At 35.6% G+C, this 576,716-nt stretch overlaps 17 protein-coding genes and 6 long non-coding RNA genes across 36 annotated transcripts; 9 read left to right on the top strand and 14 right to left on the bottom strand.

The window, feature by feature from the left end:
• Positions 1–52,046: 52,046 nt before the first annotated feature.
• Positions 52,047–90,119, bottom strand: LOC123545628 (fibropellin-3-like). Its single transcript, XM_045331947.2, has 6 exons — positions 90,056–90,119; positions 67,227–67,277; positions 65,198–65,225; positions 58,664–58,759; positions 56,128–56,241; positions 52,047–52,148 (listed from the first exon to the last, which is right to left on the bottom strand). The coding sequence occupies exons 1-6, from the start codon at positions 90,077–90,079 to the stop codon at positions 52,132–52,134; spliced, it is 330 nt and encodes a 109-aa protein (XP_045187882.1). The 5' UTR covers positions 90,080–90,119; the 3' UTR covers positions 52,047–52,131.
• Positions 90,120–103,979: 13,860 nt separating this feature from the next.
• Positions 103,980–130,909, bottom strand: LOC123539766 (serum response factor-like). The gene is made up of 9 exons (XM_045324523.2): positions 130,496–130,909; positions 128,360–128,623; positions 122,960–123,119; positions 122,531–122,668; positions 120,396–120,494; positions 114,506–114,598; positions 112,314–112,460; positions 110,888–110,982; positions 103,980–110,315 (listed from the first exon to the last, which is right to left on the bottom strand). Exons 1-9 carry the CDS (start codon positions 130,811–130,813, stop codon positions 110,232–110,234), a joined length of 1,398 nt encoding a protein of 465 aa, XP_045180458.2. The 5' UTR covers positions 130,814–130,909; the 3' UTR covers positions 103,980–110,231.
• Positions 130,910–141,706: 10,797 nt separating this feature from the next.
• LOC123539775 (RPA-related protein RADX-like) lies at positions 141,707–172,683 on the top strand. The gene is made up of 8 exons (XM_053546554.1): positions 141,707–141,792; positions 144,250–144,420; positions 147,779–147,911; positions 158,624–158,758; positions 161,311–161,489; positions 169,787–169,866; positions 171,724–171,954; positions 172,491–172,683. Exons 2-8 carry the CDS (start codon positions 144,370–144,372, stop codon positions 172,666–172,668), a joined length of 987 nt encoding a protein of 328 aa, XP_053402529.1. The 5' UTR covers positions 141,707–141,792; positions 144,250–144,369; the 3' UTR covers positions 172,669–172,683.
• Positions 172,684–173,568: 885 nt separating this feature from the next.
• LOC128557899 (uncharacterized) lies at positions 173,569–223,405 on the top strand. Its single transcript, XM_053546525.1, has 7 exons — positions 173,569–173,634; positions 175,688–175,822; positions 176,686–176,874; positions 187,649–187,773; positions 188,790–188,814; positions 218,741–218,948; positions 221,068–223,405. The coding sequence occupies exons 2-7, from the start codon at positions 175,691–175,693 to the stop codon at positions 221,376–221,378; spliced, it is 990 nt and encodes a 329-aa protein (XP_053402500.1). The 5' UTR covers positions 173,569–173,634; positions 175,688–175,690; the 3' UTR covers positions 221,379–223,405.
• Positions 198,586–204,048, bottom strand: LOC128557894 (uncharacterized). Of its 3 annotated transcripts, none has more exons than XR_008371480.1 (3): positions 203,510–204,048; positions 200,235–202,071; positions 198,590–199,534 (listed from the first exon to the last, which is right to left on the bottom strand). XR_008371480.1 is itself a non-coding variant. In XM_053546517.1 (2 exons), the coding sequence occupies exons 1-2, from the start codon at positions 203,842–203,844 to the stop codon at positions 200,727–200,729; spliced, it is 1,680 nt and encodes a 559-aa protein (XP_053402492.1). In that variant the 5' UTR covers positions 203,845–204,048; the 3' UTR covers positions 198,586–200,726. The 3 variants fall into 3 exon arrangements, 1 of the variants encoding a protein (XP_053402492.1); XR_008371475.1 differs by having other exon boundaries at positions 198,591–199,562; XM_053546517.1 differs by having other exon boundaries at positions 198,586–202,071.
• LOC128557902 (uncharacterized) lies at positions 205,962–211,864 on the bottom strand. 2 transcript variants are annotated; one of them, XR_008371491.1, is made up of 5 exons: positions 211,719–211,864; positions 210,965–211,034; positions 210,370–210,566; positions 208,690–208,757; positions 205,962–207,574 (listed from the first exon to the last, which is right to left on the bottom strand). It is a non-coding gene; the product is annotated as an uncharacterized LOC128557902 (long non-coding RNA). The 2 variants fall into 2 exon arrangements; XR_008371489.1 differs by lacking the exon at positions 211,719–211,864 and having other exon boundaries at positions 210,965–211,270.
• A 955-nt stretch (positions 223,406–224,360) lies between the features above and the next one.
• On the top strand, positions 224,361–262,829 carry LOC128557385 (RPA-related protein RADX-like). Its single transcript, XM_053544737.1, has 12 exons — positions 224,361–224,528; positions 225,093–225,263; positions 228,299–228,431; positions 236,518–236,652; positions 238,716–238,894; positions 248,980–249,062; positions 250,944–251,174; positions 251,704–251,783; positions 252,738–252,844; positions 255,605–255,739; positions 256,618–256,806; positions 262,692–262,829. The coding sequence occupies exons 1-12, from the start codon at positions 224,361–224,363 to the stop codon at positions 262,827–262,829; spliced, it is 1,749 nt and encodes a 582-aa protein (XP_053400712.1).
• A 110-nt stretch (positions 262,830–262,939) lies between these two features.
• Positions 262,940–335,900, top strand: LOC128557901 (uncharacterized). The gene is made up of 4 exons (XM_053546533.1): positions 262,940–263,020; positions 263,941–263,965; positions 328,367–328,574; positions 335,107–335,900. The coding sequence occupies exons 1-4, from the start codon at positions 262,977–262,979 to the stop codon at positions 335,415–335,417; spliced, it is 588 nt and encodes a 195-aa protein (XP_053402508.1). The 5' UTR covers positions 262,940–262,976; the 3' UTR covers positions 335,418–335,900.
• LOC123536098 (uncharacterized) lies at positions 290,070–292,946 on the top strand. Its single transcript, XR_006683271.2, has 3 exons — positions 290,070–290,688; positions 290,899–291,052; positions 291,386–292,946. It is a non-coding gene; the product is annotated as an uncharacterized LOC123536098 (long non-coding RNA).
• Positions 318,003–321,780, bottom strand: LOC128557900 (E3 ubiquitin-protein ligase TRIM33-like). The gene is made up of 2 exons (XM_053546528.1): positions 321,229–321,780; positions 318,003–319,795 (listed from the first exon to the last, which is right to left on the bottom strand). The coding sequence occupies exons 1-2, from the start codon at positions 321,561–321,563 to the stop codon at positions 319,384–319,386; spliced, it is 747 nt and encodes a 248-aa protein (XP_053402503.1). The 5' UTR covers positions 321,564–321,780; the 3' UTR covers positions 318,003–319,383.
• A 13,473-nt stretch (positions 335,901–349,373) lies between the features above and the next one.
• Positions 349,374–354,760, bottom strand: LOC128557903 (uncharacterized). Of its 2 annotated transcripts, none has more exons than XR_008371493.1 (5): positions 354,614–354,760; positions 353,751–353,930; positions 353,397–353,505; positions 352,864–352,930; positions 349,374–351,751 (listed from the first exon to the last, which is right to left on the bottom strand). It is a non-coding gene; the product is annotated as an uncharacterized LOC128557903 (long non-coding RNA). The 2 variants fall into 2 exon arrangements; XR_008371492.1 differs by having other exon boundaries at positions 353,872–353,930; positions 354,614–354,756.
• A 2,937-nt stretch (positions 354,761–357,697) lies between these two features.
• LOC128557344 (RPA-related protein RADX-like) lies at positions 357,698–372,493 on the top strand. The gene is made up of 9 exons (XM_053544662.1): positions 357,698–357,725; positions 359,414–359,592; positions 362,274–362,353; positions 363,038–363,268; positions 363,796–363,875; positions 364,594–364,625; positions 366,181–366,315; positions 367,393–367,581; positions 372,368–372,493. Exons 1-8 carry the CDS (start codon positions 357,698–357,700, stop codon positions 367,417–367,419), a joined length of 792 nt encoding a protein of 263 aa, XP_053400637.1. The 3' UTR covers positions 367,420–367,581; positions 372,368–372,493.
• LOC128557308 (uncharacterized) lies at positions 367,479–394,624 on the top strand. The gene is made up of 5 exons (XM_053544589.1): positions 367,479–367,514; positions 372,368–372,492; positions 373,513–373,537; positions 386,055–386,262; positions 390,510–394,624. The coding sequence occupies exons 1-5, from the start codon at positions 367,479–367,481 to the stop codon at positions 390,818–390,820; spliced, it is 705 nt and encodes a 234-aa protein (XP_053400564.1). The 3' UTR covers positions 390,821–394,624.
• LOC123539789 (uncharacterized) lies at positions 377,994–381,482 on the bottom strand. Its single transcript, XM_045324565.2, has 2 exons — positions 381,040–381,482; positions 377,994–380,052 (listed from the first exon to the last, which is right to left on the bottom strand). Exons 1-2 carry the CDS (start codon positions 381,372–381,374, stop codon positions 378,708–378,710), a joined length of 1,680 nt encoding a protein of 559 aa, XP_045180500.2. The 5' UTR covers positions 381,375–381,482; the 3' UTR covers positions 377,994–378,707.
• A 4,793-nt stretch (positions 394,625–399,417) lies between the features above and the next one.
• LOC123539806 (transport and Golgi organization protein 1 homolog) lies at positions 399,418–459,656 on the bottom strand. Of its 7 annotated transcripts, XM_053546483.1 has the most exons (30): positions 459,467–459,656; positions 453,226–453,359; positions 452,468–452,557; positions 450,498–450,647; positions 449,942–450,118; positions 449,186–449,327; positions 443,795–444,109; positions 439,642–441,489; positions 430,700–432,561; positions 430,053–430,181; positions 429,445–429,481; positions 428,780–428,868; positions 427,501–427,578; positions 426,719–426,901; positions 425,872–426,008; positions 425,304–425,394; positions 424,088–424,154; positions 423,083–423,135; positions 422,286–422,376; positions 421,577–421,715; positions 420,459–420,560; positions 418,943–419,003; positions 418,195–418,230; positions 417,623–417,690; positions 416,189–416,274; positions 414,755–414,839; positions 409,051–409,349; positions 406,707–406,754; positions 404,702–404,773; positions 399,418–402,102 (listed from the first exon to the last, which is right to left on the bottom strand). In XM_053546483.1, the coding sequence occupies exons 1-29, from the start codon at positions 459,594–459,596 to the stop codon at positions 404,733–404,735; spliced, it is 6,768 nt and encodes a 2,255-aa protein (XP_053402458.1). In that variant the 5' UTR covers positions 459,597–459,656; the 3' UTR covers positions 399,418–402,102; positions 404,702–404,732. The 7 variants fall into 7 exon arrangements, with proteins under 7 accessions (XP_053402458.1, XP_053402478.1, XP_053402452.1 ...); XM_053546503.1 differs by lacking the exons at positions 404,702–404,773; positions 439,642–441,489 and adding an exon at positions 441,583–441,624; XM_053546477.1 differs by lacking the exon at positions 404,702–404,773.
• A 40-nt stretch (positions 459,657–459,696) lies between these two features.
• LOC123539855 (3-hydroxyanthranilate 3,4-dioxygenase-like) lies at positions 459,697–481,623 on the top strand. 2 transcript variants are annotated; one of them, XM_053546471.1, is made up of 10 exons: positions 459,697–459,760; positions 463,360–463,472; positions 467,931–468,012; positions 470,931–471,014; positions 472,868–472,974; positions 476,069–476,170; positions 476,425–476,468; positions 478,690–478,847; positions 480,885–480,953; positions 481,476–481,623. In XM_053546471.1, exons 2-10 carry the CDS (start codon positions 463,384–463,386, stop codon positions 481,581–481,583), a joined length of 843 nt encoding a protein of 280 aa, XP_053402446.1. In that variant the 5' UTR covers positions 459,697–459,760; positions 463,360–463,383; the 3' UTR covers positions 481,584–481,623. The 2 variants fall into 2 exon arrangements, with proteins under 2 accessions (XP_053402446.1, XP_053402443.1); XM_053546468.1 differs by lacking the exon at positions 459,697–459,760 and having other exon boundaries at positions 463,283–463,472.
• A 21,592-nt stretch (positions 481,624–503,215) lies between these two features.
• Positions 503,216–519,850, bottom strand: LOC123522984 (transmembrane protein 229B-like). Of its 2 annotated transcripts, none has more exons than XM_045300546.2 (2): positions 519,607–519,850; positions 503,216–504,116 (listed from the first exon to the last, which is right to left on the bottom strand). In XM_045300546.2, the coding sequence occupies exon 2, from the start codon at positions 504,113–504,115 to the stop codon at positions 503,636–503,638; it is 480 nt and encodes a 159-aa protein (XP_045156481.1). In that variant the 5' UTR covers position 504,116; positions 519,607–519,850; the 3' UTR covers positions 503,216–503,635. The 2 variants fall into 2 exon arrangements, with proteins under 2 accessions (XP_045156481.1, XP_053402427.1); XM_053546452.1 differs by having other exon boundaries at positions 503,216–504,131; positions 519,607–519,849.
• Positions 511,502–513,156, bottom strand: LOC128557886 (uncharacterized). The gene is made up of 2 exons (XM_053546437.1): positions 511,839–513,156; positions 511,502–511,587 (listed from the first exon to the last, which is right to left on the bottom strand). The coding sequence occupies exon 1, from the start codon at positions 513,108–513,110 to the stop codon at positions 512,046–512,048; it is 1,065 nt and encodes a 354-aa protein (XP_053402412.1). The 5' UTR covers positions 513,111–513,156; the 3' UTR covers positions 511,502–511,587; positions 511,839–512,045.
• Positions 519,851–520,762: 912 nt separating the features above from the next.
• On the bottom strand, positions 520,763–522,365 carry LOC123539864 (uncharacterized). 2 transcript variants are annotated; one of them, XR_006684111.2, is made up of 3 exons: positions 522,327–522,365; positions 521,496–521,559; positions 520,763–521,163 (listed from the first exon to the last, which is right to left on the bottom strand). It is a non-coding gene; the product is annotated as an uncharacterized LOC123539864 (long non-coding RNA). The 2 variants fall into 2 exon arrangements; XR_008369867.1 differs by lacking the exon at positions 522,327–522,365 and having other exon boundaries at positions 521,496–522,014.
• Positions 522,366–540,217: 17,852 nt separating this feature from the next.
• Positions 540,218–544,511, bottom strand: LOC123539876 (chorion class A protein L11-like). Its single transcript, XM_045324661.2, has 3 exons — positions 544,339–544,511; positions 542,403–542,541; positions 540,218–541,359 (listed from the first exon to the last, which is right to left on the bottom strand). Exons 1-3 carry the CDS (start codon positions 544,394–544,396, stop codon positions 541,068–541,070), a joined length of 489 nt encoding a protein of 162 aa, XP_045180596.2. The 5' UTR covers positions 544,397–544,511; the 3' UTR covers positions 540,218–541,067.
• A 12,841-nt stretch (positions 544,512–557,352) lies between these two features.
• On the bottom strand, positions 557,353–562,606 carry LOC123539898 (leucine-rich repeat and calponin homology domain-containing protein 2-like). The gene is made up of 3 exons (XM_045324685.2): positions 562,460–562,606; positions 559,915–560,032; positions 557,353–558,756 (listed from the first exon to the last, which is right to left on the bottom strand). Exons 1-3 carry the CDS (start codon positions 562,515–562,517, stop codon positions 558,474–558,476), a joined length of 459 nt encoding a protein of 152 aa, XP_045180620.2. The 5' UTR covers positions 562,518–562,606; the 3' UTR covers positions 557,353–558,473.
• Positions 562,607–567,541: 4,935 nt separating this feature from the next.
• Positions 567,542–572,505, bottom strand: LOC128557884 (uncharacterized). Its single transcript, XR_008371463.1, has 3 exons — positions 572,359–572,505; positions 569,370–569,436; positions 567,542–568,118 (listed from the first exon to the last, which is right to left on the bottom strand). It is a non-coding gene; the product is annotated as an uncharacterized LOC128557884 (long non-coding RNA).
• Positions 572,506–574,110: 1,605 nt separating this feature from the next.
• LOC128557885 (uncharacterized) lies at positions 574,111–576,476 on the top strand. The gene is made up of 2 exons (XR_008371464.1): positions 574,111–574,853; positions 575,068–576,476. It is a non-coding gene; the product is annotated as an uncharacterized LOC128557885 (long non-coding RNA).
• The last annotated feature ends 240 nt before the right edge of the window (positions 576,477–576,716 follow it).

Here is a 576,716-nt window from a genome sequence, read left to right as displayed (position 1 = left end):
AGGATGTTTGATTGAGATTTTAAAATGCGTTACAAAGAAAAGGTATACATTTATATAAATATACAATGTTTGAAAGAGGCAACATCTTAACCATACATACAATTTGTTTTGATTTTGCTACCGAGTAGTTTTATGTGTACATTTGTATTTACTTACCCAATAAACACTTTTGCTGTAAAAAGTAAGACTGAGAGTAAAAGTTTGAATGCAAGGATTACGTTATGCAAGAACACACAGACAAATCTACAGAAGCTGTTGATACGTACAGACATGTTGTTTATAGAAGGTTACCAGATTAAACACAATATTGTCTGTTTTTAATCAGATCTACGACTACAATATATCAAAGAATTCTTGTGCAAAATAGCACACGTCTTCTGTACCGAAAAACAATCTATTTGGTTCTCTCGGGAGGTTCTTCTTTTTTTCTGTTTCAATTTCACTTGTTATTGACATGGGAGCTAACAGGATATTTCAGTCTCCAAATATTTATGTTATGCGAACCTCATTGCCAAGTTATTTTAATAGGAAAGGTGTTGTAGTTAATGAATATATCAGTCATTATGTATCTCTCTTGAACTTTTCTTTCACTCTTTTGAAATGATGCAGAATTACGACTTCGTTTTGATAATTATCTTAACTCGATGGAAGTAAATGATAAAGTGAGTCTGATATTTGTTCAGTTTTTAAATCTTTAAGTGCCGTGTGGCGGTCATTATATTTCACCTCGTTCTCGGTGCATTTTTTTATTTTTTGTTCTTTACGGGACATGGGGTTTAATGTAATTCTTGATATAGTCTCTCTTAAGCCGGTGATTGGGATGTGAGGGGTTACCTCTTATATTCAAGCTCATTAAAGCCTATTCTGCTGTTGACTGGTTTTGTTGCGTTCTATGGTTAAAAATGATTTTCTAATTATCGTACAACTGATAATCAAAGGTAGCGACATTAGTGCAAAATTTCCAGGAATAACTAGGATACCTGACACATGTTGTAAAACCATCAGAGCACTATGTCGTTATTTCATATTTTATGGAGAAAAAAAATCTGGAATGAATTACATACTTCGCAAAACATAGGGTTTTTTTTATTTTAAAATGAATGAACTCGTCTGCGTAACACAGTCTTCAATTATTTGGAAATGAAAGATATCGATATCGTCTGCGTAACATTTTCGATTATTTGGAAATAAATGATATCGTCTGCGTAAAATTTGCAATGCATCCATTTTATCAGGTTTTCTTTTTATTAAAGAGATTGGTGCGACTTTCTTATGCATTTCCGTCGGTCCAGATTCCACTTCTATACGTTATACGGCTGTTTATGTATCTACAAACATCGCTGTCATTGCCCGAGGTTTTAATTTATTATGTTTTAATCTAAACTAGGTTAAGTGTGATTTTGAAAATTTATAAAAATGGTGAATATGATCATTAAATAACGAGCTATAATTTCTGCAAGGCGGATTTAACATATTACACTGTATACGAGTAAAGAAGTCTGTCTAGATTAACATTTGTTTACATACAGAACAAATATTGAGGTGCACAAGCCAGTATCTTTGAACAGGTGTCCATCGACTACCTGCTTAAGTCAATATAGAAGATGACACGAAAAAAAAATGAAGTTACAGATCCTTAAACATCTACATCTATTATATATATAATATATATACTTCTACAGAATAACTTAAGTAGATTAATGGCACATTTAATGAAAATGTGTTTTAACAGTTTTTTCCGTTATTATAGGTATAAAATGGTAAAATCTTAGTATTTTAAAATTAGACAAAACATTACCGTTCTTTCAAAATGATGTATTATTTACAGCGATTTACTTTTTACGTGATAAAAGAAAAAATCAAACACCCTGTCACGCAACGAACAATTCAAATACATTTAGTATTTAAATGATAACTACACCATTTTAAAGCTAAAATATTTCCCGAATGTTTCACCCTAAGAAAAATATAAAACTGCGACATCAGACGTGAAGTGCATTGTTCCATTCGCGAAGTAAAAACAGAAATGAAAATTATAAAATCCATATTGTCGATTATAGTGTGTATTATTATTGTTGTTTGTTTCAGTTTTTTAAAACAAAGTTGAAGATAAAGCTACGTTTATTCCGAGTTAAACAACGGTTGACGCGCGGACCGGTAAAAGAGCATTATGACGTCAAAAATGACGTCCAATTGCCGCATGACGTCGGGTTTATTACTACTTGGATCAAAATAGTCCGGCATGTTTTTATATCAATATTTCAATGGGCATGTAAAAATTAAATAGTCAAGGCATTCGAATGGTTTATCGTCTAATTTAGTACGGTTCATTGTTCAGATAGTTAGATTTTGACCACTCGGGTTAACAATTCCTGCGCATCTGAATTTTAAACATGATAAATCAGGCGACAAACCAATCAAAGGCTTTGTTTCTTTGATACACAATAACTTTGATACACATCTTAAAAGAAGTTTGTATGATATAAGAATACACTTTTAAGAAATTATATAAACATATTTTTACCAAATAAATGCCATAGGCACACTTTAATTTGTATATTTTATCACTTGTAGGTATTTTATTTTAATGTAAAGATTTCATAGTGTTTTGTCTGGAACAATATTTATGTAAACCGTTGTTTGATATGAATCGGTGGGCCGGTGGTCTAGTGGTAACACGACTGACCGTCAATCCAGAGGTCCGGGGTTCGAATCCCGGTCCAGACTATTGAAATTTCTTAAATGCTCTTGAGGGTCTCGCACCTATACTTGTTCTTCCCATGAAAGACGGCTTCGCGTGTATCGGTGCTATACACCGGGCACGTTAAAGAACCAGACTATCTATTCACAAAGAGCTAGGCTAAGTTAGCCGGAGAGGCTTGTATCTAAAAAGGATTTCTCTCTATCTGTTCTGGGGATTTATCTCACTCTGTCCCTCTGGTCAGATCGCTCCATGAGGACTTAGTCTAGTAGGGGATGAATTTCGTGCCCTGTGTGGCTGCGTTTGCTATATGTAAAGCGCCTTTGAACGTGTTTATCATGAAAATGGCGCTATATATATTGGGTATAATAATAATAATAATGAACTCGGAAATAAAAACTGGTTTATTTATTATGTTTATATCAGTTTTTCCAAAATTCGCTTGATATTCATCAGTCTGTTTCACTTGAATTAGAAAATTATTATGCATACCTCTCAAGGATTGTCTCATATAATATTTAGGCGAATTCCTCAAACTATTTTCTTTCTGTATTTGTCAACCCCTTGGTGTTGTGTTGAAAGAAACCTAGGATAAATGTTTGAAATGCATGTTGTACTTATGCAAAAGGTCTAATGATCAACTGTGATAAACAGTTTTGCTTTAAAACGTATAAAATGTGTCAATATATAAAGGCGGATCAATATTCAAATTACTTTGTCCTGTACGCTTTTTGGCTCCGCTGTTGAAAATGAGTACAGGAAACATAACACTTTCTTAAACATTTCCAGATGTATCTCCCTTTTGTATTGTTTTCTTTAGGACAATAACTTTTATCCTTTAAAGGAATATAATTTACTTTGATAATGTATGACACAGAGCAGAAATGAAATGTACAAGAACTATAACTCTGTTTTGGAACATTTAGAGGCTATTTTCTTTCTTGTTTTTTAGTTTCAATAGATTTGACTCTATCGGAGGCAAATTAATATGGCCCGATATGTTAAAAAATGATAAAAAGTAAGAAGTGAACAGCACAACAGTCATAAATAAGATTGTACTTTTCAACGCTTATGACAGTAACATTGACTGAACGAGAGGTCAGTAGGAGCACAAAAACATAACTTTCTCTCTCTCTTGTTACATTATCACCTTTGAGTACTTGAATTTAAAAGTTTGTGCAGCCATTATCTTTTCAGGGACATTTAAGTAACTAGATATAATAATAAAATGTACAACAGGAAGTACATGATGCACGAAAAGCAATTCTGCTTGAATAATTTTAACATTTTCCATTTCCCGCGTACCATCCTTTCAATTGTTTAAATAAGGTGCTTTAAGGTGCAGCAGATTAGGAGTACTCTCGATAATTGGAGAAATGTCAGACAGACTCAAAACATCACCACTCCTTTGTGATAACACGAATTATGTTCAGAATAGCTTTGATGCATATCAAACTTACTATTTTTTTATTTTCTTACCGAAGATGGTTTCTATTTAATTTTCAGGCTTTTACGCTGCTTCGCTTTCCCTACAAAAATCACAAGAGGAGAAAATGTCAAGACAAATGCGATACCATTTTAGTTTGTGATCATCAGTGATCAAGCCTCAAGCACAGTGAAAGATCGAATATCTTGCATCTCTTTAGGCTCAAAACTGCAGCAGAATTAAGATTCGAACCTCTGGCACAATTCATGATCTGTCTTCTAGCACAGTTTATGATCAAACCTCTAGCATAGTTTGTAATAAAGTCTCTATCACACTTTAGGATCGAACATATAGCACAGTTTGCTGTTGAACCACCAGCATAGTTTGAGATTAACACTCTAGCATAGCTTGCGCTCATTCCTGTAGCAAAGTTTGTAATCAGACGTGGAACACAGTTTAGATTCGAACTTCTAGCATAATTTATGATCAAACCTCTAGCACAGTTTAATTAATATCTAGCTTAAGCAAAATCTGTGGTCAGATCTATATCGAATCTCTGGTACAGTGTGATCAAACCTCTGGTAGTTTATCAGTATAAACTTAACAAAAAAAGACAAAAATGAGTTATCGAAAGACGATTTAGATGTTTGGCAATCTACTGATTAAATAATAATAAATAGTTAAAACAGAGCAAAAGAAACATGTTATCATGCTCTCTTGATTTGAAATTAACAAAAGTGTGAAAGATATACGTCTCATGGTACAGAACAATCCTGTTTTAAATGTGATATTTAATGGAATCCTATGGTAACAGCTTGAGTTAAGAAATTGAATTCTTGCATGCTAGACAGGATTTTCCCGATTTTTGCCGGTGCTAGAAAATTCTTCTTGCGTCCCGAAAGGAGATGCAAGTACATTTTGTAATTTGGCCTGATAGCAAGACAACACTTTCCAAGATCACAATTCTTATAGGATAAATTGTAATAATTCTTATAGGATGAATTATGCAAACTAATTCTTCACTCGCTTACGTTCTAATAGTATTCTGTATATTTTGGTTCTAACGACTCGACAGTATTTGCATAACCTATAAATATACATTTTCGGACAGTTTAACATTACCACTACTGGTACTGATGATAAACCCGAACAGAAAATGAGGTTTTTTACCTGTAACTTTTTTATTTCTGCAAATTGAAATCAATGGTCGGTATCAAAATAAAGCTTAACCTTATTTATAAATTTATATTTAGTAAGCAAACTCACACGAAGTGAGGGCCTGAAAGGGGTATATAAAATAGGGACTTTATGAACGTTGACTGATGATAAATTCGAACCCTTTGTCATTTACAAAATTTTCTTGGTATTATTATATTGAAACTTTCCCCAAAAAGCTGCAACAGTCTTTCCTGATCAAGTAATGAAAAGTTAACAAATGTCAGGCCTTTATGTTTCGACAGTGAGCATGCGCAAAAAAAAAACACCCTCTTCCCCAGTAATTTTGGATAAATATTTTTTATACAAATTTATGTAAGTCATTTATTTATACAGAATATTTACCAATTTTGTTTTTGTTTACACCAGTTGGTGTTGTAAGTGGAAACTATTAGATGGTGTGTTCAATTTTATAAATAACCGATTGCAATCGAGTATTTCCAAGGTGTTCGACTTTTTCATCTGTCCGGGTTTATCATCAGTACCAGTAGAGTATATTGCAAATGGATTGTTGACATTTTTCGAAACCATGTTCGTCATATGAGATGTGTTTGTGCACTTATGTTGTTGTCAACAAGACATTTTTGGAAATAATAGATTACTTTGTAGAAGCCCATGAAAGCGAGTGGTGTTAACTATTATACCCCGAGTTTTTCCATGCATTAACAAAAACTCATGCTACAATATATACTTAATACTTACTTTCGATAACAACAGATCTCTGAAGGAATAAGTGTTGGAATGAGAGAAACAAACGTTCATACAGATTATATAAAATTACAAAGCTCTTTCTGTTTTATTAGCCTGGCGCAATATTTAGATATAATTCGTATGTAAGGTTGAAACCCGATATTTATTATTACTTAATGACTCGTAAAATCAGCTTATTTCCTTGGCCAATAACTGGTCACAAGCGGGTCCATGAAAAGTGCTTTCCGCCATTTATGTGGTAAAACCAATATGTTCCTCTTTGAGATACTGGGCTAATATTCTATGACAGATTTATATTAGTCAACATAACAATCAGTTAATTTATCTAAATATACATTTAAGTGCTTGGAGTCCATTAGGCCTAGTGTAAGTTACCGAACTAATCTGGGGGACTCTACAAACAGCCACTATTTTACATATTTTGACACTATTTCATCAGACAACAAGTGAACAGCTTAGTTGATTAATTATATATTTTGTCTGTTAGCGTTCATTTCCTTTAAACCTTATACGTTTCCACATTGCAGCGGATCGCACATATATTTTAGAGTACTTTAAGAGAGCGTGATTGGCTTGTTAACACAAATTCAAATTTTACTCTCTTGTTTATCAGGTCTTAAAGTTACAATAACGGCAGCTTTATCAGACATTTAGCAAAACAGGCAAATTAATCTCAGAGTACGATAAAACAGATACAAATCTTACCAACTTACATTGTTTACTCAAAAAAAAAACATGATTCAGCACATTTTTTATTTCTTTTAACTGCCAAATCTCTGACTTCTGTTGCAAATAAACCGTCATTTCTAAAGGTACAAGATAAGGTTTCTAGTAATGTAATTGACTCCATTTTAAGTATGTCAATTAACAACACAGAATATTTTAGATACTATGTATTGTCTTTAACCCAATCATTTGTACGTTTCTGTGCAAAGACTGAACCTGCAACCGAGTGTGATAATCTTTATTCTCCGAGTGATTTGTAGATTAACGATAGAAAATCATTTCGTTTATCGTTTTGCACGGTATACCCGTTCAAACTCAGCAGTGTTGGTTTTAATTGAAAACAATCAATTAAAATGCGCCTCACAAATTTGAATCAACATTATGTCCAACACATATCTGGAAATACAATTGGAGAATTATAATTTGATAATTTGACGCTTTCTGTTTACTTTAAAATGTTAATAAAAACACCCTGTCATCAATATTTGATTTTGCTTTCTACAAGTACAGCTTTGTTTTTTTACAGTTTGCTGTTAGACGGTTTCATTTTCTTCTTAAACCTTAAAGACGTTTGCCACATTCGCAAAATGGATCGAATAATATTTTAAGAGTCACTTTTAAGAGAGCGTGATTTGTTGTTAACAAAAGTAAACATTTTGACTCTCCCTTGTGTATATTCAGGTCTTTAAGTTCACAATAACTGGCTAGTCTTTTTAAGGTCGTTAGTACATTTAATGAAAATAACACGTGGCAAATTTAATTCTCAGAAATTACCATATAAAACAGATTTTCAAATCTATACTACAACATTACAATGTTCTCAAAAAAAAAACATTGGGTTACATTAGAGCACACCAGAGATAATGTATAACGTCATATTAAACACACCATTTCAAGACTAGACTGATAGATCGCCGATTTTTCCTTTGGTATCCTGCCTGAGTTTGCTTCGGACAGCTAGTGGTTATCGTGAAACAAAATCCATTAGCGCCGTTTTAAAACGGGTTTGTTTACAACCATCACAATGCGTTTGCTGAATAGATATTATTAATTTTGTTTCATTCATAATATGATAATGTTGAAAATAAAATAGAACCAAGCGCTGGATAGTTACTTTGACATGTCACTTGTATTGTAAAAGGCAGTTCGGTCTTACATTTGTCTAATCGTCGTTTTAATATAATAGCTAATGTAATATTAATCTGGTAATATATAGGTGTATTTTGATCTGCATTTTAACCTCGGGTTCATTTCAACATTTTTTACCATCCCCTCTTCTCAAGTCTAAATTGTTTAGTAGTATACCGTGTATATGAGAGTTGACAAAGATTTTAAAAAGTGGACCGATTGTTAAATTCAATATTCTTAAAAACGGTTCAAGCACAAATATATGTAAATACTTTAACAAACGTTTACCTTCTGACAGTACCATATTTACGAAATGTAGTACATGTTGTGCCGCTATTGTTTCATTTGTACATATTAATTAGAAATTTCGAAAATGTTGTTGAAGAAGTCGAATTCACTCTAGAGCTTCATAAAGACAAGAAGTGTTTGCCAAATTATCAGTTCTGGTGACTTTGTAAAAGAAAAATGAAATTCTGCTTCGGTAAGGCATTACTGTATTGAAGCACTGCACAAGGTGGCTATCTAATATTGGTGTTATATTGGTGTTAACACTTTTGGAAAGTTTAACGTCGACATACAATATTCATGTAGACTGGAATTGTTCTTTTGGAAGTGTTATTCTAAGTAGTGCATACCGAATATGAACTGGCAGCCTTTAAATGTAGGTAAAACGTAAGTAAAAATATCCTAGGATGCAACGATGAAAATCCGGTTTTTACTTCATTAGTTCATCTGGTTTGGACATGTCACTATATTTATTTAGCAGATTTTTATATTTAAACTCATTTGTATTGTTTTGAGTGTACACTCTAAAGCCCTTTTAAATGCGTTGTATACATGAAAAAAGTGCTAGAATTCTATTTCATCTTCTGTCACCAAATATTTTATGTCTTTTCTTACTTGAAAATAGACTCAAATTCATACTTGAAACTATGAATAATTACTTCATCGTATGTATTGACGTAACCATAAAGCTAACATGTTTGTTTGTTTAATCAATACTGATTGCTAGGTTTTGAATTGTACGCACTTAATAAATACATAACTAAGCCTAGTATTTATGTATTTTAACTAAAAGCATAACATTTAAAGGCTCATATTGTCTTTGTTTAAAATGTGGCTGCCACATTTTCTGGTATGTAAATAAAATACATTAATTTCTTGTTAAATACAATTTCCGATAGTTACTTTCTTTAATATCTGTCAAAGGTTTGAATATTGCTGAATATATTGGAATGTTTTATTGAATATATTGTTTTATTACCTCCCTTTATGGCTCTAACTATAACAGTTCATGTGCAGTATTGAAAGTAGTGTACTTTTCTTACCATGCAAGTATTATGGACCTTAATTAAAACATAGGATAAGACATTGGATATCTTTCTTCGTGGGAAGTTTTACGACTCATCAAAATATGTACATTTAACATAAAACTTACCATCCTGTAGAAAAACATGTTATATATTTACCAGTCTGCAAAAGCTCGCTAATTTCCTCTCTTGCAACCAGTCGTCTACAATATTTTTTTTCTGGAAATGTTTGATGTAACGTCTGATTCAATAAGGATTTTGTATTATATTTGAAATAGAATTCGTTTTCTCTAGAAACCAAAGCTATTTCATGATATAACTCTATTCAAATATCAATTAGATAACGTCTACACGAAAGGGATAGAAATGTTCATTGGTTATGCTTGAAAACTTAAGACAATAATCGAATAGAAAAGGAATACAGAAATGCATAAGTAATGTAAAACATTTAGACGACACAGACTAAACAAAACATATAAAGGAACACATTCCGAGCAATGCTTTGAAACGACCAGTGGCAAAAACGCCATTGGATAGTCTAACCCGGTTAATGGTGGTACCAAATCTCACCCTGAATCTCCATCATGTTTTGTTAAGTTGAGTTTAACGTCGTTTTGACACAATTAAAGGTCATGGCGACTTTCCAGCTTTGGTGGTGGAGGAAGACCCCAGGTGCCCCTGCGTGCATTATTTTATCACGAGCGGGTACATGGGTAGAACCACCGACCTTGCATAAGCCAATTGGATGGTACCTCACATGAAGAATCCAACACCCCAGGTGAGGCTCGAACCCACATCGGTGAGGAGCAAGTGATTTGAAGCCAGCGGCCTTAACCACTCGCCCGCGGAGGTCAGCTGAATCTCCATTATTTTCTAAAGTTAATGTTTCTGTAGATATACATGTAAAAGCCAATGCTATTCATGTACTTCGAGTATTTCAATAAAATTCTGAACGTTTATCTACTTGCTATATTTGAGGAATAACCTACAATTTCTTTATCACAATTTCTACAACCGGAGAACTATCACAATTGCTTGCTGAGATAAATTCCAGCTTAATAAAAGCAATACCTAATAAACTTAAAACGCAACCATTCATTTTGAAAAACAGCCTTTTCATACTTTTTTTCATATTCCATCATACTGATTATTCAGTGGGGTATTTTGTGACACACAAGACGAGTAAATCATGTAGGTTAAATGACATGATAGGTGCATTGACATATATTGTAATATAGTGTTTCATTTCGACGGTGTAAATTTCATTATCAATAGTGGTTCTTGTTTTTACAGTATGTTTCATTAGAGACACATCATTTGTCATATCGTGTCAATGGCTGTACATATAATACTTCAATTATTGTAAAATTTCTTTGTAGTGTTCAGATATAACATTTTCTCTTATGTATGGTTATATTGTATAAAGAAAGGCATATAAATGTTAGAACTACATAGATATTATGTTGCAAACTTTCTAATAAATAATCTGAAACAGAAATAATCATTAAAGTACTGATTTAAATAAATTCAGAAGAACGTTACTTTAACTTTCTTGGTTAGAACTACTGTATAATTTCAACATTTATATGATTCTGTTAATTCTTAGGAAATGATCAGAAAAGTAGATTCTATTTGATAAGCTGTCTTGCCTTTTCAAATTATGAAGAATTATAGGTTTAGTATTTTTTCGCGAATAACTTAACCTTTACCCTGCTAAATTTCTAAAATGGACTGTGGTTCATCATTCATTTTGGGCAGTACTACTTTTTATTCAAAGGGGTGTTGACTGAAAATATACTGACTGAATAGCGTACAGTGCAGACCATGATCACAGATTTGCAGGCTGATCTTGGTTTGCACTGGTCGCAAAGGCAAAATCACTTGCCACCAGCAGACTGAAGGTTAGAAGGAATACTGCACATTTGTTACATTTGCCCAAACACATTTTGGATTTTATAGAAATTTTTGTTGATAGTATACAGGGGTCTCCATAAAACCTTTTCCTTTGGCTGCTGTCAACAATACTCCGCTAACCCGCCCGCTCAGCTCAGTAGGTAGAGCGTCGGTCTACGGATCGCGAGTTCGATCCTCGGGCGGGGCGTATGTTCTCCGTGACTATTTGATAAACGACATTGTGTCTGAAATCATTAGTCCTCCACCTCTGATTCATGTGGGGAAGTTGGCAGTTACTTGCGGAGAACAGGTTTGTACTGGTACAGAATCCAGGAACACTGGTTAGGTAAACTGCCCGCCGTTACATGACTGAAATACTGTTGAAAAACGGCGTTAAACCCAAAACAAACAAAACAATACTCCACTAGATGACATATCTCAAATACTGTCATATTGCAAAATGTATTCGGTTTGAGTGATTAGTTTGAAAAGTATGGATATTAAATGCAAGACATACAGTCTACTGTTCCACTGCATTATATGGTCTGTCGATGTGGTGTTCTGTGGCCTTTTGTAATTGTAAAAATTTGGCAATATCTATTTGATACATAATTTTTTTCAAACTATATGCATATAAGACATGATAACATTTGAAAACAAGTTTTGATAGAAAGATTATATCACTTTTTCTCCTAACAGTCATTATGTATTACATACTGAATGGCCTGAATTTCTAAATATAGATATGACTCTGTTGACCCATTTTGATTTATTGTTTATTCCACTTGAGTTTTGCCCTGGACAGCAGGTAAATATTGGTGCACCTGAAAAATAATAGAAATAAAACCCATTAACGCCGTTTTAAAACGGTCCCACTGTTTCGCTACAGTATGTTACCTGATACATATTGTTGACAAATGAAGATAAAATAAAAACATTGTTTCAAAAACCGCTGCTGGATAATTATTTAGTGACATGTCTGTAGGTTTGGAAATAGCTGTTCAATATTGCATTCATCTTAGCAGTTTAAATGTTTTAATTTACATGTCATTGAATATAAGTCATAGGTGAACATGGACGGAAAATGAAATGGTGTTTATTCATCTGAATTGTTTGAAGTAATGCTTATTTTATACCGTTATTAATTACGAAGTTGCTTTTAATTATTCCCTCAAACACTTTAAATTTCTCAAAATTTCTTTTTAGTATTATACAAGGTAAAGAGAAATTGACAAAGCTTTGAAATATGGAATGGTTGCTGAACTCAATATTCGTTTCAAGCTTTTAAATACTTTAACAAACATTTACCCTTAGACATTATTTGATTATCTGCACGAAATGTTGTACATACTTTAAAATGCATGAACTACTCATAAAAACCAATTAAAATGATATCTTACTGTTGAAGTAAATACACAAGAGGCCTTATGTCATTCACATAAAAAGGACCTTTACCTTTTGACCGTGAATTTGGATCTGGCAATTATCAGTTATCTGGCAATCTGGCATTAATTAATCATTTCTTTGATGTCTTCTAAACTTTTTATCATATTCTCGAGGTGAAACTTAAACAAGTTTTGAGTTTTTTGTTTCTGAATCAGCTAAGTTAAAAGGGGAACTCTTGTGTAAATCCGTTTCTTCAATGACCATCGAATCAGGAAATACGTCTTTGCTGAACATCCTCATTTAAATGTACCAATGTCTGTGATAAATATAATTTATTAAACACTGTAAAATATAAAAAAAAATATCTTATTTATGTTACTTGAATTCTTCTGTGGATAATGAATTATTTTAATTATTGATTATACATTAATTTTCTCTTTATAAAATCAAACCGTTCGTGGGTATTTGAAATGTATAATGCAAAAAAGTCTATATCCTTGTTTATAAAAGTCTTATTTTACTAATGGCTTACTTGAATATATACAAACCTATCTTTTTAAATGAGGAGTATTCCAGCTCAGTTAAACCATACATAAACAAAATATCAATGTTTACATTCTACTACATCTGCTATGGTGAAAAGTCACTGGCCTATACCACAGGGTTACGCAGTAACTTCTGAAGATCACATCCAACCATGATTATAAGGAAAAAACTAATTCTCCTACACAAAAGTCATATTTATAAACTGTTCTGATATTGACTTTTAACAACCTTAGCTTGATTTATTTTAAATATGTAGCTGTAACTGCATTTTACGTTTATATAAATATCTAATAAACGATAATAATGTGTTTTATTGAAATAGGAACATAATACATCTTTAAACTTTTAAATTCTCTTTAGCATCTTCTCTCTGTTTGTTGAAAACAAAATTTTGCTTCTCCTAGGTATAACTGTAGTGCAGTACGAATATATATATTTGTGGCCGTGTGTTCAAAATGTCCAAATAGCCCGAAGAAACAAATAAACTGACCTTTTTCAAATGGGAAATAACAGATTTAGATACTAGTTATGTTTCCGACATAGTGTTTTGATATTTTGTCACGTCTCTAGCATATTGTTGTATACACATGACGGACGTTTGTCACCGAAATAGGATAGAATGGAATTGTTCTGGGAAAATGACTGACATCATAAAGTTACGTTAAGCAGTGTATATAGAATTTGAGCTGACAGTTTTAAAAAGGTAATAAAGTAAATGAGACAATATATCATTTTTCTCAATGCGCCTGTCATAACATTGAATTTTTAGAATGACGATACAGGTGTTTTATGTTCTATGCTATTTACGTTGATGCTTTGTCACAAAATACCCTCGATTAAGCTGTATAACAGAATGACATACAACAAAATACCCCAGGAAATATAATATATATAATGTAATATATATATAGTTCAATTTTAAGTATAATGAGCTTTGCTTTTACCGAGGTATTCCAGTCAAATACAATCTAAGCCGACAGCTTTGAAATTGAAAATTCTGATATATTAGAACACTGCGATATACAAACAAAAGATTATTTCGCAGCTGCAGTAAATTGGAAATTCTTGTTAAAGCTGTCGTCAGAAAATTTCAAGAACCCCACATATGTTCATGGCTACGGCTTTATTATTCTTCACAGTTGTACTTACTTGTTTTCAGATGTTTGAAGTCTCTATACATTGTTCGTAATCTTTTTCTTTTCTTTTTGCGTTTTGTATTGTACCTGTAATTGAATGCACCTTATCGGTACATCAAAGCTCCCCAAAGATGTACGTTTTATCAAATATCAGTAAGATAATGTCCCGAGGAATACGTATGCTATGTTTCTTGTTTGACTAGGTAACATATAGACCTATTGTGCCGGGTCTTTGCTTTCAAATTTTAAGTACATATCTAATGCACATATCACTATGATCATACAATATTTACGATTCAATAAGTGTCTTGAAAAAGCTATCGTCAAAAAATTTATTTAGAAATCTTCAGATTGACTAACACGCTGATGTACGGCTCTTGAGGTTTTCTTCCTGTATATGTTTACACGATTCGTTATCTATGTCGTGTCGTGGGTTTAAACACCACCTTTTCCACTGACTGTTCCAATGGAGTGCCCGACCGTGTACCTTTATGTGTTTGTCTTTTTCTTTTCTTTTTTTCTTACTCCGTCCCTATAATTTGCGTGAGCACGATGATTATACATCATTTCACATACTGCCGAAAGATTTTGGTATTGGGAGACTGGCACTTATAAGATCTTAAATCATAACGACGGAACCCGTTGTACTAAAAATTGAACCATAATATTCAATAGGTCTTTAGTTATTTCTTATATTTATATATTACTCTGGCTAATCAGGTGTATTTTTGTGACATACGTAAATCACCTAAGTAATTAACCGCCGGTATCGCCATTCAAAACGTTCTGTGATATGACAGATGCAAGGATTTATGTTTTGATATATTGCACACGACGACGGTGTAAATTTCAGCTGCGAAATTTATTCTACTTTTTACAACAGGTTCCATTAAGAGTAGGTCAATAATTCAATAACTGTATACTAGAATATTTCATTTCATAGAAAACAATGATAAATATTTTAATGGAGTTAACAGTGTTGCACGATTTATGGTTATATCGTGTTTAATTACAGCAAAGATAGAAAACAATGTAGGCGGTAGGTTTTCTACTGATGAAATAAAGTACTACAAAAACATACATCAAAACATTATACGAATCAGGAACTTCATACAATGTTTGCTTATGCCGATGCTGGGGAATTAAGGGCGGGGAAGGGGAGGCTTTGCACTTTATATTACCACTTATGAATACAATAAAACCGAGTCTACTATTACTTCTCTCGGTTTCGTTTGATATTTTCGATGCATATGATTAAATGAATGCACTATTTTTTATAATTGGTAAACTACCTACACCCACGTTAACATGCATCAACCTAATTCATTATTCTTTAAAACATTCTCATGACACAGTTCTTGACCTTTACAAGCTATTTTCAGCTAAATTGATAACAGAATTCAAAATTTCAAACTTTTTGCATTGTATGTTTTCCCCATGTACGGTTTGAAGCATTATGCAAGCTTTTTCAGCCGTTACCTAAATGTTATCATAAAACTTTGTGACTGCTTCGATAGAGGTATTATTTTTTTTTTTTTTTTTTTTTTTTTTTTTTTTTTTTTTTTTTGTAAATTATTTCACATGTCTAACAATCTTTTAAACCAAAATCCAAAAAGAGCATTCCTTGATTGAGTCGAAAATCTTTATCTCATACTGCTTGATCCTTATTGTCAATCCTTGACCTCAGCACTATCTTTTATTCATGTAATTTTAATTCATTTGTTCGTGGGTTTTAGCAAATATTTGTAGCTAGTATAATAATACATAATTTTCTATGAACCTATTCCTTTTGCTTTGTCACCAATGATCCTTTAGATAAACGGTCCCTTTAAAGATATATGCAATATAACTGATTAGTCTTTAAAGTTAAACACTCACAGCATACTTCCGATATTGTGCGATATTTTTTATAATACACAAATAATTTCATGCTTAAATGAAGATATTGTTTTACGTTTGCCGGCGACCTAAGTATTTGCATTATTTTTTTTAAGTTCGTCAGATTATTCTGTAATGTGCATATTGGCTTTGTGCTGTAGACATTAAAAGACATATACTACAAAGATATCATTTAGTGTCATGTGCTAACAAACCCTGGCCGGACGCAACCACAACTTATCCCTGGCTAAAAATATATAAGATAATTAAAGGAGACGCCTTAAAAATACAATAACAACAACAAACCGAATGGTATAAATACAAGTAATTATGAAGCGTTCTTTATGTTAATTTCGGCTAAAATCTATTTTGTTTCACGGCATGACGTTTCAACATATCATTTATATTATTAACTATTAACACACACCAAACATAGCGTGCGAGTATTACTTTATTTTTAAAAGCTACTGTAACAGTACCCTTATCCTTACTTTCAACTTGCTTGAATTTCTGTATTTTATATTTGTAATAAAATGGGAAGTTTTTACTCGCATAGTTATTTCAAGCATCAAACTGAATTCAGTAATAGCCGTCCTAGAAAAAAAAACCATACAAAAAGTTTACGAGAGGGCAAAATAAGTACATATTACTCCTTTCTTTTACAATCCTGATATCTCCAGCACTTCTTTGAATCTGTAGATATTTGACATACTTCTATTTTTATTACGCTTTTGTTATTGTATATGTTCGCCTGTAATATGGGTTGTTATTACAATCTCATAATCTTTTATCATTTGATTTCAATAATGTTTTAGGAAATGGAGTGTTCCTCTGATTCTTTCACTAGTATGTTTATGTTGTTGCCTGGATATTTAGTGACAATCCTTGACAAAGTGTTCAACGATTTTATTTTTCAGCTATTTACTTGAATAAGTTTTGTTAGAACCGTAATAGAAAGTATATAGCACTTTAGTTTTCCTTACAGCGCATCAATACTTGAAAGAAACAATAAAGCCTTGTTGCTATAAAGGAATTCAACACCGTGCTTTACCTTATATACGACTTAAGGCTCGAAAACGAATGACAATTTTAATTTTTAATTTCTTCCAGCTTTGTAATAATGCACACCCACGCTTTACAAGTTTGACCAGAACAAAGGTCTCTCGACATATATACAACTTTGTATTTAGTTATGCGTAAGTACCATTTCCTTATCTAATTTGTCCTATTTATCAGTTTACAGAAAATTTATGCCTGGCGATTTTTAATACGTCATGTTTAGACTTTATATAATATAATCGCTAATTCTAAGGACACAAAATAATCAATTTCAAGCTAACTTTCTCATTCAAGAGCTTTGTTAAATTTGAAATATCTATGCAAGCAAACTTTGCAATAGGATTATACTTATTACGTCAATTGGGTCTTATATGTATTAGATAAATACATAACATCCGACATCATTCTTTATTGCTTACGTCAAGGTATCGACTCCGATTCTTTTCAATTATATTATATAAATACAACTTCAATATGTTAGATAAAAATATAATGAAGCGGAATTGCGTAAACACTATTTTCTTATCACTTGGATAGTCCTACGCCTATCCTGGGATATTATTGGAAACACAAATAAACGTCTAGGCAGTGTATCCAGCTTTGCTGAGATAAGAAGCTTTCGAACAATCACGTTTTGCTGTTTTTATTTTGTCTTTGGGAAAGTGCAACACTCTGACACAATACCTACTTCATTGATTATCGCAATTTATAGCTTTGCATGGACAAAACTGAATTAGGTATTTTGGGCTTTGAATTTGCGTCCAATATCAATCCCGATTTGATATTATGTAATACGACAGGATAAATTCGGCCCTCTAGATTTGAAGTTTCAATACTTTCTGGATGAATTCGGCAATCCTTTGGAGATATGGGTCTGGTTCAGTTTATTTTCGACCTTTTATTACTTATTGATTTTTTCTGTATGCTTAAACTGGTAATGTTTAAAAATGGAGAGGGGTGGGGGTCGTGTAATGTAAATAAAAGGTAAAAGTCAATTTCGAAAACAGGAAAGACGTATTTTATAAAGTGTAAACAGTTTTTATGATTAAACATAAAACATAGATTGCAAAGTTTGTGAATATCCCTTTACGTCATCACTCTGTTAAAAGATTAATAAATTGATCAGTATATTCGATGATAAAATATCAGTTTGATCAGATATGAAGTGTATGGCACTAAGTCGACTTAAATTCATCAAATAACCAGTGTTATCGCATTGCGAAAATGATTTGACATGTATTGGTACATATTATTTCGTAGAGACATTTTAGATTCCATCGCTCTTCAGTATTAATCAGGAATGGGATCGAAGTGAACTGGCAGATGCACTGGTATGTATTAACTATGATGGCTGATTTATACCTTCCATCTGTTGCAGCAACAGAACGACAAACGTCCTAATGGCGCCCGCAAAACGACGTTCGGCGGGGCCCCATAACGACGTTTAACACAGCGACAGGTCAAAATAACAAAATCAGCCACCATAATTAACAGATACTATCGTTGTAAACAGATACCATCGTATCCAATATCCAGTTATACACTGCAAGCCATTGAAAACATGTAGACTATAATGTTTACACTTCTTCAAAATAAATCTATATTGTTGTAAAGTTATCATTATCTGTACAAAACAAAAACATAGGCATTAGCTCTACTTTACCTTCGTGTTTTTTCAACACTTCCTATTGTGAAAACTGAAACGTAATTTTTCATCTCCCACCACTTCCTTCGAATTTACAACATCTTCAAAATAATGATGATAATAACGCCCAAGAAAAATGCCTTTTTCCTGCCTGAGTCAAGGATAAAGGATTTGTAGAGAACCATTGTTCGGAGCTATGATTCATTTATTCTCAAGAAATAATTCATGTTAGATTTTTTGTTTTCGTTTCATTCATCAGCACCAGCCAATATCGAAGAACACATTCATAAATTTCCTGCTTTTATAGCATTTGTTGTTGTTGTGTTCATGTGCAAGTTTTTCAACGTTTTCTCCTTTTTTCTATTATTGTTGCACAGAGGAGTACTCTGGGGATTTAAACAAAAATATATTTGATTTAAGAAAACTAAGTTTCTCATAAAAACAAAAACAACAATTTTTCGCCGCCTTCAGCTCGATCCCACAATTCAACGTCTTAAAAATAATGCAAGATCAAGAATGATGTCATAATTGTATGCCATATGCCCCCTGAAATGTGGCCGAAAATTGTATTTTGAAATCTGAAGTTGAGCTTACTCCATCAAAATAAACATATATCGAACACCTGGCCCCTTCATGATTGAGAGGTATAAAAGTTTCATGTGAATTGGACTAAAGTACACAAGGTAAAATGTAGATGTAATGCTGTAAAATCAGAAAAGGGGTAAACCTAAAGAAAAATAATCTGACATGAAATTCACAACAATCATTGCATGTCCACTTCATGTTGATGATTTGAGTACAAAGTTTTATTAGGATGTAAACTGTAGCTGGAGCCGAAAATGAAGTTTCAATATTATAAATCCGAAAGAAACGGTCATTGAACTAGAAAAAAATAATCAGACATGAAAGTCCTGTAAATATGCACACGTCTACATCATGTTAATGTTGTATACTAAGATTCGCTTGAATTGAATGGAAACGGTTGGAGGAGTTGCGTACATGAGATAATCAAAACCTTGAAATGTCTGATGGTTGCGGGTTGTTGGTAAATTTATTTTCTGTTTAAATGCCAGAACATACACGAATGAGAAACAAATACAAATTCAATGTGCCTCATATCTAAGAGGAACTCTGCCTGACCTAGCTTGTGATGTAACCATTGGCTGGAATGCCTTATCATTGATAGATCTTATAATATATAAATGATCAGTGCTAGTGGGTAAAGGTTGAATAAGAACTGCTTGTTCATTGATAATTCATCAGCATTGTTTATGAATGGGACTATTTTGTGTAGCACATGAACATCCTTTGGATGTGATTTGGAATCAAATAAAGATGCTATGATTGTCAGAAATACACTCTAACTTTGGTAGCTGGATAAACCCGCAACCAAAAATGTAGATTTAAATATTACAGAATTCAAAAAGGGACATAACTAAGAAAAAATTATCAAACATGAATGTTCCCATTGATGATGTATACAATGATTCAGCTGAGTTGGATGAAAACTGTTGGAGGATAATGCCATTTACATGTTTGCCGTTTTGTTGCCGCAATTTATTTCTACTGTATTGTTGCCGCTCAATATGCATTTTTTTTGTGTAATTATTATAGCATAGTATAAAGGAATTGAAGGAAACTAATCAACGAATTTCAATAATTTGTTTGTCAATGTATCTTGAAATACACCATAGTAATATTAAAAACATTTCTGGAAAAAAACACGTGTTAAAATAATATATTTTACATCACTCTTGGCTATGTATGCATTACTTATTTTCATATCTTTTTTAGAGAAACATTTTATCATGCACTTAGAAATGTCCTGTAGTAAGTATAAAAATAGGATAATAAATTATTTCTAGAAAGTGGAATTTCTAAAGATTCATAGGTTAAATTTGCGCTGAAGACCGTGTCATTTCGACTGCCATTAGCGCCGGTAAATTTCTCATGTGGATTTTAAATCTGATAATACTAATTAAGAGTTTCAAACATATTATACAGTCACTCAGAATTTATTTTCTCAGTGCGATTTGTTTATTAACCATTAGCCTGCTGCCGGCAAGTGATTCTGCCTTTGCGACTAGTGCAGACCAAGATCAGCCTGCACTGTTCGTTCTTCAGTCAGTAAATATTCAGCGAATGTCCCTTCGAATAATAAATGATACTGCCAAAACTGAATGACAGACCAGTCCATTTTAGAAATTTAGCAGGGTAAAGGTTAAGAACAAGATTTAATTGTATCAGTTTCTGAATATACAAAAACAGGCTAAAATATGAGAAAAGTAACATCTGCCATTAAAAATGTTCACATCTGAGTCTAATTACGCTCACAAATGTACGCAGTTTATTTATTTGCCAGTACAATCGATATTATAAAACATCGAATGTATATTTTGTCTAAGAAAATAGGACACCATGAACTGTTACAGTCGAATATACATTTTTATAAGAAACTACGGATTTATAAACTATCAAAACGTACATTTTGTCTGAGAAATTAGGACACCATTAATGTCAAATGTACATTTTGTCTGAGAAACTTCGACACCATAAACTGTCAAATGTACGTTTTGCCTGAGAAACTATGACATTGTAAACTGTCAAATGTACGTTTTGCCTGAGAAACGACGACACCATAAACTGTCGAATGTACGTTTTGCCTGAGAAACTATGACACCGTAAACTGTCAAATGTACGTTTTGCCTGAGAAACTATGACACCGTAAACTGTCAAATGTACGTTTTGCCTGAGAAACGACGACACCATAAACTGTCAAATGTACGTTTTGCCTGAGAAACTATGACACCGTAAACTGTCAAATGTACGTTTTGCCTGAGAAACTATGACACCGTAAACTGTCAAATGTACGTTTTGCCTGAGAAACGACGACACCATAAACTGTCAAATGTACGTTTTGCCTGAGAAACGACGACACCATAAACTGTCAAATGTACGTTTTGCCTGAGAAACGACGACACCATAAACTGTCGAATGTACGTTTTGTTTGAGAAACTACAACAACTGTCGAATTGTCGAATGTATATTTTATAAGAAACTACGAAACCATAAACTATCAAAATTTATATTTTGTCTGAGAAATTACCACATCATAAATGTCATCAAAGAAACTAGGACACCGTGAACTGTCAATATGCAAAATTTCCCTCCAATAACTTTCATGACAATTTAGCAAGGGTTTTTAAAATATCTAGTCATCGACCCCCCCCCCCCCCCCCCACACCCCCCCCCACCCCCCGCTACCTCGCTAAGTCATGGGTTGGTCCCTGCGACTATGGCGTACTTTTATTATTATTATATCATGAAGAAATCGTAAGCATGGGGAAATATCATTTTCTAGGGTTGTTTTGTTTTTTATACACACCATTAGTATGTTGAGCATACCAAACACGCCATTTCGCCGAACATTAAAAAAAAAGATAAACGGGCATAACAATCAAACAAAGACAATCACCAAAAAACTTTCAAAGTAACGCCCCAAAGCATATAAAACTTGAATGTCGTGAGATGACGTCTTTCTGCCGTCGTCTGCCAATTACACTATGTAATGCCGACGTGTGTTACTGTAGAGAAAAATTGTTCGATTTCTGACATAAATGTCGTCTGTGACGTGTGGCGTTCGCCGTTACTATGAGTTCCATATATTTCGTTATCTTGATCAGTTGATGATATTGTAAAAAAGACTAATGTACTTGGAGAAAAGTTATTGTTGTTTTCTTTCCAATATAGATGATTTTATGGCTTCATTATTATTACTTTTTGAGCAACTCTCCATTTATATTTTGGAAACGTTTTTGGAGGGATCTTTAAAAATGAAGTGCTTTTAGCGTCCGAAAAAGTCGTTTTGTTATTTATTTTAGTGTCAATGCTATTTATGTTCGTTTGGACTTATAGAATTTACACATTGCTTTCGTTATACGGTTCTTCTTAAGCCGGTTATACGGGCGAGAGGGATATCGCACATGCCATTTCTTACCCTGACCACCTTCAGTCAAAATGAATTTGTCATTGCTTGTGTTCTCTACACCAAAAGGGTCTTTTTAACGATTTATTTGTACAAACTGTCTTGCCATCTTTTTCTGCTTCGACGTGTGGTTTAATGCGATGATAAGACCTAGCAGTAAGGTAAATTGTGCCATCATTTAGGACAGATGGTTTTGACTTTGTAGTAAGGTCATGGTAGATTCGGCTTATTTCTACGGCATGGATATGAGTTTGATATTATGTTCAGGCTGAATTCGGTCATCGTTGAGTTTGATATTATGTTCAGGCTGAATTCCGTCATCGTTGAGTTTATGTGATATAATTTTGCAAGTATTGTCATCTTCTGAATTTTACCAGTAAGACTGAACTAGAATTCATGATATCAACTGGTTTAAACGATTTGAAAAAAAAAGTCTATGTAATCCGAATAATATCCAATTATTCTAATTCTCCAACCAAATCTGTTTAACAACAGTCCCTTAAAGTACCTGACTATCATTTCCATACAACATTGTTTTGGCATATTGATTCCAATTTGTTGTTTTTCCCACAGGAGTTCTGTTTTTGACAGGTGCAAATAAGGGTGCAACTTAAAGCATTTCCCTAAAAGAATTGTTAAAATGAAACCCATTAGTGTCGGTCTCCACATTTCCGTTACTTTAGAATCACAACAATGTGCTTGCTGATATTCATTATTTACGTATGAAGGTAAACAAAAAACTGAATTAAAACCCGTCGCAGGATAATTGCTCTAAATTACGTATTATTATTTTTGAAATTGTATTTTGATCTTACATTTGTCCCAATGCACTTTTATAATGCTTTGAAGATTATACACTTTTTCATATGTAAATAACAAGTAAACATAAGTATAAATATAGAATAAGTTTGAATTGAGTGTTTACATTATTTTGCGTTCATTTTCGTGTAAACATCATTGGTGTAATGGTATCGAGGATGGCCTTTTCAATTTGACGTCATCCACAGTGGCAGACGATTTAAATGAGTCAAGTCATGAGAGGTAATGAAATGTCCCCATAGCTCCCGCTTAAGAGGAACCCTATAATGAAATAACATTGCATAAAAAGCAACAGCGCTTATTCCAAACAATTTTTTGGCGGCCACACAACACTTCAGCGTTGTAGCTCTAAAACACATGCAAAAGAGATGTGTATTGTTATTGCAAACTATTGATTTTTAGAGTGAAAATTATCTTGACTGTACTACGCGTAGATATTTCTGTAATACTTGTTAAATATATTGTCATTTCCAATATTTCCTTGGGATAGGCTCATAATCAGACTAGTTATTTAGAAGAAAAACGCTTTATGCAATTCCGTTAAAGCAAGTACTAGTGAATATATTTTCTTCATAATTTATAATTTATTTTTAATTTTACCTGAATTAGATTTACAACTTGACATACATTAAGACAAATGCCTTATGTATGTCATACAGAAATATCATTTTATTTTATAATTTAATCCATTTGACGAAAAGACCCCCATTTTTCAAATGTTACTGAACACAGAGGTACTGAATATTATTAAATATTGAATATTTTAATAATACATTTGGACAAAAGACAAATGATAAAATATACAATATCACCATACCTTTGTCTAAGTAATAGAGAAAAGTAACCTTTTTCAGCATATACTTGAAAAAGTAAATACCCATAAAATACACTTTTCACAAATAATTCATAATAAAAGTAGGATATTACACGAGAAAGTCACTTGTACTATGTTACGATGACATATAATTCTGTTAATCGTGATATATTACATTTGTACATAGAAATACAGACCAGATTGATAAACATATATTTGATACTGCTACCATTAAAGTTTGCTGAGAAGTCTTCTATGTGCTAGATATTTTAATAAGATAAATTGTGTTTAGATACCTTAAGAAACCATTTTGTTCTTTCCCTTTATCATGCTTTTAACAATCACAAGTATTTCATAAGAAATGTTAGGACAATACCCCATTATTATTCGGAGCACTGTGAAGCCTTCCAAAGGGATGAAACAGTTCACTGTTATGCTCTGGTACCAAGCTCTATTGAGATTATCTATTAATGTGAATAGGAACCATGATCTGCTCCGGCACCTACTAACCCTTTAAGAGTATCCGTATTGGATAGGAACCTAGGAGCTACTTTTCATTGTCAAACAATATTTACCGCGTGCCAGGTTTTATATTGAACAGTCTGCATTGATATGCTATTTTCATAGTAAACGTTGCCACCATAATGTTCGGATGTAGGCCCTAATGCAGTATTCTCGCAAATGGCTGTTTGCAACAAGTGGCTTCATCTTAAAATGGCCTTAATACTACAACAGTGACGCTATAGATACAACAGTGGTCCAACTCGTGGCGTAATTATCACTTTCATTTCATTTCAGTCTGATGTTACCCAACTGGTGATGTAATTATCATGTCCATTTCATTTCAGTTTGATATAACGTCAAACTCAGTCACGTCTGAAAACAGGCGTAACCATTAATGATTCACATTCTAACATAAATTTGATATCTTAATTTGCAGAACGTAATAGATTTATCTCATGAACCAAAAAGTTTTTAACGTTCTTTAGCACATTTTGCGCGGGGGGTGGGGGGGGGGGGGGGTGGATAGCCGTTAAATATATGCATGAAAATACGGCATTAACAAATGGTAAAGTCGTGCGTGAATTATCTACTGCAGTTTATCCCGGGCGTTCATGAAAGAACAAGCACATGAAAATAGATATCTTTAGATTTAGAAACTTGTATTGAAAAGATGCTTGTTAAAATGCAAACTATTTTACGCTTATATAGATCTACTTAAAATTAGCCTGAGACGCTGTGCTCCCAATTATATGGTGGCTGATTTCTGCCATTTCGTGTTAGCGTGTTGGCAGGGCGAAAACACGACAGCACGAAAACACGACAAATTTTAAACGAAAACAAGACGTTTAGAGGACGCCATCACGACATATTTATTTGTCGAGTTTTCGTGTTGGCGGGTATAAATATGGCGTGTTGGTGCCCTTTTTTGTCGTGCTGTCGTGTTCTCGTGTTTTTGCCCCGCCGACACGAATACACGACAAATACATTATTTGTTGAGTTTTCGTGTTTTCGCCCCGTCAACACGAAAACACGACAAATACATTATTTGTCGTTTTTTGTTCGTGTTTTCGCTCCGCCGTCACGAAAACACGACAAATATCTTTTTGTCGAGTTCTCGTGTTTTCGTTTTTGCGTATTCCGTTAGACATGCGCACAACAATTACTGAACTAAACACAACATAACTGTACGCAAACATATGCCAAAACTAGAGAATATAAGTTTAAGAATAAAAATTAACTTATATTTTATGTATATTTCGGCCGAATACCATTTCGTTACATAAAATATCGAAAGACGAACGTCGAATATCAAACTAATTACTTCTGCCTTTTTACTCTTCGCCTACATTTGATGTATTTTCTGATAATGTATCAAAGCAGTTTCTTACTAGAATAAAAAGAACATTTTTGATAATGACCAAAAATCTGATAAGTCTGTGTTTTCGACAGTTTTTGTTTTTGTTTCAATTTTGATAATTCTGCTCATATGCTGCATAGCTAATATATACACATATTAGGATATCACCATTATTATAAAACTATAGTATAAATACTTGATATACCTGATATTAATCCCATGACGACAATTCAGAATAACAATCAATTTATTGTATTTGTAGTATTCTATGATAAGATTGTGCTCTGTCATACGTTTAATGTTTTATAAGAACAATATCATAATAATAATATCAAAGCCCTTAAGTACGAGGGAAGTTAATCTTCATTGAGGCCCACGCTTATACGTAACTATAGCAGGGGTTACCATTTTATACATATATATCAAATATTTTCAGGCGGACACGCTCTGACCCACCTAACAGGAAGCGTTACCCCACTTCCGTACTAAACCCCTACTCGGCTCGCCGATGCCGCCTTCATTCTAAACTGGTGCCGCTCCCCCGATCCAAATATTTCTGGAACCGGGTCTGTTTTACATTCACTTCAAATTCTTAAAACGATAACTGACATCTGGCATGATATTAATGTTTATAATTCCAAATCTCCTAATGCAGTTTTAGTGAATATAAATAAATTCTGAACTGACGGTTCGTTCGGATAGAAAGAAAATTGCTTCCAAAACTCTTTTCCACTGGCTTGAAATAACTCTACGTTTTATAAGAGATGTCTAAAAAGTATTTGCCGTGTTTTCGTGTAAGCGGGGCGAAAACACGCCAACAAGAAAACTCGACAAAAACCTAATTTGTTGAGTTTTCGTGTTGTCGTGTCGGTGGAGGGAAACACGACAAAAATAAAGGGGGCCAACATAACATATTTATACCCACCAACACGAATACTCGACAGATAAATTTCTCGTGTTGGGTCCCTCTAAACGTCGAATTAGGTTTTTGTCGAGTTTTCGTGTTGTCGTGTTTTCGCCCCGCCAACACGCCAACACGAAATGGCAGAAATCAGCCATCATACAATTAGTTGGTACATGATGCTGAATGAGAATCTCCATTAGACGTTATAAATCTGTGACGTCACCAATGGCGCAAATCGAAAATATCGTTAAGTGGGCGACTTTCCTCAGGTACTGCGAAGTGCTAATGACATGAAATATCGTGTATTACCCGAAAGCAAGCACAAAATCAATGTTTTACTCAGAAATATTTTTGCTTTCCGCATTGAATTGTCATTGTTTAGCAATCATGTCTCAAAGACTTAAGTAGAAAGTCTATATTGTCACCGATTACGCCGATTTTCAAAAGTCGTTGCTTGTGACTCTGTGGACGGGCCATCAGGGGAGGTAACTAGTGTCACAGATATGGACTGATACGACACTTATATATCCGAAACCGCATCATTTTCGGAAAAAAAAAGATTACAGTACCTTACAGCAACATTTCAAGTCATGCATTACAATAATTTCCATAGCCTTTCGTTTCAGCAGCCTTTCATTTCAAAGTTGTTCCTTTCCTACCGCTTCAGTTCTGGAAATTAAAACATCTTACGTTATTTACCCGGTGATTCTTTTTAATATTGTTAATATTCCATTAAGTAGTGGCCTGTCAGGAAAACAAATAACATCGTTAACTGCAGCAAAACTAACAGACATTCGATTTCAAGGATATTTTGCGCATTCATGTGTTTTCCCGAGTATCACCAAGTGAAATATGAATAATTCACACCGTCATTATGACGTTATTATCAAGGAAATAACTGCATTATTCGCAAGATATAGCAGTATTATATTCACTTTTGTCTGGTACATCCATCTGTAATAAAATATTTTCAAAAGCGTAAAATGCTGTTGTCAGAAAAGTATGGATGCGGCAAATATAAACAGTCTAGCAGTCTGACACAGTTTGATAACTTATATTTTATCGACTTAGTTTCAAGAAAAGTGCATCGCTCATTGAAGATCTGTCGCATTGTTTGTACCGACGGATTTAAACTAATTCAAGTAAATGATAGTGATGACGTGAATGAAGTTGGTGCAATTATCATCTCATTCTCATCAACCCGAGTATCATCATAGTATTGAAAAAGCATGGTAGGCATCATTTGCGCATGCAGTTTCTCAGTAACTTCCGTTTGTATTGTTTTGACGACTAAAGGCGCAATGCAAATAGACGCGGTGAAAGAAACGACAACAATGGAGGTGTCTGTCATTTTTTCGCGGGCAAGAAACGAAACAAAAACGCCAAATCAAAAATATTTCGCAGAGATGTTCCTTACATACACGTGAAGTATTATTTTCACCAAGTAGTGCGATGTTGTACGGTAGTCAGATTCTACACGTAAACGACGCATGTGATTGTCAGATTTGGGTTGTTGTTTTTTTGCATCTATACTGTTCAGGATAAACTAAACGTTCTAGTTCTTGATTTCTGCCTGTAATAATGTTTAGAGGTCACTAAACAGTCTTGCCAGACGACAACCGTATGACAACAGATAAAATAGTCCGCATATTTCTTGGCATATTACAGATCGTTAATTCTAAAACATGTTCTTTCTACCAGAAAATAATCTCTTTTATACGCGTCATTTAGGGTCATTGTCCTTTATGAGATCATACAAAAGCAAAGGCGAACCATCTGGCTGTCTGAGGGTTGTTTCATGAAAAAAATCTACTTGTGAATCTGTACAGTATTAGCATTTAGTCTTATTCTGTTTTACATGCATCATTTATAGCTTAGTAAAGCCCATTTATCATTTAATCTTGTGTTTAATTTTTCTTTACGAGCTACGCGATTATGGTAGATACGAATAGTACGCAAAGGGAAGGTTTACGGCGTTAATCGGGACGACGGCAGCGTCAAGCTTGCACTGACGGGAAATTTCCGTATCGCTCAAAATGAAATAGGATTCCAATGTGTATGCATGTGCCATGAAAATGGCTACATTGAAGCACAATTCATGGATTTGTCTATCATATTCTGTCGTTTATTTCGCATAAACTCTGAAATATGTTTTAGTTATTTATATTTACATTATAATTTATTATTTTCCTTGCTGCCAGTTAACAAGCTTTTTTATAGACTGCACATATGCAAATCTTCTTACATTTAACATTAAAATCTACTCCAAAGTCATTCCAGACAGAACAACTACGACGCCATCTAAAGAACGTTCTCCCTGAGGACTTGAGGGAGTGGTCACAACAGCATATCTTACTTTGAGACTTTCCTTCTGCAATCCATGCCAAATGAAAGTCACCATTTTCCACGTTTGAATGGGAGATTATAAATATTTTAGAAAATATCAAAGTGACTTGGCTTATTGTTTTTCACATGTTATTTGTCCAGAAAAAAAGTGGTTTGCTTATCCACAAGTCTATAAGCGATTGGTATTTTGATTTGATTTCATTAGCACTTCTCATCTTGTGAATTATATTTAACAGCAAATGGCCTGTGATTACCTTCAATATAGTTTAAGCACTTTGAATCGTTGGTAAATTGTCTCCTTAAAATAAATTATTGAAATGCACACTCCTGTTGTACTTTATTCGATCACCTTTTTTGCAAACAGAAATTATTGGAAGCACGTATCCCGTGAATAATTTAATAATTGCAGATTGTCTTGTAAAAGACATTTGATGTCGTAGACAAATTGTCTCCAAAATAGAATGCAGTGTCTTGAAAAGTGCCGTGTATCTCGTTTGAAGGGTAATTATGTGTATTTTAGTTCAGTCCATAATATTTTGTGATAAAAATATAGTTACTTCCAGGATTTCTAATTTAAATAACTAATATGTTTATGCATATGAAGTAAGTTATAAATGCATTCCGATCTTTAGAATAACAAGAGCTGTCCGTTAGACAGCCAATGCTCGACTATTCGAAATATTGTCCCAGAAGCAGGAAAATATTACCCAAAATGTTAAAATATCTAAAGAGTTTTAAGTTCAAAAGGGGACATAATTTGACCAAAATGCATGTCAGAGTTATTGGACTATCGACTAGTTTTATAACCCAGAAGGCACATGTGAAGTTTCAACTTAATATCTGCATTTGTTCTGCAGATAGAAACTTGCATGCAAAACTTTTACCAGAATTTTATAAGTCCAAAAGGAGGCATAATTTGCCCAAAATACATGTCAGATTTATGGAACTTGGTCCAGTGAGGTTGGTAATTGATCTCGAAAAAGAAAAAATAAGTTTCAAAGCCATATGCCTTTAAATGATAGCTGTATGTACTTGCATGCAAAACTTTAACCAAGGTGTGACGCCGACGCCGGCACCAGAGTAAGTAGAATAGCTAAACTATTCTTTGAATAGACGAGCTAAAATATGATTTTGTAAGTATCATTTACTCTGCCATACCGTACATGACTAAAGCATAGTCTCCAACTGACAAAATTGTATATCTATATGCCCTTAGTTCTTCACAACTTGATCTAAATTATATCTATATCATTTATAAATTCATCCTTTTTTTAATATAAATCTGTTAGTTGTCTTAAAACTACAAAAGTCACAAGAGGAAATATTTAAATTATAAGATTTAAAAAAAGAAATGCGCACATATATATATAATATATATAACAAATGTATATATAAACATTACTTACAACTGTCATATCTTATAATGATTGAACTTGTTAACTGTTCTTTTCTTCTTTAAAGACAGTGAATTTTAGAACGTTTTGCAATCAAAGGAAAACATTCATTCCTTTGTTGTAATATTAAAATTTAATTCTGAGACATCCTTCAAAAATATTACAAGTGTAAATTAAAGTAGCGCTTTATTACGTTTATGCCATATTAAGGAATGGTGTTTTTGGCGGCGAGCGGTGTAAACAATCGTAGCTGTGATATGTCTTATTGCCATCGGACTTTTGCTAATAATATCTTGTACATCTTATACCAAAATTATATATTTTCCTTATTCTAGCCTCAATATCACACATAACACTGAAACACAAATTCAGTTATGCATGAAAATAAACTGCCACTTAACGATATTTAGTTTCACAGGATAAATGCTACATTTCTTATGTAGCACAACTGTCTAATCCAGTGCGTTCCATCTAGGTAGGATATAAACGTATCTAGAGTAAAAATGTTTTATTCAAAGTCCATTACACAATCCAGTAACATTCGTGCAGTGATGAGGTATTTAGCCTTGTATGTTTTCTAATACATTTTCTCAAAATAAATAATAATTCTAAAATTTCTCTTTATGTCGGTGTACGAGTGTCCTGCATAAAGTTCTGTCATTGGGTTCGGATTTCTTAAGTGCTACGTTTTATATAAAATTATTTTTATTACAAACCTTCAAAGTACATGTTTTTCACCTTTACCGAAACACATTTTTGTAATAACCTTTTTACCCAATCGCAAAAAGCAGATAAATAGTCTTCTTCTAGTATCTGTATGAGACACTGAAAAATGGCGCTGTCTAGAGAACTTCTTGACTTATATTTATTTCCAGAAAGCATTTTCTGAAGCCATGGAAATGATAAAAATGTCACAGGGACTCAGGTCAGGTGAATAAGGCTGATGGTTTACAACTTTCACCTTTTTAGAAACAAAAAAAAAACTTAACAACACCGCACATGTAAGAGAAGGAGTTGCCGTGTATAAGATGGACTCCTGACCATTCTTTGCTCGGATGTTTCTTATTGTAAAACATTTTCACTTTCGTCAGTACTGGGTTCTTGTAGAATCGTCCAGTGACTGTATGACCAAATGTACAAGGCGCTTAAACGACTGGCTCCCTAGAATTGAAGAAAAATTGCCTACAGCTTCTGAGGTACCCGTCTAGCGCAAACCTTTCTCAGGTCCAAACCCTTTTTCAGAATTGCTTGCACACTGCCTTCTGATATGCCTGTACATCTGGCTATATCTTTTACCGACGATCGCGCATCCTGTTCGATCACAGCTTTTACAGCAGCGGTGGTTGCCTTGGTAACAGAAGTTTTAGGCCTACGAGTACAGGAATCATCTTCAATAGATAATTTCTCTGCTTTAACCCACCTAAAATCTGTCGCGTATTGAAATGGCCGGAGGTCCATATATACCACACAATTTATCAAGTCTATATCAAGTCTATTGCGGCATTTAATATAGCTACGAATTTTACTCTTTTCGTCCATTTTACAAATGTGACAAGTAAATTGGTCAATGTATATGACTTCATGTATTTCAATTTGAAGACCCACCACGACCTAGTGACCTACTTTTTTCTCCTACATGAACTTTGTGAAAATGATTCTAATAATACTGATATAATACACCTATATTACATGATGACAGGTGGACAGTGGCCCTCCATGAATTAATCTGTTTTCACACTTTAATCTTCAAACATATTCAGTCAATCACTTTTCAGTATACTGTATAGCATTAAAATATAGTTAAATAACTATCTTACTCTGTAGAAACAAAGATTGATCTGAACTCAGCTTAATATATCAAATGCTGCTCTTAATGCTTCATTCATCAAATACAATATTTAGTTTAGTTTATACTAATTTGTTTTAGCTCGATTGTGATTAAAGCTTCAAGCTTATTCTAACCACACTTGAGTCCGCTTCCTGGAAAAACCAGTACTGGTGTCATATGAGAAGTCGTGGTCCAGACCCCAGTGGGGCTCGAACCCAAGACCCCTGGATTAAGCGGCCGACACCTTATCCACTAGACCACCGCTCCCCTTGAAAAATACAATGTTTAGACATTAAACACATTATCTTGGCCTTATATATGACACAATAAATTTGGTAGTAGGTACTTGTTCTTTTTTCATGCAAATCATGTATAATTACCATCATGGAAATACAAAAGAATACAGTTATTTTGTGGCGCGTCTTTTAAAGACGCACCACAAAATAACTGTATTCTTTAAATTTGTATTTCCATGATGGAAATCATACATGCTTTGCATGAAGAAAATGAGAAATAACAAATATCTAGTCACAAATTGACAGTGACATACATGTTGTATATAAGGCCAAGACAGTTTGTTTAATGCTTAAATATATTATTAAAATGATGTAGTAGTACGCACAGTACTTGATGTATTAAGGTAGTTCAGACCACACTTAGTTTCTACAGTGTGATATAATTCTTATTACTTGTTTATAAAAATACTGAGAAGAGAATGACTGAATAAGTTTGCAAATGAAGTTGTGAAAACACATTAATTCAAGGAATGCCTAATTTTCCGTCTGTCATCTTGTAGAATAGCTGTATTACCAGAATGATCTGCACGAAGTTCATGTGGGAGGAAAAAGTAGGTCACTAGGTCATGGTGGGTCTTTAAAATAACTCGGTCATTTGAAAAGAAATTTGCACGAAATAAACGGATATCGTTAGCTATTGCACACACCATTCAATGAAGCGTTTAATTAAAACTACGGAATCCCATTAGTGACAGAATTATTTGCAGGACCCTCGTATTGATTTCTTTGAGAAGATATAAGTAATTGATTCAATAACCGCTGTCATTGTAATTTCGGAATATTTTGTATTTCACCACCATTTGTATCTGTGTGACTTGTTTTTCATATTACATTTGTCCGGGAAAAAATAGTTTTTTAACCAAAAGTCTACAAGTAATAGGTGTTTTTATTTGATTTCATTAGCACTTCTCATCCTGTGAATGATAATTAAAATTTCATGTGGCGTAGCAGGTGTCTCCCAGGGCAGCTGTGTCCTGAGGAGCTGTGTCTCAAGGCAGCTGTGTCACGAGAAAGCTGTATCCTATCCGAGGGACATGTACCTTGTTTTTTTCCTGAGATAAAGTTACAGAAGGAATCAAAACCTTTTGCGGAAACATTTCTACATGAGATGGTATATTATAGTATATAGCTACGCCATTGCAATGGTTTTAATGCCATGTACGTGCTAACACATATTTGCTAATGCATGTTATAATTCATGCAGTTACGTCTGTCGCGAGAGCAATAAGCAAATCATCCTAGCAAGCATAGGTAATTTTATCTGACGTCTGATTTTCTCAGAAAGTACAAAAGCTAGCGAGAAAATGTTACTGACCTCGTGTTGCTGCAAAAATATCGTAAAATTGCCGATGCATTTGACGTTCTTAAGTCTCTAAGCGATATAAATGTCACTTACGTTATGGAAGTAATTGATTATATTGAAATTATTGGCGGATTTATTACGGACATAATTTAGACGAGTAGAAATTGTCAAAAGTTTTGTGAAAGATGGATTTTTAAGACGTAGTGCTTGTGGATTGTGTTGAGATTAACATATCGCCGACAAGGAAACGATTATATTTCTTTGATATGTTCTTTAAAAGTATTTCAGTCAAACACAAACTGACGACTAAGGAAAGTACTTTGTTTCTTTGAATACGCCTTAGATCACTCTTCTACAATATTTCAGCTATGTTACAGCGGTCAAACATATACGGACGACGATGGAAAATAGTTTTTTGATTTAGTTTAACGTTACTCTTCGATACTTCGATAGTATTTTAATTATGATAAAGCGGTCAACAAAAATACAAACGGCAAGAGAAAATATTTTCAACAGTATTTCATTTACTTTTCAGCGGTCGAACAAAAATTTTGTTTATTTGATATATGTTTAACTCAATTTTACAACAACAGTATTTTGTATGCAAATATTCAACCAACAAGACTTTCGTATAGTCCAGTGCCGTTCTCCTACATATTGATTGTTGTTGTTAGTCAGTCAGTCAGCCAGAAGTCAGTTAGTAAGTTAGTTAGTTTACAAGCGTTTATGGTTTTCCATATCAGCAATTTTATTCAGATAACTTAGAAAGTCCCAAAACTATCAACGGGGAAAATTCAACATTTATCGTACTTTCTACTGTCAAACCGCCAGAGTTCATTTGTCTCTCTAGGGGATCAAACCCTGACCTCTAGACTGACAGTCCTCGTTCTACCTACATAATGAGGAGATAAGAAACATGGTACCAGCTTCATGTAAAAGACTGGTAAAGGTAACAAAACGTTTCTAATTGATTAAAGTTAAATTGACTAAGGATAGCAACTGAAAATTATATATATTATGAGTTTAATAAAATTGCCGATTAAGGGTTTAAATAAATGTTCAAAATTCCTTAAGCATACTATATATTTAGGAAATGTAAACGTCCAGCAATAGTTAACTTGTTCATTTGTACATTTCATTTAGCTGCACACTAGTACTAATGGGAGCCATTATGAGTTTTGAATGCTTTGAAGAGAAAACATCGCCTTGTTGTGACTATATGCTCCATAGATAAATTGGAAGGTACTTTTATAAAGCGAAGAATGCATTACTGCAAGAATGCATTTATATAATACGCTATCGACCTTCAGCACTTTGGGAACGTCTCTTGTTTCTAATTAAGAGTGATTTGCGTAATAGAATTGTCTAAAAACAAAACAAAAGAAATATAGCTGATGTGGCGAAATTAACGTAATTACAAGAAAATATAGAAAAAATAGTCCGTCTCGAAGTGCGCAATGGCATTATATTTCAGATAATCATTTATTGATGCAAATTAATATAACGTCTTTGCAGATTAGTGCCTAAGTTTCCGTCATTATACGCCTACCAGTATAAAACTGATATTACATCGCATGAGTTTCTGCTTAGCCTGGAAAAAAACTGGTATAAATGAAAATTGCATGCACTCCTTTACTGCTGATAAAAGAGTTCTTATCACGCATGGATAGGGACATAATTTTGAAAAATGGGTCCGTATTATTACATAAGCATTGCCATTTTATTGTTTTATTTCATGTAACAGGTCATTAGATGATTGTTAGCATTTTCTAAATTGTTTATCAAAATCAGTTATTTCAGTGGAAATGATTTTAAAAAATCAAAGTCATTTTTTCCCGCGAAATTAAATCTGAGCGTATGCTTCTTTTACTAAACGAAACGCGAAGGCTCCATCGTAAAACATCTTCAGCTAAGGAAAGAAATAAATTAGGACAACATTGCAAGATTTCGTAAGGCTTGTGTTGAAGTTTCACATCTATATATTAGCGCATTATAGTCAAAGGGGAAGTCTTCATGAAAGTTTTCTTTTGTTTTTTAATGTAAGTTTCTCGTGCTTTCTTACGTTTTCTCGTGTTTTCAGACTGTGATTCACTTAGCTAAAGTTGTAAACAACAAGAATTTGCTGACCAGGTTAGCAAAGTAATTAACATTTCTGAACAACAAATCGAAAACAGTAACAAAATAGTTAAGGTTAACCTAATCAATTTCTGTTGCGAACTTCGCAATTTCCAAGCGGCTTAATGGTAAATTAATTTATTTATGCCAAAACTTAATAGATAAAAGATTCTGCCGTTTTGAAATTTGTTGGAGTAGTAAATATTAACAATGTCTTAAACATGTAAACAAAATGATTAGTATTTCTAAGAAGTATTTGAATTTTCTACCCTCAACCAGATCAGATAAAATAAACACAATGATGATCTAACTGAAAAGCTGACCTGCACTCTATCCTTCTGTGACAAATCTTTGGAACCACAGAACTTTTGCAAGTCATCTCCTGTCGTTGTCGTTCTCGTTTCCGCCTCTCTTGTGTGTAGAAATGGTGCTAAACCATGGATGAAATGGCAGAAAAGCGGTTAATAAATTATGGTCTATAAAAACAAACATTTCATTATGTACTTGATACCGTTGTAATAAGAGATGGCATATTACGGTTTTATGTGCTTTTTTCGAAAATGTGATATCGTATAAATTAAATTCTGTGTAACTAAAGAGCGAAGTTATTATGAGACGGAAATTAATTTGGAAACTGTATCATTCATATTATGATAAAAATCATTTAGTTTCATATGCAACGCCTACTAGAATGCGCTTGTTTTACAGCCACTACGTAATTGACATACTTTTGTCTGCATAAATTGACAAATTTTCCATTCCTGAACCACATCACGTGCTGTAATTTTTTAATGAAGACGTCAATTCATATGCTACTGTGATATAAAAAATAGTGCTTGTAAGAAAAACATCATTCATTTTATTCGGGGTTTTCGCAGAGAATTCTGGTCCTTTTATCAAAGGCAAGGTCAGGAGGGATCTAAAACTTGTTTAAATCATTACATTTTCTTTCTCGAGGAAAACTTTGTTGCCTTTACTGAGATTTTATTAAAAATTGTCAGGAGTATTTATCACAACTTTTTGGTGTGCAGAACCGAGCCTGTGGTATTCTAGGTCAAGGTAAAGGTCACATCGGATCAAAATGGGCCTTGACATTGCACCTTTTTGCCTTGACTATAGCTTTATTTCAATAATCCTAAATCTAAACATAGTACAAATAAAGCATCATATTGTGGTATGCGATCCATAGAACTTCATCTATTTATTTTTATAGCCAACGTCATTTAGGGTCGAAAGAATAAAAGGTATTGCATGTATGATACCTTCAAGTTTAGTGCCTATTTTGTAAGTCATTTTCCTATTTGTCTGAATTTTGGATAAGTAGTTATCACAACTCTAGCTGAGAAAAGCCAGGGCTCGATCTGTAAGGCTAAGGTCATCAAGATTCAAATGATTTTTTGATTATTAACTTTTTTTCTACGGACCATATATTTCACACAGCATTTTTTAACTGCAGTATATATGATCATGGTTATACAGTAAGTATGTGACAACAAATGATCTGTTTTCATACATTCCTTTTTCTAAAATTATCCTGTTGTTACTGCTGAATAAAACCAACACTGGAAATTATATTTCGTTATATTTCGTCATGTGCACGGCCTGGTGCCGTATTCATAAAGCATCTTAAGTATAAGTTTTGACTTAAGTTGAAGATTTTACTTAATTTTATGGTGATTTCAGCTTAAGTCTAAGTAAAAAACTTAAGTCCTATTCATAAAACAGCTTAAACTTAAGATACGTAAGAAATGACTTAAGTCAGAAAACAAAATGGCGTCGAGAGTACGATTTAAGTGTTGTTTTTAAAAGCACTTTAAACATAATTATGCATGTTGTATCTGTCTGAAATTAATGGGGTTTATTTTCGTCCACAATAAAAGCCAAGAATTACTTATTAAGTTGTTTTATGAATAACAAATATACTTAAGTAAAATAAATTTCTTACTTAAGTAATACTTAAGTAAATAATCAATTCCTTATACTTATACTTAAAATGCTTTATGAATACAGCCCCTGGTCAACAAAGCGCTTGTTCATGTTGCAGACAGATAAAACAGTAAAGACATGATTCCTTTACTACGAGTTTCATTTATCCTTCAGGAGAATTTTTTAGAAATATGGATGATGATAGCTTATAGCATGTTTATTTCTTAGAATGGTTTATTTTATCTGTTAATAAGAGTTAAATGGAACGTGCAGAACCACCACCTTAATATCAAGAAGAAACCGTCTTTTGTCTATACAACGATTTGTCTAAAAATATTACAATGCAATTACCTAATACATCTGTTAGGGATGCCTTTTTTTATAAACATTTAAGCTAGTAAACAACTGTGGTTTTGAGCGATGACTTTTGCAAACTGCTAGCCAAGTCCTGTAATCCTGTAGCTAAAACTTCCAAAAACTAGGACAAAAGGTTGGATGTTTAGGGAAAGAAACGTATGTACACGTAAACTGATAGAGCTAATTTATAATAAACGTTTGTAAACCGGAAGTAATGTTGTAACGTAATTTATCCGTATAACGTAGAATAAAGCCTGAAATCATTTTATGAATTAGTGGCTACCCATGAGCAAATCTTATAAGATGTCGACATTACTTTCTCATTAAAGATAACAAAATGATATTAAAACGTATGACACGTTTAAAACAAGTCCAGATATTTAATCAAAATCAGATTGAAATATACGGCACTCTTTATTCACGGGTAAAGCATATGGACGTATACATTTCATTTCACCATATTAAAGGTCATATGAGCCGTGCCATGAGAAAACCAACATAGTGGGTATGCGACCAGCATGGATCCAGACCAGCCTGCGCATCCGCGCAGTCTGGTCAGGCTCCATGCTGTTCGCTTTTAAAGCCTATTGGAATTGGAGAAACTGTTAGCGAACAGCATGGAGCCTGACCAGACTGCGCGGATGCGCAGGCTGGTCAGGCTCCATGCTGGTCGCATACCCACTATGTTGATTTTCTCATGGCACGGCTCATATGTTTCTTTATGACTGTGAGAAGTTTCAGTAAAATCTACATTGTAGATAATGATCTGTTTGCGACCAATATTGTGATTTTCTCATAGACTTTCATTATGAAAACTTGTGTCAGGTTCAATTTTTTTCATAACAGTCTGGCAAAAAAAATCAAGCACACAACCTATGTTTTTATTTGCCAATTTTTTCTTAGTATATTTTGAGGTTTTGAAAAATCAGGGTATAATCAAACTCTACATTTTAGCAAACAAAAATGATCCAAACGTGCAGCACAACCGGTGTTAAGTAAGTTTAATTACTGTTTTTCAGTAAAACGTAGACTTCCTTCTGCACGACGACACTTTTAAACGGCAAACTAGCAATATGATTGTATTTAAATTACTTGCTTCTGTTAATACGGCATTTTAAAAACTCATTGGCACGTTTTGTTTTATTCATGTTTTGGTACCTATTAAATATACGTATCAGTGGAGTCACGATCCAAGATTAAGCGAAATCTAAACAGGACGTGATGTCAATATTTTTATTATTATTTAAGCACGTTTAAAAGGTTTATGATTGATTTCAAAAATGCGCAATCAAGCGTTAATTTCTTGAAAGGTTGTAAAAAAGCTATATATCAACTGCTTCCGAAGCGACGTAGATTTAAGTTTAGGTGAAAAGTCAGGTAACTGTGTTATAGATCCATGATGGGTTATAACGGTCTCTGATTTCGGTTTGCAAAAAAAAACTAGACAACTAAAGCTCCGAAAGCGTTACAGATTAGGGACAATATATTGGCAGTAAGTATAAACTGTTTTATTATTAAATCTACATTTATACTCCTTTCCATTGGTCTAGATATAGTCACATGATCAATGATAAAAAAAAAGTCGTTTTGATTCAAAGGTGGAGCCAAAAATACGTATTGACCTTCAGCTGTGACGTCATCACGGTTTGACGTCAAAACAATGCGACGTCGTACACAATTTACTACGAAAGCAGATATTTGTATTTAGTTTTTATATAAGAAGGCTGGATTTAATAATAAAACAATTGTTGCCTTTTAGGTTCGGTCAATATGTAGATTTATCGACCAGATAAATCCACATATCGACCCCACCAAAAGGCAATAATTGTATAATACTAGTACATGTATGTCATTGTATCAATATTTGGGAGACACCTTCGTTGGTTCTTTACAGAAGCACGACCATGCCTGATATAATTCCTTGGATAAATTAAAGTAATAAAATTAAATCAGTTTGCATAATTGTTACGTGTAATTCGTTACTTTATGTGTCATTAAAGTGAAACATACGACAAAGTTAGTCCACTTTGTTTTAAGAAAATAACATATGTGTATATATAACCGGTGGAACATCACGTAAATAAATGTTGTTGTGTGGATATTCAATTTGACTGTTTGAATACCGGTTTGACGTGATATTAACCTTTAACAAGCACCGCAAATCAATACAAGTAATACTAAACATAGAAAGAACATACCGTTACGGTACTAATTCAAATCCAGGGTTAAACCCAATACTAACGTAACTCCCACCTTCTTTTTTCTCCATATTAGTTAGAGGTGGAGGACGAATAGTCTGTTATCAAATCGTCACGGAGTCTGGCGATCGAACTTATGACACCTCGATCCGTAGATCTGCTCTCTCCCTATTTATCTAAACGGGCGGTCTTAAAAAGAATGGACAAACAGACTAAACAAATGCTTGAGAATGAGTAGATATGCTTAATCTGACGGACAGTACATTACAAAAAGAATGAACACAAACGTAAAATAATGTACGAAAGTCGACAGAAGAGATTCAAACAGCTGTACCTGATTTAACGGAAGCAAATGCACAAGAAATGAACATTGAAATAAAGCTCAAATATTATCCCGTATGACGCAATATAACCTTCTGCATTTTAGTTAAGTTTGCTCTGACCATTTTCGTTATAAATCTTGCTACTTAATAGATTCATACAAAAATATTATTTCTGTAAAAACATAAAACATTAAATGATTTCAGTAAAAAAAAACATGTAAAAACATTTTTGTACCTTATGATGTTGCGGAATTCGTGTTTTCATGTAACAGAAACTGAATATATTTAGATATATTTCTTTCCTTTTCTTTTGAAACCTTAAATTCCGCCATAAAAAGACGGCCAAATATTTCGAAAAAAAAACAACATGTAAAGCAAATTTTCTCCTTGATAAAAATGAGACAAATATAAAGATACATGTATTACTATTTTGTTTGCGTGTTCTCGTCTGTATAACAGTAGTTTTATGTCACTTTACATGCCTGGAGGTTTTCTCTTTAAAGACATGATAGAAAGTAATAAATTTAATAATACGATATGTGACAAAGACATTTGTAATATCAACTTTTTAAAAAACGAACAGTTTAACAAACTTAATCGAACAGGTATGTTAGTAAGACACGCATGCAAATTTGACATTTTAACAGGACTTGATCCTTTCTTTTGTCAGATAGCTGTATCAGATAGATGTAAACTGCAAGGTTTTCCATACAAAAATAGTGAAAAAGAAAGAAACCTTTTAATTAATCAATCTATTGGTATATGTGTAAGGTAACTGTTCCGGCGGTTACGAGGCTCTGCTGGGTTACGGCAAAACAGTTTTCCGAGAGAGAGATCTTCCCATCAGCACCTTCTACCAGTGATAGATTCTTTTTCTTGCATACCATATTCTTTAAGATATATAAATAAAATAAAACGAATGTTTTTTTAAACACTATTTTGCTATAGTAGCGTATGAATTTACACATTCATTCATAATTGCAGCACGTGAGTGATTTTACGCCCCGGGGTGTAAAACAAGTTTATATAGCACCGATAAAAGCACGGGAAACCCCTTTCTGGTATGCAAGAAAAATAGTGTGAAAGTTTAACAAAAAAAAACAAATCTAAAGTACCATCAATGATTTATATATCTGTCTGTGCTGATTTTACAGTTCAATCATGAAAGAAAATTTACCTGAGCTAAAACGGTGAGTATTTTGCCAATCTGACTAAAGTACTTGATCTTCTAAACGAAGATCTGAGAACGGCCTATTCACATTCGTCTTCTGTATATTTTGGATTTCCATTATTGCTATTTTTATGTTATCCAATCAGACGACTTGTTCGATTGTCAAAGGATAAGAAAAATATGCGGTTATTCCAGGACTCGAACCCGGGACCCCTCGCTTACATAGCAAGTGGCCTACCGACTGAGCTAACCGGCTATCTGAAACATTACGACATAAGAATTGTAAATATCAAAAGTCAATGCTACATGTAGATTTGCAAGATGTTGTAAGCTAGGCTCTGATTGGCTAGAGAAAGAGCCGTCAGAACGAGGCAATGAATAGGTCGTTTTCAGATCCTATGCGTAGCGTAATAGGATATGTACTTTAGTCAGATTGAGTATTTTGCATACTTTTCACGAACAAAAACGTGAGAAAAATTAAGGTCACACAAAGGTCTAATTATCCTACTATACACACTCATGGAAAACATGCTATTTTAAAAGTGTTGTTTTTTAGGCTGGCGAACTCGTTCGCCAGACTATTATTACCACAAATCGAAAGTCAAAAAGATCAACCGAGTGCTGAGACTGACAACATAAATCATTTCATGCGCATTTCAAATAGTTCCGTCATGTATATCAGTTTTACCACGGATTTGTTTAAAGACTGTTAAACTCATCTGTTTCAATAAAAACTTTTTTTCAACCATTTTGTTATCGTGTTTTTCTTATTCAGAAAAATATTTTGAAAGTAAAAACAGACGTTTATAAAGGCGTCGCTAATTACATATTCAAACTTAGTACGCGTTTCTTTATTAGGCTGGAGTGACGTCACTCTGCTTGTTCATTCACTTTTGTATAGACGCAATCATTATGTATGGAGGTCACAATAGCCTAAATAGTTTTCCCTATATATTCTATATAAAACTGACCTTTTTCAAAGAGCTACCAAACATAGCTAGACCCATTTCAGAGTACAAATCCTTACCTCATTTTAAAGAGTTATGATAAAACTGATATAAAATGAAGAGAAAAGTAGGGGTCATGTATCTTCTAAGAGAGATTTCTCTGGTCACATTTACTTACTGTAAACTGACATCAAAATCACACTGCTGTGACCTGGAAGTACTACTCATACTAAAATTGAGCTTGACTTCACCAAATACAACCTGCTGTCCCATTTTTCCTACCAAAATGTCAACAATACATCCACAATGAAATTTAAACAAAAACTAGCCTCAATTTAGACCTCTGTTGCCATGCCAAGTGAAAAATTAGTGTACAAATGGCAGCCATTACGCGACTAGACCAGATGGCTCCCACGCTGATTCCTTTAGTTTAGTTAGGCCTGGAAACGAATTTATTTTTAGATTGTGGGATAGTCTATTTTAATTCGGGGTAGTGTGTTAAGTTCTTACACAAACTAACGCACTTAAAATCTTGCAGTTTGAGTTTTGATAGCATTTTTATATCTATTTATGAACCTAAATTATATTACATTTTTGGGGCGATTAGCCCCAGAGTGAACAATACGGTTCAGATTCTCTTAACACCATATGCCTAAAAGCAACAGTAAACAATCGCCCCCTAACAATCGCAGAACAGTAACAACATATATGGCATATAAATTTGTATAGCTGTCCAAAATGCATAGAATACTATAATTTCTACGTGATTCTGTAAATGATTATGTCATGCACCTCTCTGTTATCCTTTTAGATAACATCTGAAAATATTACATAATGAAGGTAAAATATTCGCCCCCTATAAATGAAATGTCCGTATGAATGGAACTTTTTCGTCTTTGGTAATGTAAAACCCAATGACATAATACACACACTGTGTAATATGCAGAGATAAAGCTGATAAATCATGCGAAATGTAAGACGTATTTAACAAAAATATACAACACATCGAATTAAAATTTATCGAAACACTTAGATAATGTTTATGAACGGAATTCCAGCGACCACTTTGTTATAGATTATGACCTCGGTCTGTAAATAGCTCATTAAACAAACGCTGGTTCCGAGCACAGTTTCATTCATAACAAATGTCGATATGAATTATACCGCGCATTATTAATTTAATGTTTAATAAAAATATCACTTTTACTTGGTATGATATTGCATATAATACAATAGATAATGAGCACAAAATATGTATAATGTAAAAGGGAAGCATAAGTTTTAAAAAACAATTCTTCCAGATCAGTTGCTATAGGTTCTACGTGACGTAATCGCTGCGTGGAATTGCCAAGAAACAAATGACCACATTCTACGATTTGTATACCGAAAGAGCGTACATTACAAAAATAATGTTTACATTTACAATAAAAGCTATAATATTATTTGATTTAACGGCAGTTTGTTTATTTGTTGTTGTTGTTTTTGGGGGGATGGGGTGGCTTTTTTTATACTAAACAAATTCGTTTTAGAAACATTCTGACAAATTCTGAAAGTAATATTGTAAAAAGTGCTTTGTCTCCAATTTGCTTAAGGGTGTGGGGGCGAAGATGTAAACGATTTTTGTTTAAACACACGTTTTCAACTGTATTTCAGGTTATATTAAGATAGTGGACCCGTAATGGTAATGTTTAACAATTGCATTAACTTGATACAGTCTTGTAGTTAACATTGTTTCGCACTGTGTTGCATTTTTAAACAATTTTTACCGTGTCTTCATTTTTCTTTTTTTTTTTTAATTTTGTATAATTTATGTTATTTCCTCAAAACAAATTTCAAAGTAATAACCACTGCGCAAAACGATCGCAGAGAATTCATTATACTAAATACTTTGCTACAAGAAACCTCAAAGTACTGCGTAACAATTATAAAACACAAAATAAAACTGTCGATATTAATTTTTCTGGGGAGCCTCAAGTAATAGGATTTAATCGGATAGAAATTAAGCTCCAACACTGAACAATTATGGCCTTGCTCTCTGCATTCAAAAAGAACCATAGGGCAGAAGTAAAGCCTACCTACATTTCTTCCAAAATTTGTAAACTAAAGAATAAATGCAAAATCAAGAACTTTTACAACATGTAACTAATTATTTTCAAAGATGTCTAAACCTTCACCCTTCTGTATCAGAGGTTAAATTCACTTTAATCAGCAAGAAATGGCTAATTATTAATAAATGGAAAAAAATCTGCTTTTGTACAAAAAATCAATGATAATAAGTCTTGATAGAAACAAATTATCTTTCTAGATAAAAAAAATATGATGAAAAAATAGCTTGGTCCCAGTAGGGGCTTGAACCTACGACCTCCTGAAAAATTAGTTAAAGTAGTCTTATGGGTCCGCCAGTTTTCCTGGCCATCGTATTAGGGAAGGAACTGGACTAGACCATAATCATTAACAATCCGGTTTGTAGCGGGGTTCGAGCTCAAAATTTCCCTCATACCGACAAGAAAATCGCCCCATCAATACTTCAGTGCTTTGATATGAGCTTTTACTTATTTATATGCAAGTCCATGCTATATTAAAGTCAATGAATCAACTTGGCTTTTTAGTTTTAACTTTGAAACCATGGTGGTGGCCAATGATAATGTTACAAACGTGGCATAAACCGGTTTAAATTAACCTGTGGTGTGTTTGCCACTGGCATTTACAAGATGTCCGACTTTGTTCTTTTCATTGTTAATTTTGCCCTCATTTGTCTATAATTTTTACTTCATTTATATTTTAAAGATATGTTTATGTGTACAAATCAATACATACACTGTTACGGGGTTGTGGTTTGACTGAATTGCGTTCTCGGTACCTGACTTTTTTTGTTAGATATTAATCTTTCGTTTTTCAGATTCCCAAGTGAGAATTATATGCCGTTTGTCTCACTAATTATGTTATCCCCAATGGAGCAAACACAATGTATTTTTTCACCATCTATAGTCTGTATTATCCTTACACTACCTTCTCAAGTTAATCAAGATGATTCATCACAACAGTATCCTATGCTCGCCTTAGTTTGATATGGAAAACTCATAATATCTAAGATTTTTCAAACATCTTTCCCGCACAGTTTTCATCCAGTGTTTTGTGGTAGCCAGCCTTTCTGTACTTTCAGTACTTTGATTAAGCTTGGTTTTTTTCATTGCTAAAATAAGCATGCTTTTGCATGCCTGTTACTTTTCCCTGATTTGTACATCAGTGGAATTCATGTTGTATCTTTCGATATTTAGATAAATGTACCCATTCCGAAATTGCAAATAAAATAACTGACTCTTAATTGTATTTTTTTTTCTCCTATCGTCAATAGTTTTAAATACTCCAAAACGTTTTAACTTCTTGTCGGATTTAATTCATGTTTATTCATATTGTTCTCAAACCCCTTAATAAAAGCTCTGTTGTGTTATGTCCTGGTTTGATATATTCTGTTCCCATTTTCTTATTACTATGAATGTTATCATTTCATATCTCTGCTGTAGGCCTATATGTAGTTTTGTAGATTAACAACGCGTATGTTACAATATCTAGCTTTAAGAAATTTAAAAAAGTTTTTAGTTTGATGATTAATTTAGACATAAGCTTTTACCTTATTATAGTTGTAAATATGTTATTCTAATGTTCATAAAGGTAAGGACACCTACATATGTGCTAGTATCTTGTCATATTTGGGAAAACATGATTTATTTGCCACTAAAGTGAAAGAAACTGTACATTTTAGTGATTTTCACTGTATGCTTAATGTAAGTGAAGGTGATACTTTTAAAACAAAATTGGAAGCAAGAAGATATTCAGTTAGAACAAATATTTTACATCAAATTAAAGAGAAGAAATTGATGTATAATGGCATATCTGCTGAAACATTCATAAATTTAAAGAAATATTTTAAATTGACCATTGAACATAGTTTCCCTATAAAATCAATCAAAGTCAATCGGGAAACCTAATTGAGGCTGTTACCAGACAGTGTCAAAAATGCATTTTTACAATATCGGGTACTTGGCTGAATAGTGTGAACTCTATTTAAGGTGCCGGCACACCTCGGGAAGAACAGTCAGGGGAAGATAAATATAGAGTTTTGAAAACGTGTACTTCTTTCTCTTTCAAAACATCTGTAACGTACGGAAACCCTGGAGGGACATTTATTGTTTAAAACGTATAATTTATTATTTTTATTTATAATCTTTAACGAATGTAGCTGACATTTAAGTTGTGTAGGTGAATAAATTTGTTGGCTCTATGTGACAGTTTTTTGTCATGGAAGTAAACAAAGAACTTCGAGTTTTATTGATTGATCTAAAAATGCACAGACTATTTTTTAAAGATAGCTCTTGTTTTTATTAAAATCGTTAAACACATAAATTTTCAGTTTTCATATATTAAAAATATAGCGAACTATTTCTCTACAACATACTTCCTTCTGTGACTTTACACCATAAATGAAAGAAGTGTGTGAAATAGTTGGGGATACTGCAGAGGGCTACTGTTGTCTTTGTATATAAGCACGACAACATTTTTGAGATTTGCAACATCTGTCCGTGATTCAAAATGCGACAGCCATCTTTTTAAAAGTTGTCTCTTGTTTGATAATGTAAAGTTCAAAGACTCCACTCCGACTTTTTCACAAGACAAAAAGAAGACATAACACCCGAGCAAGTCTGTGTTTGTTTTATTGTACCGAAAATTGCATCCCGAGATATTCAAACCTAGGTTGTTTTCGACAAATACATCAAAGGAGATTTTACATTGAGAGTATACACGAGGTATAACAATGAAGAAATGGCAGTTCATGGAGTTTGCAGGTCTGTTGGAAAGAAAGAAAACTAGCGAATGAAATTGGGGGAGTCGCGAAAATGTGAAGAATTGCACATATCTGTGCATATAGCAATACGGACTCCGCGCAGAAGTTTTCACTTCTTACACAATCAATATATATATAATACTACTGAAATCTGCGCAACAAAATTCAAGAAATAGAAAAAATATTTATTCGGCTGATATTCGGCAGGATGCAGTGTCTAAGAGGAATGAACAATGTGTAGAAGTTTAATTATAATATAGCAACATTTGTTTCCCTTGATTCCGATAGAGCAGAATGTGTAATATATAGATGATTTAACTCTTATCATGCTGGACACGATTGATGCTGCCTTTGCGACCAGTGTAGATCATGATCAGCCTGCACATCCTTGTAGTCTGATCATGATCTGCACAGTCAGTATCTTTTAGGTAAGCACCCCTTTTAACAGTAAATGGTACTATCCAAATTGAAGGATGGGCAAACTCTATAGAAATTTAGCAGGGTAAGGGTTAAGCCTCTGTGGTATGCTACACTTCCTCAATATGACAATTTTCTTTATATTCAGTTTAGTAGTTACAAAGTGATTGGCTAGACAAATCTATAAAAACAAAAAAAATATAGATAATTTGAAATATATTCTAGTCTAGTTATCGGTCATGCAATATGCTCTTTATATCTTCATATTCACAGTCAAGATATCTATTTTCAGTACTTCTATAAGTATACAATTGATTATAAAAAACGAGATTACTTGAAAATTTATCAAAATAGATGAGCCGTGCCATGAGAAAACCAACATAGTGGGTTTGCGACCAGCATGGATCCAGACCAGCCTCGCGCAGTCTGGTCAGTATCCATGCTGTTCGCTAACAGTTTCTCCAATTCCAATACGTTTTAAAAGCGAACAGCATGGATCCTGACCAGACTGCGCGGATGCGCAGGCTGGTCTGGATCCATACTGGTCGCAAACCCACTATGTTGGTTTTCTCATGGTGCGGCTCAGATACTTGAGCTCTGCATTTCCTCTGACTGAAATATATACAGGTGAACCTCAGGTCGGAGCCGATATCGACGCCATTGGCATAATTTTAACCAACTTGGTAGAAGACCACTACATAAGGCTACATGCCAGATATCTAAGCTCAAAGGTTGAGATGTTAGACAGAAAGAGTTCTAAAGTCTTTCCAATGTAAGTCTATGTTATTCAAGTGTACCCTAGGGCGGGACCAATTTTGACCACAGTGGCGTAAATTGAAGAGATATGGTAGAGCACCACCACATAATTTTAAATATTTTCCTAAAACATGTGAACACCAGAACATGTTCAATTTTGACCCAATGGACATAATTTAAACAAACTTGTAAGATCAATACAATGCTACAGAAAATTGACAAAAACTAACTATTTTGTTTTATAGACTTCTCGTCAAAATTATTCATATCTGTTTTCAACTTCATAGCTGAAGCTTTTAAATTCTTACAGTACCGATAGTCAAGTATCTATCGAGATTATGAAAATCAAGAAATTGTATATACACCATTTTACAGTCCCCAATAACATGCACGACCTTATTTTTTCAGAAACGTCGATATCACCATTCTTTTCCTACATAAAGTCTATGTAAAACAAGTGAATTCTATGGCAAGGCATATCTTGCTCAAGGGGCAAAATTTTAACAATGCTACGTACCAAATATCTAAACTCAAAGCATTAGAGTTTTAGACGAAAAGATTTATAAGAAAAAAAAATGCTATTTAAGTCTTGATACCGAAGCTTATATCATCCCAATGCGCATGAACATACTTGGTAAAGCACTATTACACCATGCCACATGCCAATATCTAATCTCCAGGGTGCAAGGTGATTTAAAAGTTTTTCACAAATAAGCAAATTGCCCACACGAGGGACAATTTTGGCCCCACAGGCATGCTTTTAACAAACTTGGTAAAGGAGGAATGACAAATATCTAAGATCAAGGCTTGAGATTTTAGACAATTTGATTTAATATTTTCTCTAAATAATTCTATATAAAACTAGTAAAACCCTAGGGTGGAGCCAATTGTGATCCCAAAGGCATGATTCGAACAGACTTAATAGAAGTCCACCCACTACACAATGCTACTTTCGAAAAATCTGTATTCATGGACGAATAGTCTCTCCTTCCTGTAATGACTATTCAAAACAAGTGAGTCCCAGTTAGGGGTCAGTTTTGACCAAGGCGCATGATTTGAAATACAGCTGAGTAGATGACCACTATACGAGGGCTTGTTAATATATATCCAGCCTAGACCACTTTCGGTCTGATTTCAGCTTCTTAATACATACTTTCTTGAGACAATGGTATGAAGGAATAAATATTTTGTGTAATAATAATATTTTACGGAGATATAATATTCACCTACCCCACCAACACAATTTTTCAAAAATTTAAAGGGGAAAAGTTTCACTTAAATGTTACATTCCGTCAAGGAAATAATATGTGTCAACATCCTACCTATTTAAAAGAATGTGTTTGTGCATTGTACGTCTTCTAAAGCATAACTGGTATTCTAAAATCATGAATGTCCCGATGTAAAGGGAGATTATTCGAGCTCATGCATCTTTTGAAGTTGTATAAAATATACATGTATGCGAGTGCCATAAGAGGTAAAAGAAATAAATATTATTTTTACGGCTCTTTAACACAATCCTTTGGCAATACACAGCAGGTATCTTCACAACTTTACATCATTTTGTTGGAAAGATAATTGCAGCCAAAGATAGACTGCGTAATCCCGAAAATGGCGAACATTTGATTTTCCTATTCTCCACATTGATTCAAACGCAATTCTTAATGAAACATCATGAAATTCAGTACATTTATGTAAAAGGGATATATTCCTATGTCTCATTTTGTATTTTTAACTTCTCTGTAATATTTTTTATCCTCAAGCAGATTTTTTCGGCGAAAATGAGATTTTGGAGGGTGGGTGTATACAAATGACCGTATTTCAAAGAGAACGGATGAATATTTACAAATTCTGTCGTAAAATGTTCCTGATAAACACTGCCCTTCGCATTGAAGTCATAATTACCAAATTATTTTCTTGTTAAGTAACAGAGGCCGATTACTTATTGACCCGCCCTCGTACAATGCTAAATGCCAAATATCTAAGCTTGTCGCAATACGGTTTTAGGTAAATAATTTCTTTGTCTTTGTTAAATGAATTAACCTCAGGTTGGGGCCAATTTTGACTATATGAGTATAATTTTAACAAACTTGGTAAAGGATTTCTACATAACGCTACATTTCAAGTAACAAAGCTCAAGGCATAACTGGTTTAAGACAGGAAGTTTTTCATACAAAACCCTTTCTGAAAAAGTAAACCTATGTCTGTGGCCAGTTTTGACCCCAGGAGTATATTTTGAATAAAGTCTGTGGTGGATACATAAAAACTGCTATATGCCAAATATCAAAGCTCTGTGTCGTGTGGCTTTAGACAAGAGGAGTTCCATTTTTATGAATTAAATTCTGGTGGCAATATTGTTTTGTCAAGCGGAACCACTGTGAAAATCTTTATATAACCCAATACAATGTATATACCAGTAGGTTTACCTTCTCTGAAACCAAAGACGGCCATTACAGTAAATTCATATGTGTTGCCCGAACTTCAAACTAAGTTTTATCTTTGAACGCCATTTTTGCTTATTAATAATATCTCCGGATCCAAATCAGATATATAGATAGAAGCATTTTAATACTCAAGTTTGTTTTAAAAGTCTAAAACGTGAAAACGCAGGTCATGGTCCACCCTTATTTACAAGGGATATTGTAACAATAATCTTAAGCTTTGCTTCTTTTATTTTTTGTAATTCATAAGATTAAACATTGTCATTCCTCAGGTATTTCTGTTCTACGGGGTTTATTGATACAATGCTCCTCCAGAAAAAAAATGTTCCGTTACCCAGACGCGGTATCTGCAAAAAGAAAAGCATTATTATTAAATAAGCATTAAGAGCACGACAGTAGGAGTAGTCATAGAATTAATTTTTTCACAATTTCGCCCGATACGCTCAATAGGGAGAGCACAGAGCTAAGGATCGGAGCAGTCGTGAGTTCGATCCCCGGATAGGTAGGTTAAACGTAGTGTTTCTTTATAATATGCACGTGTTTTCATTGAAATGCAGGAGTGTTCCAAATGTCAGATCATCCAACAATTGTGCGATTTACAAGCGCCAGCCTACACATATTATCATAAATAAAAAGGGGTAGAAGTAAGGGAGCCATGGGGCCAGAGGTCATATCCTACATATTAATATGTCATTTGCATAAGGTACGTCACAATAAAAAAGATAACAAGTTTAATTAATCTGTACATATCAATTAATTTGTAAATGGTAATGTCTTCGAGTCCAGTAAATATAAAAAGAATAGACTAATCAGAAATGTGTTAAGGATGTACGAGCCTTTTCTTTTCAGGATATCCGCCATTTTGAAAAATGTTTCTTCAAATATTGCTTTCTAACAAAAGTTTTGCCAAATACGCTAAATAATTAAAGTATGATTAATAATGTACCATTTAACCAAATAGATTCTACTTTTTGCACCCTTACTTTTGGCTGGCATTTGCCAAAAATTGACGTATGATTTACAATGGTGTAGGGGTAGGTAATTTCAAATATCTATGAAAGTAGATCAGGTTTGGTTTTGATATTTTCCTGACTGATACATATAACGATAAGCTATAAATGAAATAAAAGTTTTTAAGATAGCACTTTATTTTATCTAGAAAATATAGATTAAATCAAAAAAGAACAAAGATATCAAAATTCACCAGTTTTTAACCGTTTTTTCTTAATAAATCTCTTAGATGCACGGTGACCCAAACCTTTTTTCTTTCCGTTTTGAAGCATTTTTGTGTGTCATTAAAGCTGCAAAATATTTTGAAAATCTAACCGTCAGAATTTTGTTTGTAAATCTAAATACATTTTGCCATTGAAAATAAAGTGGGTGGGATAATTATGTCAACGTGTAAAAATGAAAGAGATTTGTTAGTGACATTTAAGCTTATATAATACTGACATCGCCTTGTATTCATATTAACCTATAAGACATGAAATCCCTATAACATTAAATGGGATAGTATATGTTTTATAAAGTACCACCATTTTTTCAATTTTACAAAATTATAGAAATGTTTAGACAGTGGGTGATGAAAATGCCCTATAGAAATAAAACGAGGGCGATGACCTGTGTTTTTTCTTCTCTTATTTGTCTTAGAAACTAATGTTCTTCAAGATCATAGAGTATGAAAAAATTCTTAATGTTAGAAAAAATCGCTCCTACATCCTTAAGTGGAGTTGCGAAAGACGTGCCAGTGTGATATGAAACGAGTTTCCAAGTACAACATAGTCAAAACATCACAAAAATAAATATTACACAGGTATATTTCAGTGTCTTAGCACGTATATTTCAGTGTTTTAGCACGTATATTTCAGTGTTTAGCACGTACATTTCAGTGTCTTAGCACGTATATTTCAGTGTTTTAGCACGTACATTTCGGTGTTATAGCAAGTATATTTTAGTGTTTTAGCACTATATTTCATTGAAAAAGTCATTGCCACTCCTCTTGATGTGTTTTGAAGAAAATTTAAGTTTAACATTTACTCCTAATCATCACAAAATTGTTGAAAACTAAACATAGACACCAATTTATCATCGATCTGGCATAGCATTCAATATGAATCATTACTCGCAAATATCGTTTATTTTAAATTTGCGTAAAATGTAAAAAATGCAGATATTCGCCGAAATGTGTTTTAAACAATACATGTACTCACAAAATTTTACTTTCAAAGCTTGAATTTCTCCTAGTGACAAACCTTATCTACGACAGATTTCATACATTCTTGTCAACGACAAATTGGTGAAATAGGAACGGAAGGTTGGGCCATAAATACAATATTCTATAAAATTTTCATAGCTATCGTTTTTTTTGTAAGTTATGATTCATGTTTCATTCACGTTTAAGCAATAGGACGGACAAATATAATTGAGACTAGAAATGTTTCCATAGGACATGGAATCCCTAGTATGACCTTTACCTTTGTGTTCGGACAATTCGAGTTATTTTGAATATCAATCCATGCGTTTATCTTTTAAGTGTGTCCTGAGTCTTGGTCTTCTACGGACACATTTCCGGTTACTTTGCCATTTTGTACCAAAACATTTAAGTATATCATGCATATCATTAACAGTCGAGGTCCGGAGAAATGATGTGAAATACCTTTGAGCTAGAAAATTACTGTCTAGTAATGACAAATGTTAGGGTAGAATGCAATTTAGCGGTCCCCGGAAGTTTACAAAACGCATGCGCAGCAAGTTGGGGGTGTGGGGTATTCATCTCAAGATAAAGTAAACCCCTTTTAACTTAATATTTAAGACATTATTAAACTACTATTATTATAGGGACCGCTTAAGTGCAAGTGCTCCCAAATGTTGTATAATGCCACATGCTTATTATACTTAAAATTTATATGTTATTTGTATACAACAATATACAACAAAATAAGATTAAACCAAAATATTTAAAAATAAAATAATCAAGAAAAGTCAAATAAAGGGGCCATAACACAGAAATAAATTAAATTGACCGAATCATGCCAACGATATGCAATACAACACATGTTATCGAGCATTGCGATCACAAGTTTTACTGAACTCCGATCGCCAGTTTAAGACAAGATTTTGTGGCAAGCCGATAAGACAGGCGGATAAAGGAAAACATACTTGAAAGCATCTGAACATTATGTGTGGTGGAAATTTCAAACATAAACAAAGGAAGATATCAAGTATGTAAATCCACTTTCAAAGAATGAAGCCTTCCTAATGCAAAACTCTGCAACAATGCATAGATATGTAAATGATTTATATTTATTCACTCTTTCATAGACAAATCGAACCTAATAGAAAAAAAGAAAATCAAAAAATGAAGATAGTGAGCCCCGCATTGGAATAGTCGGTGCGGAAAACATAACTGGGGAGTATAAACAGAATAACAGTGCCGCCAAACAACAGTTTTAACCCCGGTTATGTTTTAAAAAAATAAAATAAATCAGTGAATCCTTCACACGCAAAATGGTAACAAATACACAAAGGGTGTGTGTGTGTTATAATATATAAAGGGCGAACTTTGAGAACAATTTAAGGAAGAAAATGTAGCGTTCAACTGTAAAAGTGATGAACACCAAACATTTGAGCCGTGCCATGAGAAAACCAACATAGTGGGTTTGCGACCAGCATGGATCCAGACCAGCCTGCGCATCCGCGCAGTCTGGTCAGGATCCATGCTGTTCGCTATTAGTTTCTCTAATTCCATTAGACTTTGAAAGCGAACAGCATGGATCCTGACCAGACTGCGCGGATGCGCAGGCTGGTCTGTATCCATGCTGGTCGCAATGGCACGGCTCATTTATGTTTTGTTAGTGCTACTATTCAGGTTTACAACTTGAACATTTAGACTTCTTTGTTCCAGTACAACCGCTTTCATACTTTTAAATACTGTTTTAATTTCTATATCTTTTGAACATGGTGCCTTCTTTTTAACTTAAATTTTGTCTTTTGACAGTTTGAGTGATTTGAAGGTTTCATAACTTTAAATTAGGTATCCTTTCTAAATTCTAGATTGTTGCGTTCTGTCCTATGTTCTCTTTTAGGGCTAGTTCATTACTTTAACTGGGAACCATACGCCGCTTTTCATGTACTTTAGCTCTACTGAAGGCACCGTATCTCTCAAATCTATTTTGGTTCTGCTCAAACGGAGACTATACGCATGCGTTTCCACTACCGTTCATGTAACTAAATGTTCAACTAATTCAATTTTTTCATTTTGGGAGACCTGTAAAGTAATTGGAAAATATATATCCCATAAAATATTACAGGATTCGGTTTGCTTACCTTCACAGTCAACTCCTGTAAATCCAGATAAACAGGAACATTCGTATCCATATCCAGAAGGAATGCATTCGCCGTTGTTCTTACATGGGCTACTTTTGCAGGCCGTCTCTTCAACTGTAGTGCAAGTAATTGTAAACCCTTATCATGCAGGACACGACTGATTCTGCCTCTGCGACCAGCGTAGATCATTATCAGTCTGCAGTCTGATCATGATCTGCACTGTTCGCCATTCAGGCAGTATCTTTTTGGTAAGCACCACTTTTGACAATTAATAGTACTGTCCAAATTGAATGATGGACCTGTTCATTATAGAAATTTAGCAGGGTAAGGATTAATATACGTATATATAACATTTAACTGTAAAGGTATGCTGTGTCTTCTCATAAGATTAAATTTTAATAGAATGGCCTTTACTTGTTTAATGGTTACTGGAAAACCCTCCGACTGCTGCATATCTGTCAAAACGTCTATTAATCAGAAACTAGTATATGTTTACTGACCATTTCTATCGAGCCTTGGTGGTTGTTAAGATCATATTCAAATGAAAATGATAAAGTTGAATAAATAAGTTGAATAAATTAGATGAATTTAATTAGATAAATACTAAGTTCACAACAACATTCTTTAAGTGACGTGTGGCGGCTGTAAAATATTTCCTTTTACTTGGATTTAGTGTTATTATATTTTCTGTTCCTTTGGGATCATGGAGTGCATATAATTTTGTGCCCCCACCCTATTATTTTTTTGAGGGGGACGGCAGTAAGAGTTGCCCTTGTCAGTCCGTTTGTCTGTCCGTCAGTCTGTTTGAATTTGTGTCGTTCATTTCATAAGTATTAGATCCAGAGTCACCAACCCTTACAGGATTGTTATGCAGCACAGGAAGCTGTGCACCAGGGGTTATAGTTTGGATCTCACAAAGCCAGACCTAATGTTGTGACGCATATATCCCAAAAGTATTAAGCCCGGTATTGTGTAACATTACAAGAATATTATTACAGGAATATTCATCCATGCATTCAAATGTTTTACACGAAGTAAAACCTTCAATTCAGTTGTGATCTTGACCTTCCAACTAGGAGTCTGGACATTGAACACGACACGGCGTTAGTTATGTTCATGTTTTGCCCAGATAATTACGTATTCATCAATGTATACAAGTTTGCCCAGATAATTACGTATTCATCAATGGATACAAAAGTTAACGATCGAAAAAGAAAAGAACTGTAAAATATCTTTGATCTCTAAGCGTCACCTTGAAGTTTGATCCAGAGATCCAAGTCTTGCACAGAATAATTCTTTGATAATTATATATATGTTGTAAAGTAATTTAAATATCATAAAAAGTTTTACATGTTTCTTTCTATCATTTTATTCTGACACTAAGGGCGAATCACCAAGGGCGCGCCCCCCCTCCTCCCTCCCCCTAAAATCGCCAGAGCATAGGTAATTTGTATTTTGTTCTGGGTGAAAAAAAAACTGCAAAATATGCATTTTACGCTCGCTACGCCCGCATACGTAATTTATCTCTTGTTCTGAGTGAAAAAATAAAATATGCATTTTTCTTGCTCACTACGTTCGCATGAGTAATTTATCTTTTGTTCCGGGTGAAAAATATATACTATTCATTTTTTCTCGCTCGCTTCGCTCGCATAGATAGATAATTTGTCTTTTGTTCTATTGAAAAAAATATGAAATTTTCTCGCTTGCTACACTCGAAAATAAAAATACAACAAAGCTTGCATGCTCTTTACCATTTCTATGTTAATAGCCCTTGGTAAGCCCTCTCCAAAAAAATCCTCAGAAATTGGGATAAGAAATTCCATCCCAAGATACATCAATAAGTCTAACAAGACAATTTGAAATATAATTAGCATGTTATTTGAGTTGATTTTGTTACAAAACCTGTCCTTTTTCAATATATTATAAAGTGCCTCAGAACGCCCAGAATGCACCAAATGGATCCATTATTTTCAAAATTTTACGGGGGGCATGCTCCCGGCCCCCCCCCCCCCCCCATCAACACCACCACCCCCCTACTTGCGCCCCTAACACCAAATCCTGTATCACACCGTCTTTGCTTGTTTCCAAGACCCAGTTGTTCGAAACTTTAACAGACGATTAAGCTAACAGGCGATTAACTTTCAAGATTATATTTCAACATTTTAGAAGACTTAGAAAAATAAAGTTATGAGTTAAGGATTATAAGCGCTTAAATATCTTTACAGTAAAATCAAAAGACCATACTAGTTTTTCCCACAAAGACAAATATTTTTAATCAAAATTTAACCGGTGGTCAGTTTAACAGCCTGTTAAAGTTTCGAACAACTGGGCCCTGGCAGATCGCATTTGTTTATTCATGTTAAATATACAAAAAAAATTAAAGCTTCTGAATTCTAGAAGACGTTTTACTTTAAATGCATTAAATACTTGAAGTTTCATTGGATAATGCATATGTAAATGAATCATTATCAATATTTGTAACATGAAGTACCAAGAAAAGTTAAACTTAAACATTTCAACATTTCAGTTTTCTTACCTTTAAGCTCACAGTTAGCTCCGATATGCTCAGGTGTACAATTGCATTTGATTATTCTGTCTGAGTACAAGCATGTTCCTCCATTCAAACATATGTCTGAAATCCATTTAAACCAAAATCACTTTTCATATCGAAATTATCTTGTATATGTCAGTTAGGCCATACCAAATTGATTAATAGTTCTTCGGAAAATTTTCAAAAAAAATTGGAGCGGGCGAGCGAAATTTTTATTTTATTTTTTTTTTCTCAATTTTGATTTTTTCAGAGGCGGGTAGATTTTACATGGAGCGAGCGGGCTTTTTTTATTTTTTTTCCCAGCTTGGACCCTTGAGGCGGTTATGATTATACATGAAGTTAACATTTCTTTAGAAATAACACAGAAATCAAACATTTACAGTGTGGGTAACACAGTATATAGCTTTTCTATTATGTTTTAAAGACTACATGAATGATTTTGCAAATAAATTCTTGCCAAACCTCACTGAATCACTTTGTTTTTTTTTAGTTATAATTTCTAAGGGATGAGTGTCTTATTTTTAATTTTGATTTTTCTACATTAATCTGAAGGCCTGCCTATTTAACGGCACAGCATGAGGAATATTTAAGACAAAACAGGCACATGTGGGGAATAACATTTCTTCTGAAGCACAGTTAGATGGCTTTGGCACATGAACAACTTTGTGCCCCTAGTGGAACTCCAACCCATAGAGGTGAAGGGAAGTAACAAACCACTTGACCAGTGAGACCAAACAGAGTTGGTCATACAGATGCCTCGACATTGCTCGAATCCCTTTGGAATAATTTCTTAACAGATCAGGCTAGCTTATGTTTTTGTGGTGGAGATTCATTTCAGGTAAAAATGATAACAAGACTGACAAAGAATGATCCCAATATGGCCACCCTTAAAGTGTTATATAGCCACCCTTAAAGTGTTGTTTGTTTTGCTTTGACTGAACTAGAAATTTAGAGTTGGGGAGGTCTGTTTTTTTCCAGTTTTTTTTCGTTCTATCAATTCACAGCCAAGTAATAGACAAACAGGCAAAATTGGGGTTACAAAAGGGCAGATTTTATATCTACACTACTTATTTGAAAAGCTAAACAATTTTTAAATTGACTAAATGCGTTTCGATAGAATATCTGACTGCTGTACTAAAGAAGTTACGTTCAAAAAGATTTGGCCTAGACAATGTGATAGGTCGGTCAGGATCTGTGAACAAACATTTTTTAAGATAGTAGTCGGCCTCAGCTTTGGGCTCTAGATATAACATACTGAACTAAACAACTGATAACAAATGGTTTGAAAACTATATCTGAACAATATTTCCAAATATTTTTAACTGCATCCCCGTGCACGTCTTACAAGTCGTGCTTCGTTCCTTTCACTGTATTGAACAAAAGTAGAACGTGCCTACTTCATTACCTACCGACACATCGAAGGCCATGTGTGGCACTAGCACAGACACTCCAGATTTAAAACAAATGATGAACAACACCATAATTCCTGACTTTTTGAGTTTTGGTCATCAGTAACATGTATTACGGATGCATGAAATCCGATCAGTATCATTTTGACGCATTAAAACAGCGATAAAACCTGCTTTGCCGTTATTATTCCGGACCGCGTAATCGGGAAAAAAAATTTTTTTTTCGAAGATTTTTATGTACGTGCGGGCGGGTGATTTTTTTTTTTCTCGGGAATGAAATTATTGATGCGGTAGTTCCGACGAACGACATATCAATTTGGTATGGCCTTATGGAACATTTTACTACGCCATAAATAAAATCAACACAGTAAGGTAATATCAAAATATGTTACGTTATTACATGGCTTCTTATATAACTCGCCGGTCTATAGTTGGTGCCATCCTGTACGAAAGTTTACAGCTGTAAAATACCTGTATTTTTGTTCAAAATAACAGGCATGCTTATTCCAAATTTACACCTGTAGATTTTATATAACAACATTGATTTTACAGCTGTAAACTTCAATTTACAGCTGTCAAACGACTGTAAAACAGTTCGAAATATGCAAATGAGCTACACCTGTAAAAAAGTTACAGCTGTAAAAATGAAAAAAGTTACAGCTGTAAAAATGCACAAAAGTTACAGCTGTAAAAATATTATAGGTGTTGAAAAAGAGGGCATTAATTATTTTAAGGGACGAAAGTAGAGGTGCAAAAAAGTTTTAGGATGAATTGCAATTCTCTAGATAAAGTAGCAATTACTATGAAAATGGCAAAATAAATGATCTAGTACGTAGTACAGTTGTATTTTACAGCTGTAAAACAGGTCCTTTTTTCGTACAGGATATGTCAGGTCTATATTCATCACATGTTTAGCGGAATATGAAGTCAAAACATGTAACTGCGAAAATTGATTTCTGATGTCATATAGTAATATGTAGTATGGACTTCGGGCAATTGCTTTGACCGAAAGGCCATTCAATAAGTTTATATTAGTCAGCAATAGTATGCCATTTCATCAATAATGAATACTAATCAGTTTGTTCTATATTCAAACTATTATGTCGTAAAATTTAGCAAAAAAAATTCGAAATCTCAAAATTTCGGACAATTAGCCGAAGAGTATGATACTACCATGAACTGATATGATACTTCCATTCTATGCGTTATCAGTTATTCACTGATTATTTTGCATTTCATTTCGTTCAAATACTTGTTTCGTGCTCCTTGATAATAATTAACAAGATGTGTCTCTTGCCTAGATATATTAAACTAAAACTGACAACAATTTAAAGCTTGCTGTTTTGTCAGTCATTCTGAAAAGTAAGTTGTAAATTACAACTTACTTTCCAGAAGACTGACAAAACAGCAAGCTTTAAATTGTTGTCAGTTTTAGTTTACTTACATTCACAGTTACCTCCTGTATGTGTAGGAGGACAAGAACATGTATATGTACCGTCCCCGCTGGAATGCAATTACCTCTATTCTTACACGTGTTATTTTGGCATACTGTCTCCTCCACTATAATACACGTAATAATAACATAAAATACGTATTTTGTATTACATTCCGGACAAACAAGAACATATATTATGTTCCGTTTCCCGGTGCCATGCAGTCAAAATGTCATGAAATCAAGATATCACGTGGAACAATCGTCAAATAGTTCCACGAAATCTCCAGATTTCTTTTACATTTCATTTCTGTGGAGCGTTGATTGAGTGGTTAAGTCACTGACTTCAAAACACTTGCCCCTTATCAATGTGAGTACAAGCGGAGTAGAATTTTCCATGTGAGGAAGCCATCAGAACGTAAGGCCGATGATTCTACCCCGGTGCCCGCCTATGAGGAAATTTTGAGCGGAGGGGCAGCTTGGCTCTTCCTCCACCAAGAAAAGCTGGGTAGACTCCATAAATGTGTCTATGTGACGATAATCCCAACAAAAAGTACTGCGAAGCGTATATCTTTATGTTGGTTATATATCTTTATAGAGGTATACTTTGCAAAGAAATTCCGATTACAACATTGTATTTATTATAGATATTTTTTCGCATTCAAGTGCAGTGTGAAAAATAAAAGCGATATTTTCAGTGTTTGAAGCAGTTAAAATATCAGTTGTATTTCATCGATATAGCAGTTTCAGTATTTCACTGAAGAACATAAAAATAAGTGCTCTATATGCTTAAATCGCGCAATATATTCGCCCACGATATCGGACCTTTTTTCATACAAAGCAAATAACTGCTAGGTAAGTAATTATATGTACACACTCTAAGAGATGAAATGTTTTCGGACGAGCCTTGGAAATGAATTTCTGAGCAAAGCCGTTCACGAAAGCCGGAACCTTGGTATTGCAAAGAATTGATATAATGTCTGTTCAATATTTGACTTACATTTGATAATATTTTACCTTAATGAATGATCTAATTGTGTATATACCAAAATAGACAAACTACATTTGCAATGCCATTTTGTCTCAAATGTTACAGACTTCATGACAACCATTGTCTCGGATTTCTGTCTACAGCAAGACACACTTCTGTCTAAGAAATATGGGTAATTTGGACATTTCCGTTATTGAAAATTCGCCTTCGATACATGATGAGGCAGTTATTCAATGTATCAGTAAGTTACCAACAGGTCGTTCACGTTTAGTTAACGTATGTAGTAGTCATACCCGAACATTTCTCTCACTCATATTTTACCATATAATTCTGTACACAACGTTTTAGAGTTGCAATTGCCAGTGGTATATTTTCCATCGCTTGGATGTTTGCCAGAATAATACTTGGGATTATGGCGCCTTTTTACTTCGCGCTAACGTTTTACCTCTGGACAGTCAAAATTGACATATTCAGTTTCTTGTTTCAAACCCGTATATACTTTATTTGCTACCTTATCTGCAGCTTTAAAGCCCTCGAGTCTGATGACCTTTGAATGAAATAGCAATAGCCCTACAACCTCCCTCCCATGTCATATCCTCTGTCAACAACATTTCAATCTATCCACTATGGGACATAACATATCTTTTTCCATAATTCCCCTTCTACTCCAGTGTGGTTAGTTCTGGTTACTCGTTAAAATCTACAAGTGGAGGGTAGTGGAATGGCGTCTTCTTAAGTTTTCTTGTGGATTTTGAAATTCAATTTGTTGTATCCTAAGTTATGACAAATTTTGTCCAAAAGATAACGGTCACTAGAATGGATTTCATATTTCAGAACTTGTTTTGAGCAGATCAAATGCATGTAGCAATCCTGTTGTTATGGGACGTTATCTTAAATTCAGCCAGATTGTTAACGTTTGTTATTACCTGGAGTGTAACGTTGTTTTTTTTTTCAGTCCCAAATTGCAAGAAAGATGACAAAGCCTTTGATTTTATACAGTATATAATAAAAATAAAACTGAAACTGAAAAGCTGAAAACTATTATGCCAGTAGATGCCAGTACCCATGGAAATGGCACATTAAACTGTTCTTACAATAGGATAGGTAAACATGTAATAAATAGATAAATACATAGTAGAGCGGTGCCTTTGAGAGAAGGCAAGGCGATAATAGCCCGAGAACCTATACATAACGTCATGTGTTTTAGTGAAGCAAACGTAAATTTCGGTCTGCAGGGCTGACTCTATTTTATAAAAAAGGTCATCCGGTTCAATCTGTTTCAAAATGTCAACAACATTAAGTGAAAAAAGGTGTACAAGAAATGCCGGTCTCAGGTATCCATACGAATTTTCACTAAAGTTACCCATATTTCTAAGATATGTCTCTCATACTGTAGAAAGAAATCCGTGGCAACTAAGAGAAAAAAATGGCATTGAGTTTATTTTGTTATTTACAAAATCTGTTTCATTTTTCGGTAATATATAATACAAAATAACTTACATATTCAACAGACATGTCAATTATGTGAAATGCTAACGATTACACTGTGACAGTTTTTTCAGAGACTTGTCCGAAACCTTGTATGGCTTACTTCCCTAAGGGTGTGTAATTTCTTACTTTACATTTTTTATTCTGTTCATTTAAATAATATTTTTATATTATCAAATATTGTGTTGGTACCAATTAACGTTACAAAGTTTATTTCATTCCATCCTCATTTTGTAAATATTTACAAAAACATTAGACAAAATATATTCATATAACTAATACATTTTATACAACAATCACGCACTCAAAGGATGGCAACAATAATATCTACTTTTTGAAAATAAGTCTACTGTACGTATGAGATTTACAGAATATAACACTCTGTCTTAATCATTTTTGATGCTGCGGGTTTTAGGGTCTTTACGTAACTTCCGTTTTGCTTGATATCGCGTAACAGCTAGATCATTTTTTTTTAAAAGAAACACTAAATCATAGAAAGAAAAAGTTGTTTTTCGTAAAAATTCAGCATCATTTATGAGATGTATATTACATTACAAAACGATTGTAAATACTGATATATGTATTGAATTCCGATAAAAAGGATTGCATTAAGGGGCAGTTCAGTGCCTCTAAAAACTCAAACCATCCCAAAGAAACTGTTACATATCTTCATTTTGATGCATTTGCAATAATGAACGAGTGATAACATTTCACATAACTCGGCTTATCGTAGTTTAAGCTATCCAGGTATATAAGTTGTCAGTTGGTTAGGAATTGCCAGAAGGGTCGGTGAACACTAGAGGTAAGAGACAGATATTGGACAGGTACAGTGTTGGTGAAGATGCCATTTGTTTACCAAGTACTAGTATCGCTGTGGTTTCAGAATATATGCTGCTCAAGCTTAACCCTTACCCAGCTAAATTTCTATAATGAACTTGTTCATCTTTCAATTTAGACTGTACCATTAACTGTTAAAAGGGGTGCATAATACCAAAACGATATTAAATTTGACTGAATTGCGAACAGTGCTGGTTATCGTCAGTCTGCACGAATGTGAGAGCTGGTCAAGATCTGCACTGGTCGCAAATGCAGATTTAATCGTGTCCAGCATAAGGGTTAAAGGTAAATAGAAATAACTGTAAAATCATTGTAAATATCGTTAAGGATCTGACAAATGTTTAGCAAATGTATTCACTTACCTTCTTCGCACGTCTGACTGAATGGACACTGGAAAAATTTGGAACAGTAATTTAAAAGAAAAAACAACATTATTCATAAAACCTTTGCAAATGATTTTTGTTCCAGTGTATGTTTATTCAGTAGTAAAGTTTTCGGTTTTGTAAAATATGAAGAATTGCACCAGATTACTTTAACTAAGGTAGTCTGCACGTTTGATAAACCGGAAGTGGTAGCGTAACGTCATTTATACGAAAAACATAGAATAAAGCCTTGATTTGGTCTTGGGAAATGAGTTTTTATGAGTTAAGGACGACCTTTAAGTTAATTTATCAAAATGCACTGTTATTTTATTTCTATAGTCAAAATCTAATATTCAAACATATGACACATTAAATCATTCAAAATGATGTCCCAAAAGTAGCGTAAATTATTCGGTTCACTTTAATCATGGTCAAATATCTCAAAGGGGAGCGGTGGTCTAGTGGTTAAGGTGTCGGCCGCTCAGCCCGCGGATTCGAGCTCCACTGGGGTCACTACCATGACTTCTCATATGATACCAGTACTTGTTTTTCCAGGAAGCGGACTGAAGGGTGGTTCAAATAAGCTTAAAGCTTTCATCACAATCGAGCTAAAATAAATTAGTATAAACTAAATATCTCAAAAATAAGCACACAGATTTATACATTTTATTTCACCTCATTAAAGGTCGATATAATTTTCCCATAGACTCCCATTATGAAAAATTGCGTGAGGTCCAAATTTTTCAAATCAGTCTAATATCGGATTACTTACATATGACGGCAGCAAATAAACGTATTTAAACTGCAGTCTTTGTCCCTTTTTTCCAGCAGTTTGTTCTAGTGACGAACGGTGCGGGTGATTATGGACATTGTACTACTGAAATACTGGTATGTCTGGGGTCGTTTTCTAGTGTGACAGTCCGCATTGGTATTAACACATTGTCGTAAATTTTGCAATGGATGTATTTAACCGCTAGCCTCGGTCCATTTGTTCTAGATATCGAACTATGTAAATACTTGAAAGTGAGGGTTACTGTGTCTTGTGATTGCACTAATGAAATGTTATAGGTCCGGGGTCAGTTTGCTTAATAAGTTCACATTAAATCTTGGTTATCTGGTTTGAGCGTCCGCATTGGTACTTTAAAGCTTGCATTTCAGTGTAAAATGCTACATACCAAAAACTAAGAAAGAAATATGCCCAGGACACAAGTACATTTGAATATAATCAAGGTGTCTGCATTGTACTTTAAGGACACGTCACAGGGGCAGAGATATTTGTTATACACAATCAGTATTAAAATTTTGTCTCGTTAGAAAGTGAAAATACGGGATGTATTTTGTTTCATTGCATCCCTGTGAATGGCCATAATTAGTGACAGATGATAGAAGCAATGGGAGTTCTTATGAGATTTTGATAGCCTAAACGACAGTAAGTTAACAGTATGTTCTTTTATTGTTTTAACTTAAGAGTTGTTAGCTGCAGTATAGAAAATCATTTTTAAGAAAATCAAACTGGAAGGTTGAAGTAAGATAAAAAAATTTAATTAGGTCATGACTCATCATACACCTATCAAACTTTGTCATTAGTTTCCACGATCTGTCAAAATTATTTTTATATCTCCATTCTGCATATGCATTGTTTTTGTAAATATCTTTGTAGGACATTCCATATCAATATTTGTGCTTGAAATTGTTTTATTGAGCTTAATGAAGTCACATAAGAATTTCTATTGACTGAGTTTATCGTAATACGGGTACCAAATTTCCATCTTAATATGCAAATTGTTCATTTCTGATGGATAATGAAAAACACTCAGTTGAATCATAGCGTCATAGCGTAATAATATTTAGAAAGAAATGAATATTTGTTTTTTTTGTTTTGTTTGTTTTTTTTGTTTGTTTTTTTTTGACATTTTTGTTGTTTATTTTATTATTTTTTTGTTATTCACGTGATACCGTGTACCTTAAGGGTTATTATATATCCATTTTCTCGGTGATAACATACATTGAGATAAATAATTAAATTTACCTCCGAAAATTCTTGTACTAACGTATGAAAAACAGCCAAACAATGCTCTACCTGAAACATAAAAAATTAAATAACAGTGAATGAGTGGCCAAAGAGGACCAGTGATAACACTGTCTGACTATGAAACCATAGATCGTGAGTTCGAGCCCCCGCTCCTTCATTTAAAGTTGGAATAAGGGTCCCCGTGTATGTGTCCCTTTTAGAATTGTAACGTCTTCAATTTATTGCATTATCTTTCCCTACCCTCAATTCGGGTGCAGGAGGAAAGGGTTTAAATTTCAGCTCCGGCCAGCGGCTATAGTCGCCCTTGTAAGAGCGACTTGCACACTGTTATATTGTTAGGTCCCAATGGCCGTGAACATTGACCCATTCTCGGACTTTGGTATGGAATTTGCTTAGAGTTACGTTACCTTAAGTTTTTGGCTTCTGAAACTTGTTTAAGGGCATGCCGGATGACAAGTCTATAGTCCGTACTCTATATTTTAGCAAAAACTTATACTGAAAGGCTCTTAAACACAAACGAACGATAAAAAGAATGAATTTCTTTACTCTGTTAGCTTACACTAGAATTAATTACTCTTTTTCTTCCTTGAATAGAAAGGTCAAAGAAATTAAGAGCTAATTTATGAACTTTACAATTTATTTTGGTAGGAGAAATAAACTAGGACTTTGGAGTTTAATGTTGGATGTTTAATGTTTAATGTTTTACTTGCCTTATTATGTAATTTTGTCTCGGACAGAGTCAAACGTAAATTGTGGAATTTCCTGACAATATATGGAGTGGAGGAAACTGTAGAAATTCTGTGTTATTTCAATAATATTCAGTTAATATAGACGTATTAGAACTTTGTAGTTATGAATGTGTGTTTATAAGTTAAAGATTATAATAGGTTTATAAAACTGGACATGTTCTTTTGTGCTCAGTTTTTATGTGATGACTTCTTTTATAAAAAAAAGTATGGTGTGGTAAAAGTAACATTCATTATTGCAGCATTTAATACGAAGTATACGAATTTCATCACAAAGAAGGTAGACTTATGTCATTATTTCAACAATGGCCAGCATTTGTATTAATTTGAAAAATAATACATCAGTAATAAAGTCTGAAATTGTTAACTTGCATGGTCATTTGTTTAAGTAAGGAGTACGCATAGCGGTCCGCCTATGTGACGTCTTTATATAGTTTACAATATTTTTTCGAAAAAAATATTTTCCAATCTGTTAAATAGTGCTGAACAACTTTTCACATTAAAAATCAGTGTACCATTCGAATAACAAGAATATTCATTTTCGACAAGATCAGATCTCAATCTCGGTCAAAGTAAAAAATAATTTAACTGCAGGTAAAAGACATGCTTGTCAGTGATTTCTCAGGAAATCATACGCTAGTTATTTTCATGCGTCGCTTAATGTTTAAATGAAATGGCGCTCCGTGGCCAAGTTGTTAAGGTCGCTGACTTCCAATCACTTTCTCCTCATCGATGTGGGCTCAAACCTCGCTTGGGATGTTGTGTTCTTGATGTGAGGAAGCCATCAAGCTGGCCTACGGAAGGTCGCTGGTTCTACACAGGTGCCCTTCCATGATGAAATAATGTTCGGGGCACCTGGGGTCGTCTCCTACCATCAAAAACTGTTCTGCAATTGTGTCGGTGTGACATTAAATCCACCAAACAATAGATATACATCATGTGGACGGGACGGACCTGACTAGACAAGCACTGAATGGCTTGTGGATAGGTTGTATATTTACAAATTTTGGCAGTAACCGACGCCCATAAATGACATTGCAAACATAACCGGTCGCGTTGCTTAAATACTAAGCAATTCATGAAATAAGTTTTATGTTTTTCTCCTCTTAGCGTTGCCTTTTACGTTTAGGGATATATTTTATAAATCGCATTTGTGTGTTGACAATTTATTATTCAACTACTGGGTCATAATGCCTCAACTTCGTGCATAAATACCTGAAATTATGTTTTTAATTGTGTCAGTTCGCCTTGACTGCTAAGGTCATGTCGATTCGGCTTACCATACGAATATGTTTAAGTAGCAATTTATCTCACCATATCGGAATGGCTGGTTGTAGCAGATTTGGGAGAAGTTCTGTGCTTGCGAACTACTCAGTAACACCAGAGTAAACCAAAGGCATTTTCTCTTTATTTCCAGCTCACCTAAGTACAACGTGCTCATGGTGAGCTATTTTGATAACGCTGTGTCTGTCGTGTGTCCGATCGTCCGTTTTTCTGTGCGTCCGTCCGTCGTCAACAATTGTGTTTAAACGACATATCCTCCAAAACCACTGAAAAGATTATTATGAAACTTAGTCTGGATATTCCTTGGGTAGTCCCCTTCTAAAATTTTTCAAACGGTTTCGTTTGATTGCACATAGGGACCGCCAGAGCTTAAAATATAATAATCTTCATACGACATCTCATCCAAAACCGATAGTCTGATTTTGAATAAATTAACACAAATAGTCCTTATGTCACCCTCTACCAAGATTGTTCAAACTATACCGATTTGTCAGAAAAAAACATGGCCGCCAGGGTCGTGGTCACTTTTCTTATATCACCGAGTCCAATCGTTACCTTGAAAAACCGGATCAGTGACGTATGATCTCGGATCAAATGGAGAGGTTTTTGGTAAGAAAGTTGTCTTTTTCCGTTATTCAGAAATTACTGTCAGAGACGGCATACAGCAAATCTAAGCACTTTTCTCAATTACTTCGGAAAACCATGCCAAAACAGCAGGTAAACAATGCCATGACTCAGACAAAAGCGTTATTTCTAGTACGTTCTCAGGTAAACACAATATTATCACTGCGGTGTTGTCCCTGATACATTCGTGAAACACGTTGGTGCTTCAAAAGATGAATTAAATGTTTTGAAAGGCCAGTATAAGGCGATTCATGACTGAACTGATCAGTAACGCAGGAGCCAAGGGATCAGCGACTGCAAAGTGCTGTAACGCAGGAACTTCGGATTATACTTCTGTGTTCGTTTTCATCAATTTCTAAGGGAAACATACCATTATGCATTTTAATTATCTCTCAGAAACAGCGATAAGTAATCTCTACTGATACCTTTCTAGTCTAAACAGCAATTTGTTTTTATATAGTTAATCATTCTTCTGAAACTCCGAGAAATACTATTTCTTGAAGGGCAGTAATTCGGTCGCACGGCAGTCAAATGGTTTAGACAGAAATGAAGCATGTGCTAAATCTTGTTGTCGATATTTTCTACACAAAGTAAACAAAATAATTATAAGTACGATGGCGAGAAGAGATTTTTCCCGAGATCAGGGTAAAATGCTAATACTTGGAACTACTTTTCATTCTACAGTGTAATTTTATTTCTCACCTTAGCACATCTATTTTAATGCGTTTCTATCAAAATGTCAAAAACATTCGCACTGAACACGCACGTATCCCTTTAAGAAATCCTGATGTAAGAACTGGCCCCCCGTTACGTGACTATTTTTAGATGGTTCTCGCCCTTGTGATTTTACCTCCTTTAGACGAGTCTGCAAATTTTCCTTTTTCAGACTAATGTTCCGAATGTAAATCGGATGAAGTAGGCGCTCTATGTATAGAGCTTGGTTATGCGTCTTGAAATCTGGATTTAATTTGAGTACACACAAAAACGATTCAGGTGATAGCAATGCTATCTGATTTAGATATTAAAACGTTCGTTAATAATCAAAAACTTAAAAATACATTAAAAAAGATCATCAGATGTTGGAATATTTGAAAAGTCGCTAAAAGAAGCCTTTCCGGACGAAACCTAGAAATTAGAAGATATCAGCCCTGACTGTCTGAATAGCTACCTCAGCAGTTTTTGGGGGCAGTGCCCCCAGATTTAACAAACCGTCTTTCAATTTTCTTGTCGAGCTTATGACCAACCTGACAACACAAGGAAAACAAGTTCCAAAGTATTTACCAAATATAACTTTAATATTGCATTTTGCAATTATATTTTTGATCCATATATGATTAAATAGATCTACACATTTTATATTAACAACAGTATCTGAAGAAAACTAAACTGCATTGTAAATATAAATAATACTAGATCTACTTAAGCGTAAGAATAATAAAGACGCTTGATTTGATCAGGCATACAGACACTAAATAGAAAAATGGCGCGAAAAAAAATGCATAATGGCGGACACAAATAGTCCTCAGTTTTTTTTTGCTCTGTAGAGCTGTTTTCCTTATTTTCTTTGCAATTTTTTTGCTAAAGTCACATGACAGATCTATGCTTGACATGTAGGTAGCATTTTCATAATGAAATAACAACATGACAAAAATTTTCATGGAAACTTAGATCATACACCACCAGTATAATTTGGGGTCTCATTTTCTAGCTGATTTTGCAGTTTGTGTGTTTGACTGAAATTATTTTTCTTGCATCAAACATGACTCCCTCTTTTCTTTTGATTTTTAGTTAGCACTGACAATATTCTTCAAGAAAATGTAAGTTACAGAAATTTAAAATGGGTCCTGATGTGTGCTGCGGTCATTGGAAATAGGTCAATTTTATATAGAATAAAGAACAACAACTATTTAGTGTGTTATAACCTATAAGATGACATTGGTAAAAAATGAAATCTGGCCAGATGATGGTGGGAATGGGCTAGTTTGATTAGAATTTGATAGAAAATGACAAATTAATTGCAATTTTGTTGAAAATGAGGATAAAACCCAAAAATGTCACATTTTCACTGTTTTGAGTGTATTTTTTTCAAAAACTGCATATTTATAGGCTACTGATTTTCTGGCCAACAGAGGTAAAAGTGAACATATATAACAGTTTGAATGTGTAATTTGCATGCAGATCAGAGTAGAAAATGTCAAAACAGGACAAAACAAGGCTGAATTTAGGGTAACTGCTTCAAAATTATGTCGCGACAGCTATTTTTGACAAAATCTGACGCTTTGTCTTATGGTACTGAAAATGCCGTAAAAAATTGGAAACTGTTGATATCAAGCTAAAACCTTGTATTTCTTCATGCATTTGGGTTTCTTGTACATTTCAAATGAAACTGGCACACTGTCAGAGAAAAAAAGTTTTTCTTATAGGCATACAGACACTAAATAGAAAAATGGCGCGAAAAGAATGGTCGCATAATGGCGGACACAAATAGTCCTCAGTTTTTTTGCTCTGTAGAGCTGTTTTCTTTATTTTCTTTGCAATATTTTTGCTAAAATCACATGACAGATCTATGCTTGACATGTAGGTAGCATTTTCATAATGAAATAATAACATGACAAAAATTTTCATGGAAACTTAGATCATACACCACCAGTATAATTTGGGGTCTCATTTTCTAGCTGATTTTGCAGTTTGTGTGTTTGATTGAAATTATTTTTCTTGCATCAAACATGACTCCCTCTTTTCTTTTGATTTTTAGTTAGCACTGACAATATTCTTCAAGAAAATGTAAGTTACAGAAATTTAAAATGGGTCCTGATGTGTGCTGCGGTCATTGGAAATAGGTCAATTTTATATAGAATAAAGAACAACAACTATTTAGTGTGTTATAACCATCACGTGATCGATTCTGAGACCGACACATGTTTTGATCATGAAACCTATTCTGAAACCCAATAACTAGTTTCAATACGCTCAAAAAATGTATTCTTGATTTTGCGTGAAAGAACTAAGTAAGTAAGTAAGTAAGTAACGCCACTGATAAGCCGACAGATTATTGATTTTTTCATTGCCGTGTCTCGACACCGTTGTGGATTTGTATTATGGAGAAACTTTGTCAGTTTGCGGCGATCAGTACCGTTTATCAGTAGGCGAATCTATAAATATGCGGCAACATCCTATAGATCCCGATAATATCTTTTCTGTGCAGGTGTTATTTCTTAAATATTAATTCAGAAAATACAGTGCTGAAATGAAATACTTTTCGCATGTCTAAGAAAATATTTTCAAGAGATATGTTATTTATAAAAATTAATACTATATAAAAAGTAATAAAAAAAATAAAATAGAAAACAGTGTTTTACTTGAAATAGAATAGGTAGAAAAAATTCATTACTTATTCGTCAGCTTGAATTTATGACTTATTTGGTAGGGGGTGGGGGGGATTAATTTAACAGTTTGATCTTTTATAATTATCATATCATCTAATCTAATAATCGGCAGTAGATATTTTCTCTCATTGTTTGAATTCGTAAAATCAACTATGAACAGATTACTTCTGTTTTACACCAACTATTAAGAACATTTTAAAGCTTAAAGGCATATTTATGTACTTGGTCGGACCGTCCTTATTCGTGATTGTATATTATATAATTATATATTTTGATCTCGAAATCAGCTGTACGTCGTTTATCAAAATGTATTGTCCACACATGTTGCATAAAAATGAATTGAATTTCAAATAGTTACTAAAATTTAATACACAATTGCACGGTGCATATCCATATCGGCGGACTCTGCGAAATATGCTTTATCGTCGGTTTCTTGCGTCGGCACCCGGCGATTCTTTGCTGTAAACAGGTTGGCAGTTATAAAAAGTCAGATATACACACAAAATTAATTAAGCTGTAATGTTTCCGGATAGTCATTAGCATAGAGCCTCTCTGTGCGTAATGCAGAGAGCCTGCCTGTGCATCAGAAAAAAAAATCTGGTATGCAGAGAGACCGCCGGTGCCCCGACAGAACCGAAAGTAAGGGGTTTTGAAAAATTCCATTTACATTTCGGCCTATTTGTCTTTATTATTTGGAAGAATATTAATAAATGAATACAAAAAGTGCGCTTGATATGTATGATATCAAAGCAAAAACTGGTTAAAGCCTGTGGAAAAAGTAGGGCTAGTGTTCCATGTCAGTACACCATCAACAAATTTCATCGAGTTTGCGAGCAAAATCGCTGATAATTAAAAAGTAAACACTACAAAACATAGAAAAGACATTCTAATGTTCCGTGCTCTACTAATTCTTGAGCAGCATACCTATGATCATGGATGGCAGCTCGATTTTTCGCCTCCCATACCAACCTGGGCACTGTTTATAGCAAAGAATAGCCGGTGCCGACGCAAAGAAACCGCCGATATAGCAGATTTCGCAAAGAGTATGCATTGTGAATTGGAGAGAGCATCCTGAATATACATGTCATCTAGGGAAGGGTTGTATCCATGGAAATGTTGTCAAAAGTTATGGCATCAGAATCTTGCGGGCATGCAGTAATTTCAATAGCAACCTCCACGCCACCGCAAATCAGGGGAGATATATTTTTTAATTATTTCCAGAAATCCGACCTCACTATAGGGCCAATAGAAACGCGCTTATTCTGGAAAAGTACGACATTTCCCAAACTGAACATGTGCCCGATTCTCTAGTCTAAAGATCAGAACATTACGTATATGGCGTGTTTAACATATAATGTTCGGGAAATTCTTGAAAAAAGACCGAAGAAAAAATTCATTCCCAGATTTTTCTATCAAAAACGCCATATACGCTGATCAAACTGGTATTTATCTGCAGGAAAATTTTTGTTTAACGTAAAGAGTGCGCTAAATACTGTTATAATTGTGCGTACATATACGTATTTTATTATTTTTCAGGAATAAGGTCAGTAATTCGGTCGAAAATGTGCTTCCGTGGTGTAGAAAGAAGTCCATAATAAATAGATCCTAATTTTCCCATTTTTTGCGCAAATTCGTGTAGAACGAGTGCTTTAATCACCATTTTTCACTACTAGAATACATTCTGCATGAAATGAGATGGTTTTCATGTTCATACACCCCACATGGCAAGTTTTGCAGATCGAAACCGGAAGTAGGTGTTTATTGCGCGGACGAGAGCAAATATGCGCCATTTTTAGGGTAGCAGACCACAACTGACTGGCATTTCACTAGGAACTACATAACCCCCTATTTTCTTTTCATTTTTTCGTTAATTTGTGATAGAACTTCCATGAAAAATAGGTGTAGGAAAAAGTGATGTTCTCTAAAGATACGTAAAGACGACCTGAAGTTGTTGTTTTTTGTATGAAACAAAGAAGGATTTGAATTACTGACCTTTAACCTATAATTCAGACCGAGTAATTTTCGCTACGGGAGGTAATCCGCCATTCCGCGATGATAACTTGCCGCAGGTGCCCTTTATATTTTGGCCCTTATTTTCTTGGTAATTATCCCTGCAGATGTACACTTATGTTACCAGTTTAATGTATTTCATCTATCTGAGGGTGCAAATGGTTTCTGATTGTGATATTCGAAGGCAGAACCACCAGAAATCTTGTTCTTTTTCCACGGGCGTTTCGTATTCTAATTTACTCGAACCTAACTGTATTCGCCAGTTCGGTAGGTTCATTGATATGACGAATCACGGTTTTCATAGTGTTTAATGTATTTCTTATATTATGATATTGATACTTTGAAATACAGGTGTATATTAAATAACTTACAATTGAAACAGACAATGTTATTTAGATCAACAAACATAACAAACAATATGAATAATAATATCATCTTGAATATGTCATGTAATGTTTTTAAGAAAACAGTTACTGAATTTTAGCAATAGTTGGAATGGAAAAAGGTAGATCTACAAAAATAGTTTTTACAGGTGTTTGTGTGTTAACTTATGACGACTTCTTATTAAAATGATGCTTGTTTGTAACAAAAAACATTCCTGACTTTTTTAATTGATAAGTATTGTACACATTAGAAAAGCTAGCCTAGGGGTTTTTTTTTTCAATGTCAGTTCAAGGAAATCCTGTTCCTTTAAACTTTCACATAGTGGAATAATTTGACTTTTTTTCCAAACTTTCGTAAAGTGTTACAAAATTTGCCTGTTTTTGTTAGACTGTCAGGAACACATGATGTCAGGACATAGAGTGCAAACAGACGTATTAAAGAAATTGAAATATATTGTATAGCTTTATCTTTTTCATTTTATCAAACCTGGCAATGAAAGGTTTTTGTTTGTCGATGAACAACTGCTATTGAACAAGACTAGATTTTTTTATCTTTATCTTTTGTACAAAATATAGAAGTGTATTGAACACAAAGTTAATAAATTTTATTGTTGTGCACTGTAAAAGTTGTGACCACTCCATTTCTTGCCACACACAAGTGCATTACATAATGCCTGCGTGCACTTCCCTGACATGAATGGGTTACATCAAGTCTTGAAACTGCAAAGCACTGCCCCCATCAGTCCTCTCAGTACTTTGATTATTTAACGGTTAAGAAACAAAATGGAGAAGATTATGAATGGCAGCGGACGGGCGGTCAGCATCCAAAACATGTCTGCTCTCTAATTCAGTTTTCATCGGATCTTCACCAAACTTGCTGACAATGTTTGTGGTCATAACATCTCGGCCAATTTCAATAACCCAGCCAAATGTACCAGGCACTCTTTGATTATAGTCCCTGAATTACTCGAAAAACGGGGAATTTAGCCTTCTCCGCTCTCTTAAGTCGAACAGTTTTCATCCGATCTTCACCATACTTGCTGACAATGTTTGTGTGCATAATATCTCAGCCAAGTATTATTACCACCCAAATCGCCAAATGGCTGTTGTAGAGAGGTCGCACCATAAATTATACTTTTTTAATAATGATACGCAGAAAAAAATAACATTCAATGAATTACGTATATTACGTATGAAGTGAAATTAATATAGAATAAAAAGGTTATTTAAGGCCTAACATTGTTCTGTATAATATAATATAGAGATGGTACCTACAAAAATCAAATTCATCTTTAAATATATTTTTCAGAGTGAAATGATATCTAAGTGCACCAATTTTGGTAAATATATTTATGGTTTTCCTCTTCTCCATGTAAAAATAGAATTATTTCATATTTAAACAAGAGCACCGCCTTGCGGGTGCTGACGCTCATCTGATTTTTTTTGTATAATAGAAATATTGTCCTACCCATGATTTTCTAAGTCTAAAAAGGGCCATCATTCTTGCAAAAAGCAGGATAGAGTTATGTTTCTTGATGTACAGTATCCACTTATGATTGTGAAAAACTGTTGCAAGTTTTAAAGCAATAGCTTTGATAGTTTATGAGAAAAGTTGCCTTAAACATAATACTCAACCAAGAAAATGATTTTCTAAGTCCAAAAGGGGCAATAATTATTGCAAAAAGCAGGATGGAGTTATGTTGCTTGCTGTACAGGGTCAGCTTATGATGGTGAACAAGTGTTGCAAGTTTCAAAGCAAAAGCTTTGATAGTTTAAGAGAAAAAGTTGACCTAAACATAAAACTTAACCAAGAAATCTGATATTTTCTAAGTCCAAAAGGGGCCATAAATCTTGCAAAAAGCAGGATGGAGTTATGTTTCTTGCTGTACAGGGTCAGCTTATGATGGTGAACAAGTGTTGCAAGTTTTAAAGCAATAGCTTTGATAGTTTAGGATAAAAGCTGACCTAAACATAAAACTTAACCAAGAAAACTGATTTTCTAAGTCCAAAAGGGGCAATAATTCTTGCAAAAAGCAAGATGGAGTTATGTTTCTTGATGTACAGGGTCTGCTTATGATGGTGAACAAGTATTCCAAGTTTCAAAGCAATAGCTTTGATAGTTTAGGAGAAAAGTTGACCTAAACATAAAACTTAACCAAGAAATCTGATATTTTCTAAGTACAAAAGGGGCCATAAATCTTGCAAAAAGCAAGATGGAGTTATGTTTCTTGCTATACAGGGTCAGCTTATGATGGTGAACAAGTATTCCAAGTTTCAAAGCAATAGCTTTGATAGTTTAGGAGAAAAGCTGACCTAAACATAAAACTTAACCAGGCAACGCCGACGCCGACGCCGACGCCGACAACCGCTCAAGTGATGACAATAACTCATCATTTTTTTTTCAAAAAATCAGATGAGCTAAAATCGACTTTTTCAAAATATCTGAAGCAAAATGGAAAACTCTTGTATTGACCGTTTTTCAATGATTTAGGATTTCCCCAATTATATGTCTATATCAAAAGTTTCCACAGCTAAATAAATTCAGTAGAGTATAGTGTAAGTTTAGTCTACTTTCAACACTTTGAAAGAGCCTATACTGAACTTCCTTTTGTCATTTAATAAAGTCAAAATCCAAGACTAGCCAAGAGTCTAAAATGCTTGAAAAAATTCTGAGTGAAAGAGAATGACATGCTCTTTATCATAAGCTTGCCAAAACCATACCAAAAGTTTACCTGAAAAAAGTTATTAAAGATTTTATAATGTAAACAAACCCCTACACCATTTTACCATCAATATTTCCCACTCATAAATGCACTCAATTCAAGTGATAATTGCTGATATGATTGTAAATAAGAGGCCCTAACAAAAGCTTTTTTTCTCTTTTTCAAGTTGTGTGAACAGTTTAGCTTATAAATTAATGTTGATATCTGAAGTTACTCGCTCACTTTGTTAAAAAACAATAAATAAAGCACCTTATAGCTTGTTTAAAGTATATGACCTGTATTGAAAATCATCAAATAAAATAAACTCTATGTGCTTTTTCAGCATTTATTCGTTTTTCAATTAAAGCAATGATCGTGATAGTTCCATCCAGAGAATGTTGAATTGCTTAAAATACATTACATAGAGTCATCACCTTCAAATGTTGTAATTACAACCACTACCTTAAAACATTGTAATTATATTCGACTACAATTAATTTTTGTGTTAAAATATTTGAAGCAAAGTACTCCTTAACAGTAAGAGAAACTCTTCCAAATGACTAAAACATAAGGAACATTTTCAAAATGATTCATTTAAGTGATAAATACAATGTATACGCAATCTAGCTACTTTGTTACACAAAAGTGATACTAGTTTAACTTGTTTTTTTTTTGTTATTTCTCATTGTTGGATATAGAAATTTTACATTTTAATATATAAATTTTGTGTAAACCAATGAATCACCATTAAGAACAATAAATAACTTTGACTAAAAGATCAGAACTCAATAACGTTTCTTAATTTCGTAAATGTTCTTTAAAGGAATTTATGTATTATTTTACATCATCTTCATGTATTACTAAACTTTCTATCAGGGCCTCACTACAACTTATAAAATAACTGTCAGTGTAAGCCATGAGAAAAGTGTGCATATTGTATATTGAATACAATGAGATTTAAACAAATGTAGGTCATATTTTGTCTGCCTGATCAGTTGTTGGAAAAAGGACCTATCTGATTTTTCTTTCACTTTTGTCCAATGTTTTATGTTAGCTTCAGTTTATTGGTCAATTCAGAGTTGTTCCCCTTAGATTTACTTGGGTAGGTACCATCTCTAATTTAATATATATTTGCACTCATACCAAGCTGGGAAAAACTAGAAAAGGCAGGAATACAATATTCAGTGAAACATTTTTAATTTAAACTATTATTATAGTAAGATAAAAAAGATATAGAATAAAAAGGTTATTTAACATTGTACTGTACAATACGAGATATATTTGGACTCGTGCCCAGCTGAGAAAACCATATTGAACTCGCCTAGCGGCTCGTCCAATATGGTTTTCTCAGCTGGGACTCGTCCAAATATATCTCCGTATTGTACAGAACAATGTTAAATAACCTATTAGTATTTCATTAGTTAGCATAAAATAAAAATTATCATACCACTGCTTTGCAAGTTATTCTCTCAAAAAAATCACGGCCCGTAAACACTAGCTCCACCTATTTTTGGATGTGAATTGTGGGGGTTAATGATACCTCCGTGACAGGGTTATATATTAATTACCGGAACTATAGGAGTTCTAAATGTAAACAAAGAAATAGGGTGAGTAATTACATTATCCTTTCATTATTATGGCATGGCTTCATGCTACATATGCTATCAAACATGCTCAACAGAATCAAACCTGAAGTGAGTGAGTGAGTGAGTGAGTGAGTTGGGTTTTACGGCGAATCAACACAAAAGGGACATATGAAAAGACACAAAGACCAAATTCTCCAGAGTAACAGACGTCATAAATCATACTGTGTCGGCGAGCTGATGTAAACCTTCATGGAACATGGAACCTAATGGTATCTCCACTTCGTGGAACGTTTTTTTTTTTATTACAACCAGTGTAATTGTATACCTTAAGAATCAGTACTGATTTCAATGCAAGTTCTTAAATAAATTGGTACCATCCAGTTTGTTCATCTATTCAATTTCAATATACTTCAATTTAGAAATATGGTGACATGACTCTTATCAGAGTGGAGCATTGAACACCTTTTTGATGTGTTGCCACTATTTATCACTATTTTGATAGATAAATACAATGAATAAAGGCATGTTCCCATGTAAAATTGATGAAAACGAACACAGAAGAAAACTCAGAAGCTGCCATGTTACTGTGTTTTGCAGCCGCTGATCCCGTGTCTCCTGCGTTACTGACCAGCACGGCCATGAATCGCCTTATATTAGTCTTCCAAGAATTATAATTCATCATTTATGATAAAGCATGTTACAGAATGTGTCAGTGATAGTGTCAGTGATATCGTGGAAGTGAAAATTTAGTGCTTTTTTGCCGAAGAACGTACTGAAAAAAGATGCTTTTTCTGAGTCGCGGCATTGTTTACCTGCTATTTTCGCATGCTTTTCTAAAGTAATTGAAAAAAGTGCTCAGATTTGCTGGAAAATGAATAGTAGCGAGTATTTCATAATACTCGGAGCACATCTTCCGCTATGCCGTCCTTGACAATGATTTTCAAATAACTGAAAAATATAATTTTCTTACCAAAAATCACCAACACCGCTCCATTTGATCCGAGATCATGCGTTACTGATCCAGTTTTTCAAGGTAACGATTGGACTCGGTGTATATGCATATTATAGAAACTTACTTCTATATAAAAATTAACCCGATTTGAAAATAATTAAACACGAATTGTCCTTGTGTGTCCTTGTGTGTGACCTTCTACAAATAGTGTTCAATTTCCCGATTCGTCAAAAACATGTCCGCCAGAGGGCGTGGTCACTTTTCATCAACAATTTCTTTAAACAACATTTTCTCAAAAAACATTGTAAGGATTTTGATGAAACTTTACACAAATTATCTCTGGGTAGCCCTCTTTTAAATTTGTTCAAATGGTTCCAGTTCATTGAACATGTGAGTCATTTAGGTTAAAAAAGTATTTAATAAAAGTTATATACATGCATAAGAAATTTTGAAAATCTTCTCTGACCCAATAATAGCTAGAGCATTGATATTGATTTGTGATATTACAGTTGTACTGTCAACTATAATTTATCAAATTATTGCCCTAGGTTCAAATATGTGTGTGACATGTATGGGATAAAGGCTAACATAGAAGAAACCTTATTCTGTACTTGAATCATTACGTTATACAAACACACTTGAAGCCTTGTAAAAAGGTGAGCTCTTTAGAGTCAAAGACCCTCTTGTTTAAATGTTTTTATTCATTGCACTTTTATTTATTAATGACATATACCCTGCTTAGGTACATAAACATGAAAAGTTTTTGCAAACCCTTTGTCCTATGCATCATACACTTTATTTATTGTAAAACATTACCATCAAGTCATGACTTTGTCTGTAATTTGTTATTATATAAGGCAGGTGTGAGATCCAAATGCGGTTGGTAAGGGTCATACGCCCTGAGAAATTTGGCAAGTTTACCTCAAATGTGTAATAAACGCATATATTAGTATAAATATTTGAACCAGTATCATCGTTTAAATTGGTGAACTATCAAAAAGAAAGCAATTTGACCCAACTTTTACCACTGTAATATACAATAAGACTATTGTCCGGTTAAAAGTCCCCTACCAAAAGGGGCATCTGTCATAATTGCTACCGTAGGAATCACATTTGTATATTGAAATTAAATTGAGAAAACGCCTTTTCTCCAAATATTCTACCATGTTTCGTGACAAAGGATTTATTTTCTATGACTGTCGGATGGACAGGCGATCGGACGGACAAATTAAAGGGCAAAATTAAATAAAATGTATATTCTTCATATTGCTTTCTATCTGTGTCAGATTTATGATCAAAACATGTGCATTTTAGTTATGACAGAATCGACCAGAAGGTCACACATAGAGACGAACGGACAAAACAAAGAAAATAGAATAATATGCATATTCTCCACATTGTCTTCTACTTCTTTACCGAATTTCATGGGGAAAAAAACTCATTTCTCGTAGAATCCACTTTTTGTAATATTTTAGACTATTTGTTGCCATGACAACAATATTTGTTGCAATAACAAGACAATAAAAAGACGTTAATATCTATCTGTGTACAGAGTTTTGTGAAAAAAATGTATCGTACTTTTGAAGTTATAATCGCCCCATCCCCAACCCCCACCCTCCTAGTTTGTGTGACGCACAGACAGACGCACGTTGGGGAAATGCAGAATGCAACAACAGAGTTGTCATACGAATTTTCCACAGCTAAATTTATCAATTCACTATTACCTTAAAGGGATGTAACCAAAACAAAGTATATAGTGGATATTTGTTTGTTTTGAGTGAATATGGAATATATCTCACTGAGAAGTGAGAAAATGTGAAAATCTTCTCACTTCGAGATGAGATATATTCAATATTCACGAAAAACAAACAAATTTTCTTTTTATTTGATGCTCAATTACCTTGAGATGTGCATTTTGCAACTATTTCAATCTCAGCGCGGGAAACAGACGCGCGTAAACAGACATAACAGACGTGCTGTGACGTTATAAAGACGCATGCAACATAAAGTTCCATTTTGTTTTATTTTTTGCTGCAGAACGTTATGAAATTCTCTTTAAGTAAAATAATTTGAATCGAGGAATATACTAATATGAAATTAGGCGCTACCTAAAAGGCAGAGCTCCTTTGAAAAATCACCAGTGACCTTAAAAATTAAAGGAGTGGTGTTGGAATTAGATCTATCTGGAATTATGGATTCGTTTAGGAAGTTTATGTTCTATTAGATCTAATATGAATTAAGGCACCACATAGCATGGGGATTTATCTTTTATATATCAACTTACAAAGAAATATTAAACACTCAAAAGAAAGTGAAACCTCGTTCTAAGTTTACATTTAGTGTCATCATACCTCTTACAGCGAATATCATACTTTGCAAAATTTACGGGCGGTGACGTAATTCACCGCGTTCTCGCACTGGCTTTAGGATATTTTTTGTTTGTGTGCACTCCGCGCAGAAACTTGACGGTCTTTACACTTCGTTACTGTTTTAAAAGTTTTTTCAGTTGCAAGTACAGTTTTCATTTCGAAAAAGAAATAAAAAGAATCATGTTGGCGCGGTTTACAAATTTCTGTGACTGATTCGGGGTGCTCGGATGTTCTTGCAGACAACCAGTCTGCGTTGTGTAGGCTGAACACCACTAAATCCAGCTGTTCTTTATTTCATATAAAATCCACTCACTTCATAACGGTGTTTCGACATTTTCTAGCATATCAGATTTTCAGACACTTATATTCCCATAAAGAACTAGATCGCTACTTTAGAAAAACAAAAAGAAAAGGGGGTGTTAACTTTTATATAAGAAAACTACAGTTCGTTAAATACAACCCGCTGAATTTACTACTTTTCGCTTCTTTCAATTTCTCTTTTCGTGACATTAAATTCTTACGCCGCCATTTTTATCTAGCATGCGATAGGAACATGCCGATTTCATTAGAATGCAAAGTGATACATACTGAAACGCGGTAGGGTAAAAGTAAGCACGTTGCTGCCGAGAAAATGCACTAGGAAAGGAAAAAAGATTAGTACTATTTATATTTGGACTACTTGTGACTAGACCTGCGGAGGCTTACATACTATTTGGTAGTGATCAGCCTATAAGAGAAAATGTTTGTTTGATTTTTCCATGAATTTGCATTCATTCTCAAGGTACACCTATTTCACAATGATTCTGCTTTGTTTTGGTGCAAAATATTGAGAAAATATAGAGAAATGACAATTCATTACAGGTCACCCCATCCCCAAAAATATGCAAAACTTAGCCCTGTGCAAGCAATATTTCAATTAATTTTACCTTATTCGTGGAATTTACATTTAACATCCATTTTATCGTTATGATGTTTGTCATTTTCATTCAGAAACATGCTAATTTCAATATTAATTAGACAACTGAAGTGCTAAAATGCGAGAAAAGACATTTACTACGTCCTAAAACGAACCAAAATAGTGCCACCTGGTCGAAAATTCGATCTAAATTCCAAAAACACAAGACATTTAAGCGTTTTCAGCCATTTGTTACCGTTTTACATCATAAAGAATAGATTAATGGCATTTCCATTCATTTTCGAGGGGTTTCAGAAAATAACATGTATTGCCCCTTATAGGCTGAACACCACTAAATCCAGCTGTTCTTTATTTCATATAAAATCCACTCACTTCATAACGGTGTTTCGACATTTTCTAGCATATCAGATTTTCAGACACTTATATTCCCATAAAGAACTAGATCGCTACTTTAGAAAAACAAAAAGAAAAGGGGGTGTTAACTTTTATATAAGAAAACTACAGTTCGTTAAATACAACCCGCTGAATTTACTACTTTTCGCTTCTTTCAATTTCTCTTTTCGTGACATTAAATTCTTACGCCGCCTTTTTTATCTAGCATGCGATAGGAACATGCCGATTTCATTAGAATGCAAAGTGATACATACTGAAACGCGGTAGGGTAAAAGTAAGCACGTTGCTGCCGAGAAAATGCACTAGGAAAGGAAAAAAGATTAGTACTATTTATATTTGGACTACTTGTGACTAGACCTGCGGAGGCTTACATACTATTTGGTAGTGATCAGCCTGTATATAAACCGGAACCGGAAAACATCGAAAAAATTGCCTCAGTATATGCAGACAACAAAGACGAATAACTATATACGGACGTTACCGTCTCGGGGATTTTCATCCCCGGCGCTTCGCGCCGTGGATAAATACCCTATTAAAATTAATATGAAAAAGGCAAAGCCTCTGAGCGAGCGTAGCTTAAACAGCAAAGAAACTATTCAATCACTGCTTAAAACAATTCCGAGAACCTATTCACTTGAAAAGAAACAAAAATTTAGTGTCACCGATTCCAAAAAGTACCACGGATTTTCAACTCGATAGTATACACAGTTAGATCTCTCTATTCATTTTCTTTTTCACACGTTTAACCGTAATGCGACGCTGTCGGCGCCGCTTCGCGGCGCCGGTAGCTCTACTATAAATATTTCGAACTTGGTAATTTCATACCTTTTTATTAATTGTTTTGTAGAATCTAATTGTCAAGTTGTGAACTTTTTATACGCACTTTTTTCAAATCCATCAGTTTGTTAGTGCCGACTTATATAAAAGCCCTTTTTCTCCTGGTTTAGTCGTTGTGGAGCTGTAAGTATCCATTCATGCAATGCAATTACTGGCATATGGCAGAACTTTTCTTCCATTGTATTGCTAAGTAAAATTAGGCAAACATACGACCAAATTCTGATCTGTGCCACTAGGACAGGAGACGACATTGGTTCCCCAAATTTTGACAGAGTGATGGTATTTATTGCCCGCTAATAATATTTAAGTAGGATCGCTCATCTAAAGGTGTTTGTTTATTATTTTAAGTTAAATAAATGTTTGTGTGAAATAACTTTAAGTATTCTTAAAATAAATAGATAAGAATGCACGTAAACTAGCAAAAAACATAGTTCATAATTATTTTATTAAAGATCCCTTAAAAAGAATATTTAATGTGCGCTAGAAGGAACCTTTTGGTAAACTAAATCTTGTTTAACTATTTAACTTCCAAAACAAGATTTCAACGTCCGTGTATTCCATACAGAGTTATTCCGCTTTTACGGCTAACTTTTGTCAAACTTCATGAGCCTCAACTTAAGTAGAATGAAATTGGCAAGAAAACACTAAATTTACTCTCGGAAACGATACTATCACTGGAGCTAATAAATAATCTGGCTTGATTCAATTAAGCCAGCAGTGTGGCAGCCATTTTGTTTTAATTAAAATTCATATTTGAAATATACTAGCAGGATATGGATTATATCCTGTCTCCACGTGACGTCTATTGACCAATAGAAATGCAAGAAACTTGTAGGAGGCAAGATAAACAAAGGTATTATGAGCCTTTAATGTAGTTCTGCATGTTCAGAACTTTGTTTCTACAATGTAGCAGTTGACTGAGCCTTGATTTTGTAAACATCAGGATATACTTAGAATATTCGGCAAACAAAAAGATAGGGACATGTTCTACCTGTAAATTACGGAAGAGCATAAGTGCCATGTGCCTTATATAATTGACTCGACATTTCGCGATATTAACTCTGTTGTGCCACAAAAAAAAGTCAACTGGTTTCCTATGGTGATAGAAGTTTCAGAGTTGCCGCCGCAAAACTATGGAATTCTCTTCCTGACAATCTCAGAAAAGATTCATCACTATATTCATTCAAAAGAGCTCTCAAAACACACCTTTTCAAAAATTTCTACTACACATAGATACCAACTGCGACTGTTTCTACCCATAATAAATATGCTATTGTCATTTTTTGTGATACAGAACTACGGTAAGTCATTCGTCGCTGACGAAGATCTCTTTACTATACATTTTTTTGTAAAATGTTTTACATTTCAACATTTATATTTCCAAGGTCTGTTTAATAAACGCATTTGTTGGTAAGGCTCTATGGGTAGGGTGGTGTGTGGTATTTCTTTGTACTGCAGTATATGATGGCACCTTTAATCCGGGGGAGGGGGGTTAAACCTCTATATGCAACTCGTCTGGGCGTACCAGTTGCTATAAGCACTGGTATAGAAGAGATCGTGTTTGTATACAAATCCGTTGTATTTTCTATTTTTAGAACTGATAAGACAAAGGTCGGGTGGGCAGACGCCGAGCGTCCATGTTTTTTGTTTTTTTTTTTTTTTTTTTTTTTTTTTTTTGTAAACAGTAATGATTTTCTAACGGCTTAAACTTTCTTAAAACACAAATGATATCAATAATTTTTTGATCAATGGAAAAGATATAAAACAAGCAATTTATTGATTACTTTAAATTATTATTTCGAAATAAAATGGACTAATTATGAACGCTTAACTTCCAGTGTCTTTTCTAAACTTAATGCGTGACGTCACGGCGATCTCTCAATATGGGTAAAATGACCTCAAGGGGAGGGTGCAGTCATGACTGTTTGTTACAATAGGGCTGTAATTATGATCATCGTCATTATTGATATTGTTATGGTAATTATTGTTATTATTGTGTACAACGCCATTGATTATATATCATTTATAAAAATCGGTGTTTAATCAAATTATTCAGTTTCAGTTTCAGTTTTATGATTGCATATGTCATGTTTTGTGATTTTCCTACATATCTGCGATACGTCACATGTTTAATTGTAAAGCGCGCCTGTACGTATATTTCATATGAAAAGAGCGCTCAACAAATCAGGTATAATAATAATAAATAATAATAATAACTCGAAATTTCGAGTTACTAAGTCAAAATTTCGGGTTGATAATACGAAATGTCGAGTTAAAAAACATGGAATTTCGACTTCGTATCTTGCTTTTTTTATACGTCTGTCCGTTTGTCAAAGGTCAAAAATGTAATGGACGACCTTTGACTCTTCGAAGTGGAATCATATATCTACACATTCACACATTGTACCTAAGATGTAGCGACTTGAACATATATTACCGTACATCAATGTATGACCTACCCCATAGCCTCTAGAGCTACCCGAGATTTCAAACTGTATCCAGGATATATACTTTCATTTCCATGTATAGTATGTTCAGGTGGTAGGGGCTTGAACTAGGTCGTAAACCTTCCAGATACAGTCAAAATCTTATTCGTATTACAATATGTTTACAATAACTTTTTCGCTGTCTTTTCAAGTGAGTGATTCTATATAGATCTAACTAGGTAAATCTAAGTAAAATAGACATGATGACAGTAAAGTTGGTAGGCAGTTGGTAGTTGGTAGTTGGTAGTTGAACATTCGAATAACCAACTACATACTAGTTGCCAGTTGGTTATTGAAAATGTATAATCAAGTCTGATTACCTTTTAAAACATAATGATAAAAAATTATTCTTATCCATGTTTTGTTCTTTAATATTAATCTTCATTTCTTAAAATGCATTCAGCAGTCTCAGAAGTACCTGGAGAGCCAGTTGCCAATTCGCGATATGTTTCAGAAAAGCTTCTTTTTTTCAGTCACAAATGGATAAAATCCTTCAATATGACATTTTATATGGTCTTTCATATCAATATCTGACACTTCAACGTAAATATCAGTCTTGGAAACACTCAGGACAGCCAGTTGCCAATTCGCGTGTGAATAACCAACTGCCTACTGGTAGGCAGTTGGTTATTCGACATTTTACATACAGTCAGTGTTTTGGTAGAACACGATAAAAAATTTATTCTAACCCTTGTTTTGTTCTTTAACGATAATATTTATTCCTTTAAATGCATTCAGCAGTCACAAAAGCACCAGGAGATCCAGTTGGCAATTCGCGATATATTTCAGAAAAGCCGATTTTGTTCTTTCGTATCAATATCCGACACTTTCAACATATAGGTCAGTCTTGGAAACAGTCAGGAGAGCCAGTTGCCAGTTCGCGTGCGAATAACCAACTGCCCACTGGTAGGCAGTTGGCTGTTCGGCATTTTACAGACAGTCATTGTTTAGGTCGAAAACAATAAAAAAAAATCAACATGTACATGTACATACTGCCATAGCTTTATCAGTTTTCAATATATGTTCTTGTTAGAAAATGAAAATAGGGAATATGTTTTGTTAAATTGCAACCCTGTGAGTGGCCCTAACTAGTGACGGATGGTTGAAACAAAATGGGAATTCATATGAGATTTGGATAGACTAAACGACAGTAAGTTAACAGTATGTTTTATTGTTTTAATTTATGAGTAGTTAGCTGCAGTATAGAAAATCTTTTTTAAGAAAATCAAACTGGAAAGTAGATGTAGACTGTCAAAATATTTTTTTATATCTCTATTCTGCATATGCATTGTTTTTGTAAATATCTTGATAGGACATTCCATATCAATATTTGTGCTTGAAACTGTTTTAGTGAGCTTTATGAAGTCACATAAGAATTTCTATTGATTGAGTTTATCGAAATACGGGTACCAAATAAGATATGCAATTTATTCCTTTCTGATGGGTATTGAAAAACACAAGGTTGAATCATAGCGTAATGATATTTAGAAAGAAATGAATATTCATTGTTTTTGCCAATCACGTGATATCATGTACTACACATCCAACTGATTTAAAACGTGTTAGTTTTCTCGGTGAATATGATAACATATATTGAGATAAATGATCAAACTTAATTACCTGCTCTCGAGTAACAATTCCTGACGTTTCACAAACAATCAAACAGTACAAAATCTGAAATATAAAAATGCATATTACATAACAAACAGTGAATGAGTGTACAAAGACGTCCTTTGATAACAATATCTGACTACAGAACCATGGATCGTGAGTTCGAGCCCCCGCTCCTCCAACTAAAGTTGGGATAAGAGCCCCCGTGTGTATGTGCCCTGACACACCTGACACGAGAACCAGATAGCTTTTGGAACTGGGACGTCTTCCATATCTTGCACTTTTTTCCACTGAAAAATTACTAATAGTCTTCTATAGGAATCGCTCATATGGGCTACCAGTGACAATTACATACAATACACTCACACAAGCAATGAATATCTCTCTCTCTCTCTCTCTCTCTCTCTCTCTCTCTGTCTCTCTCTCTCTCTGTACGAAATAACATCAATCTGGAAAAGCAAACAAAACATACATACAAAATGTATTTTAAGATGCAATATGTTACTTTGAAAGCAGTCTTCCAAAGGACTAATTTACTTACCGCAATTGTAAAAAGCATCTTCATACTCCTATTTTATCTTACAATATAAGCACAGATTCGCGATAAAATATCATCAACAGACGATACAGGCGCTATCAACGCTTTTATATACTAGTCCTACTGTGCAGTTTGTAATTTGAATTTTACTTGTTATTAGCAGCTGTGCTGTCTGTTCTCGGGAAATAATCAAAGGCAAATGTCATTTCGACTTAATGTGCTCTGCTAAGACCATGTCGGCCTGCCGTTTGTCGGGTCATTTTTGTGTGTAATGGACTGACTATGGGCGGCGTTTACCGTCAAAATCAGAAGCAAATAGAGATTACTGTCTTTATAAAGATAACGCTTCGCCGAATAAACTTTTCCGAGACAAGCTAGATAAAGTCAAGTTTGTGAAGACACTTACCTAATATTCAGCCCGGCAACATAGCTGTATATCATTTTTCGTGAAAATTGCTGTTCGATATAAAATATTCCTTCGATAGTCACTTCCTCGATTCAGTTATACAAAATTCCTTACATATGTACAGTCAAACCTGTCTATAAAGACCACACTTGGGAGAGCCAAAATGTGGTCTTTACTGGGAGGTGGTCTTTATTCAAAGGTTATTATACACTGTAAATGTTAAAATGGGAAACAAAACATGTGGTCTTTAGAGCCAGGTGGTTTCTGTTCAGAGGTGGTCTTTAACACAGGTTTGACTGTATTACAATAAAACATTGATTCTTACCTCATAGTTTCACGTCTGTGTAGTATAAATAATAGGTGTTAGCCGGGCAGTCACGTTAAAAATGTTCAAGATGTTTTTACTCGAATAAAATCCTTTGACTTTGAAATTTACTGATGGTTTAGGGTGTACATTTTGCTCTAATGTATGTTTATACAATTAGCTTTTTATGACATTCACTTGATTTCTTACATTTGATGAGAAAAGTTTTGCTTATTGGGGAAATTTTCATTGATCGCAACATTTCTGATGCTTATATTCATATGGGCTTATTAATTATTTCCTTCCCCTCTTCTCCAGCCCTTTGTTGCGTGAACGCCGCGATAATGCACAGATCAATATATGTTGGAGGTCTTCCGTCGGTGCCCAATCAGAAGTCGGAGGGAGCAGCCCTAACTGAACCATGAATATATCAGACATTCTTGTCACTGATTTCTCTGGAAACAAGAAGCTGCGTTCAATAAACGCTTGATGCCCCCGGTGGTATCCTTGTCGATAGATTTTGCACCTTATGGTTCAGGTAACTCTAAGGCTAAAATGAAGTCAAGGTCAAACTGAGGTCAGGTGATGTTTGAAGATGAGGAATGGTCACAGGTTACATCTGTGTTAGTATCAATTCATTCTAGTAAGGGGTATTGATTCTAGACGAAATGTTTCTAGTTGGTTAACCAAGAGGTGGCCCATACAAAGCAACCTAAGTCCAAAACGAGGTCAAGGTCAAGGTCAGGTGGTGTTTGAAGATGAGGAATGGTCACAGGTTACATCTGTATTAGTATCAATTCATTCTTGTAAGCGGTATTGATGCTAGACGAAACGGTCCCATTTGGTTAACCTCGTACGGACGGACGGACTGGACAATCACTATATGTCTCCCGCATTAGTAGATGCCGGGGGGGAGGGGGCATAAAAATACGTCGCTTAATGTTTAAATGGAAAGATTTGTACTGAATGGTATCTTACTACAGTTTATATTATATAGGAGGGGCTGTACCCAAGTTGTTATTCCAATTCCAATCACTTGCTCCTCACCGATCGAACCTCGCATGGGGCGTAGAATTATTGATGTGAGGAAGCCATCCAGCTGGCTTACGGAAGGTCGGTGGTTTTACCCAGGTGTCCGCCCTTAATGAAATAATACCCGGGGGCTCCTGGGGTCTTCTCCCACCACCAAAAGCTGTAAAGTCCCTATATGATCTATAACTGTGTCGATATGACGTTAAACCAAACAAAAATGAGTATAAATCATGTGAACGGGATGGATCTGACTAGACATGCACTGACTGGCTTGTGGATAGGATGTATATTTACAAATTTTGACGGTAACCGACACCCATAAATGACATTGCAAACACGACTGGTCGCTCCGCTTTTATATTAAGCAAAGTCATTAAATAAACCGTATGTATGCCGTCACTTTTTGTCGCCTTACATTAATGTATGTTATAAATCACATTTGTGTGTTTACAATTTATTTTATTTAGCTACTGAGTCAGAGTGCCATGATACTTTAAATTACTTTTCTAGTTGTGTCAGTTCAACTAGTCAAGTCAGCTTGCTATACGAATATGTTTAAAATAGCAATATATCACGGCACTAGGTTGGCGAATATCGGAATGGTGAGATATAGTAGCTTTGGGAGTAAATTGCTTTTCTAGTTGTGTCAGGTCGCCTAGACAGTTACTGTCAGGTTAGTTCGGCTTGCCATTCGAATATGTTTAAAATAGCAATATATCACGGCACTAGGTTGGCGAATATCGGAATGGTGGGATATGGTAGCTTTGGGAGTAAATTACTGTTCTAGTTGTGTCAGGTCGCTTAGACAGTTACTGTCAGGTCAGTTCGGCTTGACATCCGAATATGTTTAAAATAGCAATATATCACTGCACTAGGTTGGCGAATATCGGAATGGTGGGATATGGTAGCTTTGGGAGTAAATTACTGTTCTAGTTGTGTCAGGTCGCTCAGACAGTTACTGTCGGGTCAGTTTGGCTTGCCATCCGAATATGTTTAAAATAGCAATATATCACGGCACTAGGATTTCGAATATCAGAACGGTGGAATATAGTAGCTTTGGGAGAAGTCTGTCCAAGCGAAGTACTCAAAAGCAAGTGAAATATGTAATACAATTTCACAGAAAAAAATCTGACACAGAGACATAGAGCCTTGTTTAAATGTTATTGTTTTTTTTTTTTTTTTTTTTTTTTTTTTTTTTTTAATATTACCGATTAAAAAGGGCAAGGTAATGATAATTCAATTCAGCAATATAAGTTAATTTATAGCAATGCTAGAAAAGGGGAATAAGTGGTGGGGGAAAGTGTGTGTGGTAAGGGGGGAGTAGGGGAGGGGAGTGGGGAGTGCAGATGCCTTGGTTGTTAGAACATTAAACAACAGCAATAGAAATACTCATGTTTCCATGGTGATGGGTTTGTGAATATATTTTTTGAAAAGGTGGCAAAACATTGTCAACAACTTCTAGAAGATGAATTACAGCATGCCTCTTCAACTCGGTAGTCGGAAGTCAGAAGTCAAAAGTCGGAAGTCGTAAGTCAGAAGTCAGAAGTCGGAAGTCACCTACGGTCTTTCGTAAAAAAATGACCATAATCGATTCTGTCGGTGTAAATCATGTTCAAGTATGCATTGTCAATATCGTCTTGGAGCAGTTTGTATTATTTCTGCTCTCTTTGGATAGATTTTGTCTACCTAGGCTTGCTAGAGAGAACTATGTAGCTGTCAATTCGTGAATTTCATTAACTTTCGACGAATTGCAGAATGATTATCAAACAGCATTTTAAAAATGTATCTGAATTATATGGCTGAATGGTTTTGGATATTACTTATCGATCGATCTCCTCTTTACTACCATTTAACACGTTTGCCTTACAAAAACACATACAAAACCTGACATACACAACATCACGGACTCATTTTCTCTTAAGACTTATGGATTGATCAACAAAGAATTTCACCGATTGATGCTTCCTGAAATGGAATGATTTATACACGAATAAATTATTTATTTCAGGAAGGTAAAGGTAATATTTAACATCGCGTAAGATCAACGACATTAGCTCCAAAACTGTTGCAAGGACGTAAGAGCTGAGTTGAAAGGACCGCAGTCGTGGTCCCATTATTTTGACCAGTTGCAGTATTGGGTCCGTGGATACGTGGCTAAAATAATTTGTTAATTCATTTCGAAGTATCATGCACATTATTTCCCCTTTAAATGGGACGATGGCAATTCAAAGATGCCTACAGGGCGGACGCAGTGGTCCGGTGGTAATATGCCTGTCTACGAAACCAGTGGTACTTCACGCCCTGATCCTCCAACTGAAAATTACTAGTCTTCTGGAACTGGAGCGTCTACTATTTCTTGAACAACTTCTTGGTTTATTTTCGCAAATCGTAGCACATAAAAAAAAGAAAAATAGACTGTATATTTCAAATGTAATATATCAATTCTCAAGCATGAATATTTTCCAAGCGTCATTTCCTATACAATATATATTCCCTTTCCTACTCGCCGCCCCAAAGTTCAATTGCTTCCTACACCTCTGTACTCTGCGACCAACTAGACAGATACTGGCCTGGGTGTCTGTTTGTCTGTCCGTCTGCCAAAAACAGCTGGGGGCAGACTTATCAAACATCTTATCGTATTGTACGCCCAAAATTTTGTCTGAACGCTCTTGCTGATACCAATAACGAAACACGTTACTATAGTTTCATGTGTTCAAGATTTTATGTGTATGCCTATTGTCATGAAGCATGTTTCTGTATAATGTGTCCATATTAATTCCAAGAAAAAAGATGTCACAGTTTTGACCTATGATCGATTTTAGTCGTACATTTTTTTTGTACTATGTTTTAAAAGACGGTCCCCGGTGTCTAATACACATCGACTCATGATGGTGAATATTTCAGAATACCTTCATGCATGCCATGAATATACTACCACTTTAGATTTCCTACAGTTTGCCGGGTTGTAGTGATGAATATAGCCAGTCTATCCGTCTATCCATGACATTCCGTGCAAAGCATGGTTGTAAATTATCTAAATACATGTACACTGCTGACTAGCGTACAAATTAAATCAATTAGAGCTAATGCGGTCTCAATCAAATCGAGTCTGCAATATTTACTATTTTGTTTTGTTCTCGTTGCTTCCGAGGGATCTATATTTCAGATTTTGTTAGGGCCTAATATATTATGTTGTTATTAAGTTATTAAGTATATATCTATTTCAAGAATTTTACAAAAGTAGTAGATAATTTTAGGTTTTTATTTGATAATAACATCCTTACATCCTTTAAAGATGTTTCAGCAAATAACTTTTTATTTACACTACAGTATGTTCATTGATTTTAATGCCCCCGAAGGTGGCCATATTAAAATCGCATTGTCCCTCCGTCCGTCTGTAACTTTGCAAATTATTGTCCGGACTGTAATTTTGTCATCCATAACGGAATTTTGAAATAGTTTGTCATAAATATTAACTTTAATGAGACGACGTTTCATGTGTAACACTCAGGCCCCTATCTACAAGGTCAATGCCACACTTAGAAGTCAAACATAAATAGGATCTGTTTCGTGTCCGGATCGTAACTTTGCCATTCATCAAGAGGTTTTAAAGTACTTAGCATAAATGTTTATCAAAATGAGAACCCTAGCTCCAAGGTCAAGGTCAGACTTAGTGTTCAAATGTTAACAGGGTCATTTTTTTTGTGTCCGATCCATATTTCTTCCATCAATGGGGGATTTTGAAATATCTTGGCATAAATGGTAACCATAATCAGACAATGTGTCACGCGCAAGACCCAGATCCCTTGCTCCAAGGTCAAGGTCAATTTAAGAAATCATATCTTAATACTCTGTTATCCATGAGGGGATTTTGAAACAACCTGGCATAAATGTTTACCATAAGGAGGCAATGTGTTACGCGCAAGACCCAGACCCCTAGTTCCAAAATCAAGTTTACACTTAGAAGTCAAGTGAAAGGTTAAAAGGGTCTGTTTCATATCCGGTTCGTAACTCTGTCATTAATCAAGAAATTTCGAAATTAATTAGCATAAATATTCCCCGATAACGAGAAAACGTGTCATGTATAACAACCAGACCACTAGCTCCATGGTAGATATCACCTTTAGAGGTTAACGGTTTACATGGTGTGTTTCTTGTCCGTTCCATAACTATTCCATCGATGAAGACATTTTAAAAATTACATGCCATAAACGTTCCCTATATTGAAATGACGTGTCAGACGCAAGTCCACGATCTCTAGCTTCAAAGTCAAAGTCAAACTTAGATTCAAAAGTTAACATTTATGTTTCTTGTCCAGTCAATAACTCTACCATCATCAAACATTACTTGTCACATTTTTTCCCTATGATGAGTTAGTGTGTCATGCTCAAGACCCAGACCCTTGCTCCAAGGTCAAGGTTACCTTCAGAGAATTTTTTTATCCGGTCGAAAACTGAGTCATACCTAAACTATTCTGGCATATTTTGCGCATCGAACTGTAGCATTCTTGGACAAACCTCGGGGGCGTTTGTCACTAATAGTGCCAGCTCTTGTTTGAGCTTCAATTCTAACTTTGAGAGTTATATGTATTTGTAATTTTCCCTATAAAATGTCAAGGTCGGTAGTGGCTATTGACAGGTTACCTTAAAGACACACCACAAACTAGCTGTAACCGTTTGTATTTCCATGATGCTATCTGACTAAAGTACATGTCCTATTACGCTATTCTTAGGATTTGAAGACTTGCTATTGATAGCCTAAATCTATATTTAGACTGGGTTTTTGATATTTACATTTTTATGACGTAAAGTGTCAGATAGCCGGTTAGCTCTGTCGGTAAAGCGTTAGCTCTGTGGGTAGAGCCGTTAGCTCTGTGGGTAGAGCACTTGATCTGTAAGCGATGGGTCCCGGATTCGAGTCCCTGACTGCCTACACATTTTTCTTAATCTTTGACATTCGAACAAGTCGTCTGATTGGTTAAAAAAAATAGATTTGCGAAAATAAAAGTCGCAATTCTGGAAATCAAAAATATACAAAAGACGAATGTGAATGGGTCATTCTCGGATCTTCGTTTAGAAGATCAAGTACTTCAGTCAGATTGTTCCATGATTGTAATTATACATTTTTTGTATGGAGAAATGAGAAATAATAAGTATCTAATTACAGTTTCACAGTAACAGATTTAAGGCTAAGACAATGTATTACTAAATATATTATTCAATTAATGTAGTAGTATGCACGGTACTTCATGTATTAAGGTGAGTTCAGACCACACTTTGTTTCTATATACAGTGTAAGATTCTTTTTTGTTTTATAAAACTATTCTGAGAAGAGAATGACTGAGTAAGTTTGCAGATGAAGTTATGAAAACAGGGCTAAGTTTGTCCACCTGTCATCTTGTAGAATAGTTGTATGATACCAGTATTGCCAGAATTATTTGCACAAAGTTTATGTGGGAGGAAAAAGTAGACTACTAGGTATTGGTGGGTCTTTAACTCTTCTAATTTGTTGAATACCGATGGATAAAAATAAATGCTTTAGCCTATAATTAACGTTCAATGCGAATACGGTAATGTTACACACCGATAGCCACACGAAAATTACATGCAGATATAGACTTGCCACAGTTCGCTACTGCGAAAATCTAAAGTGGTAATATTGGACTGGGAATTCATGGCATGCATAAAGACGTTACGGCCCGGACACAAAAAATGAACCGACCCTATTTTTGACATTTGACCTCTAAGTGTGACCTTGACCTTGGAGCTAGGGAACTGTGTCTTGTGTGCGACATATTGTTGGAACTTACAATAAAGTCTGGTGGTGATGAACAAAGTACAAGCCACATTACTCTCCCCAACCACAGCACTCATCCCCCACATAAACCACCTTACCAAAAAAATGTTTCTTCACTTAGTTTCTTGTGCATTAGTAGTCTGTTACCACTGCTGCACAAAACCCTACACCTGCCCCAACCCCATCACACAGAAATGCTGCATTACATTTTACGTTCACCTTCTTTGATTGTATTGCATCACTCTGCGGAGCTCTTGTTTTTTAGCCTCAACTACGTTTGCACCTTATGTCTCCTAATCCTATTCAAATGAAACTTTGTATAGTCATCAAAGTTAAGTAGGACATTCACATATTGTTGTGAGTACTATATATGCCCAAATATGTTTGATGAATATTCATCAAGCAGTTCATGGGAAGTCATTTATAGGTACTTTTGATTTAAGCTCTAGGGCTAAATTCCCACATTCAATTAAATTTTGGGGAGGACCTTGTACGAGCGTTCCGCAAAAAAATTCTGTCAGTAATGGGCTTTCGTAGTTTTATCCCAAGTACTTTTTAAAACACTTCATTGCACTTGAATGATACGATATCCGTTTCGTTCGTGCAAATTGCTTTTCAAATGACCCGAGTTATTATGTCTACCACACCACTGTGATGGGAGACATATTGATTTACTCCTGTCTGCGTGCGTGGGTGCGTGTGTGTGTGTCATAAATCTTGTCCACACTCTAACTCGAACATTTCCCATCTGATCTCCACCAAACTTAAATAAAATGTGTTTGCCAATACGTCCTCGGCCAAGTTCGATAACTAGCCAAATCGGCCCAAGCACTTCGGAATTATGGCCCTAGAATTACCGAAAATACATATGCAGTGATACAGGTCTTGGTGAATGGTTGACTCAGATACATAATGGAGAAGAAATGCCAGTCTAGATGATTAGGCAGCTGTGGCTCAAAAGCAGCTCTAGTCTTAAATTGAAATACATGCATCAATATTATACACTGACCAATTTACTTGTCACATTGTAAAATGGACGAAATTACTGAAATTCGTAGCTGTATCAAATGCCCAATTAGGCTTGATATAGATTCAAAGCAGATATTTGATGAATTGTGTGGTATATATGGACCTCAGGCCTTTTCAATGCGCACAGTTTTTAGGTGGTTTAAAGCTTTTAAAGCTGGGAAATTATCTGTCAAAGATGATACCCATTCTGGTAGACCTACAACCTCTGTTACATCTATATCTACGTCTACTGTGTACTGCCCAACAATTAATTCTGAATATAACTGGGATGCGCTTTGTCTGGGACAGACTGTTAAAAGATGAGCAAACTCATTAGGTGCAAAGTTAAAAAGAACTACAATTACTAAGATTAAAACATAGATATAGATTAGAAGGTTACAGTTGCCAGCCTCTCGGTGAATAGAATCAAACTGGGGCTGGACTGTGTGTAGGAGAAGACCATTCCTTGAACGAAAAAAGGAGTTAGAATGGTATTGCGTATGAGATTGTGGGATCAAGTAGTTCAGGTTCCTTGTAGGTGTGAGGTGGTCATGGTCAACTGCAATAAAACTTACTTAATTTTAAACTAGATGTGTGTCCATAGGACACAGGAGCCCCCACTCCTGCCACCGTAACATGGTTTAATGACTCAGGTTAAACAATTTTTAAGATGTTTGCAACACAAACTTTTAAGAATCTTATGTATATTTTTCACTTAGTTGGTCATAACTCTGGCCTAGCTGAGTACATTTTAACATAAATGTTTCACAAACTTTTTTTTTGACTAAGTCTGTACAAGAAGTCTGGTCTTGTGTAGTGAAATAATGACTGTAGGTAAAATATTTTCGGAGCTACGTGCAACAAAACATTAAAATGACAATTTTTTCCTAGGTCAGGGGCCATAACTCCTACACTACTGAATCCGGACGCGAAACCCCAGGTGCGCAACTGCACATGCTGACCAACATTTCTTTAAACTTTGGTGACTCTAGGTCAAATACTGCTGGAGCTACGCGCGACACAACATTAAAATGACCAATTTTTAACTAAGTCAGGGGCCATAACTCCTACACGACTGAATGAATCCGGACGCGAAACCCCAGCTGCACAACTGCACATGCTGACCAACATTCCTGTAAACTTTGGTGACTCTAGGTCAAATACTGCTGGAGCTACGCGCGACACAACATTAAAATGACCAATTTTTAACTAAGTCAGGGGCCATAACTCCTACACGACTGAATGAATCCGGACGCGAAACCCCAGCTGCACAACTGCACATGCTGACCAACATTCCTGTAAACTTTGGTGGCTCTAGGTCAAATACTGTTTGAGCTACGCGCGACACAACATTAAAATGTCAAAATTTTTACGAAGTCAGGGGCTATAACTCCTACACGACTGAATAAATCCGGACGCGAAACCCAAGGTGCACAACCACACATGCTGACCAACATTCCTGTAAAGTTTTGTGACTCTACGTCAAATACTTTTGGAGCTAGGCGCGACACAACATTCTCGAAGACGATCGACGACAAGAAAATTATATGCCACACCATGCGGGAGGGGGGGCAAATATAATCTGATTTTTTATGCGCTTGTTCAAGATCCATTGACGGATCTTGAAGCATTTGAGTGACACTGCTTGTTTGACCATAGTTGTTACATACGTATTGAGCTGCAGATCGTTGTACTCGTTCAGTTTTGTACGCAAGGCATTTTTGCCAAGGGTGCAATATAGAGGAACAGTATTCAAGCTGTGGGCGGACATAGGTGTTGTAAGCTGTTCCTTTTACTTTTCCGTTGTTTGTTTTGACATTTCTTTTGATGAATCTAAGTGAGTTATTTGTTTGCTTTCGATGTGATGTTATCAATGTGTTTTGACCAGCTCAGATCTTTACTTAGTGTGACGTCCAGGCATTTAGTAGCTTCTGTAGTTTTAAGTGCTATATTATGAAGTGTATAGTTATAGATGATAGCGTTTTTCTTTCGAGTAATCCTCAATACCTCACACTTATCCGTTTACCAAGGCAAACATTGGTGCTGTAAAAGCTGTGGTCGAACAGGATGCGCGATTGTCGGTGAAAGATATAGCCAGCTGTACTGGCATATCAGAAGGCAGTGTGCAATTAATTCTGAAAAAGCCATTCTGGTAGGCCTAAAATCTCTGTTTCTAAGGCAACCATTGCTGCTGTCAAAGGTGCTGTAGATCGGGATGCAAGATTGTCTGAAAAAAAAAAGTTGTACTGGCATATCAGAAGGCAGTGTTCAATTAATGCTGAAAAGGCGTTTGGACCCGAGACAGGTTTGCGCTAGGTGGGTACCGCATTTGCTCACTGAGGAGCAAAAGAAACAGCTCCTTAAATGTGCTGTTAAAAACCTACAAAGGCTGTGATAGTCGTGTTATATCTAACTTGCTAACTTGTTAAGTCAATATGTATCTTCACTGATTGTCCAAGTCGATCTGATGGCATAAATGAAATTTCAGATCGGTATCTTCATTAGTTACGGAGATATACTCATTTTAATTTGAAATAAAGGGAGGTAATTTGACATAAACTTAGTCCATAGTTATCTACCCTGATTGTCTGAGTCCAACTAATGACAATAATGAAATTTCAAATGAGTCCTGTAAGTACTTACTGATATAAATCCATTTTGATTAAAATCAGGGGAGGTAATCAGATATAAAATAACTCCAGAACCTATGACTGGATCTGACAGATTCATCATGGAATCCAAGATTTATTGTTGTTGAAGATATTTTGCAAGTTTGTATCAAATCAAACCACAAATGAAGTCTCTATATGGCTGCAAAAGCCAAAATAACAAATTACAAGTTGTGTGCATGTTTGATCAAAGTTGACTGCAAAATGTTGTCTCTATCGTGTTCACAAGCCAAAAATAGCAAATTCTGGCCCTTTAAGGGGCCATAACTCTGAAACCCATGATGGGATCTGACCAGTTTTCGAAAGGAACCGAGATATTATGTCAATACAAGTTGTGTGCAAGTTTTATTAAAGTTGATTGCAAAATGTGGTCTCTATCATGTTCACAAGCCAAAACTGGCAAATTTTAGCCTTTTAAGGGGCCATAACTCTAACACCCATGATGGGATTTGGCCAGTTTTCGAAAGGAACCGACATATTATGCCAATACAAGTTGTGTGCAAGTTTGATTAAAGCTGATTGCAAAATGTTGTCTCTATCGTGTTCACAAGCCAAAAATAGCAAATTTTGGCCCTTTAAGGGGCCATACTCTGGAACCCATGATGGGATCTGGCCAGTTATCGAAAGGAACCGAGATATTATGCCCATACAAGTTGAGTGCAAGTTTGCTTAAAATCAAACACAAAATGTGGTCTCCATCGTGTTCACAAGAAAATTGTGGACGGACGGACTAAGGGCGGTCACAAAAGCACACCTTGTCACTACGTGAAACAAAAAAGTAGGTCACATTCCACATGACCCAGATTCAAACTTGAACTAAAGATCATCAAGGTAAACATTCTGACCAAGTTTCATGATGATACAGTCATAAATGTGGCCTCTAGAATGTTAACTAGCTTTTCCTTTGATTTGATCTGGTGACCTAGTTTTTGCCTCTGCCTGACCCAGATTTAAACTTGGCCTAAAGATCATCAAGGTTAACATTCTGACCAAGTTTCATTTAGATATAGTCATAAATGTGGCCTATAGAGTGTTTACAAGCTTTACCTTTGATTTGACATAGTGACCTAGTTTCTGACTCCACATGACCTACATTAAAACTTGACCTAAAGATCAAGATTAACATTCTGACAAAATTTCATAGAAATGTTATCATAAATGTGGCCTCTAGATTGTTAACAAGACTTACATTTGATTTGACCTGCTGACCTAGTTTTTGACCCCACCTGACACAGATTTGAACTTTACCTAAAGATCATCAAGGTTAACATTCTGACCAAGTTTCATTAAGATATGGTCATAAATGTGGCCTCTAGAGTGTTAACTTTGATTTGACCTGGTGACCTAGTTTTTGACCCCACCTGACCCAGACTCGAACTTGACCTAAAGATCATCAAGATTAACATTCTGACCAAGTTTCATTATGGTATGGTCATAAATGTGGCCTCTAGAATGTTAACTAGCTTTTCCTCTGATTTGACCTGGTGACCTAGTTTTGGACCCCACCTGACCCAGATTTGACCTTAACCTAAAGATCATTAAGGTTAACATTCTGACTGAGTTTCATTAAGATACATCATAAATGTGGCCTCTAGATTGTTAACAAGCCTTACCTTTGATTCGACCTGGTGACCAAGTTTCTGACTCCACTTGACCCAGATTCGCACTTGACCTAAAGATCATCAAGATTAACATTCTGACAAAGTTTCGTGAAGATACAGTCATAAATGTGGCCTCTATAGTGTTAACAAGCTTTTCCTTTGATTTGACCTGGTGTCCTAGTTTTTGACCCCACTTTACCCAGATTCGAACTTTACCTAAAGATCATCAAGATCAACATTCTGATAAAGGTTCATGAAAATACAGTCATAAATAAGGCCTCTAGAATGTTAAAAATCTTTTCCTTTGATTTGACCTGGTGACCTAGTTTTTGACCCCAGATGACCCAATTTCGAACTCATCCAAGATTTTATTGAGAGTAACATTCTGACCAAGTTTCATTAAGATTGGACCAAAATTGTGACCTCTAGAGTGTTAACAGTCAAATTGTTGACAACGGCGGACGGACGACGGACACAGGCGATCACAAAAGCTCACCTTTGAGCACTTCATTCTAAGGTGAGCTAAAAAGGGTGGACGGAGAACAAAGTAAAAATGTAGACACGACAATGGGTGTCCAATCATCCACCTATACTTGTAACTTGCCTTAACAAAGTTCAAATATGCTAATCAAGGCTTGTCTAGGGCAAATAGAGCATTTCAAGACAATATAAACTACAAGTTAAGATATTGCAGAGCAGAAGAACTACCATATGTATCTTTCACATATTCTTGCAGCATTAATTTCCATTTGGTACATTTTTACAAGTAACTTCATAACACAATACAATGTTTCAAACAGACCCATTAGGAAGCATCTAACAGCCTTGATAACATTTTGTTTTCTGATATGAAACCAAAATATTTTGCAATGATTCAGTTCTTTAGCAGTTTTGGTAGAACATCATACAAAGGTCATTCCTACAAAGTTTGATGTATATTGACTGAGATGTTTCAGAAAAGATGCTGTTAGAGCTGACTGTTTACAAACAGCAACAGACTGCAAATAAATCACCTTATCCTTTACACAAGGAGAGCTAAATACTGTGTTTAATTTGGAGGTATGCCCATTTAAAGTGAACAAGTGTCGAAAATAAATTCACCAAAAAGACATCTGGTTCTTTCATTTTATTTAGTTCTTAGAAAGTCATACATACAAAAATAGCAAAATCTTATAATCAATTTGGTAAATACTATTTGCAGTTCCTTTTAAAATATTTACATAATGCCACAAATATGTGTTTGATGTCATGCTGTCAAAGTAAGTTTTACATAAAATGTACAGAATGGCAAACTCTTTCAACAACAACTGCAACAAAATTCAAACATTTGTCACAGAAAATATTTTTTCCAAGGGGAAACAACCTCACAGTCAAACTGCTGCAAAGCTTCTAATTAACCTTTAGTCTGCTGGCAGCAAGTGATTTTGCCTTTGTGACCAAATGCTGACCAAGATCAGCCTGCACGGACATGGTCTGTGCATGCTGATCATGGTCTGCACTGTTCACTATTCAGTCAGTAAACTTTCAGTGAACACCCCTTCGAATAATAAATGGTACTGCAAAATGAATGATGGACCAGTCCATTTTAGAAATTCAGCATGCTAAAGGTTAATAAGCACCTTGGTACTTACACATTAAATAACCAAAGGTATAAATTACCATATGTTTAGATTTTTCCCAGTAAAAATTCTTGTAAAATGTAAGCTAAATGTACACAATAAGCATGGAAGAAAGAAAAAGTAATTTTGAAAATAATTTTGCCACAGATTTCAGTATCAATATATATCCCAGCTTATTTTTTGTTGTTTTATCATACAAAAATACAGTGCAACCTCAGCAGAAAATACAATCAACCCTGTGTATACAGAAAACACGTGGGAGGAGCCAAAGTACCATTTATTTACATGTGGCCTTTATCAACAGGTTAAAATACACTAAAAGTGTTTACACATGAAGAACAACTAGTAGTGATAGGTGGTCCAAGTTTACAGGTGGTGTTTAGCACAGGTTTCACTGTTTCTGGTTTGAATGAAGGTATCCAGAAAACATTGTAATGACATGACTTACACAAGACAAATTTAGTGGCAAAAAGCCTTAAAACTAAACAAATGAACTATAGCATAGTAGACAAAGAGGCACTTGAATGTAAAATTTGAACGAAAAAAATCTCATTTAAACAGAGTGTAAACAGCAAGAAGGTATAACATCAACATAATATTACAGATAAATTGCACACCTAGAAGGTAACGAGGAACAACTACTGTGTGAATAATTTGAAAACCTTACAAATAACACTGCAATTTTTTAAACTTTCAGTTTGAATCCCTGTTGTAAGATGTTTGACAACTTGAACAGAATTTTAACTAAGCAGTAGTTTTGTTTTCTTGGGATGGAGCCAACAACTTCCAACCTGAAATGTTGGGTACCAGCAACATGGAACAGCAAAAAGAGGCTTTATCGAGAGGGAACTTTGCTTGCAAATTGCCCTATTATGTCAGCTGGGGGAAACTGAGAAATACTGCACATCTTCAGTTACAGTCAACCCTGTATATAAAAGTCATGCTACAGTGTTTATAAGCAAGTCGCCCTTATTCACAGGACAAACTACACTGCCAATATCTAAATTAGAAAAGAAACTATGACTACAAGATTCTGGTGATATCTATTCGCAGGTTGACTTTCACACAGGTTTAACTGTAAAAGAAAACTGGAGGAAAAGACTAAAATACCTGTCAATAAAATTAACATAAAATGAAGAGATGAGATTCTTTGTATGGTGTAATGACTCCAAGGTTACAGCACTGAAATTGGAACCAGTCTCAAAATGCACTCTTGCCATTCGTCAATTTCAAGACTGAACACAGAATCAACCAATCAGGTGCTGAAATTTTTAGACTGGTCCCAAAAGTCCGGTTTTAAAACCTTGTATCCGGTCATACTTACTTGAGCTCAGTTAATTTGTCATGAAAGCTCTGCCTAAATATGGCACAATGAAATGTCAATAATAAAAAATAATAAATTTTGTAAACATATATCTGCAACAATCGACAAAGCACATTCAAAACTATTTCAAAATCTGAAGGCAAAATTGTCATTTAGTTGCTCCTTCATTTCATCGAGTACATCATTTTTTCCATTCAACCATTAATATGAAAACAATGACAAAAAAAAAAAGAGAAAAAATCCAAAATTTCCACAAATGCCTTAACAAAGATATAATTATATTCCTTCAGCAAACTGCACTGTACATGTAATATTGTAACAACAACAAATATCATAAAATAACATTGCAGTAATTTGTACATGAGAGAAAAGAAATTAAAACTGACACAATATTTACAATACTGGTCATATTGGCACTTGGAGTATCATGTACAGGTAAGTTACTAGCATCATCCTATACAGCACTTTTACACAAACATGAAAGCATTAACAGAAAACTATTTGAAAGAAACCTCAAGATGTAATATAAAAAATTATCAAACACATCTACATCTGTAAAGTCTCAAAAAATATATAATTGAGCCGCATCATGAGAAAACCAGCATAGTGTCTTTGCGACCAGCATGGATCCACACCAGCTGCACATCCGCACAGTCTTGTCAGGATCCATGCTGTTTGCTAAAACTTTCTTTAATTGCAATAGGCTTTGAAAGCGAACAGCATGGATCCTGACCAGACTGCGTGGATGCGCAGGCTGGACTGGATCCATGCTGGTCGCAAAGCCACTATGTTGGTTTTCTTATGGCGTGGCTCATATTATATATTCATATCGTTAGAACTGTTATTTTGTTAGTATAACAATACATAAAGTATGTAAGTACTGATCAATTCTTTCTGTTTTGCTATGTGACTTTAATACTCTTTTCTACACATTTTAAACACTACTAAAGTGCTTTTATATAATAAATGCTGGCTGGAACCCTATGAATTATGTCAGTGTAATTCATTTTGAAAATTTGACAAAATGGTCAGGACATCAAAAATTAACATTTTAAATCATTATAAAGGTTCCACTTACAAACTGGAGTTTGTCCGATTAAAAAGCCTGTAATACTTATCTTAATTCAAACATCTGAAAACATTTACAGTGAAACACTACTAGCTCGAGCATCAGGGCTCACATGAGCAGTTAATATTGTCCTAGCTGTTTTCGCTATATATTTTATATTTTGATCACTCTAAACCCTTAATAAATCATCCCCCTTGCAACTTTGAGCAGTTAATGTTTTACTGTGAATTATCTACCAACCCAATGCCTTCAATTAGTAGTAATGAGAAAATTCATTACCAAAAAATCATTACTAAGACAGTATTATTTGAGCCACGCCATGACAAAACCAACATAGTGCTACTGCGACCAGCATGGATCAAGACCAGCCTGCGCATAGCCCAGTCTGGTCAGGATCCATGCTGTTTGCTAACGGTTTCTCTAATTGCAATAGGCTTTGAAAGCGAAAGCACAGATCCTGACCAGACTGCCCTGATGCGCTGGTCTGGATCCATGCTGGTCAAAAACGCACTATGTTGGTTTTCTCATGGTGCGGCTCATTTGGAGATGCTAACACTCTTAAGTGAGACCTATGTAATTAAGCCTTTTATATATGTACACCAACAATAACAACATAATATAAATTATTTACACAGTTCCTTGCATCTCTCTTAATCTGGCATTTTTTTTTTTTTTATATAAATGCAAAAAAGCTTTTGTATGTGTAAGAAACAAATCCAGAAAATTTTAACAAATGAGTTGTTCATCCGATAAATTTTACATAGTTGACTAGCAAATATTTCTTTTTTCTCGTTACTATTCTATATACCTAGCTATATTTGCTGGTATGGTGGTCTCAATACTACCAAGGTTAGTCATCAAAAACTCACTAACCAACACGGAAAAAAAAAGTTAAATGCATTGTTAAATGCTAATATCCTTTTGTAAACTGGAAGACAGGATAATAAATTCAATATTCTAACACCATCCGATTCATTTTCCTATGAAACAAAGAAGGCTGAAAACTGTGAATTATTATTCAACAATTCACTGTTCTGACGTCACAATTATTACGTCATGGCGTCAAACGGCATAGCAGCGCGCTGGAAAAGAAACCGATTGAAACGGGCAAATATTTAATGAATGTCGTCAAGGATGTACTTAAAAATCATTGGTAACATGTTAGAATCGAAATAATATATCTCATTTAGTGATTTGCTCTTGAATAAATCATTATTTGTCGTTCAGATGCGTATTATTATATCACTCAGGCTGCGCCCTCGTGATATAATTCCTTCGTATCTGAACTCCAAACAATGATTTATTCAGCGACAAATCACTGGATGAGATATATTATTTCTTAAGTAAATGAATGATTCATTTTGTTTCTGTAACTACTAGTACTTTCTATTTTGATTTCTTTCTTACTTTAGTTTCTACACATCGTAGATTATCTCCCTTGGTCTGCTGTTACACACATAGTAATAACTGTTTCAAAAAAAATGAATTCAATAAAAATACAATTAAAGGCACTGGCCTCCAGACTGTTCGGCAACAAAAAAGAAAGATTTTTTTTCAGATAATCTGGAAATTAATGCTATATTTCTTGAGAATGCTTTGAAACTTAATTACTGACAGACTATACGTTATGGAAACACACAAGAATTAGTTGTTTTTTACTACTTTTTATGACGAAAATCAATAAGCATTTGTAATGATTTACTCGAGGTAAACTGCCTCAATCATAAATATCTATGTTTAACGTGCATTGAAGATTAAATCCTCTATAGCGCTATTGGTAACAACAGCGGGAAACTTTTTTTTATAGCCGTGGTAGTCCAGATTCGATTCCCTATGCAGTCATATTTTTTCCTTGATTTGACATTTTAAAAAATAGTTCAGAAACAAAACCTCATATTCTAATGTTCATAATATGACCAAACTTCAATTTGAAAGAAATATCATTTTTTAGCCAAAATCTGGAGGTAACTGCCTTTAATATGCTTAACTTTACTTTTCATTTCAACATATTAGACATATTTCTCTGAAAATTACCCATACTAATCTTAATACATGTAACCAACAAAATGTAAATTAGTTCATCAGAATTCTGCTAAAATGTTTATTACAACCGGGATATCTTTACTTCAAGGGGAGATCACTGTGAAGGAGATAAAAGTTTCTCTTGCCAAACATAAGATTTTGACAGCAAAACAAGGAGTATAAAGTAAACATTAATTTCACATGGCCTAAGACCTTCAATTAATTCATTGTGTTCATGTGTAAACTTGTAACACAAATTCGTTGCCATAACCCTTCGTAATTATATGACCTATAACAATAATTTTGTAACATGATTTGAACAGAGTTATCTTGTTACAAAGGAGCAACATATTATGTGGACGGATTAAAATATCTAACAAGAAATGAACAACACTTAAAATCAACAAAAAGTTGTATGACGTCATAATTGTTTCCATAGCTACAGCACTAGAAGCTGTTGCAAAAAAATGGTTTTCTCACACGGAAGATCATGATTAGGACCAAAAGAATTCAAGACAAACATGCTGACCTTATGGGCAGTTTTCAATAGTTGATAGCATAATCTCGGGACAATCTGCCATTAGCCACTTAAGCCATTTTCTAAAATTTCACCAAAGTGGCCCAAACATTGTGATGTGGCTCGTAAAATTAGGCTATGTAAAATTCTAATTCTATAACTTCTGCACTGAATCTGTCTTAATTAAAGTGGTTCTAAGATATTTTAAGCATGTGTGACCAATGGGCTTAATGCTACCTAATTCAGTATTACATTGATCAAAGTCAAAACTGGGAACCACTTAAAATTCTTAGTAAAATTTTAGACCAGAAAGAGTCTAATCTGATATGCAATCAATGATCAGGCAGTCCTTTGTCACTTACAGAATGTTGAAATATCATATACACAAGTTGTCACAATAAACAGGACCATCTGCTTCAACATTTGTAACTACTGACATTTATTCAGTTAAAGAAAAACTTAATCTGGATATGTATTATGGGATTTACCCTTATGTAAAACTGATCCTAAAAGCTTCAGAAAACGTAATATGACACTCCTGCAGATTTCACAGAATTACGTAATTAAACACAAGACGTTTTTGTAAAAAAAAAAAACACTCACACGTAGCTTATCTATCTCTCAATAAGCTACTTTTCACGAACATAATAAATGAACACTAAACACCACAAGACGAGAACAAGCTCTGTGATAGATGTACACAACAACGTAACATAGTCCATGAAGAGTTGAAACTCGAACACCTTCCCGATGTATGACTAGTTGAATTGAGCACCAGTAAAGCACTATAGAAGGCCAACTATATGTTGGTTTCAAGTCTTTCTCGACTTTTTGGCAGCACTCGGTTGAGACAGATCTGACAACTGTGTGGATTCTGTTGTCGTCAACTGTAAAACCTGAAGCATGAGGCAAAATACATTCAAGATATTTCAAGATTTATGTATGAACATCTTTACAATAATATCTGTGTTACGGTAACATTAGGCTTAACATATCAGTAACTAACTTGTTAAGGAGGCAAAATACATATGTGTCAATATAGATTGAAATGTCTTTTATCAAAGGAACACCATGTGCAATACTGTATCAGTGAAAATGTAAAATCAAGTGTTTAAAAATAGAAGTCAATTTGATTTTTCATTGAAAACGAAATAATACTCTCTTTAATTCAGTTCTTTTCAATGATTCTTTCCATTTTATTTCAATAAACCGCAGACACTCATTAAATAAAAGAATGCAGGCATTGTAACCATTGCAAACCTGTTTGTGATATATCATGTGCATTAATGAATGGCTCAATATTAAGGACGTAATGCAAATAGTTGTATACTTTACGAAGAACGGACATACTTTTATAGATCAGGGGAAACAACTTTAGGGACCTTAAATTTGTATGTGTTCTGTTATAATAAAACCTGGCTAATGGGACAGACATGGATATGGTAACGACAAGTTATAGAGAACTTACTTGTTGAGATCCGGCTAATGAAACTGGCATGGGTATGGTGATGATTTGTTGTTGACCTTGTTGAGACTGCTGCTGTACCTGGCCAGCCTGCTGACCTGGTTTAATAATTACAACAATTTACACTTTGAAAACAATTATATGAGCCATGCCATGAGAAAACCAACATAGTGGGTTTGCGACCAGCATGGATCCAGACCAGCCTGCGCATCCGCGCAGTCTGGTCAGGATCCATGCTGTTCGCTATTAGTTTCTCTAATTCCATTAAGCTTTGAAAGCAAACAGCATGGATCCTGACCAGACTGCGCGGATGCGCAGGCTGGTCTGGATCCATGCTGGTCCCAAACCCACTATGTTGGTTTTCTCATGGCACGGCTCATATTATGTCATTTTTCAGTCAGGTTAAAATCACCCCCACACAATTTTAGGTCACATGGCGACTTCTACAGTTTTTGACAGTGAATACCCCAGTTTCCCCTCCAGGCAATATTCAAGGTGAGCACTTGGGTAGAACCACCCACTTTCTGTAAGCTAGCTAGATGTCTTTCTCACAAAGTATGTGAGGTTTTCAACCAAGATTGATAGAGGGTAAGTGCTTCATAGTCAGCTGAGGTCCATTAGATGTCACAAGCTCTATGAGATGGAAATGTACTGAATGGCACAAATGCAAAGCTATACACATACATGTAATATTAACATTTTAAGAAGTTGAAACTGTTTGGCTTTAATAAAATCTGTACTACTCATAATTTGACAAGGTTTGTGGGATGTTGTTTTTTTTATTTTGGCTGATTTAGCGGTTACTGGGTCATATTCTAAAATGTAAAATGTATTTTCCCACCAACTTTGACAGAACAATTCCCAATGTAATTTTGATGAAAATGATTCTTTCTTTGTATAGAGTAAGGCAAGATTTGATAACACAGACCATCTAAAATGTATATTGTTGTAAAGAAATGGGTATCTTTCATACAGTTTTATACTGTTGGACAGTGTTATTAGTATGACATGGATAACTGGAAGTTTTTCCCAATTTTAACCAGAACAACCCTAAATTTTCCAAGACCAAAGGTATGGATCATCTTCCCAGAATTCTAGAAAACTCCTTGTTTGATCTTGATGAAATTTGTACAGAAAGTAGTTATGATACAGAGGTAAAACAATCTTAGGTAAGAGAATAAACTGAATTGTTCATTGACGGGATATAAATGTTTCCAAAGTTTGTGTTTCATTTGCACTTCAGTATATCAAAAAGGAAATAAATCTGGGTATAAGATTTCTTTTTTTTATTTCAAAGCAGAATTCATTATTATAAACATATATAAGATTTACTGCATATCACATCATGACATGAGTGCTGGAATTGAAACCTGCACTAAGTTGGCATGGAAACAGTGAACAATTAAAGACATTATACATTACAACATACCAGTATCTGACAATGCTGTGGCTGGCTGTTGGAAGTTAAAGATGGTCTTATCTTGTATAGGTCCTGTAGCCGGGGCATACACTATCCCCTGTGGAGTTTGATACATGAACACACTTGGTGTTAGAGCCGATGCAGCCTGGTGCGTTCCTGTATTGATAAAATAATACCAGAGTTATTTCATGAACTTAATATTTTTACATAATATTTCTGTCGCCATTTTATAACAAAACTTATTACATGTGTGTTTTCATTCTCCGTTTACCCACATCAATTTTTTTTCCATATTGTCATGCTGATTTCATATCACGTGTGTGACATCATTCAGGACGTTATTTCGCTACGTGTCAATGCATAAAAAATTCAATATCACAGAATGATACAATTTTACTTGGTTGAAAGAACAAATTTTCTCATTTATATTAGTAGATGCCTGTGCAGTTAAATGACTGCTAGCTTCATAAAGAAAAATGCCCAAGGGGCTTAACTGTGATTATTTTGCTAAAAGTATTTTAGAGTTATTTGTATAGACTCTGCCAGTAATGTTTGTTAAAACTCATTCGAACATAATTTGATTTATAGCTATTTTCCTTTTTCTGACAATTTATCCATGGAATAACTGTTTGAAAAACAAGAGCTGTCAGATGACAGCGCGCTCGACTATTCGAAGAATTGATTGAAGAATGGGGTCAAACAAAAGAAAAAAATACATTAGACAAACAATGTTCCCGTATTTGTGGATTTCGATAAGTCTTGCACTAAATGGCAATGTGTGAACCAATTTCAAAGTCCAAAAAGGGCCATTATTCAGCCAAAATAGTTGTCAGAGTTATGTACTCTTGCCTACAGATGGAAATCATAATGATAAACAAGTGTTCAAAGTTTAAAAGCCATATGTTAAATAGTTTTGACAAAACATGGACTTGTATGAAATCAGAACCAATTTCCAAGTCCAAAAAGGGCAATAATTCAGCCAAAATATATGACAGAGTTATGTACTCTTTCCTACAGATAGAGACTATTATACTGAACAAGTGATAAAAGTTTCAAAGCCATATGTCAAACACTTTACACAAAATATAAACTGGTACGAAAAACTTAACTAAGATTTCTAAGTCAAAAGGGGCCATAATTCAGCCAAAATCTTTGATGAAGTTATGTACTCTTGCCTATAACTGGACAAGGTGATGGTTAACAGGTGTTGAAAGTTTCAAAGCTTTATCTTCAAAGACTTTGTCAAAATATGAACTGGTATGAAAAACTTAACCCAGATTTCTATGTCAAAAAGGGCCAAAATTCAGCCAAAATCCTTGATGGAGTTATGTACTCTTGCCTTTAACTGGACATGGTGATGGTAAAAAAGTGTTGAAAGTTCCAAAGCTTTATCTAAAATGACTTTGTCAAAATATGAACTGGTACGAAAAACTTAACCAAGATTTCTAAGTCGAAAGGGGCCATAATTCAGCCAAAATCCTTGATGAAGTTATGTACTCTTGCCTATAACTGGATATGGTGATGGTAAACAAGTGTTGAAAGTTTCAAAGCTTTATCTCAAAAGACTTTGTCAAAATATGAACTGGTACGAAAAACTTAACCATGATTTCTAAGTCAAAAGGGGCCATAATTCAGCCAAAATCCCTGATGGAGTTATGTGCCCTTGCCTATAACTGGCCATGGTGATGGTAAACAAGTGTTGAAAGTTTCAAAGCTTTATCTCAAAAGACTTTGTCAAAATTTGGACTGGTACGAAAAACTTAACCAAGGTGTGACGCCGACACCGACGCCGTGGTGAGTAGAACAGCTCTACTTATTCTTTGAATAGTCGATCTAAAAATGCCTACATACATATCAAATTTGTTAAGTAAAATAAACCTAAACAGAAGTATTTTTCTTTATGACTTAAGGTTAGTATGTTCTAAGGGGGAACTTACACGATCAGTCTATCCCAGAGGTGTCGCAGAAAAAAAAAAATCACCAATTAAAAAGTTTAGGTAGAAAAGTCAAAACAAAATCATGAAATTACCGGTATAACTCTTGCGAAGTTTTCAGGTAAAATCCCACAATCAAGTTCAAAACTTTATCCAATGGTCTTAATGTATGTGTTCAAGTCTGTTTAAGATCTGCACACCAGCCATAATAAGATAAAGATAGTATTTTATGACTAAGTGATATTTTATGAAGAAATATAAATTTACCTGTATTAAGAACATTGACAGTGGTTGCCGCAGATGTACTGGTGCCATTTGACTGTATTCTCTGTCCATTCTCTGTCTGTAACACTTGTGTACCTAAATAATGAACAGAAAAAAACTTCCATATGTATTCAACATAGCACACTTTGTGTGTTTTTCACACCATCTTTCAGCAGTATTAATGCCGTTCATTGACCTTCTAATAAGTCTTCTTGGATTGGCTGTGCAACAGCATTAACAACTCCCACAGGACGGAGTGATTAAGGTCGCTGATTTCAAGTCACATGCCACCATGGGTTTGAGCTTCATCCATGCTCAGATTCGTTTAATCTAAAGCCTTCTATGCAAGTCTAGCAGAAGGATCAATATTAAAGAACTAATATGCAAGGGCTAAGGCATAAAAAAAAAATTGTTTCTTTCCGGTATCCCGACCTACCCTAAATTTTTGGCTCGACCCAAAACTGCCTTGGAGAATCTTTTTTTCAACTTTTTAATAAAAAGTTGCAAAACTTCTCTTTTTATGCTTTAAACATGGTCAGTGATGTTAGAAATCAACTTACTGATGCTCTAAAGGCATAACCCCCTTATTTGTGTTCATTTTTTGACATAAAAATAATTTTCGAAGTCTCACTTAATAAAAAAAATTTCCAAAAAAAAAAAATTTCCAACCTACTTACCCTAATTGTTTTTAGCATGTTACCGGAAAAAAAAGATTTTTTTAGGCCTTAGTAGATGACATATTCAACAAAAGAACAAGTCAATGTATGTGATTCATTGGAAGTTTATACTGGGTGATAAAATCATAAAATGTTAAGATGTATTCATATCCTTGTTTAAATTCCTTATAAGGCATTTCTTGACTGTGGTTAGTACTCTAGACAATAGTAAAGCATGTCAAAATGACTGTGACATTTCAGTAACGATGCTGTATTTAACTGTCATCTGCAACTGATACATTACAGGGGGTTTTACTGAATCAGGATTTTATACACCTTCACATATCTTCTAATTTCACTCAATCTGAATGTCAAAGCAATCGCGGTAACCAAATGCCACTCCCACACAGACCAAGTTTACCTTTGAATGTGTCTGTCATGAAAAGGGCATTATATATATGAGCCGCACCATGAGAAAACCAACATAGTGCATTTGTGACCAGCATGGATCCAGACCAGCCTGCGCATCCATGCAGTCTGGTCAGGATCCATGCTGTTTGCTTTCAAATCCTATTGCAATTAGAGAAACCCTTAGCAAACAGCATGCGCAGGCTGGTCTGGATGTTGGTTTTCTCTTGGTGCGGCTCAAATCTGGTATAATATAACATACAAGTTACTCTTCATTAAGTTCAAGGCAAAGACAACATTTTTCCTAGATATATATTCCCCTGGTTCACATACAAGACATGAGAAGGTATTAAATATTGCTGTCTGCCATGCAGATCAACAACAGAAATGTCATTTTTGTCAGAAATTGTGTAATAACAGCATTATTTTATTCTCTAGAGGTAAGCTAAAATACAGTAGAATATTGTCCCTTAAGGTAGATCTAGTTCTGCACATTCAAATTAAGGTTTAGCAGTATATCACAAAGCAACAGATTTTTTTAGCGAATGAACAGCATCTTGACACACAACTTATCTGTCCAATACATGTTTTACTGTTCTGTCCCACGGAGTTGGATACCTAAAATATTCTAAATGAGTTGTCCCCCTTTAATGCCATTTGTAAAGAAATAAATGTAAACAATTGTCAAAACAATGTTTTACCTAGTTATGTAAAGTTTAAACACTTGCACAATGTTGCAAATGCATCAAAACGAAGACAAGTAAATGGTGTTTTTAAAGGCGCTGGACTGTCCAGAAGTGTGGCCCCTTCATGTAGTCCCTTTCAGGAATTCAATACATATATGAATAAATTGACAATGGTTTTGTACAATAATATAAATGTTTTATATGCTGTTATATTTTCATGTTAAACAATGCTTTCTTTCTATGATTTGAACGTTCGAACTTTTTCCTCCGAAACATGGACCTACATGTATACCTTAATTTTTTTTTCTACAATGTAGAATTTGATTAAACTGAATTTTAAAATCTTCAGAATATACTTTGAAAAATCAGCAAATAAAAAAGATAGGGTCCTGTGCTTGATTTTTTGCTAGACTGGTTTGAAAAATTTGGACCTCGTGCATTTTTCGTAACGGGAGTCTATGGGAAAATCATCACTTTCATAACATTTTTGCGAATAGAATTTTTTCTACAATGCAGATTTTAATGAAACTTCTCACAGTTGTAAATAAAAATATGGCCTATAATGTGGTGAAATAAAATATCGAGGTCCGTGCACTTATTTTAGAGATATTTCACCATGATTAAAGTGAACCACACATTTCACACTAATTTTAAGATATAACTTTTGAATTATTTAACGTGTCAGATGTTTTAATATCGTATTTTAACATTAGAAAGATGGTAACAGTGCCACTGTTAAAAATTTACTCACAGGTTTACGTTCATTTATAAAATAATTTTCATTTCCGTTCTTTATTATATGTTTTCTGGATAAATGATGTTACGTCATCACTTCCAGTTAAAATATCAAACATGCAGAACTAACTTAATGTTGACAAAGACCAAATCCCAGACAGAAATGAGACACTCACATTGATAGATATGTATATTGAAGTATTTAAAGCATTTCTAATGAGTCTTATGCACGAGTTACATTTTTCACTGTTCTGCTGACTTGACTTTACTTTTGGCACTTGCAAAAATCTGCGAGAGAAAGACATTTCAACTCGCAACTCGCAGTAATAATGTCAACTTTAATAGCAATTATGTTAAACACGTTTTGATAGAAATCTTATACATGTATGTATACATAAATACCTAGTTATTTTTTCTTCACTGATATTTCGCAGTCACAAGAAATTGGGGCTGTGTATCAAAAATTGTAGATAAAACATCACCATGAGATCAATATCTGCAAACCAGTCCAGACACAGTGTAAAACGTCATCAATCCATACTACTGTTTAAAATCTTATCATTAATCCTGACTTATTATGACTCTAATTTTATCTTCAATTCTTCAACAAGCAGCTAGAAATCTGCAGTGCTCCAGCTAGCTATTTTTAGCAGGGCGCATCGCCCGTTCCGAAATTCGTTCCGCCCTGTTGCCCTGCCAGGCACCCTGCCCTTTTACAACCATTCATTTCCTTTTTAGCAAACCTTCCTTTTTTTGCCTCATTGGTTATAATAAACTGCTTTATTGCACCTTTTTATCGAGTGATACACGCCGGGGGCTTTGACATAATTGACAAACAATTACCTGCTGTAATCGGCCCGATTTAGTCTGCTACACCAGCATTAAAATCACTGAAGCTTAGTGTTAAAACAAAATCTAACCAGTCTGAAAATTATCTTCATTTTTGCGCCACCTGTCAAACTGTACTTTCGTTTTCGGTCACAGACGTATTAATGTCCGTTTATACACAATAAAACTTAAGTCTAGACAACAGACATTTAAATCTAATTGATAAAAATCAACCAAATTTAAATAGAAATTTTTTTTACCTTGATCATTTTAAAAGTTTTTGAAATCGAAAGTTGATTGTCGTCTGCTGTATAAATTTGCCGGTTTTTCGTGAACATTTCTTTGAAATTAGTTTAATAAGATGTAAAGACAGTGTAAACTTTAATGTCAGATACTGTAAAATGCTGTTAAACTGTCTTTACATCATAATAATTTTTCAAAAATATTGTTTAAAAATGAGTTTTAGGAAAGTGTAACCATACCGGATTAAAAATTTTGGATACCCGGAATACTTTCTATTAGAAGTGCTAAACTTGCATTCAGTCTGTTGTAAGTTAAAAACTTTGCCTTATTTCATTTATTTAAGTGAAAGTTTAAACTTTATTTCTTCTGTATGTTACACATATAAATTTATAAATATCAAGTACATGAAGAAAGTATGTTCTGAAATTTTAACGAGTAAAATGGGCCTAAACAAAAGTTATTAAAATGTTATAGCTACAGAAATGATTTCAAGCTTTTATTTCTTTAACACACACATATTGTTATTAAATAAATAATTACAAAGAACAGGCCCTGATTCAGGAACGGGCCAAGGGGCCCTGTGCCCCCAGTTGGCTGAGAAGTGACCTATACTCATCAAAGATGCACCATACTGTTTTGACAAAAGAATATTTTTTTCTCAAAATTTAGACCCAGAAACGCACCAGAGGCCACCATTTCAAAATTTTCCATGGGGAGAGCCCCCTGACCACCCATTCAAGAGGAGAGTAACATACCCCTGCAATACCTCAAAATTTAGACCTAAAAATGCACCAGAGGCCACCATTTCATGTCTGTATTTCAAAAATTTCTGGAACTGCCAAGTAAATTATGAGCAACAGCATTCTTAGTATACTAGAGATGACAAACCTAGCCTATCAAAGCACAAAGTATGCCTTATACCATGCCTAAAGTATATGTTAACAAGGCAGTCTGAAAGACAGCTAAATCCCCCGCCACTGCTATGGATAGTGAAAGGGTAAAACCTTTGATTTTAGCTGTGACCTTGACCTTGAACTGACATGGCTGACTCATGAATTCTGCACAACGTCTTGATGAGGTGATCATTTGACCAAAGTTTCATGAAAATCCTTCAAGGGGTTTAGGAGAAACAGAGCTGAAACCTTTGACCTTCAGTTGTGACCTTGACCTTCAGTTGACATGGCTGACTCATGAGTTCTTGATGAGGTGATCATTTGACCCAAGTTTGATGAAAATCCTTCAAGGGGTTAAGGAGATACAGAGTGGACACCAAATGGAAGGCTCAAACCTTCGACCCTTAGTTGTGACCTTGACCTTGAGCTGGCATGGTTGACTCATAATTTCTGCACATCGTTTTGATGAGGTAATCATTTGACCCAAGTTTTATAAAATTCCTTCAAGGGGTTTAGGAGATATAGAGCGGACACGAAATGGAAGGCTCAAACCTTTGACCTTCAGTTGTGACCTTAACCTTGAGCCAACATGGCTGACTTATAAGTTCTGCACATCGCCTTGATGAGGTGATCGTTTGACCCAAGTTTGATGAAAATCCTTCAAGGGGTTTAGGAGATATAGAGCGGACACAAAATGGAAGGTTCAACCTTTGACCCTAAGTTGTGACCTTGACCTTGAGGTGGCATGACTGACTCATGGGTTCTGCACATCGTCTTGATGAGGTGATCATTTGACCCAAGTTTTATAAAATTCCTTCAAGGGGTTTAAGAGATATAGAGCGGACACAAAATGGAAGGCTCAAACCTTTGACCTTGAGTTGTGACCTTGACCTTGAGCCAGCATGGCTGACTCATGGGTTCTGCACATCGTCTTGATGAGGTGATCATTTGACCCAAGTTTTATAAAATTCCTTCAAGGGGTTTAGGAGATATAGAGCGGACACAAAATGGCAGGCTCAAACCTTTGACCTTGAGTTGTGACCTTGACCTTGAACCGACAAGGCTGTCTCATGGGTTCTGCACATCGTCTTGATGAGGTGATCATTTGACCCAGGTTTCATGAAAATCCTTCAAGGGGTTTAGGAGATATGGACCGGACACGATTTTGTTACGGACGGGAGGACGGACGGAAGGACGGACAGACGGATGGATGCAGACCATTCCTATAATCCCTCCGCCACGGCGGGGGATTAAAAATGCATCAGATCTAATGCATGCACCAGTTACAATGAAGTGCCCTTTTCATTGCCAGCACCCTGCCCTTTCTTAATCCTAGCTGGAGCACTGAATCTTATAGTAATTAAAACTTCATACAATATCTGTTACCATGCTATGTCATGCTATAACTATAAATAATTCCAGCCGACCATGCGACATACCGTACCTTGTGTAGGTGTTGATATTCTGTAAATTTGTTGCTGTTGTGCTTGTTGAGATGTGGCCACCTGTGATCCTTGCTGTCCTGGTATAACAAAAGATTGTCCTGCAAATATAGGAAATCAAATATTAGACACACGTTAACTGCCCTCTATCCAGCCTATGGACTCTGGGTATTTAAATTCTTCAAACATATTTGATTTTTAAATGTTTTCTCTTACCACCGTTGAGTGCACGTCTTGGGAAGGCACAATCCATTGAGGGAACTTAAAGTCATAATTATATTGGCCTCTTTCTGTCAGTGTCCTGACTGGAGCCGGTGGGAGTGGCCCTGAAAAGGGTCCGTTTGTGATGAAAGAGGCTACCTTCTTGGTGACGGCCTCCGGATAGACGGAATGCAGAGAAGACCCCGAGCGTCCCAATCCCTATGCAAAACTTGGATGTGGGAGGGGAGGAGAGGGGCACATCTACTTTACAGCGAGGGACTAGCGACAACAGCACCAGCCAGTGACTTGCAGTTTCAACCGCCCTTGTTAGAGCAAACTTGCAATACCTCCGGCAGTTTGTCTAGCGACCATGTCTAGGATCTTTGTAGTTTATGGTCTCATTGGCCGTGACAGTGACCCACTTTTGGCTTCAAAATTACTTGGATTAATTAGCTAATACTCTATGGCAATTGTGTAGAGGTAAGTTCTCTTCACCATTTTGCTTCAAAAATTCTCTTTAACGGCATGCCTGGTGACATGCGGGGGTCCGTACTCTTACATAGCCCAATTGCTATATTGTGGCTGTTATGGCCAGATGGACCCTGATGAAACACAAACACTCGACTCAACTCTTGATATATTTGTATAGTGAGCGGTGGCCCTAAAACTGAAGGTCATGGAAATGAAGCTTACAAACACAGTAGACTACTGGGACAACGAAACAAAACTCTCATGAACAGTAAGCATTTTACAGTATATATTTGAATTTACATGAGGCTGAACTTGTCAGCAAAACAAATCATTTTCTATGAATCAAAATAAATAGATAAAATTCTAATGAAATTCACAAATGTTGTTCCTCAGAATAACCATTTTAGCCAAAATGCTGAAATTTTTGCTAAGAAAATTCACAGACACTTGGGGTCTGGAACCCCAAAACCCTCCAGCCCAAACTACTACGCACCTGTATATATTTTTATCATCATCATTGTATATCCAGGCACAGACTATAAACACACAAACAATGTTAAACTCATTTGAACTAATTTGAATATATATATAATCTCTCACTAGCTTAAAAATACACAAGATATAAATGTTTGCCAGAAATATCTCACACACCAACCTTGAAAAATCATCTCATGTTTACTATTTTTGCAACTTTCCCATAGAATTTTGATGTTTTTCAGTACAGTACCTATTTTTCTGCAAGATGATATTCACGATAGTACTGGATTTCAGTGCTGTCAACAGAATACGCGAGGAATTCTGCAATTGTCAAAAAAATTCGCTCCATTTACAAAATCTTTCGACTACGTCAGCTATGGCTGCCGGATTCGTATGGTAAATATTTTTCGCGCAGTGAATACTGGAACCAGCTGGTTCCCACATTCATTACGCGATGTTTATTTATCGTACAAAGCCGGAATCCACAGCTTATGTATTCGAAAGATTTTGTAAATGGAACAAAGTTTTTCACAATTGTAATATTTCACGAATATTTTGTTGACAGCAGTGAAGATCAAGTATTATCATGAACATCATCGTGAAGAAAAATATGTATTGTTTTAAAGAACACCAAAATTCTATGGCAAAGTTGCATAAATAGTAAACATAGGACGATTTTTCAAGGTGGGTGTGCCAGATATTTCTGGCGAACATTTATATCTTAATGTGTATTTTTAAGCTAGTGAGAGATAATATATATTTTCAAATTAGTTCAAATAAGTTTAATATTGCTTGTGTGATTATAGTCTGCGTCTGGATATACAATGATGATGATAAAAATATATACAGGTGCGTAGTGGTTTGGGCTGGAAGTGTTGTGGGTTCCATACCCCAAGTGTCTGTGACAAAATTGAGTGATTTCATCATAACATTCCCACATACATTTATGTATAAATAAACAAAGGAAATACTAGAATCTACACATTACCAGGTTGTAAGATAAATCCTGGAGGTAGTCCAGGAAGATGGACCGATATACTGCCTGGGGTGGACGACTTCGTTGTACTAGGCTGTGGACTGGTTGATGTCTGATAATGTGGTTGCTGAACGACTGTTGCCATAGGCACTGAAATCAATTAGCAAAAATCATTTCTTATTCTTTAAGTTTAAGACTTCAAAATTTCAAAATTTTTAGTAGGAAAACCTGAAACAGTAAACCTGTTATTGGTCCATTTCAAAATGTTCTCAGAATTAACCAGTCATCACAAAGGATTTAATTTTGAGGAGTTGGTTAGGCAGAGTATAAAACTTTTTATGCTGGTTGCTTGTGACTCTCGCTGCCTAAGATATGAAAAAAAGAAGTAAGAAGGACTTCTACCTACATCCCTGATTAAAAGCTGGCTTTACAATAACATACCTGTGGATGCGGGTTGATATGTTTGTGTTGATGGCTGAAGCTGGGTCTGTTGTACAACTGGCTGTGTTGCCTGGGAGTGGCTGTAGTTCTCTTGCACTGTCGGACTGCTGTTCATTGTGTACACAGGTTTCAGGCCTCCAGTACTGTCCATCACCATAGGCTATAAATAGAATTAATTTTCCTTATTATTCACAACTAATTTGCAAAAAATATAGTTTAGTTAAATTCTCGCTAGGCACCTTGTATCCTAATACTGATATTTTAGTTATTAACATTTTATGTAAGTAATATATAAATGTCTTATTAAGGTAAGATCTATGCATCCTCTATAAATAAGGCAAGTTATCACCAGCAGGGATCATTCTGGCTCTTAAAATGAGGCTATTTGAATTACTATTCCTTTATTTTGCACTGAAAGTGACTCAATAAAGTTTTAAGCAAGTGTGACCAAGACAACTGATATCTTTAAGTTGTTCATATTGTTCTAAAATTGTAATTTTATCTTTTATTACCTCAGCATGTTCTCTTCTGTTGGGAAGGAAAGGGGCATAATTTAACAAAATTTGAACAGTCTCAGGAGTTATCTCCAAAGAATAATTATCATTATTATAATTATATAATTACTTTCATGCCATTTTTCAATGTTCAGTAATGCAGTTATATGCTTTGACAGCCTGATTCCCCTAGTTTCTGTATCAGTAGAAAATTATTCTCTACAAATAGATGACAACTTCCCCATATGAATCAGTGGCAGAGAATGAAAAAAAAATCCTAGTAAATATATTCCCAGCCAGAGCATTCATGTACATCCTGATTAGCCAAAAGTAGTGCAATCTTTCCCATCAATTCTGTACACCCCTGGAATTCTACTTTAGGAAACCTTGAGTCATCTTGCTACAGCTCCCCAGATATTAAATGCCATAACCAATGTTTCTCCCACACAAATACAGACCATATGTAAAGGCTTATCAGTAACAAACAGACAGATTCAGTGGCAATTTAGCACAAAGTGCCCCCTGTTGAGCTTGATTACAAGTAGCATATACAGACTGCTACCAAAAATATGGCAAAACATCAGGATCTGTAATGGAAAATTCCACATTCTGAGAAGAAGCATGCCTCAATCTTAAAGATCTCAAGCCTTGTCTAAATGGAACTTAGATAGATTATTCATGAGTAGGCCTTCAGTTAACATTATTCCGACTGTTTCACCATATACCTGTGTAAACAAAGTAGTTTCTTCTCCAGTTAATTCATTCAATTAGTCAATTTTATTTATGTATAAACCTGACAATTCAATAAATTTTTAACCCTTAGCCTGCTAAATTTCTAAAATGGACTGGTCCATCATTCAATTTGGTCAATACCATTTATTATTTGAAGGGGTGTTTGCTGCAAATTCACTGACTGAATAGCGAACAGTGCAGACCATGATCAGACTGCACGGATGTGCAGGCTGATCTTGGTCTGCACTGGTCGCAAAGGCATAATCATCTGCCGCTAGCAGGCTAAGGGTTAAAGGCCTCCATAATTTTTTTTTCTATGACTTGGTCATTAATACAGTAACAGATTTGTAGTTTCTGCAATCAAATGAGTTAACACAAAAATGGCATAAAAATCATAATCTGACGATAATTTTTCATTGTATTATAACAAAATCTTCCTGTTAAATTGCATTCTAAAAATATAGTTTATTGAGACATTTATTAATAAATTACAAAAGGCTTTAATAATACTGCTTGATGGTGTGTATCTGTATGGCATTGCCTTCTTAAAATTAAATTTTTAATACAATATAGCTTCATGTTTCTAAAACAGTCTTTAAACCTTTTAAGAAATTCAATCTCTATCATAAACCGACAGTTACCAGAAGGGTATTAAAAATTTGATGGTTTTCAGAGCACAGGAAAATAAAGTGAAATATTCAGTAACATGAACCAGTCTGTAATATTCTATAAAACACTGCTTCTGTATGAGCAGATATGTAGATTGCTGATAAGCCCTGTGTAGGCTGGATAAATTATATATACTGCCAGAACTAATGGAAAATAACAGATGGAAATCCAGTTCCAGGTAAGGGCAGTGGGCCAAATTTAGATCACAGCTACCTCCCCCAGATAATTCTCCAGCAGTATTTTACCTGCCTACAAAAATTAATGCATTTACAGAGGTTCTGGAGGAGTTACAGATCAGCAGCATATTTTGTAGATATTTTCATTTTTTTTGTGCTGCAAAAAAACTGATAAATTATCATAAAACCATGACCTGTTATTATCAGGAACCTCCATATAAAGTTCAAACTGATTTAAAAATTATTCTGATTCTCAAATTTATGGCAACATTTCGAATTTTTCGTGTTCAATGTTAAATGCAAACAAAATGTATATGTTAAACGTTTGATCTAGAATTTATGCCCCACTTTTTACTTCGCAAAATTTGCAGAGAGTCTATATTAGCTAATCTAAAATGGCTAAATTTAATGCTATAATTAATATAAATACATATTAGAGATGTGAATATAAAAAGTGACATTCAAGTATACTGCTGTCACTAAACATTTCTGGGCTAACAATATTTAAATGTAACTTTAAAGTCTTGTTTCACTAACTCAATGAAAAACACATTAAGAAAATGTCATATATTAATTTCAAAAATAGGGAAGATTATACTACTACCGACTGGATAAAAAAGGACTAAAAAATCAGATCTTTTATGCACTTACTATACAAATGAAACATTAAATTTGTCCAATTACAAATTCAGCCCTTTTACAGAACAGGCAATTCTGAAAATAATTTTTCTGATCAGGAATTTGTGCAGGTCCATCTCCCGGGCATATATTTAGACAGGTAGAGATGGGAGCCAAAAGCATACATTCCTTAGACATGAGTTTCCTAAATGAGAAACTCTGCAAGCAAGACTGCTAATGTATTTTGTTCCTAATATTCTGCAAGAGATGTCAGGAACCGTACTCTTTCTATTAAGTGCACAAGAAACATTATGTGACTTAAACATTATGTGACTTTTAAACTGCAAGTTTAAAGCAGATAATTACTGGACATTTTAGTTATTTAAAGACGTACATAGATCTGACAGTAATTCGTATATGTATATAGGCAAAAAATTTCCTACAGACAGAATTTCTTAAAACTTTGTGTACTGACTGGGAATCAAGTTTAAAACAGAAATATGTATCAAAAATCATAGGTTCCGGAGCTTGATCTTGAATTATCTGCCCTTGGAAATCAGAAAATACTAAAAAAAAACCAATTTTCAAGGGCAGATAATTCAACATTAAGGCAAGGAAACTGCATTTTAATTTATATTTCTGTTTTAGTCATCATTTGCATTAAGTATACAAAGTTTACTGAAATTCGGTCCATGGGAAAGACCAGGACTTTGAGGTATCATTTTGTCAATGTTCATTATAAGTCAAGGAATTGCAACTGCCACAGTGTCTATATACTGACAATATTAGGGCAAATTTTTCTTATGGATAGAATTTCTTTCTTTAAACTGTGTCTACTGACAGAGAATCTAATCAAAAACAGAAATATAAAATAAAGCAAACCATAGGTACCCAGCCTTGGTCATGAATTGTCTGCCCTTGAAAGTGGGAAAATACTGAAAAATATATTTTCAAGGGCAGATAATTCAAGATCAAGCACCTGTACCTATGGTTTTTACATATATTTCCATTTTAAACTTGATTCTCAGTCAATACACAAAGTTTAAAGAAATTCTGTGTCTTTAAAAGGAAAAATGTTGAAGGATTTGCACATGAAAGGGGCATGCCTCACTGACGGACAACAAAAGAATCATATTTTCTTAAGACAACAAACTTTGAAAAAAAAAATATCATTTACTGTATTGAATCATAAGGACGATAATTGTTTAAAAAAATTTTTTTTTACACAAAAGTAGTCTGCTAAACTGCTACGTAGAATTCAATGAATTTGACATTTTTTCCCTTCAATTCTACAGTATTTCGTTTTGATTAACTGTTAGTGTTACAAAAAAAAAATTAATGTACTGTACGTCACCGGTGTCACTACCAGTATTTTTAAGTAAATTTTAAGCCCTGTCTATAAATTTCAATTTAATACAGTCTAATACTGATCATGCAAATTCACACTGATTTGTCATATTCACAAAATGTTGAATTTGTAAACTGTAATGGACTGGGGTATAGACTGTCATGACCTTGTCATTTTCTTCTGCAAAAACCTACAATTTATGTGGGCTGACACTCAAAAAAAATCTTCACACCAGCTGAGTGTTTTATGGTTTATCTGGAGGAATGCGTTTCAATATGCAATCAATTTCTAAAGCAAACAATAATCTTTTATTTCTTTTTCAATGATACACTGTTAAATTTAACAAAGCAAAATAATATCTAGCTATTTTCTCCTGTAAAAGATATTGGGAGTCAGTGTTTTAAATTTTCATACTGAAATGCAGTTTCAGCTTCAAACTGAATGAATACATTTCCCTAGACAATCAAAATTCAATTCTACTTTCAGCTTCCAATATGAAGACAAACCCACAGGGCATTCATGATTTTCTAGTCTTCCTGCAAAATTTACCATATAAACATACAGTAAGCAAAAACAACTTCCTAAAATCAAAACAGATGGAGAACACAACATCTGTTTCTGATTAAAACATCTTGAACATACATGTACAGATTAAACAGGAAATCTGACCTTCTTTGTCTGACTACCCTTTACCATAAACACATGTGGAGCCATTTAGATCAGCAGCATTACCTGCCCACCTGTTTTAGGCCATAATTCTGATAAGGAATTTTACACAATTAACTTACTAATAAACATCCGAAAAAAGACTATTTTATGGGGGCATATATATTAGAAACTTGAATATTATTATCACCAAAAAACATTATACTTAAATAAAATTTGTTTCATATCTTAACAGTTATTTTTGCAACAGATTCAAGTAAAATTCAATTAAGATTTACAAGAATGGCATTAATGTTTAAAGTACAATACAATTAAATTATCCATGTTTTTCTACATGGCAAATGCAGTGGGTATTAAAAAAGCTTTTACATGTGGCATATTTTACTTTGAGACCACAGCTGTGGTTTTTAAAATAAATACTGCCAAAAATTCACTGAATCCTAGTTTTTATAAAATAATGTCCAATTACAAAACTGTACTTCCTCGTCATTTAAAAAAAAATTAAAGCTGTAATGATGTACAACTGACTATCTGTAATGAGAATATCAAACCAATTAATTTATATGTAATTATTACATGGAAAAAATATAAAAAAATTAAATGCTTGCAAATCAAAGTAAATCTATTACAATTTAGAAGGGAAGTTGGGGCACATTTTGGTTGGCATACAGCTAGCAAAAATATTTCAAGGATATACCTTTCCATTTTCTTCTTCTACCGCGTATGTTAGTTCTGTCTCCTCAAAGCCCCCAGGGTTCATCCTCTGCTCTACTGCCTGTTGCTGCCCTGGTGCAATCGGTGGTGGGTCAGGGGAGTTGAGGCATGTCTGAATGAGTGCCTTGCCACTCTCGCTTGTAATCATGGGCTGAAGTTTACGTGTGGCAAAAGTGTATACATGACCTGTCTCACTGGCTACCAGAAGCATGACTTGTGTGCCCGTAAGTGTTGACAGTTCATAGGCCTGAAAAAAACAAAACAAATTTGACGGTTATTAAAAAAAATTCTAAATTTAGTGCTAATAAATTCAAAACAAAATTATAAGCACTGCATTCTATTAATACACAAACCGTACTGAGGTTTGCATTAATTGAACATCAAAGGAAAATTTCTGGTAACCTGTCCCCCACCACTGCCATTATTTTAGCCATGGTCAAACTGTCAACTCCTGGATTTGGAGGGTTTCCAAAGTGGCAACATAGCGGACTGCACAGCTTTAATCATTCCCTGTTCCAATAAATTAGCAATACCAGAAGCAGATCCAGCATTTTGGTTGAATGGGTTAGGGGGATGAACAGGTGGCAGTATCATTGATTAGCCCCACCGCTCCCCCTAAAACCCCCGATACAACCCTGAAAAAAAAATTCAGGCATTTCTTAATACCCACCCCCTACATGACCCATGATACAACCCTGAAAAAAATCTCAATCATTTATCAGTATGCCTCTTTCTCGTAATTCTGAGCCTTCTCATTGATCCGAGCCTTTGGAAAATTTGCACTTGCAGCTATTTACTGTTTCTAAATTTTATGTATGTTGTGGCAAATCATAAGACAATTAAACAAAAATAAAAAGAAAATAGTATTACTTGCATTAAAATAGAAATATACACAACAGAAAATTTCGGCACAAAATTTGCTAATCTAAAATCACTGGGGTAATATATAACCTTCTTACAGAAAACAGAAACCACATATTTTAAAACTTTTTTGTCAGCAAACACTATAATGTATCTGTTCTTAATTTTAAAAAAGAACTTTTTCAAAAAAAGCCTTATTTTTTCAGAGCTAGTACAAATGATCTCAAGTCTCGGTTCAACGAGAAAGAATCTGGCTGTTTCAGAAGGTTAGGGTCATCATGTGAAAGCCTGGATTATTCATTTACAACAATCTTTAGAATGTTTCTTCATGGGGATTTTTTAAGTTTAGATGTTGGAGTATCAAACTATAACAAAAACACTTCTGAAACTTAAAGCTGTTACTGACCAGCACTGAAATACCGGTTAAGGGGCTCGGAATAACGAGAAAAGGGCATACTTAGTTATTAGTTACTATTTACTAATAACTGCTGACTTGATGATTGAGAATTTTTTCAGGGTTGAATCCTGGGTTTTGTAGGGTGGGGGCAGAGGTATTATGGAAGACCCGAGAATGCCTGATCTTTTTTCAGGGTTGTATCAGGGGTCTTATAGGGGGACGGGTGGAGCTAATCAATGATAGTAATGATACTGCCACCTTTTGGGGAATGGAGAGCCTAATTTCTTATGGGTTTTGGCAAAAATATATATATATAAACACATAAAGTGGTGTTATCTATATTCAAGGCTTCATATATTTGACAAAATGTCATCTTTTATTTTGTATTATTTCGAATTAGATCTCTTATTTTGGACTGTCTCTAAATAAACAGAATCAAAACATTTTTGTGTGTATTAAATTAATACAGTAGAGTCCAAAGTTTAATTCTTCTAAGGCTTTACATCATACATTTAATACAACTGAATTTTAATTTTCTGATATCAAACTTTTCTGTTCGCTACTTTTAATTTTTTGGAGGGGTGTGCATGTCCCTCCAAGTCTGCAGTTTATTACATAGTCTGTTCAATTTTCACAAAAATAACAGCATGCTATTTAAGTATTCTTAAAATTAAAAAAAAAAACTCTTTCATTTTATGTTACATTGTATTCACATCAGAATTTTCTCTTTTAAGATGCAACCGGACTTTTTAAACGCGACTTATTATGAATGGGCGCAATTTATCGAATACACAATCAATACACAGTCCGTAGTAGTCATACCCAAATATGGGTCACGTACTACAAAACACACTGACCTACCTTTTTCATTATCCCGGTTTTTCGTTTACTGAATGTTGTGTATCTTCGAAGTTTGTTTTCAATAAATTCCATTTTAATTTTGACACGTCCTTTCGTCTTTTTTCCCGGCCGCAGGCCTTTTCCCGTGCCAAATTCATCGTCGTCAGAATCTTCTTCAAATGTCGACGGATCCACTTGCTCCAACGTGATTTTGTTTCCCGCACTATAAGCTTGGCCAGGAAATGCTGGCTGGTTGCCTAAATGTCCACCATTCAATAAATCCATGTTGTACATCTGTGGAGCTGTCAATACCTTTAAATCCGGAGACGAGGTGTCCATTTGAGGCACAAATTCTTATTCGGTAAATTTTCTCAAAGAATCCGTGTTTGTGTCTTCTTCCTAATCGGGCGAAGACGTATAACTACAACAGTGTGAGTCCGCGCAAAAAGTAGTTCTATTACCACTTACTTGTGTGTACACTAGCTCATCATAAACGCATCGAAAATTTACGTATTCCTCAAGAAAGATCTTATTCATTCATTTTCTTGGTATTTACTTCATTTCAATCAGAAATAATTTATTTTCATAAAAACAGTTTAAATTTATGCAAAAATCAATACGCGTCTAAAATGTAGGACATTCCAATTATGGTAAAGATATGCGCCAAATATGGGTTAAACGGCCATATTTGGCTATGACAACACAATAATACTGGTTTCGCTTTAGAAGTACATTTTGAGATATTTATTTCAATTTTCCATCTTCAGACTGATCAATATTAATTATACTTGGAGTGTTGCTAAAATTGATGAAGGTTTATATTTATGTTAAAAGCTGTAGAACTTTGCTTAAAAAGTTCATTCAGTGCTTACCATTATGCTGTTATAGCTATATGTCTGGCCAACTTATCTTATCTTTCAAGAGATATAGAATCTACATGGAATGTATCGAATTAATTGCATGCATGTCATGTGCGTATCTTGAATCTCAATCACATTTTTTAAGTGAGGCACAACTGCTCATCCCTTTACAAGTAATTGCACAACTGCTCCGAAGAATTAATTAATTCTTTGGTTAGAGTTAAAAACACCATCCACTGCTATCTAGATTATATAATTACTAGAATTTAAAGTCTTAAACAAACTTCGGTACATATATTTGTACTAAATTTGAATAGCTTATATTTTAATTAGTCCTAGATCTACGACTCTTGACAAAACTACAGATGTTTAAAGAAAGAACTATCAAATTCCTATTTACTAATTCTTTGGTTTAAAGTACGTTTTATATTGTAAAATTCGAAATATATAAATCAAGTTGAAATGGGACATAATTTTAGTACAAGATTGAGCACAATCTTTCCGCTTTTACCTCCCGTCTACGGTATAAACTTACGGGTGACAGCGAGAGTCTTTAACTTATGATGGAAAGTGACGTGCATATATATATTTTCATTTTATGTACAATAATGGATACTATAGCGTCTGAAAGGAAAAGGATTGTTAAACAGACACAATTGTACACTACGTTATAATTTGATACAAACTCTAAACGATTTAATTGGTACGACCCGCAACATACCCAACTTTTTTCTTCTTAGGCGTCTTATCAAGCTATCCGCAGCGGGGTGCGAGAACAGCCGCCGCAGAGACTTTCTGATATCAGACAGACCTCTGATTTACATTGAAATATAGAAGGATTAAATTTTGTTTTGACCATTCTTATCTCCTGCTTTGATATTTAAATTTATCACTGTTCCTACCATAAAATTTATTTTCTTATCTTTCCACTGGTGTATTTTTTATTAATGTAACGCTATTTCTTCTTGCTTCCAATTTCATTTGAAATCAACCATAGTATTTCCCTATGTAACCTATATAAAATGCAAGCAAACCACGTCTTTCGCCAACTTTAAAGGACATTTAATACTGTTTCTCCTCTGAAACAAATTTTATCACTGTTATGACGTGAAAGTATAACAAACAAAGAGCATGATGATATAAAAATATTTAAAGTAATTCAATAGCATCTTGCTTCCATTTGCATTTAAAAACGGCTAAAATTGCATTTTAGCCACTCGGCCCAAAATGTCCGAGTTATGTTCTGTTAGCTGATAAGAGTCTCTGCCTTGCTTGAAGTATTCCGTAGTAGAGGCAAAGATGTTAGAATTATCGTAGCTGGAATACAATTGTATAGCTTAAGTTTTTTGACTGATTGTTTAAAAATAAAAGATAAAATATTGCCTTTATCACTTTTGCGTTACATATCGTTTATCTTATGTAAAAAAAAAACTGGTGTCAAATATTACTGTGTATTGCGATCAATATCAAAGCCACGTGCCATTGTTGCGGTCAAAAATGTAAATTGCCGCAACCACGTGTCATTAAAATATTCGGGGTCATAGAATGTAACAGATTGTTACATGTGAAATGTCAATAATCAGTTTATAGTTTTGTAAATTTAATATCCGCGCTACACTGTGACTGACAGAATATATCGGTTGCATTTTTGTAAAAGTGAAACAAATGAGATATTAGTGTCTGCGAAATAAAAATAGTATAACTTTTGAGTTTCAGTTTAGAAAATATAAAATAAATCAGAATTCTTATCGGCTTTTACAGAGTTTTCGCGTCCATAGTTATTCATCAGAATCAGATTAATGCATAACAAAATAAATCACAGCTATATGAACATAAGACTGTATTATTTTTATTGTTATTACTAGTATATGTATTACAAGATTGCTATATGATATAATTGACTGACAGATAAATTTAGCACAACTGGAAGTATATGAAATATACTACTGACACACAGATTCGAGTACTTAATATTATTATCAGGTTTACGAAGCTTACAGACGAACAAATAATTGTCTAAACTATTCTAAGTCTAAACGATGGACTGATATGATATATCTTTTAACTTGATATCTCTTAATTTAAATTGGATTTTAGTATTACAGTAATATTGCTTTTAAAATAAAATAGCATATAGCAGGTTGGCTTTTTGCTTAGTATTTACATATATAAGCGTGTAATGTGTTTCTGATTAATAGCAAAGTGTTAAGTATAGTAGCTGTCAGCATGATCATACCATAAAACTTCTGTAAACACAGCAGGTATCCGCGCCTGTATAAGGGTCAGTTATAAAAAGAAAAACTTTATGATGAAAAGAAATGGAAGAAAATTAACTAGATTTTTAAATAAATCATCATTTTCTATACTAAAAATTCTATAACGTTGACTTTTTCGGAAATTTTTATGAATACTTTTGATCACAGAAATGTGAATTTACATAACTGCATGCAGTGTGCGCTATCCATACTGATATACAACCAGATGTTCTATTGCGCAACCTATTATACTAAATTAGCTAAGCAAATGCAAATGAGATAGCGGTCAGATAAACCTAAAAATTTAGTACTTAATTATTTCGCTGGTGTCTTAAATTGTCATTTCTTTCTGTACTGTTATTGTAAATACATTTGTTTTTAATTGCTGCAAGTAAAACTTTCCATAATGTCAGACTGCCTAGGTCCATTTCATAGCTTGTACTCAAAAATGAACTTTCATTTAATAACTAGGTATCTCCGCATCGAAAGAAAGACTAGAAGCAAAATGTTATTGTAACATAAATGTTACAAATCGAGTTTTAAAAGCTGTTGATGAATCAAAATTATCTCATATAGATATCTACAATTCACAACTTTAATGTTTTCAGTTAAAATTTCATTCGCATATCACTGCTGAAAATGATTTTTATGATTTTAATTGATATGACTATATTTACATCATAGCTATGTTTTAATGAGGTTGGTTATTGATTCTGTTCATATTTGAGGTGATCATGAAAATATTTTATCCAATAAAATTCTTGCATTAAATATACGGACTCCCATTCCCGTCCTTCCTATTCTTTTATGGATGATAATGACAACACTGTTTATTGGTGAGCATTCTCGCATACCAGAGCTCTATCATGGTTCTCCGGTTCGTCACGGGTACCATGTCGAACATCTGATGAATCAGAATGATTGGTGATAAGATACGTTATGTTACCTTACGGGTAGATAAGGGGAGAAACTCGCATATCTAATTTGTCTTATCAACGGTAAATACAGGGTATTGTCCCTTGATGAAAGAAGACTTTAGTTTGACATGACGAAAATAGAAAATATGTTACAACGCCTAACATACAGTGTTAGAAAGTCTCAACGATCCAATTGTTGTGTGAAGATGGTAGAAACTGTATTAGAAAACGACCACTGATTAAGGTTGCATCAATTAGCTATCCGAAAACAGCAATTTCCTCGTAACTGGTGAATTTTCAAAGTAGGAGTATAAAATAATCGACTAAAACATGATTCCCGCAGATGCAGTGGATACAATTGTTTAAATAGAACCTCATATCAATTGCAAAAGAAATATTTTCTTTTACTTATATAAATTATACACTTGCTTTGTTTATGATAAAAAAACTGTTCACATATCCGTTTTTGTGGTTGTATTGTACGTGCATGTCCCCTTTACATCGAAAACCTTCATAACTGGCTGGATAGTGTTTGAACAAGAAACAACGATTTAGGGTTCTTAACTTAATGAAAATATGTGTTCAACATCAACTGGACCAAAATGAATTTGTAAGATCAATTGCGTGTTGATGAGTTTAAATATTCAAAGAAAAACGGCCCTGGTCGGTTATCGCCGAGTCTTACTTTAACTGGTACTTTGCAGCATTTTCTGAAATAAAACTGTTCCTAATAGCAAAAATGTCGCCCAATACTAAAGGCACCTTCTGGATGGCACCACAGTATGTCAAGTCATGGCACTTCGGTTTATTTTCATTTTTGTATCGCGGCATTTTCGTTTGTATATACATGAATATATATATATTCAACTTTAGTGCAAAACAGACGTAGAGGTCAAAGGAGTCATGGCACTTGAGTTTATTTTCATTTTTTTGTACTGCAACAATTTCGTTTGTATATTCAACTTTAGTTCATAGTCCCTAAGTAAAAGTAGTCATAACACTTCAGTTTATTAATTTTTTTTTACTGCAGCATTTTCGCTTGTATACTCAACTTTAGTTCATAGTCCCTGAGTGAAAGTAGTCATGACACTTCAGTTTATTAAAAATTTTTACTGCAGCATTTTCGCTTGTATACTCAACTTTAGTTCATAGTCCCTGAGTGAATGGAGTCATGGTACTTCAGTCTATTTTCATTTTTGTATTATAGCAATTTGTTTGCATATTCAACTTAAGTTTATAGTCCTTGACTTAAGGGAGTCATGGCATTTCAGTTTATTTTCACTTTTGTATTGCAGTATGTTCAACTTTAGTCCAAAACAAACCGTAGAGGTCAAGGGAATCATTGAAGGTGACATTTGTATTGTATTTTTTGCGACTATATAAATAAAATCAATAGAAAATTATCTTTTTTCTATTTCTGTCTTGTATCAAAGTGATGTAATAGTCGTGACCCAGTCAAAATCCCGGGAAAGGTGCAGTTTAGGTAAATAAGATGTCCAAAACGGTCGGTAATGGAATCGGATACACCGTAATTGCGTTGCAATTGTATCCACCGGCACTGCGTTAAAATCATTTTTATTTCATATATTCCTGCGATGAAAATTCACAAATGACGAGGAAATGATTATTGTTTGATAGTGTCATACTTTAATACGCTCTAATACAAGTGTAATCAGGGGTCGTTTTGTACAAATGTTCTACAACTTTAATCAAAATTCTATAGATGTGCTTACATCAATGGCAAGGAATTGCACTGAAAAAGTGTTTGTGACTGGAAGAATACGTATGTGGATTCCTGTCTCACTTGCTGTTTCCAGCTAAACGCGAAAAAAGGCAAAATTTAACGCATCAGGAAACTTACCGATTACATTCACCCGGCCATTCTAGCCACCATTTCTGCTACGAATCCTCTATCGTCGCGGCGTAGGAACCAACGCATCTGCGAAAGCTATGACCAGTGTGATAAATGATTGCAGCAACCGCATCTCTTAGAATTGCACTTGTTAAAAGAACAATACCCTTTACATCTTTTTGGAAAATTTGTATATTTTGTTTTATATATCTTCAAAATAGTAGAGTTTAAAGGTGAAAGACAAATAAGCAGATTATAACGAAAAGTAGCCGTAGCATTTAAATTAGTACGAGGAATATAAAATGACTTAGCAGAATGAAGCTTTAAGGGAGAAAGGCTGATAGGAGATTGTGTTTTTTAAAAAGTACTATTGTCTTTAGTCAGATGTACAGACGATGCAGAGTGCAAACCCATTATTTTAACAGGGACCATACGCCGCATTTCACGGAATTGCACTCGGAGTATCATTGAATGTTTCACGTTAGCGCTGTATGAGTACATCTTTGGATGTATTTATAATAAATTGTTTACTGGTTCTTGTAACAGTTCTCAATTTGAGGATAGCGGATGTTGACGGTGGCATGCATTTCAACTACCGAAAACTTTTACTAAAAAAAAAAACAAAACAAAAAAACAAGGAAGAATATCCAACAGGGAAAGCCACGTTTTAAAAACGCAGCCTCCCCAAACGCGCACACGATCAACACACGCACACCACACACATACAAAGCAAACACACAACCACAAAACAAACAAATAAAGGAACACAGTGGGGCACCGCCTTGGAACGGTCAGTAGCAAAACCACTGGGGAGCTTAAACCGGTTTATGGTGCACCTAACCTCACTCTTACCCCCACGACCTTTGGTGTTTCCACTTTTTCCTTTCTATAATAGAACGAGCACTTTTCATACAATGTCTTGTGAACTTGGTTTAATTCATTATGCCAAATAAATTTACAAGACACCTTATTAAAGAATCATGAAAGTTTCTCTTTTTTCAGTTTCATATAAAACTTTGTTTTTTATTTCTGTACAAAAATTAAAGCCATGCTGTTCAAAAATTTAGGTCATGAATTTACTTTTGACAGTTGTTATAGTGAAAACTCGATAATTTGGTTTTATTGACAAACAATATCTGCCAATATCATAATAATGAATGAAGGCATTTTCTAATTCTATACAAAAGTTTCAAAACTGGTAAAATCATTTTATCATTAACGTGCAGTCACTTTTAGTAGAATATGAAATAACGGGATGAAATGAGATTATTGTGGTTCATCTACACACTTGACATTATCTAGAAGACCAAGATACATACATTTTAACAAACAACAACGTTTCGTTTGCTTTAATATTCCCTTTAATCCAAAAGTTATCGATTCAAATTTTCGCATTTACATCTAAATAATACAATGTAATATGGGCCGCGCCATGAGAAAACCAACATAGTGACTTTGCGACCAGCATGGATCCAGACCAGCCTGTCCATCCGCGCAGTCTGGTCAGGATCCATGCTGTTCGCTGACGGTTTCTTTAATTGCAATAGGCTTTGAAAGCGAACAGTATGGATCCTGACCAGACTGCGCGCATGGACAGGCTGGTCTGGATCCATGCTGTTCGCAAAGCCACTATGTTAGTTTTCTCATGGCGCGGCTCATATGTTCTTTGTTGAATTCTCGCCAAGTTATCTTTGAACAGAGACAACATAACTAAGTTTCAACTTCAAGGATGCAGTCGAAAACGCTTGACAAATCCATAAAATAGCAGTCACAAATTTACTTTCGTTGTATTTAACAGAATTGCTTACAGAGTATATTCCTAGTAGACAAGGTTTGAGATCGTCTGAAAATTCTGAATGTCGTTATGTTGTTCCATACAACAAGAGCAAAACATTCAAGGATAGAAGTTTCTGTACTTATTGGTCCAAAACTTTGAAATGAACTGCCGTTAGAACTACGCAAAAGTAAATCATTTGACACATTAAAAAAATCTTAAGACACTGTATTTCAGATTTCGCGGCATTCTTTTAAATTTTTTGATAACTGTTTTTATGCGAAAACAGCGGGTGATAGTTCTTAAATTTTTGTAAAAGGTTTATATTTCTAAGGTTTGTTTAATTAAACCCACTTGTTGGTAAGGTTCTATGGGTGGGGTAGTGAGTAGTATTTCTTTCTTAAATAGTATATGATGGCACCATTAACCGGGGGTTTGAACTCTATATGCAGCTCGTCTGGGCGTACCATGTGATGCTTTAAGCACTGGTATTCGCAACAGGGGTAAAATGACCTCAAGGGGAGGGGTGCGGTCATGACTGTTTGTTACAATAAGGCTTTTGTTATTATTATTATTATTGTCATTATTAATATTGTTATAATAATAATTATTATGTACAACGCCATTGAATATATCATTGTATAAAAATAGGCGTTTAATCAAACTATTCAGTTTCCGTTTCAGTTTCGTTGAGTGAGTGAGTTGGGTTTTACGGCGAATCGACACAAAAAGGTAATATATCGCCGATACTTTCGCTGTGAGTTCTTTACCAGTCCACTGTACTTTTACAGCCGTGACCTGGCAAAAAGTATTATAAGAATGTATCAAATATTATCATTTGATCTTACGAATAACGGACATAACCGGTGATATACCGACAGTCCTAAATTTGCCTTTATCAAGTGTGTTTGTCCGTCTGTCCTTCACACTTTTGTCCGGAGTATAACTTGAAAAGTATTAATGGCATTTGATTGAAACTTCAAATAATCATAGAGGCCATTGAGAGAAAGTGCATTGTCAAAGAACCATAACTCTACTTTACCTAGTTTTTGAATTATCTCCCTTTATTATACAAAAAATAAGGCTTGTCCGGAGCATTACTTGAGAAGTATTAAAGGCATTTCATTGAAACTTCACAAAATGATAGAGGCCATTGACGGAAAGTGCAGTGTCAAAGAACCATAACTCTACTTTACCTAGTTTTTGAATTATCTCCCTTTATTATAAAAGATAAGGCTTGTCCGGGGTATAACTGGAAAAGTATTAATGGCATTTGATTGAAACTTCACATAATCATAGAGGCCATTGAGACAAAGTGCAGTGTCAAAGAATCATAACTCTACTTACCTAGTTTTTGAATTATCTCCCTTCATTATACAAAATAGGGCTTGTCCGGAGCATTACTTGAGAAGTATAAATGGCATTTCATTATAACTTCACAAAATGATAGAGGCCATTGACGGGAAGTGCAGTGTCAAAGAACCATAACTATACCTTACCTAGTTTTTTTTTAATTATTTGCCTTTATTCAATTTCTTCTTTTTATTATCTCCATTTTTGTTGTTGTTTCTAATACGTTATTCCCCATGCTGGGACAAGCACATGCATCGGGGAGCATCATTCGGTTTTACATTTCTTATGAACTGGGGTCACCTGGACTATTCGGAAAAACTGAAGTATAACAACTCAACTTTACCATAGTTGTAACTGATAGTTTAGAACATTTTAAATGTTTTCAAGATATGCCACAATTCACACTTTCCTTATTGATAAAAATAATTTCCATGCAGACTTCAGGTTCTTACGTTTGGAGTTTTAAGGTTATTAATAATATTTTGGACAAGTAATGAATTTATTTGGATACAGTTTTTTTTTAGTGTTCACCAAACGTTTAATGTTTGTTACATTTTCACTGGAAATATTTTCGAAATTTGATTTTCATATCCTGGTTACCCAGCCAAAATAGAATCACTTTAGCATAAGTATAAATTTGATAAACATACTCAAGTTGCCTTAGGAATGATATGAGCAGAACTGCTGTATAATACTTGTAAAATAATATCAAGAACAATTACACCACCACGTATATATTAAGCCTATTTTTTTTTTTTTTTTAGAAAAGTAAGTTTTTCTCTGTTTTAAGCCGTTGAATGTGTTTGCAGCACGTGTTTTATATATAAGTTATTTGTTTCAATGTTTTATTCATGCATGGATCTGACTGACCTTAAGAACAGATTTGACCGTAAATTTAAAAATAATCTCTTGCCACGTCACTTTCATTTTTGCTTTGGAACATCAACGCTTTACTGAAAAGCAATATATCATATTGCGTACCGCATTATGCCAACAGTCAAAATTACATATTTTTAAAATTTGTAAAGATAACATCTAAAACAGATGGGTGACCACATTTAGATAGTAAAGCAAGTTGACTGTTCAGCTAGATTGGACTGGTAAAAAATGTCAGTGATATCATTCAAAGGGACACATTTGGCGGATATCGACAAAAGTTATTTGTCATACTCCGAGTAGTATTTATAAAGTATAGTCATTTTGATGCACCCACATTTATGCGTGGGCATATAGCGTTGCTGCTGTTCGCCCGTCCGTCCGTCCGACCGTATTCGTCCCGAAATCTTGTGTGTCCAAATCATCCAAGACTAACCGCCTGATTTGCTTCAAACTTTCACAGATGATCATAAAGGAAGGAACTTTTGCCGTGACTATTTTTGCCGCAGTTATGACCCTTTGATAGTTTTACTATACCGGTAGAAAATAGAGAAAAAGCTTGTGTGTCAAACTCCTCAAACACTGTTGAAAGGATATGTTTCAAACTTTCACAGAGGAACAATCTTGATGTGCAGATGACCACAAAGAAAGAACTTTTACTATGACTATTTTTACAGCAGATAATATGGTCCTTTGATTGTTTTGCTATATAGAATAGAGAAAATCGTGTCGGTGCCAACCCCTCAAACACTTTTGAAAGGATATGCTGGAAAGTTTCACATATGAAGGACCTTAATCATGTAAAGATGACCATAAATAATTGGATTTTTTTTTCTGTGGCTACTTTTTCTAGAATTATTGTGAAGAAATTGGATGTGTTCAACTCCTCTATACTTTTTGAAGGAATGGATTCGAAGTTGCTCAGATGCACAATTTTAACCTTATCTGAATCAATACAATTTGCTTCAAACTTTTAGTCGAACATCCTTCATGTAGGATGGCACAGTATGTGGGGGGGGGGGGGGGACATCCGTGTTCAATGGACACAATTCTAGTTTTGAATATTCTCCTCTTGTTTCTTTCTTGAATATGCAAGAACATCTTACTTTTAGCCGTCTCAACCTGACAGCTTTTGTTTTGTCATTTGTACAATTTTACACTTTTTACGGCACCGATTATGGCGGCCAAAACAAAGGGAAACACTACATTCTATAGTTTTGTCGGCCATAGTCCAGGCTTTGCACCACTAAAATTATGACTCTAATATACTGACTAGAGGTTAGGGTTAGGTCGACTATGGCCACAGTTGTTCGTTTGCCCTATGGAAAATAGCCTTACCCCAAAACAAAGTGCGAAAAGCTTACTCAATTCAGAAAATCAATTCGCAAGGCCAATATAACGAAAAGCGAGTTAGAAACACCAAACTTTTGGGTACAACAGATTTATATGTTGAAGGCTACCATTTTAGATGAAATCCAAGTGTGTTATGTCGGAAAAATTGTCCTATTTTATAATTTGCAGTTATTCGTGCTCAAATTACTTCGAACCAGAATGTAAAAGCCTAACTTATCTCACCATGTACAATCGTCTTTGATCTGAAAAGAAGAAATAGGCTTTATGCTTCAAAATTTCACTTCTTTAAATTGAAATTGATGGGAGTTTCAGTTCAGTGGTGGTGCTGGAATAAATTTTCTGGTAATCTTTTTGCCAAATGAAAAATCTTTTAGCCAAATTTGATTAATACCTTTAGACAAAAATTGTAGTCAACATTGCAGATGGAGTAGCCAAAGAATCTGAGACCTTACTGAAGACATTGTGGGAGATTTAGCTGCATAAAAAATATACTATAAATTATATATTATTGTATATAATGCATAATTATGTTTAAAAACTGGTCCATTGAAAGACCCCAAATCACCCTAAATGATTGAAATTTTTACTTTTAATAATCAAATTTTATTTAAAAATGATTAGTTATGGTATTATATGAAAATTTGTTTGAATAAAACTGGATTACAAGACATTGAACAAATACGACAAATAGCCCCATATGACCCCAAAGATGTTATGAGCATGGTCAACTCCAAATCACACTCAAAAATTATTAAATTATTATATGATGTTAGTTAATTTGGTAATTTATGTAAAACTAGAATACTACGAATTTTCACCACTTGCTTCAACTATTTCACCAATACTAGTAATTAGGCCTTTTGTACAATTTTTAATGGATTAAATGCAAAACGCATTTAAACATAGAAAATACCTTTGCTGCTGATGCAGTTTATGCCAACTTCATCTTTATATAGATACATTGTTTCAAAAATGTATTCATAGCAGGGTTCGCACTGTCAGTCGCCAGTGTCGCCAAATGCAACAAAATATAAATTCTGGCACTAAAAATCTTCAATTGGCTAATTTCATTGGCGCAAACAAAAATATCAGCGATCTTTCTCGCTGACGTAATAACGGATAATCCGATAATTAGCAATTCACGAAGACAATACACCAACATGTCGATATCGAATTACACCTGGGGCCGTAATTCAAAAGTTTGCCGAGTCATGAGAGTGTTCCTTCACACTAGAATGATTATTAGTCAGTCTGATTCACCAGATTTCACCCCACCTACTTCTACGAAAGCAAATGCTATGAATATTAGCCGCACACTTTATCTAAAGCTCCACCCATTCTCTTGATGCTAAAAACATTATTTACAATTAAATAAATTAAATAAATTATTTACAAGTTATTTATTAATATCCAGCTGAGTAATGGTCTTACAAGTTATTTATCAATATCCAGCCGAGTAATGGTCAATCACAAGACCCCAAAAAATGCTGGAAATAATGATAAGTTGAAGCGCTCGCAAAGAATTAAAAAATATATAGAAAATTATATGTGATCATAAAACTATTGATATTAGGTAAGTATGCATGATCGTAAAATATCCATGTTAACTAAACCTACATGTTTGACATATAATTTCATCCAAGAGCTACTTATACCTTTAGGTGGTATTTCCGCTGTACATTAATTTGGAACGAAATAGAAATTTAAATATATATTTAACGAAACTTTAAGCCTTTTCAAAAAGCTTTTAAAGTCATAAAATGAAATAAAACAACTCTGTTTTATGATTAATGAACTTATATAAATTCTGAAATAAAAAGGTAAAAATTGAAGAGCTAAATATTCATGTTTTAAAAACATCTAAGTAGTGAAAAATGCGCATTAAAGGAAGATTATTCAAAAATGGCAAACTATATAAAGGGGTAATTTTATAGATTGAGCAATTACTTTTCTTGAAAAATGATTAAAACATTTTTGGCTATAAGATGACTCCCAAGTTTTTGCAAGTGTGAAAGAGCTAGTTTGTTTTGGGTTTAACCCCGTTTTTCAACAGTATTTCAATCATGTAAGGGCGGGATGAAAGAGCCAGGGGAGGCCCAGGGAAGCCCTGAACTATATATATGTGTTTGTTACTGAATGCCTGTAGTTATTATCCTATCTAACTATGGTATGTCACCCCTCACAGACTATTGGCTCCAACTTTGGAGCCATTGGTGCAAACTTTATCTGATTGGTGAATTTGTTGGCGCAAAGTGAAATTGACCCAGAGAAAACCCTGCATAGTGCACAGCTTAGGTAGGGAATAAAATGATTAGCAGACAATACATAAAATCGTTTTGACAATTAATTTGCCGACTTGTAGAAACGCATGATAAACGCTTATTGGTGGTCTCTTAATTGATGTTGCCACAGGCCATTTTGAAACGCTTCCTAACAATATGTTAATCCTTTTATTGGATTATCCAATTAATGTTGTTTAGGCAATTGATATTTCATAATTTGGTTTTGGAAACGCAAGTCTGCAATTTTTTTCAGGTTGTTGCAGTACACAGATATTTAAATGACCCCAAGCATGGTTCACAAATTGGGGTCAGTGGAGGTCAGGGCCAGTTACTCGATGTTATACAGATCACCATAGCTGACAGGACACACAAAATGAAGGTCATCCTGTCTCCACAACTGAACAAACTGGTGCAAACTTGTAAGGTACATGTAATCTTTTTCCTTAGTTTGGTTGGTAGTCTATCAGAAATAAGAATTTGTGAGGCAGGGCAGTCTGCCATATACTCAGAGCTCCAGATAAGATTTTAGGTTAAAGGGTATTTTACCCCCTACTTTTTTTTCAAAGGGTATTTTACTCCTAGATTTTTTTTCAAAAGGGTATTTTAGAATTCTAAATGGTTTTTCAGAATTCGAAATCATTTAAAAGGGTAATAATAATTATAATAACTGTTCGTTTGTATAATTTTCTGATATTCATGTGCTCTGCTGAAGTGCCTTTGTCGGCCAATGCTGTTTTCCTGAATATTTTTTGAGCCTTCATTCAAATAGTTTTAACATTTTGTTTACTGCATAAATTACATCTTACACTACATCTTAATTCAAGTTACTGACCACTGCGATATATCAACAGACAGTGATACTTTGACTGTCAATGTTTTTTTTTTCAAAAACACCTACGTGTATGGTGCTTCGGCTTTTTCAACAGTTACCCATAATATATCATAGATCACGTGCTTAGCGATAGGCATTGTCCGAGTCATCTCTTGTCACACACTTATATACTTGAAGAAGAAAATGGCATTATTTTACAATATCGTTTGCGTTTGCTTTTATGAGACGCCATTTTTGTTTGTTGTACTCGATTACAAAATGGATGTGCTTGATTTACGATAAAATTGGATTACGCACTTAAATCGAGTAAAATACATATCCCGTTTTTTTCAATGCGTATCAGTACGCGTAGATTTGATTTTGAATGCGTTTTTCGTAAATTTCAAAATGTATTTACGCAAATACGCATCTTATCTGGAGCTCTGATATACTTGCTTAAATTTTATCAGAATGTCTGCTAATTTCAAAGCCACATTATAAAAATTATGGCTATTTCAGGGAAATGGTATCAAAGTGCTTGATAGAGAATTGCTGTGGGAGCCATGTTCGGGTTCAGTGGTGCATTACATTTATGCAGCAACTACTGGTGTGGAAAACTTGTGTTAAAATTTATGTATGCTGTGTGATGAAAGAAAATACAGGGTGGTCTACCCTTGTTAGCTCACCTGAGCAATGCTCAGGTGAGTTTTTGTGATCGCTCGATGTCCGGCGTCTGTCCGTCTTCTGTCAACATTTAGCTTGTGTATGCCATAGAGGCTTTGTTTTTCAACTGATCTTCATGAAATTTTGTCAGAATGATTACCTTGATGAAATCTAGGCCAAATTCGAAAATGGGTCATCTGGGTCAAAAACTAGGTCACTAGGTCAAAACAAAGAAAAAACTTGTGTATGCGATAGAGGCTGTATTTTTCAATTGATCTTCATGAATTTTGGTCAGAATGATAACCTTGATGAAATCTAGGCCAAGTTTGAAAATGGGTCATCTGAGGTCAAAAACTAGGTCACTAGGTCAAATCAAAGAAAAACCTTGTGTATGCGATAGAGGCTGTATTTTTAACTGATCTTCATGAAGTTTTGTCAGAATGATTACCTTGATGGAATCTAGGCCAAGTTCGAAAATGGGTCATCTTGGTTCAAAAACTAGGTCGCTAGGTCAAATCAAAGAAAAACCTTGTGTATGTGATAAAGGCTGTATTTTTTGATTGATCTTCATGAAATTTTGTCCGAATGATAACCTTGATGAAATCTAGGCCAAGTTCGAAAATGGGTCATCTGGGGTCAAAAAGTAGGTCACTAGGTCAAATTAAAGAAAAACCTTGTGTATGTGATAGTGGCTGTATTTTTCAACTGATCTTCATAAAGTTATGTCAGAATGATAACCTTGATGAAATCAAGGCCAGTTTCGAAAATGGGTCATCTGGGGTCAAAAACTAGATCACTAGGTCAAATCAAAGAAAAACCTTGTGTATGCGATAGAGGCTGTATTTTTCAATTGATCTTCATGAAATTTGGTGTGATTGATTGCCTTGATGAAATCTAGGCCAACTTCGAAAATGGGTCATCTTGGGTCAAAAAGTAGGTCACTAGGTCAAATCAAAGAAAAACCTTGTATATGCGATAGAGGCTGTATTTTTCAATTGATCTTCATAAAATTATGTCAGAATGATTGCCTTGATAAAATCTAGGTCGAGTTTGAATATTGGTCATCTGAGTTCAAAAACTAGGTCACTAGGTCAAATCAAAGAAAAACCTTGTGTATGCGATAGAGGCTGTATTTTTCAGTTGGTCGTCATGAAACTTGGTCAGAATGATTTTCTTGATAAAATCTAGGTCTAGTTTGAATATGGGTCATCTGGGGTCAAAAACTAGGTCACTAGGTCAAATCAAAGAAAAACCTTGTGTATGCGATAGAGACTGTATTTTTCAATTGATCTTCATGAAATTGCCATGATAAAATCTAGGTCAGGTTTGAATATGGGTCATCTGGGTTCAAGAACTAGGCCACTAGGTCATATCTAAGAAAATACTTGTTTAAACTAAGAGACCACATTTTTGGTCCAATCTTAATGAAAATAGGCCAGAATATTTGTTTCCATGAAATCACTAGGTCAAACATGTTTACACTGTTATGGTATGTTTCTCAGGTGAGCGACCTAGGGTCATCTTGGCCGTCTTGTTTATAATTAGCCTCCATGGCCTTGGCTGAGTGGTTAAGGTCACCAACTTCGAATCACTTGCCCCTCCCAACATCTCTTTGGGTGTAGAATTCTTTCATGTGAGGAAACTTATGGAAGGTCAGTGGTATCCCAAGGTGTCTGCTTATGCCTGATATAATGCCCAGAGGGGCACCTGGAATATTCCTCCATAAGATGCTGGAAAGTTGCCATATGACCTGTTGTTTGTGTTGGTGTGACATAAACAAACCTTTGCTTATTATATTTTATGCCATTGATATCATAGTCACCATTTATCTGATTGTAAGTCAGTGGTTGTACCAACAGTCTTGCTAAAGTGGTTTGAAATGACTCGAGAAGATAAACTTTATGTTTAACATTATGTTCATTTTTGAAAAATTTACTAATAATTTTTATGCCCCCAGCATCTACTGATGTGGGAGGCATATAGTGATTGTCCTGTCTGTCCGTCCGTCCATACGAGGTTAACCAAATGGGACTGTTTCGTCTAGCATCAATACCCCTCACAAGAATGAATTGATACTAATACAGATGTAAACTGTGTCCATTCCTCATCTTCAAACATCACCTGACTTCAGTTTGACCTTGACCTTGACCTTGACTTGTTTTGGACTTAGGTGCAAAATCTATCGACAAGGATGCCACTGGGGGCATCAAGTGTTTATTGAACACAGCTTCATGTTCTGGTTAAGGTAGTTCAATGTACTGACATGATTTAAATGTATTATTAATTTATTTTTTCTGTATTATGACAGCTACAAGCAGGCCATACAGTTAGCATAAAGAATTGTCAACTACATTTTGATGAAACAGATTTGGCTGGGGGTAATGTTGTTATAGTAGAAGAAATAGATGTGACGGGCTTCTTGGAGCTGGAAGATCCTGCTGGTAAGACCTTTTAATTAACCTTTATCATGCTGGACACGATTGACCAGTGCAGATCATGTCAGATCAGCCTGCACATCCTTGCAGTCTGATCATGATCTGCACTGTCTGCCATTCAGTCAGTATCTTTATGGTATGCACCCCTTTTAACAGTTAATGGTACTGTCCAAATTTAAAGATGGACAGGTTCATTATAGAAATTCAGCATGGTAAGGGTTAAACAGAGATGGAGGATGAATTGGGAGCTGGACAGATATTTTACAAAGCGGACTAAACCCCTTCCATGCATTTAACATAATAATCCTGATTAAGCTAAAATTTTGGAAAATATTTAAATATTTCAGCATCAACAACTAGTTTGGATTTAAGTCAAGTTTTCTATCCTTAACAATATTTTGAATACTAATATGCCTTGGCAATGCTTAAATTATCACAACAATATTATATTGACCGTCAATGACGTCATGTTGACGTGATATTTAGCGCCATGTATGCATTGAGAAGTAGCACTTTCAAATTTGATCAAATATTTCAATAATTAAAAACATATTTAAAACGAAATGTCACATAGCATAACTGTCATAATTAATGGAACTATTCGGCAAGACATATTACATTTCCGGTCCAGGCGTGTATAAACAAAGGAGCGCAACAACTTACCATTTGCGCATACATCCGCGCAGAAACAGTTCTTTCACATTTGATCTAAATTTTACAATAAAATACGTATTTGAATCAAAATAATTTAAAGCAAAACCGTGTTTTAACACTATTTATAAGCCCTTGTGATATTATTACACTCGGCATATAACCACCCATCGTGTATAAATAGTGTTAAAACATGGTTTTGCTATAAGTTATTTCTTAAATGAAAAATAAAGATTCATGGAAAAGGTTTTGTCCAGTTTTTCAAAAATCGGTGGGAGGGGTTTTGTCCTGGAACAGGTTAGTCACATACGTTGATGAATCACATTAGATGTATTGTTTCAGGGATCATCCTACAAGGCGATTTGAGCGATATCGTCACTGTAAAGTCGGCCACTTCGCCTAATTATCGCCTCCAGGCGAAATCCAAATCGCCGAGTTTTTCAGGGTGTTGTAAAAATTGATGCATATTCTAGATTAAATTACCGATAAATCGATAGTCAACCCCGCCTACTTGCCTGTCAAACTTCAGCCAATCGTAGCGTTATTATCCCACTGTGTTAATCAATAATATTGTAAGCCGCCGACATTTTGAAAATTTTCAGTCGGCGTGTAAAAGGCCAATAAACTTAACGAGTGCATGATCTTATGCATCAATTGCATATTATTTCTTGATTTTATTGAAAATTACTTCAAAAATTATTTCAAATACGACCAATTTCTGTAAATGAATTGCCAGGGCGCTGCATGTGGATAAAATTTAAAAGGAAAAACGATTCCGCAGACGTCTGAACTGCTGTACAAAATATTGTAAAAAGATCGCCAATATCTACGAGTTTGGTATTATTTTCGAAAAGATTAATAAATAAATCAGTTAAATGTATAAATCTGAACAAGTTGATGCAAGAATCGGGCATTATTAAAGCACGAGAATCGAAACATGAATGAAAATTTTCACGGCGTTTCGATCGTGCACCTGATAAACTTACGAGTTTCGGACGCTTAAATTTCGGATAAAAATTTAAAGGCTACTTTTTCCTAGCTGAGTTTATACTTTATTTAGAAATTCATGAAAATAATAAAGGAAAAATCAATTACATTAAATAATTATTGCAAGACCCATAGAAAGTGGATATATATATAGGCAGTAAACTGAATACTATGCCGAATCTTCTCCTTAAATTCCTCGATTTCTCCCTAAATTCTGTTGAGGGAGAAGTCACTTCTCCCTAAAATTTTGACCTAGGATGATCCCTGTGTTTTCTTCAAATCATTACACACCATTAGGAAGAAAAATTCTCTCACCCTGGGATCAGACTCGTGGCTTAGAATATTTTTTTGCACTAGGGTGGTTGTTGTGTCTGGATGTGGCCTTGGGTAACTATGTAGCTTAGGAAGGGCTTGGCTGATTCACAAGTTAAATTCTTTTAGTATACTTGTAACACTGACTTTATTCATGTATTATAATATAATATGAACAAGTAGTTCTTAATGAAATTACAAGAGAATGATGATATATTGATCACCTTGCACCAAGAGAAGATTCACAGGCAGTATTTATCAAATTCTGTATAAGTGTTGAGGACGATGCTGGCTTTCCATAATTTTACGAAATGTAAGATTGTTGTTTATTACTGTACTTAAATATAGCTCAGATGGCTAAATGATATGCAGTTTAGCAGTAAGAACTTGTAAATTAATAATGCAAAGATCTTGTAGTAAGACTGTTTAGGCTTTCCATAACTTCATTAAAGATGAGTGCAGTGTTCAAACAAGTTGTTTTGCCACATGGGTCAGTGTCACTGTGACTAAAAATAGTAACATAAAATTAATATGTATCTGCATAACAAATCATGTGGTATTATGACCCTTAAAATGAAGTTGTATGGAAAGACATGCCTCTTTTTCAAAAGCTATCTCTAGTTATTTATACATGTTAGTAGTTTTGTAAAATTGCAGACATGAATTTTGATATGAATATTATTCAGTTTCAAAAGAAATGTGAGAAATATGATACCAGTAACAAGACTGTTTATCTTTTTCTATTGGTGTTCTGTAAAATCATAGAAATTTGTGGGCATGAAATTTCATGGTTCTGCCAAAAATTATAATTCTTTGGGGATATAATTTTTTGGATTTTAGCTTCTGAATATGAAATCTTATTTGTTTGTTGAAATTAACCCTTATCATGCTGGACACAATTGATTCTGCCTTTGGAACTGGTGTAGACCATGATCAGCCTGCATGTCCGTGTAGTCTGATCATGATCTGCACTGTTCGCCATTCAGGCAGTATCTTTTAGGTAAGCACTCCTTTTAACGTTAATGGTACTGTACAAATTGAAAGTTGGACAAATTTATTATTGAAATTCAGAAGAATAGGGTTAAATTTTATGGATTGATACAATCACAAAATCCATGAAAATTAGTTCCCCATGAATATTAATGATTTCAAAGTATTCCATTTGTTTATTTATTTAATTAACTTGAACACTTGAATTTGATTTTTGGTTTCATGTGCAACGATCATTGTCAAGTCATTCCATCTCATAGAGACAGTTTGGGGACTTCTGCACTGATTCAGCCATTTCTCAAGGATATCTGAATTTTGCCAAAGGTCTTGTGTAGATTGTAAATTGTCTTTCACAAGTTTCAACTTGTTTGCAAAGCTTGCACAAACTAGGCAGTCCCCTTTTTCATCTAAGATCACTTTTTTCGCCCATTTTAAATCATCATGTTTAAATTTCTTCAGAACTTCTCCTTCAAAGTTGGAGCAAATTAGGTGTTGTTTCTCACCATCAGTTACAACAATGTTTCCATTTGCTTGATTTACAGACAGGTAAAATGGAGCCACTAAAACCTCCCTTCCATGCTCCTTCAGATAGATCTGCCTTATTATTTCCCCTTTTTTTGTTCGAATCTCAATAGCACCTTTCCCTGGGTTGTCGTGAAATGAGATTATCAAGTACCCCTTGTATGCTGATATTCCCCAGGCGGTTCGCTTGAAATGGATGCTTGCCCCTTCATGAAGCTTCCCAGAATCCTTGGTTATATATTTCAACCCATTTTGCTCTGTTATGGTGACAGCAATTTCATTTGCAGTTGTGAGAGCCATATCCCAAGGGCTACCTCCAGTATGTAGCTTATCACATAGGCTGAAGTCTTTGTCTAGTATAAGGATATTTGAATTTGCATTGTCACAAAGAATGAGGGACCTGTCGGGAAGAAATAAGGAACTGGTGATGTTACTTGTAGTTGTGTCATCTGTCTTGATTGACACCAAGTATTTCTTCTTGATTTTCATATTTGCAAACACTTTCAACTTTGAAGAGGAATTTGATTTTTCCACTATAGCTTTTACGGGTTTTATGTGACCTTTAACCTTATCATCTGTAAATGATGGTTTTAAATTGAGCTTTTCTACTGTCTTTCCAGGTATCTGACTTGTATTGGAGTTAGTTCCGTCAGAATCAAGTGTTTGTGTAGAATGCATATTTAAGCAGTCTGGTTCTCGCTGACTGGAACCTATCTCCTGGACTTGTTCTGTCATTTTTTCCATTGTCCTTTTCACTTCCTTTATTTCTGTCTGCTCTTTCTTTGTTTCTACCTTTTTTGGTTCATTTGAGATTTTGCAAATTCTGTCACACTCTTTTTGTACTTCTGTTATCGTCATGTGTAACTTTTGAGCTATCTTTTTCTCCTCGTTGAAATGTACGGTCTCTTTGATGATACAGTACTCTGCATGCAGCTTTTTTAGCTTTGCCTGTGCAGCAAAGTGTGCAACCTTGTCACTTGATTTTGTAACTTGATCAATATGGTCGTGCAGTGAAGATAGGTGATTTACTACATCAGTGTACGTCGCAATATTTTCCCTCAAGTCTTCAACAGATCTGTCGTCCCTAGTTTCTTCACAGTCTATCTCTTTCTCAATAGTATCAAAAAACATTTCCATTTGTTGTCTCATTGATTTAAGCTGAAATCTGCAGCTTTGAGTCACAGCCCTTATGGAATCAATTTTTTCAATATCAGATGATTTCAGCTTTTCATACTCCTTTTTCATCGTCCCAATATCCTGCACAGTCTGATCTAATGTACTTTGAAAATAAGTGGTACTGTTACAGATTTCAGAAATCCTCTTACTGTCACAAGTCAAATGTTTAGCTGTTTTACACAGGCCACAAAACACAGAATTGTGATCACAACAGTAAAATTGCACTTCATTCATGCGATGATCATCACAGAGTTTGAGGGCTAATTTTTCCCCTCCTTGTTGAAGATTTCTGGGAATTGCATCACCAATGAGAATACTGTGATCTCGGAATGCCCTGAATTTTCTGTGTGACTGCAAACAAAGTTGACACAAAAATTCATTACAGTCGTGACAAAATCCATATGCCTCTGATTCAGTGTTTTCAAATTTACAAGGATCACAGAAAACAGACTGAGAGTCTTCTGATGCAGAATATTCCTCTGTATTTACCCCAAAGTCCTTATCAGTATCATCCTTAGTTTGTCCTTCCGCCATGATTAACTGCCTGAATGTTGTAAAATGATAGCTAAAAGGTTTTCATGCTTGTGTGCAGGTTGTCCAATTTATTACAGTGCTGTTCAAAAGTTTGCACACAGTTCTAAATAAAATGATTTCTGATTATATTCTTATATGTTTTTATTATGTTTTAAATTGTGATAATTCAAAAAAAGGTAAATTTTTTAACTATCACTTTAAGTAAGGGTAGACATATTGATTTTTAGCTCATCTGATTTTTTGAAAAAAAATGATGAGTTATTGTCATCACTTGAGCGGTTGTCGGCGTCGGCGTCGGTGTCGGCGTCGGCGTCGGCGTCTGCGTCGGCGTTGCCTGGTTAAGTTTTATGTTTAGGTCAGCTTTTCTCCAAAACTATCAAAGCTATTGCTTTGAAACTTGGAATACTTGTTCACCATCATAAGCTGACCCTGTATAGCAAGAAACATAACTCCATCTTGCTTTTTGCAAGATTTATGGCCCCTTTTTTACTTAGAAAATATCAGATTTCTTGGTTAAGTTTTATGTTTAGGTCAACTTTTCTCCTAAACTATGAAAGCTATTGCTTTGAAACTTGGAATACTTGTTCACCATCATAAGCTGACCCTGTACATCAAGAAACATAACTCCATCTTGCTTTTTGCAAGAATTATTGCCCCTTTTGGACTTAGAAAATCAGTTTTCTTGGTTAAGTTTTATGTTTAGGTCAGCATTTATCCTAAACTATCAAAGCTATTGCTTTAAAACTTGCAACACTTGTTCACCATCATAGGCTGACCCTGTACAGCAAGAAACATAACTCCATCCTGCTTTTTGCAAGATTTATGGCCCCTTTTGGACTTAGAAAATATCAGATTTCTTGGTTAAGTTTTATGTTTAGGTAAACTTTTTCTCTTAAACTATCAAAGCTATTGCTTTGAAACTTGCAACACTTGTTCACCATCATAAGCTGACCCTGTACAGCAAGCAACATAACTCCATCCTGCTTTTTGCAATAATTATTGCCCCTTTTGGACTTAGAAAAATCATTTTCTTGGTTGAATATTATGTTTAAGTCACATTTTCTCATAAACTATCAAAGCTATTGCTTTAAAACTTGCAACAGTTTTTCACCATCATAAGTGGACACTGTACATCAAGAAACATAACTCTATCCTGCTTTTTGCAAGAATGATGGCCCTTTTTAGACTTAGAAAATCATGGGTAGGACAATATTTCTATTATACAAAAAAAATCAGATGAGCGTCAGCACCCGCAAGGCGGTGCTCTTGTTTCATGGTAACATGCTAACTGCTTTGTTGAATTTTCTTTTCAAACCAAAGCACATAATTTTTATTTCATCTCTACTTTACTTCAGTTGAATAACTGTTTAATGAACTATTTTCTTAGCTTAGCAATTTTAGAAAGGCTTAAATTTGTGCATATATTTAAAGCTTTTGTTTGATTTTTTTTCTTGTGTTTTGTATGTTTTGTGTTTACAATAAGATAAGTTTTTGTTTTTGTTTGTTGGGTTTAATATCGCACTGTCACAATCATAGGTGATATGACTTCTTCCCAGCTTTGATTGTAGGGGCAGATCCCAGGACCTGGTGTCCCTCTGTGTATTATTTCATCATGGGCAGGCACAATAATATGTAAGAGAAAAGATTTATTAAATATAAGATTGATTTAAAGTTGGCAAGATAGCAAACAAGATCTTAGCTTTGGACCCAACTAAAGAGTAACATATAGTATATAACAAAACTGATAACAAAACTGATGTTTAAAAGCTGCAATGGTATATTTAAACTAATTTGATCGATAAATTATGTGAGTAATTGAAAATTGCAATTTACACAAGAAAGAAAAATTGCAGAAAACTTTATAAAAAAAAAAAGACTTGGAAAGAAACTTAAAAATGCTTAAAGTGGTCTTTGTCACTGACTAGAATCGATTTTTCCTAACCACTATCCTTCATGCCAGAGACCAACCAGCTGAAATTTTTCTCTCCATCTTTAGTAGGGTTGTGGGTGAGGGAACCCAGAGTTATGTGTTTGCATTATTACAGCTGCAGATTGGCTCTGTCTTAGAGTAAGAACCAGACCTTCCACAATTCAAGTGGTTGAAGGCTTCCTTGCCCTTTTTCCAAGGCTCAAATAAACAGAAGTTAAGGGCATGTGCTACTATAAGCCACTCTGCCAGGACACCTACATGTACAGGAGATATTATATCGTATATTGTAGTAAGTGTAGAGGTATTCAAAATGTGCAGATCTATCTATTTAGTACAGGAGTTATTTTTTTTCTGTAATGAATTTGTTTATCTTTAAATCTACCATTTATAACTGTTAAAAGGGATGGAAACAAAAAAGATACAGACTGAATGGCAAACAGTGCAGATCATGATCAGACTGCATGGATGTACAGGCTTATCACGATCTGCACTGGTCTTAAAGGAAGAATCATTTGTGTCAGCATGGTAAGGGTTAATAAAAATTTTCAGTTTCCATACCTTTTTAGTACAGAGTATTCTTTTGTTATCTGAGTTAACATTTCGCTGCATGTATTTAGTGCAACTTAGATGTGCATATCTCCTTACAGATAAAAGCGTGACATTGTAGTAGCTGTTGATTTGTTGGGGTCCTACTGTTCCTTTGTCAATGGATTCGAAATCATTTTTTTTTTATTTAAATGTAAAGCTGTTACGTTTTGCAGTTTTAAACAAAGAACTAGCATGCATGTAAATAAAAGTGTTTTTTTATAGAAGTTTTAAGCACTGGTGATAGGGTAAAAAGAAGAATAAGAGATCAGACAACAAGTTTTAACAAATTATGTTTTCTTCTGATGTCATATTTCAAGGACACAGTGATTTAGGGAAGTGTAAGATAGCTTGTTTATTGTGGTTAAATTGATTGCCACCGTATTTGGGTTAACATTCAAGGTCACATTCAGGTTGAGATTTCTTGAATATTGTTTGCTCATTTTATCCTTGCATTTTGATAATGGTTGGTTTTATATTTTGTGAGTTAAGACTCTAGGTACAAGGCTATTATCTGGACATAGGTATGCTGTCGTCATGATTAGCTCAGTAGGGAGAGTGCAGGTCTATGGATCACAGGGTCATGTGTTCGGTCCCCGGGCAAGGCGTGTGTTCTCTGTGATGATTTGATAAAAGACATTGTGTCTGAAATCATTCATCTTCCACCTCTGATTCACATGGGGGATTTGGCAGTTACTAGCATAGAACAGGTTAATGCGGGTACAGGGTGCATAAACACAGGGTTGGATAACTGTTCGCAGTTACATCACTGAAATACTATTAAAAAATGGCGTTAAACCCAAACAAACAGTCAAATGCTGTCCTTTTGAAGATGACCAGTATGCAGAATAAGACACAATGTGTAAGTTGTGTTGTTGGGCTGTATAATCCAACAAATTTTCGAATATCGTTATAAGGTACTAACACTACAGTAACTTTTTATTCATAGTATTGTATATATATAGCATATAGCGTACTATTTCAAATGCATCATTGTCATGTATTAGATCATTAGGTTATGCTGCAGTTGACAATTTTCTTTGTAAGTCCCATTCCATTAGAGGATTCTGTACTGCATGGCAATGATACATGTTGTTTTTAGCTCACCTGTCACAAAGTGACAAGGTGAGCTTTTGTGATCGCGCCGTGTCCATCGTCCGTCCGTGCGTCCGTCCGTCCGTAAACTTTTGCTTGTGACCACTCTAGAGGTCACATTTTTCATGGGATCTTTATGAAAGTTGGTCAGAATGTTCATCTTGATGATTTCTAGGTCAAGTTCGAAACTGGGCCACGTGCCTTCAAAAAGTAGGTCAGTAGGTCTAAAAATAGAAAAACCTTGTGACCTCTCTAGAGGCCATATATTTCAAAAATCTTCAGGAAAATTGGTCAGAAAGTTCACCTTGATGATATCTAAATCAAGTTCGAAACTGGGTCACGTGCCGTCAAAAACTAGGTCAGTAGGTCTAAAAATAGAAAAACCTTGTGACCTCTCTAGAGGCCATATATTTCACAAGATCTTCATGAAAATTGGTCTGGTCAGAACGTTCACCTTGATGGTATCTAGGTCAAGTTTGAAACTGGGTCACGTGCTGTCAAAAACTAGGTCAGTAGGTCTAAAAATAGAAAAACCTTGTGACCTCTCTAGAGGCCATATATTTCACAAGATCTTCATGAAAATTGGTCAGAACATTCACCTTGATGATATCTAGGTCAAGTTTGAAAGTGGGTCACGTGTCATCAAAAACTAGGTCAGTAGGTCAAATAATAGAAAAACCTTCTGACCTCTCTAAAGGCCATATTTTTCATGGGATCTGTATGAAAGTTGGTCAGAATGTTCATCTTGATGATATCTAGGTCAAGTTTGGAACAGGGTCATGTGCGGTCAAAAACTAGGTCAGTAGGTCTAAAAACAGAAAAACTTTGTGACCTCTCTAGAGGCCATACTTGTGAATGGATCTCCATAAAAATTGGTCAGAATGTTCACCTTGATGATATCTAGGTCAAGTTTTAAACTGGGTCACGTGCCTTAAAAAACTAGGTCAGTAGGGCAAATAATAAAAAAAACCTTGTGACCTCTCTAGAGGCCATACTTTTCATGGGATCTGTATGAAAGTTGGTCTGAATGTTCATCTTGATGATACCTAGGTCATGTTTGAAACTGGGTCAACTGCGGTCAAAAACTAGGTCAGTAGGTCTAAAATTATTAAAATCTTTTGACCTCTCTAGAGGCCATATTTTTCTATGGATCTACATGAAAATTGAAGCCCGCCCGCTTAGCTCATTAGGTAGAGCGTTGGTGGTCTACGGATCACGGGGTCGTGAGTTCGATCCTCGGGCTGGGCGTATGTTTTCCGTGACTATTTGATAAACGACATTGTGTCTGAAATCATTAGTCCTCCACCTCTGATTCATGTGGGGAAGTTGGCAGTTACTTGCGGAGAACAGGTTAGTACTGGTACAGAATCCAGGAACACTGGTTAGGTTAACTGCCCGCCGTTACATGACTGAAATACTGTTGAAAAACGGCGTTAAACCCAAAACAAACAAACAAATCATGAAAATTGATCTGAATGTTCACCTTGATGATATCTAGGTCAGTTTCGAAATTGGGTCACGTGCGGTCAAAAAGTAGGCCAGTAGGTATAAAAATAGAAAAACCTTGTGACCTCTCTAGAGGCCATATTTTTCAAGAAATCTTCATGAAAATTAGTGAGAATGTTCACCTTGATGATATCTGGTAAAGTTCAAACAGGATCACGTACCTTCGAAAACTAGGTCAATAGGTCAAATAAGAAAAGCCTTGTGGACCTCTCTAGAGACCATATTTTTCAATGGATTTTCATGAAAATTGGTCAGAAGTTTTATCTTGATAATATCTAGGTCAAGTTCAAAACTGGGTCACATGAGCTCAAAAACTAGGTCACTATGTCAAATAATAGAAAAAAAACGACGTCATACTCAAAACTGGGTCATGTTGGAAGAGGTGAGCGATTCAGAACCATCATGGTCCTCTTGTTTTTTTTTTTACCAGAGTTGAGTGGTTTACAATGGTGTGAAGACTGTGGGCACCTGGAACAGATGGACCTCCCTATGACATCATCTAGAGGATACTATACCAGTGTCTGGTCTACCATGGAAATGTATGGAAACATCTGGAAAACCACAGGTTATATTTTTGTCAAAGGTGTTTTATACCACAAAAAATTGAAACTGAGTGTTGGTCAGTCTGTCGCAAAAAGCTATTCCAATAAAACTTCATGAATGATCACAATAAAGTGTAGGTATGCATTGCATGTCATTTTTTCCTGGGATGGGTTAAGCTTGTTGGAGGGGCCGGGGGTTTGTAGAAGGGGTGCGTGGGGTCATCCTCCATCCTCCTGAAGTTTGTTAAGAAAACTACCTAAACATTTTGGATATTTTTTCTGGGACATCATGGACAAAGGTGTCCAGGCTGGGGATAGGTGAGCTCTCATGCTTCAGTCTTGTATGAAGATTGTGTTGTGCTGTACTTCTAAAGTTACAAATGGATTTCAATGAAATTTTATACACCAGTCTATCAAGACTTAGTGTAGATGTGCTTTATATATTAGTGACAAATGTTGGGGAAGAAGAAGGGCATGGCACTAATGACTCACCCCATTTCAATTTTGTTGCACATGTACTTGCAAAGTTATAATACATACGACCACTATGAAATGCATGTCATATTTTAAGGGAATGGGCACCAGTAGCCCCTTTCCACACCCCTAAAAAGTAAAGCATGTCTTTTTTCGGATTTTCATACACATGATATCCGGAAAGGGTAGATGTGCATGACTTATTTGTAATGCATACTATAGCTGCAGTTATTTTTCCTAGAGTGGAAAATGGTTTAGGTGGTGCATACCGTAAAAACTTGAATATATCACGCTAGCATGTATATGACGCAGCCCCGATCTTGTATCAAAATCTTGGGAAAAATGATTACATTGGAATATATCACACACCGAAAAATCAGTCGAAAACGTTTACAAAGTTGAAATCGGCCATTAGCGGCATGCGTAAAAACGATTTCTCATGAAAATCACAATTGCTGCATAATCGTTTACAGACAACAGTGACAATAACTGACAGACAAATTCTTTCTAAAGTATTTGAGAACTTTCTCAAGCTGTCAGCACCTTAGCACTTTAACAGACGTGCGAACAAAGATGTGCTCATAATTATGGGCACATCAAACGAGAAAATCGCGGCTAATTAGCGTGTTTGTTTAACAATGTACGAGCTGCTTAATAATATTGATCAGTAATAATTTGCTGGAAATAAAGAAATAACAAACGATCCGTTTTAATTGCAATTTATTTGAGCATCCTTGAAAGATAATGATTTTAACGATCAAACACCAACAACCCGGAACCGCGAAATTTTGTATTTTGCCTAATTATTAAACTGACACATTATCCGGTGCTCTGGATATGTACGATACTTATTAATTAAATTTACAAATACAAAAAATTTAAACTCGCAAATAAAATCAACTTTACAGTATATCATCACAGATTCTGTTCCGTACGTGTTTTTAGACCCGCCCAATAAAACGCTCTTCAAGAGGAGGCTAAAAAAGCACAGCCCAAATGTAAACACATGACACTTGACAAAATTGTCCGATTTTCGCCGATATTTTCGGGTTTTCAAGCTGGAAAAAAATGTTTGAAGCTCTACCTTGGTATATATTACGCATCCCTTTAAGAAAATGAAAAAAATCGTAAAAAAATTGCGTCATGTATTCAAGTTTTTATGGGGTATTTTAGCAGCCGTATCGAAATATGTCTCCTTTCTTCTAATATAAAGGGGTGTTCGGATGGTATTAATCATCTTAAGTGTTAGCTCTAGTTTTGTGTTGTGGATTAGATAGTTCACACATTAGACTTCAATTAGTAATTAAATTTGTTATTGTTAAGAAAAAACATTGCAAAGATCAGTTCAGAATTTCACACAGAAATGACTATTAAGATAAAATAGAGCAAACTTCTATCTTTATTTTCTATAATTTTACCAGTGATAGGGGCTTTTAAGTTTAAATGGTCACTTTGTATTCTGGACTTTCTGTCATATATTTTCACAATATTACATATTACTGTCGTAAGGGGTTTCATGGTAAGTTAGGTAATGGTAAAAAGTTATTTTAAAAAGAATAGTCGATGAAGGTCTCCGCCTTGAAAGGATAGAACAATCTTCTGTCCAAAAGAGCCCATTGTAGATGTTATGTTTGCCTCCAGTATCCAGTTTAGGCCAATACTGTGAGAAACAGTACCAATCCAAGTAATCACCATGTAGTGAAAGCAGGTGGGATATCGGTTGCATCCAGGAATCAGACTAAGGTTGCTAGCACAAATGTTCCTTCCTGCTAAGACCTCAACCACTGCCCCTCTAGTTCATGTTGGCATGTCTGTCTTCCATTCACAGTTTCTTCTTGCTCTTTTCTTGGATAAACTGAGTAAAATGGTGCAAATAAATTTTGAATCAGTTTCATAGACATTTTTCAACTCCCTTAAATAGAGAAGTCTAAATTTCAGGATGTTCAAACTTTGCTATGCTTCTGTTTACAATAGTTAAGTAAAGAAACAAACGATTTCTTTGAAAATACAAGGTTTTAAACTCCAGAAATATTTTTTACATGAAGTTTGTTTATCGTGTTAAGTGTATAGACCTTTCAACGTTTTCCATGTAATTGAACAGTTCCAGCTGTGGCAGACCTTGGTGACATCAAACTTCAGGATATATACAGTATCAAAGACCTGGCAAAGAAATGGAGTACAGTAAAGATTGCTCATCCTGTATTGCTGGTGAAAGTCCTACTCAAGTCACGGATGATACATTATGCTAAACCTGGCAAATATGATAAATGGCCATTTCAGGTAAGTGTAATAATAATGTAAATTTTATGCAACTTTCTAATTATGGTCACCAGTAGACCACAGATTCTTAAGAAATATGTCCATCAATATGGTAAGAATGATTTCCTCTTGCATATAATTACAAGTATACTGTAATCTCCATCAACAGTAACCACCAATCTACAGTAATGACCAGTCGACATGTATCATCAGTCACACTAATCACTGTCCTGTTCGCTAGTAGATCTGCCGGTTGCACTGGGTATTTGCATAACTGTTAAAGAAACCGTTTGCAGCAACTTGATTTTTTTTTGCGATAACTGATCATTCTTGCACTTTCCTAAGCCACTGTATGTTGTTTATGTGCCTTTGAGGTTCGGAATGATATACGAATGCCTCATCCCCTGTGAGAAGTTTAACCTCTTTCATTTTCATTTTTATAGATTTTTAGAAGGTTTTTGCAACATTGCACTCTGGACTTTTGCTTTTTTGTCAAAAGATGGAGTATTTATCTTGCACGTTTGAAGTTCAAGTGTTTAGTCAGAATTTTATGAACACTTCCCAATGGCATGCCCACTGATGCAGCTATTTTGTTAAACTGTATATCTTTAGTCTTCTGTTACAATGGCTGCCACAGCATCAATGTTATGGGAAGATGCACTCTATACCAGGTAGATCTTGGACTCTAGATTCTAACTTACTAAATACCCTTACCAACCTATAAACAGTGACTTTTGTGAAGGGAAAAATCACATAAACAGTTTTAAATTCTTGCAGAATCTGCTTGGTGGGTGTAATGAGAGAACAATACATCTTTATGTAGAATCTAATTATGTCTCCCCCAGGAGACATATTGTTTTTGCCCTGTCCGTCCGTCCTTCCGTCCGTACGTCACACTTCATTTCCGAGCAATAACTGGAGAACCATTTGACCCAGAATGTTGAAACTTCATAGGATGATTGGTCATGAAGAGTAGATGACCCCTATTGATTTTGGGGTCACTCCATCAAAGGTCAAGGTCACAGGGGCCTGAACATTGAAAACCATTTCCGATCAATAACTAGAGAACCACTTCACCCAGAATGTTGAAACTTCATAGGATGATTGGTCATGAAGAGTAGATGACCCCTATTGATTTTGGGGTCACTCCATCAAAGGTCAAGGTCACAGGGGCCTGAACATGGAAAACCATTTCCGATCAATAACTAGAGAACCACTTGACCCAGAATGTTGAAACTTGATAGGATGATTGGTCATGAAAAGTAGATGACCCCTATCGATTTTGGGGTCACTCCATTAAAGGTCAAGGTCACAGGGGCCTGAACATTGAAAACCATTTACGGTCAGTAACTTGTGAACCACTTGACCCAGAATGATGACCCTTCATAGGATGATTGTTCATGCAGAGTAAATGACCCCTATTGATTTTGGGGTCACTCCGTTAAAGGTCAAGGTCACAGAGGCCTGAACATTGATAACCAGTTCCGATCAATAACTTGAGAACCACTTGACCCAGAATGTTGAAACTTCATAGGATGATTGAACATGCAGAGTAGATGACCCCTATTGATTTTGGGGTCAGTCTATTAAAGGTCAAGGTCACAGTGGCCTGTTTATGTAAAATAATTTTTTGGAAATAACTTGAGAACCACTTGACCTACTATCTTGAAACTTAATAGGATGATTGGACATGCAGAGTAGATGACCCCTATTTATTTTGAGGTCACTTGATCAAAGGTCAAGGTCACAGGGGCCTGAACAGTGACTTGAGAACCACTAGGCCAAGAGTGTTGAAATTTAGCGGGATGACTGGACATGCCAAGTAGATGATCCCTATTGCAGCCAACCATCAGTGTCTCTTTGACTTCGCTCCTGACCCCTATTGACTTCTTGCCTATAGGACTTTGCATTGGGGGAGACATGCGCTTTTTTACAAAAGCATTTTCTAGTTTCCTTTATACCTGGAGCCTCCATGCTTATTATAAAATAACACCGGTGTATATTAGTGTCATGTGTTAAAACGCTTGTAACTCAGTTATAACAAAACCAATTGTGTTGAAATTTTCAGTGTACATGGAAGGTCATGAAAAAATTGTTTCCTTATGCCTTTATTACCAGTTGTCAGTAATCACTGGTTTACACTAATCACTAGACTACAGCACTACAGTATTTTTATGCCCCCGAAGGGAGGCATATAGTTTTTGAACCGTCTGTCAGTCTGTCCGCAATTTTCGTGTCCGGTCCATATCTTTGTCATCGATTGTTGGATTTTCAAATAACATGGCATGAATGTGTACCACAGTAAGACAACGTGTGGCGCGCAAGACCCAGGTCTGTAGCTCAAAGGTCAAGGTCACACTTAGACGTTAAAGGATAGTGCATTGATGGGCGTGTCCGGTCCATATCTTTGTCATCCATGGATGGATTTTCAAATAACTTGGCATGAATGTGTACCACAGTAAGACGACTTGTCGCGCGCAAGACCAGGCCCGTAGCTCAAAGGTCAAGGTCACACTTAGATGTTAAAGGATAGTGCATTGATGGGGGTGTCCGGTCCATATCTTTGTCATCCATGGATGGATTTTCAAATAACTTGGCGTGAATGTGTACCACAGTAAGACGACGTGTCGCGCGCAAGACCCAGGTCCATAGCTTAAAGGTCAAGGTCACACTTAGACGTTAAAGGATAGTGCATTGATGGGCGTTTCCGGTCCATATCTTTGTCATCCATGGATGGATTTTCAAATAACTTGGCATGAATGTGTACCACAGTAAGACGACATGTCAGGCGCAAGACCCAGGTCCGTAGCTCAAAGGTCAAGGTCACACTTAGATGTTAAAGGTCATTTTTCATGATAGTGCATTGATGGGCGTGTCCAGTCCATATCTTTGTCATTCATGCATGGATTTTAAAATAACTACGCATGAATGTGTGGCACAGTAAGACGACATGTCGCGCTAGACCCAGCTCTGTAGGTCAAAGGTCCTAAACTCTAACATCAGCCATAACTATTTATTCAAAGTGCCACCGGGGGCATGTGTCATCCTATGGAGACAGCTCTTGTTCAATCTGCAGTGTTCATCAGTCTGCATTTATTTAATGAACAATCAACAGTAATTACCAAGCTACAGTAGTCTGCAGTTATCACTACTATAGTAAGCACCAATCTACAGTTGTTACCAATTTACAGTAAATTACCAATCTACAGATACTACCAATCTACTGTAAATCATCAATATATAGTTATTACCAATCTACTCTAGTACCCTATTTACTGTTATTACCAGTCTGCAGTAATTACTTAACTACATTTATCATGACTCTACAGTAAGCATAACACTACAGTAAATCACATATCTACTGTTATTACCAATCTTCTATGAATCAGTAATCTAAATTTATTACGGGCCTACTGTTATTATGCCTCCCTTTGAAGAAAGATTGCTATATTGTTTTGCAGATGTCTGTCGGTCGGTCTGTCATACACTCTGTCTGCATGTAGAACAATCCATTTCTGGATGATAACTCAAGAACGCTTGGGCCTAGGATCATGAAAGTTGATAGGGAGGTTGGTCATGACTAGCAGATGACCCCTATTGATTTTGAGATTAGTAGGTCAAAGGTCAAGGTCACAGTGACCCAGAACAGTTGCGGGATGATAACTCAAGAACCCTTGGGCCTAGGATCATGAAAGTTGAGTATGACCAGCAGATGAACCCTATTGATTTTGAGATTAGTAGACCTGTAAAAAGTCAAGGTCACATTGACCCGGAACAGTTAAACTGTTTCCGGATTATAACTCAAGAATGCTTCAGCCTAGGATCATGAAAGTTGAAAAGGAGGTTGGTCATGACCAGTAGATGAACCTTATTGATTTTGAGGTCAGTAGGTCAAAGGTCAGTTAAACAGTTTCTGTACGATAACTTGAGAATGCTTGGGCCTAGGATCATGAAAGTGCATTGGGAGGTTGGTCATGACCAGCAGATGACTCCTATTGATTTTGAGGTCAGTAGGTCAAAGGTCAAGGTCAGAGTGACCCGGAAGAGTTAAACAGTTTACTGATGATAACTCAAGAACACTTGAGCCTAGGATCATGAAAGCTGATAGAGAGGTTAGTCATAACCAGCAGATGACTAACCAGCAGATGACCCCTATTGACTTTGAGGTCAGTAGGCCAAAAGTCAAGGTCAGAGTGACCCGGAACAGTTAAATGGTTTCCGGACGATATCTTGAGAATGCCTGGGCATAGGACCACGAAACTTAATAGGGGGGTTAATCATCACCAGAATACAACCCCTATAGATTTTGAGGTCAGTAGGTCAAATGGTCACATTGACCCAGAACACTTTTGTGTATAGTGACCAAATCATTTCTGTTTCTTGTGCAATTACTGAACGCATCAAGGGGGACATTTTGCGTTCTGTGAGTTCTTGTTATCAATCTTCAGTAAAATACCAATATACAGTTATAAACAGTCTACAGTAATATCCTATTTACACTAACCCAGATGTACTATTTATCAAATTAAGTCTTGTTAATCCCCCGCCATGGCGGAGGGATTATAGGAATGGTCTGCGTCCGTCCTTCCGTCCGTCCTTCCGTCCGTCTGTCCGTCCTTCCGTCCGTAACAAAATCGTGTCCGGTCCATATCTCCTAAACCCCTTGAAGGATTTTCATGAAACTTGGGTCAAATGATCACCTCATCAAGACGATGTGCAGAACCCATGAGTCAGCCTTGTCGGTTCAAGGTCAAGGTCACAACTCAAGGTCAAAGGTTTGAGCCTGCCATTTTGTGTCCGCTTTATATCTCCTAAACCCCTTGAAGGAATTTTATAAAACTTGGGTCAAATGATCACCTGATCAAGACGATGTGCAGAACCCATGAGTCAGCCATGCCGGCTCAAGGTCAAGGTCACAACTCCAGGTCAAAGGTTTGAGCCTTCCATTTTGTGTCCGCTCTATATCTCTTAAACCCCTTGAAGGAATTTTATAAAACTTGGGTCAAATGATCACCTCATCAAGACGAAGTGCAGAACCCATGAGTCAGTCATGCCAGCTCAAGGTCAAGGTCACAACTTAGGGTCAAAGGTTTGAGCCTTCCATTTTGTGTCCGCTCTATATCCCAAAACCCTTGAAGGATTTTCATCAAACTTGGGTCAAACGATCACCTCATCAAGGCGATGTGCAGAACTTATGAGTCAGCCATGTTGGCTCAAGGTCAAGGTCACAACTGAAGGTCAAATGTTTGAGCCTTCCATTTCGTGTCCGCTCTGTATCTCCTAAACCCCTTGAAGGAATTTTATAAAAAATTGTGGGCAAATGATTACCTCATCAGAACGATGTGCAGAAATTATGAGTCAACCATGCCAGCTCAAGGTCAATGTCACAACTAAGGGTCGAAGGTTTGAGCCTTCCATTTGGTGTCCACTCTGTATCTCCTTAACCCCTTGAAGGATTTTCATCAAACTTGGGTCAAATGATCACCTCATCAAGAACTCATGAGTCAGCCATGTCAACTCAAGGTCAAGGTCACAACTGAAGGTCAAAGGTTTCAGCTCTGTATCTCCTAAACCCCTTGAAGGATTTTCATGAAACTTTGGTCAAATGATCACCTCATCAAGACGTTGTGCAGAATTCATGAGTCAGCCATGTCAGTTCAAGGTCAAGGTCACAGCTAAAATCAAAGGTTTACCCTTTCACTATCCATAGCAGTGGCGGGGGATTTAGCTGTCTTTCAGACTGCCTTGTTTCTTATATAAGCATCAGCTGTTTTCTGACTTGTTTTTTATGCCCCCACTTTGTGGGGGGCATATAGATTTGCCCTCGTCCGTCCGTCCGTCTTTCTGTCCGTCCTCCGTCCGTCCGTCCTTCCGAAAATGTTGTGTCGCACATAGCTCCAAAAGTATTTGACGTAGTCACAAAACTTTACAGGAGTGTTGGTCAGCATGTGTAGTTGTGCACCTGGGATTTCGCGTCTGGATTCATTCAGTCGTGTATGAGTTATGGGCCCTGAATTTGTAAAAATTGTTTATTTTAGTGTTGTGTCGCGCATAGCTCCAAAAGTATTTGACGTAGAGTCACAAAACTTTACAGGAATGTTGGTCAGCATGTGTAGTTGTGCACCTGGGGTTTCGCGTCCGGATTCATTCAGTCATGTAGGAGTTATGGCCCCTGACTTAGTAAAAAATTGGTCATTTTAATGTTGTGTCGCACATAGCTCCAAAAGTATTTGACCTAGAGTCACCAAAGTTTACAGGAATGTTGGTCAGCATGTGCAGTTGTGCACCTGGGGTTTCGCGTCCGGATTCATTCAGTATTGTAGGAGTTATGGCCCCTGACCTAGGAAAAAAATTGTGTCCTTTGTCATATAGTGGGGGCATCTGTGTCCCATGGACACATTTCTAGTTTTTAGCTCACCTGTCACAAATGACAAGGTGAGCTTTTGTGATCGCCCGGTGTCCGTCGTGCGTCAGTGCGTGCGTGCGTGCTTCCGTCCGTAAACTTTTGCTTGTGACCACTCTAGAGGTCACATTTTTCATGGGATCTTTATGAAAGTTGGTCAGAATGTTCATCTTGATGATATCTAGGTCAAGTTCGAAACCGGGTCACGTGCCATCAAAAACTAGGTCAGTAGGTCTAAAAATAGAAAAACCTTGTGACCTCACTAGAGGCCATATATTTCAAAAGATCTTCATGAAAATCGGTCAGAATGTTCACCTTGATGATATCTAGGTCAAGTTCGAAACTGGGTCACGTGCCTTCAAAAACTAGGTCAATAGGTCTAAAAATAGAAAAACCTTGTGACCTCTCTAGAGGCCATATTTTTCACAAGATCTTCATGAAAATTGGTCAGAACGTTCACCTTGATGATATCTAGGTCAAGTTTGAAACTGGGTTTCATGCCTTCAAAAACTAGGTCACTATGTCAAATAATAGAAAAACCTTGTGACCTCTCTAAAGGCCATATTTTTCATGGGATCTGTATGAAAGTTGGTCTGAATGTTCGTCTTGATGATATCTAGGTCAAGTTCAAAACTAGGTCAGTAGGTCTACAAATAGAAAAACCTTGTGACCTCTCTAGAGGCCATATATTTCATGAGATCTTCATGAAAATTGGTCAGAATGTTAACTTTGATGATATCTAGGTCAAGTTTGAAAGTGGGTCACGTGCCATCAAAAACTAGGTCAGTAGGTCAAATAATAGAAAAACCTTGTGACCTCTCTAGAGGCCATATTTTTTATGGGATCTATATGAAAGTTTGTCTGAATGTTCATCTTGATGATATCTAGATCAAGTTCGAAAGTGGGTCACGTGCCTTCAAAAACTAGGTCAGTAGGTCAAATAATAGAAAAACCTTGTGACCTCTCTAAAGGCCATATTTTTCATGGGATCTGTATGAAAATTGGTCTGAATGTTCATCTTGATGATATCTAGGTCAGGTTCGAAACAGGGTCAACTGCGGTCAAAAACTAGGTCAGTAGGTCTAAAAATAGAAAAACCTTGTGATCTCTCTAGAGGCCATACTTGTGAATGGATCTCCATAAAAATTGGTCAGAATGTTCATCTTGATGATATCTAGGTCAGATTTGAAACTGGGTCACGTGCCTTAAAAAACTAGGTCAGTAGGTCAAATAATAAAAAAACCTTGTGACCTCTCTAGAGGGCATACTTTTCATGGGATCTGTATGAAAGTTGGTCTGAATGTTCATCTTGATGATATCTAGGTCAACTTTGAAACTGGGTCAACTGCGGTCAAAAACTAGGTCAGTAGGTCTAAAATTATTAGAATCTTTTGACTTCTCTAGAGGTCATATTTTCAATGGATCTTCATGAAAATTGATCTGAATGTTCACCTTGATAATATCTGGGTCAGTTTCGAAACTGGGTCACGTGCAGTCAAAAACTAGGCCAGTAGGTATAAAAATAGAAAAACCTTGTGACCTCTCTAGAGGCCATATTTTTCATGAGATCTTCATGAAAATTAGTGAGAATGTTCCCCTTGATGATATCTAGGTAAAGTTCAAAACAGGGTCACGTACCTTTGAAAACTAGGTCAATAGGTCAAATAATAGGAAAATCTTGTGACCTCTCTAGAGACCATATTTTTCAATGGATCTTCATGAAAATTGGTCAGAATTTTTATCTTGATAATATCTAGGTTAAGTTCAAAACTGGGTCACATGAGCTCAAAAACTAGGTCACTATGTCAAATAATAGGAAAAACGACGTCATACTCAAAACTGGGAAGAGGTGAGCGATTCAGGACCATCATGGTCCTCTTGTTTATAACAATGATCAGGTAAATCTATATTTTAGGCACATTTATTGGTAGGGGACAAAACAGGGGCTTGTACTGCAGTTTTGTGGAATGCAATGTGTCCAAACTTCTACTTCAGGTAAGTGCTTCCTCTCAAGATTGGATACCTTTTGGAAAGGTTAAAATTTTAATGTAAATAGGTTATTGCTCTATAGGAGAGATCGTGTTTGTATACAAATCCGGTGTATTTTCTATTTTTAGAACTGATAAGACAGTGATCGGGTGGGCAGAAGCCGATCGTCCATGTTTTTTTTGTTAACAGTGATGTTTTTCTAACGGTCTAAACTTTTTTTAAAACACAAATTACATAAATAATTTTTTGATCAATGGAAAGGTTGTAAAACAAGCAATTTATTGATTATTTTTAAATGTTATTTCGAAATAAAATGGATTAATTATGAACGCTTAACTTACACTGTTTTTCTAAAGGTTGTGAAAATCACTACGCCGCTTTTAAAATTATATGTCATTTAAAACGGTTATTATTTGAAAAAAGATATTTGGATACAAAAATATGAAGATCGTTAGTATTTCAAATCTTTTTGAATTTTGAAAATCCATAAATGAGCAAAAAAGTTATTAAAAATTAAAAATTCTGATTCAATACGCAAACAGTGTTAAAAACATTTGTTTTGCCAACCACCAGATAAACAGATGTTAACGCGTGACGTCACGGCGATCTCTCCTATACAGGTTAATTTTATAAGTATCATTTAATTTAATAGGTTTTAAGGTTGTATCACGAGTTATACACCCAGCTGGAATTGAGTTCAAACAGAAGCCATTTTTTTGTAGTTTTGGAATCGTTTACATGGCACTCACTTATTTACCAATCATTGATACAAATTTCTGAGTAAAAATGTAATGAAGCATAGAAACGCATGTAAAATGACCATAAAATGGGTGATAATTATTATGTCGCCCACAGCACTGTGGTGGGAGACATTGATTTACTCCTGTCTGTGTGTCCCTGTGTCTGTCTGTCTGTCACAGATCTTGTCAGCGTTCTAAGTCAAACATATCTCATCTGATCTTTACCAAACTTGAACAAAATGTGTTTATAAATAAGTCCTCGGGCAAGTTTGATAAATAGCCAAATTGGCGCAGGCACTTCGGAATTATGGCCCTTGAATTACCGAAAATATTGATGCCAATGATATAGGTGGTTGACTCAGATACATAATGGAGAAGAAATGCCAATCTAGATGATTAGGCAGTTGTGGGAAACATGAGTCATTATTATGTATCCACCATAGGTAGGGGAGACATATTGTTTTTGCCTTTGCCATCTGTCCGTCTGTCCACATTAAGCTTGTCCGGTTTTCACAGGTCAAACTTCTGGCTGGATTTCAACAGAACTTCACTTGAGTAATTAATACCAAGCCTAGTTGTTCATATCACGGCACATTCCGCTTAGCTGCAGAAAATGGCTGCAACAGCTAAAAATAGAAAAATCTTGTCCGGGTTTCACAGGTCAAACTGCTGGCAGGATTTCGACGAAACTTCACAGGAGTGATCAGTCCCAATTGTAGTTGTGCATGTCACTGGCATGTTCCATTTCATTGCACAAAATGGCCACCACAGCTAAAAATAGAAAAATCTTGTCCGGCTTTCACAGGTCAAACTGTTGGACAGATTTTGACGAAACTTCGCAGGAGTGATCAATACCAAGCCTAGTTGTGCATATTCTGCTTTGCTGCACAAAATGGCCACCAGAGGTTAAGGTATACATAGTGGAGAGACATATGTTTTTGTGATAAAAACGCCTAGTTTAGGGTTTGTTAGTGCCTAGTACTCTAGCCTTACAAACCATAGGTCTAGGGTTCAGACATTGTCTGAGTTATACGTCATTATTCATTTTCATTAAATTTGATGAACTGTTTATGACAAAAGTAAAGATTTTTCATCATTATTACATATCAGCTTTATATTTTAGCATTAAAGAGGGGACGGTACTGTTGTTGAAGAAGTTCACTGTCAGAAAGAGTTTCCAGCCTCTACCAAGATTTAAACCTGTGCTGCAAAACACCCAGTTTTATGACATAGATATCAACTTAAACAGCCATCATCCAGGGTCGGAAGTTAGAGTATTTGATGCTACAGAATTACCAGATGAGATTGAGTTACCTCCCTTACGTTATCATTTTGTTACCAGGAAGCAAGCAGGGTAAAAAAGCTTGAATATTTTAAGTGAATATTTTTTGTGGATTTCATGGTAAATCCCATTGAACAGATGAAATTCTCATTTATTTTGGCATTAATATTTCGAATCCACAAACTCATAAGATATATAAGATATACATACATAAAATATAAAGATTTTGCAGCTTAAAGCTTTCGAGTCAGTTCTATCAGTAAATAGGAACAAGAGATGTGATCACTTAAACTGGAAAATATTTGAAAATATATTCTGTATACCATCTTTATGAGGGCTTGAGCTGAAAAGTTTATGGAATCTTGATACAGACTCAGTTGAACGAGCTGTTTACATATTTTGGCTGATGTTGCGTTTACTAATTACCTGACTTAAGCACTAAAATAAATTAAGCTTCTTGGTTTGAAAAAGGATTTTGAGTAGTGAAAATATTTTAAAAATGGAAACATTTGCTGAAGAAAGTTAAATTGAGCTTGATGTTAGTTATACACATATTTGAAATTTTTTATTTTTTTGATAGATAATTGTTAATAATGAATGTTTTTCAGTTGTTTACCAAACAATTTTGTATGTGATATTGCCGGAATAGTGACATATGTGGGCAGGTACGAGAGGGAGCCAATGAACAGTAAGGTTTTACATGATAATGTGGTTAATTTAGGAATAAAAAGATTCTTATTTGTACGTCTTTGGATAGAAAAAACCAGTAGGGCACCTTCATGGTAGAATTGTTAAAGGTTACTTGCTGCTCACCATTGTTGGCGGATGCGCAGGCTGGTCTGGATCCATGCTTGTCACAAATGCACTATGTTGGTTTTCTTATAGTGCAGCTCATTTGTATTGTTTATCACTATGAGAAAAGTGTTTAATGTAACTAAAATATTTAGTGGAAGGGTTTTGGTTATTGAAAATTGATTGTATCATCGGAAAATATAAAGTGTGCCTATTGAATTAAGACAGAAGTAAGTCACCCCCACTTATTTGAAAATCGTCAAACACTTCTTGCTGACAAGGAGTCACTAAATGTTTTAAATTTATTTATACATTTAATTGAATTGAGACATACAAACCTGTTATTCCTTCATGTCAAGACTCTTACCCTAGGGGTGTTTTAATGACTTGACACCTATCAGATACACTGATGGTTGAAGGACTGCTTTTTCCACAACAGCGATTTAATTTATAATTTTTGCAAAGGACTGATTCCTTATCAAATTTTGAATTATTTTTTATTTTAAAGAAATCAGATACCGATTTTACTGACTAATAATTGGATGTTGAACCAATTAACTGTTGACAGTCATATTTTTATCTTGAAAATGGGAAGTAAGTGGTAAGGAAATTTGTGAAATGTTAGTTGTTATCTGCAAACTGTATAACTAAGCATTCTGTTCATTTTTATTTTTGCTGTAATTTGTTCTCTTCGCACAAAAGATCACCTGTTTCTAAACCATTCATTCTCCACATTCTAACATCATGTTAGGAAGTTGTTCTTAGTACTTCTTTTAGGGCGGAATTTCAGAATTTAGATATGAAGAATATTACTGTATGGAATATATATCTGTTTGCATTTTATAACAGATAAGGTTTGGTATGGATAGTGGTGGATTCTGGTGTTAAGGAGGAGGATACAGTTGATAGATGAATCCAGTCTAAAAACCATTCTATCTTCAGTTGTACAAAATAGCAGAGGTAGGCATCTTACATTTTGATATTTTGAATTATTTCATCTGCTTTACCATTTGTAAACATGGAGACATTGTTGTGTCAACTTCGTCAATTTGGAAAAGATAGTAAATAGTAAATTTGACGTAAAAAATGTGATATCCAGGAATTCTAAACAGTATATTTTTATACTGAACTGCTTTGAAAAATGCAACATTTTACATTGTTAATCCCCTCCCACGAGTGGTGGGGGGTTATAGGATTGGTCCCCGTCCGTTCTTCCTTTCTTCCTTCTATCTGCCCGTAACATTTCGTGGTCCGCTCTTATATCCTGCGCCCATGAAGGATTTTCATAAACCTGGGTCAATAATCACCTCCCCAAAGACGATATGCTGAACTATGAGTCAGCAGGTAGCTCAAGGTCAAGGTCAGAACTCAAGGTTTGACCCTTCCCATTTTTTTGTCTGCTCTGTATTCCTAAACCCCTTGAAGGATAATCATGTATTTTGGGGTCAAATTGTTTACCATCAAGACAATATTGCAGAACTTATGAGTCAGCCATGTTGGCTCAAGGTCGGGGGGGGGCAAAACTCAAGGTCAAGGTTTGAGCCTTCAGTTTTGTGTCAGTCTGTGTCTATATCTATTATCATGAAGTTCTTTTTCCCCAGAATTTCTTGCTTCATAAGACAAAAACTCAAAAAAATGAACTAACAAAATGTATCGTTATTATTATGACCAAAATTTCTTAATAATAAGCAACTTCATCAGATACGATGTTCAGATCAGGGAATGCTTTTCTTTCAAATTGATTTTATTATAATTTTTCATTGCCTATTGAACTTTTTTAAAGATCAAAACCCAGCCCTTACATGTCCGTTAAGGGATTGAGTTTCAGGTGTACTTTTGTAAACCAAAGAGCTTGCCTTAAGACTGTTTTCATTGTTAGTTTCAAAAATGAGCCAGAAAGTTGGAATACTTCGAAAAATTTCACAAAATAACAAATTTTTTAGAGTTAAATAAAAAAAAAAATGTATTTAAATCAATCCTTTAGAATTTGACACTTCGGAATTTCTTTTTCGTGTTGTTAAAGCACCTCCTATGTGCTTTGAGAAGGAAAAAAAGTCAACATTAACCAGTTCTTTTATTTTATTGCTATGGCAGAATGTGTGGTTGGTATGGCAACAAATCTTCCAAAAACATGACCAAATATTTAGATAAATGGGAATATGCAGTAACATTTATAGTACAAAGTATTAGTTTGCTTGGTATGTGGATAGATAGTAATATAGAGAAAATGTAGATCCTTTCATTTTGTTGCTGTTGCTACAGTTAGTCAAAAAATGACAAAAAGTGAAATCTGCAATAATTTTTAAAGTAGAAGAGATTTTCAAGAAACTTGGTTGGTACGTGAATAGAAGGCAATGTGGAGAACATGCACATTGTTTCATTTTCTCCGTTTGTCTGTCTTTTGATCTATATGTCTGTCCTTCGTACAGTCCCATACTTCTGCTATAACTTAAAAAGAGCAAGAGTTTTTCCATGCAATCGTGGATATAGACAGAAGGCAATAAGAAGAATATGCCGATATCTGTAGTTTGTCCCTTTTACTGTGTATTTATTCTTTGCATCCGTTAGTCACAAAAAAGTAGATTCTGCAGCACGAGAGATCATTTCCTGAATCCTTGGCTATACATGGTTGGTTATTTGGAGAATATGCAGGTCCTTAAGTTTAGTTTCAATATAAAAATGTGGTTCATATAGCAGGAAATATGGCAAATGCCTTCAGTGGTAGGGGACATTTATCACTTTGCAATAGTCTTAGTAGTTCTTATAGTCAAGAATTCTTTCCATATGTTTTGTCTGTCCTGATAAACCTGGAGGCCAGTCCCTTTTTATTTCTAAGTATACTCTTGGAAACACTTCAGGGCTGGATAAAGTTATGATCACCAGTTATTCTGTCTGAAATTCTTCTCTGGTCTTGAGTGAAACATATGATTATTGGTAATTTGGTATGATACATATACATGCAGGCACTGGGAAGAGCCCATGAATAATAATGCTGGGAAAATGTCTTTTTCAGGGTATGACAGACTTGGATATTCAGCCTGGCACTAAGTTAGTCTGTACCCATGTTAGATTGGTACAAAATCTAGACCATCTGACTACATCTCATACAAGTAGACTGGTTTTCCTGACCACGACAGCTGAATCTCAGGTAAGCTTACTGGTGCTTTACACTGGTACAAAATCTAGAGCATCACCCAATATCTTACAAAAGTAGATCGGTTTCCCTTATATAACCCTTAGAATATCAGGTGAGACAGACTGGTGCTCAGCAGTGAGTTCTACAGCTTTAAGACCAGTCTGAAAAACAGTGCTGAGGTTTTTATGAGAGCTACTTTACAGCAGGTCATTATACCTATGTTTGTTCATAATATCTTTGAATTCTTGCTGGGTTCTACATGTAAACTAGGCATAATTGAGTTCAAATTAAAATCAGTTAAAAGTAACTTTTTATTAGCCAGCTAATGAAATCCATTGAGGACTTCAAACCCAGGACCAAGGTTATACAACTTCAGTTTGGAGACCAGTGTCGAATTTCAGCATCTGATTGACTCTCCAAGCTGAAATTTTGAATTGTCCAATAGCAGAGTTGCATTCCGAAATTGTTTTTCAGATTCAGTTATATAACCTTTGAGCCTATTGATTGAAAAAAATAACAGGTTCTCTTTGTCTCAGCTGAATGTTTTTGTCAGCTGGATGGGAGTTTACTGTAAAATCATTATTTTTTGTGAGAGACTTATTTTTTGTGTATTCTGGTTGTGTAAATGAAATTAAGTCCCAACAAACACAAAAAAAATCTTAATATTTCATCTTCTTAGTTTTACATTCATGAGTTTAGGCCCCAAGAAAAAGTTTTTTTCGGTCAAAAGTATGAAAAGTTATTCCCACGAATTAAATGTTTTCACAATATCTTTTTATATGAGTTTGATAGGAAAAAAATGAAAGTCTTTCCTTATTTTTTTTATCACTTTTCAATGCTTTAAAGGATTTGTTTAATTAATATATAATTTTCAGATAAATGTTTTGGACCATGCAGTGTACAAAGAGTTAAAGAGAGAATCTGTGATAGAGAGGTTATGGAAATGGTCCACATTACGGGAATGCAAGACTCAACTGACACAATCCAGTGTTGGAGGGTATCTCAACTTCCCGCCTCTACCTGAAACAATAGACTCAATAAAAACCTGCCTGAAGGATACACAGGTTGAGTTTTAAGTCACTTCAATGGAAAAGATAGGCAACTTTTCATCTTTAATGGTTGAGGAGGACCCCAGGTGTTTCTTTCAGAATTATGTTAGGCATATGCAAGCACCTAGGTACAACCAGCCAGTTGATTGGCTTTGGGTTGTGATCAGTGTGCAGGGTAATTTATTAGAGTAAGTTGGAAACCTTGGTTCAATCAAAAGATAATAAGTTGCTACTTCTTTTTAGCTCACCTGTCACATAGTGACAGGGTGAGCTTTTGTGATCACCCTTCGACAGTCATCTGTCGTCCATCCGTTCACAATTTCCTTGTGAACACGGTAGAGACCACATCTTTAATTTGATTTTATTCAAACTTGCACACAACTTATATGGGCATAATATCTCGGTTCCTTTTGAAAACTGGCCAGATCACATCATGGATTCCAGAGTTATGGCCCCTTAAAGGCTTGTGAACACGATAGAGACCACATTTTGCAATCAACTTTAATCAAACTTGCACACAACTTGTATTGGCATAATATCTCAGTTCCTTTCGAAAACTGACTAGATCCCATCATGGGTTGCAGAGATATGGCCCCTTAAAGAGCCAAAATTTGCTATTTTTGGCTTGTGAACACGATAGAGACCACATTTTGCAATCAACTTTAATCAAACTTGCACACAACTTGTATTGGCATAATATTGCGGTTCTTTTCGAAAACTGGCCAGATCCCATCATTGGTTGCAGAGTTATGCCCCTTAAAGGGCCAAAATCTGCTATTTTTGGCTTGTGAACACGATAGAGACAACATTTTGCAATCAGTTTTAATCAAACTTGCACACAATTTGTATTGGCATAATATCTCAGTTCCTTTCGAAAACTGGCCAGATCCCATCATGGGTTGCAGAGTTACGGCCCCTTAAAGGGCCAAAATTTGCTATTTTTGGCTTGTGAACACGATAGAGACAACATTTTGCAATCAACTTTAATCAAACTTGCACACAATTTGTATTGGCATAATATCTCAGTTCCTTTCGAAAACTGGCCAGATCCCATCATGGGTTGCAGAGTTATGGCCCCTTAAAGGTCCAAAATTTGCTATTTTGGCTTTTGCAGCCATATAGAGACTTCATTTATGGTTTGATTTGATACAAACTTGCAAAATATCTTCAACAACAATAAATCTTGGATTCCATGATGAATCTGTCAGATCCAATCATAGGTTCATAGGAGTTACGGCCTCTGATTGACCCTTAAAAGAGCCAAAGATTGGTAATTGAGTCGGCTAAACGATGAAATCGTTTTGACGAGTCCTTGCTATCCAGCGATTCTCTAAGTCTAAATGGACCAAATAACACAGTGAAGGGATGTAGTTCCATTAGATTTCTCAAACTTCAAACAGTTCACTGCATGAATGAAGTTAAGTTGTGTGAATTCCCTTTGCTATGACCAATATACGATGTAATCTGTCATATTTATGACTTGTAATTGTGCAATACTCGAATGTAACTCATTAAGCATAAATGTGCATTTTATGAATTGCGCAGGCTTACAAAGCTTGCGTAACATCCAGCGAAAGACAAAAAATAGTTCCACAGGGCTCCAGATAAGATGCGTATTAGCGTAAATTACGTATAGAAATAATGCAAATACGCATGTCTAATAATTTCTAAGCGTATAAAAACGTATATAAAATTACAGAAATGCACACAATGCTTTTTTAAAAACAAAATCTGAATCGTCTGGATGCGTTAGGTAACATAGCCGATCCCGATCAGCCTTAATTCTCCCACATTGAACGTATACACGCATCGTATGATTTCTATAAACTTTGCGTGGGTTTCTACACACACACATGAATTTTGCAGTCAGTAAACGGATTAATTATCGGAAGAAGAAGCTCTTACTGGTTTGTTTAGTTACTACAGATATTAAAAATGATTTTAATTCTTATTTTTCGAGAAATAAACAAATCGGCGAAACATTAAATTGTATTTTCTTGTAGTTTTTGAAATCGAAAGTAGATCGTCTATGTTTGGCTGCATTCACGAAACGAAACAACTTTTTTATGAAAAGATTTAAATAAGAGGTAATTTAACCGTAAACTTCAATGTCAGATACTGCCAATTGCTGCTAAATGTCTTCGTATCATCACAATTTGTAAAATATATTGTTGAAAATGGAGAAAAGTGTAATCGTATCCGGATATAATATTTTGGGTAAATATCGAGCTGTGTGATGAAATTTTAACATTCATGTAACATACATGATAGATATTATTGTAACAGAAATGATTCTAGAATTATTTTTTTTTGCACCTACATATAATCTATGTCAGACTGGTATTCTAGTCCTGAGGCATGATCTGAAAGTAAAAAGATGAAGTGACAGTCATACTTTGGATATTGTAATACTAGAAAGAATCTAGATCGTAACCTTTCTGGAATTTTGACTGGTTTGGATAATTTGCTTACGATTCAGGTTCGCAAAAAAATGAAACCGTCACCCATTCTGCTTTTCATGATGACACATGGCTTGATTTTTGCAGTCAGTAAGCGGATAAATTATCCCGAGAAAGAGCTCTTACTGATTTGTTTAATTACTACTGATTTTAAAAATGATTTTATTTCTTATTTTTCGAGAAATAAACAAATCGGCGAAACATTAAATTGTATTTTCTTGTAGTTTTTGAAATCGAAAGTAGATCGTCTATGTTAAAGTGCTTTGACGAAACGAAACAATTTTTTTTATGAAATGATTTGAATAATTTCACCGTAAACTTCAATGTCAGATACTGCCAATTGCTGCTAAACTGTCTTCATATCATCACAATTTGTAAAACATATTGTTGAAACTGGAGATTTTGGCGGTATAAAAGAAAGTGTAATCATATCCGGATATAATATTTTGGGTAAATATCGACTGTGTTATGAAATTTAAACATTAAGTAACAGACATGATAGATATTATTGTAACAGAAATGATTCTAGAATTTTTTTTATATACATACATAGAATCAATATCAGACTTATATTCTAGTGCTGAGGCATGACCTGAAAGTAAAAATATGAAGTGACAGTCATTCATACTTTGAATATTGTAATACTAAAAGAATCTAGAGGTAATATTTAGAAATTGAAACTAAAATTTTCAGTTAGAAATCGCACCAAAGGCTGTATCAAGGGTCTACATTTTCAAAATTTCCTTGTGGTGATACCCCAAACCCTAATTGCAGGAGGGGGTATCCTCCCACACCCTCCCCCCATATTGCCACTTTACAGTTTGATACATTTGCCCTTTTACCACCTGCCACAATGCCCATTTCAAAATCTGACTGCAGTTCAAAGCGGGAAGGAACACCCCTCCCCAAACCCACCTGCTACCGACCACGTAAAAATGGCTCAAACATTTTTTCAGCCCAGTCTGGGCCTGTCTGTCTACATGAATCAAAACGGATAATTGAAAGTACATAGACTTGGGGACTACTGACATGGTTTTGAAGGGGTTAACAGGTCTGAAATAGAATAAATGATGGTTTTAACTAAAAAAGAACTGCATTTATTAATATTGGTTATCTTTTCCGAAATTGGTAGCTAGTCCGAGTAACTTCTCTTAGTTTCGAATGCGCAATTTTCCTGTCAGTGTAAACATTCATGACACTATATATTGACACTCAGCAACATTTATATATCTTTAAACGCAAAAGTAAGTATACTTTAAATTCACATCCCTTATAATATGATTGAACAATACCTAGCGTGTGACACGGTTATTGCCAGGCCCCTTATCTGTAAAATATCTGAACAGTTCTTTCGTCCAACCGTTACAAATTGTATGTGGCAATCCGCGCTATAAAATTTCAATATATAAATTTTCATATTCAAATTTTATCATGTGCGAATATATACCAGCCGATAATTGCCTGTTTTGGTAATGCCGGAGGCAAATGTTTACTGGAAAAATATTTATAGTCATGGGCAGTATCTTAGTGTCACCTGTCAAATTGTAGTTTGTACTTTCAACATTTTTAGCTCGACTATTCGAAGAATAGTCTAGCTATTCTACTCACCCTGGCGTCGGCGTCGGCGTCGGCGTCGGCGTCACACCTTGGTTAAGTTTTTGCATGCAAGTACATACAGCTATCATTTAAAGGCATATAGCTTTGAAACTTATTTATTCTTTTTCTAGGTCAATTACCAACCTCACTGGGTCAAGTTCCATAACTCTAACATGTATTTTGAGCAAATTATGCCCCCTTTTGGACTTAGAAAATTCTGGTTAAAGTTTTACATGCAAGTTACTATCTCCAAAACTAATGCAGATATTGAATTGAAACTTCACATGTGTCTTCGGGGTTATAAAACTAGTTGATAGCACCAAGTCCCATAACTCTGACCTTCATTTTGGCCAAATTATGCCCCTTTTGTACTTAGAAAATTTTGGTTAAAGTTTTGCGTGCAAGTACATACAGCTATTACTAAAAGGCATATAGATTTGAAACTTATTTTTCTTTTTCTAGATCAATTACCTACCTCACTGGGTCAAGTCCCATAACTCTGACATGTATTTTGGCCAAATTATGCCCCCTTTTGGACTTAGAAAATTCTGGTTAAAGTTTTGCGTGCAAGTACATACAGCTATTACTAAAAGGCATATTGATTTGAAACTTATTTTTCTTTTTCTAGATCAATTACCTACCTCACTGGGCCAAGTCCCATAACTCTGACATGTATTTTGAGCAAATTATGCCCCCTTTTGGACTTAGAAAATCCTGGTTAAAGTTTTACATGCAAGTTACTATCTCCAAAACTAATGCAGATATTAAATTGAAACTTCACATGTGTCTTCGGGGTTATAAAACTAGTTGATAGAATCAAGTCCCATAACTCTGACTTGTATTTTGGGCAAATTATGCCCCCTTTTGGACTTAGAAAATCCTGGTTAAAGTTTTGCGTGCAAGTACATACAGCTATTACCAAAAGGCATATAGCTTTGAAACTTATTTATTCTTTTTCTAGGTCAGTTACCAACCTCACTGGGTCAAGTTCCATAACTCTTAACATGTATTTTGAGCAAATTATGCCCCCTTTTGGACTTAGAAAATTCTGGTTAAAGTTTTACATGCAAGTTACTATCTCCAAAACTAATGCAGATATGGAATTGAAACTTAACATGTTTCTTCGGGGTTATTAAACTAGTTGATAGCATCAAGTCCCATAACTCTGATATGCATTTTAGTCAAATTATGTCCCGTTTCGAACTTAAAACTCTTTTGATATTTAACATTTTGGGTAATAATTTCCTGCTTCTGTGACAATATTTCGAATAGTCGAGCTTGGCTGTCTTACGGACAGCTCTTGTTATTTTTGCGAACCACTCTTCAATTTTAGAGAAATATATTGGGTTTAAATACTTGTATAATGTTTATCAAAGTTTTACTAGGCATCGATTGAATGTCCATTTCATCTATTGTAACAAAATCTCTGTTCAGTTGGGGAAAAAAACTAAAACCAAACTGAAACTGGTAGACTATACTACCAGTACATCAATCATTAGCCGACTCTCAGGCCCTTCAGGCCTTTGAATTTTACCTTGTGAACATGATAGAAGTGAAATTTTATATTTGATATTTGATTTTAACTACACTTACACAAAACTTAAGTCACAATAAGACCTCGGTTCCTTGTGACAACCGGCTAGATTCCATCATGGGTTCTAGAGTTACTGCCCCTGAAATGGGCAAAATTTTCTTTTTTGGCTCTTTCAGTCATATAGAGGTTTCATTTATGCTTTGATTTGATACAAACTTGCACAGAATGATTATCTTGATGATCTCTAGGCCTGGATCAAAACTGGGTCATGTTGGGTCAAAAACTAGGTCATCAGGCCAAATCAAAGGAAAAGCTTTTTAACAACCTAGAGGCCACATTTATGACCCTGTCTTCATTAAACTTGGTCAGAATGTTTATCTTGATGATTTCTAGGCCAAATTTGAAACTGGGTCATATGGGGTCAAAAACTAGGTCACCCAGTCAAATCAAAGGAAAAGCATGTTAACACTCTTGTTCGTTTGATGTGCATGAAACTTGGTCAGAATGTTTGTCTGCATGAAATATCGAATGAATTTTTATCTGGGTCATGTGGGGTCAAAATCTGGGTCACCAGGTCAAATCAAAGAACAAGCTTGTTTACGCCCGAAGGGACGTATTATGTTATGACGCTGGTGTCTGTCTGTCCGTCTGTCCATTAGCAATTTCGTGTCCGCTCTGTAACTCTTGAACCCCTTGAAGGATTTCAAGGAAACTTGACACAAATGTTCACCACACCGAGACGACGTGCAGAGCGCATGTTTTGGATGTCTCACTTCAAGGTCAAGGTCACACTTGGAAGTCAAAGGTCATATCAGTTTGTTTCATGTCCACTCTGTAACTCTTGAACCCCTTGAAGGATTTCAAAGAAACTTGACACAAATGTTCACCACACCAAGACAATGTGCAGAGCGCATGTTCCGGACGACTTGCTTCAAGGTCAAGGTCACACTTAGGGGTCAAGAGTCATATCAGTTTGTTTCGTGTCCGCTCTGTAACTCTTGAACTGCTGGAAGGATTTCAAAGAAACTTGGCAGAAATTTTCACCACACTGAGACGATGTGCAGAGAGCATGTTTCGGATGACTTGCTTGAAGGTCAAGGTCACATTTAAGGGTCAAAGGTCATATATGACTGCTTTGTGTATATTGCTCTGCATTGCAGTGCTCTTGTGTTTATTTGGCAGATCTCTTTTTAGCTCACATGTCACAAAGTGACAAGGTGAGCTTTTGTGATCGCACGGTGTCCGTCGTCCGTCCGTGCATGCGTGCGTCCGTAAACTTTTGCTTGTGACCACTCTAGAGGTCACATTTTTCATGGGATCTTTATGAAAGTTGGAGGAATGTTCACCTTGATGATATCTAGGTCAAGTTCGAAACTGGGTCACGTGCCATCAAAAACTAGGTCAGTAGGTCTAAAAATAGAAAAACCTTGTGACCTCTCTAGAGGCCATATATTTCACAAGATCTTCATGAAAATTGGTCAGAATGTTAACCTTGATGATATCTAGGTCAAGTTCGAAACTAGGTCACATGCCATCAAAAACTAGGTCAGTAGGTCTAAAAATAGAAAAACCTTGTGACCTCTCTAGAGGCCATATATTTCAAAAGATCTTCATGAAAATTGGTCAGAACGTTCACCTTGATGATATCTAGGTCAAATTCGAAACTGGGTCACGTGTCTTCTAAAAGTAGGTCAGTAGGTCAAATAATAGAAAAACCTTGTGACCTCTCTAAAGGCCATATTTTTCATGGGATCTGTATGAAAGTTGGTCTGAATGTTCATCTTGATGATATCTAGATCAATTTCGAAACTGGGTCACGTGCAGTCAAAAACTAGGTCAGTAGGTCTAAAAATAGAAAAACCTTGTGACCTCTCTTGAGGCCATATATTTTATGAGATCTTCATGAAAATTGGTCAGAATGTTCACCTTGATGATATCTAGGTCAAGTTCGAAAGTGGGTCACTTGCCGTCAAAAACTAGGTCAGTAGGTCAATAAATAGAAAAACCTTGTGACCTCTCTAGAGGCCAAATTTTTCATGGGATCTGTATGAAAGTTGGTCTGATTGTTCATCTTGATGATATCTAGGTCAAGTTTAAAACTGGGTCACGTGCCTTCAAAAACTAGGTCAGTAGGTCAAATAATAGAAAAACCTTGTGACCTCTCTAAAGGCCATATTTTTAATGGGATCTGTATGAAAATTTGTCTGAATGTTCATCTTGATGATATCTAGGTCAAGTTCGAAACAGGGTCATGTGCGGTCAAAAACTAGGTCAGTAGGTCAAATAATAGAAAAACCTTGTGACCTCTCTAGAGGCCATATTTTTCATGGGATCTGTATGAAAGTTGGTCTGAATATTCATCTTGATGATATCTAGGTCAAGTTCGAAAGTGGGTCACATGCCGTCAAAAACTATGTCAGTAGGTCAAATAATAGAAAAACCTTGTGACCTCTCTAAAGGCCATATTTTTCATGGGATCTGTATGAAAATTGGTCTGAATGTTCATCTTGATGATATCTAGGTCAAGTTCGAAACAGGGTCATGTGCGGTTAAAAACTAGGTCTGTAGGTCTAAAAATAGAAAAACCATGTGACCTCTCTAGAGGCCATACTTGTGAATGGATCTCCATTAAAATTGGTCAGAATGTTCACCTTGATGATATCTAGGTCAAGTTTGAAACTGGGTCATGTGCCTTAAAAAACTAGGTCAGTAGGTCAAATAATAAAAAAAACCTTGTGACCTCTCTAGAGGCCATACTTTTCATGGGGTCTGTATGAAAATTGGTCTGAATATTCATCTTGATGATATCTAGGTCAAGTTCGAAACTGGGTCAACTGCGGTCAAAAACTAGGTCAGTAGGTCTAAAATTATTAAAATCTTTTGACCTCTCTAGAGGCCATATTTTTCAATGGATCTTCATGAAAATTGATCTGAATGTTCACCATGATGATATCTAGGTCAGTTTCGAAACTGGGTCACGTGCGGTCAAAAACTAAACCAGTAGGTATAAAAATAGAAAAACCTTGTGACCTCTCTAGAGGCCATATTTTTCATGAGATCTTCATGAAAATTAGCGAGAATGTTCACCTTGATGATATCTAGGTAAAGTTCAAAACAGGGTCACGTACCTTCGAAAACTAGGTCAATAGGTCAAATAGAAAAATCTTGTGACCTCTCTAGAGACCATATTTTTGAATGGATCTTCATGAAAATTGGTCAGAATTTTTATCTTGATAATATCTAGGTCGGATTCAAAACTGGGTCACATGAGCTCAAAAACTAGGTCACTATGTAAAATAATAGAAAAAACGACGTCATACTCAAAACTGGGTCATGTGGGAAGAGGTGAGCGATTCAGGACCATCATGGTCCTCTTGTTTGTTCACTTACAATAATTTAATAGTTTTGAATTACTTCCCTTTTATGTTACTATAAATAGCTTATTTTGAAACTTTTTTATTATTGGCCATAGGGAAAAACCTAGACCACTTTTCTGTGGTCCAACATGGATGGTACCTCTAATTTTTAGGTGTATTTTTACATACCTGTACCTGATAAGGATTTTTTTTGTGGACTTTGAATATTTTTTTTGTGGACTTAGATTTGTTTTTTGAAGTTTTCCTTTTGTTGTTTCAATCCTTTGGGCTACAACAGTCAAGTTCTTTAAATTTGGCTCCCATCCTATGATGTAATCCTTCGGGCATATATTGCCCCGCTTGGTGGAGCTCTTGTTTATTCTATCTTCATAAATTTTGGTCAGAGTGTTTGTTATCATGAACTCTTGGAAGATTTCAAATCTGGGTCTTGTGGGGTCAAAAACTAGGTCACTAGGTCAAATCATAGGAAAAGCTGTATACACTCTAGAGGCCACTTTTTTGCTCCAATCTTTCTGAAACTTTGTCAGAATGTTTTCATGAAATTTTGGACAGGTTCTAATTTGGTTCATGTGGGTTAAAAAACTAGTTCACTAGGTCAAATCGAAGAAAATGCTTGTTTACACTCAAGAGGCCATGTTTTGTGGTCCAATCTTAATGAAAATTGGTCAGAATATTTGTCTCAATGAAATCACTAGGTAGAACATGTTTACAGTGTCATGGTGTGTTACACAGGTGAGCGACTTAGGGCCATCTTGGCCCTCTTGTTTTATTTCAAATATGAAAGGCTATGGCCATGTCAGTTTTCTACTTTGTTTGAATGAGGGGAAGTGATTTGAAATCTTGCAACCCTAGTTAACCTCAAACATCTCAAATCAAAAATATTTGCAGTGGTATTTGATTAAAATTATATCAAAATTTAAAAAAATATATATTTTCAGTAACTTGAAAATTTAATATACTAGCAGTGATTTGACTGAAACCCAACTCTTTTGTTATGAGATTCAGAACGAGTTTCAATATTTCAATTTGGAGACTGGCTTTTATCCACTGTATGTCAGATGGATATTGTTCTGGCATTGCCCATCTGTCCGTCCATCCATCTACCATATGTTTTTATTTGTAAGTTGATTTTATATTATTTGGTGCATGTGAAGCTTTATATTATTGTCCCTGATTGGTTAAAAATGACAATTTTTGTAGTTATCTTTGTCTTACTATATTGCTCTTAGTAGATATAATATATAAATTACTGTACTTAGGAAGCTTTTCAGACAATTTTGTCTGAATCTACACTTAAACACTAGAGTTATTTCCATTAAATCAGTAAGAAACTGTAAGTTTAGTAAAACCAGTGCCGTATCTTTGTAATGCTTTAATTTGGCATATTTTGTTGATATTTTATATAACAGTTTACCAACTAAAACTAAAGAGCAAATGTCTTCTCATTTGCACTATTTACAAATGACAAATTTGTATATATTATGACAGTATGTATGGCATCTCTTCATAGGGATAACAATTCATTATTAATTTAAATGATTACTGTGGAGTCTGTTAATTTCTTAGGAAAAAGAAGCTTGTAGTCTCAGCAGAGCACACACTCTTTCACCAAAACACTAATTGGTGGATTATCAAAATCAAAATTAATTAAATTGAATTCATATTTGTTCAATGGGGTTGAATTTGGGCTAGAAGGAACTACTAAAACCATGAAAATTAGACCTGCATGAATAATAATGTTTTCACTGTATGGGCTAGTTATAATTTATCTGAAGTTTTTTCCAGTGTTTTTATCAGTGTATGGTTTAGTTATTATTTTACAGGTTGCGGCAAGTGGTGACTGGGAAAAAGTGTTTACAGGTTTCAGTTTCCGAGAGTACAGACAAATTCTTATACATGCCACTATGGTGTACATCAAACTAAATATAGAACATTGTACTAATCACAGGCAAGTATTCTAGTGTCATAGTTTCTGAGAGTACAGACAGATCCTTATACAGGCCACTATGGTGTATATCAGACTGAATATAGAACATTGTACTGATCACAGGTAACTAGTGTCATAGTTTCTGGTATGACAGACAGATCCTTATACAGGCCACTAAAGTGCTGTGGATCAAGCTGAATTGAGGACATTATACTGATCACAGGTAACTATACCAGTATCATAGCTTTTGAGAGTACAGACAGTTCCATATACAGGCCACTATGATGTGCATCAAATTGAATATAGAACAATTTACTGATCACAGGTAAGTATTCTAGTGTCATAGTTTCTGAGAGTACAGACAGATCCTGATACTGGCCACTATAGTGTATGTCAAACTGAATGTAGAACATTGTACACATGGCAGGTAAGTATTCTAGTGTCATAGTTTCTGAGAGTACAGACAGATCCTGATACAGGCCACTATGGTGTACTTCAGACTGAATATAGAACATTATGCAGATCACTAGTAACTATACCAGTATCATAGCTTTTGAGAGTAAAAATAGATCCTTATACAGGCCACTATGGTGTACATGAAATTAAATTGTACTGATCACAGGTAACAGGTGCTTTACAGGGACTATAAAATTCTGCATTTGAAGGCTCTTATCTTGGATTTTGAGATATGTGCTAATGCTTAGTTTTTCAAGGATGGGTCTTGGGAAGTAGAAGGTGTGAAAGTCACCAAAAAAGCGAGAGAACTTTTTTATGACTTGTAACTCCCTGTGTCACTTTCAAAACTGATGTAAATCTAAAGAGATGATTTTATTGGCGGGGGGAGGCATGTGACTTGCAGAATGTGCCAATCTCTGGTTTCCGACTTCACATTTGTTTATACAGTTCTAGGACTAGACCTGGATCTCTAGATGAACATTTTCACACATTCTGATGAATATATCTCTACTTTATGTTAGGAACATTCTTCTATACTTGAAGTTGCTCAACAACTGACACATGCCTGTATTTTGTTTTAGGGTGGGACAAGCCTCATCCAAAAAGGTAAGTCAATAAATATTTTTAGCTCTAAAAGTATATATTGCCTCAGGTCAACAGGGCTTTTTTCCTGTCCGGTCCATAACTCTCCCATCCATGAAGGAATTATGTCTCCCCAGGAGACATATTGTTTTTGCCCTGTCCGTCCGTCCGTCCGTACGTCACACTTCATTTCGAGCAATAATGGAGAACCATTTGACCTAGAACCTTCAAACTTCATAGGGTTGTAGGGCTGCTGGAGTAGACGACCCCTATTGTTTTTGGGGTCACTCCGTCAAAGGTCAAGGTCACAGGGGCCTGAACATTGAAAACCATTTCCGATCAATAACTAGAAAACCACTTGACCCAGAATGTTGAAACTTCATAGGATGATTGGTCATGAGAGTAGATGACCCCTATTGATTTTGGGGTCACTCGTCAAAGGTCAAGGTCACAGGGGCCTGAACATTGAAAACCATTTCCGATCAATAACTAGAGAACCACTTGACCCAGAATGTTGAAACTTCATAGGATGATTGGTCATGAAGAGTAGATGGACCCCTATTGATTTTGGGGTCACTCCGTCAAAGGTCAAGGTCACAGGGGCCTGAACATTGAAAACCATTTCCGATCAATAACTAGAGAACCACTTGACCCAGAATGTTGAAACTTCATAGGATGATTGTACATGCAAAGTAATGACCCTATCGATTTTGGGGTCACTCCATTAAAGGTCAAGGTCACAGGGGCTGAACATTGAAAACCATTTCCGGTCAGTAACTTGAGAACCACTTGACCAGAATGTTGAAACTTCATAGGATGATTGAACATGCAGAGTAGATGACCCCTATTGATTTTGGGGTCAGTCTATTAAAGGTCAAGGTCACAGTGGCTGTTCATGTAAAATCATTTTTGGAAATAACTTGAGAACACTTGACCTACAAACTTAATAGGATGATTGGACATGCAGAGTAGATGACCCCTATTTTTTTCGAGGTCACTTGATCAAAGGTCAAGGTCACAGGAGCCTGAACAGTGACTTGAGAACCACTAGGCCAAGAGTGTTGAAATTTAGCGGGATGACTGGACATGCCAAGTAGATGATCCCTATTGCAGCCAACCATCAGTGTCTCTTTGACTTTCGCTCCTGACCCCTATTTACTTCTTGCCTATAGGACTTTGCATTGGGGGAGACATGCGCTTTTTTACAAAAGCATTTTCTAGTTTTAATTTTACTTGGCACAAATGTACCTCATAATAAGACGATGTGTCTTGCACAACTTTCAGACCCCTAGCTCAAAGGTCAAGGTCACAGCAGTCAAATGTTAACATAGCATGAACAGGGTCTGTTTCGTGTCCGGTCCATAACTCTGACATTCATTAAGGGATTTTAATATCACTTGGCACAAGTGTTCCCCTTGATGAGACGACATGTCATGCACAAATCCCGGACCCCTAGCTCAAAGGTCAAGGTCACAATTGGGGGTCAAAGGTCAACAGAGTTTTTTTCCTGTCCCGTCCATAACTCTGCCATCCATGAAGGGATTTTAATATTACTTGGCACAAATGTTCCCCATGATGAGACAACATGTCATGCGCAAAGCCCAGACCCTTAGCTCAAAGTTCAAGGTCACAATTGGAGGTCAAAGGTCAATAAGGTTTTTTTCCTGTCCGATCCAGAACTCTGTCATCCATCAAGGGATTACAATATTACTTGGCATAAATGTTCCCCATGATGAGACGACGTGCCATGCGCAACACCCAGTACCCTAGCTTAAAGGTCAAGGTCACACTTTGAGATCAAAGGTCAAGAGGAATTTTTAGCTCGACTATACAAAGTATAAGGAGAGCTATCCTACTCGACCTGGCGTCGGCGTCTTTCCGCGTCCCCACCTTGGTTAAAGTTTTTTTACACTTTCGCTTTTTTCAACTTATCTCTGTAATTACTTGATGGATTTGATTCAAACTTGAAATAGTTATTCCTCATCATCACCCACATCATCTGGCATAAGGGCCATAACTCTGGCTACAATATTTCATGATTTATCTCCCATTTCCAATTAGTTTTTAAGGTTAAAGTTTTGATGCACATTCACTCTATCTCTTTTATTACTGAATGGATTTGATTCAAACTTAAAATAGTTGTTCAACATCATCACCCACATCATATGACACAAGATGCATAACTCTGGCACAAATTTTTCATGAATTATTCCCCCTTTTTACTTAGAATTTCAGGTTAAAGTTTTGATGCACTTTCGCTCTATCACTGTTATTATACCCCCACCAAACATGTTTGGGCGGGGACTATATAGGAGTCAGTTTTGTCGCGTCCCGTCCCGTCCCGTCGCAAAATCTATTATCTCAGTTATTACTAAATGGATTTGATTCAAACTTAAAATAGTTGTTCCACCTTATCACCCACATCATGTGACACAAGGTGCTTAACTCTGACATCAATTTTTTATGAATTATGTCCCCTTTTACTTTAAATTTAAGGTTGATTTTGATGTATTTTCACTATATCTCAGTTATTACAAAATGGATTTGATTAATCCCCCACCGTGGCAGAGGGATTATAGGAATGGTCTGCGTCCGTCCTTCCGTCCGTCCGTCCGTCCATCCTTCCGTCCGTCCTTCCGTCTTTCCGTCCTTCCATCCTTCCGTCCGTAACAAAATCGTGTCCGGTCCATATCTCCTAAACCCCTTGAAGGATTTTCATGAAACTTGGGTCAAATGATCACCTCATCAAGACGATGTGCAGAACCCATGAGTCAGCCTTGTCGGTTCAAGGTCAAGGTCACAACTCAAGGTCAAAGGTTTGAGCCTGCCATTTTGTGTCCGCTCTATATCTCCTAAACCCCTTGAAGGAATTTTATAAAACTTTTATAAAACTTGGGTCAAATGATCACCTCATCAAGATGATGTGCAAAACCCATGAGTCAGCCATGCCGGCTCAAGGTCAAGGTCACAACTCAAGGTCAAAGGTTTGAGCCTTCCATTTTGTGTCCGCTCTATATCTCTTAAACCCCTTGAAGGAATTTTATAAAACTTGGGTCAAATGATCACCTCATCAAGACTATGTGCAGAACCCATGAGTCAGCCTTGTCGATTCAAGGTCAAGGTCACAACTCAAGGTCAAAGGTTTGAGCCTGCCATTTTGTGTCCGCTCTATATCTCCTAAACCCCTTGAAGGAATTTTATAAAACTTCGGTCAAATGATCACCTCATCAAGATGATGTGCAGAACCCATGAGTCAGCCTTGTCGGTTCAAGGTCAAGGTCACAACTCAAGGTCAAAGGTTTGAGCCTGCCATTTTGTGTCCGCTCTATATCTCCTAAACCCCTTGAAGGAATTTTATAAAACTTTTATAAAACTTGGGTCAAATGATCACCTCATCAAGATGATGTGCAAAACCCATGAGTCAGCCATGCCGGCTCAAGGTCAAGGTCACAACTCAAGGTCAAAGGTTTGAGCCTTCCATTTTGTGTCCGCTCTATATCTCTTAAACCCCTTGAAGGAATTTTATAAAACTTGGGTCAAATGATCACCTCATCAAGACTATGTGCAGAACCATGAGTCAGCCTTGTCGGTTCAAGGTCAAGGTCACAACTCAAGGTCAAAGGTTTGAGCCTGCCATTTGTGTCCGCTCTATATCTCCTAAACCCCTTGAAGGAATTTTATAAAACTTCGGTCAATGATCACCTCATCAAGATGATGTGCAGAACCCATGAGTCAGCCATGCCGGCTCAAGGTCAAGGTCACAACTCAAGGTCAAAGGTTTGAGCCTTCCATTTTGTGTCCGCTCTATATCTCTTAAACCCCTTGAAGGAATTTTATAAAACTTGGGTCAAATGATCACCTCATCAAGATGATGTGCAGAACCCATGAGTCAGTCATGCCGGCTCAAGGTCAAGGTCACAACTTAGGGTTAAAGGTTTGAGCCTTCCATTTTGTGTCCGCTCTATATCTCCTAAACCCCTTGAAGGATTTTCATCAAACTTGGGTCAAATGATCACCTCATCAAGGCGATGTGCAGAACTTATGAGTCAGCCATGTCGGCTCAAGGTCAAGGTCACAACTGAAGGTCAAAAGTTTGAGCCTTCCATTTCGTGTCCGCTCTATATCTCCTAAACCCCTCGAAGGAATTTTATAAAACTTGGGTCAAATGATAACCTCATCAAAACGATGTGCAGAAATTATGAGTCAACCGTGCCAGCTCAAGGTGAAGGTCACAACTCAGGGTCGAAGGTTTGAGCCTTCCATTTGGTGTCCACTCTGTATCTCCTTAACCCCTTGAAGGATTTTCATCAAACTTGGGTCAAATGATCACCTCATCAAGAACTTATGAGTCAGCCATGTCAACTCAAGGTCAAGGTCACAACTGAAGGTCAAAGGTTTCAGCTCTGTATCTCCTAAACCCCTTGAAGGATTTTCATGAAACTTTGGTCAAATGATCACCTCATCAAGACGTTGTGCAGAATTCATGAGTCAGCCATGTCAGTTCAAGGTCAAGGTCACAGCTAAAATCAAAGGTTTACCCTTTCACTATCCATAGCAGTGGCGGGGGATTTAGCTGTCTTTCAGACTGCCTTGTTCAAACTTAAAATAGATGTTCCACCTCATCACCCACATCATGTGACACAAGGTGCATAACTCTGACACCAATTTTTCATGAATTATGCCCCTTTTTACTTAGAAGTTAAGGTTAATTTTGATGTATATGCACTATATCTCAGTTACTACTGAATGGATTTGATTCAAACTTAAAATAGATGTTCCACCTCATCACCCACATCATGTGACACAAGGTGCATAACTCTGACACCAATTTTTCTTGAATTATGTCCCCTTTTACTTAGAATTTAAGGTTAATTTTGATGTATTTTCACTATGTCTCATTCTGATTGGCTTAGAGCCAAATTGAAGTAACCATTTTTTTAACTTTTGTACTGAGTTTCTTCCCCTTAAATTCCAGGAATTAGTCTATTTTTAGAAATCCTATTTTTAGATTTTCAATATTTTAGGTATTTTTCTAACTTTTTAGCTCACCTGTCACATAGTGACAAGGTGAGCTTTTGTGATCACGCAGCGTCCGTCGTCCGAGCGTGCGTTCGTCCGTCCGTCCGTAAACTTTTGCTTGTGACCACTCTAGAGGTCACATTTTTTGTGGGATCTTTATGAAAGTTGGTCAGAATGTTCATCTTGATGATATCTAGGTCAAGTTCGAAACTGGGTCACGTGCCGTCAAAAACTAGGTCAGTAGGTCTAAAAATAGAAAAACCTTGTGACCTCTCTAGAGGCCATATATTTCACAAGATCTTCATGAAAATTGGTCAGAATGTTCACCTTGATAATATCTAGGTCAAGTTCGAAACTGGGTCACGTGCCCTCAAAAACTAGGTCAGTAGGTCTAAAAATAGAAAAACCTTGTGACCTCTCTAGAGGCCATATATTTCACAAGATCTTCATGAAAATTGGTCAGAACGTTCACCTTGATGAGATCTAGGTCAAGTTCGAAACTGGGTCACGTGCCATCAAAAACTAGGTCAGTAGGTCAAATAATAGAAAAACCTTGTGACCTCTCTAGAGGCCATATTTTTCATGGGATCTGTATGAAAATTGGTCTGAATGTTCATCTTGAAGATATCTAAGTCAAGTTCGAAACTGGGTCATGTGCGGTCAAAAACTAGGTCAGTAGGTCTAAAAATAGAAAAACTTTGTGACCTCTTTAGAGGCCATATATTTCATGAGATCTTCATGAAAATTGGTCAGAATGTTCACCTTGATGATATCTAGGTCAGGTTCGCAAGTGGGTCACGTGCCATCAAAATCTAGGTCAGTAGGTCAAATAATAGAAACACCTTGTGACCTCTCTAGAGGCCATATTTTTCATGGGATCTGTATGAAAGTTGGTCTGAATGTTCATCTTGATGATATCTAGGTCAAGTTCGCAAGTGGGTCACGTGCCGTCAGAATCTAGGTCAGTAGGTCAAATAATAGAAAAACCTTGTGACCTCTCTAAAGGCCATATTTTTCATGGGATCTGTATGAAAGTTGGTCTGAATGTTCATCTTGATGATATCTAGGTCAAGTTAGAAACAGGGTCATGTGCGGTCAAAAACTAGGTCAGTAGGTCTAAAAATAGAAAAACCTTGTGACTTCTCTAGAGGCCATACTTGTGAATGGATCTTCATAAAAATTGGTCAGAATGTTCATCTTGATGATATCTAGGTCAAGTTCGAAAGTGGGTCACGTGCCATCAAAAAATAGGTCAGTAGGTCAAATAATGAAAAAATATTGTGACCTCTCTAGAGGCCATATTTTTCATGGGATCTGTATGAAAGTTGGTCTGAATGTTTATCTTGATGATATATAGGTCAAGTTTGAACTGGGTCAACTGCGATCAAAAACTAGGTCAGTAGGTCTTGAAATAGAAAACCCTTGTGACCTCTCTACAGGCCATACCCTTGAATGGATCTTCATGAAAATTGGTCAGAATGTTAACCTTGATGATATCTAGGTCAAGTTTGAAACTGGGTCACGTGCGTTAAAAAGCTAGGTCAGTAGGTCAAATAATAAAAAAACCTTGTGACCTCTCTATAGGCCATACTTTTCATGGGATCTGTATGAAAGTTGGTCTGAATGTTCATCTTGATGATATCTAGGTCAAATTTTAAACTGGGTCAACTGCTGTCAAAAACTAGGTCAGTGGGTCTAAAATTATTAAAATCTTTTGACCTCTCTAGAGGCCATATTTTTCAATGGATCTTCATGAAAATTGATCTGAATGTTCATCTTGATGATATCTAGGTCAGTTTCGAAACTGGGTCACATGTGGTCAAAATATAGGCCAGTAGGTATAAAAATAGAAAAACCTTGTGACCTCTCTAGAGGCCATATTTTTCATGAGATCTTCTTGAAAATTAGTGAGAATGTTCACCTTGATGATATCTAGGTAAAGTTCAAAACAGGGTCACGTACCTTCGAAAACTAGGTCAATAGGTCAAATAATAGAAAAACCTTGTGACCTCTCTAGAGACCATATTTTTCAATGGATCTTCATGAAAATTGGTCAGAATTTTTATCTTGATAATATCTAGGTCAGGTTCAAAACTGGGTCACATGAGCTCAAAAACTAGGTCACTATGTCAAATAATAGAAAAAACAGCGTCATACTCAAAACTGGGTCATGTGGGAAGAGGTGAGCGATTCAGGACCATCATGGTCCTCTTGTTTTATTATAAGTCCTATGCAAAAAGTAAATACATTTTTCTGTGGTAACATGGGGTGGTAAGACACTTTTTTGTATTCACTTTTAGTGTATCTCTAATATTAGAGATTTTTTATATTTACTAGTATTATACTAGTATTACTTATATGTGGAAGCCCAGGATGAAGTACTCCAAAGACGAGTAAAATTCTTTTTAAGTATTAAGCTTTTTTTTGACATTTTTATAATATTCTAAGTATCTTTAACATTTCTTATGCTTGCCATTCTTCAGTGACAAGACCATATGGTGGGGGTATAAGTCACTCCTGCGACAGTTCTAGTTACTGAATGGATTTGATTCAAACTTAAAATAGTTGTTCAACATCATCACCCACATCATTTGACACAAGGTGCATAACTCTGGCACCAATTTTTCATGAATTATTCCCCCTTTTTACTTAGAATTTCAGGTTAAAGTTTTGATGCACTTTCATCTATCACTGTTATTACAGAATGGATTTGATTCAAACTTAAAATAGTTGTTCAACATCATCACCCACACCATTTAACACAAGGTGCATAACTCTGGCACCAATTTTTCATGAATTATGCCCCCTTTTACTTAGAATTAAAGGTTAATTTTGATGCATTTTCACTTATTTTTAGTCTATCTCTCAGTTATTATGAAATGCATTTGACTCAAACTTGAAGTAGTTGTTCCACATTATCACCCACATCATATGACACCAGATGCATAACTCTTGCACCAATATTTTATTAATTATGCCCCCTTTTTGCTTAGGCTATACTTATATAGTGTTTTGATACACTTTATCTGTACCTCTCTTATTACTTAGTATTTTTAACACAGACTCAGGCAATTGTGCAATATCTTCATTCAGCATTGGAGTTAATAAACACTCCAGTGACAGCTCCAGTTTCCTCAGATGTGCCCAGTTTCACTATCCAGCATCGAAATAGTCGAGCACGCTGTCTCCTGTGACAGCTCTTGTTTCCTGTCCGGTCTATAACTTTGTCATGCAAAACAGGATTTAGATATCAGTTGGCACAAATATTCCTCTGGATGAGACAACATGTCATGCGCAAAACCCAGGTCCAAGGTCTAATGTCAAGGTCACAGAGACCAAAAGTCAGACACAAGAATGACTTTGTCAGGAGCATTTCTTCTTCATGCATGGAGGGATTGTGATGTAACTTGGCACAAATGTTCACCAACATAAGACGAATTGTCATGCGCAAGAACCAGGTCCCTAGGTCTAAGGTCAAGGTCATATTTAGAGGTCAAAGGTCAAATTCAAGAATGACTTTGTATGGAGCATTTCTTCTTCATGCACAGAGGGATTTTGATGTAACTTGGACCAAATGTTCAACACCATGAGGCACCCTTGTTTTTAGAATTACGTCCCTTTGTTTTTACTATAAATAGATTTTATTGTAACTTTTTTATTACTGGCGGTAGAGAAAAATCGAGACCACTTTTCTGTGGTACAACATGCATGTTACATCCAATTTTTAGGTGTATTTTGACCTATCTCTACCTGGTAAAGAGTTTCTTGTGGACTTACTTTATATAGATTGTTTTGTTTTTTTAGGATTAATTTCCCTTTGTTGTTACTATAAATAACTTATATGATAACTTTTTTATAATCAGCCAAAACAATTCAATATGAAAACAACTGTGGGTTTTTATATATGCACATTTGAATCCAAGTGTGTTGTTATAACATATTGTATATATAGTACAATATTTTTTATACATCATTCACATATCAGTTCATTATGTTATACTGCAGTAGAAAAAGTTAGGTGCCTTCCAGTAGGGGACTTTGTATTGCATGGCAATACTTCATTCACATGTTTCTGATGGTAATGCATTTTTGGCCTTCACAATATAATATAGAAATAAACCTTTAGAAAAGTATTATTTTAATGAACTTATTGAAGTATGTCACCAAAATTGGTCAGAATCAAGGTCAGATGATCACGGTCTTCTTTAGGTAAGCGACTTTGACTCATTTGGGCATCTTATATTCAGAAATACTGGAAAAATGTTTCTGTTATACTTTTACATAAATTTGACACAAACGGAAACTGTTGTTGAGTATCATCATCCATATTGATGTATTAATCACTTTAACAATATCCAAAGTTTCTGCAGATGTCATCATGTGCCCTATTTAACTATAAAGCATTGAAATAGTCGAGCTTGCTGTCTCCTCTGACAGGTCTTGGTACTTTGGAATTTCATGTTAAAGTTTTTGATGCACTTTCACTCTATCTATGTTATTATTTCTTTATGGATTTGATTTAAAAATTAAAATAGTTTTTCTACATGATCATCATATAACACATGATCCATTAGTCTGGCAGAAATATTCACTTAAGTATGACCCTTTTACACTTATGCGTTAGGTATTTCAACAACAACACGTATTATGTATAGTTTTTTTTGTTTTATCTCATCAACGTTTCGGCTAACGCCTTCATCAGGATAATTCACATACAAATATAAACAACAGACTTAAAACTGATAACGTAACGTCAAATAGCCGGAAAATATTAATCAAAATATCAAAATGCAAATACATATGTATCTATAAGGTACTATCCCGGATATAAAAATACCAAAAACCTCCTATAGTAAGATTATATATGCTTTTACACTTAGAAATTCTGGTTTGTATTTGATACACTTTCACACTACCTGTGTTATTGTTAAATGGATTTTACTCAGATTTGAAATATTTTTTCCACATTATCACCGGCATCTTATATGACAAGGGCCGTGAAGTGTAAATGTGCGTGACATTTTTCTTTTGGGATGGATGAAAGTATGGAGACCCAGACTCTGCTTAATTGAATCCATGTTACCAATTCAGAAACTTCACACATGAAAAGTTTTGTTTCCTCTGACAAAACCATATTGAATGGGTATTAATCATGCCAGTGATAGCTCTAGTTTCCTCAGGTATGCCCTTTTCACTATGCGGCATTAAACTAGCTCTGACTCCTCTGGCAACTGTTGTGTTATGGGTTTCTTTTATAGACAGAAACAAATAAACAGAACTGAAATACATCATCCAAATGTATTTTTTACAGAATGAATCAGGGGAGTGGTAGTCTAGTGGTTAAGGTGTTGGCCGCTCAACCTGGAGTGGTGGGTTCGGCCCTCACTGGGATCACAACCACTCCTTCCCGTATGACATCAGTACTGGTTTTCCCAGGAAATGGACTTGAGAGTCTCAAATAAGCTTGAAGCTTTCATTATAATGGAGCTAAAATAAATTAGTATAAACTAAAACAGAATAGAAAAGAACAGAATTCTATTATATATATCTTTTCTACATACAGTGCATAGATTAATCATAATAATGTGAATATGTACAACAAAAGAATACAAAAACACACACATTCTATGATATTGAAGTTGAACAATTCATTGAATAAACTCCATTGGTAATTCAAAATTGTGTTTCTTATTTACAGCTTCTTACAAACTATTTTGAATTCTACCTATCTTTGACTTATTGTTGTATTCTACCTATCTTTGACTTATTGTTGTATTCTACCAGTCTTTGACTTATTGTTGTATTCTACCTATCTTTGACTTATTGTTGTATTCCACCTATCTTTGACTTATTGTTGTATTCCACCTATCTTTGACTTATTGTTGTATTCCACCTATCTTTGACTTATTGTTGTATTCCACCTATCTTTGACTTATTGTTGTATTCTACCTATCTTTGACTTATTGTTGTATTCTACCTATCTTTGACTTATTGTTGTATTCCACCTATCTTTGACTTATTGTTGTATTTTACCTATCTTTGACTTACTGTTGTATTCTACCAATCTTTGACTTACTGTTGTATTCTACCTATCTTTGACTTACTGTTGTATTCTACCAATCTTTGACTTACTGTTGTATTCTACCTATCTTTGACTTACTGTTGTATTCTACCAATCTTTGACTTACTGTTGTATTCTACCAATCTTTGACTTACTGTTGTATTCTACCTATCTTTGACTTACTGTTGTATTCTACCTATCTTTGACTTACTGTTGTATTCTACCTATCTTTGACTTATTGTTGTATTCTACCTGTCTTTGACTTATTGTTGTATTCCACCTATCTTTGACTTATTGTTGTATTCTACCAATCTTTGACTTATTGTTATATTCTACTTATCTTTGACTTATTGTTGTATTCTACCTATCTTTGACTTATTGTTGTACAGTTAATGCAAAGCCAGATTCCATTATTATATTTAAAACTCCACCTGAAGTTCTTGTAGTGTCTTAATTACATAATAATTTCTATTTTGTGTGTTTGTATTTTTGTACTTGTTAAAAAGACTGTTAACAGGAAGGTCTTTCATTAGTATGTGTCATGGGGGTCTCCTTGGTGGAGTTGTTAAGGCTTGCTGACTTTGAATCACTTGCCTCTCACCGCTGAGGGTTCGAGCCCTGCTCAGACCATCATGAGAGGAAGCTATCCAGCTAGCTTGTGAAAGTTCAGTGTTTCTACTTAGATGCCATCTTGTGCTGTGAAGTAATGTTTGCAGTGGCACCAGAGGTCTTCTTTCATCATTAAAGCTTTAAAGCCACCATATGACCTAAATTGTGTTGGTTTGACACCAAAATGAAAATAAGTGTCCATTTATTCAGTGTTTCTAGTTGTGATGTCAGCAGCAGTAAATGTATCTTACTCCAGCTCATATACATTTACCGTATTGCTGTTATAATGAGTTACAGCTAGTTTGTTCTGGTGAGGACTAAAGCAGACTGATACTGGATATTGTTTTGTTTTGATGATGCCTAACTTTGTTTTTGAATACTCACTTATCTGGACAATATTTGATGATTCAAACCCACAGACCAGTATGTTTCCTCTCTTATCTGTACATACTCCCCAAGGCCGAACTAGATCAGGATCAGTAAATGTTGATAGATAATTTCCCTGTATGTCTAGAGTTATCACACCTTTATCATTATCAGCCACATACACACGGTCTCTGTTTGTACTCACACTAATATGTTTACTGTTACTGAAAATAGGGTTGCCTGATATGTCAGTTGTAATTTTATTTAACATGGTTCCACTTATATCATGAATATAAACTGTCCTGTATTGATCAGATATGAAAAATTTCCCATCATTGAAGGCCAAACCAACACAGGGATGATCCATCTTCAGTTTCCTTGTTGTTGCCACCTTGTTTCCTAGTGATACAAACTGTATGGTTTTGTTGTTCAGACTTACTGCAGCTTCTAGTTGACTGGTTAGACATACTGCTATGGGTCCTTCCTCCAGGTCTACATGGTCTATGAGGGTATCTGTAGAACCACTCAGACGTTTCAACTTGTTATTATTAATATCAGCAAGCAGCAAGGAGCCATCCTCAGTAAAACAGGATCCATATATATAACATGTACGTATGTCTTCTTTAAGCTGAATATCAATATTCCTCTGCTGTTTCACTGTGTATGCTGTGGTTCTTGGCTTGTAAGTTGCTTCTGCTGTAGATAACTGTCCTAATGCCTTTAATTGTTTTAGGTAGTTTTTTATTTTCATATCAGCAGAAAAACTTATTTTCTCATCTGTTTGTTTTTGAATGGTGCTTGTAGAACTTCCAGTTTTAATGACATTTTTCTGAGCAATTTTGACACATACAAATTCTTGGGCTTTATTTCCATTAGACTTTTGGAGCTTTGCAGCAGATTGTTCCAGGACATCAATATGTTTCTCGGTTTCCGTGATCTCACTCTGTAGATCTCTTTCCATACAATTATACTGTGCATCAACTTCCTTGAGTGATTCAGTTTCAAGTCTCTTGAGCTCAGCCTCAAGTTCTTTTCTGTAGTTTGTGATAGAATCAGTTTCTCTCTGCTTTTGTTTCTTTAGCTCACTGAGAATTTGTTGTTTGGCTTTCTTTGTATCCTCTACAGTCTTCTTTGCTGCAAGGAGTTGTTTCTTGGTTTTATCAGAAGCTGATTGTTTGTATAGATTGTCAACTTCATCCGGAATGGAGTGTATATTCTGACATGCTCTGAAAAGAAAAAAAAAGATTGTATTATGATCATATGTACAGTCTGTCAGTCAATTTCTTTATTTTATATGATAGTTGTTTCTTAGGATGTTCTATATTTGCCTATATTTTAAATTATTTTCATATATATATGTCTCCCCCATAAAATGGGGGAGACATATTGGTTTTGCCTTTGTCGTCCGTCAGTCCGTCCGCATTAAGCATGTCCGGCTTTCACAAGTCAAACTGCTGGCTGAATTTCAAAAAAACTTCTCAGGAGTGATCAGTACCAATCTTAGTTATGCATGTTGCCGGCACGTTTCAATTCGCTGCACAAAATGGCCGCCAGAGCTAATAATAGAAAAATCTTGTCCGGCTTTCACAGGTCAAACTGCTGGCTGGATTTCGACGAAACTTCACAGGACAGGAGTGATCAGTACCAAGCCTAGTTGTGCATATAGCGGACACGTTCTGCTTCGCTGCACAAAATGGCCACCAGAGCTAAAAATAGAAAAATCTTGTCGGGCTTTCACAGGTCAAACTGCTAGCTGGATTTCGATGAAACTTCACAAGAGTGATCAGTACCAAGCCTAGTTGTGCATATCGCTGGCACATTCTGCTTCACTGCACAAAATGGCCACCAGAGGTAAAAAAAATTAGAAAAATCTTGTCCAGCTTCCACAGGTCAAACTGCTGGACAGATTTCGACAAAACTTCATAGGAGTGATCAGTACCAAGCCTAGTTGTGCATATCACCGACACGTTCCGCTTCGCTGCACAAAATGGCCGGCAGAGCTAAATGTATACATAGCGGGGAGACATATGTTTTTGTGACAAAAACACCTTCTAGTTTATATTTCAATTCATTGACTAGAAAATATTTACACATGATTTACACATGACCAAGGCTAAAAAACATTAAGAAGGTAAATTATCATCATGTTTAGCAAGGTTACATGTTCCCTAGTTCCTGCTTTCACTTTTGATCTAAAATTGACAGAATATGAGAATCACATGTAAGTTAATTACGACTTGTAGCTCATCATTACAATCATTATACCTAACAGTCTAACTGTTTAAATGGTATTCTATCATCTGCTGACTTATTCTTAACCAGTATATTTCAATTTAAGTTCTCCTTAGTGATAAAATATTGTATTTTGTTGATCTGCATAAAGTTTAATTTATCATTCATTTCAGATTTATAATTGAACTTTCCTCAACAATTTCTGACTTCATAGTTTGCAACCTTTAAAGTAGCCCAAATTTTAATGGTTTAACCTGATATTTTATGATCTTTAGAGAAAGGTAAATCTGAAAATATGTACCTGTGATTTATAGCTAAATCTAACAGTATTAATCTGTGATTTATAGCTTAATCTAAAAGTAGTATCTTTGACTTGTAGCTAAATCTGAAAGTATTTATATGTGCTTTGTAACTAAATCTAAAAGTATTTACCTGTGATTTATAGCTACACAAGTGGCGCAGACAACCTCATCATGGTTCTTACAGAACATGTCTAAAAGTTTGGCTTTATGAATCGAGCATCTCTCTGTTGGGAAACATGGTAACGATGACTGTAAACCATGTGTACTGAAATCAGCTTTATCCAGCAATTTGTGTCCTCTCATTAATGGAAAAGCTTTGTGCATGTCTGTACATGGTATACAGTAATAGTCTTGACATTCTACACAGTATTTTTCAGCTTGTCGTATTATATTTTTCCCAGCACATACACAACATTTGATGTCAATAATTTCATCCGATGCATTGTCGCCACCCTTAGCTGCCATTTTATCCAGTTATCAATTTTACTTTCTTTTCAGACAAGATTTAAGATGTTTTATATCAACTTAAATATATCTAAAGCATTGCAATACACATTTTCCTAATATTAATTTAACTTCCTTTTCTATGAAAAGTGTTTTAATATTTTGTACTGAATTTAAGAAAATCAATAATTCTGCAGAATAATGGTCTTTGTTAGAGTTGTACAGGTTTATCACTAGGTCTATCACTAAAAACTTTGGTCATATGAAAGATATCTTTGGCAGGTTAAAGTTTATAACCACATCCCATATAACATTTATATCAATCTGGACTGATTACAGTGACTGGCCTAGATTGGTATCAGTGACAGGAGTGTTTACTTAATAGAAGATCACTTGATATTAAATACTGAAAATGATAAAAAAAGAAATATGTTTATGTGTATGATACATACAAAGTCCTGGTACAACTGAATTCCTTGTATTTTATATCAAATGTCAGCTAAGCATGTCACTAATTCTTTTGAGTGTTTTCTAAATATTGTATTGCCATGGGTAAAAGAGTCTTATAATTGTAGATATAATATGTCTGAAATGCACAAAATAACTTCAAATTTTCCTTCTATAGTAAATGCTATTGAAAGAAAGCTACCTTTTCTAAATCAATATATAGACATGGTAACTAAAAAATTAAAACTGGAATTTTTAACATTTTGACTCCAAATATGCTAAGTGCATCAGATAATATATATACAATATTAAAATGCTGTGTGTTATTTTTTAAAAGAGATATTTACTCCAAAATATTTAGTCCCCATAGCATTTTTGGAAATAGGATAGACAACTCCTGAATGACTATCTCATCAAATTTGCTGATATAAAAATAAACTTAGGTATTTTCCCGGGATACCCTCATTAAAGTCTGTTTCTTCATTTCATTCAGACATGGAATGTAAACAAATACAGGAACAACTTAACAGTACAAGGACATCAAACAACCCTTTTTATTGAGTCGGCTAAACGCTGAAAGCGTTTTGACGAGTCCTTGCTGTTCAGCGATTCTCTATATGGACCAAATAACACAGTGAAGGGATGTAGTTCCATTAGATTTCTCAAACTTCAAACAGTTCACTGCATGAATGAAGTTAAGTTGTGTCAATTCCCTTTGCTATGACCAATATACGATGTAATCTGTCATATTTATGACTTGTAATTGTGCAATACTCGAATGTAACTCATTAAGCATAAATGTGCATTTTATGAATTGCGCAGGCTTACAAAGCTTGCGTAACATCCAGCGAAAGACAAAAGATAGTTCCACGGGGCTCCAGATAAGATGCGTATTAGCGTAAATTACGTATAGAAATAATGCAAATACGCATGTCTAATAATTTCTAAGCGTATAAAAACGTATATAAAATTACAGAAATGCACACAATGCTTTTTTAAAAACAAAATCTGAATCGTCTGGATGCGTTAGGTAACATAGCCGATCAGCCTTAATTCTCCCACATTGAACGTATACACGCATCGTATGATTTCTATAAACTTTGCGTGGGTTGAATTTTGCAGTCAGTAAACGGATAAATTATCGGAAGAAGAAGCTCTTACTGGTTTGTTTAGTTACTACAGATATTAAAAATGATTTTAATTCTTATTTTTCGAGAAATAAACAAATCGGCGAAACATTAAATTGTATTTTCTTGTAGTTTTTGAAATCGAAAGTAGATCGTCTATGTTTGGCTGCTTTCACGAAACGAAACAACTTTTTTATGAAAAGATTTAAATAAGAGGTAATTTAACCGTAAACTTCAATGTCAGATACTGCCAATTGCTGCTAAATGTCTTCGTATCATCACAATTTGTAAAATATATTGTTGAAACTGGAGAAAAGTGTAATCGTATCCGGATTTAATATTTTGGGTAAATATCGAGATGTGTTATGAAATTTTAAGAAAAAAACTAAAAACAAACTGAAACTGGTAGACAATAATGTCAGTACATCAATCATTAGCCGACTCAGGCCCTTCAGGCCTTTGATTTTCTTTCAGGACAGGTACACATGTTAGGTCATACTTGTAGTTAATAAACCAAAATGTAAAACAATTAATTAGCTCATCAAAGAAATGAATAACTTCGCAATATTTTATTACTTCCCTTTGTTATATTTATCATCTACATTCTACATATTTTTTATGGAATTACCTCCCTTTATCTCAAATAAGCTTTCTTATATTGCAATTTAATCAGTCAGTATTTTTACCTTAATTTTCAGACAAATAAATTTATATTTTTTTAATCCATGGTAAGATGAAAAGCATAAATTATATTAAAGAATACCATTAAAAGCATTTATCACACATAAATGCAAGGTATACACAACAAATAATTTTGAGCCTTGTTGCCAATGACAATGTTGAAAAATATTAAAGCTCAGATGGCATAACAGTGAGAAAAAATCTTTTTAAGTTAAGTTAAGTTAATAATTCCCATATTAACCTATGACTACAAAAATTTAAAGTATGTTGTTATTCCCATTTCAGTCCAGCATATCTAAAGAAGTAAATACTACAAAGACTGTATATCAAATTTTTGAAAATAAAATTCCACCAACATATTTTGTTCTTATTTCTTTTATCTTGTTTATGTAGTGTACTTATCTGGAATGATGAGATATTTTGAAATGTATATTTTTGCAAGGTATACACAACAAATAATTTTGAGCCTTGTTGCCAATGACAATGTTGAAAAATATTAAAGCTCAGATGGCATAACAGTGAGAACAAATCTTTTTAAGTTAAGTTAAGTTAATAATTCCCATATTAACTTATGACTACAAAAATTTAAAGTATGTTGTTATTCCCATTTCAGTCCAGCATATCTAAAGAAGTAAAGACTGTATATCAAATTTTTGAAAATAAAATTCCACCAACATATTTTGTTCTTATTTCTTTTATCTTGTTTATGTAGTGTACTTATCTGGAATGATGAGATATTTTGAAATGTATATTTCTTTATTCTCCTGGATGGAAAAAAATAAAATATATAAATAAAACAACATTTTATACCAACCAAATTGTAAAATACTCAAGTTTCTTTGATGTTAGTAATTATATGTTGAGACATGAAAACAACATGAAATATCAACATAAAATATAACTAAAAAATTGTGGAACATCATTTGTAGATTAGATTAGACTGTATTAATGTTTATATGAAAATATGTGACAACTCTGGTTAAATAGAATATTAGTTAACTTATGGTAAAATGTTGAACTGCTTTAACATTAATCTACAAGTGATGAATGAGTTCATCTTACCATAACTTTGACATTTAATGTACATGTATTATTAAGAAAACTATAACATACAAGAAATGACACAAAGACAGTATAAGTTGCTGAATGACTGGGTCAATCTCCACCAGAAATACTATGAAACTTAAAAAGTCCAATTAAATGTGTTCCTTTAAATTAGATTGATCACATTTTAACATTTCTATGAATGCAATTGTTAAATGCTTGCTTCTTACATGCATGCAATAATGGAAATAAAAATGATTTAACAATATATGTATACAGTCTTGTCATGAACACATTCTGTACAGATGATAATACATAGAAAAGTCAACATATTTATTATATGGGTCCATCTCAGTTTACAGCTGGTGCATGGCTGTCTCACACTTGAATATACATCATGCAGCACAGTTGGGGTAAATTCCATTTCACATGACAACACACTTGTAGCACTTCTGGAAATACAAATGTAAAACTTTATTACATAAAGAGAATAAAACATGATAGTTTTTAAAACAATTATAACATCAGTTTTGACATTTGCAGATATTCTAATCTTAGAAATATATTATCAAGCAGCAAGTCAGGTAACTCTACAAATTGACATTTTGTCTAATTTCAACTTGTCTAAGGAATTACCTGTTTTAAGCAGCAAGATTGTGTTGCTACTTGGCTTGCTGCTTTATTTAAATTTTACATATACTTAGATCCACTAAATGACAAGTTATTTAAAAGAAAAGATTGCATAATTCTATAACATTCAATCTACATATTCAATAAAATGGTGAAAACAATAAACAGATAAATCTGATGATGTTCACCTATGATCTCACCTAAAAGCTCCAACAACAACCTACAACCTCTGATTAGTATATGATGTAATAATGATAAACTACCTAAAGTGTTTTTATATAGCATGCAAAAACAATGAACTTGAGAACTGCCAAAACTTCACCTTATGAGTAATATATGTTCACTTTTCCCCTTGTTGTAAGTGTTGTTTCTCTTAAAGCATTTGAAATAATAGATATTATAAGTACAGTGCAACCTCTGTAGGGCGATACCCTGTGGGATATACAAATATTTTAGTTATTTTGAGGTTGTTGTTCTGGAGAAGTAAATTTGATAGTTATATTTCAGCTTAGGGAAATTCTCATGATGTTGTTATAGAGAGGTTTTGGCTTCAGAGTGAGCTACTCTGGAGAGGTTGTACTGTGAAAATTGCTTCTAACTTCATCTCATTCAACTGAGTTAAATGAAGGAAAACAACAAAAGATTTTCCAAATTTAGAATTTCCTTGTTTACAATTTGACATTAAATGTTAGGCAACTATGCAGACATATTTTTATGTGACACAATGCCGCCTTTAACTATCTTATTCCAATGAACAAATTGTCAGTCTTGACAAAATCATGTGAAAAAAAGATCACAGTAAAAAAATTAATCCTAATCATTTTATATATGTTGCAAAATCAGCTTTACAGAACTCATAAGTGACAAAAAAATTAAATTTAAATGTTGCCTTTGTGATGTGCGGCACTGGTCATGTCTTTTTATCACAATAATTTACCTTATTTATATCTGTTACTTTTATCACAACTTTAATGTCCCTTCTGCACTACCCATTGTCTTCAAGTTCTGAAATATTGTAAAACATTAATTCACACACATTCATAAAATCAGTGTCAAAGCATTTGAATATAATTGTTTTAATTATCTTGATACAAAGATACAAATGTACTTCATGTTTTTGCTGACTGCTACAATATACTGAAATTTGTATTTCAATATTTATTATCAAAGTACATGTTCATTCTATTTTTGAAATGTTGACATTACAAAGCTGTCACACATTTATTACCAAACCATATCTATTATCATTATTTTGAATGGAGATATGTACTTAGTAAATTGAGGGATACACATAGCTACAGGAAAGAAATGTTTATGCCAGGCTGACATAAAGTCCAGAAGGTTCACATCTTGTCAGGAATGTCAGTCTTATAGCTGTCTTTTACAGTTATTTCAGAAGCAAGAATTTAGCCATACAGCATATAATTGCTTTGAGACCTTTGTTTAACATACAAAAGCATAATACCTCCTGCATTTTTATACGCCCGTTTGAAAAACGGGACGTATTATGGGAACGCCCCTGGCGGGCGGGCGGGCGGGCGGGCGGCGTCCACAGACTTTGTCCGGAGCATATTTTCTACATGCATGAAGGGATTTTGATGAAACTTGGCACAGTTGTTCACCATCATGAGACGGAGTGTCATGCGCAAAAACCAGGTCCCTAGGTCTAAGGTCAAGGTCACACTTAGAGGTCAAAGGTCAAATTCAAGGATGACTTTGTCCGGAGCATATCTTCTTCATGCATGGAGGGATTTTGATGAAAGTTGGCACAATTGTTCATCATCATGAGTCGGAGTGTCATGCGCAAGAACCAGGTCCCTAGCTCTAAGGTCAAGGTCACACTTAGAGGTCAAAGGATACAAGAAAGAAAACTTTGTCCGGAGCATATCTTCTTCATGCATGGAGGGATTTTGATATAACTTGGCACAAATATTCATCACCACGAGGCGGAGTGTCATGCACAAGAACCAGGTCCCTGGGTCTAAGGTCAAGGTCACACTTAGAGGTCAAAGGATACAAGAATGAAAATCTTGTCCGGAGCATTTCTTCTTCATGCATAGAGGGATTTTGATATAACTTTGCACAAATGTTCACCACCACGAGGCGGAGTGTCAGGCGCAAGAACCAGGTCCCTAGGTCAAAGGTCAAGGTCACACTTAAAGGCAAACGGTCAGATACAAGAATGACTTTGTCCGAAGCATTTCTTCTTCATGCATGGAGGGATTTTGATGTAACTTGGCACAATTATACACCATCATGAGACGAAGTGTCATGCGCAATTCCCTTCTTTAGAATTACTTCCCTTTGTTGTTACGATAAATAGCTTATATTGTAACTTTTTCATTACTAGTCATAGGGAAAAATCGAGACCACTTTTCTGTAGTACAACATGCATACTACATCCAATTATGAGGTGTATTTTGACTAATCTCTACCTGGTAAAGATTTTTGTGTGGACTTACAATTTTTTTGGGGATTTTTTTTTTTTTTTTTTTTTTTTTTTAAGATTATCTTCCCTTAGTTGTTACTATAAATAACTTATATTGTAACCTTTATTTTAAGGTATCTCTACCTGGTAAGGAGTTTTTTTGTGGACTTAGAAAAACAAATGACTTACAATGATTACTAAACAACCACAAAATTAAAATTCCATTTGCAAATACAGGTGCTAGAGTAAAGAAATTTGCTGTGACGGGCGTATATTGTGACATTCTGGCACTCTTGTTCATAATGGTAACATCTTCTTGGACTGCCACAGGGTAAGACAGGTCAAACAACTGTACATGTACATACTCAAACTTTTCCCTACCAAAACTGAAAATGAAAATTATACAACATTTGTTTTTCCTTTATTTTTGTACAAAAGATGACATATGCATTTAATACAGACTTTTTACATTTATTAATCTAAATATATTAAAATTAATAAAATATCTCATAACTCATTGTATGATTAAAATTATAATCATTAATAAACTATATCAAACATGAACCTGAAGTGTTCTAATTTATAAAGCTGCAATTAATACTGAAAAAAAATGCAACTATTGTATACAGTGTATATTAAAAAAAAGTATCATGAACCTGATTATAAAACAGTCTCAGTTCAAATGTAATAACACATGACTGTCAGAAAATCAATGTATGTTGTACTTTAATGATATCATCATACATGAATGCCATCAATAAACTTCATATATAACAAACTATACCACTATGTCAGCCTCTTTCTTGTTATTTCTACAGCTTCCAAAGACAGACTGCAACTACATGTATCAGACACTGTAAGTAAAATATACAAATAATCATTACACAAGAGAATTTTTCATGTTAAATAAATGGAGTTAATTAAATGCAATCTGAGAATTGTTGCTAAACATAAAGGGAAGTAATTATCAATAAAATGAATGAAGAAAAATGCATATATAAGGGAGGTAATTTAGAAAAAAAACAAACTTCAAATGTCAGTATAATGATAGTTGACATTGACAATTACCTATATCAAGTATGCACAACATAAGAAACAGCAAGCACTTGAAAAATGCATAAAATTTCCTTGCAATATCAAGAATATTTGTATGTAAGGGTTCTCTACATGCTGTTTACTGAAAAAAACTTTAATCTAAATATAGCTTAGATCTATTTATATCTTCAAAAAAAGGAAGTCCCAAATTTCCACAGCTATTCACAGGCTGAAAATTTTAGGTACTAATATCAGCAAAGAGGTTGATATCTATACCTTTTAATAACTATCGTCAAAGGTAGGGAAAAACTTACTGGAAAGGCATAAACTTCTGATCTAGTCATTTCAATACATTTTCAGCTCATTTGCATATAAGAAGAAATTTACAGAATTCTCCCTGTTTCTCTTCATTTTAAAACAAATCTGTAAGATGGATATAAACCAAAACATTCTCCTATGTGTCAGCTATCAGATATATATTTCAACAAAAACTGTCAACTTACCTTGTTTTTAGAAGAAGACAAAATTCCAGCAACTTTCGCTTCCCCGCAAAACTGTACCGGTGCACACATAAAAAAATCTCAGCTGTGATTTTCAAAATAATACAGTCAGACCACAATTATTTCCCTTGAAAATAAAATGCTCTAGGTAAATGCCTACAATATAAATCTGGAGGCACACATCTTTAAAAGGATTTTATTGTTATTTCAACAGTTGGTCATTTGATGGAGGAAAAATTAAGGGGAAATGCCACAGTTGTGTGGGTTTTTTATATAGGCAAAGAAGGAAAATTTTAACTAGCGGAGAGAATTTTCTTAAACTTTGCATGATCATAGAGCATCATATTAGAAACAAATTTATGCAAAAAAACTGGGGGTTCCGATGCTACTTTTTGAGATATCTGCACCTGAATGTGAGATTTTTGCTCTTTTATGTCATTTTCAAGGGCAGATAACTCAAAATCTAGCATACAAATACCTTATTTCATTTCACATTATTTTTTGTTATTAGCCCACCATCATCAGATGGTGGGCTATTAAAATCACTCTGCGTCCATGGTCCGTCCGTCCGTCATTCCGTCCGTCCGTCCGTTAACAATTTCTCGTTATCGCATCTCCTCAGAAACTACTGGGGGGATTTTGACCAAACTTTGTCAGAATGATGTATTGGTACCCTAGTTGTGTCCCCCTGAAAATCAGACTGGTTCAACAATTTATGGGTGAGTTATGGCCCTTTGTTTATTTCTATAATTTATATAGATTTATATAGGGAAAAACTTTGAAAACCTTCTTGTCCAAAACCACAGAGCCTAGGGCTTTGATATTTGGTATGAAGCATCATCTAATGGTCCTCTACCAAGATGATTCAAATTATTTCTCTGGGGTCAAATATGGCCGCGCCCTGGGGGTCACATGGTTTATATAGACTTATATAGGGAAAAACTTTGAATAACCTCTTGTCCAAAACCACAGGGCCTAGGGCTTTGATATTTTGTATGTGACATCATCTAGTGGTCTTCAACTAAGATTGTTCAAATTATACCCCTAGGGTCAAATATGGCCCCGCCCTGGGGGTCATATGGTTTACATAGACTTATATAGGGAAAAACGTTGAAACTTCTTGTCCAAACCACAAAGCCTAGGGCTTTGATACTTGTAATGTAGCATCATCTAGTGTTCTCTACCAAGTTTGTTCAAATTATCCTCCTAGGGTTAAATATGGCCCCGACCCGGGGGGTCACATGGTTCATATAGACTTATATAGGGAAAAGCTTTTAAAATGTTCTTGTCAGTAACTACAACATTCAAACTTGGACCACATGTATATTTTTAGCTCACCTGTCACAAAGTGACAAGGTGAGCTTTTGTGATCGCGCGGTGTCCGTCGTCCATCGTCCGTCCGTCAGTCCGTGTGTGCGTCCGTCCGTCCGTCCGTAAACTTTTGCTTGTGACCACTCTAGAGGTCACATTTTTCATGGGATCTTTATGAAAATTGGTCAGAATGTTCATCTTGATGATATCTAGGTCAAGTTCGAAACTGGGTCACGTGCGGTCAAAAACTAGGTCAGTAGGTCTAAAAATAGAAAAACCTTGTGACCACTCTAGAGGTCACTTTTTTCATGGGATCTTCATGAAAGTAAATCAGAATGTTCATCTTGATGATATCTAGGTCAAGTTCGAAACTGGGTCACGTGCGGTCAAAAACTAGGTCAGTAGGTCTAAAAATAGAAAAACCTTGTGACCACTCTAGAGGTCACATTTTTCATGGGATCTTCATGAAAGTTAATCAGAATATTCATCTTGATGATATCTAGGTCAAGTTCGAAACTGGGTCACGTGCGGTCAAAAACTAGGTCAGTAGGTCTAAAAATAGAAAAACCTTGTGACCACTCTAGAGGTCACATTTTTCATGGGATCTTTATGAAAGTTGGTCAGAATGTTCATCTTGATGATATCTAGGTCAATTTCGAAACTCGGTCACGTGCCGTCAAAAACTAGGTCAGTAGGTCAAATAATAGAAAAACCTTGTGACCTCTCTAAAGGCCATATTTTTCATGGGATCTGTATGAAAGTTGGTCTGAATGTTCATCTTGATGATATCTAGGTCAAGTTCGAAACTCGGTCACGTGCCCTCAAAAACTAGGTCAGTAGGTCAAATAATAGAAAAACCTTGTGACCACTCTAGAGGTCACATTTTTCATGGGATCTTCATGAAAGTTAATCAGAATGTTCATCTTGATGATATCTAGGTCAAGTTCGAAACTGGGTCACGTGCGGTCAAAAACTAGGTCAGTAGGTCTAAAAATAGAAAAACCTTGTGACCACTCTAGAGGTCACATTTTTCATGGGATCTTTATGGAAGTTGGTCAGAATGTTCATCTTGATGATATCTAGGTCAAGTTCGAAACTGGGTCACGTGCCTTCAAAAACTAGGTCAGTAGGTCTAAAAATAGAAAAACCTTGTGACCTCTCTAGAGGCCATATATTTCACAAGATCTTCATGAAAATTGGTCAGAACGTTCACCTTGATGATATCTAGGTCAAGTTCGAAACTCGGTCACGTGCCATCAAAAACTAGGTCAGTAGGTCAAATAATAGAAAAACCTTGTGACCTCTCTAAAGGCCATATTTTTCATGGGATCTGTATGAAAGTTGGTCTGAATGTTCATCTTGATGATATCTAGGTCAAGTTCGAAACTGGGTCGCGTGCTGTCAAAAACTAGGTCAGTAGGTCTAAAAATAGAAAAACCTTGTGACCTCTCTAGAGGCCATATATTTCATGACATCTTCATGAAAATTGGTCAGAACGTTCACCTTGGTGATATCTAGGTCAAGTTCGAAAGTGGGTCACGTGCCATCAAAAACTAGGTCAGTAGGGTCAAATAATAGAAAAACCTTGTGAGCTCTCTAAAGGCCATATTTTTCATTGGATCTGTATGAAAATTGGTCTGAATGTTCATCTTGATGATATCTAGGTCAAGTTCGAAACAGGGTCATGTGCGGTCAAAAACTAGGTCAGTTGGTCTAAAAATAGAAAAACCTTGTGACCTCTCTAGAGGCCATACTTGTGAATAGATCTCCATAAAAATTGGTCAGAATCTTCACCTTGATGATATCTAGGTCAAGTTTGAAACTGGGTCACGTGCCATAAAAAACTCGAAACTGGGTCATGTGCGGTCAAAAACTAGGCCAGTAGGTATAAAAATAGAAAAACCTTGTGACCTCTCTAGAGGCCATATTTTTCATGAGATCTTCATGAAAATTAGTGAGAATGTTCACCTTGATGATATCTAGGTAAAGTTAAAAACAGGGTCACGTACCTTCGAAAACTAGGTCAATAGGTCAAATAATAGAAAAACCTAGAGACCATATTTTTGAATGGATCTTCATGAAAATTGGTCAGAATTTTTATCTTGATAATATCTAGGTCAAGTTCAAAACTGGGTCACATGAGCTCAAAAACTAGGTCACTATATCAAATAATAGAAAAAACGACGTCATACTCAAAACTGGGTCATGTGGGAAGAGGTGAGCGATTCAGGACCATCATGGTCCTCTTGTTGAGTGGCAAGATGAACCTTGACATGAGTTGACCTTGATTTTGACCTAGTGACCTTCTTTCACATTTCTGTAGCTACAGCCTTCAAATTTGGACCACATGCATAATTTTGTGCACTGGAAAAAACTTTGACCTTTATTTTGACCTAGTGACCTACTTTCACATTTTTGAAGGTACAGGCATCAAATTTGGACCATATGCATAGTTTCGTGTTTCAAAATGAAATTTGACATTGATTTTGACCTAGTGACCTACTTTCACATTTCTCAAGCTACAGCCTTCAAATTTGGACTACATGCATAATTTTGTATACCGAAAAAAACTTTGACCTTGACATTGACCTAGTGACCTACTTTCACATTTTTGAAGGTACAGGCTTCAAATTTGTACCACATGCATAGTTTTGTATTCTGAAGTAAAATTTGACCTGGATTTTGACCTAGTGACCTACTTTTACATTTCTCAAGCTACAGCCTTCAAATTTGGACCACTTGCATAGTTTTGTGTAACGAAATGAACTTTGACCTTAAGATTGACCTAGTGACCTACTTTCACATTTCTGTAGCTACAGGCTTCAAATTTAGGACCACATGCATAGTTTTATGTACCGAAACAAACTTTGACCTTGACATTGACCTAGTGACCTACTTTCACATTTTTGAAGGTACATGCTTCAAATTTGGACCACATGCATAGATTTGTGTTGTGTACGGAAACGAAATTTGACCTTGAGCTAGTCAGTAAGTCTTGAAATTTGGAACACTCAAAAATGGCACATTGGTGGGCGCCAAGATCACTCTGTGATCTCTTGTTACATTTCCAGTCATTATGCAAAGTTTTAAACCATTCTATCAAACTGAATTTTTGCTGTGTTTCTATTTGTTTGCGTAAGCGACTGTAGAATAAAATCCGTCTCATAGAATTCCTGCATATTTTTGTACAGTTGCAGGAAATAAAGTAACAAACACTAAACTGAAATCAAATAAAGTGTAACTAACTATTACCTTGAGTTATCTGCCCTTGAAAATGACCTAAAAGAGCAAAAAACTCGCATTCAGGGGCAGATAACTCATAAAGTAGCACCGGGACCCCCATTTTTTTTGCATAAATTTGTTTGTAATATGATGCTCTATGATCATGCAAAGTTTAAGACAATTATCTCCACTAGTTAAAATTTATCCTTCTTTGCCTATATAAAAAAACCACACAACTGTCCCATTTCCCAACACCTCCTGTCCCATTGAATGGTTTTGAATAAATTGTCTTTCATAGGCGTAGGATCACTTTGATTTTAGGCGTAGGATCACTTTGATTGTAGGAGAGGTTTGAGGTTATCATATTTTTTGCCGCACATCTGATTTTAATTTTCAAGGAAAAAGCAGTAAATTAATGTAAAAAGGGCATACAGATAATACTTATATTTCGAGGGTTCAACGCAATAAGGGCGTATCTACATATAATAATTATATTTAGATACGCCCTTGTTGCGTTGAACCCTTGATTTGTGATAAAATAGTACAGTGTATTCAAGTACAAATGGAGATGGAGAGAATGCTTTTCTTCTGGTGTCCAATAATTCCAGGAAACAGTTTGATAGGGTATTTGCCATGGGTTTTCACCCATTTTGGACACCAGAAAGTTTTAAATTTCAAATTTTGGCTTTTATCTGTAGGATGGCTTAGTTATAATTAATGCAACATTTACTTGTAAAATGTTCGTTTAAAATTTTCAAAAAAGTTTTTTCTGTTACCAGAATTTTACATTGGGACTTGGGGAAATGTACATTTTTGGTCATAAAATTAATGTTTTTCAAAGTACCTTCAGGATTCTTCAAAACGTTTTAAAACAATTGATATTGATGTAAAACTTATATCTTGAGTTCACAAGATTAAAACCAAAATTCACACACACAAAAAAACCTGTTACTGATTTTGTGGATCTGACAGTATTGTAATATACCTGGTTTATGTACTTGTACTGACATGATTATTTAGCAACTCAAATTTGGTATTATTACAGATGATGAAACAAAGTACTGCATTTGAAATACAGGAATAAAAGTGTTTACACTAATGTTGACATACTACATTTTCAAAAACCAGTGACAATGAACTACATGTTCTGAAGCTGTGTAATAAAACGTAATAGACAGCATTTTGGGCTAGCAAGTCAGATATGTTCGATGTTCTGGCCAATATCATTTATCTTGTGAAGCTTCCTATGAAAGTACTTTGTTTTAAACTTCATATGAGACTTACATCAGAGTTTCATAAAAGGTCTGCATTTAAATTCTGTGAATATTTTAAAGTTTTCTATGTTAATGTCTGAGGCACTTTTTGAAAGAAATTATGTATATTCTATATGTACTCCTATGGTCCTACCAGTACAAGTCTGAAGTCTCAACCTATTTACACTGTGAAGTCCACTTAATATTCAGAATCCATCCATCCTTTTGTTTGTCCATTGGAGATAACTGTCAGCTGATCAACTTTGTCATCTGCAGATGTAGGAAGGTTTTTGTCGAGCCTGCTTGCGGTGAGCTGGATATAGTCGTCACTTTTGGCGGGTCGGTGTATGATTGTGCGTCTGTCCGTGCGTCTGTCCGATTTTGTCCAGACCATAACTTTGTCATGCATGGACCAATCTTGTTGATATTTGACATGAATGTTGCCCTCAATGAGAAGGAATGTCTTGCGCAAACACCATGTTCCTATCTCAAAGGTCAAGGTCACAGTTGGAGGTCAAAGTTCAAATTGAAGTTTGTCCGGACCATAACTTTGACATGCATGGACCAATCTTGTTTATATTTAGCATGAATGTTAACCTCAATGAGAAGGAATGTCATGCTCAAACCCCATGTTCCTATCTCAAAGTTCAGGGTCACAGTTTGAGGTCAAACATCAAATTGAAGTTTGTCCGGAGCATTTCTTCTTCATTCATGGTGGGATTTTGATGTAACTTGGCATGAATGTTCACCATTATTAGACGGAGTGTCGTGCGCAAGAACCAGCACCCTAGGTCTAAGGTCAAGGTCACAGTTAGAGGCCAAAGGTGCTGGTGGGCTTGACATTCTGCCTGTGGGCTTGCAGAATGTATTTCTAGTTTAAAAAACTTGGCATAAATGTTCACCATAACATGACTACTTGCAATATTTCACACACAAAAAAACAGGTATCCATTATCAAGGTCAAGGTCACACTTACGGGCCAGTGGTATTTATCATTCTATTCCCTGTCTGGTCCTAATTTCTTGACATCCACCAATGAATTTTAATGCAGTTTTAATTTTTGAGGTACATTAATAGAAAATATTTTTACCAAAATGTTAAACAGGTCAAAACTGTTACAAAATGCTAAATATACTGTATGATACTTAATTGTACAACCTAATTCTATTTTAGGGACATACATGTTTGTTAAAAATATTTCTTCTTGTTTTCATTCTGCTACTTTTATCTCTTTTACAGGCAAAACCAAGTGATGTAGAAGTGATACTTGACCCCGATATTTACCACAGTGAACGTGGCATAGTGTCCATAGGGAGTAGCCATCTTGATTCAGATATTTCTTTCCCCATTAAATATTCAGCTGAGCTTTGGCCTGCATTGAAATCTGCACTTAAGTTTCCTAATACAGAGCTTCAAACAGGACACCATGTAGGTGATATAGATATTGGTAAGTACATCTTTTTGTGCTCAGGTGGGCTTTTGTTTCCCGGTCATTGTCAGGCATCGTGCGAGGTCTGTCAACATTTGTCTTGTGAATACTCTAGAGCCACAGTTGTGACCCAGTGTTTATGAAACTTGGTCAGAATGATTATTTTGATGACCTAGGTCAATTGGAATCTTGGTCATGTGGGGTCAAAAACTAGGTTACACGGTCAAATCAAAGGAAAAGCTTGTTAACACTCTAGAGGCCACATTTATGACCCTATCTTTATAAAGCTTGGTCAGAATGCTTACCTTGATGTCCAGTACAAGTTGAAATCTAAATTATGTGGGGTCAAAAATTAAGTCACTAGGCAAGATCAAAGGAAAGTCTTATGAACACCAGAGTCCACAGTTTGTTTGAAACTCGAGAATTGGTCAGAATGATTGTCTTGATGACTTATAGGTGAAGTTCTAATCTGGGTCATGTGGGATCAAAAACAAGGTCACACAGTCAAGTCAAACAGAAAGTCTGTTAACACTCTAGAGGTCACATTTATGACCAAATCTTTATGAAACTTAGTATGTTTATCTTGATGATTCCTAGGCTAAGTTCAGATCTAGGTCATATGGAGTCAAAAACAAGGTCAGTAGGCCAGATCATAGGAAAACCACATGTTAATTTTGAAACTCATGAGAAATGAGTCAGAGTGTTTGTCTTCATAAAATCTAGATCAAGTTTGAATATTGTTCATGTGGGGTCATAAACTAAGTCACACAATCAAATAAAAAAACAACCTGTGTTTGTGCAATAATTTTTGACTGGATATTTGTGAAATTTAATCAGAATGATTTTCTAGATGAAATCTAGTGGCTCAAGTTCTAATCTGGATCATCCGGGATAAAAATTAGGTCACCTGGTCAAATCGGATAAAAACCTTGTCTATACAATTATAGGGGCTGCATTTTTATGTGATGTGCATGAGTCTTGGTTATAATGTATGTCTTAATGAAGTCTCGTATGAGTTTTTATCTAGGTCATATGAGATAAAAAAAAAAACTAGGTCACCAGGTCAAATCAAAGAAAAAGCTTGTTTACACTCGAGCAGCCACATGGTTGATTCTATCTTCATAATACTTGGTCAGAATGTTTGTTATGAAGGCTTAGAATATTTCGAATCTGGGCCACGTTGGGTCAAAAACTAGGTTGCTAGGTCAAATCAAAAGAAAAGCTTGTTTATACTCTTAGAGGCCATTTTTTTGCTGCAATCTTCCGGAAAATTTGTCAAAATGTTTGTTTTCACGAAATCTTGTAAGAGTTCTAATCTTGGTCTTGTGTGGTCAAAAACTAGGCCAAATCAAATAAAATTCTTGTTTATTCTCAAGAGGCCACATTTTTGGTCCTATCTTAATGAAAATTGGTCGGAATATTTGCCTCAATGTAATCACAAGGTCAAATATGTTTACAGTTATGGTGTGTTACTTATGTGAGCGACATAGGGCCATATTGTCCCTCTTGTTTCCATTTGTTGATCATCAATGTCAATGATAACACTTAAGAAACTGCTGCGTTAAGTGAATTAATATTATTAAGTTGTCTTCATTCCTGGATATATGAAAATCAATTCAGATGTTTTTTACACTGTCTACACTGATGTAATTTAAGTGAAGATTCACAGTAAAAGTTATTGGTGTCAGCCAAAGTAAGATCTGTAGTACATACTATTATAGCACAAAAGTTCCATGTTAAATTTGGAGTATGGGAAAGTAGATCCTGGCACCAAAGGTTGTACATGTTGTCATTATATGTATCTCTGTCCATAAGATTGCTAGACATCCTTGTGAAATCCAGTTTAAAATGATGTCTCTGATCTAAATTAGAAATAAACACTTGTTTGAAAAAAAGCTTTGCGTATTTTACTTTGTTGAATTTATTGTAACCTTAACAGATTACTTTTAATTCATTTCGAATATGTTTTCAGTTAAGCAACTGTTTTCAATGACTGCTTGCAGTCTTTTAATGACTTCATGGGTTTTAAAATGATGGTTAGTTGTGATTGTTTTCGGGATTTTATTAGATTAGAATGAGCCAAAATTAGTGATCCAAAAATTAAAGATTTATGATATAACTATTGTTGTATTTACAGATCAACAGTGTATGAAGATGCCATACTTCACAGTAATCTGGGCAGGTCTCAACAGCAGGGTACTCTTGTGCTCTCACCTACTATTGGGACATGTTCTGAAAGACAACACCTGCATGTTAAATATACTGACTGGTACCGCACTTTCAGATACTTTGTTGGAACCAGGGAATCAGTATGGAGATTTACAACAAGTGATATCAACTGCAAAAGACTGTGTAGATAAACGTTTCCTGGTCGTGTTAGACTGTTACCAAGGTGATACAGAAAACACTGAAATCATGGTGAATAGGGCTGTTCCAACTGGTTCCTGAAAACTGAAAATAATGTCGTAAGGATTCACTAAGGAATTTCCAATGAAATGCATCTCTAAAATCGTAACTCAGTGTTATAAAACTGAACTTAGAGACTAGTCGCAAAATGTTCAGTGTAATTATTATTGCAATTTCATGATCATGCTCGGAAAAAACCTATCAGATAAGTCTGTTTTGAAACTATTCAAGGAATGTGTCATTGTCACTAGAGATATTCAAGAGTGCACACAGAAACAGTCAGTGAGATGCTTGTGGTTGGTCTTTAGCATGTGTTCTAAGTGTAAGCTGCAGTATTTAAAAGTTGTGTTCAAGGGTTCAGTTTTTATGTGTGAATGTTATTTTAGCACACATTTTTTTGTATTTTAAAATTTGTTCGAAACAGAAAAACAACGTTAGATTTAGCCATAAGTTCACATCTCTTTATTTGCGTACAATGAACTGTGTTTACAGTACATAATATATATAATAAAAGAAGAAATGGAACAGGTATTTCTTAAGTGTTCCTGATTTGATGAAGCAGTACAAATTATAAAAGATTTAAGTGATAAAGCATTACACAATAGATTTCTGAACTCGGACTTGCCCTGTTAATTTTTTTATACAAAGGTAGATGTCTAAATGATTAGCATTATTTGATGTCATTTATTTCATAGTCCTAAAGAACATGTCTTTTGTTTAGTATAGGAGATTTTGTTTAAAATATAAACATTGAGTAGTAATATTATTGAGGTTGTAACTGTTTAATTTAGGAATACGGACAAAAGGGTGAACATTGAGAAAGCTGTCAGTGTCAACATTGAGAAAGCTGTCAGTGTCGTGGTCACAGCACAGTTTTCCTTAAATATCTTGAGATCCTCTTAAGCAAAGGTCTTTAATCTTGACAGGCACATTGCTTATGATCTGAGTGAGTAGTATGATTTGAGGTCAGTGGTCAAAGTCAGAGAGGTTATTATGGCAAAAACATTTCCTGCTTATAAATCAACTCTTGACCTAAGCACCTATTTTTTTTTCAGGCACATTGACCAAAGAAGTGGGTTACACCTACTGATTTTGAGTGTAGTGTAAGAGGTCAAGGTTAGACTGACTACTATTACAAATCCATTTCTGGTATAAATATTTTCTTCAGTATATTTTAAGGAAGATTTTATCTGCAACTAACTAACTTTGTGGGCACAATGCCAGGGAGTAGTAGACAATATCCCTATTAATAATTGGGTTAAGGTCACATTGGTTGTTCTTATCAAAACTTTTCTGTCCAATATTCTGAGAGTGACTAGACCTACGACCCCAAAACATAGCAGGCAATTTGCTTGTTGTTGGTGAATGATGTAAAATTTAGGTCTGTGGGTCTTAAGGTCACAGTAAAACTTAGTTAAAAAAGAACATTCCCCATGGACCCCTCTTGATTTTGAAGTTTGTTAGTCAAAGGTCACTGTCATGTAAAGTGTTCAAATGGACTTATTGTTTGATGGTGTTTTTCAACCATGCATGTCTGTTTGCAACTTAGTGGTGCTCAGTAATGTAACTTCAGAATGCTTGATATGAGTGTGTTTTGCTCGAGATCAGCACAATAGTTCTCTTATTAGAAAAAAATAATATTGAGGCTGATAATTTTATTTGTGGAATATGAATATAAGGGTGAACGTGGAAGGTTTGTTGTTTAGAAATGTGAATATTTAGGGTTATCTGTAAGAAATATTAGGTTTTCCTTTAGGGTATGATCTTGTTGAAATGTTACCATTGAGGGTTCACTTAGAATTATGAAGAATGAGATTTTTCCAATTGAAATACCAATATTGGGGTTTTATGTAAAATGTGAACAGTCTTGTATCGCAAGTAAATATTAATTAACTGGTCCTAGTTTAAACAATGCGGTTGTAAACATGTTAAAGACATGAACAGTAGATTGTTCCTGTGTTAAGCAGTAATTAAGGTAGACTATATGTAATTGTTTTCTTTGTTACCTTCTCTGTTTAATTGACAATTGACTTGTTAAGTTTTAGACCGTTAATAAAATTGTGAGCATATCTCTGTTCTGTATACATACTCCTTGTAAAGCTTTTTTTGTTGTTCGTTTCACATTTCCAGGAATTTGATTTTTCTTCCCTCAAACAGACATCATTTTAGAGCTCGGATGTCTTTCCAGTAAGATACCTACAGTTATAAGTTATGTCGATCTTCATTGAATGAGGGATGCATTACTTCTTGTGTTTTCGTTGGGTCCAATTGAAATACCAATTGGTTTGTGATAAAAAAAAACTGGAGAATGCTTTGGATTATGGATGTCAAATTTCACAGAATGATTGACACAAGTCTTCAGCAAACCTCTTTTGTGTAGTGGGTAAGTAGGTCATAGGTTAGATACTGTAAACAATTTCTGATCAATGACAGGACAACGCTCTGACTGATGGCTGTCAGATTGCCTATGGACAGTAAATTAGATTCCATGCCAATTTTTGAACTAGGGTCACACTGACGTTAAAGCTCATAATTAGTTTCCATTTTATAACTAGCATCGGTAGATGATGTCTTTAAGTTTATACCAGTATGTCAAAGGTCATATTCAACTGGAGACCAGTTAATAATTCAAAAAAAATTGACATATCGAAGGTTCAACGCAATAAGGGCGTATTTATATATAATAACTATATGTAGATACGCCCATATTGCGCTGAACCCTCGATATGGCCATCAGAGAATATGATTGCCAATGTCACTTTTTAAGGTCAACACAGTCATGGTTCAAGGCTTTGCAAACCAAAAGCCCATATTATAGTTGTTTCATTAAGTTTGACAGGAAATTTAATACACACTTCATGAAACTACATGAAAAATTTGCAAAATTCTTGGTATTTTGGGCAAGGGGGCTTATGATCCAACAAATTTTGATACCAGCTCCTTCAAGACGTTGAGTAATTAAATACAACAAAGTTTTGACATCCCCATACACATGGACAAAAGGACAGAACTACCATTACTAACATGCCTCAACTTCAAGGGCCTCCATTGCTGAGGGGTTTGGTCAACTACGCCGCAATGCTGTGGGTTTCAAACACAGTTTGGGATGTAGAATTCTTTCTACATTTGGAAGCTAGCCAGCTGGCTTTCAAATGGCGGTTTGTCAATTTGCTCACTAGGGCCTTAAATAATGTACAAATCTTTTTCTACCACTGAAATTAGTCACTAGATAGGTAAAGGTTTCTTATTTAACAATGGTAGTTGGTGGAAGTCCTCACCTGAAATTGATGTAAAAGTGTTTTTGCTAGTTGGACACTTGAATGGCAGGTATCATATTTGTCTACAAATCCAGTCTAGACCAGTTGAAAACAGTACCAGTTTAAGTAATGACCAGGAACTGAACATGTGACGGTACCAGTTTAAGTTATGGTATTATATGAAAATTTGTTTGAATAAAACTGGATTACAAGACATTGAACGAATACGACAAATACCCCCATTATATATATGATAGTGCAAGGCTTAGGTAGGGAATAAATGTTAACAGACAATACATAAAATTGTTTTGATAATTAATTTGCCGACTTGTGGAAACGCATGATAAACACTTATTTGCAGTCTCTTAATTGATGTTGCCACAGGCCATTTTGAACAGCTTGCTGACAATATGTTAATCCTTTTATTGTATTATCCAATTAATGTTGTTGAGGCAATTGATATTTGGTTTTGGAAACGCAGGTCTGCAATTTTTTTCAGGTTGTTGCAGTACACAGATATTTAAATGACCCCAAGCATGGTTCACACATTGGGGTCAGTGGAGGTCAGGGCCAGTTACTTGATGTTATACAGATCACCATAGCTGACAGGACACACAAAATGAAGGTCATCCTGTCTCCACACCTGAACAAAATGGTGCAAACTTGTAAGGTACATGTAATCTTTTTCCTTAGTTTGGTTGGTTGTCTATCAGAAATAAGAATTTGTGGGGCAGGGCAGTCCGCCATATACTTGCTTAAGGTACTTCCGCCATCTTGAATTTAGGGTGACCTTCATTTGAGGTGTGAAAATATAGTGAACAAAAGCTTTCACATGCAGCTGTTCCAGAGTACAAAAACAGCTCAGTTTGCAAGACCTGAACTAAAAGTAGCTGTATAAAAAGTAAAACTAAAATTTGGAAATAAACAAAGAAGATATCTTACCTGTATATTTCCAAATTTTTGGTTAGATTTATAAATCCTTTCAAAATACTTTATCAAAAATTCATGAATGGCAAAAGTTAGTTCAAAGTTTCAGTTAGTGCATAGGAGAAATGTCTTACTGAATAGAACTAAACTAAGTACAAAATCTGTTTTCAAATCTGACCACTCATGTATTAAAACGAAAATAAATCTGTACATATTGCTATTTTCAGCAGACATAAAAGTAGTGCAATGTGTGGACAATGATTTTTCTACGTATGGTGTACCAAACTGCCTAAAATTGTAAGAGAAGTCTCAGACTTAATGTGAACAAGATTTGGCAACGATTCAAAATTCTTTTCAAGGATTGTGCAAATATAAGAAAGGTTTAATTTATTATAGTGGAATTTATGTACTTACGCGCTGCTTATCTCACGGAAAATTTGGTGGAAATGGATTTTTCGGCACTTCCTGCGGTAACTACCGAAATTACTTAACGTAACTTTCTCACACATACGTGATTGTATATTTATAAATTATAAAAACAATCGAAATATTTGCTTAATCACGATATATGCAAATATTTTTAGACAATCTTGAAACATTTGGCCACAGTATTTCCGCATACTGGTTCGGGACAAGTTCGATGTGTATAGTGATTCCTTGTTCTTATTAGATGTTTCATGCGTCGTAATCTAACCAATTTTGATCTATCGACTTTTTAATATACAATATGAGAATTTATGCAGCATGTAATAAATCGCAGAAAAAATGTACAGCCAAATATGTTAGGAGGTAATATAATTTGTATGTACAATTGTAGATAACTACGAAACATTTTACAAAATGCAATCAGTTGAACTTCTCACGCGAAAACCTGATGATTAAAATTAGCAATATCTCAAAAGTAACTTTTCTGTATCTTGGTTCTTCGTAAAACAATGCTATTTTTTCACATTTTCATAGATTTAAACTGATAATAAATGTGTATTGAAATTCCGGCATAGAAATGGACACTGACTTTACATTAGTGATTACTGCGGTGTTGACAGCGGAAGCAGCGGTCCAGTACTAAGACTGTCTAAGAAACCAAGGATAACGAGTTCTTTATCTGAAAATTACGAACATTGGGATCAGTGTTCAGTATACACCTGAAAATAATAGAGTTGCTATTTGCCGAGTGCACACTTGTTTTCTATCGTCGTTAATATAAAATAGATTAGTAAATATTCGTACATAGGCATAATCTCATAAACACTTCTTTAATGTATGTTCTCTGAAATTAACAAAGAACTGGCTCAACTGAGACACCATACTTTAAAGTAAATTCAGTTTATTCACCACGAGGTTGAAAATGCACGGGAGTCTCGTGATAGTACATGCCTTTAATTTCAAATGGTTGAAGTGTAAACAAATAGTTAAATTTGCTTCGTTTTATTTCTTCGGAAAAGATCGGACAGTTTTTTATATTGGAATAATTATAAAACATATGCATTTAAAGTTAAAAGTTGATTGTTTTCTATAGGACGTAAAACTGAAACAAGTAAGCACTTTTACCTTTTCAGCAGTGTTCCTCAGGTGAACTTTGACATTGTTTACGAAGAGAAATCAGTTTTGTGTCATCTTGAAATGCGTTGTTCGACTAAAACGTATAGTTCCCGGAAAAGTTCTAAAATGGTGTATTTTGGGGATTTTTGTTTTATTTATAAATTCAACACAGTGAGCAATATTTCCAGTTTTTGAAAATGATTGAAATTCAGCATTATTTTAGAAAAAGTTCCGATCTTTCATTAATATTTTGCCAGCGGATGCTTACAAATTTTAAGTTAAACGGCTTTCTTGTCCAAGAGAGGTGTGTAAAGCGAAAAACTATCATTACACATTGCGTTTATTCTTTATATATGAAGGATCGGTAACAGATTAAGGAGATCGGACAGTGAAAAACTATACTAAATGGATATCTCTAACCATGAATAAGGAGACATACATATTTCAGTAAGGAAATCTGAGGTAAAAGAACAATCATATATTTTATTCCTTGAAATAAACATGGCGGCGAAATATTTCAGAAAAACTGTGCACGTGTTTTGCGCATTAGAATGTTTAACGACATTTTCTTGAAAAAGTAACGCTCGTATGCACTAATTTGGCATTTCTTTGATTTGAAAATAACTATTTTATAGCAATTTAGGTTGCATACGATACCAAAATTTTGCACCAAAAATGTTCACCCATTTTCTTCCAAAGCACTGTGGAGATAGGGTTCAGCGTAGCTTTCATGCTCGCAAGTTTACCTACAGATATATCTTTTCAACTTTTATCATATATATTTCATGTCCTTGCATTTCGAAAGCTGTTTCGAGGATTCTGATTTATCACATAAATTTCTAATTTCAATTTGCGGAAATACTTTAAATTTTATCAGAATGTCTGCTAATTTCAAAGCCACATTATAAAAATTATGGCTATTTCAGGGAAATGGTATCAAAGTGCTTGATACTCTAGAATTGCTGTGGGAGCCATGTTCGGGTTCAGTGGTGCATTACATTTAAATGCAGCAACTACTGGTGTGAAAAAAACTTGTGTTAATTTATATATGCTGTGTGATGAAAGAAAATACAGGGTGGTCTACCCTTGTTATGTATACCTAGAAGATATATTTTATGTTTAACATTATGTTCATTTTTGAAAAATTTACTGATAATTTTTCTGGTTAAGGTAGTTCAATGTAACTTTGACATGATTTAAGTGTATTATTAATTCATTTTGTCTGTATTATAACAGCTACAAGCAGGCCATACAGTTAGCATAAAGAATTGTCAACTACATTTTGATGAAACCGATTTGGCTGGGGGTAATGTTGTTATAGTAGAAGAAATAGATGTGACGGGCTTCTTGGAGCTGGAAGATCCTGCTGGTAAGACCTTTTTAATTAACCTTTATCATGCAGGACATGATTGACCATTGCAGATCATGTCAGATCAGCCTGCACATCCTTGCAGTCTGATCATGATCTGCACTGTCCGCCATTCAGTCAGTATCTTTATGGTATGCACCCCTTTTAACAGTTAATGGTACTGTCCAAATTTAAAGATGGACAAGTTCATTATAGAAATTCAGCATGGTAAGGGTTAAACAGAGATGGAGGATGAATTGGGAGCTGGACAGAAGCCTTCCTGCTGATATTTGACAAAGTGGACTAAACCCCTTCCATGCATTTAACATAATAATCCTGATTTAGCTAAAATTTAGGAAAATATTTTTATATTTCAACAACTAGTTTGGATTTAAGTCAAGTTTTCTATCCTTAACAATATTTTGAATTCTTATATGCCTAGCTTAAATTATCACAACAATATTATGTTGATGTGACGTTGAGGTGATATTTAGCGCCGTGTATGCATTGAGAAATAGCACTTTCAAATTTGATAATATATTTCAATACTTAAAAACATGTTTAAAACAAAATGTCACATAGCATAACTGTCTTAATTAATGGAACTATTTCGCAAGACGTATAGCCATTTCCGGTCCATGCGTGTATAAACAAAGGAGCGCGACAACCTACCATTCGGTGCCATACATCCGCGCAGAAACAGTTCTATCACATTTGATCTAAATTTTACAATAAAATACATATTAGAATCAAAACATTTTAAAGCAAAACCATGTTTTAACACTATTTATACACCCTCATGAAATTATTACGCTCGGCCATCGTGTATAAATAGTGTTAAAACATGGTTTTGCTATAAATTAATTCTTAAATAAAAAATAATAAAGATTCATGGAAAGGGTTTTGTCATTTTGTTAAAAAATCAGTGGGAGGGGTTTTGTCCTGGAACAGGTTAGTCATATACGTTGATGCATCACATCAGATGTATTGTTTTCTTTAAATCATTATACACCATTTGGAAGAAAAATTCCCTCACCCTGGGATCAGACTCCAGGCCTAGGATATTGTTTTGCACTAGGGCGGTTGTTGTGTCTGGATGTGGCCTTGGGAAACTAACTATGTAGCTTTGGAAAGGCTTGGCTGATTCACAAGTTAAATTCTTTTAGTATACTTGTAACACTGACTTTATTCATGTATTATATTATGATATGCACAAGTAGTTCTTAATGAAATTACAAGAAAATGATGTTATTATTGATCACCTTGCACCAAGAGAAGATTCACAGGCAGTGTTTATCAAATTCTGTATAAGTGTTGAGGACGATGCTGGCTTTCCATAATTTTACGAAATGTAAGACTGTTGTTTATTACTGTACTTAAATATAGCTCAGATGGTTAAATGATATGCAGTTAAGCAGTAAGAACGTGTAAAGTAATAATGCAAAGATCTTGCAGACTGTTTAGGCTTTCCATAACTTCATTAAAGATGAGTGCAGTGTTCAAACAAGTTGTTTTGCCACATGGGTCAATGTCACAGTGACTAAAAAATAGGAAGACTTGTAACATAAAATCAATATGTTGTATCTGCATAACAAAAATTGTGGTATTATGACTATTAAAATGAAGTTGTATGGAAAGACATGCCTCTTTTTCAAAAGCTATCTCTCTAGTACTGTTAAACTGCAGACATGAATTTTGACATGAATGTTATTCAGTTTCAAAAGAAATATGAGAAATATGTTACCAGTAACAAGACTGTTTATCTTTTTCTATTGGTGTTCTGTAAAATCATAGAAATTTGGGGGCATGAAATTTCATGGTTCTGCCAAAAATTATAATTCTGTGGGGATATAATTTTTTGGATTTCAGCTTCTGAATATGAAATCTTATTTGTTTGTTGAAATTACCCCTTATCATGCTGGACACAATTGATTCTGCCTTTGGAACTGGTGTAGGTCATGATTAAGCTGCATGTCCATGTAGTCTGATCATGATCTGCACTGTTTGCCATTCAGGTTGTATCTTTTAGGTAGGCACTCCTTTTAACTGTTAATGGTACTGTACAAATTGAAAGTTGAACAAACTCATTATTGAAATTTAGCAGGATATGGTTAAATTTTATGGATTGACATAATCACAAAATCCACGAAAATTAGTTCCCCATGAATAGTAATGATTTCAAAGTATTCCATTTGTTTATTTATTTACTTAACTTGAACACTTGAATTTGATTTTTGGTTTCATGTGCAACAATCATTGTCAAGTCATTCCATCTCATAGAGACAGTTTGGGGACTTCTGCACTGATTCAACCATTTCTCAAGGATATCTGAATTTTGCCAAAGGTCTTTTGCAGATTGTAAGTCGTCTTTCACAAGTTTCAACTTGCTTGCAAAGCTTGCACAAACTAGGCAGTCCCCCTTTTCATCTAAGATCACTTTTTTTGCCCATTTTAAATCATCAAGTTCAAATTTCTTCAGAACTTCACCATCAAAGTTGAAGCACAATAGGCTTTGTTTATCACCATCAGTTACAACAATGTTTCCATTCGCTTGATTAACAGACAGGTAAAATGGAGCCACTAAAACCTCCCGTCCATATTCCTTCAGGTAGATCTGCCTTATTATTTCCCCTTGTTTTGTTCGAATCTCAATAGCACCCTTCCCTGGGTTGTCGTGAAATGAGATGATCAAGTACCCCTTGTATGCTGATATTCCCCTGGCAGTTCGCTTAAAATGGATACTTGCCCCTTCATGAAGCTTCCCAGAATTCTTTGTTACATATTTCAACTCATTTTGCTCAGTTATGGTGACAGCAATTTCATTTGCAGTTGTGAGAACCATATCCCAAGGGCTACCTCCAGTATGTAGCTTATCACATAGGTTGAAGTCTTTGTCTAGTAGAAGGATATTTGAATTTGCATTGTCACAAAGAATGAGGGACCTGTCGGGAAGAAATAATGAACTGGTAATGTTACTTTAGTTGTGTCATCTGTCTTGATTGAAACCAAGTATTTCTTCTTGATTTTCGTATTTGCAAACACTTTCAACTTTGAAGAGGACTTTGATTTGTCCATTATACCATCTGCAGGTTTTGTGCGACCTTTAACCTTATCATCTGTAAATGATGGTTTTAAATTGAGCTTTTCTACTGTCTTTCCAGGTATCTGATTTGTATTGGAGTTGGTTCTGTCAGAATCATGTGTTTGTGTAGAATGCATATTGAAGTAGTCTGGTTCTCGCTGACTGGAACCTATCTCCTGGACTTGTTCAGTCATTTTCACCACAGTCCTTTTCCCTTCCTTTATTTCCATCTTCTCTTTCTTTGTTTCTACTTTTTTTGGTTCATCTGAGATAACCATTTTGCAAATTCTGTCACACTCTTTTTGTACTTCTGTTATTGTCATAAATAACCTTTTAGATATCTTTTTCTCCTCTTTGAAATGTAGGGTCTCTTTGACGATACAATACTCTGCATGCAACTTTTTTAGCTTTGCCTGTGCAGCAAAGCGTGCAACCTTGTCACTTGATTTTGTAACTTGATCAATATGGTCATTCAGTGAAGATATGTGATTTAATACATCAGTGTACGTTGCAATATTTCCCCTCAAGTCTTCAACAGATCTGTCATCCCTAGTTTCTTCACAGTCTATTTCTTTCTCAATATTATTGAAAAACATTTCCATTTGTTGTCTCATTGATTTAAGCTGAAGTCTGCAGCTTTGAGTCACAGCCCTTATGGTATCAATTTTTTCAGTATCAGATGATTTCAGCTTTTCAGACTCCTTTTTCATCGTCCCAATATCCTGTACAGTCTGATCTAATGTACTTTGAAAATAAGTGTTACTGTTACAGAGTTCAGAAATCCTCTTACTGTCACAAGTTGAATGTTTAGCTGTTTTACACAGGCCACAAAACACAGACTTGTGATCACAACAGTAAAACTGTGCTTCATTCATGCGATGATCATCACAGAGTTTGAGAGCTAATTTTTCTCTGCCTTGTTGCAAATCTCTTGGAATGGCGTCACCAATGAGAATACTGTGATCTCGGAATGCCCTGAATTTTCTGTGTGACTGCACACAAAGTTGACACAAAAATTCATTACAGTCGTGACAAAATCCATATGCCTCTGATTCAATATTTTCAAATTTACAAGGATCACAGAAAAGTGATTGAGAGTCTTCTGATGCAGAATATTCATCTGTAAAAATATCATCCTTACTTCCTCCTTCAGCCATGATTAATTAACTGCTCTAAAATGATTGCTAAAAGGTTACCTGAATTGATTTTTCAAGTTTGTGTGCAGATTGTAAATATAATACAGTGCCCTACAAAAGTTTGCATACAGTTAACAAAATGATATCTGATCATATTCTTATAATTATGTCAGTGTGATAATTTAAAAAAAAGCAATTATTTAAACTTCAAATTTTCATCTGTCATTGAATCAGATGCTGTTTTTATGTGTGTAAGGGTAGACATTTTGATTTTTAGCTCACATGTCACTTTGTGACAAGGTGAGCTTTTGTGATCACGCAGCGTCCGTCGTCCGTCGTCCGTCCGTGCGTCCGTAAACTTTTGCTTGTGACCACTCTAGAGGTCACATTTTTCATGGGATCTTTATGAAAGTTGGTCTGAATGTTCAACTTGATGATATCTAGGTCAAGTTCGAAACTGGGTCACATGCGGTCCAAAACTAGGTCAGTAGGTCTAAAAATAGAAAAACGTTGTGACCTCTCTAGAGGCCATACTTTTCAATGGATCTTCATGAAAATTGGTCAGAATGTTTACCTTGATGATATCTAGGTCAGGTTCGAAACTGGGTCATGTGCCCTCAAAAACTAGGTCAGTAGGTCAAATGATAAAAAAACCTTGTGACCTCTCTAGAGGCCATATTTTTCATGGGATCTGTATGAAAGTTGGTCTGAATGTTCATCTTGATGATATCTAAGTCAACTTTGAAACTGGGTCAACTGCGGTAAAAAACTAGGTCAGTAGGTCTAAAAATAGAAAAACCTTGTGAGCTCCCTAGAGGCCATACTTTTCAATGGATCTTCATGAAAATTGGCCAGAATGTTCACCTTGATGATATCTAGGTCAAGTTTGAAGCTGGGTCACGTGCCTTCAAAAACTAGGTCAGTAGGTCAAATAATAAGAAAACCTTGTGACCTCTCTAGAGGTCACATTTTTCATGGGATCTTCATGAAAGTTCGTCTGAATGTTCATCTTGGTGATATCTAAGTCAGATTTGAAACTGGGTCACATGCTGTCAAAAACTAGGTCAGTAGGTCAAATGATAAAAAAACCTTGTGACCTCTCTATAGGCTATATTTTTCATGGGATCTGTATGAAAGTTGGTCTGAATGTTCGTCTTGATGATATCTAGGTCAGGTTTGAAACTAGGTCAACTGTGGTCAAAAACTAGGTCATTAGGTCTAAAAGTAGAAAAACCTTGTGACCTCTCTAGAGGCCATATTTTTCAATGGATCTTCATGAAAATTGGTCTGAATGTTAACCTTGATGATATCTAGGTCAAATTCGAAACTGGGTCACGTGCGGTCAAAAACTAGGTCAGTAGGTCTGAAAATAGAAAAACGTTGTGACCTCTCTAGAGGCCATATTTTTCACGAGATCTTCATGAAAATTGGTGAGAATGTTCACCTTGATGATAGCTAGGTCAAGTTTAAAACTGGGTCACCTGTCTTCAAAAGCTAGGTCAATAGGTCAAATGATAGAAAAACCTTGTGACCTCTCTAGAGGCCATATTTTTCAATGGATCTTCATGAAAATTGGTCAGAATTTTTATCTTGATGATATCTAGGTAATGTTCAAAACAGGGTCACATGAGCTCAAAAACTAGGTCAGTAGGTCAAATAATAGAAAAAAACGACGTCATACTCATTTCAAAACTGGGTCATCTGGGGACAGGTGAGCGATTCAGGACCATCATGGTCCTCTTGTTTCATGGTACCGGTAATACACTAACTGCTTTGTGGAATTTTCTTTTCAAACCAAAGCACATATATTTCATCCCTACATTAATTCAGTCGCGTACTTTAACTATTTAATGAACTATTTTCGAGAAAAGCTAAAATTTGTGCATATATTTAAAGCTTTTGTTTGACTTCTTCTTATGTTTGTATGTATGTTTCATGTTTACAATAATATATGTCTGGGTTATCTGTGTTTGGTTTAATTTTGCACTGACACAATCTTATGTCATATTGCCACTTCCCAGCTTTGATTGTGGGGGAAGACCCCAGGTGCCCCTCCGTGCACTATTTCATCATGGGCGGGCGCAATAAGATAAGAGAAGATTTATTAATAAGATTTATTTAAGTGGGCAAGATAGCAAACAAGTATGACATAAGCTCATGTTAGCTTTGGAACCAACTAAAGGTATATAGTATACATATAGTATACAGCAAAACAGATGTTTAAAAGCTGCAATGGTACATTTAAACTAATTTTTATTAAAAAAAATGAAGTGTCACTAAGGAAATAAAATTGCAATTAACACAAGAAAAATTACAGAAAGACTTTAAAGGAAACGTAAAAATACTTAAAGTGGTCCTTGTCAGTCACTGGCTATGAATCAAACTACTATCCTTTGTGAAAAAAAAACAACCAGCTGAAATTTTTTTCCATCTTAAGAAGGGTTGGGGGGTGAGAGAACCAGAGTTATGTGTTTGCATTATTACAGCTGCAGATTGGCCCAGTCTCAGAGTTAAAACCAGACCTTCCACAAAAGTGGTTAAAGGCTTCCTCGATCTAAACACTTGACTCTTTTTTCCTAGGCTCAGATAAACAACAGTCAAGGGCTAGCGTAACTATTATTACTATATAAGCCACTCTGCCAGGACACCCACATGTACAGGAGATATCATAAATGTATATTGTAATACCTGTAAAGGTATTCAAAATGTGCAGACCTATTCAGTACAGGTGTTATTAAAAATCTGCAGTTTCCATACCTTTTTAGTACAGAGTATTCTTTTGTTGCCTGAGATAACATTTCAATTCACTGCATGTATGTAGTGTTGATATGCATATCTTGTTGCAGATATGAATGTATGACATTGTACAATAGCTATTGATTTGTCAGGGTCCATAGGTACCTTAAATGTCAGTAGATTGAAAAATATTGTTTTTTTTATTTGAATGTTAAGCTGTTACGTTTTGCAGTTTTATACAAAGAACTATATTGCATGATTTTTAATAAAAAGTTTTAAATGCTGGTGATCAGGTTTTCACAAATTATCATGTTTTCTTCTTGTATCATAATATATTTCAAAGACCCAGTAATCTTGGTAACTGTAAGATGAGTGGTTAACAATTTATTTCCACCATATTTGGTTTAACATTCAAGGTCACAGTGAGGTTGAGATTTAATAAACCTTTTCTTAAAAAGTGTTTGCTCATTTGTTCCTTAGATTACATTTTGATTATAGTTAGTTATTTTGTTAGATATTTTGTGAGTAAAGACTCTAGGTACAAGGCTATTATTTGGACATAGGTATACTGTCATTTTGAACCAGCCCAAATAGCTTAGTAGGGAGAGTGCAGATTACGGATCATGAGGTCGTTAGTTCGATCCCCAGGCAAGTGATGATTTGATAAAAGACATTGTGTCTGAAATCATTCATCCTCACCTCTGATTCTTGTTGGGGAGTTGGCAGTTACTTGCGGATAACAGATTAAATACTGGAACAGAGTGCAGAAACACTGGTTAGGATAACTGCCCATTGTTACATAACTGTAATATTGTTGAAAAAAAGCATTAAACCCCAAAGCAAACAACCAAAAAAGCATTTATGCTGTCATTTTGAAGAGGACCTCAGTCCTGTATATATGAGGAATTAGACACAATGTTTAAGTCATGTTGTTGGGTTGTATACTTCCAACAAATTTTCGAATATCGTTATAAGATACTAACAGTATTGGTATCTTTTAATTTCATAGTATTGTATATATATAGCATACAGCATACTATTTTTAATGCATGAGTCAGATCATTAAGGTTATGCTGCAGTTGACATTGTAAGTCCTATTCCATTAGAGGACTATGTATTGCATGGCAATGATACATATTTTGCTTTTTACCAGAGTTGAGTGGTTTACAATGGTGCGAAGACTGTGGGCACCTGGAACAGATGGACCTTCCTATGACATCGTCAAGAGGATACTATACCAGTGTCTGGTCTACCATGGAACTGTATGGAAACATCTGGAAAACCACAGGTTATATTTATACCCCCACAAAACCAAGTTTGTGGGGAGGGGTGGGGGGGCGGGTATATAGGAGTGAGCTTGGCGGTCGGTCTGTCGATCGGTCCGTTGGTTTTCATGGTTTCCGGATGATAACTTGAGAACAGTTTAACGATTTAAATAATTTTTGGTACACAGGTGTAACTACAGAAAATACAGGTCAAGTTAGAATTTGGGGTTAGTAGGTCAAAGGTCAAGGTCACAGTGACCCTGAATAGTTAAACGGTTTCCGGATGATAACTTGAGAACGCTTGGGCCTAGGATCATAAATTTTGATACACAGATGTAACATTATGAAATGCAGGTCAACTTCAACTTTAAGGTCTGTAGGTCAAAGGTCAGGGTCAAAGTGACTCGGAACAGTTAAATGGTTTCCGGATGATAACCTAAGAACGCTTGGGCCTAGAATCATAAATTGTGGTACACAGGTGTAACATCATGAAATACAGGTCAAGTTTTACTTTGAGGTCAGTAGGTCAAAGGATAAGGTCACAGTGACTCGGAACAGTTAAACGGTTTCCGGATGATAACTTGAGAACGCTTGGGTCTAGGATTATAAATTTTTGTACACAGGTGTAACCTGATAAAATAGAGGCCAAGTTTGACTCTGAGGCTAGTGGGTCAAAGGTCAAGGTCACAATAACACAAAACATTTAAACAGTTTCCTGATGATAACTTGAGAACGTTTGGGACTAGGTTAATGAAAATTGATAGGGAGGCTGGTTATTACCAGCAGATGACCCCTAATGATTTTGAGGTCAGGAGGTGACAGGTCAAGGTCACAGTGACCCGGAACATTTTAACGGTTTTCGGACATTAACTCAGAACGCTTGGGACTAGAATCACAAAACTAAATCGGGAGGTTGGTTATGACCAGCAGATGACCTGTATAATTGATTTTGAAATCCAAAGGTCAAAGGTTAGAGTGACCTGGAACATTTAAACCTTTTCCGGACAATAACTTGAGAACACTTGGGCAGAGGATCATGAAACTTCATAGGGTGGTTGATCATGACCAGCAGATTGCCTCTATTGATTTTGAGGTCAGTAGGTCAAAGGTCAAGCATGTTCAGCTTCAACATTAGCTTAGTTCTGTGACTAGGCCATATTGTGGGGGTATAATTCGTCACTCCTGTGACAACTCTTAGTTTTGTTCTCTGTTTTATACCACCAAAATACGGCCCTAAGGGGATCGGTCATGTGGGTGATCAGTCTGTTGCAATAAGTTTGTGGAACAAACTACTTTCATGTTTTTAAAGGGATTCGAATGAAAATTCATTCAAATGATCACCTTGAAGTGTAGGTGTACATGTCAATTTGTCTGGCATGTGTAAAGCTGGGGGGCCCATGGTCTCATGAGGTCAGTTTAGAATTTCACACGGAAATGACCATAAAATAGAATTTTCCAAGTTTCTGTCGTTATTTCTATAATTTTACTGCTGATTGAGTTTTAATGGTCACTTTGTATTCTGGACTGTTGTCATATATTTTCACAATATTGCATATTATTACTGTCATAATGGGTTTTATGGTAGTTAAGGTAAAGGTTATATTTTTTTGGTAATATTAGTGGTCAAAGGTGTCTACCTACAAAAGATAGAATAACCTTTTGTTCAAAAGAATCCACTGCGGATGTTATATATTGCTGCCCTTCCTCACAAGTATCAAAGGCCAATACTGGTGGAAACTACCAATCCAAGTAATCACCAAACAATGAACACCAGTTGGGATATCAGTTACATGCAGGAATTGGACCTAGGTTGCTAGCCCTATGTTCCATCCATCTAAGGACTGCACCACTGACCCTCTACTTATGTTGGCATGTCTTATTCACAGTTTCTTCATGCTCTTTTCTTTGATATACTGAGTAAAATGGTGCAAATAAATTTTTTATGCTTCTGTTTACAGTAGTTAAGTAAAGAGACAAATGATTTCTTTGAAAATACAAGGTTTTAAACTCCAGAAATATTTTTTACATTAAGTTTGTTTTTCGTATTAAGTGTATAGACTTTAACTTTTTCCATGTAATTGAACAGTCCCAGCTGTGGCAGACCTTGCTAACACCAAACTTCAGGATATATACAGTATCAAAGACCTGGCAAAGAAATGGAGTACAGTAAAGATTGCTCATCCTGTATTGCTGGTGAAGGTCCTACTCAAGTCACGGATGATACATTATGCTAAACCTGGCAAAAATGATAAATGGCCATTTCAGGTAGGTGTAATAATACAAATTTGATTACATTTTACCTGGTATATAACAATACAATTTTAGTTATATTTTATGTAAATTTTAATAATGTTCACCAGTAGACTACAGATTCTTTAGAAATATGTCCATGTATATGGTAAGAATGATTTCTTCTTGCAAATAGTATTAGGTTATTTAACATTCTTCTGTACAATACGGAGTTATATTTGGACTCATACCCAGCTGAGAAAACCATATTGGACGAGCCGCTAGGTATGAGTCAAATATATCTCGTACAGTTCAATGTTAAATAACCTTTTTATTCTATATCTATTTTATTTAAGTTTAAATTAAAAATAATATTTCTGCCTTCCTCATTTCAAGACGCATAATCTAACTCTGTACATAGAGCGCCTACTTCACCCAATTTACATTCGGAACATTTTCTCGCATTTCGGGCTTTATCATATGTTTAACGTGGGTCTTTTTGAACCGTCCAAATACGGAAAAAATACAGTTTTTTTGTACGCATGTGCGTCCAATAAGGTGATATATTGTACAGTCACATGTTGCAATTGAATGTTCACGACTGGATAGATAAAACAGATATAGAATAATTACCAATCTACAGTTATCTCCTTCAAAAGTGATCAGTCTACAGTAATGACCAGTTAGTATGTATCATCAGTCAACAGTTATCACTTTCTGTTCGTTAATAGATCTGCTGGTTGCACTGGGTATTTGCACAACAGGGCCTTTGCAATTGAGGAAAATTGTGTAAAGAAACCGTTTGCGAATTCTTTTTGAGATAACTGGTCATTCTTGCCCTTTTCTAAGCCCCTGTATGTTGAATGGTATACCAATGTCTCACCCCCTGTGAGAAGTTCATTTAACCTCCTTTCATCTGTATTTTTATAGATTTTTAAAAGTTTTTTTGGCAACATAGCAATCTGGACTTCTGCTCTTTTGTCAGAAGATTGGGTAACCACCTTGCACATACTTTCAATAATCAACCAGATTTTCAACGAAAACCCGAGTTATTAGATTGGGGTAGATGTCGGGCGGGCGGCGGTGGTGGCGGCGGCGGCAGCGTCAAACTGGTGTTTCCAGTCAATAACTTTTGTTTCGGTAAAGATATTTGAATAGAACTTGGTATGTATGTAGCTTATATCAAGACAAAGGCTGGGATTGATTTTGGGGTTTCTGGGGTCAAGGTCAAGGACACTGATACTTAAAATAGAAAAAGGGTTTCCGGTCAATAACTTTTGTTTCGGTAAAGATATTTGAATAAAACTTGGTATGTATGTAGCTTATATCAAGACAAAGGCTGGGATTGATTTTGGGGTTTCTGGGGTCAAGGTCAAGGTCACTGTTACTTAAAATAGAAAAAGGGTTTCCGGTCAATAACTTAACTTAGGAATGAGCTATCATGATGAAACTTGGTGTATAGAAAACTTATATAAAGTTGTAGCTTGGGATTGATTTTGGGGTTTCTGGGGTCAAGGTCAAGGATATTGTTACTAAAAATAGGGTTAGGGTTAGGTTAGGGTTAGGGTTAGCATATCTTCTACATGCATGGAGGGATTTTGATGAAAGTTGACACAATTGTTCACCATCATGAGACGGAGTGTCATGCGCAAGAACCAGGTCCCTAGGTCTAAGGTCAAGGTCACACTTAGAGGTCAAAGGATACAAGAATGAAAACTTTGTCCGGAGCATATCTTCTTCATGCATAGAGGGATTTTGATGTAACTTGGCACAATTATACACCATCATGAGACGAAGTGTCTTGCGCAGTTCCCTTCTTTAGAATTACTTCCCTTTGTTGTTACTATAAATAGCTTATATTGTAACTTTTTCATTACTAGACGTAGGGAAAAATCGAGACCACTTTTCTGTAGTACAACATGCATGTTACATCCAATTTTGAGGTGTATTTTGACCAATCTCTACCTGGTAAGGATTTCTGTGTGGACTTACAATTTTTTTTTTTGTATTTTTTTTTTTTTTTTAAGATTAACTTCCCTTAGTTGTTACTATAAATAACTTATATTGTAACTTTTTTATAATTGACCGTAGGGAAAAACCAAGACCACTTTTCTGTGGTACAACATAGTTGTTACTTTCTAATTTTAGGTGTATTTTAAGGTATCTCTACCTGGTAAGGAGTTTTTTTGTGGACTTAGAAAAACAAAAGAATTACAATGATTACTAAACAACCACAAAATTAAAATTACATATGCAAATACAGGTGCTAGAGTAAAGAAATTTGCTGTGACGGGCGTATATTGTGACATTCTGGCACTCTTGTTTATTCTTATGAAAAGTGTTGAAAACCTGGTTTCGTGGCATTGCCGCGTTTCTTGTTTCAAATGTTTAGTCAGAAATTTTATGAACACTTCTGGATGGCATGTCCTCTGATGCTGCTATTTAATAAACTGTATACTTCCAGTCTTCTGCTACAGTGGGCCCGCCCGCTTAGCTCAGTAGGTAGAGCGTTGGTCTACGGATCGCGGGGTCGTGAGTTCGATCCTTGGGCGGGGCGTATGTTCTGTGTCTATTTGATAAAAGACATTGTGTCTGAAATCATTAGTCCTCCACCTCTGATTTATTTGGGGAAGTTGGCAGTTACTTGCGGAGAACAGGTTTATACTGGTACAGAATCCAGGAACACTGGTTAGGTTAACTGCCTGCCATTACATGACTGAAATACTGTTGAAAAACGGCGTTAATCCCAAAACAAAAACAAACAAAAAATCTGCTACAATGGCTGCTACAGCAGCAATGTCAAGAATTGGATATCTTCTGTCAGGTCCGCTTCCAGTATCCACATACAAGCAACTTCCGGTTTCCGCACAAGGAAGACCCACGCATCACATGCTTAACGTTCTTACGTCACCAACAGACCCCTGTGATCTTGAGAAATTCCTAGAGTCCTAGAATTCCTGTAAGTAAGATCCAGCAAAGAAACAATAAAATGCGTTGTGTCAGTTCGTATCTGTATTCTGAATCTCTTGATAGCATACATAACAATAACAACATATCATAACGTCGGAAGTGACGTTGACGTCATAAACGCGGTAAGACGTAACGTGCATGCTAGCGTAATTAACACTACAATACTTTGAACGTATCTAGCTCGCGGACATACTGGGGGCGCGGAATGTTAGATAATGCTCATGTAATGTGTAAATTGTAAGTCTTTGCTAGGAAAACAATTATTAAATGTTTAAGTTAACAAATGTAAAGTCTCCGATATTACATGCAAACTAAAAAATGCGAAAGTCCATAATTTCAGGTATTAGCATCATAATACCAGTTAAAGTCACTATGATTTATACACGTTATTTCACAAGAATGTATTAAAACTAACAGAATAATCCATCGTATTAAAATAGTCTAAATCAACTAAATTGAAACATTCTCACATCGTATCAGTGTCATTTTTCACGAATGATGTATATCACATCTACAGTTCTGTAACTTCCAAAGGGTAGAGTTTTACTATTGGTCTATTAGTAGTACCATTGTCTGTTCTAATTTTCGCTGACTGAACCAGTCCATCTCTACCGGGCACGAGTTCTTCTATGACTGCCAACTTCCATTGTGCACGTGGAACTTCATCATGAACTTGTACAACGTCGCCTACCGCTATGGATTGTTTGTTCCGCCCTGATGTACGATGTTGCTCTCGGATAGCAGTAAGATATTCATGTCTCCATCGTTTCCGGAAGTTGTTTGTCAGTTTTATCTGGATCTTGGCTTGTTTATTAATGTTACGGTGTCCACCAAGGATTGAACTTGGGACTGTTTCATCTTTAGGGTCGTGATATGGTAATGTTATAATGCGTCTGCCATATAGAAGATGTGCTGGTGTGAGTGGTTCTGGATTCATACCGGAAGAGACGTACGTTAGTGGCCGGTCATTCAAAACAGCTTCTATTTCGGTAACTACCGTTTGTAGCATGTCGAAGTTAACGTAAGAACGACCAAGAGTCTTCTTCAGTGCTGTCTTGGTGAGCCTGATTAATCTCTCCCATCAGCCGCCAAACCATGGAGCGCGCTTGGGTATGAACTTCCACGTGGTACCTTGACTGGTAAGGGCATCTTGTACTTTCCGCGACTCGAACAGACGTCTTATATGGTTAGAAGCAGCCATGAATGTTGAAGCGTTGTCGGAGATCATGACGTGTGGTAGAGATTTCCGGCTGGTGAATCTCCTAAAAGCTTGAAGAAAGGATTCTTCGGATAAATCTCGAACGACTTCTAAGTGAACCGCTCGTGTGGATGCACATGTAAATAAACAAATATATGCCTTTTCTTCAGTTTCATTCTTACTTCTGACGTACAGTGCGCCTGTGAAGTCGACACCTGTTACTGTGAACGGTACTGTATTTTCTACTCTACATCTGGGTAAGGGAGGTGGATCAGGGGATGCATATGACTTCCCAGTTACCTTTCTGCACGTGACACATTTTCGAATGATTGTCTTTACACATTGACAAATGGCTGGGATCCAGAATTTCTGGCGAATGTAAGTGATAGTAGAATCAACGCCCGCATGTAACACTCTCTGGTGGCAATCAAGAACAATCAAATGGGTCAAGGGATGCCTTGATGGTAAAAGGTAAGGAAATTTCGAACTCTCGGCCAGCGGCGCGTTGTGAATTCTACCTCCACAGCGGACTCCACCATCATTGTCGATGAATAATCTTAGTTGCTTGACAAGTTCTGAGCGTGATTTACTGGATCTCATGTTGATGATTTCTTCCTGGTAAGTAATGGTTTGACAGTTTAAAAGCCATGTTCTCTCTGCGTGTGTAAGTTCACTGTAGGACAAGGGTTCAAGTCGTCTGCTAGAATGTCTACAGTTATGTATAAATCTCATGACATATGCTGTTACACGTAATAGCTTCTGGTATGTGCTGAATCTGTTGATATCAATAACTTGATGAATGCCGGAGGTAAACGCTGGTTCTATATGTATAGTCGTGGGATTAGCACCGGAAGTGTCGTGCAAAGTTGCGAGTACTGAAGCTTCATTCGTACTCCATGTAGGCCAATTTGAAGGGTCGTTGACCCACGGTTGTCCATTCAGCCAACTTTCGTTCTCTGCATATTGCTTAGCTGTAATTCCACGGGTAAGTAGATCAGCGGGGTTTGAGTTGGTGGGGCAGTATTTCCATTTGCTGTTCTTTGTAAGTTCTTTCACTTCATTAACTCTGTTTTGGACAAATCGTGGTAAGGGTTTAGCTGTTTCCAACCAGTCAAAACGATTTGGCTATCCGACCAGAAGTAAACATCTGTGTGCTGAAGTGTCTTCTGTATGTGGTTCGCTAATCGAGCACCAACTGTAGCTGCCATTAGTTCTAGTCGTGGTAACTAAGTTTCTTAAGTGGTGCTACACGATTCTTCGACATGATAAGTGATGATTGTTGTCCATTGCAGAGGTATGCTGCAGCACCATATGAAGACTGGCTTGCGTCTACGAAAACATGTAGGGTGAGGGGTAAAGTGTCTGCTCCTTTCTGGGATTTCTCGTCTGCGGCAGGGATTTCAAAGTAACATCGTCTGTATTTAGTTGTGGATATGGTATTCAAGTCATTCACAAGGTTTTCCAATCTATGTTGTGTGTCAGCTGGTAACTGAGTATCCCAGTCGAATTTCTCTTGCCAAATGTGTTGTAACATAATTTTAGCACGTACTGTAACCGGACTAAGCAGACCTAGCGGATCATACAATCTTGACGTTTGTCGTAAAATTTCACGTTTTGTTGTAATGGCTCTGATTGGTATTTGTGTTGTTTGAAACATCAACATATCTGTTTCTGCATTCCATCGCATACCAAGTATCTTTGTGATATTGTCTGTGTCTAAAACATCGTTTGTTGCGGCTAAGTTTCGTAGACTTTGGCAGTTAGAATTCCATAAGAGTAGATTGAAGTTAGCAGACGACAGCAGAACGCGCGCATCTTGGAAGTAAGCAAGCGTCTGGTTCTCATCTTCAAAACTTGACAGGATGTTGTCTACATACAAGTCTTGTTTCAAAATGTTACTCACCCATACATCACAGTGGCTTTCTAGATGTTTCAAGAGTTTCGAATTTAGAATAAATGGGGAACATGTTGCGCCGAAAAGAACTGCCTTGAACCTGTATGTGATCAAAGTACTGTCGGGATCATTGAGATCGCTCAGCCATAAAAACCTCGTGACATCTCTGTCTTCTTCTGCTAATTGTATCTGGAGAAAGGCTTTTTCTATGTCGGAAGATACGGCGTATTTGTGTAACCGGAAACGCATCGAGATGTGGGTAATGTCATTGAGTTCAGGAGGGGTCGATTTTAGACAATCATTAAGACTGGGCTGACCATGTGACTGACGACAACTACAGTCATATACTATGCATATCGGTGTAGTAACAGAATCTTTCTTAACTCCGTGGTGAGGGATGTAGTGTATCTGGAGTTGTGGTACGATAGTTTCATCAACCTTCTCAATAAAACCTCTCGTCTCCTGATCTTCGATAATGTCTCCATATTTCTGTAAGATTTGTGGGTCTTGACGTAGACGCTTGATGACGTTTTCAGTACGTTTCCTCGTTATGTCATAATTAGTGGGTAAAGTCTCATGATCATCCTTCCAAGGTAGTTTTGCTGAATAACGTCCATTGCTATAGCTTATAGAATCCCGCAGGTAATCCTCTTGATAAGTAGATGTAGACTTATTTTCTTCATTTTCTGAAATTCCTAGAGACTCAAGCCTCCAAAATCTCTCAAGATCACAGGGGTCTGTTGGTGACGTAAGAACGTTAAGCATGTGATGCGTGGGTCTTCCTTGTGCGGAAACCGGAAGTTGCTTGTATGTGGATACTGGAAGCGGACCTGACAGAAGATATCCAATTCTTGACTGTACCGCAGTTGGACCGTTCCCTCGGAACACTCTATCTTGAACTATTTTCCAATATGAATCTGCACCAATCAGCAACGATATCTCAAATTCTTTGTCATTTGTAACTGGATGAGCAAGTTTCAAACCGCGTAAATATGGTAAAGATGAAATGTTCTGATTCACATTGCGTAACGGAACGGCTATTTTTGGCACAATCAACACTTCTATGTCTATTTTTTCTTTATCGTCTGTAATAAGAGAAATAGTTCCCTTAGTCATGTTTCGAACTCGCTGGCTGGTATCACCGAAAGACGCTTAATGTACTACCTCACTTCCGGTCTGGGGAAGATGTAACTTTTCTGCCAACACTTCAGTAATAAAGGAACGCTGAGCTCCCTCATCAAAGAGAATGTTTGTCTCTATAGAAACACTGGAAGTACATACCTGGGCAACAGCTGTCTTGAGTAGTATATCCGGTCTGGAATCAATTGTTGAGTGTAGAGTTGCTGTATCGGGTTGGGATACGACGTCGGACGTAGCTGGTACTGTGAAACTTGCAGCGTCGGGATTTAATGAAGATTGCTTGAAATGTTTATCACATATACTAGAATGATGTTTGCGCTGACAGTGACGACATCTATTTGTGGATCGGCACGACGATACTTGATGTTTCCGTAAACAGTTAAAACGCAGATGTTCCTTTTTCACTATAGCAATGCGTGACTCGTATGATGTGACCTTTGTGCACTCGTTTGGAGAATGGTCATCTTTACAGAAGGGGCACACTTTTTTGTCATTTTTCTTGTAATGATCGTTTCTATGCCTGTGGCTGGGTTGTTTCGGCTTTGGTCTGGTTCCAGCAAAGAATAACGCTGTAGGTTTGTGTGCTTCCGACACTTCCATTGTTTCACCTGCTTCCAGAAAAGAAATTTCTTTGGATAAAGATAATCTCAAGTCTTGTAAATTCCAACTCTGACTACCATATTCACGTGCCATGTTTCGTTTGATCTCACCAGGTAATTTTTCCAACACTATTGGTACAAGTAAACTACCGTATGATTCTTGCGATTGTCCGAGGGATTCTAAACCTCTAATAAAAGTTTCCATTTTATCATAAAAACATTGTAAACTCACCACACTGTTGTCAGGTTTTGCAAGTTCCAACAAAGACTGCATGTACCTATGAATAATCTTCTGAGACTTACCGAAACGCTCTCTGAGTAGACTCACTGCCTTGGAATAGTTAGTATTCGTCAAAGGAATTCCGTCTATACACCGTGAAGCTGTACCTTGAAGCAAAGATTTCAGATAGTTGAACTTCTGAACGTCCGATAACGAAGCATTTAGATGAACCGATGACTCAAAAGAGTCCCAGAAAGTTTGCCAGGTTGTTAGATCTCCATCAAAGGTAGGTAAAGTCAGTTTCGGAAGATTGTGTTGAAAACAAATACTCGAACCTGCATGACGTGGTAACGCTGGGTTTTCTTCATTATCCGCGGAACTATTGTTTGTAAAGTCTTGACTATGCTTGCGAGAAGTGTCACGTAATTTCTGAATTCTGAGATCTAAGTCGTATGAATACTCTTCACTTTCTACAATTTCAGTTTCAATTTCTGCGACATCACACTGGTTTACTATCTTCTCATTCAGTCCTTTGATTATCTCAGCTTTCTCTGTCAAATAGTCTATCAGCGACATAAATTCAAGTGGCGACATATCATCAGTTATACTGTCTAATTTCCTCTGTACAACTCTGCGCTGACCTTCTCGTGTTGAAATTAGTTTCTGAAGATTCATGGTTATTCAAAATAGCTGGTCACGGCACCAAAAATGTAAGTAAGATCCAGCAAAGAAACAATAAAATGCGCTGTGTCAGTTCGTATCTGTATTCTGAATCTCTTGATAGCATACATAACAATAACAACATATCATAACGTCGGAAGTGACGTTGACGTCATAAACGCGGTAAGACGTAACGTGCATACTAGCGTAATTAACACTACAATACTTTGAACGTATCTAGCTCGCGGACAGAAGATGCTGATGTTTTAAGGCACTCTATACAAGGTAGATCTTGTACTCTAGATTCTAACTTTCTAAATACACCTCCTAACCTATAAACAGTGACTTTGTAAAGGAAAAAATCACCATTAATAGTTTTGAATTCTTGCAGAACCTGCTTGTTGAGTGTAATCAGAGAACAATACATCTTTATGTAGAATGTAATTTCCTTCCCGCTTATGATGAAATAACACCAGTGTATATGAGTGTTGTATGTTAAAATGTTTGTAACTCAGCTATAACAACCCCCTAGAAAATATTGAAAAAAAAATCCTTTTCTTTATGCCTTTATTGCCAGTCTTCAGTAATCACAAGTTTACACTTATCACTAGACTACAGTACTTCAGTATTTTTCAGTCTGCATTGTCCACCAATCTACATTAATTAACAATGAACATTCTAATATGCTTGCCTCTGTTAGAACACGCTTACGCTAGAATGATGTCACGTTATCGTGCGGTGACGTCAAAGATTTTGATGCGGCCAAGAAAGAGCGCTACTGTATTTTATCTACTGTTTTAGATTAAAGGCATATTAGAATTGAAATAATTTATAGCAAAACAGTGTTTTAATACTATCTATACACTCGGGCGGTAAACGTTGTACAAATAATTATTTAGCCCGACATATAACCGCCTATCATGCAGAAATAGTGTTAAAGCATCTTTCTGCTATAAATTATGTCTTTATTAATTACCAGTCTACAGTAATCACCAATCTACAGTTATCATGACTAAAGTAAGCACCAGTCTACAGTTGTTACCAATTTACAGTAAATTACCAGTCTACAGATATTATCAGTCTACTGTAAATCACCAATCCATAGTTATTACCAGTCTGCACTAGTACCCTGTTTACAGTAATAACCAGTCTACAGTAATTACCTATCTACATTTATCACAACTCTGCAGTAAGCACCAGTCTACAGTTAATCATCAATCAACAGTTATTACAAATCTAGACTACTGTGAATCACTTATCTAAATTTATAACCACTCTACAGTTATCAATCTACAGTGAATTACCAATCTCACAGTAATATTCTATTTACAGTAACCAAGATGTGCAATTTGTCAAATTAAGTCTTTTTTCTTATATGGGCATCAGCTATTTTCAGACATTATTTGATCTAAAAAATGATCATTAAACATCTATTTGTAGGCACATTTGTTGATAGGAGACAAGACAGGGGCTTGTACGGCAGTTTTATGGAATGCTATGTGTCCAAACTTCTACTTAGGTAAGTGCTTCCACTTTAAAGTGGATGCCTTTTAGAAAAATAAAATGTTTTTGTTGTAAATAGGTTGTTGCTCAAAAGAGGTTAATTTTCTAAGTGTCTTTATGAGGTTTTAAGGCTATATCACATATAAACCAAACTGGAATTGAGTTCAAACTGAAACCGTTTATTTGTTGTTGTTGTTTCAGAATCGGTTGGGGCTTTCTCATACATACCAAATATTGATACAAATTTCTGAGTAAAACTTTGTGGAAGCGTAGATATGGGCAATATGATATGTTACTGTTTGGATGCTAATTTTACTAAAGCAGAAAAGTCACTGTTGGAGAATGACAAGGGTATATGTGGTTCATAAACAGAGACAAATTTGGAGAATGTTTGGGAATTTCAAGACGATTGTAGATTATTTTTCGACTTAATTTATCAGCAAAATATCACATTGACAAACTTTGGTGTATATGTTAATGGCATTTACCATATAGATAGATATATTTACTGTTACATTTTTTTTATTATTATAAATTACTTCTGTCCTTATTTTTAGCTAACTCATGGTGAGCTTTTGTGACCGCTCAATGTCCGTCGTGTGTCGTGCGTTGTGTGTCCATCAACATTTTCTAAAAAAAATCTTCTTGAAAACCACTGGGCAGAATTGCACCGAACTTCACAGGAATGATCCTTGGGTGACCCCCTTTCAAAATGGTCCAAAGAATTGAATTCCATGCAGATATCTGGTTGCCATGGCAACTGAAAGGAAAAACTTTAAAAATCTTCTTGTTCAAAACCGCAAGGCGTAGAGCCTTGGTATTTGGCATGTGACATCATCTTATGGTCCTCTATCAAGATTGTTCAAATTGTGCCCCTTGGGTGAAAAGAGGCCCCATCTCGGGGGTCATAAGTTTTACATTGACTTATATAGTAAAAAACTTTAAAAATCTTCTTTTCTAAAACCACAAGCCCTAGGCCTTTGATATTTTGTATGTAGCATTGCCTTGTGGTCCTCTAACAAAATTATTCAAATTATGCCCCTGGGGTGAAAAGAGGCCCAGACCCGGGGGTCTCAAGTTTTACAGCGACTTGTATAGAAAAAAAAAAAAACTTTAAAAATCTTCTTGCCTGAAACTGCAAGGCCTAGACTTTTGATATTAAGTATGTTGCTTTCCTTGTGGTCCTCTACCAAAATTGTTCAAATTATATCCCTGGGGTGAAAAGAGGTCCTGCGTTGGGGGTACCAAGTTTAACATAGACTTATATAGGGAAAAAAACGATCTTCTTGTCTAAAAGTTCAAGGCCTAGGCTTGACTGTGACCTTTACTTACTGACCTACTTTCTTGTTTTTTAAGATACAGCCTTGAAATTTGGATGACATGTACAGTTTTGCACACCGATCTTAAAACTGACTTTCAGTGACTTATAAATTTGACCTACTGAGCTACCTTCTTAATATTTTAGCATCAGTTTGCCATTTGAAACATGTAGCTCATATTACTCAGGTGAGCGATCCAGGGTCATCATGACCCTCTTGTTGAGATTTTGAAAATGGAAGGGTTGCATTCTAAGTGTGGTTTCTACACACAGTTTTACACTGTTGAGGCATAAAGTTTTGAATTATAATAATATAGTAGAAATATGACTGGTTATATACAAAATTTAAAGACAGTTTTCGCATAGACATATCTTTATCACATTTTAGATGAGACTTCATTTTCAGTGAGTCTTTTATGGTTTGTGTGCTAGTGCCTAGTACTGTAGCTGTAAAAACCATAGGTCTAGGGTTCAGACATTGTCTGAGTTATACGTCATTATTCACTTTCATCAAATTTGATTAACTGGTTATGCCAAAAGTAAAGATATTTCGTAATTATTACATACAAGTTTTATATTTTAGCATCAAAGAGGGTACGGTACTGTTGTTGAAGAAATTCACTGTCAGAAAGAGTTTCCAGCCTCTACCAAGATTTAAACCTGTGCTGCAAAACACCCAGTTTTATGACATAGATATCAACTTAAACAGCCATCATCCAGAGTCGGAAGTTAGAGTATTTGATGCTACAGAATTACCAGATGAGATTGAGTTACCTCCCTTACGTTATAATTTTGTCACCAGGAAGCAAGCAGGGTAAAAAAAGCTTGAATATTTTAAGTGAATATTTTTTGTGGATTTCACGGTAAATCCCATTGAACAGATAAAATTCTCATTTATTTTGGCATTAATATTTCGAATCCACAAACTCATAAGATATACATACATAAAATATAAAGATATCGCAGCTTAAAGCTTTTGAGTCAGTTCTATCAGTAAATAGGAACAAGAGGTGTGATCACTTAAATTTGAAAATATTTGAAAATATATTCTGTATACCATCTTTATGAGGGCTTGAGCTGAAAAGTTTATGGAATCTTGATACAGACTCAGTTGAACGAGCTGTTTACATATTTTGGCTGATGTTGCGTTTACTAATTACCTGACTTAAGCACTAAAATAAATTAAGCTTCTTGGTTTGAAAAAGGATTTTGAGTATTGAAAATATTTTAAAAATGGAAACATTTGTTGAAGAAAGTTAAATTGAGCTTGATGTTAGTTATGCATATATTTGAAATTTTTTATTTTTTTTGATAGATAATTGTTAATAATGAATGTTTTTCAGTTGTTTACCAAACAATTTTGTATGTGATATTGCCGGAATAGTGACATATGTGGGCAGGTACGAGAGGGAGCCAATGAACAGTAAGGTTTTACATATTAATGCGGTTAATTTAGGAATAAAAAGATTCTTATTTGTACGCCTATGGATAGAAAAAACCAGTAGGGCACCTTCATGGTAGAATTGTTAAAGGTTACTTGCTGCTCACCATTGTTGGCGGATGTGCAGGCTGGTCTGGATCCATGCTTGTCACAAATGCACTATGTTGGTTTTCTCATAGTGCAGCTCATTTGTATTGTTTGTCACTATGAGAAAAGTGTTTAATGTAACTAAAATATTTAGCGGAAGGGTTTTATTTATGGAAAATTGATTGGATCATCGGAAAATATAAAGTGTGCCTATTGAATTAAGACAGAAGTAAGTCACCCCCACTTATTTGAAAATCGTCAAACACTTCTTGCTGACAAGGAGTCACTAAATGTTTTAAATTTATTTATACATTTAATTGAATTGAGACATACAAACCTGTTATTCCTTCGTGTCAATACTCTTACTCTAGGGGTGTTTTAATGACTTGACACCTATCAGATACACTGATGGTTGAAGGACTGCTTTTTCCACAACAGCGATTTAATTTAAAATTTTTGCAAAGGACTGATTCCTTATCAAATTTTTTATTTTTTTTTATTTTAAAGAAATCAGATACCGATTTTACTGACTAATAGTTGGTTGTTGAACCAATTAACTGTTGACAGTCATATTTTTATCTTGAAAATGGGAAGTAAGTGTTAAGAAAATTATGTGAATGTAGTTGTTATCTGCAACTGTATAACTAAAGCATTCTGTTCAATTTTATTTTTGCTAGTAATTTGTTCTTCTTCGCACCAAAGACACTCTGTTTTCGAAATCATTCATTCTGCACATCAACATCATGTTAGGAAGTTGTCTAGTACTTATTTTAGTGCAGAATTTCAGGAATATAGATATGAAGAATAATACTGTATGAGAATATATATTCTGTTTGCATTTTGTAACAGATAAGTTTGGTATGGATAGTGGTGGATTCTGGGTAAGGAGGTGGATACAGTTGATAGATGAATCCAGTCTAAAACCATTCTATCTTCAGTTGTACAAAATAGCAGAGGTAGGCATCTTACATTTTGATATTTGAATTATTTCATTTGCTTACCATTTGTAAACATGGAGACATATTTGTGTCAACTTCGTCAAAATTTGGAAAGAGTAAATAGTAAATTAGAAGTAAAAAATGTGATATCCAGGAATTCTAAACAGTATATATTTATACTGAACTGCTTTGAAAATGCAACATTTACATTGTTAATCCCCTGCCACGAGTGGTGGGGGTTATAGGAATGGTCTCCGTCCATCCTTCCGTCCTTCCATCCTTCCTTCTATCTGTCCGTAACATTTCGTGTCCGCTCTTATATCCTGCACCCCATGAAGGATTTTCATAAAACCTGGGTCAAATGATCACCTCACCAAGACGATATGCAGAACCTATGAGTCAGCCAGGTCAGCTCAAGGTCAAGGTCAGAACTCAAGGTTTGAGCCTTCCATTTTTTGTCTGCTCTGTATCTCCTAAACCCCTTAAAGGATAATCATGCATCTTGGGTCAAATGATTACCTCATCAAGACAATATGCAGAACTTATGAGTCAGCCATGTTGGCTCAAGGTCAGGGTCAAAACTCAAGGTCAAAAGTTTGAGCCTTCAGTTTTGTGTCAGCTCTGTATCTATATCTATTAATCATGAAGTTCTTATTCCCAGAACTCTTTGCTTCAGAAGACACAAACTCAAAAAAATGAACTAACAAAATCTATCTTTATTATTATGACCCAAAATTCCTTAAAATAAGCAACTTCATCGGATACGATGTTCAGATCAGGGAATGTTTTTCATCAAATTGATTTTATTATAATTTCTTCATTGCCTATTGAACATTTTTAAGATCAGAACAGCCCATACATGTCCGATTAAGATTGAGTTTCAGGTGTACATTTGTAAACCAAAGAGCTTGCCTTAAGACTGTTTTCATTGTTAGTTTCAAAAATGAGCCAGAAAGTTGGAATACTTCGAAAAATTTCACAAAATAACAAATTTTTTAGAGTTAAATTAAAAAAAAATGTATTTAAATCAATCCTTTAGAATTTGGCACTTCGGAATTTCTTTTTTGTATTGTTAAAGCACCTACTATGTGCTTTGAGATGGAAAAAAAAGTCAACATTAACCATTTCTTTTATTTTATTGCTATGGCAAAATGTGCGATTGGTATGGCAACAAGTGAAATCTGCAATAATTTTTAAAGTAGAAGAGATTTTCATGAAACTTGGTTGGTACGTGGATAGAAGGCAATGTCGAGAACATGCACATTGTTTCATTTTCTTCGTTTGTCTGTCTTTTGATCCATATGTCTGTCCTTCGTACAGTCTCATATGGTGGATTCTGCCATAACTTTAAAAGAGCAAGAGTTTTTCCATGCAATCTTGGATATAGACAGAAGGCAGTAACAAGAATATGCTGATGGCTGTAGTTTGTCCCTTTTCCTGTCTATTTATTCTTTTCATCCGCTAGTCACAAAAAAGTAGATTCTGCAGCACAAGAGATCATTTCCTGAATCCTTGGCTATACATGGTTAGTTATTTGGAGAATATGCAGGTCCTTCAGTTTAGTTTCAATATAAAAATGTGGTTCATATAGCAGGAACTATGGCAAATGACTTTCCCAGTAGGGGACATTTATCACTGGGCAATAGTCATAGTAGTTCTTATAGTCAAGAATTCTTTCCATATGTTTTGTCTGTCCTGATAAACCTGGAGGCCAGTCCCATTTTTAGCTCACCTGAGCCAAAGGCTCATGGTGAGCTTTGTGACCGCTCAATGTCCGTCGTGTGTCGTCAGTCGTGCGCCGTGCGTCCGTCAACATTTTCTAAAAAAATCTTCTTCTTGAAAACCACTGGGCAGAATTACACCAAACTTCACAGGAATGATCCTTGGGTGACCCCCTTTCAAAAGTTTTCAAAGAATTGAATTCAATGCAGAACTCTGGTTGCCATGACAACCAATTTGAAAAACTTATTGTCCAAAGCCGCAAGGTGTAGAGCCTTGATATTTGGCATGTGACATCATCTAATGGTCCTCTATGAAGATTGTTCAAATTGTGCACCTGGGGTGAAAAGAGGCCCTGCCCCGGGGGGGTCTTAAGTTTTACATAGACTTATATAGGAAAAAACTTTAAAAATCTTCATGCTTGAAACTGCAAGGCCTAGGCTTTTGATATTTGGTATGTAGCATTGCCTATTGGATCTCTAACAAGATTGTTCAAAATATGTCCCTGGGGTGAAAAGAGGCCCCGCTCTGGGGGTCACTTGTTATATGAGTTATATAGTAATAAATACTTCAAAAATTATCAGATCATATTTCCTAGACTGTTTAATTATAATACCTGATGACCCCAAGCAATTAGGGGTCACTTGACTGTGACCTTGACCCACTGACCTACTTTCTTGTTTTTGAAGATACAGCCTTGAAATTTGGATAATATGTACAGTTTTGTACACGGATCTTAATGCTGACTTTCAGGGACCATGAATATGACCTACTGATCTACTTTCTAATATCTTAGCATCAGTTAGCCATTTTAAACATGTAGCTCATATTACTCAGGTGAGCGATTCAGGGTCATCATGACCTTCTTGTATTTCTAAGTATACTCTTGGAAACACTCCAGGGCTGGATAAAGTTATGATCACCAGTTATTCTGTCTGACGTTAAATCTGAAATTCTTTTCTGGTCTTGAGTGAAACATATGATTATTGGTATGATACATATACATGCAGGCACTGGGAAGAGCCCGTGAATAATAATTCTGGGTAAATGTCTTTTCAGGGTATAACAGATTTGGATATTCACCCTGGCACTAAGTTAGTCTGTACCCATGTTAGATTGGTCCAAAATCTAGACCATCTGACTACATCTCGTACAAATAGACTGGTTTTCCTGACCACTACTGCTGAATCTCAGGTAAGCTTACTGGTGCTTCACACTGGTACAAAATCTAGAGCATCACACAATATCTCACAAAAGTAGATCGGTTTCCCTTACTACTACTTCAGAATTTCAGTTGTGGCAGACTGGTGCTCAGCAGTGAGTTTTACAGCTTTAAAGACCAGTCTGAAAACAGTACTAAGGTTTTTGTGAGAACTGCTTTACAGCAGGTTGTTATACCTATGTTTGTTCATAATGTCTTTGAATTTTTGCTGGATTCCACATGTAAAGAATGCATAACTGAGTTCAAATTAAATTCAGTTAAAAATAACTATTTATTAGCCAGCTAATGAAATTCATTAAGGAATTTAAGCCCAAACCCAAGGTTATACAACTTCAGTTAAAGACCAATGTCGAATTTCAGCATCTGATTGGCTCTCCAAGCTGAAATTTCGAATTGACCAATAGCAGAGTTACATTCCAAATTTGTTTTTCAAGTTCAATTATATAACCTTTGAGCCTATTGATTGAAAAAAAAAACACCAACAAACAAACAAACAGCTTCTCCTTGTCTCAGCTGCTGAATGTTTTTGTCAGCTCGATGCTAGTTTGCTGTAAAATTAATAATTTTTGTGAGAGACTTATTTTTTGTGGATTCTGGTTCTGTACATGAAATTAGGTCCCAACAAACATAATAAATTACTAAATATTTCATCTTTGACATTCACAAGTTCAGGCCCCAAGCAAAAGTTATTTTGGTCAAAACTATGAAAATTTATTCCCACGAAATTAAATGCTTTCGCAATATCTTCTTTATATTATGAGTTTCGTAGGGAAAAAATGAAAGTCTTTGCTTATTTTTTTATCACATTGCAATGCTTTAATGGATTTGTTTAATTAAATATAATTTTCAGATAAGTGTTTTGGATCATGCAGTGTACAAAGAGTTAAAGAGAGAATCTGTGATAGAGAGGTTATGGAAATGGTCCACATTACGGGAATGCAAGACTCGACTGACACAATCCAGTGTTGGAGGGTATCTCAACTTCCCGCCTCTACCTGAAACAATAGACTCAATAAAAACCTGCCTGAAGGATACACAGGTTGAGTTTTAAGTCACTTCAATGGAAAAGATAGGCAACTTTTCATCTTTAATGGTTGAGGAGGACCCCAGGTGTTCCTTTCAGAATTATGTTAGGCACATTCAAGCACCTAGGTACAACCAGCCAATTGATTGGCTTTGAGTTGTGATCAGTGTGCAAAGTGATTTATTAGAGTAAGTTGGAAACCTTCAAATAAAAGATGATAAGTTGCTACTTCTTTTTAGCTCACCTGTCACATAGTGACAGGGTGAGCTTATGTGATCACCCTTCGTCGGTCATATGTCGTCCGACCGTCGCCTATCCGTTCACAATTTCCTTATGAACACGATAGAGACCACATTTTTAATTTGATTTTAATCAAACTTGCACACAACTTGTATGGGCATAATATCTCGGTTGCTTTTGAAAACTGGCCAAATCCCATCATGGGTTCCAGAGTTATGGCCCCTTAAGGGGCCAAAATTTGCCATTTTTGGCTTGTGAACACGATAGAGACCACATTTTGCAATCAACTTTAATAAAACTTGCACACAACTTGTATTGGCATAATATCTCAGTTCCTTTCGAAAACTGACTAGATCCCATCATGGGTTGCAGAGATATGACCCCTTAAAGAGCCAAAATTTGCTATTTTTGGCTTGTGAACACGATAGAGACCACATTTTGCAATCAACTTTAATCAAACTTGCACACAACTTGTATTGGCATAATATCGCAGTTCTTTTCGAAAACTGGCCAGATCCCATTATGGGTTGCAGAGTTATGCCTCTTAAAGGGCCAAAATTTGCTATTTTTGGTTTGTGAACACGATAGAGACAACATTTTGCAATCAGTTTTAATCAAACTTGCACACAACTTGTATTGGCATAATATCTCAGATCCTTTCGAAAACTGGCCAGATCCCATCATGGGTTGCAGAGTTATGGCCCCTTAAAGGGCCAAAATTTGCTATTTTTGGCTTGTGAACACAATAGAGACAACATTTTGCAATCAACTTTAATCAAACTTGCACACAATTTGTATTGGCATAATATCTCAGTTCCTTTCGAAAACTGGCCAGATCCCATCATGGGTTGCAGAGTTATGGCCCCTTAAAGGTCCAAAATTTGCTATTTTGGCTTTTGCAGCCATATAGAGACTTCATTTATGGTTTGATTTGATACAAACTTGCAAAATATCTTCAACAACAATAAATCTTGGATTCCATGATGAATCTGTCAGATCCAATCATAGGTTCATAGGAGTTACGGCCTCTGATTGACCCTTAAAAGAGCCAAAGATTGGTAATTTTTACCTTGTGAACACGATAGAAGTGACATTTTATATTTGATATTTGATTTTAACTACACTTACACAAAACTTAAGTCACAATAAGATCTCGGTTCCTTGTGAAAACCGGCTAGATTCCATCATGGGTTCTAGAGTTACTGCCTCTGAAATTGGCAAAATATTCTTTTTTGGCTCTTTCAGTCATATAGAGGTTTCATTTATGCTTTGATTTGATACAAACTTGCACAGAATGATTATCTTGATGATCTCTGTCCACTCTATAACTCTTGAACCCCTTGAAGGATTTCAAAGAAACTTGACACAAATGTTCACCACACCAAGACAACGTGCAGAGCGCATGTTCCGGACGACTTGCTTCAAGGTCAAGGTCACACTTAGGGGTCAAAAGTCATATCAGTTTGTTTCGTGTCTGCTCTGTAACTCTTGAACTGCTGGAAGGATTTCAAAGGAACTTGGCAGAAATTTTCACCACACTGAGACGATGTGCAGAGCGCATGTTCCGGATGACTTGCTTGAAGGTCAAGGTCACACTTAAGGGTCAAAGGTCATATATGACTTTGCTTTGTGTATATTGCTCTGCATTGCAGTGCTCTTGTTTTTATTTGGCAGATCTCTTTTGTGTTCACTTACAATAATTTTTTTTTGAATAACTTCCCTTTTATGTTACTATAAATAGCTTATTTTGAAACTTTTTTATTATTGGCCGTAGGGAAAAACCGAGACCACTTTTCTGTGGTCCAACATGGATGGTACCTCTAATTTTTTGGTGTATTTTTACATACCTGTACCTGATAAGGATTTTTTTGTGGACTTTGAATATTTTTTTTGTGGACTTTTTTGAAGTTTTCCTTTTGATGTTCCAATCCTTTGGGCTACAACAGTCAAGTTCTTTAAATTTTGCTCCCATCCTATGATGTAATCCTTCGGGCGTATATTGCCCCGCTTGGCGGAGCTCTTGTTTATTCTATCTTCATAAATTTTGGTCAGAGTGTTTGTTATCATGAACTCTTGGAAGATTTCAAATCCGGGTCATGTGGGGTCAAAAACTAGGTCACTAGGTCAAATCATAGGAAAAGCTGTATACACTCTAGAGGCCACTTTTTTGCTCCAATCTTCCTGACACTTTGTCAGAATGTTTGTTTTCATGAAATTTTGGACAAGTTCTTATTTGGGTCATGTGGGGTAAAAAACTAGGTCACTAGGTCAAATCGAAGAAATGCTTGTTTACACTCAAGAGGCCATGTTTTGTGGTCCAATCTTAATGAAAATTGGTCAGAATATTTGTCTCAATGAAATCACTAGGTAGAACATGTTTACAGTGTTATGGTGTGTTACACAGGTGAGCAACTTAGGGCCATCTTGGCCCTCTTGTTTTATTTCAAATATGAAAGGCTTTGGCCATGTCAGTTTTCTACTTTGTATGAATGAGGGGAAGTGATTTGAAATCTGGCAACCCTAGTTGACCTCAAACATCTCAAATTAAAAATATTTGCAGTGGTATTTGATTAAAATTGTAAAATTGTATCAAAATTTTAAAAAAAAAAATATATTTTCAGTAACTTGAAAATTTGATATACTAGTAATGATTTGACTGAAACCCAACTCTTTTGTTATGAGATTCAAAAAGAGTTTCAATATTTCAATTTGGAGACTGGCTTTTATCCACTGTATGTCAGATGGATATTGTTCTGGCATTGCCCATCTGTCCGTCCATCCATCTTCTGCCATATGTTTTTATTTGTAAGTTGATTTTATATTATTTGGTGCATGTGAAACTCAATATTATTGTCCCTGATTGGTTAAAAATGACAATTTTTATGCCCCCAGCATCTACTGATGCGGGAGGCATATAGTGATTGTCCTGTCTGTCCGTCCTTCTGTACGAGGTTAACCAAATGGGACCGTTTCTAGCATCAATACCCCTAACTAGAATGACTTGATACTAATGCAGATGTAACCTGTGACCATTCCTCATCTTCAGACATCACCTAACCTCATTTGACCTTGACCTTGAACTTGACCTCGTTTTGGACTTAGGTTGCTTTGTATTGACAAGGATGCCAACGGGGGCATCAAGCGTTTATTGAACACAGTTACTTGTTGTAGTTATCTTTGTCATAGTATATTGCTCTTAGTTGATATAATATATAAATTACTGTACTTAGGAAGCTTTTCAGACAATCTTGTCTGAATCTGCACTTAAAACACTAGAGTTATTATCCCCCGACGAAAGTCGGAGGGATATAGTTTTGGCGTCGTCCGTCCGTCCGTCCGTCTTTCCGTCCGTCCGTCCGTCCGTCCGTCCGGAGCCATATCTAGGAAATGGTTGGGAATATTTATTATAAACTTCATATACATGTTCACCACAATGAGTTCTTGCGGCCCGTCAAGTTTCAGTCAGATTGCCCAAGTAACACCAGAGTTATGGCCCTTAGAAGTTTCTAGTGTTAACTATATAGGGTACTATAAATATGGCAATTTCTGCATCATAACTTTTGATATATTTGACCTAGAACTATGAAACTTAAACAGAATTTAGATCACCATAATGTGGTTGTGTACACACAATTTCATTTGGATTTATTTGTAAATTAAGAGTTATTGCCCTTTAATTGTATAAAAATCCACATATTTGTACATAACAAACTTACCATTTGGTACAATTTCATAAAATTTCTTTCATTCTTTTCCATGAACATTTATTGTAAACATGTGAAGTTGTGTACCCACACCTGGTCACCCCCTTACCTTGATCACACACCTCCCCCCTTATCCCCCCCCCCCCCCCCCCCCACCAAAAAAAAAAAAATCATTCCTTATTTTAGATTTTTTTCAAACAAACTTCATATACATGTTCACCACTATGAGGTTATGGTGCCCATCAAGTTTCAGGCAGATTGCCCAAGTAACACCAGAGTTATGGCCCTTAGAAGTTTCTAGTGTTAACTATATAGGGTACTATAGATCTATAGATATGCCAATTTCTGCATCATAACTTTTGACATATTTGACCTAGAACTATGAAACTTTAACAGAATTTAGAGCACTATAATGTGGTTGTGCACAGACAATTTTGTAAGGATTTCTTTTTGTAACTTCAGAGTTATTGCCCTTTAATTGTCTAAAAATCCACATATTTGTACATTACAAACTTACCATTTGGCAGAATTTTATTAAATTTCTTTCATTCTTTTCTGTGAACATTTATTATAAACATGTGAAGTTGCGCACCCACACCTGGTCACCCACTTGCCTTGGTCACTCCCCTTCCCCCCCCCCCCCCCCCCCCCCAAATTTTTTTTTTTTTCATTTCTTATTTTAGATTTTTTTCAGACCTTCCAAGTTGTACCATTCCCCCACCTCACTTCCCCATCCAGTCATGCCCACCACTGATCATGCATCCTCTGCGCCCCCCCCACCCCCCCCACCCCCCACTCCAACTTCACCCTTTTACCTTTTTTTTTTTTTTAATTTTTAATTTTCAATCAATATTTATAATCAACATGTGAAATTTTGTTTCCTCTCCCATTCCCCTGCACCCCCACCCCCTAAAAAAATAAATATATACATATATCTATATATAGATATATATATTTCCATTCCTTTTTTTTTTTTTTTTTTTAAATGTTCAAACCTTCAACATGTTAAGTTGTGACTGCACAAACCTTGCCCTCAGCCGTTTCAAGATATCTTACCTGTGTTCTCTTAAGGACATCTGATCTTTTAAGTTCAAATGTACATGTAAAACAGCAACACCTGGTGCCAAACCACTCAAAGACAATATTTCATTCCCGTTAAACTTCAAGCTCACATTTCAATTAACTGCATTTAATTTTAAAAGCTAAGCTTATTACAGTAAGCATATCCCATTCAAAATAAATTCTTAAGTCAGGATCAAAGTATCATACATTTATTATGTACTCTTTAATTAAACATTTGTTTTCTGTTAAATTGATTTTGACTAATGAAATTATTTGCTTCTTATTAACATCCTTAACTTTTTGCCGGATATATCTTTTTGCCATTCCTCACCACAAACCCTTTCGGCGGGGGATACAAATTCATCGAATTTGCTTGTTTCCCTTAAATCAGTAAGAAACTGTAAGTTTAGTAAAGTCAGTGCCTTTGTAATATTTGTAATGCTTTAATTTGGCATATTTTGTTGATATTTTATATAACAGTTTACCAACTAAAACTAAAGAGCAAATGTCATCTCATTTGCACTATTTACAAATGACAAATTTGTATATATTATGGCAGTATGTATGGCATCTCTTCATAGGGATAACAATTCATTATTAATTTAAATGATTACTATGGTGTCTGTTAATTTCTTAGGAATAAGAAGCTTGTAGTCTCAGCAGAGCACACACTCTTTCACCAGCACACTAATTGGTGGATTATCAAAATCAAAATTAATTAAATTGAATTCATATTTGTTCAATGGGGTTGAATTTGGGCTTGAAGGAACTACTAAAACCATGAAAATTAGACCTGCATGAATAATAATGTTTTCACTGTACGGGCTAGTTATAATTTATCTGAAGTTTTTTTCAGTGTTTTTATCAGTGTATGGTTTAGTTATTATTTTACAGGTTGCAGCAAGTGGTGACTGGGAAAAAGTGTTTACAGGTTTCAGTTTCCGAGAGTACAGACAGATTCTTATACAGGCCACTATGGTGTATGTCAGACTGAATGTAGAACATTGTACTAATCACAGGCAAGTATTCTAGTGTCATAGTTTCTGAGAGTACAGACAGATCCTTATATAGGCCACTATGGTGTACATCAAACTAAATATAGAACATTGTACTAATCACAGGCAAGTATTCTAGTGTCATAGTTTCTGAGAGTACAGACAGATCCTTATACAGGCCACTATGGTGTACATCAAACTAAATATAGAACATTGTACTGATCACAGGTAACTATTCTAGTGTCATAGTTTCTGGTATGACAGACAGAGCCTTATACAGGCCACTAAAGTGCTGTGGATCAAGCTGAATTGAGGACATTATACTGATCACAGGTAACTATACCAGTATCATAGCTTTTGAGAGTACAGACAGTTCCATATACAGGCCACTATGATGTGCATCAAATTGAATATAGAACATTTTACTGATTACAGGTAAGTATTCTGGTGTCATAGTTTCTGAGAGTACAGACAGATCCTGATACTGGCCACTATAGTGTATGTCAGACTGAATGTAGAACATTGTACACATGGCAGGTAAGTATTCTAGTGTCATAGTTTCTGAGAGTACAGACAGATCCTGATACAGGCCACTATGGTGTACTTCAGACTGAATATAGAACATTATGCAGGTCACTAGTAACTATACCAGTATCATAGCTTTTGAGAGTACAGATAGATCCTTATACAGGCCACTATGGTGTACATGAAATTAAATTGTACTGATCACAGGTAACAGGTGCTTTACAGGGACTACAAAATTCTGCATTTGAAGGCTCTTATCTTGGATTTTGAGATATGTGCTAATGCATAGTTTTTCAAGGATGGGTCTTGGGAAGTAGAAGGTGTGAAAGTCACCAAAAAAGCCAGAGAACATTTTTATGACTTGTAACTCCCTTGGTCACTTTCAAAACTGATGTAAATCTAAGGAGATGATTTTATTGTCGTGGGAGGCATATGACTTGCAGAGTGTGCCAATCTCTGGTTTCTGACTTCACATTTGTTTATACAGTTCTAGGACTAGACCTGGATATCTCTAGATGAACATTTTCACACATTCTGATAAATATATCTCTACTTTACGTTAGAAACATTCTTATATACTTGAATTTGCTCAACAACTCATACATGCCTGTATTTTGTTTCAGGATGGGACAAGCCTCATCCAAAAAGGTAAGTCAATAAATATTTTTAGCTCTAAAAATATATTGAGAGCTGTCTTTCTTGCCTTGGTGTTTGTGTCCATGTCTTCATCGGCTATGTTCAGGATGAGCTGTTAGTATAGGTGAATGATCCGGCATCTATCGTCCATCATCAACATTTTTACTTAAACTTCTCCTCTGAAACTATAGGTCAGAATTTTATCAAACTTTATCAGTAGCATCCTGTCATTGAGCTTTCTCAAATTTGTTCAACTTGGTTCAGCTTGGTCCTTTTTAGGGGCCACCAAAGCTGCTTATAGAAAAACCTTGAAACAACTTTTCATGAACCACGTGATGGATCTTCATCAGACTAGATTTGTAGCATCTTTGATAAGGTCCTCTCCTAAGTTTGTTCAAATGGGGCCAAGTGTCCCCTTTTAGGGGTCCCTAGAGCTAGGAATAGAAATACCTTCAAACAACCTCTTCTTATGAACCGCTGGATGGATCTTCATCAAACTTGATCTGAAGCATTATCATAAGGTCCTCTTTCAAATTTGTTCAAATGAGCGCAGTTGGCCCTTTTTATGGGCAGCAAAAGCTAAAAATAGAAATATTTTTAAATGACTTCTTCTCATGAACAACTGGATGGATCTTCATCAAACTTGGTCTGAAGCATCATTATAAGGTCTTCTCCCAATTTAACTCAAATTGGGGCAGTTTGTCCCTTGTAGGGGCCAATAGCGCTATAAATAAAAATACAGTGCATTCGCGATGCTACGAATCGCAATTTAACGAAATACCGGTATACTACGAAAAGGTGTTGTGGTCCCGGCTGCTTTCCTTCTTATTTCTATGTTACAAAGTCCCGGTTTTACGAAAATGCAATTTTACGAAAAATGCGCTCCTACGAATGTATTATTTTGCCCTTAAAGCAGGTTTACAACTTGTTTAAGTTGCGATTTTACGAATACCTGTATCGTCTAAATTTTCACACCTTCCATAACAGCGTGAAAACGCTTTAAAGTGGAAAGTTTCACTATTATTTAGCTGGGCGTAAACAGTTATTAAAATGTGAAAACTTAGTAATTAAATTCGAAACACATACGCTGTACACTATGACACAAGTTTGTGGTTATTTTTTCTCCTATAACTATCAGATCGGATGGGATACCAGTCACACTTTTCTTCGATATTTATACCTCTGAAACAAATACTGCATAAAGAAAATAAAAAAAAAAGTTTAAGTCCTGATCGTCTGTATATTGTCATTTTATCATTCCGAACATTTCAGTAAAGGGTAGAAGGGTATCAGAATATGCAACTGCGAATTTTTGTTCTCGTGCAACAATGTACCCTAAATATGTTTTATTAAACATGTGAATAAAAAGTGAAGAAAAAAACGTCTTACATTCCAGATACCATCGGAGTTCAGATTCGAATAAGATTTGTAGTAAACGTAGATGTACATATAAAATTGGTATACAAGTACTCTAATACAAAAATCACGTGTTTAAATATCATGGGTTACGACATGTAGTCATTAAGGTGCTGTATAGGGAAATTTCCTATGCTACGCTCGAACGAAAATGCGATATTACGAAAAAAATGGCCGGCCTCTTGGCTTTTCGTAGGATCGCGATTGTACTGTAACTTAAATCAACTTCTTCTCATGAACCAACTGATTGATCTTCATCAGACTTGGTCTGTAGCATTAATATAAGGTCCTGTGATGACTCTGTTCAAATGGGGGCAATCAGCCCTTTCTAAGGGCCACTAGAGCTAAAAACAGAAATGCCTTGAAACAACTTCTTCTTATGAACTGATGGATGGATCTTCATCAAACTTGGTCTGTAGCATCATTATAAGGTCCTCTGCCAAATTTGTTCAAATGGAGGCACTTGGCCCCTTTCAGGGGCTGCTAGAGCCAAAAATAGAAATGCCCTTAAAGGACTCTTTTTATGAACCACATGATGGATGTTCATCAAACTTGATTTGTAATATCCTTTTAAGGGCTGCTAGAGCTAAAATAGAAATACCTTTAAACAACTTTTCATGAATTGCTTAATGGATCTTCATCAAACTTAGTATGTGGTGTAATTGTAAGGTCCTGTCACAAAGTTTTGGGGCACTTGGCCCCTTTAAGTGGCCACTAGATTTTTGAATAGAAAAACCTCCTCTCATGAACCGCTTGATTGATTTTCAACTTGTTGTGTAACATCATGGTAAGGTCCTCTCCAAAATTTGATCAAATGGTTCTGCTTTGTCCCTTTATGGGGACACCAGAGATAAAAGCAGAAATGTTTTTAAATAACTTCTTATCTAGAAGTTTATTTCTGATGGTAATGCATTTTTGGCCTTCACAATATAATATAGAAATAAACCTTTAGAGAAGTATTATTTTAATGAACTTATTGAAGTATGTCACCAATATTGGTCAGAATCAAGGTCAGATGGTCAAGGTCTTCTTCAGGTAAGCGACTTTGACTCATTTGGGCATCTTGTATTCAGAAATACTGGAAAAATATTTTATCCACTTCCTCTCTGTTATACTTTTACATAAATTTGACACAAACAGAAACTGTTGTCTTATATCATCATCCATATTGATGTATTAATCACTTTAATGATATCCAAAGTTTCTGCAGATGTGGCCTATTTAACTATAAAGCATTGAAATAGTAGCGCTCGCTGTCTCCTCTGACAGGTCTTGGTACTTTGGAATTTCATGTTAAAGTTTTTGATGCACTTTCACTCTATCTATGTTATTATTTTATCATTCGAAAGTAAATAAAACAAAATACTTAACGATTTATCATTATTATTCAATAAGAATCATGTAAAACATTACATCATATGACATTTATCACAAGGGGTAACAAGTAATGTAGATAAAAACATTATTATGGTAAGTTTGGAGGTTTAAGGCCACTTAATGTTTGGACAGGGAGTGCCGGAGCAACTGTCCAAACACAGTCGGTCGAGAAGAACCAGCGAGCCTGAATGAGTAAAAACGAAGTGCGGATCGAAGCAAATTTTTATCCATAAAAACGAGTAACGAGACTGCAATATTATGACAGTGAGTGCCGAAGCAACTGTCCAAGCCTGTTGCGAATAAGGCAAGCGACATTGGAATCCACGGGCAAAGACGCAAATTTACTTGAAACCAATCAAGTAAAAAACTTGGCAAGTGCAACAGTAAACTACGCAAACTAGGCAAATATGGCTAGCGCAACAGTAAACTAAGCAAGCTAGGATTGCCAGATCACTTGGGCAAAACCTAGAAATGCAAACAGAATTGCAGGCATACAATCAAAATTTATCTAACCGTGATTCAAATTACGCTGTGTATTATTACAATAAATACGTCAGTCGAATAGGCCCCCAAACCGACGGGAATGAGGCCAAGGCCCCAACATCGATTTAGGAGAAAATTCGACAGACAGATACCATACAATATCAAATAATAAAATAATTTCATGTATAAGCAGTGAATTTTGCTGGCTCGCGTGTTCAACCGACGACCGACAGAATTTTTACGATAAGTGACATTGTTATATGATAATAGAGTAATTTACTGAAAAGAATTGACAATCATCTTTTATATTCAGTTTCTCAAAGACTATTATGAACTGTTATTACACATCAGTTATAGAATCCTTATGCAAACCTTCATCACAAAGAATGCAATAACAGAAAGTGTTCACATCCATAGATATACATGTCTACAGACTGTTTAAGTTATAGCAAACAACTTCCCACAAATACTGTCCTGAATGTCCTTTCTAATAACAATTCAACTGATTCAACAGACACAATATAAAGTTCACTAATGTGCAAAGCACTATAGATTTTTATTATGTAGTATTATACACGTAGTTTCTGACAGTGATGAGAATGTCTGAATGTCTACAACTTCATGAGTGACAGATCGTTCACTTGATACCCCTTGTCTGGTAAACAATGTTGCCATTTCCGCATATTAGCAAGAAGACTCTGTAAAATTCATTAAAACACAGTAGATCAGAGCAAAGAATCATTATAAAATCTATGTATTAATATGATGTCTAAATGAAAAATCGTAGCAAAACAACGATTTGTAAACAATTTTGGGTGGGTGGGATGGGAAATTGAGCTTTTAGCAGCGTAGTTTATCTTCGGTGTTGAATCGAGAAAGAGAAATTTGCACGGACTTTTGGTGCTTATATACCGTTGGTAGAACTGATACCCGGCTTAATGATAGCATGCTGGCTAGAAACCATGCGTAACGGACGATAATATCCGAAGATCACCAATTGCCTAGTGATCGTGACGTAACTGCATAGCAACAGTGTTGACAGCTTTTTCTTGCAAAATAAAGTAAATTATTTGCAGAAGAAAATAATTTCTATTATTTTATCATTCGAAAGTAAATAAAACAAAATACTTAACGATTTATCATTATTATTCAATAAGAATCATGTAAAACATTACATCATATGACATTTATCACAAGGGGTAACAGGTAATGTAGATAAAAACATTATTATGGTAAGTTTGGAGGTTTAAGGCCACTTAATGTTTGGACAGGGAGGTCCGGAGCAACTGTCCAAACACCCGTCGGTCGAGAAGAAACCAGCGAGCCTGAATGAGTAAAAACGAAGTGCGGATCGAAGCAAATTTTTGTCCATAAAAAAACGTAGTAACGAGACTGCAATATTATGACAGTGAGTGCCGAAGCAACTGTCCAAGCCTGCAGTATGACAGGGAGTGCCGAAGCAACTGTCCGACATGAATAGCAAAATAAGCAAATGGCAAAACCTGTTGCGAATAAGGCAAGCTATCATTGGAATCCACGGGCAAAGACGCAAATTTACTTGAAACCAATCAAGTAAAAAACTTGGCAAGTGTAACAGTAAACTACGCAAACTAGGCAAATATGGCTAGCACAACAGTAAACTAAGCAAGCTAGGATTGCCAGATCACTTGTGCAAAACCTAGAAACGCAAACAGAATTGCAGACTTACAATCAAAATTTATCTAACCGCGATTCAAATTACGCTGTGTATTATTACTATAAATACGTCAGTCGAATAGGCCCCCAAACCGACGGGAATGAGGCCATAGTGGAATAGATAGATGGAATGGCTTTGTGAGACCACAAGTAGCATTGATTAAGCGACGAATAAACGGCCTGCCGGCTACGACAGCACGGCAGCAAAAATTCAAGGAGCCAATAAGGGATTGCATAGCTTTCAACGTTGTTTTAGGTTTCGACATTAAAGTCATTGCATTTATAGCTGAAAGGGGTTGTCGACCTAGAACTATCCCGCACCTGGACGCAGCGCCACCATAGATCGTTACTAATAACTGACCAAGGGGAAGGCACTAGTGCTTGTCGGAGGCGAAACTGTTCATCATAGGTCCGCCAAGCGAATCCCCCTTGACGCGCGGCACACTCTCTGATGGTAAACATGTAATGCAAAAGTTTGTAAACTTTATCAGAATGTGTGGACAAATAAATAGATGCATAAATTATGAAGGCATCGGTCCATCTCTCGATAGAACCGATTTTTTCCTTACAAACTTTTTTGAAAGCCTCAATATGGCCGTCGGAATCTACTAATCTGAGAACACTGCTGATGGAAAATTCGGCCAGTTCTACAGCACCTTTCAATAAGAGAGCTAAATTAGTGTATTCACCCTTGCAAATTTGTTGTTTAATTGATGTCGGAACATGGGCGGCCAGATCATCTCCTGCTAAACGCATATCCGTCGGCGTAAACAAGCCGCCTGAAGTAGATTGGAAAACAGACTGGGGAAAAAATGGGACATTAATACCCTGAGCAGTATTTTCAACACCGAGACTTAAATTATCGGGACCTGAACTCTGATGTGAATTGTCCGGAGGAAGAACACCCGAATCCCTAATAATAGTTTCAAAATCAATAATAGACCTACCCGCATCTGGCTGTAATAAGCTGTTGCTTGCACCATCGAGGTCCTCGCTCGTGCGCTTCTGCCCCCGTGTAGTTACCACCGGATTTGGAGAGGGTGGAGAGTCCATCTGGCAATGTGAATCGACCAATCTTTGACCGGCAACGGCATCATCGTTGACAGGATTGACATCGGCATTATTTACGTTGTGTGCCCGCGTAGCATTAGGATTCCGACCCGCAGCACCTTGCTGCCTTGGCCCAGCAGCAGCATAATTCCTCCTCCGTACGCCTCGACCACGTGGCATAATAAACGTAATATAGTTTACAGCTGTGAAATTGAGCTTTTAGCAGCCTAGTTTATCTTCGGTGTTGAATCGAGAAAGAGAAATATGCACGGACTTTTGGTGCTTATATACCGTTGGTAGAACTGATACCCGGCTTAATGATAGCATGCTGGCTAGAAACCATGCGTAACGGACGATAATATCCGAAGATCACCAATTGCCTAGTGATCGTGACGTAACTGCATAGCAACGGTGTTGACAGCTTTTTCTTGCAAAATAAAGTAAATTATTTGCAGAAGAAACTAATTTCTGTTATTTCTATATGAATTTGATTTAAAATTAAAATAGTGTTTCTTCTTGATCATCATATAACACATGATCCATTAGTCTGGCAGAAATAGTCACTTAAGTATGACCATTTTACACTTATGCGATAGGTATTTCAACAACAACAGGTATTATGTATAGTTTTTTAGCTCACCTGTCACAAAGTGACAAGGTGAGCTTTTGTGATCGCGCGGTGTCCGTCGTCCGTCCGTGCGTGCGTGCGTCCGTGCGTCCGTAAACTTTTGCTTGTGACCACTCTAGAGGTCAAATTTTTCATGGGATCTTTATGAAAGTTAGTCAGAATGTTCATCTTGATGATATCTAGGTCAAGTTCGAAACTGGGTCACGTGCCATCAAAAACTAGGTCAGTAGGTCTAAAAATAGAAAAACCTTGTGACCTCTCTAGAGGCCATATATTTCACAAGATCTTCATGAAAATTGGTCAGAATGTTCACCTTGATGATATCTAGGTCAAGTTCGAAACTGGGTCACATGCCGTCAAAAACTAGGTCAGTAGGTCTAAAAATAGAAAAACCTTGTGACCTCTCTAGAGGCCATATATTTCACAAGATCTTCATGAAAATTGGTCAGAACGTTCACCTTGATGATATCTAGGTCAGATTCGAAACTGGGTCACGTGCCTTCAAAAACTAGGTCAGTAGGTCAAATAATAGAAAAACCTTGTGACCTCTCTAAAGGCCATATTTTTCATGGGATCTGTATGAAAGTTTGTCTGAGTGTTCATCTTGATGATATCTAGGTCAAGTTCGAAACTGGGTCAGGTGCGATCAAAAACTAGGTCAGTAGGTCTAAAAATAGAAAAACCTTGTGACCTCTCTAGAGGCCATATATTTCATGAGATCTTCATGAAAATTGGTCAGAATGTTCATCTTGATAATATCTAGGTCAAGTTCGAAAGTGGGTCACGTGCCATCAAAAACTAGGTCAGTAGGTCAAATAATAGAAAAACCTTGTGACCTCTCTAGAGGCCATATTTTTCATGGGATCTGTATGAAAGTTGGTCTGAATGTTCATCTTCATGATATCTAGGTCAAGTTTGAAAGTGGGTCACGTGCCCTCAAAAACTAGGTCAGTAGGTCAAATAATAGAAAAACCTTGTGACCTCTCTAAAGGCCATATTTTTCATGGGATCTGTATGAAAATTGGTCTGAATGTTCATCTTGATGATATCTAGGTCAAGTTCAAAACAGGGTCATGTGCGGTCAAAAACTAGGTCAGTAGGTCTAAAAATAGAAAAACCTTGTGACCTATCTAGAGGCCATACTTGTGAATGGATCTCCATAAAAATTGGTCAGAATGTTCACCTTAATGATATCTAGGTCAAATTTGAAACTGGGTCACGTGCCTTAAAAAACTAGGTCAGTAGGTCAAATAATAAAAAAACCTAATGACCTCTCTAGAGGCCATACTTTTCATGGGATCTGTATGAAAGTTGGTCTGATAGTTCATCTTGATGATATCTAGGTCAAGTTTGAAACTGGGTCAACTGCGGTCAAAAACTAGGTCAGTAGGTCTAAAATTATTAAAATCTTTTGACCTCTCTAGAGGCCATATTTTTCAATGGATCTTCATGAAAATTGATCTGAATGTTCATCTTGATGATATCTAGGTCAGTTTCGAAACTGGGTCACGTGCGGTCAAAAGCTAGGCCAGTAGGTATAAAAATAGAAAAACCCTGTTACCTCTCTAGAGGCCATACTTTTCATGAGATCTTCATGAAAATTAGTGAGAATGTTCACCTTGATGATATCTAGGTAAAGTTCAAAACAGGGTCACGTACCTTCAAAAACTAGGTCAGTAGGTCAAATAATAGAAAAACCTTGTGACCTCTCTAGAGACCATATTTTTCAATGGATCTTCATGAAAATTGGTCAGAATTTTTATCTTGATAATACCTAGGTCAAGTTCAAAACTAGGTCACTATGTCAAATAATAGAAAAAACGACGTCATACTCAAAACTGGGTCATGTGGGAAGAGGTGAGCGATTCAGGACCATCATGGTCCTCTTGTATGTCCATCCGTTCGTTTGTTCGTTAGTTCGTTTGTTCGTTCGTCACAACGTTAACTTTTTGGATGAAGGCACTTTACTCGCGAACCACTGCACCCAGGACCTTCAAACTTCACATGCTGATAGTACTTATTAAGTACACTACCCCTACTGACTTTGGGGTCACCAGGTCAAAGGTCAAGGCGCTGCGGGGGCATTTGTCACCATTAGTGACAGCTCTCGTTTTCTTTTCATCTCATCAACGTTTCGGTCAACGCCTTCATCAGGATAATTCACATACAAATATAAACAACAGACGTAAAACTGATAACTTGGCGTCAAATAGCGGGAAAATGTTAATCAAAATATCAAAATGTAAATACATATATATCTATAAGGTACTATCCTGGATATAAAAATACCAAAAATTTCCTATAGTAAGATTATAATGCCTTTACACTTAGAAATTCTGGTTTGTATTTGATACACTTTCACACTATCTCTGTTATTGTTAAATGGATTTTACTCAGATTTGAAATAATTTTTCGACATCATCTCTTGCATCTTATATGGCAAGGTCTGTGAAGTGTAAATGTGTGTGACATTTTCCTTTTGGGATGGATGAAAGTATGGAGACCCAGACCCTGCTTAATTGAATCCATGTTATCAATTCAGAAACTTCACACATGAAAAGTTTTGTTTCCGCTGACAAAACCATATTGCAGGGGTATTAATCATGCCAGTGATAGCTCTAGTTTCCTCAGGTATGCCCTTTTCCCTATCCAGCATCAAACTAGCTCGGAGCTCTGACTCCTCTGGCAGCTGTTGTGTTATGGGTTTCTTTTATAGACAGCAACAAATAAACAGAACTTAAATACATCATCCAAATGTATTTTTTACAGAATGAATCAGTGGTAGTCTAGTGGTTAAGTTGTTGGCCGCTCAACCTGGAGTGGTGGGTTCGGCCCTCACTGGGATCACAACCACTCCTTCCCATATGACATCAGTGCTGGTTTTCCCAGAAAATGGACTTGAGAGTCTCAAATAAGCTTGAAGCTTTCGTTATAATGGAGCTAAAATAAATTGGTATAAACTAAAACAAAATAGAAAAGAACGGATTTTTATTATCTTCTTGTCTACATACAGTGCATAGATTAATCATAATAATGTGAATATGTACAGTGCAAGTGAACATTTACAACAAATGGATACAAAAACATACACATTCTGTAGATATTGAAGTGGAACAATTCATTGAATAAACTCCATTGGTAATTATGTCTTCCACCACACAGTGGTGTGGGAGACATATTGATTTACTCCAGTCTGTGTGTCTGTCTGTCTGTCACAAAGCTTGTCTGCACTCTAAGTCGAACATTTCTCATCCGATTTTCACCAGACTTAAACAAAATGTGTTTGACCGTAAGACGTCATCCAAGTTCGATAACTAGCCAAATCAGTCAAGGCGTATTGGAGTTATGGCCCTTGAATTACCAAAAATCGGCCTTTTTACTCTTGTCCGCACTCTAAGTCGAATATTTCTCATCCAATCTTCACCAAACTTGAACAAAATGTGTTTGACCGTGAGACCTCGGCCAGGTTCGATAACTAGCCAAATCCGTCAAGGCATTTTGAAGTTATGGCCCTTGAATTACCGAAAAATCTGCCTTTTTACTCTTGTCCGCACTCTGAGTTGAACATTTCTCATCCGATCTTCATCAAACTTGAACAAAATGTGTTTGACCATAAGACCTTAACCAAGTTTGATAACGAGCCAAATCCACCCAGGCACTTTTGATTTATGGCCCTTGAATTACTGATTGGATCCACTCGTCCAGACCATCTAATTGGATCCACTCATCTAAACCATCTAGAGAAACTAGACATTTTTGGCAGTAATGTGGGAGACATGCACTTTTCTCAAAAGCATCTCTAGTTCAAAATTGTGTTTCTTATTTACAGCTTCTTACAAACTATTTTGAATTCTACCTATCTTTGACTTATTGTTGTATTCTACCTATCTTTGACTTATTGTTGTACAGTTAATGCAAAGCCAGATTCCATTATTATATTTAAAACTCCACCTGAAGCCCTGCTCAGACCATCATGAGAGGAAGCTATCCAGCTAGCTTGTGGAAGTTCAGTGTTTCTACTTAGATGCCATCTTGTGCTGTGAAGTAATGTTTGCAGTGGCACCAGAGGTCTTCTTTCATCATTAAAACTTAAAAGCCACCATATGACCTAAATTGTGTTGGTGTGACACCAAAATGAAAATAAATGTCCATTTATTCAGTGTTTCTAGTTGTGATGTCAGCAGCAGTAAATGCATCTTACTCCAGCTTATAGACTTTTACAGTATTGCTGGATAGATGAGTTACAGCTAGTTTGTTCTGGTGAGGATCAAAGCAGACTGATAATGGATTTTGTTCTGTTTTGATGATGCCTAACTTTGTTTTTGAATCCTCACTTATTTGGACAGTATTTGATGATTCACACCCACAGACCTGTATGTTTCCTCTCTTATCTGTACATACTCCCAGAGGATCAACTAAATCAGGATCAGTAAATGTTGATAGATAATTTCCCTGTATATCTAGAGTTATCACACCAGCCAGGGGAATCAGACAATTTGGCTGCTTAAGCCAGGTGACCGCTGATTGGAGGGGCAGCCACTGTATTACTATACAGTGTAAATTCCGAAAACCGGACCTTCTGAAAACCGGAAACCTTTGAAAACCACACGAAACTCAAAGTCCCGTTTTTTATGTTCCTATTTCTATATATTTTTAACCTCTGAAAACCGGAACTTCCGAATTCTGAAAACCGGACGATTTTTGAAGCACCTTTTATATTTTAACACTAAAATTGACTTCTGAAAACCGAGCAGCAAAATATTTGCTTGTTTAAAAGTGTCACCTGATAATCCAGAAACGCTGTCAACATGTTCTTTTGTTTATTTATTAGCGTTGCGCGTCTATTTTGACACGCTATATAATCACAATGATCATTTGATGCAAAAGTTACGAAGTAATTAGCGATTATTTTCATTTGTATTCAATTGATGAAAACGTGATGAATTAAATAATTTTATGTGTTAAAAACTTTCTTAATGTTTGAACGAAAGAAAGATGGATGTTTTAAATGATTTAGTTACATCGATTAAACAATGCATTATCAACATTAATTAAAATTTACTGTTGACAAACTCGGGTCCAAAGATGGTAAAATGTAAGTGGAAAATGTTTGCGTAAATGCTATTGTATTAAAGTTCTGTTGTTTCTTTTTATATTTGTTTTTTATGTATTTATTATCCTTAATGTTTGTAAATAATTAATTAATTATCTAATTAATTAATAAATTAATATGAGATTGTAAAATTAAAAAGGATAAAAATCTCCTTCATCCTACGTGTAAGGAAACATAACTCTTGTGCACCACGTCCACTTTGCCTACAAACTTTCAAACTTCTGAATTCCGGAAACTTCCAAAAACCGAACTTTTAGGCTGGTCCGGAGGTCGTTCGGTTTTCCGTAACTAATGAAGATACTAATCTGAAATTTCATTTATGTCAATAGATGGACTTGGACAGTCGGTGAAGATACATATTGACTGAATTTATGACAAATTACTTCCCTTTATTTTTTAGCTCACCTGTGCCAGAGGCTCATGGTGAGCTTTTGTGACCGGTCAATGTCCGTCGTCCGTCGTGTGTCCGTCAACATTTTCTAAAAAAAATCTTCTTCTTGAAAACCACTGGGCAGAATTACACCAAGCTTCACAGGAATGATCCCTGGGTGGCCCCCTTTCAAAATTATTCAAAGAATTGAATTCCATGCAGAACTCTGGTTGCCATTGCAACCGAAAGGAAAAACTTTAAAAATCTTCTTGTCCAAAACCACAGGACCTAGGGCTTTGATATCTGGTGTGTAGCATCATCTAGTGGTCCTCTACCAAGATTGTTCAAATTATCCCCCTAGGGTCAAATATGGCCCCGCCCCGGGGGTCACATAGTTTATATAGACTTATATAGGGAAAACTTTGAAAATCTTCTTGTCCAAAACCACATGGCCTAGGGCTTTGATATTTGGTATGTAGCATCATCTAGTGGTCCTCTACCAAGATTGTTCAAATTATCCCCCAAGGTTCAAATTATGCTCCTGGTGTTAAAAGAGGCCCAGCCCCGGGTCACTTAATTATTATATGAGTTATATTGGAAAAAATACTTGAACAATTATCTGAGACTGTTTGATAATAATTACCAGATGACCCTTAGTAATATGATTTCACTTGACTGTGACCTTGACCTGCTGACCTACTTTCTTGTTTTTAGCTCAATGCTCAGGTGAGTTTTTGTGATTGCTCAATGTCCGGCGTCTGTCTGTCCGTCTGTCAACATTTAGCTTGTGTATGCGATAGAGGCTGTATTTTTCAACTGATCTTCATGAAATTTTGTCAGAATGATTACCTTGATAAAATCTAGGCCGAGTTCGAAAATGGGTCATCTAGGGTCAAAAACTAGGTCACTAGGTCAAATCAAAGAAAAACCTTGTGTTTGCGATAGAGGCTGTATTTTTCAATTTATCTTCATGAATTTTGGTCAGAATAATTACCTTGATGAAATCTAGGCCATTGATAGCAATGCTCAGGTGAGTTTTTCTGATCACTCGATGTCCGGCAACAGTCTGTCTGTCTGTCTGTCGTCTGTCAACATTTAGCTTGTGTATGCGATTGAGGCTGTATTTTTCAACTGATCTTCATGAAATTTGGTCAGGGTGATTACCTTGATGAAATCTAGGAAAAATTCGAATATGGGTCATCTGGGGTCAAAAAGTAGGTTACTAGGTCAAATCAAAGAAAAACAGGTGAGTTTTTCTGATCACTCGATGTCCGGCGTCTGTCTGTCTGTCGTCTGTCAACATTTAGCTTGTGTATGCGATTGAGGCTGTATTTTTCAACTGATCTTCATGAATTTTTGGTCGGAATGATTACCTTGATGAAATCTAGGCCGAGTTTGAAAATGGGTCATCTGGGTTAAAAAACTAGGTCACTAGGTCAAATAAAAGAAAAACCTTGTGTATGCGATAGAGGCTGTATTTTTCAATTAATCTTCATGAATTTTGGTCAGAATGATTATCTTGATGAAATCTAGGCCATTGATAGCAATGCTCAGGTGAGTTTTTCTGATCACTCGATGTCCGGCATCAGTCTGTCTGTCTGTCTGTCGTCTGTCAACATTTAGCTTGTGTATGCAATTGAGGCTGTATTTTTCAACTGATCTTCATGAAATTTGGTCAGGGTGATAACCTTGATGAAATCTAGGAGAAGTTCGAATATGGGTCATCTCGGGTCAAAAACTTGGTCACTAGGTCCAATCAAAGAAAAACCTTGTGTATGCAATAGAGGCTGTATTTTTCAATTGATCTTCATGAATTTTGGTCAGAATGATTACCTTGATGAAATCTAGGCCGAGTTCGAAAATGGGTCATCTGGGTTCAAAAAGTAGGTCACTAGGCCAAATCAAAGAAAAACATTGTATGCGATAGTGGCTGTATTTTTCAATTAATCTTCATGAATTTTGGTCAGAATGATTATCTTGATGAAATCTAGGCCGAGTTCGAAAATGGGTCTTCTGGGGTCAAAAACTAGGTCACTAGGTCAAATCAAAGAAAAACCTTGTGTATGCGATAGAGGCTGTATTTTTAGCTCACCTGAGCAATGCTCGGGAGAGTTTTTCTGATCACTGTCGTCTGTCAACATTTAGCTTGTGTATGCGATAGAGGCTGTATTTTTCAACTGATCTTCATGAAATTTGGTCAGAATGATTACCTTGATGAAGTCTAGGCCGAGTTTGAAAATGGGTCATCTCGGGTCAAAAACTAGGTCACTAGGTCAAATCAAAGAAAAACCTTGTGTATGCGATAGAGGCTGTATTTTTCAATTAATCTTCATGAGTATTGGTCAGAATGATAACCTTGATGAAAGCTAGGCCGAGTTCGAAAATGGGTCGTCTCGGGTCAAAAACTAGGTCACTAGGCCAAATCAAAGAAAAACCTTGTGTATGCGATAGAGGCTGAATTTTTCAATTAATCTTCATGAATATTGGTCAGAATGATAACCTTGATGAAATCTAGGCCGAGTTCGAAAATGGGTCATCTCGGGTCAAAAACTAGGTCACTAGGTCAAATCAAAGAAAAACCTTGTGTATGCGATAGAGGCTGTATTTTTGAATTGATCTTCATGAATATTGGTCAGAATGATTGCCTTGATGAAATCTAGGCCGAATTCGAAAATGGGTCATCTCGGATCAAAAACTAGGTCACTAGGTCAAATCAAAGAAAAACCTCGTGTATGCGATAGAGGCTGTATTTTTCAATTAATCTTCATGAATATTGGTCAGAATGATTGCCTTGATGAAATCTAGGCCGAGTTTGAAAATCGGTCATCTTGGGTCATAAACTAGGTCACTAGGTCAAATCAAAGAAAAAAATTTGTGTATGCAATAGAGGCTATATTTTTCAATTGATCTTCCTGAAATTAGTCAGAATGATTGCCTTGATGAAATCTAGGTCGAGTTTGAATATGGGTCATCTGAGGTCAAAAACTAGGTCACTAGGTCAAATTAAAGAAAAACCTGATGTATATGATAGAGGCTGTATTTTTCAGTTGATTTTCATGAAATTTCCTCGGAATGATTGCCTTGATAAAATCTACATTGAGTTTGATTATGGGTCATTGGACTCAAAAAGTAGGTCACTAGGTCAAATCATAGAAAACTCTTCTGTATGCGATAGAAGTGACAAAGTGAGCTTTTGTGATCACGCGGTGTCTGTCGTCCGTGCGTGCGTGCGTCAGTCCGTAAACTTTTGCTTGTGACCACTCTAGAGGTCACATTTTTCATGGGCTCTTTATGAAAGTTGGTCAGAATGTTCACCTACATGATATCTAGGTCAAGTTCGAAACTGGGTCGCGTGCGAGGAAAAACTAGGTCAGTAGGCCTAAAAATAGAAAAACCTTGTGACCTCTCTAGAGGCCATATATTTCAAAGATCTTCATGAAAATTGGTCAGAATGTTCACCTTGATGATATCTAGGTCAAGTTCGAAACTGGGTCACGTGCCTTCAAAAACTAGGTCAGTAGGTCTAAAAATAGAAAAACCTTGTGACTCTAGAGGCCATATATTTCACAAGATCTTCATGAAAATTGGTCAGAACGTTCACCTTGATGATATCTAGGTCGAGTTCGAAACTGGGTCACGTGCCGTTAAAAACAAGGTCAGTAGGTCAAATAATAGAAAAACCTTGTGACCTCTCTAAAGGCCGTATTTTTCATGGGATCTGTATGAAAGTTAGTCTGAATGTTCATTTTGATGATATCTAGGTCAGATTTGAAACTGGGTCACATGCGGTCAAAAACTAGGTCAGTAGGTCTAAAAATAGAAAAACGTTGTGACCTCTCTGGAGGCTATATATTTCATGAGATCTTCATGAAAATTGGTCAGAATGTTCATCTTGATAATATCTAAGTCAAGTTCGAAAGTGGGTCACGTGCCATCAAAAACTAGGTCAGTAGGTCTAAAAATTGAAAAACCTTGTGACCTCTCTAGAGGCCATATATTTCATAACATCTTCATGAAAATTGGTCAGAATGTTCACCTTGATGATATCTAGGTCTAGTTCCAAACTGGGTCACGTGCCTTCAAAAACTAGGTCAGTAGGTCTAAAAATAGAAAAACCTTGTGACCTCTCTAGAGGCCAAATATTTCACAAGATCTTCATGAAAATTGGTCAGAACGTTCACCTTGATGATATCTAGGTCAGGTTTGAAACTCGGTCACGTGCCGTCAAAAACTAGGTCAGTAGGTCTAAAAATAGAAAAACCTTGTGACCTCTCTAGAGGCCATATATTTCACAACATCTTCCTGAAAATTAGTCAGAATGTTCATCTTGATGATATCTAGGTCTAGTTCGAAACTGGGTCACGTGCCTTCAAAAACTAGGTCAGTAGGTCTAAAAATAGAAAAACCTTGTGACCTCTCTAGAGGCCATATATTTCAAAAGATCTTCATGAAAATTGGTCAGAACGTTCACCTTGATGATATCTAGGTCAGGTTCGAAACTGGGTCACGTGCCTTCAAAAACAAGGTCAGTAGGTCAAATAATAGAAAAACCTTGTGACCTCTCTAGAGGCCATATATTTCACAAGATTTTCATGAAAATTGGTCAGAACGTTTACTTTGATGATATCTAGGTCATGTTCGAAACTGGGTCACGTGCCTCAAAAACTAGGTCAGTAGGTCAAATAATAGAAAAAACTTGTGACCTCTCTAAAGGCCATATTTTTAATGGGATCTGTATGAAAGTTGGTCTGAATGTTCATCTTGATGATATCTAGGTCAAGTTCGAAACAGGGTCATGTGCGGTCAAAAACTAGGTCAGTAGGTCTAAAAATAGAAAAACCTTGTGACCTCTCTAGAGGCCATACTTGCGAATGGATCTCTATAAAAATTGGTCAGAATGTTCATCTTGATGATATCTAGGTCAAGTTCGAAAGTGGGTCACGTGCCGTCAAAAAGTAGGTCAGTAGGTCAAATAATGAAAAAACGTTGTGACCTCTCTAGAGACCATATTTTTCATGGGATCTGTATGAAAGTTGGTCTGAATGTTTATCTTGATGATATATAGGTCAAGATTGAAACTTGGTAAACTGCGATCAAAAACTAGGTCAGTAGGTCTTGAAATAGAAAAACCTTGAGACCTCTCTAGAGGCCATACCCTTGAATGGATCTTCATGAAAATTGGTCAGAATGTTCACCTTGATAATATCTAGGTCAAGTTTGAAACTGGGTCACGTGCCTTAAAAAACTATGTCAGTAGGTCAAACAATAAAAAAAACCTTGTGACCTCTCTAGAGGCCATACTTTTCATGGGATCTGTATGAAAGTTGGTCTGAATGTTCATCTTGATGATATCTAGGTCAAGTTTGAAACTGGGTCAACTGCGATCAAAAACTAGGTCAGTAGGTCTAAAATTAGAAAAATCTTTTGACCTCTCTAGAGGCCATATTTTTCAATGGATCTTCATGAAAGTTGTTCTGAATGTTCGCCTTGATGATATCTAGGTCAGTTTCGAAACTGGGTCACGTGCGGTCAAAAACTAGGCCAGTAGGTATAAAAATAGAAAAACCTTTTGACCTCTCTAGAGGCCATATTTTTCATGAGATCTTCATGAAAATTAGTGAGAATGTTCACCTTGATGATATCTAGATAAAGTTCAAAACAGGGTCACGTACCTTTGAAAACTAGGTCAATAGGTTAAAATAATAGAAAAGCCTTGTGACCTGTCTAGAGACCATATTTTTCAATGGATCTTCATGAAAATTGGTCAGAATTTTTTTCTTGATAATATCTAGGTCTAGTTCAAAACTGGGTCACATGAGCTCAAAAACTAGGTCACTATGTCAAATAATAGAAAAAACGACGTCATACTCAAAACTGGGTCATGTGGGAAGAGGTGAGCGATTCAGGACCATCATGGTCCTCTTGTTCAATTGATCTTCATGAAATTTGGTCAGAATAATTGCCTTGATGAAATCTAGGTCAGGTTCAAATATGGGTCATCTGGGTCAAAAAGTAGGTCACTAGGTTAAATCAAAGAAAAACCTTGTGTATGCGATAGAGGCTGTATTTTTCAACTGATCTTCATAAAATTTTGTCAGAATGATAGCCTTGATGAAATCTAGGTCAAGTTCGAATATTGGTCATCTAGGTTTAAGAACTAGGTCACTAAGTCAAATCAAGGAAAATATTTGTGTATGCAATAGGGACTGCATTTTACACTGGACTTCATAAAATTTGGTCAGAATGGTTGCCTTGATGAAATCTAGGTCAAGTTCGAATATGGGTAGTCTTGGGCCAAAAACTAGGTCACTAGGTCAAATCAAAGAAAAACCTTGTGTATGCGATATAGAGGCTGTATTTTTCAATTGATCTTCATGAAATTAGGTCAGAATGATAGCCTTGATGAAATCTAGGTCAAGTTCAAATATTGGTAATCTGGGGTCAAAATCTAAGTCACTAGGTCAAATCAAAGAAAATACTTCTTTACACGCAAGATTTTTTAATCCAATTTTAATGATAATTGGTCAGAATATTTTTTTCCATGAAATTATTAGGTCAAACATGTTTACACTGTTATGGTGTGTTTCTCAGGTGAGCGACCTAGGGCCATCTTGGCCCTCTTGTTCAATTAATCTTCATGAATTTTGGTCAGAATGATTTCCTTGATGAAAACTAGGCTGAGTTAGAAAACGGGTCATCTGAGGTCAAAAACTAGGTCACTAGGTCAAATCAAAGAAAAACCTTGTGTATGCGATAGAGGCTGTATTTTTCAATTAATCTTCATGAATTTTGGTCAGAATGATTGTCTTGATGAAATCTAGTTCAAGTTCGAATATGGGTCATCTGGGGTCAAAAAGTAGGTCACTACGTCAAATCAAAGGAAAAGCTTGTATATGCGATAGAAGCTGTATTTTTCAATTGATCTTCCTGAAATTAAGTCAAAATGATAACCTTAATGAAATCTAGGCCGAGTTTGAATATGGATCATCTGGGGTCAAAAATTAGGTCACTAGGTCAAATCAAAGAAAAACATTGTGTATGCAATAGAGGCTATATTTTCCATTTGATCTTCCTGAAATTAAATCAGAATGATTGCCTTGATGAAATCTAGGTCAAATTTGAATATGGGTCATCTAGGGTCAAAAAGTAGGTCACTAAGTCAAATCAAAGAAAAACCTTGCGTATATGATAGAGGCTGTATTTTTCAATTGATCTTCATGAAATTTGGTCAGAATGATAGCCTTGATGAAATCTAGGTCAAGTTCAGATATGGGTCATCTCGGGTCAAAAACTAGAACACTAGGTCAAATCAAAGAAAATACTTATTTATACTCAAGATTTTTGCTCCAATTTTAATGATAATCGGTCAGAATATTTTTTTTTCATGAAATCACTAGGTCAAACATGTTTACACTGTTATGGTGTGTTATGGTGTGTTTCTGAGGTGAGCGACCTAAGGCTATCTTGGCCCGCTTGTTCAATTAGTCTTCATGAATTTTGGTCAGAATGATTACCTTGATGAAATCTAGACCGAGTTCGAAAATGGGTCATCTGGGATCAAAAACTAGGTCATTTGGTCAAATCAAAGAAAAACTTTGTGTATGCGATAGAGGCTGTATTTTTAACCAGGTTTTCAACGAAAACCTGAGTTATTAGATTGGGGTAGATGTCGGTCGGGCGGGCGGGCGGCGGCGGCGGCGGTGGCGGCGGCGGCGGCGTCAAACTGGTGTTTCCGGTCAATAACTTTTGTTTCGGTAAAGATATTTGAATAAACTTTGGTATGTATGTAGCTTATATCAAGACAAAGGCTGGGATTGATTTTGGGGTTTCTGGGGTCAAGGTCAAGGTCACTGTTACTTAAAATAGAAAAAGGGTTTCCGGTCAATAACTTTTGTTTCGGTAAAGATATTTGAATAAAACTTGGTGTGTATGTAGCTTATATCAAGACAAAGGCTGGGATTGATTTTGGGGTTTCTGGGGTCAAGGTCAAGGTCACTGTTACTTAAAATAGAAAAAGGGTTTCCGGTCAATAACTTAACTTAGGAATGAGCTATCATGATGAAACTTGGTGTATAGAAAACTTATATAAAGTTGTAGCTTGGGATTGATTTTGGGGTTTCTGGGATCAAGGTCAAGGTCATTGTTACTAAAAATAGGGTTAGGGTTAGGTTAGGGTTAGGTTTAGCATATCTTCTACATGCATGGAGGGATTTTGATGAAAGTTGGCACAATTGTTCACCATCATGAGACGGAGTGTCATACGCAAGAACCAGGTCCCTAGGTCTAAGGTCAAGGTCACACTTAGAGGTCAAAGGATACAAGAATGAAAACTTTGTCTGGAGCATATCTTCTTCATGCATAGAGGGATTTTGATGTAACTTGGCACAATTATACACCATCATGAGACGAAGTGTCTTGCGCAGTTCCCTTCTTTAGAATTACTTCCCTTTGTTGTTACTATAAATAGCTTATATTGTAACTTTTTCATTACTAGACGTAGGGAAAAATCGAGACCACTTTTCTGTAGTACAACATGCATGTTACATCCAATTTTGAGGTGTATTTTGGCCAATCTCTACCTGGTAAGGATTTCTGTGTGGACTTACAATTTTTTTTTTAAGATTAACTTCCCTTAGTTGTTACTATAAATAACTTATATTGTAACTTTTTTATAATTGACCGTAGGGAAAAACCAAGACCACTTTTCTGTGGTACAACATAGTTGTTACTTTCTAATTTTAGGTGTATTTTAAGGTATCTCTACCTGGTAAGGAGTTTTTTAAATTAAAATTACATCTGCAAATACAGGTGCTAGAGTAAAGAAATTTGCTGTGACGGGCGTATATTGTGACATTCTGGCACTCTTGTTTATTCTTATGAAAAGTGTTGAAAACCTGGTTTCGTGGCATTGCCGCGTTTCTTGTTCAATTATTCTTCATGAATTTTGGTTAGAATGATTGCCTAGATAAAATCTAGGTCAATTTCAAATATGGGTCATCTGGGGTCAAAAATTAGGTCACTAGGTCAAATCAAAGAAAAACCTTGTGTATGCGATAGAGGCTGTATTTTTTAATTGATCTTCATGAAATTTGGTCAGAATAATTGCATTGATGAAGTCTAGGTCAATATGAATATGGGTAATCTGGGTTCAAAAAGTAGGTCATTAGGTCAAATCAAATAAAAACTTTGAGTATGCGATAGAGGCAAAAGTTTTCAATTGATCTTCATGAAATTAAGTCAAAATGATTGTCTTGATGAAATCTAGGTCAAATTCGAATATGGGTCATTTTTGGTCAAAAAGTAGGTCACTACGTCAAATCAAAGGAAAACTTTGTGTATGTGATAGAGGCTGTATTTTTCAATTGATCTTCATGAAATTCGGTCAGAATGATTGCCTTGATGAAATCTTGGTTGAGTTTGATTATGTTTTATCTGGGGTCAAAAACTGGGTCACTAGGTTAATCAAAGAAAAACCTTGTGTATGCAATAGAGGCTGTATTTTTCAATTGATCTTCATGAAATTTGGTCAGAATGATAGCCTTGATGAAATCTAGGTCAAGTTCGAATATGGATCATCTTGGGTCAAAAACTAGGTCACTAGGTCAAATCAAAGAAAATACTTGTTTATACTCAAAGTTTTTGCTCCAATTTTAATGATAATTGGTCAGAATATTTTTTTTTTCCATGAAATCACTAGGTCAAACATGTTTACACTGTTATGGTGTGTTATGGTGTGTTTTTGAGGTGAGCGACCTAGGGCCATGTTGGCCCTCTTGTTTAAGATACAGCCTTGAAATTTAGATGACATGTACAGTTTTGCACACCGATGGTAAAACTGAATTGCATTGACCATGAATGTGACCTACTGACTTTCTTAATGTTTTAGCATCAGTTTGACATTTGAAACATGTTGCTTATATTACTCAGGTGAGCGATCCAGGGTTATCATGACCCTCTTGTTATCTAAACACCTTAGCAGCTTCTTATGAGATTCGTTTGAAATGTTATTTATGTCTTTCATGGTACGAAATAGTCATGTTAGATAACTCTTGATTGAACATTTATTGATATGAATATTTTTTTAATATATTATTGGATAGGCTTGTACTCTGTATCTTCCACATGCGTATACCAATGCAGGATTACCTCCCCTGATTTTAATAAAAATGGATTTATCTCGGTATATATATAGAACTCATTTGAAATTTCATTATTTTCTTTAGTTGGACTGAGGCAACCAGGGTAGATAGCTATTGACTGATTTTATGTCAAATTACCTCCCTTTGTTTCAAATTAAAATGGGTGTATCTCAGTAACCAATGAAGATTCTGATTTGAAATGTCATTTATGCCATCAGATGGACTCGGACAATCAGGGTAGATAACTTTTGACTGAATTTATGACAATTACCTCCCTTTATTATATGTAAATGAATATATCTCAGCAGCATCTAATGAGATTGGTTTTAAATGTTATTTAAGTCTTCCAGGGTAAGGAATAGTCATGTTAGTACAAACATGCAGCATTTGAGCCTAGGACCCTCAAACTTGGTATGGAAATTGGCCCTGACTAGGTCAAAAGGGACTGTTACAAGAAAATATTTATCCTGATGATATTTAATGTGTATGCCTATGTGCTCTGTGTCAAAACTTGATCATATCATTTTGAGCAATGGTACTCAGGTGAGCGATATAGGGCCATCATGGCCCTCTTGTTGTGAATGTGTGCTGTATGTGTTTGTGTCATTATTTTTTGGATAGCTGCATGTGTTGGTCCAGAATCAGCATCAGAAACAATCACATAAATAAATTGAGATATATTTATTGTTGATAAACACTGTGAACTTTCGCTCATGGATTTTATTATGTATGACAGCAATTTTCTACACCGAATTAGACAATCAACAGGGTGTAGACCGAATCCTATTGTGTTATCAAGGTTAAAAGATTTGAGAATATTGAATCAGTACAGAGGAAAAAGAGCTGGTCACCTGAAGGCACAAGCCTTGAACAATAGCAAAAGTGGTTACGGTAAACCAGTGGTTTTCAGAGGTGTAACCTTAAGCAACCTTATATACCCTAAGAAAAATGGAAATAAATTGAATAGACAAAATGAACAGCTTACATGTTTGACGCTGAATTGTCGCTCGGTAGTAAACAAAGATATTCTTATTGGTCAATTATTACGTGAGGAAAAGATAGATTTTGCCCTTCTTACAGAGACTTGGTTTTTGGACGACAAATAACATCAATACGAAACGTCTGATCTCAATCAAAATGGCTATAAACTGAGTGTTACGAACAGGCAAAATAGAATGGGTGGTGGTGTTGCATTGAAATGTAGATCTGCTGTAAACATGCGCAAACTATCAGCTGGAAATTCTCTGGTGTTTGGCAGTTGATTTTCAAGAACATTACATGTAGTTGGGATATACAGACCTCCATCTTTGTCCACTTGTTCCCAGTTTGTCACAGATTTCTTTCAATATATAGAGGGCGTACTATCACAGGGTTCAGATGTAATGGTCATGGGTGACTTTAATCTTCACATCCACGATGACACAAATGCAGTAACAGAATTCAACAATTCCTTGTATGCCATGGGTTTGCAACAGCATGTACAATTTAGTACACACACTGGTGGTAACGTTCTTGATTTAGTCCTTATGGAAGTGGTGAATGGTGTTAAAGTAGTTCCTTGTGAACTGTTTGAAGTTGAAAAGTGAGTGAGGGTCCATATATTTCTCGTCACTGTACAGTTAAAATTGAGACAATGTTAAAATGGAAAATATAACCCGTGAAGTGGTGCTTTTTAGAAATTTCAGAGACATGGATACGAACACATTTTCAAGTGATCTTAGAGAAATGACCATCGAAAGTAATTATGTCGACTCTTTTGTTGATGAATTTCAGACTACAGTAGAAAAGATTATGAACTCACACGCACCAATTATAGAAAAAACCATCATCTGTCGTGCTCCAAAACCCTGGTTCACAGAAAAGCTCCTTCATCTTAAAAGAGTGGCTCGCAAATCTGAACGTTTGTGGAAGAAACATAGACAATCACATCTGTATGAAGCCTTTAAAACAGCACGTAAAAACTACGAAAAAGAACTCAAACGTGAGAAAAGATCATCTCTGAGTGAAAAAGTTCTAATTGCCAAAGGTGACTCGAAAAGGCTTTATGGATTTGTATCTGAGACAACTGGCACTAGGTCTGAGAACCCTATGCCAACTGGACATGACAGCACACTGGCAGAGAAAGCAGATCATTTCATGAACAAAATCGAAAAAATTCGAGAAGCGTTGAAACATTTCGATAATTTTCAACCATGCAAAAAAGATATTCCTTGTTTTGACAGTCTTAAAGATCTGAGTGAGGAAGAAGTTAGAAAACTTATAAACCAACTACAGACGAAATCATGTGAACTTGATATTCTACCAACAAAAGTACTAAAATCATACTTAGATGAATTATTACCTGTTATTATGAAATTGGTAAAGGGCCAAGACCACGAAGGCTTGAAATCCGCCTAAGAAAATTACGAATTCTAAAATTTAACACTTTTTGATAAAATCCATATTTTCTATAAGTTCAACTATTGACCTCTTATTTGCTAGATATTCTGATGAAATCTTTTGAGTTTTTGTATGAAAATTGCGAGGGGTAATTTGGTACCGGGGCTCCGGATAATTTTTTTGGCCTATGAGTATTTACTCATCATAATTCTTGTGAATGAGTAAAATGGTAAAACTTGAAATTGACTAGGAGTAATTTTACTCCTGGAAATTTGCAAATGAGAAAAAATCAGAAAACAGTTTTATAACATATTTATTGGGCATAACACCCATGAATTTGTTTGCAGTTCAGTTTCAATTCAGCATTCAAGTTGTTGCTTCTTTTTCTCCATTGGCTTGCTTTGGCTTCACACCCACTGCCAAATCCAATAGATTATTCAATATACCTTTAACGATGTTTTGGGAATCATTTTTTGTTGGTCTAAAGAATGCGTAGCACGTTTGTTTACTTCATACATTCTTAGAAAGAGACCTAATGTTGTTTACTCCACACCGGAAGTTGATATTTTAAATCGACTCCGCTTTAAGGAGGTAGGTTACCTTGATATTTGTAAGTGCGCATGTCCAACCGGAAGCTAACTTGACGATTTACGAAGACGTTTACGACAAACAAAATGTGTTTGTATATCCATTCTTCTGGTAATAAATCTTGAACCTGCCTTCCCTTCTGTAAATATGCCACAAATGTCCATCATTTTCCATTATTTTTCATGGCATTGTATGGCATTCAGTGACATCTGATGGAAAATATGATGGACAATACTAGCATTTGATGGGAAACTGTTGGCTTTTCCTTACATTGCCACTGTTTACCACCAAATGACAACACAAGTTCCACCAAATGCCACAGAACTGTAGTGGAAATCAGTGGAAAATTGAACTTTGCCATTTTTATGAGTGTAAACCAGTGTAAAACACTTAGAATTTTTCTCTAATACTGAGACTGGAAATTTCTGTGTTGAAATCATTTGTGTAGTGATAAAGCTGAAACATTAAATTTAAGTAAAGACTTGTCATATTGAGTTCCTCTTGTAAAACATAATTATTTTAATCATAAGGCGTAAAAAAATGTTTGTTTCCGGTTTCCCGACCTACCCTAAATTTTTGGCCTGACCCTAAATGTTTTTATGGCCTTATTTCTTCAACTTTTTGACAAAAAGTTGCAAAACTGCACTTTTCACACTTCAAACATGGTCAGTGATGTTAGAAATCAACTTACTGATGCTTTAAAGGTATAACCCCCCTACTTGCATTCATTTATTTTCCGAAAAGTCTCCCTTAATAAAAAAAAATTCGCCCCCCCCCACCCCCCAAAAAAAATTTCCGACCTACCTTCCCTAATTTTTTCCATGTTACCAGAAACAAAGATTCTTTTTGGCCTAATCATAGTTTTTGCTTATTAATTATAATGAAGGTGAACTGTTGTTTGAGTCACTCTTAAGCATGTAGTTTATTGTTTAAATTTGCTGTTTTTACTGTGTAACAATCCTCAATTGAAATAAATATCAAACTTACAGATAGATAATATTGTTTCATCATTTTATCTTACTCAAGTTACTGAGAATCTATTTGTTGACTGGCACTATTTATTATAGGGGCTGTTCTCTCACAGCATGACCTTGATACCTGTACATTGTATACAAATACAGTGTACACACACTGCAGAGATAAAGGGTTAACTCTGGAATGCTGCGGTGTTATAAATAGAACTCTCAACCAATGAAAATAAAGATATGTAGTGGAGCCAAAACACGCAAAGTAATCCCAACAGTCCTGTTTTATTTCAAAGGCCTTTTAAATATTTAAAAATAGACAATGAAAGATATTCTCTTTTTAGTAGATTAGTATTTGTTAAAACATTCTAGTGGAGATTCCTTCAACAATAGATAGCAAAATAGAAAGCTGCTCAAGAATATCAAAAGTTTAAAAGTAAACAGGAACTTCTTTGTTGGAGATATTCCTTTACACATGCAGCTGGAATTTAAACAGTTTATGTTGCTAAAATAACTTTTAAATGGACACTGGGTAAGTACATCTGTTTACTTATTTTCTATTTAAACATGTTTTATAACATTCAGGAAGCTTCAGAATAAACTTGAGTAAATTAAATGCTGACTCAAACTTTTCAAATGATCATTTATTCTTCAGTGGTTCATCTCTTGTCAGTTTCTACACAAACTAAATCAATAATAAACATAAAAAGGTTTAAATTCTTTTATCATAATTACTTTTCAGATAAAGTATAAGATGTGTATATGCAGTACCTGACATATGCCAAAACACACATGGATAAAATGTATGAGGCATGAGACATTTTTAGGCTTCAGTGATTTACACTTTGTAGAATGAATGGTGCTCACAGAGAAACCCTATTGATGTGTAAACTTTTGTAAGTATGTCTGCAAGTACTTTAATCTAGCACAAAACTCATTGAACAGTGTTTATTGTAAGGAATGTTCTTGTAATATCTTTTTACTTAACAGTTCTAGTAAACTTCTGTCTTTAAAAAACAAGTTTCTTTCGTCTAAGCAATTTTTTTATTAACTTCAAGAATTTTTAAGTCTAATGAGCAATGTTGAATTAAGTGCTTTAATAATATCATGAAAATGATGTGAATTAATTGACAGTTTAAAAAGGAAAAATTACATAAGCTGCTCTAATGATTACATGTATATTCCTTTCTTTCATTATTCATTTCATATCATGTTTCAAACACATGCAGTGATGGTATACACCTCATGGACTTGATGGCAAATAGTGGAAAACAGTGGCATTCTCCAAGCTGGTTAGTTGAGAATGGTGGAGAAATATCCATGGCAAATAGTGGCATTTAGAGAAAAACAGTGGCATATTTTACACTGATTGCCACAACAGTTATGGTGGCAAACAGTGGAAACTTTTAGTGGCAAATGGTGAAATACGTTCCAATACTCCACTGATAGTGGCATTCAATGGAAAACAATGGCAGTTTTTACATCAATATGTGACAGTGGCAAACAGTGAAAAACTTTAATGGCAAATAGTGAAAAATGTTCCAATACTCCACTGATACTGGCATTTAATGGAAAATGGTGGAAAATTTTGACTGGCCTTTCCAACCTCTATTTTTTCAATGTTTTCCCTCAGTTTCCACTCAAAGAGGCTTGTTCCAATACTCCAGTGTTTTCCAATGATTTTTCAGTGGAAAATGGTGGCAAATTTACAGAAGGGTTTGATCTTATGTTTAATGGTTTAATAATGCAGAAATAATGAATGAATTGCCGCAGAAACGCTTCAAAACATTGTTGCCTTAAAATGACGTCATGACGTTACGTGTCAGTTACCGCGCAAAATTAATAGCTTTTATTTTGAAAGTATGTTATTCTGTGCTTTTTCTTTATTTGAATTATTTTTAAACAGCCATTATTTGCTGAAATACTTTTTATTAGTCTTTTGCTCTGAAAAATGATCAATATTTTGCTTCGTTAAATTTTCACCAAGAGCACATGCCTCGACCACAAAATAGCAAACATTTTTTAAATAACAATTATATTTCGTCCGTATCAGTGGTAATATTTTTGTGGTCGAGGCCTGTGCTCTTGGTGAAAATTTAACTTTTCCGTTGCCTATTTTCACACGAAACGTGCCTGAATTCATTCATAGTTCAAGCGCTACGTAGACATATCGCGACAATTTACGTGAGAATCTTCTAAAAATTAAGGGGCTTAGATCTACTAATATGGTCAACTTCAAGAAATTATCTATCATTGTGTCTATCCTAAATGGAAATAAAATCTACTTTCAATCAAGACATTAAAACGATAATTGATCAACTTGCCACTTCAGAAAATTAGTACTCATGGTCAATTTCTAAACTTAGAACAATAAAATTAGGCCTACAGTACTTACAAGTTATATGAATATGACGCGATGTAAATGTTCCTTTAAGCTCCTAGTTTCCTAATCCAACAGTTACACGTCAAAGTTAATCACAGTCACAGTGTAGACATCAATTTCCACTCAACAGAATCTGTTGTTTTTTTCGGTGAATTTCAGGCGAAATTCGAAACATACTAATGAAGTATGTTTCATAAGCATGCAACGGTTAAGCTCTGAATGCACTTATTTTAATCCTTATTTTCATAATTCATCCTGAAGTAAAGAGATAACATTTTCCTTCTCATACATACACATTGTATACTATTCCAAGAAGACACCAAGCATCATGACGTGTATACTTGATGGCGTAGTATCATTGCGTAATAACTGCTGTCTCATTCGCATATTACGCACCATCAATACGATATGCGGCAAAATGAACAAAATGTTTTGCTTTTGAATTGCCTAAATCATGTGTAAATATCTCGAATAATTCTAACCTTGGTTATATAAATTCCATGTTGTTTTTTTTATTTGCTTTCTAACTTGTTACTAAAAAAATTGAAGTATCTATATGATACCATTTAAGACTACTATTGAGGCTAAGTTGAGAGTATTTCAATATAAATATGTTATGCGGATTATTCCTGCCAACACATTTCTTCATAAATGTAATATTTCTCAGTCCAGTCTCTGTGACTTTTGTGATATGCATGTAGAAACATTCCAACATTTATTCTGGGATTGTACACCCTACAAAATTTTTGGTCAAACTTATTAAACTTTCTTTCACAACATAATTTGAAAATCAATTTAAAATTCCGTAGTATTAGTTTTGGCCTTTTTAACATCCCTCAAGCTCAAAAACATTGTTTGGTAATTTATATGATCATTTTATCAAAATACTTTATTTTCAAAAATAAATTAACGTATACTAGTACTGTCCCTAGATTTGAGAACTTTTTAATATTCTTTCAAGAAAGAAAAGAGCTAGAAAGACACATTGCGACATTAAAATGAAAACTTGCTTCACAGCATGAAATGGGAACATAAAGAGCTATGAGAGAAGATGTCTGTTTGTTGGTGAATGGATTTAAGAAACCTTTTAAATATAACCTCCATTCACTATGTATTTTTTCTTTTTTTAAAATATTAAGATCTTAAAAAAAACACCATCCATAAGCAGTACATGCTAAGATTAAGATTGTAGTTAGTCTCGCTTCTTATGGGATTTCTAGATCTATCTCAGTAAGAAAATAGTTCAATAAATTCTTACTGTTCAGCCAAGTTTGAACCATCCTTCTGCTATAACTTTCTTGCATTTTTCAAAAACTGCAAATTATGCGTAGACAAGTACACCTATGTAACCAGTGTTGGGGCAGTTATATTGATGACCTCTTTAAAATTAATAGGTTGCTATTTTTAGGTTTATTTAGCAGTGCCATGTAGTTGTACATTGACAACATATGCTATGGTAGAAAGAAATTGTGTATTTAGAAAACAACAGGAGATGACTGCACTATACATTCCCGGTGCACGGTGTAATTTCCCACCAAACTAAGATATATAAAACAACTATTTGAAGTTGTGGGGAAAATAGATATAACGAAAATATGGCATTTTTAGCTCGACTATTCAAAGAATAGTCTAGCTATTCTACTCACCGTGGCGTCGGTGTCGGCGTCACACCTTGGTTAAGTTTATGCATGCAAGTACATACAGCTATCATTTAAAGGCATATAGCTTTAAAACTTATTTTTTTCTTTTTCTAGGTCAATTACCAACCTCACTGGGTCAAGTCCCATAACTCTGACATGTATTTGGAGCAAACTGTGCCCCCTTTTAGACTTAGAAAATTCTGGTTAAAGTTTTACATGCAAGTTACTATCTCCAAAACTAATGCAGATATTGAATTGAAACTTAACCTGTGTCTTCGGGGTTATAAAACTAGTTAATAGCAGCAAGTCCCATAACTCTGACCTTCATTTTGGCCAAATTATGCCCCCTTTTGGACTTAGAAAAATCTGGTTAAAGTTTTGTGTGTAAGTACAGTTACAGCTAATACTAAAAGGCATATAGATTTGAAACTTATTTTTTCTTTTTCTAGACCAATTACCAACCTCACTGGGTCAAGTCCCATGACTCAGTGAGTTCCAAAGGTCAAAGGTCATTTAAACCTTTTACGGACAATAACTTGAGAACACTTGGGCGGAGGATCATGAAACTTCATAGGGAGGTTGATGATGACTAGCAGATGACCTCTGTTGATTTTGTGGTCAGTAGGTCAAAGGTCAAGCAAGTTCGGCTTTGACATTGGCTTAGTTCTTTGACAAGGCCATATTGTGGGGGTATAATTCTAGTTTTTTCTTTTTCTAGGTCAATTACCAACCTCACTGGATCAAGTCCCATAACTCTGACATGTATTTTGGGCAAATTATGCCCCCTTTTGGACTTAGAAAATCCTGGTTAAAGTTTAGCATGCAAGTACATACAGCTAATACTAAAAGGCATATAGATTTGAAACTTATTTTTTCTTTTTCTAGATCAATTACCAACCTCACTCGGTCAAGTCAAATAACTCTGACATGTATTTTGGGCAAATTATGCCCCCTTTTAGACTTAGAAAATTCTGGTTAAAGTTTTACATGCAAGTTACTATCTCAAAAACTAATGCAGATATTGAACTGAAACTTCACGTGTCTTCGGGGTTATAAAACTAGTTGATAGCAGCAAGTCCCATAACTCTGACCTTCATTTTGGCCAAATTATGCCCCCTTTTGGACTTAGAAAATCCTGGTTAAAGTTTTGCATGCAAGTACATGCAGCTATTACTAAAAGGCATATACATTTGAAACTGATTATACCCCCACAAAACGAAGTTTAGGATCATAAATTTAGGTACACAGGTGTAACATCATGAAATGCAGGTCAAGTTCGACTTTGAGGTCTGTAGGTCAAAGGTCAAGGTCACAGGGACTCAGAACAGTTAAATGGTTTCCAGATGATAACTTGAGAACGCTTGGGCCTAGGATCATAAATTTTTGTATACAGATGTAACATCATGAAATACAGGTCAAGTTCTACTTTGGGGTCAGTAGGTCAAAGGTCAAGGTTACAGTGACCCTGAACAGTTAAACGGTTTCCGGATGATAACTTGAGAACGCTTGGGCCTAGGATCATAAATTTAGGTACACAGGTGTAACATCATGAAATGCAGGTCAAGTTCGACTTTGAGGTCTGTAGGTCAAAGGTCAAGGTCACAGGGACTCGGAACAGTTAAATGGTTTCCAGATGATAACTTGAGAACGCTTGGGCCTAGGATCATACATTTTGGTACACAGGTGTAACATCATGAAATACAGGTCAAGTTCTACTTTGAGTTCAGTAGGTCAAAGGTCAAGGTCACAGTGACTTGGAACAGTTAAACGGTTTCCGGATGATAACTTAAGAATGCTTGGGCCTAGGATCATGAAAATTGATAGGGAGGTTGGTTATGTCTAGCAGATGACCCCTAAAGATTTTGAGATCAGTAGGTCACAGGTCAAGGTCATAGTGACCCAGAACATTTAAACAGTTTTCGGACAATAACTTGAGAATGCTTGGAACTTAATCTGGAGGTTGGTCATGTCAAGCAGATGACCCATATTGATTTTGAGTTCCAAAGGTCAAAGGTCATTTAAACCTTTTACGGACAATAACTTGAGAACACTTGGGCGGAGGATCATGAAACTTCATAGGGAGGTTGATGATGACTAGCAGATGACCTCTGTTGATTTTGTGGTCAGTAGGTCAAAGGTCAAGCAAGTTCGGCTTTGACATTGGCTTAGTTCTTTGACAAGGCCATATTGTGGGGGTATAATTCTAGTTTTTTCTTTTTCTAGGTCAATTACCAACCTCACTGGATCAAGTCCCATAACTCTGACATGTATTTTGGGCAAATTATGCCCCCTTTTGGACTTAGAAAATCCTGGTTAAAGTTTAGCGTGCAAGTACATACAGCTAATACTAAAAGGCATATAGATTTGAAACTTATTTTTTCTTTTTCTAGATCAATTACAAACCTCACTCGGTCAAGTCAAATAACTCTGACATGTATTTTGGGCAAATTATGCCCCCTTTTGGACTTAGAAAATTCTGGTTAAAGTTTTACATGCAAGTTACTATCTCCGAAACTAATGCAGATACTGAATTGAAACTCCACATGTGTCTTCGGGGTTATAAAACTAGTTGATAGCAGCAAGTGCTTCTGGGACAATATTTCGAATAGTCGAGCTTGGCTGTCTTACGGACAGCTCTTGTTAAATGTAAGGAACAAGTTTTAAATGTGTATGATTGTGTGGAAATAGACTGGAAATGCTTGTTCTTTTCTGATGAAAATAAGAATGAAGCATGCTTTTCATGTAAGATATGATTAAAAACATAAATGTCTTTAATCAAAGCATACTGTAGAATAAATTACTTGACTGAAATCATCTTTTAGTGGCTAAACAAGTTGTGATATAATGAAAATTTTGTGTAGGTTTTCTTAAAAGTAATAATTCCATCATAAACTTTATAAATATCCTCCTTTTTATGCCCGCCTTTGAAAAAGGAGGGGTATATTGTTATGCCCCCCTTTGAAAAAGGAGGGGTATATTGTTTTGCAGATGTCGGTCGGTAGGTCGGTCGGTCGGTCGGTCTGTCGGTCGGTCGGAATGTAGACCTATCCGTTTCCGGATGATAACTCAAGAACGCTTGGGCCTAGGATCATGAAAGTTGATAGGGAGGTTGGTCACCACCAGTAGATGACCACTATTGATTTTGAGGTCAGTATGTGAAAGGTCAAGGTCACAGTGACCCTGAACAGTAAAACGGTTTCCGGATGATAACTCAAGAACGCTTGGGCCTAGGATCATGAAAGTTGATAGGGAGGTTGGTCACCACCAGTAGATGACCCCTATTGATTTTGAGGTCAGTATGTGAAAGGTCAAGGTCACAGTGACCCTGAACAGTAAAACAGTTTCCGGATGATAACTCAAGAACACTTGGGCCTAGGATCATGAAAGTTGATAGGCAGCTTGGTAATGACCAGCAGATGACCCCTATTGATTTTGAGGTCAGTATGTTAAAGGTCAAGGTCACAGTGACCCTGAACAGTAAAACGGTTTCCGGATGATAACTCAAGAACACTTGGGCCTAGGATCATGAAAATTGATAGGGAGGTTGATAATGACCAGCAGATGACCCCTGTTGATTTTGAGATCAGTATGTTAAAGGTCAAGGTCACAGTGACCCTGAACAGTAAAACAGTTTCCGGATGATAACTCAAGAACGCTAAGGCCAAGGGTCACGAAAGTTGATAGGGAGGTTGGTCATGACCAGCAGGTGACCCCTATTGATTTTGAGGTCAGTATGTCAAAGGTCAAGGTCACAGTGACCAGGAACAGTAAAATGGTTTCCAGGCAATAACTCAAGAACGCTTTGGCCTAGTGTCAGGAAAATTGATAGTTAGGTTGGCCATGACCAGCAGATGACCCCTATTGATTTTGAGGTCAGTATGTGAAAGGTCAAGGTCACAGTGACCCTGAACAGTAAAACGGTTTCCGGATGATAACTCAAGAACGCTTGGGCCTAGGATCATGAAAGTTGATAGGGAGGTTGGTCACCACCAGTAGATGACCCCTATTGATTTTGAGGTCAGTATGTGAAAGGTCAAGGTCACAGTGACCCTGAACAGTAAAACGGTTTCCGGATGATAACTCAAGAACGCTTGGGCCTAGGATCATGAAAGTTGATAGGGAGGTTGGTCACCACCAGTAGATGACCCTATTGATTTTGAGGTCAGTATGTGAAAGGTCAAGGTCACAGTGACCCTGAACAGTGAAACAGTTTCCGGATGATAACTCAAGAACACTTGGGCCTAGGATCATGAAAATTGATAGGGAGGTTGGTAATGACCAGCAGATGACCCCTGTTGATTTTGAGATCAGTATGTTAAAGGTCAAGGTCACAGTGACCCTGAACAGTAAAACAGTTTCCGGATGATAACTCAAGAACGCTAAGGCCAAGGGTCACGAAAGTTGATAGGGAGGTTGGTCATGACCAGCAGGTGACCCCTATTGATTTTGAGGTCAGTATGTCAAAGGTCAAGGTCACAGTGACCAGGAACAGTAAAATGGTTTCCAGGCAATAACTCAAGAACGCTTTGGCCTAGTGTCAGGAAAATTGATAGTTAGGTTGGCCATGACCAGCAGATGACCCCTATTGATTTTGAGGTCAGTATGTGAAAGGTCAATGTCACAGTGACCCTGAACAGTAAAACGGTTTCCGGATGATAACTCAAGAACACTTGGGCCTAGGATCATGAAAATTGATAGGGAGGTTGGTAATGACCAGCAGATGTCCCCTATTGATTTTGAGGTCTGTATGTCAAAGGTCAAGGTCACAGTGACCCTGAATAGTAAAACGGTTTCCGGATGATAACTCAAGAACACTTGGGCCTAGGATCATGAAAGTTGATAGGCAGGTTGGTAATGACCAGCAGATGATCCCTATTGATTTTGAGGTCAGTATGTCAAAGGTCAAGGTCACATTGACCAGGAACAGTAAAATGGTTTCCAGGCAATAACTCAAGAACGCTTTGGCCTAGTGTCAATAGGTTAAATTTCAAGGTCAGATTAAACCAGAATGGTAGAACTTTTGTTTACAGTGAGCATATAATTTCTGTTCCTTGTGCAATTACTAAATGCATCAAGGGGGGCATTTCGTGTTCGACGAGCTCTTGTTAACATGCATTTTGATTGGCTGATTTATTAAAAAATGTAACTCGAACGAACGATACACGTTAAGTGTATATATTTACCCGGTAAACGCGTAAAAATACACGGTCAGCTTGTACTTTTATAGGTCTACCGATTGAAATACACGATGAGCGTGTAAATTTACACGCTCACCGTGTATTATGGTACCGCTTGAGTGAATTCAGACTTTTGACCCAAACGGTACATCATAAAACTAGCCAGTACAAATTACAATGTGAACGGCACAGACAATACTGCTACAGTAACCAGACAAAACTATTTTAGTGTCGCTGTCTGACATGAATTTACATTTGAATATGTTAATATGCTGGTTCCTATTAGTTATTGAAGAAGACATTTTTTATCTTTGAAACATATGAGACAAATACAACGAATTGCTCGAAGTTCACACACGGACACAACGGATTTAGGTAGGCTATGTTTCGGAAGATATTTACATCATGTTTCTCACACCCACATTTTGTGTCTTCTCGGTACGTTAAGTAGTTTTTCTTGAATAAGGTCATCTTTATTCCTAAAACATTACTAAATTTGAACTCATGTTGAGTAGAAAATATGGGAAAATACGTTAGGCCTATAGGTGACCAGGCCCTTTCGATAATGTAGCCTACTTAAATTTGTTTTAACTCGAAAATGAAAAAATGTTAAGACTTATTCAAATTGTTTACTAGGACTCTAGTTCACATTCGTATATTAGATCTGGTAGATCTACTATATGACGTATTTTAGATATCATTTTTAAAAGGTTTAATCTTTTTTTTAATACGATACAATAATAGGCTAATTTTCTAATTATCCTTCTGTACGCATCCCAATCTTATTAAGTATCTTAATGCTAAAATACAGCTACTCATTTCAATGAAGTGCTAAATGGGCTGATTATGGTTTAGCGGGGGTGCAAAATGGGGACATGCCCCCTTGGAAAAACATACGCAAATACACACTAGTGGTTCAATCCAGCATATACTTCACACACATGGGGCCTAAATATTTGACACAATCATTGTGAGCTTTTAAATTTGTAAAAAAAGAAGGTTAATTAAAACTCAAGTTTCGTTCAATACCACTTTAGCAGTTATGAATACTATTTACATGAATTTTTTTTATGAGCGAAACTAGCCGAAAATTTTATGTGTTGAATTAATGATGTTTCAACATTATGTCATTAAAATGTATACCCGCAAAGTTTTAAAGAGGTCGCCCCCTCTTGATCCGCTCTTGATTTCTGCTGGCTAATTCGAATGCTGTACCTATCTACTAAAATGAATAGTTATCTTTATTTTTATTCTACATTATTGTAAAACAGGTTGACCTTGGTTTCAGCTGCGTTTATCCTGAACAATGGTAAATTATTTAAGGTTTTGGATTCTATTTCAAGAAAAAACGTTGATAAAACACACAAAGTTCCTGTTAATGGGATTCGTTTAAGGAGCTAGAGAATGAAATTGTAATCCAGAGTTTCTGAGTCCGGTGTCTTGATACCAGACCACTGATCCGAGGTCACGACTGTCATCGTTTAAAATTAGTATTCTGTGTTATTTAAATATCTCTTACCATACGTTGGAGATACGTATTCTTGAATTTTTTTTTATTAAACTTGTGTTTGTAGGGAAATGTTACTGCATTTCAGTTTTAATACAGATACGTTTAGTCTGAAGTTTGACCTTGTACATGAAATTCTTTATTGTCAAGAAATATGACATTCTGTCTAAAAACGAAATTTAGAGGATAGGCACGTTAACATACGTTGCACCTACGTTCGTTCTACTTTGCAACATGTATAAACGATTGTCATAACTTCTTTTAAGTTCATAATTTGCATATACATTGCATAATATGGATTTAATTTTCATTTACTATAGGCAAAATTGCGATATAATTTTGGCGATTTGTATTATTCATATGTAACAATGTTACTGATTTTCTGAAAAGAATCTACACTTTCTAAGAATAATTTAAATAAGTCTTAATTTTGTTTCCGTCTTTGGTCAATATGTAAGGAATGCTGAAACTATTCAAGATTTCCATGTTCCGATTTACAATATTACCAATTCTTGCATATCGTAACTATATATTTCTCGGTCTTTTCGCTGGCACCGGAAAAAAACTCGTTTCATAATGGATGCTAAAAAGTAATAAACATCAGACACACAGTTGTTTATTCTGTTATTTTCTAAAATTTATTTTATAATATTTCCTTTCTTCTTTGTTGAATATGTCGGTTTGCAGGGAAAAGAATACAGCATTTGGTGTAGGCACGGAAGGTACTTTTGGTAGTTTGCTCAATAAATTAAGACAAATATTCCCGACTTCACCTACAAGCAGTGCACGATTATTTTTATGATGATGATTATCATTAGAGTGAATTCATTTTAAAAGAGGTACGAAATTAGAATAGTTATATAATGGACGAAATAAAATCCGCTACATTATAATAATAGCGATTGTCTTACATTTTGTTCCCGGACATATACATAGTCACGAAAAGAAGGTTTATTTCTTTTTGTACCCCCCGACAACAAAGTTGTAAGGGGGGGGTATACTGGTTTCAGGTTGTCTGTCTGTCCGTCTGTCTGTCTGTCCGTCTGGTCGTCTGTCCGTCTGTCCGTAGACGCAATCTTGTGCGCACCATCTCTCCTTATCCCCTTGACAGAATTTAATGAAACTTCACACAAGTGATCAGTACCAACAGTAGTTGTGCAAAAAAAATTTGCAGAGTTATGGGACTTTGTTTTTTTGTTACTATACTATATACATAGACACAATCTTGTGCGCACCATCTCTCCTCATTCCCTGGACACAATTTAATGAAACTTCACACAAGTGATCAGTACCAACAGTAGTTGTGCATGGGGCATGTTAGGTTCTTTTAGAAAAAAATTTTGTAGAGTTATGGGACTTTGTTTTTTGTTACTATACTATATACATAGACACAATCTTGTGCGCAGCATCTCTCCTCATCCCCTGGACACAATTTAATGAAACTTCACACAACTGATCAGTAACAACAGTAGTTGTGCATGGGGCATGTTAGGTTCTTTCAGAAAATTTTTTTCCAGAGTTATGGGACTTTGTTTTTTTGTTACTATACTATAGACATAGACACAATCTTGTTGGCACCATCTCTCCTCATCCCCTTGACACAATTTAATGAAACTTCACACAACTGATCAGTAACAACAGTAGTTGTGCATGGGGCATGTTAGGTTCTTTCAGCGACAAAAATTGCAGAGTTATGGGACTTTGTTTCTTGTTAACATACTATGTACATACAGTCTGCATATGCAATCTTGTGCATGCCTAATCTACCAAACCCTTGCACACAATTTAATGAAACTTCACACAAGTGATCAGTACCAACCCTAGTTGTGCATGGGGCATGTTACATTCTTTTAGATAAATATTCTGCATAGTTATGGGACTTTGTTTTTTGTTACTATACTGTATACATACAGTCTATATACATACAGTCCACATAATTATGCAGTCTTGTGTGTGTCAAATTGCAATGTACTGTGTCAGTGCATGCGGGGGGTACATTCATCACCTTTAGTGATAGCTCTAGTTTAATTTGAGGTCGCGCAGTGTTTAAGACTGGCTAGCCTGGCTTCCTGTTCACAAAACATTTTTTGGTGTCAGCCGAGTTTGAACTTGAAATTTCAATATAAATTTTTCTAAAACTTCAAAACTTAATTCCAACTGAAACTGAACATCAATACTGAAAAAATCATTTGAAAATAGTTATTAACTTGAAATTTATTTTAAACACGCTATTTAGATATAAATGACAAATAAAGTTTCATTATCAAACTCTGCCGAGACTGAAAATGTTTTGTGAACACGAGGCCTGACCTACATATGGTAGGTTAGGATAACACCTGAAAATGTAAGAAAACATCATATTCCTCTTTCCATTTCAACTTTACTGATTTTTGCCAATTGCGTAAAGTATTATAATTAGAGTTTGATGAGGTCGAATTGTCAATTTGTCACATGTTTTCGCGACTATGCATATTGTCATATGGCTGATATGTAATATAAAGGAAGAAAAATGTGAATAACGGTCTTTGTCTGTTGGATATTAAGAGTTCATGCACAAACTACAAATAAAATGGATAAGAATATACGTGTTTTGTACAACGACATGACATTAAATAAAATCAAACGTAATGACGTCAAAAGTGTTTGGGTAGGCGTGATAAAAAGCCCAGAAAACGCGACAGACGTGCAAAAAAGGTAATAACAGTAATGAAATATGAATAAAGGCATATTTATGCTTGATTTACCTGATTTTCAAAGATTTTTGAAGTTAGGCCGATTTTGACTATTTCTGAATTTACCCCTTTGTCGTTGCGTGACTGCATATTTCCAACAAAATGGAAACTGGCAATTGTAAGACCTTTGTTGAAGAAAGTGGGACTCGAACTTGAATTTGCAAACTACAGGCCTGTTAGTAACCTCTTGTTTTTGACAAAACTAATTGAAAAAGCAGCTCTGTACAGTCTCAACGATCATGTGAACAAACACAATCTTCTACCCAAAAACCAATCTTGCTTACAGGAAAAACCATTCTTGCGAACCAGCATTGTTACATCTAGTAAATGATTTACTTGATGCTATGGAGAAGAAAGAAATTACGGCGATAATTGCCATCCATCTCAGTGCTGCCTTTGATACTGTAGACCATGACATTCTCGTTGATGTGTTGAACAAGCAGTCATGCTTCCCAACCCTCCCAATTCAATCGGGATTCTCCCAATTAGGAAGCCAAAACCTGATCACCCCTATCAGCATTCAAAAAACCTAATTTGAATATTTTCCAATGCTATGTGTAATGAAAATAGCTTTGGGGCATTGTTATGATGTTATGGTTGTGATAGATTGCCCTTTCAAAACCAGCCAGATTAGCCTATGTCCGCGGGACATATTCCGTGTATTCTACCGTCAATTATAGCGGCTTTGATCAACAGGCAGACACGTGGGTGCATCAACCGTGAATGACCATGACAGTCAATAACTGTTTTATGATACTTTAATTGGGAATAATAGAAGAAAATTTGTTGTTTTAAGCACGTCGGCGGTGAAGTTACATGTTGCCTTTTATGAAAGAGATAATTGAAAACGGTCAATTAAAGAATAATTGATTTAAAAGGTTGTAATCATTGTAAAATGTAGACTGATTATCGCACATTTTCGATGCGCTCATTAGGCCTTTAAAAACTAAATATTCTATTTACATGTTTGCCCTTTGCCGATCGCCGACCAACCCATGAAATTTGACCAGACTCGAAATATTTTATATCAATTTTATCTACAAGATTTGTTTTATTCCTTTACCGATTCCATTTATAAAAATAATGAGATAAACTTAAGAATAATACCAAATTCAGTAAAATCAGTTTATAATTACGAAGTCGTACTATCCAAGCACATGACGCGCCGATGCAGAAGTCGCCGCAATCTTAAAAATTTGAAAACATAGATTCTACATCCGTATGAATATAACCGATAAAGTTATAAACACTTATTGAGATTTAAATGAATAAACTAAAAATGCAATGGCACAGTTTTGTGTTCGTAAATGATTTGTCAAAACGTTTTTACAAGGCCGAAATTTAAGTTGAAAGTGCAATGACACTCGAGGGGTGAATGCGAAAGTGTTCTAAGTGCATATAAATAAAGAAGCACTTAGACCTCTTTCGCATTCACCCCTCGGGCCATGGTAAGCCGAAATTTCGAGTTATTACTCGCAATGAACCATAGGCATCCACACTTATGTTTATATTACTGAATACTGTATGACTGGATGGAGAAACAGATTCCTAATCAGTTATTTTTAGTATTTATCGCAGAAATTTCCGAGCAACGAGGGAAAGATAAAAATAGTGGCAGACGATCTAATCTAGCAAATTTCACAGCATGTACTTTTTACGTCGCATTCTATTTTCGTTTTCCTATTCCCAAAACACTAGAAAAAATAAAACTTTCCGTGTCGATTTGTCGTCTTAAATCTTACTGACAACTAAGAACAATGGGTTTACTCAGCGATATTGGTACAAAGTTATTGATTACATGTAGATTTGACAAATTGTCTATGCTCTTAACGTAAATCAATTGTGAAATGATATGTGATGATTGACAAAATAAACTTGCTCATTGATACTAGTTGTTCAATAAAACTTGTTGCTTATTAGTTATCAGCTGATATTTGTCTCTGAAAATGCAAGCAAACACTTCATGAGGGTAACAGAATAAGAATGTTTGAAAGTATGAATCATCAGTGTCATCTTTGAACAAAAGAAACGAGAGCTCTTTTACAACATAGATTGTATGATAAATGATATACTGTATATCCTGTTATAAGTTGATTATTTCAATAAATACAATAAAGATAAAACTGCTGTATTTGGTTATAAATCCTATTTATCTAGTAAACTAAGGTTAAAAACCATCAAAGTAAGGTAAACATAACGTCAATTTAGTATGCGCCGCAAAAAATTGTGCCGTGAAAAACCTCCCACTTGAGACTCCAAATATCCCACTTAGAAATCATGAAAACCCCTGTTGAGTGTCAAAAAAGTTTGGAAAGCATGAGCACTATGGAACAGCACTGAGCTTGGTTGATTCCTATCTGCGCCCCAGAAGTTGCCGTGTAAGTGTCAGTTCAGCCATGTCCTTTCCACGCCAATTACATTGTAGCGTTCCACAAGGGAGTTGCTTAAGACCATGGCTCTATTTGACATATGCGGGGACACTGTTTGATGTTATTTTGCCATCGATTTCAGTTTACGGCTTTACAGATGACTACACTGCTAATAAACGCTTTAAACCATCATCTCCAACAGTCGAATCCCAGGCAATACAAGAACTTAAACAATGTGCTATAACAATCAACAACTGGATGAATGAAAATAAGCTCAAAATGAACACTTCCAAATCCGATTTCATCATGTTTGGTAGTAGGCAACAGCTCTCTAAGTGTGCAACTGACAAAATATGCATTGTAGGTGATGAAGTGAAATCAGTGAGCTTTATTCGATATCTAGGTGCATACCTGGATGAAAACTTGAATCTAAAAGAGCATGTAAAACGAAAGTGTAGAACAGCAATGCTCAACTACTTCAGAATAAAATGTATCCAGAAATATCTTACCAAAGAGGCTGCCGAAACTCTTGTGCTGTCATTGGTGATATCCCATTTAGATTATTGCAATGTCATTCTGTATGGTATTGGGCAAAGCAAGGTTACAAACAAAATGCAACGAATTCAGAACTTGTGTGCAAAACTTGTCCTAAATCGAAGAATATGACAGTTCCAAGCAAGCGCTCTATGACCTTCACTGGCTACCCATCAAAGCCAGAATCACATTCAAAATGCTCACCTACATGTATAATTGTTCAGTTGGAAATTCTCCGGAATATCTTTCAGAACTTCTCATAAAACAAACACAGAAAAGGAACTTGCATTCTTCAAATTCCGTTACTGGGTGTTTCATTGTTCCTTTCAACAAGCGCAAAACGTTCAGCGACAGAAGTTTTCATAATGTTGGACCTAAACTCTGGAATGAATTGCCTCTCGAAATAAGGAACTCAGACACATTAGATGTTTTCAAAAAGAAGTTGAAAACCAATTATTTTGGAAATTACTTTGCACTCTTTTAGAGACTGTGAGTGTGATTTTTAAGATATTGTGGTAACATGAACTGGATGATTTTTAGCTCACCTGAGCACAAAGTGCTCAAGGTGAGCTTTTGTGATCGCCCTTTGTCCATCGTCCATAGTCGTCCGTTCGTCCGTCGTCAACAATTTGACTGTTAACACTCTAGAGGTCACAATTTTGACCTAATCTAAATGAAACTTGGTCAGAATGTTACCCTCAATAAAATCTTGGATGAGTTCGATATTGGGTCATCTGGGATCAAAAACTAGGTCACCAGGTCAGATCAAAGGAAAAGCTTGTTAACACTCTAGAGGTCACAATTTTGGCCCATTCTTAATGAAACTTGGTCAGAATGTTACCCTCAATAAAATCTTGGACGAATTCGATATCGGGTCATCTGGAGTCAAAAACTAGGTCACCAGGTCAATCAAAGGAAAAGCTTGTTAACACTGTAGAGGTCACATTTATGACTATATCTTCATGAAACTTGGTCAGAATGTTAATCTTGATGATTTCAAGGTCCAGTTTGAATCTGGGTCATGTAGGGTCAAAAACTAGGTCACTAGGTCAAATCAAAGGAAAAGCTTATTAACACTCTAGAGGTCACAATTTTGGCCCAATCTTAATGAAAGTTGGTCAGAATGTTACCCTAAATAAAATCTTGGATGGGTTTGATATTAGGTCATCTGAGGTCAAAAACTAGGTCAACAGGTCAAATCAAAGGAAAAGCTTGTTAACACTCTTGAGGCCACGTTTAAGACCATATCTTAATGAAACTTGAAAATGATCCATAGGTCAAGTTTAAATCTGGGTCAGGTGGGATCAAAAACTAGGTCACCAGGTTAAATCAAAGGAAAAGCTTGTTAACACTCTAGAGGTCACAATTTTGGCCCAATCTTAATGAAAGTTGGTCAGAATGTTACCCTAAATAAAATCTTGGATGGATTTGATATTAGGTCATCTGAGGTCAAACACTAGGTCAACAGGTCAAATCAAAGGAAAAGCTTGTTAACTCTGTAGAGGTCACATTTATGACTATATCTTTATGAAACTTGGTCAGAATGTTAATCTTGATGATCTCAAGATCCAGTTTGAATTTGGGTCATGTAGGGTCAAAAACTAGGTCACTAGGTCAAATCAAAGGAAAAGCTATTTAACACTCTAGAGGCCACATTTATGACCATATCTAAATGAAACTTGATCAGAATGTTAATCTTGATGATCCATAGGTCAAGTTCAAATCTTGGTCAGGTGGGATCAAAAACTAGGTCACCAGGTTAAATCAAAGGAAAAGCTTTTTAACACTCTAGAGGTCACAATTTTGGCCCAATCTTAATGAAAGTTGGTCAGAATGTTACCCTCAATAAAATCTTGGACGAGTTTGATATTGGGTCATCTGGGGTCAAAAACTAGGTCACCAGGTCAAATCAAAGGAAAAGCTAGTTAACACTGCAGTGGCCACATTTATGACCATAAAATTATCTTAATGAAACTTGGTCAGAATGTTAATCTTGATGATCTATAGGTCAAGTTTAAATCTGGGTCAGGTTGGGGTAAAAAACTAGGTCACTAGGTCAAATCAAAGGAAAAGCTTTTTAACACTCTAGAGGCCACATTTATGACTGTATCTTCATGAAACTTAATCAGAATGTTAATCTTGATGATCTTTAGGTCAAGTTTGAATCTGGGTCATGTGGGGTCAAAAACTAGGTCACCGGGTCAAATCAAAGGAAAAGCTAGTTAACACTTTAGAGGCTACATTTATGACCATATCTTAATGAAACATGGTCAGAATGTTGATCTTGATGATCTTTAGGTCAGTAGGTCAGGTGAGTGATCTAGGGCCTTCATGGCCCTCTTGTTATTGTGTAAATACAATGTCATTCAAATATGAAAATTTTATCACAAATACAAAAATACAGATGTTTGTAATAACTTACGGACATGTCACAATAACTCACTTCTACTTACTTAGTAACAAAACAGCTATCTTACTGTATCTTAATATTCTAATAATTTATTAATCTTATCTGATGCCTGATCTTTGTTTAATACTTACTAAATAGTTTATTCACAATGTTATTTATGCTCATTTATTTCATACATCTTTAAAATGTCTTAATTTTAGACGTAATATGCCCCCAGCATCTACTGATGCAGGAGGCATATAGTGATTGTCCTGTCCATCCGTCCGTCCATACGAGGTTAACCAAATGGGACCGTTTCATCTAGCATCAGTACCCCTTACTAGAATGACTTGATACTTATGCAGATGTAACCTGTGACCATTCCTCATCTTCAGACATCACCTGACCTCAGTTTGACCGTGACCTTGACCTCAATTTGGACTTAGGTTGCTTTATATGGGCCATCTCTTGGTTAACCAAATGGGACCGTTTCATCTAGCATCAATACCCCTTACTAGAGGTTGCTTTATATGGGCCATCTCTTGGTTAACCAAATGGGATCGTTTTGTCTAGCATCAATACCTTTACTAGAATTACTTGATACTTATGCAGATGTAACCTGTGACCATTCCTCATCTTCAGACATCACCTGACCTCAGTTTGACCTTGACCTCAATTTGGACTTGGGTTGCTTTATATGGGCCATCTCTTGATTAACCAAATGAGACCGTTTCGTCTAGCATCAATAACATTGCAAGAATGAATTGATACTAATACAGGTATAAACTGTGACCATTCCTCATCTTCAAACATCACCTGACCTCAGTTTGACCTTGACCTTGACCTCGTTTTGGACTTGGGTGCAAAATCTATCGACAAGGATGCCACTGGTGGCATCAAGCGTTTATTGAATGCAGCTTCTTGTTTTTTTATGTGTTTGTAAAACACCATTGAATATGTTTTACGTAAAAATAGGCGTTTAATCAAATAAAACAGTTTCAGTTTCAGTTTTATAAGTCTGTGATTCTGACAAAATATTAATTTTACTCTTAGTCGTTTTTGACCCAGTTAATAATAAACAGTCTTTAATTAACTCAATTAATGCAATAATAATAACAAAATTTCAGTTTGCATTCTTTACAATACTACGTGCAAAGCTCAAGCTAGTTTTGATCTTTTGTTTGGGAAAAAATGTAACGATAATCAGTGAAGCCAATTTCGCACCTTTTCTACAAACAGTTTAAATTGACAATAGAACATACGTAATTAAGTGATCATTTAACTTCAGTTAGTAATTAACTTCTTCAACCACCGTGAAGTGAGCATGTTTTTTTACACTGGCATCAACAAACTTTTCATTGGTCAAAAATTATGGTGAAGTCAAGCGAAACTTAGCAATCACGCGTTTTTCAAATTGGGTATCTCTAAAAATTGGTTTTGATGAAACATGGCTGCTGAAAGGGGTCAAATACAACGGTTGGGAGGCAATTCCTAGGGCCGCTGACCGCAGATGGTAGGTGACCACTGACCGCTGAATTAAGTGAAGAAATAGAGGATAGGCACCGCTGATCGGAGGTGACCGTTAGTACGGGTTAGACTGTATTTATAGTATGTTCTGCTCAAAGAACAAATTGGAGTATTTTTTCTTTAGCTAAAATGCCTTTATAAATCCATGATAATGGGTTATATTCTTCCTCACACTGGATATCTCAAAGACATGATGCTAGCATACTAATGACTTGCAAATTATATAATGCACATTTAATTTAGCTGAATAAAATGAAGCTAGCATACTATTAGACTGCACATATTCATCCACATTTGCCCCGATACATGATGCCACTGCAAAAAATGCACACACCTATGTATATCATATACAAACACATGCATATATATATATGTCATGTTTTGCCTAACGAACAATTTGATATAGTTTTATTTCAGTCGCAATGCATTCCTATTCGTAATGGTATGCTGTGCCTCCCCACACATCAGGTCTTAAAATACATGATGCTGGCATGCTAATACATTTTCTCAATATACATAAACATATTTTACATTTTCATATGAATGTTCATGTACTGATTATTATTGTACTCTTTTTTTACCGTCTCTAACTATAACATATGTATACATATATACCTACACCTATAGATACATACATATTTGTACAACAACAAAATAAATTCATATCAGTTATTTACATAATTATGAATAATTTATTTTATTCTATATCTATTTTATCTATCCAATCGCGAACGTTCATTTGCGACACGTGACCGCACAATATATTACGGTATTTGGATGCACGTGCGTACAAAATATCCTGTATTTTCTGTATTTGGACGATACAATAGTCCCATGTTAAACATACAATAAAGCCCGAAACGCGTGAAAATGTTCCGAATGTAAATCGGATGAAGTAGGCGCTGTATGTACAGAGCTTGATTATGCGTCTTGAAATCAGGATTTAATTGTCGTGTTTTTTTTTTTTTACAACACACACAAACGATTCAAGTGATGACAATGCTATCTGATTTAGATATTATCGTTAATAATCAAAAACCTAAAAATACAGTAAAAAACATCATCAGATGTTGGAATATTTGAAAAGTGGCTAAAAGAAGCCGTTCCGGACGAAACTAAGAAATTTGAAGATATCAGCCCTGACTGTCTGAATAAGTACCGCAGAAGTTTTTGTTTAACGGTTAAGAAACAAAATGGAGAAGATTATGAATGGCAGCAGACGGGCGGTCGGCATCCAAAGCATGTCCGCTCTCTAATTCAGTTTTCATCTGATCTTCACCAAACTTGCTGGCAATGTTTGTGGGCATAACATCTCGGCCAATTTCGATAACCAGCCAAATTGTACCAGGCACTCTTGGATTATGGTCCTTGAATTACTCGAAAAACGGGGAATTAAGCCTTGTCCGCTCTCTTAAGTCGAACAGTTTTCATCTGACCAAACTTGCTGACAATGTTTGTGGACATAATATCTCAGCCCAGTATTATAACCATCCAAATCGCCCAATGGCTGTTGTAAGGAGGATGCACCATATAATTTCTTTAACACTGATACGCAGAAAAACAACATTCAGTGAATTATGTATATTACGTATGAAGTGAAATAAATATAGAATAAAAAGGTTATTTAAGGCCTAACATTGTTCTGTATAATATATATTTGCACTCAAACCAAGCTGGGAAAATACAGAAAAGGCAGGAATACAATACTCAGTGAAACATTTTTAATTTAAACTAAGATAAAATAGATCTAGAATAAAAAGGTTATTTAACATTGTACTGTACAATACCAGACTCGTACCCAGCTGAGAAAACCATATTGGACGAGCCGCTATTCTCAGCTGGGTACTCGTCCAAATATATCTCCGTATTGTACAGAACAATGTTAAATAGCCTAATATTAATGGCCTTCAAAGTATAATTTAATGTGGTAGTGTATACTGTATTTTTAAGATTTCAAATATTGTTTCATTATCAACAAAACTTAAACCAATAGTTTATTATTGAAATTATTACTATCCTGTTTTCTCATATTCTCGGGGGCCTAAGAGTTGTTTTTATTCCCAGTAACATATTAACCATTTCATAAACAGCATTTGGGTGTTATTTTGTAGAAAATTCACTTGTCTTTCAGATGGAGTCATAAAATGTTACAGAAATTATCCCATTTAATTATTTTGTTACTGTATTTGATGTCACCCTCACCCGCAGAAATGGACCAAGAGTTTCTCGTATTCCCGTGGATTTAGATTTGACTTTTCATCACAAATAAGTTGTAGAATTTAAAACATTAAAATTACCATTGTGTAATAAAAAGATATATTCTGTAGTAAATATGATATGCGGTTCGCGGGCGTGAACGTTGGCATTGGTAAACACCTCGCTAAGATGACCAGGGTTAGTCGTCTTTAAGAGGAGAGGATGTAGCTGGAAAATATCCAAGAACACAGTTTTAAAAATTGACGTAATTAATTTATTGGGTAGAAGTCATCTGTGTAAAACATACATTACATAAAATCAATATTAAAGAATTCATACAATTAAATTTGTTTAGGGAATTTAACAGAAATAAACATTTACAATCATTTGGGGAAATGCTCAAAGAGTTAAGTAGAGATATGATTATTTCGACAACTCGCTTTTATGAGAGTCAGCGCCAAAGTTTTAAAATACATTCAATGCATGGTACATATTATTATCAGTGAGTGACATTTCTTTTCAAGTCTTTTTCTTTTTTATATATATATATATATTTTTTTTTTATGAATAGAACATATTTACACAATATATATACAATGAACATTTTTTTGCAATATAATATTTTCTGCTTATATCAATGAAACTTTGACAGAGCACGAAAATGCAATAGAGTGCCAAATTTAACAACAATCAGCCATAAAGATTTCAGCTACTAGAAATTAATACCAAATGTTGATTTACTTTAACAAAAATAAGGATACATCAAATATCATATTCATTCAGCAATAATTGTTTTAAATCAATGTACAAAGTTTGATGATAATACAGAAATATTTTGGAAACCTTTATTAAAGCTGAAACAATGAATAAATGAAGTGAAGACAACAATTCTATACTTGTTACAGTTACAGAAAAAACATGAGAAAGTTCAATGTAAAATAAGAAAATGTCACATACCTGGAAAATATCCAAGAACACAGTTTTAAAAATTGACGTAATTACTTTATTGGGTAGAAGTCATCTGTGACTTCTACAACTGGCTCTTGGTTTTTATTAGCAACTTGATTCCCAGGTGACAAAATTGAGTAAACAGAGAACATACTCTAGGAAATGAAACACAGTTTTTCTTTCAAAACTGGCTAAAAGTAATTAAAATTTGATAAGTTATCACCTAAAGCTAAGTGCTTAGCTTAGGTTTACATCAAAAGTGATTGTTTAACAAACACTGTAGAGGCCAACAGCAAAGTTCTCAGACATGTTGGTATAATCAAGTAATTTGTGACATAATATGAAAAAAAGGTTTTTCTTTTAAAGTGGCAAATATGTTTTAGCACCTATAACTTTCTCCTAAGTATGTGATCTTAATAAGTAAACATGGTAAAGTTTGGGGGGGGAAATTGTCTTACAAAAGAATGCAAAATTACTAAGAAAACAAATATTTACAAAATATGTTAAGTATCTTAACAAATAATAGTCATATGAGACAAAAATATTTTTTTAAAAATGCAAATTCTTACTTTTATGAATAAAAATAATTATAAGGAATTTGCACAAATTATGGGGCATAACAAATACATCAAGAAATATGACAATTAATTGCATAATCAATAATTTATGGTAAATTTGCTAACACCAACAGAAAAAAATAAGGATTTTTTTTTAAAACTAAGTAAAATGCTGATAATTTCGTCAATATGCGTTCAAATCACTTGAAATTTTCAGTGTGTCAGTTTTATACCATTCCTGTCTAGAAAATAACAAACATTAAATTATTTGACAACTTTAAGGCAAAAAACGAGAATATGAGAAACCCTGAGAATACGAGAAACAGGGATATATTAACTTATCAGCTGTTATTATATGTGCAAACAGATGCAAACTAATACTCTTGCAAGTTGTCTATCATTAAAATTAAACCGTTATAAATTGTCAAATTATACAAAAAAAATTTTATGATGCGACTATTAATTTTATAAAGTTACATAAGATGTAATTTTCAATGAGCATTTAATTTAAACCTGTATATAGACAACAATGAAGTAGCGAATTGTAGCGTTCATAATACAATTACTGATCCCCCGCCGATGAAATCGGGAGGTGGGTATTGAAATGGCGTTGTGCGTCCGTCCGTCCGCAGCCATTTCTCAGTAACTAGTAGGTAGAGTTTCATGAAACTTGAAATAAACATGAACCAACATACTGCGATGATGCCCGTCATTTTTTTTTTTGATTGGTCAATTTCCCTTAGAGTTATTGCCCTTGATTTAATGAAAAATGTCCGTCCGCAGCTATTTCTCTAACTATCAGGTAGAATTTCATAAAACTTGAAATAAACATGCACCAACATACTTCGATGATGCCCGTCAAGTTTTTTTTTTTTTTGGATTAGTCAATTTCCCTTAGAGTTATTGCCCTTGATTTAATGAAAAATCCACGTCTGTAGCCATTCCTCAGTAATAAGCTGGTAGAATTTCTTGAAACTTGAAATAAATATGAACCAACATACTTCGATGATGCCTGTCATTTTTTTCTTCAATTGGTCAATTTTCCTTAGAGTTATTGCCCTTTAATTGTTTAAAAATCTACAAATTCGTACATAACAAACCAACCAATTGGTAGAATTTCATTAAACTTCTTTCATTCTTTTCCATGAACATTTATTATAAACATGTGAAGTTTTGTACCCACACTTGGTCACCACCTTGCCTTGGTCACACCCCCTCCCCCTCTCCAACCCCACCCCCCCAAAAAAAAAAAATCCTTTTTATTAGCTCACCTGTCACAAAGTGACAAGGTAAGCTTTTGCGATCACGCAGCGTCCGTCGTCCATCCATCCGTGCGTGCGTGCGTACACTTTTGCTTGTGACCACTCTAGAGGTCACATTTTTCATGGATCTTCATGAATATTGGTCAGAATGTTCATCTTGATGATATCTAGGTCAAGTTCGAAACTGGGTCATGTGCGATCCAAAACTAGGTCAGTAGGTCTAAAAATAGAAAATCCTTGTGACCTCCCTAGAGGCCATATTTTTCAATGGATCTTCATAAAAATTGGTCAGAATGTTCATCTTGATGATATCTAGGTCAAGTTCGAAACTGGGTCATGTGCAGTCCAAAACTAGGTCAGTAGGTCTAAAAATAGAAAAACTTTGTGACCTCTCTAGAAGCCATATATTTCATAAGATCTTCATGAAAATTGGTCAGAACGTTCACCTTGATGATATCTAGGTCAGGTTCGAAACTGGGTCACGTGCTCTCAAAAACTAGGTCAGTAGGTCAAATAATAGAAAAACCTTGTGACCTCTCTAGAGGCCATATTTTTCATGGGATCTGTATGAAAGTTGGTCTGAATGTTCATCTTGATGATATCTAGGTCAAGTTCGAAACAGGGTCATGTGCGGTCAAAAACTAGGTCAGTAGGTCTAAAAATAGAAAAACCTTGTGACCTCTCTAGAGGCCATACTTGTGAATGGATCTCCATAAAAATTGGTCAGAATGTTCATCTTGATGATATCTAGGTCAAGTTCAAAAGTGGGTCACGTGCCTTCAAAAAGGAGGTCAGTAGGTCAAATAATGAAAAAATGTGACCTCTCTAGAGGCCATATTTTTCATGGGATCTGTATAAAAGTTGGTCTGAATGTTTATCTTGATGATATATAGGTCAAGTTTGAAACTGGGTCAACTACGGTCAAAAGCTAGGTCAGTAGGTCTTAAAATAGAAAAACCTTGTGACCTCTCTAGAGGCCATACACTTGAATAGATCTTCATGAAAATTGGTCAGAATGTTCACCTTGATGATATCTAGGTCAGGTTTGAAACTGGGTCACGTGCTATAAAAACTAGGTCAGTAGGTCAAATAATAAAAAAACCTTGTGACCTCTCTAGAGGCCATACTTTTCATGGGATCTGTATGAAAGTTGGTCTAAAAGTTCATCTTGATGATATCTATGTCAAGTTTGAAACTGGGTCAACTGCGGTCAAAAACTAGGTCAGTAGGTCTAAAATTACAAAAATCTTTTGACCTCTCTAGAGGCCATATTTTTCAATGTATCTGCATGAAAATTGATTTGAATGTTCACCTTGATGATATCTAAATCAGTTTCGAAACTGGGTCACGTGCGGTCAAAAACTAGGCCAGCAGGTATAAAAATAGAAAAACCTTGTGACCTCTCTAGAGGCCATATTTTTCATGAGATCTTCATGAAAATTGGTGAGAATGTTCACCTTGATGACATCTAGGTAAAGTTCAAAACAGGGTCATGTACCTTCGAAAACTAGGTCAATAGGTCAAATAATAGAAAAACCTTGTGACCTCTCTAGAGACCATATTTTTCAATGGATCTTCATGAAAATTGGTCAGAATTTTTATCTTGATAATATCTAGGTCAAGTTCAAAACTGGGTCACATGAGCTGAAAAACTAGGTCACTATTTCAAATAATAGAAAAAACGACGTCATACTCAAAACTTGGTCATGTGGGAACAGGTGAGCGATTCAGGACCATCATGGTCCTCTTGTTATTATTTCTTTTCAAACCTTCCATGAATATTTATCAGCATGCAAAGTTGTACCTTCCCCCACCTCACTCTCCACTCAGTCTTGCCCACCACCCGATCATGCATCCCCATCCACCACCCATTTTTTTTTTCATCATTTTTAATTTTCCATCAATATTTATAATCAACATGTGAAATTCTGTACCCTCACCTTGTTCACCTTGATGATATCTAAATCAGTTTCGAAACTGGGTCACGTGCGGTCAAAAACTAGGCCAGCAGGTATAAAAATAGAAAAACCTTGTGACCTCTCTAGAGGCCATATTTTTCATGAGATCTTCATGAAAATGGTTGAGAATGTTCACCTTGATGATATCTAGGTAAAATTCAAAACAGGGTCACGTACCTTCGAAAACTAGGTCAATAGGTCAAATAATAGAAAAACCTTGTGACCTCTCTAGAGACCATATTTTTCAATGGATCTTCATGAAAATTGGTCAGAATTTTTATCTTGATAATATCTAGGTCAAGTTCAAAACTGGGTCACATGAGCTCAAAAACTAGGTCACTATTTCAAATAATAGAAAAAACGACGTCATACTCAAAACTGGGTCATGTGGGAAGAGGTGAGCGATTCAGGACCGTCATGGTCCTCTTGTTATTATTTCTTTTCAAACCTTCCATGAATATTTATCAGCATGCAAAGTTGTACCTTCCCCCACCTCACTCTCCACTCAGTCTTGCCCACCACCCGATCATGCATCCCCATCCACCACCCATTTTTTTTTCATTATCTTTAATTTTCCATCAATATTTATTATCAACATGTGAAATTTTGTACCCTCACCTTGTCACCCCCCCCGCCCCCCCCCCCCCCCCCCACACCCCACAAAAAACCATTCATTTTCTGTTAAAATTATTTTTACTAATGAAATTATTTGCTTCTTAGTAACATCCTTAACTTTTTGCCGGATATATTTTTTTGCCATTCCTCACCACAAGCCCTTTCGGCGGGGGATACCAATTCATCGAATTTGCTTGTTTAACCTCTCAGACAGTGCGACATGTATTATTGTGTAAATCACTGAAAAGTTGTTAAGGTTGAATTATCTTTGAATCACTTGCCCTTAACCTCTGTTGGTTCGAGCCCAGCTTAGGCCGTTATGAGAAGTCATCCAGCTAGCTTGTTGAAGTTCGGTGGCTGTACTTGAAATAATGTTTGGAGTGGCACAAGAGGTCTCCAGCTATCATTAAAGCTGGAAAGCCACCATATGACCTAAATTGTGTTGGTGTGACAACAAAATTAAGATAAGTATCCATACGCTCAGTGCAGTAAAAGTAACTTACTCCAGCTCATAGACATTTACAGTATTACTGTTCTCATGAGTTACAGCTAGTTTGTTCTGGCGAGGATCAAAGCAGACTGATAATGGTTTCTGTTCTGTTTTGAATACGGCTAACTTTGTTTTTGAATCCTCATTTATCTCGACAATGTTTGATGATCCATACCCACAGACCAGTATGTTTCCTCTCTTATCTGTACATACTCCCTGAGCATTATGTAAATCACAATCAGTAAATGTTGATAGATAATTTCCCTGTATGTCTAAAGTTATCACACCTTCATCTGCATCAGCCACATACACACATTCTCTGTTTGTACTCACACTAATATGTCTGATGCCACAGAAAATTGGATTGCCTGATTGGTCTTTTGTAATTTCATGTAACATGGTGCCACTTACATCATGAATATAAACTGTTTTGTTTTCGTCAGATATGAAAAATTTCCCATCATTGAAGGCCAAACCTTCACAGCGATGATCAATCTTCAGCTTCCTTGTTGTTGCCATCTTGTCTCCTAGTGATACAAACTGTATGGTTTTGTTCCAGAGACTTACCGCAGCTTCTTGTTTACTGGTTAGACATACAGCCAAAGGTCCGTCCTCCAGATCTAGATGATCTGTGATTGTATCTGAAGACACATCCAGATGTTTTATCTTTCTATTATCAATATCAGCAAGAAGCAAGGAACCATCCTCAGTAAAACAGGATCCAAGTATTCTACATGTATATCCGTCTTCTTTAAGTTTAATATTAATATTCCTTTTTTGTTTCATTTTGTATGCTGTGCTTCTTGGCTTGTAAGTTGCTTCTGCTGTAATCACCTGTCCTAATGCCTTTAATTGTTTCAGGTGGTTTTTGATTTTCATGTCAGCAGAAAAACTTATTTTCACATCTGTTTGTTTTTGTATGGAGCTTGTGGAACTTCTAGTTTTATTGATATTTTTCTTGAGCAGTTTTGACACATACAAATTCTTGGGCTTTATTTCCATTGGACTTTTGCAGCTTGGCAGCAGATTGTTCCAGGTCATCAATATCTTTCTCTGCTTTTTTGATCTCACCCAGTAGATCGCTTTCCGTACTATTATACTGTACATCAACTTCTTTGACTGATTCAGTTTCAAGTCTCTTGAGCTCAGCCTCTAGTTCTTTTCTGTAGTTTATAATAGAATCAGTTGCTCTCTGCTTTTGTTTCTTCAGCTCACTGAGGAGTTGTTGTTTGGCTTTCTTTATATCCTCTGCAGCCTTCTTTGCTGCAAGGAGTTGTTTCTTGGTTTGATCAGAAGCTGATTGTTTATATAGATTGTCAACTTCATCCGGAATGGAGTGTATATTCTGACATGTTCTGAAAAGAAAAAAAAGATTGTATTATGATCATATGTACAGTCTGTCAGTCAATTTCTTTATTTTATATGATAGATGTTTCTTAGGATGTTCTATATTTGCCTATATTGGTTTTGCCTTTGCCGTCCGTCAGTCCGTCCGTCCGCATTAAGCTTGTCCGGCTTTCACAGGTCAAACTGCTGGCCAGATTTCGACGAAACTTCTCAGGAGTGATCAGTACCAACCTTAGTTATGCATGTTGCCGGCACGTTCCAATTCGCTGCACAAAATGGCCGCCAGAGCTAAAAATAGAAAAATCTTGTCCGGCTTTCACAGGTCAAACTGCTGGCTGGATTTCAACGAAACTTCACAGGACAAGAGTGATCAGTACCAAGCCTAGTTGTGCATATAGCCGACACGTTCTGCTTCACAGCACAAAATGGCCACTAGATCTAAAAATAGAAAAATCTTGTCCGGCTTTCACAGGTCAAACTGCTAGCTGCATTTCGATGAAACTTCACAAGAGTGATCGAACCAAGCTTAGTTGTGCATATCGCTGGCACATTCTGCTTCACTGCACAAAATGGCCACCAGAGCTAAAAAAAATAGAAAAATCTTGTCCAGCTTCCACAGGTAAAACTGCTGGACAGATTTCGACAAAACTTCATAGGAGTGATCAGTACCAAGCCTAGTTGTGCATATCGCCGACACGTTCCGCTTCGCTGCACAAAGTGGCCGCCAGAGCTAAATGTATATATAGGGGGGAGACATATGTTTTTGTGACAAAAACACCTTCTAGTTTATATTTCAATTCATTGACTAGAAAATATTTACACATGACCAAGGCTAAAAAACATTAAGAAGGAAAATTATCGTCATGTTTAGCAAGGTTATATGTTCTCTAGTTCCTGCTTTCACTTTTGATCTAAAATTGACAGAATATGAGAATCACATGTAAGTTAATTACGACTTGTAGCTCATCATTACAATCATTATACCTAACAGTTTAACTGTTTAAATGGTATTCTATCATCTGCTGACTTATGCTTAACCAGTATATTTCAATTTAAGTTCTCCTTAGTGATAAAATATTGTATTTTGTTGATCTGCATAAAGTTTAATTTTATCTTTCATTTCAGATTTATAATTGAACTTTCCTCAACAATTTCTGACTACATAGTTTGCAACCTTTAAAGTAGCCCAAATTTTAATGGTTTAACCTGTTATTTTATGGTCTTCAAAGAAAGGTAAATCTGAAAATATGTACCTGAGATTTATAGCTAAATCTAACAGTATCATCATCATCATCTTCAGTGATCGCCTCACTCTGTGTAGAGTATACTCGCGATTTATTAATCTGTGATTTATAGCTTAATTTAAAAATAGTATCTTTGACTTGTAGCTAAATCTGAAAGTATTTATATGTGCTTTGTAACTAAATCTAAAAGTATTTACCTGTGATTTATAGCTACACAAGTGGCGCAGACAACCTCATCATGGTTCTTACAGAACATATCCAAAAGTTTCGCTTTATGAATCGAGCATCTCTCTATTGGGAAACATGGTAACGATGACTGCAAACCATGTGTACTGAAATCAGCTTTATCCAGCAATTTGTGTCCTCTCATTAATGGAAAAGCTTTGTGCATGTCTGTACATGGTATACAGTAATAGTCCTTACATTCAACACAATATTTTTCAGCTTCACGCGTGATATTTTTCCCAGCACACACACAACATTTGATGTCAATAATTTCATCTGATGCATTGTCACCACCCTTAGCAGCCATTTTATCCAGTTATCAATTTTACTTCCTTTTCAGACAAGATTTAAGATTCATATCTACTTGAATTTAGCTCAAGCATTGCAATACACACTTTCCTAATATTAATTTAACTTCCTTTTCTATGAAAAGAGTTTTTATATTTTGCATTCAATTTGTATTTAGGAAAATCAGTAATGCCGAGAGTAATGGTCTTTACAGGTATATCACTAAAAACTTCTGTGGATATCTTTGGCAGGTTTAAATTTTATAACCATGTCCCATATAACATTCATATAAATCTAGATTGGTATAATTCAACGTCAGTTAGTGAGGCGTGACTTATCCGCTATCCTTGGTGTTTACCGCTGTTTTGTTATGAGCTAAAAGTGCAGACACGCCTCGATGCATGAAGTTGATCTATATCAGTGACTGGTGTGTTTACATAATTTCAAAAACTTTATAACAGCACTTGATATTAAATATTGAAAATGATAAAAAAGAAATTTGTAATATGTGTATGATACAAAATCCTAGTACAGCTGAATTCCTTATATATGTATTTTATATCAAATGTCAGTAGCATGACAAATTCTTTTGAGTGTTTTCTAGATATTGTATTGCCATGGGTAAAAAGAGTGTTATAATTGTAGATATAATGTCTCTGAAGTGCAAAAAATAACTTCAAATTTTCCTTCTATAGTAAATGCTGTTGAAAGAAGGATGCCTTTTCTAAATCAATATCAGTCTGGAGGCACACATCTTTAAAAGGGTTTTATTATTAACATGAGGTCATTTGATGGAGGAAATATTAATACAACAGTTGGATAGAATGGTTTGAAGTTTTTCCTTGTGTGGATCAATATTATATATACATGAAGCAGGTACCACCTCCTGTCCCATTTAATGGTTTTGAATAAATTGTCTTTCATAGGCATAGGATCACTTGTAGGGGGTAATTATATGCTTTGTCCCTTATATGTTTATTTTCAAGGAATAAGCAGTAAATTAGGTAAAGAGCATACAGATAATAATCATATTCTTGATAAAATAGTATATTGAAATACAAATGGAGAAGGAGAGAATGTTTTTCTTTTGGTGTCCAATAATTTCCAGTAAGAATGTGGATAGCTAACCCGAATACACACATAGACAGACAGGCAGGCAGGTAGACATGCACGCATGTACACACGCACGCACACACGCACACACACACACACTTGATAGATGTCATTTTTCAACATTATTTATTTAGATTATTCCAGTTGTCACTATTGACCCACCTTTTCAGCGTTAGGTTTTTCCTGGATTTCTCCTTAAATATAAGACAATACCATTCATATTTTACATAATTTGAAGAACTCTGATGGTGGTAGTAAGAACTTTTAATTTTCAATTCACGAAAATAAAACCAAAATTTACACACACAAAAACCTGGTACAGATTTTGTAGATCTGACAGTATTGTAATATTCCTGGGTTCTGTACAACACGCCATGTACCCGGATAATCTTAACTCTGTTCAGCGACCCTAACTTAGTGCCAACATGGCGGATATAAAGCCGATACAACTTTGTTTTCTGTGTAATTACGATGTATAAAGGAATGTTTCTGTTGTTATATCTATCTCCATTGATCAAGTGTATATTTATTTCAAAATGCATCATGTTAAATATATCAACCCTTGTGTTTTCAGGTGGAAAAACGACGAACAAGGCAACTTTTTCAATGAAAACTTTTACAAAAAATCTTTAAAAATACTTCTATGCTTTTGATGTCCCGAGTATTTTGTTGTTTGAAAGCAAAGATATACTGCTTTATAGGCCCGTTTACACTATGTTGTTAACCCACTACATGTTGACACAATACATGTTCAAATGTACTGACAGTGAGAAAAGGGATAAAAACCTAACTTTGAGTTGATAAAAACCGAACTCAGTTTACGTGAGGAATGGATAAAAACCTAACTTACACGAAATTGCGTGACGGATAAACACCTGACTGACTAGTATTCTGTAGAAATGAATGAGTTGACATGTACATGGTGTGATTATTGTAAACATTACTTTATAAGCGGTATTATCCGTTCACAAGTGAAAAATGTAAGGATAAAAATCTTCATTAATTAATTTGTCATTAATTTTACAAGATATTATATGTATGCCCACTACAGTCAAATATTTTTTTTCATAATTTTAATATTATGCAAATAGCAATGTCTGGAAAAATCTGGATAAACCCTCAAAAATAACTCAGTATAAAAGTCAAAATTATTATATTTATATAAGAAATTATTTAATACCACCGATGTTCGAAGTTCTGTAGTCCCCAACCCTCTCTTCCTCCCTGTCTGTCTCTCCCCCCCCACCTCTCTCTCTCTCTTTCTCACACACACACACACACACACACACACTGTTTCAGAAGAATTGTATTTGTTTCAAATCTTGTATATCGTATAGTGTAAGAGCTTTTTATAGAGGTGCTAATGGAATATTTTTGAAATTGTTTAAATGGGATTAGATTTATGATTAATTATTAAATATGATATTTTTCAGACGGTAAATAGGGAAGAAAAGTGTGTGTGTGGTGTGGTGTGGTGGGGTGGGGAAGTAATGCATGGACTGACGGGACAGGGGTGTGGGTATCCTTACATTTTTCACTTCCACGGAACTTAAAAATCCACTTGTCCATAGTCAAATTTCACTTGCTCTGATTTGTAATATCAAACCTTCATGAAAGCGCAAATAGACTGTAGATCGAGTTCTTTATTTAGGACAATGAAAAGAAAAGCACATCACAGTAACTGTGGTAAAAAATAAGCTGTTGAAATATTTGCCTTTAAATGTTTATAAAAGTCTGAAATCGCGTAAGTAGTGTTCGGGATCTTTTGAGGTCATGCCCGAAACACTGCCCACGCAATGGTGCAAAGCCAGATGAATTCAAAGAAAGACTCTTAAAACGTTCCGACTTGTTTTAGTCATACTTGCGATCTCTTTGTGCTTTTGATTTTGGAATTCTACTTACAAACTTTTCATAATACTTTTTTAAGTTGTTTACGTTTCTGATGTCTTTAAATGTCCTTTTAGTTCTCTGTGTGTAACCCTTGTTTTCCTTTTTTAGTTTTAGTTACAGAATGCTATATGCTGATGATGCAAATATTTTTCTTCAGCTACTTTAAGTAGTTCTTATGTTCCCTTTAGCATGTATATGATTTCTTCTTTTATGTTTTTTTTCAAATGCATGTTGTAAAATGTGACTCTTCTTATTTTTGTGTAGTGTCAGCTAATCTTTTTTTTATGTTGCTTTAAATGTGCTAAATCTGTATGCGGTAAATTACTTTTTCCTTTTATTTGCTAGTACCTCTGTGCTATTTTGTTTTAATGCGCTGTAACATGTATATGATAATTTGTGATTTGTTTCATCTACTTACAGTCAGATACTTTATTTGCTTTAATGTGCTTTAACATATTTGCATTTTATTACAGCTGATTTACTTATGTCGAGCTTATTTACATGTGTTTGCCGGAAAATAGTTTTAAGCTAGTGGTATATGTTTATACTTATCCGACGTTAAATAAATCTTCTTGTATCTAAATCTTCTCTGATATTTTATCATAGTCACCGAGTTACAGTGTGCGCGAGACATAGTCAAAGAACCCATTATCTTTATCACCTCCTTACACTTAAAGCAACACACAATCTAAATGATATTTTATGTTTTCTCATTTTATACCTGAAAAAAGTATGCTTGTCCGCGGACACACAGAATGAAAAATGCACTTGTCCGCCGGCAAAAACAATCACGAGTCGGATAAGTTGGACATAGGAATCCCACATCCCGTCAGGGGTGGGTAGATTAAAGAACTTCGAGCATCAACAGTCCATAAAAAAGCACAGACGAACGGCCGTTTTCGTTTGGTTAGGTGTTTATCCATTCTAAGTTCGTATTTATCCAGCACTGTTTCCTTTACCAGTTAGGAATTATCCGCAAATTTAAACCCACCTCATAATCAATATAATTTTTAAGCTATAAAAATAAATTTCAAACTTTGATACTGTTAAACATTGTCAACGAGATATTTATGGAACTAATACATTTAATAAGTAAGGTCTTACTGCAATTTCTGGTACTTTAAAACAGTTAGAAACATAAAACATGTTCATTTTGAAGACTTTTTTGAGTACATTTAATGAATTCCAACCACATAATGTGACATTTCGATTGAAATATTTAGTACACAAAACATGTTATCAATACAGGATATTATGACTATCAAAAGTTTTAAGCTAACATTGCATACTCACATAAAACATGAAAAAAGACAAGGAAATTAACTACATACATCGTCTTTCTGTCAGCCATGTTGGCACTGAGTTAGGGTCGCTGAACAGAGTTAGGATTATCCGGGTACATGGCGTGTACAAGTACTGACATGATTATTTAGCAACATGGACTCTGGTATTATTGCAGATGATGAAACAAAGTACTGCATTTGAAATGCAGAAATAAAAGTGTTTACACTAATATTGACATACAATGTACTAAGTTTTCAAAGACCAGCGACAATCAACTACAAGTTCTGAGGCTATGTCATAAAACATGGGGTTAGCAAGATGTTATGTCCAATATCATTTATCGTGTGAAGCTTCCTATGAAAGTATACTTTGTTTAAACCTCTTTGAAAGGTTTTACTAGAGTTACATAAGAGTTTCATAAAAGGGTTGCATTTGAATTCTGTGAAAAATTTTTGTATGTTAATGTCTGAGGCACTTTTTGAAAGAAATTATGTAATATTCTTTATGTACTCCTATGGTACAAGGGGCCTCCGTGGCCGAGTGGTTAGTGTCGTTGACTTCAAACCATTTGCCCCTCATCGATGTGGGTTCGAAACCTCATTTGGGGCGTAGAATTCTTCACGTGAGGAAGCCATCCAGCTGGCTTACGGAAGGTCGGTGGTTCTACCCAGGTGCCCGCTCGTGATGAAATATGCACGGAGGGGCACCTGGGGTCTTCCTCCACCATTAAAGCTGGAAAGTCGCCATATGACCTAAAATTGTGTCGGTGCGACAATAAACCCAACAAAATAAATAAATCCTATGGTACAAGTCTAAAGTCTCAACCAATTTACACTGTCAAGTCCAAATAATATTCAGAATCAATCTATCCTTCTGTCTCACTGTCAGCTGATCAACTTTGTCATCTACAGATAGCTTGGCATAAATGTTCACAACAACATGAGTACTTGCTACATATCATGCACAACACCAAGGTCAATAGCTCCAAGGTCAGTGTCACCCTTCAAAGTGTTACAGTTATTTTGTATCAGGTTTTTATACGACCGAAGGGACGTATTATGTTATGGTCCCGGTGTCCGTCTATCCGTCCGTCCGTCCGTTAGCAATTTCGTGTCCGCTCTGTAACTCTTGAACCCCTTGAAGGATTTCAAAGACACTTGACACAAGCGTTCACCACACCGAGACGACATGCAGAGCGCATGTTCTGGATGTCTCATTTTAAGGTCAAGGTCACACTTAGGGGTCAAAGGTCATATGAGTGTGTTTTGTGTCCACTCTGTAACTCTTGAACTGCTTGAAGGATTTCATAGAAACTTGGCACAAATGTTCACCACACTGAGATGACATGCAGAGCGCTTGTTTCGGATGACTAGCTTCAAGGTCAAGGTCACACTTAGGAGTGAAAGGTCATATATGACTTTGCTGTGTCCACACTGTAGCTCTTGAACTGCTTGAAGGATTTCAAAGAAACTTGGCACAAATGTTCACCACACTGAGGCGACATGCAGAGCGCATGTTTTGGGAGACTCACTTCAAGGTCAAGGTCACACTTAGGTGTCAAAGGTCATATGTGACTTTGCTTTGTGTATATTGCTATGCATTGCAGTGCTTTTGTTTTTATTTGGCAGATCCCCTTTTGTTCTCTTACAATAAATTTTTTTTTGAATTATGTCCCTTTTTTGTTACTATACATAGCTTATTTTGAAACTTTATTATTGGCAGTAGGGAAAAACCGAGACCACTTTTCTATGGTGCAACATGGATGGTACATCCAATTTTTAGATCTATTTTGACATAACTTTACCTGGTAAGAATTCTTTTGTGGCCTTAAAAATTTTTTTTTTTTGGAATTTCTTCTTTTTGTTGTTCCTGTCCTTTGGGCTTCAACAGTCAAGTTCTTTAAATTTTGCTCCCATCCTCTGATGTAACCCTTCGGGCGTATATTGCCCCACTTAGCGGCGCTCTTATTAACTCTGTCACAATTATGTCCAGGGCTTTTAAAATTACTTTCCATATATTTTCACCATAACATGACAATATTTCACACACAAAAAAACAAACAGGTATCCAGTTCTCAAAGTCAGTGTCACACTTATGTGCCCAGTGGTATTTATCAGTCTATTCCCTGTCTGGTCCTAATTTCTTGACATCCACCAATGAATTTTAAAGTGGTTTTAATTTTTGAGGTACATTTATAAAAAATATTTTTACCAAAATGTTAAACAGGTCAAAACTGTTACAAAACACTAAATATACTGTATGATACTTAATTGCCCAGTGGTATTTATCAGTCTATTCTCTGTCTTGTCCTAATTTCTTGACATCCACCAATGAATTTTAAAGTAGTTTTAATTTTTGAGGTACATTTATAAAAAATATTTTTTACCAAAATGTTAAACAGGTCAAAACTGTTACAAAACACTAAATATACTGTATGATACTTAATTGTACAACCTAATTCTATTTTAGGGACATACATGTTTGTTAAAAATATTTCTTGTTGTTTTCATTCTGCTACTTTTATCTCTTTTACAGGCAAAACCAAGTGATGTAGAAGTGATACTTGACCCCGATATTTACCACAGTGAACATGGCATAGTGTCCATAGGGAGTAGCCATCTTGATTCAGATATTTCTTTCCCCATTAAATATTCAGCTGAGCTTTGGCCTGCATTGAAATCTGCACTTAAGTTTCCTAATACAGAGCTTCAAACAGGACACCATGTAGGTGATATAGATATTGGTAAGTATATCTTTTTGTGCTCAGGTGAGCTTTTGTTACCCGGTCATTGTCGGGCATCGTGCGAGGTCTGTCAGCATTTGTCTTGTGAATACTCTAGAGCCACAGTTGTGACCCAGTGTTTATGGAACTTGGTCAGAATGATTATTTTGATGACCTAGGTCAAATTGGAATCTGGGTCATATGGGGTCAAAAACTAGGTTACACGGTCAAATCAAAGGGAAAGCTTGTTAACACACTAGAGGCCACATTTATGACCCTATCTTTATAAAGCTTGGTCAGAATGCTTACCTTGATGTCCAGTACAAGTTGAAATCTTGATTATGTGGGGTCAAAAATTAAGTCGCTAGGCAAGATCAAAGGAAAGTCTTATGAACACCAGAGTCCACAGTTTGTTTGAAACTCGAGAATTGGTCAGAATGATTGTCCTGATGACTTATAGGTGAAGTTCAAATCTGGGTCATGTGGGATCAGAAACAAGGTCACACAGTCAAATCAAAAGAAAAGCCTGTTAACACTCTAGAAGCCACATTTATGACCATATCTTCATGAAACTTAGTATGTTTCTCTTGATGATTCCTAGGCTAAGTTCAGATCTAGGTCATATGGAGTCAAAATCAAGGTCAGTAGGCCTGATCATAGGAAAACCACATGTTAATTTGTGGGGTCATAAACTAAGTCACACTATCAAATAAAAAAAAAAAACCTGTGTTTGTGCAATAGGGGCTGCATTTTTGACTGGATATTTGTGAAATTTAATTAGAATGACTTTCTAGATGAAATCTAGTGGCTCAAGTTCTAATCTGGATCATCCGGGATAAAAATAAGGTCACCTGGTCAAATCGAATAAAAACCTTGTCTATACAATTAAAGGGGCTGCATTTTTATGTGATGTGCATGAGTCTTGGTTAGAATGTATCTCTTCATGAAGTCTCGTATGGGTTTTTATCTCGGTCATGTGAGATAAAAAAACTAGGTCACCATGTCAAATCAAAGAAAAAGCTTGTTTACACTCTAGCAGACACATGGTCGATTCTATCTTCATAATACTTGGTCAGAATGTTTGTTATGAAGGCTTAGAATATTTCGAATCTGAGCCACATTGGGTCAGAAACTAGGTTGCTAGGTCAAATCAAAGGAAAAGCTTGTTTATAATCTTAGAGGCCATTTTTTTGCTCCAATCTTCCGGACAATTTGTCAAAATGTTTGTTTTTATGAAATCTTGTAAGAGTTTTAATCTGGGTCTTGTGTGGTCAAAAACTAGGCCAATCAAATAAAATACTTGTTTATTCTCAAGAGGCCACATTTTTGTTCCTATCTTAATGAAAATTGGTCAGAATGTATGTAATCACATGGTCAAATATCGATATGTTTACAGTTATGGTGTGTTACTTATGTGAGCGACATAGGGCCATATTGTCACTCTTGTTATGTCTCCCCCAGGAGACATATTGTTTTTGCCCTGTCCGTCCGTCCGTCTTTCCGTCCGTCCGTCCGTCCGTACGTCACACTTCATTTCCGAGTAATAACTGGAGAACCATTTGACCTAGAACCTTCAAACTTTATAGGGTTGTAGGGCTGCTGGAGTAGACGACCCGTATTGTTTTTGGGGTCACTCAGTCAAAGGTCAAGGTCACAGGGGCCTGAACATTGAAAACCATTTCCGATCAATAACTAGAGAACCACTTGACCCAGAATGTTGAAACTTCATAGGATGATTGGTCATGAGGAGTAGATGACCCCTATTGATTTTGGGGTCACTCCGTCAAAGGTCAAGGTCACAGGGGCCTGAACATTGAAAACCATTTCCGATCAATAACTAGAGAACCACTTGACCCAGAATGTTGAAACTTCATAGGATGATTGGTCATGAAGAGTAAATGACCCCTATTGATTTTGGGGTCACTCCGTCAAAGGTCAAGGTCACAGGGGCCTGAACATTGAAAACCATTTCCGATCAATAACTAGAGAACCACTTGACCCAGAATGTTGAAACTTCATAGGATGATTGATCATAAAGAGTAGATGACCCCTATTGATTTTGGAGTCACTCCATCAAAGGTCAAGGTCACAGGGGCCTGAACATGGAAAACCATTTCTGATCAATAACTTTAGAACCACTTCACCCAGAATGTTGAAACTTCATAGGATGATTGTACATGCAAAGTAGATGACCCCTATCGATTTTGGGGTCACTCCGTTAAAGGTCAAGGCCACAGGGGCCTGAACATTGAAAACCATTTCCGGTCAGTAACTTGAGAACCACTTGACCCAGAATGATGAAACTTCATAGGATGATTGGTCATGCAGAGTAGATGACCCCTAACGATTTTGGGGTCACTCTGTTAAAGGTCAAGGCCACAGGGGCCTGAAAATTGAAAACCATTTCCGGTCAGTAACTTGAGAACCACTTGACCCAGAATGATGAAACTTCATAGGATGATTGGTCATGCAGAGTAGATGACCCCTAACGATTTTGGGGTCACTCTGTTAAAGGTCAAGGCCACAGGGGCCTGAACATGGAAAACCATTTCCAATCAATAACTTGAGAACCTCTCGACCCAGAATGTTGAAACTTCATAGGATGATTGTTCATACAGAGTTAATGACCCCTATTGTTTTTGGGGTCACTCCGTTAAAGGTCAAGGTCACAGGGGCCTGAACATTGATAACCAGTTCCGATCAATAACTTGAGAACCACTTGACCCAGAATGTTGAAACTTCATAGGATGATTGAACATGCAGAGTAGATGACCCCTATTGATTTTGGAGTCAGTCAATTAAAGGTCAAGGTCACAGTGGCCTGTTCATGTAAAATCATTTTTTGGAAATAACTTGAGAACCACTTGACCTACAATGTTGAAACTTAATAGGATGATTGGACATGCAGAGTAGATGACCCCTATTTATTTTGAGGTCACTTGATCAAAGGTCAAGGTCACAGGAGCCTGAACAGTGACTTGAGAACCACTAGGCCAAGAGTGTTGAAATTTAGCGGGATGACTGGACATGCCAAGTAGATGATCCCTATTGCAGCCAACCATCAGTGTCTCTTTGACTTTCGCTCCTGACCCCTATTGACTTCTTGCCTATAGGACTTTGCATTTGGGGAGACATGCGCTTTTTTACAAAAGCATTTTCTAGTTTCCATTTATTGATCATCAGTGTCAGTGGTAACACTTAAGAAACTGCTGAGTTAACTGAATTAATGTAATTAAGTTGTCTTCATTCCTGGATATATGAAAATCAATTCAGATGTTTTTACACTGTCTACACTGATGTAATTTAAAGGGAATTCCTATAGTTTTTTATGCGTATCTTTCTGCACAGCCGACACTGTCTAAGGAAAATTGAAGTGAAGTCAACATTTGACATAAAGTCTTAAATATAAGGAATCATGAATAAAATAACATTTTTCAACAAGTTTTATAAGTAATCAAATGTTGATACTGGTTTATGTTGTATTAAGATGTACATGTATCATGCCTGACATGTATCAATGAACTTGCCATTTGTGGCTGTGTTTTGACAGCGCATTTTTGTACAAAGACAGTATTATTCATATAATGTTAGACAATTAACTTTGTACTGGTAAGACAAATATCTCCTTTCAGGTCATTAAGTATTCAGATATAGAAAGGATTAAGATTTTTAAAAACATTTTACCTCACCTGTCGCGAAGTGACAAGGTGAGCTATTGTGACCGCTTGATGTCAATCGTCCGTCGTGCGTCGTCCGTCAACGATTTGTAAAAAAATCTTCTTCTTGAAAACCACTGGGCAGAATTACACCAAACTTCACAGGAATGATCCTTGGGTGGCCCCCTTTTAAAATTGTTCAAAGAATTGAATTCCATGCAGAACTCTGGTTGCCATGGCAACCGAAAGGAAAAACTTTAAAAATCTTCTTCTCAAAAACCAGAAGCCCTAGCGCTTAGATATTTGGTGTGAAGCATTGCCTAGTGGACCTCTACCAAATTTGTTCAAATCATGACCCTGGAGTTAAAATTGACCCCGCCCCAGGGGTCACTTGATTTTACATAAGAAAATCTTAAAAAATCTTCTTCTGAAAAACCGGAAGCCCAAGCGCTTAGATATTTGACATGTAGCATTGCCTAGTGGACCTCTACTAAAATTGAACAAATCGTGACCCCGAGGTCAAAATTGACCCCGCCCCAGAGGTCACTTGATTTTACATAGAAAAATCTTCAAAATAATTCTAAAAATAAACCAGAAGGCCTAGAGCTTAGATATTTCACATGTAGCATTGCCTGGTGGACCTCTACAAAATTTATTCAAATCATGTCCCCCGGGGTCAAAATTGACCCTGCCCCAGGGGTCACTTGATTTTACATAGGAAAATATTAAAAAATCTTCTTCTCAAAAACCAGAGGCCGTAGAGCTTAGATATTTGACATGTAGCATTGCCTAGTGGACCTCTACTAAAGTTGTTCAAATCATGACCCGGGGGTCAAAATTGACCCCCGCCCTAGGGGTCACTTGATTTTTAATAGGAAAGTCTTCAAAAAAATTCTAAAAATAAACCAAAAGGCCTAGAGCTTAGATATTTCACATGTAGCATTGCCTAGTAGACCTCTACAACATTGTTCAAATCATGACCCTGGGTCAAATTGACCCCGCCCCAGGGGTCACTTGATTTTACATAGGAAAATCTTCAAAAATTTTCTAAAAATAAACCTGAAGCCTAGAGCTTAGATATTTCACTTGTAGCATTGCCTAGTGGACCTCTACAAAATTTGTTCAAATCATGTCCCTCGGGGTTAAAATTGACCCCGCCCCAGGGGGTCACTTGATTTTACATTGGAAAATCTTTAAAAAAAACACTAAAAATAAACCAGAAGGCCTAGATCTTAGATATTTGACATGTAGCATTACCTAGTAGACTTCTACATAATTTATTCAAATTATGACCCCCGGGGTCAAATTGACCCCGCCCCATGGGGTTACTTGACTGTACAAAGAAAAATCTTCAGCATTTTCTAAAAATAAACCAGAAGAGCTTAGATATTTGACATGTAACATTGCCTAGTGTACCTCTACAAAAAATTTTCAAATCTTGACCCACCCAGGACCAAATTGACCCAGCCCCAGGGGTTACTTTATTTTATGTTACTATAAATAGCTTATTTAGTAACTTCGTTATTATTGGCCGTAGGAAAAACCGAGACCACTTTTCTGTGGTACAACATGGATGGTACCTCCAATTTTTAGGTGTATTTTGACATATCTGTACCTTTAAGAAAATTTCAACTATATTTACTCATGATTCTTTTGATTGATCTTGATTACGATTTTTTGACCTTCTTGTCCTGAAGTGCTATGATAACAGGTGAGCGATATAGGGCCATTATGGCCCTCTTGTTTTAACTTCTAGCAGATACATGTATAATAAATTTGGTCAGGTTCACGCCATTTTTCGTCCAAACAGGTGTTGTATTCAAGTGGTCTAAATATAAAATATAGCCTGGTAACCCATACTTTTTTGGCCATTTTTATGTTCAAAATACAATTATCTTTACACAAAGAAAACAGGAAAAATATCTATGAAACAGTTTTTTCAAAATTTGAAAAAATATTCTTTACAATGAGTATTTTTCATTGAAAAAAGTTCACAAAAGTGAATATGAAACAAGATTTTTTTTCATTTGTACCCGTTATTGTAATGACATAGGATACAAATATTACTATGATATGAAATAAGTATAATAATATGATAAATTCTATAAAAAGAATAAACCTTATTGAGCTGTCTTGATGCATATTTTGGTTGGTATTTATAAAAAGGCAGAGAATTATGAAAATGTAGAAACAATCGCTAACAATTTTAACAACAGTGGGTGTGTTCGAAACAGTTTTTCACAAAAACAAGCCTGGTGACCTGTTGTTTTTATTTGTTTATTGTTTTCAGCACAAATTTTCCTATCATATATTGACCCATTGTTTTTATTTGTTTATTGTTTTCAGCACAAATTTCCTATCATATATGTGAATTTGAAAAAAATCTATGAAAGGAAAAAAACTATAGGAATTCTCTTTAAGTGAAGATTCACAGTAAAAGTTAATATTGGTGTCAGCCAAAGTAAGATCTGTAGTACATACTATTATAGCACAAAAGTTCCTTGTTAAGTTTTGAATATGGGAAAGTAGATCCTGGCATCAAAGGTTGTACATGTTGTCATTATATGTATCTCTGTCCATAAAATTGCTAAACATCCTTGTGAAATCCAGTTAAAAAAACTCTGATTTAAGTTAGAAAACAACACTTGTTTGAAAAAACTTTGAGTATTTTACTTTGTTGAATTTATTGTTACTTTAACAGATTACTTTTAATTCATTTCGAATATGTTTTCAGTTAAGCAGCTGTTTTGTATGACTGCTTGCAGTCTTTTAATGACTTCATGAGTTTTAAAATGATGGTAAGTTGTGATGTTTTCTGGATTTTTTAAGATTAGAATGAGCCAAATTAGTGATCCAAAAATTAAAGATTTATAATATAACTATTGGTGTATTTACAGGTCAACAAAGTATGATGATACCATATTTCACAATAATCTGGGCAGGTCTCAACAGCAGGGTACTCTTGTGCTCTCACCTGCCATTCGGACATGTTCTGAAAGACAACTCCTCCATGTTAAATATACTGACTGGTACCGCACTTTCAGATACTTTGTCGGAACCAGGGAACCAGTATGGAGATTTACAACAAGTGATATCAACTGCAAAAGTCTGTGTAGATAAACGATTCCTGGTCGTGTTAGACTGTTACCAAGGTGATACAGAAAATACTGAAATCATGGTGAATAGGGCTGTTCCAACTGGTTCCTGAAAACAGAAAATAATGTCGTAAGGATTCACTAAGGAATTTCCAATGAAATGCATCTCTAAAATCGTAACTCAGTGTTATAAAACTGAACTTAGAGACTAGTCGCAAAAATTTTATATGTACAGAGTAATAATTATTGCAATTTCATGATCATGCATGCTCGGAAAAAACTTAGATAAGTCTGTTTTGAAACTATTCAAGGAATGTGTCATTGTCACTAGTGATATTCAAGAGTGCACACACAAACAGTCAGTGAGATGCTTGAGGTTGGTCTTTAGCATGTGTTCTAAGTGTAAGCTGCAGTATTTAAAAGCTGTGTTCAAGGGTTCAATTTTTATGTGTGAATGTTATTTTAGCACACATTTTTGTGTATTTTGAAATTTGTTCGAAACAGAAAAACAACGTTAGATTTAGCCATAAGTTCACATGTCTTTATTTGCATACAATGAACTGTGTTTACAGTATATAATAAAAGAAGAAATGGAACAGGAAATGGAACAGGTATTTCTTAAGTGTTCCTGATTTGATGAAGCAGTACAAATTATAAAAGATTTAAGTTGATAAAGCATTACACAATAGATTTCTGAACTCGGACTTGCCCTGTTAATTTTTTATGCCCTCGGCATCTACTGATGCGGGAGGCATATAGTGATTGTCCTGTCCGTTCGTTTGTCCATTTGTCCATCCGTCCATACGAGGTTAACCACAGTTGTTGTCTAGCGTCAATACCCCTTACTAGAATGACTTGATACTAATGCAGATGTAACCTGTGACCATTCCTCATCTTCAGACATCACCTTACCTCAGTTTGACCTTGACTTTGACCTCATTTTGGACTTAGGTTGCTTTATATGGGCCATCTCCTGGTTAACCAAATGGGACTGTTTTATCTAGCATCAATACCCCTTACAAGAATGAATTGATACTAATACAGATGTAAACTGTGACCATTCCTCATCTTCAAACATCACCTGACCTCAGTTTGACCTTGACCTTGACCTCGTTTTGAACTTAGGTGCAAAATCTATCGACAAGGATGCCACCGGGGGCATCAAGCGTTTATTGATTGCAGCACCTTGTTTTTAGCTCAACTGTCACAAAGTGACAAGGTGAGCTTTTGTGATGGCGTCCGTCCGTCCGTCCGTAAACTTTTGCTTGTGACCACTCTAGAGGTCACATTTTTCATGGGATCTTTATGAAAGTTGGTCTGAATGTTCATCTTGATGATATCTAGGTCAAGTTCGAAACTGGATCACGTGCGGTTGAAAACTAGGTCAGTAGGGCTAAAAATAGAAAAACCTTGTGACCTCTCTAGAGGCCATACTTTTCAATGGATCTTCATGAAAATTGGTCAGACTGTTTACCTTGATGATATCTAGGAAAAATTTGAAACTGGGTCACGTGCCGCCAAAAACTAGGTCAGTAGGTCAAATAATAGAAAAACATTGTGACCTCTCTAGAGGCCATATTTTTCATGGGATCTGTATGAAAGTTAATCAGAATGTTCATCTTTATGATATCTAGATTAAGTTTGAAACTGGATCAACTGCAGTCAAAAACTAGGTCAGGAGATCTAAAAATAGAAAAACCTTGTGACCTCTCTAGAGGCCGAACTTTTCAAAGGATCTTCATGAAAATTGATCAGAGTGTTCATCTTGATGATATCTAGGTCATGTTTGAAACTGGGTCACGTGCCCTCAAAAACTAGGTCAATAGGTCAAATAATAGAAAAACTTTGTGACCTCTCTAGAGGCCATATTTTTCATGGGATCTGTATGAAAGTTGGTCTGAACGTTCATCTTGATGATATCTAGATCAAGTTCGAAACTGGGTCAACTGTGGTCAAAAACTAGGTCAGTAGGTCTAAAAATAAAAAAAACCTTATGACCTCTCTAGAGGCCATACTTTTCAACGGATCTTCATGAAAATTGGTCAGAATGTACTCCTTGATGATATCTAGGTCAAGTTTGAAACTGGGTCATGTGCCCTCAAAAACTAGGTCAGTAGGTCAAATAATAAAAAAACCTTGTGACCTGTCTAGAGGCCATATTTTTCATGGGATCTGTATGAAAGTTGGTCATGGGATCTGTATGAAAGTTGGTTCATCTTGATGATATCTAGGTCAAGTTCGAAAATGGGTCAACTGTGGTCAAAAATTAGGTCAGTAGGTCTAAAAATAGAAAAACTTTTTGACCACTCTAGAGGCCATATTTTTAATTGGATCTTCATGAAAATTTTTCTGATTGTTCACCTTGATGATATCTAGACAAAGTTTGAAACTGGGTCACGTGTGGTCAAAACTAGGTATCAAAATAGAAAAACCTTGTGACCTCTCTAGAGGCCATACTCTTCATGAGATCTTCATGAAAATTGGTGAGAATGTTCAACTTGATAATATCTAGGTCAAGTTCAGAACTGGATCATGTGCCTTCAAAAAGTAGGTCATTAGGTCAAATAATAGAAAAACCTTGTGACCTCTCTAGAAACCATATTTTTCAATGGATCTTCATGAAAATTGGGTCATGTGGAGACAGGTGAGCGATTCAGGACCATCATGGTCCTCTTGTTTATAGAAAGGTAGCTGTTTAAATGATAAGCATTATTTTATGTCATTTATTTCATAGTCCTAAAGAACATGTCCTTTTTATACGCCCGTTTGAAAAACAGGATGCATTATGGGAACGCCCTTGTCGGGTGGGCGGGCTTTTGGTTTGGCGGGTGGCATCCACATTATTTGTCCAGAGCATATCTTCTTCATGCATGGAGGGATTTTGATGAAACTTGGCACAATTGTTCACTATCATGAGACGGGGTGTCTTGCGCAAGAACCAGGTCCCTAGGTCTGAGGTCAAGGTCACACTTAAAAGTCAAAGGTGAAATTCAAGAATGACTTTGTCTGGAGATTATCTTCTTCATGCATGGAGGGATTTTGATGTAACTTTGGGCAATTGTTCACCATCATGAGACGGAGTGTCATGCGCAAAAACCAAGTCCCTCGACACTTAGAGGTCAAAGGATACTAGAATGAAAACTTTGTCCTGAGCATTTCTTCTTCATGCATGGAGGGATTTTGATATAACTTTGCACAAATGTTCACCACCATAAGATGGAATGTCATACGCAAGAACCAGGTCTAAGGTCGAAGTCACACTTAGAGGTCAAAGGTCAAATTCAAGAATGACTGTCCGGAGCATTTCTTCTTTATGCATGGAGGGATTTTGATGTAACTTGGCACAATTGTTCACCATCATGAGACGGAGTGTCATGCGCAAGAACCAGGTCCCTAGGTCAAAGGTCAAGGTCACATAGGTCAAAGGATACAAGAATGAAAACCTTGTCCGAAGCATTTCTTCTTCATGCATGGAGGGATTTTGATATAACTTGGCAGAAATGTTCACCATCACGAGATAAAGTGTCGTGCGCAAGAACCAAGCCCCTAGGTCTAAGGTCAAGGTCAAACTTGGAGGCCAACGGTCAGATACAAGAATGACTTTGTCCGGAGCATTTCTTATTCATGCATGGAGCGATTTGGATGTAACCTGGCACAATTGTACACCATCATGAGACAGCGTCATGTGCAGGTCCCTTTGTTAGGATTACTTTCCTTTGTTGTTACTATATATTGTAACTTTTTCATTACTAGTGGTAGGGAAAATTTTTTTTGTAGTACAACATGCATGTTACATCAAATTTTAAGGTGTATTTTGACCTATCTCTACCAGGTAAGGATTTTTTTAGGGACTAACAATTGTTGCGGGGTGGGGAGGAGGGATTTTTCTTTATATACAAGATTAACTTATTAATAACTTATATTCTAACTTTTTTATAAATGACCACTTATCTGTGGTACAACATAGATGTGGGGGCTTCCGTGGCCAAGTGGTTAAGGTCGCTGACTTCAAATCACTTGCCCCTCATCGATGTGGGTTCGAGCCTCACTCGGGGCGTTTAATTCTTCATGTTAGGAAGCCATCCAGCTGGCTTACAGTAGGTCGGTGGTTCTACCCAGGTGCCCGCTCGTGATGAAATAATGCACGGAGGGGCACCTGGGGTCTTCCTCCACCATTAAAGCTGGAAAGTTGCCATATGACCTATCATGTGTTGGTGTGATGTTAAATCCAACAAAAAAAAAAAAGAAAAATAACATTAGATGTTACTTTCAAATTTTAGGTGTATTTTAAGGTATCTCTACCTGGTAAGGAGATTTTTTTGTGGACTTAAAAAAACCCAAAAGAATTACAATAAACCACAAAATTAAAATTCTATTTGTAAATACAAGTGCTAGTGTAAAGAAATTTGCTGTGACAGGTGTATATTGTGACGTTCTGGCACTCTTGTTAGTATAGTAGATTTTGTTTAAAATATAAACAGTCAGGGTTGTCTTGTAGTAATATTATCTTTGAGGTTGTAACTGTTTAATTTAGGAATATGGACAAAAGGGTAAACATTGAGAAAAGCGTTAAACCCAAAACAAACAAACAAAAAAACATTGAGAAAGCTGTTTGTGTTGTGGTGACAGCACAGTTTTCCTTAAATATCTTGAGATCCTCTTAAGGAAAGGTCTTTAAACTTGACAGGCACATTGCATATGATCTGAGTGAGTAGCATGATTGGAGGTTAGTGGTCAAGGTCAGAGTGGTTATTATGGAAAAAACATTTCTAGCTCATTAATCAACTCTTCACCTAAGCACCTATTGCTTTTCAGACACATTGACCAAGGGAAGTGGGTCACACCTACTAATTTTGAGTATAGTGTAAGAGGTAAAGGTTAGACTGACTACTGCTACAAATCCATGTCTAGTATAAATAATTTCTTCAGTATATTTTAAGGAAGATTTTATCTGCAACTAACTAACTTTGTGGGCACATAGCCAGGGAGTAGTAGACGATATCCCTATTGATAATGGGGTTAAGGTCATATTGGTTGTTCTTATCAAAACTTTTCTGTCCAATATTCTGAGAGTGACTAGACCTTCGACCCCAATACATTGCTTGTTGTTGGTGAATGATGTAAAATTTAGGTCAGTGGGTCTTAAGGTCACAGTGACACTTAGTTAAAAAAGAACATTCCCCATGGACCCCTCTTGATTTTGAAGTTTGTTAGTCAAAGGTCACTGTCCTGTGAAGTGTTCAAATGGACTTATTGTTTAATGGTGTTTTTCAACCATTCATCTGTTTGCAACTTAGTGCTGCTCAATAACGTAACTTCAGAATGCTTTGACCTATATTAATTCTCTTTGATAAGTACATTGGTATAGGTGTATTTTTCTCCAGATCAGCACAATGGTTCTCTTGTTAGAAAAAAATAATATTGAGGGTGTTACTTTTATTTTTGGAATATAAACATAAGGGTGAACGTGGAAGGTTTGTCATTTAGAAATGTGAATATTTAGGGTTATCTGTAAGAAATATTAGGTTTTCCTTTAGGGTATGATCTTGTTGAAATGTTACCATTGAGGATTCTCTTAGAATTATGAAGAATGAGATTTTTCCAATTGAAATACCAATATTGGGGTTTTATGTAAAATGTGAACAGTCTTGTATCGCAAGTAAATATTAATTACTGGTCCTAGTTTAAACAATGCGGTTGTAAACATGTTAAAGACATGTACAGTAGATTGTTCCTGTGTTAAGCAGTAATTAAGGTAGACTATATGTAATTGTTTTCTTTGTTACCTTATCTGTTTAATTGACAGTTGACTTGTTAAGTTTTAGACCGTTAATAAAATTGTGAGCATATCTCTGTTCTGTATACATACTCCTTGTAAAGCTTTTTTTGTTGTTCGTTTCACATTTCCAGGAATTTGATATTTCTTCGCTCAAACAGACATCATTTTAGAGCTCGGATGTCTTTCCAGTAAGATACCTACAGTTATAAGTTATGTCGATCTTCATTGAATGAGGGATGCATTACTTCTTGTGTTTTCGTTGGGTCCAATTGAAATACCAATTGGTTTGTGATAAAAAAAAATGGAGAATGCTTTGGATTATGGATGTCAAATTTCACAGAATGATTGACACAAGTCTTCAGCAAACCTCTTTTGTGTAGTGGGTAAGTAGGTCATAGGTTAGATACTGTAAACAATTTCTGATCAATGACAGGACAGCGCTCTGACTGATGGCTGTCAGATTGCCTATGGACAGTAAATTAGATTCCATGCCAATTTTTGAACTAGGGTCACACTGACGTTAAAGCTCATAATTAGTTTCCATTTTATAACTAGCATCGGTAGATGATGTCTTTAGTTTATACAAGTATGTCAAAGGTCATATTCAACTGGAGACCAGTTAATAATTCAAAAAGATTTGACATATGGCCATCAGAGAATATGATTGCCAATGTCACTTTTTAAGGTCAACACAGTCATGGTTCAAGGCTTTGCAAACCAAAAGCCCATATTATAGTTGTTTCATGAAGTTTGACAGGACATTTAATACATACGTCATGAAACTACATGAAAAATCTGCAAAATTCTTGGTATTTTGGGCAAGGGGGCTTATCATCCAACAAATTTTGATACCAGCTCCTTCAAGACGCGTAATTAAATACTACAAAGTTTTGACATCCCCATACACATGGACAAAAGGACAGAACTACCATTACTAACATGCCTCAACTTCAGGGGCCTCCATTGCTGAGGGGTTTGGTCAACTGGCCGCAATGCTATGGGTTTCAAACACAGTTTTGAATGTAGAATTCTTCCTAAATTTGGAAGCTAGCCAGCTGGCTTTCAGTTAGCGGTTTGTCAATTTGCTCACCAGTGCCTTTTCAGCGGTGTTTTAACAGGAGAAACGTGTGTCAACAGAGGGATTCTCGCACTAACATTCTGTTAAAACACCGTTTTATATATGCGCGTCTCCTGGCAAAGTATAAACATATTACTGCCCCAGAACGGATAATTCAAAAGGAAATGACGTCAACGTGAAAGACAACGCAGACATTCCCGTGCGTTTCATGGAAACTTAATGACGTTGAGGGATAATTTATTTGTTTATTAGTTTTTATGCGTTTTATTGTATTGGATTTAATAAATCTTTTCTTAAAAATTGTTTGCTCATTTGGTCCTTAGATTACATTTTGATTATAGTTAGTTATTTTGTTAGATATTTTGTGAGTAAAGACTCCAGGTACAAGGCTATTATTTGGACATAGGTATGCTGTCATTTTGAACCAGCCCAAATAGCTTAGTAGGGAGAGTGCAGATTACGGATCATGGGGTCGTTAGTTCGATCCCCAGGCAAGTGATGATTTGATAAAAGACATTGTGTCTGAAATCATTCATCCTCACCTCTGATTCTTGTTGGGGAGTTGGCAGTTACTTGCGGATAACAGATAAATACTGAAACAGAGTGCAGAAACACTGGTTAGGATAACTGCCCATTGTTACATAACTGAAATATTGTTGAAAAACAGCATTAAACCCCAAAGCAAAGAACCAAAAAAGCATTTATGCTGTCATTTTGAAGAGGACTTGTATACATGAGGAATTAGACACAATGTTTAAGTTGTGCTGTTGGGTTGTATACTCCAACAAATTTTCGAATATCGTTATAAGATACTAACAGTACCGGTAACTTTTAATTTCATAGTATTGTATATATATAGCATACAGCATACTATTTTTAACACATCATTGCATGAGTCAGATCATTAGGTTATGCTGCAGTTGACATTGTAAGTCCTATTCCATTGGAGGACTATGTATTGCATGGCAATGATACATATTTTGTTTTTACCAGAGTTGAGTGGTTCACAATGGTGTGAAGACTGTGGGCACCTGGAACAGATGGACCTCCCTATGACATCATCAAGAGGATACTATACCAGTGTCTGGTCTACCATGGAAATGTATGGAAACATCTGGAAAACCACAGGTTATATTTATACCACCACAAAAGGAAGTTTGGGGGGGGGGGGGGGGGGGGTGGGGGCGGGGGTGTATATAGAGTGAGCTTGGCGGTCGGTCCATCGGTTTTCATGGTTTCCGGATGATAACTTGAGAACGGCTTGACTGATTTAAATAATATTTGGTACACAGGTGTAACTACAGAAAATACAGGTCAAGTTTGAATTTGGGGTCAGTAGGTCAAAGGTCAAGGTCACAGTGACCCTGATTAGTTAAACGGTTTCCGGATAACTTTAGAACACTTGGGCCTAGGATCATAAATTTTGGTACACAGGTGTAACATTATGAAATGCAGGTCTAGTTTATCTTTAAGGTCTGTAGGTCAAAGGTCAAGGTCAGAGTGACTCTGAACAGTATTAAATAGTTTCCGGATGATAACCTAAGAACGCTTTGGCCTAGGATCATAGATTTTGGTACACAGGTGTAACATCATGAAATACAGGTCAAGTTTTATTTTGAGGTCATTAGGTCAAAGGTCAAGGTCACAGTGACTCGGAACAGTTGAACGGTTGTCTGATGATAACTTGAGAACGCTTGGTCCTAGGATCATAAATTTTGGTACACAGGTGTAACATCATGAAATACAGGTCAAGTTTTACTTTGAGGTCAGTAGGTCAAAGGTCAAGGTCACAGTGAATCTGAACAGTTTAACGGTTTCCGGATAATGATAACTTGAGAACGCTTGGGTCTAGGATTATAAATTTTTGTACACAGGTTTAACATGATAAAATACAGGTCAAGTTTGACTTTGAGGCTAGTAGGTCAAAGGTCAAGGTCACAATAACACAAAACAGTTAAACAGTTTTCTGATGATAACTTGAGAACGCTTGGGACTAGGTTAATATAAATTGATAGGGAGGTTGGTTATGACCAGCAGATGACCCCTAATGATTTTGAGGTCAGGAGGTGATAGGTCAAGGTCACAGTGACCCGGAACATTTTAACGGTTTTCGGACAATAACTTCAGAATGCTTGAGACTAGAATCACGAAACTAAATAGGGAGGTTGGTCATGACCAGCAGATGGCCTGAGTGTATTGATTTTGAAATCCAAAGGTCAAAGGTCAGAGTGACCCAGAACATTTACACCTTTTCCAGACAATAACTTGAGAACACTTGGGCCGAGGATCATGAAACTTCATAGGGAGGTTGATCATGACCAGCAGATTACCTCTATTGATTTTGAGGTCAGTAGGTCAAAGGTCAAACATGTTCAGCTTTGATATTGGCTTAGTTCTGTGACTAGGCCATATTGTGGGGGGTATAATTTGTCACTCCTGTGACAACTCTAGTTTTGTCTGGTGTTTTTATGCCACCAAAATACGAACCTAAGGGGATCAGTCATGTGGGTGATCAGTCTGTTGCAATAAGTTCGTGGAACGAACTACTTTCATGTTTTTAAAAGGATTCGGATGAAAATTCATTCAAATGATCACCGTGAAGTGTAGGTGTACATGTCAATTTTCCTGGCATGTGTAAAGCTGGGGGGCCCCATGGTATCATGAGGTCAGTTTAGAATTTCACATGGAAATGACCATAAGATGGAATTTACCAAGTTTCTGTCATTATTTTCTATATTTTTACTGCTGATAGGGTTACTTAAGTTTTAATGGTCATTTTGTATTCTGGACTGTTGTCATATATTTTCACAGTATTGCATTTTATTACTGTCATAAGGGGTTTGATGGTAGTTAAGGTAAAGGTTATTATTTTTTTTTGGGGGGGGGAGTAATATTAGTAGTCAAAGAAGGTGTCTACCTACAAAAGATAGAATAACCTTTTGTTCAAAAGAATCGACTGCGGATGTTATATATTGCTGCCCTTCCTCACAAGTATCAAAGGCCAATACTGGTGGAAACTACCGATCCAAGTAATCACCAAGCAATGAACACCAGTTGGGATATCAGTTACATGCAGGAATTGGACCTAGGTTGCTAGCCCTATGTTCCATCTAAGGACTGCACCACTGACCCTCTACATATGTTGGCATGCCTTATTCAGTTTCTTCATGCTCTTTTCTTTGATATACTGAGTAAGATGGTGCAAATAAATTTTTTATGCTTCTGTTTACAGTAGTTAAGTAAAGAGACAAATGATTTCTTTGAAAATACAAGGTTTTAAACTCCAGAAATATTTTTTACGTAAAGGAGAAAAGCCGAAAACTGTCCATTCTTTCGCATAATGGATAGTTTGAGGCTTTTCTCTGACTTAAAACACGGTCCTCACGAAACAATCAAGATTGTCGTGATATTATATAATGTCACTAATATTGTCCTCTTTGAGGCAAAGACAATTCATTGATTTGTGTCTCTGTGCAAAGTAAAAATACCAAGTCAAATAGATCTGAAATTAGATTGCATATAGATATTTATTGCAATTAATAGTTTTTTTAAAACACTAATGATATTCAGTGCTGATTCTTAGGAAAGTTTTGAACATATCTCGCTTTGTCATATTTATGAATGATTTGAGGTACCTTTACAAAAAGTAAACTTTAACTTGGCCGTATGATATATGTATCAATAGTTGTCCATGCTTTGTTCGGGCTGAATTTGCAGTTTATATAAATGACGGGCCCAGGAGAAGACATTCTAAAATGTATGTATGTATAATGTGTTTTATATCATAATTGTAAAACAATCGTTCTTATCTCGTAATTACGAGATATTCTATCAATTTTATTAGAAGAAAATTACCCTTATTACATTAGATCTTTACTAGTTATGACTCGTATCTCGTTATTACGAGAAAATATTTTGTTATTACAATAAATAACATCGTCATTGCCAAAAAATTGTATTGTTAAATTAAAGCCAAATTTTCTGTAATACCGAAATACTGAAACGTGCAGTAAAATTTTAGGGAACTTGACGTTTTTCCTTTTTTTTGTCCTCGTAGTAGAAAGGTGAAATTACACATTTCTGGGTAGGACTGCAACAAAATTTAATGTCAGTTATGGCCAAAAATAAACCAATTTTACACGGAAAACTGCATGAGAAAAATAGGGCTGCAGCATTTGAAAAAGAAAGGAAAATTGTGTTTTCTTTAGCTTGACTATTCAAAGAATAGGTAGAGCTATTGGACTCAAATTTGTTTAATTTTGACCATTGTTTTCTCGTTTAAGATCCATCCATTATTTTATCCAGGACCATACGCCGCTTTTCATGGAATCGCTATCTGTGCATCATTGAAGGTTCCATGTGTACCGCCGTATAAGTACATCTGCGAATGTCTCTAAAATACATTTTGGTACTTATAACATGTGGAAATGTTGAGTTCTGCTCAACCCGGGGCTAGATGGTGTGGACGGTAGCTTGCACTTCCGCTACCGTCCATGAACAAACCGAGCCTGCAACATTTTCGTTAATGACATGTTGGGCGACCTGTGGTTTTCCACTTTTTTTTTATTTCATCTAGGAGTCTGCGTCCGCGTCAGCGTCCCTATTTGGTTAAGGTTCATCAACAGTGTTTGGAGACCATCCTTCAGATGAATATTAATTTCTGAAATTTATATCTCATAGACCATTACCATTTATAATTATTGTTTTTGCCCTGTCCGTCCGTCTGTCTGTCCGTCCGTACGTCACACTTCATTTCCGAGCAATAACTGGAGAACCATTTGACCTAGAACCTTCAAACTTCATAGGGTTGTAGGGCTGCTGTAGTAGACGACCCCTATTGTTTTTGGGGTCACTCCGTCAAAGGTCAAGGTCACAGGGGCCTGAACATTGAAAACCATTTCCGATCAATAACTAGAGAACCACTTGACCAAGAATGTTGAAACTTCATAGGATGATTGGCCATGAAGAGTAGATGACCCCTATTGATTTTGGGGTCACTCCGTCAAAGGTCAAGGTCACAGGGGCCTGAACATTGAAAACCATTTCCGATCAATAACTAGAGAACCACTTGACCCAGAATGTTGAAACTTCATAGGATGATTGATCATGAAGAGTAGATGACCCCTATTGATTTTGGGGTCACTCCATCAAAGGTCAAGGTCACAGGGGCCTGAACATGGAAAATCATTTCCGATCAATAACTAGAGAACCACTTGACCCAGAATGTTGAATCTTCATAGGATGATTGTACATGCAAAGTAGATGACCCCTATCGATTTTGGGGTCACTCCATTAAAGGTCAAGGTCACAGGGGCCTGAACATTGAAAACCATTTCCGGTCAGTAACTTGAGAACCACTTGACCCAGAATGATGAAACTTCATAGGATGATTGGTCATGCAGAGTAGATGACCCCTAACGATTTTAGGGTGACTCTGTTAAAGGTCAAGGCCACAGGGGCCTGAACATGGAAAACCATTTCCAATCAATAACTTGAGAACCTCTCGACCCAGAATGTTGAAACTTCATAGGATGATTGTTCATGCAGAGTAAATGACCCCTAATGTTTTTGGGGTCACTCCGTTAAAGGTCAAGGTCACAGAGGCCTGAACATTGATAACCAGTTCATATCAATAACTTGAGAACCACTTGACCCAGAATGTTGAAACTTCATAGGATGATTGAACATGCAGAGTAGATGACCCCTATTGATTTTGGGGTCAGTCTATTAAAGGTCAAGGTCACAGTGGCCTGTTCATGTAAAATCATTTTTTGGAAATAACTTGAGAACCACTTGACCTACAATGTTGAAACTTAATAGGATGATTGGACATGCAGAGTAGATGACCCCTACTTATTTTGAGGTCACTTGATCAAAGGTCAAGGTCACAGGAGCCTGAACAGTGACTTGAGAACCACTAGGCCAAGAGTGTTGAAATTTAGCGGGATGACTGGACATGCCAAGTAGATGATCCCTATTGCAGCCAACCATCAGTGTCTCTTTGACTTTCGCTCCTGACCCCTATTAACTTCTTGCCTATAGGACTTTGCATTGGGGGAGACATGCACTTTTTTACAAAAGCATTTTCTAGTTAAATATACTGAATTGTTCAGAAGAAGTAGGAAATACTTTACTCAAAGGTAAGATTGTTTAGGAATGTGTATTTTGTTTAATATCACATTCACTTCGACTGTAAACGTTCTATTTTGTAGAAAATATCAAACTAATCTTTTTCAAACGTATTTTTCTTTAATTTTGTTTTGGTTCTGTGTGCAACATATTTATCTGGGTACTCCCCAGTAATGAAATATGGTTAGCTGACATATTCTCTTGAACATAGCAGTATTTTTATTCATTTTGACACCTCTACTTTCACTTCCATTTTGCAATTTTTCAGCGTTTTGAAATGTGCATGTTTTTAACATTTCCAACACTGGGAGTACCTGTAGAAATATGTTAGGCACACAATAAGTATAGACATAATGTCAAAATATTTTTGAAAAGGAAGTTTGATAGTTTCTACAAAACAGAATGTGGATGAGCAAAGTACATGTGACATAAGAGAAAATTGATTATTCCAAACATAACACTTCTCTTAAAAGACACTTCTACTTATTCTGAACAGTTTGGTATACATTTTATGAAAAACAAAGGCTTATGATGGCTAAAAACATAAGACAAAAATTCCACTGAGGGGCAGTTTCAAAACACTTTATATGAACCTTATTCACTGTGATAAATTGACTTAAACTGCACAGATTCAATGACTCTATTTAGACACTGTAACTAAAAAATCAAAATCGGATTTTTTAACATTTAGACTCCAAATATATATTGCTAAGTGCATCAGATAATATAAACACAACATTAAAATGCTTTGTGTTATTTATTAAAAGAGATATTTACTCCAAAAAATTTAGTCCCCATAACATTTTTGGAAATAGGATAGACAACTCCTGAATGACTATCTCATCAAATTTGCTGATATAAAAATAAACTTAGGTATTTTCCCATGATACCCTCATTAAAGTCTGTTTCACCTGTTCATTCAGACATGGAATGTAAACAAATCCAGGAACAACTTAACAGTACAAGGACATCAGACAACCTTTTTTATTTTCCTTCAGGACAAATACACATGTTAGGTCATACCTGTAGTTAATAAACCAACATGTAAAACAATTAATTAGCTCATCAAAGAAATGACGACTATTAACTTCACAATATTTTATTACCTCCCTTCATTATATTTATCATCTACATTCTACATATTTTTTATGGAATTACCTCCCTTTATCTCATATAAGCTTTCTTATATTGCAATTTAATCAGTCAGTATTTTTACCTTAATTTTCAGAGAAATAAATATATATTTTTTTAATCCATGGTAAGATGAAAAACATATATCATATTAAAGAATACCATAAAATCATTTATCACACATGAATGCAACGTATACATGAGAAATAATGTTTAGCCTTGTTGCCAATGACAATGTTGAAAAATATTAAAGCTCAGATGGCATAACAGCGAGATAAAATCTATTTCAAGTTAGTAATTCCCATATTAACTTCCGACTACAAAAATTTAAAGTATGTTGTTATTCCCATTTCAGTCCAACATATCTAAAGAAGTAAATACTACAAAGACTGTATATCAATTTTTATACGCCCGAAGGGACGTATTATGTTATGACGCTGGTGTCCGTCTGTCCGTTAGTAATTTCGTGTCCGCTCTGTAACTCTTGAACCCCTTGAAGAATTTCAAGGAAACTTGACACAAATGTTCACCACACCGAGACGATGTGCAGAACACATGTTCCGGATATCTCGCTTCAAGGTCAAGGTCACACTTAGGAGTCAAAGGTCATATCAGTTTGTTTCGTGTCCGCTCTGTAACTCTTGAACCCCTTGAAGGATTTCAAAGAAACTTGACACAAATGTTCACCACACCGAGACGACGTGCAGAGCGCATGTTCCGGATGTCTCGCTTCAAGGTCAAGGTCACACTTAGGAGTCAAAGGTCATATCAGTTTGTTTCGTGTCCACTCTGTAACTCTTGAATCCCTTGAAGGATTTCAAAGAAACTTGACACAAATGTTCACCACACCGAGACGACGTGCAGAGCGCATGTTCCAGACGACTTGCTTCAAGGTCAAGGTCACACTTAGGGGTCAAAAGTCCTATCAGTTTGTTTTGTGTCCGCTCTGTAACTCTTGAACTGCTTGAAGGATTTCAAAGAAACTTGGCAGAAATGTTTACCACACTGAGGCGATGTGCAAAGCGCATGTTCCGGATGACTCGCTTCAAGGTCAAGGTCACACTTAAGGGTCAAAGGTCATATATGACTTTGCTTAGTGTATATTGCTCTGCATTGCAGTGCTCTTGTTTTTATTTGGCAGATCTCTTTTTTGTACTTACAATATTTTTTTTTTTTAATTACTTCCCTTTTATGTTACTATAAATAGCTTATTTTGAAACTTTTTTATTATTGGCCGTAGGGAAAAACCGAGACCACTTTTCTGTGGTACAACATGGATGGTACTTCCAATTTTTAGGTCTATTTTTACATACCTGTACCTGATAAGGATTTTTTTGTAGACTTTGAATATTTTTTTTGTGGACTTAGATTTGTTTTTTGAAGTTTTCCTTTTGTTGTTCCAGTCCTTTGGGCTACAACAGTCAAGTTCTTAAAATTTTGCTCCCTTCCTATGATGTAAGCCTTCGGGCGTATATTGCCCCGCTTGGCGGCGCTCTTGTTTAAAATAAAATTCCACCAACATAATTTTTCTTATTTCTTTTATCTTTATTATGTAGTGTACTTATCTGGAATGATGAGATATTTTAAAATGTATATTTCTTTATTCCCCTGGATGGAAATAAATAAAACATATCTACAAAACAACCATTTATACCAACCAAATTGTAAAATATCTAAGTTTTGTTGATGTTAGTAATTATATGTTGAGACATCAAAACAAAATAAAGTATAACTAAAAAATTGTGGAACATCATTTCTAGATAAGATTAGACTGTATTATACAATTGTTTATATGAAAATATGTGACAAATCTGGGTAATAGAATATTAATTAAGTTATGGTAAAATGTTGAACTGCTTTAACATTAATGTACAAGTGATGAATGAGTTTATCTAACCATTATTTTGATATTTTATGCATTATTAAGAAAACTATAACATACAAGAAATGACTCACAGACAGTATAAGTTGCTGAATGACCGGGTCAATCTCCACCAAAAATAATATGAAACTTAGAAAGTCCAATTAAAGGTTATTCTTTAAATTAGATTGATCACATTTTAACATTTCTATGAATGCAATTGTTTAATTAATGCTTTCTTCTTACATGCATGCCATAATGGAAATAAAATATGATTTAACAATATATTTATACAGTCTTGTCATAAACACATTCTGTACAGATGATAATACATAGAAAAGTCAACATATTTTATGTGTGGGTCCATCTCAGTTTACAGATGGTGCATGGCTGTCTCACTCTTGAATATACATCATGCAGCACAGTTGGGGTAAAGTCCTTTTCACATGACAACACGCTTGTAGCACTTCTGGAAATACAAAAGTAAAACTTTATTACATAAAGAGAATAAACAGCAGTTTGTAAAACAATTATAACATAATTTTTGACATTTGCAGATATTCTTAGAAATATATTATCAGGCAGCAAGTCAGGTAACTCTACAAATTGACATTTTGTCTAATTTCAACTTGTCTAAGGAGAATAACCTGTCTTAAGCAGCAAGATTGTGTTCCTACTTGGCTTGTTGCTTTATTTTGATTTTCCATATACTTAGATTCACTAAATGACAAGTTATATAATAGTACTGTCTGAAAAGATTGCATATTTTGTAACATTCAATGTACATATTCAGTAGAATAGTGAAAACAATAAAAAGATAAATCTGATGATGTTCACCTATGATCTCACCTAAAAGCTCCAACAACAACCTACAACCTCTGATTAGTATATGATGTAATAATGATAAACTTCCTAAAGTGTTTTTATATAACATGCAAAAGCAATGAACTTGAGAACTGCCAAAACTTCACCTTATGAGTAATAGATGTTCATTTTTCCCATTGTTGAAAGTGTTGTTTTTCTTAAAGCATTAACAATAGATATTATAAGTACAGTGCAACCTCTGTGGAGCAACACCCTGTGGGATATACAAATATTTTTAGTTATGTTGAGGTTGTTGTTCTGGAGAGGTAAATTTGATAGTTATATTTCAGCTTAGGGAAATTCTTATGATGTTGTTATTGAGAGGTTTTTGCTTCAGAGTGAGCTACTCTGGCCAGGTTGTACTGTATAAATTGCTTCAAACTCCATCTCTTTCAGCTGAGCTAAATGGAGAAAAACAACAATAGATTCTCCAAATTTAGAATTTCTTTGTTTACAATTTGACATTTAATGTTGGGCAACTATGCAGACATATTTTTATGTGATACAATGTCGCCTTTAACTATTTTTTTCTAATGAACAAAGTGTCAGTCTTGACAAAATCATGTGAAAAAAAGGTCACAGTAAACAATATTAATCTAACCAGTTCATATATATTGCAAAATCAGCTTTACAGAACTCATAAGTGGCAAAATTAAATTTAAATGTTGCTTTTGTGATGTGCAGCACTGGCCATGTCTTTTTATCACAATAATTTACCTCATTTATATCTGTTACTTTCACATTACTTTTTTGTCCCTTCTGCACTAACCATTGTCTACAAGTTCTGAAATATTATCAAACATTAATTCACACACTTTCTAGGCAACCAACATAAAATCAGTGTAAAAGCATTTGAATATAATTATTTTTATTTTCTTGATATAAAGATACAAATTTAATGTACTTCATGTTTTTACTGACTGATACAATATACTGATAAATTCTTATTTCAATGTTTGTTATCAAAGTACATTTTTATTCTATTTTTAAAGTGTTTACATTACAAAGCTATCACACATTTATGACTAAAACATATCTATTAGCATTATCTTTGATGGGGATATGTACATAGTAAATTGAGGGATACACAAAGCTACAGGAAAGAAATGCTTATGCCAGGCTGACATAAAGTCCAGAAGGTTCACATCTTGTCAGGAATGCCAGTCTTAAAGCTGTCTTATACAATTATTTCAGAAGCAAGTATCTAGTCATACAGCATATAAATGCTTTGCGACCTTTGTTTAACATACCGAAGCATAATACCCCCTGCATTTATTCATAATGGTAACATCTTCTGGGACTGCCACATGGTAAGACAGGTCAAACAACTGTACATACTCAAACTTCTCCCTACCAACACTGAAAATGAAAATTATACAATTTTTTCCCTTTATTTTTGTACAAAAGATGACCCATACATTTAATATAGACTTTTTACATATAATTAAATTAATAAAATATCTCATAACTTATTTTATGTTTAAAATTATAATTATTAATAAACATGAAGCTGAAGTGTTCTAATTTATAAGCTGCAATTAGTATTGAAAAAAAACAACAAAAATACTGCAACTATTGTATATAATAAAAAAAGTATCATGAACCTGATTATGAAACAGTCCCAGTTCAAATGTAATAACACATGACTGTCAGAAAATCAATGTAGGGTACTCTATAATGATATCATGAATGCCATCAATAAACTTCATATATAACAAAGTATACCAGGTTGTCAATGTAGCCTCTTTCTTGTTACTTCAAGAGCTTCCAAAGACAGACTGCAACTACATGTATCAGACATTGAAAGTAAAATAAACAAATAAACATTACACAAGACAATTTTTTATGTTAAATAAAGAGATTTAATTAAATGCAATCTGAGATTATTGCTAAAACATAAAGGGAAGTAATTATCAATAAAATAGTTGAAGGAAAATGTATATATAAGGGAGGTAATTTAGAAAAAAAAAACTTCAAATGTCAGTATAATGATAGTTGACACTGACAATGACCTATATCAAGTATGCACAAGGTAAGAAACAGCAAGCACTTGAAAAATGCATTATATTTCCTTGCAATTTCAAGAATATTTGACTGTATGTAAGGGTTCCCTAGATGCTGTTATACTGAAATAAACTTAAGTCTAAATATAGCTAAGATCTATTTATATCTTTAAAAAAAGGAAGTCCCAAATTTCTACAGCAAATCACAGGCTCAAAAGTTTAGTTACTAATATCAGCAAAGAGGTTGATATCTATACTTTTTAATAACTATCGTCAAAGGTAGGGAAAAACTTACTGGAAAGGCATACAGTTCTGATCTAATCATTTCAATACATTTTCAGCTCATTTGCATATAAGAAGAAATTTACAGAATTCCCCCTGTTTCTCTTCATTTTCAAACAATCTGTACGATGAATATAAACCAAAACATCAGATATATATTTCAACAAAGACTGTCAACTTACCTTGTTTTTAGAAGAAGACAAAATTTCAGCAACTTTCACTTCCCCGCAAAAACTGTACCGGTGTGCAAGTAAAAAAATCTCAAATGTGATTTTTGAAATAATACAGTCAGACCACAATTATTTCCCTTGAAAATAAAATGCTCTAGGTAAATGCCTACTCTATTTTGCGGTTGTATAAACGTATGCCCCTTTAATGATTTAGACATTTTTGACTGAGGTTTTATATGTAAGTAGGTATTTCAGTACCTACTAATGGAAATGGATTGAATCATCACACACTAAGTCTTGTTCATTATTCTGATCTGATATGCAGTGATCAGGTGTCATAACTCTGCTTGCATTTTTCCAAATGTATGCCATTTTTTTCGACTAAGCTGTCGTTGGTTAAATTTTTGTAAGTAAGCTGGTATCTCAGTACCCTGTAATGAGAATGAATTTAAACTGGCACAATTGTCCCTGTCATGAGCTGATATGCATTGCACAGGTTCCATAACTCTTTTTGCAATTTCACAAAATTATGGCCCCCTTTTCGACTTTAATATTCATTCAGTTGACAAAACTGTTGAATAGTCGAGCGTTGCTGTCCTCCGACAGCTCTTGTTTTTACATTACGTTGCCTATTTTCATCTATTTTCGACTGAAAATGCCATACCAGGTTTATATCTGCGATACTTTTCTATTGCGATTCAGGAGTACACAAAGAGGACTTTACTACTTTCTAACGGTTGAAGATTTAAACTAACATTCAGTAATTACTTATGGCACATTGTTTGATTTTTATTTGACTGCTAATTTGTGGGGCAATTTGGGTTAAAATCATACGCCCCCCTTCAGCGGATTTTTATTATTGCAGCTACAAATTCTGAAAAATAATCGTTGCAGTTTATATTTCGAAACTTTCGAATTTTATAGGTTGATGTACTCACACCTCTCAACGTACAAGGTTGTTACTATACCTGGCCATTATTAACCTGTACCTGTCCATTCTTAAAGTATCCATTATTTTAAGAATTGACAGTTACAGGTTAAGAATGGACAGGTATAGTAAAATAATTGTGTATAGAGCGGTATCGATACAATAACCTATATTACCTACCGGCTTCTTTGTTCCGATGAGGTCTATAAACACCTTATAGACCGCTATAAGAATTTCCAGACCTGTCCTATTTCTAATGTCTACACAAAAATCTCAAGTGCCAGTAGCGGGAATCGAACCCGAGTCGCTCCGATGCTAGTCCAATGCTCTAACCACTGAGCCAAATTGTTGACACACTTACGCATTTGTCAGAGATTAAATTAAAGTTATGCGTAAGCGACCGAAACAATGCAGTAGAATCATGAGAAGTCCGTGCATGACATTTTATGTGGACGTGTGATTGACTCCGTAAATATAGTTTCAATTGTTTCCAAAAAAATATGTTATAAGTGAACAAAATCCGACTAGTTTTACATATCTTGAAAAATGATTTAAACATGATTTTACTGTAAAGTTTTATCATTCAATTTTAAGCAGGTCTTGATATTTGTCTGAACGTTAATACGGGCATACTCTCCCGTCAGAGTGGAGAATGCTTCTTGAAATAGGACAGTTTATTTTACTAAGAAATATATTGATTGCAAAAAATACTATCTACACAAAGTTCCTCCAAGTTAATTAATAGTCTGCTAATGCAAATTGTTATGATATTCTGTACAATTAACATGGAACATAAGTAACGAAGTTGTATTTTTGAAAATAACCCAGTTAAATTATCGTGATACATTCCGAGCGTGTCTGAAATAAGACTGATAGTTTAAACATATTCAAAGGCAGTTTTAGGTAGTGGTAATTGGTGGGAAAGAGGTTAAAGTACATTTGTTTCCTGAAAAAAGTTCCAATTTTGCTGAATGTCGTTAATTCATATCGAACTAACACTTGACATTTTATGCCTTTAAATATTATTAGATATTTTGCACTGTACAATGTTTCATCGATTCTATACTAACTTGACATTCACAAGTACAGAACAGAACAGAACAGAACATATTCTTTTATTTCATCCAGGCATTTTAAAATACAACATGGATATATATCATAGTAAAGATTAACATGAACAATAGAATGGTTCCGGCACAAGAAGTACTGTTAACAAAATTAATAGTAACAACATCGATAGACATTTACATAGGAAACTTGAAATTCACTTTCAGTAATAAGTATTCATCAAGTAAATGGAGAGCAGGGGTTCATTTACTAATAAATAGTTGGAAACTTTTGTATATAATACTAAAATCAATTTCAACAAAAAGATATTTAAATATATATATCGTGTGGGGGGGGGGGGGGGGGACATTTAGTATAGGGGTGCGATATATACGCGCCTGTAATATAACCGAACCTCACAGTCAATTCGCCGAGAAAAGTAGTACCTTTATATTAAAGTGTATATTATATATATAAATGAAAATATTCTATGGAAAAGCTGTAAACATTTTTCAATTATAAAATAATTATAACTGTAACAGTTCTGTTATATTTACATGGATAATATGTGAGATATTTGTTTTAAGCGGTTAGGAGAATTGATTAGTTCTGCACGTGGATAACGAGGATTTCGTGTTTGTCTTTTCACAACTGAAAGGAATGTCATTCATAAAATAGAGCAAAAATGTAAATAACATACATGTGTTTAACTAATGCTTTATATAGAACACTGACGGATTTAATACTTAAACATGTGTACGAAGATGCGAGTTACGGATAAATATGTACATGTAAGTGACATCTTTTGAACATAAATATTTCAGTTGTAAGGCAGTAGAATAGTTACATGTATACTATGTTAGTGAGTTAGAAATATGAAATTACTTAATATTGATGATAATCAAAGAATATAGAAATGTAAAAAAAGTAGAAAGGAGGCGTTAGGATTATCTCTTGAACTGTTTCATAATAACGTCAAGGAGTTTTACTAAATGTTTTAAGACTAGAGCGTTCTTCGATCCTAATAGCGATTTCAGAGTAAGGTCGCGTCTTTGGTAAAATGCTGCGTTTTGTATGAAAATTTCTCTTTGTCTTTCGAAAAAATTACAATGAAATAAATAATGTCTCTCAGTGCCGGTTTGATTCGAGGTACACAGTGTACACTTTCTTTCGTTAAACGGGATACCATCGTACCGCCCAACTTCTACTGGGAGTTTATGATTTGCAGTTCTAAATCTGAATAAGGTTATACATTCTTTTAGGTCTAACAATTTGAAGTAATCTTCAAGACAATGATCTTCTTTGAAACTATTGTAAATTAGACCTTTATTGGACTGGGGAAGCTGTGCATGCCATGACTGTTTATACTGGTCTATTAATGTTTGTTTTATTTGTTTATGGATGATTCCATGATTTATTTGGGCCTGGTTCTGCCAGAGATCTGGTCGGCCTACAGAGTTCAAAATGTCTTTTATCTTAGAAATCCATTTAAATTCATGATTAGGATCGTTGACCATATATTTGTAAATTTCGAACGATATTTTATTTTGTTTCCCAGTAATAAGACGATTCCAAAATGATAACATTCGGGATTTAACTATGATAGATATTGGATATCGGCCAAGTGTATGAAAACTTCTTCACGTGAATCAGGTGTGGAGAACCAAAACGTCATTAAACTTTATAATGTTTATTTAAATCGTTGCCATGGCAATCAAAGCAGAGGCCTCTAACTACAAACTTCTTAATTAGTTGTACTCATTGTCAAGAAAATTGAAGATTTTTATATTTTCTCGGTTTTTTGCACGCATGTTTTAGCACATTTCATTGTGCCAAATCAGGGTATATTATGATATGCATTTCTTGTAATAATGTTATAATAAATCTATATCAATACTTTTTATACGGCAAATTAAAATTAAATTAAGAGCTAAATAAAGTTATATTTTTTGGGGAAAAGAAAAATCATTATAAAAAAAACATAAAATACCATTCGCGCCAAATTCTGACTAACTGACTATTGACTAGGAATGTTTCTCATTACAGAGTTGGAGCAGCCGTTTCTGTGCATGCCCGGAATTATTTTCAGTTGCAGCGCATGCAAAATTACTCATTTTCTGCATGTCAGCACGCATTTAGTGTATAGCATGCATAATATACTGACTAAAGGTTGGGGTTAGTATCACCATGGTTACAAAATATATACATTTAAGGTTTTTTCGTTCAAATTTAGTTAATTCGGTATATACCGGAGTCTATAATATATCCCAGGCGCACCAACTCTGCATTTAGTCACAGCCATTGACTAGATACACATTGATGATTTCGGAGAGAGACTATTTCCCAAATATGCACGGATTTTTCACGCAATGCAAACTGTCATGTCCTAATTACTGACAAATATATTTACAGGTTCGTAGCAAGTTGGGCCGTTTGTTATATTAATAGTATCAAATAAATTGTGACATATATTGTCTTGTTTTTTCTTCTAACTATTTGTTTTTATCATACATACACGTTACAAACCTTCTTCAAATCCGACACCAATCTGGACTATGTAAAACAAAGAAGCATGTAGGTAAGTCAGTTATCATTCTCGGAATAGGTCTGCATTGTGTTTATAGACCTGTGAGGAGATTTGAAAACCTCGCTCGCTACGCTCGCTCGGTTTACAAATCCCTCACAGGTCTATAAACACAATACAGACCTGTTCCTCGAACAATAACTATTACTAATGGACAAAACTAACAAAGGATTACATAACAACCGTGTTTTAAATTAAGTTTGTTTTTCATGTTAAGTGTATAGACTTTAACTTTTTCCATGTAATTGAACAGTCGCAGCTGTGGCAGACCTTGGTAACACCAAAGTTCAGGATATATACAGTATCAAAGACCTGGCAAAGAAATGGAGTACAGTAAAGATTGCTCATCCTGTATTGCTGGTGAAGGTCATACTCAAGTCACGGATGATACATTATGCTAAACCTGGCAAAAATGATAAATGGCCATTTCAGGTAGGCGTCATAATACAAATTTGATTACATTTTACCTGGTTTATAACAATTTTAGTTATATTTTATGTAAATTTTTATAATGTTCACCAGTAGACTACAGATTCTTTAGAAATATGTCCATGTATATGGTAAGAATGATTTCTTCTTGCAAATAGTATTAGGTTATTTAACATTGTTCTGTACAATACGGAGTTATATTTGGACTCGTACCCAGCTGAGAAAACCATATTGGACGAGCGGCTAGGCGAGTCAAATATGGTTTTCCCATCTGGGTATGAGTCCAGATATATCTTGTACAGTTCAATGTTAAATAACCTTTTTATTCTATATCTATTTTATTTAAGTTTAAATTAAAAATAATATTTCTGCCTTCCTCATTTCAAGACGCATAATCTAACTCCGTACGTAGAGCGCCTACTTCACCCAATTTACATTCGGAACATTTTCTCGCATTTCGGGTTTTATCGTATGTTTAACGTGGGTCTTTTTGAACCGTCCAAATACGGAAAAAATACAGTTTTTTTTGTACGCATGTGCGTCCAATAAGGTGATATATTGTACGGTCACATGTTGCAATTGAACGTTCACGACTGGATAGATAAAACAGATATAGAATAATTACCAATCTACAGTAATCTCCTTCAAAAGTGATCAGTCTACAGTAATGACCAGTTAGTACGTATCATCAGTCAACAGTTATCACTTCCTGTCCGTTAACAGATCTGCCGGTTGCACTGGGTATTTGCACAACAGGGCCTTTGCAATTGAGGAAAATTGTATAAGAAACCGTTTGCAACTTTGAATTCTTTTTGCGATAACTGGTCATTCTTGCCCTTTTCTATGCCACTGTATGTATTTTATCCACCTTTTAGGTTCGGAATGGTATACCAATGTCTCATTCCCTGTGAGAAGTTCATTTAACCTCCTTTCATTTGCATTTTTATAGATTTTTAAAAGTTTTTTTGCAACAAAGCAATCTGGACTTCTGCTCTTTTGTCGGAAGATTGGGTAACCACCTTGCACATACTTTCAATAATTTCAAATGTTTAGTTAGAAATTTTATGAACACTTCTGGATGGCATGCCCTCTGATGCTGCTATTTAATAAACTATATACTTCCAGTCTTCTGCTGCAATGGACCCGCCAGCTTAGCTCAGTAGGTAGAGCATTAGTCTACGGATCGCGAGGTCGTGAGTTCGATCCTCGGGCGGGGCGTATGTTCTGTGTCTATTTGATAAAAGACATTGTGTCTGAAATCATTAGTCCTCCACCTCTGATTTATTTGGGGAAGTTGGCAGTTACTTGCGGAGAACAGGTTTATACTGGTACAGAATCCAGGAACACTGGTTAGGTTAACTGCCTGCCATTACATGACTGAAATACTGTTGAAAAACGGCGTTAAACCCAAAACAAAAAAAAAAACAAAAAAAAATCTGCTACAATGGCTGCTACAGCAGCAATGTTATGAGAAGATGCTGATGTTTTAAGGCACTCTATACAAGGTAGATCTTGTACTCTAGATTCTAACTTTCTAAATACACCTCCTAACCTATAAACAGTGACTTTATGAAGGAAAAAATCACCATTAACAATTTTAAATTCTTGCAGAATCTGCTTGGTGAGTGTTATCAGAGAACAATACATCTTTATGTAGAATGTAATTTCCTTCCCGCTTATGATGAAATAACACCAGTGTATATGAGTGTTGTATGTTAAAATGTTTGTAACTCGGCTATAACGACCCCCTAGAAGATCATGAAAAAAATTCTTTTCTTTATGCCTTTATTACCAGTCTTCAGTAATCACAAGTTTACACTTATCACTAGACTACAGCACTTAAGTATTTTTCAGTCTGCATTGTTCACCAGTCTACATTGATTAACAATGAACATTCTAATATGCTTGTCTCTGTTAGAACACGCTTACGCTAGAATGATGTCACGTTATCGGTGGTGACATCAAAGTTTTTGATGCGACCAAGAAAGAGCGCTACTGTATTTTATCTATTGTTTTAGATTAAAGGCATATTAGAATTGAAATAATTTATAGCAAAACAGTGTTTGAATACTATCTATACACTCGGGCGGTAAATGTCGTACAAATAATTTCACGAGGGCTGTGCCCTCGTGAAATTATTTAGCCCAACATATAAGCGCCCATCATGCAAAAATAGTGTTAAAGCATCTTTCTGCTATAAATTATTTCTTATTAATTACCAGTCTACAGTAGTCACCAATCTACAGTTATCATGACTAAAGTAAGCACCAGTCTACAGTTGTTACCAATTTACAGTAAATTACCCGTCTACAGATATTATCAATCTACTGTAAATCACCAATCCATAGTTATTACCAGTCTGCACTAGTACCCTGTTTACAGTAATAACCAGCCTACAGTAATTACCTATCTACATTTATCACAACTCTGCAGTAAGCACCAGTCTACAGTTAATCATCAATCAACAGTTATTACAAATCTAGACTATTGTGAATCACTTATCTAAATTTATTACCAGTCTACAGTTATCAATCTACAGTGAAGTACCAATCTCACAGTAATATTCTGTTTACAGTAACCAAGATGTGCAGTTTGTCAAATTAAGTCTTTTTTCTTGTATGGGCATCAGCTATTTTCAGACATTATTTGATCTATAAAAATGATCATTAAACATCTATTTGTAGGCACATTTGTTGATAGGAGACAAGACAGGGGCTTGTACGGCAGTTTTATGGAATGCTATGTGTCCAAACTTCTACATCAGGTAAGTGATTCCACTTTAAAGTGGATGCCTTTTAGAAAAATAAAATGTTTTTGTTGTAAATAGGTTGTTGCTTAAAAGAGGTTAATTTTCTAAGAGTCTTTATGAGGTTTTAAGGCCATATCACATATAAACCAAACTGGAATTGAGTTCAAACTGAAACCGTTTATTTGTTGTTGTTGTTTCAGAATAGGTTAGGGCTTTCTCATACATACCAAATGACCTACTGAGCTATCTTCTTAATATTTTAGCATCAGTTTGCCATTTGAAACATGTAGCTCATATTACACAGGTGAGCGATCCAGGGTCATCATGACCCTCTTGTTGAGATTTTGAAAATGGAAGGGTTGCATTCTAAGTGTGGTTTCTAAACACAGTTTTACACTGTTGAGGCATATAGTTTTGAATTATAATAATGTAGTAGAAATATGACTGGTTATATACAAAATTTAAAGACAGTTTTCGCATAGACATATCTTTATCACATTTTAGATGAGACTTCATTTTCAGTGGGTCTTTTATGGTTTGTGTGCTAGTGCCTAGTACTGTAGCTGTAAAAACCATAGGTCTAGGGTTCAGACATTGTCTGAGTTACACATCATTATTCATTTCTACCAAATTTGATTAACTGGTTATGGCAAAAGTAAAGATTTTTCATCATAATTACATGTCAGCTTTATATATTAGCATTAAAGAGGGGACAGTCCTATTGTTGAAGAAGTTCACTGTCAGAAAGAGTTTCCAGCCTCTACCAAGATTTAAACCTGTGCTGCAAAACACCCAGTTTTATGACATAGATATCAACTTAAACAGCCATCATCCAGAGTCGGAAGTTAGAGTATTTGATGCTACAGAATTACCAGATGAGATGGAGTTACCTCCCTTATGTTATCATTTTGTTACCAGGAAGCAAGCAGGGTAAAAAAGCTTGAATATTTTAAGTGAATATTTTTTGTGGATTTCGTGGTAAATCCCATTGAACAGATAAAATTCTCATTTATTTTGGCATTAATATTTCGAATCCACAAACTCATAAGATATACATACATAAAATATAAAGATTTCGCAGATTATAGCTTTCGAGTCAGTTCTATCAGTAAATAGGAACAAGAGGTGTGATCACTTAAATTTGAAAATATTTGAAAATATATTCTGTATACCATCTTTATGAGGGCTTGAGCTAAAAAGTTTATGGAATCTTGATACAGACTCAGTTTAACGAGCTGTTTACATCTTTCGTTGATGTTTCGTTTACTTATTACCTGACTTTAGCTCTAAAATGAATTAAACTTTTTGGTTTGAAAAAAGGATTTTGATTAGTGAAAATATTTTAAAAATGGAAACTTTTGCTGAAGAAAGTTGAATTGAGCTTGATGTTAGTTATGCACATATTCGAAATTTTTTATTTTTTTGATAGATAACTGTTAATAATGAATGAATTTCAGTTGTTTACCAAACAATTTTGTATGTGATATTGCCGGAATAGTGACGTATGTGGGCAGGTACGAGAGGGAGCCAATGAACAGTAAGGTTTTACACATTAATGCGGTTAATTTTGGAACAGACGTTTAATATTGATTTGAATTTTTTTGGTAACAGAAAAGGTCACCAGGTAAAATCAAAGGAAAAGCTTGTTAACACTCTAGAGGCCACATTTATGACTATATCTTCATGAAACTTAGTCAGAATGTTAATCTTGATGATCTTTAGGTCAAGTTCGAATCTGAGTCATATGGGGTCAAAAACTAGGTCACCAGGTCAAATCAAAGGAAAAGTTAGTTAACACTTTAGAGGCCACATTTATGACCATATCTTAATGAAACTATTTTGATGGTCTTTATATCAATAGGTCAGGTGAGCGATACAGGGCCTTCATGGCCCTCTTGTTTTTTATTTTAAAGAAATCAGATACTGATTTTACTGACTAATAATTGGATGTTGAACCAATTAACTGTTGACAGTCATATTTTTATCTTGAAAATGGGAAGTAAGTGGTAAGGAAATTATGTGAATGTAGTTGTTATCTGCAACTGTATAACTAAAGCATTCTGTTCAATTTTATTTTTGCTAGTAATTTGTTCTTCTTCGCACCAAAGACACTCTGTTTTTGAAACCATTCATTCTCCACATCAACATCATGTTAGGAAGTTGTCTAGTACTTATTCTAGTGCAGAATTTCAGGAACATAGATATGAAGAATAATACTGTATGAGAATATATATTCTGTTTGCATTTTGTAACAGATACGTTTGGCATGGATAGTGGTGGATTCTGGGTAAGGAGATGGATACAGTTGATAGATGAATCCAGTCTAAAACCATTCTATCTTCAGTTGTTCAAAATAGCAGAGTTAGGCATCTTACATTTTGATATTTGAATTATTTCATTTGCTTACCATTTGTAAACATGGAGACATATTTGTGTCAGCTTCGTCAAAATTTGGAAAGAGTAAATAGTAAATTAGAAGTAAAAAATATGATATTTAGGAATTCTAAACGTTACATATTTATACTGAACTGCTTTGAAAATGCAACATTTACATTGTTAATCCCCTGCCACAAGTGGTGGGGGGTTATAAGAATGGTCTCCGTCCGTCCTTCCATCCTTCCTTCTATCTGTCCGTAACATTTCGTGTCTCTTATATCCTGCACCCCATGAAGGATTTTCATAAAACCTGGGTCAAATGATCACCTCACCAAGACAATATGCTTCTTGAAAACCACTGGGCAGAATTACACCAAACTTCACAGGAATGATCCTTGGGTGACCCCCTTTCAAAATTTTTCAAAGAATTGAATTCCATGCAGAACTCTGGTTGCCATGGCAACCAAAATGAAAAACTTAAAAAAACTTATTGTCCAAAACTGCAAGGTGTAGATATTTGGCATGTGACATCATCTAATGGTCCTCTATGAAGACTGTTCAAATTGTGCACCTGGGATGAAAAGAGGCCACGCCCCGGGGGTCACAAATTTTACATAGACTTATATAGTAAAAATCTTTAAAAATCTTCTTGTCTAAAACCACATAACTGAGGCCTTTGATACAAATGTATTTGGTATGTAGCATTGCCTTGTGATCCTCTACCAAAATTGTTCAAATCATAACCCCGGGGTGAAAAGAGGCCCTGCCCCGGGGGGTCTTAAGTTTTACATAGACTTATTTAGGAAAAAACTTTAAAAATCTCCGTGCTTGAAACTGCAAGGCCTAGGCTTTTGATATTTGGTATGTAGCATTGCCTATTGGATCTCTAACAAGATTGTTCAAATTATGTCCCTGCGATGAAAAGAGGCCCCGCCCTGGAGGTCACTTGTTATATGAGTTATATAGTAATAAATACTTCAAAAATTATCAGATCATATTTCCTAGACTGTTTAATTATAATACCTGATGACCCCAAGCGATTAGGGGTCACTTGACTGTGACCTTGACCTACTGACCTACTTTCTTGTTTTTGAAGATACAGCCTTGAAATTTGGATAATATGTACAGTTTTGTACACGGATCTTAATGCTGACTTTCAGTGACTATGAATATGACCTACTGATCTACTTTCTAATATCTTAGCATCAGTTAGCCATTTTAAACATGTGGCTCATATTACTCAGGTGAGCGATTCAGGGTCATCATGACCTTTTTGTATTTCTGAGTATACTCTTGGAAACACTCCAGGGCTGGATAAAGTTATGATCACCAGTTATTCTGTCTGACGTTAAATCTGAAATTCTTCTCTGGTCTTGAGTGAAACATATGATTATTGGTATGATACATATACATGCAGGCACTGGGAAGAGCCCATGAATAATAATTCTGGGTAAATGTCTTTTCAGGGTATAACAGATTTGGATACTCACCCTGGCACTGAGTTAGTCTGTACCCATGTTAGATTGGTACAAAATCTAGACCATCTGACTACATCTCATACAAATAGACTGGTTTTCCCGACTACGACAGCTGAATCTCAGGTAAGTTTACTGGTGCTTTACACTGGTACAAAATCTAGAGCATCTGACTACATCTCATACAAATAGGCTGGTTTTCCTGACTACTACAGCTGAATCTCAGGTAAGTTTACTGGTGCTTTACACTGGTACAAAATCTAGACCATCTGACTACATCTCGTACAAATAGACTGGTTTTCCTGACTACTACAGCTGAATCTCAGGTAAGTTTACTGGTGCTTTACACTGGTACAAAATCTAGAGCATCACACAATATCTCACAAAAGTAGATCGGTTTCCCTTACTACTACAGCAGAATTTCAGGTGTGACAGACTGGTGCTCAGCAGTGAGTTCTACAGCTTTAAAGACCAGTCTGAAAACAGTACTAAGGTTTTTGTGAGAACTGCTTTACAGCAGGTTGTTATACCTATGTTTGTTCATAATGTCTTTGAATTTTTGCTGGGTTCCACATGTAAAGAATGCATAACTGAGTTCAAAATAAATTCAGTTAAAAATAACTATTTATTAGCCAGCTAATGAAATCCATTAAGGAATTTAAGCCCAAACCCAAGGTTATACAACTTCAGTTTGGAGACCAGTGTCGAATTTCAGCATCTGATTGGCTCTCCAAGCTGAAATTTCGAATTGACCAATAGCAGAGTTGCATTCTAAATTTGTTTTTCAAATTATATTATATAACCTTTGAGCCTATTGACTGAAAAAAAAAAACCACCAACCAACAAACAAACAGCTTCTCTTTGTCTCAGCTGCTGAATGTTTTTGTCAGCTCGATGCTAGTTTGCTGTAAAATTAATAATTTTTGTGAGAGACTTATTTTTGTGGATTCTGGTTGTGTACATGAAATTAAGTCCCAACAAACACAATAAATTCCTAAATATTTCATCTTTGACATTCACAAGTTCAGGCCCCAAGCAAAAGTTATTTTGGTCAAAACTATGAAAATTTATTCCCACGAAATTAAATGCTTTCACAATATCTTCTTTATATGAGTTTCGTAGGGAAAAAATGAAAGTCTTTGCTTATTTTTTTTATCACATTGCAATGCTTTAATGGATTTTTTAATTAAATATAATTTTCAGATAAGTATTTTGGATCATGCAGTGTAAAAAGAGTTAAAGAGAGAATCTGTGATAGAGAGGTTATGGAAATGGTCCACATTACGGGAATGCAAGACTCGGCTGACACAGTCCAGTGTTGGAGGGTATCTCAACTTCCCGCCTCTACCTGGAACAATAGACTCAATAAAAACCTGCCTGAAGGATACACAGGTTGAGTTTTAAGTCACTTCAATGGAAAAGATAGGCACCTTTTCATCTTTAATGGTTGAGGAGGACCCCAGGTGTTCCTTTCAGAATTATGTTAGGCATATGCAAGCACCTAGGTACAACCAGCCAGTTGATTGGCTTTGAGTTGTGATCAGTGTGCAGAGTGATTTATTAGAGTAAGTTGGAAACCTAGCTCACCTGTCACGTAGTGACAGGGTGAGCTTTTGTGATCGCCCTTTGTCCGTCGTCCTTCCGTCGTCCATCCGTTCCCAATTTCCTTGTGAACACGATGGAGACCACATTTTTAATTTGATTTTAATCAAACTTGCACACAACTTGTATGGGCATAATATCTCGTTTTGTTTTGAAAACTGGCCAGATCCCGTCATGAGTTCCAGAGTTATGGCCCCTTAAAAGGCCAAAATTTGCCATTTTTGGCTTGTGAACACGATAGCGACCACATTTTGCGATCAACTTTTATCAGACTTGCACACAACTTGTATTGGCATAATATCGCAGTTCTTTTCGAAAACTGGCCAGATCCCATCATGGGTTCCAGTGTTATGGCCCCTTGAAGGGCCAAAATTTGCTATTTTTGGCTTGTGAACACGATAGAGACAACATTTTGCAATCAACTTTAATCAAACTTGCACACAATTTGTGTTTGCATAATATCTCAGTTCCTTTCGAAAACTAGCCAGGTCCCATCATGGGTTCCAGAGTTATGGCCCCTTAAAGGGCCAAAATTTGCTATTTTGGCTTTTGCAGCCATATAGAGACTTCATTTATGGTTTGATTTGATACAAACTTGCAAAATATCTTCAACAACAATAAATCTTGGATTCCATGATGAATCTGTCAGATCCAATCATAGGTTCATAGGAGTTACGGCCCCTGATTGACCCTTAAAAGAGCCAGAGTTTGGTAATTTTTACCTTGTGAACACGATAGAAGTGACATTTTATATTTTATTTTAACCATACTTACACAAAACTTAAGTCACAATAAGATCTCGGTTCCTTGTGAAAAACGGCTAGATTCCTTCATGGGTTCTAGAGTTACTGCCCCTGAAATGGGCAAAATTTTCTTGTTTTGGCCTTTCAGTCATATAGAGGTTTCATTTATGTTTTGATTTGATACAAACTTGCACAGAATGATTATCTTGATGATCTCTAGGCCTGGATCGAAACTGGGTCATGTCGGGTCAAAAACTAGGTCATCAGGTTAAATCAAAGGAAAAGCTTTTTACCAACCTAGAGGCCACATTTATGACCCTGTCTTCATGAAACTTGGTCAGAATGTTTATCTTGATGATTTCTAGGCCAGATTTGAAACTGGGTCATATGGGGTCAAAAAACTAGATTACCCAGTCAAATCAAAGGAAAAGCATGTTAACACTCTTGTTCGTTTGATGTGCATGAAACTTGATCAGAATGTTTGTCTGCATGAAATATCAAATGAATTTTTATCTGGGTCATGTGGGGTCATAAACTAGGTCACTAGGTCAAATCAAAGAATAAGCTTGTTTACACCTTAGGAGGCACATTTTTATGCCCCCACTTTTATGGGTGGGGGCATATGGATTTGCTGTTGTCCGTCCGTCCTTCCGTCCATCCGTCCGTCCTTCCTTCCGAGAATGTTGTGTCGCGCCTAGCTCCAGAAGTATTTGACGTAGAGTCACAAAACTTTACAGGAATGTAGGTCAGCATGTGCAGTTGTGCATCTGGGGTTTCGCGTCTGGATTCATTCAGTCGTGTAGGAGTTATGGCCCCTGACTTTGTAAAAATTAGTCATTTTAGTGTTGTGTCGCGCCTAGCTCTGAAAGTATTTGATGTAGAGTCACAAAACTTTACAGGAATGTTGGTCAGCATGTGTAGTTGTGCACCTGGGGTTTCGCGTCCGGATTCATTCAGTCATGTTGGAGTTATAGCCCCTGACTTAGTAAAAATTTGGTCATTTTAATGTTGTGTCGCACGTAGCTCCGAAAGTGTTTGACCTAGAGTCACCAAAGTTTACAGGAATGTTGGTCAGCATGTGCAGTTGTGCACCTTGGGTTTTTTTTCGTCCAGATTCGTTCAGATGTGTAGGAGTTATGACCCCTGACTTGGTTAAAAATTGGTCATTTTAATGTTGTGTCGCGTGTAGCTCCAAAAGTATTTGACCCAGAGTCACCAAAGTTTACAGGAATGTTGGTCAGCATGTGTAGTTGTGCACCTGAGATTTCGCGTCTGGATTCATTCAGTCGTGTAGGAGTTATGGCCCCTGACTTTGTAAAAATTGGTCATGTTAGTGTTGTGTCGCGCTTAGTCTGAAAGTATTTGATGTAGAGTCACAAAACTCTACAGGAATGTTGGTCAGCATGTGCAGTTGTGCACCTGAGGTTTTGCGTCCCGATTCATTCAGTATTGTAGGAGTTATGGCCCCTGTCCTTTGTCATGTAGTCTGGGCATCTGTGTCCCATGGACACATTTCTAGTTAATTCTATCTTCATAAATTTTGGTCAGAGTGTTTGTTATCATAAACTCTTGGACGATTTCAAATCTGGGTCACGTAGGGTCAAAAACTAGGTCACTAGGTCAAATCATAGGAAAAGCTGTATACACTCTAGAGGCCACTTTTTTGCTCCAATCTTCCTGAAATTTTGTAAGAATGTTTGTTTTCGTAAAATTTTGGACAAGTTCTAATCTGGTTCATGTGGGGTAAAAAACTAGGTGACTAGGTCAAATCAAAGAAAATGCTTGTTTACACTCAAGAGGCCACGTTTTGTGGTCCAATCTTATTGAAAATTGGTCAGAATATTTGTCTCAATGAAATCACTAGGTAGAACATGTTTACAGTGTTATGGTGTGTTACACAGGTGAGTGACTTAGGGCCATCTTGGCCCTCTTGTTTTATTTCAGATATGAAAGGCTTTGGCCATGTCAGTTTTCTACTTTGTATGAATGAGGGGAAGTGATTTGAAATCTGGCAACCCTAGTTAACCTCAAACATCTCAAATTAAAAATTTTTGCAGTGGTATTTGATTAAAATTGTAAAATTGTATCAAAATTTAAAAAAAAAAATATATATTTTCAGTAACTTGAAAATTTGATATACTAGTAATGATTTGACTGAAACCCAACTCTTTTGTTATGAGATTCAAAAAGAGTTTCAATATTTCAATTTGGAGACTGGCTTTTATCCACTGTATGTCAGATGGATATTGTTCTGGCATTGCCCATCTGTCCGTCCATCCATCTTCTACCATATGTTTTTATTTGTAAGTTGATTTTATATTATTTGGTGCATGTGAATCTTTATATTATTGTCCCTGATTGGTTAAAAATGACAATTTTTGTAGTTATCTTTGTCTTACTATATTGCTCTTAGTAGATATAATATATAAATTACGGTACTTAGGAAGCTTTTCAGACAATTTTGTCTGAATCTACACTTAAACACTAGAGTTATTTCCATTAAATCAGTAAGAAACTGTAAGTTTAGTAAAACCAGTGCCATATCTTTGTAATGCTTTAATTTGGCATATTTTGTTGATATTTTATATAACAGTTTACCAACTAAAACTAAAGAGCAAATGTCTTCTCATTTGCACTATTTACAAATGACAAATTTGTATATATTATGACAGTATGTATGGCATCTCTTCTTAGGGATAACAATTCATTATTAATTTAAATGATTACTATGGTGTCTGTTAATTTCTTAGGAATAAGAAGCTTGTAGTCTCAACAGAGCACACACTCTTTCACCAGCACACTAATTGGTGGATTATCAAAATCAAAATTAATTAAATTGAATTCATATTTGTTCAATGGGGTTGAATTTGGGCTTGAAGGAACTACTAAAACCATGAAAATTAGACCTGCATGAATAATAATGTTTTCACTGTACGGGCTAGTTATAATTTATCTGAAGTTTTTATGCCCCCGAAGGGAGGCATATAGTTTTTGAACCGTCTGTCGGTCTGTCAGTCTGTCTGTCAGTCTGTCCGCAATTTTCGTGTCCAGTCCATATCTTTGTCATCGATGGATGGATTTTCAAATAACTTGGCATGAATGTGTACCACAGTAAGACGACGTGTCGCGTGCAAGACCAAGGTCCGTAGCTCAAAGGTCAAGGTCACACTTAGACATTAAAGGTCATTTTTCATGATAGTGCATTCGTGTCCGGTCCATATCTTTGTCATCCATGGATGGATTTTCAAATAACTTGGCATGAATGTGTACCACAGTAAGATGACGTGTCGCGCGGAAGACCCAGGTCCGTAGCTCAAAGGTCAAGGTCACACTTAGACGTTAAAGGTCATTTTTCATGATAGTGCATTCGTGTCCAGTCCATATCTTTGTCATCCATGGATGGATTTTCAAATAACTTGGCATGAATGTGTACATGTCGCGCGCAAGACCCAGGTCCGTAGCTCAAAGGTCAAGGTCACACTTAGACGTTAAAGGTCATTTTTCATGATAGTGCATTCGTGTCCGGTCCATATCTTTGTCATCCATGGATGGATTTTCAAATAACTTGGCATGAATGTGTACCACAGTAAGACGACGTGTCATGCGCAAGACCCAGGTCCGTAGCTCAAAGGTCAAGGTCACACTTAGATGTTAAAGGTCATATTTCATGATAGTGCATTGATGGGCGTGTCCGGTCCATATCTTTGTCATTCATGCATGGATTTTAAAATTATTGGACATGAATGTGTACCACAGTAAGACGACGTGTCCTATGGAGACAGCTCTTGTTTTCAGTGTTTTTCTCAGTGTATGGTTTAGTTATTATTTTACAGGTTGCAGCAAGTGGTGACTGGGAAAAAGTGTTTACAGGTTTCAGTTTCCGAGAGTACAGGCAGATTCTTATACAGGCCACTATAGTGTACATCAAACTAAATGTAGAACATTGTACTAATCACAGGCAAGTATTCTAGTGTCATAGTTTCTGAGAGTACAGACAGATCCTTATTCAGGCCACTATGGTGTACTTCAGACTGAATATAGAACATTGTACTGATCACAGGTAACTATTCTAGTGTCATAGTTTCTGGTATGACAGACAGAGCCTTATACAGGCCACTAAAGTGCTGTGGATCAAGCTGAATTGAGGACATTATACTGATCACAGGTAACTATACCAGTATCATAGCTTTTGAGAGTACAGACAGTTCCATATACAGGCCACTATGATGTGCATCAAATTGAATATAGAACATTTTACTGATCACAGGTAAGTATTCTAGTGTCATAGTTTCTGGGAGTACAGACAGATCCTGATACTGGCCACTATAGTGTATGTCAAACTGAATGTAGAACATTGTACACATGGCAGGTAAGTATTCTAGTGTCATAGTTTCTGAGAGTACAGACAGATCCTGATACAGGCCACTATGGTGTACTTCAGACTGAATATAGAATATTATACAGATCACTGGTAACTATACCAGTATCATAGCTTTTGAGAGTACAAATAGATCCTTATACTGGCCACTATGGTGTACATGAAATTGAATTGTACTGATCACAGGTAACAGGTGTTTTACAGGGACTATAAAATTCTGCATTTGAAGGCTCTTATCTTGGATTTTGAGATCTGTGCTAATGCTTAGTTTTTCAAGGATGGGTCTTGGGAAGTAGAAGGTGTGAAAGTCACCAAAAAAGCGAGAGAACTTTTCTGTGACTTGTAGGTCCCTATGTCACTTTCAAAACTGATGTAAATCTAAAGAGATGATTTTATTGGCGGGGGAGGCATATAACTGGCAGAGTTTGTCGATCTCTGGTTTCTGACCACATTTGTTTATACAGTTGTAGGACTAGACCCAGATATCTCTAGATGAACATTTTCACACATTCTGATAAATATATCTCTACTTTACGTTAGAAACATTCTTATATACTTGAATTTGCTCAACAACTCATACATGCCTGTATTTTGTTTCAGGATGGGACAAGCCTCATCCAAAAAGGTAAGTCAATAAATACATTTAGCTCTAAAAGTATATTTAGAGCTGTCTTTCTTGCCTTGGTGTTAGTGTCCATGTCTTCATCGGCTATGTTCAGGATGAGCTGTTAGTATAGGTGAATGATCCGGCATCTATCGTCCATCATCGACATTTTTACTTAAACTTCTCCTCTGAAACTATAGGTCAGAATTTTATCAAACTTTATCAGTAGCATCCTGTCATTGAGCTTTCTCAAATTTGTTCAAATGGTTCAGCTTGGTCCTTTTTAGGGGCCACCAAAGCTGCTTATAGAAAAACCTTGAAACAACTTTTCATGAACCACGTGATGAATCTTCATCAAACTTGATTTGTAGCATCTTTGATAAGGTCCTGTCCTAAGTTTGTTCAAATGGGGCCAAGTGCCCCCTTTTAGGGGTCCCTAGAGCTAGGAATAGAAATACCTTCAAACAACCTCTTCTTATGAACCGCTGGATGGATCTTCATCAAACTTGATCTGAAGCATTATCATAAGGTCCTCTTTCAAATTTATTCAGATGAGCACAGCTGGCACTTTTTATGGGCAGCAAAAGCTAAAAAGAGAAATATCTTTAAATGACTTCTTCTCATGAACAACTGGATGGATCTTCATCAAACTTGGTCTGAAGCATCATTATAAGGTCTTCTCCCAATTTAACTCAAATTGGGGCAGTTTGTCCCTTGTAGGGGCCAATAGCGCTAAAAATAAAAATAACTTAAATCAACTTCTTCTCATGAACCAACTGATTGATCTTCATCAAACTTGGTCTGTAGCATTAATATAAGGTCCTGTGATGACTCTAATCAAATGGGGGCAATCAGCCCTTTCTAAGGGCCACTAGAGCTAAAAACAGAAATGCCTTGAAACAACTTCTTCTTATGAACTGATGGATGGATCTTCATCAAACTTGGTCTGTAGCATCATTATAAGGTCCTCTGCCAAATTTGTTCAAGTGGAGGCACTTGGCCCCTTTTAGGGGCTGCTAGAGCCAAAAATAGAAATGCCTTTAAAGGACTCTTTTTATGAACCACATGATAGATATTCATCAAACTTGATTTGTAATACCCTTTTAAGGGCTGCTAGAGCTAAAATAGAAATACCTTTAAACAACTTTTCATGAATTGCTTAATGGATCTTCATCAAACTTAGTATTAGGTGTAATTGTAAGGTCCTGTCACAAAGTTTTGGGGCACTTGGCTGCTTTAAATGACCACAAGATTTATGGATAGAAAAACCTCCTCTCATGAACCGCTTGATTGATTTTCAACTTGTTGCATAACATCATGGTAAGGTCCTCCCCAAAATTTGATCAAATGGTTCTGCTTTGTCCCTTTATGGGGACACCAGAGATAAAAGTAGAAATGTTTTTAAATAACTTCTTATCTAGAAGTTTATTTCTGATGGTAATGCATTTTTGGCCTTCACAATATAATATAGAAATAAACCTTTAGAGAAGTATTATTTTAATGAACTTATTGAAGTATGTCACCAATATTGGTCAAAATCAAGGTCAGATGATCAAGGTCTTCTTCAGGTAAGCGACTTTGACTCATTTGGGCATCTTGTATTCAGAAATACTGGAAAAATGTTTTATCCACTTCCTCTCTGTTATACTTTTACATAAATTTGACACAAATGGAAACTGTTGTCGAGTATCATCATCCATATTAATGTATTAATCACTTTAATGATATCCAAAGTTTCTGCAGGTGTGCCCTATTTAACTATAAAGCAATGAAAAAGAAGAGCTCGCTGTCTCCTCTTACAGGTCTTGGTACTTTGGAATTTCATGTTAAAGTTTTTGATGCACTTTCACTCTGTCTATGTTATTATTTCTGTATGAATTTGATTTAAAAATTAAAAAATAGTTTTTCTTCTTGATCATCATATAACACATAATCCATTAGTCTGGCAGAAATATTCACTTAAGTATGACCCTTTTACACTTATGCGATAGGTATTTCAACAACAACACGTATTATGTATAGTTTTTTTTAGCTCGACCATTCGAAGAATAGGGGAGCTATGATCCTACTCGCCCCGGCGTCGGCGTGAGCGTCACACAAATGTTAAAGTTTGCGTACCACCCCAAATATTTTCAAAGTCCATTGAGATATTGCTTTCATATTTTGCATACTTGTTTACCATCATGATCCCAGTCAGCAAAAAGGAGGAGGCAACTCTATCAAGCATTTTGACTGAATTATGGCCCCTTTTTGACTTAGAATATGCTTATTGTAATGTTAAAGTTTGCATACCACCTCAAATATTTTCAAAGTCCATTGAGATATTGCTTTGATATTTTGCATACTTGTTTACCATCATGACCCCAGTCTGTAAAAAGGAGGAGGCAACTCTGTTAAGCATTTTGACTGAATTATGGCCCCTTTTCGACTTAGAATAAATGTTAAAGTTTGTGGACCACCCCAAATATTTTTAAAGTCCATTGAGATTTTGCTTTCATATTTTGCATACTTGTTTACCATCATGACCCCAGTCTGTAAAAAGGAGGAGGCAACTCTATCAAGCATTTTGACTGAATTATGGCCCCTTTTTGACTTAGAATATGCTTATTGTAATGTTAAAGTTTTACTCATTGCTTATATTATACTATCAAGCACTGAGAATAGTCGGGCGCGCTGTCCACTGACAGCTCTTGTTTTTTCATCTCATCAACGTTTCGGCTAACGCCTTCATCAGAAAAATTCACATATAAACAACGGATGTAAAACTGATAAGGTAACGTCAAATAGTCAAAATGTTAATCAAAATATCGAAATGCAAATACATATATAATCTATAAGGTACTATCCCGGATATGAAAATACCAAACATTTCCTATAGTAAGATTTTATATGCCCTTACACTTAGAAATTCTGGTTTGTATTTGATACACTTTCACACTATCTCTGTTATTGTTAAATGGATTTTACTCAGATTTAAAATATTTTTTCCACATCATCACTTGCATCTTATATGGCAAGGTCCGTAAGGTGTAAATGTGTGTGACATTTTTCTTTTGGGATGGTTGAAAGTATGGAGACCCAGACCCTGCTTAATTGAATCCATGTTATCAATTCAGAAACTTCACACATGAAAAGTTTTGTTTCCTCTGACAAAACCATATTGCAGGGGTATTAATCACGCCAGTGATAGCTCTAGTTTCCTCAGGTTTGCCCTTTTCACTAATCGGCATCATGATCAAACTAGCTGTGAGCTCTGACTCCTCTGGCAACTGTTGTGTTATGGGTTTCTTTTATAGACAGAAACAAATAAACAGAACTGAAATACATCATCCATTTTTATACGCCCGAAGGGACGTATTATGTTATGGTCCCGGTGTCCGTCTGTCCGTCCGTCCGTTAGCAATTTCGTGTCCGCTCTGTAACTCTTGAACCCCTTGAAGGATTTCAAAGAAACTTGACACAAATGTTCACTACACCAAGACGACGTGCAGAGCGCATGTTTTGGAGGAGTCATTTCAAGGTCAAGGTCACACTTAGGGGTCAAAGGTCATATGAGTGCGTTTCGTGTCCGCTCTGTAACTCTTGAACTGCTCGAAGGATTTCAAAGAAACTTGGCACAAATGTTCACCACACTGAGACGACGTGCAGAGCGCTTGTTTCGGATGACTAGCTTCAAGGTCAAGGTCACACTTAGGAGTGAAATGTCATATGAGTGTATTTCGTGTCCGCTATGTAACTTTTGAACTGCTTGAATGATTTCAAAGAAACTTGGCACAAATGCGACGTGCAGAGCGCATGTTTCGGTTGACTCGCTTCAAGGTCAAGGTCACACTTAGGGGTCAAAAGTCATATATGACTTTGCTTTGTGTATATTGCTCTGCATTGCAGTGCTCGTTTTTATTTTGCAGATCCTTTTTTGTTCTCTTACAATAATTTTTGTTTTTGAATTACTTCCCTTTTTTGTTACTATAAATAGCTTATTTTGAAACTTTTTTATTATTGGCCGTAGGGAAAAACCGAGACCACTTTTCTGTGGTACAACATGGATGGTACATCCAATTTTTAGATGTATTTTGACATAACTTTAACTGGTAAGAATTTTTTGGTGGACTTAAAATTTTTTTTATTTTTTTTTGGAATTTCTTCTTTTTTGTTGTTCCTGTCCTTTGGGCTTCAACAGTCAAGTTTTTTTTAAATTTTGCTCCCATCCTCTGATGTAACCCTTCGGGCGTATATTGCCCCGCTTGGCGGCGCTCTTGTTTACAGAATGAATCAGGGGAGTGGTAGTCTAGTGGTTAAGGTGTTGGCCGCTCAACCTGGAGTGGTGGGTTCGGCCCTTGCTGGGATCACAACCACTCCTTCCCATATGACATCAGTACTGGTTTTCCCAGGAAATGGACTTGAGAGTGTCAAATCAGCTTGAAGCTTTCATTATAATGGAGCTTAAATAAATTGGTATAAACTAAAACAATTGAAATAGAAAATAACAGAATTTTATTATATATATCTTTTCTATATACAGTGCATAGATTAATCATGATAATGTGAATATGTACAGTGCAAGTAAACATTTACAACAAAAGGATACAAAAACACACACATTCTATAGATATTGAAGTGGAACAATTCATTGAATAAACTACATTGGGAATTCAAAATTGTGTTTCTTATTTACAGCTTCTTACAAACTATTTTGAATTCTACCTATCTTTGACTTACTGTTGTACAGTTAGTGCAAAGCCAGATTCCATTATTATATTTAAAACTCCACCTGAAGTTCTTGTAGTGTCTTAATTACATAATTTCTATTTTGTGTGTTTGTATATTTGTACTTGTTAAAAAGACTGTTAACAGGAAGTTCTTCCATCAGTATGTGTCATGGGGTCTCCTTGGTGGAGTTGTTAAAGTTGCTGACTTTGAATCACTTGCCTTTCACCGCTGAGGGTTCGAGCCCTGCTCAGACCATTATGAGAGGAAGCTATCCAGCTAGCTTGTGGAAGTTCAGTGTTTCTACTTAGATGCCATCTTGTGCTGTGAAGTAATATTTGCAGTGGCACCAGAGGTCTTCTGTCATCATTAAAGCTTTAAAGCCACCATATGACCTAAATTTTGTTGGTGTGACACCAAAATGAAAATCAGTGTCCATTTATTCAGTGTTTTTAGTTGTGATGTCGGCAGCAGTAAATGTATCTTACTTCAGCTCATAGACTTTTACAGTATTGCTGTCATAATGAGTTACAACTAGTTTGTTCTGGTGAGGATCAAAGCAGACTGATGATGGGCAAGATTCTGTTTTGATGATGCCTAACTTTATTTTTGAATCCTCACTTATCTGGACAATATTTGATGATCCCCACCCACAGACCAGTATGTTTCCTCTTTTATCTGTACATACTCCCCAAGGCTGAACTAAATCAGGATCAGTAAATGTTGATAGATAATTTCCCTGTATGTCTAGAGTTATAACACCTTTGTTGAAATTAGCCACATACACACGGTCACTGTTCGTACTCAGACTTATATGTCTAGTCTTACTGAAAATTTCTTTGCATGACTTGTCAGTTGTAATTTTATGTAACGTGGTGCCACTTATATCATGAATATAAACTGTTTTGCTTTCATCAGATATGAAAAATTTCCCATCATTGAAGGCGAAACCAGAACAGTAATGATCCATCTTCAGCTTCCTTGTTGTTACCATCTTGTCTCCTAGTGATACAAACTGTATAGTGTTGCTGTTCAGACTTACTGCAGCTTCTTGTTTACTGGTTAGACATACAGCAATAGGTCCAGCCTCCAGAACTAGATGGTCTGTGATGGTATCTGTAGAAACATTCAGATGTTTCAACTTTCTGTTATTAAGATCAGCAAGCAGCAAGGAGCCATCCTCAGTAAAACAGGATCCATATATATAACATTTACTTTTGTCTTCTTTAAGCTTAATGTCAATATTCCTGTGCTGTTTTACTTTGTATGCTGTAGTTCTTTGCTTGTAAGTTGCTTCTGATGTTGACACTTGTCCTAATGTCTTTGATTGTTTTAGGTAGTTTTTGATTTTCATATTGGCAGAAAAACTTATTTCCACTTCAGTTTGTTTTTGTATGGAGCTTGTAGAACTTCCAGTTTTAATGATATTTTTCTGAGCAATTTTGACACATACAAATTCTTGGGCTTTATTACCATTAGACTTTTGCAGCTTAGCAGCAGATTGTTCCAGGACATCAATATGTTTCTCGGTTTCCGTGATCTCACACTGTAGATCTCTTTCCATACAATTATACTGTGCATCAACTTCCTTGAGTGATTCAGTTTCAAGTCTCTTGAGCTCAGCCTCCAGTTCTTTTCTGTAGTTTATGATAGAAGCAGTTGCTTTCTGCTTTTGTTTCTTTAGCTCACTGAGGATTTGTTGTTTGTTTTTCTTTATATCCTCGACATCCTTCTTTGCTGCAAGAAGATGTTTCTGTGTTTGATCAGAAGCTGATTTTTTGTATAGATTGTCAACTTCATCCGGAATGGAGTGTATATTTTGACATGTTCTGAAAAAAAAAGATTATAATCATATGTACAGTCAATTTCTTTATTTTATTTGATAGATGTTTCCTAGGATGTTCTATTTTCCCAGATACTTTAAATTGTTTATATCTTATATCTTAATTTGTTGACTAGAAAAATTTACACATGATTGAAGCTAAAATACATTAAGAAGGAAAATCATCATCATGTTTAGCAAGGTTACGTATTCTCTAGTTCCTGCTTTCACTTTTGATCTAAAATTGACAGAATATGAGAAACATAAAGTTCAATTTTATCATTCATTTCAGATTTATAATTGAATTTTCCTAGACAATTTCTGATTTCATAGTTTGCAACCTTTAAAGGTAGCCCAAATTTTAGGTTAGCTCTAGATGCAGTACTGATGTTATTGGTGGCAGTAAAGTATCATATACCTATGTTAAACCTAACCCTAACCTCATATCAGTGTACTGCCTATAGTCATATTCAATACTGCATAAATTTTGTTTGTTTGTTCTGGGTTTAATGCCGTTTTTCAACAGTATTTCAGTCATGTAACTGGGGGCAGTTAACCTAACCAGTGTTCCTGGATTCTGTACCAGTACAAACCTGTTCTCCGCAAGTAACTGCCAGCTTCCCCACATGAATAATCAGAGGTGGAGGACAAATGATTTCAGACACAGTGTCTTTTATCAGATTGTTACGGAGAACATACGCCCCACCCGGGGATTGAACTCGTGATCCCACGATCCGTAGACCAACGCTCTCCCTACAGATTTTAATGGTTTAACATGTTATTTTACAGTATGTGATCTTCAAAGAAATCATAATCTGAAAGTATGTACCTGCGATTTATAGCCAAATCTAAAAGTATTTACCTGTGATTTATAGCTCAATCTGACAGTATTAATCTGTGATTTATAGCTTAATCTAAAAGTATTTATCTTTGACTTGTAGCTAAATCTGAAAGTATTTATATGTGCTTTGTAACTAAATCTAAAAGTATTTACCTGTGATTTATAGCTACACAAGTGGCACAGACAACCTCATCATGGTTCTTACAGAACATATCCAAAAGTTTCGCTTTATGAATCGGGCATCTCTCTGTTGGGAAACATGGTAATGATGACTGTAAACCATGTGTACTGAAATCAGCTTTATCCAGCAATTTGTGTCCTCTCATTAATGGAAAAGCTTTGTGTATGTCTGTACATGGTATACAGTAATAGTCCTGACATTCTACACAATATTTTTCAGCTTCACGCGTGATATTTTTCCCAGCACACACACAACATTTGATGTTAATAATTTCATCCGATGCATTGTCGCCACCCTTAGCCGCCATTTTATTCAGTTATCAATTTTACTTCCTTTTCAGACAAGATTTAAGATTTTTTATATCTTTATATCTTTGTTAGAGTTGTACAGGTATATCACTAATAACTTTAGTCAATATGAAAGATGATATCTTTGGCAGGTTTAAAGTTTATAACCATGTCCCATATAGCATTCATACAATGTATAAATCTAGATTGCTATCAGTGACTAGAGTGTTTACATAATTTGAAAAACTTTATACAGCAATTGAAAATGATAAAAAGAAATTTGTAATATGTGTATGATACAAAATCCTAGTACAGCTGAATTCCTTATATTTTATATCAAGTGTCAGTAGCATGACTAATTCTTTAATATTGTATTGCCATGGGTAAAAACAAGTGTTCTAATTGTAAATATAATGTCTCTGAAATGCACAAAATAATTTCAAATTTTCCTTCTATAATAAATGCTGTTGAAAGAAAGATGGCTTTTCTTAATCAATATCAATCTGGAGGCACAGGGTTTTATTGTTAACAGTAGGTCATTTGATACAGGAAAATTTAATACAGTAGTTGGGTAGAATGGTTTTAAGGTTTTACATGTGTGGATCAATACAGTCAAACCTGTGAACAAAGACCACTCTTCGCAACAGGCAAAAGTGGTTTTTGTTCACAGGTGGTCTTTATTTGGGGTGAAGGGTCACTTCTCAGTCAGCAGTTATAATGCTGATAAAAAGTATTTTTGCAGCTTCTCGCTTTCTATATGTTCTATGTATTAATTCAGCCGGTGCAAACTTGCAAATTTTCAATCAAGCAGTGATTATTATGTTTGCTGTAATGCGAAAGTTGTGAAAATTCGGCAGATTTCAAATATTTTCATACCGGAATGGTCCAGCTTGGTCGTTATTGGGGGGCAAATATGATCCTTGGGAATGAATCGGGCCGGTCGCTGGTCGCGGTCGCCAGGTGGTCGCTATTCACAGCCTTTTTCCGAGCATTTTTCTACGGGGGGACCAGAGACCGGTCGTTGTCGACAGGTGGTCGCTATTCACGGGTGGTCGCTAGCACAAGCTTGACTGTATATATATATCTGAAGTAGGCATCACCTCCTGTCCCATTGAATGGTTTTGAATAAATTGTCTTTCATAGGCATAGGATCACTTTGATTGTAGGAGAGGTTGTGGGTCATCATATTTTTTGCCCCACATCTGATTTTTGTCCCTTATATTTTTATTTTCAAGGAAAAAGCAGTAAATTAAGGTAAAAAGAGCATACAGATAATACTCATATTTGTGATAAAATAGTACAGTATATTCAAGTACAAATGGTACAAATGGAGATGGAGAGAATGCTTTTCTTCTGGTGCCAATAATTCCAGGAAACAGTTTGATAGGTTATTTGCCATGGGTTTTAACCCATTTTAGACACCAGAAAGTTTTAAATTTTAAATTTTGGCTTTTATCTGTAGGATGACTTAGTTATAATTAAATTAAATTTTACTTGAAATTTTCAAAAAAAGTTTTTTCTGTTGCCAGAATTTTACATTGGGACATTGGGAAATGTACATTTTTGGCCATAAAAGAAGTTGATATTGATGTAAAACTTGTATCTGGAATTCACAAAAATAAAACCAAAATTCACACACAAACAAGAGGGTCATGATGACCCTGGATCGCTCACCTGAGTAATATGAGCTACATGTTTCAAATGTCAAACTGATGATAAAATATTAAGAAAGTCAGTCACTTTGATAGTCAATGAAATTCAGTTTTACGATTTGTGTGCAAAACTGTGTATGTCATCAAAATTTCAAGGCTCTAAAAATACAAGAAAGTAGGTCAGTAGGTCAAGGTCACAGTCAAGTAACATCATATTACTTGGGGTCATCAGGTAATTATAATTAAACAGTCTTGGAAATAGGATCAGATGATTTTTTAAGTATTTTTCCTATATAACTCACATAATAACTAAGTGACCCCAAGGTGGGGTCTCTTTTAACCCCAGGGGCATAATTTGAACAATTTTGGTAGAGGACTACTAGACAATGCATCATACCAAGTTATCAAAAGCCTAGGTCGTATGGTTTCAGACAAGAAGATTTTTAAAGCTTTTTCCTATATAAGTCTATATAAAACTTGGGACCCCCAGGGCAGGGCCTCTTTTCATCCAAGGGGTACAATTTGAACAATTTTGGTTGAGGACCATAAGACAATGCTACAAACCAAATATCAAAGGTCTAAGTGTTGTGGTTTCAGACAAGAAGATTTTTAAACTTCTTTTCCTTTATAAGTCTATGTAAAACTTGGGACCCCCCGGGGCGGGGCCATATTTGACCCTAGGGGATTAATTTGAACAATCTTGGTAGAGGACCACTAGATGATGCTACATACCAAATATCAAAGCCCTAGGCCATGTGGTTTTGTACAAGAAGATTTTCAAAGTTTTCCCTATATAGGTCTATATAAACCATGTGACCCCTGGGGCGGGGCCATATTTGACCATAGGGGGATAATTTGAACAATCTTGATAGAGGACCACTGGATGATGCTACATACCAAATATCAAAGCCCTAGGCCATGTGGTTTTGTACAAGAAGATTTTCGAAGTTTCCCTGTATAAGTCTATATAAACCATGTGACCCCCGGGGCGGGGCCATATTTGACCCAAGGGGGATAATTTGAACAATATTGGTACAGGACCACTAGATGATGCTACACACCAGATATCAAAGCCCTAGGCCCTGTGGTTTTGGACAAGAAGATTTTTTAAAGATTTTCCTTTCGGTTGCCATGACAACCAGAGTTCTGCATGGAATTCAATTGTTTGAACAATTTTGAAAGGGGTCCACCCAAGGATCATTCCTCTGAAGTTTGGTGTAATTCTGCCCAGTGGTTTTCAAGAAGACTTTTTTAGAAATTGTTGACGGACGATGCACGACGCACGACGGACATCAAGCGGTCACAATAGCTCACCTTGTCACTTTGTGACAGGTGAGCTAAAAACCTGTTACGGATTTTGTGGATCTGACAGTATTGTAATATACCTGGTTTATGTACTTGTACTGACATGATTATTTAGCAACTTTCAAATTTGGTATTATTACATATGATGAAACAAAGTACTGCATTTGAAATGCAGGGAATAAAAGTGTTTACACTAATATTGACGAACTACATTTTCAAAAACCAGTGACAATGAACTACATGTTCTGAAGCTGTGTAATAAAACGTAATAGACAGCATTTTGGGCTAGCAAGTCAGATATGTTCGACGTTCTGGCCAATATCATTTATCTGGTGAAGCTTCCTATGAAAGTACTTTGTTTTAAACTTCATAAGAGACTTACAAGAGACTTACATCAGAGTTTCATAAAAGGTCTGCATTTAAATTCTGTGAATATTTTAAAGTTTTCTATGTTAATGTCTGAGGCACTTTTTGAAAGAAATTATATATATTCTATATGTACTCCTATGGTCCTACCAGTACAAGTCTGAAGTCTCAACCTATTTACACTGTGAAGTCCACTTAATATTCAGAATCCATCCATCCTTCTGTTTGTCCATTGGAGATAACTGTCAACTGATCAACTTTGTCGTCTGCAGATTTAGAAAGGTTTTTGTCGAGCCTGCTTGCGGTGAGCTGGATATAGTCGTCACTTTTGGCGGGTCGGTGTATGATTGTGCGTCCGTCCATGCGTCTGTCCGATTTTGTCCGGACCATAACTTTGTCATGCACTGACTAATGTTGTTGATATTTGGCATGAATGTTGCCCTCAATGAGAAGGAATGTCTTGCGCAAACCCCATGTTCCTATCTCAAAGGTCAAGGTCACAGTTGGAGGGCAAAGTTCAAATTGAAGTTTGTCCGGACCATAACTTTGACATGCATGGACCAATCTTGTTTATATTTAGCATGAATGTTAACCTCAATGAGAAGGAATGTCATGCGCAAACCCCATGTTCCTATCTCAAAGTTCAGGGTCACAGTTTGAGGTCAAACATCAAATTGAAGTTTGTCCGGAGCATTTCTTCTTCATTTATGGTGGGATTTTGATGTAACTTGGCATGAATGTTCACCATTATGAGACAGAGTGTCGTGCGCAAGAACCGGGAACTCTGGGTCAAAGGTCAAGGTCACAGTTAGAGGCCAAAGGTGTGACGGGCTCGACATTCTGCCCGTGGGCTTGCATAATGTATTTCTAGTTTAAAAAACTTGGCATAAATATTCACCATTATAACATGACTACTTGCTATATGTCATGCACACCACCAGGGTCAACAGCTCCAAGGTCAGTGTCACACTTCAAAGTTTTAGTTTTTTTTTCAGGTTTTAACTCTGTCATAATTAAGTCAAGGGCTTTTAAAATTACTTTCCATATATTTTCACCATAATATGACAATATTTCACACACAAAAAAACAGGTATCCATTATCAAAGTCAAGGTCACATTTACGGGCCCAGTGGTATTTATCATTCTATTCCCTGTCTGGTCCTAATTTCTTGACATCCACCAATGAATTTTGAAGTAGTTTTAATTTTTGAGGTACATTTGTAGAAAATAGTTTTACCAAAATGTTAAACAGGTCAAAACTGTTACAAAACGCTAAATATACTTACTTGTACAACCTAATTCTATTTTAGGGACATAACATGTTTGTTAAAAATATTTCTTGTTGTTTTCATTCTGCTACTTTTATGTCTTTTACAGGCAAAACCAAGTGATGTAGAAGTGATACTTGACCCCGATATTTACCACAGTGAACATGGCATAGTGTCCATAGGGAGTAGCCATCTTGATTCAGATATTTCTTTCCCCATTAAATATTCAGCTGAGCTTTGGCCTGCATTGAAATCTGCACTTAAGTTTCCTAATACAGAGCTTCAAACAGGACACCATGTAGGTGATATAGATATTGGTAAGTATATCTTTTTGTGCTCAGGTGAGCTTTTGTTACCCGGTCATTGTCGGGCATCGTACGAGGTCTGTCAACATTTGTCTTGTGAATACTCTAGAGCCACAGTTGTGACCCAGTGTTTATGAAACTTGGTCAGAATTATTATTTTGATGACCTAGGTCAAATTGGAATCTGGGTCATGTGGGGTCAAAAACTAGGTTACACGGTCAAATCAAAGGAAAAGCTTGTTAACACTCTAGAGGCCACATTTATGACCCTATCTTTATAAAGCTTGGTTAGAATGCTTATCTTGATGTACAGTTACTGTACAAGTTGAAATCGTATGTGGGGTCAAAAATTAAGTCATTAGGCAAGTTCAAAGGAAAGTCTTATGAACACCAGAGTCCACAGTTTGTTTGAAACTCGAGAATTGGTCAGAATGATTGTCTTGATGACTTATTGGTGAAGTTCAAATCTGGGTTATGTGGGATCAGAAATAAGGTCACACAGTCAAATCAAAAGAAAAGCCTGTTAACACTCTAGAAGCCACATTTATGACCATATTTTCATGAAACTTAGAATGTTTATCTTGATGATTCCTAGGCTGATTTCAGATCTAGGTCATATGGAGTCAAAAACAAGGTCAGTAGGCCAGATAATAGGAAAACCACATGTTAATTTTGAAACTCATGAGAAATGGTCAGAGTGTTTGTCTTGATAAAATCTAGATCAAGTTTGAATATCGTTCATGTGGGGTCATAAACTAAGTCACACAATCAAATAAAAAAACAAAAACACCTGTGTTTGTGCAATAGGGGCTGCATTTTTGACTGGATATTTGTGAAATTTAATTAGAATGATTTTCTAGATGAAATCTAGTGGCTCAAGTTCTAATCTGGATCATCCGGGATAAAAGTAAGGTAACCTGGTCAAATCGAATAAAAACCTTGTCTATACAATTATAGCTGCATTTTTATGTGATGTGCATGAGTCTTGGTTAGAATATATGTCTTAATGAAGTCTCGTATGAGTTTTTATCTAGGTCATGTGAGATAAAAAAACTAGGTCACCAGGTCAAATCAAAGAAAAAGCTTGTTTACACTCTAGCAGCCACATGGTTGATTCTATCTTCATATTTTTTGGTCAGAATGTTTGTTATGAAGGCTTAGAAAATTTCGAATCTGAGCCACATTGGGTCAGAAACTAGGTTGCTAGGTCAAATCAAAGGAAAAGCTTGTTTATAATCTTAGAGGCCATTTTTTTGCTCCAATCTTCCGGAAAATTTGTCAAAATGTTTGTGTTCACGAAATCTTGTAAGAGTTTTAATCTGGGTCTTGTGTGGTCAAAAACTAGGCCAATCAAATAAAATGCTTGTTTATTCTCAAGAGGCCACATGTTTGGTCCTATCTTAATGAAAATTGGTCAGAATATTTGCCTCAATGTAATCACAAGGTCAAATATGTTTACAGTTATGGTGTGTTACGTATGTGAGCGACATAGGGCCATATTGTCCCTCTTGTTTCCATTTGTTGATCATCAGTGTCAGTGGTAACACTTAAGAAACTGCTGAGTTAACTGAATTAATATAATTAAGTTGTCTTAATTCCTGGATATATGAAAATCAATTCTGATGTTTTTTACACTGTCTACACTGATGTAATTTAATGGGAATTCCTATAGTTTTTATGCGCATCTTTGTGCGCAGCCGACACTGTCTATGGAAAATTGAAGTGAAGTCAACATTTGACATACAGTCTTAAATATGAGGAATCATGAATAAAATAACATTTTTCAACAAGTTTTATAAGTAATCAAATGTTGATACTGGTTTATGTTGTATTAACATGTATCATGCCTGACATGTATCATGGAACTTGCCATTTGTGGCTGTGTTTTGACAGCGCATTTTAGTACAAAGACAGTATTATTCATATAATGTTAGACAATTAACTTTGTACTGGTAAGACAAATATCTCCTTTCAGATCATTAAGTATTCAGATATAGAAAGGATTAAGATTTTTAAAAACTTTTTTTAACTTCTAGCAGATATAATATTTTTAATTTGGTCAGGTTCGCGCCATTTTTCGTCCAAACAGGTGTTGTATTCAAGTGGTCTAAATATAAAATATAGCCTGGTGACCCATACTTTTTCGGCCATTTTTATGTTCACAATACAATTATCTTTACACAAAGAAAACAGGAAAAATATCTATGAAACAGTTTTTTCAAAATTTGAAAAATTATTCTTTACAATGAGTATTTTTCATTGAAAAAAAGTTCAAAAAAGTGAATATGAAACAAGATTATTTTTTTTCATTTGTACCCATAATTGTAATGACATAGTATACAAATATTACTATGATATGAAATAAGTATAATAATATGATAAATTCTATAAAAAGAATAAACCTTATTGAGCCGTCTTGATGCATATTTTGGTTGGTATTTATAAAAAGGCAGAGAATTATGAAAATGTAGAAAAAATCGCTAACGATTTCAGCAACAGTGGGTGTGTTCGAAACATTTTTTCACAAAAACAAGCCTGGTGATCCATTGTTTTTATTTGTTTATTGTTTTCAGCACATATTTTCCTATCATATATAGACTCATTGTTTTTATTTGTTTATTGTTTTCAGCACAAATTTTCCTATCATATATGTGAATTTGAAAAAAATCTATGAAAGGTAAAAAACTATAGGAATTCTCTTTAAGTGAAGATTCACAGTAAAAGTTAATATTGGTGTCGGCCAAAGTAAGATCTGTAGTACATACTATTATAGCACAAAAGTTCCTTGTTAAGTTTTGAATATGGGAAAGTAGATCCTGGCATCAAAGGTTGTACATGTTGTCATTGTACCCCCCGACAACAAAGTTGTAAGTGGGGGGTATACTGGTTTCAGGTTGTCTGTCTGTCTGTCCGTCTGTCTGTCTGTCCGTCTGTCCGTAGACGCAATCTTGTGCGCTCCATCTCTCCTTATCCCCTTGACAGAATTTAATGAAACTTCACACAAGTGATCAGTACCAACAGTAGTTGTGCATGGGGCATGTTAGGTTCTTTTAGAAAAAAATTTTGCAGAGTTATGGGACTTTGTTTTTTTGTTACTATACTATATACATAGACACAATCTTGTGCGCACCATCTCTCCTCATCCCCTTGACACAATTTAATGAAACTTCACACAAGTGATCAGTACCAACAGTAGTTGTGCATGGGGCATGTTAGGTTCTTTTAGAAAAAAGATTTGCAGAGTTATGGGACTTTGTTTTTTTTGTTACTATACTATATACATAGACACAATCTTGTGTGCACCATCTCTCCTGATCCCCTTGACACAATTTAATGAAACTTCACACAAGTGATCAGTAACAACAGTAGTTGTGCATGGGGCATGTTAGGTTCTTTCAGAAAAAAAATTTGCAGAGTTATGGGACTTTGTTTTTTTGTTACTGTACTATATACATAGACACAATCTTGTGCGCACCATCTCTCCTCATCCCCTTGACGCAATTTAATGAAACTTCACACAAGTGATCAGTATCAACAGTAGTTGTGCATGGGGCATGTTAGGTTCTTTCAGCGACAAAAATTGCAGAGTTATGGGACTTTGTTTCTTGTTAACATACTATGTACATACAGTCTGCATATGCAATCTTGTGCATGCCTAATCTACCAAACCCTTACACACAATTTAATGAAACTTCACACAAGTGATCAGTACCAACCCTAGTTGTGCATGGTGCATGTTACATTCTTTTAGATAAATATTCTGCATAGTTATGGGACTTTGTTTTTTGTTACTTTACTGTATACATACAGTCTATATACATACAGTCCACGTAATTATGCAATCTTGTGTGCGTCAAATTGCAATGTACTGTGTCAGTGCATGCGGGGGGTACATTCATCACCTTTAGTGATAGCTCTAGTTATCTCTGTCCATAAAATTGCTAGACATCCTTGTGAAATCCAGTTAAAAATTATGTCTCTGATTTAAGTTAGAAAACAACACTTTTTTTAAAAAACTTTGAGTATTTTACTTTGTTGAATTTATTGTAACTTTAACAGATTACTTTTAATTCATTTCGAATATGTTTTCAGTTAAGCAGCTGTTTTCAATGACTGCTTGCAGTCTTTTAATGACTTCATAGGTTTTAAAATGATGGTTAGTTGTGATTGTTTTCGGGATTTTATTAGATTAGAATGAGCCAAAATTAGTGATCCAAAAATTCAAGATTTATGATATAACTATAATTGATGTATTTACAGATCAACAGTGTATGAAGATGCCATACTTCACAGTAATCTGGGCAGGTCTCAACAGCAGGGTACTCTTGTGCTCTCACCTACCATTGGGACATGTTCTGAAAGACAACTCCTCCATGTTAAATATACTGACTGGTACCGCACTTTCAAATACTTTGTCGGAACCAGGGAACCAGTATGGAGATTTACAACAAGTGATATCAACTGCAAAAGACTGTGTAGATAAGCGATTCCTGGTCGTATTAGACTGTTACCAAGGTGATACAGAAAACACTGAAATCATGGTGAATAGGGCTGTTCCAACTGGTTCCTGAAGACTGAAAATAATGTCGTAAGGATTCACTAGGGAATTTCCAATGAAATGCATCTCTAAAATCTTAACTCAGTGTTATAAAACTGAACTTAGAGACTAGTCGCAGAATGTATAGTGTAATAATTATTGAAATTTCATGATCATGCATGCTCGGAAAAAACTTATCAGGTAAGTCTGTTTTGAAACTGTTCAAGGAATGTGTCATTGTCACTAGTGATATTCAAGAGTGCACACAGAAACAGTCAGTGAGATGCTTGAGGTTGGTCTTTAGCATGTGTTCTAAGTGTAAGCTGCAGTATTTAAAAGCTGTGTTCAAGGGTTAAATTTTTATGTGTGAATGTTATTTTAGCACACATTTTTGTGTATTTTAAAATTTGTTCGAAACAGACAAAACAACGTTAGATTTAGCCATAAGTTCACATGTCTTTATTTGCGTACAATGAACTGTGTTTACAGTATATAATAAAAGAAGAAATGGAACAGGTATTTCTTAAGTGTTCACGATTTGATGAAGCAGTACAAATTATAAAAGATTTAAGTTGATAAAGCATTACACAATAGATTTCTGAACTTGGACTTGCCCTGTTAATTTTTATGCCCTCGGCATCTACTGATGCGGGAGGCATATAGTGATTGTCCTGTCCGTTCGTTTGTCCATCCGTCCGTACGAGGTTAACAAATGGGACAGTTTCGTCTAGCATCAATACCCCTTACTAGAATGACTTGATACTAATGCAGATGTAACCTGTGACCATTCCTCATCTTCAGACATCACCTTACCTCAGTTTGACCTTGACTTTGACCTCATTTTGGACTAAGGTTGCTTTATATGGGCCATCTCTTGGTTAACCAAATGGGACTGTTTTGTCTAGCATCAATACCCCTTACAAGAATGAATTGATACTAATACAGATGTAACCTGTGACCATTCCTCATCTTCAGACATCACCTGACCTCAGTTTGACCTTGACCTTGACCTCGTTTTGGACTTAGGTGCAAAATCTATCGACAAGGATGCCAGCGGGGGCATCAAGCGTTTATTGAACGCAGCACCTTGTTTTTATAGAAAGGTAGATGTCTAAATGATAAGCGTTATTTTATATCATCTATTTCATAGTCCTAAAGAACATGTCTTTTTTTATACGCCCGTTTGAAAAACGGGATGCATTATGGGAACGCCCTTGTCGGGTGGGCGGGCGGTTGGTTTGACGGGTGGCATCCACATTATTTGTCCGGAGCATATCTTCTTCATGCATGGAGGGATTTTGATGAATCTTGGCACAATTGTTCACTATTATGAGACGGGGTGTCTTGTGCAAGAACCAGGTCCCTAGGTCTAAGGTCAAGGTCACACTTAAAGGTCAAAGGTGAAATTCAAGAATGACTTTGTCCGGAGATTATCTTCTTCATGTATTAAGGGATTTTGATGTAACTTGGGGCAATTGTTCACCATCATGAGACGGAGTGTCATGCGCAAAAACCAAGTCCCTAGGTCTAAGGTCAAGGTCACAGAGGTCAAAGGATACTAGAATGAAAACTTTTTCGGAGCATTTCTTCTTCATGCATGGAGGGATTTTGATATAACTTGGCACAAATGTTCACCACCATGAGGTGGAATGTCATACACAAGAACCAGGTCCCTAGGTCTAAGGTCAAGGTCACAGAGGTCAAACGTCAAATTCAAGAATATCCGGAGCATTTCTTCTTTATGCATGGAGGGATTTTGATGTAACTTGGCAGAATTGTTCACCATCATGAGACGGAGTGTCATGTGCAAGAACCAGGTCCCTAGGTCTAAGGTCAAGGTCACACTTAGAGGTCAAAGGATACAAGAATGAAAACCTTGTCCGAAGCATTTCTTCTTCATGCATGGAGGGATTTTGATATAACTTGGCAGAAATGTTCACCATCACGAGATAAAGTGTCATGCGCAAGAACCAGGCCCCTAGGTCTAAGGTCAAGTTCAAACTTAGAGGCCAACGGTCAGATACAAGAATGACTTTGTCCGGAGCATTTCTTCTTCATGCATGGAGAGATTTGGATGTAACCTGGCACAATTGTACACCATCATGAGACAGTGTCATCGCAGGTCCCTTTGTTAGAATTACTTTCCTTTGTTGTTACTATATATTGTAACTTTTTCATTACTAGTGGTAGGGAAAAATCGAGACCACTTTTTTTTGTAGTACAACATGCATGTTACATCAAATTTTGAGGTGTATTTTGACCTATCTCTACCAGGTAAGGATTTTTATAGGGACTAACAATTGTTGCGGGGTTGTGGGGGGGAGGGGGGAGGGATTTTTTTTGTATATACAAGATTACCTTCCCTTAGTTGTTACTATTAATAACTTATATTCTAACTTTTTTATAATTGACCCATTATCTGTGGTACAACATTGATGTAGGGGCCTCCATGGCCGAGTGGTTAAGGTCGCTGACTTCAAATCACTTGCCCCTCATCGATATGGGTTCGAGCCTCACTCGGGGCGTTGAATTCTTCATGTGAGGAAGCCATCCAGCTGGCTTACGGAATGTCGGTGGTTCTACCCAGGTGCCCGCTCGTGATGAAATAATGCACGGAGGGGCACCTGGGGTCTTCCTCCACCATTAAAGCTGGAAAGTTGCCATATGACCTATCATGTGTCGGTGCGACATTAAATAAAAAAAAAAAAAAAAAAAAAAGAAACATTAGATGTTACTTTCAAATTTTAGGCGATTTTAAGGTATCTCTACCTGTTAAGGAGTTTTTTTGTGGACTTAAAAAACCCCAAAAGAATTACAATAAACCACAAAATTAAAATTCCATTTGTAAATACAAGTGCTAGTGTAAAGAAATTTGCTGTGACAGGTGTATATTGTGACATTCTGGCACTCTTGTTAGTATACCAGATTTTGTTTAAAATATAAACAATGAGGGTTGTCTTGTAATAATATTATCTTTGAGGTTGTAACTGTTTAATTTAGGAATATGGACAAAAGGGTGAACATTGAGAAAGCTGTTGAGTGTCGTGGTGACAGCACAGTTTTCCTTAAATATCTTGAGATCCTCTTAAGCAAAGGTCTTTAAACTTGACAGGCACGTTGCATATGATCTTAGTGAGTAGCATGATTGGAGGTTAGTGGTCAAGGTCAGAGTGGTTATTATGGAAAAAAACATTTCCTGCTCATTAATCAACTCTTGACCTGAGCACCTATTGCTTTTCAGGCACATTGACCAAGGGAAGTGGGTTACACCTACTGATTTTGAGTATAGTGTAAGAGGTCAAGGTTAGACTGACTACTGCTACAAATCCATTTCTAGTATAAATAATTTCTTCAGTATATTTTAAGAAAGATTTTATAGGCAACTAACTAACTTTGCGGGCACAATGCCAGGGAGTAGTAGACGATATTCCAATTGATAATGGGGTCAAGGTCACATTGGTTGTTCTTATCAAAACTTTTCTGTCCAATATTCTGAGAGTGACTAGACCTACGACCCCAAAACATAGCAGGCAATTTGCTAGTTGTTGGTGAATGATGTAAAATTTAGGTCAGTGGGTCTTAAGGTCACAGTGACACTTAGTTAAAAAAGAACATTCCCCATGGACCCCTCTTGATTTTGAAGTTTGTTAGTCAAAGGTCAAAGTCGTGTAAAGTGTTCAAATGGACTTATTGATTGATGGTGTTTTTCAATCATCCGTCTGTTTGCAACTTAGTGCTGCTCAATAACTTCAGAATGCTTTGACCTGTGATTCTCTTTGATAAGTACATTAGTACGGGCGTGTTTTGCTCGAGATCAGTACAATAGCTCTCTTGTTAGAAACAAGAGGACCATGATGGTCCTGAATCGCTCACCTATCCCCACATGACCCAGTGTTGAACTGAGTATGACGTCGTTATTTCTATTATTTGACATAGTGACCTAGTTTTTGAGCACATGTGACCTAGATATCATCAAGATAAAAAATTCTGACCAATTTTCATGAAGATCCATTGAAAAATATGACCTCTAGAGAGGTCACAAGGTTTTTCTATTATTTGACCTAATGACCTAGTTTTTGAAGGCACGTGACGCACTTTTGAACTTGACCTAGATATCATCAAGTGAACATTCTCACCGATTTTCATGAACATCTCATGAAAAATATGGCCTCTAGAGAGGTCACAAGGTTTTTCTATTTTTCGACCTACTGACCTAGTTTTTGACTGCACACGACCCAGTTATGAACTTGACCTAGATATCATCAAGCTGAACACTCTCACCAATTTTCATGAAGATCCATTGAGAAATATGGCCTCTAGAGACATCACAAGGTTTTTCTATTTTTAGACCTACTGACCTAGTTTTTGACCGCATGTGACCCAGTTTCGAACTTGACCTAGATATCATCAAGATGAACATTCTGATCAATTTTCACGAAGATCTCTTGAAAAATATGGCCTCTAGAGAGGTCACAAGGTTTTTCTATTTTTAGATCTACCGACCTAGTTATTGACCGCACGTGACCCAGTTTTGAACTTGACTTAGATATCATCAAGGTGAACATTCTGACTAATTTTCATAAAGATCACGTGAAAAATATGGCCTCTAGAGAGGTCACAAAGTTTTTCTATTTTCAGACCTACTGACCTAGTTTTTGATCCCACGTGACCCAGTTTCAAATTTGACCTAGATATCATCAAGGTGAACATTCTGACCAATTTTCATGAAGATCCATTGAGAAATATGGCCTCTAGAGAGGTCACAAGGTTTTTCTATTTTTAGACCTACTGACCTAGTTTTTGACCCCACGTAACCCAGTTTCAAACCTGACCTAGATATCATCAAGGTGAACATTCTGACCAATTTTCATGAAGATCCATTGAGAAATATGGCCTCTAGAGAGGTCACAAGGTTTTTCTATTTTTAGACCTACTGACCTAGTTTTTGACCCCACGTGACCCAGTTTCGAACTTGACCTAGATATCATCAAGGTGAACATTCTGACCAATTTTCATGAAGATCTCAAGAAAAATATGGCCTCTAGAGAGGTCACAAGGTTTTTCTATTTTTAGACCTACTGACCTAGTTTTTGACCGCACGTGACCCAGTTTCGAACTTGACCTAGATATCATCAAGATGAACATTCTGACCAACTTTCATAAAGATCCCATGAAAAATGTGACCTCTAGAGTGGTCACAAGCAAAAGTTTACGCACGCACGCACGCACGGACGACGGACGCCACGCGATCACAAAAGCTTACCTTGTCACTTTGTGACAGGTGAGCTAAAAAATAATATTGAGGCTGATAATTTTATTTTTGGAATATGAAGGGTGAATATGGGAGGGTTGTCGTTTAGAAATGTGAATATTTAGGGTTATCTGTAAGAAATATTAGGTTTTCCTTTAGGGTATGATCTTGTTGAAATGTTACCATTGAGGATTCTCTTAGAATTATGAAGAATGAGATTTTTCCAATTGAAATACCAATATTGGGGTTTTATGTAAAATGTGAACAGTCTTGTATCGCAAGTAAATATTAATTAACTGGTCCTAGTTTAAACAATGCGGATGTAAACATGTTAAAGACATGAACAGTAGATTGTTCCTGTGTTAAGCAGTAATTAAGGTAGATTATATGTAATTGTTTTCTTTGTTACCTTATCTGTTTAATTGACAATTGACTTGTTAAGTTTTAGACCGTTAATAAAATTGTGAGCATATCTCTGTTCTGTATACATACTCCTTGTAAAGCTTTTTTTATTGTTCATTTCACATTTCCAGGAATTTGATATTTCTTCCCGCAAACAGATATCATTTTAGAGCTTGGATGTCTTTCCAGTAAGATACCTACAGTTATAAGTTATGTCGATCTTCATTAAATGAGTGATGCATTACTTCTTGTGTTTTCATTGGGTCCAATTGAAATACCAATTGGTTTGTGATAAAAAAAACTGGAGAATGCTTTGGGTTATGGATGTCAAATTTTACAGAATGATTGACACAAGTCTTCAGCAAACCTCTTTTGTTTAGTGGGTAAGTAGGTCATAGGTTAGATACTGTAAACAATTTCTGATCAATGACAGGACAACGCTCTGACTGATGGCTGTCAGATTGCCTATGGAGAGTAAATTAGATTCCATGCCAATTTTTGAACTAGGGTCACACTGACGTTAAAGCTCATAATTAGTTTCCATTTTATAACTAGCATCGGTAGATGATGTCTTTAAGTTTATACCAGTATGTCAAACGTCATATTCAACTGGAGACCAGTTTATAATTAAAAAAAAATTGACATATGGCCATCAGAGAATATGATTGCCAATGTCACTTTTTAAGGTCAACACAGTCATGGTTCAAGGCTTTGCAAACCAAAAGCCCATATTATAGTTGTTTCATGAAGTTTGACAGGAAATTTAATACACACTTCATGAAACTACATAAAAAATCTGCAAAATTCTTGGTATTTTGGGCAAGGGGGCTTATCATCCAACAAATTTTGATACCAGCTCCTTCAAGACCTTGAGTAATTAAATACAACAAAGTTTTGACATCCCCATACACATGAACAAAAGGACAGAACTAACATTACTAACATGCCTCAACTTCAGGGGCCTCCATTGCTGAGGGGTTTGGTCAACCGTGCCGCAATGCTATGGGTTTCAAACACAGTTTGGGATGTAGAATTCTTTCTACATTTGGAAGCTAGCCAGCTGGCTTTCAGTTAGCAGTTTGTCAATTTGCTCACCAGTGCCTTAAATAATGTAAAAATCTTTTTCTACCACTGAAATTAGTCACTAGATAGGTAAAGGTTTCTTATTTAACAGTGGTGGTTGGTGGATTAGTCCTCACCTGAAATTGATGTAAAAGTGTTTTTGCTAGTTGGACACTTGAATGGCAGGTATCATATTTGTCTACAAATCCAGTCTAGACCAGTTGAAAACAGTACCAGTTTAAGCAATGACCAGGAACTGAACATGTGACGGTACCAGTTTAAGTAATGACCCAGAACCGAGAACGTGGTTGGGTAGTCAAAATTGGAACCTGCACAACTAGCATTCTAGCATAAAACTGCTGTTCTCGTCACTTTTCAGCGGTGTTTTAACCGGAGAAACGTGTCAACAGAGATTCTCGCGCTAACATGCTGTTAAAATACCTTTTTATATATGCGCGTCTCCTGGCAAAGTCTAAACACATTACTGCCCCAGAACGGATAATTCAAAAGGAAATGACGTCAACGTGAAAAGACAACGCATACATTCCCGTGCGTTTCATGGAAACTTGATGTTGAGGGATAATTTATTTATTAGTTTTTATGCGTTTTATTGCAGAATAGCGTTAACGCACGTTCATTTCGTGTTATAACAGCATCAGAATCCCTCGGAAAATGTAGCACCCGCGCCCTACCGGGCTTGGGCACCAACCAATCCCTCAAGATTCTGCAGATGTTATAACACAAAAAAACATGCGTTATCCCTAAACTGAAGTCCACCCTGCTAACAATTGTGTCACTGGCCTCTTTAAGTGACTATATGAAAATGTGATTGCATGCCTCCAGATCTATGCCAATTTTTTCCAAGTTTAGAAAATGCTGTCTCTACTTAGTAACTTACAACAGAAAGAAATTTCAAGAGATTTTATGTGTTTAATAGACATTTTATCTACGATATCATGTACAGTAGAATATGCAGTAAACTTTTGAAAGCATTAGACATGCTATTAAAATTTGATGTAAAATATAAGAAATTTAGGTGTGCTTTGTATCTTACACATCAAAATATTTATCTAAACAATACTGTTCATTTTCAATTTCTAATGTATATCTGGTATTTGATCTGGAGGCACATCCCTTTAAAACCTGTGGATATGAAAGGTCTTGAAATGGCCCATAGGCAGAACAATGTATAATTATGGGAGTTTATGACCAGTCATGTGACCAGGTCTCATTGGCTGCTGTACTTGTAGTCTTTAATTGGCAACAAAATTCACTTGGTTTGGACAAAACTCTGGGAATTGCAGAGAGGTAATCTTCATCTCTATTTGGCAACAAACAACATGTAAGAACAGGAAAAAGGACATGTTCACGGTCTATACTCTATGTAGCATTTATGCTTCATTGTGTCTGAAAGGGCTGATGGACCCTAATTCAACTTAAAACACTGACTGACTGACCAGTCATGTGCGTAATGTATATCTGGTATTTGATCTGGAGGCACATCCCTTTAAAACCTGTGGATATGAAAGGTCTTGAAATGGCCCATAGGCAGAACAATGTATAATTATGGGAGTTTATGACCAGTCATGTGACCAGGTCTCATTGGCTGCTGTACTTGTAGTCTTTAATTGGCAACAAAATTCACTTGGTTTGGACAAAACTCTGGGAATTGCAGAGAGGTAATCTTCATCTCTATTTGGCAACAAAGAACATGTAAGAACAGGAAAAAGGACATGTTCACGGTCTATACTCTATGTAGCATTTATGCTTCATTGTGTCTGAAAGGGCGGATGGACCCTAATTCAACTTAAACAATGACTGACTGACCAGTCATGTGCGTAAGTATGAATTGTAAAAGTTACAGCAAACTCCAACAAAGCAAACAAAGGTGGCCTCTGATAGAAGAAAAAAAAACGTTCATTTTTTTAAAAATTTATTTCTTCAAGTTCAGTATATTCATAATATTCATCAAAAATGATGAAATAAGATACAATAACAATCATCAACCTTGATTTTCATTGCATTATAAAACTTGACTAGTGCTGTATTACACCTTAACAAGTGAACTGATGAGCAATTTTCATACAAAGTCCACTTATTACTTTAATTTGTACATCATTATTCATTCATACAATAAATAAAAGCATCTGGAATAGTTTACAGCATTTACAGACATGCAACATAATCGTTAAAAAAAAAGTTATCAAATACGACAAGCAAGCAGAATACTGTTACAGTACCAGTAAGTAATTTGTGATTTCTGCAAACATTAACTGAGAGCAACTCTATATCCTTTACTGCTAACATTTTAACGGTCACATTTATGAAACATACTCCAGCATTTCTGCTTCACAAAACATCTTCTGCTGGTGCTTTGCAAATTGTTGTGATGCACATATCTTTGCTTATACTGTACACAGTGGCATATAGAACAGCCTTTGAAACACCATTAATTTGTAGACGTTTGTACTAATAATTTCAAAATATCTCGTTATGAGCTTTAAAAAATCTAATTCTGATAACTTATCATCATTTCCAATCATATTTATAATATAATTATTAGATCTTCAATTAGTCTATTAATATTATCTACTTGCTTTGTCATAAAATGTTTGAATGATGTTTAAAATATAGTTTATAACAAGATATTGCATGCTTACTGCACCTTTTTGTTTTGTGTCTGTATCATTAACAGTCAATTTACTATGTTTTTGGAAAACAGAGAAAATATCTGTAAAATGCTAAAATAGCTGTTACAAAGGTCTGACAGCCGAGTGAAGATAAAACTTTAAAGATATGAGCCGCGCCATGAGAAAATCAACATAGTGGCTTTGTGACCAGCATGGATCCAGACCAGCCTGCGCATGATCCATGCTGTTCGGTTTCAAAGCCTTTTATTGGAGAAACCATTAGCAAACAGCATGGATCCTGACCAGACTGCGTGGATGCGCAGGCTGGTCTGGATCCATGCTGGTCGCAAAGCCACTATGTTGGTTTTCTCATGGCGCAGCTCAATTATAATCTTCAGAGAAGTCTTCATTGACGAAATTCATCTCAAATAGAGATCGAACTTGTGACCTCTTGTACTCTACTGATCAAGCCAACTCGGCAGGCCAGGACTACAGCCACCTTACATTGTGTAATGAAAGTCCATCACACGTCCATCATAACCCTGACACCATCGTCAATTTACACACAACCTAGCTATTTGATTTAGTAAAATGCTGTTGAACACAATTTAACAGAAATACATCGTGCTGTTACAGGACAAAATTTTCACTCAACAATATTAAACCTCTAGCCCACATTCAAGCAGAGGAAACAAAATACAAAATGAATAAAACAGAAAAAATACACGAAAATTATATTAGAGCCGCTCCATGAGAATGCAACATAGTGCATTTGCGACCAGCATGGTTTCTCTAATTGCAATAGGATTTGAAAGCAAACAGCTTGGATCCTGACCACACCTTGCGGATGCTGGTCACAAATGCACTATGTTGTTTTTCTCAAGGTGTGGCTCATTTATAGATGAAAATTACAATTTTTCAGATAATGAGCTGGGGAATCTAGATCATATTTACTATAATTGTAATATAAAACAACAAACTGAGGGCTAAAAATTAACTTTACTCATTTAAACTCTTCAAAATGCTCAACATGGGTTAACTTTCATTTATAATGCAATACAATATACTGGAAATGCCATTTTTTATATTATACAAAGCAAATAAAGAACTATAACATTCTGTCAATGACTATAAACAGTCTGGTAAAAATCAGGCACAGAAAATTATTTGGCAAATATTTTCCCTGTAGAAGAAAGAAATGTGAACACCCCTCTATTAATGTAACTTGCACAATATCAATGAATGAGGTTAAAATGAGCTTAATATGATAATTTTTATACTGAGACCATTTTGGTTTCTCATTTAAATATCAGAGTCTACAATAGAACAAAATTCATAAATTCTACGCATTCTATTGCATTAAGATACCTTGCAGCACTTCATGTTATTTGTCTCAAAGTTGTACAACTGAAGTTTTAAGTCCAGTCTAAAATTCTAGAATTCTATTAGTTGTTTTGAACACAATTTTAAAATTGACCATATCCACAGACCAATAGACTAGTCTCCAAACTTAAATTGGTTTCATAACCTTGGAACTCAATTTTCCTAGTTCTTCAAACAGTTCCAGAAGTTTTTTTAGTGTAATTCTAAATGGTGCATCACTACACACAAGCACTATATTTGCATATCTACTAAATGTGTGACCCAAGAGTGATTCCCTTGTTGTTGAAAACATAAACCAATTCTGATACATCTCTTTCATACAGGTATAATTCGAACTCCGTAAAATATCTTCTATAGAATATCAGACTCACCATAAATATAAAAGAATTACTTTCTAAATCACAGATTGCACAGAACTTATCACATGATTTATCTACAGCATGTGATTGGACAATATTGTCACATGTCATATCATACGACTGGTTTATTCTGAGGCTCCATATTTATTTTCTGGGGTTCCTCAGACTTGACTTTGGTGCCGAGTTGGTCCCCGATCTCGACTTCCTTGGGGTGCTCGACTGTAAGGGTCTGAAAATAATGAAAAATACTGTGATTAACTTTCTCCAAGTTTGCATTATAATAGTTTAAACAAGAGCTGTCTCCATAGGATGACATATGCCCCCGATGGCACTTTGAATGAGTAGTTATGGCCGATGTTAGAGTTTAGGACCTTTGACCTACGGAGCTGGGTCTTGCGCGCGACATGTCGTCTTACTGTGCCACACATTCATGCGTAGTTATTTTAAAATCCATGCATGAATGACAACGATATGGACCGGACACGCCCATCAATGCACTATCATGAAAAATGACCTTTAACGTCTAAGTGTGACCTTGACCTTTGAGCTACGGACCTGGGTCTTGCGCGCGACACGTCGTCTTACTGTGGTACACATTCATGCCAAGTTATTTGAAAATCCATCCATGGTTGACAAAGATATGGACCGGACACGCCCATCAATGCACTATCCTTTAATGTCTAAGTGTGACCTTGACCTTTGAGCTACGGACCTGGGTCTTGCGCGCGACAGGTCGTCTTACTGTGGTACACATTCATGCCAAGTTATTTGAAAATCCATCCATCGATGACAAAGATATGGACCGGACACGCCCATCAATGCACTATCCTTTAATGTCTAAGTGTGACCTTGACCTTTGAGCTACGGACCTGGGTCTTGCGCGCGACACGTCGTCTTACTGTGGTACACATTCATGCCAAGTTATTTGAAAATCCATCCATCGATGACAAAGATATGGACCGGACACGCCCATCAATGCACTATCCTTTAATGTCTAAGTGTGACCTTGACCTTTGAGCTACGGACCTGGGTCTTGCGCGCGACACGTCGTCTTACTGTGGTACACATTCATGCCAAGTTATTTGAAAATCCATCCATCGATGACAAAGATATGGACCGGACACGAAAATTGCGGACAGACTGACAGACTGACAGACCGACCGACAGACTGACAGACGGACAGACGGTTCAAAAACTATATGCCTCCCTTCGGGGGCATAAAAATGTAATCAACTTGACAATGAAATAAAGATTCACACTGCAGGTTCTCTGAAGGAAATAATAAAAATCTGTAAATAATCTTAACAAACTGAAAGTGAACATATACCATGATGCTGGTATTTACAGGAAAACTAAGTTTACGTTTGTCCTTACTAAATAAAACAATGGAACATTAATGCAGTACAAAATAGCAAAGAAGAAAACATCCAAAGAAGCTGTTGCTGTATAATGGCGAAATGAAAGAGGAAACTGTGGTTACAGAATACAAATTTGTGTTGAAAAGTACTTAAAACAGTTCAAACTCTCAAGATAGTTTAATGCATTTTTTACAGGAAGAAACGATAATGTTGTATTTGACAGGAGGGGAGTGGGGCAAACCATCATCTTTTCCACCGTGGTTTATACCTTTTTTTTTTAATTTTCATGCACAGTAAATAGTCTAGAACCCAGTCCAACAGAATGTAGTCTAGCCTAGAGCCCCATTCTTAATTGCCTACAAAATCTAATTCATTCAGCATTTGTTTTTACTTCAGTTTTCATGCAATAATTTAAAAGTCTAGCTTTGAATACTGCAAACACACATTATAGTTTTACATCATCTCATGTAATACCTATTAAAAAATACAATATAAATGCATTGAGATGAAGTCACAAAACACAGAAAGTTTAAAATATGAGCCGTGCCATGAGAAAACCAACATAGTGGCTTTGCGACCAGCATGGATCCAGACAAGCCTGTGCACCTGTGCAGTCTGGTCAGGATCCATGCTGTTTGCTTTCAAAGCCTATTGTAATTAGAGAAACCGATAGCGAACAGCATGGATCCTGACCAGACTGTGCGGATGCGCAGGCTGGTCTGGATCCATGCTGGTCGCAAAGCCACTATGCTGGTTTTCCCATGGCATGGCTCAATTATTATTCCTTGCATTTTGTATGATTATAAGCAGTCCGATTCAGAAATAAACATTCCAATAGTTTCAAGATGCATAAAGTCAGATCACAAAGAGGTTGAGATTTATATGTGTAAGAAAAAAGAATATGCATGAGAGCCTTCAAAAAGCTTTACCGCAAAATCACAAATTTTTGTGAGCTAATCATTTCTGCTGTATTCGCTAACTTTCTACAGGTGTATATTTGCAAAAGAAAATTCTTGTGAGAACAATCATTGTATAAGTAGGCACAATTGTGACCATTCTGTTCAGTGAACAATCATTTAGCCTCCCAAAAATATGTGATTTTACAGAATCATTATTTAGTCCCATTTTCATATCTTTTAGACAGTTTTCATATTTTAACCAAGCTTCATTACAAGATAGTGTAAATCAGCCCTATTCCTGTCTTAATCCTACCAGTGATACAAAGACCTCTGCAGACATACTGGTACCTTGAATACTGACTGCAGGGCCATTATCAACACATCTCTATCAAATTACCAAATCTTAATAAAATGGCGGCAATTTGAATATGAAAACAGTATTAAACTCTTTGAATCATCAGAAAATCTTTGACATAATTATGCATATTCATAGAACTTTCTTCACATACACTATATTTATATCTCAACCTCTTTATTCATGAAGTAAAAAGAGAAAATGAGAATATTTTACCCCTAAGATAATCACAATGTGTCCGAATTTATTACATGTAAGGATATCTGTACCACATGTCAGTATGTGACACTGAAAAAATGTTCTAACTAATAAAAATCTTTTTTTTGTGAAGATCAAGACTTTTAGTGACCTGTACTGCCTTATGAAAAGTCTAATATAATAAACTGATAATAAACTAACCCTAACCCTAACCCAGGTTTAAAGAAGAATTTCAAAACCTACGTAAAAGCTTCAGCATTTTAATGGGTTTTTTTACCACTGACAGAAAAAAACTGAAAAATCTTATTGGTTTTTTACCCATGACAAGAAAACCTAAAAGTTCAAGCATATTATTGGTTGTTGACCAATAGCAGAACAACCTAAAAGCTCAATGATCTCATTGGTTGTTTAGAAATGATAGAACAACCTTCTTTTAAGCACAAGCATCTTACTGTTTGTTTACCAATAATAGGACAACCTGAAAGCTCCAGCATCTTACTGGTTGTTAACCAAATCTGGAAGTTCTACCTTCTCAATGGTTGTTTATCAATGACAGGACGTCTTTAAATTTCCAGCATTTTATTAGTTATTACCAGTGAGAGAACAACCTGGCATATTACTGGTTGTTAACCAATTACAGGACAACCTAAAAGCTCCAGTATCTTATTGGTTGTTTACTAATGACAGGATAACCTGAAAGCTCCACCATCTCATTGGTTGTTTACCAGTGACTGGACAACCTAGAAGTTCAAGCATCTAATTGGCAGGTCATCCTCAAAGCTCCACAATCTTACTTGATGTTTACCTAAGAGAGGTAACAACCATCTTATTGGTTGTTTACCACTGACAGGACATCCTCAAAGCTCCACAATCTTACTTGTAAGTTATCCTCCACATTTGAAAAATTTATTTGGTTATCTGGTATTTATATGCTACATTGTGTTATATGTCATGTCACATGTTCTTATGGGCCCTGAATTTATCAATAAACTTGAAACTAGTTTATTTCAACACAAATGAAAATTCCCCTTTTCTTAGTTTTACGTCGTATTTTTCCCCCTCCAAAGGGCACCGACCCCCTTCCCCCAAAAGGGAAAAAAATCACTGTTGTTGTTTACCTAAGAGAGGACAACCATCTTATTGGTTGTTTACCAATGACAGGGTTGAATCAATGGTGTCATTTGAAATTCTACCTCCATATCATTTCATTCAGCACCTGTGCTTGAATTCTGTGAATGCTCTCAAGGGTAGTATTTATGAATTTAGAGTCAGGGCTGAATATTGTCACTATTATGCAGAAATTTGGTACAGTCCCTTGAAGGAAACTGGCCTTAGAATTACTAATGTCAACTAAAATCAAAAACAATTGTTCAATTATTCATTTAAAACTTAATCCAAAAGATGGACAACAGAAAACGTCCAAAAATGTGAAGTTTCTCTTTTTCTTTTAAGCATGGCTGTATTAGACTGCAATTTTCCCATAAGCCCTAAACACTGAAGCAGTTACTGTGCCCCTATTTCCCCCTTTCATATTTCATTTTGATACCTTTTTATGTACATTACTTCTAAATATTCTTGTAGTTCATTTATTTTCTTCAATTTATGATTGAAGTCTGAAACAGGCGGACATAAAAATCTCAAAAATTCAATTTACTAAGTTTACTGTATTTACCTCAAATTTATTCTCGTTTTAATAAATAAAATGTCATAATTTCATAAAGCACTATACACTACCTTAATCAAGCTTGGTTTTGTTGAAAAATAGTTAAAATGAGCCACACCATGAGAAAACCAACATAGTGGCTTTTGCGACCAGCATGGATCCAGACCAGCCTGCGCATCTGCACAGAGTGGTCAGGATCCATGCTGTTTGCTAATGGTTTCTCTAATTGCTATAGGCTTTGAAAGCAAACAGCATGCTGGTCGCAAAACCACTATCATGTTGGTTTTCTCATGGTGCAGCTCAAATGATGTTTAGAAGAATGAAATTAAACCAAATAAAGATAGCTAAAATATATGTTACCAAACTGCAACATTTTCATTTCAATGTCTTCTGATATTTTAGACCATCCTAAAAACAGTGCTTTATTGTTGCAATAATTAAAATTTGAAAAAATAATCACAATTATACAGCCAGAAAGTGTGTAGATGTACTACAAATTTAAAGTAATGCTGCTTCACATTCAACTGTAAATATAACAGTTTTTGATGAAAATCTAGCAAACTTATTCTGAAACAGTAAAGCATTATCAACAACTATTTGTACAAATCTCTTACTGGTAAATCAAACAATAGAAAGACAGAAACATTTTGTCAAATTCTGTATAATCATGCAAAACAATTAATAACACTTCACTGCTTTTCCCACCTCTGTCAAATGCATAGAAAATATCCTCATTACATTCTGAAGCAAGCCTGACGTTCAACATAAAGTTTGGCTAACACAAATACTGTGAAATCGTTTAATTTTGTTGGCATGAAATTTCATGGTTTTGGTCAAAAGGGTAATTTCGTGGGGATATGAATTCATGGATTTCAACTTTTGAAGACAAAATGAATGGGAATTTTACTTGTTCGTTGGGATTAAATATCGTGGATTAACTGAACCACGAAATCCATGAAAATTAGTCCCCCACGAATATTAATGATTTCACAGTAAGCGTAGTTTAACAGGTGATCTCAAAGTTTGGACAACTGATACAGCTGATCTCAAAATCTGCATAACTGGTGCAGATGATCTAAACATTTGGATAACTGATGCAGCTGATCTCAACATTTGGATAACTGATGCAGCTGATCTCAAAGTTTGGACAACTGATACAGCTGATCTCAAAATCTGCATAACTGGTGCAGCTGATCTCAAAATTTGGATAACTGATGCAGCTGATCTCAACATTTGGATAACTGATGCAGCTGATCTCAACATTTGGATAACTGATGCAGCTGATCTCAACATTTGGATAACTGATGCAATGGATCTCAATATTTGGATAACTGATGCAACTGATCTCAAAATTTGGATAACTGATGCAACTAATCTCGAAATTTGGATAACTGATGCAACTAATCTCGAAATTTGGACAACTGATGCAAAGAATCTCAAAATTTGGATAACTGATGCAGCTGATCTCAAAATTTGGATAACTGATGCAATGGATCTCAAAATTTGGATAACTGATGCAGCTGATCTCAACATTTGGATAACTGATGCAATGGATCTAAAAATTTGGATAACTGATACAGCTGAACTTATACTTTGGCAAACTAATACAAGTGAAGTAAATCACCTGATCTCAATATTTTGCTGACTAACACAAGCCTATTTTCAAAATTTAGCTGACTCCTACAAGTATAGTATACCATCCGATCTCAAAATCTAGATAACTAATACAGCTGATCTCAATGTGGATAACTCATAGAAGGAAAGTATAACAGCTGATCTCAATCTGACTAACTGGTACAAGTTTGATTTATCAGCTGATGCCAAAATTTACAAAATAAAAAAAAAAACAGACAGTATATAAGGATCTTACATGCCTGCCTGTGTAAAACGGTGTTTTCCCTACCCGAGGGACAGTGTGGAATGGAAAACCGAGCGTTAGCGAGGTTTTTTATCCATGCTGTCCCGAGGGTAGGGAAAACAGATGTCTTACACAGGCAGACATGTTAGATCATTTTTCTTGCCTATCATGTTCAAAATAAATCGAGGAGACAAATAGGTTTGGGTATTTCCTGACATTATTTATAAAGTTTATGACGTCACAATAGTACAAGTACTATGTGACGTCACCTTAGTGCACACTATTTTAAACAAGGTTTTTCCCTAGGGAAAGACAGGAATATCTATCCCCGGCGCGTGCTCGGATAAATGTATACTTTCTCCGCTAGGTTAATTAATACCCAAGTAACTGTTGTGTCAGGTTATGCTTCACAAACAATATACAGTCAAACATGTGTTAAGGACCACCTGTGAACAGAGATCACCTGGCTCAAAAGACCACTGACATACATGTAATGCAAATGAACGGTCTCTGCCAGTTTCTCCAAAAGATGGTCTTTAAAGATAGATTAAACTATAGTCTGATTCAAAAAACCTTTCACCCAAAAACTGCATAATGTAACACATGAATTTACATAAAAGGTGACTGTATTTAACAAGAAATAGGGGTGTAAAGAGAAAACCAAAATTTCAAATATATAATCCTTTTGTTATATGTATTCTACTTCCATATATTGGTCTACTAGGAATATGCTCATAACTTCAAATCACAGATCTTTTTGAAACAGACTTTAATCTATAACCAACTAAACAAAAACCAAATTAAAACAGAATCGAGATAAAACTAAAGAAAGCAAGAAGCCCTTACCCTGCTTACTATCATCATGCTCAGGTGGATTGGAGCCCATAGGTGGGGGACTTCTAAGATGAGGAGGTGGGGGACGGGGATATGGGGGTCTAGGTCCCCGGGGTGGAGGATATCTATCAAATGACAGCGGTGACCTTCGGTCTGGAGGGAATGGAGGTCTTATGGCATATGGAGGTGGTGACATGGCATCTAGTGGAGGAGGTGGGGGTCGTGGCCCCATCGGTCCTGGAGGGAGTCGTCTGTCTGGAGGTGGTGGCATTCGATCTGGTCCTATCGGAGAGGCCCGGTAGTCATCATCCCTGTAACATGAAACAAATAATGAATTGTTACTCTCAAATGTAAGAATGAATACATAACAAAGTATTATGATTGCTGAAGTTATGCAATTAAAACCTGAATACCAAATATTCCAAAGTATAAAAAAAATATGTATTTTCATTCTTCCACTGAAGTTAATTTTAGTACTCAATGTTTCAAATTTCGTGAACCATTAAAAAAATAAAACACGGAATCCTTTAAACTACTGTATTCTTCTTTTGGAAAATCACACAACATTAACTTCCTAGATGTTTAAACACATCTTTGAGGGAAAGTTATATAATTATATGGAAAAACAAAAGCATTAATTTATTAAAAGTTGGATTTCTACATTGAAATCTCAAAGAGGTACAAATCAAATACTCTTTACATTTAAAACACATATCATCCATGCTATAAACTGTTAGAAATCATTAACTTTTTTTTAAATTTATGCAACCTCATGAAATCATGTGTTCTATTACTAATGTATAATAGATTTGAGCTGCGCCAGGAGAAAATCAACATAGTGGCTTTGCGACCAGCATGGATCCAGACCAGCCTGCACATCCGCGCAGTCTGGTCAGGATCCATGCTGTTCGCCAACAGTTTCTCTAATTGCAATAGGCTTTGAAAGCGAACAGTAGAGATCCTGACCAGGCTGCGCGGATGCGCAGGCTGGTCTGGATCCATGCTGGTCGCAAAACCACTATGTTGGTTTTGTCATGGCGCGGCTCATTTTGTTTATTTCTTTGCTTGTATTGCATCTATTAACAAAAAAAACAAAAAAACTAAGAAAATTTGTTTGTTTATTCTGTATTGTAGATATGGTTTATATCTCACCTTGAAGTGAGACTAATTGACATCGACATCAACATTGTCTCACTTCTTGACCAGATATATTCCGTATTCACAAAAAAACTAACAAATATTTTCTTCATATACACCTGTTTATTTAATATTTCACATATTTTAACATATATCATACAGCTGCGTATAAGTTGTAGCATATACATGACTATTGTATGATGAATTATATTTTTAATATCCTGTAACCATGTTAGCTTACAATGTCCAGCTACTTATTATACATGCTTAAATCTCCTTGAAGTCAAGTCCAAAACTAGAGATGCTTTTGAGAAAAGCGCATGTCTCCCCCAACTGCCCCTCTGAAAAATGTTAGTTTCTCTAGATGTTTTAGATGAGTGGATCCAATTAGATGGTCTAGATGAGTGGATCCAATCAGTAATTCAAGGGCCATAAATCAAAACTGCCTGGGCGGATTTGGCTAGTTATCAAACTTGGGTAAGGTCTTATGGCCAAACACATTTTGTTCAAGTTGGGTGAAGATCGGATGAGAAATGTTCGACTTAGAGAGCGGACAAGAGTAAACAGACGGATTTTTTCGGTAATTCAAGGGCCGTAACTCTAAAATGCCTGGACCGATTTGGCTAGTTATCGAACCTGGCCGAGGTCTCAGGGTCAAACACATTTTGTTCAAGTTTGGTGAAGATCGGATGAGAAATGTTTGACTTAGAGTGGGGACAAGAGTAAAAAGGCCAATTTTTCAATAATTCAAGGGCCGTAACTCCAAAATGCCTGGACCGATTTGGCTAGTTATCGAACTTGGCCGAGGTCTCATGGTCAAACACATTTTGTTCAAGTTTGGTGAAGATCGGATGGGAAATGTTTGATTAAGAGTGCGGACATGAGTAAAAAGGCCAATTTTTCGATAATTCAAGGGCCGTAACTCCAAAATGCCTGGACCGATTTGGCTAGTTATCAAACTTGGCCGAGGTCTCATGGTCAAATACATTTTGTTTAAGTTTGGTGAAGATTGGATGAGAAATATTCGAATTAGAGTGGGGACAAGAGTAACAAGAGCACCGCCTTGCGGGTGCTGACGCTCATCTGATTTTTTTTGTATAATAGAAATATTGTCCTACCCATGATTTTCTAAGTCTAAAAAGGGCCATCATTCTTGCAAAAAGCAGGATAGAGTTATGTTTCTTGATGTACAGTGTCCACTTATGATTGTGAAAAACTGTTGCAAGTTTTAAAGCAATAGCTTTGATAGTTTATGAGAAAAGTTGCCTTAAACATAATACTCAACCAAGAAAATGATTTTCTAAGTCCAAAAAGGGGCAATAATTATTGCAAAAAGCAGGATGGAGTTATGTTGCTTGCTGTACAGGGTCAGCTTATGATGGTGAAAAAGTGTTGCAAGTTTCAAAGCAATAGCTTTGATAGTTTAAGAGAAAAAGTTGACCTAAACATAAAACTTAACCAAGAAATCTGATATTTTCTAAGTCCAAAAGGGGCCATAAATCTTGCAAAAAGCAGGATGGAGTTATGTTTCTTGCTGTACAGGGTCAGCTTATGATGGTGAACAAGTGTTGCAAGTTTTAAAGCAATAGCTTTGATAGTTTAGGATAAAAGCTGACCTAAACATAAAACTTAACCAAGAAAACTGATTTTCTAAGTCCAAAAGGGGCAATAATTCTTGCAAAAAGCAAGATGGAGTTATGTTTCTTGCTGTACAGGGTCAGCTTATGATGGTGAACAAGTATTCCAAGTTTCAAAGCAATAGCTTTGACAGTTTGGGAGAAAAGTTGACCTAAACATAAAACTTAACCAAGAAATCTGATATTTTCTAAGTACAAAAGGGGCCATAAATCTTGCAAAAAGCAAGATGGAGTTATGTTTCTTGCTATACAGGGTCAGCTTATGATGGTGAACAAGTATTCCAAGATTCAAAGCAATAGCTTTGATAGTTTAGGAGAAAAGCTGACCTAAACATAAAACTTAACCAGGCAACGCCGACGCAGACGCCGACGCCGACGCCAACGCCGACGCCGACGCCGACGCCAACGCCGACGCCGACGCCGACAACCGCTCAAGTGATGACAATAACTCATCATTTTTTTTCAAAAAATCAGATGAGCTAAAAAGACAGATTTATGGTAATTCAAGGGCCATAAATCCAAGACGCCTGGACCAATTTGGCTAGTTATCGAACTTGGCCTAGGTCTTATGGTCAAACACATTTTGTTCAAGTTTGGTGAAAATCGGATGAGAAATGTTCGACTTAGAGTGCGGACAAGCTTTGTGACAGACACACACACACACACACACACACAGACTGGAGCAAATCAATATGTCTCCCACACCACTGTGTGGTGGGAGACATAATTAAGTTGTAAGAGAAGTTTACTTTTCATGCATGCATACACACAGTATTATTCTTTCAAAAATAATTATATATCTGAAAGATTTTTTAAAAATTTTATCACTGTTATATCACAAATATTTGGATACTTAAGTAAAGAAAGTACTAAGTTAGAATATCTCTGAAGTTCAAAGCCTAATGTGGAGTCAGATATTTAAATACAGTGCCACTATGCTCACTCGAGCATCGTGACCAGCATCTGGGTGTATCTTGAACAATGTATGTGGCCCCCATGCCATTTTCTATCTATTTTTTATTTGTATTGCTTGCAATCCTGGATAACTTAAACATTTTTCTCATCTTCATGTGACTTCACGCAATTGGCGTTTTACAGTACCGTAATTTATGAACTTATTTTCAGTAAACATTTTTTTCTTTCAATCTTTCATGCACCAGTATCAGCATTATATCTCAACCTCTCTTCTATTTGTACCAACCCACAGACTGAAGACTTAACATCAAGGAGAACAAAATCATTAAACATGTGTTCTATATAAATACTATGTAAATACAAATACATATTGTTTAATATTATATATTATAGTTACAGTATACATGGATAGACTATTTGTACACCGTTTAACTTAGCTATCACCTTTAGCTACAGTATAATGTATATATTCTGCTGATACTGTAAATATCATTTTGCCATACCAAGAACTTACAAAAACATATAAGAGGAAAATGAACTGCAAAATATGTTTTCAGTTAATAAGTAGTGTCTTCAACTTTCTACCATTAACAGATGGACCAAATGATTGGCAAATTCTGTAATTTATCTAAAGACATGTTTTGTTTCTGAAAGGCCAATAAACACAGGACAGGATCGGTGAGCTGAACTAAAAACAAGCATCGCAATCTTTGAGTCCTTAAATCATTATGCTGCATTAACTATCAAATAAAAATGAGCCTAGCCATGAGAAAATCAACACAGTGGCTTTGTGACCAGCATGGATCCAGACCAGCCTGCGCATCTGTGCAGTCTGGTCAGGATCCGTGCTGTTCGCTTTCAAACCCTACTGCAATTAGAGAAACCATTAGCGAACAGCATGGATCCTGACCAGGCTGCACAGATAAGCAGGCTGGTCAGGATCCATGCTGGTCGCAAAGCCACTATGTTGGTTTTTTCATGGCATGGCTCAAATTTCATTCCGTTAGTGCATATCACTTTTCAAGACTGAAAGAAAATCTCTGGCTCTAAATTGCATTCATTTTACGGATAATGTTTAAAAATCTTTACTGTAGGTTCAATTTGTTAGAAGGGGCAAATGATGCCGTAAAACACATCAGATGTGTGAGTTAACATTCAACAGATTTTAAAATGACTCCCCGAAAAGCACCTATTTCTGCATCAGTTTGAATGACTACTACTTCTGACCAGAAATAGAACTTCAAATGAATGAAATTGTAAGTTTAATCTGAAACAAGAGATTTCACCTACAAACAGCTGGGTTTCTTTGCCTGTGGGTAAGGGTAATTTAACCTTGACCCTAAATGTAGACTAACTCTTGCATGCAGCACATCTCATCTGCTTAACATTTAAGTAAAGTATCATTGAAAGCTGAAATAATGAGTGTTAAGGGTGAGGGTCATTGCCTGTGACCTTGACCTTTGAGGAACTGACCCAACTCTTAGTGTAAGACACACTCATTCTCATCACGCTTAAAATTTGAGTGAAGTTTAAATGGAACCCCTTTAACTGCTTAGATAGGAAGTGTTTCAAAAAATGGACAGCACAAAAACACCCAAGAACATAGTATGCCCACTTAAGAAATGGTGCAAACAGTGAACCATTCAAATAAATGAAATAATCTCCCTTGAAAATGATCCGGGAATAATCTTCGAAAACATTCAATTTTGTAGCACTTTTAAAACTGCATCAACAGCATTTTATCAATTTTCTCTTTCAAGGAAATAATTCAAATTAGTGCTGATTATATCTTGTTTGTCTTCTATAATTTTCAAGGAGGTATTATCTTTGAGAATTTCCCTGACTTTTCCACAACAAAATAGACAGTTTCAAATTTTGTGCCTGTTTCAGAAAAAGACTGATATCCATGACTTTTTCACACATGTGCAAACTCAGAAGAAGGTCTTAATAAAAGAAACAAAATTTCACAAAAGAACAGGGCAGCAATCAAAGGTATCAGCAGTTTTTAGTGAGTTAGTATAGCAAACCTAAGCCTGGGGGTTACATGTCCATGCACTGACCCTCGGGATCCTGGTCTCTCTGGGGGCGGAGGTGGAGGACCATTCAGCATACCTATAATGTAAAGTACACATCTTTATTGATATGAAAGTTTTCACAGTGTACATTCATGACTTACATAGCTTTCAGCAAAGGAAGTCGACAGCGTATTTATTTGTAACTCAATTAGGTCAGTGGTATCTAGTTTGTAGGTGCCACCAACATAAGTAATATGAAATAAGGCACTGCCTAAATCGGGAATCAATCCGACTGCCCATATTTGAACTGATGTGCAAGATGTTGCGGTTCCAACAAGTTATGTGGACGCTTATAAGGCACAAGGAAACAGCATATTCTTCAAAAAAAATCCGAAGTCAGAAGCTCTGTGCACCTGCCGGAAGGACACATTTTTTAATTTGATAGTAGATATCTCATTCGGTATATTGCATATTACTGTAGAGGATCGATCCCCTAATAAATTTCATTTCACTGAGTTTAATGTTGCCCGGACACAGTTATAGGTCATAAGATGACTTTCAAGTTTTTGATAGTGGGTGAAGACCCCAGGTACCCCTCCAGGCATTATGTCAGGCAGGAGCAGCACGTTGGTAGAACTAGAAACGTTCCACAAACCAGTTGGTTGGCTCCCTCACATGCAAAAATTCTACAACCAAAGTAAGCTTTCAGGCCTAAAGTGGTGAAGGGCAAGTGATTAGAAATCAGTGACCTTAACCTCTCAGCCATGGAGTCTCTTATTCTTAATTTATCTACTTCACTCATAATAGCAGAAATTTGCATACCTTAATCATAAACTTGATTATAATATTACATGAGCCATGCCATGAGAAAACCAACATAGTGGCTTTGCAACCAGCATGGATCCAGACCAGCCTGTGCATCCACGCAGTCTGGTCAGGATCCATGTTGTTCGCTTTCAAAGCCTATTGCAACTAGAGAAACCATTAGCGAACAGCATGGATCCTGACCAGACTGGGCTGATGCGCAGGCTGGTCTGGATCCATGCTGCTCACAAAGCCACTATGTTGGTTTTCTCATGGCGCAGCTCATATATTTATTTCCTATTTCATTAAATATTTGTAATGCTTGTTTTCTATATATACATGTATATATATATACATAAGGAAAATGTATAACATTATATTCTGTATACCTACATACCATGGATACTCATGTTAAACTCTAAAAAAACAATCCTTATGAATCAACATTTGATACTGTCAGAAGTGTTTTTCTCTCAAAAGCTTAGAAGTAAGGAAAATAAATAATGACATTTACAAGAATTAATGGGGGATTTAATGAAAAATAAAGAAATATTGAAACAGTTGAATGGGATTCTACATACAATGATATAAACAGATAGAATGATCTCGATAGTGCAACAAAACAGTAAATATAGAACTGACCAGGTGGTGGCATTGCTCTGTGTGTAATTGGACGAATCACCCCGGGTGGTGGACCTTGCATCAACTTCCTCTCCAAGTCCGTCAACCTAAATATAGATACACACACAACTTTTATTTCTAGATTTACAAAGGTAAGTTAAGGTAGTTCTGCACTTTTGGATCGAAATTTTTTCTACAATGTAGAATTTGATTAAACTCTTGATTATTCAAAACTTCAAAATATACCTAGAAAATTCAGCAAATGAAAAGGACATGTTCGTGTGCTTAATTTTTTGCTAGACTGATTTTAAAAATTTGGTCCTCATACAATTTTTCATAATGGGAGTCTATGGGAAAATAGCAACTTTCATAACATTTCCGCGAATAGAAAATTTTCCACAACGTAGATTTTAATGAAACTTCTGCCGTGAATAAATGTATGGCCTATAATATAGTGAAATAAAATGAATAGATCCGTGTGCTTATTTCTGAGATATTTGGCCATGTTTAAAGTGAATCGTCTATTTGAAGCTAATTTTAAGATATTATTTTGAATTATTTAACGTGTCAGATGTTTTAATATCATATTTTCACTTTAGAGAGATAGTAACTGTTACAATTTAGTAAATTTATTCACAGGCTGCCATTAATTCATAAACTGATTTTCATTTCTGTACGCCGAATCCAGGCGATATTATACATTTTCCGGATAAATGATGTTACACCATCACTTCCAGTTTATCAAATGTGCAGAACTACTGATATATAATGATATCCTGAAGGAAGTTTCAAGCTTATACTAGAGATGCTTTTGAGAAAAGCCCATGTCTCCCACAACTGCCTAATCATCTTAATAGTAAGTCAGTCTTTATATACTGTTTACTTAATCCACATGTGCATGCGCTTTCTTGACACCAAAAGGACGCCTATACTACTAGTAGTATAGGTGCCAGTTTAGAGGTAAAACTGCGCAAGAAATCTGAGTGTTTTTGGTAAATCAAGGGCCATAATTCCGAAGTGCCTAGGCCGATTTGGCTAGTTATCGAACTTGGCCGAGCACTTATTGGCAGACACATTTTGTTGAAGTTTGGTGAAGATCGGATGAGAAATGTTCGATTTAGAGTGCGGACAAGCTTTGTGACAGACAGACAGACAGACAGACACAGACACACACACACACACACACACAGACTGGAGTAAATCAATATGTCTCCCACACCACTGTGTGGTGGGAGACATAATGATTCATTCATAAATCTTCATGGAAAATCCAATGCTGGTTTCCAGTTGTGAACCCAGTGGAGTAGGAACCAGCCACCTTCATGTCCAGTAGCTGACACAAAATTTATAAGATTAAGTCAAAGATTAAGCTGCAAAAGACTAATAGAAATGTTGAAATTAATTAATATATCCACAAGATATAATTTTATATCTTTTACTGGGCATCACACTTACTTTTGTCGCAACATTCCACACTCATGTCTGGATTCCTTCAATTCTCTTTCTGCTGCTCTAGTTGCTAACTATAAATAGAGAACAATTCGAAATAATTTTGTGTTTGAATGAAAACTTTAAACATTCATCCCTAAGTTTTTAACAACAATAATTGTAGATTCTGTTCTGTTTTTGTAGGGTTTAACATCACACCAACCAAGTTACAGGTCATACGGCAACTATCAAAACTTTTGATGGTGGAGGAAGACCCCAGGTGCTTCCTCAAATAAAATGTGGACAAGTTATGGAGAACAGGTTAGTCCTGATACAATGGGCAAATTGACTATCATTTATAATTAAATTACTGTTGAAAATGGATAGTTCAACAAGAGCTTTAAAGTACGCTTATAAAGAGTTTGTCTTATCATGTGAGTTTTCTTTGATAGTAATTAAGTATTGCCCAAATTGAATAATGGACTAGTTCATTTTAGAAATTTAGCAGGCTAAGGATTAAAAACCCATACAAGTCATGAGGAATTATAATGAAAAACAAATCAAAGCTGGACTAAGCTTCCTTATATGATATAACTTACCCAGTTTTCATGAGCTTTTTTCTCATTAGCTGCAATCTGAAAATGAAAAAAAAAAAACCATTAAGATATGTACTGAGTCTTTCTTTATAGTTTATTTAGTCAAACATCTATGTGACTGGCTTCCAGAATAGCAACAGAATAATATTTTTTTCAAAAACAGATGCAGTCATAAACCAGTACTCTTAGTCCATTTTGATGAGTATTATAAAATTTCTCCTATAAAAAACAAGAGCACCGCCTAAAAGTGTAATTGCTCGTCTGCAAGTGCTGGTCAGTATGTAAGGAAAGTGTTCTAGTTCAGAATTTTTAAGTACAAAAAGGGCCATAATTCTAACAAAAGGCAGGTTACAGTTATGGTTCTTCGCCTACAAAGTCACCTAATGATTATAAATAAGTGTGTGCAAAGTTTCAAAGCTGTAGCTCTTATAGTTTTAGAGAAAAGGCGGACCTAAACAAAAGTTTTAACAAGAAACTAAAATTTTCTGAATACAAAAAGGGCCATGATAATTTTGACAAAATGCCAATCAGAGTTATGGTTCTTGACCTACACAGTCACCTAATGATGATAAATAAGTGTGCGCAAAGTTTCAAAGCTGTAGCTCTTATATCTCTTTTACCAAGTTGGGAAACTCTTTGCTAAAAGTCTGCAGTAATATGACTTCCAAGGTAATAAGTTTCAGGAAATTCCATACGTCAAGATTTAAAATTATCTGTGAAAAAAACAACAAGAAAAAAACAGCTATGAAACCTGTGATCTGAAGTCTCTCTCTGCTTTCGAAATTTCTGTCTTGAGCTCTTCTATTTGCTGCCTGCAATCATAGATTTACTTGATTAAACGTACATCACTTGTTTTAACACGGGAGTGTCCATTTTGCAAAAATAAACATATCGGTAAACAAAAAATGATTTATAGAATCCAAAACCTTGATGAAAAGCGATGTTTAGCAGCTCTTTAACAATCTTTCTGTCAGGAAAGAACAATGACTACTTGTAGAAGTGAGTACAATGCCTAATTTTATACCGCTGACTCACCGGAATACCACACTTTGACATGTGACATGTTAACCGGTCCAGTCGTACTGAAACCAAAATGACCAGTCCAAAAACTATCGTGTCAAGTGAGGAAGTTAGTAGCATCTTTACATTTATACTGCCTTTTGCATGAACTGACCAAGAATCGAGCCAGGATGTCCCACCATTGAGCTATCACTATGATAACAGAGGAAACTAGAGCTATCACTAAAGGTGATGAATGTACCCCCCGCATGCACTGACACAGTACATTGCAATTTAACGCACACAAGATTGCATAATTATGTGGACTGTGTGTATATAGACTGTATGTATACAGTATAGTAACAAAAAACAAAGTCCCATAACTCTGCAGAATATTTATCTAAAAGAATGTAAACATGCACCATGCACAGCTAGGGTTGGTACTGATCACTTGTGTGAAGTTTCATTAAATTGTGTGTAAGGGTTTGGTAGATTAGGCACGCACAAGATTGCATATGCACACTGTATGTACATAGTATATTAACAAGAAACAAAGTCCCATAACTCTGCAATTTTTGTCGCTGAAAGAACCTTACATGCCCCATGCACAACTACTGTTGTTACTGATCACTTGTGTGAAGTTTCATTAAATTGTGTCAAGGGGATGAGGAGAGATGGTGCGCACAAGATTGTGTCTATGTATATAGTATAGTAACAAAAAAACAAAGTCCCATAACTCTGCAAATTTTTTTTCTGAAAGAACCTAACATGCCCCATGCACAACTACTATTGTTTCTGATCACTTGTGTGAAGTTTCATTAAATTGTGTCAAGGGGATGAGGAGAGATGGTGCGCACAAGATTGCGTCTACGGACAGACGGACAGACAGACAGACAGACAGACAGACAACCTGAAACCAGTATACCCCCCCTTACAACTTTGTTGTCGGGGGGTACAAAAAGGAATTCAGCACTTTACTGAATAATTTTTCTAAGTAATTATAATTGGAGCTGCACCATGAGAAAACCAACATGGTACATTTGCGACCAGCATGGATCCAGACCAGACTGCACATCCGCGCAGTCAGGTCAGGATCCATGCTGTTCACTTTCAAAGCCTATTGCAATTAGAGAAACCGTTAGTGAACAGCATGGATTCTGACCCGACTGTGCAGACTGGTCTGGATCCATGCTGGTTGCAAATGCATTATGCTGGTTTTCTCGTGGTGCGGCTCATTTGTTAACAAAATTCTTATCTAATTTGTTTACCTGTATGAGTCATTCTCTTTGGATAGTTCCTGTGTAATGCTGTCTGATGACTGGAGTTTGGATATATTTTGGTTCTTTAGCACCTCTTGTTCACCGAGTTGTCTGTAGAACAAAACTCAGCTTTTACATCAACATATACAACCTTTAGCCTGCTGATGGCAAGTGATTTTGTCTTTGTGACCAGTGCAGACCAAGATCAGCCTGCACGTCCCTGTATGGTCTGCACTGTTTGCTATTCAGTCAGCTAATTTTCAGTGAACACCCCTATGAATATTAAGTGGTGCTGCCCAAATTGAATAATGGCCCCGTCCATTTTAGAAATTTAGCAGGGTAGACGTAAAACTATGTTAAAAGAAGTAAAAGGATGGCATGACACTTTATCATTCATCCTTGAAATATCTAATTTCTACAGGGATTTCTTTTTTTGGTTATACATCACACAACGCAATTATACGTCACATGGCAACTTTCCAGCTTTTCATGGTGGGGCCAGGTGCCCTGCCGGGCACCATATCGGGTGCATTTAGGTAGAACCATCAACCTTCTGTAAGCCAGCTTACTGGCTTCTTCACATGAGCTGTGCCATGGGAAAACCAACATAGTGGCTTTGCGACCAGCATGGATCCAGACCAGCCTGCGCATCCGCGCAGTCTGGTCAGGATCCATGCAGTTCGCTTTTAAAGCCTACTGCAATTAGAGAAACCGTTAGCAAACAGCATGGATCCTGACCAGACTGCGCGGATGCGCAGGCTGGTCTGGATCCATGCTGGTCGCAAAGCCACAATGTTGGTTTTCTCATGGCACGGCTCACATAAAGAATTCTACACTACAAGCGAGGTTTTAAAACCAAAGCAGTGAGGGACAAGTGATTCGAAGTCAGCATTTTAACCATTCTGCCAAAGGGGCCCCTTATTTCCACTTGTAAAACCATGTGTTAAGGGCTTTATGATACGGCTTTAATGCCTTTTTTCACTAGTATTTCAGCTAAAAAGTTGTAATGGTAGCCAGTAAAGCGACCATATCCTAGACTTCCATACAAAAGTAAATATATTCTGCAGTCTGCCAAGTGAACAATTTTAAAACTGACTGCGAATACAGATTCAATTCCATTTACTTACCTAGTTAACTCGGCCTCTTTTTCTCTGAAGTATTTAGAAAGCACCTCTAATTTAGTCTGAGCCTCCTGGCATTGTCTCTCTGCCTTCATTTTGTCTGTCTGATTACTCTCAAATTTACGCTTCAGTAACTGAACCTGGTCTGAAATTAATCAAGACATATTCAAGAGGGATTAATTTTCATTTATTTCACATTTTTTCAATATCATTTTGTGAACATTCAAACTTTAAGTTAGCCAACATATTCATGAAATCATGTACTTTATTTTAAACTAATGTACATTTTAATCTGATACCACACACCAAAACTACTAATAAGTATATATTCAACAGAAAGAGAGTTCTATGGAAGTCCCATCTTTTCTATCCTGTTGGATTACTAATGCTACATCAGTCTATGTCTTCTATAAGTATAATACAATGAAGATCAAGTAAACCACGCCACCCACCTCCCCAATGTTACAAAACAAAGTTTGGAGACCAGTCCAAAAATGCAAGCTTTCTATTGGCCGATTTCAAAATTGTAATCAAAAACAACCAATCAGGTGCCTGAGTTTTGAGACTGGTATCCTAATTTGCTTTTATTACCTCACACACAGGATAAATTAAGACATTTTTTTTAGGGAGTAATGTAGTAAGCGGAGAAGCCACTGTTACTGCTTCATTCATAAAACATGGGTATATATAAGCAATATTACACAAGCAATGGTACCTTCAAGCTCTTTCCGGGACTCTACCTCTATGAGAAGTTTATTTTGAATAACATCTCTTTCCTCCTCCACAGAACGTAATGATGCATTTACCTGCAAACATTAAAAACAATTGCTAAACTCTTGTGAAAACTAAGTACAAAACTTTGTTATACAGTTAACACTTGTGCTAAAGGCCACCTATATATAAGCAACCACATTTTCAAAAATATTCTCTTTCTAATGACTTGTATTAACTGAAGGCCTAAGTAAGAGGCAAATAACCAGTTCAACTGAGTAGTTAATTAAGACATGTTTCTGACTTCTATGTGCAGTAAATCTCTATACATAATCATCTGCTGAAAAATGGGCAATAAATTACATCTGTGGCAAATGGGCAATAAATTACATCTGCAGAAAATGGGTAATAAATTACATCTGCAGAAAATTGGTAATAAATTACACCTTCGAGAAATGGGCAATAAATTACATCTGCGAGAAATTGGCAATAAATTACATCTGCGGAATATGGGCAATAAATTATATCTGCGGAAAATAAGTGACAATTCTTATGGAGTTGTTACCTATGTGTAAATCTACATGTTATAAACTTCGAAATTAGGTTTCAAAAGTACATACTAAACAGGTACAGCTAAATAATGGGAAAATTGCAATGGCTGAATTTGGACACCTCACATTTGAAATAAAGAACAAAATCCAGCAGAATCATGCATACTCACACCAGTATCAAATTGCAATCTCTTACACTTTAAGAATATAATACTTCTGAAATTACAGTTTCATAAGAAAAGATAGTTACCCTGGATACGTCCATCATCTGCTTGAGTTTTTCTCCAAGGTCAGGACTTTCTTCTGAAAAATTAACAGTAATTGTCTGAGCCATAGAAACTGGCTAAGATATGTATTAATAACTTGTTAGTTTTTATATACAACTGTGCAGATGCATGTTGATGAAATAAATTGCAATCAAGGTCACTTCAAAAGCATCGAAAGATTTTCTGCAGCCGAATGGTTTTAAGCCTTTGACTAAGTATCACAAGTCACTCAGTGCTGATCCTCTAGGCTCTGTCAACATGGTCAACATCTAATTCTTCCATGTTCTCCAAGGGATTCATCCAGCTGAATACACAAGTTTAGAGGTTTTACAAAAGTCAGTAACTGAAATAATTCACAGAAGAAAACCAGGGTCCTCGAACATTTTTAAAAGCTGGAATATCGCTGTTATGATATTGGCCAATTGTGTGACTTCCTCTAAAAATATCTGGCACAGTGCCAAACTCTCACTCATGTGTATAAAGTTAAACACCTTCATTCTCTTCTATGATTATCCACTGACTGCAAGTTTTCCAATAAACACTGCCACTTGTAAAACTAATATATGCTAAAGTCCCTCCAAAATAACTATTAAACACTCGCACACATATACATACCTTTCATTTAAGAAATAATTTATAGCAAAAGAGTGCTTTATCACTATTTATGCATGATGGGCGGTTATATGTCGGGCGTAATAATTGCACGAGGGCGCAGCCAGAGTGGAATTATTTGTACGACGTATTACCGCCCGAGTGTATAAATAGTGTTAAAACACTATTTTGCTATAAATTATTTCAATTCTAATATGCCCTTAATCTAAAACAGTAGATAAAGTATAGAAGTGCTCTTTCTTGGTCGCAACAAAAACTTTGACGTCACTGAACGTTAAAGTGACGTCATTCTAGCATAAGAGGGTTTTAACAGCGACAAGCATATTAGAATCTTTTATATGATACAAACAGCTACAGTTGCTGAAAGATATATATACCTGTTTCTTCCTTCATTTCATCCTCTCCCTGGAATGCCTTCACTTGCAGGAAACAATCTCGTAACACCTGTAAACATAAACATACAAACACCATTTACATTCATGTAAAGTAGTCAATAAATCTTCTTTTTATCTAGATTACCCATATTCTTTTCAGCTAAAGAGTCAAATGAGGACAATAAGCCTCTAGTGGAACTTCTATTCTAGGTGAACCATCCCATTTAAGGAACATTCTATTACATTTTTCACATTTTATATATTCTTTTAGGAATTTATTTATTTGTTTCTTTGTTTTTTTGTTCTGGGTTTAACTCCGTTTTTCAACAGTATTTCAGTTATGACATTGCAAGCAGTAATCTAACCAGTGTTCCTGGATCCTGTACCAGTACAAACCTGTTCTGCCAACTTCCCCACATGAATCAGAGGTGGAGGATGAACGATACCAAACATAATGTCTTCTATCAAATCGTCACGGAAAAAATACACCTCACCCAGGGAACGAAATCACGACCCCGCGATCCGTAGATCTGCGACCTCCCTACTGAGCTAAGTGGGCAAGCTAGGGATTTATTTAAGGTAAAATAAAAAGGTTCAATACATACACAGTTAGATCTCTAATAAAGCTGTGTTTTACTACTGCCTTCTATAAAAGATGGTAATTACCTCCCTTTAAGATGAAAATATTTACAAACTTCAAAAGAATTTCCAGGTAACATTTCTATCTGATAGATATTGGGATATTTCAACAACATAAACCATAAGGAAAGCTTTAAAAACTGCAGTAAGCTTAAGAATAAATGTATTTTCAAATCAAGATAAACAAAAGGAAGATAAAAATTATTTCACAAACTTGCATTTCAAATGATCTGGCAACACAAATCGTTGGCAAGTGTGATAAAACTGCTCTTAATTTTGTAAAGCACATGTATGTATAAAACATTTATACTTCAGCTCAAGTAACTCTAATCATGGTTGTGCAAAAGTTTAGAAAAATCAATTTTTAACAAAATCCCCAGAGAAAATCTAACCTATTTGTAGTGCTCAGTAACAACTTATCAGTATACTATAAAGGATAAATGTTTTGAACAAATCCATTACATGACCCAAATCAGATAAACCAGCTTTAAACCAAAAGACTCACGATATAAAATATGCAAATTTCCCCACCCCATTCTTTAGTTCTGACTTGGAAAGAGTATTATATTGAAAATCTCACCTCTAATTCATTTTCTTTAAATGCCAAGTCTTCCTGCATCCTCTTTGACTCTGAAGAGAACTGTTCAACTTGCTCTGTGAGATCTTTTACCCTGCATTATATATAACAGAACACTAACAATCTCTCTTTGTTCAAATCAAGCACTGCTTTTAGTTAAGACAGTATTTAACTTACATAAAGCAGTACATTAAAAACTCCCAGTATTCCTGGCTGTGTATACATGTACTTTGTTAACTTTTTCTTAGCAAGTAATAAAAACTTCAATCTACAAATTAGTCATACTTATTCTGAATGGTGCCAAACTGATTCCTTGGTTGTACTCATTCCTTTTCATAAATTTTGTGGCGAAAAAATCAACTACAGAATAGAAAGATGTGCAAACAGTCTGGTAGCTCGGGTGGTAAAGCACTAGAATGGTTTTCTGAGGCCAGGGTTCGAATCCAAATTTAATTGCTACATCATAAATGTAATCATCCGAAGACTCCAAATTGACTCTTAAAATCAAGTCACAGAAATATTGCTCTGGTCATGAAAAAATAGGAGTCATGTCTTTGAACCATTGACTTACTTTTCTGACCAGAGAACAGCTTCATCTTGAAGTTGTTGTTTGCTGGTTTCTAGCTGTTGTATTTGTTCTGACAGGGACTGTATTTGTTGTAGACTGAGTCTCAATTCTTCTTCCTTCTCTCCTAAACCTTGACTGGTCTGTAAAGTATTTAGAAAAAACGCCAAGTTTGAAGACCAGTCCAGGCATTCCAGAATCTAATTGGTTGTTTCTGAGCACAATTTTGAAATTGACCAATGGCAATGTTGCATTCTGAGACTGGTCTCCAAACTTTTAAAGATTTATAATCTAGAAGCTTGATCTAAGAAAATGCAAAGGTTTTAGTTATAATGGGTAAAAAGCTATTTTTCCAATGGTTTTCAAATCTTGCAACTGTACTTAGTGGATTCAATTCAGTCTAACACTGTGAAAACACTAAATTCTGTTAGCATATAATTTCATGGTAATAGTCCAAATAGCTACGACATGTGGAGAAAAATACATGAATTTCAAATTTTACCGACAACAGAAGGGATTATTTATATGGTCCTGAGGATTTTTGAGGATTGACAAGACCACAAAATCCACAAGAACTTAAAGTAAGTCCCCTACAAACAATAACAATTTAATAGTATTACTTTAAACACCTGTATTTATTCAGCAATGTCAAAAGAGTTCTCCGTGTGTGACAATATCATCACATGATAGATGCACATTGTCTCACATACAAATAAATTTCACATGCCTTTACTTATAAACTATAAAGTGATTCCATTTCTACTGTTGTAACGATATACTTCATAGCTATATTTCAAATTATAATAAGAATAAAGGAAATCTTAAATATAACTACCTGTATACTTGCATTTACCTTTTGTAATCCTAGTTCTGCATCTTGTGCCCTCTGGGTAAGTGACTGTACCTCAGCTTGGTAGTTCTGTAGCTCGGAATCCTTGTATACAACTATCTGAGATTTCTCCGTGACTTCCCGTCTGTAATCCTCTAACTCCGTCTGTACCTCAGATAACTGTTTCTTTAATGATTCATTGTAGAGCTGAAATATACACAACTCACTGACTGAGATAAATTACTCTAGTTTGTACCAAACTACCACATTCTATAGAAATGTTGAAGTTTATTGTAAAATCATTAAAATTTTGTGAGGAATTAAATTTCATGGTTTTTGAGGTTGTTTCAATCCACAAAACTAAATCCCAACAAGCAAATAAAATTTCCATTTCTCTGCTGTTCCAAAACGGAAATTTCAAATTCATATTTCTATGAAACAACCGTTTTCATATTGGTCAAAACCGCCAAATTTTATGAACATGAAATTAACTGATTCAACAGCATTTGAATCACTCCGTCAATCCCAATCCTTTTCCTGTTAAAAAGTCAGCACAGGCATCGTGTAATCATCGAGAGTCCAAATCCACAAGCTAACTTTTACATATCTCTGACAGACATCAGGAAAAAAATTATTATAACATTTATATTAGAGGCATATTATGTAAATAAATAATGTTTACCAGTCCAAGCTGTTATGTGGTACAAGAAACTCTTACCATCGATTTCAATAAATAACAAAGTACAAATAAAGAAAGGATCTATTCCAAAACAAATTTATAATTCAGAGTGTCATGGGTAACCAACCTTAATGGTTTTAAGGTCTGTTTCAACAGTTCCTGTAGTTGATTGTTGGCTGTTTAATTCTTCCTGCATTTCTGCTACCTGAAATATTTATAATCATGTTACGAAAGTTTGAGACAAACTCCTGAAGTCCAACAGTAGCATTTTTTCACTGTGTTACAACCACATGATGAAAGAACCTTATGATTTCTCCAACTGGGCATAGAGACTATAGTTCTCAATGAAAACTGCTTACATTGAGGTCTCTTGTTTTACACATACAGTGATATGTACAATCATTTATAATAACGTGCCATGCCACAAAAATACAACTTCAAATTTGAAGGCAATGCATTTGCAAGAACTTCATGAATGTGTATGTCTAAATTTTATGAAAATGCAATATTCTAAATTATGTTTTCTCAGACTCTTACTAAATTATATAATAAAATCTGAAAACATTCATTTTTTTGTTCTGGGTTTAACGCTGTTTTTCAAATTTCATTTATGTAACGGCAAGCAGTTAACCTAACAGGTGTTTCTGGATTCTGTACCAATACAAACCTGTTCTCCGCGAGTAAACTGCCAACTTCCCCACATGAAACAAAGGTGGAGGATGAATGATTTCAGACAAAATGTCTTTTGTCAAATCATCATGGAGAACATACGGCCCACCTTGGGATAGAACTCGTGACCCCGTGATCTGTAGATCTGCACTCTCCCTATTGAGCTAAGCGAGCGGGCTTAAAACAATCATAAAAATACTTTTGAAGGACAGAACACAGCCAAGCAACATAACAGCAGACTTGTTTTGCCCGAGTCTGTTCATGACTAATGAAATGAGCTGCGCCATGAGAAAACAATGCGCAGGCTGGTCTGGTTCCATGCTGGTCGCAAATGCACTATGTTGGTTTTCTCATGATGCGGGTCAAATATGCAACATTGCTCACACCCCCTAGCACTGGCTTCTCTAATTGCAATAGGCTTTGAAGGCGAACAGCATGGATCTTGACCAGACTGCGCAGATTGCAGACTGGTCTGGATCCATGCTGGTAGCAAATGCACTATGTTGGTTTTCTCATGATGTGGCTCAAATATGCAATATCGCTCACACCCTCTAGCACCGACTTAAGCCAAATTCTATTACAGCAACTTTAAATATTCCCAATAATCCTAAAGGACAAGAAAATATAACCACACTGAGTCCAAAGCATGAAATCTCTAATTTAACAGTATAAGCTGCTGTGCACTTTACCAGATTCTAAATACATTTACATGCAATGAGTTTGGGGCAGTTTTTTACCTTCTTGTTTTTGATCTGTAGATCATCTTCTAAGTTTTCTTTTTCTTTTGTAGCTATAAACAACTTCTCTTCCAGGTCTCTTATTACAACTGAAATGAAATTGTACTTGTGACTATTTTAAAATCATATCATGTTTCACTGAAACACAGATAGAATGAAAAAAATCTAACAAAGTTAGTTCCTAATCTTACCTGTATGCAGACTAATAAAGAGTTGCAAGTTGGGTGCAGCACTGAATCTCCTGTGAATTTTTCATTTACATTGCATCTTTTAATGGCAAGAAAAGCTTAAGGTACAAATGTACCACTTCATGCACTATTTTAGGCATAAACTGGCACCTGGGCAGAACCACCAATCTTCCGCAAGCCAGCTTTATGGCTTTGTTTCATTGTACAACAACCAAAGCAAGGCTAAATTACAAAGAAATGACAAGAAATTGATTCAAAGACAACAAAAATAACCTCTCATTAATGAAGGCTCCTACCAAAGATATCAGCTATAAAGAAGTTAAAACATATCGCATTTGCTAAACACTTTCAGACAAAGACATTGACAGTACACCTCTCATCATCAGACATAGTTCTGATGTTCTGTTGCTATGGATAAGTTACTAAATGACAGTTGAAACTGTGAGCTATAAAACTTTCATTAAATTAAAGTCTTACCAAGTGGATCCTTCCTTCCTGGTTGCTTCTTCTTACTCTAAAATATTACAGAAGAAAAGAGTAATCATAACCTTACATTTCTGAAATTGTCGGACAAATTTCAGTTACAGGATGATTTCATTAAAAAAATGAAATTTAATACAAAAAAATACATGAAAAATACTGCTATTTCAGTCATCCTTTTCAAATAGTTTCTCTTTGTTCTACATGTTCATTTCATAAACTTTGAAAATTATGAAATTGATCCTATTCAATTCATATGTTTAGTTTTCCTTTTCAACTACTATTTCACTTTTTTGAAAAAAAAATGCATTGTATAAATAATAATTTCATTTCAGCTTGCTAAAATTTCTGATACATATTCAGTAAAAAACAAAAAAGTATGGACAGACAGGATCTTCAATTGTCTGTTTGCATGAAAAGAAATCTTTTAGCAGTATTTTAATTATTTACTGGATTTTAGGTGCCAACAGATTCCATACCAACACTGAACTGTTCTCCACAAGTATATGACAACCCCCTCACATCAAGACATATTTTTTCAAAGGATCTAAGAGATTTACCAGAGTAAAAGAATTTCCATGTATATTTATAAAAATCTTCATTACCTTACACATACATCCCATACAGGTTAGCAGTGCTACAACATTTGTAGAAATCATAGAGACAAGCATTGTTATTGTTGGTGACAGTCCAAGGGGCTCTTGTTCCAAAACTGTTTGCAGAGAGGGTGGTAGCTGAAAATATATTAATCCATGACACACTGTATATTTATCCACCAGACACTGGTACACTCAAAAAGATCTCTCATCCATAAATGTTATATTCATAAAATTATCAATGACCCCCTCCCACTCTCACACCCAATCCTGAGACTTGGAATTATTGTTCCTTCAGTAAATAAATTCCAAACTGTTCTTTCTGTGCACATCAATGGTCTAGAATCATAAGGTTGCAAGTGTTACAATTTTTCCCTTGACAAGACAACCATATAACTTTTGCACAGTAAAGGTGATTTCTGTAGACACTGGAACAAATGAGCTAAACTGAGAACAATGTATACAGTATTCCAGAGAACCTTGATAAAAGTAATGGACACATGGGTAAAATGTTAATCAAAAAAATTATGTCCCTCAAACACATACTTTGATGGTCTACAACTTAGAATTTATATCATACTTGCTGAAGTACAGAAGAGAACCAAATTCAAATAAAATTGGTTGTAAAAATTACTAATATTTAAAAGTACACTTACCATATTGATTAATGACTTGAGGTATGGTTCCAAAATTTTCATGAAGTTATCATCTGGTTGTTTTAGCTCCTCATCCAGCTCAGGATCTGGAACTTTCCTGGATAACAAATGTTCAATGTAAGGATCAATTTGTTCAGGTGTTTCTGTTGTTGGAAGTGTGGTAGAATCGTCTAAAGAGCCCTCAGGAGCAAATTGTGTCCATTCACCTTGATTCTTTGGAACTTCTTCAACAATCTTTTCCGTTACTTCATTATTATTCTCATCTATTTCAGGTTTCGTTTCTGCCTGTCCCTGAACAGCTGGTTCACCTTCAGTAGTGGTTTCTTGACCATGCACATCTGTTTCCACACTTGTTTTAGCAGAAGCTGGTTCTGTTGAAAGTGGCTTTCTTGATATGAACACATCAGTATTGTATGCATTCTGATCCAAAGAGGGTTGCACCAGATCCTGCACAATATCACTTACTACTGTTTCATTGTTCTCTATAGGTAATGTTTCAAAATCAACTCCTATACTTTTAATAGGCTGAGTATGTGCCTCTTCTACTTTCGAAGTAACAGCATTGAAAGATGTGCCAAGAACACTGACTTTATCTGAAGGCATGTTTTCTTGACCAGCTGGTCTCTCTGTAACTGTCTCTGATGCCTGGATGTAATCAGGGGCATTTGTCTGAGCCTGCTGATCTTTCTCTGTTTTAAAATCCTGAGCATTAATAATATCCTGTTGCATACCTGTAGGTAGCAAGGTCTGTTCAGCCTTCACTGGTATATCAAACAGTTTTGTAGGCTTCACATTGCCTGACGGAGTGTATAATCTATTATCCACCACAGAGGTGCTTGAGATTATTTGTTCTGTTGCTTCTATGTTGTCGGATGTCACATCATCTCCAAAGTAATCAGCGTCAAATGTGGTACCATCAATAACAACACCTCCACCTTTAGTTTCGTCCTGCACTGGTTCAATTGTATCAGTCCCTTGGACAGCGGAGCCACTTGTTTGCACAGTCATTTGCTGATCTATCACACTTGTATCGACTTGTTCAGAGACTGTTTCTTGCATGGTTTTAGTCACTGATTCAACAGTCGATTCTGTTTCACTTATTTGAGCTTCAGTACCTGTCAATAGTGTACCTTCTGCTCTATCTCTGGCTTCAGTAACTACATCTACAGGTCTAGTACTTTCTGGAACAGAAGATGAAGTGTCTGTATTTGGTTCATTTAATGTTGGTGTAGCCAGAATCGACATCATTCCAGATGCTAGTTCTTCAAATTTACTAAGGTCTTGTTCATTGATTACTTTTTGGTCTTTAGTAAGTTCTTCATCAACATTAACACTGTGTGGTCTTTTATCCCCATGAATATTAGTCTCTTTATCAATCTGTTCTATTTCTTTAACACCACTATCTGAAGAGTCAATCTGTTCCTTCAGTTCATCTTCATGTTTGTCTTTTTGTCTGTCTACCCCTTCTGAAATTACTTCTCCTTTATCATTTATAAATTTCAGATCATCTTTACCATTTTCTATACCTTCTGAGGTAACATCCTTTACTTCTTCCTTTACATCTGCCATAGCTTCAACGACTTTTTCAAAGTTATCAATGATCTTCTCTGCATCTTCATCATCTTTATTAAGTTTTACTGTCTCTTCGTTTCTTTCTATGTTCATTTGGTTGTCAGAAACATTTTGATCCACATCATTCCCTTCCCCTGATTGCTTCTCACTATCCACTGAAACACCATGACGTGTATCATCTACATGTACATCTTTGTCCTTATTCTGATCATTAGATGGGTTTGCAGGTAAGTCTTGATTTTCTTTACCTTCAGTTTCACCATCCTTCTTTTGAAATGGACTCATAACAGCTGAAATGAACAAAGTATAACAAAATATGAGCGTATTCAGAAAGAAAATTAAACAGACAAACATGACATTAGTAAGAATCATGTTATTAACATGTACAACAATACAAAAATTTTAATTAACCACAACTTACAGTTTACTAAACAGAGCAACATTTTAATCCCTTTTTGAACTACAGAAAAACACCATATGTTGTATAAAAAGACTAAGTGATTCAGCATCAAATTTTTTCATATTAGAACAAGTAATTACCATATAGCGGGTTAGTTCTGCGGTCAAAATATTCTACGTTTTGGCCCTAAAAATTGCTGAATAAATTTTTGCTTGTTTTATTTCTGCGTTTTCACAAAAAAGGAAGAGAAAATTCTGCATTTCCGATGCTAAGAAGGAGGTAATTCTACGCAAAATGCGTCTTCGTGAGAATGACTAGCGTATGAAAAACAATAAACTAATGAGTTTAGCAGAGTATACATGTATTCCAATGCTAGCGCGGTCAGATGGTGTGTATGATGCATATTTGTGCCTAGATTTAAGGGTCCTTGCAGTTCCAGAAGTTCCCGGGGTGGACAGAGAAGAGATTACATTCCGTAATTTATCATTTACTTCCTGAAGCACACTATCGCCAGTCAGATCCTTTACCCGACTATCAATTCAGTATTCATCGTAAGATACGCATTCTACCGTGTTTAAGGCAAACAAAACTTGTACAAAATACAACTACAAACTACAGTATATCCGGTATAAAGATTGTATAAAGGTTACTAAAGTATAGGAAGTAAGTTCTTCACAAGGCACTATTAAGAATAATTTATGTAAAATTCACTCAGTTTATTTTATCCACGTTTTCTGTTGGATTAACAGTTAGCACTTTGACTGACCACCACACTCAATTATATTATTATCAGTAACTGATAGATGGCGATGGTAATTTTCAATAATTAGATATTGTGAACTTCGGATTATATCTGGTAACAAAGCGTGAACAAATTGTGAGAAAAATGCAGATTGTTTTGCGGTTTAAATTTTTGCTTGGTAAAAATTCTGCTGGAAATATTTTTGCGATTATACCGAGAGACCGCAGAAACGCAGAAATATCCCACCCGTAGAAATAACCCGCTATACGGTAGCAGCAAAAAAAATCTGAAAATGTCCATCATTGAAAGGTTGCAATTTATTTACTTCACTTTAATTTGTAAGTCTAGAAAATCTCCATATAAACAATAGGCTTTTGCTAAAATTTGAATGATATATAATATATAATATGAACTTCTTAATTGCAAAAAAAAAAATCTTTTAAGGTAATCATGATTTCAAATTTTAATCAAATGTAAAACAGATTATTGAATGAGCCTGTATAGTCGTTGTTTTAAAATAAGGCACTTTTTTAAGTAGCTCATGTGTTTAACAGTGTCGGACTTAAAAGCAATAATTATTCACCACCAGTGTTAAGGTACCATACATTTCTGCTAGTTTTATTTCTCTTTCACTCTTGAACATCAAAATTTATAGCTTTGTCATATCTGGCCATAACGGACATTTATTATCAAACAGGAATTCTATTGAAATTCTACATCCTGTGAACACTAAAACATGTTGTTTCATTTAATTTCAAACCATTTTTTCAGCAATATTTCAGTTATACAACAGTGGTCATTTCAACCTAGCCAGTGTTCTTGGATTATGTACCAGAACTGACTTTTTTATCCTCTGTAAGTTAACTTCTCCCTATGACTCAAGGGAGCAGCAGGAGTGACTTAAGACTGACTGTCTTCTGAAACTGAATATGTGAGCAGTCTGGGCCCACTACCACGCATTCTCATTTGACATCAGTACAGCCAACTACAGAGTGGTTCAAATAAGCTTGAAGCTTTTGTCACGAGCTAAAATAAGTTAGTAAAAACCAAACTAACAGGTGAGCCTTTTTAAAAACATTTCAAAACTTTACTCTTAGAAAAACACTTACAAATTAATGTATTTGAACAAAGCCATGCATAATAAACATGCAAACAAAAATGTATGTGTCTTGGTTATTTAAAGTGTCTTTGCTACCTGAAAACTTCAATGCACTATTTGCATATCTCAGAAAGAAATAACATGTATCTCACTGCAGTGGTAGCATATTTACTAGCAACTGATTCTATTCTAGCCAGAAGTTATGAGTCTAAGCAGTAAATTTTGTTGTACAAACTTAGAAATCATTAACATTCGAGGGAGATTAATTTTTGTGGCTTTCTTGGTTGTGCCTATCCAAAAAATTAAATCCCAACAAACTGGCAAAGTTCACATTCTTTTATACTAAGAGGTGAAAATCCATAAATTTAAATCCAAACAAAATAGCTGTTTTATGCAAAACCAAAAAAAAAACAACAGCACCGCCTTGCGGGTGCTGACGCTCATCTGATTTTTTTTGTGTAATAGAAATATTGTCCTACCCATGATTTTCTAAGTCTAAAAAGGGCCATCATTCTTGCAAAAAGCAGGATAGAGTTATGTTTCTTGATGTACAGTGTCCACTTATGATGGTGAAAAACTGTTGCAAGTTTTAAAGCAATAGCTTTGATAGTTTATGAGAAAAGTTGACTTAAACATAATACTCAACCAAGAAAATGATTTTCTAAGTCCAAAAGGGGCAATAATTTTTGCAAAAAGCAGGATGGAGTTATGTTGCTTGCTGTACAGGGTCAGCTTATGATGGTGAACAAGTGTTGCAAGTTTCAAAGCAATAGCTTTGATAGTTTAAGAGAAAAAGTTGACTTAAACATAAAACTTAACCGAGAAATCTGATATTTTCTATGTCCAAAAGGGGCCATAAATCTTGCAAAAAGCAGGACGGAGTTATGTTTCTTGCTATACAGGGTCAACTTATGATGGTGAACAAGTGTTGCAAGTTTTAAAGCAATAGCATTGATAGTTTAGGATAAAAGCTGACCTAAACATAAAACTTAACCAAGAAAACTGATTTTCTAAGTCCAAAAGGGCAATAAATCTTGCAAAAAGAAAGATGGAGTTATGTTTCTTGATGTACAGGGTCTGCTTATGATGGTGAACAAGTATTCCAAGTTTCAAAGCAATAGCTTTGATAGTTTAGGAGAAAAGTTGACCTAAACATAAAACTTAACCAAGAAATCTGATATTTTCTAAGTACAAAAGGGGCCATAAATCTTGCAAAAAGCAAGATGGAGTTATGTTTCTTGCTATACAGGTCAGCTTATGATGGTGAACAAGTATTCCAAGTTTCAAAGCAATAGCTTTGATAGTTTAGGAGAAAAGCTGACCTAAACATAAAACTTAACCAGGCAACGCCGACGCCGACGCCGACGTCGACGCCGACAACCGCTCAAGTGATGACAATAACTCATCATTTTTTTTCAAAAAATCAGATGAGCTAAAAAAATCTATAATTTTTTGTAATGATTTCACAGCATTATAATAATTCATTTTGTTGAGGAGCTTTTACTTCACCTGGTGACCACTTTTTGGATTCAAACCCTTAGTGGCAACAAAGAAATGAATTGTGAATGTATCTGTGAATTAATATAGAAGCAAAGTTAAGACTACAGCTGAATGTTCTAAAAGAACTTGAAATTATTAAAAAACAAAGAGAGAAAGTGTCAAAGGTGTAATTATTCAATAGCATTAATAAGGTACCTGTTTCTTTTTTGTTCCACAGACTGTGGATGTACATGTATTACAAACTGTACAAATAAGCCTAAAATAACTCAAGAATTCCTGCAAATAGCTACACAAAATTATTTTGTGAACTGTTCCCATCCTTAATAAACTCGTGTATAAGCCTACAATAAGAGTTCAGGAATTCCTGAAAAAAACTACAACAAATTTACTTAATGAACTGTTTCCATTTTTTATAACTAAAAGTAAGATACTGCTGAAAGTGAATTTATATTTACTGTACACAAGTTGTTAAATTCAAGGAAAAACTAGAAAATGCTTTTGTAAAAAAGCGCATGTCTCCCCCAATGCAAAGTCCTATAGGCATGAAGTCAATAGGGGTCAGGAGCCAAAGTCAAAGAGACACTGATGGTTGGCTGCAATAGGGATCATCTACTTGGCATGTCCAGTCATCCCGCTAAATTTCAACACTAGCGGCCTAGTGGTTCTCAAGTCACTGTTCAGGCTCCTGTGACCTTGACCTTTGATCAAGTGACCTCAAAATAAATAGGGGTCATCTACTCTGCATGTCCAATCATCCTATTAAGTTTCAACATTGTAGGTCAAGTGGTTCTCAAGTTATTTCCAAAAAAATGATTTTACATGAACAGGCCACTGTGACCCTGACCTTTATTAGACTGACCCCTAAATCAATAGGGGTCATCTACTCTGCATTTTCAATCATCCTATGAAGTTTCAACATTCTGGGTCAAGTGGTTCTCAAGTTAATGATCAGAACTGGTTATCAATGTTCAGGCCCCTGTGACCTTGACCTTTAACGGAGTGACCCCAAAAACAATAAGGGTCATTTACTCTGCATGAACAATCATCCTATGAAGTTTCAACATTCTGGGTCGAGAGGTTCTCAAGTTATTGATTGGAAATGATTTTCCATGTTCAGGCCCCTGTGGCCTTGACCTTTAACAGAGTGACCCTAAAATCGTTAGGGTTCATCTACACTGCATGACCAATCATCCTACAAAGTGTCATCATTCTGGGTCAAGCGGTTCTCAAGTTACTGACCGGAAATGGTTTTCAATGTTCGGGCCCCTGTGACCTTGACCTTTCACAGAGTGACCCTAAAATCGTTAGGGGTCATCTACTCTTTATGACCAATCATCCTATTAAGTTTCAACATTCTGGGTCAAGTGGTTCTCAAGTTACTGACCGGAAATGGTTTTCAATGTTCAGGCCCCTGTGACCTTGACCTTTAATGGAGTGTCCCCAAAATCGATAGGGGTCATCTACTTTGCATGTACAATCATCCTATGAAGTTTCAACATTCTGGGTCAAGTGGTTCTCTAGTTATTGATCAGAAATGGTTTTCAATAATCAGGCCTCTGTGACCTTGACCTTTGACGGAGTGATCCCAAAAACAATAGGGGTCATCTACTCTTTATGACCAATCATCCTATCAAGTTTCAACATTCTGGGTCAGGTGGTTCTCTAGTTATTGATCGGAAATGGTTTTCAATGTTCAGGCCCCTGTGACCTTGACCTTTGACGGAGTGATCCAAAATCAATAGGGGTCATCTACTCTTCATGACCAATCATTAGTGATGGGACATCGGTTGGAAAACTCCAACCGATTATCGGTTGGAATCGGTTAGCAAACCGATGCGATGTATCGGAAAAATAATCGTTTGAATGTTATTTATTTTCATACTTGTTTATTCAGATAGTCATGTCTTTAAAATCACTGTTTTACTTAAAATTCATGTGCTCTTTTGAAAAATAAAGAACTACCATTAATCAGATGTTTTAAAGCTGGTTCCTGGTAAACAGAAACTTGTTTAGTAATGACTTATTAGTTGCAGACAGGGAAACAACAATAAATTGCAATCTGGTGTACATGCATCATAGACTCATAGCTGTCATTTGTGACAGTTGACTGGTATACCTGTACCTGTAACATATCTAGCATACAGCAAGGAAGTACAGACATTTCAGTCTTTCTCTGGCTGATAGTGATTGTAGAAAATCATTAAATGAATTCAGTTATTTTTCGGTAATATAAATATTTTCATACAATGGTTACCATAGCCTGACACTACTGAGTAGCACCATGTTCCAACTGCTTGTTGCTATGGCATATAACAATGTCATGAAGCTTGGTAAAAAATGATCAGATAAAAATCAGAGTTTAATCTGTTTCTATATGTACACTGGTCAGCGGTACTGGGTAAATGGAATTTCGGCAGAAAAAAATCATGACAACTCGATGACAACTGCAACTGCATAAAAACACCAAAGTTCTTTCCATTGAAATTACATTATGGACATGGAAATTTGAGGGCATAAGTGTCCAGTTTCAACAGATAAATTCCCTTGGGCATACCGTTGTAAAATACGAAAATTTATCAAAGTTTCTCTAATTTATTTTGCCCCACTTTTATTGACGCTATGGACGTCGCCATGTTGACAGCTGTGCCTAACTGTAAGATGTTAAATCCATTTTCATTGGATAACTGAAACGAAATACTAACGTTTGATTGTCGGCATACTTCTGTTTTATCCGTTATGTATGCAGGTAGTCCATATTTCGGATATTTCTAGGTAAACATAAATTCTCACGCAGCGTATTTCCCTTTCGGAAACCTTCGTTCATACCCGTGTAGATTCGTACCCGCTATCAACTGAGAAAACATAATCGATTATCAGAATCGGTTGGACTTTTCTAGCCGTCAATTGATTATATCCGCTAATCGGCCCATCACTACCAATCATCCTATGAAGTTTCAACATTCTGGGTCAAGTGGTTCTCTAGTTATTGATCAGAAATGGTTTTCAATGTTCAGGCCCCTGTGACCTTGACCTTTGACGGAGTGACCCCAAAATCAATAGGGGTCATCTACTCTTCATTACTAATCATCCTATGAAGTTTCAACATTCTGGGTCAAGTGGTTCTCTAGTTATTGATCGGAAATGGTTTTCAATGTTCAGGCCCCTGTGACCTTGACCTTTGATGGAGTGACCCCAAAAACAATAGGGGTCGTCTACTCCAGCAGCCCTACAACCCTATGAAGTTTGAAGGTTCTAGGTCAAATGGTTCTCCAGTTATTGCTCGGAAATGAAGTGTGACGTACGGACGGACGGACGGAAGGACAGGGCAAAAACAATATGTCTCCTGGGGGAGACATAACTAAGCTTTTGTTAATATTACAATGGATATACAACCATATATTAATATATAGAATATATTGTACATTACCAGTTTCACTATTAACCTGTATATCATATGTCTAGCATTCAAAACAAACATCTAGCACTTTTACAAAAAGCTAAGTTGTTAACTAGAGTGATTAACAGTGAGAGCAGAGCAAAAAGGACCAATCCAGCAACTAGTATTAGTAGAATCAGTACAGGGGTGAGAACACTGATCACAACAACTCTAGCCACACTGTGAAACAAACCTTCATCTTGCGTGTCTTTAGTTACATCTACAAAGTTTCTCTTGTCTTCATCAACTGCAGCTTTTTTCTCTTCTATATCAGCCTGTCGCAGAATATCTACAGTCTTCTTGCTTCTACTATCTTCAGGGTCTCTTGTCAGTTTATATGTAGTTCTCCCATCAGCTGTTACTTCAACTGTATCAAGTTCCTGTATATCAGCATCTGTTTTTTCTGCTGTCAGTTTCGCACCATTACTGCCTTCTTCTAGATATGTACTTTCATTGTGCTGCAGGGTATCATCTTTAAGTGATTTAGAATTATTCTTTATACCTGTTCCAGCTTCATCTGCAACATTCTTCATACCTATTCCAGTTTCATCTGCAACATTCTTCATAGATTTTCTACTGCCATCAATAAGATTTTTATCTTTTCCATTACCATTATTATATAAATTGTTAAGAACTTTATCTTTACTTTCTAGAGCAGAGTCATCAGCTTGATCACTGTTCTCTATATGTTTGTCTGGTTTGAGCTCGAAATTGAGTTGTGCATCAACTTTTTCTTCACCATTCTGTTTTCTAGTGTTTTGAATGACATCCATTTCTGGTGACAAAGCATTATTCTTTATCTCATGTGTTTGATAATTATCCATGCTTTGATCTCCAAAAGCTGTTTCTTTTTCAATACTGATTCTTTCATTTTCTTTTGCATCACTATCATCTGAATTCTTTAAGTCTTGTGTACTTTCTTTTATAATTTCTATATCTCTTGCATCTGGATCTTCAAAAGATTCTATGTCCTTATCAGGATTTGTTTTGTTAGTTAATATGTCAGTAATATTTGTTTTTGCATCAGTTTCTGGATTACCACCTTCTACGTTACTGTCGACAAATTTTTGATTTGCATCCGTACTTGCCTCTCTATTTTCTGTCATTTTATCAGCCTCTTTGATTTTTGTAATTTTGTCTTTCTCTGTATTCCGCAAAACTTCATCCTTTCGCTCCTGAGCATTGTTGAGCTGACTTTCCATCCTTACTTTACTTTTATCTGTATTATGAGACAAAACTGTCTCTTCATGATTATCTGATTTTTTGTCTACGTCAATAAATTTCTCTTCATTTTTAGACAAACCATGGCTGTCATCAATAACCTTATCATCTTTAACTTCATCAGTGTCCCAAACTTTACCTTCAGTTTCTTTATGATTTATTAAATCATCTTTACTTTTGTCAAGTTTATCATGATTCATTTCAGTACTAAACAGGTCAGTATCTAATGGATCTGATGTAGGAATCTGATTATCAGAGACAGCATGTTCAACTATATACTGATGAACATTATTTCCATCTGGTAATGATGACTTTAATATATCTTTTAAATGTACATTTCCATTTTCTATATCATTTACAAACTTTTCTGTGTCATGAGGATCATTCTGTGTTAGTTTAGTGACTGAGTCTAAGAACACTTTTTCCTTATCAGCATCTACATATTCTGATAAGGGTGTATCAATAGCTTTATCAATGTCATCAACGTTTTTGGATTCATCCAAATCTTTGTTTTTATGCTCTATTTCCATAGCAGAAGCTGCACCAGATTCAGTTTTATTCATACCTTTATTGACTTCAGTTTCTCTATCATTTCTATCTTCATGCATTTCCGAATCGTCACTTTCTAAACTGATGTCATCACCATTATTTACATTTTCATGCATAGTACCATCTCCAGATTTTATATTCTCATTTTTAAAAGTGTCAATATCATCACCAGTGTTAATATCAGGGTTGGGAATATTTACTGCATGTTCACCATGTGATAAATGGTTAATATCTATACCTTCATTGTCAGCTATCTTACCTTCACTATCATCTGTAAAATTAGGAATATAAAAGCTGATAAATGATAGAAAAAAAAGAACAAAACAACAAAAAACTTATAAAGCAACAGTTAAGTATGATCTACCTCCAAAAAGTTGGTGCAATTTTTTTTCTGTGTCTACATCGGCTTAAAAGAAAACATGCATCATATATTGAGTTCTTTTCAAATATTTTAAGATTAGTTGTCTTCTTGATTTGTTTGATTCAGAGGCACAGCAACACAATTTAGGTCACATAGCAAAGGATGTGAGTGAGTGAGTTGGGTTTTACGGCGAATCAATACAAAAAGGTCAGATATCGCCGACAGCGTAGGATGAGTCTAATGGAAACAGGAAAACAGATGTAAATCTAAATTCCAGAAAGTAAAAGCCGTTGAATAGCAGTAACTGGATTTTGTACCAACAACATCTTGTTCCTTGCAAATAACTGACAGTTTCCATACATAAATCAGATGTGAGGGACAAATTTCTTTACTGTAAACAGAGGACAACTGCCTTATCCAGCTACTGACCTCACAACCTTTTAATTGATAGTCTTGTGCTTTTACTACTGAGTGAACCTTGCAGTCTCTGAGTGAACTATTATTAATATATATAGCCAAGTCCCCGTATTTACCATACTGACCACACACATTTCTGCATTGGGTCTTTAACAAAAGCAATAATTCATTCGTTTTATCAACAACTTTTTTTACCCTAATCTGACAGGAGAATCTGTTGACCCTCCACAGAAATATACATGGTAATCATGAGACCACCTTTTAACCAATGAAAATGCTAAACTCCTGTGGGAGGATAAACTATGTTCTTTGCTTGACTGTGCGTAATACCATTTTTCAACTGTATTTTAGTAATGCAACCACAGTCAGTTAATCTTCACTGTTCCTGGGCTCTGTACCAGTACTAACTTATTCTCTACTAGTAACTCTCAACTTCCCCGCACAAGTCAGAGGTGGAGCATAAATGACTTCAGACACTGTCTTCCATCAAATCATGACAACACTGTCTTTCCGTCAAATCATAACAAAATACAGATGCCTTCCCCCAGGATCAAACCCATGACCTCTCGGTTAATCATCTTATGCTCTACCTATTTAGTACATCAGTTGGCCTCAAAATAAACAAAGAGATCAATATACTTTGCATAAAAACTATAAACCAACCCAAAAACTATCACACTAACACAAGTTTAAGTTTTCAATACTTTCAATGCAAACAAATCACTATCTTTCACCACAAAGACAACAAATACCATTTCAATACTGTTGTCACAAAATATAAACAATACCCTAACAGTAAACTAAGAAAACATGCACTTTAATTTGTTCTTCTCATGCCCTATAATATAAAATTCAGTTTTCACTCAGTTTTGAAGTTAATCTACGTTATTTTTTACTTTTCATTATTTTTCTACTTTTCTGAAAGGCTTGTACTACAGAGCTCAATAATTTCAAGGTAGTGCTTCTTTTGTGTTTTAAGAATAGTCTAAAAATGCAAGCTTTCCATTGGTTAATTTCAAGACTGTATTCAACAGCAGCCAATCAGATGTTTGAGTGTTTAGACTGATTCAATTTTATAATGTTAATCATGTTCTTAACAAAACTTCTCAATAAACTTCAAGGTGAAAATGATTTAGCTCTTCCTGGTAGATAATAGTAGAAAACCAACTATTCAAGTCTCTCAATTGATGTAACAGGTCTTTATGGAAGGCCTTCTGAACAATGCATTCAGTATGTATAAGTGAGCCATGCCATGAGAAAACCAACATAGTGCATTTGCGACCAGCATGGATCCAGACCAGCCTGCGCATCTGTGCAGTCTCTGTTAAATTAAACTGCAGAGCAGAGGAGACATCCTCCATGGAAGTGCTAAATGAATTTCGCCTGCAGAAAACCAAAACTGAATTATGGATTCTGCACACTACTTCTATTCCGTATATTTTTTAACCATTCGATAAAAAGATATTACAAACAACTTGAATACCTAGTATAAGAAATCCCCCTGCTCATTTCAAAATGGGATATCAAAAAAATTTAATACACTCTTTGACATTATAATGAAACCATATAAAAAATAACATTTCATTGTAAATATCAAGTTTATATTTCTCCACTTGTGAAATAACTTGTATTTGTAGAAGAAACCACAAGTGAAAATTTTGTCTCCCTATGGAAAAATGAGCAAGGTAGTGTTGAGGTGGGGGTGATACTTAACAGTATTCTGACCTGATACCTTGGATAACCTACTGATAATTTTATTGGGTTGATGGGAAGAGACTGTCATATGAATGGAACTTACCAGACCAAATGCTACCAAACATAGATCCTTCCCCTTCAGCATTGCCTGTTTCATCAGCTGCTGTCTCAGTTCCTCTTTCCTTCTTATCACCTGCTTCATCTACATGTTCTTCCCTTTCATTTGGCTCATCTCCTTGTTCTTTCTTCACAGCCTCTTGAGTGATTAGTGTTTCTTTAATTTTATCCAAGTTAATCTCATCTTCTTTCTCTTCTTCAACAATGTCAGTGGAGGTATCTTCAGGAGGTTTATCTATGTGGTCATCTTTATGTTTGTCTTCTTTGATCTCTTCATCTTCTTTCTCTGCAGCTAATTCTTCTTTAAAAGCAAAAAGGATTATATAGATCAGACCTTTTAAAATATACATGTGGTTATATAACAGTTCTATGATCTGCATTGTTGAATTAAGCTAAACAGGACTTTACTTGTGCCAAGAATCACCTGGCCTGGCAAAATATAAGAGAGTCAATTGCATCATTGCAGATCAAGGCACAGTTTTCATGATTCTTTTATTATCTGCATCTGGCAATTGCTATTGTTATCTTAGCAAAAACTGACTAGAGTTTAGGCAAAAAAGACAAACACTTATTTAAAATGTTAAATTTTTTGACACATGGAAAAAAATGAAATGCCACCATTGCATCAAGTCTGACGTAATTTTTGACATCATGACTAAAGCATGTTGTCAAATATTATCAACTTTCCAGATATGATGGGAGTTTTTTTTTTCTTCTTCTTGTGTTAAGGAGTAGCATCGATACAAGTTTGGTCATATGATAATTTTTCTAGCTTTTCTTACAATACAGTGGAGGAAGACCCCAGGTACCACTCTGGCAATTGTTTAAGACACCTGGGTAGAAATGCAACCTCCATCAAGCTTACTGAATGGCTTTCGTACACCCAAAGAAAGGTTTCAAAGAAACAACAGTGAAGAGCATGTAATTCAAAGTAAGCTACCTTAACCTTGTGGCCATGGAAACCTCTGATGGGAGACGAATATAAGGGTTTTTACTGCATGTTCTTCAGTGAATTATGAAAATATTAGAGTGAAATATATCTGGTATTTTAACAGTGAAAAATATCAAATAAATTTTTCACCGGTCAGTAACTACAGGGTGGTCAACCTATGTGACATTTGGATACCTTACACACGGGGAAATCTCTCTATTCAGGTACCGGTAACATTTTTGCTTAAAACTTCCTTATTCCTTGACTATTTTAACAAGTGAATGAAGTATTGCCATGCAATACAAAGTCCCCTACTGGAAGGCACCTAATTTTCTCTACTGCAGTACAACATAATGAACAGATATCTGTCAATGGTGTATAAACAATATTGTACTATATATACAATATAATATAACAAAGCACTTGGATTAAAATTTGCATATATAAAAACGTACAGTTGTTTTCATTTGGAATTTTACTGGCCAATTATAAAAAAGTTATCATAAAAGTTATTTATCGTAACAACAAAGTGAAATTAATCCTAAAAAAAAAATTCTATATAATGTAAATCCACAAGAAGCTCTTTACCAGGTAGAGATAGATCAAAATACACCTAAAAATTGGATGTAACATGCATGTTGTACCACAGAAAAGTGGTCTCGATTTTTCCCTATGGCCCGTAATAAAAAAGTTACAATATAATCTATTTATAGTAACAACAAAGGGACGTTTTTCTAGAAAAAGGGTGCCTCATGGTGGTGAACATTTGTGCCAAGTTACATCAAAATCCCTCCATGCATGAAGAAGAAATGCTCCGGACAAAGTCATTCTTGAATTTGACCTTTGACCTCTAAGTATGATCTTGACCTTAGACCTAGGGACCTGGTTCTCACGCACGACAATTCGTCTCATGGTGGTGAACATCTGTGCCAAGTTACATTAAAATCCCTCCATGCATAAAGAAGAAATGCTCCGGTCAAAGTCATTCTTGAATTTGACCTTTGGCCTCTAAGTATGACCTTGACCTTAGACCTAGGGCCCGGGCTTTGCACACAACATGTTGTCTCATCCAGGGGAATGTTTGTGCCAACTTGATATTTAAATCCTGTTTTGCATGACAAAGTTATAGACCGGACAGGAAAAAAATCATATTGACCTTTGATCTGTGTGACCTTCAACTTTAAGCTAGGGTTCTGGGTGTAGCACACGACACATCGTCTTATCATGGGGAACATTTATGCCAAGTAATATTGTAATCCCTTGATGGATGACAGAGTTCTGGACCGGACAGGAAAAAAAAACCTATTGACCTTTGGTCTCCAATTGTGACCTTGACCTTTGAGCTAGGGGTCAGGGTTTTGCGCATGACATGTTGTTTCATCATGGGGAACATTTGTGCCAAGTAATATCAAAATCCCTTCATGGATGGCAGAGTTATGGACCGGACAGGAAAAAAGCCCTATTGACCTTTGACCCCCAAATGTGACCTTGACCGGGATTTGTGCACGACAAGTCGTCTCATCATGGGGAAATCTGTGCCAAGTGATATTGAAATCCCTTCATGAATGACAGAGTTATGGACCGGACATGAAACAGACCCTGTTCATGCCATGTTAACATTTGACTGCTAAGTGTGACCTTGACCTTTGAGCTAGGGATCTGAAAGTTGTGCAAGACACATCATCTTATTACGGGGTACAACTGTGGCAAGTGATATTAAAATCCCTTCATGGATGGGAGAGTTATGGACCGGACAAGAAAAAAGCCCTGTTGACCTTTGACCTCCAATTGTGACCTTGACCTTTGAGCTAGGGGTCCAGGTTTTGCGCAGGACACGTTGTCTCATCATGGGGAACATTTGTGCCAAGTAATATTAAAATCCCTTCATGGATGAAAGAGTTATGGACCGGACACGAAATTGCAGACGGACGGAATGACGGACGGACAGAATGACGGAATGACGGAAAAGCGCATTCCTATAGTCCCCGAAACTGGTTTTCAACCAGTATGGGACTAATAAAGACAGGAAAATGACTGCTTTTGTCGGAATAAAGCATCTGCCGGACAGTCTTAATACATTTCTCAAAAACTCCGCCCAAATGTTTTTTTCACAGACCAAATGTGTAGATAAGGTACACACTGGTATTTGGGCGAAATATTTGAACAAAGCATTGAGAATGTGTTGCAGGCGCTTTTTGCCGAGGAAAGCATTTGTTTTCCTGTCTCCAATGCTTTTTATCTTATTAAAATCCATTAAGTAAACAAGAGGGTCAAGATGACTCTGGATCGCTCACCTGAGTAATATGAACTACACAGACAAGTGTAAGAGATCAGGTAAGAAAGTCAAATGTAAGTAAGCATTGAAATCTTTTCCAAGTTGTGTGAAATAATTCATATGTCAGACTGATGACAAAATATTAAGAAAGAAGGTCAGCAGGTCACATTCATGGTCACAAAAAGTCAGTTTTAAGATCAGTGTGCAAAACTGTGTATGTCATCCAAATTTCAAGGCTGTATCTTAAAAAAACAAGGAAGCAGGTCAGTAGGTCAAGGTCACAGTCAAGTGACCCTTTATTACTTGGGGTCATCTGGTAATTATAATTAAACAGTCTAGGAAATATGATCAGATAATTTTTTCTTAAGAGATATTACTCATACAACAAGTGACACCCAGAGCAGGGCCTCTTTTCATCCCAGAGGCATAATTCAAACAATCTTGTTAGAGAACCACTAGGCAATGCTACATACCAAATTACCAAATATCAAAGGCCTAGGCCTTGAACTTTCAGACAAGAATTTTCAAGTTTTTTTTTCCTATATACATGTAAGTCTGTGTAAAACTTGGGACCCCCAGGGCAGAGCCTCTTTTCACCCCAGGGGCATAATTTAAACAATTTTGGTGGAGGACCATTAGGCAATGCAATATACCACATATCAAAAGCCTTGGCCTTGCAGTTTCAGGCAAGAAGATTTTTAAAGTTTTTTCCTATAAAAGTTTATGTAAAACTTGTGACCCCCTGGGTGGGGCCTCTTTTTCACCTCAGGGGTATAATTTGAATAACCTTGGTAGAGGACCACTATGCAATGAAACATACCGAATATCAAAAGCATAGGCCTTGCAGTTTCAGACAAGGCGGTTTTTAAAGTTTTTATATATATCAAGGTTCTACGCCTTGCGGTTTTGGACAAGTTATAGGAGATTTGTTTATGTTTTTTCCTTTCAGCCATGGCAACCAGAGTTCTATGTATAATTCAACTCCCTGAACAATTTTGAAAGGGGGCCACCCAAGGATCATTCCTGTGAAGTTTGGTGTATTTCTGCCCAGTGGTTTTCAAGAAAATTTTTTGACATTGTTGACGAACAGACAACTCACGATGGACGACGCACAACAAGCGGTCACAAAAGCTCACCATCAGGCCTTTGGCTCAGGTGGGCTAAAAAAAGATATCAGCAAAACTGTACCCTGAATAAGTTATTTTTACTATATGTAATGATACCAAAAAGACAAGTCATGTGGGTTGGCCACCCTGAAACTATAACATGTGGAAATTTAGTCAAAACATGAAATAAAAAGAACATTTGTTTGTTTTACATGTAAGATCAAATATCTTTAACTCATGAAAACCGTATCTTACATTTTCACTGGCTATGCCACACATGAAAACATTGCATCTAGTGTTCACTCATGAAAGGTATTTCAATCTTACACTGAAACAAACAAATAACTTCATTGTATTTATTCATGAAATACAAACTGATTTTCAGACAGAGCAATATAATAATATAATAAAAGAATATTATATTATCTTTACATAATCATATGTGTAGCTAGATAGTCATGCTAAAAACTCCTTATAACTAAATGAAAACACAAACTTAACTAATCAAGCCAAAAGTTTGCTACAGAAGACTGGTAAAATACACAGTGTGGCTCTCATATTTCAAAGTACTTGTGAAAACATGCAAGTATAATGCCTATAAACGTGATCTGTTTCAATATGCGAACTCTTAGCAACACAATTACGGCTCCCAATTTTTATATCTCACAATAAAATGCACATGGTTTGATTTGTATGTAAGTTAATAAACACTGAAACTAGGCATTAAATATTCCGAGATAAAAAAAACATGTCTGAAGAATGCACCTGTGAGAGATCATTATGACATCAAATTTTACTGACTGAAATCAGTTCCATGTGATGAATGTATCCCAGCATATAGTTTTATCAGAATATCAGAATGAACAAAATCAAGACCTTCTTGTGGTTTATTGTCTGGTATACAATGGTTTATCGCCCTGGTGCCTGTATATTAGACTCCTTCAGGATTAAATTCCCCAGCATTTTAGCACTTACCCATGCCAGGTATAACATATGATAACCTATACAAAGACCTTAATCATGTAATAAATCTACATCATAACTTGTTTTTCTAACTGGACACACCTTCTTCTGCAAATTCAGTCTCATCAGTCTCTGTTTCATCCTTGTTCTCTTCAGGTTCAGGTTCTGTTTCATCTTCAGCAATCTCAGTCTCATCTACTTCAGTTGGGTCCTGTTTATCAACATCAGCTGGCTTTTCTTCTTCCTAAAGTGTTTTTTTCTAATGTGTAATTCAAATTTTCCGCAACATGACTTTTCATTAAATAATTTTTGAATGTATTGTATACAACAGAGAATACTCAACATTTTCCTCATTTCACATTTTTGTTAATTTCCATATAATTACTCTCCGTATTCAGATTTTAATTATATTTATTGAAAAATTAAAAAGATATAAATACAAGATTAGATCTCACATTATTACACTGATTACATATAATATTGCTGCAAATATCTGGCCACACGAAAATATATGATATCATAGTATCTGCTTTGAAAAACTCTATCAAAATGTCAATTTCAAGACATTCCACTTTTAAGCTTTACCACAAGTTTCTAATGTTTAATTCATTACTGGTATAAGCCTATTACAATTTAAAACAGAGATTTTATACTGGATCTTAAGATAGTGAACCTAAGACGACAATCAGAAAGTTACACTAAATGTTCTGTATGTGCATTTTAAACATACATGTACTACAACTTCGGCAGATAGCCATGTTCATGTACGAGTTACAATGTTGGAACACCATTCCGGATTTTGCAAGGAAATTTCTGACTACCATTATACAGTTCCATTTTCTTAAAATAATTTCTCACCAAAGTTTCTGTCTTAGGACTGTCTGTTTCCCTGCCTGAAGCTGGGTCTTTACCACCTGAGGAACCAGTTTCTATATTCTCAGTTTCCTGTTCATCATCCGCTAGCTCTGTCTCGTCATCTATCTCTGTTTCATCGACTGGTTCACTTGTAGCTTGCTCATTTTTTTCCTCCGATTTCTTAGCAAAAACAAAAAACAATTTGTAATGCAGTTAGCATTACTACAAAGTAATTTTTTAATGCTATAAGTATCATATGAAATAAGTCAACTATTTAATACTAACCCAGTATTTATTTTCAACTGCAAGTAAGAGAGTAGAATTGCTTAAAAGTAATACCACACTGGTCTTAACCTTTTAACATTATGTATTCAGTTTAAAACGAAAAGAAAAAACAATCCAGAAAGAACTTTTCAAGAAACCATCATAATGATATAATACCAACACATTCATATGGTGGCAAATTTCATGTTTACCGTCTGCTTTTGAACACCCATATAGCATAATTGTTTTGAAACATAAGATTATCACTATTTTTACGTCTGTTTTTAGATACTACCTCTTCCTTATGTCCCTGGACAGGTTCGGTTTGTGGTTGTTGTGGAGTGTCTTGCTGCCTGCTTTCTTGTTTCACTGTGCGTGCATTCTGCTGCGGAACTTGTCTTCTATCTGGGTTACTACGTAATCTTTCTTCTAGTGGTACATGGTGCTAAATTTAAATAAATCAGTGTATTATATATTGCAAATTTTTTTTTTCCATTTTGGTATTTTTAGAGATCTGTGGTTTTGCACGATAAGTACTTTAGGCTATTATAAATTTAATGCTATATTATCATTTTTCTTAAGATGGGAGAAAGGGCTGGTAAAGATTTCATTTTTTTTATTTCTTATAATTCATAGAATCCTGTATGAAAACTCATATACATGTACAACATAATTTACTTAGTAAAATTCATGCAAAACTTTAACCAGGATTTTCTAAGTCCAAAAGGGGGCATAATTTGCCCAAAATACATGTCAGAGTTATGGGACTTGATTCTATCAACTAGTTTTATAACCCCAAAGACACATGTGAAGATTCAATTTAATATCTGCATTAGTTTTGGAGATAGTAACTTGCATGTAAAACTTTAACCAGGATTTTCTAAGTCCAAAAGGGGGCATAATTTGCTCAAAATACATGTCAGAGTTATGGGACTTGGCCCAGGGAGGTAGGTAATTGATCTAGAAAAAGAAAAAATAAGTTTCAAATCAATATGCCTTTTAGTAATAGCTGTATGTACTTGCACACAAAACTTTAACCAGAATTTTCTAAGTCCAAAAGGGGGCATAATTTGGCCAAAATACATGTCAGAGTTATGGGACTTGACCCAGTGAGGTAGGTAATTGATCTAGAAAAAGAAAAAATAAGTTTCAAATCTATATGCCTTTTAGTAATAGCTGTATGTACTTGCACGCAAAACTTTAACCAAATTTTCTAAGTACAAAAGGGGGCATAATTTGGCCAAAATAAAGGTCAGAGTTATGGGACTTGGTGCTATCAACTAGTTTTATAACCTCGAAGACACATGTGAAGTTTCAATTCAATATCTGCATTAGTTTTGGAGATAGTAACTTGCATGTAAAATTCTAAGTCCAAAAGGGGGCATAATTTGCTCAAAATACATGTTAGAGTTATGGAACTTGACCCAGTGAGGTTGGTAATTGACCTAGAAAAAGAATAAAAAAGTTTCAAAGCTATATGCCTTTAAATGATAGCTGTATGTACTTGCATGCAAAAACTTAACCAAGGTGTGACGCCGACGCCAGGGTGAGTAGAATAGCTAGACTATTCTTTGAATAGTCGAGCTAAAAAGAGAATATTTTATAGAAAATAAAAAGTGTAGGTGCATCGTAAACAAGGACTTGCATTTTCAAAATGCAAAATGATCATGCCCCCAGGTGTATGACCAAAGATATTACTTTTTGAGATTTTAAGTTTAAAGATGAAGAAGATCTTATGAAGGTCAAGGTCACCTATATATAGGTCACTTTGTATGTCTTGCCACAAGGTTTGTTGAGTGTGAGTATGCAATGAACTGAGTTAACTATGTGGGCTGTAGAACCAAAAATGTTGTTTATTAAGGTTTTTAGTTTGAAGGTCAGGAGGGTCAATGTCATTTATGAATAGGTCGCCAGAAAGATTGTCAAGTGTGCAAGTCAATAGTGTGGGCTGTGGGCGAAATGGTAAAATCTCATACAGACAGACAGCAGCACAATTGCTATACGCCTGGGGGCATAAAAATCTGGTGCAGACTGGAATGATAATCAAGCTAGTCATTTCTTATGACCTTAACAGAAAAAATTTTTTTGAACAACACTTGACATAAAAACCAATACAAAAAAATCACGTAACATTTATTAACTTCTTTCTCAAATTCTGCATGAAATACTACTATACAATGCTGCCTATACTCTAGGTTTTTTAAATGCAAGTTATCCATCATTAGTAATTTAAATCTCTAGGAGTAACACATGTATAATATTTACCTCAGTGTCAACTTCAAATTGAGGGCTTGGGTTTTCAACTTTATATTCTCTAACAAATGATCGTGGGAAATAACCTTTCCTACCATTCACCTGAAATAAAAGAAATCAAATAATACAACACTTCCTATGATTTACATGAAAAGGAAGGACATCAAATAATGTAATCCTTCCTACCATTTATCTGAAAAGAAGGGCCATTAAATAATATAAGACTTCTTACCATTTACATGAAATGAATAGACATGAAATAATTTAACACTTTTCAGACAAGTTGTCAGTGTCACGAGATATACTCAAGTTGATATCTAACAGAATTACCTGTAAAATTTTAGCAGCTTAAAGTAAGTTAATAACTTACAATTTCAGCATGTTCAGTATATTATGTATTCTTGGGTGTTATTCCATACTGGTACCTCATATCACTTTTTGTATATTATCAAGATATACTATATTTAAGACTAGTACTGCTAAATTACAAAGTAACCAACATTGAATCCACGACTCTGCTTTGCTTCGGAACACATATTCAGAAATAAACACCGACTTCCTAATTGCTTTAAACAACTAAACATAATGAAATTCTCACTTTTACTTTATTTTCAAAATTTGAATTCTGTCATATCCATGTTACCAAAAAACAGCTATTCAGGTAAAAACAACAAAAATTAAATGATATTGCAGTATTCGGTCATCTGCATCACAAACTGAAATCATATTAACGCAATTTTTGTCAGAGCTACTGCCTTTATTTTCATTACCTCTCCTCCCCAGAGGTCCTTTCTACTGCCGGCTGATTTACTGTAAATATCAATCATCACCCCTCTCTCAAATGGCAGGAATGCTGGATCTGTTGGCTTATGTCTTGCTAGTGTTCTTGCTTTAGAAATCAGGGCTAAAAAGTAAGACAAATTCTACTTTATTAAATAATGTGTCCATAAAAACTCAAATTCTGTTAAATACTTTTCACAAGTACCTAAAGTAGGCTGAGCTTAAATTATGCTATCGGCCTCTGTGTGTATATGTATTTGACACTCATTTTGACATCTAGTCCGAGTAGCAATAATTAGCGTGTGCGGATGGTGACTTGAATTTCACTTCGAGGTTAGAATTTGTTTGGCAAGGACTCGGACTCGTGGAGTGACGTGTCTAATGATGGGGACTACGACGATGATATGGAAGTATTCAGATTCTGCACAGCCGAGAATAAATTGTTTGAAAGCGTGGCAAACATATGTATTTTTTATTCCTTCAAACTAGTCCAACTAATTGTACGTGTCACGATACTATGATAATTTTTGAATAGGTCAATATCTCCCCTCCACGTACAACATAGGAAGGACCTTTTCTGTGTTGAACGTTCCGCGACTATTATATGCTGCGAATTTTAAACTGCATTTTAACTATTAAAAAACAAAAATATTTGTGAAATTTTAAGATTACTGCAAATAATATCCATTTTTCTTCTATTCAATAGATGTTTATGAGAATAAACGACAAAACACAAGTTTGTTACTGTTTTAAACAATGCACCCTAGAGTTTACTCAAACTTTACATGGCACTGATCAGTGTCACGTGATCGATAACGACCAACCACACTGTCAGCTGTACAGAGTGTAATGGGGGACATGTAAATACAGCGAGGTAGCCAAAATGAAACATTATAGTGTTTACGCTTTATCATGTTTATTAACGTGCTTAACTGTTATGTTTGAACCGTAAATTGATTAAATTTTATTTTGTTTTACGATTTCATCATTTATGTATATTGCCTGATCATAGTTTAACCTAAATCTATATTCACCACAGAAAAGGTCTTTACTGGTTTTGAAATAAAGACAGGGATTCTGCCCTATCACAAAAATATTTCAGAATCAGTTCTGACGTCAAATTATTTGGACTACCTTCAAACAAGCACAGATGTTGGTAAAACAAAATGTTTTATGGTGCAAAAATTAGAGATTTTATGGTGTTTAAGTCTGGGCTAGTGAAATTGGTGTCAGGCTTGGAAAATTTCCTATTCCAGACAGCCCAAACGGGCTAGTGGATTCAAATCCGAATTTCGTACACTGCTTTAGTTCACACTATCTTATTCTGTATTTCCTGCAAATTTTTAATTCCTTTTAAATTAAATTACAGAAGCAATTCCAGTAACAAAGAATGTATATGATCAGTTTATCAAGTAACGGAATGACAACATACATTACAATTTAAACAAAGAGATCATGGAAATGACCAAAACGGTAACCAGGCTCCGTCTTCACAAATCGTTTTTCGGTCTCAGCTGAGTTTGTGTTTGAAATTTTAATATCAATTTTACTAAAGCTTTAAGGTTAAATTCCAATTGAGACTGACCATCAATGCTGAAGAGTCATTTGAAAATAGTTATTAACTTAAAATTTAGTTTTAAACATGCTATTTAGATATAAATGACAAAAAAAGTTTCATTATCAAACTCGACTGAGACTGAAAAGGTTTTGTGAACAATGGGCCAGTTGACCAAAAAAATTTACTTCTAGAATGAAGGGGGCATGGGACTGGTGCAAATGACAAAATTTGGGGAACAAAATGTCCAAAATAGAACAAGCTCTAAATCAGCCTATGCTAGAGGGCTTTACAGGGCCGTCGCCGGCTTCGAAAAAGTGGTCCGGCTATGGGACGTCGAAGGCGTCCCGCGAGTGTCGAAGGCGTCATGTGAGTGCCGAAGGCAGGAGAGGGGGGTTTCCCCCTCTCGTAAGGGGGGTTTGGGGGGGGTCTCCCCCTAGAAAATTTTAAGATTTGGAATGCCCGTAAGTGCGATTTTCTTGCATCTTGAAAGCATTTTCCATTAAGATTTTCAGTCAATTTTATAACAGTTTTCAAGGATAACTATCCGACATTTGCCCAATGAATGTTGATGTATTTCACTTCTGAGTGTCAGCCAATACAAAAGAAAACAACTATTTCGACCCCTCTGTGAGACTCATCAGGCGGTGGCATTAATAATGAACTTGCCGTCTACGTGAGCAACCATACACACATATCAATAAGCGAGGTAATTAGTTTCATCGTTATGCAACCACGATCTATTGGTGAACCACGAAGGCTGAAAACTTCTGTTCATCGGATTTTTCTGATCAAAGGTGCGTTTCGGAAATTTAAATGTCTGAGGTTGATTTGGAATTTCAGGTATGTCCATTTTGCAGCAATACGTTAAACAACAAGTTAAGCATACGGTTTCAGAATTTAGAGTAGATAGAAACGAAGTTTATATTATTTTATAGTTGAGATGTACGTCGGCATTTTATTTGATTTAAAGCAATTATTTAAGATTATTCAAAATAATTAGAAGAAATTAGCTTTCGGTTAGTTTTGTTTTATTATACCACGAAAAACACAATTGTTTCCAATTTTTTTTACATACGACTATTTTTTTCCCATCAAAGCAATTATTATAGATTATAAAAAAATCGCCCTTTAGATCATACCGGATTAAAGATATATCAGATAAGTGTTTAGTTATGATTAATCCAATCAAGCAGGGTCGTTACTTTTGACACGAAGTGTGCCGAAGTTTTCACACCCCGCGGGCAATCATGACAGATACCGCTCGTTGTCGATAATTAGCAAGGCAATATTTCGGCACTTTTAATCTAAGCAAAAGCTGAAATTTTATGCGAAAAAAAAGCTGGTATTGCCGATATCATGCTCGGGCAAAAAAGTGGTCCGGCCATGGCCGGACCGGCCGGACCGCCCGCGACGGCCTTGCTTTAAGGCTGTTCTTGGAAATATCAACACATTCTAAATGCCAGTCACTGTTATATCAGTTTTTTTAACTGTGTACAAAGAGAGACTTTTAGTCTTTTAGATGTAAATAGTTGGGATGTTAGTCAAAACGTCCACTAGTCAAAACGTCCCCTAGTCAAAACACCCCCCATTTTGGTCAAAACGTCCCCCTTTTCTGGTCAAAACACCCCCCTTCCAAAAATTACCAGGTCAAAACACCCCCCTTAAAAATTATATATGTAAATACATATTAATTAAGTTAATTTAATGATTTAATTCAAGAAGTTTGTAAACAGGTAGATCTATACATCTAAAAGTATAACTGGCTGCACAAGAATTAAATAATGTGAAAAAAGTTTAACTATTAAAATTAATGAAGGTTTCCAAACAGTCCTAATCTAATCATTTGCAGTGATCGATTGATGTTTTAATAACTTTGAATTTGATTGAAAAAACTTGTCTTTAATCTAAAATTTTGCATCAGTTAAAGTAATAAAGTAAACAGAAATTTGCAAGCATTTGGAATAACTGTAAAATCATCCTTAATCTTTATTGCTTTAATTGATTAATTATGCTTCAAACATTTTTTTTCATGCCAAAAAGTCTACAAATAATTATATTCAGCCACTTATTTTCTTAGTATCCTAGTGCATGTATACTGTCTGTCTCTGTGAATAGTGTGTTGGATTGTTATTTGTTTAAATATCAGTGCTTTAATAAGATAACGTAATTATAGAGTATCCTTGCATTAAGTGTAGGAACAAAGTCAGAACGCGTCAACAGGCCATTGCCTGCGACTCGTGTACATGGCAACTGGCAACACAGAACCTGTCACACAGGTAAGTTATATTCATGTTACTATTATTTTTATTGATTTCTTGAATTACTAGACTTCAGTAAATACCATAACTTTTGTGGAATACCGGTACTTATCATATTCCAAATTGTCTAATTACTTTTTTGGCATATTTATATGTAATTTCCTGCCAAAATCTGATTAACTACCTTCTACCATTTAATAATATCTTTATTTTCTTTTATAAAATATTGAAAATCTGGTCAGAAAGAAATAAACAATATACAGATCTATCATAATCACATTATGAAAAGCAAACAAATTCAAATATATATTCAAGTAATCAATGCATTGTCAAGTTAATCCAATCAGAGGAGATAATGTGTTATAACAGGAACAGATTACAACAGGTGTTAATTCAATCAAGAGAGTCTGTATATAGGAGAGATCGCCATTACGTCACGGATAAATACCTGTTTATCTGGTGGTGGGTAAAACAAATGTTTTTACACCGTTTGTGTATGGGATCTGAATTTTTAATTTTTAATAACTTTTTCGCTCATTTATGGATTTTAAAAATTAAAAAAGTTTTGGAATGCTTAGGATTTTCATATTTTCCCATTTAAATATCTTTTTAAAATGAATATCCGTTTTTAATGACATAAGATTTTAATAGCGGCGTAGCGATCCTCCAGACATTTTGAAAAAACACTGTAAGTTAAGCGTTCATAATTAATCCATTAAATTTCGAATTTATAATCAAAAGTAATCAATAAATTGCTTGTTTTATACACTTTCCATTGATCAAAAAATTATTGATATTATTTGTGTTTTAAGAAAGTTTAAGCCGTTAGAAAAACATCACTGTTTACAAAAAACATTGACGCTCGGCGTCGGCCCACCCGGTCTTTGTCTTATCAGTTCTAAAAATAGAAAATACAATGGATTTGTTTACAAACACGATCACTCCTATTGAATGGATTAGTTAAAACAAATTTTTTATGAGAAATAAATGAGAAATATTTGTTTACAAGTACCAGAATTAAAAAGAAATAATGATATAATGAAGAAATATGGGCCGTTCCATGACATCACTATTTCAAGAGTAACATTGCTAGTAAGTCACCGAAGACATTTTGTGACATGAAGTTAAGTACAAAATTATGCATATCACGTCTAAACACCGTACATCTGAATATTTAATAACTGTTTCACATGATATTACTGAAAAAGAACTTGAGCGCATATTTTTAGGACAAAATATATATTTAGTCAAGTCTAAAAACAAGTAGATATTGGTAACAGGCACGTGCACTGGGGTGTTTGTCAATGTATCAAATGGCTCTTTTGTTCCTATAAATGTTTCTTATGTCTTTTACAGCTACCACACAGGGGGTATGTCTGCAAGTTCCTTGCTACAAAAAGAAGAGCACCATTTAAAAACCAAGGCTCACCACAACAGTTCAGGATGAGGAATAATTGTGATAAAAACATTAACTAGCATAATAGTGAATTTGACTTCTTGATATTGTGTAGCTGGAACACTGAATTAATATTGTGATGTGATATTGTGAATTTGACTTCTTGGTGTAGAACAGTGAATGAATAGTGTGATATGTTATTTTTACTTCATAAATATGCAGTTGTGATTTTTCTGATGTTTTATTAATGTTTTATAAATAAAGTTATTTCTCTGATCAGGAATTTTGTACATTCTACACAAATTTTGATTGTATAGAAGAAAAAATGTCCCCTTCACAAAATGTTCACACCTTATTACTGGTGATTAATGGGTTTATGACACCTACTAATATTAAGCCCACAGCTCAGTTAATGCACAACTATGTGATAGGTGTTGATTGCATTATTTTAGGTGCTAATAAATCAATTTTGTGTATTATCAATACATAATCCATAACTTTCAATTTAAAAGACAATAAAATAGAAATCTATATATGAATTAGATAAAAAGAATTAAGATTAATACAAAAAAATATTAGGGGGTGTTTTGACCTAATTCTAAACGGAATGGGGGACGTTTTGACCAAAATGGGGGGGGTGTTTTGACTAGGGGACGTTTTGACTTGATACCAATAGTTGTCCCTTGCGGCTGCGCATGTACAGTATTTTAATCAAATCACGAGAATATTCTTTTAGATTGAGGCGATTACTGAAGATGATGCTGATGAAGTCAACTTGGAGTTAGTTGACCTAATACAGTATGGTCATATTGTGAATGGTCATATATAATTTTTGAAACACTCCTTCATCCGAGGTCATGCAGTTCCAGGTCCTATACTCTTGTGATTGAAACAATAGAGCCACAGCTTCATTATTTGCAGAAATCAAAGGCTGAACATTTGACGAATGACTATAGGAAATCAATTTGACAAATCACAGATAATTTTGAGCACTGATGGGGACGGGACTCAAAACTTACTTTGACAACTTCTGTCTCCGCACAGACGCTTATCCGATATTTTTTCTGCATTTGCAAAGCAACAAATATTTACATACAACAAAATGGCAAATAACAGAACAAAACGACAAATGCTAGACCCAAACATCATCAATTTTGCATGTACACGTCAGCTCAATTCATTTCTTGTCTTCCATTAATTTGCGAGTAACCTCCCTTGAAACCGGACGGTGTCAACAGAAGAAAGTATCAGCTGTGGAAATCGTATATGCATATTGTAGTATTTTAGTTTATGTCAATCGATTACTTAAACAGGTAAATGTCATTCATTTTTGAGACGTCAACAGATTTAAACTGACTGTCCTTATTTGAAAATGTCATATATTTTCAACCACAGTTTATGAATTCACTCGCAATTCACTTTTAAGGTAAGATATAACTATGGCGGCCCATTAGGGACATCATTGCGAGTTTGGCGAAATCTTTTGCTTCCCCAGGAAAGGCACATTTCCATTATTTTACTTTTCACATAAATGGTTCTCTCCGATATTTCAGTAAGCGTAATAAAGAACATATTCTGAAGCAACCATGAAAATTGGCCGAACATACATCTTCTCCCAGCGATTTTAATCATACTGTCTTAAATTTGTTGTACGAGCCTTTCCTCCTCATTTTCTTTCTTTTCTTAGGTTACAGATTTTGTGAGAAATTTCCACATAATTCTATAGGCATCAAAAACCGCAATAATTATTACACATCTAAGTTACTAGCAGCTTAGACCTAAAAAAAAAATTTCTTTGTTTCCGGTAACATGCTCAAAAAAATTAGGGTAGGTAGGTTGGAAAATATATTTTTTTTGACATGTTTTTTTATTAAGGGAGACTTTTCGGAAATTATTTTTTTGTCAAAAAATGATTAAAAATAAGGGGGTTATGCCTTTAGAGCATCAGTAAATTGATTTCTAACATCACTGGCCATGTTTAAAGCATAAAAAGTGCAGTTTTGCATCTTTTTGTTAAAAAGTTGAAAAAAATATTCTCTAAGGCCATAAAAACATTTAGGGTCGGGCCAAAAATTTAGGGTAGGTCGGGATACCGGAAACAAACAATTTTTTTTTTTACGCCTTATAGGGTTGACCTATGAAACCAATGGGGTGAATCAATTAGAGAAGAACAAACCTGAAATAATAACTGTTGCTACATGTCTTCCATGAATTTTTAGGAAGTTTGCCTGTAGTTCAGGCAGAATGACACTAAGGAACAAAGTCTTTGTATGCACATTCCATAACCCTGCCAATTGTCTGTAACCTGCACAATAGGATGCATCCACATCCTCCATATAAAGGATGTTTTAAAACCGCATATATAGGAGACTTGAACATGGCTGACATTTCAATGGGTTCGAAATCCACATACACTACACTTAAGTGGCTATCAATGCTGAGAACCTAAATTGTCTCAATTACTTGCTTCATTTTCTTCCTGTAATAGCCACAGACGACCGCCAAACAGAAGTATTTTGCAACCTCTTTCTAAATAGTCCTGTAAAGGAAGGTAATTCATCTGAAGTACAGAAGAAGGCCGTAACACACCTCCACTTGGAGTTTTCATATACTGTATATATGATGACGTAAATATCATGTTGAACTGATAATTCCCACATTTATATTATGTGGTACTTCAAATCCCACACTCCTTTGTGGTACTATCCGGGACGAGCCCCCATCTTACGGACAAATGTCCGCAACGGCGTGCAGTGTATGCACATTCCATAACCCTGAGGATATGGTCTATTCGCCTAAGCCAGCCATGCCGGTAACCTGCACAATACCATGCATCCACATCCTCAATATAAAGGATATGTTTCAACACCGCATAATATATAGGAGACCTGAACATGGCTGACATTTCAGCGACTTCAAAATCCACATACACTATACTATTAAGTGGCCATCAATGTTGAGAACCTTTGTCTCAATTACTTGTTTCATTTTCTTCCTGTAATAGCCACATTCGACCGCCGAACAGAAGATATTTTGTAACCTTTCCTAAAAAACATTACTGATAGTACTTTCAATGAAAGAGTTATGCCTAGATAAGGGATCACGATGGAATCGCTATCTGTAGGAGAGAAAGAGTCCTCCCTAATATCAAGGATCCTTTGGCCTCCGGGATCATGTCAAATGCTGAAGTACACTGACGAGATATGAAAACGCAACAAACATATGCCCGGATATATTTTTACTACAGAAAGCATCACCTTTAAATGTTCAACACAAACATATCTCGATACTCTATTCTCAGTGTCAATTTTACGGTCTGTTGTGCTGAATAAATTTGAACACAGTGGGTATAGAATATCGAGATGTGTTTGTGTTGAAAATTTCAAGGTGATGCTTTGTTGTAGTAAAAATATATTCAGGCATAATTATGTTTGTTGCGTTTTCATATCTCATCAGTATATGATGTCATTTGCTTTGGCAACTTGGCCAGTTTCACATTAGTCTCATGAAAAGAATTCTTGAACAGTATGTTTTAGTTATTCACAGCTACGAGATTTTAAGTTAACTTAATGTAGTCAGATAAAGTTGTATAATGCTAATAAGGGTAAAATATATGAGCCGCGCCATGAGAAAACCAACATAATGGCTTTGCGACCAGCATGGATCCAGACCATCCTGGGCATCCGCGCAGTCTGGTCAGGATCCTTGCTGTTCGCTAACAGTTTCTCCAATTCCAATAGGCTTTAAAAGCGAACAGCATGGATCCTGACCAGACTGCATGGATGCGCAGGCTGGTCTGGATCCATGCTGGTCGCAAACCCACTATGTTGGTTTTCTCATGGCGTGGCATATATCGTCATGTTTTATCTACTTTTGAATTGTCAATATGACCTTTATGAATGATAGCCACTGTACTTGATTTATTATAGAATGTTTAAGTTCTGAACAAAATTAATTAATAATTTATGAAGCATGAAAATCTTAGTTACTGATACAAAAATTCTTTCCAAATACTCTCCAAGTACAAACATTTTTGTGCAGAAACACCAAAAGAATTATGACACAGTGTTCCTTTTTATTAAATGTTGAAGATGATTTATGTAATATTACCTAAGATTTTAATGCATACGGTGACATTTTCGATTAGACTTGACATCATTGTAATAAAGGCAAAAGCTGTCATTAACTTTCGAATTGTTGTGAAAAAGTGGGTCCATATTCTTTATTATTACATACTCGTTTCTGTTCCCCGTTAAGTTACACTGGTAACCGGAAATGTCAATATTTTTCCATACACTGACGCCTGAATTTCATATCGGGTGCGTGACGTAATTCAGTGTGTGTTGTTGCACTATTTTTTTTTTCTATTTAGTTCAGTATTGTCAATCCTATTCAGGCTATTGAATATATTTATGATATTTACATAATATTTATACGTGTAGATGCGTATGTAATAAAAAGGTTATTATCTTTGCATCGGTAAATATGCACTCGTTCTTCAGCGGAAGAATATTGCACTCCTAAAGTCACGCAATATTTCCGCTGAAGAACTCGTGCATATTTCCCGATACAAAGCTAATAACCTATAATAATTATGCATCCCTTCATGTGTTGGCATATTCATTAGCTGATTTTTATATAATTTGATGTATTGACAGATAACAATGAGAACTAGAGCAGCATACAAGGCCCATAACTCATGTCTTGAAAGATTATCAAGTTATCTCCCTTTAATGTTCCATAAAGTGTTCCTGTTAGGTTTCTTTACTTCTTAGTGACAAAGAGAAATAATTCAATATTTACTGTATTTAAATTTAAGCTTGATTTGCCTCCCTTATTTTGACCTGTGATGTAATACCTCCAAGAACTGAAGGTAGCATTTGGAGATAACAATAATTATTTTGTCTTCTAGGTGTTGTGAGGAAAGTTTGACAACATGTCCACAGAACCTGTGCAAAATAACACAGACAAATGGATAGAGGAAAACAAGAAATTCTTTCTGCCACCAGTGTGCAACAAAATGATGTAAGTTGTTTTCTGGCTTAAATTCAGTTGTTGTTTTTTTAGTTAGTATAACTTTGCATCTCATAAAAAAGTATTTTTGTTATATCTTTGCATTTCATGAAAATGTTTTTTAGTAATATAACTTTGCATTTTTAGTAATATTACTTTCCATTGTATATGTCTATATGAAAACGTTTTAGTAATATAACTTTGCATTACCTGAAAATGTTTTAGTAATATAACTTTGCATTCCATGAAAATGTTTTTTGTAACATACCGGGTAACTTTGCAGTACACGAAACTGTTTTAGTAATATAACTTTGCATTGTATAAAACTGTTTTTAGCTCGACTATTCATAGAATAGTAGAGCTATTGGACTCGCCCATGCGTCGGCGTCCGCGTCCGCGTCCCGATTTGGTGAAGGTTTTGTATGTAAGCTGGTATCTCAGTAACCACTTGTGGGAATGGATTGAAACTTCACACACTTATTCACAGTGATAAACTGACTTGCATTGCACAGGTTCCATAACTCTATTTTGCTTTTTTACAAAATTATGCCCCTTTTTCAACTTAGAAATTTTTGGTTAAGGTTTTGTATGTAAGCTGGTAACTCAGTAACCACTTGTGGGAATGGATTGAAACTTTACACACTTCTTCACTGTGATAAACTGACCTACATTGCACAGGTTCCATAACTCTATTTTGCTTTTTTACAAAATTATGCCCCTTTTTCGACTTAGAAATTCTTGGTTAGGGTTTTGTATGTAAGCTGGTATCTCAGTACTTACCAATGGGAATGGATTGAAACTTCACATACTTGTTTACTGTCATGATCTGACATGCACTAAGCAAGTCCCATAACTCTACTCTTTTTTTCAAAATTATGCCCCTTTTTCGACTTGGCAGTTTTTTGGTTAAATTTTTGTATGTAATCTGATATCTCAGTATCCACTAATTGGAATGGATTGAAACTTCACACACTTGTTCACTGTCATGATCTAACATGCACTGTGAAGGTCCCATAACTGTACTTTGCATTTTTACAAAATTATGCCCCTTTTTCGACTTAGCACTTTTTGGTTAAGTTTTTGTATGTAAGCTGGTATCTCAGTATCCACAAAGTGGAAAGGATTGAAACTTCACACACTTGTCCACTGTCATGATATGACATGCAGTACAGAGGTTCAATACCTCTATTTTTCATTTTACAAAATTATGCCCCTTTTTCAACTTCTGTATTCATTCAGTTGACAAGGCTGTTGAATAGTCGAGCGTTGCTGTCCTCCGACAGCTCTTGTTTATTTTTCTTTTAACTCAAAAAAGAGCTAGATTACTTTTCCTCTTAAATTATTATGCATACATGTCTATATCTGTAATTCAAAAATAACAGTAATTCCTAAAACATAGACTTGTTTACAAAATACCATAATTAAGAAAGGACAAAAAGTTGAATATTTTGGTTTTTAAAATTCAGACAAGGTTGATTTAAGACCCAGGATTCATAGAGTGTTGGAAGTGCAGATAACATGCAAACATGAACAATCAATTCAGAATTCTGCTTTAACCTATTGATTGAAATATCTAGATAAGTTTAAAGCAGAATTTTGAACTGGCCTTAATTTAAGCAAAGTAGTCACAGGTTTATGTAAATCTTTTAATCTTAGATTATAAATAGAATTATTTGTTTTTCTCAAGACTGTTCAAATGTGTTTTTTTTTATATGAATAAGTATTGTATCTTAAGATAAATGTTTTAAACAAATTATTGTTGAAGATAAATAAAAGAACTGGTTTCCTGAAATAATAACTTTGAACCTCTGCTTTATTTATATACTAAACGTTCAGCCAAACCTATGTTAAAAACAACTTGTAAATAGATCCAACTTTACTCTGACACTTATAAAATGTTTCATTTCTGATTTAAACTTTGAATAAATGCCATGTGAATAAACTGTACTTTTGACTGATGATTTGATGAGTTATATTAAATTACTGTATAGTAGTACTTGTTTCATTTCATTGAAAATATACATTGTAACTATCTATTATCCTCTTAACTTTGAAAGGCGTTGTTAATATTTTATAGTTTTAAATTAGCAGACTATAGTGAAAACTCAATAATTTGATTTGGTTGACAAAAAAATAACTGCCTATATCGCAGTAACGAGATTGGGAAAGTGATCTTACCTTTATCCTTATATACAAATACTTACCAGAATTGATAAATTATTCTTTATCAGGGCCCTCAATCAACTGTTTTTACCGCCGAATTTCGGCTGCTTTCCCCTCTGAAATAATATTATTTTTTCCCTCTTACAAGGTTAAAAATTCCCCCCTGAATGTCCTGGCCATGCTGAAAAAAATTTGATCAAAATCGGACAAGAAATAGCCAATTTATAGATAATTATCTGTATGTATATCACCAAATATTGCTTTAGAATTGTTTTTACCATAAGCTTAATGTAAATATTAATGAAAATTTCTTAAGATATAGGTTGTCTGATAATTCCCCCGTTCGGCAAAATCAAAGCGAAATTCCCCCACCTGAGGGTTGCGGACCCCTTCCCCCAAAGTTGAGTGAGGGCCCTGTTTATCATGAACATGCAACCATTGTTATTTGGATTCAACATAATGGGATAAATTTATATATTTTATAATTTATACTGTGTTCATCTGTAATAGACTTGAGCTTTCTTGTAAATTATCCATTACCAGCCTATACAGCGGAGTCCCTCTAAACAGATGAAATACTAGTTCAAAGGAGTTAAAATTGACAATTGAAAAAAAGACATTTTTTCAGTTACATGTGGTTTCCTCCAAACATTCTAAATAACTGTTAACATGTCTTGAAATTACTAACGTATTGCCAAAAATTTCAGGGTTATTTTTGGCCACCGGTATTTCCTGGGTGGATCCCCATTGTTCTGTCTTTTTTCCCTGCTTTTCTCTTTGTTTTACTTTGTCTGTGAATGTGTGTGTTTGTCTTGTGCATGTCCATGTTTGCGCTGCTGTGGTTTGCAGTCTAGGGAGACTGTGTTTTTGAAGAATAGCTTACTCTGTCGAATATTTATCTCTGCTTTTTTCCACTTTCCCCAGCACCTAGCCCCTTTCTGTACCCCTTACCCATTCTTACATCTTGCATATTATCAAAATATAAGTCTTGTTGCTGGATTTATGAAGCAACCCATCTGCTTTACTCTTTGCACTACATTTTCTTTTTGTTGTTCTCTGGTGGTGTGCAATAGATGGCTCCTCTGGCAGTGTTTGATGTGCACTGTGCCTCTGGGAAATTTATCCTAACATTTCAATTTTAAGACCATTTGAGCCGCGCCATGAGAAAACCAACATAATGGCTTTGCGACCAGCATGGATCCAGACCAGCCTGCGCATCCACGCAGTCTGGTCTGGATCCATGCTGTTCACTTTCAAAACCTATTGCAATTAGAGAAACCGTTAGCGATCAGCATGGATCCTGACCAGACTGCGTGGATGCACGGGCTGGTCTGGATCCATGCTGGTTGCAAAGCCATTATGTTGGTTTTCTCATAGCATGGCTCATTTCAAGTATCACAGCAAACCTCTGCTAGAGACCATCTCCGAAAACCGCTTAGTCTAGTTTCGATGTGTAACCTTTGAATAATGTGCAAAAATTATTATAGACGGAATTTCAGTTCTTCTGAGCTTAGTCAAAAAGGTTTGACTGTAATTACAAAATTAAGTTTTGGGCTTTTTATACCAGTTTTTAACCTTTACCCTGCCAAATTTCTAATTTAAAAATGGACCCGTCCATCATCCAATGCGGGAAGTACCACTTATTATTCAAATGGGTGTTCGCTAAAATTTACTGACTTCCACTCTCACTGTCTATAAAAATGAACACTGTTGGCTCACCAGGGCCTTAACCAGTGTTAAAGGCACTGACCGCCAGATTTGAGCTAAAAATGATCTTTCTTTAAAACTGAAGTTTGGCCATATTATGAACATTAGAATTTTTTTTTCTTAAAAACGCCAAATGAAGAAAGAATGAAAAAAGATGCCCATGTTTGGAATTGAACCCTTGCTGCCAAGGCAATAAAAACTTTTCCACTGTCTTTACCAGTACTGCCATGGAGGATTATGTGTTTAATGTGCTAAATATAGATATTTATGATTAAGGCAGTTTACCCCGAGTAAAGTGTTTGAAGCGCTTTGATTTTCATTGTCAAAATTAGTAAAAACAACTAATTCTCATTTGTGTCTGTCAGTAATTTAGTGTCAAAGTTCTAAAGAAATATAGCAATAATTTCCTGATAACCTAACTACTTTACTATTTCTTTGTTTTTGTATGATTTGGAGGCCTGAGTGCCTTTAGATATGATAGTCATGCTATACACTTCCAGTGCATTGAACATATGAAATAATATTATGAAGTTTATTAAAATTAACATTGTTTGTGAATGTATCAAGCATAGAATTGTAAGCTATTTTATTATATTTCAGGCATGCCGATGGACAGATGAAATCATTCTATGTAGGTGGGCCCAACCAGAGGAAAGATTATCATATTGAAGAAGGGGAGGAGGTTAGATATAAGAACTGTCAGTCAGCTATTGTGAAATCATAAAGGTTCATGTGGGATAAATTTTTGTTGATTTTGTGGTTGTGTCAGGCCAGAAAAAAAAATCCAACTAGCAAGTGCAGTTTGCATTTTATTTTATTTTAAAATTTTGAATCAGTGCATTGTTGTGGACCTGCAAAATAGTTTAACAGTTAGCCATTTTTGTTGATTATTACATGCCTCATGATATTGTTATTTATAGTAGGATTTTACCTTAAAAATATTCTTTTTACATCTATTATAGTGTGACATTTTTATACGCCCGAAGTGATGTATTGGGTGGTAGCCCTGGTCATTTGTCTGTCTTTCTGTCTGTCCCTCTGTTAGCAGTTTCGTTTCCATTATGTTTTGATCTGTGATCTTTATGCTTTATAGAAACATTACTCATTGGCAGTAGGTGACCCCTGTAAATTTGAAGTCAGTGAGTCAAGATCAAGGTCACAGTCACTGTTATTATAGAATTTGTTTCTGCTCTATGTCTTGAGAACACCTTGACCTACGATCTTCAATCTTAGCTGGCACATTTCTCATGGGAAGAGGATGGCTGCAATTGATTTCGGGGTCAGTGGGTCAAAGGTCAAGGTCACAGTGACTGTTACCACGAAAACTGTTTCCACATTGAGAATACCTTGAGTAAGACCCATGGTAGGCTGATTGTCTGTGGGAAGTGAATGACCTCTAATGATTTTGAGGTCACTGGGTGAAAAGGCAAGGTCACAGATGCTGTTAGTACAAAAGCACATTCACCATGGACACTACTTCATTTTGCATTTTCTTAGTCAAATGTCATGCTAAGTGGTTAGATAGACAAGCACTCACTCAATTTTTGCTGACCCCTCAAGGCTATCATTCAACGCCATCAGCTTTAGTGCTGTCATTGGGTATATATTGTTCTTCTCAGTAGTGCTCTGGTTTTCTGAATTTTAAGGTGGTTAATCAGATCTTGGTCAAGTAATGGCTTTGTTTGAAACTTTCACAACTGATCACTTACACTTACTTGTGTTCACCTAGTATTTACTACATGTTAAATATTTGCTGGACAAATTTTAAAATTTGATTTTCCTATCCTAGTTGCCCATCCAAGATATTTGTTTTAGTGTAAGTGTAGAGGACTTTCTCCATGACGATTTAACAGAAAACAGTATGTATGTTGTTTTTAGCTCGACTATTCATAGAATAGTGAGCTATTGCACTCGCCCATGCGTCGGCGTCGGCGTCGGCGTCTGCGTCCGCATCCGCGTCCGCGTCCCGATTTTGGTTAAGGTTTTGTATGTAAGCTGGTATCTCAGTAACCACTTGTGGGAATGGATTGAAACTTCACACACTTATTGACTGTGACAAACTGACTTACATTGCACAGGTTCCATAACTCTATTTTGCTTTTTTACAAAATTATGCCCCTTTTTCGACTTAGAAATTTTTGGTTAAGGTTTTGTATGTAAGCTGGTAACTCAGTAACCACTTGTGGGAATGGATTGAAACTTCACACACTTATTCACTGTGATGAACTGATCTACATTGCACAGGTTCCATAACTCTATTTTGCTTTTTTACAAAATTATGCCCCTTTTTCGACTTAGAAATTTTTGGTTAAGGTTTTGTATGTAAGCTGGTATCTCAGTAGTTACTAATGGGAATGGATTGAAACTTCACATACTTGTTCACTATCATGATTTGACATGCACTAAGCAAGTCCCATAACTCTACTCTCTTTTTTTTCAATATTATGCCCCTTTTTCGACTTAGCAGTTTTTGGTTAAATTTTTGTATGTAATCTGATATCTCAGTATCCACTAATTGGAATGGATTGAAACTTCACACACTTGTTCACTGTCATGATCTAACATGCACTGTGAAGGTCCCATAACTCTACTTGGCATTTTTACAAAATTATGCCCCTTTGACTTAGCACTTTTTTGTTAAGTTTTTGTATGTAAGCTGGTATCTCAGTATCCACAAATTGGAAAGGATTGAAACTTCACACACTTGTTCACTGTCATGATATGACATGCAGTACAGAGGTTCAATACCTCTACTTTGCATTTTACAAAATTATGCCCCTTTTTCAACTTGTATTCATTCAATTGACAAGGCTGTTGAATAGTCGAGCGTTGCTGTCCTCCGACAGCTCTTGTTTTTCTAGTAGCAACATTTATGAGAGCTGTTCCTGTTAATTACATATCACTGTTTAGACAAGAACTTATTTTTATCTCGACTATTTGAAGACATTTTTCAAATAGTTAAGTACAGCTTTAGTAATCACTCTTTTGTTGGTGTCCGCGTCCACATCACAAAAGTTTTGCATGTAAGCAGGTTTCAGAACAACTATTAGGCCAAATGTTTTCAAGCTTCACACAGTCATGTCTTTGGCATCAAGAAATGACCAGTCTTAGGACAAGCTACCAAACTCTAGCTTTTACTTTGTCAAAATTATGTCCAAAATTTAATCTAGAATTTCAGTTTAAGTTTTGCATGTAAGTAGGTTTCTCAGAAACTATTAGGCCAAATGCTTTCAAACTTCACTCATGTCTTCAGCATGAGATGACTTCCCGGGACAAGTTACATGACTCTACCTTTTATTTTGTCAAAATTATGCCCCTTTTTAAAATAGAAATTTTATGACAGTTTTGCATTTTCGCATTATATATTTTCGGGAAATACTAGACTAAATGCTTTAAGATTCTTCACACATTTTTGGCTTCTTGGGATGAGCTCACATGGCAAGATAATAGATTCATAACTTTGTCTTGCATTTCAGCAAAAATTATGCGCCTTTTTCAACTTAGACAATTTTGCTGAAACTTTTGTATGTAAGCTAGTATTAGGTGGAAGGGTTTCAAATAGTAGAGCACACCGTCAGTTGACTTCTCTTTTTGTTTCAGCTATTTTACATGGTTAAAGGAGATATGTGCCTCAAAGTTGTCGAGGGAGGGAAACACAAGGATGTGCATATCAAAGAAGGAGAGGTAATAGTTTTGTTATTACTAGAAATGTAGATAATCTGTATTATAATTATAAGTTTGCATACAAAATTTTATTGTTGGCAGTTACTTGTGGAGAACAGGTTTGTACTGGTACAGAATCCAGGAACACTGGTTAGGTTAACTGCCCGCAGTTACATGACTGAAATACTGTTGAAAAACGGCATTAAACCCTGGAAACAAACAAACAAACAAATTTATTATACCAATTTTTCTATACAAGTAAGTGGCAGCTAGAATCAGATTATTCTGGTCAAGTTAAAAAAAGAATAACTTTTAGAAAGTAAACATACAGGGCTTTGAACTTCCAAAATATAAATCACGAAAATGATTTAAATGTTTATTTTATGATTGAATTCATGTCAGTGACTTGACTGAAAATGAAATTGATATTTCACTGTTTCAAAGCAGTGACAATATCAGTTTTATTTTTCACCGATATGAAACTACATTTAACTTGCAAAAGAATGTGAATTGTACATAACAGGAAATTGTTTGCAAAATATACTTAAATAAAGGTCTGGATATATACCTACTGTAATAGCGAGCTCGAGAATCGAGCTTTACGGTAATGCAAGTATACTTTCACACTTGGTGATGGATTTGAAAAGTTTCGTCGGAAGTTTTAAAAAAGCGCACCCTAGCGGACTGGTGCTCACAGAAAGTACTTCTTTCCGGAGTGAATACAGAACTTCTTTCAAGTGCTAAAAATTATTCATCGCTCAACAATAATGAAAGAATGATTTCCAGTTGTTTGAAAAAAATATTATTTGCATTTAAAAGATCAAACATCGGCCAGAAAATGGAAAAAAATGTCATTAATAAGCAGAAAGAAACGGGAACGCGGTAATGACGTCACCGTGACACCGGCTTCCCATAAATTTTGTAACGTATGATATTCACCGTTATAGGCATGGTGACAGGTCTGTACTGGTACAGAATCCAGGAACACTGGTTAGGTTAACTGCCCGCCGTTACATAACTGAACGGCGTTAAACCCAAAACAAACAAACAAACAAAAAACTAAATGTAGACTTTTTCAAGTGAATAGGTTCTCCTGAATTCTTGTGATTAGTGAATAGTTTCTTTGTGACAAATAAATGATGCATAATATTTTTTAGCTAAATCCAATTTCTTTGAGCTCGCTTTGAGGCTTTGCCTTATTTCATATTATAAATATACATGCTACATCATAGTGCAATGTAAAAGAAATCTGAAAACTTCGTAGAACTATTCTACAATGTGTGAACGTAGATATTGTAACGTCACAACACTGTGACTTCTTGAAGCAATGCACATGATTTAGCGTGAGTTAAATGGGTATAATTTGGCTGAAACCATTAAAAAATGTAAAATAAAGAGACAATTTGTTTGTTTATGTGTAAGATTGAAATATATTTCACCTATGAACACCATAACTTAATTTTCACTTGTGGCTTTGCCACTTGTGGAAGTATTGCATAATGTTGTTCACTCAGTGAAATATATGAGCCGCGCCATGGGAAAACCAACATAGTGGCTTTGCGACCAGCATGGATCCAGACCAGCCTGCGCATCCACGCAGTCTGGTCAGGATCCATGCTGTTCGCTAACAGTTTCTTTAATTGCAATAGACTTTGAAAGCTAACAGCATGGATCCTGACCAGACTGCGCGGATGCGCAGGCTGGTCTGGATCCATGCTGGTCACAAAGCCACTATGTTGGTTTTCTCATGGCGCGGCTCATTATTAACATCTTAAATTGAAACAAAGAAATATCCTCTTTATATGCTTGAAATATTATAGGAATATATTTTTTCTGAATTTTATTACTGTTTAATATGATGCTTCTGTTTATAGATATTTTTGTTGCCTGGCAGCATTGCTCACTCCCCACAGAGACAAGCAGACACAGTGGGGCTTGTCATAGAAAGGGAGAGAGCAGAAGATGAAAAAGATGGTCTTAGGTATGGTTCACAATTTTTATTTGGTTGAAATAGTTATAGAATCAATTCCAGTACTTAATTATGTCTCCCCCTTCCGTCCGTCCGTCTGTACATCACACTTCATTTCCGAGCAGTTACTGGAGAACCATTTGACCTAGAACCTTCAAACTTCATAGGGTTGTAGGGCTGCCAGAGTAGACGACCCCTTTTGTTTTTTGGGTCACTCGTCAAAGGTCAAGGTCACAGGGGCCTGAACATTGAAAACCATTTCCGATCAATAACTAGAGAACCACTTGACCCAGAATGTTGAAACTTCATAGGATGATTGATCATGAAGAGTAGATGACCCCTATAGATTTTGGCGTCACTCCGTCAAAGGTCAAGGTCACAGGGGCCTGAACATTGAAAACCATTTCCGATCAATAACTACAGAACAACTTGACCCAGAATGTAGAAACTTCATAAGATGATTGGTCATGAAGAGTAGATGACCCCTATTGATTTTGGGGTCACTCCATCAAAGGTCAAGGTCACAGGGGCCTGAACATTGAAAACCATTTCCGATCAATAACTTGAGAACCACTTGACCCAGAATGTTGAAACTTCATAGGATGATTGATCATGAAGAGTAGATGACCCTATTGATTTTGGGGTCACTCTGTCAAAGGTCAAGGTCACAGGGGCCTGAACATTGAAAACCATTTCCGATCAATAACTAGAGAACCACTTGACCCAGAATGTTGAAACTTCATAGGATGATTGGTCATGAAGAGTAGATGACCCCTATTGATATTGGGGTCACTCTGTCAAAGGTCAAGGTCAAAGGGGCCTGAACATTGAAAACAATTTCCGATCAATAACTAGAGAACCACTTGACCCAGAATGTTGAAACTTCATAGGATGATTGATCATTAAGAGTAGATGACCCCTATTGATTTTGGGAACACTCTGTCAAAGGTCAAGGTCACAGGGGCCTGAACATTGAAAACCATTTTCGATCAATAACTAGAGAACCACTTGACCCAGAATATTGAAACTTCATAGGATGATTGGTCATGAAGAGTAGATGACCCCTATTGATTTTGGGGTCACTCCGTCAAAGGTCAAGGCCACAAGGGCCTGAACATTGAAAACCATTTCCGATCAATAACTAGAGAACCACTTGACCCAGACTGTTGAAACTTCATAGGATGATTGTACATGCAAAGTAGATGACCCCTATCGATTTTGGGGTCACTCCATTAAAGGTCAAGGTCACAGGGGCCTGAACATTGAAAACAATTTCCGGTCAGTAACTCGAGAACCACTTGACCCAGAATGTTGAAACTTAATAGGATGATTGGTCATGCAGAGTAGATGACCCCTATTGATTTTGGGGTCACTCTGTGAAAGGTCAAGGTCACAGGGGCCCGAATATTGAAAACCATTTCCGGTCAGTAACTTGAGAACCACTTGACCCAGAATGATGAAACTTCATAGGATGATTGGTCAAGCAGTGTAGCTGACTCATAACGATTTTAGGGTCACTCTGTTAAAGGTCAAGGCCACAGGGGCCTGAACATGGAAAACCATTTCCAATCAATAACTTGAGAACCTCTCGACCCAGAATGTTGAAACTTCATAGGATGATTGTTCATGCAGAGTAAATGACCCCTATTGATTTTGGGGTCTCTCCGTTAAAGGTCAAGGTCACAGGGGCCTGAACATTGATAACCAGTTCCGATCAATAACTTGAGAACCACTTGACCCAGAATGTTGAAACTTCATAGGATGATTGAACATGCAGAGCAGATGACCCCTATTGATTTTTGGGTCAGTCTATTAAAGGTCAAGGTCACAGTGGCCTGTTCATGTAAAATCATTTTTTGGAAATAACTTGAGAACCACTTGACCTACAATGTTGAAACTTAATACGATGATTGGACATGCAGAGAAGATGACCCCTATTTATTTTGAGATCACTTCATCAAAGGTCAAGGTCACAGGAGCCTGAACAGTGACTTGAGAACCACTAGGCCAAGAATGTTGAAATTTAGCAGGATTACTGGACATGCCAAGTAGATGATCCCTATTGCAGCCAACCATCATAGTCTCTTTGACTTTCGCTCCTGACCCCTATTGACTTCTTGCCTATAGGACGACATGCGCTTTTTTACAAAAGCATTTTCTAGTTTTCACCTCAAGTTAGTGAAGCTTCTATAAAGGTTCCTTTATTCAGATTTGTAAAAATAACTGGAAGTAATATGAATAAATATTCATGGGGGATTATTTTTCATGTTCGCTTCTATCAATGAAAACTAAATCTACAATGAACATAAGAAAATTCACACTAATATTGTTTTCAAATGTTTTAAGATCTGCCAGTTCATGCCTCTGAAAACATTTCTGTCAAAACCACAAAATTTCATTCTAACAAGACTGATTTTGTAGAGTTTCTTCAGATTGTCTTAGACACAGTTTGAATCATCCGTGAATCAGATTTGGCATCCTCTATTATAGAAACTATATTCACCTGCCATGTGCACTTCATGTTGTCCCCAACTTTATAGATAATTAAATTACATTACATTGACATCTTTTGTTAACAGTTGATAATTTTTTCTAGATTTTGTGGTTGAGTAAATCTGTGAAATAAAATCCCTATGAACCAGTTAAATTCCCATTCATTTTATGTTCAGTGGCCAAAATCTACAAATTTACATCACCAAGAAATAGCCATTTTTACCAGAACCGCGAAATCTGATACCCACGAAATTTGATTATTTCACAGTATGCAATAGCAGGTAATGTTTCATCATAGGTACTTGGCTGTTTTGATAGGTCCCAGTGTTGTGTATTTATCATTTTCAGTATTACTGTTAATATCTTTAACCTTTATCCTGCTATATTTCTAAAATGGACTAGTTCATCATTCAGTTTGTGCAGTACCATTTATTATTTGGAGGGGTGTTCACTGAAAATTTACTGACTGAATAGCAAACAGTGCAGACCATGATCAGCCTTGGTCTGCACTGGTCGCAAAAGGCAGAATCACATGCCGCCAGCAGGCTAACGGTTCATATCATTATCATATGAGCTTTTCTCAACTGGAAGATTTCGGTTTGTTATATTCTAGGTACTTTATTGAAGAGGACGGTAAACCAACACTAAACTCTCTGTATGAGGAATGGTTTCATTGCGAGGATCTCGGCTCTCAGCTTGGACCTATTATCAAAAGGTAATCAGACATTAAGTAAACATGTATAGAAAAGTAAATTTGTCCTGAAAAAATTATTACAATGAATAGACACAATTTTTTTTAAATGTGTGTATGAAAGGGGTCTTCCATGATTAAAAAAACAACAAAAAACTTTGGCATTTTTTGCTGAAACAACCTTTTTAGGATACTTGTTATTGAGGTCAATTTGATTTGATTTTGTATGAGTTGCCAATGTTTTCAAATGTTATAGCTCATTTAATTTGACATTTCAGATTTTTTGCCTCGGAACAGCATAAAACAGGAAAACCGTTACCAGGTAATACTTTCATTTACTGTAATATCTCAAACTCTATTTTTTAGCTCATCTGATTTTTTGAAAAAAAATGATGAGTTTATTGTCATCACTTGAGCGGGCGTCGGCGTCGGGTCTGCGTCGGCGTTGCCTGGTTAAGTTTTATGTTAGGTCAGCTTTTCTCCAAAACTATCAAAGCTATTGCTTTGAAACTTGGAATACTTGTTCACCATCATAAGCTGACCTCGTATAGCAAGAAACATAATCCATCTTGCTTTTTGCAAGATTTATGCCCCTTTTGTACTTAGAAAAATCAGATTTCTTGGTTAAGTTTTATGTTTAGGTCAATTTTTCTCCTAAACTATCAAAGCTATTGCATTTGAAACTTGGAATACTTGTTCACCATCATAAGCAACCTTGTACATCAAGAAACATAACTCCATCTTCCTTTTTGCAAGATTTATTGCCCCTTTTGGACTTAGAAAATCAGTTTTCTTGGTTAAGTTTTATGTTTAGGTCAGCTTTTATCCAAAACTATCAAAGCTATTGCTTTAAAACTTGCAACACTTGTTCACCATCATAAGTTGACCCTGTACAGCAAGAAACATAACTCTGTCCTGCTTTTTGCAAGATTTATGGCCCCTTTTGGACTTAGAAAATATCAGATTTCTTGGTTAAGTTTTATGTTTAGGTCAACTTTTTCTCTTAAACTACCAAAGCTATTGCTTTGAAACTTGCAACACTTGTTCACCATCATAAGCTGACCCTGTACAGCAAGCAACATAACTCCATCCTGCTTTTTGCAATAATTATTGCCCCTTTTGGACTTAGAAAATCATTTTCTTGGTTGAGTATTATGTTTAAGTCATCTTTTCTCATAAACTATCAAAGCTATTGCTTTAAAACTTGCAACAGTTTTTCACCATCATAAGTGGACACTGTACACAAGAAACATAACTCTATCCTGCTTTTTGCAAGAATGATGCCCTTTTTAGACTTAGAAATCATGGTAGGACAATATTTCTATTACACAAAAAAAATCAGATGAGCGTCAGCACCCGCAAGGCGGTGCTCTTGTTTAAACTCCAGCATGAATTTTAATCAGTTTTTGATGTGCAGCTGCAGGCATTACGATTATTTTTATCTGTATTTGTGATATATGGGAGCCTCCACAGCCAGGCGGTTAAGATTGCTGATTTCAAATCACTTTCTCCTCACCATTGCAGGTTATAGCCCAGCTTCCATCACTATGAGTAAGGTCAGTGATGCTACCTAGGTACCAGCCTATGTCTGAAATAAAGCACATAACTAAATTATTTTGTGGGAATTAAAACCCTAGCAACAAATCATTTTTGTATTTATGCAAAGCAGGTAACTCTTCATTATGCTTTTTGACAGAATTAAGCCAATTCAAACAAAACTAGACACTGTAACAGACATTATTTTTGTTGAATTATCAATAAATGCTATATTAAGGGATTTATCTCTGTCCTAATAATATTTATGCAGAATGAATTGACTTCTAATATCAGCGTCAGGTCTGAGAACTTTTGATTGTTGAGTTTAGCAATAATTCCCATGTAAATTATATGTGCAGTGTAACTATTGTACATATATCTACACACAGGTATTACACCATACTTTGTGAATTTATATCTGAATGTTTTGGTGTGATGTATGTACTTAGTTCTGTGTGACCTTTCACCTTTAATAACAATGCAGGCAGGTGATAATTAACCATCATGGTCCTCTATTTTTTTTTTTTGTTGATTAGTTAGGTTGCTTACCATACCATTCACTATTGATAAATTATGGTTGAAAATAAAATCTATTTTACTTTTCTTTTTTTTTTTACACTTCTTACCCCCCCCCCCCCCCCCCCCCCCCCCCCCCACAGGCATAAAAATTGTACTGTTTAACAATTCCTGTGCCTTTATATACACATCTTTGTGCTATGGCTAGATATTTCATATCCATTCTCCTAGCAGGTTAAATGAAGTAGTATGGGTAGACATTCACTTTCTCTAATTTCAGACACCAGTAGGCATTTGGGTAGAACCAATGACTTTCTGCAAACCAGCTTGATGACCTTCTCACATTATGACCTGAGCAGGGCCTGAACCCACACAGGTTAGGGACTAGTGATTCAAAGTTGGCGACGTGAACAACATGGCCAAGTAGCTCTCCATAGCCTTTCAATGTTGAAAATACAGTAATGCCTGTATTTACACTGTCATTTTTTCAGGTACCATTCCAGAAGTCCCTCCTGTGGTGTTGAATTCAGACTTGACATTACAGGATCCCTTTCTTCTTGCCGATTATATAAAAGAGAATAGAGCAAAGATTGATAGTACAGGTTTTATCAAACTATTCGAGAGAGATGATTACACACATCAGTTTCAGGTAAATTGTTCATCAACACATATGAGCAGTGCCATGAGAAAACCAACATAGTGGCTTTGTGACCAGCATGGATCCAGACCAGCCTGCGCATCCACGCAGTCTTGTCAGAATCCATGCTGTTCACTAACAGTTTCTGTAATTGCAATAGGCTTTGAAAGCAGACAGCATGGATCCTGACCAGCCTGCGCATCTACGCAGTCTGGTCTGGATCCATGCTGGTCGCAAACACACTATGTTGGTTTTCTTATGGCATGGCTCATTTAATCATTGTTCCTTTTTTATACTGAAGGATACAGTGCAGAATAGGAAATATGATGATTTAGCTTTAAAGCTTTAAGTGATTGTAGAATACTTAACCATAAAATACTGTTTAATCATTATACCTCCCCCCCCACACCACCCCCACTGGGGGAGACATATTGTTTTTGCCCTGTCCATCAGTCGTCCATCTGAGCCAACATTTGCATATATAGGTGGCTATGAGAACAATAGGTAACTGTACTTTTTCTTTGATGACATTCATTCCGTAAGTCTTTTATATGGCTATTTTTCTTTTACATGGCTAAAAGAACAATAGGGAGAACAAAAGAGTAGCCGCATGAATACCCATATGTAGGAACATCTATCTGTCCGTCCGTAGGTAACACTTAATTTCCAATCAATAACTGGAGAACTATTTGACCTGGAACCTTCAAACTTCATAGGGTTACAGGGCTTGTGGAGTAGATGACCCTTATTGTTTTTGGGGTCACTAAATCAAAGGTCAAGGTCACAGGGGCCGGAACATTGAAAACCATGTCCAATCAATAACTTGAGAACCACTTGACCCAAAATGTTGAACTTCATAGGATGAATGGACATGCAGAGTAGATACCCGTATTGATTTTGGGGTCATTTTATTAAAGGTCAAGGTCACATGGGCCAGAACATGGAAACCCATTTCAAATCAATAACTAGAGAACCATTTGACCTAGAATCTCCAAACTTCATAGGTTGATAGGGCTTACAAAGTAGATGACCCCTGATTTTTTGGGGGTAACTAGATCGAAGGTCAAGGTCACAGGGGCCTGAACATGGAAAACTGTTTCTGTTCAATAACTTAGAACCACTTGACCCAGAAAGTTGAAACTTCTTAGGATGATTGGACATAGAGTAGGTGACCCCTATTGATTTTTTGGTCACTTGATCAAAGGTTAAAGTCACCAGGACTAGAACATGGAAAACCATTTCCAATCAATAGCTTGAGAACCACTAGGCTCAGAATGTTGAAACTTCGCGGGATAATTGGACATGCAGAGTAGATGATCCCTATTGCAACCAACCATCAGTGTCTCTTTGACTTTCGCTCCTGTCCCCTATTGACTTCTTGTTTATTACTACAATCCATTGGGGGAGAAGGAGAATTGCAATTCTTATGACATTAAAATTTTGTTGACGATCAAGTCATGCACCATGTATTCGTGACTTGTTGGCATCATGATTTCTTGATGTCATGACTTGGCAATGCCATGAGTTCTTGGTGCAATGATTTGTCAATGCTATGATTTCTTTTTGCCAGGATTTGTCAATGACATGATTTTTTGATGCCACGATTAATTAGCTCATGTGGTACTAAATTTACAGTCTCACGAGCTTGTAAAATAGTCAAATGAGCTGCGCAATGAGAAAACCAACATATTGTGTTTGCGACCAGCATGGATCCAGACCAGCCTGCACACCCATGCAGCCTGGTCAGGATCCATGCTGTTCACTTTCAAAGCCTATTGCAGTTAGAGAAACTGTTAGTGAACAGCATGGATCCTGACCCGACTGCGCAGATGCACAGGCTGGTCTGGATCCATGCTGGTCGCAAACGCACTATGTTGGTTTTCACATGGCGCAGCTCAAATGCATTTTATTGTTTTTATTTCCTACTTCGTAATGTTCGTGATCTGATTTCTCAAAGTAATGGTTGGACGCGGTGCATTATTATAACTTTAAGATAAAACAGAGTGAAAACCATAATATATTTTAGTATATAGAAGGTTTGTCTTTTAGGTGTACATATATGGAAAGGGAGAAAATACAGCAAAGATTGATGTTGCTGAAACATTCATCTGGGTTTTGGTAAGTAGGTTTCAAGCGAGTCATGTCATACAGTTTTACTAAATCTATATGTTCTGGCTGAAGTTTTGTATTTGAAAGAGCTAGGGGTTAGTTATTTTTAATGTGCGAGTGTGCGCATTAGTTGAATAAGGCATTGTCAACTTGTAGAAGTGAGCAGGATATCTTACTGCTGTAATGCTACCTCACTGGAATATCACCCTGTGTGCACATCATGATATGCAACCCAGTCACAACAGACAGACACTGGACTCAAGTCCTAGAATTATCCACTTTAAATGCAGAGCTCAAAACAAGACAGTGCCGTTTTTGTAAAGCTTTTGGTATGTCAGGGATTGGACTCTAACCTCTTCATTTGATAAAGATATTCTGCCAATAAACCACTGCTGCTGTACCAGGGCACAAAGGCAGAATCAGTCGTGTCCAGCATGATAAGGGTTAAAACCTATTAAAACAAATATAGTTTAAATTGTTTATGAAGATTTCACAAACAGATTCAGTTGGTGTTTGTTTATATTATTTCAGGAGGGTAGTTGTACAGTGAAGACAGGGGGAAAGGAGTACACTTTATCACTGGGAGATAACTTGCTCATCAGACAAGGCCAAGAGTACGAATATTTAGTTTTTATTTAATTATTTTAGCACATGTCTAAGGTTATACTTCTGAGTTTGGACACTGGTCTCAAAATTGAAACTGACCAGTCTGAGACTCTGTTTTGTAACCTTGGACATAGATTGTAACACAAATTATAAGCTGATAAAAATCACTCAAGCCCACTTCATAGAAGAATCCAGTATTCATTTAAGGAGATATAATGTGACTTTTAAAAGATTTGGACCTGTTACCAACTTGATATACAAATGAGCCGCACCATGAGAAAACCAACATAGTGGGTTTGCGACCTGCATGGATCCAGACCAGCCTGCGCATCCGCGCAGTCTGGTCAGGCTCCATGCTGTTCGCTTTCAAAGCCTATTGGAATTGGAGAAACTGTTAGTGAACAGTCTGGACCTGACCAGACTGCGCGGATGCGTCTGTAGCCTTTGGGCTGGATCCAATGCTAGGTGACAGCCCACATGTCAGGTTTTTTCATGGCGGCGGCTTTTAAATTACTGCACCTGTTAACTATCCAATCAGCTTGTTAGGAAGAGCAAACAACAATGAGTCAAGAGGTGGCAAATTTTTCTTGGTGCAGCCAGCGTTAAATGTGAAGATTTGATAGAAAACAGTGTCCTCAGATCTTTAAACCACTACCTGAAGAGTTGGAATTTGATGCTATATTATTGAAAAATTCTTAGAAATGACTAAAACCCTAAAAAACAAAAAGTACTTGAAAAAAGGCTAGAATTTCACCCAAAACTCCTTTAACATGTTCGATCTTTACTAGCTTTATGGAAAAGAAATAGTAAAAACGATGAGAATTTGCAAAAGCATACAGTATCAGATCACTAACTGATCCTTGTATTCAACTATTAGCAGTTGTACAAAGTGGTGATAAGTCTCTGTTATAACCACATTTAAAAAAGAAAAAAAATTAAGGTTTCAAGATACGATGTGGAGAAATTGTAATTTCTTATGAAAAGCAAGTTAGTAATGATGCAAAGTCTTCAACACCAGTTTTGTTAACTGACTGCTTTCACGTTTCTAAAATATTGTTGAAAAACTGAAAAAACAAAAGAAAGTTCACAGTGACCTCGAGACTAAAAGGTCAAGGTCACAGAACACTTATGACTGAATATTACTCCCTCAGACAAGTCATAATGGGGTGGGAGGGGTTGGGGGTGTGCATACATGTTTTTCAGAAAGCCTTTATTTATGAATTATTTTCTGATTTTACAGTAACCGAATTGAACATGTTCCTACAACCAAGGACTCATATTATAGATATTTATGTCCTTGCTTCAACCACATATTGGTTACTTTAAGATTAGTGCATATATAATAATATACATGTATGGTAAATAGATATTATCATTTTTTCATTATAAATTTCAAACCAAATTCATGAAAAAACATCTGTCACCAGATTAAGTGATCAACAACAATACACATATGACGTGTGACATATTTTATCATTTCAGATACAACAGCAAGCCAGTCCAAGAGGTGTGCATTTACTTCTGTATCACTGATACACAGCAGTGACCCCGTACACACACTCAAACAGAAAGTAAATCCAAAAGAAGCAAAGGGGCAAACAAAACAGTGATGTGTGAACATATTTGTGATAAAAACTGTGATGGTATATACTTGTGTGTTTTATGTATGATAACCTCAATCATAACACAAATTGGTATTTTGACAAGGCTAGTGAATGCTGTCTATATACAAAACAAGAAGTTTGAATCAGCCATTAACCAGATATATGTGTACATGTTTAGGACAAAAGACGTCAGTCTGTGGAATGAGCAGCTGTTGAAGACGAAGTTGATAGGACAGGTTTTTGTTTTGTACCTCTAAATCAGAACCCCTTAAATGCAGAAACCCATATAAATCAGAACACCTTAAAACGGGAAACCCCTGTTAACCCGAACCCCTTAAAAGCAGAACCATCGCCTCCCTTCAGTCAAAATACCTTGAAAGGGGAAACCTGAATCTTAAAATTGAACCCTTAAAGGCAGAAACCCATTCAAATGTAATAATTGTTTTGGTCTGGTATGAGTTCCTTTTATTGAAAGTTTATCATGAAAAATGAGCTTTTAGTGGCTTTTGTTTTCAGTTTTACAAGGTTTACAATGTACTCTCTACAATACTAGCTTTAAAGGCTTAATTACTGAAATGCCACCCAGTTTGTATGTAGGATTTAATTCTTGGGAGTTGTGTTTGAAAAACTGCAGTAACAAACTTAATGATCCATATACGCTGATGGAATTATATCTGTTCTAAGAAATAACATACAGTTTTCCGTTTAACTGTGGTACATTTGCAAAGTTATCAGGTTCTGTGATGTTTCAACTCGACTGAGCAAAAAGTGCTTATGGTGAGCTTTTAGGACCATTGGCTGTCCATCGTCCACAATTTCTTTAAAGAACATTCTCCTACTAAGCCACTAAGCTAATTTCAACCAAACTTTACAGGAATGTGTCTATGGTGGGTCTCTTTCGGCTTCCGGCAAATCTAGGTCAGTTACGCAGAATTGTAGTTGTCATGGCAACCATAAGGAAAAAAAAACAACAACAAAAACTACTGTTTAGAAACTGCTGGCCAGATTTCAAAATACTCTCATAACAATGTTTTTTAGGTGACTCTCTACCAAATTCCTTCAAGCTATGTTGATTTGTTGAATAAACATTACTACCAAGGGTCGGGGTAGTTTTCTCTATATGGCTATATTGAATGCTTGTCAGATTAAAAAATAAGTTTTGGTTGACCCTCTTTAAAATTCCTGCAAGCCATGTTGATTTGTTACAAAATCATTGCCACCAGTTCGTAGATCTAGTTTCTCTTTATGGCTATATTGGAAACTTTAAAAATCAAGTTCTCTGAAACCACTGGCCTAATTTCAAAATAATTTCAGTGAAGTGTTTCTTGGGTGACCTCCTACTAAATTTTCTGTAAAAGCACAATCATATTTTCGCTGGGTCAAAATTTCACGAATTTGAAATTTTGAGTATGTTTGTGAGGTTTAATAATCGTGAAATTGTTAAAATAGTATCCTACTTTAATATGAATTATACAAATGGTAAAGATTAATTTTCACGAGATGTAGGGCCACGCGAATTTAGCAAAAAATTAAACCCTTGCAAAAATTTCTGCTTTTACAGTACTCAAGCCATATTGATTTGTTTAAAACATGGCCACCATGGCATGAGGTTAATTTTCTCTATATTTTTTTATAAATCTCCTGCTAATTTCAAGCTATGTAGTCTGAAATGTCTCTTTGGTGACCCTCTGCCATATTCCTCTAAGCCATGTTGATTTGTTAAAAATCATGGCTCCCAAGGGTCATGAATAATCTTCTTGTCAGAAACTGCTGAGTTGATTTAAAAAAAAAATTTTTTTCACAAAAACGTTCCTTAGATGAACCTCTACCCAGGTTTGTCAGATTATTCGACTTTGTTAAAAACATTGCCACCAGGGGGCAGGGCATGTTCAAATTATTCCTATTTGTCAAAAATAAAATTGACCAGCAGAGTACATAGTCACTTTTCCAATATGTGTGTAGAATTTCCAAAATTATAGTGAAACCATTAATCACCGGAATTGTTCAAACAAGCTGTGAAATTCAGGTGAGCAATCTAGGGTTGTCGTAGCACTTATGTTTTATATCAGAAGGTGAATTATTGAAGTATTTTACAGTATTAGGTATTTTTTTTATATTTTTGTTTGAAATTTTGCTATTACATGTAATTATTTACATTCTGTGCATGCTGCTTTTGTTGTTTTAAGGGGAATAAATGTGTATTAATGGAGATTTTCATGCTCTTAAAACACCTTTTTTTAGCTCACCTGTCACGTAGTGACAAGGTGAGCTTTTGTGACTGTCCTTCGGCTGTCATCCGTCGTCGTCTTTCCACAATTTCTTGTGAACTCAATAGAGACAACATTTTGCATTCAATTTTAATTAAACTTGCACACAACTTGTATTGGCATAATATCTTCTTAACTTTTGAAAACTGGCCAGATCCCATCATTGGTTCCAGAGTTGTGGCCCCTTAAAAGGCCAAAATTTGCTAATTTGGCTTGTGAACACACTTTGCAATCAATTTTAATTAAACTTACACACAACTTGTATTGTCATAAATCTTGGTTCCTTTTGAAAACTGGCCATGCAGATCCCATCATGGGTTCCAGACTTATGGCCCCTTAAAAGGCCAAAATTTGCTATTTTTTGCTTGTGAACACAATAGAGACCACATTTTGCAATTGATTTTAATCAAACTTGCACACAACTTCTATTAGCATAATATCTCGATTCCTTTTGAAAATTGACCAGATCCCATCATGGGTTCGAGAGGTATGACTCCTTAAAAGGCTAAAATTTGCTATTCTTGCTTTTGCAGCCATATAGAGGCTTCATTTATGGTTTGATTTGATACAAACTTGCAAATATCTTTAACAACAATAGATCTTGAATTCCTTGATGAATCCGGCAGATCCAATAATAGGTTTCAGAGTTACGGCCCCTGAAAGAGCCAAAATTAGTTAATTTTACCTCGTGAACGCAATGGAAGTGACATTTTACATTTGACTTTAACCCCACTTACATACAAGTTAAGACACAATAATATCTCAGTTCCTTTCAAAACCGGCTAGATTCGGTCATGGGTTCTAGAGTTACTTCCCTTGAAAGGGTCAAAATTTTCTATATTGGCCCTTTCAGCCATATAGAGGTTTCATTTTGCTTTACTTTGATACAAACTTGCACAGAATGTTTATCTAGACGATCTCTATGCCAAGTTTGAAACCTGTTGATGTGGGGTCAAAAACTAGGTCACCAGGTCAAATCAAAGGAAAAGCTTGTTAACACCCTGGAGGCCACATTCTATGACCCTATCTTCATGAAACATGGTCAGAAAGTTTATCTTGTTTATATGAAATGTTAACAGTATATTTATTTTGTTCAAGTCAATAGATATGCCTTAATAAATGTGACAAGTGCCTATTAACAAATATTCAATTTACATAATTTTACTATTATATTTGTTAAATATAGCCAATGCACTAATCTAAATGTTGCGTCCATAAAGTGTAAAAAGTGACCTGTTTAGTTAAGAATTTTTATGGAAAATAATAGCCAGCAAAATGAGTTTCTTTATCTCAATGAAGTGTATCATACTGGAACTATCTACCTATTTCTATTAAGATTTATCACCTATTTAGTGTAACTGAAAAAAAACTAGGGTAGCATGCCCGAGACTGCTATGAAGAAGTTTTGCTTTGTGACTACATTCCTGCATGTAATTTATACACAACTGTGCATTTTATGTACATAGAGGATACCACACAAGTGTCTTTTCATATTGAATTTATTAAATGAGTTGAATGAAATACATGTAATAAAATGCAAGCATTTTGTCAATTTTATTCAACAAGTTTGATAAATTCAATGTGGAATTATCACATGTTAGCTTTCCTAGCTTATACATAAAAAATTCTGCTTTCTTTAACTATTATAAACAAGACTAGTCAATTTGATCAACAGGTCAACCTAAGCTTTATTACCCCAGTGTATTATCAAATTGATGTAATGGCTTTATCACACACCTGTGACGTCAGACTTGTGATAAATAAGATTGATATCTATTTATTTGCTCATATTTTTGCTGTTAACTAAACTCAGGTGCTAGGGATTTGTATAGGCTGCTGAAGCTTTAACACTGTAAATTGTTTAGGTTTTTATTCAGATTGGAGCATTAATAATAAAATTTTGAAAAAAAGACTGTGTTATGGTTTTATTAATGACACATCTTTCTCTTTAATGACCAAAAGAATATGGAGATAACCATAGATCAAACTGTCAATAGATTAAGATTTTAATTCCTCAGATACTGAACACTGATGGTGGAATTCCAGTAACTATTGTAGATGGTTCCCTGCACTGACAAGGATTTGATGTACATATGAGCCGTGCCATGAGAAAACCAACATAGTGCGTTTGCATCCAGCATGGATCCAGACCAGCCTGCGCATCCGCAGTTTGGTCAGGATCCATGCTGGTCGCTTTCAAACCCTTTTGCAATTAGAGAAACTGTTAGTGAACAGCATGGATCCTGACCAGACTGCGCAGATGCGCAGGCTGGTCTGGATCCATTCTGGTCGCAAAGCCATTATTTTGGTTTTCACATGGTGCAGCTCATATAAGGCTTAATTTCTTCACTTATCCGTCTTTTCCTGGTTTTAATTGTCTTTCAGACATTGCCATTATAAATTCACTCCGCATACAAAGAACTATAACAAGGCAGCCCTTTTCTGTTATACCCTTTTAAGTAACTACTCCTTTCTGCAATATTAGTAGTATCACAATCTGCAATTTAAGTTGTATCGCAATAGTCTTTTCTGCAGTTTAAGTTTCATCACACAATGGTCCTTTTTGCAATGTAATTAGTTCAAGTATATGAGCCGTGCCATGGGAAAACCAACATAGTGGGTGTGCGACCAGCATGGATCCAGACCAGCCTGCACATTCGCGCAGTCTGGTCAGGATCAATGCTGTTCGCTAACAGTTTCTCCAATTCCAATAGGCTTTAAAAGTGAACAGCATGGAGCCTGACCAGACTGCGCGGATGCGCAGGCTGGTCTGGATCCATGCTGGTCGCACACCCACTATGTTGGTTTTCCCGTGGCGCGGCTCATATAGTAATTGCAGCATCCATCTGTCCATCCATTCTTTAATCCCAAATTCCTGTCTGGTCTGTAACTTTGTCATCCAATAAGGGATTTTTAATATTACTTGGCATAAATGTTCCCCATAATGAGATGATGTGTTATGCACAAGACCTTGAACCCTAGCTCAAAGGTCACACTGATGTTAAAGGTCAACAGGGCTTTTTTCCTGTCTGGTATCCATCAAAGAATTTTAATGTTAGGTCAGAGACCACCAATTCAAAGTGTATACTTGGGAATAAGGTAATGTTTGTCCATTTTGATTGGTCAGTCATGTAAACAAACCCAAAAAGTGATTTCTTTTTTCAAAATGGAATATTTTTACTGCATTTACAGTATATCATTATACATACTGACAAAATTTGCTACATTTTATGTGTATTGAAAAAAGTTTTATCAAATGAATTTCTCCCGCCATGCAAAGACGTAAACAGGGGGTCATCTCATTCACACGAAAATTACTTAAATAAAGTATCACTATTCATGTTTTTTGTCCGATATTTTGGTGGAACTAAGATAGTTCTTGAAAAAAAAATGTGATTGGATATACATATTTCGATTTATGGAAGGCGTACATGCCATAATGTTATAATGGAATTCTATAGGGAAACAATTGGTGTTCTCTAACTATTACTTGGAACAAATGTACCCCACTATCAGACAATGTGTCACGGGCAGTACCCAGAACCCTAGCTCTAACTCGGAGGTCAAACGTCAGTAGTGTTTTTTCTTGTCCAGTCCATAACACTGTCATCCTTGAAGGGGTCTTAATATTGCTTGGCACAAATGTATTGCTTAAGAGACATGTCATGCATAGATCCAGACCGCCTAGCCCAAAGGTCAAGGTCTCACTCGAGAGGTAAAAGGAAATGGTGTTTTTCCTGTCCAGTCCATAACTCTGTCATCCTTGAAGGAATTTTAATATTGCTTGGCACAAATGTATCCCATAATGAGACAACATGTCAAGCATAACACCCAAACCTATATCCTAAAGGTTAAGGTTACACTCTTAGGTCAAAGGTCAGTAGAGTTTTTTCCCTGCCGTCCATAACATATAGGTTGTTAAAATATTTGACCAAACATTTACCCAGGTATTACATACCTGCTACCACTTCCATTCACATGAAGCAGTATGAGGGGCTTGCTTTTGCAAATGTAGCTTCTTCTTCGAAATAAAAGACAGAGAAACACTTTAATAAAATACTTTATTGTCAATAATAAGTTCAAAGGGTGCAACAATATCAAATACCAAACAAACAGTTGAAACAAAAGCAAGTATAAATTAAATCGTGATTGAAAAATAAAATTAATAAGCAAAAATATGTAGAGGCAGTTTACTAGATACTACACAATGTAAATAATATTTGAGCTGCGCCATGAGAAAACCAACATAGTGGCTATGCGACCAGCATGGATCCAGACCAGCCTGCACATCCACACAGTCTGGTCAGGATCCATGCTGTTAGCTTTCAAAGCCTATTGCAATTAAAGAAACTGTTAGCGAACAGCATGGATCCTGACCAGACTGCGCGGATGTGCAGGCCGGTCTGGATCCATGCTGGTCGCAAAGCACTATGTTGGTTTTCTCATGGTGAGGCTCATTTGAACATTTTTCTCTCGTTTGTGGCATTTGGAAGCAAAATGTTACTTAAATGATGAAACAGATAGTAATAAAAGGTGGTCAATCTGATTTAGAACACGTAATGGATTTGTTCAAAACTTATATGACTGACCTGTAACATTTTAAACAACTTATTACGACTCTCTTAATGGCACTTGAAGGATGGATGTATTTATGAAATAGCTTTAAAACAAGAGCTGTCAGAGGACAGCAACGCTCGACTATTTAACAGCCTTGTCGCTTGAATGAATAAGAAAGTCGAAAAAAGGGGCATAATTTAGTAAAAAAGTAAAATAGGGTTATGGAACCTGCATAGTGCTTATCAGCTCATGACAGTGGACAAGTGTATGAAGTTTCAATCCATTCCCATTAGTGGGTATTGAGATACCAGCTTACATATAAGAATTTAACCCAAAAACTCCTAAGTTCAAAAAGGGGCATAATTTTGTAAAATGCAAAGTTGAGTTATTGACCCTTTGCACTGCATGTCATATCATGACAGTGAACTAGTGTGTGAAGTTTCAAGCCTTTCCCATTAGTGGATACTGAGATACCAGCTTACATACAAAAACTTAACCAAAAATTTCAATGCTGAAAAAAGGGCATAATTTTGTAAAAAAGCAAAATAAAGTTATGGGACCTGCTTTGCGCATGTCAGATCATGACAGTGAACAAGTGTGTGAAGTTTCAATCCATTCCCATTAGTGAGTACTGAGATACCAGCTTACATACAAAACCTTAACCAAAAAATTCTAAGTCGAAAAAGGGGCATAATTTTGTAAAAAAGCAAAATAGAGTTATGGAACCTGTGCAATGTAAGTCAGTTTATCACAGTAAATAAGTGTGTGAAGTTTCAATCCATTCCCACAAGTGGTTACTGAGATACCAGCTTACATACAAAACCTTAACCAAAAATTTTTAAGTCAAAAAAGGGGCATAATTTTGTAAAAAAGCAAAACAGAGTTATGGAACCTGTGCAATGTAAGTCAGTTTATCACAGTGAATAAGTGTGTGAAGTTTCAATCCATTCCCACAAGTGGTTGCTGAGATACCAGCTTACATACAAAAACTTAACCAAATCGGGACGCGGACGCCGACGCATGGGTGAGTCCAATAGCTCTACTATTCTATGAATAGTCGAGCTAAAAACCAAAAAAAAACTGAAAACGCTCTATCCAGATGGTTTAAATTCTAAAGTTTTATTTGATATTAATTGACCAATTAACTATTTGTATTGATCTATATATATAGATATGTAATGCCGAGTATATTGTTGTTATTTCCTATTTCTGTTTTTTATATAAATAAGTATAGGAAATTATGTATAAACACTATCCGAAAATTTACTCAGTATGTTTGTTAAATCCGTTTAAAGAAACGTTATTGTGAATTCATTTAACATTGTAAATAATGTACATCTAAACTTTGTATACATTTTACCGCCTTTTCACGCGACTTTGTTTAACGACGTCACGTCCGTTGTTTTTATTGTTATTCTTCCCTGATGAAGGCTTAACGCCGAAACGTTGGAAGTTAATAATTATCTATTAACAAACGCTACATGTGTTGTTGTTGATTTTTCCTGTTTATTGAAATAGCTTTTTTCATACTTGATTACCGACCAAGATATGTTTTTTTGTCATTTTTTTGTCATAAATATATATTTCGTAACCCTACTTTGCATGTACAATTTTAGGAAAAAAGAACAAATTTATTACATTTATCAAAGATCTGACTTTGAAATTATAATTATATATTATGGCAACAATCCAATGGAATTCAAAGCCTTGAATTATGATTATCTCCCTTTGTCTATGACAGAATGTAAAGTTGCAAGCAGTTTTACAACTACTAGTCTATTGTCTAATTTTGTAGAAATATCACAATAGGTATCTAATAGCATAACAATGAAGAAACACTGCTTTTCTATAAACTGAAAATCAAAATGTCCCTTGCTCTATTAACTCGGAACTATCTGAGCTTCTGGAATTCATTTTATATGTACCGGTACCTGGCTATATTCACTAAGAGTAACTGAACAATTGAGAGTTAACTGCAAAACAATCAAAACTCCTCCCTTATTTTATATGAGTTAAGACAGTTTTGCATGCAACAACTGAAATGGCAATTGCATTCGTACATTGTAAAGAAAATGAGTTTTTTTCTTGTAAACGGTGGAAAAAAACATGTAATCTGATACAGTAATGAGTAATTATCAATGCCCTAATCTTAAATTTACAGGGACAAAGTCATGTAGAGTATTCCAACCACCTATAAATGGTCGTTCTCTCATCATTTTTGTTATATACTGGTATGAGTGATAAAGTAGACACAAATATAAATACGAAATAAGGCACTGCCTCAATCGGGAACAGATCCGACTTGAAAAGAACTGTCTAATGACAGCACGGAAGGACACATTTTTTTAATTCGACAGTAAATATCTCATTTGGTATATCTCATGTTACCGTAAAGGGATCGATCCCGATTTTCGTCGCATCGAGTAGGATCGATTCCCTATCAATTTAAAGGTAAATTTTGGAATAAAAACAACACTGCCCATATTTGTACTGACGTGCAAGACGTTGCAATTCAGACAAGTTATGTGGACGCTTATTAGGCACAAGGAAAAAGTGTATTCTTCCAAAAAATCCGAAGTCAGACGCTCTGTACGTGCCGGAATGACATATTTTTTAATTCGATAGTATATATCTCATTCAATATATCGCATGTTACCATAAAGGGATTGATCCATATTTTTGTCGCTTTGCAACGAAAATCGGTAGAATCGATTCCCTATTATTGAACCCCAACACAACACAACAAACTAAAATGTATTATTTAGCATACCTTCTTTTAAACAATGCATGAACTTCAACCTTTAGCCTGCTCTAAAATGGACTGGTCCATCATTCAATTTGGGCAGTACCATTTATTATTCGAAGAAATGTTCACTGAAAATTTACTGACTGAATAGTGAACAGTGCAGACTATGATCAGTCTGCACGGACACGTTGATCGATATTTGTATAGGAAAAATGTATAACATTCCTGCACTTAAGTGGTAAAACTTGATACAACTTACTTATAGGAGTAAAACCTATATATGTTTCCATTTCATAAACTATTGTTGTGCAGTGCCCTCATTAATTATAGTCAAAACATGGCAATTTAGTGTCGAGTTTATCACTACAGTACTGTCAGTAATAATGGTCACTCATATCATCATACTATAACTTACAGATTGTCACATATTAAAAACATGTAAAACAAGAGCACCGCCTTGTGGGTGCTGACGCTCATCTGATTTTTTTGTATAATAGAAATATTGTCCTACCCATGATTTTCTAAGTCTAAAAAGGGCCATCATTCTTGCAAAAAGCAGGATAGAGTTATGTTTCTTGATGTACAGTGTCCACTTATGATGGTGAAAAACTGTTGCAAGTTTTAAAGCAATAGCTTTGATAGTTTATGAGAAAAGTTGCCTTAAACATAATACTCAACCAAGAAAATGATTTTCTAAGTCCAAAAGGGGCAATAATTATTGCAAAAAGCAGGATGGAGTTATGTTGCTTGCTGTACAGGGTCAGCTTATGATGGTGAATAAGTGTTGCAAGTTTCAAAGCAATAGCTTTGATAGTTTAAGAGAAAAAGTTGACCCAAACATAAAACTTAACCAAAATATCTGATATTTTCTAAGTCCAAAAGGGGCCATAAATCTTGCAAAAAGCAGGATGGAGTTATGTTTCTTGCTGTACAGGGTCAGCTTATGATGGTGAACAAGTGTTGCAAGGTTTAAAGCAATAGCTTTGATAGTTTAGGATAAAAGCCAGGCACGTGTCCAGGTGGGGGGCCAGGGGGCCCGGGCCCCCCCAGCTGGCTGGCTAGTTACGATTTTTATTACTATGGGTCCCTCAATTAACAAATGTATACACCAGCGCAACTGGCTTGATTTGACAGCAATACACAGGCTAAAGAGCCATAAAACCGTGTCCGGTAGTGGAAATTAGCCCCAGGCATGTCACAGGTAAAAGTTTATCTGTGCATGCTTCATTGATCGCTTGATCGGTACTTGATTGGGTAGTGGAGAAACTATTATGTTTTTTACTCTTTGGAAGTGTTATAAAATGATCAGAACATTGTTGGTTTTGTTAAGTAAATCTTAAAATGAATCTGAAAATTGAAACATTATGATGGTTGTATTTTGTTTTTACATTAAGGCACATTCCCCAAATTTATTAAATTGATAGATATTTATCCTATCTTTTTATTACAACAATTATGAATTTGAAACTACTGTATCAATTTTACTCTTGGGTCCAATAACCTTACTTAAAAACTCTCATAGTTTTAAAAGTAGTTTCTCAGTAAATCTTACAAAACACATCTAAAACTCGTTACTTATGAGGGGTTTTATACATAAAAATATCATTTAATATGCGCTGTGATGTTATAGTTTGTACAGTCAAAGAAGTATAAAATACACATCTATTTATTTTTATAGATCTCTGGTACAGTTAAGAGTTCATTGACATTTGAAATCTATGATGTAAATAGTAACTGTCATAATACTTCGTTTGTTTTGTTGGAAATCTAAAAACATTTGGCCATTTTGCAAATAGGATACCCTTAATAATTAGACTAGCCACTAGACTGATAATTACGATATTTCTATGATTTTTTTTCTTTTTTATGTTCATAGAGACAAAAGCCAGTCTATTCTAGAGATTTTCTATCAGGACTGATGTTAAAATTGTAATATTGGACATAGTATATAGACTGGCTCAGTTCACTACATGAAATCATAAAAATGTGAATTTTTTTTTATCATAGTCTACTTAATAATCATCTTAAAACTTCAACATTTTTTTCAACTGGGTATCATACAGAACAAGAGGACCATGATGGTCCTGAATCGCTCACCTGACGTCGTTTTTTCTATTATTTGACATAGTGACCTAGTTTTTGAGCTCATGTGACCCAGTTTTGAACCTGACCTATATATCATCAAGATAAAAATTCTGACCAATTTTCATGAAGATCCATTGAAAAATATGGCCTCCAGAGAGGTCACAAGGTTTTTCATTATTTGACCTACTGACCTAGTTACTGACGGCATGTGACCCAGTTTCGAACTTGACCTAGATATCATCAAGATGAAGATTCTGACCAATTGTCATGAAGATCCATTGAAAAGTTTGGCCTCTAGGGAGGTCACAAGGTTTTTCTAATTTTAGACCTACTGACCTAGTTTTTGACCACAGTTGACCTAGTTTCAAACTTGACCTAGATATCATCAAGATGAACATTCAGACCAACTTTCATACAGATCCCATGAAAAATATGGCCTCTAGAGAGGTCACAAGGTTTTTCTATTATTTGATCTACTGACCTAGTTATTAATGGCATGTGACCCAGTTTCGAACTTGACCTAGATACCATCAAGGTGAACATTCTGACCAATTGTCATGAAGATCCATTCGAAAGTATGGCCTCTAGAGAGGTCACAAGGTTTTTCTATTTTAAGACCTACTGACATAGTTTTTGACCAGAGTTGACCCAGTTTCAAACTTAATCTAGATATCATCAAGATGAACATTCAGACCAACTTTCATACAGATTCCTTGAAAAATATGGCCTCTAGAGAGGTCACAAGGTTTTTTTATCATTTGACCTACTGACCTAGTTATTGAAGGCACGTGACCTAGTTTCGAACTTGACCTAGATATTATCAAGGTAAACATTCTGACCAATTTCCATGAAGATCCATCCAAAAGTATGGCCTCTAGGGAAGTCACAAGGTTTTTCTATTTTTAGACCTACTGACCTAGTTTTTGACCGCAGTTGACCTAGTTTCGAACTTGACCTAGATATCATCAAGGTAAACATTCTGACCAATTTCCATGAAGATCCATCCAAAAGTATGGCCTCTAGGGAGGTCAAAAGGTTTTTCTATTTTTAGACCTACTGACCTTGTTTTTGACTGCAGTTGACCTAGTTTCAAACTTGACCTAGATATCAACAAGATGAATATTCGGACCAACTTTCATACAGATCCCATGAAAAATATGGTCTCTAGAGAGGTCACAAGGTTTTTCTATTATTTGACCTACTGACCTAGTTATTGATGGCACGTGACCCACTTTCAAACTTGACCTAGATATCATCAAGGTGAACACTCAGACCCATTTTTATGAAGATCCATTCAAAAGTATGGCCTCTAGAGAGGTCACAAGGTTTTTCTATTTTTAGACCTACTGACCTAGTTTTTGACCGCAGCTGACCCACTTTCGAACTTGACCTAGATATCATCAAGATAAACATTCAGACTAATTTTCATACAGATCCCATGAAAAATATGGCCTCTAGAGAGGTCACAAGGTTTTTCTATTATTTCACCTACTGACCTAGTTTTTGATGGCACATGACCCAGTTTCGAACTTGACCTAGATATCATCAAGGTGAACATTCTGACCAATTTTCATGAAGATCTTATGAAAAATATGGCCTCTAGAGAGGTCACAAGGTTTTTCTATTTTTAGACCTACTGACCTAGTTTTTGATCACACCTGACCCAGTTTCGAACTTGACCTAGATATCATTAAGGTGAACATTCTGGCCAACTTTCATAAAGATCCCATGAAAAATGTGACCTCTAGAGTGGTCACAAGCAAAAGTTTAAGGACGGACTGACGGACAGACGCACGGACGACGGACGCCGCGTGATCACAAAAGCTCACCTTGTCACTTTGTGACAGGTGAGCTAAAAATAAGTCCATACACTGTGACTGTACAATCATACATACATTGAAAAGGCTTGATGAAATGATTAACAAGAGGACCATGATGGTCCTGAATCGCTCACCTATCTCCACATGACCCAGTGTTCAACTGAGTATGACATCGTTATTTCTATTATTTGACATAGTGACCTAGTTTTTGAGCACATGTGACCTAGATATCATCAAGATAAAAAATTCTGACCAATTTTCATGGAAATCCATTGAAAAATATGGCCTCTAGAGAGGTCACAAGGTTTTTCTATTATTTGAACTAATGACCTAGTTTTTGAAGGCACGTGACCCACTTTTAAACCTGACCTAGATATCATCAAGATGAACATTCTCACCAATTTTCATGAAGATCTCGTGAAAAATATGGCCTCTAGAGAGGTCACAAGGTTTTTCTATTTTTTGACCTACTGACCTAGTTTTTGACCGCACATGACCCAGTTACGAACCTGACCTAGATATCATCAAGCTGAACATTCTCACCAATTTTCATGAAGATCCATTGAGAAATATGGCCTCTAGAGAGGTCACAAGGTTTTTTCTATTTTTAGACCTACTGACCTAGTTTTTGACCCCACGTGACCCAGTTTCGAATCTGACTTAGATATCATCAAGATGAACATTCTGACCAATATTCATGAAGATCTCATGAAAAATATGGCCTCTAGAGAGGTCACAAGGCTTTTCTATTTTTAGATCTACTGACTAGTTTTTAACCCCACGTGACCCAGTTTCGAACTTGACCTAGATATCTTCAGGTAAACATTCTGACCAATTTTCATGAAGATCCATTGAAAAATATCGCCTCTAGAGAGGTCACAAGGTTTTTCTATTTTTAGACCTACTGACCTAGTTTTTGACCGCACATGACCCAGTTCCGAACTTGACCTAGATATCATCAAGGTGAACATTCTGACCAATTTCATGAAGATCCATTGAGAAATATGGCCCTAGAGAGGTCACAAGGTTTTTCTATTTTTAGATCTACTGACCTAGTTTTTGACCCACATGACCCAGTTTCGAACTTGACCTAGATATCATCAAGGTGAACATTCTGACCAATATTCATGAAGATCTCATGAAAATTATGGCCTCTAGAGAGGTCACAAGGTTTTTCTATTTTTAGATCTACTGACCTAGTTTTTAACCCACGTGACCCAGTTTCGAACTTGACCTAGATATCATCAAGATGAACACTCTGACCAATTTTCATGAAGATGCATTGAGAAATATGGCCTCTAGAGAGGTCACAAGGTTTTTCTATTTTTAGACCTAATGACCTAGTTTTTGACCCTACGTGACCCAGTTTCGAACTTGACCTAGATATCATCAAGATAAACATTCTGACCAATATTCATGAAGATCTCATGAAAAATATGGCCTAGAGAGGTCACAAGGTTTTTCTATTTTTAGACCTACTGACCTAGTTTTTGACCCACGTGACCAGTTTCGAACCTGACCTAGATATCATCAAGGTGAACATTCTGACCAATTTTCATGAAGATCTTGTGAAATATATGGCCTCTAGAGAGGTCACAAGGTTTTTCTATTTTTAGACCTACTGACCTAGTTTTTGATGGCATGTGACCCAGTTTCGAACTTGACCTAGATATCATCAAGATGAACATTCTGACCAACTTTCATAAAGATCCCATGAAAAATGTGACCTCTAGAGTGGTCACAAGCAAAAGTTTACGGACGGACGCACGCACGCACGACGGACGACGGACACCGCGCGATCACAAAAGCTCACCTTGTCACTTTGTGACAGGTGAGCTAAAAAGTAGACTTTTCCTTAAATATATGATACATTCATGCATCCTTAAAGGTGTTTCAGGTAGCAGGAAAATGCATCTATTCATGTGCCATATTAAAAAAAATCCAAAAGGGGCAATAATTCTTGCAAAAAGCAAGATGGAGTTATGTTTCTTGATGTACAGGGTCTGCTTATGATGGTGAACAAGTATTCCAAGTTTCAAAACAAAAGCTTTGATAGTTTAGGAGAAAAGTTGACCTAAACATAAAACTTAACCAAGAAATCTGATATTTTCTAAGTACAAAAGGGGCCATAAATCTTGCAAAAAGCAAGATGGAGTTATGTTTCTTGCTATACAGGGTCAGCTTATGATGGTGAACAAGTATTCCAAGTTTCAAAGCAATAGCTTTGATAGTTTAGGAGAAAAGCTGACCTAAACATAAAACTTAACCAGGCAACGCCACCGCCGACAACCGCTCAAGTGATGACAATAACTCATCATTTTTTTTCAAAAAATCAGATGAGCTAAAAATTCTATCACAGAAAGTAACAAAAATGTAATACCTATAAAAAAGTACTTAAAAATAAGCACAATCATGATCTAGTATGCAGAGTCTAAATAAAGAAATTTTGTGACTTTTTTTCTGTTTAATGGTGTCATAAGGGGGTTGTTTTTTCATAAAGTATATGCCCCAATACCCCCTCCCCCAACTAAGGAACCATTTCATATTCAATAATTTTTCAATGAATATACCGGTAAACTAAATCTAACTCGCTATGAATGTATGTTACCAATCGTAACACAACCAGTACTCTCTGTTCACTTACACACAATTATGCATGCATGTAGGCAAAAATGTACATGTGTAACATGTATGTCTGAAAGTTAGAGTATTGGGTAGCTACCACTCACAAACTTTCATTATTGTAGCTGTCTTAATCTGAGAATCCCCTCGAACCACCACTATCAAACTTTGGTGTATATTTCAATCAACTGTAAAAAGCAATGTATCTTATAACAACACAGAGGACTTGCCCCCTGGAAAGCCAGTACCTTTTAAAATCTATTATACTCGAGGATCCAGTGGTCTTAGAAATACTGACTGAATTTCATTTGGTAGATAATGAAAAGAAGTTATTTAAAGGCACTGGCCTTCAGATCGTTCGACAATAAAAAAAGGGAAAAATTTAGGTATCAGGAAATTAATGCTATATTTCTTAAGAAAGCTTTGTAATTTAATTACTGACAGACTATATGCTATGGAAACACATGAGAATTAGTTGATTTTACTAAGTTTTACACTGAAGATCAAAAAGGGTTTGTAATGCTTTACTCAAGGTAAACTGCCTTCAATATAAATATATACATTTAATGCGCTAAACACATGGTCCTCCGTGGCAGTATTGGTAAAGACAGTGGAAAAGCCCAGGTTCGATACCCAATGCTGGCATTTTTTTATCCCCTGACGAAAGTCGGAGGGATATAGTTTTGGCGTTGTCCGTCTGTTCGTCTTTCCGTCCGGAGCCATATCTAGGAAATGGTTGGAAATATTTATTTAAAACTTCATATACATGTTCACCACTATGAGTTCTTGTGGCCCGTCAAGTTTCAGTCAGATTGCCCAAGTAACACCAGAGTTATGGCCCTCAGAAGTTTCTAGTGTTAACTATATAGGGTACTATAAATATGGCAATTTCTGCATCATAACTTTTGATATATTTAACCTAGAACTATGAAACTTAAATAGAATTTAGATCACCATAATGTGGTTGTGTACACACAATTTCGTTCGGATTAATATGTAAATTAAGAGTTATTGCCCTTTAATTGTATATAAATCAACATATTTGTACATAACAAACTTACCATATGGTAGAATTTCATTAAATTTCTTTCATTCTTTTCCATGAACATTTATTGTAAACATGTGAAGTTTTGTACCCACACCTGGTCACCCCCTTACCTAGATCCCCCCTCCCCCCAAAAAAAATAATTCCTTATTTTAGATTTTTTTCAAACAAACTTCATATACATGTTCACCACTATGAGGTTATGGGGCCCATCAAGTTTCAGACAAATTGCCTAAGTAACACCAGAGTTATGGCCCTTAGAAGTTTCTACTGTTAACTATATAGGGTACTATAGATATGGCAATTTCTGCATCATAACTTTTGATATATTTGACCTTGAACTATGAAACTTTAACAGAATTTAGAGCACTATAATGTGGTTGCGCACACACAATTTTGTACAGTTTTCTTATGTAACTTCAGAGTTATTGCCTTTTAATTGTCTAAAAATCCACATATTTGTACATAACAAACTTACCATTTGGCAGAATTTCATTAAATTTCTTTCATTCTTTTCTGTGAACATTTATTATAAACATGTGAAGTTGCGCACCCATACCTGGTCACCCACTTGCCTTGGTCACACCCCCTCCCCCTCCCCCCCAAATTTTTTAAAAAAAGTTTTCATTTCTTATTTTAGATTTTTTTCAAACCTTCCAAGTTGTACCATTCCCCCACCTCACTCCTCCACCCTGTCATGCCCACCACTGATCATGCATCCTCTTGCACCCCCCACCCCCCACCAACTTCATCCTTTTACCCCTTTTTTTAAATTTTTTTTTTATTTTTAATTTTCAATCAATATTTATAATCAGCATGTGAAATTTTGTTTCCTCTCCCGTTCCCCTGCACCTCAATTCCTTTTTTTATTTTTTTTTTTAAATGTTCAATCCTTCAACGTTACCGGTAAGTTGTGACTGCAAAAACCTTGCCCTCAGCCATGTTCTAGATATCTTACCTGTATTCTCTTAAGGACATTCTGTTCTTTTAAAGGTCCAATACTAAGGAAAGTGAACATTTTAATTTCTTTTAAAAAGCACAGAAACTATTTCATTTTATTGGAAAATGAAAGTTGGTATGTAGAAATTCGAAATAAATCACAGTATATGTACAATTATTTTTCTATGAAGTATGAAAAAAGTTAAAAAGACCTGGGGGGGTCATTCTGTCGATTCATTGAAATTTCAACATAATACACATACATTTCTTTGAGTTCCAAAGACCTTCTGTAAATTTTGACCTGCCAATCTTCATTATTTAGTGTCTTGAAGAAGTCTATGCACTGGCTATGAAAAAAATTGCCAACTCACTTTCCCTTAGTAATGGACCTTTAAGTTCAAATGTACATGTTAAACAGCAACACCTGATGCCAAACCACTCAAAGACAATATTTCGTTCCAGTTTAACTTCAAGCTCACATTTCAATTAACTGCATTTAATTGTAAAAGCTAAGCTTATTACAGTAAGCATATTCCATTCAAAATAAATTCTTTAGTCAGGATCAAAGTGTCAAACATTTATTATGTACTCTTAAATTAAACATTTGTTTTTTGTTAAATTGATTTTGACAAATGAAATTATTTGCTTCTTATTAACATCCTTAACTTTTTGCCGGATATATTTTTTTGCCCTTCCTCACCACAAACCCTTTCAGCGGGGGATACCAATTTATTGAATTTACTTGTTTTTCTTGATTTTGCATTTTAAGATAGTTTAGAAACTAAAACTCCTGTTCTAATGTTGATATAATGACAAAACTTCAATTTTAAAGAACGGTCATTTTAAGCCAAAATCTGGAGGTCAGTGCCTTTAAGGAAAGCTGTTGTCTGTAGAATTTATGAATGTTGTAACAAACAGAATCACAGTTGAAAATGGGTGAAACAATTAAGAGTGAATATCAAAAAAAAATTTCTTAAATAAAATGAGTGCGATAGTCTATCACTTGATTATAGGGAACAGTGACCACTTGATGGTTAAAATGGAGAATTTAGCCTTTAATCAACTTATTGTTAACAATAAGAGAACCAATACAACTGACCCCTAGTCTTGATTCAACAAGAGTTGTTCGTAAAACATGTATGCCCCCAACCCCATGATGAGTTGCCCCATTTTCAGTCCTGTGATCACTGTGACCTTGACCTTTGACCTACTAGCCCCCAAAACAACAGGGGTCATCAGCTTCAAAAAGCCCAATCATGCTATCAAGTTTGAAAGTACTGGGTCAAGTGGTTCTCAAGTTATTGAGTGGAAACTGTTTTCAATGTTTAGGTCCCTGTGACCTTCACCTTTGACTTACTGATCCTTAAAAAAGCAACAGGGGTCTTCTACTTCATTAAGCCCAATCAAGCAATCAAGTTTTTAGGTTCCTGGTCAAGTGATTCTCAAGTTACAACGCAGAAATAGTTTTCAATGTTCAGGTCCCTGTGACCTTGACCTTTGACCTACTAATCCAAAAAACTACAGGGATCATCTATTTGGAAAGTCCAAACAAGCTTTCACGTTTGAAGGTTCTGGGTCAAGTAGTCCTCCTCAGATGGATGGACCGACATACTGACGCGACTGACAGTTGCAAAGCAATATACCCCTGCTTCTTTGAAAGGGGGCATATAACTAGAAAGCATCAAGCTGATTCAAAGGATGAGGGTCATCATGTAAAAATTTTGATTGTGCAATGAATTCTTTTCTAAGAATTTTTTTCCAGACCATTTTCTTACTTCAGTTTTAACAGAGCAATAGAATGTACCAAACAAAAAAAACATTCTGTAACTAATATCTATACTTGGCAATTGTTTGAAGGCTCGGAATAAATTTGTGAAAAACAGCATATACTGGGATATTTTGGGCACAGTAAATAATTAGCCTTACCATCCACCCCTACTGGAAGGTGAAAATTGACTGTACCAACTTTATACAAGAACATAATATAATGAATTTACTTATTAGATTAATTCAACTTCCTTTTGTGTAACTGGCAAACAAATCAAGCCATGTTAGAATGTATTCTATCATCAGAATGGCATATGCCAAAATCAATCTTCAAGGTTTCTGGCAGAATTATGCAAAATTAGACCATACCAAAATATCCTCAAGTGTGTTTTTAAATTAACTCCACTAAGGAAACTTGAATTCTATAGTAGCTAAACTAATAAGCATGTAAAAAAGAGCAAATTTTCAAACAGTCCTTCGATTCTCCATTATTTTCTTCAGTTGTAATGAATGACAATTCACATAGATCCTGTATTTATCACTAGTACATTGAGCATTTTTATTAATGAGTCAAGTCTGAGAGATCTAACAAATGGTCCCTTCATCTACAGACGATATTTCACGTACTGAAAACTAGTTCTGTTTATCTTTGACTCTAAAATCTCCATGAACTGGTCCCCAGTAGAGTTGTCTTGTATACTGAAGTACAAACTGGTCTAAAAATAGACTGAGTAGATACCACAGGGGAGCATACTCTAAAGTTATCAATCCCATGACATCCCAGTCATAATGTGTATAGTCCCAAGGACAAAGGTCAAACTGTTGCAGTATAAATCCTGAGCTAAACTCCCATAGGTATGTCCAAATTAGGTACACAAATCCTCGTACAAAGAGTGGAATTTTTCTTTTACAGCATTCTATATGAATCTGTTCACAGATTAGGCCCGATATTCCATATATAGGCATGATCCAGATGCTGGTATTACCCATAAGCTTCCAGTTCAGGTTAAACACAAACTCCCAACCTGCTGTGAACATAATCTCTGTAGCATAGCCATGTAGAGCATATAAGTACCATCTCCAAAACAAGGACAATGCTCCAACTTCCTCCATCCTGCAATTGGAGATTCTGAAATGATTTTGTGTACACATAAGTGATATTTACATGACTCAAGATTAACATAACAAGAGCTGTTGAAGGACAGCAAAGCTCGTCTCTTTAAAGCTCTGTCACTAAAAATGTAAAAACAACAAATATACAGACAAGTAAACAAGGCTGAAAGTGTCTCTCTCACCCACAGAAGCTTTGACTCATGAAATAGGTGCAAAATGAGTTTTAAAAAAGTATTCTAAAGTTTCAAAGCAATATCTGTAACAATTTTTTGAAAATTGTCATTTTTTTGAAGTTGCAAAGGCTGATTTCTTCAAGGTCAAGGCCACTAGGGGCCATGACTCACCATGGGAGTGTAAAATGAGATTTTGAACCATCCTACAAGGTTTCAAAGCAAAATAATTATGTAACAGTATGTAACAGTATTCGAGAAATTGTCATTTTTGTGAATTTTCAAAGGCGTCCAAAAAATCTAAAAAATGCTTATTTCTTCAAGGTCAAGGTCACTAGGGGGACAGGACTCACCATGTGGGTGTAAAATGAGTTTTTGAACCATCCTACATGGTTTCAAAGCAATATATGTAACAGTTTTCGAGAAATTGTCATTTCTGTGAATTTTCAAAGGTGTCAAAAAATCTAAAAAATGCTAATTTCTTCAAGGTCAAGGTCACTAGGGGGCCAGGACTCACCATGGGGGTGTAAAAAGACTTTTTGAACCATCCTACAAGGTTTCAAAGAAATATATGTAACAGTTTTCAAGAAATTGTCATTTTTGTGAATTTTTCAAAGGCGTCAAAAAAATCTAAAAAATGCTAATTTCTTCAAGGTCAAGGTCACTAGGGGGCCAGGACTCACCATGGGGGTGTAAAAAGACTTTTTGAACCATCCTACAAGGTTTCAAAGAAATATATGTAACAGTTTTCAAGAAATCGTCATTTTTGTGAATTTTCCAAGGCGTCAAAAAAATCTAAAAAATGCTAATTTCTTCAAGGTCAAGGTCACTAGGGGGACAGGACTCACCATGGGGGTGTAAAATGAGTTTTTAAACCATCCTACATGGTTTCAAAGCAATATATGTAACAGTTTTCGAGAAATTGTCATTTCTGTGAATTTTCAAAGGTGTCAAAAAATCTAAAAAATGCTAATTTCTTCAAGGTCAATGTCACTAGGGGGCCAGGACTCACCATGGGGGTGTAAAAAGACTTTTTAAACCATCCTACAAGGTTTCAAAGAAATATATGTAACAGTTTTCAAGAAATTGTCATTTTTGTGAATTTTCAAAGGCGTAAAAAAAATCTAAAAAATGCAAAATTATGTCCCCTTTTGAATTTAAAAACTTCTGGTTAAAGTTTTTCATGCAAGTTACTATCTCCAAAACTAATGCAGATACATTTGTACTGGACTGAAACTCTGTAGATATTTCAATATTTAGGGTACTGGTAATATTCCTGCTTCTGGGACAAAAATTCGAATAGTCGAGCATCGGCTGTCTTACAGACAGCTCTTGTTGTTTTACAAAGTTATGCTCCATATCTGGTTAAGTTTTGTAAGTAAACTGGTATCTTAGTATCCACTAATGGTAATGGATTGAAACTTCACACATTTGTTCATTGTGATTTTACAGACACTGGTGACATCGGCTGTGTCAGCAATTGGGTATTACTCAAAAACCGTTTTATATATTTCTTTTAAACCTTGTATGATGATTTAGAAACTAATTTTACACCCCTATGGTGAGTCCTAGCCCCCTAGTGACCTTGACCTTGAAGAAATTAGCATTTTCAAAATACATGTCAGAGGGGCTTGATGCTATGACCTAGTTTTATAAACCTGGTGACACGTGAAGTTTCAATTCAATAATTGCATTATTTTTTGAGATAGTAACTTGCATGCAAAACTTTAACCAGGAATTTTTAAGTCCAAAAGGGGGCATAATTTGGCCAAAAATAAACTTTAGAATTGTGGAACTTGATGCTATCACCTAGTTTTATTACCCCGAAGACACGTGAAGTTTCAAATCAAAATCTGTATTAGACTTGGCAATAGTAAGTTGCATGTAAAACTTTAAACAGGATTTTCTAAGTCCAAACGGGGGCATAATTTGCACAAAATACATGTCAGAGTTATGGGACTTGATCCTGTCAGGTTGTTTATTGACCTAAAACAAGAAAAAACAAGTGAATGAAGTATTGCCATGCAATACAAAGTCCCTTACTGGAAGGCACCTAAATGTTCTCTACGGCAGTATAACATAATGAACTGATATCTGTCAATGATGTATAAACAATATTGTACTATATATACAATATGTTATAACAAAACACATGAATTAAAATTTGCATATACAAAAACCTACAGTTGTTGATTGTTTCATAACATCTATAAATATAAACAAGAGTGCCAGAATGTCACAATGTACGCCCGTCATAGCAAATTTCTTTACACTAGCACCTGTATCTTCATATCAGGGATATAAACTAGCTTTTTTTATTTAGGGGCCCAGACTGTCAATAATAAATATTTAACATTAGGTATATGGGCATATTCTCCAACAATTTAGGGGCCCAGCCCAAAATCTAGGGGCCATGGGCTACTGGGCCCCTGCTAATTTATATCCCTGCATATGGATTTTTTTGGGCAAATTATAAAAAAGTTATAATAAATATAAGTTATTTATAGTAACAACAAAGGGAAGTTAATCCTAAACAAAAATTCTATATAAAATAAGTCCAAACAAAACTCTTTACCAGGTAGAGATAGGTCAAAATACACCAAAAAATATTAGGTAATATGCATGTTGTACCACAGAAAGGTGGACTTGATTTTTCACTACGGCCAGTAATAAAAAAAGTTAAAATATAAGCTATTTATAAAAATAGCAAAAACAAAGGGAAGTAATTCTAAAAACAAGGGTGCCTCATGGTGGTGAACATTTGTGCCAAGTTACATCAAAATCCCTCCATGCATGAAGAAGAAATGCTCTGGACAAAGTCATTCTTGAATTTGACCTTTGACCTCTAAGTGTGACCTTGACCTTAGACCTAGGGTCCTGGTTCTTGCGCACAACAATCCTTCTCATGGTGGTGAACATTTGTGCCAAGTTACATCAAAATCCCTCCATGCATGAAGAAGAAATGCTCCGGACAAAGTCATTCTTGTATCTGACCTTTGGCCACTAAGTTTGACCTTTACCTTAGACCTAGGGACCTGGTTATGCATGACACTCCGTCTCATGGTGTTGAACATTTGTGCCAAGTAATATTAAAATCCCTTTAAAGATTGCTGAGTTACAGACTGGACAGGAAAAAAGCCCTTTTGGCCTTTGACTTCCAAGTGTGACCTTGACCTTTCAGCTAAGGGCCCGTGTTTTGCGCATGACATGTTGTCTCATCCAGGGGAATATTTGTGCCAACAGATATTTAAATCCTGTTTTGCATGACAAAGTTATAGACCGGACAGGAAAAAAATCTCATTGACCTTTGATCTACAAGTGTGACCTTGATCTTTAAGCTAGGGTTTTGTATATTGCACATGACACGTCGTCTCATCATGGGGAACATTTATGCCAAGTAAGTATGACATCTGGACCAGACACGAAACAGACCCTGTTCATGCTATGTTAACATTTGACTACCAAGTGTGATCTTGACCTTTGAGCAAGGGGTCTGAAAGTTGTGCAAGGCATATTGTCCTATTATGGGGTACATTTGCGCCAAGTAATATTAAAATCCCTTCATGAATGGCAGAGTTATGGACCAGACATGAAACAGACCCTGTTCATGCCATGTTAACATTTGAGTGCCAAGTGTGACCTTGACCTTTGAGCTAGGGGTCTGAAAGTTGTGCAAGACACATCATCTTATTATGAGGTACATTTGTGCCAAGTAAGATTAAAATCCCTTCATGGATGGCAGAGTTATGGACCAGACAGGAAAAAAGCCATGTTGACCTTTGACCTCCAATTGTGACCTTGAACTTTGAGCTAGGGGTCCGGGTTTTGCGCATGACACATCGTCATATCATGGGGAATATTTGTACCAAGTTTTATTAAAATCCCTTGATGAATGACAGAGTTATGGACCGGACACGAAATTGCGGACGGACGAAATGAATGACAGAATGACGGACGGACGGAAAAGTGCATTCCTATAGTCCCCGAAACTGGTTTTCAACCAGAAAGGGACTAATAAGTTTCAAAGTTATATGCCTTTAAATAATAGCGATATGTACTTGCACGCAAAACTTTAACCAGGATTTTCTAAGTTCAAAAGGGAGCATAATTTGGCCAAAATGCATGTCAGAGTTATGGGACTTGATGTTTTCAGAGTTATGGGACTTGATGTTTTTACATAGTTTTATTACCCTGAAGACACATGACAATTCAATATTTGCATTAGTTTTGGAGATAGTAACTTGCATGCAAAACTTTAACAAGGATTTTCTAAGTCCAAAAGGGGGCATAATTTGGCCAAAATACATGTCAGAGTTATTGGACTTGACCTAGTGAGGTTGGTAATTGGCCTAGAAAAAGAAAAAGTAGTTTCAAAGCTATATGCCTTTAAATAATAGCTGTATGTACTTGCATGCAAAACTTTAACCAAGGTGAGACGCTGACGCCAGGGTGAGTAGAATAGCTCGGACCATTCTTCGAATAGTCGAGCTAAAAATTACATTAAATCTTTGACCTCAAGAAGTGACCTTGACTTTTGAGCTAGGGTTTTGGATGTTGCACACCACATGTTCTCTTGTTATTGTAGTTATTTGTGCAATGTTATAGGGAGTATCCATGCATGCATATAAAAGTTAAAAAAGTTAAAGAGCAGACATGAATAATTACCTTAAACTGTAGACTTCTTGATATGACCATGAACTTTGACCTTGGGGCCTAGATTTGTATGACATATCGTCTTGTTATGGTGAATATTTTCGCCAAGTTATTAGAATATCAATGCATGCTAAATAAAGTTACAAAGCCGACAAGAAAAATTACCTTAAATATCTTACCTCTAAGTGTGATCTTGACCTTTGACCTATAATTAAATTGCTAAAGCAACATAAATTTTTCTGATAGTTGTTATTTGGACCAATTTATTTGAATACAAGAAACTTCACCTTATATCTTTGGCTTCTGAATGTTACCTTGACCTTTGAGCTTGGGGTCTGGCCAGTATGAAAAGATAAGGCGGAATCCGCCCTGACACTAAGGCCAGATGGATTTCGCCTAAATAGTGATATTTATAGGCGGACTATAGACCAGACATGGATTATTTTAAAAATTCCGCTTAACAATTAGACAGATTTTTCCTTAGATTCAGGTTAATGCTTCTCAGATTCTCACTAGGCGGACATTTTAAGATAAAATAAGGGGAACTGTTGAACTTAGAAAAAAATAGCTGTCCTTAGACAAGGTGGATTTTTTGAAGGTGGTAACTGTTAATCAATCAATATGAAATCTGATCTGTGAGCTGATTACAACCAGAAGTTGTGGTCAATGTTTAGGGCAAAAACTGACTTTCTGCATGCATTTATACTTGTGGTGGTCAAAGTTTAGGGCAAAAACTGACTTTCTGCATGCATTTATACTTGTGGTGGTCAATGTTTAACTGACTTTCTGCATGCATTTATACTTGTGGTGGTCAATGTTTAGGGCAAAAACTGACTTTCTGCATGCATCTATACTTGTGGTGGTCAAAGTTTAGGGCAAAAACTGACTTTCTGCATGCATCTATACTTGTGGTGGTCATGTTTAGGGCAAAAAACTGACTTTCTGCATGCATTTATACTTGTGGTGGTCAATGTTTAGGGCAAAAAACTGACTTTCTGCATGCATTTATACTTGTGGTGGTCAATGTTTAGGGCAAAAACTGACTTTCTGCATGCATTTATACTTGTGGTGGTCAAAGTTTAGGGCAAAAACTGACTTTCTGCATGCATTTATACTTGTGGTGGTCAATGTTTAGGGCAAAAACTGACTTTCTGCATGCATTTATACTTGTGGTGGTCAATGTTTAGGGCAAAAACTGACTTTCTGCATGCATTTATACTTGTGTTGAGTTGGTAGTGTCATTGGAATGAGTTTATATTTTTTGGTAAGTTAGAAAATTTTTCTCTAGATTAGTCTTCAAAAACATCTTTTCTGGAAGCTTAAATTATTTTCACATGTTTTCCATAATCATATTATATACATGTAATACTTTAAGGTCTACAAATGAACAAACCCAATATCAATACTATTGAAAATATATAACAACTCAGTCTTAAACATTATTTTGTGTCAAAAATATTACAAAATTTTCTTGGATGAACTTGTTTGAAACATCATCAAAAAAAAAGAATTGCATAGAAACATTTGCTTCATGTGCAGGGATCACTTATAAAATAGGAAGTGGCTAGGAGTTCTATGCATAAAGCTGCCGAAATTCACTTTGTTTCTTTTGGTTAGTATATCGTACATGTTATTATCTTAATTAATTTTACCATTTCAGCAAGCCATGCCCTTGCATTTATCTGCGTTTACTATGTCTCCAAAGGTGTACTCGCCATACTGTCCCCCATATTGGAAAGATATAAACTAGTATGAATGAATGCGGAAATCACTGTCGGCATTGGAGCAAGGCGAAATAAACTTGAAATTTAAAAATAAAAGAAACGATTAAAACAAATTATTAACTAGAGATGCTTTTGAGAAAAGCGCATGTCTCCCACAACTGCCCCTATGTAAAATGTCTAGTTTCTTTAGATGGTTTAGACGAGTGGATCCAATTATATGGTCTGGATGAGTGGATCCAATCAGTAATTCAAGGGCCATAAATCAAAAGTGCTTGGGTGGATTTGGCTAGTTATCGAACTTGGCTAAGGTCTTATGGCAAAACGCATTTTGTTCAAGTTTAGTGAAGATCGGATGAGAAATGTTGGATTTAGAGAGCGGACAAGAGTAAAAAGGCGGATTTTTCGGTAATTCAAGGGCCGTAACTCCAAAATGCCTAGACCGATTTGGCTAGTTATCAAACCTGGCCGAGGTCTCATGGTCAAACACATTTTGTTCAAGTTTGGTGAAGATCGGATGAGAAATGTTCGACTTAGAGTGCGGACAAGAGTAAAACTGCCAATTTTTCGATAATTCAAGGGCCGTAACTCCAAAATGCCTGGACCGATTTGGCTAGTTATCGAACTTGGCCGAGGTCTCATGGTCAAACACATTTTATTCAAGTTTGGTGAAGATCGAATGAGAAATGTTCGACTTAGAGTGCGGACAACTGTAAAACTGCCAATTTTTCGATAATTTGAAAATTTGTATTCAAATTAGAATTTTATGAGTAAATAATACCTACCTGACATTACCGTAAGGATTATTCCGTTCGGCACGGCTTTTAACCCGCTCTAAACCCGAAGTAAAAAACTTGACCTTCACGGTCAAATGTACTTCCGTTAGAAGCACCATGCTTCAGTTTCCTTGTAGGCGTAAACAAGTCGCCTGGAAACAAGATATTAATGGGGAGGATGGGAGGGTAAATGTAATGTCAGGTAGGTATTATTTACTCATAAAATTCTAATTTGAATACAAATTTTCAAATTTCATTTCGTAAATAACCTACCTGACATTACCGTAAGGATTTTCTAGATTCCAAAGCAATGTCATGGGAGGAGGGAAATTTGTTTCCAACCCCAAAAACATCTGAATCATATAAAATAAGTATTAAACAACAGATAAATTATGTTATTTACCTGAATTAATCTTCATCTGTACTCTACAGTTTATATGGACATCGAAGAATAAAACACCATGCTCTTCCCACTATTTACATCTACTATACAACAGTTACTGTAATATCCCCTATATACATGTCTGTAATCCTAAGTTAACTGGTTTTAATAAAACACTGTTCAAAATCCAGGCAACCCGCCGGAAGAGATAACACAGAAAAAGTTTATTTAAACTTCCAAATAATTAACATTAACTTGTTTTAAATAATGTTTCACAAATGTGGTCTCTTTTGACCAATCCGCTGACTCCATAATTTGCTGAAAAGATGCTCCTTTAAAAATTGCCCACGAAGGTCCTATACTCCGTGTAGAATGTCCAGTTACACAACCCACTGACTTATTGGACTTTTTATAACAGTATCTAATAGTACTAGTTATCCATCTAGATATTGTCTGGGATGAAACTGGCTTATGAGGTTTGTTGATTGCCAAGAATAATTTCAAAGAAACGTCTGATTCACTACGAAACTTTTCAGTTTTCATTAAGTAATATGTCAGAGCTCTTTTGGGATCCACAAATTTATCTCTTGTGAATGCAGGTATGAAAATTGACCTTTTTATATGACTAGGTCTATCAGTCTTGGATAAACCAGTTCTAAGAAATGTGACACCTTTCTTCTGTATATTTACATTTTGTTCTCCAAGCTGTAAAGATTGTAGGTCACTGCATCTCTGGAAAGTGGTGACAGCGATCAAAAAACAGGTTTTCCAAGTAACAAATTTCAAAGCAGCATCCTTCATAGGTTCGAATGGAGCCCGTCTCAAACAACCTAAAACGAGAGGTAAATCCCATTCGGGTATTAGTTTTTTTACGGGTGGTCTTTGATTGAAAATACCTTTTAGTAGACGAATAATACAAGGATGCTGACCTACAGGTTTTCCCTCAATTGAGGGTAACACTGAAGATAACATGGATCTGTACCCATTAATTGTCCTATATTTTAAACCTTTGTCAAAAAATAGAAAGGACAAGAAATCTGCACAATCAGTTAAAGTTGCTGCATACGTATCAACCTGTTGTTGACTACACCAACTACTGAACAGTCTGAATTTGCAGCGATAATCTTTCTGGGTTCCCTTTCTCCAGGAGGAGGCCAGTAAATTTCTAGTTTGTTTTGAAAACCCCTTTGATAACAAGTTTCTGTCGATAACAGCCATGCAGTCAGACTGAGAGTTTGTGGGTTTGGATGTACAAGTTTGTTCACCCCTTGAAACAATAGGTCTTTCCTGCATGGCAGTCTGACTGGTTGTGCAATCAGTAACTGTAACAGTTGGGGAAACCAAAACTGTCTTGGCCAACAGGGGCAATCAAGATTAGTCTGCAATTCATTTGACACTGAAAATGTGACAATACCCTGGGAATCAACTGGACTGGGGGGAATGCATAAGCAAACATGTTCATCCAGGATATTGACAGGGCATCCACTGCAAATGCCTGATGATGTGCGGTCCAAGAACAAAACACTGGTGTTTGTTTGTTTTGTGCTGTTGCAAATAAATCTATCTGAGGTGCCCCCAGAGTGTTGAAAATCTGAAACACTACTGTTTTGTTCAAGCACCACTCGGTTTCTCGGACTAAGTTCCGACTCAAAGCATCTGCTAGAGTGTTCAAACTCCCCTTTACAAAGGCTGCTTTCAGCTTGATATTGTTCTGTAGAGCTAAATTCCATAGCTTCCAGGTCAGACGACACAACTGTTGAGATTTGGTACCCCCCTGTTTGTTTATGTACTGGATAACAGTCGTGTTGTCTGATCTGATCAGAACATTCTGGTTCCGTAATTTCGGCAAGAAATGTTCCACTGTATGAATTACAGCTTTCATTTCCAGACAATTTATGTGTAGCAACCTCTCTATCGGAGACCAACGGCCTTGCACTGTACAACGGTTCATGTGACCACCCCACCCCCATGTCGAGCTTGCATCTGTCGTAATTGTGACTGGAAATAACTCTGTCACAAGTGTGCGACCCCTCAAAATGTTCTGATCCTGTAACCACCATTCTAAATGTTTCAACAGGTCTGGTGTAACAGGAATCTGGTATGACAAAGCCATTCTGGAGGGACTCCAGTTGTTCAACAGATGAAGTTGGAGTGGTCTCATGAACAGACGAGCATTGGGTATAAGTTCTAGGCAAGATGCTATCCGACCCAATAAAATAAGGAAATGTCTTGCAGTTGCTTGCCCTTGTATTATACTGAGAACTGCTTTTTTTTAAGTTTACTATTCTCTCTTGAGTAGGGTACACTAATCCATGATTTTAGTAGAAATAGGCAGCCTATGAATGTTGGATTTGAACAGGATTCAATTGAGATTTGGTTTTGTTTATCATGAACCCCAGCTGAAAAAGTGTATTGAGAATTACAGTTCTGTCCTGTAATAACCTTTCTCTGCTTTGTTTCAGAGCTAGCCAGTCGTCCAGATAATTTGACAGTATTATTGCATGTTTGCGTAAATGTGCTGTTACAACTGAAACTATTTTTGTAAAAATTCTCGGAGCTGAAGTTGGTCCGAAGCAGAGAGCTCGGAACTGATAGATTTTGTTTTGAAAAGCGAAACGAAGGTATTTTCTGTGATTTTTGTAAATTTTTATGTGAAAATAGGCATCTTTCAGATCTAGATTTATACTCCAGCTGCCTTTTTCTACTAAATGCAAAACCTTTTGAATTGTCTCCATTTTGAAATGTAATTTCCGGAGATACCTGTTTAGAGGTTTCAAGTTGATGACTGGTCTCATTTCCCCATTTTTCTTCGGGACAAGAAATAATGTGCTGTAAAAACCTTCTTTTGCATGGTTCATTTTTACTCTTTGAATGACATTTTTTTTTGTAAAAGCTTGTCTATTTCTTCTTTTATGAAGGGAATATGGTTTGAAGGCACTTTTGTAGTTTTGATGCCCGAAAAAGAAGGTTTCTTTAAAAATTCCAGTTTGTAACCGTTTTTTATTACATCTAGTACCCATTTGTCTTGAGTAATTTGTTCCATGCTGGTAGAAAATGAGACAGTCGACCCCAACAGGAATCTCCGGATGTTTTGCTATAGTACATACCTTGTCATTGTTCATCTGCTTTTCCAGTCTTCCTTTAGTGGCGGTACTCTGGGAAGATCTCTTAAAGTGGGGAAAGCTAGATCTTTTCTGTTTGTGACTGAACTTGTCTTGATCTCTGGATACCTTGGGGATCCGAAAATTGTTAAAAGTACGGTCTGCAGTGCTAGATGTTGCTGCAGTATTATGACGTTGTTCCAATCTAGGTCTTTTAAAAGTATGATCCTGAGCTGGTATAGCACCTTGTTTTCGTTTAAGATCTCTCCTTTTTATATCTGGAACAATGTCTTCTATTTGTTTCTTTTTCTCTTTCCTACTTTTCAGAAAGGTTTCAAAGTCTGGACCAAAAACACCTTTTCCTGACAGAGGGAGATTGGTCAGCTCATTAGCATCGTCTAATTCAAAAAGTGCAGAATCGGTCATGGCTACAGTGCGACGAATAACATGGTGAAAAGCACCAGACCTTCCCATTTGATCTAGGGATTTAGTTGTCATTGCGAATATATCCTTGACTTGCTTCATAGCCTTTTCTTTGTCAAAGGAATCATCTTGAAACTGTTGAAGTAATGTAGCAAGACTCTGTTGAATATATGTAGTCATCACGATGCCTAGCCTAGCAGCTTGTTGACCTTTATATGCTATTTGTTCCACTTTTTTACAAGGCTGAGTAACTAAAGACCTTGAACGAGATTTACTGAATGAGGCCTTAGATCCATGCCGTTTAACTAAACAACTTTCAATAAGGGTGTCTAGTGGTGGCACCTGAAGAAATTCATTGGTTTCTTCATCAACTGGAAAAAGTTCAAAGTTTTCTTCTGCAAATGAAGATAAATATCTAGGTGTCTTTGACCTAAAACTGTTTTCTATCACTTCCTTTTGCGAAGCATCGAGTGAAATGCCCTCTTGTTTGACATTTTTCTTGATTGTAGCATCTTCGCCAAACAAATCAAACAAGCACTTTTTATTTGTTTGTGATAACTGTTGATTGTCATCAGAAATTTCTTCTGTGAACATATTGTCATTTTTAGACCGTACTGACAGCGCATCATCATTTTCACATGAGTTATTTGATGAAGCATATGAATCACTGTCTTCAGAATGATCTGAAAAATGTTTCCGTCTGTGTGACGAAACTTTCTTTTTCTGTCTGTGTGACAGAGACTGTTTTTTCTGTCTGTGTGACGAGAAATCATCCTGTCTGTGTGACGGGGAAGAAACTGGAGACAATGACCGTCTGTGTGATCGGTCATTCTGTCTGTGTGACGGGGAAGAATCTGGAGACACTGACCGTCTGTGTGATTGGTCAGATTTCAAACTTTTAATCAAATCTGCTAGACCTTCCACAGTCTTATTGACATTGGCAATATTACTGTCTAAACTATTCAAACGACCATCCATATTGCCAAATTTTTCATTCCATTCCGCTTCTAAAATATCATAGCGAGAACGACGCTTACCTTTATTACCAGTGGAAGGTGTACCGGAATTTGTTTCCGAATGAGAAACGTCCGAAATGTGTTCATCTTCGGAGGCAATATCCATCCGAGAACGTTTGACCTCTAACTCGGTCATTCCCAGACAAGAAACATTCACTATCCTCAAACAACAAACTTTTAAAAAAAAAGTTAATACTAAGAGCGAGTAGAAAAACGTCCGACTTGTTTGCGCCGAAAGAGAAAACTGAAGCATGGTGCTTCTAACGGAAGTACATTTGACCGTGAAGGTCAAGTTTTTTACTTCGGGTTTAGAGCGGGTTAAAAGCCGTGCCGAACGGAATAATCCTTACGGTAATGTCAGGTAGGTTATTTACGAAATGAAATTCAAGGGCCGTAACTCCAAAATGCCTGGACCGATTTGGCTAGTTATCGAACTTGGCTGAGGTCTCATGGTCAAACACATTTTGTTCAAGTTTGGTGAAGTTCAGATGAGAAATGTTTGAATTAGAGTGCGGACAAGAGTAAAAAGGCCGATTTTTGGTAATTCAAGGGCCATAACTCCAAGATGCCTGGACCGATTTGGCTAGTTATCCAACTTGGCCGAGCTCTTATGGTCAAACACATTTTGTTCAAGTTTGGTGAAAATTGGATGAGAAATGTTCGACTTAAGAGTGCGGACAAGCTTTGTGACACACACACAGACTGGAGTAAATTAATATGTCTCCCACACCACTGTGTGGTGGGAGACATAATAAGCAATTTCTGTTAATTACGTAGTACTGATCACATTTTTTTCAATTTGCTAATTTGCAAACTTTAATCCAATAAAAAAAACTGATGCACGGTGTTACAAATCAGTATTTAAAGTGATCAAATAATCCGCTGGAAGCTTTAATGGCATTTAAATTATTTTGTACCTCCATAAACATCTAATGACGCATATACAAGACAATATAATTTTACATTTAAATGATTTAAACATAGTACATGTTTAAAGCAAATAACATTTAGAAACGGCAAAGTAGTTTTCACGCATTCATTCGTATTAGTTTATAAAAATCCAATATGGCAGACATGGTATACGGCGAGTACACTTTTGGAGACATAGTAAACGCAGATAAATGCAAGGGCATGGTAATATTAATTAAGATAATAATATGCATGATACTTACCAAAAGAAACAAAGTGAATTTCGGCAGCTTTATGCACAGAAATAAAATTCCAGTTCCCTAGCCTATGCACGGTACATTGGCTAGAGAACCAGTTCCCGGCGAATAAGTTCACTGTCTAGGGAACCGATTCCGGTTCTCTAGCCACTGCCTTAAATTTAAGCTTCCATTAGGGCAAACAAATTGCTGATTAATAATTGCTATTAATAATTTTAACTCATCGGCTTCGCAATCTAGTTTTCCTCGGGATTAATGAATATAAAACTTCAGATTTGTGTCACTTGCAATATATTTAAAACCATAATAAACCCGAGTGCAAATTTTTTAAATCATCTCCTAGCTGTTTTTGACAGATAAATTAAAATCTTCCTCTCTTCAAATATCGTTTTCGTGATCATGCATGCAGTATTCATATTGATTACCGGACGTCTAGATTTTTCATTAAATTTGGGGAGAATGTAAAGGAAAAAGGTGGTCTCTAAAGATGAGTTTAATGAGCAGACTTTTCGTGACCTTTAAGTTTAACAGGCATACAGACACTAAATAGGAAAATGGCACCAAAAAAATGGTAGTCCGAAAGTCGCATAATGGCGGATACAAATAGTCCTCAGTTTTTTTGCTCTGTAGAGCTATTTTCCTTATTTTTTTTGCAATTTTTTTGCTAAAATCACATGGCAGGTCTATGCTTGACATGTAGGTAGCATTTTCATAATGAAATAACAACATGACATAATTTTTCATGGAAACTTAGATCATACACCACCACTACAATTTGGTGTCTCATTTTTAGCTGATTTTGCAGTTTGTGTGTCTGACTGAAAATATTTTTCTTGCATCAAACATGACCCCCACTTTTCTTTTGATTTTTATTCAGCACTGACAATAAGTAAATGTAAGTTACAGACAATTAAAATGGGTCCTGGTGTGTGCTGCGGCCATTGGAAATAGGTCAATTTTATATAGAATAAAGAAGAACAGCTATTTAGTGTGTTGTAACCTATAAGGTGACATTGGTAAAAATTGAAATCTGGCCAGATGAGGGTGGAAATGGGCTACTTTGATTAGAATTTGATAGAAAATGACAAATTAATTGCAATTTTGTTGTAAATGTGGGTAAAACCCAAAAATATCACATTTTCACTGTTTTGGGTGTATTTTTTTCAAAAACTGCATATTTATAGCCTAAAGATTGCTAATTTCTGGCAATCAGAGGTAAAAATGAACATATTTAACAGTTTAAATGTGTAATTTGTATGCAGATCAGAGTAGAAAATGACAAAACAGGGCAAAACAAGGCTACAGTTAGGGTAACTGCTTGAAAATTATGTCGCGACAGCTATTTTTGGCAAAATCTGACGCGTTGTCTTATGTTACTGAAAATGCCATAAAACCTTAGAAACTGTTGATATCAGGCTAAAACCTTGTATTTTTTCATGCATTTAGGTTGCTTGTACATTTCAAATGAAACTGGCACAATGTCAGAGAAAAAAGTTTTTCTTATAGGCATACAGACACTAAATAGGAAAATGGTGCGAAAAAAAATGGCAGTCGCATAATGGCGGATACAAATAGTCCTCAGTTTTTTTGCTCTGTAGAGCTATTTTCCTTATTTTCTTTGCAATGTTTTTGCTAAAATCAAATATGCTTGACATGTAGGTAGCATTTTCATAATGGAATAACAGGACATAATTTTTCATGGAAACTTAAGATCATATACCACCACAGTTGGTGTCTCGTTTTTTAGCTGATTTTGCAGTTTGTGTTTGACTGAAAATATTTTTCTTGCATCAAACATGACCCCCACTTTTCTTTTGATTTTTATTCGGCACTGACAATATTCTTCAAGTAAATGTAAGTTACAGACAATTAAAATGGGTCATGATGTGTGCTGCGGCCATTGGAAATAGGTCAATTTAGTGTGTTGTAACCTAACAACCAAAGTCCGAGCATGTGCGACTTGTCTGTAAAATTGGTGGTAAACTTGTGCCTTTCTAAAATGACATGATAACAGAGGACATTTTTTCAATTATCAAATTAAATTATTTGCGCATTTGGCTTATATCGAATCATTTAAACATACTTTAACGCCTTTAAAGTTTGATATTTCGATTGTTGTTGGGTATCCAAATTTGATGGCTACCTCCTTCGTGAAGATTACTAATAAAGGCAAACATTTCCCGTTACCAGCCGTGCCGTTCCGTATTATAGCTTCTTTTGACCGCCGCTACACTCGGCTGTTCTTTATTTTATATGAATGCTCTTACTCGACTATTTCTAGAATATCAGATTTTCTTTGACCCATAAGGCAGTGGCTAGTTCCGGCTACCTAGACAAAAGGTCTACGTAGCCGGTTCTAAATCTGTATCTGTATTGATACTCGAAATTAATTATCTCACTAATGAGCAAAAATTATCCAGGGTGTGTGCGCGCTTGATGTTAGATGTTATTCGCGCGATCTAAGAGAGCACGTTTGAATGTATCGTTTTTGGTACAAGTTACAACTGAGTCCGGTAATGAGCTCCAATCGCGGATGGTTGGAGGCATAAATGAGTTTTTGTATATGTCTGTATTACTTGTCACTTGTTTGATTGATTTAGAGTTGGATCTTCGTTGTTGACATGGGTTGTATTCCAGGAGATCATTAGCGGGGACGGACACCAGGTCGTAGACGATCTTATGTAGGAATGCCAGGCGCTGGTCTCGTCGGCGCTCGATCTTTAAGGGTTTCCACAAGCTCTAGGTACCCGGTGTAACATTAAATATTGACCCCGTTGAAAACTGACCCCATATTGATCAAAATTTAATGTTGAAATGTTGGCGGGGTGAATTCTCAACGTTAAAAAAAGGACCTTTTGATCAAAATTTAATGTTGAAGTGTTGGCGGGGTGAATTCTCAATGTTTAAAAAGGACATTTTGATCAAAATGTAATGTTGAAATGCTGACGGGGTCAATTCTCAACGTTGAAAAGGGACGCATGTGGTCTATTTTCAACGGGGTCAGTATTTAATGTTACACCGGCTCTATATGTACATATCGTATATGAACATGTAAGTCAAGGTAGCCGGCTCTTTAATAAACTGTATTATAAAGGATCATTATATTATTATTATTAGTTAAATAAATTACATTTCTTGTGATTTATTATTTACTATTTGTGATTTTATTCTGCTCCTGACTTGGAGCAGATTGTTTTAATGGGGAATATCTACAAAAAGATAATAAGAAAGACTAAATCCTCTTTTTCCAGCTTTAATTCACTAATTCATAAAATTATAAGGCAGAATGATGATACATAATACAATAAACAAGAAATGTCTTTAAAAAAAGACAAACGGCGTAGAGGTAATAATGTTTGGAGCACGAAAAAATCAGAATTAAACAGGATGTACAGACAGAAAAGATTTGGATATGCATATACGAACATATTATTCATTTGCAAATATTTCAACTAAGCAGCAAATTTAAATGATCAATAGGTATCCTTTCAGTGAAAGAAGGTCAAAATGATTTGACGTCCTGGGCTGATTCTGAAATAATTTCGTGTTGGGTCAGAATCCCCCATAAGTAACCCACTAGCACAATATGCCGACCAGCATACAATTAGTGGGACTGGAAAAGGCTAAAGCAGTTGAATACCTGAAATGAAAATAAAACCCTAGCTTTTGAATCACTAGTGACCCCATAACTCTTATTACTTGATTATGTTCTCAGTTTAAAAAACAAACAAACTAAAAGCAAAAAATCAAACATTTGCAGATTGGGAGACCTTCAATAAAATAATGTTGAATTTTTTTTATTTGGGTAAAGTAATAGGTAAATACTTACATAATATATGATGGAATAGTGATTTTTAAATTTAATTTGCACATTGTTGTTGTTTGCATAGTCATTATTTTCATGAAATTTAAGATTTTTCAGCTGACCTACTGGCCATTATTGGTGTTGTTATTTTTTTCGTCTGCACTTACCAGAGCGAGGCTCCAGTGGGGAAAGACCCCTGGTGTCAAATTATGTAGGGAATAACGCAGTTTCCTGAGATAATAACAAAGAATTGTTAAAATTTTCTGCTTTATTTTCACGAAGAACATGAATTATGCCGTGTATGCGAAACCGCGTACAATCCGAAACCGGGTACACTGACTACAGTTACAACCAGCCACCACTCATTCATCTGTAAGCGAGGTACGCAACGGGGGAAGAAGTTTACTTTCGATTTCTCTTGCGGTGATAAATTACTAAAAACTTTAAAATTTGAATAAATCATTTTAGTTTTGGGTAACAAAACTACTAAATATCTTCCATTTAATATGTGCCTTCTGAAATTCAATGTCATTTAAGACTTAATAAATGGTTTATCTTCTCAGCGCGCACCTGTTCCGTGTTCCGATTACTACAGAATCTAGGTCAAAATCCATGTTATACAGCTAACGCCGAAAAAAATTACTCATAACAAATGTGAATAGATCAAATAAAATTATAAATTGTTTATTTCAGATAATGAAAGATTTGCAAAATTTCCCACAGATTAACTTATTTCAGATATCTAAGAATCCTCAGCAAAACCGGCTGAAGTTTTCAATAACTATTGACCGACGTTTTGACATTATCAAATAGTTTCAAACTCTAAACTACCAAAAATTTTAAGAACAATTTCTAACAAGACTACCAAAATGATTAGAACTGTAAGTTATTAAATTATAGTCATTTTTTTTATAATATTTAAAAACAGATTATTTTTTTAACAAAATTCTAAACTAAAATTGTTATATACAGAAACAAACATGAAAAATACCGCTTACCTACAAAAAGATAATAAGAAAGATTAAGTCCTCTTTTTCCAGCTTTAATTCACTAATTCATAAAAGTATAAGGCAGAATTATACTGCCCGCTGGAAAAGGGATGTTTCAAGGGGCTCTCTCACTGTCCATTGGTTATTGGTAACTGACCAATCAGTATACTGCATTACTGGGAGGCAGGGCTGAAAAATTCTAGCTTAAGGTTGAAAAAAAAAAAAACTGTGAAAAATAAAGATTGAAGATAATCTGGAACTGTGTTTTATAATTTGGATATAATAAGTAGTGCCATATTCATCAGTAAATAAGGTGCTGCCGGAAGTGTTATTGTAGCTTCTATCTTGGATGCAGTTCATCACCATGTTGTAATATGTTTACCTTGGGAGAAAATAAAGATATCTGTCTGTCTGTCTGACTGTCAGTACCTATATGATCCATCTTAATTTTCGGCATTACAATTTACCTGTTTATTTCGCCGTATTTACGCACTCATATCATATCGGCCGACATTTTGTTATGTTAAAAAGTACTCGATACATATTTGAGATACCGTAATTCATTCTTAAAACAAAACAAAACAAACAATTAAAAAACAAAAGGGCAAAACAAAGAGTATCAAAGTACATTAAATAATGCGGCTCTACTAAACATACCGGCGTTTGATCCTTTCGTGCGCCCTTTTAAGTGATAATTTTAAGTGATCATCACTTTCGCACCTCTATGTGCGTCTTTAATTAATTAATTACTACATAATTTCTCCGCCAATTTGTCTATAAGTCAATAATCTTGATTGGTTCTACTTGTTTGTTTGAACATATGAGCTCTTTATTCTAAGGAAGCGTATACTAAATGTGAAAGATAAGTACATATCGAAACACATACATCTAAAGGATGGCCGACAATTTACATCATCTATCAAAAAAAAAAATCAATATATATATATAACTTTATTATGTATTAAGCCAATTCTGGCCCATGTACATGCATCAATATAACATAATCACAGAAGAAATAACAGTGCAAATATACAAGATGTGTAAGCAAGATGACAATAAATATATCAATAGATGAACACTTCATACCAAATGCATGTTAATTATATCTTTGAGAGAGGGAGAGACTGTAACAGCATTATTTAACATTATGACAAATATCAAGTGTTACAACATAATAGAGACTTTTAATAACATTTATTAATGACTGCTACATTGAATTCAAAATCAAGTTTCGTTTTTCAAACGCCTTGTATACATACGCTGAAAGTTTTCTTAAATCAGTAACATTTTCAGTTTTAATTAGTTCCATAAATTTAATATAATTAGGATGAAACCAATAGTATCTTCTAATGTACTGATGCCATAAATCCGTATATAGAGAGCACTCAATAATACAATGGTATTCATCCTCCAATACATTACAAAATAAACATTGTCTTTGATCCAAAGGGACGTTTACAGGTTTTTTTCCATCTGCCACTTTCTATTTCTAGCCTATGTGATGACATTTTTAGTCGAGACATACTTATTCTATGTTTTTCAACAATGACATCATTTAAATATTCTCGAAAAGTAAAAGTAGCTATTGTTCTGTAAAATAGGGCCAGAGAGGATCCCTGTAAGCTGTCGTTCCAATTTTTTACTTAAATATATTATAAAGACGTATCTTCAAGGTTTGTAAGAATAAAAACCTAACCATGAAAATAATTTTTTAACACTATGCACCCAATTTATATGATTAGGATGTTATTCAATATCATTTTGTAATAGAACATACATCTGTCGTGCATATTTTACCTCTTCACACTGACACAATTTTAACCAGTATTTTATAATATGTAAATATATATGCGTGATATATGTCACTCTTCCAGTTTCACCATATACAAAAGCATTATGACAACAAACTTTAACCCCTAACAACTTTTTACAGAAACAATGATGGGCTCTTTCAATATGTGTACTCTTGTTAAATCCCCATATCTCTGGGGCATAATTCATTACCGGTGTAACTAATTTATCATAAAGATTCAATATGTGTTTTGGCGAGATAGCTGTGAACTTTTACAAATATTTATTAAGTTGAAAGGTGGCTTTCAGGGCTTGGCCTGCTAACATTTTGTCCATCTCGTTAAAAGCACCACCTGTCGTAAAAAGAACACCTAGGTATTTAAATTTGCTAACAATTTCTATTTGTTCATTGTTATAAGTAAATGCTAAATTATCTGGCAGCCGACCACCTTTTCTAAAAATCAAATTTTTTGTTTTCTTCGTATTAACAGTGAGCTTCCATTTAGAGCAATAATCGATCAAAACATTTAAAGAGTTCTGAAGACCATCTGCAGACTGAGAAAATAATATAATATCATCAGCATATAATAAAAGACAGAGTTTCATAGTACCAATATCAATACCTTCTATACCTTTGTTTATTATATAACAAACAACAAAATTCATTAAAAACTTTATTTAAGAATTTATAAACACGCCATTTAAACATGTCGATGACGATAACGACACCCTGATCATTTGTTGATAAGATAACAAAATGTCGGCCGATATGATAGTTTAGTTTATTCTTTTATTAATGTCTCATCTGTATACATCATATACATACAACACAAACAATTTAACATTAAACAGTATACAGCTAGCCGCTCTATACAGAGCTACAAGAGACAATACATACATAAAACCTATCAATCAATTTAAAAGCTATTAACACATTATTAATAAAATACCTAGAATTAAGATACACATAAAAGCAGTATAAGACAAGAGACATTATCACACCCTATAACGTGATAGCGCGACACCACCAGATAACATGACACCAGATCGGATAACGCGACACTCTGCGGAGTTTGTTGTCGATTAGAAGTAAGTATTTTCAATTTTTTCTTTACACAACGTGAATCAATGAAAAGCAGACTCTTACCAGGTTTCGAGGATAGAAAGAGGCAACTAAAGGAATGTTTTCTGAATTAATAAGACCACCAAATAATCATACAGATGGCTAATCCACGGCCAGATTTTCATTGTTTTGGATATTGAACCGAGGAATTTTTCTCATTTCTGAAACAACAAGCTTGGCATTACTCTCAATAGAAAGCCAAACATTCTCTCTCTTTGTCTGCCAAATATCCCGGCGAAATCTCCATTACTTTCGAAAATCGAGGTGTTAAAGTCGGATGGGTAGATCAAAAATTCCCAGGGAAGGTTCTTACTGACTCCAACTTTTGAAGATTAGATGTTCTGTCTGACACCAGCATTTGATCATACTTTTTTTTGCCTTTATTTCGCTCGGTTTGCAGTATTTTATCGAATTTACGCATGTTTTCGGGTATAACGGGTCGTTAAATTCATTTTTCTGATAAGGGTTTAGGTTATAGGGTAGAAATTCACCGTAATTCGGTCGAAAATGTGCCTTCGTGGTGTTGTTGAAAGTTGTATACATAAAAAAATACTTACTTTTTTATTTTTGGCACTTTTGCATGTAAAATGGGGGCTTATTTCATTCGCAGAATGTATTTTCAGTAAAATAAGACGCGTTTCAGGTTAAATATCGCGTGTATATGGCAAAACGAAAGATGGGTCGTTTACTGCGCGACGCCGTCAACAACGCGATTCGAGAAAAGGTCAGTGGTTTCAATTTATACTGGTATAAAACCTTTTAATTTCGACCATTTTCAGGATTCAGTTCAATTTCTTGATATCTGAAACAGTATGATTGGTGATTTTTGCACTAAATGATCTATTGTAACTTTGAATACATCAAAGATTTCATCACAGTAATAACACCTGTACTTCCGTCTGTTGTCCATTATTCTTCCATTTACCTGAAATATTAATTGCTATTAATGTGTGGAATATATAGATATATACAGAAATTATACGAAAACGGTTGAATTAGCCGCTATAACTATCGACCGCTATATAATTAGTACCCGCAACTTTACAATACTTCCGACGGGCCTGCAGATGATTTGTAATATTGAAAATTGGCAATAACTTAACATTTTAACTAAGGTGTCTATATGAATATTGCCAGCTTCAATTCAAGCAAGTTGTTTTAATGTATCAAGGGCATGTATGCAATACGATAGTACATTCATTTTCGATTTTTTGAAAGCGTACCAAAGAGTAAGTTCTGGAGGAGAGAATGTCTTTAAATTTTCTGTACACGACCTTTGGACTATAAGATTTTTTTAATAATGGGTCTCCATTACTATAAATAGCAACTTATCTACCAGCCAGTCTTTTCAATTCAAATGTCTCGATTCCACCAACAGCACAATGAATCAAAATGACGCCTGAGACCCCTTCAAAATGTATGTTCTACTTCTATATGAGCCACGCCATGAGAAAACAAACATTATAAGTGGCTTTGCGACCAGCATGGATCCAGACCAGCATGCGCATCCGCGCAGTCTTGTCAGGGTCCATGTTGTTCGCTTTCAAAGCCTATTGCAATTAGAGAAACTGTTAGCGAACAGCATGGATCCTGACAAGACTGCGCGGATGCGCAGGCTGGTCTGGATCCATGCTGGTCGCAAAGCCACTATGTTGGTTTTCTCATGGTGCTCATATATGATATATATCTACATTGTAGATACTAAAACATTGACAGAATATGAATAGGTCAACAATATATGAATAGGTCTTTCAGAGCTTGTTGAATATTGACTCTGACAATCCTATCAAAATATGACTCCTCCTACCCCACTCCGAGGTGCACAACCGTTAAATCATTCGGGATTTTACTTTCTCTACACATTTATTGTCATGACACCTAAAATCGTGCTGAATGTCGTCTTGAACTGTAAAGGTTTTATACCAGGGTTCTAGTGTAAATTCGCCATAGTTTAGATCCATGTACTATACTTTCTAGAACATCAACCCATAGAAATCCATATATATATAGTAAACTACAAATAATCAGCCGTCAAACTATGAAAAGAAAAGGTGGTGTAGACAGATTTGTGGTGGAACGCCGCCAGATTGAAGCCACTGACCCTTTCTCGAATCGCGTTGTTGACGGCGTCGCGCAGTAAACGACCCATCTTTCGTTTTCTCTCATCATTTGCCATATACACGCGATATTTAACCTGAAACGCGTCTTATTTTACTGAAAATACATTCTGCGAATGAAATAAGCCCCCATCTTACACGCAAAAGTGCCAAAAATAAAAAAGTAAGTATTTTTTTATGTATACTACTTTCAACAACACCACGAAGGCACATTTTCGACCGAATTACGGTGAATTTCTACACTATAACCTAGACCCTTATTAGAAAAATGAATTTAACTACCCGTTATACCCGAAAACATGCGTAAATTTGATAAAATACTGCAAACCGAGCGAAATAAAGGCAAAAAAAGTATGATCAAATGCTGGTGTCAGACAGAACATCTAATCTTCAAAAGTTGGTGTCAGTAAGAACCTTCCCTGGGAATTATGTGGTGTCAGACAGAACATTTTTGATCTACCCATCCGACTTTAACACCTCGATTTTCGAAAGTAATGGAGATTTCGCCGGGATATTTGGCAGACAAAGAAAGAGAATGTTTGGCTTTCTATTGAGGGTAATGCCAAGCTTGCTGCTTCAGAAATGAGAAAGAATCCTGGGTTCAATATCCAAACCAATGAAAATCTGGCCATGGATTAGCCATCTGTATGATTATTTGGTGGTCTTTTTAATTCAGAAAACATTCCTTTAGATGCCTCTTTCTATCCTCGAAACCTGGTAAGAGTCTGCTTTTCATTGATTCACATTGTGTAAAGAAAAAATTGAAAACACTTACTTCTAATCGACAACAAACTCCGCAGAGTGTCGCGTTATCCGATCTGGTGTCATGTTATCTGGTGGTGTCGCGCTATCACGTTATAGGGTGTGATTATGCTATATGTCTTATTTCAGAACCCCAAGTTTAAAAGACATGTCAATGACCTCAAATTTATATTTATGTCAAAATGTGACATAGCAATAGCCCCATAAATTTTGGATTAGTATGTCTAACCAGAGCTGTCCATAAGACAATGCTAGACTATGAATAGAGCTTTGCCAGTAAAGGGGGCTTAACTCAATCAAATATATATTAGACTTTATCAGAAACTTAAACAAAAGGGAAATTCTAAATTAATATGCGGCACAACCCTGTCAAAATTGAAATCAGAGTTACGCGGATTGTTTCTACTGGCGTAGACTATGATAGAAATAACTACTATAAATTTGCGGTCAAAAGCCTTGATAATAAAAGAAATATTTGACTTTATCAAAAACTTTACCCCCCCCCCCCCCCCCCTCCACACAAAAACAAACAAACAAATAAAAAAAATAATATGAGAGCGTAAATACGGCGAAATAAACAGGTAAATCACAAATAGTAAATAAATCTCAAGAAGTGTAATTTATTTAACTAATATTATGATCTTTTATAAATACAGAGCCGGCTACCTTGACTTACATGTTCATATACGATATGTATATATAGAGCCGGCTATATACCTAGACCTTTAGTCTAGGCAGCCGGAACCGGCTACCTAGCCACTGCCTTCCCATAAAGAACTATACGCTAACTACTTTGAAAAAAGAAAAGGAGTGGCAAGGGGTCCAGGTAACCATTTCATCATGTTAATCAACTTAACCAAAACACTGTCAAAGAACTGTCTATAGCATTACAGTCGTTACAAATGAGGCAATATTTGCTAGTGGACGCATTGGTCGAGAGGGCTAAGACGCTTTCCTACGGAGGTAAAGGCCCCTTGGTTCGAATTCTGGCTACTTAAATTTGTGTCTTAGGGCAAGGCACTGTTTCATAATTGCCTCAGTCGATCCGGCAATAAATGGGTACCAGCTATTTGCTAAGCAAAGGTATAATTGGTTTTAACTGTTTTTAAAATAAGGTCGCTCTTAATTATGTTCGTTGTTTCACAAAGCGACGGTAATAAAATTTACCTTTACCTTTATTTGCATGATTCAAACTGCAATTCTCATTTAAGTCACAAATAGTTACAATAAGGACTGTTTAGGACAATTCTGAGATTGTCTGGGTCATATTTTTGAATGATTTTACAGTAGTTGTTTCGGAATCACGATGGACTCTGTTTTATGCTCTCAATCTATCACACCTTCAAGAAATTTATCACAGCTTCTTTGTGGAGGCATTCTGTAAAGTAGAAAAAGTAAGTCAGTCTAAGCATATGTTAATAAAATTATGCCTTTCGACAAAATATCATGATATATTTGCATGTTTATAAGAAAACAAATGACAAAACTACAAGATTATAAATATGGTACCCATGTGAGAGAAAGATTTCTATAAAACAAGAAAAAAGGTATTCAAATGCCATGAAAGTATAAAGAAATGCCTTTTTAGGCTTTGGACGTATATGGTATTTTGTGTAGATATAGCCAACATGGGCCCAATATAGACTTGCCCCTCACTATGGTCCTGAACATGAATGAAAAACAATATTTCAATACTTTTATCAAAGCTGTTTCCTATATTTTATAATGTACAAAAAGCAAGGCATTTAGCTATAGATTATAATGGTTAAAACTCGCTGTGAAAGTTCCTTGCAGAAATAATGAATATGAGATTTTTTTTTCTAGAAATGTCCTTACTTCTGTTAATATAAGTGTATGGTGTAACAAGTTAAGATATGATTGTCACATCATTACAATATCTTTCAACTAATACTAAAGAAATAATAAAATGATAGATACATATTGTCTGAACAGTCATGATAACATCTGTTTTTTTTTTTGTTTTTTTTTTGGTGGGGGGGGGGGGGGGGGGGGGGGAAAGGGGGTTGACCAAAGAGATGTATTAAAATTCAAACAAAACTTACAAAAACGTTTTTTTTTTATGCCAGCGACAATACTAATAACATTAAAATCAATACAATTATATATCACATCGCCCAGAGGTTGTATATTGGTTCCATAGGCCTATGGGTCCGATGTGCATGGGGCGACTTGAGATATTGACGGGGTTGGTATGGGAGGGGTGTCCTGTCCCAGGTTGTGGGATTTTTGTTTTGCTAAATGCACCATAAATGACACGATTTCCTTGCATTTAGATACCACATAACCGATTATATCAAAACGTGATTTGTGCCAACTTTACCAAGAAGCGTATTGAAGCGTTGTTTGAAATACTTCTGAAAGGCACTGAATTTACAAAACATTTTAAACTGTAGATTTATCATTTATAAAATGATGCAACTGTATCAATGTGTTGGAAGCTTATAACATATTTAATGAGTCTTACTCTTCAAGAATCAGCCATCGTCAGAAAATATTGAACCTACGAACCATTCATAAAAGGATTAGATGTGAAAGACAAATAATGCTCGTTTTTTTTTTACAAAATGTAATTGCATACGTGCTGCGCCATGAGAAAACCAACATAGTGCGTTTGCGATCAGCATACTGTTCGCTTCCAAGCCTATTGGAATAGGAGAAACTGTTAGCGAACAGTATGGATCCTGACCAGGCTAGTCTGGATATATGCTGGTCGTAAACGCATTATGTTGGTTTTCTCATGGCGCGGCTCATATGTATTCTACAAATAACTAAAACTTAAAATATTTTTACTTGACGTGCCTTTGACATATAACTTGCTTCACATTTATTTGTAGCACAGCTTTTGTCAGCGCTCAACTGAGGCAGAACTTCACTCTTTAACAACGTTTGAGTATAGACAATTAGATCGAAAAGTTTACACTTGTGCTCTATTAAACGACGAGAGGCTGCCCAACCACCAAAAGACAATACATGTGTCCCTGGTAACGCTCTATCGATTTCCGCCGTTTCTCCTCTCCAATTTTGCATTAGCGTACAAAGTTGATGAAAAAATCTGGACATTTTCAAAATTTATGAAACACCGTCTTGTCGCACATTGTGGGCAAATACTTACAATATGGATCACATATGAGACACATATGGTACGTTTGCCCAGATACAGCCCAAATGGTACCATATAGTCTTGCATGCTAGGACACTGTCAACATGTCACATGACCACTCAAAAAACTATGCTCTATCGACATAAATTATTTCAGACAGAACATTTCCACGTCACAAAGACATGTCCCAATCAGAGACGAGGATAAGCTAATGATTGCTTATTTATATATGTCATGTTCATTGATTGACAAGCATTCTGTCCACAAAAAAATTAATTGTAACTCGACCAATTTGCCCCTGTTTTACAGATGAAACATCTATAACGAAAGTTTTTAAAAGCGTTAGCAGCATAAAATGAGAGCCACAATCGAATCAGACTGGAATTAAAATTACCCGTGATAAGGTTTTTCCAAGGAACCAAAATTCTACCAGGAGACCAACATGATCTTACATTTCCTTTTGAGTTAACCGCCAAGGGACTTGCAAAGTTTTGCATTGACTTTTTCATCATAACATTGAGAAGCTATCAGGGGTGGTATAAACTAGCGAGTACAAGTTACTTGCTCCTATTGTATAGAGCATCATGTAATAACAAACTGCTTTACTTAATTTGACTACTGCAGAAGAAGAAGAGAGGAGACACATTATAATAAATTCTCCGAAAAAATCTTGTAAACTCCGATACTGATATGACTTTTAAAGAAATGCCTGGATGAATTCTAAACATTCATAAAAAGATGTGAGCCGCGCCATGAGAAAACCAACATAGTGGGTTTGCGACCAGCATGGATCCAGACCATCCGCGCAGTCTGGTCAGGATCCATGCTGTTCGCTTTTAAAGCCTACTGGAATTAGAGAAACCGTTAGCGAACAGCATAGATCCAGACCAGACTGCGCGGATGCGCAGGCTGGTCTGGATCCATGCTGGTCGCAAACCCACTATGTTGGTTTTCTCATGGCGCGACTCAATTGTATTGATACATTTCATGGATTTAGGGTATATGCCATAGATGTTTTAGAATGGACAGAGAATACCTATTTGAAACAAGCCTAGTCTGTAACCCAATACACCCGAAAAAGCAACAGACGTGTCCCGCCTCCCACTCATTTCAAATGTTTTGGAAATGGTAGTTGATATCTAGTAAAAATAGCATCTCGATAAAAAGGGCAATGAGAGATTGCGGTCTGCATATAGAGTTTCACTCAACTGAGTAGGCTCTAAAGAAAGTCCAGATTTATCTAACGAAATTCCAGAATGGCATCATTCAATCTGATGACCAAATCTACATGTATGTTACGGGAACCATCCACAGCTTTTGACACCACTGAACATCTGACATTGTCAGACTGACTTGAGAACCACATCAACGCCACAGACAAAGCGGATATGGTCGGAAATCGTCTATCTAAGGAACTACTATCAAAATGATGGCGTTGATAGGGAGTAGTCGTAGCCTGTGCTGATGAAGTCCAGTGAACCTAGAGATAAATAGTAGGTCCCAAAAGTTACAACATATACACTAAACACGTTGGCGAAGTATTCAGGTACTGAAACCATCTCGATGTCACTGAACAAAACTAAAGCGAATGTGAATACATTTGTATCTGAATTGAAATTGTTTCATTATCTTATAATGATCTACAGATTTATTCATTCATTTTTGTTATTCTTCAAGACCATGAGTACTATGAGGGGTTTTTTTTCTATCCAGTCCTTGCATATTACAAATTTTCCGATTCCAAAGTAGATATAAAAAGTATTATGAATGATAAATTGATGGCTCTCTCTCTCTCTCTCTCAGAAGGACACTTGTTCTAGTTTCCTTGCTTAAAAAAATGGCGTGGTTGAGGGATGGACAGGCTTTACTTTTGTGACCATAGTAATTTCAAATATTTTGACATTCCATTAATACCTTCACGAAGTATCTACATGTATGCGAAAAATGTATATACACTGTATACAATGTACTTTTAATGAAAGCATCTGTATCTTTGCTAGTGATATTTTACAATCGTTGACTGACATGTATGTTGGTACAATGTGAGAAACATCTCTGATTTTTTATTTTTCTTTATTTCTATTCAAATAAGTATGTTTATCAATATTTAAATACAATGAGGAATAAAACGCATGAATAAAAAAATTACTGAGCGTATTTGATCTTCACCTTTCTTCGTATTTTTCAAGAATGACCGTCATTTTGAAAACTTCCTTTCGTTCATGAATGTAAGATACCATATCCTCAATATCTACCAAGTTTGATGCTTTGCCCACAAATATGACTGTTTTATACTGAAACACCATAGAGTATCTTTGGGAAAGAGCAAGAGAAAAGGACGAAAGTTTAGGACTATTTATATTTTGTACTATTTTGACTAGGCATGCGTGCATGCTTACATGTGTGTGTGTGTGTGTGTGTGTCCGAGTTTAACGTCTTTTTCAACAATTTTTCAGTCATATAAACGACGGTGTCTACTTGTAGCAGTGAGCACAATGCCCAACTTTATAGTGCTGCCTCACTGGAATATCACGCCGTAGACACGTGGCATGATACCCCACCCAGTCACATTATACTGACACCGGGCTGACCAGTCCTAGCACTATCCCCTTAATGCTGAGCGTCAAGCGAGGAAGCTGCTAGTACCATTATTTACGTCTTTGGTATGACGCGGCCAGGGATCGAACCCACGACCTCCCGCACTCGAAGCGGACGCTCTACCACTAGGCTACGTGATATGGTAATGATAATCCTTTATCACATGAGTACCTATAAATAGTAACACATTTGTGCTGAAAATTATCCCATTATCGCATTGTGTCATGCATTATCACATTATCATAATAAGCCCCGGGGCCATTATCGATAATGGCCCAGGCGTTAGCGCGGGAAATTAACTACCGTAAACAGAAATGACGTCATGGCGTTTCATGGAGGTAAAACAGCGAATATTTCCGTTTTATTTTATCATCTTGAGCGTAACATCGTGTATTCTTCGTGAAATAACGTATTTTTATCCCTAAATTATGCAATAAGCAAGAAAGTACAACTATCCAGGTATTTGATTTTATACAGTAAATAGACTCTTATACAAATAATATAGAAACTGAAAAGCTGAAATTTATTGTGCCAGAAGATGCAAGTACCCATAAAAATGACACAAAAAACATTTCTTACTATATTATAGGTAAACATGTAATAAACAGGTAAATACATGGGAGAGCGGTGCCTTTGAGTGATAATGGCCCTGGAAGAAGATAATAGCCCTCGGGCTATTATCACCTTGCCAGGGCCATTATCACTCAAAGGCACCGCTCTCCCATTTATTAACCTATACATAATGCATATCGGGGTCTTTAAAAAATAAATGATCCGGGATATTTTTGAGACCATGTACATAGATATCTTTAAGTAGAACACGTCTGATGATGTTTGTAAAAAGAACGTTACCTTTTGACAACAATCTTGTAAATAAACTTGAAAAACACCCTGTTAATACTTTTCAAGAGAGAAGTGCAGACGATAGCAAATCTGCAGCTTCTTGGAGCATAATAAAGCTGTATAATTATGTCTAAAGTGGATGTCCAAGAAGCTTAAAAAATACTGAATGAAAATGAAAAATGAAAAAAAAAAATGTTTTCAGATAATTTGGAAGTTTCAGATGCTTAATGCAGTTATTTGCAAAGACTTTGTTATTTTTTTTTCAATCAAATAACCACTCAAGCTTTAATATAATCAAAGTGAAAGGTATTTGAAATAGATAATTCTAATTTCGAGTATAGGACTACCAGCAAACCAAAGTTTCCAAATTTTATCGAAAAATGATTAAATACTTAAAAAGATACAGAGCCTAAGGATATTTCCTTCCTTTCAGATTTGGAGAAGAAAAAAACACTGTAGAAATGTTCAAATTTGGCAAATAGCTGTTATTGAACCTATCACAAACTTAGTTTATTTTTTGATTCCCGCTAGCCCTTTCTCAGATAACTAAAACAGGCCCTTATTACACCTTTATTGAAAAATAATGATCCTACTCACTCAAAACCAACAACAGACCAGTTAGTACATTACCTGGTGTAAAGATCAAACATCAAAACATTTTAAAGAAACTGACATAACAGTGCACCGTCTACTTCGAACAAAGTTTATCTCAGAAAAGTTTACGAATGGCAAACAATACGTCTAAGACTGTTAGAGGACTGTGGACAGGCTCTGGATAATAATGAGTATATTGTGGTGATCTTAATGGATATTTCAAAATCATTTTACAATTTGCCCTACAGAATTAAATTATCAAAATTAACCGAATATGCCCTCTGACCTCCTTCAGGCATACCTTGTCATCGTAAACGTCAAATTAAATACAGTCGCAACTCGGTATCTCGAATTCCAACGGTTTGAACATTTTACTTCGAGATAACCAGAATTCGACTTAAAAAGATATATTATGCACCTGTTTTCGAAACGGGACTTGAAAACGAAATTTTGAAATAAGCGTGTTTGAGATATCGCGTTTTAAATGAATATTAGAATTCTTTTTATATCAAATACAAGTATAAGCTAAAGCGCACCCCTAGATCCCTTTTATTAATGCTTTGGTATAATAGATTATGATTATTATTTATTAAGTCTAGTTATAAGCTCTTTATACGAGGGCTGTTCAAAAATAACGTAGACTTTTATTGTTAAAAGCCGCTTATTGTGTATAGTGCAATATGAATTCGCAATCTTAGTGTAATTTTGTCATACATCTTATGGAATATTTTTGCTGACAGGCGAAGCTCCTAGAACGTTTTGATTACCATAGCTACGCATAACCAGCGCAGTCCTTATTCATTTGTCATAATTTGAATTCGACTGCTAATATTCGCAAAGACAGTCCTTTTGTTTACAAGAAAACACGCGAAAGTATGGCGTCATTCGGACGTGGGATGTCGTCATCGGCTGGCACAGGTAACTAGACAGTCTTTAAGTTATGTAGTCTAAGAGATTTTGGCAAACACCGATGGAAAATTATAAACTAATGAAGCAGGCATCAAAGCAATGTTCGCTCATTTGTGTCTAGGTCTATAGGTGCTACAAACGATTCGTAAATGGCCAAGAATTGCTAGATGACAGCAAGGGTTGAAGGAGAAAACACAACATCTGTGATATAACGTAAAACGGTAAAGTCAGAATTAAAACCAACTACTCACGTTGGGCACCCTGCCCTTTATGCTATGCATAAGGTCCATACTGTTTTCACTATGCTAACCAAACAATTTATTAGGACTGAGTTATTTTAATCAAGACCAAGAAAATACATTTACAAATATAAATTAATGTAAACTTAAATGAAAGCATCTCAAAGAAGGCACGACGTCGTTGAAGAATGATCAACGTGCGTCGGGTTCGTGTAAGTGACTGATTTCGAGGAGGCTCTTCTGACCGTATAATTATAATCACATCATCTTTACTATTCCTAGGAAATTGTCTTAATGTGCGAAAAAAATTGAAATATTTTGGTAATAATAATTACATAGATAAGTTAATGCAGCCGTAACTGTACACCTGTACAAAATTTTACAGCTGTAAGAGACCAGTATTTTTGTTCAAAATAACAGTCATGATTATTTCAAATTTACACCTGTAGATTTTATATTACAATATTGATTTTACAAATGTAGATTTCAATTTACAGCTGTAAAACGAATATAAAACAGTTCGAAATATGCAAATGACCTACACCTGTTACAGCTGTAAAAATGAAAAAGTTACAGCTGTAAAAATGCCTAAAAGTTTCAGATGTAGAAATATTATAGGTTTTGACAAAGAGCGCATTATTTTAAGGGAGTCGAAAGTAGAGGTGTTATAAGTTTTAGACTGAATTGCAATTCCCTAGATCAGGTTGCAATTACAATGAAAATGGCAGACTAAATGATCTAGCTAGTAAGTAAAAAACAATATGTAGTATGTTTACAGTATAGCAACTGCAAATTTCAATGGTAGGATACAAAGTAGAACATACGCAGATCTTGTTTATAAAACTTCCTTTGTCAGTCATGAAACGATATGACAATCTTCTAATTATTTCTTTTAAACTTATCGGCTTCCAGTATAGTGTAAATAGTAAATGTATGTACTTACTGTGAAATCATTAATATTCGTGGGGGATTAATTTTCGTGGATTTCGTGGTTGAGTCAATCCACGAAATTCAATCCCAACGAACAAGTAAAATTCCCATTCATTTTATGTTAAAAGTTGAAATCCACGAATTCATATCCCCACGAAATTGCCATTTTGACCAAAACCACGAAATTTTATGCCCACGAAATTAAATGATTTTACTGTATGCCCTTTTACAACTGTAATAGAAAATTAAACACCTGCACTTACTCTATAACGCTTTAAATTCCAAATTTTTAGAAGATGTGATGTCTGTGTTTATTTCAGTTATATCCCGCCAAATGCATTAAAGATGGCTGACATTACTCATGTTTCCCTCCAAAAATGTTACTGCTGTAATTTTAAGACATTACCATTTTACAGCTGTAAATTTCAAATGTAAAATATTTACAGCTGTAAATTGAGACCTCCATACTTTTACACCTGTGAATTTCAACTGTATTTCTGATCATTTTTCCACATATATGTCTTTTACAGCTGCAATTTTAAAAGACGTTTTACAGCTGTAAAACAGGTCCTATTTTCGTACAGGAAACGACTATTTTTGTCCTTCGATTCTCCTGATTTAAGTAAGTTATATAAGTCATTTAGAATGAAAATTATATTATAATTGACTGGTGTAGAATAAATAAAAAGGATGCTCATTCTAACAAGTCCAAACTAAAGCTGTAGGCAATAAATCCTTTCATAAAAATGTGAATAAAAATGCAATGTCACCATAACTGGTGTTTAGCTATTTAAATACGTTGGTGTACAAAGAAGATCGATTTTGATTACATTTAATTCAACGGAGATTCAAGTTTATGACTTTCTTTATAAATATTTTACAAAAATAGTTGTTCATATTCTATCATTAGTATCCAGACAGTTAGAACATAAACGGCGTTTCATTACATTTTGTACTTACCTTTAATAGTGATTTATTTTTCAACCCCTTACCCTATTGATTGATCAAGCTTTGCACCAGCAATCGATTTTTGGTTGCGGTTTAATCCCGCTAGCAAAGTTAAAGTTAAACCCGAAGTAACTGAACACAAACATTTTGGTGTCTTTCTTTCCAGCGATTGTAGTTGGCACTCACATATTGACTTTATTTTAGACAAAGCATGGAAAAGAGTCAACGTCATGCGTAAAATCGATCGGAGATCTCTGGAAACTATCTACACTTTCGTCCGGCCTATTCTCGAATACGCCGATGTTGTTTGGAGTAATTGTACAAATTATGAAGTAGATCGACTTGACAAAATCCAACACGAATGTGCTCGTATAGCGACTGGTGCAACAAAACTAGTTTCCCTTGAAAAACTCCATGAAGAATCTCCATGAGAAAGTCTGTCAGAGCGCAGATACAAGCATAGACTCATTCTTTTCTTTAAAGTGTACACAAATAAGACACCTGAATATCTCTCAACTGTAATACCTCATCCAGTTGAACATCGCTATGATTTAAGAAATCCGAACAATGTACGTGGTATACCGTCCAGGACCACTTTATACTTTAATTCTTTTCTGCCTTCAGTGATACGTGACTGGAACCTCTTACCAGATAGTATTCGTAATTTAACAACATTATCTGCTTTCAAAGATTACTTGAATAAAGATATTCGCCGCATACCCAAATACTATTATGTCGGAATAAGGAAGCTCCAAGTTCTTCACACAAGATTACGGACTAAATGCAGTGCACTCAGTCATCATCTATTTCTTAGAAATATATCACCCACGCCTCTTTGTCAATGTGGCCAGATGGAGACGAACGCCCATTATCTATAAGAATGTACCTTATATACAGACTGTCGCCAAAATCTTTTCAGTAACCTTCAGAACTATGATATCGACGAAAACCTTCTTCTTTATGGAAACACTTCTTTACCGGACGAGGATAATGTCAATATTTTCACAAATTTACACTGTTACATAGCTGAAAGTTATATTTTATGTTCTCTAATTCTAGAAAATTTAATGAACTACTTCTAACTTCTCTACTCTCATTAGCGCTCATATTGTTGTTCCAGAAACATGATTTTTTGATATACTAGACTACATAATTTACCTGTCCATTTTAGGAGAAGAACTCTACAAGACTTGTCTTTCGTTCTAATCCTTTTCATCTACTGTACATGTAATGTTTGTATTTCAATATAATTTTGTATATTTTTGGGAATAAATTATGTTTAAACCAAAGTTAAAGTGTATTTCTGACAATCATAGCATCTTTATTTTATTCCGAATCACATCCAAAGGATGTTCATGTGCTACACAAAATAGTCCCATTCATGAACAATGCGGATGAATTATCAATGAACAAGCAGTTCCTATTCAGCCTGTATCCACTCACACTGACCATTTAGATTATATAAGATCTATCAATGATAAGGTATTCCAGCCCATGGTTACATCACAAGCTTGGTCAGGCAGAGTTCATCTTAGATATGAGGCATATTAAATTTGTATTTGTTTCTCGTTCATATATATTCATAGACTAGCATTTAAACAGAAAATAAATCTACCAAAAACCCGCAACCATCAGACATTTCAAGGCTTTGATTTGTACATTCGGTGCATACTTCAAATGCATAATGTGATTCTGTTTGCATGATATATGCTCCAAAGCACTGTTTAATGTTATATTAAGCCGCAGGGAGAATCTATGTGCAGGCGCATTTATATAAATTGCAGCTAGAGCTGGTAGACCGGGATCATTTGAAAATTTTGCTCGTCCCGACAAGACATTACTAGGATGATTTCAGCCATACTGAAAAATACTGAAAAATAAAACAACAACAACAACAATACAAATAAGCAACAACAACAACAACAAACTGTATAAATCTGTATTGCTTCCAACGTATTCTGAAACACTATCATATCATTTAGAACTGCACAGGTACACAGATTGTAAAATCCACCATTCTAATGTGAAAACTAACCGTTTGTGTCCTTTGTAACACATTACAAGTCGGCTCGTTTTAGTAATGGTAAAGAGTTACTAACTATTTCCTAGATATAATGACAACTAGATCTAAATGTAAATACATTTTAAACACATTTTAAAAACATAAATTGTGATGACATATTATTTTGTTCGATTTTTCCTATTCTTATATATATGCAATGTCCATCATTCACTAATTAAGATAGTTTATTTTTAAAATAAATATTGTCATTAGATATTGAACATCCTCATCAAGTGATTTTAACTTGTGCAAATATATAAAACAAGCGTGTAGAATTACATCCACAATAAAACCCATTTCGTTAAAAAACTTCCATTCTAGTTTTGTGATAGTATGCATTTAAACTATATACAGTTAACAGCCAAACACATATATATTAGATGTGTTCTATGTTAGATATAACACACGGTACTGTTCACACACACGCACACGCTAGCACGCACAGGTTAATATTATCTTGATACAGATACTTTCCATATTTTCAAACATGAATTAGGGCCCAATATGATTTTTAAGCTGTCCATTCATGCTTGTTCTGATCCATTTCAATCCTTCCTGTGACAGTCGGTGCGTTTCTGTCTGCATCGATGATTATACACTTGAGACGCTTCGGACCCGCTCGCTAGCATAGCATGGTCTATTCTCACTGGATTGTATTCCTTGGTGTAGAAACGTTTTACTGACGTTTGAAAACTAAGTATGTGCATCCAGACTTACACAGGAGGTAAGTATTTATGTGCAGTTTGACTTTGTCTGTCCTGTCCTTTAGAAGTTCCATATATTGCCGACACTTTCATATTCTGTTGTGGCCGCAAAATCGGCTTGTGAACTACCACTTTATGCATTTGTGCATGATCCACCGGGGAACGTATTGGTTTGTTTTTTCTTTGATTTTGCGTTCGAATACATTTAGCATAATAACAAAAGAATAAAAACACTCCAATTGAACAAACTCCCACAACGATGACTATACCCCACCACCAGAATCCAGACGCGTTGCCTCCTCTGTAAATATCAACAATATATATATATATATATTTTACAAAGTTGTAATACAACGCTTTTTTCTATACAGTAAATAAAAGGAATAAGAACAAATTTACTTGGTTCATAATTTGATTTCAATTTGTCTTTATAAACTATCTATACAATGTAGAAAAAGTAGAATGAATATCTTTTTCCATTAAGGAACATGCCTACACATGCACATTAGAACTTTTATAAATTGTTTTCAAAAAAAGAAAGTTTAATACGTAAATCCTAAATTAAGTAATGTCAGTAAAAGTTCATATTATTTTGTTACGTTATACACTGTTTATCAGTTTTATGGTACAATATTCTGTAACATAGTAGAAAATAAAACAATTTATTTACAAGATGTCTCAAAACTAGATCAATATTAAACAACATGACTCATTAATGAAGTAAAACCTATTTCACGAGAATGACATATACATAACAGTCTGGTATGTTCAAAAGTAAGTTTCATAGCTTTTTGTTAATTTCGATGTCTTACTGTGAGTACTGTGGACAAATTACTGTTCTACATTATCACAAATATAGACTTACACGGTTTCTTTTATTACTATTTTTATTTCAGTTACTTTAATGATTAGTAACAAATGAAATGTCAATGCTGTCTAAATATCTGTCAAAAATGACATACAATTGGACGCCGCATGCTCTTTAATTAAAGATGCCAGATTATTTTAGACTTGAGACGATATTTATTCTCTGCTTTAAATCAAATTAAAGAAAAAAACTTCAAACGAAAGTAACTGGTAAAGTAAGAAAATGTGTTAAGGTATTTCACTCGTATTGACAGTCGACAAAATACTCTATGGATTTACATATGTGTGCAGTTTCGAATTCTCCGGTTCACTGAAGTGTACGGAAAGCTTTGTTCTCGCTAAGAAGTTACCGTACTAGTAAATACGAAAACATAAATGGAACGGAAATTGCCGACAGTATCTCGGATTGACTACCTTAAAGACAAGAGGTATAGCCCGAAATTGAAATAGTATCAATGTTATGTATAAACAGCTTACCCAGATCCACCAATTCCGCCAGCACCACTTCCGCCTCTACCTGTTCGTCCACTACCTCGCCCACCACTACGCCCTCCGCCACGTCCACCGCCACCTCCGCCACGCCCACCACCACCTCCTCCTCGACATTCGACCATGTCTAGTAAATAATAAAACAATTTTTCCTTATACTATCGAAATCATCGTTTTTCTCATAGCTACTTCAGTTAGCTTGCCACAAAATCTACGACCATGCGTCAATTATGTAAATATGAAATGAAAAACAATGCGATTTAACATTATTCTCAACAAAAACCGCTTATTAGAAATACCGCTTACGTCATTGGGTAAGTTTGTACGATCAGCAGGAAGGGCTATTGAGCTATCTGTATCTCATCAGGTTCACTCCGACAGCACGACAGTGCGATTGCAGATGGAGCGAAGACACCATAACAGAGACGGGTCTTTTATCATCGTACCTTCACTCTTTCATCATCGTGCCATCGCACAGTTGTGCCATCGCAGTCTTCCTGCCATGACATTGCATATATCCGAGCGACAGCCATAGCGTACAGTTGCCCAACGGTTTTTCGAAAAATTGTCATGCGTAAACGGCTTCTTCGATACAAAGTAATCAGCTGTAAGATTTTATTTTTTATGCAGTCTTGGTAGTCTTTGTAGCCTTTGTACCCTATCAGCTGACCATGAGCACGAACAAAAAGCTTACGTGAGCTAAACTTAGTATTTACCAAACCTTTTGTTATCCGCTTCAACTGCCTAAAAAGGGGGACTTCCTTGTTGGACTGTTGCATATTCATTGCTATGAGCAACGCGAGTGTATATAACCATGTTTTAATGTAATCCTAAAATTCGTTTTGAACTTTTGATGGAGTGTTTTCCTTCTTTTTTGATATTTTTAATTAATGTTTCACTCCATTCGAAAAAGTATTCTTATAAACCTTTCACTTCGGCATATACACTCTTCCTTTTAAATATTGAGAGAAAGCATAGATGCACAGGTCATTTGGTCGCGAGTTCAATCCCAGTGCGACGTGAACGTTCTCCGTGACAATTTGCCCTGAAATCATTTTTTCCTCTACACCTGTTTCAAATGCGGAGACGTTGGTAATCAGGTAAGTATTGTGTGAGAATCCAGGAACACTGGTAAGGTAACCAGTTATAGGTTATAACACACTAAATAGTTGTTGAATAAAAGAACAACAACTATTTAGTGTGTTATAACCTTATAGGTTATAACACACTAAATAGTTGTTGTTCTTTATTCTATATAAAACTGACCTATTTCCAATGACCGCAGCACACATCAGGACCCATTTTAAATGTCTGTAACTTACATTTTCTTGAAGAATATTGTCAGTGCTAACTAAAAATCAAAAAAATAGTAGGGGTCATGTTTGATGCAAGAAAAATAATTTCAGTCAAACACACAAACTGCTAAATCAGCTAAAATATGAGACCCCAAATTATACTGGTGGTGTATGATCTACGTTTCCATGAACAATTTTGTCATGTTGTTGTTTCATTATGAAAATGCTACCTACATGTCAAGCATAGATCTGTCATGTGATTTTAGCAAAAAAATTGCAAAGAAAATAAGGAAAATAGCTCTGCAGAGCAAAAAAATTGAGGACTTTTTGTATCTACCATTATGCGACTACCATTTTTTTTCGCGCCATTTTCCTATTTAGCGTCTGTATGCCTTAAACGAAATGATTTCGTTTAAACGAAATAGTTATTTCTTAGTTATTTCGTTTAAACGAAATGATAACGAAATAAAAAAAATCTCACATTACCTAAGTGGAAAAAAGTGTGTAACATGTCACTTTAGGGGCACCGTATAGATTACAATAAAACAACAAACATTTCAGAATTTCTGCATTTGAATATTGATTTACACAGAAATTTATAACTTTAAAAGCATTGAAAAAACACCTACCTAAAATCAACAAGGCCAGTAACACACATGTAAGAATGGTCTTTTTATCAGTATCCATTTTCTAGTAAATTTCTGAATTAAAAGAATCTGTAAGCTTTAAATATAATCTAAAATTGAGTATTTTGAAATGTTTGATTTAATTCGGGGCTTTTTGACAACTGTTATTCGTCCCGCCTCACCTATTTAATGACGCAGCATTTTTTATGTTTATGTTTATGTTTATATATATTTATTTATATCTTACAGTTCGTTTGTGTAAACATCACGTTTGTAAACATTAAGGATTGCATTTTGTAACCTTAATACCCCAGTCACACATACGGCGCGGATAGCTACGTCTAGCTTCGGATAGAAACGTAGTAATCCGTATCGATCCGTACCGGAGCCGTACCTCAGAGTAGTCATCCGTATCAATCCGTACCAAAACTTGGTCAAAACGTTTCCAAGACTTGTTCCAAACTTGCAAGTTTCTCCAACTTTTGAACATGCGCAAAAGTTTGAGCTAACCGTAGCCATTTGAGCGTTACTTTAGTCCAACTTGGCTGAAACTTATTCATCCGCAGTTAAACGTACTAAAACGTAGTTATCTGTGCTGTTACGTACCTCGCCGTAGCTGAACGTAGTTATCCGAGGCCGCTCGTACTTAAGCGTAGTTAAACGTAGTTCACCACAGACCCGTCTGTGCGCTGGGCAAGTTGCCAGGCGCAGTAAAACGTAATTCAGCGTAGTACCTCGTACCTATCCGTACTTATTCGCGTCCTGTATTATTTTGTTTGTTTCCTGTTTCTCACCATTTTTCCCGTAATAAGACGTACTGCTCCGTAGTTATACACCCACAGATCAATCATATCCGCACCGTACCTCAACGCACGGGCATAACCGTATGTGTGACTGTAGCTTAACTCAGGGTTCCATATTTTAGCGTCTCTTGTATAAGAAAAGCGTGAACTCAAGCTAAAACAAAACATAATCAAAAAGTAGAAAGGTCATTTTGTAAGTAGAGAAATTCTGGTTTGAAAACGTGCAAACACGCATGACCTAGTAGTCAAACTATAGTTTATCATTAGTGTTTAACCTTTTTTGCAATCATTTGAAAACTGTAAACATGGAAATTACCTACTTCCGTGTTCATAATACTAGTTGGGGAATTTCGGCGTATGAGTCAAATAATTGAGTTCTGATATTTAACCCTTTGCCTGCTGGCGGCAGTAATTCTGCCTTTGCGACCAGTGCAGACCAAGATCAGCCTGCGCATCCGTGCAGTCTGATCATGGTCTGCACTGTTCGCTATTCAGTCAGTAAATTTTCAGTAAACACCCCTTCGAATAATAAATGTTACTGCCCAAATTGAATGATGGACCAGTCCATTATAGAAATTTAGCAGGCCAAGGGTTAAAACGATAAATGCTCCAGTGAATGAAGTTAGAGACGGTATGTTAAGAGGAAAGTTGTAAACATTGGATGACACAGAAAGAAAATGCATTAGCGAATATATATTTTAAACGGTAACAGTTCAAATTTTGTAAGAACATGTTGACTATTTTAACAATTCAAATAAAAACAATTTATAGCACAGCAAAAGTTCCTTATAAGGCCCATCTATATGAATGTATAATAATTACTTTGTAAAATTTTGGTTGCAATGTCTGGTTAAATAAAATGTGTAAAAAGAGCCTTTGGAACAAAGAATGCAACAAAGAAGAATAACAGCAGACTCAATTTGATTGAGGTTATTAATATTAATGTTTAATGTTTAATAAATATCAATATCATTAATCAAACATTGGTCATCAGTGGGCGGAACCCAAGGATTGGACGCAAGGAAAAGACGATTCTACCTTATTGACATATATTCGTTTTTCTATGTTTAACTTTCTAACAGTTTATATCTTCGCAAAAAACAAACTTAGTGGTCATTGATTAAGTAATTCATGGCTCAACAAGCTACAGGAATGGGAAAAGATATGGCTAATGGAATTCAACCCTGACAAGTGTGAAGTACTCCGAATCTCAAACAAGCGGAAGAACATCAATGTCGAATACACCATCCATGGCAAACAGCTAAAACAAACGAAACCTAGGGACCATTCTGATCGACACTCTATTTTTGAACGCGCACATCAACATGATCACCAAAAAAGCCAACCACACCACAGCCTTCCTCAGTCGCAACCTCTCGTCTTGCCCCAAGTCAACAAAAGAGGCCTGCTACAAATCCTACATTCGACCCCAAGTAGAATATGCTGCCACTGTATGGGACCCCCCCCCCCCCCCCCCCCCCCCCCCCCCACCCACACACACAGAGGCCAACATCACCAAAGTTGAAGCGGTGCAATGCAGAGCTGCTAGATTCGTTCTAGGGGTTTACTCTCGTAAAAGCAGCGTCACCGCAATGCTCAACACTCTTGGCTGAGAGAGTCTCCAGCAGCGAAGGAAAGAGGCCAGAGCAGTGATGTTCTACAAGATAGTCCACAATCTCATCACCATACCAAGTTGCATACTTCAACCACAGGGTGTGTCAACGAGAGACCATTCAATGAGATACAGGACACCATACTGCAGGACTTCGGTACTGAAGGAATCTTTCTTCCCTACCACCATTGTTTTATTAAACCAGCTCCCACAGAGCCTCGTCACAGTACCCACCTTGGAAGCCTTCGAGGACGGGATCGCTGCTGCCATGTAACTACATTACTTATTGTTTTTATCCTGCATTTTATCTGGCGCTTGGGACCCTCCCTCACTTGTGTATATAGTCACCACGATGCGACAATGTCATTTTTAGGCCCTGCATCGATACCGGAAGAAAAAGAAGAAGAAGTTTTTGATTTAGTAGTGTCTGTCCTAAATTTCGTGAATGTGGCATCCGGGCATTTGATGCATGACTTTGTTGCGTACAATGAGAGGGTCGCAATGGGTTTCACATATTGACCATGCATTCGAAGGTAACGACATATGTTAACCATTATGACAAACAAGATGTTTAGCATGTTGCAACAACGCCATTTTCCATCCTCGGGATTAGTAATATAAAACTCGCTGAGAGCGTTCAGCCAGAGAATCGCCTCAAATAGAGAAAATAATTTTAACGTTACTGGTTATTTCTAAGGTCATGGAGTTTTATTGGCCAGATTGTAATGACAACAATTTGCGAGGTCAGTTGCTCAGTCAAGTGTGACTTACCAATTCTTAGTGTTCCTTCTCAAGAAACAATCATATAATCGTTCTTCAAAGTAATACTAATGTCGATTCATAAAATTTTTCGATTTATTGACTCTATATAGTTTCCGTTGCTGAAAATTGGTTTTTATGTCGTATTATCAACGTTTGCTCGGAGTTCATGCGATAGGATTGACAAATTCACGTCTGATTTGCCGATCCTATTCTGTCGTTCATTTCGCATTAAGTCCGAAAACAATAATTCATTTCTTATATTTACATTATACCTTCTTTCCTAGTTTGTAAACTAGGTTATTATAAATTGTACATATTTTGTTGCATTTAACATTAAAATCAGCTTCACGGCCATTCCAGCTGTTCACCAGACGGATCATCTGCGAAGTCATAAGGAAGGCAAACGTTGGCAAACAGAGGCCCGTCCTCACTAAACAGTCTTGTCGTAACTTTGGTGCCTTTCCTTTTGCTGTTCATATTAAATGAAAGTCCGAATATTCACTGAAGAAGAATATCACGAATCTAAATATCATAAAAAATGTTTGTTTGATGATGTTTTGATAGGGGCCAAGGATATGTCCTTGCTTCTTAATTCGGTCATACGTAAAAGTTAGCGATCTGTGTACACTTAATCGGTGCTGATGCTATACTTTACTGAATGTTTATATAAGTGCATCTTTTTGATTTTGAATCCAGAGTAAACTAGATATAATAAAGGGATTTAATTTGTTTTGTTTTGGGTTTAACGGCGGGCAGTCAACCTAACCATACAATGTTCCTGAATTCTGTCGCAGTACAAACCTATTCACTGCAAGTAACTGCCAATTTCTCCACATGATCAGATGTGGAGGACGAATGATTTCAGACACAATGTCTTTTATCAAACCGTCCCGGAAAACATATCCTGTCTCGGGGAATGAACACACGACACCTCGATCCGTAGACATGAGCTCACCCTACTGAAGAAAGGGACTGTCCGTTCAAGCATCCAGTCTATGCCGATACTGCTGGAAACAGTATTACATTTAAGTAAATCACCAAAAACTGAACACTAGCAGAGATATCAGCCGCGACTGGGGTTCGAACTCGGATCGTTTACGTAGCAGTCTAAACTACACACACACGCACACGCACGCGCACGCGCACGCACGCCCCCCCCCCTCTCCCCCGCCACCAAAAAAAAAAAAGCAACCAAAAACAACCAAACGAATAAACAAACAAGGAAACAAATACAATCGCACACTCGCGGTCTTATAAATAAATTACAAGTTGGCTCTTTCCACCAATTATTAAAAGTTACAATTTTTTCTTAGATATAATCACTACATAATGCAAATACATGCTAAAAACATTTTAACAACATAAGCTGTGATGACATTGTATTTTGTAGAATTCAAATTGTTTAACAAATGGCTCCTTAATTTTTGGTTTTGAAAATCTTGATTTCCTTGAAACAGTCCAAAATGTTTTATGGGATGGGTCACTACTGCAAGAAAAAGCACTCAGAAGTATATGCTCATTGGTGAGCTTTGGAGATATCCATTTATATAAATGTCTATACGAAAATGATATCTTTTTGGTCACGCATGCTAGTCAGTAAAGAAAATAAATTGTCAGCTAAAATATATCAGTATATGCTTAACTAGACAAATTGGATCGGTAAATTAAAGAAATCCTTGAACATATTTGAAGACCCGATTCTGGCTAAACCAGCATAAATATTCACAAAATTGTTTAACAAATTCTGATAGATTAATATAAGCAGCACTGGTACAGTCAATTACAACAATCCAATAAAGGCAGAATTTATTGCTCATTCAAAAATGATATTGAATACGAGAGATATTTTAGCATTCTTCCAAAAGTTGATTATATTAATCTATTTAGATATCGCACTTGCATAATAATATCTGTCATGTGTTTACGAATCGGATAGAAATATTCGTCCCGAGGGCATCTGCGCATTGGGCGGTAATGAGGCTTCCCGAATTACCGCCCATGCGCAGGTGGCCGAGGGACGGATATTTCCATCCGATTCGTAAGCACATGACTGATATTTTTTCTTGCATATCGTATACATGTTAGCATTTTATTCTGGCAGATTATTTTTCTTGCATACCGTATTTTACAAAAGGTAGAAATACTTTCTTTATAGCACTCTTTCTTATAGTAGAGAATGAACACAAAGCACGGGAAATTAACGTCCGTAAGCAGAAGTGACGTCATGATGTTGTGCGTTACGCACAATAACAAAGTTCCACTTTAGTTTTATCGTTTGTAGCATAACGTTATGTTTTTACGTATTTTGAATCGAGAAATATACTATAAGGAACGGAGAGAAACTATCAAGGTACCTGCTTTTCTCGTATTTTTACATAAACAATATATTATCAGTGCATGAACAACCAGTTGTCATTAACAGCACGAGAGTCATCTGGCATGGGGGTGGCAGATGGGTTTTGCCGGCATGGGTAAAATTACCGGAAATGCCAGTCCGGTGTGCAAGAAATAACCGTCTTCCAATTGAAACAGTACGTTGGTGACTCGGAACTGTGCATCTAGATAACACGTGCAGGCTCTGCGATTCTGAACAACCTGATTCTGAGCAACACTATTTATCTAAATGCTCCTATTATTCTAGGGAATGAAACTGTTTTTTACAACATGTTAATATTCCTGATAATGACCATTGTTTTGCGAGAATACTATCGAGCCACTCTGAAACAGAATTTACTAAGCTTAGTAAGATTGTTCACATTATTATGTCAAGTTTAAAATAGCTGGGTTTTTTTGTGTTTTTTTTTTTCAAAGCTAAATATATCACTACTCAACGATCGACATAATACGCGTGCACTTTGACATCCAGGTTTTCCTAGCTTCACACAGTGGGCGCATTCGGCATACAAACCCGTGTAATTCTGACTAGGTCACCCGAGTTCACCTGAGTGACACGAGTAACAATTGTAGTCCGAACGCTTTATCGAGTAACTGTAATGATGGAGAACGTTACCTACCTTATGCTAACAGTCCAAAAGCTTCTGAGCTGTAACAATAATAAAGAATGGTTGCTACTTTGACACATAATGACTTCTTTTTCCAAAATAAACAGCTAATAAGACGAGACAGTATCCCTCGTATCAGAAATTATGTTGAATTAGTGGACTATATGTTTTATGTATGCGATACAGTGCTGTTAGTTATTACATTGCCGCTGCGTGTATCTTACATAATGTTTGGATTTTCAATGACAATGAAATAAATGTTTTTTGTGAAGAACCTAATATAGATATGTTTGATGACCATAATCAGGACAGAAAGTCTGGTATCGTTGTTAGAGATGAACTGGTACGACTTCTGTCAGAGTGAAAAATCAGACTGGATTATTATCAATCGACTTTCAGATTCTGGGATCAAGTAACACTTGGAAAAAATGTTCAGCCCATAATGTTTAATAGACTAGAAATTTCTATTTTATGTTAATTTATACTTTAAATTATTTCTGAAGCAAGTGCTACAACATATATTAATCCTCTTATGTCAACACATGACTCTATTACCCCGAATCATTTCAAATAAAAAGGGTGTTTGGTATAATTATTTCTTTCTTTTTCATTGTTGTGACTGAAATTCATTTAAGGAAACAGCAGAGACCCTGATCCCATGATCTGCTTTGCGGTGTTCAATCTGCACTGTTTGCCAAGACCGATTAATAGGACACTGGGCAAAAAACAAACACTCTGGACGGTAACTATTGCCACGCAGGTGTGAGAGAAACCATTTTCCACATTTGAACTGAATGCCAGGGACAGTTGCTGATACATTTACCATTTTCATCTACTTTTGTATATCTTGACTAGTGATCGAATCCACAACCTTTAGCCAGGGACGTTGATATCACTTAGCCATGTCCATTGAAGAAATATATTACGAAAATGAGTAAGCTCAACTCTGCTGTCTCTATTCCCCCCATGGTAATGAATGTCTTTTTTTAAATGAAAATGTTTCTGTTTAAAATGACATAACTGAATTCACCATACTCACAAATAGCACATAACAAACAGTATGCTTTTGCAAGCTGTGTACGTAGTACAGCCATGAAATGTGCTAAATGCAAGTTTGACTTTAAAAGACCAAGTACCAGTTCTTAATGTTGTTCTATTTCGTTCTATGAGTGAGTGAACACCATTTCCAACAACCTTACTGCCATATATAACTGACAGTCACTAATGGTAACAAATGTTCACTCTCCCTGGCAAGCTTAGCAACCTAAGCGGCTTACTAGTACACTTTCATAAAGAACTGACATCACTACATTCGTATGAACTGAGGTAGATTGCAAATGGCCATGGAAGGAATTTCTTCGCTAATCGGATCAAACCCGTGACCTTTGGACCGGCAGTACGGTGCATCAACTACTGAGCTAACTAGACAACAGTGCCATATGTGTCTGTGGAAAGGTTTGTCGGCAAGTAGGGTGGTTGAATTGTTTACTTATAACTTCAACATCAATGTGTGGCTTCTTTTGTGGATTATTTGACCTTATCACTCATTATGTATTCTTAAGCCTAGACATTTTTCACACAAGTTGTCCCTTGTGAACCTAGAAAGAAAACTTACAAGCTTTAAGAATCAGATCGGGAACCCTCGAAATATGCTTGACATGGATGTTCCTGTAAGAAGCAGGTTTTTCTCAACCTCTGTCCTATTCAGCAGTATTTACAGATGGGGGCATGAATGCCAAAAAAGCATTTCAAAGTTACTCTGCATTTAGAAGAAAGTAAAAGGTTTTAAAAGAAAAAAGACAGCACGCTCCACTATTCGAAGGCAATTGTCAGTATGAATAATTTTCGGTTCTAGAACTGAAATAATGATTCAAGGATTATTTGACTTGATTCTATGATCTCGCTTTAAAACCCTGAATAGATATAAGAAGTTTTCAACCTAGTACCGCCCATAGTTTTGACAAGAGCAACTTGAAGGTAAAATTTTAACCGTCATTTTCTTACCACAAAAAGGGACATAACTTTGCTACAATTAAAGTAAGTGTTATGGAACTTGATGCTTTTACCTTGCTTTACAACCCTGAAGACATGTGAGAAATGTTAACCCAATGCCCCCATTAGTTTTGGAGATAGCAACTTGCATGCAAACAGAACAATATCTATGCACAAGAAAGAGGGCATAACTTGTCCAAAATTAAGGTTATGGGAATTGATGCTTTGACCGTCCTTTACATCACTGGAGACATGTAGGGACTTTTTCAATCCAATATCTGCATTAGTTTCCGACCGAGATAGTAACTTGCATGCAAAACTTTAACCAGCTTTTTCTAAGTTTAAATAGTGGGACATAACCTGGCCAAAGTTCAAGTAATCTTGAGTTATGGAAGTTGATGACATGTCCTTTACAACATGGAAGACATGTGTGAAGTTCAACCCAGTATCTGCATGCAAAACTTTAACCCCAAAAAGGGGTCTGACTCAAGTAAGAGTTATGAGGCTTGTGATATGTAGATATGACCTTATTTTACAGACCCGAAGAAATGTGTGAAGTTTTAACCAAACATCTGCATAAGTTTGGATATACTATCTTCCATGTAAAACTTAAAACTGCATTTTCTAAGTCCAAAAGGGGTATAATTATGTCAAAATACATATTAGAGTAATGGGACTTGATCATCTGCGGTTAGTTAATGACCTTAAAAAGTAAAAATAGGTTTCAAAGCAATATGTCTATAAATGAGACCCATAATTTACATCAAGAGTTATCCAACTTGATTATTTTGGTAGGACTGATAAGTGGAGTGACTTGTTTGAAGTTTTAAACCAATATCATTTCTGGTTATTGAGATTAAGACTTGATAGTAATTGCACCCAAAATTTTACAAGTTTACCAACGACGCCATGTTTAAACTGTTAATGCATTCGGATACGATCACCCGCCTTTCCCGGCTCAGGAGGTGGGTAGAGTTCGGGTGACACGACTACTATCGCCCCGGGTTACACGAGTTATATTCGAGTAATACCCAGGGTGACTCGGGTTAGCTCGAGTATGTATGCACTCTTTTCTTTACTACAATGAAATAGTAAAATGAAAACATTGCGTCATGTGAAATGCTATAGTACTCTGATATTTTATTATACTATTCAAATGAAATTGATTGATTGCTATACTGTCAAATGTTTAAACTTTTCATGGTAACTTACATTTACATTAATGTTTATTGTACTTTTATTATTGCGACCAACTGTTTCCTTCCTGTCAGCTTTAAAAGTTGTTTACATACCTCTTCCTTTGTTAGACAGAGGTCTATATTTTTCTGAAAGACCTCTTTGAACAAAAGAATTCTCGTGCAGAGGTCTAGTTGTTCTGACCCAGACCTGAGCACGTGAAAAGAGTGACAAAATAGCATCTATTAAACACATAAATATGTTTCAATAACATGCTATTTATGGTGATTTTATCACAATTGTTCATAATTTCCTAATAAAATAGTCAGTGTTAAATAAACGGATTTTCAAGAAAAGCGTGCATAATTTTATTAACATTTCTTGTTATTAAATAGAGCTACACCTTACATATATGCATAATTAAAAATAGAAAAAAATCCAAATTTCCACATAAAGCCGCAAAAGATGAGAGGAAAATATATTTATGTGAAATGAAAATGATAAGTCAAAATTTAGATTAACCGCTCTACCGCTGAGACAGACAAAAAAGTTTTAGAATTCACTATTTTCCAGCATATTCCACTCAAAACATTATTTTCAGTTGAATAAATTTGAGCAATTGTTTATTCAGCTACACAGATTTTAACAAACAAATTCAATTAATTGGTATCCCCGCAAAATGGGTTTGTGGTGAGGAATGCCAAGGAAATATATCGGGCAAATAGTTAAGAATGCTACTAAGAAGCAAATAATGTTTTTAGTCAAGATCAATTTAACAGAAAACGAATGTTTTAAGTGTACATAATAAATGTATGTTAAGTTGATCCTGACTAATGAAATTATTTTGAACGGAATTAAGATTACTGTTTTAGGCTTAATTAGCTTTTAGAACAACTTCATATGTTGAGAACAGATTTATACTGGTACAGAATCCAGGAACACTGGTTAGGTTAACTGCCCGCCGTTACATGACTGAATACTGTTGATAAACGGCGTTAAACCCAAAACAAACAAACAAACTGACCATATTATCCTGTCAAACGAACATGCCAGTATTAACTTGTTTTAAGCTGTGTTATTTGTCTGTTTGCTATACTGTCTTGTCTAGTGTGTGTATTGACCATTCACTGAACTGTCTTGTCTACTGAACATATTATCTTGTCAAAAAGTATTTAATTGTTTAAAGCTGTGGTATTTTGTATGTTTTCTTAACTGTCTTGTCTACTTACAATAGTTTCTTGTCAAAGAACATGTCATTATGTTTACATGTAGTATAAACTTGATTAAAGCTATGTTATTTTGTCTGTTTGCTGTATTGTCTTGTCTACTAACCATATTATCTTGTAAAACAGACATGTCTACTTACCATGTTATCTTGCCAAAAGGACATGTCTAATGTTTAATTTAGTGTTAAATTGTTAAAAACTGTGTTATTATGTCCATTTGCCATACTGTCTTGTCTACTGACCATGTTATCTTGTCAGAAGGACATGCCATTATGTTAACGTAAGTGTTAACTTGTTTAAAGCTGTGTTATTTTGTCTGTTTGCTATACTGTTTTGTCTACTGACCATGTTATCTTGTCAAAAGGACATGATGTTTTAATGCAGTATTAACTTGCTTAAAACTGTGTTATTTTGTCTGTGTACTGTACTGTCTTGTCTACTAACCATAAATATTTCAAACGGACATGCCATCATGTTACCTTGCAGTATAAACTTGTTTTAAGCTGTGTTATTTTTATCGTTTGCTAACTGTCCTGTCTACTGACCATATCATTTTGTCATACGGACATGTCATTATGTTTACATGCAGTATTAACTTGTTTAAAGCTGTGTTATTTTGTCTGTTTGCTGTATTGTCTTGTCTACTGACCATATCATCTTGTCAAACGGACATGCCATTATGTTAACATACAGTATCAACTTGTTTAAGTCCGTGTTATTTTTTCAATTAGCTATACTGTTTTGCTTACTGACTATATTATCTTGCCAATTTGACGAACCATCATGTTAAGAAACGCATTACCTTGTTCAATGTCATATTAACTCATTCAACGCAATATTGTTATTGTTGTTGACAAAGTATATGGTATGATGCAGCTATATAATGTGGTGACGCCATCACTCCGTCTCGATAGAGTGCGCAATAGACCCCATTTCACGAAATGGACTTTCAGTCTACGATATTGACTTTTTTTCCTTAAATTACGGCTTTAATTTCAATGAAATCTGTATTTTCTTAAATACGTATGAAAGATAAGAGTTACGTGCTGGTCATTTTCAATAATACATTTATCCAAATTATTCCGGAAATCTTACAATTTATTAAGACCGCATCCTACGCAATGGATATTTCCTTGCAAGAACTTCTACGAAATGGTCTTTTATTTTTTTTAATTGCGACTTCAATTTCAAAGATATCTGTAATATATTATAGAGATTTATAAGAGATAAACCTACAAGGATATATTTATCTAATGTATTACCGAAATGGTACACTTTATTAAGACCGCCTCCTACGGAATGGACATTTTTAAAGAAAATATAGCTGTTTGCTATACTGTTTTGTCTACTGGCCTTAGTATCTTGTCAAAAGCTCATGTCATTATGTTTAAATACAGAATTAACTTGTTTAATTCTGTGTTCTTTGTCCATTTGCTATACTGTCTTGTCTACTGACCATATTATCTTGTCAAAAGGACATGTCATTATGTTTACACGCAGTTTTAACTTGTTTAAAGCTGTGTTATTTTTTTCTGTTTGCTATACTGTCATGTTTACTAACACACGGAGTTGTGTGGTTGTGTGTTTATCTTTGGTACATGAATGTCTATGGTGTTGCTGTGATTAAGGAACGTAGCATTTCCCTTGTATATTCATCTTTGGTCTACATTTCTCTTCAAGTTCCTCCCCTACCACCCAATTCCTTTTTTACCCTTACCACTCCCCCCCCCCCCACTCTATATATAATTGGCATTAATTTATTTGCCTGTGATATTTTTGATTATGATTTGATTTTTTACTCGCTGCCCAGAGTAGCCCTTCGTTGGACACCTCAGGGTAGAAGGAATAGAGGCCGACCAAAAGAGACCTGGAGGCGAACCAATCAGAAAGACCTAAAAATTCGAGGTCTGACAATGGAGACGGCGCCTCGAGTTGCTGCAGACAGAACCAGATGGAGGTCCCTTGCAGTCGCCTCAAGCACCAGACGACGCTGAAGAGGATTGAGTGAGTGAGTTAGTGAGTGATATTTTTCCATTACAGCTTCTTTTTGTTGTGGGTCACCTTTGCAAATGCATGATGGCTCTGAGGCTATATTTTTGGTGCTCAGTGCTTCCGAGAAATCTACCCTTACCTATTATCTTTTGTTAACTGTATAACCTAATAGGAGACTTACTGATCGTTACAAACTTTTTTGACTAATTTTGAATTTGATTTGAGATGTCCTTTTCTGCAAGTTACAAGATATTGTTTTCCATGATCATCTTTTAGGTCGTCAACAAGTGAAAAAAAATATGAAAGATGTCTACAGCTAAACACGTATATACATGTTTGAACTTTTTGCAGCTGTAAAAGACCTGTATTTTTCAAAATAACAGTCATGATATTTTTTTCAAGTTTACACCTGTAAATAATTACATTGATTTATAGCTGTAGATTTCCAAACTATTGTTAAACAGTACGAATTATGCAATAGAGATACAGCTGTAAAAAACTTACAGCTGTAAAAATGAAAAAGTCACAGCAGTAAAAATACATCAAAGTAACAACTGTAAAAATATTTCAGGTGTTGAAAAGAGGAAATTATCTTAAGAAACGAACGCACATGTGAAAAATGTAAAAAAAATGTTATTCTCTAGAAAGGGAAATGGTAGTGATTACTACAAACATGGCAAAACAAATGAAAAAAATATGAAAGATGTTTACAGTGTAACACTTGCAAAATTAAAATTTAAGAGTAGATACAACATCGAAACTATGCATCAGATCTTGTTTATAAAACTTTTTTTGTCATGAAACATATGCAAATTTTGAAATTTTACATATAAACTTATCCAGCTTCAAATATAGTGTAAATAGTTGATGCATGTACTTATACTTGTCCTTCTACAACTACGCTACATGACAAAACAGTCCATAATGGTTAAAATTCCAGTATTTTAGAAGATGTGATGTCTCTGTGAACTTCAGTTATATCCCGCAAAAATTAATCAAAGATGGCTGATAGTACTCCTGTTTAAGCTCAAAAAAGTTACGGCTGTAATTTTGAGACATGACCATTTTACAGCTGTAACTTTGAACTGTATTTTTGAAAACGGCATGATTTACACCTGTAAATTTAAACTGTATTTCTAGTCATTTTCCACTTACAGGTCTTTTACAGCTGTAATCTTAGAATACAGTGTTACAACTGTAAAACAGTTCCTATTTTCGTACAGGTGATAGATGTGTGCTTTGTTTGATTTGTTACACAGTTCTGCTTATACACATAAGTGTGATGATTCTATGTTGATATAGATACCATCACTTGTAATTGTCCATATTTTCAAACATGAATTTGGGTCAAATACGATTTTCAAGGCTTCGAATGGATGAACTCCGTTCATTCAGGTTCTCATTTATTTCAGTTGTTCCACTGACATTCGGTGCGTTTCTGTCTTCATCGATGATTACTGAACGTTTCGGGCCCGCTCGTAACTAGCATGCACGATGACATTCTCACTGGACTGTCTTCCTTGATGTAGAAATGATTTATTTACGTTTGAAAACGCAGAAGGTGCATGTGGACTTACACAGGAGGCAGGTACTTATGTGCAGTTTTACTCTTTCTGCCTTGTTCTTTAGAAGATCCGTGTATCGCCAGCACGTTCATATTCTGTTGTGGCCGGAAGCAAGGCTTGTGAACAACCACTTTATGCATTTGTGCATGATCCACTGGGGAATTTATTGGGTTGTTACGTCTTTGTTTTTCTCTACATTTAGAGAAACAAACGCATATAAATACTGCAACTGGACAACCTACCACAACGATGCCCAAACCCAACCACAAGCCTACAGACGTGCTGCCTCCTCTGCAAATATCATCAAAATATGAAATATTTCTTTTTTTAAAGTTGTAAATCAACATTTTTTTTTCTATACAGTAAATAAAAGGAATTAAACCAAATATCTTTGGTCCATGGTTTCATTTCACACTGTAGAAAATATTGTAGAATAAATTTCTTTTTACCTTGAAGGGACATGCCTTCACATGTACATTAGAACTTTATAACATTAGAAGATTACAAATCCTAAATCAACCAAATCCAATAAAAATCCATATTATATGAAGAGTTGGATACTATAATCACAGGTAAGTTCCATAGCAAATAAAAAATTATGCCGTCTAAAAATCTGTCAGAAATGACTTAAATTTAGACGCATGCTCTATTAAAGATGCCAGATTATTTTAGACTTGAGACGTTATTGATTCTCTGAATAAAATTAAATAAAACAAAAAAAATGTTCAGATGAAAGTAGAAATTGTGTTAAGATATTGACAGTCTACAACGAATTCTATTGATATACACCTCCGCACTTTAAAAACGCACCACTCAGAAAATGGGTCATAAAATTTTATTTTATATGACAATTCCATTATCTTATGTGATTACATAAATTCATTATCTGGTACACAAACAAGGAAAACTTAACAAAAATCGGTTAACAAAAACTGTTCATTTCGTCCTATTAAACAACACCACCCTCCAAGTCAAAATTCACAGACGACCAGTATGTCAGTATCTAGTATGTCCTCCGAGAGCTGCAACGCATCTTCTCCTCATTGAAGTAACTATGTTGCTAATGTGAATTTTGAAACTGAGGGGTACCAGATATAAACATCTTAAATAAGTAGTTTTTATTTGTAGATCTTTTTCATTTTTGCACATCTTATGGAAGAGATATTGAGATTACTATATTATACAAGAATGAATAAATTGGTCCACTCAGAAAGTGTAATTTGTGTATTTATTAAGTGGTGCGTTTTTAAAGTGCGGAGGTGTACATATGTGTGCAGTTTCCGGTTCATTGAAGTTTACGGAAAGCTTTGTTCTCGCTGAGAAAACAACCGTATTATGAAAACGTAATGGCACTGAAATTGCCGATTGTCTCTTCGGATGCACTAACTTTAAGCCAAGAAATATTGCCCGAAATTGAAATTGCATCAACGTTATGTATAAACAGCTTACCCAGACCCAGTTCCACCAGCACCACCTCCACCTATGCGTCCACTACCTCGCCCACCACTACGCCCTCCGCCACGTCCACCACCACCTCCTCCGCCGCGCCCTCGACATTCGACCAAGTCTAGTAAATAACAAAACAGTTTTTCCTTATAATATCAAAACCATCATTTTACTAACAGCTACTTACTTAGTTAGCTCGCCAAAAATTTACGCCCATGTGTCAGTTATCTAAATATGCAGTGAAAACAATGCGCTTTCAAATAGCATTATAATTTCACCCCTGCCCCCCCCCCCCCCCCCCCCCCCCCCCCAAAAAAAAAAATAAATAAATAAATTTAAAAAAAAACAGAAAAAAAAAAATAAATAAATAAACACAAAAATAAACACAAAAATAAACACAAAAAAAACACGCTAATGGGAAGTTTACTGCTTACGCCTATCGGCTTCCCATTAGGTTTACTACGACGGCACGACAGTGCGATTGCAGATACACGACGAGGATGGAGCGATGACATCATGACGAAAACGGATCTTCATTATCGTACCTTCGCTATTTATCATCGTACCATCACACTGTTGTGTCATCACAGTCGTACTGCCACTGTATTGCATATATCTGATGCGACAACCATAGCAATTGCCCTAACGGTATTTGCATAAACGGCTTCTTTGATACGAAGTATTCATCAGTAACATTTTATTTTCAAATCAAGCTGGCATTTTCAGAGGAGAATATTTTCATTATTTTCATGCAGTCTTTTAGTCTTGGTAGCCTAGTGGTGCAGCGTCCACCTCAGATGCGGGAGGTTGTGGGTTCTCTCCCGGGACGCTGGCCAAGTGATACTAGTAATGTGAAAATGGTATTTGTAGCTTCCTCCTTTGCCGTATACTAAGACGATAGTTGAAGAACTGACCAGCCCGTTTTTAGTATAATGTGACTGGTATCATGTAACGTGCTTACGGCGTGATATTCCTGTGAGGTAGTACCACAAAACTGGGATTTGAACTTAATTCTATAAGCTATCACACACACACGTGTCCCTGACAGCGATGTTTTTAACCAATATAAATGGCTTGAAGAAAGTCGGTAGCGGGTCACCAATGAACCATTACTGCCAATTTTGTTTGGAAATCAGGCTTGTGGTTTGAGAGCGGAAGTTATCCATATAATAATATATGGAAATTAGCCCAGCCTTTCTGACGACTATGTTTCTTAACGCAATAGAATAACTTTAAGGACGGGCCCATCCAGAAAAGATGACTGCTGTGAAATAAACTTTTAAATCGAGCCAACAGTTTCAGAAGAGATTTTCAAAGTGTCCCATGTTTCAACATAAGGAAAACTAGCCCTGCACCCTTGAGGCCATGCGTTTTAATGAAAATGAATTATTTGAAGCCGGAATTTGGTAGAGGGTCACAAATGGCCCATTGCTGTGATATTCATGCGAAATAGGGCCTACGCTTTCTTAGATGAAGCTTTCTAATTATTTTTTTTCCATTTTGTGGCCATGATAACCAAAATTTACCATCCATAAATATCCTTTGAAGTGTTGTTGAAACTGGCATAGTAATTACGGAGAAGTTGCTCTTCTCAAGCAATTGGGGAGTACGGACGCACGCAACCAATGGCCATATCAGCTGACCATGAGAACGAACGAAGTGCTCATGTGAGCTAAATGTTTGCCCAAACTCTGTCTTCAGTTATTCGCTTCAGGCTGTCCAAAATGCATTTTCTCGGCCTTGCATGTTAAATATGTCATATACATTGTTATAATTAACGCGAGTGGATAAAACCATGTTTAATTTATCCTCAATTTCTTTTGATGTGAGTGTGTTTTTTTTTGTTGTTGTTTTTTTTTTTTGATATATTTGATTGAAGTTCCACTACATTCAAAAAAGTATTTCTTATAGACCTTTCAGCACATTTCTGTTAAGTTAGTATGAAAGCGAGCGATATTTCTATACGTTTTCTTAATGATGTGACTTTCAAATGCAATAAAACAACTTTGTCCATAAAATGTACATTATCAACGATAATTTCTGAAGTCATAAATTTTGATACTATGATGAGATATGAGGAACGTACATTTGGTACTTGGAAAGATGAAGTTTTAAACAAAATGCCCGTTAGAAAAGTAGTCAATCAGCCTAAGACAACATATCCCAAATGAAAATCCGGATAAAAGAAGTAAAAAATTAACATTCAGGTTTTGGATAACTTCCATTTTAAGTATTGAGGACAAAGCCCGCACCCTTATCCCAGAAGGGAAAGCTGAGATGCACAGATCACGGGGTCGCGTGTTCAGTCCTTCTCAAACGGAGACGTTAGTAGCCAGGTAAGTATTGGAACAGAATCCAGGAGCACAGGTTCGGTTAACCATCCGTCGTTACATGACCAAGATGCTATTGAAAACCGACCCTAAACCCGAAGCAAAGTACTAGTATTGGAAACACCAACGTGTCAGAATTTCTGCATTTTCATGTTAATTAACACAGAGCTTGAAAAGCATTGAAAAGCTTTGAATAGCACGACTATTAAAACACCTACCTAAAATCAACAAGGCCAGTAACACACATGTAAGAATGATCTTTTTATCAGTATCCATTTTCTAGTAAATTTCTGAATCAAATGAATCTGTGAGCTTTAAATATGATCTAAATCTTGATATTTTGAAATTATTGATTTGATTCGGGACTTTTTGACAATTATTATGCATCTCGCCCCACCTATTTAATGTCGTAATATCAGTGGGGGAATTTCAGCTTATGAGTCAAATAATTCAGTTTTGATAAACAGCGATGAATTTTCCAGTCGAATGATGATATAGAAGGTATGGTCCTTGAAGCGGAAAGTTGTAAACATTGGATGACACAGATGCAAGAAAGAAATGCATGAGCGAATATAGGTTTTAAAGACACTGATTCTGGTATGCAAGGTATGTGCCATGGCCTATGGTCTGCGTATTGGCGTTAAGGGTCAATATACAAGACTGGACCATTGATAGACTTGCTTCTGTTTAGCATAATAAGCTACTGTATGGCTACTGTGCAGTGCATAGATTGCATGTGATATTTTTCACCTTTATAGCAAAACAGTTCCAACCTTTATAACGAGTTTAGAAAGCCTGATTAAATTAGGGCTAAACAAACAAAGTGATAAGATACAACCATATTTTTATGTTTTAAGTAATCAAGTTTTATTACAATTATATCTCATTATTGCTGGATATTTTATAAAAAAAATATAAAAGAAAATGCATCCAGGCATCTTTTAAAAATAATTGATAATTTAGGTATAAATAAATCATGTGTATTTTGAACAATGGTATATGTTAATGGCTTGATTTTATTATACATGTCCATATTTCTTTTTTATTTATTTATAATGCAACTGAACGCTTCTTTAATTTCTATCAAAATCCAGCAATATTCTGTTTTTCTGGTTTAATTTTGTTACTTAGATGTAAAGATCATAATAACTGAATAAAAATACTTGTCATTTTTTTTACTGAGTTTTAAATAAATTAGTCTATTTTCTTTTCTAACACGACCAGCAAATAACCTACATACATGTAGAGCAAAATCTATCGTGGGCTATTCTGCAATAAACCACTCGCGTGCAATGACGTCATCCGATGCAGGTGCGTAGCACGGTCTTAAAATGTAGTTACCATTTTTCTTACACTGTTGATGCTTGTATGTCCTGTTAGAATCGAAATAATAAGTTCCCAAGTGTGATTTATCGTAGAATAACTCGAGATTTTTCGTTTTTATGCAAAACAATATATCACTCAGGCCTACGGCCTTCGTGATATATTTCTACGCAAAAGAACTAAAAACTCGGGTTATTCTACGATAAACCTCGTTTAAGAACTTATTATTTCTAAATTAAATCAAGGTGAACGTTTTCTATAAGGGTGAGAATAATAATGCCTTGATGTAAGAGTTATAATTTCATTGGTCAGGACATAACTCAACATGACTGAGCAATTACAAGTAGTATATTATCAACTAAAATAATTTTGTGTATATCCTGAATAAAAAACTGCATTTCACTCATTGTATATGACAATAAAATGCAAAACACTGGAAATAACCAATTATCTTTACATATTAATAAAATATATGATCCTCTGACATGGACTTCATGTCAAGTTTACAGGGGTTTTATGGACCCTTATCAGACTGGACCAGACCGGATCCTATTATTGGGGATTAAGATGTCTAGCATTTGGGGGGTGGGGTCACTTATATAAGAGATTTTCTTTGCCTTTAAAAGGTAGCAGATCAAATTTTGTAAGAACAATTTGACTATTTTTAACATTTTTAACAATTCAAAAAAAAAATTGAATGAATAAAAAAAATAAAAACAAGTAATATTATACTAGCAAAAGTTCCTTCTAGGGTACATCTATATTAATATATCAAATTATCTTGTAAAATTTTGGTTGCAATGTCTGTTTTAAATAGAATCTGTAAAAAGATCCTTTGAAAGCAAAGAATGCAAGAAGAATAATAGCATACTCTGTTTGAATGAGTCTGTTAAAATTAATGTTTAATATTTAATAAATATCAATATTAATTAAAAATTGGTCATCAGTGTGTGGAACCCAAGGATTGGCCGCCAGGACAAAACCATTCTACCTTACTGACATATATTAGCTATATTTTTTTTCTGTTCAACTTCCTAATGTAGAGATTTGACGTGCTAACACTCTACGTAAATCTCTTGAGTGTGACATCCGAACATCCGATGCGTGATTTTGTTGCGCACATTGAGAGGATTGCAATGGAGTTTGTGTTCACATATTGATCATGCATTCGAAGGTAACGACGTATGTTAACCATTGTGACAAACAAGATGTTTAGCATGTTTCAACACCGCCATTAGTCCATCCTCAGAATTAGTAATATAAAACCCGCTGAGAGCGTTCAGCCAGAGAGTCGCCTCAATTAGAAAAAATAATTTTAAGGTCACAGGTTACTACTAAGGAGTTTGACAGGCCATATTGTAATGACAACAACTTGCGAGGTCAATTGCTCACTCAAGTGTGACTTACCAATTCTAAGTGTTCCTTCTCAAGGAACAATAATCGTCCTTAAAAGTGATACTAATTTCGATTCTTACAATTTTTTTCTATTTATTGATTCCATATAATTTAATTATTTTCCGTTGCTGAAGATTGGTTGCTATATCGTATTATCAATGTATGCTTTATACTTCTGAAAATGAAAGAAGCATGTAAGAAATGATTTTGTTCGAAGTGCATGCGATAGGAAATCACACTAGTGATTCACGTCTGATTTGCCGATCCTATAAGTCCGAAAACAATTCATTTCTTATATTTACAATATATTTTCTTTCCTAGTTTGTAAACTAGGTTATATTATAAATTGCACATATTTTGTTGCGTTTAACATTTAAATCAGCTTCCCGGCCATTCCGGCTGTTCACCAGACGGATCATCTGCGAAGTCATCTAAGGAACGCAAACGTTGTCAAACAGCGAACCGTCATCACTAAACAGTGTTGTCGTAACTTTGGTGCCTTTCCTTTTGTTGCTCATACCAAATGAACGTCCGATATTTTAAAGAAGAAAAATATGACTAATGTAAATTGTTTTGATGATGTTTTGATATGGGCCAAGGGCATGTCCTTGCTTTTTAATTCGGTTACATGTAATATTTAGCGACACTGAGGCGGTATGTACCTTTGTTGGAATGGGTCCTTTTCCCAAGCTTCTGCTTTTAGTTGTAAATGGGTTATGTATATGGCGGCTGATTTACGACAGTTCGGCTGACAACTCTGGTAGGGATTTTCAATGAGTGTCATGTTATGCCTTATTCACTGAAATTTGCTTAAGATACAGCTACACTGATAATTGCATCTGCTAATAATTGCATGTAAAAGTTCAAGTGAAGAGCTTTCCATAGATGTATATTATTTTTTATGTATGTGAAACTAAACTATCCACTTCTGAAGCGTTATGCTGAAGCAAAATAAAATTCAGTACTTTTTAATGGAGAAATATACTAATAACCATAAAAAGTAAACAGTTACAGTATGTGATTTACTATGTATGACACTAAATAGCTCAAAATTCTTTTCGAAATCAAGTTTGATTATTTAATATAAGCTTGTATATTGTGTGAAGTTGTAGTGGAAAATGTGAGTAAATACCCGTGTTATGTTTTTTTGTTTTTGTTTTTATCTTTTTTCGGGTTGTGTTACGTAGGTCATTTAATTTTTAAATGAAACTTTAAGTGATTCTGTACACATAATATTGTTTAGTTTATCACAGTAAGCATATGATATTCTGTTTCCGTAGCGCGTATTTATTTACTAAATCATAAACACACATCTAATATAGCATAATCAACTGTTTACTATACACTGTTTCATATCCACAATTGGTATTACATCAGAAACTTTTCACGAAAATATGAATGCAGTTTATAAATAGCAGTTGATTCAGAGGAGAAAATCTGTTTAAAAATGGAGTTACAATTAGCTACGGAACTACCAGACTACGGACAGCAAAAAATGGAGTTACAATTAGCTACGGAACTACCAGGCTACGGACAGCAAATATCAGCCCGTAACTTTTACACTACAATATTTGTGAATGCCGACTTCGTAGATTATTTACCAGTTGAGTACACTTAATCGCACAATTAACGTATGGTGGAATCACTGAAAAGAAGTTATTTCCAATTATTTGGATTCGCTGGTCAACAAATATTTGACAGTCGAATGTTGATGCTTTTGAAAGTTTTGGTATATTGCAGTAATTTAATGAACTAGTAATTCCTATGCTGTCAAATAATCTGTATAAACTAATATTCTATCTTTAAGGTATTGTTTAATCATATTTTAATTGACGTCCAATGCTTTGAAGTAACTAGGACTCTCGCAATCCCCAGTGTCTGTCATAATGATGTTCACACGAAGCATCGTCACATAGATCAAATGACTTTATTTATAAGTGAATGTAACATCACCATTGGTGACCATCTTAAGGTATATATAGTTTAATGCTATTCTTACATTGGTTATGGAGGAAGTTCTCAGTACGAGAACAGTGCTCGATCTTCATACCAGTACCCGCGTTATAGTAAAATTGGTCATTTGTTTCTTTTCACGTTACTGTGGCAATTCCTCGCAACGATTACGTCCTTTAGTACCTATAGCAAATGATCTGAAAGAATAGATTCTTATAACTTTAGCCCTAAATATAAGACCTGACGTAACTCATATCACTATAAGTTCATTTTAATTGATATTTCATATTTCTTATTTTCCATGTTATGTGAGGACGTCGAATAATGCGCAGTATAACTCATATCGACAATTGTTTCTCGGAACCAGCGTTTGTTTAATCAGCTATTTACAGACCGGGGTCATAATCTATAACGAAACGGTCAAGTGTTGAATTACGAAAAAGTTCCATTCATACAGACATTTCATTCATAGGGGCAAATTAATTTACCATCATTATGTAATATTTTCTAATATTATTTTTAAAGTATTTACCGTTTGAAAAATGAAACATTATTATAACATGTTAAAGCAAATAGATTTATTGAAACAGGTAAGTTTAACAATCTTTATACAACTTTATGGCAAAACTGATCAACGTGGCGAACTATTTGAATTGCGGATGAAATTATATTTTGTGTTGTCAGTCTCAGCACCTTTAAACTTTTGTTGAACTTTGTGGAATCTCGATTTATGGTTATAATATTCTGGCGAATAAATCGCCAGCCTAAACATGAAATATGATTAGATCAATATGTAATGAAATCTGTAAAAAGACCTTTTGGCAACCAAGAAGAATAAAAGCAGGATTGGTTTGATTGAGTCTGTTTTTCAGCTTTCTTGAGACACTAAAATGTCTTTATATTGGTTAACATACACAAACATGATATGAAAAACGCAACAAGTATGAAGTATGATGCATGATTTCACGAAGAACTATGCACGACTAATGACACGAAACTCAGTTATTGCGACAGTTATTAACAGGCAGAGTACCAGTTTGTCGTTTAGAACTCTATGTATGTATTACTGCGTCATTAGATTTGAGCTATTGACATTTCTTGTAGATATATATGACAATAAAAATGCCCGCTACTAGCGCGAATATTCCTCCAAATATGGCCACATACATCCACCATGGGCCTCCTCCACCTGAACTGCCACCAGAACTGAAAAATATAAGAATGTCTTTTTCGTGTTCACGTGTTTAAATAAAATTTATCAAGAAAGATGTAAACGTTTTATTTTGATAAACAATTCAGACTGAAGTCAATTCTCAAAACTTTTAGAAAGTTTTACTCAAATTATCACGTTTTGAACTTTTTGACATATTGATTGTTATATCACTGAAGGATATACTCTATGTTTAAACAGGCATAGACCTTTATGTACATGCTCAACATTCCGCAAGTGACAAAAAATAGAATAAAATATTTCACGTAGATTGCTACGTGGCTGATCAGTTTCAGAAACTTTAAAAAAAAATTGTTCAAAAGACTTGTATCTGACGGTTTTAAGTTTCAAAACTTTTAAAAACAAACATTTTCACTTTCTTAACTTTTTGACATAAAAATTCTTTTATCACTGAAGAATATAGTCCATGTTTGAATTTGCTTTAACCTTTAACATTCCGCACAGGATTTTACAACATTGATATTGATTTCATGTCTTGTTTTATGTATCTTTAAGATGTAAGCTGTATTTACATAGCATGGTATAACTGTAAGTGATACAAAAAGTAGAATAAAATTTCACGTAGATTGCAACTTGATTGATCGGTCTCAGAAATGACTTCTTTTTAAAAAAAAAAAAAAAAGAACTTGTTTAAAAGACTTATATCTGACGGTTTATCGTTCAGATTTAGATAAACCCACGTTTTTAAATCATTTCCATTGTTTGTTACTACTCGTAAAACATAAAAAAATTAAATGACGCGAAAAAAATCAGCAATCCTTTCTATTTTACATACGATATTAGAGAACCAAGAGAATAGAGTTTTTCGATAAAATTCAAAATTGACTTTGTTAACTTTAGATGCTGTAGCATAACAATTGATATTCATTTCAATAATTGTATGTATTTCTAAACGTCTGCAAACCATCGTTGACTACTACAGCTTGTGACTGATGAAAATATTTTCATTCAAAAGAATGGGGAATAGAAATGTGTCAGAAATTTGAGGTTTATCATTTGATTTTATGTTTAATAGTTTTTGTACTGATTAATTGCCTAAGACGACGAGTTCTTCCTAAAAATTAGTTTAAACGAAATATCAACTCAGACAATGTTTAAATGTACGATTTTATTCTTCTCTGGTGATAATTTATTACACTTCAATCTAATTAATCTGAAATCAATATCTTTGACAATTTTACAGTCAACTGATGACGCTGGGATGAGTTACAGTACGAAATACATACGCTCTATATCCGCCCCCTCCTCTGTATCGACCCCCACCACGACCTCCGCGACCTTCAACTTGGTATTCTGAATTGGAAATAAATCACAATAAATGGTTAAATTAATTATCATAATATGTAGAACTATTTTTCATTTTTCATAGAAAATCGAGGAAACAATATAATATATTTGTTAAGGTCAGTTATTGCTCCGCAACATCGTGTTCGAAACGCGACATGGATCTAATTTGTCGTGTCATGAGGCCATGCTGCACACATGCTTGTCTTTTTTTTTGTCTCGTAAAGACGGATATCTCGAATTTCTTTCACCTTCATATTTAATTATTGGCCAACATAGAACACATTAGTTTGCTAGGGTCACTTTTGTCATGATCAGCGCTCAATATTGGTCGGACCCATGCAGTGTATTGGAAGAAAAGGTAAATTAAAAACATTTGTAAAGTTGTTTTTTCATATTTTTATCTATAAGGTCTTAGACATATGTGGTATAACTAATAGATATGAATGCATCATGTCTAGATCTATAATTTTAACAACATAAAACGACGTTTTGATGTATGCTAAAAATGCCAAATTTCTTTTATCAGAAAAAAAGCAGCAACAAAAACAAAACAAACAATCAACAATATACATCTACGAGTAATTCATGTGCCTTATACTTCAAAAAATATCCGTATGGAGATATATTCTTGTATTGATCTTTTATAATTACTATTAAAAATTGTGTAAAAGTCACATTTATAATTATCAGCGGTGTACCAATTTTAAGTTCAGTCATTTTACATTGTCCTACTGTAAAAGCACATATTTTCGCTGGGTCAAAATTTCGCGAATTTTTAATTTTGAGAAAGTTCGCGACGTTTAATATTCGCGAAATTATATAGATTATGCTAGATTAATTTTCATTTTAAATGCCAATCTACAATTGTACATGTATAACAAACAAATACTAATGTGCCTCATATCTAAGATAAACTTTGCCTGACCTTACATGAACTTATCTTAATTGACAACTGGAAGTCAGTGATGTAACCATGGACTGGAATACCTTATCATTGACAGATCTTATATAATCTAAATGGCCAGTGTGAAGGGATAGAGGATGAATAAGAACTGCTTGATCATTGATAATTCATCCGCATTGTTCATGAATGGGACTATTTTGTGTAGCACAAGAACATCCTTTGGATGTGATTTGGAATCAAATAAAGATGCTACATGATTGTCAGAAATACACTTAACTTTGGTAGAGGGATAAACCCGCAACCAAAAACGTTTTTAAACCAATTTATGATTTTATCTTTAACGATCTTAAGCAATACTGTCTACGAAAATATCAAAACCACATATTTTTCACTTTATTTGAAGTCTTAAGATTTTGAAATACCAAGAAATACCGTTAATTTTGCTAAATGGGGGATTGTCTGTATGTTTACATTGTAAAACTGGGGTATTTACCCATATAATATGAAACACGTTAACAAAAATATACATGTATACAATATTGAATGCCTGTGATGGTTAAGTGTATGTTTCAGTTATCAATTATTTTCTCTACAATCATTTCAGGAGAGAGGTACATTGTATACTAGTTTATCAATAAAGACAGCAAAGAGTTATAATTCCTTCATGATTTGTTTCATTTTTTTTCGGGCGGGGGGGGGGGGGGGGGGGGGGGTGGAGGTGAGGAGGTAGTCGCAGAATCACAACAATAACATTTAGGTCAGTTAGCGACTTTTCAAGATTCCAGGCTCTACGTTTTTTAAATTGACTTAAGAATGTTAATTCTTTTCTTAAGCAATTAAGATACTTAAGTAAATTAACTAACGCAAGTATTTTCGTGAAATTGGGGTAGATGAGCACCTGCATAGAATGACCGGCCAACTGGATTGCTTCCTCAATTTCTACACATCAAAGCGAGGTTTCCAACCTTCACTGGCGGGTGAGAGATTGGTGTCAGAGCTTTAATTTGTGAACGAGAAGGAAGCAAAAACAACACAAAATGGAAATAAATGTATATAAAAATTACATTCAAATATTATTAAGTATTAATTTAATCTTTGTTGCTTTTGGATGATAAGAAAGCCAAATCATTGAATATCAAATGAGAAGGAAGGAAAAACGTAAATTGCTTTAAATATATGTAAACAAAACATAAAAATGTATATTTTGTTTTTAAAACATACCACTTTAACATGATTATTCAACCGGGTAGTGTTTATTAAGTTAGACGCGGACGATAACTAATACATATCTTATATCACTTATAGTGTACTTAACTGCCTTACACCATGTGGGTTATAATAATGATTAAATAAGTAATAACAGTGTATTAAACAATTATCCTGAAAAATTTGTCCGCGTATTATTTTCATTACCAAATCCTTGAATATCACTGTTAAAGTTTGAACAAAAAGCTATAGAATAACCTTAAAGTCTGTGTTAAACAATTCAGCAGGGGACCTGGGTCTCACACGAGACCTTTCATTTTAATACGGTTTTCAAATTTGCTAGATATTTCAAAATCTCGTCATGCATGAAAATGTTCTGGGCCGTACGTGAACAACTGTAATCACACATATAAATAGCGCTACAGAATAATAGACCAACCATGATATCTTAAGTTGGAAATTGATCTTTGACATACGGGTATGGTTGTCGCATTTAGCCATCGTCTTGACATGGCATGCCATTGGTAAAAAATGAATTTTCAATCCCAGTTCGGGGTCGGACACAATTTTCTAAATTCCGAATTTAAACCTCAAAATATACAAAAAACAAACACACCAACACGGTATAACCCTCATTACGAATGACGGCATCATACAAGAATACAATATCGATATACAGGTTGGATAGTCACACGTAAAGCATGTTATACCAGTAGACGTTACAAACCGGCCTCAGTGTGAACGTTTTATTACACACAAATTAATAATAATCAACGAATGCCATTTTAAATTTAATATCTTCTTTAAATATTACATACATTGTAGTAATAGTGCAATAACTGTTATAAAAACGAACAAGTGTATTAAACCAATTCGTGATCCCATTTCGAACAATTTAAGCAGACCACTCTATTTTGGGTATTTGATAAAACTTTAGAGCTTTCTTTTTTTTTATCTAAATGTTCACTACATATTTTGAAATGCACCAACGGAAAGGTGGTATGCACTGTATTGTGTGATTTCGAAATCAGGGTATTGGCACACGTTCACAAAGTATATCAATAGTTTATTATACTAGTTTAATTTTAAATCGTCAGTGTTTAATATTTGAAATATAGATAAAACTGATTTTACCCATATTATGTTCAAGTGGTAGCATGTTCATGATAAAATCAATTTACAAATTTTAATATCTATTGTAAATAAATATAAAGGTCTCTTATTCTTAAGCTCTATATAAGGCAGTTCATTTTTATTATTTTGACAGATTTTGTTTGTCAACAACATCAAGTTATCGGGTTTGAATCACTACAAATATAGATGGGTAACATACCTGTAACTGGTAAAGAAACTAATTGTGGTTTACGGATAATCACTTTTACAATGATATTTCTGTTCGCTGTTGTAGTGAGAAAAGATGGCATGGTATACAGTACATAATATAATGTTGGGCAAAGTCAGTCTAAAACTAGAAAGAAAGAGACTTAAATAATATAGTATAGTGCTTTTTGCTACTGACTTTGAAAACAAAGTTACATCCATGTCCTGTTTTAATATTCATATAATGAGGAGGACGCAATGAAACACTTGAGGACGCAGAGAAACTCTTGATGATGCATAATACATGGAAAAAACTTTAACAAAAGGAATTTTATATTTTAGATGAAAAGGTCAATATTTCTTTTTAATTCGCTGATTAATGTGAAAAGAGGGCATTATATACAGTACATGTACACTACTATACTGGGCAAAGTCAGTCTAAAATTAGAAAGAAGATAATAAAATTATATCGCTTTTAGTTATTGACTTTGACAACAAAGTTACATGCCTTTCCTGTTTTATGTGGAAGAGTTAATATTGGTACAATGAGGAGAACGCAGTGAAACACTTAACAATGCATTATATATGGAAAAAACTTCCACAAAAGGAATCTTATATTTTAGGGAAAAAAGATTGATATTACTTTTTAATTAATAAATGACTCAATAACCAGGGAGAATTTTTTTCAAAATATATCACGTTTTCCTTTGACGTTTGGATACCGTTTTATTTTAGTGGTAAGTGAAACAAAAGATTAAGAATTGTCACACAAAATAAACATAAAATTCTTTACAAAACTAAAAATACGACATATAAATAAGTAGTCGATGTGTGTGGGTGGAAGGGTGGGAGAGCGATTGTGTGCATGTGTGTCTGTTTAGGCTAAACGTATTTTTCGACACGTATTTAGCCGTGTTAACGAAAATGGCTTATTGTAGTTGTGTGCACATTACCCAGCTTCATGGTGCTGCCTCACTAGAATATGTTTCCTTTGACACGTGATCTGATACGGGCCTACCACTCCTAGAACAATCCTCTAAAGTAATGCTGAGCGCCATTCGAGGAAACTACTTGTTCCGATTTTCACGTCACGGGCATTCTATCGCAAGCTAATTAAGATGGACGAAATAAAAAAAAATTAGTATGTTACTTAAGATGTTTCGTACAAACAGAAATTTTTCTCATCCTAGAAGTTATACAGCTTATTATTAAAGCAAACATGTTTATCAAACCAATTCGTAAACCTACCTCTAACATATTTTGTGTATCCAATGTTATTGGTTGATAAGGAAATCTGGAAATACCCTCAGTTTTATCGCTTACATACTTTCCAGTTTTGTAGGGATTGTCCGTATTTATGATATTTGTGTTTGAAACTATAAAACTTTTGTTTACATTTTAAAATTGTGCTGAATATTTGCAAATCTATCAATAGGTTCATGGGAAGAAGCCATTTACAGGTTGCTTTCTGTTCTGTCGGCCCCAACAAGGAGTCAAGCGGATATTAATTGATCAAACGTTAAAGGTCCATAAAAGAACGCTACCGACTAAGTTCGATGAAGACTATAAGATTCTTTCACTGGGTGTAGGTGTAGATGGAAATATCCGGCCTCGAGGGTAACTGTTTAGGCGGTAACGAGGCTCCCAGCCGAGTTACCGCCTAAACAGTTACCCGAGAGCCGGATATTTCCATCTGCACCTATAACCAGAGACAGAATCTTTTTCTTGCATGCCGATTTCAAGAAATAATAATAAAAATAAAATCAATCAAACGGCTTTCTTTTCAGAACTATTTCTTATGGCAGTGTATTAAAACAAAGCGCGGGAAACCAACGTGCGTAAACAGGAAAGACGTCATGACGCTTCAAAACAAACAACAATGTTTAGTTCCGGTTTGGTTTTATCAGTTACAGCATAACGTTATGAATTTTTGATAAAATAACGTGATTTGAATCGAGAAATATACTATCAGGGACCAATAGGAACTGTCAAGGTATTGAATTTTTATTCCGTTTTTGAAATAAAATATAAATTACTACATAAATCTTCTACATATATGTAGTTCGTTATACGTCATTTACAGCACGAGAGTCCGGGGTGTAAGATGGATTTTTCCAGCACCGGTAAAGATACAAGAAATCCCCGTCTGGTATGCAAGAAACGCTAGTAAATGAGACGTCGTTTGAAGGATTATTTTCTTTTTTTAGCCCAGACAACTCATAACAAGATCAAGTGAAACTATTTAAACACGCATGAGGAAGGCCTATAAAAGGATGCGACAGACAAGGTCCGATGATGTTATATCAAGCGGCTCGGTAGAAGAAGTCGTTAAACGGTTTTAACTACATTGTATGTTTAGCCCTGTCGGCCTCTAAATATGTCATAGTTGATCGGTCTGGAGTACGTTTTTAATCCCTCCGCCTGCAAAAGGCAGACAAAATAACAGTTAGAGACATTAGAAATGACACCGAAATTTACACCGTGTCAGTGACTTCATTTGATGTACACCGTCGTAAGAATACATTTGTGGATGCCTTAAAACTGTATTTTTGTACTTGCAACATGTATAAGTGGCATGGACGGCTCCTTGTATTTTCATTAACTGTCTATGAACAGGCTTAACCAAATCGAGCTTGCAACATGTTCCTTTATGTCGTGTTGTGAAACCTGTGCTTTTCTACCTTTTGGGTCTTCACAATTTCAAAGAACTGCTTCCTAGGAAACAACAACCCGAGAGATCTTAAATACAGAGATGACACTGTATAAGTTTGTATGTGGAATTTTACGTCGCACCGACACAATTTTAGGTCATACAGCGACTTTACAGCTTTGGAGAAAGACAACAGGTGCCCTTCCGTGCATTATTTCATCACGGGTGGTCACCTTGGTAGAACCACCAACCTTCCGTATACCGGCTAGATGGCTTCCTCACATGAAGAATTCGACGGCCTGACTGAGGCTGTGGTAAGTGATTTGAAGTCAACGACCTTAACCACTCGGCAACGGCCCCCAACACTGTATAAGCTTACTATAGTACATATATACGATTGTAACAAAATTATTAGATTATTCTTATAATTTTGTTGTTTTTATTTTAAATGCGCAGAAAGCATTCAGATGTATGACCCACAGTTGTCAACTGTCATGTTTACTAATTAAAGGACCATAAAAGACATGTTATCATATATTTTGACAGGCGGGAGAAAGAAAAGATAAACAAATTAATTAAAAAGCCGAGAAAAATGCTCGGAATGCTGATTCACTAGTAAGGTGTCTTTTATGGTCACAGAAGGTCAGTTATATAAAATAATTTCTAATAATAGTAACTTTAGACAGGATGATTGACATGTTTTGTATATATGTATTAATTATGATAAAATTAGCTCGTAATGAGGAGCTGGCCAAATAGTATATAAGGCCAGTGACTTAGCGTTACAAGAAGGAGTTTTCGATCGGACGTTGAGCCGGTGACATGGCTCTTCGGAGCAGTCATGAGAGTGGTCCGTCGCACGGAAGATGTTTATGTTAAAATTGTTATATTGAACATGGTTAATCTTTGTCGTAAATGTTGAAGAAATAAATAGAAAACATATGCAATAAAATTATAGAAACTATAGACTGGTTCTCGACTTTAATTTATACGGCGGCTACGCTACAACGATATTATTTCAAACAGTATTACTGATTCTATTAGCTGTTTGATTCTTGAAAAACAATTGGATATATTAGTAAGGATTAAAACAACAGAACCTGAAAAGGATTACAATACATAGGCTATGGAAAAAAAACAAACATGTTTTAATAAACTACATTTAAACTTTAAAATGTCTACTTTATAGTATAGTGGTGAATCATC

The sequence above is a fragment of the Mercenaria mercenaria genome, chromosome 1 (genome assembly GCF_021730395.1).
Source record: "Mercenaria mercenaria strain notata chromosome 1, MADL_Memer_1, whole genome shotgun sequence".
Lineage (NCBI taxonomy): Eukaryota > Metazoa > Mollusca > Bivalvia > Venerida > Veneridae > Mercenaria > Mercenaria mercenaria.
Note: the sequence above shows the minus strand (reverse complement) of the source record. Positions and strands in the feature narration are given on the sequence as shown.

Coding starts and splice junctions, on each gene's coding strand:
- LOC123545628 (XM_045331947.2), bottom strand. CDS start 90,079: ATGAAGATGCTTTTTACAATTGCG. Junction 65,226..67,226: donor TAGTACAAGAATTTTCGGAG/GTAAATTTAATT, acceptor AAATTTTTCCAG/TGTCCATTCAGTCAGACGTG. Junction 58,760..65,197: donor CAGTCAGACGTGCGAAGAAG/GTAAGTGAATAC, acceptor AATGGATTTCAG/ACATATGTTTGAATGGAGGA.
- LOC123539766 (XM_045324523.2), bottom strand. CDS start 130,813: ATGGACACCTCGTCTCCGGATTTAAAGGTATTGACAGCTCCACAGATG. Junction 123,120..128,359: donor TAGAAGAAGAAAATGGAAAG/GTATATCCTTGA, acceptor TTCTATTTATAG/CCTATGGTGATGGACAGTAC. Junction 120,495..122,530: donor AGGATTTATCTTACAACCTG/GTAATGTGTAGA, acceptor CTATATTTGCAG/GACAATCTTTTGTTATACCA.
- LOC123539775 (XM_053546554.1), top strand. CDS start 144,370: ATGAAGGTCATCCTGTCTCCACAACTGAACAAACTGGTGCAAACTTGT. Junction 144,421..147,778: donor AACTGGTGCAAACTTGTAAG/GTACATGTAATC, acceptor GTATTATGACAG/CTACAAGCAGGCCATACAGT. Junction 171,955..172,490: donor GTTACCAGGAAGCAAGCAGG/GTAAAAAAGCTT, acceptor AATGTTTTTCAG/TTGTTTACCAAACAATTTTG.
- LOC128557899 (XM_053546525.1), top strand. CDS start 175,691: ATGACAGACTTGGATATTCAGCCTGGCACTAAGTTAGTCTGTACCCAT. Junction 187,774..188,789: donor GAACATTGTACTAATCACAG/GCAAGTATTCTA, acceptor ATTTTGTTTTAG/GGTGGGACAAGCCTCATCCA. Junction 218,949..221,067: donor TGTAGGTGATATAGATATTG/GTAAGTACATCT, acceptor TTGTATTTACAG/ATCAACAGTGTATGAAGATG.
- LOC128557894 (XM_053546517.1), bottom strand. CDS start 203,844: ATGGCAGCTAAGGGTGGCGACAATGCATCGGATGAAATTATTGACATC. Junction 202,072..203,509: donor TGTGTAGCTATAAATCACAG/GTAAATACTTTT, acceptor TTTTCTTTTCAG/AGCATGTCAGAATATACACT.
- LOC128557385 (XM_053544737.1), top strand. CDS start 224,361: ATGCCTCAACTTCAAGGGCCTCCATTGCTGAGGGGTTTGGTCAACTAC. Junction 255,740..256,617: donor CCACTACTGCTGAATCTCAG/GTAAGCTTACTG, acceptor TATAATTTTCAG/ATAAGTGTTTTGGATCATGC. Junction 256,807..262,691: donor CCTGCCTGAAGGATACACAG/GTTGAGTTTTAA, acceptor ATTATTTTACAG/GTTGCAGCAAGTGGTGACTG.
- LOC128557901 (XM_053546533.1), top strand. CDS start 262,977: ATGGTGTACATCAAACTAAATATAGAACATTGTACTGATCACAG. Junction 263,021..263,940: donor GAACATTGTACTGATCACAG/GTAACTATTCTA, acceptor ATTTTGTTTCAG/GATGGGACAAGCCTCATCCA. Junction 263,966..328,366: donor GACAAGCCTCATCCAAAAAG/GTAAGTCAATAA, acceptor TCTCTTTTACAG/GCAAAACCAAGTGATGTAGA.
- LOC128557900 (XM_053546528.1), bottom strand. CDS start 321,563: ATGGCTGCTAAGGGTGGTGACAATGCATCAGATGAAATTATTGACATC. Junction 319,796..321,228: donor TGTGTAGCTATAAATCACAG/GTAAATACTTTT, acceptor TTTTCTTTTCAG/AACATGTCAGAATATACACT.
- LOC128557344 (XM_053544662.1), top strand. CDS start 357,698: ATGTCTCTCAGTGCCGGTTTGATTCGAG. Junction 364,626..366,180: donor TGGATAGTGGTGGATTCTGG/GTAAGGAGATGG, acceptor ATGTCTTTTCAG/GGTATAACAGATTTGGATAC. Junction 366,316..367,392: donor CTACGACAGCTGAATCTCAG/GTAAGTTTACTG, acceptor TATAATTTTCAG/ATAAGTATTTTGGATCATGC.
- LOC128557308 (XM_053544589.1), top strand. CDS start 367,479: ATGCAAGACTCGGCTGACACAGTCCAGTGTTGGAGG. Junction 373,538..386,054: donor GACAAGCCTCATCCAAAAAG/GTAAGTCAATAA, acceptor TGTCTTTTACAG/GCAAAACCAAGTGATGTAGA. Junction 386,263..390,509: donor TGTAGGTGATATAGATATTG/GTAAGTATATCT, acceptor ATGTATTTACAG/ATCAACAGTGTATGAAGATG.
- LOC123539789 (XM_045324565.2), bottom strand. CDS start 381,374: ATGGCGGCTAAGGGTGGCGACAATGCATCGGATGAAATTATTAACATC. Junction 380,053..381,039: donor TGTGTAGCTATAAATCACAG/GTAAATACTTTT, acceptor TTTTTTTTTCAG/AACATGTCAAAATATACACT.
- LOC123539806 (XM_053546477.1), bottom strand. CDS start 459,596: ATGATGTTTGGGTCTAGCATTTGTCGTTTTGTTCTGTTATTTGCCATT. Junction 450,648..452,467: donor AATTTGAAGTTGACACTGAG/GTAAATATTATA, acceptor ATTTAAATTTAG/CACCATGTACCACTAGAAGA. Junction 421,716..422,285: donor GTCCCGGAAAGAGCTTGAAG/GTACCATTGCTT, acceptor GATTAATTTCAG/ACCAGGTTCAGTTACTGAAG.
- LOC123539855 (XM_053546471.1), top strand. CDS start 463,384: ATGTCCACAGAACCTGTGCAAAATAACACAGACAAATGGATAGAGGAA. Junction 463,473..467,930: donor CCAGTGTGCAACAAAATGAT/GTAAGTTGTTTT, acceptor ATTATATTTCAG/GCATGCCGATGGACAGATGA. Junction 471,015..472,867: donor TGCATATCAAAGAAGGAGAG/GTAATAGTTTTG, acceptor TTCTGTTTATAG/ATATTTTTGTTGCCTGGCAG.
- LOC123522984 (XM_045300546.2), bottom strand. CDS start 504,115: ATGGAGGAAGTTGGAGCATTGTCCTTGTTTTGGAGATGGTACTTATAT.
- LOC128557886 (XM_053546437.1), bottom strand. CDS start 513,110: ATGCAGGAAAGACCTATTGTTTCAAGGGGTGAACAAACTTGTACATCC.
- LOC123539876 (XM_045324661.2), bottom strand. CDS start 544,396: ATGGATACTGATAAAAAGACCATTCTTACATGTGTGTTACTGGCCTTG. Junction 542,542..544,338: donor ACTGGCCTTGTTGATTTTAG/GTAGGTGTTTTT, acceptor ATTATTTACTAG/ACATGGTCGAATGTCGAGGA. Junction 541,360..542,402: donor GGCGGAATTGGTGGATCTGG/GTAAGCTGTTTA, acceptor TGATATTTACAG/AGGAGGCAACGCGTCTGGAT.
- LOC123539898 (XM_045324685.2), bottom strand. CDS start 562,517: ATGGATACTGATAAAAAGATCATTCTTACATGTGTGTTACTGGCCTTG. Junction 560,033..562,459: donor ACTGGCCTTGTTGATTTTAG/GTAGGTGTTTTA, acceptor GTTATTTACTAG/ACTTGGTCGAATGTCGAGGG. Junction 558,757..559,914: donor GCTGGTGGAACTGGGTCTGG/GTAAGCTGTTTA, acceptor TGATATTTGCAG/AGGAGGCAGCACGTCTGTAG.